The sequence below is a fragment of the Plectropomus leopardus genome, chromosome 8 (genome assembly GCF_026936395.1).
Source record: "Plectropomus leopardus strain MGB_pleo_1.0 chromosome 8, ASM2693639v1, whole genome shotgun sequence".
NCBI classification, from domain to species: Eukaryota; Metazoa; Chordata; class Actinopteri; order Perciformes; family Serranidae; genus Plectropomus; species Plectropomus leopardus.
Genome location: NC_142183.1, coordinates 6,302,196 through 6,796,111, shown reverse-complemented (window position 1 = coordinate 6,796,111; position 493,916 = coordinate 6,302,196). Strand labels below are relative to the sequence as shown.

Sequence of the window (493,916 nt, the reverse complement as noted above, 5' to 3'; positions counted from 1 at the left end):
CTAGCTGTTTCCCCTCCTCAAGTCTTTTAGTTTATTGTCTCCCACCTCAAAACACAGAGACAAAAGAGAGACCTGATAAACTCAGCAACCCAAAATATCAAAGGAATCATCTCAGAATACCTCTTTATCTAATGACTGAGCAGTACTGGCCTCTGTTGTAGTTTGAGGTTATTGGTAACATAACATGACGATATGCTAGAATGTCACTATGGTTTGAGAATATTCTCCTACTACTTAATAAAACATTAAAAACTCAGAGTTAGCTAAAACAAGGCTGTTTTTTTAGTTGAAGGAGCTGTATGTGAGATTCAGAGCATATTTATGTTTCAGTCTGAGCCGAGATTCACTGCATACAGCTCTCAACATGGAGGTGGCTGAGCCAGCGACAAGCAGGTAACTGTGCTAACAACGACAACAGTGCTAACAGGGTTAATGGTATGTACCTGGGAGGGAGCTGGAGGGGGGGCGCTGTACCTCTGTGATGACACTGGTATAAACACTGTGCAGAGCCTCGAAGATTAGCAAAGCAGTGGGACACACTCACAGGGACTCACATGCACTAACATGCACACACAGCTGGACCATCTACAACAACAAAAAACAGAGAAGCTCAGATTACAACACAGAGAGGAAACATGACTTTATTCTCTGTTCAGGACGCCATTACTCCAATGCTCTGAGTGTTCAATGAAAAGTCTGATACACGTGGTCATTACAAGACACCAACAATCATTTGTTAACATCAGATGATCAATCAGATGTAACAGTAATAGTACTGTGTTATTTAAATGTCAGCTGTGGTGGTTTTGTAACCATTGTTTCTGGAGGTGTATTTACCTGTCCGTAATTTTTTTTTCCATCAAGCGCCATGTTTACATATCTGTATATACTTTATCCTAATAATAAAAACAACATGGGGTAGCTCAGGCTAGCTGGTAATACTAGATAATACAACATTTTTTTTAAAACCCTTTGAAACTTGAGCGAAGAGGCTTAATTTCTTTCAACAGCATGGAAATAAGGCGACAAGCAACTTAACAAAAATGGCCCCAAAAATTAGCAAGAAATTAGTAAAAAGTTATAAGACAATTACCTGAAAATAAGTAAATAGATAAATAAAATATAATAATAATAATAATAATAAAAATAATAATAATAATAATAAAAATAATAATGATAATACATTATTTTTCTGTAATTTAACTTTAAGAATTATAAATTTAGTTTTCTGGATATTTTTATAGTAAGTTTTTTTCCACCCCAATATCTAATAATCCTCCCCAAATGACTGTCAGGTCATTTTAATTGTCACCTTTTTTATTTAAATTACATGATATTTCCTACCAAGTCACTTATTATGTTTTCCCCACATGCTGTCAAAAGAAATCAAACCAATTTTCTCTGGTTTTAGAGTATTAAATGCTTATGAAAGGTGTCTGAACACAACACAGAAAAACCAATGTCAACCCAGGTGTTAAAGGGTTAAACTACGATGTCTACTAATGGTATTCCATTTCTATTATGTCAAACTGTCTAAAATGTGGGATGTTATTTTAGACGCCCACCAACGATGAACACATATTGCCTATCAATTTCACATCTAACACGTGAGTGGTGGCGGTTTAGGTCTACTTTGCCTCTACTTTCAGGAAATCCAGTAGAAACTTCATCATGCTGTCACCTCTGCCACGGCCTGCACACCCAGATTTCGGGGGTATGGCTTTCATCCCACTTCTATTCAGAGAGCCATTTTCTTTGATCACATTAGCTTTATTGCTCCTCTCACGGTTGCCTCCGTCTTCTCACTGTTTCTCTATATCAGCCCAGGGCTATTGGTTTTCATTCTGTGGCTTCAATCTGGACCCGGACCAGGCTCAGCTCGACCGCCTTACACTGACGTTAATTCATATAAAAGCTATATGAACAGCCAAGTTCAACTGCTGCCTTCACAAGCTCACTCCATCAACGGGACATTACGTTTGACAGAGTGTATTAAAAGGTAAATGTACCGTAAAAAGTCATTTGTGGAAGAATTTAGTTTCTCTTAAATTACTCTAACCAACAAGGAACAAATTGATGTTCTTTAAGAATTACTGTGTATTTAGCTTTGTTTGACATAATATTTATTTTAATCAAATACTAAAACACATACAAAACATAATTGATTAACTCTTTAAAACCACAAAAATTTGGTTTGATTTCTGTCAAAAAATTAAAAAAAATAGGTAGAAGGCAATGAGCAACTGAACAATACATGGCCCAAAGATCAGCAATAAATTATTAAATTAGTAATAAAATTACATGAAATAAGAAAAAACAAAAGGGAAAAAAATGGCACTAATATATAACATAAAATAAAGCTATATGTATACATTTTTTTCTTAACATACTTTTAAAAATGTAAATTTAATCATTATAAATATAGTTTTCTGAACATTATTCCCTTTTTTTCCTTTAATTTTCCCCTCTATTTAAACTAATTGTCAGGTCATTTTGTTGTCACCTTTTACTAATTTCCTGCAATTATTGGGGCATTTCCTGCCATGTTTCTCATTTCCTTTTTTCCCCATGTTTTTGAAAGCGATAAAATCATATTGCTCAGGGTTCAAAGGGTTAAATAACCTGTGAAAGGCACCTGAGCGCAGAAAAAGAAAACTGGTGTCAATCCAGGTTTGAGAGGGGTAAAGGTGGTTGTTTTCATTCTTGCTGAGCAGTGTGGTTTTGGTAAAATTCACTAAATGAGCTGAAAATTACTAATTTTACAGAAAAGTATCTGGAAACCCGAGTCGATTCTGCACAGGTCATCATCTGCTCTCTTTGACAAGTTTTCCTTGAATCCACCAGGAAGGTTCAATTCATCCCCAGTCGGTGGAATCCCAGACCAGAGATTTGTCTGAGAAGCAATTTACTGTCATTTGCCGGAGAGTGCTGGCCTGATGCATAAACATCGTTCCTAATATGCCAATTCATCATCAGGCAGCCGGGGGATTCTGGGTGTGTTCTGATCAAATTTGCACCCGGCGATGATGAGGGGCATGTTGGTTTTGCTACAGAAAAGTGCAGATCCAGCTATTTGTCACGTCAAGCTTCAACAGGGGAGTCAGAGGAGGGGAGATACACGGCATAGAAACAGAACGGATAGAAGAGCAGTGTGTTAGTGGAAAACTAAGACGGCAGATTTTTAGCTCCGAGGACTGCAGTGTTGGTTAATCTGCGACTGTGATCCAGAGTGAAATATCTCAAATATCAGACGATTGCCACGAAATGTTACAGAAACATTCGTGGTTATGATGTTTGTGATCCACTGACTTTACTTCTAGTGTAAGCATGAGAAAGACGTGGTTTTAAGTGAGATTTCTCACCAACTATGGGCTGGATTGTCCAGAAATTTGGTGAAAACATTCATGTTATCACGCAAAATTAACCCTTTGAAACCTGGAGCGACATTTTTTCTTTCTCGTGCTACTTTCAGATGCCTTTGACAAATATTTAAACATTTGAACCCTGAGCAAATGTGATTTCTTTCGAAAACATGAGAAGAGGCAATGAGCAACATCATGAGAAATGCTTCACAGATTGCAAGAGATTAGTATATTGAGAAAATTACTTTCTAAAAGGGCTCTGGAAAAATGTTCAGAGGAAAAAGAAAAAAAGCAAGAGAAAACTGCAGCTTTAAGTATCATAATTATGGAACTACCATAATTGTCAAAGCACTTTTTCAAGTCTTGTTAGTCTTGTTTCTGTTTTTTTTTTTAAAGTTTCTTTTTCTTTATTGTTTTTCTTTAACTAAAAAAATGTCATTTTTGGGTCATTGCGTCTTTCACTGCTCATTACTTTTCCAAGACTTTTTCAGAACCCATACTAATTGTTTTCTTTCTTGTCCCATCTGCCAGGCCTTTTGAAAACATATTATTTATATATATTTATATCAAATTCAAACTCTACATTATTTCAGTAAGCTGGTATACAACAAAAAGCCATGATTTTTTTTTTTTTTAACTATTTTCCAGACTTTTCTAAACTTGGAAAATGCGATTGTGAAAGTCTTCAGGTCTTCCATGACCATGAGAACCCTGATCATCAGGTCCAATTCAAAATGAGTCCAAAACTTAGTTATGACCTACTATGTTTAAAACACTGTCACAAATGCTCCTGTAAAATTATGGTAAACTACTGGCAGCTGTGGTTGCCAGCATCCTACTGTTGTTTTACTGTGTCACTACTGTAAATTAATTCAACAGTATATTGCCTTTGGATTTATTTTCAGTTTATCTACAGCGTAATATTGGCTCAAAAAAAGCATCAAGATATTCTGTGTTTTTATGTAATTCGGAAAAACAGTACAGTACTGTTATAATGTGGCTGCATTTTTACACCAGCTTCACTGTAATAAATGTTGGTGTAAAATTAAGGTAAACTACTCACGACTAAAGTTGCCACTATTCTATCATTATTTTATAGTGTCAATACTGTAAATCGCCTCAATATTATACTACCGTTAAATGTATTACAGTATTCTACAGTACAATGTGACAGTCTATGGGTTTACAGTGTAATATTGGCTCCGAAAAGCATCAAGATTTACGGTGTTAAACTGTTCCGGTATTTTGGAAAATCTGTACATTATTGTGAGATTTTGGCCCCATTTTGACAGCAATTTAACTGTAACAACTTTTCCTCTAAAATGACGGTATTGTACGGTATAATATACGGTTTACAGCGCAACATTGGCTCCAAAAGCAGACAGATTTACAGTGTGTCACTGTATTTTTCATAAAAACTGCACATTACCGTTAGACTTTTTCCGCATCTTTACAGCAGCTGGTTACGGTGTTGAAATATTTCCATCATTATACATATTGTGTACAGCTGACTGCTAATAAGCTAATGTTATAATGCTAACATGCTAAACTAACAGTGGAAATGTTAAACATCACAGCTGCTAAGCGTTAACATGTTAGCATAGTATCATTCAGCTGGAGAAAACTGGTTCCTGCCACAGACTGCACATAAAAAAGGACGACGCACCCCCACTCACCCCCACTCACCCACTCACCCCCGCTCACCCCCGCTTTACATGAGTGAAGCTGAAATATCCGGGACACGGGCGCTGCCATCTTGCGCTCCTCAGAGCCGGAGTCTGCGCAGTACCGACATCCGCGGTGGGGGCGTTCCCGCAAAAACACCAATCGCGAGCACCCCAGTGAATGCGAGCGCACGGATTGGCTGATGCCGTGTTTATACCGGAAGCTCTGAAAAACTGAGCGTCGCGTTACTGGCGGGTAGGCCGCTTGTTTGTTTTTGGCTGCGGTTGTGCTTATGTCAGCGGGGGGAGGCAGCTAACAGCTAATGTGGTTAGCAGTGAAAAACAACAGAAAGCTGGATGTAAATACACAGGCTCCGTGAACAAAGACGCTAACACTCTTCATTATTTAACAGACTGTCACAGCACATTTCACACCCTCAGTTATTTACTTTCCACAATGAAACACCGACTTAAATTACTCAGAGCATTTTGCTGAGAAGCAACTCAACACAAGACGCAGGTGTATTTTCAGAGCGTACCATGTGACATAATGTCTTTCCCTGTAAATCTCCGAGCCCTTCAGGTCTTTTTTGTTCTGTCTCGTCAGTACTGATGCTGAGTGAAGCTCCGTGTGTCCACAGACAGCGACTTAGTTTATCTTTTTATTCTGGATCTCACTAACGTCAGGAGAATCTCAACTGACATGCTATCGCAACGCAGCTTCACACGAAATTCTCACTCAAGTTGAAAATTTTTTGCATCATGTCCAACACGTCCAGTGTCAACACAGCAGGACACAGCTGTCAATCATGGCGGGAAATTCCCCTTTTGTAGGACTGAATAACTCATTAAAAGCGAACTTATTATAAAAACAAACACTTAAACAAACATCAGGATGATGGGAACTACTTTCAGTGAGAGAAACCATCTTTGGAAAAAAATGTATTTGGGATTTACTTTGAGTTTTTAGTTTGGCCTATGTCCCATTCACTAACATGGAAGGGCGGGCTTTATGACCTGTACTGCAGTCAGCCAACAGGGGCGATCGAGATTGAAAAGCTACGTTTTGAGGTAGCTGTCTATCTGTTGTCTATCTTTTTTATTTAGTCTATGCTTCATCTGTAAAAACAGGTCACAAGTATGTACTTTCAATTTAAAAAAATGGCTTCCACTGGGAACTCAAACTGTAGTAAACGGTGCAATTGTTGGGGACTAATTTCAGCAGCAGATTTGGTTCATTAAAGAGTATTTAGGATGATATATCCACCAATAATTTTTTGACAATTTTTGGACAACAGTGGAGCTCTATGGCACAGAGGAATAAACTATAAGGGCTCTGGATACACAGGCAACACGGGGTCAATCATTGCCGGTTTTGGTCTTTGCATCGGATTTGTTGACACTAAGAAAAACATAGAATATCACAGACTTGTCATTGCTTCTTCATGTCCTCTAACAAACAACATATCGGTTCTCTAAGTTGTGTTCTGCAGACCACTAACACGTATCTTCTGACAGCATTATAAAACACTCTAAGACTCTTATTTTGTGTACCAGCCAATTCACCATCCACATTTATCGATTGCAGCTGGAATACCCAATCTATCTCGTGCAGCTCTGTGGTGCAGCATCATCCTTCAGAGCCCAGAGAGCGGCCTTCTGGGAACAGGAAGTGAATCAGAGGCTGCAGTGGACAGACTGACTCTGATGGCTCCCATCTGGCTGTTCTTTAAGGATTCCATCCAATCGAATTAGGTTTGATTGATCAACAGGCGCAGCCATTGGATGGTGGTCATGGCAACATAAATCACCCGCTGCCATCAATATGGATGGCTTTCCTGAGGAAGAGCAAAAGTGACAAAGTGTGCATGAAATTCAAGCAAGTTGACTTCATTGTGGACAATATACTGTTTACTAATTTGAATTTTTACCTCAGTGAAGAGAGAGATGATGATCGTAAGATCACTGCAAAGACGGATGAGGTTCACCTCAAACAGGAAATAAAGAGATTAAGATACACAGATTGAAAATCTGATATCTGCTCTAATAAAATTGTTTACATTTTTCTCATAAAATGTTTTACTGACACCAAAGTAAATAAGTTATTATTGATATTCTTAGCTGTTGTGAAGCACTTTGTAGCATTTGTAATTATGCTTTACTTCAAGCAAAGACTTCTGAGGCTGCAAGTGCCAAAAACTGCAGTTTCTCTAATGGCCACTTGAGGCTGACTCCAAAACTGAGTAAATCCTCGTAGACCCCCATGTTAAAATGCCCAACTTTACAGCAAAAATAAACATGTTTAAAGCCTGGTACAAAAAACAGTTTTGGTCTCTTTAGCTAATTTAAACAATAATCACAATTGAACGTAGAGTGAATTTTCTTTTATAACTCTAAGGACCAAAGTTATGCATATTTAAAGATGGTGTCACTTGAGTGACAGGCTTTTGTTTCAACATTGAAGGATACCAAATTGTTCCTCAAGTCGTCACATCTTGCCGCCTTGCAGTGGATTTCGGCATTTACGTATAACACTATACGTATACTTCTGTCTTTGCTGCTGACGTTCCCAGATGCCGCTACCCTGATGTCAACAAAAGCACATGGTGGGATTGAGCTGGTTGTGGTTATGTTTAGGCAACAAAAGCACCTGCTCGGACTGATGGTGAGGATTAGGCAAAAGGACACATAGTGAGATGTAGAAACAAACATCACACTCGGATGGAAAGCGAACACTCAGTTACTGCATGAAATTTTGGTATTTGTTGGATCCATCCACCACCCCTTCCTCCCTCCTTAGGAACCTTCATGGTCCTTATGTTACGTCGTTACCAGGAGCATTTTCAACCTGATGCTGTCCAGCAGCGTATCATACTGATACCGACCGTCTGCGCATCATGCTGCCACAGCAGGTGCCGTCCAGCCATCCAGTGGCATACAATAACACCACTAACAGTTCTTACCGGCCGTCTTTAAAGCTGATGATGTCCAGCGGCTGGATCCTGCGCTGAAAGCGCTGCAAAAGTGTCAATATATGATGACATCGTAATGAGAACGAACTGTGAGAAAACAAGAGGTTCAGGGGTAAGAAAACTTTGAGCATCAAACACTTAATTTCATGCATTCTGGTGTTTTGTTTTGCACCAATTTGTGCTTTTTGCATCAATTTATGGTGTAAACGATGATCCCAAACCCACTAATCACGATACACTTGGCAGGTGTCATATTGCGATACGGTTGGCACACCTTCTAATGTGGTTTGGCAGAAAGAAATAGTTCCTATATGAAACTGCTGAGGACAAGGTCTGTGGATGATCTCGAGTAACCGCATCATGATTTCTGGAAAGAGAAACTGTTGTTGAGTTTTTCAAATGTATTTTTTGTAGCGCTTTGAGGAATTATATATTGAAGTGAAGGCAAACATCTCTATGGCTGATATCTTCAACACTCTGCAACTCACACCAAAACAATCTGGACTGATAAATAACAATAAAGGTACAAGGAAATATATGTATTTTTCATTTTGGGGTGAACCGCCTCTTTAAAAAGATGTTTTATTACACCAACAGCACCCCAATCAGTATTGATTAATGACTGTGTTTTGAAACAATATTAGGCATCCTGTTGTGTGCATGTTATGAGTGTTGGAGGGGACTCTTTTGACTATATGGAAATAATAATAATTCATATGAGCTGATGGTTTACGCAGATGGAGGCTGGGGGGCAAAGCTCTAATGTACAACTGAGGCCACGTGTTCAGTCATAACACATCAAAAGAATATGAGATGAGAGGGAGGGGTGCACGAGGCGAGACAAATTAGCAGCTTTAGAAATTGATAGCAGGTGTTTACATGTGGTATCTTTTGCATATTATAATGTCGGAGCAGGGGGGGTGTAATAAACATTACAATGCGCTGTATAATAATCAATATAATTCACAATGACCTTGACGTTTTATGATGGATTGGGAGACGCGGCCTACTGTAATTGCTGCCCACTCCTCCCTCCTTCCTTCCTTCCTTTCACCCTGCGCTCCTACAGGCCTCCCTCTCTTCTCTCTCTGACATTAAAAACCGCTCCATCATTCTCGATGCGCCGCCTTGTCGCCTGCCGCTCAGATGACCATTAATCGCTTAATTCCAGTAAACCTACGTGCGCACAAAAGGCCGCTGTCTGCCGCTTAATGCATGTGTGATTAAGCTTTTAGGGCCGACCACACGGCATTATTAGCCAGCAGGTCCTTGTATAGAGGGCCAAATGCCTTCAGGGGGCCCGAGGGTGGTGTGGTGCAGAGGAGGGGTGGGGAGTTAATGACACTGACCCTCACTTCCCCAACAGCTATTCAATTCAACAATAATAACGGGTCACGCAGCTGATTTATGAGGCTGGGGCTAATAATTGTCAATTGCTAATGCGGGGGTGGGGCGATGCCAGTAGACTATGCTAAATAAAATATGCCTTGACCTCGCTGGGGGTGAAATGCACAAGCCCCCCCCCCTCCAAAAAAAGAGAGAGAAAAATGACAGATGATGTTTGAGATACCCAGTTTTACCCTGACACTGTAAAATCTGACAATTTGGAAAAAAGCAAACAAACAAGAAAACTGATTGCCTTGAAAAATGCGAGTAAATAATGTAAATGTCTCTGAATTTTATATCATAATATAAGCTGTCCCATTTTAGCATTGAAGTTGTCCCAATTTGCCTGCAGCACCTGTAAAAGGTTGTCTCAGGGAATATTAATTTAGAATCATTGATTAATTATTCTGAATTTTTTCTTTTGCATATTGTAGTAAGGGGGTTGATGTTTACATAATGGTATCATGTTTGGAGACATTTGAAAAGTGAAATGCAAATTTTCAAAAAGTGTCCCAATTTAACAATACTCTATTCATCTTAACTGATGTTTACCCTCTAAGTGTTGAGTTTGAAATAAGTTGCACTTACATAATATTGTAGAGTTATTGCAACTTAAGTTTGAGCAACTTCAGTAAACCACGCTTAGGGGAGACCAGGGACGGTTGTAACGCAGCTATTTTCACTAACAAAGGATGACCTATGAGTCATGCAATGCATCTGAAATTTCATAGTTGTTTGTATTTACAGCCAAAACACCAATTTTTAGCTGTGAAAGTATTTTTTTAAACCAAGTCTATATTTTAATTAGTCCTAACGCATTAAAAATAAAATTATGTAACTTGTATTAGATTAAAGAGTAGTCTCTTGGGTAAAATATGAGGCATTTCATTTTTAATGATTTCAAAGCATCATGCTACAGCTAGCTAAACACTGGCTGAAAAAGCACCGCAGCGGTCAAAAAGTCTTCAAGCAACAGACTTGACTGAGGCAACAGACTTGTATTTTGACTCACTCCATGTCAGGCAGCCTACGCGGCATCTTACAGGTGCAGGTTAGCGAGTAAGACCTTAGTAGGAATTGGTTATTGGTGTATGTAATTTTTTTATATTGTGTAATTTTTGAGATTTCACTCTTGTTGTTAAAACATATCCCAGGTAGTGGGGCAGGTAGAACTCCTCGCATTTGACTTTAAATAATGAATTATGTGTTATAGATGGTGAAGTTTTAAATATTGCTATTTGTAGTTGAGAAAGAAGGGTAATCTGGGCCAAAATTTGAGAGCTCTAACATAAAAATTCAGTAAGTTAGGCGCTGAGACAAAATGCTACAGTCATACTCAGTCTCCCCTAATCTGAATTCTGATGGCTGCAGATTAAATCAGACTAACTTGATTTATGAAGCTGCTAACACTTAAAAAGAACAAGGTCATTTCACTTTTCACTTTTAAGTTGCAACAACATCACAAAATCAAGTACATGTAGCTCAACTGAAAGCAAACTTAACACTTGGATATAAAGTAAAGATAAATTAAGATTCATAATTATATTTACTTTCCCTATTCAGGGCAATCAGTTTCCAAGATCATTTTAATAAGATCAACTTGTCAGATTTGACAGTGAAAGCGTGCTGCAGCTCTAAAAACACAGTTTTGGCGCGAATTGAAAACATTCAGAGAAGCATCATCCAGGCCAGACTCGAGCCCGCGCGCCCCATCCGTCCGCCTGCACGGGCTGCAATAAATTAATAACAACCAAACAATGTGTCGTGGAGAGGCGGATTCAATTACTAAGTTTATTTACAGGGAAAATCTCATGAAGGCCATTGACCAACGTTAAACAGCGCGGGATGAAACGATGACAAGAGCTCCGATAAGAATTTAATTCCATCTCATTTCAGACGATTTTATGAATCAAATTCTTGAACACTGGCAAGAGATTTAATGATCACATCTTTGCGAAATCTTATTTCAGAACCGGTCGATGGCATTTCTCTGCGTTAATGTCGACTTAGAGGTTGGAGTAATTTAGTAATTGATTCCTTGCCTGGCTCGCGCTCGTGCCAAGGCCGCGTTTGAGGGTAATATGTTTCCTAATCTTATCCCCCCGGAATAAGATTTTTATGTTAATCCACTGGCTGGTCTCTTGGTCACTTGGGGAAGCGCAGATAAAAGCTCAGAGGGGCCGGAGAGGCCAACAGAAACGAGGCGAGCTCTGCAGGAGCTGGCTGCAGCATCTGGAAAACAACGACATGAGTTAATGGGAGATAACAGGGAAATATTACACACAGAAGAACCTTCAGTACACGAGGATAAAAATATTTACCTTTTTCCTCGACGAGAATATGCAAATTAATCATTTTGTTTCCATGCAGGCTAAATAACAGGTTGATGAGGGTAATAAATCTGCTCTCCCTCCACATTTTCCATGTAATGCGTTGCTTGATTATCTATAATGAGCTATAAAGACGCAAAAACTCAATTTTCTACACAAAATTCAAAATATAATAAGATCACATAGGTTTGTCCTCCCTCTCACCCCCGCCAATCATCATCACCGAGGCGCACGAAGCCATCAGATTTGTGCCAAAAACTGAAAAAAGACGCATCAGGTGAAAAAAAACGTCAAAAACGTCCAATAACAATAACAAGAACAGAGCTACTCGCAGCAGACTGAGACACTGAAGTCTTTTGTGTTGCACGTTTTTTTTCTGCAGACACAGAGAGAAGACACTAGCCTTTAATTGAATTTTGCCTCTTCTCCAGATGTCACTTTCCATCTGCGCGCCTGGAAACGCGATGCGCTTTTTACGCACCGACCCGGAACACCTTTAACACAGCTCTCTTTTTTCCCTCCTTTTTTGTGTCAACATGTGCAGTTTCAGATCTCAAACTCAAGGCAGCTTAAGGAAATAACAAAATATAAAAACAGATTGTAAATTATTAAAGAATATTATAATTATTTTTGATAGTATTTTTTTAAGGTATAAGTGGATAGTTCCGATTTTTTTCCACGCATTTCGCAGGTGAAAGCTCGCCTTTATCCACCCTGTCAAATTGAGACATCAGACTAAATTGCCACGAGAGCATCCCCAAAATGAATTTTTTATCCGTTCTCGAGCCCCTCCCCTGCAACACGCGGCCTTATTAATAACCGTTTTGATAAGCGTAGGATTTCCTCGGGCAGAGGAGTGAGACATTAGAGGTGAAATGTGACAGCGGGACCCTCCCATCGTGCTTTCTCTCTCTCTTTATCCTCCTCTGTTTCTTTGCCTTTTCGGGGGAGTGGATCCATCCAATCCATCCAGAGACAATGGCATTTTGTTCCTCTTTTTGTCCCTCCTGTCGACCCGCATTCCTATATTGCTGAGCAACGATAGTGCGCACTAAATGGAGAGGAGTTGCTCCGCTATTGTTCGACACTTGCCGGGGGAACTTAGGGTCTTGCACACATCGCATTTTCCTGATTTATTTAAGTGAAGGCTTATGGTTGAAGCCCTTTATTTGGCACATAATTACGAATTAACTGCCGCTTTACTTGAATTAAAACATCATTATGTTACTGTAAATCACTGTTTGCGCGCATTGCGGCTGTTTGGAAACAACCTGCAGCCACCAGACCCATCTGCAAGATTCAAAGTGTGTGCATCGTGCAGAAAACTAAAAAAAAAAAAACAACTAAAAACAAACAATCCATTTCAGCTGCAGAGCCCCGCCTTTCGGATTTAATATTCTCACATCAAAATATCAAACTGCGGCTCACCCGAACCAGCTGAAAGAATTAAAAGATGTTGAAATTATAAAAGAGGAGGCGTTTCAATGGCTGGTGGACTATGGTGTAAGGACTATAGACCGCAAGAATAAAGAGCGACTTCAGTGAAAGAAACCGATGGCTAAAAGCTATAATTGTATTTGCCTCGGCGAAATATCAGAAAAGACTTCTCGTTTCTTTGAGCGTTATTAGATTAATTCCCAGAGATGGCTTCTTTTCTCGCTGCCAGACGCGTGGAGGGAGGACGGTGAACCATTTGGCTCTTTGGTTTCAATAATCAAATTAACCATTTGGTACAACTTTTGGGTCCCAGCTCGTGTGTAGAAAGGAGGGAAATAAAAAAAGAAAACATTTACATAATAGGCACCGGGTTGTGTCAAGAAAGAATTAACTTTTTTTGTGTGGCTCTCGTTGATCTCTGAGAAGACAATGTACACACGGAAGAAAGGGGAGAAACACACTGCAACACGTCAGCAATTGTGGAGAAAAAATAATTGATGGCAAATGTGAGCAGTTGTATTTTAACAGATAATAACTACAGCCTGGAAAAAAAGTTCAAGTTATAAAAGCCTTTGGTGCCCAATTCAGTCTAAAAATCTCCCTTTTTTAAAAAGATTTTAAAATCAAGAGTATATTTCATCAAATGCAGCTTTTTAATTATTATACATTTTGTGCCAATATCGACATTTTATAAGTATGACACGTATCTGAAAATGTGAAATTTCTAATGTGAAAAGGAGGTTAAAAGATTGTTTTTAAAAAAAAATCACCTTTAGATCAGGGACCTCAGACTGTGACCTGGTTGTGGTTTAGAAGGCCTCACATAAAAAAAAAATTCCCTTGTAGTCCAGATTTCAACAAACTGTTTATTTAATATCTTCCCATCTTTTTTTAAATTAAAATGGATAAAAAAGATCAATGTGGTGAGGGGGAATAATCAAATAAAAAAAATCAAAGGGAAGATCTATAATAATCCTATAATAAAATTGAGTAGGTTGTGAAACAAAGGGTTATAATATCCAGTGTCCAAAATGATGCTGCAGCCACATGTGATAGAAATACTGACCGTGGAGCAGTATCTGGATTATTACAGGAATATTATGGTGATTTTTCAGACCATCAGCGCGCAGATCAATCACTGAAACGCGACCACTGCTGAACAAACTCAACCATCAAACTCTCATCTGCTAAATTTAATTGTTGCTCCATAATTCCTGTTGCGCCTTTTTGTGTTTCCATAATTTTGACGAGAAAAAAAAGCTTCAAACGAGGACTTGAACTCGGCCCAGTGGATGAGAAAAAACCACAGACAGTCTCGTGTGTAAGCGCCATACAAAAACGGTTCACCTTATTACACAAACCGAATTAACCACTCAGCCAATATTGTGAGCCTAAGAGGTCCGATGACTGCCTCGCCAGTTCGTTACTTTCATTAGAAAGATGTTATTTGCCAAATAAACGGAATAATGAAAGTAATAAAGACAATTATAAACTCATTTGAATCATAAAAACACACCCGGAAGTTTAGCAGAGATTATACCGCAGCAGTGTGGAGGAAAGAATTAGAAAAACGTTGTATGATTTGGCAAAAAAAAAAAAAAAAAGCCGGCATTATTAAACCGACGCTGGTGAATTTCGTGTATTTCCACGCGTAAACTGTAATACGTTCAGACAGTTTCTAACACTGAGATCGATTTAAGAGGCAGAAATTGCTACGACTTTGTTTAAAAAGTCCAAATTAAAAACAATAAAAAATGTCAGAACTCGTGCAGTGAAATGTGAAATAAAGCAAAAGAAATAAAAACAAGAAAGGGTGAATTTTGGGTAGTCTAAAGCATTTTTTGGGCTGTGACTGGTGCGCAAACTGTGGGGGAAAACACCTGAACAAGCATTTTATATTCGCAATAAAAATCGAATTTTTCCCTCACAGAAAAGGGGAAAATCTGATTTGTTTCAGAGCACATTTCAGGAGATTTGTTGCAGAGCTATGCCCTGAAACAAAGCAGAATAATTTGGGTCATGCATGGTGGAGAAATATCATTAAAAAACACCTACGTGAAACAGGTGATTTCACCTCAATTGCAGATTTTTATTTGTCCCCAAAAAGATGATTTAAAACTTCAGAAGTCGTCAAATAAACGACAATATGGGCCGTTACACCTGTTTAAACGCACCTATTTTTTGCAGCTTCAGTGCAGAAAATGAGAGTCAGACACAGAGAGAGAAACGAGCCGGAGCAGACGGGCAGAAAGAAGAGGCAGAGGGGGAATACTATGTGAAATCCTGCCCAAGGTACACGGTCGCTTAAAAGGCTTAAAAGCTTGGAGAAAATTGGATCAGGGAGAATCGTCACCCAACTTTCATTATTTCCAAGTGGTGTGATTGAATTAAAGGGCAAGATGGTGGTTGGAGAGGAGAGGGGTGGATGGGTAGAGGGGTGGAGAGGGGGGCGGCGGCGGTGGAGGGGTGCGTAATGGCGTGGTATTAAATTCTAATTAGAGATGCAGGGGATCAATGATAGGGAGGTTGGACAGCCCGGGCCCCCAGTGCCAGCCCAATAGACTGATGAGTTATTGTCATGTAAAAAAGCGCTAGCAATAAGACCAAACGCTTTGCTATTGTCCAAGCGGAAAGAGCCAAGTTTATTATGAGGACTATATGCTCTAGAGACCTCGGGCTAGGCGGCTCTTAGGGGGCTTTTCATAAAACAGGGCTAGGTTCCTATAAAGGAGGCCAGTTTTGGAGCAGGCGCTGAGCAGTGAACATCTACCCACCGTCCAGCCTCCTTCCAACCAGTTCAAACCAAACAAGTCATCTTCCCCCCCCAACTCAGACCGCGCGTCCTCCTCATTTTTGTTTCTCTTTTTTTTTTTTTACTTTCTAACCCAATTTTTTGGGGGTACTTTTTATTTGACGTTTTTTTTCCCGGGAAGTGCAGCTTTCTAACTCCACCGAGCCTTCTCAAATGTATAAAATGGAGTATTCTTACCTAAATTCCTCTGCCTACGAGTCATGTATGGCCGGGATGGACACGACGAGCTTGGCATCGGCCTATGCGGACTTCAGCTCGTGCAGTCAAGCCAGTGGGTTTCAGTACAATCCCATCAGGACCACTTTCGGGGCCACCTCCGGCTGTCCGTCCCTCACGCCGGGGTCCTGCAGCCTGGGGACCCTGCGGGACCACCAGAGCAGCCCGTACGCCGCAGGTAAGCAGCGGCTCCGGAGCCTCAACCCTGCGTATTATAGGACGCCTTGATTGCATTTGAAAATGGAAATGTGTTTAGTATTTACCAAACGAAATTTGCTTACACAAATGAAAGAATTTATCACGTTAGAAGCGATTGCAGGCAAGCGGTAATTCGGTTACGGGGTTATACTATCCCAGTCACACCCAAAACCGCCAACAGAATTATCTTAAGCTGCCAAAATGATAGGCATAATTTATTTACTTTGCGATGAGACATAAAGCTTCGAAAATAATTAGATAACCAAAGACTAAAGCTCATTATTGACACCGAATTGGAGTTACAGTAGCAACAAGCGGAGCGGATGGGAACATTATGACAAGTTTTCAAACTTGAGCCTCGATCTGAGGAGCAACAATTAGTTTAACATCACAATTAACCGCATCACAGGTCAGCAGCGTTATCAATTCAGAACTAATTCACAGGTAATCAAAGGCGTAATACAATTGGAAGCTTTAGCGCAGCATCCATAACCGGATTTTATACAAAATATCGAATTTACTCCCATTTGACAACATCACAGGTGCACATGCACAGATAAGGCCACTAACTGACATTTTTATTTCGTTTTACAGTTCCCTACAAACTGTTCACGGATCACGGCGGACTGAACGAGAAGAGGAAGCAGAGGCGCATCCGGACCACGTTCACCAGCGCCCAGCTGAAGGAGCTCGAGCGGGTTTTTGCTGAAACGCACTACCCGGATATCTACACCCGAGAGGAGCTGGCACTCAAAATCGATCTGACTGAAGCCAGAGTGCAGGTACACAGACAGCGGCTCTCCAACAGACGCTAACCTGCGCCGATTACGCATGATTACGCACTGGTGGATTTATGATGCAAATAAGAAATATTTCGGCACATTGCATCTAACCAGTTAGTTTGGATAGGTTTTAGTGAAATAGAGGCTTTGACGTGATTGATTACTGGCTACCGACTACAGTCTAACACACTCTCGTGCATTAATGCGCAAAATACAGATGGTGTCTTTAAGGACACTTTAAGACATTTCTTGTCATACAAATTCTTATTCATTTAAACATTTTTTTACTTCATACAAAAATACGAATGATATAGATACAAGAGGATCCACAATAAAAAAATAAATAAAATAAAAAAGGAAAGAACAAAAGAACGAAACTAACAAACACTGAGCTTAAAAGTTAGAGAACCCACAACGGCATTCAAATTGTCCTTAGACATACAAACGCACACACAGTACAGTATACACAGATATCCATAAACACCTCGTCCCCTACCCTCCAGCTTCTCTAAGGTGTTGCTCCTCTAATGTGAGACAGAAAAATTGCCATATCTGGGGGCATTGATCACTATCTTACTTTTACAGGCAGCAGCTTTTAGTACATTTTACCTCCAGACACATTTATAAGCTCACAGATTTAGAGTCAATGTGCCTCTGCTGTGCCAAGGAGCCTTTTTTGTCAAGGAGAGTGAAAAATAACAACTAGTTTTCAATGAATACTGATTCACTTTTCTTTTCTTTTTTGGCACAAACCAATAATTTTGCACCCTTTCTCAATTTTCCAGGTGTGGTTCCAAAACCGGCGTGCCAAATTTCGCAAGCAGGAGCGCGCAGCTGCAGCGGCCGCAGCGGCTGCCAAGTCCAACTCTGGAAAGAAGTCCGACTCCAGAGACGAAGACAGCAAAGACACCAAATCTACCGACCCCGACAGCACGGGAGGACCGGGCCCGAACCCCGTGCCCACTTCCAACTGCGGCGGACCGAGCCCCACCGGCGGCCAGGTCAACACCACCGGGAGCGGACAGGTGGACCAGGTGAAGACCTCCGTGTCCACCGGCATGGGGGTGACAGCACCGAGCCAAGGCTGGGCCACCGCCCCGGGGACCATCACCTCTATCCCGGACTCATTGGGCGGGCCGTTCGCCAGCGTACTGTCGTCTTTGCAAAGACAGAACGGAGCCAAAGCTACGTTAGTAAAGACCAGCATGTTCTAATGAAGCTTCACAGCGGGGGGAGACAAACAGAGAGGGAGAGTTTCGTCCCCCGGAGACTGAAAAGCAATCGCTCGAGACAGACTAAAGGACAATAAAAAAGCAGTTAAAAAGAAGACGACAACTCTGTTCTTTTATTTTTATGCCTTGCGCCGTTTCTTGTGGTCACTTGCTGTAAAAATATCCATCTTGACAAGTCAAACTGTCTAAAAATAACGTTTTTCTTTTCTTAAAACGAGTGCAAGTCGGGTGAAATGTTTGTTTCCGGTCACGTCTACAGACTGAAATCCTGAAATAATTCCTGCGTAAATTCCGAAAAAGACAACGCCTCACCCCGAATCTAAACGCCCTTCTTATTGTAGGAAACAGACGACGCATTCAAGACTGAATTCTGGATGAAGTGGCTTGTTAAGGTGCACATTTTTGTGGCAAACAGACGTCTGCGCACTGGAGACGCGCAGTGCCATCAGTGCGCGAAGGAGCCTCGTTAAGTCACGTTACATGTCAGAGTTCAACAGCTGCTTTGTTTGGTAGAGAGACGTTTAATATCCATGACTGAGGATGCTCTCTCTCTGTCACAAATCCACAGTCTGACACAACAAATAATCCAACGAGACGCCGATGCATTTTGCTTTTCTGTCTCTATAAACACAACCTGCTGTTTGGGAAGTAGCCTCTTACAGCTGCGTGTTTTTCTTTTGTTTCCGGGGCTGCTGAGAGTTTAGTTTCTTTAAATTATCGATATAAACACAATTATTTCCTCGAGAAAAAAAGGCACAAACTACTGCAATGTTCACCTCTGACAGGAAATCTGTGTGTTTTGTGTGTCTTTCTACGGCAGTGTTTTTGTGGCTCAAACTGTATAGTGTTAATACGTATTATTGTCTCCTATAGTTGAACCATAGGCCATACTCCCTCGTAGATCGATCATACAAGTCTTTTTGATGTTTTACAAAATTCCCTCGGAAGAATTTATTTTGGGTAAAGAAAAAAAGAAGGGAATGGATGCAAACATTGTATTTATTTCTATATAATTTGCATGTTGTCTCTTTGTCTGATTTTACAATGATTTCTCTTCCATTTTGTGAGCATTATGTAACATGTTTTGTCCAGGATCTGAAAGTTATTTATATGTAGGTAATGAATGCTTATATTTAAGAAGGAAATATTTCTACATGTGCACATAGTTTTCCAGGTGTACCATTGAAATGGTTGTTGATGATAAAAAAATAATAGTCCAAGCTGCTTTTGTCATGTTTTCTTTGGACAAATAAGTAAAACTTTATTAATATAGCACCTTTCGAAACCGAGGTTACAAAGTGCTGTACAAAAAGAAACAGCAATACAACGAAACATTCAAATCGGAGAAAATAATGACACAAAGAAAAGCAATAACCAAATGGAATAAAAAGCAAAAATACGGAAACTGATCAAAGTTAATAGTTACTATGTTATTTTCATTATTAAATCCTAAAACAAGTTTCTTAATGACTGCTCAGTCAGAAATGCGAAGTGTTTTTCGGTCATGGTGGTTTTAAAGGCGGAGATTTCAGCACCACGGACAGCTCTGCACCCATTCATCAACTTATTCAGGATTTTTTCCCTAAAAAGGTGTAACTATTTGCCTTTAAATGGACAGAATTTCACTCAATTTCAATAAAATGAACAGAATAAAATGTAGGTCTTCTGAAATCCGAAATATTTAGAAAAAAATGGATAAAAACGAAAGGAATGAAATCACTATATACAGTGGCGTAGTGGAGAGTATATATGGACCCTCCTCTTTTTCTGGTCATTTACACCTATCAGCCAAAACACAAATAGCACCAAGAAGGATGGACTATTTATTTTACAGATGTAGATATATATATATCATTTTTAAGCTACAAAAAATTCAAAATTGAACTGATGTACTTTCTAGGGTGGAAATTTGGAAGAAGATCAACTAGGGGAAAAGGTTTAATAGTTGAGGTCAGCCAGACTTGCACTTAAACCGAATGCCATTAAAATTTGTGATATAGTTTGTTTCCCCGCAGTCAAGATTTCTAGATCTGGTGACTGTAATATAAAGCCTTAATGCCTCACTGGCAAACTTTAATATAAATTTAAACTAACACTTAAGCCTTAATAGCGCTTTTACATATCTATCTATAAAACAAAACAAACAGGACAACAACGTATCACAACAGCCACAATAGGTGTACAAATATAGTGCAGGTATGTCAAAATACAATCCATCATAGAGTGAATTAACAAGCAGCGATATTTAATTTGCTAAATGAAGCAGCCGCAGCTATCTGTGGCCGCTTCATTTTAAGCAACTTAAATGATTTTAAACTTGTTAAGTCTTCTTAAATGAAACTTAATACGTAAGAAATAAATGAATACATAAACAAATAAATAATTCTCCCAGTACTGGGTCAAACTAGCACCGACCCAGTGGTAAAGTTTACCCTGTGGGTATAAAACCACTGGGTCACCAATCATACCCAAAGTACTGAGTGATTTGGACCCAGTTTCAGTATAATTTGTATTATTTCCACTCTGTTATCCAGCCATACCAAGATGTGGTTATTTTGACCCAGTAACAATGACTTTTTATGTTGCTGCTGGGTCAAATATCAAACCAAAAGGAGTGGTTACTTTAACACAATGTAATGTAATGTTTGGAGCATTTATTCGGCACGTTTCTTACGTTGATTAAAATATATTTAGTTGTGCACCCAGTCTCAAAATAAATTTAAAAAAAAAAAACACAACCACTGTTTAATTTATAACATTTTATTTATAAACATACAGTATGCTATAAATGCCATTGCATTTAAACATCAAATTAATCTATATTTCGGATAGTGTTCAGGTGAATATTACAATAAATACAGAACAGACGTAAAGGTTTCATTCCCCAACTATCCTGGTAAGAAGACCGTCTGAATGTAGAGCTCCGTCTCAAAGATCCCGCTATAAGAGACTCAGCCGAGGTTTATTCTGGAACTAAATGAGGATTAAAAAAAAAAAAAAGAAAATACACAACCGGAACAGAAGCTTAAAAATACTGTAGATCAGAGAGATGAACCCGGAGGAGAAGCTTGGCTATAGGACGCTGTTGAGGAGGAGGCTGCTAGTTTGCTTTCATACAGCAAATCATTTGGTTTTAGGCTTAAACGTGCATTTTTTTTTAACATCCACAATACATAACCGAGCTCTTCTCTTACAAGTCCAAAAGAAAAAAGAAGCAAGTGACTTAAAATGTCCAGCTGGCGGCACAGATCTTTAGTTTTCATCCAAACAGATATTGCACAGGTGCAACTGCTGCTGCTGGTATGAGTGTTCATATCACCTCTGCGCTTTAACTAGATGTAACATGGTGATTTTTTTATTTTAGATTTTATAAATGAATCCTACCACTGAGCAATTATCAAAATTACCTCAATTAATAGCATACAGAAGTCTAAATCTCTCTAGAATAAAACAACATTCAAAATTAAATCAATGGTCTCCCCTGCAGTACATATTTTATCCTTTGCATTGTTTTATCACTGCAAATCACCGAGGAATAAAAGGGGGGGGGTGATATTATTAGCAGTACTTATCAACTGAAGTAAAGCATGATGTAAGGGAGGGCTGCAGCTTTTCTGTCTGCAGTTTAAAGGTTCAAATTTGGCCAAATCCCTCCCTACAATCATAAAAATGAAAAAAAGAGAAAAGAAATAAAACACCATACAGCTGGTGTTTTTCTTCCTGCATCACCTTGCTTTCCTAAGGCACATTAAAGTCCTGACTCTCCAAGCGGACAGGCTGACCGAGGAGCAACCTGCTGTGACCCCCAAAGCACAAAAACAGCTCACGAGTCGAGTTATTGCCCTAAAGATGAAACTACATCCATAATATGTGTTTATATTAGAAGCTAATTTTAATCAGGAGCGCAGAACGACAGACGTTAGTTCACTGTTGGGGCCGAAGGATCAAAAACGGTGACTAACTGTGTATGTTGAAACTGTGGATCTACATAGGGGTGTTTATAGTGACCTTTATTGCACTTTAAAAAAGAATTTTCTGTATATATTTGTGTTTTCATATCCTATTTAATTAAAGGGGCATCAAATTGTTAATATTTCTCAGATCCAGCCTGTTGAGAGAAATTTTAAAAAATCCAATCTGAGCTGCCTCGCCACATATTCGGTTTTCTGTCCTGTTTTATTTTATTTTTACCAAATTAAAAATTATTCTTAAATGCACTTTAAAAATAAACTAATTGTTTTAACTCAAAAAGGGCTGTGTCTGGACTGTCTTACAATTTTAAGTTGACTGAGATAATTCTGTAGTGATTCAACTTGTCTTCTCAAATTCAGTCAACTAAAAATTTAATGCAGCCCAGACACTAACTTTTTATGTTAAAACAAACATTGTCTTTTTACAGTGTGATAAAAACGATTCAATAACTACGTGATATACTGCATTTCCATCATATGGAATTAAATGGTTAATACTCACATTTTTTCCAACCAGGAAAATAAAATCTGATTAACGGAGACTTAAACACCGTGTTTTTTCTCTGTGTGTTCGCTCTGACAGCGCAGGCCGTCAGCGTCAGCCTACCTGCGCCTGAAGCATCTGTTAATGTTTTTCGTTTTCTTTCCAACATGGCCGCCACCCCAGAACAGTCTCTTTCTCTCTCGCTGCATGATGAAACAGAGTCTGCGGTGGTACGTGGACCAATCAAATCCTGATTTCACTCACATATCAGATGACATAAACACGAAGAAGAGATTTTTTTTTTTAACTGTCCCCAGATCCCCCGTTCAGCCCCTGTGATGAATCTTCGTTGGTTATTGAGCTGCAGAGGATGCAAAGATCCCGACACGCTGTGAAGGACATGATTTGCAGATAATCGGGTTAAAAACAGGGATGGGGTTTCTTCCATGAACCTTGTGCTTTTTTCTGGTGAGCGTCACAACGTGGTCGGCTGTCCGGCCGCTTGAAAGGAAAAGGAAAGAGAGGGGAAACCCACATTTTTTAAAAAATAAACCACAACGGTTCTGTTTGTGGATTTTAAGGTCAAGTGCATGCAGCACTAATGAAAGAAAACCTCTTGATTCGGGATAATGACGTTCGAGTATTTTGATTGAGGCTGTGATTTGATTCTGTGGTTCTCTGATCCCTGAATGGTAACAGCTGCTGAGAGGTTGTTTAAATGTGAGCTGCGTCTTTCAGAAAACCTGAACTCGTGCTCTTGTGCAGGAAAGGTGAAAGGGACGGAAAGTTACTGTCACCCTCTCCCAGCTGCTGCATCACCAGTTTCTCTCCGTCCTGATGCAGTTTCAGGTTCGTCCCTCAGTGCAACACAGCTTTACTGTGTCTGACACTTCTTTATTAAAGCCGCACCGGGTCAGACTCTTATATTAAAACACGGTCGTCTTTTCAGCCACACAGTGGGGCTGCAATAAAGAGTGAAACCTCCGAAATACACCTTAAATTTTTTATCATAGAAGTGTCAAGTTTCATTTGAAAACAATAAATCAAACAAATATTTGTCTGTTTATGAGACTGTATTTACTGCTGGTGCTACGACACCATCACCTTATTAAAAACTGCATTTATTCATCGGTGAAAATATGAAATATGGCCGACACTGCCAAACAATAACAAACACCTTCCCCTTTTTATAAAATGAGAAAATGATTAAACTCTCTCGTTATGAGCATTATGTAACAGGGAAGTTGTCTGTATTTTTTCTTGTGGCTGTGTTTTTGATGCTCATGATCCTGTTTGATTTGGAACCGGCTGACAGAAAGGGACACTCAGAATTCATTTATGTTTCGGATGAACGGAAAACATCGTTATAGAGACAACAGACAGACAGGAAGGAAGTGGAGGAACTTACAGCGGGAGCGGATGTAGCACTGGTGGCAGTTGAGGAGGCCGTTCCTGATCCGGACGTCCGTCCCCGTGGTCGTGTCGCCTAACTGTCCCTTACACACCCCACACTGAAGAGAGTGAGAGAGACAGAGGCATTTTAGGCAACACTGATCTTCCATTTATTCGGTGCTTTTACAGGTAAATCTTAAATGATTCAGTTATTTTAATTCTGTAATTTACTGGAAACAAACCCCTCGAAAACACCAGTACTTGTTGATAATAAAAATACATACAATTGCCAACTTTAGGATTTGTTTGTATTTACATCACTGTTAATTATTCATTATAAATATGAATGTTTAAGTGGAAAAAAAGTATTTAACTGCTGGAAGACAGTTTTCGCCATCTCTTCAGAAGAAAAATGCAAATATTTTTAAATTAGGTGTTAGAGAAAGCAGAGAAAAAGGACTATGGCATTTGCTTTTGCTCAAGAGGTAGAAAACCAAAAACTACCAGAATGCACTGCAACATGCTAGAGGGGATTCCCCACAAGAAACAAAATGGCAGCCAACGGGAAACAAACAACATAAAATTACAGTTAAACATTAGTTAAAATATGTTTCTGAGGTGAGAAATATGTGAATCAGCTAAAGAATCTTGGTTTATGGTTGATCAGCGCTGCATAATCTTACTGTTGTGCACTTTTCAGCCTCGGTTTTCATGATACAGGAAACAGTATGGCGCCCACTTCCTGTTTATAAATTCTCCTTTTACAGCAAAACAGTAAACTAAAATATGTTTTGGAAAACATTTTAGTTGACCAAAAGACAACAAGGCAACAAAAAGTTGATTTATATTTGATCAGTGCCCTTTTTAGTTTTCCCATTTGATCGGAGTTTGATAGACAGAGAGAGGGGCGGGTCTCCCTCGATCTGCTTCTATACGCTTTGTGTCCTAAAGAGGAAGTACTATCTGTAGTCGGAAGCAACAGCCCAAAAACCAGTTAAAATCCGCTGGATGATTTGATCTGAGAGATGAGCAGAGAGATCTGGGTGCTGATAAGATGGAGGGAAGTTTACAGATGTTACCCACACTGTTATGATACAAAGATGCCTCTTTATTAAACATAGAAAAAACAGACTTCTGACACCGACCTTAAAGCAGTGAATGTGGAAATAAAGACTGAGGGTCTCTATGATCATGGCCGCTCCCTTCCCCAACGGCTGCCCACAGCTGGAGCACAGCTTCTTTCCACTGACAGACCTACAGCAGAAAAAACACAGAGAAAACCTTTGATAGGGACTGAATGTGACGTGCAGATTACTTCACTGTTACACAGGCTCCTTTTTTAGTGAAGCTCAAACACAAACACAGAATAAATAAGCTGTTAGTCAGTCAGTGTATGGTTGTGTTGGAAATTTGAGGACAACAGGAAGAGAAATAAAGAAAAGCTGCTGAATCACAACCAAGATGACTCTTCAAAACCCAAAGTGGCAGCATCTCTCGTCACAGCACACAGAGGTCGTGAACTTAAGGTCAGAGAGCATCCTCTGCTTCACCACTGCCCTCGATATGGACTTAGTCACCAAAAAAAGATGTATTACATTTATTTCATAGAAAAAATGTCTCTCTTTCTCCTGCTCTCTACACTATATTTTCTGTTTAGTTTGTTGGTCTGTTTTTGCTGTTTCTATTTTTGTTTCTACTGACAGAAGTGTTCAGTAATGTTCATCAGGGTCTGTCTCATGTCTTCTCATGTCTTCTCGTGTCTTCTGCGTGTTATTTTCCAAACATATGAGATCATATTGCATTTTAATGACCTGGGTATGCAGATGAGAAATTGGATTTCTCGACATCTCTGGCACATTTCTAGTAAAATTTACATAAAATAAAGGATTACTCAAGTTTGCATGTCTTGTACCAAAATTCCCACTGCATTCAGGGTCCTTGCTGCAGTGTCTCGTGTCGTGATTCGGGTGAAGAAATGTAGGCAGCAAAGCAGAAAATGACAAAGCAGAAATGAAGAATGCACCCCTCCTCCTCTCCCTCCATGTGGGCTGTTTGAGATGCAGTACCTGTTGGGTGCTGGAGGCTGTGTGTCTGGAGGTGGTGGAGATGCGGCGGGGGGTTTTGATGAGCTGCGGCACATGTTATTATCAATGGGACCACTCCTGGAAATGGACAGCAACATGCAACATGATGATGACTTTCAGCTACGGCAACTCTATTGGCTGCGCATGTTGGACACGAACCAATCCGAAACAAAACAACAAAAATAAAACCAGTAATGTTGGACAAAACCCAGACTTATATTATCCTTTAAAATGCAGTGCATTTGTGATTCTTATGAATGTTTTAAACACTTTTCTTGTCACAGACTGACATTTATTTATGTGGAGGGAGACTATGAAGGAAAATGCAGATACATGATGCCACCTGCTGGTCAAACAGGAGAGCTGAAGGTGTCCCTGAAAGACTCACCAAAACCCTACTGCTGGTCACAAATATGTATTTTTGTCTATTTTAAAATAAGCTGTGTTATTGTACCTGAGGACAAGCCGGGACATGTAGAGGAATTTTATAAAATAAGACAAGGAACAGGAGGAAATAAAGCAATGTGAAAAACAAAATAAAAATAAAATAACGCAACCAATATCTCGCAGCTATGACATCTAGACTTAACTTTTTAAAAAAGGATTATACTGCATTTTGTTCTTGGTCACTAGAAGGTATTCTTCTTGTAATAACAGGTGCATTTTGGTGCTGTAGTCTGTGATTCGTAAGACACAAATAGATGTAAAATTGAAAGGAACTGAGCTCTAACAGACCATGAAATCCCAGTGTTGTAGCAGAACTCGGACTGAACACCTCTCACACACACTCACACACACTCACACACACTCACACACACACACTCACACACACTCACACACACTCACACACACTCACACACACTCACACACCTCCTGTCTCCTGCAGGCCGGCTGGGCTTGTTGCTGTCTGCTGAAGGCTCTTCCTGCTTCTTCACTGGAGTCGAGGTTTTGGTCGGCAGCTTTTGGCCGTTCTGCAGACTGTGACCGACTGTCTCTAACTGACTGCTGCTAATCGAGCTGAGGATCAAAAACAAAACATGTTGAGAATAATTCTGTTTTCTGTTTATGCTTTTTATTATTTATTAAATGAGATCTACATTTTTTATGACGGTAGCCCAGCAAGCAGAGCTGAGAGAAAAACTGCAGGTACACAACAAGCAAAACAATGACTTTCAAGGTATATAAGTAACACATGAAGCTCCAATTCTATTAAATAAATGTGAAAATGCAGCAAGTCACTGATTACATGTAGCACTTTATTATGAATCTGCAAGTGACTACTAAACTAAAACACGACAACAGTTTTTTTCTAAGTTGTTAGTACTGATCTAGTTTTTCTAATTCTTCTTTGTCAGTTTCAATTTTCTACGTGTTAAGCTGCTTCTCACATGACACTAAGGCCTCATTTTAAGCCTCAGGATGTCGGCTAAAATGTCTAAAATGTAACATTTAGTTCACTAACCTTCTGGCTGTTTTCATGCTGTCGTCTGCGGTGCTGATGTCACTGGTCCTGTCGTTTTCTCTCCGTTTCCATTCGACGTTCTCTGTGCTCCCCCTCTGAGCGTCCAATCACAAACAGGGAACAGTCATCTCAACAACCAATCAAAAAACCAACACTGTGCACACTCAAATCTTTTTAACCAATTGTCACCCTCCTGAATTCACACAAATTTAATGCATGCTTCTAACAAACTATATTCAATCAATCAGTCATTCACCGACTGCCTCTCCAGCAGTTCCTGCTTCCGTTCCCAGTCGGCCAGCGAGCGGACGATGGTGTCCTGGGGCTCCGAGGTGGAGGAGATCTCCCCTCGGCTGGGGGAGGGCAGGGCTGAGGAGCGGGGAGTCAGAGGCGCTACTGTTTCCTCCAGTATCCTACGCTCCTGTTGTGACGGGAGAACTGGGTGAGTTTTCAAGAACATGTTAAGTACCATAAAGGCCCACCAAATAAACTTTCACTTTTGGTTTAAAAATACACACATTTTAAAAACTGGTGCTTTTATCCAACCTAAAATTATCCTGGTTTCAGATACTCCAAGTGTGAGTTATGCTGAAAACGTGTGACCCCAACATTAACATGCACACACCTCCTCATGGTACTTCCTCTCCTCCTCCGCCACCTCCCTCTGTGCTTTCTCCCACTCCTCCTTCAGCTTCTCCTGCTCGCGCCGATACTTCTCCTGTTACCATGGCAACAGACACATGACATACAGCACAGAGCCTCAACGAAGACTAAACTGTCCGCAGGTGGATATTTTGGCAGGAAAATAGAGATGGTGCGCAGACATATGTGGGCTCTGAGAGGCTTTTCAGTCTCGAATCAGTCGCTGATAATATTCTCTTCAGTGCATCCTGCCTAATTTAAATCGAGACGGGACTGACACCTCAGTATGTACTTTACATATAAGCCTAGACATTCTTGCTACTCTTCTGCTCAGATCTGATATTTGCGTGTTAGGGATAAAAAGCAAACAAAAGAGACCAAAGCAGGCACTGCGGGCAGAAGAGCATGCAGAGGTTCCTTCACAATCTCCATTTTAAAAGCTGCCTTTCATTTTTCATTACTGAGTGTATTTATGTTCTGTGTATTTATGTGTGATACGATATGAGCAGCATGACTGTCACAGAAAAGACGACATCCCTTTGACATGTTTGGTTATTGTATACAAGCATAAACCACAAGACTTTTTCACTCTTTTCAGACTTGTGTAGGAACCCCCAAAAAGAAAGGCAGAATTTAAAGATTCGAGATTTAGAGAGAAAGCAACTTAAGCAAGACAGATGACAGACTGAGATCGAGGCAAAGAGACGACACAGAATCAACCAGGGAGAAAACAAGCACATCGATGCACCAGACATTCATCCATTTCAGCGCATCTCATCTCAAACAGTCAACTGGAAAGAACAAAAATCTGTACTCATCACCGTTGCCTTTTAGATTTATCTATCAAGATTTTACTGTAGATGAGCACGGTATTAAAGATACCAATAGATCCTTTAAAATTTTTAATTATGTGGACCTGAGATGCACCTCTGATTGGTTGAGGAGAGAGAGGGTGATTTGGGCAGCAGCAACAGCAGCAACCTTGGACAGAGCCCTTGTCTGTGTGTGTGCATGAGATGGAGACGGGGAGCAGATAAAAACCAAACTGGAGGTTCTTCCACTGCACAAAATCGCCCTCTGGTGGTCAGCGTGTGCACAGGAGTGGTTGGCTGGGGTGTGTCTTTGGGGGAGGATATATGCTCAATATAAAACAAACATGGAGGCAAGCTTTGCAAGTAGCAGTGAAATGTGGTTAATCCATCTGATTCTGAGCTCAGCGCGCGCCGTCACACAGCAGCTAACTGCGCCACTTTTAGGGTTTGGTACATTGTAAAGTATCCCAATTTGAAGTTAAAAATCGGTGTTAAAACTGGTCTTAAAGGGATAGTTTGGATTTTTCAAGTACGCAGTATTTATCCATTGTCAGAGTATAACATACAGTAGATGTCAGTGGGCACGCTCCCAGTTTGGGGAAGCAGGCTGGAGTACGACACAAAAGCGGTGCAATGTATTACTTTAGAGGGGTCGTCAACAAAAATAATAACATCAATATTAGTTTATATTCATGATATTTTCACTGCTTTACCTTGCTTTCAGGCAGTGATTTTTGACGGTTAACTAAAAACAATAGATCGGTCTCATCAAAACCAGACTCTGCTGAGAAAACAGTAGTTAACATCGGTGAACACAGGAGTTTCTGGTCTTGGTTAGTCACCAAAGTCACACAAAAACACAAACTCACTAATGGATTGAGGCAGAAATAGTCCAGCAGCTCTTGTGTTCAGTGAGCCAAAATTACTGTTTTTGTATCTGGAATTTGGGGAACTGAAGCCGTCACTCCAGCCTGATCTCCAAACTGGGACTGTGCCGACAGACATCTACGCATGTAATACACTGACTATCCCTTCAAGTTAAAGTCAAAGTTTTCAGACATTACGGTTACAAATAAGGTTTTCTTAGTTAAAATTAAGCATTTAATTGACTACGTGTCAAAATCTATTTGGGACCCAACGCTGTAATTCTGTTTAAATACAGTTTAAGTATTCCCTAGTTGTAAAAAAAACCTCTTGGGACAAGAAACTACACATCTTTTTATCGACAAATCACCTAATAAGTACTTATTGAGACTAAATCCCTAGTTTATGCATTAATTCAGGCAAATACAGCCTCTGCAATTTGATTCGGTCTAAAGCAGTGGTTCCCAAATGGTCCAAGAATGGGTCATGAGTCAATTCTGAACAGACATCAAGTGACACATGAACATGTCCAGTTTTTTAATTTTTTTTAAATTTTGTAAACACTTTTTTTTTTTAAGTATAGAGAGTTTCTGCCGCAGAGCTTTTATTTTTAAGTGACATTTCTATTTATTCTTGCAATGTGTTTATTTCTTTGCATGTTGAGCTGATGTGTTGTTTACATTTTGTGAAATAAAACTGAATATGTGGTAATTTATTTTATGTGTGGACCTTAAACTAATGACTAAGGAAAAATCTGGACCCATGGCTGGACCATTTGGGAACCGCTGGCTTTGACCTAAATTCAATCATGTGGGCTGTGTTAGTGGACTTGTTGTGCCCATTAAGATGGATCCTAAATTTGAGGCCAATTGAAACACTGAAGTTTTAATCATAGTCGATTACAGAAGCCACAGAGTATCTGTTCTACTATGTACTTTCCTTAACTATACGAGTACCCATCAGTGCACAAAACATAAACTTTGAAACGCAACCACTATGTTGTTATAGCCTCATGTGTAGCTGCTGAATGCTACACAGCAAATTATCATATTGTACCTACATTTAGGGCACAAATGCGATAATACAGCGAGCACATATAGATTGCAAAACTGTTTGAATAACAGACAACAGCAGTTTGTTGCAAGAGTGTGAGAAATCCTAATTACCTAACTTTGCATATTCATTTAAAATTATTTTGTTTTCCCTGTGGGCTGAGGTTATTTTCTTTCCCTAGGACTAATTTGTACAATAAGCTGCTAAAATGCAGTAGATAATCCTCACAGCGCTGGTGCTTTCTCGACCCACTAAGCTGCGATAAGGAACTGAACCTTGCAGACTCATGCGCCATGCTTTTATCCTTTGAGGTATACTATGTACCTGCAGCATGCGCTCCTGCTCTTGCTGCCACCTTTCCTGACGCTTTCGCTCCTCATCCGGGTCCCAAGACCAGCGGTCACCCCGCCTGGCCTGGGGCAACACCGGCACTGACACCTGATAGACCCCAACAAGCACACACACACACACACACACACACACACACACAGAAAAACACACACACGCATCAACATGCACAATCACACACAAATATCCATGCACACCATTCACACGCAAACACACGCGCTCTCACCCAACCACAACGCCAATGTGAGGGATCGATATGGCCCCAACACACACACACATACATACACACACACACACACACACACACACACACACACACACACACGCATATACACACACACAGATTAACACCAGTGTGCACACGCATCCACCACAGGAAAAGAAGAAGGGAAGGGAGGAGACAGAAATAGTTGGTCTACCACAACAGCACTACTCCAATGCTAGCCAAAGGATTCCTACTAAGGAGAGAGAAGACAGAGAAAGAGAGAGATGAGCTCAAATGAAAACGAAAGCAGTCTCGGCCGTTTTCTACAGCATCCTCATCTGGCATGCTACATCAACAGCTCTGTGTGTCCTGTAATACGTCGTAGAGTCTCGCAGAGTGGCACAGTGAGTTCACAAAACTGCGCTAAAAACTAACACCTGATGCCAGAAAATGATGGACGGATAGATACAGGCAGTCTTTTTCATATTTGTTTTGTTTTAGGTTGTTTCCATTCACATGAAAGACTTCTATAAGGTACCTGGGTGATTTTTCATTAATCTTACCTGCAGTTTTATAATGATTTAAATGCATTTGACTTCTGTTTTATCTCTGTGTGCATGCATATTGAACTAAACTACTTTAACCAGGAGATAAGCCAGATGAGAAGCAGTAAAAGGGTTTTTCAGTGTCTGACCACAAAATATTATGCAGTCAGATGATGCTTTTTACTCACGTTTCCACGGCGATCCTTCTCCGTCTCTTCTGTAGAGAAATCATGAGAGACAACAGTGGTTCAAATTTATTTTAGACACTTTGGATACAGGTCATCAAACTGAATGCCATTTCATAAGAAAAATATTTAGGAAAATGACAACATGAAGAGTGAATATGCCAACCACAGAAAGCCCGTCCACGAAGAGCAATGTACTCTGAAGTTACACAACAAGAATTTGTCAATTTAGACCCTTCAGCTTTTATTAGAGGCTCATTAACATTAAAGGGCTTAATGCTCGTGGATCTTTTCCCTGAAATGCCTCACATGCAAACAATAATGTCACAAAAAGAGGAACAAAAACGTCAATGACAAAACATGTCACATTTGTGAAACAGGCATTTCATAAACTGAAACTTTTCTACAGTCACTCTGGATAAGAGAGCCAGATGTTGACGGAGAACTAATGATGTAGCTTTTGGTGGAAAAGACGGTACTATAAAGCACACTGAGCCAAACATAAAACTGATCATTCATGAAGTTAAGCAGGTCAACCCATTAGAGGCTCATCGATGAAGATTTACAATAGTTAGATATTTTTATTGGATATTTTGAAAAGACCTATAATCAACATAATGATACTGACAGGACTCAAAATAATATAAGTTATTTAAAGCTACAGTTGGTAACATTTATTCAATTCAATGCAATTCATTTATGCATATTTATGAAAATATCTGTGTGATATTTGCTGAACATTGTTTCGAAAGAAGGACATGAGACAGATAAAAACCGTGTCCCTCCTCCTGAAAGTGCTTGACCCGGCTGCCACGTTGGAAATGGTCAATCAAAGCACCATGCACCATCCGCTGGCTGAAGCAAACCTCCTCATTTTACGTCTTAACAGGGCACTAAAATTTGTTTCTGTAAACATTTGAGAAGGAAGCCAAACCACTGTTTCCCTATGGTACAGCACCTCTGTCTGGCGCTCCTTTGTTGCTGCTACGCGATGCATTTTTAAAAATATTTTCAATTTTCCAGCTCAAGGCGCGGAGCCGCAGTGCTTGTTAACGTCACTTTGAGCCACACGCACGCAGCACAGCTCCACAAGCACTCCTAGCTGTTTTTCAAGATGTGCTCTGAAAGTGTTTTCGGAGCGGTGGTGCCTGGCGCGATGCGTCTCGGGGTGGTTCACCCCTTAGACAGTTTGACGGTAGTCCACGAGCACTCCTCGGCTCTGATTGGTTGTTTCTGTTCACATGCAGTAACGCCATTGAAATGCGACAAGGCAGTAGAATAGGCAGAGTTACATGATTTTTTTTCATGGATTATCTGTCTCATTTAGTGCTGTGTGAATATGGTGACAGTTTCAGCAAATTTGAAGGAAAAAGTTAGATTTGGTAAGTTACCAACTAGAGCTTTAATGACGACAACACACCAATGAGTTAAACAAATCTAAAACACAGAGGGAGCACAGCACTGATCATCCATGGCACTCTGGAAATTAGTACAAACAAGAGATGGGACTGAAGGGCGGTTGTCCAGCCCTTGAAGAAATGACGGGGAAACCCTGTTTGTTCAGCACCCGGGGACAGAAACATGAGCTCCACCGGTGAATGAAGGGGTTTACCTGGTGGGACGAAGAACTCCCAGCGTAACTTAGGGTTGCTGGTTGCCAGCGGAGACCTGACACTGTTTGCAAACTCTACAGCAAAATAAAAAAATGTGTGGGTGGAAGGAGAGGAGGGGACGAGGGAAGGAAAGGAGGGAGGGGAGTGATAAGGGACAGACAGATGTCAAAACCAGGAGTTGGTATGGACATCAGAGAACTGGAGGAAGGCTTTTATAGTCCTGCTCCTGTGATACTGAAAGCTAATTTGCTTGTGATGGGAAAAACAATATTTAGTCTTTAACCCTTTAAAACCTGTTTCAGTATCAGTTTTATTGTCCTGCATTCAGATGCCTTTCACAAGCGATTTCACCATTGGAGAATTTAGCAAATTGGTTTGAGATCTTTCAGAAACACGGGGGAAAAATGCAACTTAGCAAAATATTTTCCACAAACTGCAAGAAATTAGCCAAAGTCGACTAAGATAATGACCTGGAAATTAGTTAAAAAAAGGGGGTTAAAATTATGACAAAATCATCAAAAAAAATATGGAAAAACTGTATTTTCAATCATTACAATTTTTAAATTATGTAATAGAAATAAAATATACATATATTTTTACATTTATAAGTCTACACTTTTTTGGGTCATTTTCTTGCTGCTTTTTATTTCTAATTATCATTTTAACTTATTTTAATTTTTAATTTTAATATTTTTCTTGTAACTTTTTACAAATTTCTTGCTTTTTTTTTTTTTTTTTTTAAACGCCATGTATGTCTCAAACCAGTTTGCTCAGGTTTCAAAGGGTTTCAGAGTTTGTAAAAGGTCAAGTTTTCTAACCCAATAGAATTTCAAGTCTAAACTTGGGGGACAAAAAGTCAGAATAAAGACAGAGAAGAAACAACAATAAAGCAGTGCTTTTATTACATCTAAAAACCTAAAGGTTTATCTCTTTTCTACATGTTTCGTTGGATCTCAGGAGAAAAGTGAATAGTCTCAGTGCCAATTAGAGATTATTGTCAGTTGAGCAGATAAGAAAGGTTAAGCAGGAGTTTGTGCAGGGTGCCAAAATAATCACTGGAGGCCTCTTTAACTGTGATTCAAACATCTTGCAGTACAACCAAACAGAAAGAGTGTCAGGCTGAAAGGAAAAGGGGATAAAAAGCCAGCTAGGAGGATATGCTAATCAAACTCAGAAACCAAGGAGATGTATGAAAAAGAAGCTTTTGGCTGGGATTTGGATGTAAAAAGTTCACTAACCTGCTGTTGTTTCCCTTGGTGGGTGATATTCAAAAGATCCTGGTGCAGCTAAGCTCGGTACATTCTCCCTCCTCTGTGACGGCTCCTGGGAACTGAGAGCACTCGCCTGCAGGGAGATTCAAAGATTATCCTTTAGACTGCCGTGTGATTGTTTTTGTTTAAGTTTACATGGGTTTGATTGACAGCCTCACCTGTGAAATTATTGGCTGACTTTGCTGTGTGCTGATTCCAGTCTGGACAAGGCTTGGACCAGATGATTCAGTTTTTACTTGTTCTTTTTTGGCTTCTGAAAACACACAAATGACACAGTTTTATCCCTTCTGTTAAAATCATATGAAAAACTGAAAATAAAGACAATTTCTCTTTGTGTTTTCCATAAGTTCTGGGTCACATTACGATAGACCTTGACCTGTAATGACACAAGTCAATGAGAAACCACAAGGGGTCAGCATAGCAGCATGCTGTTCAGACCTGCAGGTGGTTTTTGTTGAGCTGCAGCATTTGATGTTTCCTCCTTTGGAGCAGCTGCTGACTGTTTTTCAGTTGTCCCAACGCTTTCTGCTGGTTTCTGCAGCTCCTGTAATAGTATAATATAAATAAAAAAAATAACTAAAACAAGCATGCGATCAAGAGGCCGATGTAGTGCATAAAGTATATGTACACATATTTGAATTCTAGTCTTTTTAAAGAGTCCAAAATTAAATAAGTTTGCCAAAATCCTTGAAAGATAAAATTTCCCCCTTAAGATAAAGAGCATATTACAGCACTGATACATGACGTACATTAACACATCACACAGTAATGACTGCAGTGTGACTGCTGACACGAGAGTATAATATATTAATTTGACTTTTTTTTCATTTTAACTAATCACCTGTTTGAAACTTTACTGACTCTATTTTCACATTTTATGATAATCAGCTATAGAAGATTTTAATCCTGACCGATGGGAGCGAGGTGGGCCGGCTGGGTGGTGTCGAATGCTCAGTGACTTTCTCTTCTTGGACGTCCTTCGAAGCCACTTCTGTGTCACTCTGTGTCTCACTGGCCTTTGATGACACGGGGCTTTCGGCTCTGGCATGTGTACTGCGCGTCGGTGAGGCTGCTGACGAGGGAGCGTCTACAGTGCTGTTGCTGGTTTTGGAGGGGGACGCCTGGAATTGAGGAGGAGACTCTCTTCCTTGACTTTCAGGTGTGGCGGGAGCGTCGTCACTTCCTAAATCGCCATTGACTCGGAACAAACCATCCGCCTAAATCAGAAGAGAACAGGTTTGATATTTAGCAATGTAGAGTTCACTGATGCTTGAAAGCATTAAAGATAATCTGTGAAATGTTGAGACAGTAATTTGCCCAGGAGCTACGTGATCCGCACAACAATGTATCTCATGATAAATTTAATATAGGCTTTATTTTGAATACACCAGCCCACCTCTGTTATGTTTGTCCTGATTAATTACAATATGACCAGTTGGAGATTTAAACTTTAGAGTTAGACTCCGCTTTTCAGGGACAGTTGATAAATAATGATAGTTCTTACACAAAACTGCTCACAACAAGGTCTGTGGATTATCCTGAGTAACCAGGTCATGTATCTGGAAAGAGGCGTTATTGTTGAGATTTTTATATTTTTTGGCACTTTTAACACCACAAGCCGAGTGACATCCAGTTCCATTATTTTGGAGAGAAGACAGACATCTCTATGACCAATCTCCAACATTCGGCAGCTTATAACAAAAAAATCGAAATTGGTAAATAGCACTAAAGCTAAGAGGGAAAAAAAATATTTATAGTATATATATTAATAGTGCACATTAGTAAGTTGGCATCTGTATGAGACATGTTATTACCATTTTGTATACTTCTTTATGTTTTTCTTTGTTTTACATGTTTGAAATATCTATTTATCTATCTATCTATCTATCTATCTATAATTTTTTAAATCAGCTATTTTGCAGTCTCAACTTGAAAAACATGACTCAGGTGGATGAAAAAACTTTTATACTGTAGGTAAGAAGCATCTAAGGGAAACATTGCCTGAAATTCTGCTACAATCAGGCTGTTTCAGCACAAAATATTGTCAGCAGTAAACAAAATTAATTGATGACAAACAAAGAAATTAGAATAACCCCATTCCTACAAACCCAGTGCCCTCATTTGTGGTCATTACCAGCCTCTCACCTCTGTTCGTTATTAACTATTCATCTGGCTCACAACACCGCGCTGGCCTCTGTGACAAAGAGGCACTAATGTATGTGTGAGGAGCTCCTAGTGAGCGGTAACTTAAGACACAGCGGTGGAGTTGGGTGAATGCAGGCTCTCAGTGCGCCCCCCCCTCCTCCTCCACCTTCTCATCCCTCTCCTAGCAGCCTGTGTGGGCCCTCTTTGTCCGCTGGGAGCCCACTTCACATTGAGAGGGCCCTACTTGTCAACTTCTTAAGTCAATAGGAAACAGAGGGCTCCATTCAGCGCCGGGCTCCGCTCAGACTCCTGACAAGACATTCCAGAAAAAGCGCTGTGCTCCATTTGGTCTGGTAATAATCTGCCCCTCCCTCCCCGCCACACCGAAACACAAGATCTCATTTTGAATAATTCCCATTTGGAAATTTTTTCCAGAAGAAAAGGAAATGGATCCTGTTGAGAGCACTTTGAGCTAAATTGAAACATTACATGCTTCTGCGGGGAGGGGAGGTCCTGTGTGTTCCTAGAAACCGGCCGGCTCATCACCATGGCGGTTCTGTGGCATTCTGATGTAACGGCCAAAAGAGCTGGAGGGGAGTTCACCCACCAGCCTGTGAGGAGGGCGGCCAACGCCACATGTGAAGTGGTCAAGACCTCGACCGTGCCCACTGCAGGACTGTTGTGGTTAACCGAAGTCTCAATCAGGTCATGTGTGTATGAAGAAAACTATCATCATTATGTCTGGTAGTTAAACAGAGTGCTGCTCGCTGTGGGGTGTAGTCTAATGGGGAGATTTTACTGTGGAAACCAAACACATGAAAAGGCAGAAACCCACATTGCTACTGGAGGATGCTGCAAGTATACAAGGTTCACACACACTTTACCAGTACATTCTCAGGCCTTTTGCACAACTTTGAGGTAAATTTTCAAGACCATACCTTCTCTAAATTGACCGCTGATAATCCTTACTGGTTCTTTTTCATTATTTTATAAAATATATATTTAAAAAATGTGCATAACAGGATTAGAATTTAATATTTAAATATAACTAAGGGACTGTTTGTCATTTATGAGAGAAGGTTGTGGTGTCAAACCAGAGAGGCATGTCAACTAATTTTTAAAGCACTGGAGAGGGAACTATATTTTTTTGTTTTGGCTTCAGGCAGGGGCAAACAACTTTAAATGGCTTTAAAAAAAAATGTTTTTTTAAAAAAACATTTTGGGAAATTTTTATTTAAAACATGCCTTCCAAACCTACATGTTATTTTTTATTCAAAAATCACCAAAATTACACTATTTATTACAGCTGGAAACATTAAAATCTGAATTTGTTGTTGGATTTTCACATTTTCGACAGTCCTTTAACGCGTGTAATGTCCATTACTTTTCTAATACTTTTAGGGTATATTTACTTTTCCTTGACTTTTCCAGGTTTGTCATGACAGTGCCACCCCTGAGTATATTTACAGCAGCAATAATACATTCAGTTTCCTGACGTGCGTCTGAGTCAGTCTCACCTTGCTGGGCCACGGTTCAGACGCTGTGGGTCGGGACTGGAAGTAAGGCTTGGGCGTCAACAAAGGCACCGGTTTGGGCGACAGGTTTCTGGTAGATGGCGGCTCAGACGAGCGAGAGCGGATCTGAGGCCGCTGGTGTGAGGAGTCTTTGGGAAACTCCTCGATTCGTGCCTCCAGTGTAGACGTGAACTTTGGAGCCGGGGCGGACTGCTGGCGCAGATACCTCAGGGGCCCGTTGGGGTCGATGTCGAAGGGGTCTGGGGTGGTCGGGGAGGCGGACAGGGAGAGGGAGAGGGGGAAGGATGATGAGGGAAAGGAGGGATCAGCTGATATGCTGCGGTCCAGGAGCTTTGGCAGGTGCAGGCGCTCCAGGACCGCTTCACTGATGGAGAAACGCTGGGCGTAACGCTGGAGGATGATGGCCGCCTCCTCGGGGGTTCTGGCTCTTCTGTACGTTTCCCGCAACTCATCCTCACGACGCTCCCTGTTGAAGAGGGAAGGGGGTACGGAGGGAACAAAAAACAAAACAGCTGTGTAAAATGTGAAGCAAATGATTCGATCTTGTAACCACTCGGCTGTCAGTCTGATGACAACGACCCTCAGAGGAAACGGCCAATATAACAATAATATGTTTTTACGGTCTGTTGCATCTTGTGCTTTACAGTTTGTTTTCGTTTTTCAGTCTTTTAAAATGTCTTTTCTTTTTTTAAAAACAATTTCATTCCTGTGGAGCACTGTGTTTAATGTAGCAGCTCTCACAGAGCATGGACACAAACTTAACTTACTTACACTACACACAAATCATATTAGAACTTGATTTGATCACAGATTAAATCAATAGTCTAGTTCTTCTTCTTCACTATGAACTCAGCAGCTCATCTTCTTTCATTTTTTCCTCTGAGGGAGACCTACATATTAAAGGACTCCTGGAGGAGTTTCTGTCTCCTTTGTGCCCACTAACAGGAACGATAATGAAAATTAAGACCTACTTTTCCATGGTACTAGTATTATTTTGTACATTCAGCAGAATATAAATTAAACATCCTGTTTGTGTGTTTTTAACCTACTTATCCTCCACTATCTCTCTGTAGGTCTTGATGCTTCTCCTCCTCTGGGAGGTGCAGGTGTCTCCCGACATCAACCGCTCCATCATCTTCCTCTCCTCCTCCTTCTTGATCAGGTCCTGGGAGATACTCCTCCTGCGATTTTTCCACCGGGCCAGGTCCTGACACACAAACAGATCGAAAGTGTTTCCAAGTGAAACAAGGCGAGAGGCTTTGGCTCTGCGGCGTTATGAGACCTGAAGCTCTGCTGTGGCCCCAGAAAACTGATTTAAGTTGTTTAACTGGGGCACAGAAAAGATTACTGGAGTCTGAGCTTCGGCCTGCAGGGACTGAAGTCACTGCAGATAAACTTCAGACAAAAAGGAGACAAGAAATACAAACTGTGCAGATGATGAAATCCTAATGGGAGTTAAAAAAGTAATAACAATACAGGAACAACAATGACAAAAACTAGAATTACTGCCTTGCGGTTATTTGACTCCAACAGTCAGGCTGCAGTTTACGTTAATGTCCTTTCAGACTCATAGTATATGCAGTGAGGAATTTATTGAAAAGATATTACGTGTATTCTTTTGGTTAAATGGAGGTTTTCACAATATTTAAAGGTAAGATTCAACAGATATTTTTAACTAAGGGACTTAGTCCAGGGTGTACCCCGCCTTCCGCCCAATGACAGCTGGGATTGGCTCCAGCTCCAGCCCCCCCCCCGCCCCCCGCGACCCTTACGTGGACAAGCGGTTACAGAAAATGACTGACTGACTGACTATGATATCACAGTGAGGTCGACCTTTGACCTTTTGGATATAAAATCTTATTATTTCGTTTTTTTATTCTGTGAGACCATTTGTGTGAAATTTTGTCATAATTAGGGGACGATTCCTTGACTTGCAGCTGAAAACATGTTTTGCGAGGTCACAGCGACCTTTCACTTTTGCACACCAAATTCTAATCAGATCATCCCTGAATCCAGGTAAACGTCTGTGACAAATTTAAAGAAACCCCCTAAAGGCCGTCTTCAGATATCCCGAAAAAAAAACCCCGAAAACGTAATGCCTCCGGCCATGGCTGCAGCTGCCTAAAAGGCATAAAATAATCATCTTAATCAAAAAAACACAAGAGAAATAAAAATAGTAACACGAAACCAGACAAATCTGAGACACTCACGTCCTGCCAGTGATCGTCCTCTTCCTTCATCCTGTTATACTGGTTGTGCATCAGTTCATGACGCACCTGACTGTGAGGCTGCAAGATGGCCTCCTCCTCACCACGCATGTCGATCATACTCACACTCCTGAGGAGAGGAGGGAGAGAGAGAGAGACAGACGGAGAATATGGATCATGAAAAAGACATTGTGACATGTCATTTTCAAAATAGGACATGATTCCATAAATGTCCCTCAGTGTGTTGTACTTAAGTGCTGTCTGTTTCTGTTTCATAAAGTAATATTGGACACGGTAAAAACATGAGTTTTAAACCCTTCCCAATAATCAAAAATGGCTAAAAGGTGATATCCCCCCCAAATCTATGTTTATACAGTAGTATCAGAGAAAACACATCATCCAGAAAAATGATTTCGTACCATCATCATCAGGAAAAGAGGATAACCTGTAACCAGTGGATCAGTGCATATACAGAAATGCGTCTTTTAAAGACCACATGAATAAAATCCGTCCATTTTTAAACAAATCATCTTGCTGACCCTATAGCTAAAATCTTAGTTATACAGTATTCACAATAAAGAAGCAGTAAGTAATTTCCTGTTATTTTTTTCATAGGATATCATCATGTTTCATGTCATATTCCAACATTTGTTTCAACAGGAAATACATTACATTAAAGATGCCATCTCATGAAACCTCTGAAAACATCAGCTGAGGTGAAAGTACTTGCACTTGTTCAGTTTTTTAGTGACATTTTGACGTGCACGTTTGAGATGCCACCACCAGTACGGTCGTCATACAGTCAAAGACTTTGTGCAGACACTTTACACTGGTCTTTATAATATTTAAGTCAGTAATGTTAAAGCATTCATTTTTAGATTACAGACATGACAGTAAAGTGCAGCCTTTGTGTTAAGAGCATGCGGCTCATCACAGAATTAAAATGAGTAACATCATGTTTTTGATTAAAAAAAACAGTCCTGTTCATGGAAGTCATCCGTCTAATAACCGCTTTGTTTTAACACTCATACAACAAGACTGAAGAAACTTGAAGCAGGAGAGTGTTTTCAACCAAAGTGATGACTGGTGTGCTTTTTATGTCAAAAGTTTGGGTCAGTGAGACAGGTAAAGGTTCAGGTGTGATCTGTGGATTGTGCCAAACAAACACGTGTGTGGTGTGAGTCATCTTGTGGTTATAAATCCTCTCTCCTGCTTCAGGAAAAGCTGCACTTTTTACATTAGCTGTTAGCAGCAGACGACAGTACAGTGATGATTTGAGTTGTAAAGGATGGGATGTTGTGAGGGTGGATGAAACTGTTGTATTACATGAAACATGAAACATGCAACTTGCAGCTAAGCACTAAAATGTCAGAGCAGCAGAGTTTATTAAGTCTCCACGGCCGCCGCTGCAGGCAAAAATCTGAGAAGGACTGATTTTTGCCAGTCGAAAAGTCAAAAAAACATTTCGACAACTAGATTTATGAAAAACAAGTTTTTGTGATATTTCAGATCAAGTGTAATGGCCAGGGAAGTAGTTTGACACTGTTAAACACACTGTCAAAAATATCCACCTGACAAGCCACTTCACTTATTAATTTTCCATTTTAATTTAAATTATACAAGTAGGAAGAATCTGCTTAATTGGGATAATCTTTGCTTTTTATGCAAAAAAAAAAACTTCTCATAGATGGTTGTTCAAAATCACACAATCTAGTAACAGATGCAGTGATACATCAGCCCTGACTGACTGCTCAGACTCCCATTTCCACATCCAGAAATCTGCATGAATGAGCTGATCTCAAACAACTCAAAATTCACCAGAAAATTCTTTGTGTGGGAGCTACAGAGATGACAGGCTGATCAAACATAGATTAATGAACAAATATTTGCTCATTCGACCTCCAATCAAAGAAAACACCACTACTAAGAAACTCTACCGTCAGAACTTAAAGCTGTTGTCGATAGCTTTAGCAAAATTCTTTAAATTACTTCAATTGTTGGCAGATTTTCCCACTTGCATAAAGAAAAATCCAATTTGAACACTCAGTGAATGATTGAATGAGTTATTGAGCGGGCTTTGTTTTGAAGTGCAGAGCAGCGCTGAGCCAGACAGCCGAGTCTGAGTGGTAAATGGACAACTTACTGTGGGTCATCTGACACACTATGTGTGCGGCTGAATCTGCAGAAGGCAGAGAGCATGGAGAGAGAGCACAATCACAGATGAATACACTCATTCATGGGAGCATCAAAACACTGATGGAAATATTTGATCGTTAGATAGTACAACTGACAATGAGTTAATTACCGTAAAACTTCAAATAAAAGTTTAGTCCCGATAAAACGTCTCTTTGACTAACCCACTGTGGCGACACATTTTTACAAATAAAGGCCTGTCTCAATTAGAGGCCCGGTCTGGTTACCATGCAGTTTGTTTTTATAGAAGTTCTTTGAAAGTATAAAACCTGGTTGTTCCTGCCTGCTGGAGTTAATGTTAGTTAGCTGCTTAGGTCACTCATACAAATATGCAAATATGTTTAAATTTTTGTCAATATGGACATGCTATTTACGATATTAGCTTGGTAAGATTCTCACAATTCAAGGTACAAGGCAGATTCATTAGCCATTTTTTTAGACATAGTTTAAAAATATCCAATTTTAATTTTTCAAAAACTGAAATAATTCAGTTAATTTTATTGAAACCGTGAGCACTAAAGAAGGCAGTATTACCAGCATAGTTAACAAGAGAGACGCAAAAAAAAAAAAAATCCAGGGAAAAATGTCCACTGAACTATATTTATAACCATCATAATCATATATTATTTTTTTAAAAAACATTATTATTATATATTTTTTTTTCATTTCTTCCTTTGTATTTTTTTTTACTTACTTTATATCTTTTTTTGTATTTTTTTTTCAAAGACAGGTAAGCCAAGTAATTCTCTAGTAATTTTCACATGAACTTCTGGGTCATCAAAAAGTTGATTTGCCAGAAATTGAAAGGTTTAAATAAACAATTTGTAGCAACAGTTTTATGTGAAAGGAATTAAAAACCTGTCCCATGTAGACGCCTACTCCAAATAAAAGCCTGTTAAGCTCAGTGATTGAAGCAAATAATAGCCCGGGCTGTTCATTGAAGTTTTACGGTATGACAGATTCAACACAGAATGGTTCATTAATAATAAACAAGTGTGCCAGCAGGTTTAGTATCTATAGCATGTATCAGTCTGCTCCTGGATTTACTGATGATCCTCAAACCAAACACAAGGGGGCAGTCTTATCCATAACACAGCCAGAGCAGAACACAACACAAGTTTACTGCATCGCTGCAAACCAAAACACTGCCTGCAGACAACAGATGCATATGGCAGTGATCTAAGAACGCAGCCGACGCTGAACTATTACACAAAAAGCACATGCATCTTTTATTAGACAGCACATGAGCAACATCAAGGATGTGGCTCCCTTCCTGTCTGCGACCACCACTTGTAGGTTTGGCCTCAACCACAAAGGTCTTCACACAGCCTGTTTTTTATGGAGCCGCGTCTGTGACGCTGGAGGGGCGTGAGAGAAAGCGTGGCCTGTGGTTTGTCGCCACAAGAGACCGAGGAGGCTAAATTAAGAGAGACCTCGTCCTCGCTAAATCAGGACCAGATAGTTTTCTAAGATGGCTATTTGCCATATGGTTTGTGTCAGTAAAATGTCTTATTTGTCATGTTTTTTTGTAGGAAGATATCAGGAAGGAAGATGTGATACACTGTGGCTTACATTAACCCTCTGAAACCTGGATTGACATCAGTTCTCTTGTGCTGTGTTCAGACGCCTTTCACAAGCTATTTGACCCTTTAAAGAGTAAGCAGATTGGTTTGATTTCTTTCGAAAAAATGGGGATAAAAGGCAGTGACCAACTTGGCAAGACATGTCCTACAGATTGTAAGAAATTAGTAAAAGGTGACAAGAAAATGACCTAAATTGAAAAGGAGGGGAGAGTTTTTATGTCCAGAAAACTACATTATAAGAATTTTGTATTTTAAAAATACAATAAATTTTACAACATAAAAATCCATATACATATTGTTATATTTTCTTTTTAAGGTCATTTTCTTTTTTCACATTTTTACTCTTTTTTTGGCTAATTTGGGCTAATTGCCTTCTCATGTTTTTGTTTTTTAAGAAATCAAACCAATTTGCTCAGGATTCAAAGGGTTTAAGCCAATAATTTATTGGCATTCTTGTAACTGTTGATGTTTGACTGATTGATGATGATTGGACCAATTTATGCATTCAAAGAAAAGCTGAATAGTTTTGGTTTAAACCGGATCAGATTCAGTGTCCATTGTTATTATCCTCTAAAGGTGAGATTAAAAGTTGCCAACTTTGGGGCCTGTGTCCACATGGTGTTTTTCTTCAGCAGAAAACTGTTGGCAGAGCGCTGGGGAGAAAAAAAAGAAGATCCCAGTGCTTTTTTAATGATGCACTGTGCATGGGTTTTGTTTCTATGACAACGATGTCTCAACATTAACATTAGCTAATAAGCTAACGTGAAGCTATGTTAAAACAGGGCTGACTAGATGGTTAACAACAAGCTTACAACAGTACGCAGATAAAAGCACAACACCGTGTCCGCTGGTTTTTGTGCGTCCACAGATGGGCTTTTCTGTCTGTGACAGCAGGCGAGGTAAAGGAGCAGCAGTGACGTCACCGGCCCTTTTCTAAAAAAGTCTGATTTTTTCAACTAGAATCGCAGAGAGCAGCTGCACAAAAACAGATGAAGGGCTCTAAAAAAAGCTGCCTGTCGCAGCGACAGCATATGACCGCTCCTCATATTGAACGATTGAGAAAAGATGCAGGTGCTGAGAAAAAAATGCTATGTGGACACAGGTCAAGGTCAAGATCAAGGTCATGCGTAGTTAATCAAAAATCACATTCTCAAAGTGTTTTATTCTCCAAATTTCTTAAAGGTATACTACGCAGGATTGCTGGTCATTGTGTGTAAACACACTCGCCAGGGAAATTACCACTAAAAGCCAAACCCAGATTCACTCCTTTGGTGTTTCCCCTCGTTATATTTGCACTTTTTGGCGCCGTATCTCTTAGATGCCTGCTACTTACAACCTGGCAATCTGGTCAGGGCTTCATAAAATAGACAATCTGGACCTTTTTTACGAAGCCCTGACCTCACCTGAACACTGTGGGGATACAGAAAATAAGAAAATACAGGCAGAGGAAAGTGTCTCTGCAGAAATATACACTTCCACAAACGTCTAATGGTTCATAAGGGATGTTTGAGAGGGATTACTTCTGTTTGAGTTTATACACTGTATTTTTAGAAAATCCTGCATAGTATATCTTTAGCAGAGGCAAGCAAGGAAATGAGAAAAATACATATTTTTCAAAGTTTCCATGCATTCTGTTTACAATAACAACTGCTTTTTGAAAACAATATCAATTTGCATTCATGTAAAAAAAAAAGATCATGCAATCTTTTAGCAGTTAAGTCATCAGGATAGGAGCACTGCAGTCTGAGGTCCAAGTCACATGCTGAGATCGAGTATTCAACAGGATCACTGGAATAGCAGATCCCTTGATTTTAAAGTATATAGTTCAACGTGGTGGAAATTTCTAAAATGTAGTGTAGTTGCTGGACGGTGGCTCACGTTGCTGGAGGATTGCTGTCCAACCAAGAGCTCCCTCCTTGTGGGTCGTCACTTTCGCTCAGCGCCCTTCCCTTTCGTCGGCCTGTATCGGTTGTTGCTGTTGTTGCCGTGGCAGCGGGCACAGGAAGGAAGCGCGGGGGACTCGGGGTGGTGACGTGTTTGGGAGAGGGTCTGCCAGGCGTTTGGCGAGCCTGCTCTGCCTCTGCCACTAACTGGACGCCAGCAGCTCCCTTCCTCTCAGCTTCCTCCTCCTGCTCCGACACAGGTGGATGTTTCCCAGATGGGTTGACGGGGCTTGTTGCGACCATGTGAGTTGCCGCAGCATTGGCTGCTAGAGTCGTCTGATGGTGGAAGAGTTCCTCTGAGCACGAGCGAGCTGGGGTACTGCAGAGAGCAAAGCAAACTAAAACGTACTGCTGCCTGGTTATCATCCTATCAGACAGCATTCTTCTGGAGGAGCCTAAATGAAGGTTTTTGAAGACATAAATCTGAGAAAATAGCATAGCATGGTCACAAATTCCTTCAGAGGAGACTGGATGTGAAAACAAATTGAGAGTCGCCGAGCCAAAGCAAAATTCGCTGAACGCTCTGCTTTCTGTCATCCTGTGATGAACAGCTACTTTCTGAGAGGCTTATTATTGGACTATAAATTTCCAGGATGCATAGCAGGAGGAGAAAGGCTGTGAAAAGGCCAGGCTTTAGTCCCAGCCTGCTCAGGGTCAGGGAAGGAAGAAAGCCTCATTTCCTTACATCCTGAGGGCGGGTCGCGTGTTCATGTTCCCTGCAAGTGTGTGGACACATACAGTACATTTTTGTGCGTACCTGCAGGTGGTATATATGAGCTTGTAGCTGAAACTGTGTCTTCAGAATTTTACAGGAAAGGTCAAGCGATATTGAAAAAGATGTGTCAACACAACATTGATAGATGACTACAAACAACAAAATGCTGATGTTATCCAACTTTTTTTTTTTGCACAAATTCCAGCCTCAGTCGTCTCCTGGAAAAACGCAAGCTGTTACCAACTAAAGAAGCTGATATCAAAGCCTTTTTAAAACATCCTAGAAATCCCCCTTTTTCCTTGGAATGCAGATATACACAGTCAGATATCCTCGGAGCACTCTTTTCACTCCCTTGAAACGCTGACAATCCAATCAATGCCTTAACATCTCTGCCAGAAAATGCTGGAAACTGGGGGTGTGACTCTAATAACTCTCCAACAGCACTGTGAATGAAACGTCTGCTGGACCAGGAAATAACACCGGATAGGGCTGGATTGTGAAATAACAACACAAACGTACAAGGACGTTTTTCAAAACAGAAACACTGTAATCACGCATCACAGTGCACAACAGCACTGTGTCTTGACAGCTCATAATCCTCACCTTGTTACCTCACACAGAGGGTAAAATTCATGACCCCTGGCTGGCCTGCTGGGTAAAGACTCTGTATGACATGTAACTTGGCTTCACTGAGCACTGAACCTCTTGCTGACTCACTGTTTTGTTGCTCTGGATTAGAAAATGATTGGAAACGATGCTCCGGTAATGCCAGTGCCAAAGATGAAAAGATTCTGGATGAAAACACCAGCTGTAAAAATAAACAAAGCTCCACTAAAGTAAACGGTTCACGGTGAAATATGTAGATTACACCAGTTAACTAGGACTAGGGTTCGCACAGACAGGGGAGAGTCAAATTCAAGGACTTTCAGGTACTTTTTCAAGCACTCATTTTTGTTTTTAAGGATGAAATTGGTTTTCTCCACAACCATATATTGCAAGAAAATTGTGCAGATATGTAAATGGAACAAATATGCTACCGGGGTCAAAAATCTATTTATTATTAATTAACTGCTGCTTATTTACTGCCGAATTACAGCTCAAAACTCGAGCTAATGGCTCATGCTGCTCTGGTGTGAGTGTTTTACAGGCTAGCGAAACATTCACTCGGGTTTTTGTTGATTGGCGCTATACAGAAACAACAAACAATTGCAACAACGGTGTTCTTTGCTTTCTAGTTTGAAACAATTATCTAAAACATTTAAAAAAATAAAGTATAATTCTGTTCTCCTCTTTATTAGATTCAAGTACTTTTCCAGGGGCCAAGTTAAAATATGTCTGATTTTCAAAGTATTCAAGGACTCAAATTTCTGTATGTCGAATTCAAGTACTTCAAGCACCTCAAATGAACCCTTTGGGCCATCACTTTTGGATTGGCGTGCTGCTGCTGAGACTTCCAAGTGTAATTTAAAGTTTCAAAAATAAAATTCTTCTCTGGTGGTGCAGGCAGGAGTCAAAGTGGGCAAATTTGAACATGAAGCTGAAGTGACATCACTCGAGTCGATCAGACTTCAAGCAGCTCTCCTCTGGAGCTTTATACAACTTTTCTCCACAAAGGACTCTACAAGTCCTCTAAACAGACTCTGATGTGTAAAATTGGTGGCGTTCCCCAATTATCGTTTAAAAAATATCAACAAATAATTTCAGTTTCAATAAGACAATCTATTATGTTTCAGATTTGGATGATTTGGTGAAAATATGAATCAGAATCATGTCAATATCAATGAGATTGGGCTGCTGATTTAAGGAATTGATAAAATCAAGGTAAAAACCTTTGCTCAGACGTGACCATCAGGTGAGTTACGGCCTCCGCGGGGGACTCTGCATGAGGCCGAAAGAGGCTACAGGACAGAGGCTCACTGCTCCTCCTCGTGCCCACCGCGTGGATCTCAGTGTAAGGTGCGGAGACAGTCTGCTCCCCCTCCTCCTCGTTCTTTTTAGCCTGGTACTCCTTCTGAATCTGTATCTGGGGTTTGAGGGGCGGGGTGGGGGACTCTCCAGGTGGGACGTCTAAGCTAGGGGCCTCATTTAGACTGTTACATCACCCATTCACACACGGGAAAGGATGACGAAATGACATTGAAGCAAAATAAGTAACGATGACACGAGGATGACCGTGACATGATGATTATAGGACACAGAAAACAGGAATGCGGACAAATTAAAGTTCACACACAAGATATCAAAGGAAAGCAAGTGGGAAAACACCATGACGGATGAAAAAGAAGGACATGGAGGGAAAAAAACAACAGCAATGCAAATCAATTAATACATGCGTTTTGATGTGACACGATGGATGACGTTAACGACGCGGGGAATGAAAGACATAACAGCACACACTGGGCGACACAGGAACAACACACTTGCAGCTGCACACATGCTCCCACTTGCAGCACTTTCTGTTAATTTAAACACACTCAAATATGACAAATTAGACTGCAGATATTTATAAGTCAGTATCTTCGATCGCTTGCTGCTGCTACAGCTAAATAATGCTACATCCAAACTCTCTGATAATACTCTCACACACACCCCTCACACTGCACTTACTGACACTAACACGGATCAAAGCACATTACGGAGTCCACTAAGCCAGCAGAAATGTGAAACTTCTCCAGTGTCAATGAAATGCTTAACAGAATAAAAATTTTGATCCCAGTGCTCTCAGCATGCCAAACCAATAAATGCCAATAAAATCATCAGGCTTAAATCTGCCTCCTCTATGAAGCATACTCCACACTTTAGTTTCGTCAGAGTCAGAGCCAATAAAAACGCACATCTGGCCTTCATCAGCCACTCCCATGAGTACAGTACATGACGAAGAACGATAATCAACAGCTGAAACGTTGACCTGCAATCTGACATGAGTGACACATTATCATACGAAATTATTTAACAACACAATTAACCAAACAAATATGGTGGAGGGTATAAGATAATGAATAACAAATGTGTTTTTTTTAACATTTCCAATTATTCTGTCAATCCGATCAGTTTTATCAGCTCTGCAAAACTGTCACAACTTTCACACATATTGATTTCCTTTGTAGGAAGATTTATTCACGCTGAACTAAACTCACAAAACATGCAAAAAGGAGATCATAAAGTATTGCCCTCCTTGCTTTTCAAACTACGAGCAGAAATGTGTTCTCTGCCAGAAAATTCATAACAGCCTTTTATCTGCAGCAAATCAATTTCAAGCTAAAACAAGGTAATGGTTGTACAACCTGCCCCCAAATGATTAGTTTATTATGCAGTTATACTCCTCCTAAAAACCATCACCAGATGCATCCAGGATGTCAAATGGCTCAGCAAATTATTGTTCCAAATGGCTCAGCAAATTATTGTTCCAGCCTATCTTCAAATTCATTATCTCATACAGAAACTCAGCTGCAACAATAAACATAATAATGTAAAATGTTTAAGCATGTGCTGTTTAATGGATTCATAGTTGCTCTGCACAACCAATTAGTGTGTAAATTATTCTCATCGAAGATTTTATCATGTAAGTGGTTAAATCTTTCATTGTCTAACCACAGACTTTCAATGTCACGAAATAGCAGTATTGAGTTCAGCAGCACAAAACATTTCATTGGGTTCCTGAAGCTTTTTAATAATAATACTTTACTAAAACACCTGTTTGATTTAATCCCCAATTCTCAGATTAAACCTCAGCTTGTTGTTAAAAAATACACTTGCATTTAAATATCTAAACAACCTAAAATCAATGACATGCTTGCATTTTCTCTGTGGTATTTGACAGTGTTTCCACCCCTTTAATCTCCACAATGCTCAGACTCACCTGAAGGGTCTGTCTCCCCCTACAGGAGAGGTGGCAGTGCTCCAGCTCTTGCGTGCTCCTTCCTCTTTATCGTTCTTCTTCTTGCGCAGTGGCGTGGGCACGTATCCGCTCTGGTTGCTCTTGTTGGGTAGATACTGGTTAAATGGCATGGCGGTTCTTGGCTCGCTGACAGACGTTCGCCGTGCCAACATGTCGTCCTTGCGGACGTCTGGCATCTTTCTGTGGGGGGGACCGTCAGACTCCGAGTCACTGCCGCGGCCTGTTGAGAGGAGGAGACGAGGAATGAAGGGAGTGTATTTATTGTGTCAGGATTAGCACAGTGAAGTAAAGTGAAGTGAAGTGAAGTGAAGGATAAGCTAATTCCAATTAAAAGGAGACTTAACTTCTGCATGCTTTGTTATGATTACTGGAAAATAACAGAAGTCAGATGTGTCTTTTTTGTTAAAAGTCATGTTCAAAATAATTATAAATTCACATTGTAACAAAACACAATTAATTAAGAAGCAAATAACTTTGCAGTTCTCTACTCGCATTATTTGTCACATTTAAATGTTGTTGACCTATAATGACATTACACAGTGATCTTGTAGTTTTGCTGCATTTCTGATGAAGCTTACATACAACAGTGTGAGTGTCTGATATGTTTATTCAATATCCTGAATTACATGTCAAAAAGAAGAGAAAAAGAGAGGGAGAATAACTCAAAAATTAATTTAGCTAAAAAACAGGTGATTAAGAAGTCTAATTGTGGATCCCTGAATGAAAATATCATTAAATTTCCCCTCGAGCTGTTACATCATATAGGCTTTGAAAACACAAAGTGCAGTTCCAGTGTTATTATATGCAGTGCATTCCAGTGACTGAACATAAATCAACCTCAAGCAGGTTGACGGCCTGTTTTTATGAAACAAAGCAAGTAACATAAATCATCAGTAAACTTGTATTGTGCAGCTCTTGACTAAATTTTAGCCTACAGTTGAGAAGAACCCTCTCTGAATGCCACTGTGTCTGTCTGTATTGTATCTGAAACACGCTGTTAGCTCTTTATTGTCAGTGGCAACACCTGGCTTTGCAGAAGTGCATCGCTCAAGGACTTTCCCTGCTTGACGTCTTAAATTCCTCCGCAAGATGTTCATGTGTGATCCTCAGAGGACATTCACACAAGATAAATGAGGACAAATCCCATTGATGTACCATCAGCATACCAGTCAATCCATCTTCATTAGGTGTGTTTTTGGTCTAACCCATATTCAACAGGTAATGGATACCTGCCGCTTTGCTTTGTCCAAGGTCTCCACAAAATTCTTCTCAAAGATGTTCAGCACATGTGCTACTGGATTTCCCCTCCCTTCGGATGCATGCATCCTCAATTCCATGACCTCTGAATTTATGACTCAATGTATATATTTTCCAACCCGCAATTTTAACCAGATCAAAACTGTAAAATCTTCCCGTAGTTCTGAACTGACACATGTGGACGCGGCCGCAGCTCTCACTGGAAACAAACGCCACATTTTGAACTTGTGAAATCCTCCCGTTCTATCAATAGACTCCTTCATTTTTATGTGGTCTAAAAGATTGACAGATCAAGGTCCAACAGAGGCCTTGAGGTATCTCCACTTCCAACAATGAGTGCTTCAATTATGACTCTTCGCCCATCAATTGGAAACATGAGTGACTCTACCATCCTTAAGGAACAACATATGTCTTTACGGGCGATCTGCTCTCCCTGCACATCTGGTAACACTGAAGCTCGAGGAACGTTTTTCATGGGTCAGTGCCATGCTGTACCAGAGCTTCACAGAGACTCATTTACATCAATAATCATCAGCATGCAGTTATACTAAAGGAAACGTAAAAGCCGCGGAGTCCAGATCAATGTGCGTTACAGTAACTACAAAAGTGAGGACAGATTACAAATGAAGAGCAGTAGTGATAACCTCAACATTTCTAATAGTATTAAAGTGAAATAGATGATGACACTTTGCGGACAGTGTAGATGCCTTTTCCAATGTTTCCATTATATGACACAGATCTTTGTGGGCAGAATAACATCAAAACATTTGGAAAGAGATTTAATACTGATTATAAGCACATGGGAAAGTGATAGTAGGGTTTGGTTCTGATAGCCGATTTTATTTAGGATCTGGTTCAATGAAACACAGATTTGTTAAGCTCCAATACAAACAATATCTTATCAAAAAGTTAATCTGTCCTCACTCTTATTAGAATTATTATTAACCCTTAGGGACTGTTTGGCATTTTTTAATAGCTCTTTATTCTTCATTTTTTTGAGAATTTTGGCTCTGTTCACGCATGTGGCGTACATTTTGGCAAGATTGTGTGTTTTTGTTCAATCTTGATTGGGACATGGGCCAAAATGAAAAAGTCAAAGTACACACCAAATACACTTTTCAGAAAGATGGTGTCTGTCAACAAGGTAGTTCTCATCACCCTGTTTGTTCAAGTGATCGTTTTTATATGTTTTATTGAGTTCAATTCTGCAAAAAGGGGAGTTTCCACCATGATTGACAGATGCGACAGCCAATCTGTGTGCTCCTGTTCGATTGGGCTGCTCACGACTGGTCAAATGGGTATCGTTACTACACTACATAAACTCCAGCTCCGAATGACGTCACCAGTGCAAGACATTAGCCACCGTATGCAGAATATTTTAGCTTCACTTAAGTATACAGGGGGTTAGTGGGAATGCTTTGTCCATCTTCAGATATGATGTGAGAGCAGCGTGAAAATATTTTACAGATTGACAACCTGATTTAAAAAAAAAAAACTGTATGCTAGAAATCATGACAATATCTTATAAAAAAGAAACCCCAAAACCCTAAAACCTATCTCAATGACAGCCTAGCACCATCAGTAGCACTGGGTGATATCTTGCAAAAAAGGAGCAGCTTTACTACAGGAGCACAGACAGTCTCATTTATCAACACTGTATCCATATACCAAACTTGGCCCAAACAAAAGAGCTTCTGCAATATTGCATCTCTTCCACAGACTGAATTAAACTTTGTCCCCTGAATTACAGTCAGGGTGAAGTCACTTCACAGAGCTGAATAGTGAAACGGTTTTGTCTTTAAGGTCAGGGCAGGAAAAACCTGGCTGAGTCAAGTGTGTGTGTGCGTGTTAATAAATGGATGCTCTTGTTCTGCGTGCACTCAAAGCTCCCTGTGATTGGGTGATAACTGCATTGTTATCCTGTTCTCACTTCTCCAGTTTTTGCCTCCTGGCTCTGATCTAAACACTGATAGTATGAAACCTTCAGTGCCAGCAGGAGCTTACATTACGTCGATCTCGGCCCTGACTTCCTAACCTTCAATCGCCCTTTTGCATGACTCAACCACAAAGTGCGTCTGACAGTTATAAATTAAAAACCCTAAAGGAAATTCCAACTTCAGATCATGTTGTGATATACTGTCAATCTGTGGTGTTAAAAGCATTCCAGGAGTCACTTTGTGAAAATGTCATTAAGTTTTTTTAGTAAGCCCACGTCTCCAGCATGCCTCCTCATTTCCTTTAATCAGTTAACATCATGTAATTTTTCCAAACTGACAGATTGTGTTACTTTGGATCAGAAGTGGGCGTACGTGAATACTAGCAGCTTGACAATGTGACTAATCAGCTGTGGGTTACTCGTGTTGGTGGATAGATCGATGGTTGTAGAGTAAAAACTAGATGTTTGTGACAGCTTTGGATTCTGGTCTATTGAAGAAGAAAAACACACCTCGTCTCCCACTGCTGTGATTGATTTGACTTTTAAATGGCCCTTGTTTCGGATTTTTCTAACATAAAAATGATAGGTTTGCCACATTTTTTCTGTCCTAAAATTATATTTTAATTGTTTTATTATTTAGTATGTAGTAAATATTTAGGGTGAGATTCTTTTCCTCTTACTTCTGACAAGCAAACATCAACATCCAGAGAGGTTTTTAGTTAGTTTGACTGCTTCTGACAGCAGCTCGGGCTTCAGTGACGGCAGTTTCCTTCACACTTCCCTCAAAACCAAAACACAGTCAGACAGGATGCGTGGTCTCACTCTGTGTTTTCCCACGTACATTTCAGAGATGAAAACGTACATTAAGCTTTGTGACGACTGTTGTAACATTTTATAGGCTGCCATTAAAATTTAAAAGGGTCACATTCAAATAAAGTGGAGCAGTGAACAGCTTTCAATGACAGCATACGGTCGGCTTGGCATTTTAAAGGACTTAAATGCAGCCAACTCTATTTTTGATTTCAGCACAAAGCACAAAACAAATTGACAGCTGTTTTCAGTTCTTGACTTTAAAAACTTTGCATCATGTAAAATTGTTGCTACTGTGTTGGGTGCATTAAATTACATATGCCAACATCTGTTTATTTAAACAAAAACGTACTACAGACCTATAAACACAGCAACATAAAAAGATTACATACATGCAGTCAGATCTTTTTTGTTGTTTTTAGCATCTGTAATTATTTACTGTACTTTGAGTGTGTTAACACCCAGAGAGTCTACTGACTGAATCCTAAAGGAGGCCCAAACACCTAAAAACACTAGGGTTGGGGTTGGGCACGAAACATGGTACTTTTAAGGGTATTGACCAAATTACATCGGTACTATGGAGTGCAGACTAACTTTAAGTCAATCTGTGCCAAATTTTGGTACCTGAAAGTGCAACTGAGTGAGAACATTGGGTTCAGAAGTCAATAAACTGCCCTAGCAACTTTGCAACCTGCTTCCCGAGACTATGGGACACTTTGTGGCGGACTCAATGGAGCTCTGCAGAGCTGCTGGGTTCAGAACGGAGACAAAGTGCCCCAAAGCAGGGAAAGCTGGCCACAGAGCCACGTCAGCTTCCCAGTGATAGCTGTGGTTTAACTGGTCTGTTTTCCTATTCATTTCATTTCAGAACTGGCTTAATATCACTGCTGTTTGTGATTGTGTTTTTTTATTTACCTACTTTTGTCAGTTGTGTCTAAAAAGAGAGCGAGAGAGACAAACACACATACACACGCTATACACACACAAGTGGACAGTGACAGAGATGCTCTGTGTGGTTAGAAAAGAGCAGAGGAGTAGAGTTGCTCGTTGACTGCAGTTTGTTCAGAAATTACATTTATGATATTCATTCAGGCAATGAACTACTTGTATTAGGGAAAACTACTTTTTTGTAGGATGTGCTCTCTTTTATTTATATAATTTATTTATTCTGCCTGCCTGTTTGCACTATTGTATCTTGTATATTGTACATTTGTGCATTGTTTTATGTGTTTGTATGTATTTTTGCTGTGTCTGAGTGAAGCCAACGACAACCTTTCACTGAGATGGACAATAAAGTATCTCTATATCTCTATCTCTATATTCACCTACAAAAAGTAGGAATAGAAGAATAGAAAAACAGTACTGTTGGCCATCGGTACCAAAGTCGAGGTACCTGCACAGGGAGCGGTATCGCTTAAAGATGTGAACGGCTCCCAGGCCTCAGAGAAGGTGTGGATAACTAAGAAATACCACTGTCTGTCAATGTGGGCGCATGAAATAGTGGGCAAAAATGGAGAGTAAAAATCAATCTTGATTCACTTTCTTGAATCTAAAAACAAGTTTTAAGGAAAGCGCTAAATTTCTGCACAGCTCCTACCTGCCAAGATATTTTTACTTATGCATTCAAGTTGTGTACACAGAGGAGTTTGTTTACAAGAACTAGTTACAAGTTGTCATTATTAAAGATGATAAAGTGTCCTCGTTTAAAATTGTGTCCTCTGAAGCTTGAAGTTTCGTCGACGCTGACATATCAGTCAAGTGTCAGATCAAAAACCACTGAGAGCCTTCATCCACACAAACACAGCTCTCTGTCTCACCATATCAGGAGGATTCATCTCTCTCTCTGATGTGGTCACTCATCTCATTCTACACATCATGAGTGTTATCAAACAACCGCAGAGCAGGACAACAGGCCCAAACACTCGGCACAGAGCCACTTTTGTGTGGACATCAATGGCAGAGCTTGAAATCTTCACTGAAAGGTGTCAGAAACACAGACTGTGAGGCTGGACACCCATTAATTTGCATACAAGCTGTGCATAAATACAGATCATAAGCAACAGGCTTTTTTTCAGGAGAAAGGATAAAAAGAGGATAGGATAGTTTGCTTTTTAAACTATTATTATGTTAGAAAAAAAAGAGATGGATTAAATATTTTTTATTACAAATATTGGCTTTTAAATGTGTTGGTGTTTTTTATTCAGTTGAATTGAAGAAAGCAAAAAGAAAGTGTGTTTGGCTGTTTGATTATCAATATATCTGAACACAACTATTACATTTAAATTTTCCACATTTATCTGATGCTCTTAATTAGAGCTCTGAGTCTCAGATTTTAGCCATTTTGAGGGACACAGATCTGATGTGTCAACAAACTACTACATTCAAGTGCTTTTTTTGTCAGATCAAATCAAACCTTTATACCTGTAGCCATCTTACCGCTTTTATTTTATCAACTATATCAGTATTTTTCAGTTTTTCCATGAGGGCAAATATATCAAATATCTTCCGTTTTACGTCACATCTGTCATTAGATGTTTTTGTTGGTGTGTTATCATTACATAACTAAAATGTGGGTGAAACAAAAACAGTCGTGAAGGCGTTTGTTATTGTAGCTCGGCTGGGCCATTTTTGTCTGACACTGCAGACTGACATCCGATACAGCTGATACAGACAAAGCCAGATGTACATAAGCAGGTGTCAGAGGGAAATGGAGAAATGTGGTGTGCATGTAGCCTTTTCCCGTAATTAATGACATGATAACAAATCAATTTAATTTTATTCATAAAGCCCATTATCACAAATCACAATTTGCCTCAGAGTATTTTATAGCATAAAACATCCCTCTGTCCTCGGACCCGCACAGCGATTAAGGAAAAGCTCCCCCAAAAGAACCCTTTAATGGGGGAAAAAATTGATGGTAGATCCCTCAGGAAGAGCGACTGGGGAGGGACCCCTCCTAACAGACTAGAGTTTTAATATTTTTTAGTTTTAAACAGAACTGCCGACAGCAAAGTTGTTTTTTAGGGGGTTTTCTTAAGAACAATAAGTGCAGAGCAGTTTTTACCACAGTGTCACCAGAAGCACACAATACCTCATTTAGTGTACACTGTGTCTATATGCTAAATTTAACTATAACAGAATCAGCAGCTCCTGCGCTAAATCTCTTCCATTTCACAAGACATATAGCTGTTACTAAAATGAAACAATGGCCACAGTCTGGCTTCAAAACCGGCAGTGCACTGAGATCATTCACTTTATTATTTCAAATAGCCTTTGACTAACACTGGGCGTTGTCCTGTGAACACACAGGGAGGAGAACAACAAACCTCACTACAGTAGCACTAGCAGGACAATGCACCTCATTTATCTATATACTGTATCTGAACGCAACAATTGACCCAAACAAAACAGCCGGTACTGAATTACTTCCCTTCCACAAGACATACGTGGTGGGGCTTAAATGACACAATGACTATTGAACAGATTTAACCTGCAACCTTTTTTTTTGAAGGGTGGTCACTCTTATCACGAGATCACACTTTGAAAATAAATTCAAACTGATATTCTACGTGAATATGAGGAGTGTAAGGTGCATAAAAAGTAGGCTATTTCCTACCATCGCTGCTGCCGCGGGCGACCAGGACGTCCGGCGACGGGGTCTGTCGTGAGCGTGAGCCGAAGGAGTCCAGACTGTCGAACGAGTCCTCGCGGCCGTGCCGTGGCGGGGAGAGAGAGTCGCTGCGCTCAGAGTCCCAGCAGTCGATGTAGCCACTGTCCCGGATGCTGCGTTTAGGGCTCTCTGCCTCCTCCGCCTCCTGAACCGTCAAATAAACACGTCAAAGTTGTATCAAACGCACAAATTAGTGTAAAAAAGGACAGAGACATAACATTTTTTGCAAAGTACTTTGAGTTAACTTGTGCTGCTTTAAGGGAATTTAATTTTCACCCAGTGAAACAATATCTGAGAAAATTAACATCTTGTCCCCTACAAACATCCAATTCTGAGTCCAAGGTCAAATTTCCCACCTTGCAAAAAATTCCTCTATAAAAAGATATAAACGATACTCAAATATAACCATAATAACTGCTTTTTTCCCACGTATTTCTGTTCATGTTTACTTGCTTCACTCAGTGACGTTGTCGCCTATCAGAGGACTCAGCTGAGTCTATAAACCAACACCCCTCCCATAAAGACCTGCACACACGCACATACATATATGAACACAGACAAACAAACAAACAAACAAACATGTATACATGCACTGTCATAAACACTGCGCACACACTTTTTCTGCTTTTAATGACTTTAAGTATTGTTATTGTTGTCTTCTATAAATAAATATGTTATTAGTTTACTATCACTTTTATATTGTTATATTATTTTCTATGCGTTACTTTTTAAAAAAAATTTTTTATATCAGATTGTGAAATTTTAACCATTTTTTAGGTGGCCTAGTAAGCGCACTAGGTTTTCAGCCTCTTTACACTGTATACAGTTTGTTATTTTTGTCATTTTTTGTATTTTCAATTGTGCAAAAATTAAAATATCAAACAGCAAACTTTGTCCAGCCCTCTTTCTTTCACCCCTTCGTAATCTGCATCTATTCCTCAGCTCAAATCCCTCTCTACAACTCTATTTTCGCACACATACAAATACACCACATGAACAGACACACAAACATGTGTACATCCATTTTCATGATCATTACTCACTTAATATTTTCTGCTTTTAATAACTTTTTAATTTTTGTTTTTGTTGTCATATATAAATAAATGCATCTCTCATTAGTTTACCATCACTTTTATATCATCATAGTACTTTCCATGTATTTATTTTTTTTATTTTTCCAAATTCAAATAATGACATTTTAACCTTTTTTTTCCAGGTGGATGCTTCAAATAAGCGCACTCGGTTCTCTGCCTCTCCCTGCACTGTATGCCATTTGTTATTTTTGTCATTTTGTATATTTTGAATTGTGCAGAAACTTTATCTAGCCCTCTTTATTTCACTCCTTAGTCATCCCTGCATCTTTTCTTCAGCTCGTATCCCTCTCTACAACTCTGTTTTCACCTCAGTGACCCCACCCTTTGTCTGTCTACACCTGAAACATGCCTAATGGAAGGTGGGGAAAGGCCTTTCCTGTCTACCAAAAGACTTCCTGTTCCTGACCCCTGGACCGCTCTGCAACTCCTAAACCTCTGATGAGCTCCACGTTATGTTTTCATGTAGCCTGTACGGCCACAGAATTCCTGTCTGACTGTATGTCTTTGTCTGACACACATCAAACTTTTTTGGTTTTGTTTGCTCAAATTACACAGAAATTTAAGAGAGGGATACTGCAAATCCTGAACAAATGACACCAAAGCTGTCAATGACAAGATATCACCTGAGGTAAAAGAGGTGGTATATTTTTGTTTACTAATTTGGGTGAGCTGAGAAACTTTGTTAACTGTGCTACTGACAATATCTGAGCAGAGAAAAGTGCATCTGGGTGAAAATTCCACGTGCTTCTTGCATTTTAATCACCATTTTTTAAGGTCCAACTTCCCTTTCATAAGCATTAAATGTAAACTGGGCAGCGCAAATTTAATCTTACATGTGTACCTGATGTGTTTTCCTTGATTTTCATTCCTCATTTTATTATTCAACTGTTTTTTTTTTTGTTTGGTTTCATAGTTACGTGGCTTTGTTTTGGTCAGCGGCAATGTGTGAACATCTGGGAAAGTTATTTTGCTGAGTTGGCGGTAATTTCTCACTTTTATGGAACAGCAGAGGGACGTCACATAGTGGAATAAATCGCATGGGGGTGACATCATGGTTATGAGTGGATGTCATAGAGTGCGCACGTGTGTGTCTGTGTGTGCGTCTTGAGGGCCTGCTTATGTTAACTTTTCTTTGTCCCTTTGGATCAGTAAAGGGGTGGGACCAGGTTAAGATGATTGACACAAGAGCCAAATTTAACAGAGGTCATCCATGGACTTCGGGTGGGGGGTTTAAATGTTGCCTGAGATGATTTCTGAGAAGTCTGTGCACATTTAAAAACACACACACAAAGGATGCCTCAAGAAATAAGTGCTCCAGTGTAGGACCGCCTCTCTACCCCTTACACCAGCTGTGGCTGCGAGGAAACATTTTAACACAACAGCAACTACTGACTAAACTCTCCCTGTACTTTAAGTTTTACATTTTCGTGATATTTTTAGGTCGAGACGTTCATTAAACATGACTGACCAACCTTTCGCATCTGTGACAGCAGGGCCTCAAACTCTTTCAGGTCCAGCGTGGGCCCGTTGTAGGAGGTACAGCCGTTGGCAGCGCGACCCAACCAGTAGATGGTTATTAAAACCTAAAAGAAATAAAAACAAAACCAAAAACAGTCACACATCATCATGAGATTAAATTTTGTTTGTAAATATAACAAAGTACAACAGTCCATGTAAGTGCCAAGTGAAATTAATGACACGCATGTGCAAAGTTTCATTGTTCAATTAGAGTCAGGCTCCATTTGGTCACTGGGGCTTTTATTGTTTAAGAATTGCGATATTAATACTGACCTGCATTAGCAGCATCTTTATAGTGATAATGAACAATTCAGTATTTCATTTTATTGTTACCTTTATTCAAGATCTAGACACAAAATGGATCAAATGCAGGTATTGTTAAAGAGGTTTCAATACTTTTTGGTTTTGGATTATTTCTGTTGATCCCTTAAATTTATCAAGTATTGATACCCAACTAGTAGGGGTGGGGTATTAAACATAATTGTAAAATCTAACATGCTATACTACATAACTCATTAACAAATTACAACTTCAGCTGTAATCTTATTCATGAAACACTAAAAGAAAGAGAGAAGCGTTTAGGGTTGTTTAAAACAAAGGCGACACAGGTCATCCAGTGACCATGACTGCAATCTTAAACTCAACTTCCTCCCTGCAGTCAGAGGTCTTCATAGTGACACCTTGGATCCAAACAGACTGTCCATTACACTGTCAAGAAAACACGTCATTGAACGCACAGTGAGACGATCTGTTTGAAGCCTGAGTTGGCTGTTCTAAACCAGTGACTGCCACATAATGAGTAAAACTGCATAACATTAGGTTATTGTTATTTAATGTTTTTCATAGGAACGTTTGTGCAATTTAATCAACCACAACAAGGCAAACATATGAAACCTTTCACTAGTTTTCCAAACAGGTAAAATGGTTACAAATAATGTTTTGCCAGCTCATGGTCTTATTGAAAGAAGGTAAAAGTGCATGAAGCTGTTCATGACTCTGGTTCTTTCACTTTTTTTTCCTAAACAGCAAAAAAAAATGTGTTTTTCTGCTCACTGCAATCCAGCCTCCTTCAAAGAAGTTACATGTTAGCTAATACTTCCTGCACAAACACGACAAGACTGAGCCTTTGTTCTGACCCTGAAACTGTTCGCAGGCACTTCTCCGGCTAAAATACAGCATCCCTCCAGGGGTCACGCTGATTCATATATGCATGTTAGCTAGCTCAGCCCTGAGTGCATAAATTATCAGGTCAATCAACAACACAGTAACCCTGTAGCATCAGTAGCTCAAGGAGACTGCACCTCTGACTCTTCCTTGTTTTCTAACGTCCTAAAGCAATGCTGAAAGTGACTGAGGAAGTGAGGCTCGCTGCATTTGTTGTGTCTCTGGTTGGTGTCAGCTAAATGCCTAAAATGCAGAATGTACAGATTGTCTGTAACCCGAGGGAGATCACACAGAGCTGCACCTTTAGCACTGTTGGCCAAGTGTTCCCTGCTATATTTACTGTGTCCATGTCAACCGGCACTCCACAGGGATTGCTTTGATAAGAGAGCTCAGCATGGCTTAATGTGTTTATTTCAGTCATACTGTCAGTGTAAACACTCTGCCGCCGCTCAAACACACTTTGAAGAAGAGTAAAAGAACTGGCCTGCTGTTCAAAAGAAGTCTTTTCTGTGTTATAATGTGCAGATTTCTCAAAAATTTTTATTTTGAAGCCCAAAAAAAGAGAAACAGCCTTATTAAGCTGTATCTCTTACAGCAGAAGGGAATGTAATGTTTTGCTAAAAGACATTTCAAAAGAGCAGACACCAGATCATTGAAGATCAAACCGCAGCGTTTCCCACACATTCATTTATTTGTGGCGGGCTGCAACAATTAAAACATCTGCTGCCACAAATAGATTTTCAAGCGCTTTTGAAATATATATATACTGTGTGGTTACTGATTGCACCACGCTCTCGGAGTGCAGAGCGTACTGTTGTCACCAGCGTGTTGTTATCACTGCAGAACACCAGGCGCAGTGAAACTTAACTGTTCATTGTGCCGGGTGTCTTAAGCCTTTGAAACCTGGACAGACATCAGTTATCTTATGCTGTGTTTAGACACCTTTTACAGGCATTTAAAACTCTGAAACCTGAGCAAATTGGTTGGGAAAAAGGTAATTAGCAACCTCTGCAAATCGTCTTGCAAACTGAAAAAACAAAACAAAAACAACAAAAAAACCCCAAAACAGTAAAAAGTGACAAAAAATGACCTGAAAATTAGCTTAAAAAAGAGAGGCAATCCATAGAGAATGATCAAATGACTAGGAAAAAATAAAAGGTATCTATATTTATATTTATTTATGTGTTTGAAATTAGGCTACCAAAAAGAAAATTAAAAAAAAAGTTCAGGTTATTTTCTTTTTTAATTTTTTCTTGTTAATTTTGGGGTCATTTCTTGTTAAGTTGCTCTTTGCTTTCTATCCATTTGTTTTTTTTCTTTTAAGAAATCAAGCCAAATTGCTTAGGTTTTAAATTTTTTCCAGGCAGATGAGATGAAGAACTTTTTTTTTGGTCATTTTGCGCAAACACACATTATAATGCAAAATATGACCTTTTTGTTGACGTTAGGGTGAGGAATTTGGTAAATATAAAATATACATAATATAAGGATTCGTGGGAACCCTGCACTCTGCCTCTCCTCTCATTCATCGATATGATCAGCTCTAACCGGATCAGCTGATCAATTATCTATGCAGCGACTCAAACTGCTGCTGAGGGTTAAAAATAACTCTGAGTTTCACCTGCGCTGCATTCATGGACTGTCTTAATTTAGGTAGGTGGCACAGAATGAGGAAAAAAAAGGGACACACGCACACAAAATAAAGAAAAAACAAAAGCGGATGTTAGCTGACACCATATCCCTATCACAGCTTTGACATTTTTCTTCATGCACACATGATAACTCATCTTACTACTTCACAGAATGCCACTGATCTACAAATAAAGCGCTAAACAACACTGCACCTGCTGTGGTTCTGCTTCATTATCTGTACACTTTAGCACACCCGAGCAGCAGGGATTATTGTTTCTGTGTCACCAGTATAATGATGATATCCGTGCCAGCTCCCATTGGAAGTGGGTCAGCACCAAATGTGTTTCAGTTGCTTACTAGTGTGCTTTAAACGGATCTATATTGATCACAACTGCACAAACTGAATGGGAAAACATGTTCCAACTGTACCCTGCATGATTCAGACGTGCAACGCTAAACCTGCAACAAACAACTGTACAAAAACCGAAACTTGGACACGAGCACCGGGCTACAGTAGTTGAAAGAAAACATGTCAGCTGAGTTTTGACTGACAGAAATATAAACAGCAGGCCTGACGGTGAAGTAATGCACAGGGTCACACTTGCTTTGCCTCTTCAGTTTCAGCAGCTGTCTGATCTGGCAGATGTGGAAAGACCTGTCAAAGAGGTTCCAGCAAAAAGCGACAATCGCCTCTTTGTTTCATGTGCACACACACGTAAGTGATGCAAACATGTTTGGCATGAACAACCCCACAAAATACCCCTACAGTGTAAACACACACACAAGCCCACACATGCACACGCTACAAGCCGCAGACCTGTAGTGGTACATATAGATCTGTATGCTAGTCATCACAGCTGCTAAACAATCATCTTGTGACTCCTGAAATCTTCCACCCGTCCATGCAACATCCTCTTTTTACGTCAACATCCAATCTGCCAAACAACACCTTCATCACCAATTCAGCAAATTCCTCACGGTACAGTTCCTTCACCTCTCAATATGTGATGTGCTGCAGAAACAGCTGCTGTGAGATCCTAGTCCTCAGTCTGAGCCTGCAGGGTCATGGATCCACAGTATAGCAGCATATAATGGTAGCAGGTCCTGGCTAAAGCCTTCAGCTGCTGGGAGTTTGCGGGTCGTTTGCTTTTGCTGCTGCAAATGTTGTCTTGTGTTGCTGAGAGAGTCCCTGTGTGTAGTCAGCTAAATGAGCTAGCAGGCCAGCTCTGCAGCTAGACACATTAACTTGTACGGTGCACAGCAGCATCACGGAGAGAGAGAGAGAGAGAGAGAGAGAGAGAGAGAGAGAGAGAGAGAGAGAGAGAGAGAGAGAGAGAGAGAGAGAGAGAGAGAGAGAGAGAGAGAGAGAGAGAGAGAGAGAGAGAGAGAGAGAGAGAGAGAGAGAGAGAGAGAGAGAGAGAGAGAGAAGCCCTGCTTTGACTGCAGAGTGGGCAGGGCCAGCAGTATGTGCTCTACTTCTTAAAGCAGCATTAATAGAAATAGAAGAAGAGATTTTTGATGTGCATTTGATCAATAATAGATAAGACTTGGGCTGTGAAACTGAATAAATAGAAGGGAGAACAGCAAATACACATAGAACTAAAATAAGCAGAAAATGAAAAATTCAGTGTTAGAATATGCAGAAAATATAGCCCTTTTCCACCCAAATAAACATGTGTAAGTCTTTTTAACATTGGAAAACCCCCTAAAATAGGCAATAAACTCCTTTCCCATTGTCAGTAGATTAGAGCTGTGTACACATCTCTGCAGCAGACAAGTACGCCTTTCTGTGTGTGTGGGGAGGGTTTTCTGCTGTGTCACATTTAACGTCTGGGACAGGCTAGAAACCATTATACTGGAAGTCGTTAAAATTGTCACAGTGGTTACTTCTGTTTGGTAATTATTGTTACCTTATATTTCTTATCTCCTTACTATTATTGCAAATCTATATTCTTTATTAACTTTTTTTATTTTATTGCTCTGTAAAACACTTTGAAATGCCCTGTTGTATGAAATGTGCTGTACAAATAAAGCTGTCTTGCCTTTAGATCTGTTACTTATTAAGTCCCTCTTTTGAACTCAGTGGAGACTAATTTTGAACAAGTACTGCTTGAATGGACATGGACGATATTTTGTGATGACATGCCACTGCATTTCATCTGTAAAAGGGCATAAAATTAGCACATCCACCTGAATGTTGTATTTGCATCACTGCAGATTGGAGTCAGAGCTGACTACTTTAGAGTCATTTGACCCTTGTGTGAATGCTGAGCGCAACCTTTCCAATTACCTCTCAACAACAGTTAGTATATTATTTGTGCACTGAGAAAGGAGCTAAAGGAGCGCTGATGTTCAAATACACTGAAATTAAACTCATAACATAGTAAGAAGAACAGCTAGATACAGAAGAAAGAGAAGATAAATAGAATAGGAAAATTAAGTTGTAAAATGTCAGACCACCGACAGAATACGCAGAGCTGAAAGATAGATGGCATGAAATTGACAGATTTGGTGGAGAAGACCACATGGGATAGATACAAGTGAAAAAGCTGAGTGTAGTGTGAACAGACCTGGTGGAGCTGGAAAAGACAGAAGAGCAGCTGAAGGAAACGAGTGTGACAACTGCAGCACAAACAGAAACACTTGACCATAATCACAGTATGCATCCAAACATGCCATTTAGCACACAAACAAATGTAATCCACAAGTAGCACTTACATTCTTGAGCTTTCGGCTGCAGTCACTTCCCCTGGGAGAGCGAGACAGAGAGGGAGAGAGAGTGAGACACTGACTTCTGGTGTTATTTAATGAAACATCTTACATAAATACAACAGCAGACAGCTTTTAAACCGAACAAACTCCCACAGATTCATGCAAAACAGCAGCAAAAACAAAACTTTTTAATATACAGTAGAGGGATCTGCAGTGAGTGAAGCCCACGCAGGAGAACTAACAGACTCAAAACTCGCATCTCTGGGCTCAGCGTGTTAGGTGATGTATTTATTTAATATTTCCAGCAGTTATGTTTACTAGCTGCAGTTTGTCTTCAGCTACCTGAAATATAAAGAGCAAGGGCACCTTTCTACATCTACCATTTTGCACCGGCACGCATCAGTTCGACGAGACAGATGTCTCAGTGGCGGTTTGACTGCCAAGTGGTCTCTGGGAGGTGCAGTGCAAAACACCACAGCAGAAGCCATTTAGCACCACAAATGTTGCCAAAATGAAAAGTTGTGGATCTTGTGGATCACCGCTTAAAGCTATAAATGGGAAGTGGAATGACGCAGTTGTAAAACTGACCCTGACACACACTTGTGTTGTGGAAACTTCTAGGCTGAGAGATGGAGATGCAGCAGCACCAGAGACAGACTAAAATACCGTCACTGAGACGTAAAACAACATTAAATCGAAAATGCTTGAAATAAAAAAAAATTTGAATTTGTGTCAAGTTTTAACATTCCCCTAATCATTTTAAAAGGGAAGAATGCCCGAAAAACCTTAAAACATTTAAGAAAGTACGAATGTTACGAATGATAAAAACACAAGCAATCATATCCTGAGGACAATATTTTCATTTTTAAAGACTCTGGGAACCCAAATCACTCAAAATGTTCTTAATATGTAATCAAGGGTCTTACATGCATAATAAATAGCATAACATTGATCAGACATTAGCCTCAATCCAAATTTTAAATGTTGTCATTTGAGTTTTTGTCACAGTTTCCTGAAGCTGGGTTGATTTGGGCGTGGTTATCCTGATTCATATCACATAATATGAATAAAGCCACAGGTGTATCTGAAGGAAAGATCATACAACAGCTTCACACTTTTCAAGATAAAAATGCTTATAATGTAGCAACATTCCCAAAAACACAAGTTTGAAGTCTTAAAAAGTGTCCTGAGTTTAAGACAAGAAGGATCAGATTTAAAGCACTCTTTTCGGTCGCCTGGTCATCCTCAGGCTTCAGCTTGGATTGTGACCAAAAAAAGCTCTACATCTGCGCTCAGGCTGATTGAGTTAAATGCTCTGCAATATAACCAAGTGCTAGCCCAACACCAGCCGTACAGGCGATCAATAAATGCTCAAAACTGATACGGGTTTGAAAAGGAGCCAATGGAGAGGAGCCAGGATGGGAGGGATGTGGTTTCTCTCTCTGATGCTGGTTTTAAGGTGGCTGGCGGCCACATTTTGAACGTTTGGTCAGCTGGAAAATATGATGGTTTGAACATGTTTCCCCCATTATCTAAAAAATCTTTTTATTTTTATGGCTATTTAATTCACTATACATGGATAGCAGATAGCCTTTTAAAGACAACCAATTATCTATAATACACACGTTGACATGTATGGGTTTGCTTTACATGGAATACAGGCTACAATATTTGGAAAATAAATAACCTTTAATTGGAAAATATGTTGACTTTTTATCCTTCTGATGCCCTGGTCTTACCATTTTTATTTTTAATGTTCATCTATCTCTTATGCATCTGTTTTTATCTTCTCATCTTTGTTTTATCCTCACTGATGTGATGCCGTCTTTTTTATCTTTTTTTATTGTCCTTTATTGCATTTATTATTCGAAGATTTTTTAAAACTTCATTTAGTGCCTTAACTAATTTTGAGATCTGCCTTTTTTATAACATTTTTGTTCCTTCTATCTGCTTTACTGTTTTTTTAAAGATTTTTTTGGACTGTTTATGCCTTTAATCGATAGGACAGAGAAAGCATGAAAGGGGCAGCAAGAAAGGGGGCGACACGCAAACTGAACCCGCGGCCTGCACAAGGGCGCTCGCTCCACCCACTGAGCCACCGGGCGCCCCAATCTGCCTTTATGTTAACCTTTTGCGTTTGCGTTTTGTTCTTGCCTTTTTATTTGACTTTTCTAGACCTTGTCTGTTTGGCACATTTGTTGATGTTTATTTTATTAAACAGAGTTTTGGCCTTTGCTTTATCTGTTCAAGCACTTTGTAAACATGTTTTTAAAAGTGCTATATAAAGAAAGTTATTATTGAAATTGTCATAATTATTATCACTATAACTTGAGTACATCTTACACTATATACTAAATACAGCTCCAACAAAGCTTAATCAACCAATGACCTTGACACGTTGTTGATCTGCGGGCAGCTGTTTCCTCTGTGACCTGTGGTTACCCACAACACCGTTATCTGAGGGTTTGGAGAAACATAATTCCAGCTTAACAGGTCCTCACTTTATAGCCTCTTGCACTGTGGCTTTATCTGCAGGGGATCCAAGTAAACATAAAAGCAGAAAATCTTATATGGATACAAAAATGCTTATAAGATTAAGTACTGCATGATCCTGTGTGGGAAATTTAATGCTTTATGGAAAATGGAACTAATTTTTAAGAAACTATGAGAGGTTTGGATTTGGTTACATTATAGCATAACTTTGTCAGAAAAAAACCACAACATCTGCTAAATATAAGAGTCACATTTATCAAACAGAGAAAACTAATGAGCATTTTATTTTAATTTTGAATAATGAATCCTGAGTTAAATTATGAAACTGTTTTTCACTATTTTCCAAGGCCTGAGGGTCACAAAGCCCAACTCACTCAACACGTAACAGACACCCAAATTGCAGTTGCGTGTGTTTTCCATGACAGCGGGGACCTGACAGAGAGAGAGGGGGAAAGAGGGGGAGAAGAGCAAGGTGAAAGTAGCTGGAGGGGATGATCTCTAAACCCTCCTCCTCATCATCATCACTTTCTGTCAAATGACAATATAAACACAGAGACAGGCTGCTCCTCTCTGATGAAAGCTTGTAAAAGCAAACCTGAAGGACAGATTCCACAAGGTATTAGATCGCATTTAGGGGCATGTTCTGCCATCTACTTCCTGTCTCACTTTTTTGTCTTTATCAGAGTCACCGTATGTGATTTTTTTCATACAGTATTAATGACAAACAGAAACATAAATGTCAAAGATGTACAATTTCAAAACAGTAGTGTTAAAACCATATTAATCTGGAGATATAAAACAGCTATGTTTTACTCTCACCCTCCTTTTATTTTCTCTTCTTCCAAGTTATAAATATATAATAGGAGGGAAAAATTAACTTCAGGCGGTCATGCTTGGAGCAGGGACTAATGCAACTGAACGAGGTTAAAAAAGACTTGTCAAAACTTGGGTGTCACTCTATTGTGACTGTTGAGTGAATGCAGGTGGGTGACAGCAGTGGATAACAGCAAGAGGCCTTGGTAACTAAACAGACATCAAAATTACATAAAAAATAAATCAATAAAAAGTAAATGACTTAGTAAAAATAAATGAATAAAAAGTAAATGAATTAATAAATAAAATTAAAATAAATTAAAAAATAAGTAAATTAAAGTAAAAATAATAATACTAGTAATGATAATAATAAAGGTATAAAATATAATACTGAGTCATCATACTGTCTAAGATCAACAGCATAACTTATACTAAGAGGAAAATTTGTAATTTTTCCAAGTTTACAATAAGTTTGTTCTTTGTTTGATAAAACTTTTATAGAATGAGAGGACAGATTTCATGAAGAATTAAATGACAAACTTTTGATTTATATTTTTCTTCCTTTAAAAATTAAAATTCTACCAACTATTACTGTTAATAAGTGTAAAAAAGCTAATGGCGAATGTACCAGCAAGCAAAGTTTTCATCTATAAAACAGTACAAAGCAAGACAGTCGAAATTATTTGCTTGTTATTACTTTAATCCAGCCTTTGTTATTCCTAAAATTAGGTTAAGTTGTTATTGTTGCTATTAATTGCTGTTAATATTATCACATATATATATATATTTAGATATATTTCCGGCTACTTGCAGACTGTAAAGAGTATGAGTAACTCAATAGTAAAATGAAAGAGGGGCTTGTGTTCTCTTGTTGCATTTCCATTATATTTTTTCCTCCACAGCTGAGGGAAACCTTTTTTTAATCTAGTTTACTTTTTGCAGCATCTCAAAACTTTGTGTAAAATTTGCTCGACAGCTGCATGGAAACACAGCGTCTGTCTGCTCTCCTCTCACTGACTCTGCCTGGCACACTGTCACTTATCTTGGAAATCGATCCGTTTCCATTAAGACACAGAGGAACAGGAGATATTTCAGGCCTGAGCTCATAGTGTATCAGAACCTGTCTGTCTTCACGCCTCCCTGTCTAAAGCTGTTTCCTAGACGAGTAAACACCTGTCCGGAGACTCTGAGGGGAGACGCATCGAAACTGCTTCCTGTCATGGGTACAAACTGCAAGAAAATCGCATCCTGTACGGCAGAAAGTTACATAACAAGTGGAAATAGCACAGGGCCTCTTAAACAATGACTCCAATGTTTCCTTTTCAGTTTAGTGTATATAGATTACTCACAGTGATATTTCTAGAGTGAGTGAGTATTTGCTCAGTATGAAAATCATCTTCCACAGAAAAATATGATTCATTACAGTTGAGATGACGCTTTGATTTGGTTCCTGTGCCTTTCTTATTGCAGTATCTGTTTGTAATGAACATTTTCACACACATTACGGTTGTGGATTTAGATTTGAAATTCAAACTACTGTTTCATGGGGAAAAAAAAACAAAAAAACAAACAGTATTTAACAATCTGTCATCTGCTCAAATTCATAGACAAGATTCGATAAGCACAACAGGCCTTGTGTCAAACTAAAGTAGGAGGTGTTCCTAAAATACACCGTCAGTCTAAACTAACTTTCCAAAAGGCAGCTGCTTTGTAACATCTGCTTGCCACTAAGGTGAGACAGCAGACACGTCCCAAATAAACAAAATATGGTTATAAAGGGCTTCATGTGGAAAAATGTACACATGCTAAAACAATATGCAGGTGAGACATGGAAAAAAATGCAACTGTGGGTTCGTTGTTATCTGTCTTAAAACGGCATTGTACAGGTCAATGTGAAAAGTGCTCAATAAATAAATGTAATAGTAGTAACTTAAATGTCAACTCCATGTTTTATTTAGGGTCTCCTATGTGTTACCAGTCAATGTTAAACACTATAACGCTATAAATGAAATGTATTATTATCATTACTATTATTAAAAACTGTAAAAAATAAATAAATAAATAAATACAAATAAATTTAAAAAAATCACATCATGACTGAATACATTTAAAAGAGGCACAAACAGGGGTGAGAAGAAAATGACTGAAAATGCATCTCTGTTAAAACTGGAGCTACATTCGTGCAACGGGGTGATGGTTGCACACATGCTCAGAAACAGAGGCACTTTAACAATAGTGTACACAAACACACGCACGCACACACACACACGCACGCACACCCCACAATGCTTTGAAAGAAATCCTTGTCCTGACAGAACCAGTCAAGCAGCTCCTCCTGAGACCAGCTAAGATTAGCTCTGCCCCCCCCCTCTCTCCCACCATCTCCAGCAGCACCTTTCTCGAACCTTCTGTGAATGAAACCCTGTCGAAGCACGAGGACAGCACATGCCACACACACGCTGACACACCCACACAAACAGTATATAAATATATACATATATGAAACAACTACATGCACTTGTCTTTGTTACCAAGCAACAAAGTAGGAGTCACGGTTCAGCGACTGAGTGTTGTCTTTGGACAGAGACCAGTTGTGTCAAACAGATATGGTATTGTTGCTTCACTGACACAGGCTCTACAAACTTCCATTGACTCTCAGTTAGTTATTTGTGTAAGCAGTGAACTGAGTGATTGTGTGATGCAGAGAATGAAAGACGGGGTGACTGATGGAGAGAAACATAACGAGTGACACAGACACGCCGTCTAAAAACACACAACTGAAGGGTTCATCCTCAACACAACACTTGGTCCATCCACTTATCCAAATACAGGCCGTAAAGTAGTATCAAAATGTCTAAAAAATACATAAACTCCAGAAACAGAGCTACTAAACAGACACTGGTGTGAAATCATTTTGACTGAACTTTGAACCCAACACTCAGGTCAACTGGAAGATAAGTCCTTAAAGCTCCTGCACAACTGTAAGTGGACGCTGGGATGAGATTTTTAAATCCAGCATCTGCATTCATAATTCAGTTTTTTTAATTGAACTGTATAGTTCACTTAGTAGAGTGCAGATCTTTGCCAGGTACGTCTGTGGGCAAGTAATGGAGGAACAGAGAGTGCAGGGAAGGCTGTGTGTTGAGCAACTAAGCATGATGATAGAGGGATAAAGGGGAGACAACATGAGGTTTACATTTTCGAGGCGTAACAGGAGTAGACAGGCTATATGGAGACAATCCTCGGAAACAATTTTCAATAAAACCCTTCTCTACCTCTCTCTTCACTCACAAGCAAATGTCACAATTGAGTCACACGATTGTCCCTCCCAGTTCCCCTTGCAGCTAAGATGGCGGGAAAAATTAACAGAACCAGGGATATCTTAATCTCATATCATGCCTAACGTAGGTGGATTATAACATATCAGGTATGCAATTAATCTGCAGATGCTCCAGTTAAAAATGACACAAAATTTTTCTATAGATGTCATTTTCAAGCAACAAGTTGCCTCCAACAAATTAGCTTGGCTTGTTTTTAGCCAAGCTGATTGCCAGAAATGCCTTTTTGCTGTGTTATTTTGTTGATCACTTGCAGCCCTTGCGTACAGGTTAGGAGGGGTGAGGAGTTTGCTTTCGAATAAAACATAGCAGTCACCAAAACAGGGTTATCAAAAACTTTAGATCACTGCAGCCATGAAAGGTCCTTTAGCAAATAGCTGTAAATGTGCAGACAAACTATTAGGCTGATTGGTCCAGTAGTCCAGCAGATGAACACATTGACCCCTTTCATAAGGAGCAATCATTTTCCCACAAGGAGTTAGAGCACATCTTTTTCAAATGGTGGATACAGTGAAACACGATGAAAAGAAACACCCGTTGGGCAGTAAGGTAACACTGAAGCTTTGAGACTTACTTGGCGGTGGGGCGTGTCGATGTGTCCTGCAGGTCTCCAGGGTCAAACAGCTGGGAGCCTTTTAGTCCCAACTCCTCACAGCCGCGCAGAAACACACTGAGGTTGTCCTGCACACAACACACACACAGAATTTCGTGAGGATAAATAAGCTGTTGGCAGCGACAGAAGGCAGCGCGAGGTCGGGTCCATTAACTGCACAAGGTCTTAACTCAAACACACCCATGACGCACACACTCTTTCCAATTCACTGAAAATCATACGGATAAAATATGAAATGCACTACTGACACCACACAGAGAAAATAAAGTCTGGCTCATTAGGCATTGTCAAAACATGTACACCCTTTATTGATAAGAAATTTTATACGTCCATTCTCGTTGACTCATTGACTTCCCAAATTTAAACCTTATTTTCAACAAACATATCTGATAGGACCGACAGAAATGGACCAGCATTTCTGGAAGTCAAAAAATGTCCTCACACACTCTCTCCAATTCACTTAAAATCATACGTCATAAGTCTGGCTCTTCAAACAGGTACACACGTTAATTTAATGGACACATACGTGAACACACTTTAATGATCATAAAGTCTGCCCATCAATTCTCACTGACTCAAAGACTTCCAAATTTCAACCCTATTTACATCTTAAACCAAACTCTAGCCATAAACTTTAGACCTAAGGCCGGCCTCACACACATTTTAGCTAATACATTTTCTAAACTTTTCCATAATATTTTACCTTATTACTCTGACTTTATTTAAGAATTTCAAAAGGGTTGGTATAAGAACACATTTTTCCTGGATATTTTTGAATGTGCAAACTGCTAGCACTTGCTATCTTCACTTACAAATTAGACCAACTGCCAACGAGTTTCATATGTAAAAAGATCAGACTGGAAAAAACAGGTACTCTGCAAAACATCAAATCCATGCACGTTTTGGAGGATAGATAACCAAAGATCCGATCAAGTGTCACACAGCGCAGCACTAGAATTTAAATGCAACATACTTTGTGCAATGGTAGACATGATTGGGGATTTTTCTGAATACATTTTAAACAATAGGCCTACCTAAAACAATGTATATTCAAAACTCCTCCAAAACTTTATGTTAATACCAAAACATTTCCAGGCCAGTTATTCTAATTTCACAGTTTTTGAAGGAATTTCATGAATGTGGGAACCGTGCTAAGGTCAAACATATCTGATAAAAAATGTCCTTATAAGGTGTCAAATTCAAATGGGTCCTCACAAAGATAGAACTACAAGAAAATTATTCACAGAAAATTACACGAGGTCAACGTCCTCTTTATTTACTGCAAATGAAGTCTCTGACTCTCTCTCTTTCTCACACTCACTCACTCACACACACACACACCCACACACACACACACACACACACACACACAAATGAACAACTCTTTCAAGGTCTCTGTCAGGGAAACACACAAACACACATGTTGGCCAGAGAAGAGAGATGACAAGACTCCTGTTTTACTAATTTGAAGAGGATGGATTCATCTCCTTTCCTTGCATACACACATGCAAACACACACACCATAAACACACAGACCAGCAACACACAACATGAAAATCAGGATACCTGCTCGACAGAAATGTGACACCTCCAGGTTTCGTGTTTGGCTTTCGTACGTCTTGCCTGTCAGATTACTCCAACTTTCACTCTTCACCTTTTGCTCCCTTTCAAAGGCTTCCTTCAATATCTTCCCTCCTTCACCTGCTTTTCCTCGATCAGTCCCTCTCTCTCTTCTTCTCTACCTTTCACTCTCTCCCCATCTTCTCAGTCGTCCTCCCTCTCTACCCTCTGCTCTCAGACAGACTCTTTGTTGGATGCAACCTGAGCTGAGCTCTCCTCTCCTGTTCCCAGGTTCTCTCTCTCTTTGTTTCTGTGCCTCTCTCTCCTTCAGAGGGCCACAGCCAAAGCCCTTCCCTCTCTCTCTCTCTGTCTCTCTCTATCTCTCTCCCTCCCTCTCTCTCTCTTTCTCTCTCTGGGTGTCACCGTTTCCTCTTCGCCCTGATTGTCCCAAGCACTCTCTCTCTCTCTATCCCTCTCACACCAAAACACAAATACAGTGTGCTGATATCCACAACATGCACACATTCAGACAATGTAAAGTTCTTAATATATATATGTATGCATCCTTTTAAATGCTCAGACTCACTACAGACTTATTCATATTAAACATGCATGACTACAAACAAATGAACACACACACACACACACACACACACACACACACACACACACACACACACACACACACACACACACACACACACACACACACACACACACACACACACACACACACACACGGAAACACTTGTTCTCACGATCCTCTCCCATTTGTAGCAAAACACCCCCTCTAAACCCACCCTGCAGCTTCCTGTGTTTTTGGGACAGTGCCATCTCTGCTCTCCTGGTGAGGCAACTCCACCCACCCATGTGCACACGCACGCACGCACGCACGCACGCACGCACGCACGCACGCACGCACGCACGCACGCACGCACGCACGCACGCACGCACGCACGCACGCACGCACGCACACACACACACACACACACACACACACACACACACACACACACACACACACACACACACACAGACACAGACACTCTCTAAGAAAGGACACAGCAATCTCCTCCTTTGACAGTTTTACTCTGGGGAGGACACACCTGCAGTGCTGATCAAGGTCACATTCGCATACAATTAATATCAGCGTAGCCATACTAAAGAATATTTTCCAGATATCAGAAATGAGTTATTGCTTGTGGAACAATAATATCCTCCCTCAGGGTGGGGACAGCCTGTAACAGGGACTCCCAAACATTTTGCGTCCAAGTAAACAGATCCAAATATGACCCAAATATCCCAACCGAATGGGATTCTGTAGTAAAGTTCAATAACTGGGAGGATTTTCTTTTGCTGCTCTGTGTCAAACTTCTTGGCAATTATGTAAACAGTGAGGTATTACTTACTCCCATTGCATATGATGTATTGACTTATTTCCAGATCAAACTTGTGCAAACACTTGGACACATGCTAGAAAAGCTGCTTCTTTGACTTTAAACTCAGTGTGTGTAAATGCTAAAAAGCTGGCAATGTATTTTGAAAGGGTCAAGTGGAAGACTGAACTTGCTCAACAGCTGTGTCCATGAGCAAGCTAACTTAATCAATTCTTGCTAAAATTGGAGTTGGTGGCGAACAGTAGACAGCAGATGTGTGGTGAGCTGTCTTGTTGTGTTCAGGTTTTAGTCTATGAATAGCAAAGAAATAATACGGCTAACTCAATAAGTAATGATCTTATTCAAAAATATCAAAGCCATTTCAAACAAGGGCTGCATTCAAAGCCAGACAGCAAAAGCTGAAACATAAATAGGATTTTTTTATGACAGACACTCTTCTAAAGGACAGAAGGTCTTTCCTTAACAATGCACATGTAATTACAGTCAGGGTAAAGAAAAATCAGTAATTTATTTCTAAACACATATAAATGTTAGAAAACTGTGTAGGACTGAATTGTGGCATTAGACCGTTAAACTGTTATTTACCATTTCTGTGTACAGGAGCTTTTGGATGGGCCCAAAAGCCTGTTTGACAGAGCCATCTTTAACATAATCTCTCCCGTTCTATATAAAAACAAAGAATGAGCCACTGTGAAGCAACAGACTCTTGTTAGCAGCTAACTCAGCGGCACAAAGAACGCGAATCTCCTGAGCCGAGCAGCGAGCCGCCACGCAACTACAGACTCTTGTCAACAGCTTCACCGGTAGCACAGTAACAAACACACCCTGAGCCAAATGAGAGTCGAAGGCTGAGAGAGCCTCTGGATCAGCAGCTAATAGCAGCTATCGTTAGCGTCAAAGCTGACACTCAAAACAGTGAACAGTAACTGCCAGCGTGCCGAGTAGCTGATTTGGGCTAAAACAACTTAAAGGCAGGTTTATAGCTGATATTCTGCTTGTGTTTAAATGATTGTGGCATTTAACAGACTTATTTATTCACAAATTTATCACAATGAAAGAGCTAAGAGGGCTTGTAAAACATAGCAAACTCACCCCTCACACACAGCGTGAACAGAACGACACATTAAACCATAAATACTGAGATCTAATGTCTAACCGTAGTTTAAACTCCTTCAGCAGACACACCCCCAGTCTCTCAGAGCAGAGAATACTGCTCGATTTTGAACCCTAATTTTACATACTTGGTGATTTTTTTTAATAATTCAAATTTAGTTTGGTGGCTACTAACATATTTTTCTTGGTAGAGTCTCATTAGAAATATATATTTTTTCTTTACCCAAAACTAGATAACTGTGTGGATAATATTTTGCAAAAAGGAAACAAAAAACTAAATATGTATGACCACATTTGCTATCATAATGCAGCTCTCAGCCCTTCCATACAACATGTTGTGCATTCTTCAACTATAGGCACTACAAAGAGAAACTTTTTCTCAGAGACGAGCCCGCAGGAGCTGTTTGATAAGAAACCACAGAGGACCATATATTTCTAAGAGTATTCATGAAAAAGTGAGCACTTGAGAAGTTGCAGCCAGAGGCTGGATGGGGATCTGGTGACGCTGACATCAAAAATCTCAGCAATCATGAAGCAACTTCAACTGTAACTCCAGCAGCTAAACAATTTTGTCCCACAGATTTTCCTCTGTTTCCCAGCTTGTGTTTCACACGGTCTGGATTTGAAATAACAAACACTGAAATAAAGCGACAGCCGATTAAAAAGGCTCATTTAGTACCGACTTGCGTAATGACACACTGGGTAATTTACTGGGTGCTTGGAGTGTGTGCATGCGAGTGTGTCTGAAGAAGTGAGCATAACTTTGTGGTGATTTGCAGGTCACTGCCACAGGAAACTGGGCGTTTACCACAAAGAAGTGACTGACAGCTGAATGTGTTTGTAGAAGGATTAGGAGGTAGGAGAGTGACTGTGACACAAAGCCCTTGTCCACTCTGTTCCCCTTAAAAAGAAGTCATAATAAATTTGGGCAAAAGTTAGATCCGGTATGGAAACACTAATATTGTGATAAAATTAACAACTGATAAAATTAAGTAAAAAATACAGCAGAAGGTGCACAAAAGATGACAATTAGCAGCAGAAAAAAGTTTATTTATATGAATTAGCCGAGGGTAAATCCCAACTGTCTGAAAAGCCACTTTTACACAGAAATGTTGCTATAGGGTCGCAACAAAATCTCCCCTCTATATTGCTCCTGCATTTTTACACAGAACCAAACATTAGCAGCATCATTCTGCTCCTGTATGTGATTATACACCGCATCGAGGCGTCCCGCCATCAAAGGTGTGACATATAAAACATGTGCCAGCTACACTTTCTAAACACTAACAAAGGCATCACCATCATTTACTGTCTCTGTTGTATGACAGCTGATCTCATCGTCTGCTCGGAAGGTAATAAGCTCCGTAATCTCATTGTTTTCCCAATTTGCAGACATTTACCGCCACTGCTCCTTGAATTAGCCGTAATGCTAAAAGCTGCTTGTAAAATCTGCCTGGATGGGATATAAACATGTTGTCAAAACGTCAAACCCATGCCGCCCATGGGTACATACACAGACCTTGTTTCCGCACTGTTACTAGTTCGGCTCAGAGGTGAGACCTCTGTCCCTACTTTCTGCGCTCAGACGTTATATACAGAACGACGAGGCGGTATAACAGTGTGATATTCCCACCTTGAACAGGCAGTGTAAATGCGGCTTAAGTCACACTCTCCAACCTTCCAGTGTTATTGGCTGTGCATATCATGCTGATAAGGACTGTGTGTGTGTGTGTGTGCGTATGTGTGCATTGTACCTACATTGGTACAAGTGTGCGTGAGAAAAAAAGAGCTTGGGTTCCTTTGAACACAACCCTCACTGTAATCGATATCTGACCACCAAGATTAGACCACCAAGGTTTCTCAGGGAAGAGGATCAGTGCTCACACCCTGTTTTGGGGCCTTGACTGAATCCAGAGGAAAGCTGACCAGGATGAGGAAACAAGCTAGTTGGGTGTCAAGAAGATATATTCTTTTTTTTCCTCCCTGCCAAGGACAACACCCAAAAATAAGACAAGAGTAAGGTGAAGGAGAGGGCCCCACCATGCTGCACTGTGCACTGAAATACACTTGGCAACCAAATCACGGCGCAGAGGGAAACGAGCATCCACTCACTGAAGAGAGGCTTATGTTTGTGACGGTGTGAGATGTTAACACTGATGGCGTCCTCTGAGGGTGAGCTGTAGTGTTAGCTAGCTCAGGTGAGTCAGCACAGGAATCTTTGTCCGTGAGTAGATGCACACGGTGATTCGGTTAGCAGAAGCTGCTTAAACTATGCTACACTGCCTCTACAATCTCCAGAGGTGGACCTTTGTTTTGTCCATATCACAAGCTCTTAGAAAACATGCACAAATATGAACAAAATTAATGAAAAGTACGAACAGAAGTCTCCGTCTGCCTCCATCTCCAGATACAATTTTCAGCATAATTGAGCCCTTCACTAGCTCCGAGAAGCTCAATGACGTAAATACACGCTTCCCTCTGTGCAGTGATACAGTTGGCAGGTGTAGTTTAATAGAGACACGAAACTGCTCACAACGAGGTCTGTTGATTATCTTGAGTAACCAGGTCTGATTTTTGAAAAGAGATGTTGCCGATGAGTTTTTCAAATGTAATCTTTGGGCACCTTGAACACCTTAAGTGCAATCTAGTTCCATTTTATTGGAGACATCTCTACAGCCAATAACACTCTGCAACACTGGACACTCTAGATTGATATATAGCACTACAAGTAGGAGGAAAAATATGTATTTTTGATTTTGGGGTGTACTGTCCCCTTCAGTGTACTTATGTGTTGAGAAGACATCTACAAATACATCCAGTACTGATATCACATAAATACATAGACATAATATTTGTGAAATATGCATTTCTATGCATTCTTACTAGAGTTCAACCAGTATATTGGCAAATGTTAGTCAGCTGCAGTTTTAGCATCACCTGTGTGTTGGTCAATAGGTAACAAGAAACTGCATTGAAGAAATTATTATTATTATTATTATTATTTTTATTATAATTATTTTAGAAACAGTGCTCCTCTTAACAGATGGGCTTGACATGTTAATTTTTCAACCGCAAAATGTCCTGCTCTGGACATGATATAGTCACTGTTCTTAAAAATAAATTATTAGAAGATCATTATCAATAACATTTGGTTACGTGATGTATTTATTTCAAAATGTGCGTTCAGCTGTTATGCTGTTCCACATATGAAACAAAGCAGTATTAAATAGGAGTGGTGAAAAAAATCAATACAGTACAGTATTGCAGACACCAATTCTTGATTTTTAAAAATAAATGTATTATATTGCAAATACAAATTTAAACTTTTATTAGCCTACTAGAATCAGAAATCACCTGCTTTTTCAGCCCACTGGATATATTTTACTGCTATAAGAATGACTGAAATGAGATAAACCATCTGAAAACTTTATATTACAAGATATAACATGTATTGACAAAGTTTTCCTTAGGGGACTTAATTTGCAGTTGAAAAAAAGGTAATACATTGCAATGTGTCTCAGTACTAGCAAATTACAAAACGTTTAATATTTTATCCTGACTAAAGTATCCAGATAATATTATGTGGTGGGGCCTCTGCAAAGGGCTTTAACACACACATGTGGTTTCATTTTTTTTTCCTTTTATCATGCTGTCAAGTAAAATCCCTTTTATATCTAAAATATAAGCAAAGAAAAAACATCTTTAGCATGACTGACGGGGCTTTGAAAAGCTCTCACTGCACCGTGTGAAGCTGAATTATCTTAAGATACTAATGACGCATACAATCCCTCAAATAAATATGAAAACTGAAAATCCCCAAAGCCAGAATTACAAGGGTTTACGTAACACTTCGAAGTGTTTGTGTTTTTTTTCTTTTACCATGTGCGTCACTGCTGCCCTAAACTTGACGTGTGGAAAACAACACATTTTAAACATGTGAATTACTACTATTCAACTTGCAGGGCGATCTCCGCTGCGTGTCTGTTTACACACTGTAAAACATGAGCATACCAGTCGACCCAGAGACGGCTGGGAACAGAGCACGCAACAACCAACCTGTTCAGACCAACAGCGAGTCGCACAGGCCAAACTGCCAAAGCACTGAGGTAGCTGCTCTAATTACAAAACAGCCGAACCTCCTCAGAGACTCATTTTCCCATTAGCCCCCAAACAGGAAGAGGAAGGGGGAGTAGCCTGTGTTTTATTACGATGGTCCTGATAACAGCAGACCCCTTGTTTATGTGTTTCTCACCTCTTTAATCACAGCCCAGAGGAGGAAAAAATCCCTCCAAAGCCTCAGAGAGACAGAATTATGAAACTTCCAAAGTACACAGACTCATATTGTTTAGACTGGAATAAAACCAGCAGGTGTGATTTTTCTCTTACTTTTTATATGTTGTTCTCAAACTAACACTGTAAACATGTTTTTCTTCAGTGGATGATATATCTGCCCCTTTGGGCTAATTAGTAATGGTCATGCAATGTTTTTCATCCTGGAACTACTCTGCCTCTCCTTGGGCTAAAAGAGGCAGCTGTTCTCATGGTACCATTAGTTATTGCACTTAAACAGGATTCCTGCAGGTTAAGGTAAAGTAGCTTTAAGACTTGTAAAGACTTTTTTAATGTTAATGAAAATTAAGACCAATTTCCTAATAACAAAAATTGAAGAAGGAGAATTTTATTTTGCCCAAATGTTTATTGCGACATAACCTTCAAAAATTTTATCCAGACAGTGTGAGCAGAGGAGCTCTTGGGTTTAAAGCTCTAACAGGATGATCAATTGTTATTCTAGCAGTGACTGTGTGGTGGAGAAAAAGGCTTGTAAAGAATGTGGCTGTGTAATTATCTGCCACTTGTGAAAAGCCAGAGAGGGCTCATTGGCAGCCATTAGCGACACCATGAGATAAGAAAGCCCATTTCAGCCAAACTCAGACTTCCTGGTCTGCTCTGTCATCCAAATAATACCCAGCTCCCCTTACACTTGCACACCATCGTCATGTTTTAAATCGTTTTGAGTGTGTTCCTACAGACTCCTGACACATTTTTTTTCTTTAATCACACTAATGTGGCCTGCAGTTGATGATAAATGATAATGCCAAATTTTCACCATGGGAGATGGCATGAACAACAAATATTTGTCTTTAAAAACAAGCTGAAAAGTGATCTTTTTTTTAAAAAAAAAAAAGAAATCTCAGTATGTGGCCAGGTAACCTTTAGGTCACCTTTGTGCTTTGGAAAGCTGCACAGGTACTAAAGCAATAAAAGTTACAAGGCTGCCATACACTACATCTCCTATGACACCCCTAAGCCATGTCATGCATAAAGCTTTTTGGACTTATTCAAGTATTCCGGCAAGTTTTTAAAATTAGACAGCACTGAGAAAGACCGTCTAAAACAGCCCTGGAGAGGCAAACAGATGCTGATAAAAAGTAAAAGGGGAGGAGGAGACGCAGACATAAAGCAATGTGACAAGCAAGGAAAAGCAAGAGATAGCATGGGGAAAAAACAATCCAAGAGGATTTAGAGACTGTCTTTAGTTTTGGTGGGGATGCTGTCAGGTTGAGTAAAGGTTAAGGACTTACCAGGCCAGCTATAGGTGTTGGAAGTCTGTTGATTTTCTTCACCAGACCGGGTTTAATGGAGCTCAGCAACCTAAGAAAAGACACACAGGGAGGAGTACATTACAAGCTGAATACGAATACAAAAAGCAGAGTCATACCTTTAAAAGTTATCTCAATGACAGGTTGAGATGAATATTTAAAATCTAAACCAAGCTGAGGCACAGTGAAATAACTGGAGGCAAAAGAGCTAAAGAGTGTGTCAATCTCAGTGTGTCTCTTCGGAGAAAAGAGGGGGAACAAAAAGGGAGTAAGAAACATTTTTGAGGGTCCCACAGTGGCGTCTGGAAGGTTTATTATTACACCGATCCTAAATCAGAGAGGTGAATCTGTGCTTCTCCTTCCACCCACTGAGAGCTGTTAAATAGTTTCAGTACACCTCATATCACTACACGTGTGGAGAGGTTTGTTCCTCTGCTGTCATCGCACACACACAAGAAGGAAAACATATTTTTCAGGGATGTATGCTTCTGGATTTTTTTTCTAATATCCGATATGCCGATATATAATAACTCATTTAGCTGATAACCGTTATCAATATATCCACTTTTCCCCACCTAATTTTTGTGATCAAGTCTCTTCTGCAATGGAATTAACATCATATTATGCAGACTCTTATCATGATGGGCCACCAGCAGATGGAGACATGAAATACAATGCTTTTCACTGAGGGCTGATACCAATTATTAGTAGATAATGAGACTGTGAACTGATATTTGGAAATTATATGCATTTACAATAAAAATGAAAATCTTTTTTGTTAATATTTGAAATATAATAAACTCCAACACGAAACTCTGTTTAAATGCCTTCAGCAAATGTTTAATCCAAACTCAGACTTTCAGCAGCATATACAGCAAGTTCCCTGCAACATTTTTGCATAAGGTCAAGTGAAAATTTAAAGAAAAATGAATAAATAAAAATAGCTCCCTGAGGTTTTACAAAGTAAAAGTTCCCCCCCGCTAACACTTTCTCTGCACTTTTTTAAATTAATTTTATCAGCAATCAGTAAAATAAAACGCCAATACAGATAACTGGCAAAATGCAAAATAATGACCCCAATAATCGGTGTATGTAATATTAATTCATTGTACCAAAAAAAATCCAAACAAACAAAACTTAAAACTTAGGGTTGATGTTTTGTTCATCTCCAATTTTTCAATCAAACAAAAGTTTGCATTGTTGTCAAAAATCAGCATGTTGGCCGATTCCAATATTTCATTTTAAAGCCAATATCTGCAAATACCGAAAACGTGTTGATATTATCGTGCATCCCTAATGTTTTATAGAAAATGACAGTAAATTCTTGCAACCGGCAAAGCTTGTCAGTCATGAACAACAGTTTCAGAGTTGCCCTCTCTCCCGCTCTTCCACTTTGTCTCCAGTTTCATCTTTTGTGTGTGTTTTCATCGGGGGAAGCGCTGTAATGACTGTTCCCTCTAAAAGACAAACCCACCCTTGGATACTCTTCCAGTGTCAGATATCAGCGGTCCTGTGATGTTGACGGCATTCCAGCAGGTATTTGGCGATGAACTGCTGTAATTTACCTTTCTGGTGAACTCCAGCTTTCCTCGGTCTGCCTCATCTACTTCAGCTTCAGTTAGAGACTTCCTGCTGTACTGTATGTTTCCCAGAATAACTTTCAATAACCTTAAGAGAGGAGTGTTCTCAGTGCTACATACAATATGTGTAGGTGGGGAGAGTGGGCAATGGAAACAGTGAAGACAATATTTCCACTCTTGAAAGACTGCCTGGGATGAGAATAATGTTGCAGTCTGCTTTTTAAAATTTATTTTTATTTTCCTCCACCAATTTTCTTCTTCAAAGATGGATTTCTCCCAGTGTGATTGTTATGCATCAGTACAGATGATTTTGTTTTCGAATGTTTGGGGGGAGGGGAGTACGAACAATCCCATTGCCTCTGTCATAAAAATAATTGATGAAATCAGATTTATTTGCAAGATTTCTGCAGGAATATGCGGCTCTTGTGTGTCCACCCACGACTATTGCAGGGTTCATGTAGGGTCGGGTCTGATTTTTGGGGTCTGATCAGAGCTCAAGAGTGAGAGTGCTTTCCTTCATTTTTAAAAAAGCAGACACAATCAAAACAAACACAGTAGAAGCAACATAAATACATCATCTAATGATTATGCACAGGGACAAACACACTTCCTGACGCCTTGTGCATCAGGAAAAAGAGGAAGAGGTTGGAGGGTGTTTCACTTGTGGAATTAGTGAGAGCCGTACACAGGAAGTCCAACATGCTCGCTCCTCTTCTGCTCTGATACCATTTAAGTGCATTAACTGAGGTCAATGAATGTTTTCCCTCAATATTTGGGAGACTGTTCAAATGACTGAGTAACTGCTGAAGTATGTCAATAAACACTTTAAGGGATCCAAGTGGAGTTTTCTCATGAACAAACAGAATTTCTGCTTGTATGGTAAAAAACAACACAAAGTTTAAAATAAGTCTGTTTAAAAAAAATAAAAATTAGGATTTGGTGGACAGTTTAGTTGTGAGCCACAGGAACAAGTGACTAAGTTATTTCTCAAAGAATTTCATCACAGTGCAAAATATACATTTCTGACTATTCTTGCTTTTTTTTCACAAACTGCTTTTAGCAGAGTTAAAGAAAGTCGTGCACATGTATCTCAGAAAGCTCTGATCAGAAAGCTTGTTTGGCAGTCTGGGGCGGCTTTTTGTGACTGTTTTCAATGACAGTGAAGAGTTTTGCTGGCTGCATTGGCATAACTGAGCGCCTCATGTTTTTTTTCTCTCTATGCGCCTTGTGTTTTTACAGAAGTGGTTAAAAAAACCAACTCAAAGTGGAAAAGTGTCAAACTTCATCAGCGTTTTTTCGTGTTGTCTAATCACATGGATTTCAAGTTGGTCATTTGGCAGTGACATTGACAACGGTAGCGTATATGGTTTGTTTAAAGCTAACGTTCGCTGACTTTAATTGTCGCCCTACTAGGCAAGCTGCAAGACATATTGGAACAAACTGTAGCCTTTAACTATGATTTACAGCAAAAATGTCAAACTGTCCCTGACTCATCCTAAAATAAGCCCTGACCCCCATCCCACCAAAGCTCCTGGACCAGCTGGTGGTATTCTCTGTGATTTCTCCTCTTTCTGAGGGTTTCATACATCCACACGGCTTTCTGTTTCTCTGTGCCTGTGCCCAGTCCAAAAGTGCAGTCCACCAATCCATTTTTTAATGCAGATTTTAAAGTACAGATCTGTAAGTTTAGTTCATCGCAAAATAGTGGTTAAGTTAAGATCAGGTGATTCGATTAAGGTCTGGCAACATTTAAAGGAAGGCAGTGGGGTGCTCATTGCATTTTGCACATTGCAAGGCGGTCTAATCGTGGCCTAATGGTCTAGCAAGCAGGTACGTTCATCTTGAGGCAGATCCAAATGCACAGAAAACAATTCTCAACATGTAATTTAAAAAAAAAAAAGTGAACAGAAGCATTATTAGCCTCTTAGTGGGTAATTACAGTTGGTCATAGGGCTACCACAAAACATGTTTTCATCAAATTTTTATGAATAATTAAAAAAAAGAAAAGACATTCTATAAAAATGTTGAGAATGGTTAAAAATATTCATAAAAACAGAGTCCTCGGTGATGCCTTCAAATGTCCTGCTAGTGTTGGTGATTATAGCAAAGATGGCCCTGACATAAACTTCAATGACTTTTTAAATTCTACTAATATTATTTCCTGATTCTGTCAATCATATATGTCAGACATATTTTGGCCTACTTTCTGCGGCATGAAATACTATCTTTAGATGTTCCATGATATTCCAGAAATTCCAAACCCAGTGGGGACACTGTTAAATTGGATGTGATGTCTGTATTCAAAATAAAGATGGTTCAAACATCGCGTTTGTGTAACCGAACTTGGCAGCAAAGAATGCAGAAGAAGTGTCCGTGTGTATTTTCAGCCTTTTAGCAGCTCGACTCATTATAGGTGGGCAGACAAGAGTTCACTGTGTTGCACTGGAGGACAATTTAACAGGACAGCGGTCTCTCTGATCGCTGGACCGCAGTGTTGTGACAAACTGGTGCACTTATGAAACAAAAAGATGATGTTCTTCCTAATGATTCTGAATTATGTGAAGTTATCCAGTCTAAGCTGACATGTTCTTTGTATTTTAACATCTTGTAAACTGTCGGGACATTTTAATTATAAAAGAAACAGATGCTGAGGAAGCTGAGCACAAAATTCTAGAAATTATAAAACTATAAATTTGAAAAAAGAACAATGCAATGCTATTTTTGAACATTTTGTTCGTGACCCTTGCACTCATACTCTCAGGACTGGAGCTTTTTTTAACTGTTGCACCCATTAGAAGTCACCATGGACACAATATCATCTCAATGCCTCAAGTAAAATAGAAATAAATAAATAGAACCCATATTTCACAGTCACTTAGACAACAGGAAGATAGCATCTTTTTTTAGGGAAAAAATGACAGCAACAAAGATAAAAGCCTAAAAGCCAAGCGTCATTTCGCAATCTAATTACCAAAGACAGTCAGATAAAAATGAAAATATAGTCAGAACTTACTCGCATAGCAGTATCCCGTTCTCCAAACCTCCTCTAAAGTCCTTGTCACCAAAGCATCTTCCTGTTACAGCCTACAGAGAGAACAAAGGGAGTGAGTTAGCAAAATACAAAAAGAACGGAGCTCAAGAACAAAAAAAACAGAACGTCAACAATCAACTCAGTCTCTGAATCTGAAGTCGAGTTACTTGGAAACAAAGGAACAAGCAGCACAACCTTTATCAGCACTCCTTTCACGTCTTCACGGTAAATCCTGCAAATGGTATGGAGAGGTGCACAAAGAGCTGCCGGCCGTATATCAAGTCACTCTCTAGTTAACAGCACCAAACACTAACAAGCTTGACATAAGCCGCAATCATCCCCACCAAACGGCTCTGGCAGGCTAATATGTTGTGACAGGGGATTTATTGGGTAATAGTTACTCCGACCCTCTGAGGAGGAGAAGCTGCCTGTTTGCATGGATTTGCATGACAACAGATCATCATCAGGCATGTGTGGGTGTTCCAGACAAATATTGCAACACATTTAAATGCTGGTTATTTGTTGCAAGACATTTAAGTGCACAAAACCCCCTGGCAGCAAACCTGTTCAAAATATGTGTACGGTACAGTTGCAGCAGAGTTTACGAAACAAACTGAACCCTGATTGCTATTTTCAACCAGCAGCTTTAGTTTTGACCTTTCACCTTTATTTAGATTGAACTAAATAAGTACACTGACTGACATGCATTTATATTTATTTATTTACCTGTTTTTAGTCACCATTGCCTCCTGTGTTTGCATCTGTTTTTACTATGTTTTAATCTATCACTGTTTTAATGTACTTATGTCATATGTTGCTGCTATGACAATACAATGTCCCTTCAGGGGCTAATAAAGTTTTCTTTATTTCCTTCTCTCCTTCAAGTAATAAAGTTTTCTTTCTTTCTTTCTTTCTTCATTTCTAGCAAGACAGTTTTCTTTCTTTCTTTCAAGTAATAGTTTTCGCTTTCTTTCTTTGTAGTAATATTTTTTTCTTTTGTCTCTAGTTTTCTTTTGTCTCTCTATAGTTTTCTGTCTTTCTAGTAGTTAAGTTTTCTCTTACTTTTTTCTAGTAATGAATTTGTCTCTTTTTTCTTTCTTTGGAGTAATAAAGTTTTCTTTTTTCATTCTGTCTTTCTTTCTTTCTGTATTCCCACCGATGCAAGTGAACAGGACATGCCATTAATGCATTTGAAGTCCTACACAAACACAAAAACATCTCAAGTGCAAATATAAACAGCAGCAGTGAAATTATTGTCTGATGCTACAGAATACTGGCTAATGTGGGACTTTTAGGATCATGCCTACTTAACATCCATTTATTGTCACAAACTCTGGAAAGGATTTGGCCATTAAAAAAAAGGGGGTGACCCCTCTGGACTGCTGGTTTGGAAGCCAAAACAATTACAAGATTAAATTTCCTGAGAGTTTCTTTTACATTTATTTGTACAGCTGTGGAAAAAAAAAGCGTGGAGATGTAGAGTGTCTGTGTCGCCTGTGTGTTTCGTTTTTGTCAGCTTCTTGGCTCGTCGGGGAGCCTGGACCTGCTACAAAAGAAGAGGACTGCTGTGTGTCAGTGAGTAGGCCGACAGTAGGCCTCATTTCTGCTGCTGGGGGGGCGAGGGGGTGGGGAGAACAGTGAGGCGCCGAGTTCGGTGCTCAGGACTTAGAAAGCGAGGCAGATAGAGATAGACAAACAGACAGAAGAAAGTGGCACAGATTTGCCTTGTATGCTGACATTTAGCTATTCACGGCCACTGCTCCCTACTGCGCCAGCACTTGTGTGAACGGTGCATTGTGTGCCTGCTGTTGACAGCACAAAGGTGGTGAGTGAGGCCGGAGCGTGAGGTCTAAAAGTCTCTCTCACAGTACACACACATGGTCCACAAAACCAATATTCTTTGAGTACAGTTCATGGAGCTGCTATGCAGGGAGACATCAAATTATTTGTTGGTTTAAACATCAACAGGGAGAACTAACTGAGTGGCAAACTTCAATAGCAAAGAGGAGACCGCTAAACGCAAAGCCAACCAGTACAGAATCTCGAGCATAGTTTATGCTCTGTGTTGGGTCTCTGGTTTGTGCACCAGAAAAGACGTAATCACCCTTTTGCATCTATTGCAAAGGCTCTGGAAGTTTTTGCTGTGCTTGGTCCTGCCCACAATGTAAATTTGTCCCTGTGATATTGAAAAACAGTATTGTATATTGATATTTTACACAGTATAGTATCAATGTAAGAAATCTTAATATCGTGACAACACTACTTTGACAAATGCAAGGTTTGGTGGTTCATCTGTGTTTAGTACTGCACTGTGCTGTTATTGATTGCACCATATTCTCAGAGTGCAGAGTGTAATGTTGTCACAGACGGAGCAGCAGAAAACCAGGCGCAGTGAGAGTGAATCCTAGCCATTTATTGTGCTGGGTCCAAGAGATTGTATTTACTCTCTCTGCGCTCTGCTTCTCCTCTCATCCATTGATCAGAACAGCTCTGACTGCATCAATTATCCATGCCATGACTAAAACTGCTGCTGAGGAAACAAAATAACTTGTTGAGTTTTGCCTGCACCACAATCATGGACCCAAAATGTTTGCAAACATCATCCACCATCCTGCATATGCAGCATCTACGGCCTGTGCCACGGTGTCTTGCGTGAGTGTAAGCAAAGCTAAAGCTCACCACTCAATGTTACATCTAGTTTGTTTAAACTGAAGAAAAAAAAGAATTTTTATGACAATTTGTGGTTTTACAGGGGGGCTGTTTCTACTGCATGTAATGTACACAATATTAATCATTCCCATCTAGCTTTAGGCAAATCGGTAGAAATTTTGTGTATATTCCAAATTTTCAAACCATTATGTGACACATCTACAGACTGGAAGAGTTGGTGTAACCTTAACAGACTAATGTTGCCAGACTGCATTTTCTCGGTTAACAGCTAGAGCAATAAGATGCTAATTATCCTCCTCCTCCTCCTCCTCTCTAACCTCTTACCATTTCCACTGGGCTTACTTGGCCAGAAAAAACTTCTTTGGCTCTGCCTGCTGAGATTTAACTTCATCAATGAGAATTCTTTCTCCAGATCTGCCACTGAGAAAAGTGATAACAGCAGATTGTAGATTCCAGTACTAGTTCATATTTCTGTCTTTTCTGTATTGAAATTGACATTTTAAGATTTTATGTCACACAGTAACATTCTGTGGTCTTTTTACTGCAAATAGATAGCAATGCAAGAGTTGTCACATTGCAGAATTAGCTTTTCCTGGTTTTGTTCATAGTCTGATCTCACTCAAGATTCTCTGGCCTAGATACTTTTATATCTGCTGCTTTAAAAAAATCTGCAGCTGAGTAGGTGACCTTGATTTAGGAGCTCCTCAATAAATGTGTCATAGGAATGTTAGTACTCCACTTACTTAAGATGGCTGAACTTTTAGCTGCTTTAACATGTCACGTCCACAGTCCTTTAGTAAATAAAGTCAGGGTTTGGTTTCTTGCTTAAACATGAAACTGGTTGCTGCAGGGATCGAACCTGTGTGCTTTGACTAACAGCTCTAATATCTAGGTCAGCTCTTCACTAACCTTGTCAATGAGTATGAGTGCATGGGGGAGATTACAGTGAGATTACAGTGTCACCACCTTTACAAAGATTCAACTACAGTTTGAGGAAAGAGTGCAGCCAACAGCAGTAAAAATGACACTAAACTATTAAGGAGAAAAACTTGTGGAAAATGTACTAATGCAGATAAATTAGGCTACAGGTGGTATCGTACAAGTTCCCAATTGGAAACACAGAAAGTGCTTACACTCATAATTTCATGATAGAAATAAAAGATGTGAAACATAAAAATCTGTGTATGTATTTGAACCTTTTTTTTACATATTCAATAAATCCTAAAAATAATTTAATTAGCCTCTGGTGGGCTCAAATCTCCTGGTGGAAACCAGCGTCTTAAAGGTCGGGTCAATTAATATTCCGTCCTTTGGGGTTCACGCACATTAACATAAATTACATATTACTCTTCTGAAAATGGCAGGGACTCCGTTTTTCTCATTATCTTGCAGCTCAGTTTGGCAGCGACCGCAGAGCTGCTAAGAACGTTGATTCATGTACATCTGTTGCTCCCATAAGTGTCATCCTGAGCCGACTGACCAGAGGGAACACTTAGTTTGAGGCAACACACACCAGAGCAACATATAATACAGACTCCACACGTTTTGGTATTAGCAAATGCAGTTTGAACAGGTAACACACAGGCCCTGGCAAAACTAGACTGTACTAAAATACATTTTCAGACCCTCCAACACTTACTGTTACCTTGTCACCGGGAGGCTGATTGACTCAAGGGCTTTACATCTCGGTAGAAACCATTACTTCCCTGATTATTAAAACACCTCCTGAGTTACAGCAGGAAGCTCCAGCTCCAGAAACACTGCTATTAAAGTTGAGGTGTTATATTCCTTTCAAAATGCAAAGAAATGTTGTTTATTCAAGGTTAAGGGCATAGTGTAAAGATTACACCACAAAATGAAGTGGCCATTTAACACTACATCAAAAAACCCATCGGCATCAAATTCAGAAAAGGAAGTAATAAAATACCTACAGAAGACCACCCAGAATAATGTAGAGCAATCATGTGATCACCAAAACCAAATCTTATTTGAACATGAGGATAAAACAGTCTAATACAAAAGTGATGCTGTTAGTTTATTTAAAGTCCGGCAGGCGGCCGGAGTGGTTTTACACCGTAGGGAAAAGAGACAAAGCAAACAAACTGTAGCCTACATATTATGGGCAGACAGTGTTTTTAGTAATACTGATGGACCACAGCAGGACTGAGGTTAGCAGTGCACTTTCCCCTGCTGAGGGTTTGTTTGGTGGCTCATACAACAAGTTAAGGTGAAGGACGACACATGTGTACAGATGTGTAAGTCACGTAAGAAGGAGACTTTAGCATGAAAGCTAATGTGGGTTGTTTTCCAAAGTCAGTGGCTCTTGTGTTGTGTAGCAGGCTGCTGTCTGGCTTAGCTTTGTCTGCTCAAGTTTGACTGCATTGCGATATACTGACATGCCACAGGAATTTAAAAATAAAGGTTTATCTTAAAGATGACAATATGTATTGTTTTCACTTTGCCTCGATGTTTCTGAATTGTTGATCATTGAGTCAATATATCGATCCGGATCATTGTGGTGTTATACCCCTACAGCTCTGCTGATTTTCTCTTTTTCTTTTAGGCTTTTTCTGATAGGCCTGCAGGTTCAGGGTGAAAGGGGAGAGAGAGGGGATGACATGCAGCAAAGGGCCACAGGTCGGAATCAAACCTGCAGCTGCTGCAACGAGAACATAGACTTTTTGTACAGCGGGCACCCGCACTACCAGATGAGCTACTGGGCGCTCAGCTTTACGCAAGACATGACTGGCAAATAAGGTCTCAATCACCTTGACTGATAGCTAACAATGTTCTGTTGAATTAAAGCAAAACTAGATGGACGCCGAGGAGTGTATATAAAGATAGACAACATGACTGCTCCCTAAAAGTGAAGCCAAAATTTCATGACTAGGGGACGACAGATGATATTTTTTCAGAGCCGATACAGATACAGATTATTAGTAATTAATGAGACGGATAGCTGATATTTGGAACTGATATACATTTACAATAAAATGAAAATCTTTCTGTCAATGTTTAGGATTCCAAAACAAAACTTTGTTTAAATGCCTTTACCAAATGTTTAATCAAAACAGAAACCTTCAACGTCATATACAGCAAGTTCCCTGCAATTCTTTTTATGAAGTCAAGTGAAAATCTAAATAAAAAAATAAATAATAATAATAATACTAATAATAATAACAACAATATATAATTAATAAATAACAGCTCCATGCAGTTTTAGAGAGTAGAAGTTTCTCCCATGCTGACATGTTTGTCATTTTTTAATTAATTAATTTTATCACCAATCATCAAAACAAAATACAGATAATCTGCAAAATGCCAAATATTGGTCCCGATAATCTGTGGACCCCTAATAATGACCACCCCCTGGTGGTTGGCTGCAGTATTGGTCATAAACCCTTCACCTGCATGTCAGCAGACAAAATAAAGAATCAAAGTACATGATAAATACATTTTTCTCAAAAATGTTTTTTTTCGATTTTTAAATGTTCAAGTGTGGTTTCACTACCCTGTCACTACTGCAGATTCTGTATTCAGAATATCTTGGCTTTATTTGTGGGAGGGAGTGGAGATGTGTTGTTCATTTGTATATCTAATCTGTGGGGGACACGATAATGAAACCTAAACATATTAAATATAAATTTGGTTTCCTATTTTTTTTTTCCCTAAAAGGAGAGCACAGGATGCGATTTACCAAGCAGATATGTACGCTGCAAAAGACACAAAAAAAATGCAATGCAATGTCAGTTGGACTCAAACAAACACTTCAATGAAAAGATGCATCCTAAAAATGCCGGAAAATTCTGAATCTGAACAGACCTTTCAAACCATTGCAGGGTCATATGAGGGGCCTCAATTAAAAAGAGGAATGTGTCGCCTCTGTTGTTTTCAGGGGAATGTCGCCTGCATTGTTTCACCAACAATCAAATGATCCTGGCTGGCTTTTTTTCTCCTTTTCACTTCCTTCCCTTTGGAAACGCTTCATGTCTAAACCAAAGTCATTCTCACGGATTCACATTCAGTGTGGTCATCACTGCTATCACCTTGGTATTCAAACTGACAGTGTGTCTAAGTTGCATGAATGAACTTTGCAGAAGCAAATTCTGCTTTTGCAAAAGCCTGTTTCCCTGAGGGTACAGTAGTGTGTGAATCTATTTTTTTGCTTTGATGAATTATGAAATAGAAAAACCCAATGAAATTTTAGCATGGAAACTCCCGGGAGACGTTGCTTTCATGTTCTGGGATAAAACATCAGTTTGATGAGAGGAGACTGCTCCATAGTCAAATCATGTCTGGCAGAGGACCGCGAATCCAACACAATTTACTGAAATGATCTTGCCAAAAAAAATAAAATTTTTAGGACAAGACACAGATGAGAAATTCATACTGCAGATTCAAGTCAACAAATCAGCCAAATCTAGTTTTCTGTCAAAAAGCAATCAGGTCAATGACTGTTTGTCAGAACTTTTACATCTCCCAGTCTGAACCAGCTTACTGCACTCCCTCCACTCTGGGGGCCACCCAATGAAAACAGACCTATTGCATTGGAGCAGTCATCTCAGAGGCCCCACATTGGACGGCTACCTGTCCCAAATTAACGACCAATAATTCAAGGTCTGAGGCAGGTTGGTTTCCGTGACTTGGGGAGGTAAAACACTACTTACTTCAAGGCCCTGAGGCAAAGCGTGATCAGCCTGTTAAAGTCTTGACAGCTGTTAGCTCAAGGGCTGCTGAACATAAACAGAGACATGTGCTCCCAACCCACACGCCTGCTTTACAGTCGCACGCCTGCTTTGTAGTCGAAAGCATTCTACTTTACAGGATGTAGTCTTGAGTGTGTTGCATAATCCTTACTGAATCCAACACTATGCATCCAAGTTCAAGAACACATGTAAACACGTCTTGTGGCCTCTGGCCAATAATCTCGTTAATTCAATTTGGCAAGAGAGTTTAATCTGTTAACGCTCCTGGTTCCGATTAGCGGTACAAAAACAACAGTGTGCAACATGGCCATTCAGTCGCACAAACGTGAGTGGGGGGAATAGAAACAGTACTAGTGATGCATGATTTGTGTAGTCTAATGTCTTCTTTAAGCAGGAAACTGAACAATAAACCTCTTAATTTGTTCAGTATTGCAGAACCTAAATCAACTGTTTCATGACAAGACAAAACACTATTTTGGAACAGAAATACTGAGACAATCGCCAGGTTTTTATCATCACAAAAAAGATTAAATCTTGCCTTTGGCTTCAGCAGAGACGGGATTTGATGTTAAAAAAAATGTCCAAAGACAAAGAACAGTATTGAAATTGGTAACATCTGACAGTTCATATGAGGGGGCCCCTCTGGCTGGGGGTCCATTGAACTCATGGAGCTTCGGCCACAGTTCAGCCAAAGGTCAGGAGTGTTATCTGCCTACGGTCAATCATCCGGACCTTTTTATAAGCTGCAACCACTGGCACCACCGCAGGGATCCTCTATTGTGACTCTGCTGTGTGCTCAGTGTGCTGGCATGTTGGTGAATGGACTGAGGGCCGCTGGGGAGTTTAAGGGAATGATGTGAGATTTTCATTAAACTAGTCTATTTCTTATGTTTTGTGATAGCACATAATTACAATAAAGGATGAATAGAATGAAAGTTTGTGCACAAGTTAAGTCAGTTTGATTTTTTTCTACATAAAATAGAAGATTTGGCAGAACAGGTCAGCACGAAGAGGAGGGACAGTTTGGACCTTTGAATCACGTCCAGCCACAAAAAATAGGAGCAGAATCATTTAGTAAGTTACTCAGTTAGGCTACATCCACACTGATATATCTTCGTTTGAAAAACATAACGACTGTTGTGTTTATGCCGAGCATCAACACTACCACAGCATCTTGGTAGCCCTAAAATGGAGGGCTTTGAAAACGCTGCTGAACCCGTTAAGAGTTTGGAAACTCACATTTTCCTCCTGATTGGGTCTTATTATTTTGGATAGATAGTTGAACCACTAGTTGCAGCCCTAGGTAAAGATATAATGTCCATCTTGCTAAAGTGGCCCTATACATAATAATCCAGAGGAGAGGTGTTTACATAAAATCAAGCACTATCTGGAAAAATAACAAGTAATGTCCCAAAGCATATTTCATTAAAGATGAGCTATAAAATATGACAGAAGACTGCATGTATCACCAAGTATATGCTATAATTTATGCCGTACAAAGTGAGATGCAGCATGCGGTTACATTTTCATGAGTATATATGGAGGTGCTTAAGGCATCTGGGGCCAATGTGGGCCTGGAAAACTCGATCGCTTGTGTATCTTTTTCCTTGTTGCCAAATTTAAGCATGCATCATGAGGTTTTCCCGAGTTGGCAGACGCTTTCGAAGATTTGGGCTAATATTGGATCATGCTTCTAAAGCCTGCATGGCAGATCACCACTAAATCACCGCAATTAGTTGCAGATCCAACCGTTCACCGTGTCTCACTGATCTGGAGACGATGACGCCAGAAGATACAGGCGAGTCTTTACTGTCGGAAGAGCCACAGCCAAATCTAAGTGAACTCTGACTAGTGATGTTTTATTAACCGACACAAACACAAAGATTCATGGTTCCTCATTGGGCCACACATAAAAGCATTCAGTGACTCACCCACGCACCTACAAAAACATCAGCGCAGACATTTGATGTCAGCATGTGTTTACAGGAGGCTGACTACAAACACCCCACTTTTTCTTTTTTTGGCGGGAGTTGAGACAGACTGCTCTGAGGAAGCCGCTGAAGTTTTAAATCAACTGAGTCGAGCTGGAGCCGCAGCGGAGTCCCTGCTCAGGCCAAGGACAATGAACAAGAGAGTATTACGAAACAGGGATCATCACAGGTAATGACAGTTAATAGAGTATAATTGGCTCTGTATTATACGGAGGAATCAGTACTGTACCGCAGCAGTCGAATTCCAGAGTCAGACCTCGGCTTCTGTAGGGAATATTTACAGACTGATTTGAAGACAGCAGATTATTTAAGCTCAGTCGGTTGTGATAGATGACCATGTTTCATAGACTAAAACTCGTAATTGTTAACATCTTGTGAGACCACCACGAAGAACAAAAATAATGACCTCTGGCAGAATAAAGGAACAAACATTAATACAAAAAGAATTCAGCTACAAAATATTACATTATTTTTTAACAGAGAAGACAACATGAGAAAAATTATGCGTGGGACAGAGCGTTATGTAAGACCTTTGTGCTGAATAACTGCAAGTTTACCATTCACATGTGCCAACCACACGCTGCAGGCTGCAGCAATGAATTATGTTGATTTGTAGTCGTGGAGCGCACAATAAAAGAGAAAGGAAGACATAAATAAGTGTGCTGTTGAAAAGTGGACAACAATCACACTGAGGCAGATCAGTTCAAGAAAAACTCACTGTAAAATCTGACATTGCATGTAGAAACAGCATTTTAAGCGAGCACTGCCAGATAACCAGACTGTTAATCAAGAGTTTACACTGTAAACAAGTTTCACAACAGTTTACAGAACACCGATATCTCTGTGTAGCACATTTTGAAGAATGTGAGGAGGGATACAACTCGACTTCCTATGAAACTGGCACGCACTACTTGTATTTGAAACACAAACAAACAAACTTTCTACTGTTGCTTTCTCTTTTGAGTCAGAAAAGCACAAATGTTCCCAGGCACATGGAGGATCCTGTGAGAGTCATCTGGCATGGGAAGGCTTACACAACCCCTGATTACTCATGTATGGCTCCTACTCAGCAAGATGCACTGCACGGTCTCATCTGAGCAGAGGCTGCATGTTATTTACATGTCAGACTGTCGATAACAGCTGAAACTCGTCTGAAATGGTCTATACCGTATTCAAATGTTATAAAGGCAGGTAGTTCACTTTTCGTGCTTAAGTTCACTTCTGTGTGACACCAAGTTGGTGATCAGATAGGTGGGGATTAAATCCATGACCCTCAGGTTACAGAACAGTTTCACTTACCACAAAACCATCCTGTAGGTTACTTAAGAGAAATCATCAGAGCCTAAACAGCCTCAAGTCTAAATGTCATAAGCATCCTTTGGCATAAGGCCAAGTTTATGCAAAAATTCATATTACCCATAATATTGCCTTTAGTTTTATATTTATTAAGAATACACAACAATATCGACACGTCATCAGTTTTGGCAGACATGCTGAAACATGCAGATTTCTGCCGATATTTCAAACTGTTTTCTTTTTTTATTGAAAAAGTAAACATGAACAAAAAATCAACCCCAAAGTGTTTTTCATATTTTGCTAAATGAATAAATATTACATACATTGTATTTCATGTCTTCATTTGCTGGTAGGCCGTAATGATAAGATAATATGATGTTAATTCTGCTACAGAACACCTATGCCTTCAAATTACCTCTTTTGGCCAACAAACAGGACAAAACCCGACGACTTTTAATTTACTTTCATGAATGACAAAAAGCAGCAGATGCTCACTTTTAAAAGGCTGAATCCAGCAAATGTTTGACAGTTTTTTCTTAAAAAATGACTAAACTGGGGGCGTCGGTGGCTGAGTGGATAAAGCAGGCGCCCCATGAATAAAGGCAGCGTCCTTGCCACAGCGGCCTCGGGTTTGACTCACGCTCAAGGCCCTTTGCTGCATGTCGTCCCCACTCTCTCTCCCCCTTTTCACGCTATTGATCTGTCTTATCTAATAAAGGCTAAAATACCAAAAAGTAATCTTTAAAAAAAAAAGACTAAACAGATTAGTCGATCATCAAAATAGCTGGCAATTAATTATCTTAAGATCAAGTAATTGATTTGTTGAATGACTGTTGCAGGTCTAAAGCTAACATGAAGGCTCTCCACTGTTTGGTTTAACCCGAGGACACTGAACTTGCTTTGCCATATGGGCCACTTTTGTAAAATGACAGGATGCCAGGAGCCAGTTCATGAACAAACATTAATAATTAAAATATAAATAATAGTTGGTCTGAAACCTCTGACAGGGGATCCTCCCCTGGTACTATATTTTGATGCTTTTTTTGCACTCTGGCACCTTATCAACAAAATACAAAGATTCCTATTGTGACTGAAATTATTGGTTGGCACGTAACTCGGAACCATATCTGACCCTCAGGCCGTTTCCTGATTCCCTGGTTTAACCCAAGCAACAATACAATTTACTACTGCAAAACAGACATGGTCCAAAATCAAATTTCAGTACAGTTTCAATCCACAAAGAACTCACTGAAACAACACAAACATTTAAAATAATTACAAATCATGGTTAGCTCCATGCTAATTAGAAACTGTGAAATAACACTAGCCCGGGGATTACTGATCTGTCAGCCGCAGCAGCCTGCAGGAACACATTTCCCACGAGCGGAGCTGTTTTCAATGTCACACCTTCGTCTCTAGAGACGGGCCCTCTGTCTGTCAACTGATGAGCTCTGAATGGATGTCCGTCTGCTGTTTGTGTTCACACTGTAAATCTGGAGACCACCTGGAAGTGTGGTCCATATGTGGCTGAAATATCTCACTTTAATACGTCATCATAGAGCTTATTTAATAGATGAAACACGTGTCACTATTTTAGGAAAGAGCGGTAATATAAGAATAAAAAGTTAATTTATGCTCAGACTAAAAATGAAACTATGGGCAGATTATAGACATAACTGACTGTAGACAGAACATTTTACATACAACAGGACAAACTTTGACGTGACACATTTCAGACACTAGTACTGTGTTGGGTTCTAGGTTACACGTTGGACAAGTTAGTACCTGATGTGTTGTTATGATGGACTTTTCCCTGTGGCACAATTAATTATTCTTCTGTAATATCCTCCAGCACACCTGTGTCTCAGCACAGATGATGTGGTCCCTTTGAGCTGCTCTGTCTGGTGTTGCTTTGAAAGCTACATATCAAAGTGCTGATTGTCAGGCCTCCTTTAAAGGCCACAAATGAAGCTTATTACGATGCAGCCCAATATGACGACGCCTTGTTTCACTGATCTATGACCTATATATAATTTGAGGATTTAGGGTGATACTATCATTACATAAATATCAGGGTTAAATCATGATTCCCTGGGATACGCACAGTGTTGCATAAAGGACTTTTTCAAACTCAATTCAGCCAACCTCTTTCCAATTTACAGCATATTTTGGCAGTAAAATGAATATTTTCTTTGCAGTAAAAACCTCTCAGTCAAAGGCAAAACACTACATGACCTGTGGCAGGCCTGGCAGCCTTAAAGATGAAAGCTGCCTGAATGCTGTATCCGTTTTTCCGACTATACTGTACATGAGAGCTGGCCTGTGTCTGTAGGGCAGTTAGTCTTCAGCGCTGACACAATCCACGTCCTGTTCTTGAGAAATTGATACTGATGCTGTCATAACACTGATCAAGATAACATTAAGTTTTTATATGCAGTTTAATACCAACCAATTCTTCTTATCAACCCCTGCAGACAAACTGAACTGGCAAGAAAAACAGTCCGTCACCTGCTCACAATTACAAGGAAATGTGCACACCATGCGCAAAGTTACACACACATGCATGCAGAAACCGTCATATTCAACTAAACCCTCCGTGACAGTAATTCCCAAAGACAAGTGAGGAACTTGGAGTGCGAGAAGGTTTTCCAGACTTGGCTCGGTTTTTGTGTCTCACTTCAACAGAGCAATGAACCAATCACTTCTCAGAGGAGCAGAGGAGCCATGTGACACATCAATATTAACAACGCTTCAACGAGACACAAGTTCAGAGGTCAGATTTCAACTCTGTGTCTTTTGATCCTTTGTCTGTTTTTGTGTCTCCAGTGAAGGAGTGTACCCTAACGAAACAAGCTACTGCTAATTTGCTGGTGACGCATGTCATCCAAGTATGTAGTGAATCACCTTTAAAGGGTCCTCAAAAAGTGCGTTCTTACTCTTTCCAGCATCAATCAAAACTTTCAATACAGAGTGTCAGTGGATGTCAAGGACAGTTAAACACTTGGTGTCAATTGGGAACTATGCAAGTAGCCAACTAAGATCTTAAATGGTAGTGAGTGGCATTTTAACAAATTACTAGCATCTTAAAAAAAAAACTGAGACTGCCAGCCTCTACAGGAATTCACAGCTCATTTGGGCGCAAGAGCTAAACCCACAAACTTCTGTTCCTCTAGTGCAAACGGAGTAAAAGCTTTGAGTGTCGACTGCCGCACATGTTATGATGGAGGGTGGGGTATTGTACCTATAAGCAATGGAGATTTGTTGATCAATAAAGATTTGCCTATAGTGTTTCTCCCATGGTAGCCATCCTGATATATCTATAATTGTGTAATGCTGTGTTTACACTACAAGCGATACAGCAACAGTGTGGCCTGCTACATTATCACAGAGTCTCTTTTTAAGTTTTGTAAAGCACTTGTTGACGTAGTTATGTCATAATGGGCTTGTGTGTGTCTGCTACTTGCTTCAGGGCACCACCACTCAACAATATCTAAAATTTGCATTTCATTTAAGATATATCTATATAGCTTTTCATGAATGTCTGAGTCCTTTTTTAAAATATCACTCAGGGTTTCCAATACATTCATTTGAAAAGAAAATACGTAGCCTCAGCAAAATGTTCATTTTAAGCATCACTGTTCCATTGGGACTTCAGCGAGGACAAAACATTTGTTCTTTGTTATGTTTCAGTTGGCTCTCAGTGGATTTCAGAACAGCCTCTGACCCTTGTTAGATTTCTAGGTTTGGCTTTTGTTCTCTGCTTCCTTTCACATGAAAGATGAAAGTTGAATGGCCCCGCGCCAATGTTCACATAAACTCATCCTCCAAGGAAGCTCGGAATTAAACAAGGAGGTCAACTTTCAGATGTCACAAGAATGAAGCATAGATGTTTCATATCAAGTTGTATATTTGTGTCTACACACTCTCCTGCACAGTATTCAACACTAGAGCAAGAGCTAGAAGTGAAAGGAGGACAGCATGACATCTCAGCAGGTGGAAAACTAATAGATGTATGGAAATACATTATGCAACGCTGAGGACAACAAGGAATCTTTTTTTTTTTTTTTTTACTTAAGTGAAAATGTACAGAATCAAGTACAGACTTCAGACTTTTTTTTTTACAAGAGCTTACATGCCAATGTTCATGGAGAAGACATCTGAGCTGAGAGGAGATTTCCAGCTCTAGCAGAGCATAGACTGATCCCTGTGTAGCTCTGAGACAACATAGACTGATCAATACATGGTGTTGTTAACTACACACAGAGCAGGTCTGTGTCTGCAGGACATTTAGAGATCAAATACACTTGAAAAAAGGGAAGTCTTGTACCCCTTTTCCACACTCATGGGCTGGTTTGGTTTGGCCCCTCAGTCCAACACAGCAGGGACCTGCTTTTTCATTAAAATGGGGCTAATTCATTGCATTGTTTAAAAAAAAAAAGACAGCCAATTTGCTCACAAGTCAGGTATATTCCCACACTTAATTAACTAGAATTTTTCTCAACCAGTGTTTTATATTTCAGCCGTTACATCCCGGAAACATCAATCTCTTCAAAGAAAAACACTGCCACCCTTCTGCTGTGATTAAAAGCTCTGACAAAGTTCATCCTCTGGCCCAGGCCCTGTGTTTACAGACAGGTTTCTTTTATTGCCAATAAGACCTTTACACTGCCGAAGCAGTTCTTGATGATGGGGTGTTGCAAAGCATGTTATTTCTTTTAAAGAAGAATACGAACATTACCAGAGGAATATAAACTAAAAGGGTTGAATTTCGTAAAATTATTCCAACAAATTCAAACTTAACCCACAGCATAATAAGATTTCTTTTCAACAGTGTCTTTCATATTGTGGCAGAGATTATTAGTCAATGAGGCTAAAAGAGCTTAGCAAGTGTGCCACACACTCCCACACTGCAGCCATTCACATGCCAGACAGCGCCATTTCTACTCAGGCTCGCCCGGGGCTTTTGTATATTCAGCTGTGAATGAGACCAGGTTGGGCTGCTGCAAGCGCCAAAGTAGAGCAGAAAATCTCTAAAAGTTCAAAATAAATTGTAGTTTCTCAATTTGCAAACAAACACCAGCTTTAGACTATAACCACGCAACATTCAGTGCTCTCTGCATTCAAACCATACATCTGGCATTCAGGCAGGAGACTGCTTGCTTCCAAACTTGTTTTCCTAAGAGCTTAAACAGTCTGAATTCCGACGCCCGGTTCCCTTCTTTCTGCCTCCCGTTCCCCTCGACTCTTGATAAGCCCTGCTGATTAAACAAGCCAAATTTCCTGCAACTAAAATGGCCTAGCCCAAAGCTAAATGTTAGTATTCCAGCCGGTCCGTCCCATTTCCACCCTGATTAGATGATGGAACAATGTTTGGGTTGTGGATTAACCCCACTCCTGGCCCCCATTGGCGCTACTCACATCCACCCCCATTCCCTCCCACGTTTTTCTCCCCTCATTCTCTTCCAGGCTTGGCGGGGCCTGGAGCCCACATGACGGGAAAGGAAGGAGTATTTGGCATGCGGATGGTTTGGCAGTTGGCAGGGGTGAAGGAGAGAGAAGGGGACCTGAGCAGAAAAGGACGAAGGAAACTCTGACGAGGGACACATGTGAAATAAGGTGCGGGGTGAGGGGCAGGTTGAAGTTGATTACTTTGTCCTGTTTTAGCCACAAGGTGATGCTGACAGTTGTGACTTGCCTGCCAAGTCATTTACCATCTCATAAATCTTCATGTGAGTGTGCTATGAATAGGAGTGGGACTGGAATAGTTGCAGTCACTAAATTTTATTCGTGAGTCAACCAAAAGCTTAATCCAAAAATTTGTGTGTATATACTGTAAGTATGATAATTTAAAATGTGCTGTTATTTTGTTATTTTTTTCATGTTTTAAAAGGCCTTTCAGTGTGATAGATAGGGTTGGGTATTGTTTTTTGATACTGATGCTAAAACAATACTTTTAAATGTTCCCGTTCCTAAAGGATCCCTGAACTAATACTAAAAAAAACAAAAAACAAGTTTTAAGTATAGAACAGTTTTAAGTATACTTAAATATACAATATAAATATGGTTAAGTACAAAGCATTATTAACAGATTCCACTTAGAAAATAACAACAAACCCAACTACAATAATTTAACACTCAGTAACAGTTAAAGGACCACCAACAGCAAAATAAATTTTGATTTGGGATCTGTAAATGATTCACTAACTTAGGAGAGACTCGGCAGACAGACATTTCTCTGTTACCTGTTAAAGAGTGGCTGAGGCTGTCACTACAATGAGAACAGCTGGTCCACCTTAACAGTCCACTTACAGCCTCCTGCAGACTGAAATTTTTGCAGTCTTTTAAGTTAATTGCAAGCTACACTCTGCAGCATGGATCTTAATAAACTTGGGTAAAACATCAAGTTTGATGTATGCAGACTGGGTGATGACATCACCTACTGAATCGCAGGCTATGACAAAGGTCCATCGACGTCAATACACAAGAGCTAAAAGTCCTCGGCCTCTGTCATCCATCTACACCGCTGTAGTGTCAAGAGCAAAATGTCAACACACAATTCAAGCCCTCGCTTCAGTGGCATTTATGTGTATCGGAAAAAGTCTGAAGAAGAGGAGGAGGAGGAGAATGCGGACACGGTTGTGGCTGGGCAAAAGAGGCCGACTTGGCATGCTAATTTCGCAACGAGAGCACAGAGTAATTATGAGCATTTACTAGCATTAAGCATGCACGAGCACGGTTGCGCTGAACAGTTCATCATTTTATGCTGCATGTATGTTGGTTGGTTAGTAGACCTAGGTTGTAACAGCAGACACACAGTGCGATGGTCATCCCAAATTTTGACAACAGCCATCTTTGAACCTCTGCGAGGGTAGGGTCACTGTTTAGAGCCACGTTTCTGTCACAATGGGTATCTCTTGTCTGGCACAGTCCAAAATCCAGGTGTGTCAGGCTTAAGAGGAGCCTGAGAGGCTAACTTAGCTTGCTAACTTTATTGCTAACCCCCTTCAAGTGAGACTCGGGAGCTTGGCAGCATCTTAAGAAGTTGTAGCATTTATTAACTGACCAACAGCCTCAACTGTTCACACATTGCAATGCCCCTCGACTTCATGCTCTCTGCTCTGCTCGCTGCAGCCTCACTGTCACCAGCACACACACACTCTGCTTGCTCGCTCGCGCTTTCCCTCTGTCTCGTTATTCACACAAAATAAGGCACCAAAATCTGCGTCATGATGCAGTAAGTACCGGTCATTCAGGAACCAATGCCATGTCAGCAAAGAGTTTCTGTACCCAAGCCTAGCGACAGATTCAGTTGCTGTGGCTATTCTGTATGCTGTACACCTGCATCATGGATTGGGCTTCTAAAGTTTTGATAACCCCCTGCTCTCTCTGCAGTGCAGATCTGCCACCAGGCACAAAGCTACTGACTCTGTGGTGGAAGACAGACTGCCCGATATTGGCAACACGGGGACCTGTTGGGGTGGACACAGACACATAGGGCTTTTAATTTGTGGCCCCACACTGGCTCAAAGAGATGTGTGTGAAGGGGAATGAACCTTCAAACTCCTTTTCTGAGTGCACACCTCCAGGGTCTACTGAACTTCCCTCGGTGGCACGAATGCCATCTCTTCAATTTAGCCATTAGCCTGGGTGTGCAGTTACAAATCCCCACTCTACTAACCCAGCTCATCTCAAACACAATGTCATCTTAGTGAAATTAGACAGGACAGGAAAGTGAGAATTAATACGCATAAAAGCAATGCATAACTTTAAAAAAAGGAAGAATACAGGGGATTTTTCTCCTCTATGAAATATAACGGGCTTATTAAAAACATTGGGGGAACAGGTAAAGATTCAGTTGATGAGTCACACAAGGACAAGTGGCTCATGATGGACAACTGTCATGAATGGATCATGTGACCTTAAGGTAACAGGATAGCCCGTCCAACAGTTAAGGCCCCTAGGTATGTCTACGTAGATCAAAAACTTCCAAACTGTGGTGGTTTCCTATTTTACACAATAACCAACCCAGCTCACAGAAATACCTGACAATACCGTATATCCCATACCTACCAGGGTTTTAGTGACAACCCCCCACAGCTCTGCAAGATCAGAAACAAAGAGCCCTCGTGTTGACACCAGCTCTCTGAGCTAAGCTTCCTAAGCAGCGGGGCTTTTCCAGGGGCCTCCACTAGTCTCCAATATCCTGCCTGCTACAGTTTCTATGAGGCCGAGGGCAACATTGAGCCAGCAGCCACACTGGGAGCCACAGTAAGACAGACAGGCAGACGCCCCGGCTGTGACCTGCTGGGATGGACATTTCGACGCCAACGTTGGATCAGCCAGGTTTCAGAAAGGGGTGTTTAGCAAAAGGGCTCATTTAGGGTTTACCTAATAAACATGTTTACAATATCAGAGTTAGTAACGCTCCATCCCAGGTGGAGTTTTTAATGCCACCTGAGATGAAAACTAAGACAATTTACAATAACCAAAACTAAAGAGAAAAGAACAATATAGGTTACTTAGAGTTTAAAATCTGCTGCAAAATCTTGGTAAAATCGCAAATTTTGGTTAAATCTGCATTTCCTCATGTCGTCCATGGTACAGTGACAGCTAGCTAATAGTAAGTGGACCAACTGCTCTGAATGGAAGCAAAAATAAGTGTTGTTAGTTACAGTATCCTGATTCGTGTGGGGTTAATGCAAGAGGAAATTTGGTAAATAATTTAAAGGGAAAAAAGGTGAACTGTTTTTCAAATAAATAAATGTGTGGGGAATCCTACAAGAGATATGAGGGTTCTTCATTTATCCAGCCTCAGGGTTGCAACAAATTCACATAGAAAAATGCCAAAATTATCAATGACAGGGTCAACACTGAATGATGACTAAGTTTCTCAAAAACAGAAGCAAACCTAGTAGCTGAACAAAAATGTACATAAAACCCTGATTCCTCTTTGGATCCCTGATTTATTATAGAGCATAGAAATCCTCCCAAGGTCAAAGCACAACTTTTGTAACTGGGAGTTTGATGGGACTGGTATCATCATGAGTATTATCACGAGACCTGTGTCTTCACCCAATTACTGCAGGTACCGGATTAGCATCTCTGACAATTGCTACAATTACTTTAAATCACTGGATGTCCCCAGCTAATAATAATCCCATGGAAACAAGGCTTTAGCTCCAAGCTCAATGAAATTAGTCAAGTGTAACCCAAGTGTTATTTTCTTGGCGACTGAGCAATGTAAGATTTGGCACAGTGTGCTTGTGAAGTGCACCATCCTCAGCACAGTATCCAGGCAACAGCCCTTGAATCTTAGTAAATACAAGAAGGATGATAAGAAGTAGATTCATCTACATGCTGTCATTTCAAAAGAGGGAGACCTGTATACCAGCCAAAAAAAACAAAACCCCTTTTAGACTTTCAACATGATAGGACTGTGTTCATTGTGTGCTCGTTCAGACATGCTCTCCTGTCTTCTCAATACAAAGTTCAGTCCTCAGAAAGACTGATCTCATCAGGAGCTTCACTGACATACTGTGTCAACACCGCAGCACATTGCGGGTTAATCAGCGTGTTTACAATGGCTTCTGCTCTCAAAAGTGTTGATCACACTTTGGCCAGTGGTGTATTCATGTTGAAACATTCACTTGAGAAGCAACTAAACACTGATTCCATTACATCTTGGTTTCCATTACACCTTCAGTAAAATCGTAGCCTACGGGCATTCCCAAAATACAGACATAGTGGGAAGTTATCTATGTTCAGAAATGTGTTAAGATAAATGCAAAATAAAACAAGAAACATTCTTGAAAATCCACAGACAAGTAGGCAGGGTTAGGTATTAAGGGATTACATATAGTCACGATTATGCAATCAGACTGCAAAAAGTGAGTAACGATAATCAGTCCTGATTACATTTATATGAAACGTGAAAATGTGAAATTAGACTATTGTTACATAGTCAAGGATTACATGATTGCTTATGTCTTTAAAATATGGAAGTTTTAAATTAATCAGACTTTTTTTTATGATGAATGCTCTATGCCAAATTCATTTTATCTGCATCAAAATTATTTTGAGATGTTCAAAAAGAAAAAAATTCAAAGGTAATTCCTCATATCTGTGAATAGGCTAGGTGCAGTTTTAAACATTTTAAACACCATAACATACAATACAAAATGTATTATTTGACTAAGAATCAAACTATATTGATTAAAAAAAATAGTTATAATTTTTTTTTATTATTAATAATTAGTTTAAGACACTTTAATTTCAAAAGCTTGACCAAACTAAATCCAGGTGTATAACCTTACATGCATGTACTGTATTTAAAATCCGGACCAGTTACCATAACGCATAAAGGTGAGCTGCCAAACCAAAGGTATATCATTGGAAGTGGATTCTCATGCAGTCAGTGGAGGACACTACAGGACAAGTGAGCTTGTCAGACAAAGCTTTAATAATTTAAAAGCTCAGAAATGCTTCTTCCATCCCATTTTAAGGACTCTAAATTCTTAAATATGTAAGTGGAAAGCAAAGAAATCCCTGTTCCTTGACAGTTTCCCATGGCTAAGCCCCTCTGTCACCCCTGGGAACATGGGCGTCTGTCAGTCCAAGTTAGCACTCAGCTCCCATTAGGAAAAGGAAGCATGGAGCCAGGCTTTCCTAACACCAAATGCACAGAAATCCTGCCATTGTGCCTCTCCCCAGGGGTTCAGGGATTTTAAGAAAGAATTCCAGGAATGATACAGTATCTTCAGAGGAGAACAAAATCATAGAGGTCCGTGTCTACATTCTCTAGAAATTTCAGAAGAATTGAGATAATGTAGATCACAATGTCACTGACATTTTCTCAATCTAAAAAAACAACAACATTAAAAGGTATGGACTGTTGCTACTGTCATATTAATAAACGTATGTAAAAATGGAGATAATTCATCTTTCAAAAATATTATTTAAACATTAAACTCATACTTTAACATACAATTATTTTCAAAATTCCATTGTTGAATAAATCTTCTAACTAATTTCTCAATTGGTCTATAAGATGTCTGAAAATAAGAAAAATGCCCCAAATAACTTCCCAGTGCTAAATTGACATCTAAATAGTGTCCAACAGACAAAAATGTCATTAATACAGTTTATATTTACTTAATAAGGAAACAAGCAAATATTCACATTTAGGGAGTTGTAACCAGTTGATTTTCACAATTTTTGCTTAAAAATGTGACTTTAATAATAACTCAATGATTTTTTTTTCCGCCAAGTTATCTTTCTGTCAATCAACAAATAATTAATTGACTGGTCGTTTCAGGTCTTTATTATACAACTATACAGTAAATGTACAGTTCTGATATTCACTTATTAGCATTTTAATAAAATTAAATTCTTGTGTGTCAAAATTGTTATATTTATAGTTTGGGACAATAACAACTTGGTACACATTAAATGTGCATCCTTATTCTGAGATGCTTGAGTTACCTATGTCTATATTTATATGTTGTTTATTAGGTGAATTTAACAGATCATTTATCAAAAATCACATTTTCAGACAGATAGAGACAGAGAGACAGTGTGAGCTACATAAAGACACACACAAGTGACTAACAGGTTGCTGATTAACTAAATTAATCTTTGGACCAGACAGAAATAATGAACACAGGATAGAAAAACTACTCTTTTCAGGTTGTTAGTATGCAGTTTAACAATGCACAATACACCACCATAAAGGCTGAATCAAGATTTAGTGAAAATGAAGAAGTAGCAAAAGTTTGAAACAGGAAAAAGCCAAACAGAACTCAGAGCCTACCTTTCAGACGGCAAAAATGCCAATGAAAAAAAAACAAAACAAATAACACTAATCATTGAGTTAGTCAGGAAACATGACAAGGACAAAACAATTGAGTTATGTTCTACATGCAACAAATGAAAAGCAGGACCAAAGACCAAAGAACATAACACTGTAGGACTGTGAGCTAAATCCTAAAATACTTCTTTAAGCAGATTTCAAGAGGAATTTAGTTATGAGATCAAGCTACGATTTCCGCTGTTGGATCATGTAAACCAATCGCCTACACTCTTACGCAGAAGCTTAGTCATATTACTCATAATGCACACATATACACGTTTGCAAATGATGTATAGCGATATGAAATGCACCGGTAACTGATCAGGTTGGGCCCTCAGGGTTAACATCAGTATGGGAATTAAGCTTTAAAAAGAGAAATTCTTTGAGATAGTTCACAAAGTCTGACTAGTTTCACAGCAGCCATTATGCCTAAAATGCAGGAAAGTCCATTGACTGAAGATTAGGCTTTGCTCACATTGCATAAATTGCTCAGTAGCTGTTTAAATAACTGATTATTTCACTGAGAAAATTTGAAGTCTATTGCTGAGTGAGTGCAGAATGTGAAAATGAACATTAATTATCTCTGAGTTAGTCATGATGATGATGATGATGATGATGATGATGATGGTGTCCACTTAAGACTTATTTTGTTAAACACTGACAAGGTGCATCTCCTTTTTGTTCAGGTTAAATGAGCTAGGTTATAGCATGTTCTGCAGACATGGGGTAAATGGTGAAAAAAGACATGTAGACAGATATGATCTTACTTGTCAATTTAAAACAAGACACTAACACAGTGGAGGTATTATCTTTAAGCCCCCTGTAAGTAAGTTAGATTAGATCACTCAGACAAACACAAAGCAAAGGTAAAATCTGGATTTAATCATTCTTTTCACTTTGATTACATTTAGCTGGTAATCTTAATCAAAGCCACATACAGTCTCCACAAGAGTTTTAGAGGAAAATCCCCTTTGATATTCTTAGTTATCAATCTGTGATGTCTGGTGCATTCTAGGTGTTGTTTTTGTGATCCCTCAACAACTTGTCTTGTTCACTTCAACTCAAGATTAGTGAGTTCCTAGAAAGCCTTTCAATAACCCCCCTAATAGAGGTCAGGAACTTCTTGCTTTAAGGTCAGGGCTACATGTGAAGATGGGAAAGTGATAGCTAATCCAGATTAAAAATAACAGGCAGGCATTTTACCGGAAAACTGAGGTGTGGCCCTTTGTCCAAACGGCAATGTTTTATGTATCAGAAATGAAAAAGTATAAAGGTTTCCATTCAGGTGCCAGTTGTGAGTAGCCTAAATTCTGGCTGCTTTGCCTGTGTTCTCACTTCATTTTTAATGCCCAAAGGAGGTTACCAACAGCCATAGACCAAATGTGAATGCCTCAGTCGCACTCCTCTTTAATGAACTAAGTTTATGACCACCATCATGTCCCAGGTGTAAGGGTGTGTGAGCCAAAATAGTGTCTTCTGTATTTTGCATTAGGTACAAAGACCCTACGAGCTGTCAGTCATCGTATCAAACACGCCCCACATAAGATTAACATTTCTGGTCCGCTTCATCTCTACTTGAACATGAGGGGGACGTGATTTAGAGCAAAATTCGTTTGCTTGCAAAATTGTCTGGTTCCTAGGCTAGTGTTTTGCCACTTGAGGACCAAAGATACGCAGGATAGGGCAGCCTGATCTGGCTTGATTACAAACATGACGCTGAACCCCAAGGGACTGTTTGGTTCATGCATATGGCATAAAATTTGCCTAGATTGTGTATTCCTGTTTAACCTCAGAATTTCCAGCTCAGCTCCCACAATAAGTCTATAATACACCGTGTGAAAAAATGCCAGATTAAAACCCATTTAAACTGCATTTTTTGATCCCACAGCCATCAAAGCATAAAAACATGCATTGTATTATTTCTGGGTGTCATTCTGGGCTTTTGCCATGCAATTTGTCATTTTTTTTAATTTTCTACATGATGATGTCATTTTACCATATTTGGCATATGGAGAAAATACATGCTTTTGCCACTCGGTATACCGTCACAATTTCTGTTGCTGCAAATCTTTGACATATCCCAGACTGTGACAATGCAAAGGCAAAATAATCCACTTAGCATGTAGTAGATTGAAAATAATTAAATTTGTGTGGTTTTCTTTCATCTAAAAACTTAGTGGCGTTATGACAAAAACATTTGAAGGGTTTAAATTCTGAAAATTAATGTATATTGTTTAATATTTTTTAACTCGGGCCACCCATGGGAGCTGTCATGCTCGCCCCAAAAAAGAAGGAGGTGCAACTGGCTAGATTAGTCAGGATTAGAGTTTATCTCTGCTACTAGCAAGCTGATGGGGATAACAGCACTCAAGAGCACAGTACTGTAAGCTAAGCCATTCCATTGTAGGTATTTAGTTGACACTCTTAACTAGGGAGACTTGCAGTAAGTGAACTGAAAGTGTTTTGATCAAGGACACTGCACCAGACATACTGCATAATAGCCACTGGATCAAAATAAGTGAATCTGTATGTTAAGCAGTATGCCTTTAGTGGCCTGTGCTGTATTCAATCTAACAACCCAAAATAGGACACAGCAACAAAAACAAAAGGGGCCCTTTCAGATGACATATAAGGAGTAAATTTGGCCAGTCTGCTCTTTATCAATGATCTAAAATGTGTTCTTGTAGAGTTTGTGTACATTGGGTTAGTACTTCAATGGGAATTGCTAAATGCCTTGTCACAATTAAACTGTTGCCAACATTTAACAAATAGCCATCCTGAATTGCAGGGCTGGCGGCGGTCCAGGCCTCATGGAGCCTGTAGGGACCTCTGCCTGCTGCTGTCGTTACGCAGACGCTGACCTGCAGCAGTCGGAGAGAACAGGACTCCTACTGTACAAGTTAAGCATCTGCCATTTAACGAACGCCTTTATCCCCTTCACTACAGGGAGTGCTTGTATTTTCAGCGCAGTTGGGCCCAGTGGAAATCTGAGCCCCGCACCCTGGCAGTGGCGGTGCCAGGCTGCAGCCGCTGAGCTAAAAAACAAAGTTAGTTTGAAACTGGTTGCCAGACGTGTTACCAGCCATCAGCTTTTGGTTGCCAAAGCTGACAGATGGGCTGCTAAATTTCACTCTTTGTTAGTGGTGCGACGATGGTCCTGTGTGACTACACTGATATTTTTATGGCAAACAGCAGTGCCAGAAAGAATTTGAATACATTTCCTTTTTGGTTCTCTCTCTCTCACAAACACATAAAGCTACACGTTTATTGGATTTTACTGAGTGGATTACCTTCACTAATGACTTGCAAAGCAACAAAAACATTAGCATACCAAATTCAGATTGCAAATTTGAAAGATTACGTATAAATTATCAAATTATATCAGATGAAGAAATTGCGCCGTTTTAAAACCTGACCATGTCTGCAGTCATAGAATTTAAGGTTTTATGGTTGAGTTTTCTTTGGTTCTCCTCTAACTTGTGGTTACAGACTTAGAGGTCATCGTAGTACTTCATAGTCACAGATGCCGAGTGGGAACAGTCTACACAAATCAAATGGTGAGTTTTGAATAATTTACTTAACAAAAGAAGAAAGGTGTCAACAGGGGGAGGTGGCTAAATAAAATGATTCCCTGAGCTAAACAGAGCTTATAAGCACAAAGAAATGAACAAAGTCACCAATTGGGTCAAACAAAGTAAGGCAAGCAGCAGTGAAGAAGTTTGACCATCACTACATGGTGTAATTTTTTTATTTTTTAAAACAAAATTCTGCAAGATCCTCTCTTGTTCTGACATCTTTAAATGGTCTTGATTTTTTTCTTTTTTTGTAGGCTGCTATCAAATGCAAAGAGATCTGTTTCAGCAGAGAGTGTTTGTAAATCAAACAGTACTACGAATGATGGTATCCATTTCCTCTGTTTTTCTGTCAATGAGGTTTGAGTTTGTGGACAGCAGGTGGAGCCATTTATGAAATCAGCGGACTTTATTTTTGTATTCAGTCATGGTGGTTTTACTGATTAACCAGCTCGTCTTCCTCTGTTCTACTTATTTGTTTTTTCTGCCTCTAGTATCAGAAAACAAAGCTTCTTCTGTGTTTTCACTTATCCTTTAAAAGACCAACCTCACTGAGTTTACAGCATAGCAGATGAAGCAGATGCTTTCATAATCTGGGTATAAACATGGGTAAACCATTTCTGATAATTAATGTTAACATCTTCTTGTGTTCATACAATCAGATTTTCATTCAGTGGTACTTAGAGCAGGTAAAGTAGTTGATATACTGTCAGGTTTATGAGCCATTTAATATTTCCACGCCCAAGAAAAGACACAGATTTTTATCTTAACTCTCCTCCATTTTACACGTTCATGCCGTCCGAATGATTCAACAGACAGGTTTACGACTGAACATCTGCTAAAACTGTATTTATGGGGACATGGGTCCAACCCTGTCAATTAAACTTAATGCTCAGTAGTGATGCCTTTGACAAGTGCAGATGGATGATGGGAAATCATGAAAACAATGTAACTAGTGAAAAGACCACCCGAAGTTTTACTCTAAGGACTCATTCTTAAAGAAAAAAAAACATCCAGTAAGACAGACCAAGTGGTGAGAATACCAGACAGTCCAGAAGTGTGATATATACAGTATAGAGTGTGAAATATTATTCTTATGTTGTCCAAAAGATGTAAAACTGTTGCCCTATGACCGTCAAATCGGACTAGCAAGCACAGAAAAACGTGAGAAAAAGTAGCGGAGCAGACGCTTATTCTCATGCAAATAACAGATAATGGTTTTAGCTGAATACTAAAACGAAAGAATGGCAGCACAGGGGGCAGGGACATGCACGTTATCAATCCTCAATTAGATTCTTAAATCCTCACACAGCTTTGATTCAATGCCTTTTTCAATAAACTCCTCAAATGATCGCATGCAAGACTAAAGTCACAGCTTTGGAAAAAAAACAAAAAAAAACAAAAATATGATTTTTACTTGCTGGCACTATCTGTTCTTCTGTCTACACATTACTCACGGCTGACCAAAGAGCCAAGTGGCATGTCATTCATATATAATCATCAGAATGTGCAGAGAAAAAGGAAAAACAATATCATCAATATCACCATTAGTGTGCTTCACATCCTCCTTCCACATTTCTATGACCACATCTTTTTAAAACGTCAAAATTTTTTCACCATGTTTGATTTCTTTGTCCGGTCCATTCCACTAAACCACACTGACAATAGATATACACATACTTTTAAGCTTAGTGCGAGCCCAACGTTTTTTACATTCTTTACATTACTTGCTAATTAAAGGCCTTCAGTGGAAAAGTAATAATGTTTCTGATGATGGATTTGTGGAAATGACTTGTGTGCAAAATTGTTTTTTTTTAAAAGAAATGTATGGTATTATGGAACTGAATCCTGTTGACTGTAGATACACAGAAATTCCTCCCTGATATGAGAGAAACACACTAGTGACAGCAATGCTGCGTCATGCAGCTCTGTCCAGACAAATGCCAGTCAGCTGAGGGACGATTGTGTCACTTTCCAGAGCGTGGTGACAGCATGCATTGTAGTTGGGGGGCGACCAGCTGGGGAGCTCCGTGAGAGTTAGAGTGTGTAAGAGTGTGTGTGTGTGTTTGTGTGTCTTTGTGTCTTTGTGTGTGTGTGTGTGTGTGTGTGTGTGTGTGTGAGTGTGTGTGTATTGGGTGGGGATTGAGGGGCTCAGGAATGTTGGGGTGAGTAGACATAGAATCATGTGTGTGAGAATGTGTGTGTGTGAGACAATGAAAGGCATCCCACTCAGTTCTAAAAGCCTCCATTCATGGTGGACCTGAGTCATCTGGTTCTCCGCAGTACAAAAAAAAAAACTAGACTTTTATCTCACATGAGGACTGACAATTTCACGGTTTGCTTGAAACAACAGAAAATGTCTTTGTATGAAACAAGACTGAGCTGAGGTCACCTTCCAGATTCAAGATAATGTCACTTTTCATCCTCGAAAATATGCTGAAACAATCTGAACCAGAGCTGAACGATCTCAATCTAAAGCCCAACTGAACGACACTGAGTGCATTTACATGGTCACGAATAACCCGTTTATGAGGCCTATCCCAGTTATAATCATATTCATAATATATTGTTTGCACGAGCACAGACAAATCAGATTATTCATATTCCTTGTATACATATAAATAGCCTTCTAAGCTGGTTTTTGATGACTGCATTTTATTTGTGTAGGCACTGTGATATTTACAAAACAAACCATCTGCACTGTTGCACTGTACATTTACTACCAACAACTGAACTGTTAATATCTCTGCTCTGACTGACGGCAGAGCTGACCACCGTCCCACACACACACATGTACACACGCACGCACACGCACACGCACACGCACACACACACGCACACACACACACACACACACACACACACACACACACACACACACACACACACACACACTGAGCTAACTGTCCTCCACAATGTGTGAGGGATGGCTTTGGTTAGCACACTGTTGCTATACGACTGTCACTCAGCCTGCAATCCAGCGCAGGTTGCACTTGCTCCCTCGACAGTCAGAAAGAGTCCAGCTCCCCAGTGCCCCAACTCAGAAAACTAGGAAACCAGCTCAGCCTGCATGACCCAATTAGAACCATCCCCTGGACATTGGAGAAACATCAGTCTCTGTCCCATCCATCAGACAACCCCAAATGCCAGCTAAGAGCAGCTCCTAATGCTGCAAGACACGGCATGAAGCGTGAGTAACACCTCATGCGATATGTTTTCGAGATTGCTCATGCTCTTTTTCAGCAGAATAAAGATTCACACCTACAGTAGACATTTACAACTGTTGGCAATAAATAAGCTACAGCAGATGTGGGATGATGACGGCATAATATTTACTGAAAGATATTTTCTGGAGGGACTGCAAAAGAGTCTGGCACGTTTGCAAAAGTTTCTTCAACTGCTCTAAGAACCTGAACCTCTAACCTTTCAGTCAAAAGACCACAAAACAATCCATAAAACTGATTTGAGTGGGAGGCTTGCAGAGTGACCCACATTGCCTGTAAATAAGGGCAATCAATAGAGTGGTGGCAGATTACATGACAGAGGTACGGCCTGTAATTATGGGCAAAGATTAGCGAACGAGCTTGTGACTGAACGTTTGAATGAGGGAGATGAGAATAGTCTGTCGAGGACTTACTGAGCGATGGTGATAGTGACTGTACAGAGTAGATTTCAGGTATGGCTGCCTTCTCCCACCAAAAACCCCAGCATTTATTTTAAATACACAAGATTAATCTAAAGAAGACATGGTGGCGAACACGTCTACTGAGTTTTGTGTGTCTCTTTCAAGGACATCTTTGGTTTGTGGCTGCTGCTTAATGAAAAGGAGTGCAGATCCTTCAAGTGAAATTTAAAACGCTTTCATTTTACGGTTAGTTCAAAGGAATATTATTAACTGAAAACAACTCCAGGGCTTTTTCGGACATGCTGTGGCTTTCATGATGAAGTAGCACAGCGAACTGCAAGAAAACTGCATAATAAATTCTGCTTCAAGGGTACCTTGGAGTGGCTTTGTTTTTCTTTTTAAAAATTATAAATGGCAATGTCTACATTGAAGCAGCTGCGGTTTCTGCAGACATTAACAGAAGGAAAGTTTCTCCGGCTCATTAGATTTAATTTTCCCCTTGAATGTCTCATCATTATTCTAAGACTAAATTTAAGTTTCTTAAATGCAGGGTGCAGAGAGCCTCAAACTCACTAACAACATTTACTGCTGAACGAGCCCATCACAGGCTGTATATAAAGATGGACAACATGACAGTTTCCCCAAATGTAGCTTTTCAATCTAGATCACCCCCTGGTGGCTGGCTGCAGTATAGACCATAAAGCCCGCCCCTTCATGTTAGTGTGTGGGACATTGGCCAAACTAAAAACTCAAAGCACACCCCAAATTATCGGCGTCACCAGTGTAAGACGACAGCAGCCCTATCCAGGATATTTTATCTTCACCTAAGCATAGCAAGGTCAGTGGAGGAAATTTATCAATTTTTATATTCAGTATATGGCACCCATAGTAAAACAATATGAGAAAAGCTAAGAAGCATTAAAGGCAGACATACAGTATACATTTAAGGCAAAGTTGAAAAAGCTGCTAAAATACATTCATATTGCAATTTAAAGCCCATTCTACTGTTATAATGTGAGTTGTTTTTGGATGAAGGCATTCTTTACATGCTTGAAATTAACTTTAAAATGGACTTCCCTGTCCTCCCAGTAAAATACTGTCAGCATCTGTCAGTTATGTTTCTCTTCAGAGTGAGCATTAGGTGCTCTGGCTACTGTGGCAAGTAACAACAATTGTTAACAGCTTCCCTGCAGAGAGTGGCTGGCACGCAGCCGGCTGTTCCTCCTTCACTCTGGTGCTTATTGTGTGTGTGTGTGTGTGTGTTTGTGTTTGTCTGCTTGTGTGTTTGTGTTTGGCTGCATGTGTGTGTGTGTGTGTGTGTGTGTGTGTGTGTGTGTGTGTGTGTGTGTGTGTCGCACTGCAGTTTACGCTCCAGGCTGACTTTCTCTCTCCTCCTTAAAGGCTCCTTTTCTCTTTCAGTACATGAACACACAGACCTGACAGTTCAACAAGATGAATATGTTCACCTTGTCACAGGCACACTTGCAACATCAGGCACTAGCAGACATGCACAGACACGAACACAAAGCCAGAAAGTCAAAGGGACATCCAGATCGAGCCGCTGAAATTCTCAGTGCTCTGTTCTTGGTGGCTGTTTATAATCACATCCTTCTGTTCCTCCAACAGTTTTTTTATATTGCCTGTCTCGGGAAACCACCTCCTATTCAGCCTTGAAAAAAACAAGCATTTCTGACAATGGAGGGGTACAGTGAGCAAGAATATGTGGGAACACGTTTGTTTGTGATAAGTTGTCATCAACCTAACTAGATAATGCTGCTTTAACCTTGCCCAGTGGCCAACAGTATTTGAATATATTTGGTTGTTAAATAAGTACCTGCAGAATCCCCTTGATAAGTTGAGCCATTAGGTTTTCTTTCCCTCCCTGCCACAGAGGAGCACATTTATTATGAGTGTTTACTTTGGCAGGTATAGCCTTCAAATATCCACTCTGCTGTTATTGGAAGTGAACTGCAGCCAACAAATCCACAGTTTTATTTAAAATCTCCTTGAGATGAAGGGCATTTCACAAGTTAGCTACAAGCAGGGCACACATGATCACCAGAGTGGCTGATGATCAGTGATGCTGCCCTCATGATCAGCTACAGAAAATGTGAAAACAAGGCAACAAGGTGGCCTTTTTGCCCGAGCTTCCCTGGATTTCCACAAAACCTGAAATAACCTTAAGTGGATTGATGTTGCCTTAGTGACTGCATGAACACAAATGTACAGACATGCACACATAATGGAAAAGGAGGGGGCTAATCTCCCATCCACTTCGGTAATCCACCACATGACCACCTCTCACCCCAAACATGCGTGTGTTCGTAAAGACCCATCTGGACTCAGACCGGCAGGCATTTGCTGACAACAGTCTTACTATGTGGGTTTTTAATGACATGACACAGTACTCTTTAAAAACTTTCCAAATCATACAAGAAAGTGTCTACGCATATCTAACACACCATGAGGCCTCCTGCAGCACGCAAAATTAGATAGGTAAAGCTAGACATATGAAAAAAATATTGTATTGCGTGGTTAAGGAAATAGATATAGGTGCAATGACAAGACCTGCTTCTCTGAAACATCTAATCCCTTGTTCTTTCACTAATGCCACTGTGTCAACACGCCAGCTCTTTTCCTGCTTCACCAGGAGAGGACAGACGGCTTCTGCTGAGATTAAGAAGATCATAACCACAGGATTAGTGATTAGCATCTTACTTTCAGGGATTTCTCATTCGAGTGAGTGACTGAAGCTGTATGCTGCTGATTTACTGGCAAATAAGGCTCTTCAATCAAATTTGTTAAAACGACGGCATCCAATTTTGCCTTGCACTTGTATCAGCTGCAGCTCGGCTGAGCAGAATGTGGGTGGTTATGTTGTGACTTGCTAAATCGATAGTGCTGTAATTTAGGCAACATAAATAGATGACATACTGCGATAACTGCGGCCAATAAAGCTTCTTTAACAAGGACTTGGAGACTAAACATAGTGTTTGAGTCTCTTTAAAATCATGATTAGCAGCATTTTGCGCTAATGAAAATGGCTAAATGGAAGTACCCACACTCTCCCCTGAGGGATCTAAAAAAGATAGTAACTTTGTGTAAACTAAATAAACTGTGAGTTTGAGTTCATATCTTAATTTTGCAACCCTTGTAAACCCATTTTTTTACTCTCCTTACTAAGTTAGCGTGAATCAGTCTTATTATCCATTTCGTTCAAATTGCTTAAATATGACATTACTTAACTACGCCCGTTACACAGACAGCTGATGTCATAAATTTAGCTCTGAATGCACACTTGGGCAGCTGAAATTAATCATGTCCATGTTTCAACTTAATTCTCATCCTGGAATAAGACACTTAACTGTGTCCTCTAAGCTCATCATTCAAGCTGCACAGTGAGAAGAGGGGGGTTGTGGTAGACTGTGGATTTCCAGTTCATCAGAGCATTAAGGTGAGTGATGAGGGGGACATCCTCAATCTAGCCTAAACCCTTCTCTGACAGCCACTTCCTTCTGAAATTACACTCCTCTGTGGCTCGTAGTCATAGCAGTGCTCATGTACTTTGATAATAACTGACAGGAAAGCTCAGCACTTAAAACATCAGTCCACTCTGTAGGAAACAATGACAATGCCCCCAAACTAGGAATGACATCATGGATGAATTCAGGGGCGTCTACCGATCTTTCTCAGCACATGGCACTGGCTTTCTAAAACAGCCCGGGGCCAAAAGCAGAGATGTGCTGCATTGCATTTCTCATGTTCTGTTGCCCTCATGACATCCAACAAGGAAAATAGTCCTTACTAGGGCAGATTCAAAACATTAAATTTTTATAGTGCTGGTAGGAAGCTAATCCTCTTATTCAGAGTGATAGTCAAGGACATTCTGACAGACAAATGGCTGTTGATGGATTTGCATTAGTTTCTGTAAGATCGACCTTGTGACGTTTGTCATCAGGATCCTGTTTTGCTGAACAAAAGGCTACTGTGACGCTCTTTAGAAATCAGATAGGAAACAATGAGCGTCAATAAACAGTGTCTGTACAGCAAAAACCAATATAACCAATATGTTGTTCCAAGAAGATGGCTGCTGCATGATCCAACAAGCAGTCTCAAGAGTATCAATAAGCCTTTGCCCAGACTGAAGGTGCTTTGATTACTAAAACACAAAAACAATTCATATGGCAATTAATTTCAATGAAAGAGATAAACAAAACAAATGCCAGTTGTTCCTTTCACTCTGAAAATGTAGTCTGCTAAGCAATATCGGCACTTTCTGACTTTTTTTCCCACACAGCGCTCAAACAGAATATAAATCAACGGAATTATAAAACCTTGATTTAGTGGTATATTGTTGACATGACTTGAAACTGTGACTCAAATAACCCCCTTTACAAAGAAACATTAACACATCTTACACCAAACTAGGCATACAAAAGTGTAGAAAGATGACTTAATGTTCATAGTTCTTACAATGCGTGGGGATCATAATAGTGGGTGTGAACACACTGAATAAAGCCAAGCAAATGTGGAAAAGATAGTTGTTAATAGTTGCTAAGAACCTTAATAGTTTTCCACACTGATTAAGTCGAGCTACAGTTAAAGCATGATTAGGCCATTTAATTGGACTACTGTCCTCATTCCAGTATATAAGCACCGAGGGAGAATCAGTTTATTGATGGAAGTATGTGCGACTCCACCACGGTGGGTGGTGATATCTCCCCTTTCAGCTAGTTGCTACTGGACCTTCTTCCAGGTTGACCTACTGCGTCACACACCAAACAAATTAGTGAGTGGGAAACGGGCTGCACGTCAAACTGTAGCAACAAGGCCAAATTTTTGGTGTGTATGTACTCTATGCTTTTATGCTATGCTTTTTACCTTCGGCTTGTTTTGTTTTCTTCCTTTCTTCTTCTTCAATTGCTTTTTTTTCCAGCTTTCTTCTATGAATTTATGCTGTTCAACTTCCTGGTCAATGCCTGGCGTGGGGACTATGGAGCATGCACGGAACGTCCAGGCCAGTTCAGGTCCAATTGAGTCGTATACATGAAAGAGTATATAGACCCCAAACCACATTATCTAGCCCTGCTTTAAGAAATTCGACTGAATATGATTTCAGTTGGACTAACGCGTTTACATGTATTTTAAGTTTTAGTTGGACGAACACAATAATTTTTTTTTCTAACATCATGTAAACATACTGATTGTTTCCTGGGATCCTGACTCAAATTTTCCATAACAAACATCAGGAGCTGTCATCATTGACCTCATATCCTGCATCTCATTTCAGTTAGATTTTGTTGGTCCCAATTGTCAATATTTTACTTTTTGTAAGATGATTGATTAAACCCTGTTTATTTAGCAGTGCCGTCGATTGTCAATTGGATGTCTTCCATTCCCCCTTTGCAAGGGACTTACTAAAAGAGTCATGCATTTGCAAAATATGTGTTAATTCAGTAACCACTTAAAAGAACAAACACAAAAACAAGGTTACGTAGCGGCTGCAGCTGTGTTTTGTAATTTGAGGTAGAATATTTTATGTGTTGACTTCTACATACACATTGCAACACTGCACACATACCAAAAACATTACATATTGTGTAACTGTGAAAAGGCTCAGTAATATCTAGGCTGAATAGAACATCTAATAACATGGATCAGTCTGGTGATTTGACTGTTGAGTAGGATGATATCACTGGAATGGTATCAGCCATTGACATGTATATGATATCACTTTGTCTATCAGACATGTCAGTCACAATGGAACTTTGGATTATTTACAGCCCCTTAAACATGCCATGGCTTGGATAGGAGGAGGTGAGGGTTCAAGGTTAGAAAAAAACCTCAGACAATACAGAACTAATAGAGAAGACAAGCTGAACGAGTTGAGACAAGCACTGGATAAAAGACATCTTGCCAAGAAGTTCTATACATTACAAATGTTTGACGCAACTATTTCAAGCTTTAGCAAGAGAGTGAGTGCCATCGTCAGGCAACATAACAACCATGCAAACTGAGATTCCAATAAAAAATAAGTTATAGGTACTGCGGAAAGTATGCAAAAAAACACAGATCATACAGATTTTTGTTGAGATAAAATTGTGACCTCTTTCTGCAGGGACCACCACAAAATACTTTTGTCTTGAGTTGCTCTTTCATGCATGTAGCACACAACAGGAGACTACTGTCCTTGTCAACATGTTCTCACCTACTAAAAAATAGTCTATTTGGTTTAGGCGAGGGGTGGCGCCCGAGTAAAAAGTGAAGGGGCAGGACATGACGCATATAATATGCTGTGGAAACAGTCGGTATGTAATTAGTTGTCATAAACAACTAAGTCTCCTGCCATTCCTTGAATTTGCCAAATAATTTGGGCGTCTGCCCCAACTGACAGAAATTACAGAATCTTGTTGTCTCTCTCCAGTTTGACGTGTTCTTTGGCATCTCTGTTTAAATGACCCTTTTTCTTCATCCAGTTTAACTGATTCTGACATTTGGGCTCTAACATACAGCTTCTTTTGGGTACTTCAGTGGGTTTAGAGTTGCAGTGCATGTGTGAAAAGGACTTAACACTTCACAAACCACCTTTTTGTAGAGAGAAAATCAAAGATGACCTCAATTTTTGAAATAATCAGTGCAAACTCAGCTGTCATGGCAAAGCCTCAATTTTAAACTGGTTTTATATCATATGTTCTAAGCAGTACAAGACAACCTCTCTGGCAATACGCCTTAACTGCTAGTTTATACAGGCTTAATTATTATACACATTTTTTTTTTACTGAATTTGATAGAGTCTCCAAGGAAAATCAGCAATCAATATGACCTACTGAAATTAGTTAATCCCTCACACTTGCCATTGATTGAAACTGACAAGTTATCTTACTACAGTCCTCATGCCAAACTGTAATTACATGCCTTTGAAAGTTTCTGGTTACATCATTTCAGCTTTTTCCATTCGATCAAATTCAAAATATCCATCTTCTCTTTAATCATAAGGCGAGTGATAAAATGACTCTCTCACAGTTATGCTTTGGTTTGCCAACAGCAAAATAGTCCTTAACTAACATTTAGAAGAAAGCCAATTTATCAAACCACAAAGATGTGTTCTGAGGAAAAGAACCAGTATGGAAATTTCACTGGGTTTCCGTTCATGCAAGCGCCCTGCGGCTATATGATACAAATCAATCAACCTCATCCAGGGGTCCAGTCATGCTCTTCTGAACTTCAGAGGAGCCTAAACGCCGTCATTAGCAGCAGTGTAACTGACGAGATGGTGAGAGGAAGCGGCAGGCAAGGAAGTAATGAATGCAGGTGTGAATGCTTCATCAAGGTGTTGGATTTTACAGACAGGGCCTTTGGTTGCAATTTGTCTGAGCTCAGCTCCCATGGTGACACATTTAGGAGGATTATTTTGTAATTCAGAGTGGATGTTAGTGCAAGTTACTTGCTTTGTAAGGGTAATATTGAGTTAGTATTCTCCCTTTTAGTGACTAATTGAGTCTGTCAAGTAATTTCAGTGCAATCCATCTTTTGAGTTAAAAAACATTCACATAATTTCTTTTGAAATATTCTCCAATTGAGCTGCCTGAAAAATGCATTTTGAGAACTAGCTAACAATGTCATTTACAATGCAAACCCTCCCATCATTTCTTATGTCACAACATGTGTAAGGAATTACTTCAGGTATGATAAATGTGCGGGATATGTGTTTTTACTGTTACGGAGGTGCTACGGCAACCTATAGGTTAAAATCCTACACCAAACTATAAATCACTTTTTACTCCAGATGCAACTATGGCGGGACCACCAGAACATGTTGACAGAGAAGCATAAATCTGGTTTTCAACAGGAGTCTAAAGGGTTTCTTTGTGGTAAGCTGGTGCACAGCATAGTTCAAAGTATTCTCACCTGCCAAAACAAACCAAAATTAAAGAGTAACTGCTCCAAGTTATTGGGAAAAAAACTTGTCTGGCTGTTTTACGCCCTAAAATAGCATGAGGAAGTGATCAAACATGCTTCTTCAAATCATGTTATCTGATTGTTTTCTTGTATATGAAACATGGACATCCATTGTTTGAAATGACACACCTTTGGAAGGTCACAAAACTGAGATGTATGATTTCTCAGTCAAGAATTTATTATTACCCACACGGGTCTTTGAAGGCAACAACTAAGAGCTCAAACCTAAAATGAAACAAATGTGACTGTAATCAGCCTAAGAAAATTTTGGCTGACTGAGATTCAATTAACCGATTACTTGATGGGAGAAAAAAAATCTTCACGTTATCCCTACAATAACAAAATCGTCACAGTGCACCGAGTACACTCTACGTGGAAGCGTTTCCACCTGAGCAGCTTGCATGAATCTGAACCTGCATTACAGGACTGATGAGAAAAATTTGAAATATTTGACACTAAAGGAGTTAACTCTTGGGTTCACAAGTGTATATACAACATCACAAGCATTAAATATCTCTTTTACCCTGACTGTGAAAGAGGGCCTTACTATTTTTAACCCACAAGAAAACCTTTGTCATCCTGCCACTCAACTAAGGGCTCAGGTGTGATTGTTTCCGACTCAGAAGCTTTGTAATCCAGCCTTGAACCGCAGCGTCTTTTTGGAGACTTAGCCAAATAAAACCACAGTGATAAAGGCTACACTGGATGTGATCATTTAAAAATGAAAGTTGAAAAATGTTTAACTTTTGGTAAATGCTGATCACTGTCACCAGCGGTCCAATCACAGTGGAGAAGTGGCAGGACAAATACCACAAAGACCAACCATCAAAGAGGAGAAACACAAGTGTTAACCAAAACGGCTGCCGTTTTCAGCTTTGAAAAGAAGCCATATGAAAGTAACATCTGTGATTGTCCATCTAATGAGAATATGGTCATACAAGAGCACATCCACCGACTGACCAGAAGCATACAGCCCTAAAAACAAACGAGAGGACAAAGGACAATGAAAGTTTCACTTACAACAAGGGATGCATGGCTGATGAAGTGAACAACACAAAGCCTACAAACCCGATGTGACGATGCTCTGCATGTTCTGCAACTGACAATAACTGACAAACAGAGGACCCGCTGTTGTAACCTCAAGCCCCAAGTCCTGACACCATATATGACCCAGCTGAATGTAAGCAGTCAAACACTGGCCGTTGAGATGCTGACTGAGTCTTTGTATGTCGCATTCATTCAGGATCCAGTGACCTGTCTCTGGTTCCCCGAGGTGACTGAGGTGCCGTCACCAGGTGTGTACAGGTAATGAAACCAGTCCCCATGGGGCAAGGGTGATAGAACAACACAGGAGTGGTATCAGTTCACTCCCGCCTTTTCGGGTCTCAGCTCTGACCTGCCTCACAGATTCTGGGTCAGGAGTGGCTTTTTAAAGACTTCATATGGGCCTCCAAGGAGTTTGGTGCGGCTAAATAGGTCTGAAATGGCGCCTGACAATCTTAAAGAGGATCTGTCATCTCCTCTACAACTTAGAGATGCAATTCACTTGGATTACTCTAAACAGAGTCATAATACTATACTATAGATAGTATTATAGTATGCGTTGACCACATATCAGGTAGTTAGTACAATATCCAGAGTTAAACCCCCCCCCCCCAAAAAAAACCTTGTATAACATTAGACAATATGTATACTCGAGAGTAAAAATATTGTCTTGTTGGTAATACAGAAGCACTGAGTCAAGCTGCAGCAATGAGAAATCCAACCGTTTGATAAACACAGCTTTACAAATGATAGGTGGAACAGTTCCACCGAAACAAATGTGTGATGATAATAAAGACTGAATAAATATGTAGGGATTAAACAATATGGCTTAATATTTTCTTGACTAATATTGACACTGGCATTATATAGTTTTAGTGCAGGTGCTTCATAGGCAAAGAACTTGTTTGACACACCTTGTTTAAGGTAGTTCAATTAATTATTGATTTAGATCTTAATTTGATATTTATATCAGGTTACACATGTGAGATCTATCAAACTGTCTACTAATGTCATCAATAAGAATAACACTGGATCAATACAATGTTGCTTTTTAACTGCTATCACATGTTGGTAAGCAATAATATTCAAATATGATTTTTTTTTCATTATGAATGAAACAACCTCCTTCAAGCAAAAAGTCTACACGCTGGGAATTTTACCTTCTTAATGCAAAGGCTCATCTCCAAACATGCTAATATTTCATTAAAATAAGTTCCCTTCCCACACTTTTTTGCAAGGGCACCATCACTACATTTGGGGCTTAGCGCCCCCAAAATTACTGTGATTGGTTTAGAACAATAACAAAAAATCCAGAGCCTTTTTCTCCTTACGTTATCAGCCACACTGTTCTCTAGCACTGAGACAGCCTGAGGTAGGCCTGGCTACACGAGCCAAGCAACTGTAGAGGCAGAGTGGAGGTTTCTGGCACAACTTCACCAACTGTTGTTCCTCAAGCTCAAAGTGTTGCTGGAGCTCTTTGACCTGTTTATGCGAGCCAAGCAACACATACTTATGTTCATTACAGAGTAGTTTGGTGATTATTTTCTTAATTAATCAGTAGGTCTATAAAACCAAATCAAAATGGGGAAACAGGGAAAAATGCCTATTACATTTTCCCAAGGCCCAACAGTTCAACGGTTTTAAGACATTAAGTTAAGTCACATTAAATATAGCCATTCCAACATGGATCTACTGGTTTTACCAGGACTTTTAAGAGTAGAGCGAGATAAAATAAAAAAATAAACAAACAAACAAAAAAACCCAACATGACAGGTGGGACATCATCAAGGTGAGAAATGAGATAAGAGCATGCTGCGGTCTCACTGCTGAGTGGCGTGAGTCAATAAAGAGTCAGAATTGTAAAAAAGGAAAAAAGCATCAGATTTCTCTTTCTCAGCCATTTCATTATAATTGATCAAAAACAAATACAAAAAAACTCAAACAACTTCTTGTTAAAATATAAGCAGTTCATTTTAATGTTTTAATTTCAAGGACTTTTTAAACACCTTGTTTGAAAAAAATGAGCTATTTTCAAGGTATTGCAGTAGTTGATATATGAGGGGGTAAATCAAGCACTTTGAGTGAATCCTGTTAATAGCTTTCGGTGTTATCTAACAAGACTAAATAAACAAGTGAAAACCAGTAAGTACCTTTACCACATTAAATCCATTGTTATTTAAAGACGGGATGACTGATAGACAGATGGTTATCAAAGCTTCTCATGGTTTTAAGAGTAAAACTCAATGTGTCAGTGGTTAGTCTCGTTAAATGTAAATGAGGGAGGAGTATTAGGGGCCCACAGCTCCCTTTTGTACAGCAGCCCCATAATCCTTATCAACGCCCCTGCTACACTGAATCACTTACTTCATGCCATGGTGGGCCTCAAATCAGATTTCTAAGCCGTTCTGTAAACCTGCAAAGCTGTGACTGCATTCCACCAACATGCAACAGATAATCAGCCAGTCATCAGTGTTTTGAAGGCTGACAAGAGGACAGCTCACTGCAGGATGACAGAGTCAAAAGCAATGGGGGCAGGCAAGTGTCGTGATTGAAATTCTCCCAGAACAAAACCTCGTTTGTGTGATTATTGTCCGCCCGGCTCGCAATGAGGCAAAAATCCATTCCACATGATGCATTCATTGTTTTCAGCCAAACACGCACCAGGCCTCACAGCAGCCACAGCTACTGTACAATGGCCTTCACCAAAAACAACTGACAGCCTGCTGCCACATGATGAGGGTCTACTACAACTCATGCAATATCATTTTCAGGATATTATGACATTATTGTAATTTGGTTATCATAAAAACAAGGAATGCAACTTCCTGTTTTGGGGGTGCTACAGCTATTATAACTCAGTACTGGGCTTGAGACACAAGACATTTTAAGAATTCAATATTGCTAGAGGATAAAATACCAATAAATTCAACATATTTGTAAAAAAAAAAAGCACACTAAAACCGCCACATGAGCTTCACACGAATATAGTTGAGAACATTTCGTCAGAATCTGAGTCAAAATATTACAGTTTGAGTCACCTTTCAACAGGTGACGAAGCAATAAAATCAAACTGCCGTTTAAAGGAGAAGGCGCTGCAGATAGAGGCTGCAAACCAGTAACTAAAGCAACACAATGACAACAAAACACCTGCGTGAAAGGGAAGCAAAGTGCCGCGGAGTTAAAACAGTATTTGGACTCTGTGTTAGTGCTCCATGACTCACCTCTATCCATTTCTGCGCCTCCTGAAACGCGGAGTCTGCGGCCGACTCAGTCACAGGGTGATGCTGATGAGACTGTCCTATGTCTGCAACCGGACTTGCCATTGGCGAAGAAGCTCTGCTCCCTAAGTATTAAAGCCTGTACAAATGGTGTGAAAGCAGCTCGGTGCCGCGTTATTCCTCCAAAATTAGTCGTGAACAGAGTCGGTCAGCCCGCTCTCCTCCGTTGGTTGTAGGTGTTGCAGCAGCAGCAGCAGCAGCAGCAGCAGCAGCACCGGCGAGGCGAACGAACCAGTTGCTGCTCTCCGGTATCGCTCCTGTTGGAGTCTGTGGGCAGAAAACCAGCGTCAAGTCACACAGAGTCACTCAAAGGGCTTCCGGTTTGACCGCACAAAATAAAAGCCTCAGTCCGTGAACGGATGGCATATCTGTGGATATTCAAATATAACACAAATAGCATTAACTCTCTGAAAACTGGGCAAATTGGCTTGATTTCGTTAAAAAAAAAGGGACAAAGCAATAAATAAATAAGAAATACTATAATAATATAGACAAGAACTAGACAAGAAATTCGTTGTTTTTTTTTTTAAATGTCCAAGATTGCTAAAAAAAACCCCTCAAAACAAAACAGAGAAATGCCATGGAAAATTACTTTTTGTTTTTAAAAAAAATTATTAAAAATAAAAACCCCTGTAATTCTGTATATATATATATATATATATATATATATATATATATATATATATATATATATATTCCTTAGGTTTTTAATATATATTTATTTTTTACATCAACAAATTTCTCACGATTAGTGGGGCTATTTATATTATATATTATTTCCTGTGTTTTTGAGAGAAATCAAACCAAAGGTTTAAATACTGAATGCAGCAAATCGCCTTCATTTCTTTCAAAAACATGGGAGAAAGGCAATAAACAAATAAAGAAGACATGACCCAGAGATTAACAAGAAATTAGTAAACAGTACAAGAAAATTACCTGAAAATGATAACAACATCAAAAAACCCAGGACAAAACAGGGAAATGCCATGGGGGGGGGGGGAAGAAAATTATATATATTTAAAAAAAAATTCTGTAAAATAATTTTAAATATACAATTATGCTAAACAAAAATACAGATGTCTGGATTTTTTGCCCCTAGCTTTTTTTTTTTTTTTTTTTAATATTTTAATCTACTAATTTCTTGCAATTAAGACATTTCTTGCCAAGTTGCCCATAGCCCTTTTTTAACGTGTTTTTGAAAGTAATCAATCGAATTTGCTCAGGGTTTAGCGGTTTAAATAGTTTTAAAAGGTCCCTGAACGAAACAAAGGAAAACTGATGTCGATTTCGAAGGGTTAATAATATTAACAACAAATAACATCCATTACATAAATGCGGTAGCAGCCACTCTTGCTTTAAATGCAAAGTAACTGGACCTCTGTAACTTCTCAGGTAAGCACTCAATAAACACTGACCGTTAGCGCTAGCTTAACCCCACCTTAGTTAATGCTACAACCTAGCTGTTAGCACAAGAACTCAAACAATGCGCCACTGAGACTAATTCAGCTGCCAATACACACTGAAAACCTAAAGAAGAGTAACGACTCACAAACAGGAGAGCGGCTGAAATTGGAAAAATCCGGTCGAGCTGACATAAAACAAGCTAACGTTAGCATGCTAATAGCATTAGCGTTAGCAAACATAACAATTTTCCTAGCTCCCCAACCTTCCCAGTACAAACGGTAACGGCCACACCGGTGCTGTTAATTACATGCCATTTTTTACATCTGGGGCTTTTACATTAGCTAATGACGTACGGTAATTAATGTTAAATTAAAGTTGCATAATACTACTGTTAGAGTGTGTTTCTCAGAGATAACATTAACCAGAGAAGTTAAACACTAACCTACCGCCGGTGTTGGAGACATTTCCAGTTTGCTCAGAGGCTCATTTCTCCAACTGAAAAGGAAAATATTCCAGAGGTTAAACAGATGAAAACGCATTTGAGCTGCAACTGTTTGTGAAACTACACACTAATGGCAACCGGAAATAAACAGGCGTCTTTTTTGGCGGTAGAAATCAACAGTCAGGTGACCGGAAATTACAAAAAAAAGTTTTAAAGAAATTAAAATAAATAACACATTTTATTTATAAAGCGCTTTAAAAGGAACTCGACGACACTATGCAAAAAGCAATATAAACATAGTAATATGACACAAATTCACAACAAACAAATCGACCACACACAGAAAAGCACACATAACAATCATACATTAAAAGCCTTTATGTAACGACGTATTTTTGTAAGTAAGTAAATAAGTATTCATATATTTATCAAACAATAAAAACTAATCAAGGAATAAAGGTACAAGGACAAATAATAAAATCTAGACACAATTGTGGAAATCATTTAGCAATAAGATAACTCAAGTTGGATGATATATATACATATAGTGAAAATGGGTATAGAAAATTGCATAGGCCTATTTATTTGCTCTTTTTTTTTTAGCAAAGCAGTTGCGAACTCATTATCCAATTACAAATAATACACATAAAAAATACAAGATTTATGATAATTGGATAGTACAACTCTCTAGTGCAAGAAGGTGATGGGCTACCATTTCTGGGTCATGAACAACACAGTGAACTTTTATACATATGTAAATAAAAAAACCCTTTGTTAATGTGCAGCCTAATTTTTCTTTGTTTAAAGAATGGAGGTCTACTTAAAATAACAAAGTGTCACTCAAAGGTGTCTTTAGGCATAGGAACTAATGTCATCATTTGTGAATTGTAAACCTGTTGGTTTTATCACTGGCCACCGGATTCGACTCCTCCAATCATATGTTTGGGCTCTTATTTTGGTTGCAGACTGGCTTTGCTTATGATAGTAATCTATCTGTTCCTGTCTAACTTGATGCAGCCAGACTGACAAGACCTGCACACCGCAGTATGATCCACTCCAGTGGCCAAAAATACACAGAGCAGTGTCACTCCACCACCAGCCAACGAGGGCAGCAACACACTGGGGATCTCACACCCACTTTCACTAAATGGGGCAACTGAGACAGCAGAGGGTTCACTGGTTTAGAGCAAAGATACCTAAAACAAAGGGCCAACTCTGACCTCCAGTCACTGATCACCCCAAACTAATTAATAATTAAGAAAATGAAATATATTTACTTTTGTTAATGACTCTGTTCTCATATCTCTTCATCAGTTTCTGGTACAAATGACCCTTTTTGTGATTTGTGTGGCTAAAAACATGATTAAACTCAAATAAAAGCATGAGGAAACTTGCACTTTGAACGTCAGTAAATACTGTTTTGTAATCCGTATGTTGCAATTTAAATTTGATAGGCTACCTCACCAGCTTCCCACCTGTAAACATGGTCACTCGAGTCACTTGTGGTCACTGAGTAACGAAAGAAAAAAATGACCCAAAAATGTGCCAAAAAATAGTAAAAAGGTACAAGAAAATTACCTAAAAATCTTTTTTTTTTAAAAAAAAGGAGATGAAAAAAGAAAAAAAGTAAAAAGCAATAGAAGATGACCTGAAAAAAGTGCTCAAAAAGTTCTAATCATTTTGTAACAGAATTTTATATACATAATTATGTGAATTACTAATATTGTTTTTCCCCTATTTTCTTTTTTCCCTTGAAATTTTCCTGAAATTAAAAAAATATATTTTTCTAAATGTACTAATTTTTTAAACATCTGTTATCAAGTCTCTCATTGCCTTTTCGCCATGTTTTTGGAAGAAATCAAACCAATTTGCTTTGGTTTCAAAGGTTTAAATACTTGTAAAAGGCATCTGAAAGCAGCACAAACAAAGTGACACTCCAGATTTAAAAGGCCTAAAAAACGCTATTAGTTTATCAAACTGTATCCTACATTACATGACACCAATCAAGACTCATCTAGATCCTACAAAACACTGAAGTTTGTCCACAGGCTCTGTGATATTCTTACATCTTTGCTGACCTCTTGTGGATTAACGCAGCAGCACTAAAAAGTGGGAGGAGGAGCTTCAGGAGGGCTCACCCTGTGTGCACATTTGTAATGAGGGATTACTCACTCGCCACTCCTCTCCTCTGTTCCTCAGGCTTCTATTTCCTGGATACCACAAACAGTTCACTGTGGGTTTTATTCATGTGATCTTTGTCCCATAATATCCCCCTGCTTTGTTTTTCAGGGGGCGGGCTGTTTCCACTCTGCTGCTCAGCTTCTTGACTTCCAGGAGTGTCAGTCCCATCTGGGTTTGACAGGACGGACTCTTAACCTGGACGGGCAACAGGCAAGTTTGGCAAGTATTACCACTCTACTGCTGATATGTTATTACTTATTTCTTAAGAAATCTGTTCAAATGCTTTTTTTTCTCATTTTAAATGTTTTAAGCTCACAGGATATCTAAAATCCACAATCTTTTAGTTTTAAACAAAAAACTATAAACTAAACGTGTACTGATGTAATATTGTTGGAATCATTTGTAAAGCTGCATGTTTAGTCATCTTTTATTTATTCCAAGATGTAGTAGCCTGTAAATTAAGGACAGTGTCTCCAATAAAGATGAATAAGACTGAATCCTTAAAGATTTTTGCAAAAAAACAACCAAAACTTGAAATTAATTACACGTAGCCATAGATCTCAGGAGAGAGGATCTATCTATCTTTCTGCTCTTTTGATTCATTTATCATCTTTGTCCCGTTTGGTGTTTCTCCAAAAGCAGTCTTATGGTTGTTTATTGGTTCAAATGCACATTCATGGAAACACAGTTTACATTCAGCCTGCAAACTAATGTTTTAAGTGTAAAGGGGAAGGGCAGACTCTGTCCATTCACTGATACACATGTGTCAGTATTATTCATTATAGGAGACCTATGGATCAGAAATCTAGGATGCAGTGCGGTTATTTTGAGAATTGCATGGTGACTGCAGTGTTGATCCACAATGATGTGGTGGTTAGACTCTCAAAGGATGGTTTAGCATCTTCAGATTTTTGTGTCAGCCTATGAGCAGATTTATTTGGTGAGAGAACATGCTGTGGTGTTTTACTGGAAGTAAAATATGCAGACACTCTGCCTTTTGTGACTTACAGTTTGACAAATATTTAGGTATTGAAACATTTTACAGGCTCTTGCCAGCAGAGGTACCATAATGCATCTGCAGGGGGTGCCAGAGGTCAGTGTTTTTCTAATATTTTTACTGATTATGTATTATATTGAGCAGATACTGCTTGATACACTCCAGAATACCATCTGTGAGGTTATTGGATTTCACAGAATGATACAACATTTGTAAATAAATACAAATACAATCAGTGTATATTGTGCCATCAGGGAACAAAGACATGTATGTTTAAATAAAAGCGGGTGATGCAGGCTGAACACCAATCTGCTTTCACTAAATATAAAAGTGAGTAATAAATGTTTTTTTCAAACTTCAGTAAAATCATGTGTGAAACCGTAAACATTCAAGTTTTGAATGCCAAAATACAGAATGTGCTTTAACTTATCTTGTAACTAAAATAGAATCAGAAAAACGCATAATTTATGACAGTTACCATAATAATAATAATAATAATAATAATAATAATAATAATAATAATAATAATAAGCCAGATGTTATAATTATGAGAAGAGATAAGCCAAAATCAGAAGTAGAGTAACTAAACTCTAAGTGCCACCAAATGTTTCACTTTTCTCAAATCTCATTGCTTACCCTCTATGTCAGCGTGTTGAGTTCCACAAACTCATTTCAGTCTCTTTTCCTTTCATCTGCAGGTTCTTACAGTCGCCTTGTGATGTGGCTCCTGGTCGTTTCCGTGCCGCTGCTTCCCACCATCGTCATGTTATCCAGACTTTATCGTGTCAAAGCTGCCGCGCTGTGCCATCGAGCCCTGGCGAGGGCGCTGAAGATGGTGCGAGCGAGTGTGTGCGTGAGAAGCACACACGCCTTTGTGTTCTCCAAATGCACCCACGGCAAAGCTGACAGCGTCCTGGAGACCTTTGACCTTTACGCTGACACACACCCCTCCCTCTGCATCAGCCCGCAGACTGGTTAGTATGCATGAGAATCACTTAAATGTCCAAGTGCATTAAGTTACAAGACACTGTTGTCTTGAAAACAAACACAGAGGATTTCTATAAAAATCTCACACAACATTACTTTGAACTTTTGAAAATGTCGTATTTCACTTTTTTTTTTTTTTTACTATTACAGAATTCTGTTTGATAAAATAATAATAATTAGCTTTAGAAACTAGTGTTCTCTGATTAAAAATTCATGTCCATAGTGTACTGTGCTCTGAGGTTAAAGGTCCGGTGTGCAAGATTCAGGATTGCAGATTGCAACCAGCTTAAACTTCTCCCAGTTACAATTCCTCCGGTGTTCATTGTTCAGGAGTTTTTTTTTACCGGGAGCCAAATTATCTACAGAGGTCTCTTCTGTACCAAAACAAACCAACCAGGTGAATAAACCTGGTAAAAACACTGAAGAAAGCAGCTTCACATTAAAAATCTCCCATGCTGTTTGGCATGTTCGAGATGGGCCGTTACCCCAGGACCTGCTCACCTTTTTTCTCACTAAACTTAAGATCCAGACGTTTGGGAGGTTTCTACCGAGAGTCATCAGCAGAGGTCTCTTCTCTACAAAAACTAATAGACAGGGGGTGCGTAGGGAAACTCTGACCCATGCGTACAAACATTTTGGAGACAGATGACGCAGATCATGAGGTGAGGAATTAAAGCCAGATCATAGAAATTAAATTCGAAAGGAGCCATTATATGTATAATGATGCCTCTCACACATGATCACACGTTACTTATACTAACTTACAGATCCCCTTCATTATAAACACTCAGTCCAACTAGTTTATTTGTGCTTGTGATTGTGAACCATAACTTTTCTATAAGCACCTTTCTGTTTTTTATAAGAAAAAAAAATAAGACAACTCAAATCTGGTCATTATTTCATCAGCACTGTCCCGATATTACACTCATGAGACCCCAAGTGTTTTCAAAAGGATTAACACACCGAATAAAGCAGTTTCATGTGAAAAAATCTGTGTTTTTCTGACACTGCTCGCCACGTAGGGGCTGCCAACTACAGTGGCTATCTAAAGCCAGTGTTTGTTTTGTCCGAAACATAGCAATCTCCATGAACGGGGGCCCGATCCCTACGTAGATATAAACTGCTCATTTTAAGGAAAGAAAACTCAACAATTCACAGATATACACAAAAGAAAACATACTAATTATATTAAATACTATCTCTGCCAGTTTACCCCCCCAAATCCTACACACTGGATCTTTAAATACTTACATAGATAAAAAAAATCTGCATTCAGGTCAGTACTGAGTCACAGACATAAAAAGGATATGTTAAGTCAACTCATCTGTTCTGTCATCTCTCCCAGCTGAAGCTCTGGATGAAGTGGTGAGGCGTGTCCGTCCCTCCCGCGTGTTGGAGCTGGGGACGCACTGTGGCTACAGTTCAGTCCGCCTGCTGCATCTGCTGCCCCCTGCTGGCAGACTGATCACAGTGGAGTTGGACCCAGTCACAGCAGAACTGGGGGAGGAAATCATACTGGTGGCTGGCTTCAAACACTCCCAGGTACACACATGAGCTTGTTACTTTCCTGCACTCGAATAAAAGACACAGTAGCAAAGAAACTAACTTCCTTTTCCTGTCCAGTTCCAGGTGCTGACATCGAGCTCAGCTGAGGCCATCCCGACTTTGCGTTCATCTCTGGAGCTTAATCAAGGGACCAGTGAGGGGCTCAGTCTGGTGCTGATGGACCATGACCCCCTGCAGTATCTTCCAGACCTGCTGGCTCTGGAGAGAGAGGAGCTGCTCTGCCCCTCTGGCTGCTCCGTCGTTCTGATCTCCAGGAACCAAAGAGCCGGAGATCTCAGAGAGATCCTGAGTCACATCAGAGCGAGGCCCGACTGCTACTGTGTTAGGTCACAGCTTCAGTTTATGACGGAGATCTTCTATCAAGAGAAAAGCACCAGGACAGAAACACAGTTATAGCAGTATCTGAAGATGTGGGTGTGCTGATTTCAGTTTGTGTGGACTTTATCAAACAACAGTGTTAAATACATCATCATCTCTAGTGTCACAAACAATTTGCAGAATAAAAGGCTAGTTAAGATGTTTCCTATAATTTGTCAAATTGTACATTTGTTTTCTTTTCAAGACTCTATTGAAACAGAATAATATTGTTGACATGTGTTATAATATGTTTATGTTAAGAAGCATTAATTCTAAAATAATTTAAAATATCTGATGGTATTGCTGGAAATTATTTACAGCAGAAAAGTATGATTTTACAAAACATTTCATTTGCTTTATCATATTTGGCCTCAAACAAAACAAACCAAACAACAAAAAACATTAGAACATAATGGTTACAATAACACACCAGGTTCCCAACCTGGGGGTCCAGACCCAACAAGAGGTCCCCAGAGCTTCAAGGGTGGTCACAATGTCTTCTTGGTTTTAAGGGGTGAATAATAATAATAAAAAAACAAAAATCAGTGGGTTGAGGGGTGGATCCAGAGAAATATTCATGGGGTGGCATGAGGGTGATATTAATGGTCAGCAGGAATATATGCAAATTTAAACACAAAATATCACATGCTTCAATATTTCCTTGGAAAAGCCCTAAATTAAGATATTAATTGAGCACTTGAAATGTTGAAGATGCGAATAGAACAATGGCCAAGAGTCAGGGAGAAGAAAACACTGAGGTTTTTTTAAAAAAATTAAACCTGTAAAAAATGCATGATTGTTAAAAAGAAACACAGACAATCATATATACGTTGTTAAAATATCAACAATACTCATCTCTGATGCAGTATTAACAGGAAATAAACTACAAAAAAATCATCTAAATTTCTCTATTTAAACAAACTTACTGCAGTTATTGGATTCACTATTTCGGTTAATTGTACAGTTTATCAGTTCTTTTGAACTATATTGTTATGCACTGAATAGAACATGAAATATCCATAAAATATGTCACTCTGTCACACGTCGTCAGTTTACTCAGTAATAGAAATGGGAACCCTAAAAGGTTGGGAACTACAGCAATATATATTTAAAAAAAACTACCCACTTTTGTCTGTGCTACTAACAAACACAAAGCTGCTGCTTATGCAATCACTTCTCACAACAAAAGGAACAAAGAAAACATGCTTAGATGCGGAGCACAGGGAAACCACTTGATGGCGCTCTCTGCTTTTTACAGAATAAGAACTCTGGCATTGAGGTTGTTTGACAAGGCAAGCATTTAAAGGGATATGCAACCCATTTTAAGAGCTCACGTTCTTCCTGCACTCCAGCACATGTCAATAAATACACGCTGTAAACAGGAAACCTTTGAATTTGTGGTGTAAATATGTGTCCCGATTAGATCACGATGAGGTGGAGGATCCACGGCAGACTTGTTTTGACGCACACTCCCTCTTATTCATGCTGTGATGTTTACTTTCAGACCCAAATGTCAATGTTTACAATTAAAATAAAGCATTATTGGGGAAATAGCTCCCAGCAGCTTTTCTCCTCTTTTTTACAAACATCAGAAAACCAGCACTTGTTGCCCTTAATGTCTGACATTCAGTGTTCGAACCTGTGCTGCATCTCAAATGAGGAGAATCACTGCTGTCTTGTGGTACAACTCAGACTGAGTTTTTCCGAATTTGCCTCGAATGGTCCTGCTGAGGATCTCAAAGCAGCTGGAAAGCCATTACATGGTTTAAAGACAATTTATGCAGCATTTAAATAAATAATATTGGTGCACAAACACGATTTAATTAAATGCAGTATTTCCAGGAGCCAAGGGGTGGGTCTAGACTTGAAGTCATTATTGTTACACAACAGTGCATGAATGTAAAATTATACAATCTTAGAGAGCTCGGTGCAGTTAAAGAGATGCAGGTAGGAAAAGAGAGTCAGGGGAAGTGGTGTAAATTGTCAGCTACTATAAATTAGACATGGAGGTTAGACACGGTCAGGGATGAGAGCTTTGTAAATCCTTCCAGTTAAACTGTTCACGGCGAACGTCTCCACAGAGCACGACGGGTAATGGAGCTGGAAAAATATGACGAGCTGCATGAATACTTCATAATCTCATACATGGATCATTATTTGCACAGCAGGGGAAGTGGCGATTGCATTTGCTGAACAGAAAATAACATGGGATAGTCAACTGCAGGCATATGGGATATTGTCGGCTCCCCAACGGGTAATTCTGTTATTGAGAGCCGCAGAAGCATAAACAACCAACTGATTAGTATACACAGTTAGTCCCATAATCAGTATCAAATATAACAACTTTAATTCCAAATTAAGATGTGTACCATCTTAAAAAAAGGTGACGCCCACTCTGAGGAAGTGATTGCTGGCATGAAAGTTAAACTACTGAATATTATTATCGCTAATTAGCAATCTGGAGCGTTTCATTTTGAAAACAGCAACATTCAGGGTGGGTGTAATCATCTGTGTTTTTTTAATCCACTCAAAGGAGTTTTTCCAATTTGTGTTTTGGAAATGAAAGAACTTAAGATTCATATCTTTGGATTCTGTTTTCTGTCGGAGTTTGTTGTCTTTGCAAATATTTACTGCAAGTGTCTGAATCAGCATATGTAAACCAGGTTTTGAATTTGTGTTTAGTAAAGAAAAACAATGTGGTATAACTGACACAGTAATTTGACTAAACTTTTCTTTATGAGATTAGATTTGCAGGAATGAAAAGAAAAATGGAAGTACTCTGCACTCCCCCAGATAACAGATCAATAGATTGGTTGTGTGCAAGCAGCTTTTTATGACCCATATTTGCATTTATTGTTAGGTGTCGACCTCTTGTGGTCACAGTGATTATAACAGCAGTAAAGGAGGAAGTTGGGTGATGTAGCATAAAGAGCAACAAAGTCTGCTTTTGGAGAAGGCCGGATGGCTCAAGCAAACACAGTACTTTAACCCAGGAGACCGCTGTTTGTGTCATTTCAACTTGCACAAGTAACCAGCCCGTTCTCACTCCAAACTCAACAAATACATCAGTGCTTTCGGCTGTTGGTTGCGCACATACATCGTGGATCAGTGAATAAACAGACAAGGACCTATATTGCAGATACAGCGCAAAAGAGGAATCCAGTTGAACTGATCCCCCCCTGCCGCCCAGAGAGATCTTAGTTAAGCAACATATCAAATGTATTTTAACCCAAACAACGATCTTTCTCTAATCCTAGCCACAAGTCTCACTTGAAAAGACACTGCAAGTATGAGTGGAAACTGCATGTTTCTTGTGACCACTTATGAGACTTAATATTTTAAAGACACTGTACGCATGTAATGAGCAGAAACTGACACTAAAATCCAAAACTTTGAATCATCAGGACACTGATCAAGCTGCCGTAAAAACAAGCTGATATTGTGTTGACATAAATGTAACATGCTTGTGTTAACCTGCGGATGTTGATTCTAAAACCTTACCACATGTTTAAAGCTGCAACTTTTTATTGTTTTGGGAGTCAACAGCAAAAAACCTACTCTGTTGTTTAGATTATGAGGACATGTTGAATATTTTTTGGTTGCAGGGTTTACACTCACCCCGAAATAACAGATTCTTTCCCAGCATGTACATATACAAACACCTACACATGTATTTATTTAAATCTGTCATGCTGTTTCTCATGATGATGTTTACATATTTGGCTGTATTTGCTTTCAACAGACTGTAATTAAGAGATAATGACTTTTTGATACTAGCAGGCATTTTACAGACCCTAGCAGAATAACAATAATCCTAGCTGTACGCAGCACGTCCCCAAATGGCCACTGTGTGTGTGTAATTACACAAAGTAGACCAACTATAATGGTTGCTCATTAGCTTCCACCACCATCTCAGCCCGGAGACTCTCCCAACTTCCCACAACACGAGTGCTGGAGCCAGGACGTGGTCAATTTCTCAGCTGTCAGAGGTGATTTAACATTTCCTTGCCCTCCTTTCAGAGTACCACCAGTGTACACAATGATGTACAATCAAATGTAAACACCGTGCTCTGCGACCACCCCGACCTTCGCCCCTTCCGCCAATTTCCCTAAAAATTCCTATTTTAATGGGTTCAATTTCTGAGTTCCTCCTTCATCAGGCTTTGAACTGCTCTCTGTGCTACCGAGGCTGGAGAGCTGATGTAAACACAGCTTTCAATTATAAATCAAACTCTAAAAGAGCCACGCACCGCTGCCCCCGGGCCCTCTGCACAAAGGCCCGGCCTTCATACCCAAACAGCCCTCGCGGCACTGCTGGGAACTTATGGCCGGCTATTCACCAGGAGTTCACGACTGAGACAGAGACCTCCTCAGTGGCTGTGAGCGTCAAAGTTATGCAGAGAATGTTTTGCTCATCTTTTGTGTTCGCTGTTCTGACTCTGAACTAAACTTAAAGCAGAGGTTTGACAGAAGGGGCAGTTTTTGCAGGATTTTTGTCACATTATTGTACTGACAAATAAATATCCTGTTACTGCAACTTCAACACCCTTCTGGCTTTATTACACAAGACACAAGTCCTCTAAGCTGAATTACATAACACATTGTTTGTCATTTTATTCCATAAACTGAATAAATGTTTCTGACGTTATGTCCCTGACCCCAGCATGAGAATGTTTTCCAAAATGTTGCATTTGGCCCTTAAGGATGTTTTTTCATGAATATTTTCTGATCTCTGATCTTTCACAATGGAAAATAATCACACAAATGACATAGTTTGGTAAGAAAATGAGATCAGTATTTAGAAAATGCTTCAGTTAAGTTGGGTCACGCCTCTCAATGACATATGAGCAAACTCCACAAAGACTCCTGATAAAGACAGTGAGGTGGAGTTGAAAGACTGAAAAAAATGTTAGTAAGTGGGCCTTTTGTTACGATGACTTTGTGAACCCGCCTCGTCAAACTTGTATTTGTTAATTGTTTGGCAATATGTGGGCAACAGAACAACGCGTGATCACAAATCCCACCTGACATAGTGCCAAAGTTTCGCTCAGATGGAAGAGTATTAGGCCACGTTTTGACAAGAACAGCTCTATGAAAATGCGCTGAAGTCTCTCCTTTGTGTTAAAAAAAATCTGTGTTCATATGATGAGATTGTGTGAATGAATCTCACGTACACGGATCCAAAAAAAAACATTCGAAAACTCTGTAGTATGCATGCGAGGCCAGTAGTTGGCGTTGTAAGCTTTTTACACAACAACAGAAGAGGTTGCGTTTTAAAAAGATTACACTCTGGTATCTGGGTTCAAACGTTTGCGTTTTCAGGCCCCTGAAACGCTGTTCTCGTGTGAATGAAGGGCCAAACCACAACACAAGTTTAACTTTTCATGCAAGAACCGTTTCCATGTAAACGGCCCCTTGGACTTCAGATCTGTGCTGAATTTTGGCAGCAGGTGGGCTGCATTTTAGTCGCAGTGTAACCAGTGAGGTACCAGTTCACCTCCTGGGCACTGCCGAGGTGCCCTTGAGCTAATTAGTGACCCCACTCGTTCAGTGACTACAGCTGCCGATGCTGTCCCGACGGTATTGCTGCTAAAACATGCTGGCTCTGTTTTCTTCAGGTATGCGGCTGATTGAGCGGCTTCATTTTGAGCTAAAAAACCCTTTAGCTTTGTTAACTATCAGCACAGTTTAGTTGAGTTACTGTTTTGGCTCGATTAGACCATTTAACTGGACTTCTGTCCTTATCCCAGTATTCAAACACCGGGGGAGAATCACTTCACTGACGCGAGTATGAACAACATTTAAAAGAAAAAAATAAAGAAATGCGTCAAACTTGAAAGTTTGATTTTGTGATCAGTGGAAACGAAGGCTATTTGCGAGGAGCTCCACTGTGTCACATGTTTTTAACTGAGGAGAATTTTCTCAGTCTACAATGTTTTAGTGTTTTAACAACTGAATCGGCCCAAACCTGCACCACAACAGTCTCCTGTCAGTTATGAATATGCGATGGCTGTTTAAACCATTTTCTTTCTGCACCAGTGTGTCTAATGGCGGCAGAAACAACGTGTTTACAGCAAAGTCCTCTTAAATTCACGCTGTGTTTCTTCTCAGGCAGTGAAGGAACAAAGCTTCTCCTCTGCATCTGGTTCATCAACTGGAGTGGGCAGAGTCAAAGGAGAAAGGAGACACTTGATGGCCTCTCCAGGGACCAGGGGACTGCTATATTTGGTGCACTGTGATAGCCTGTGATCCCCCCGCCCCTACACACACACCCACACACCCACACTCATAATGTTCACTTCAGGGTTGTGTAACTATGCTGTGTCCTCACCTTTAATTGCTGTCACTTGAAAATCTCTTTTCTTCAACATGTCATCTTTTCAGCAGTGAGGAACACAGCCTTATTTTTAGACTTTCTGCTGTGTATCTCTGAGATGTTACAGTTGTTTATAAAAGAGTTTAATAAGCTTTTAGCTGTGTCTATGTGCCTGCACTGTGCATCTACAGCATGTGACTGTTTCTGTTCCTCCATCTATGGCTGCAGAGGTGAGCATCCATGACATTTTAACCCTTTAACATCTAGACTGGCATCGGTTTTCTTGTGTTGCGTTCAGACGCCTTTTACAAGCCTTCAAATCTCTGAAATCTATGAAAATTGATTTGATTTCTTTTAAAAGCATAGGATAAAATGCTCAACATGGCAAGAAAAATTCCGGAAATTAAAAAACAAAAAAGTAAAAGGGGACAAGAAAATGGCCAAAAAATGAGCTCAGGATGGATTATTAGATATTATTAAAAACCTAAGAAAAATTGTCCAGAATAATATATTTCTATGTCTTATGATTAAATATTTAAAATTGTGTTACAGAAAAAAAATAAATCTTTTAATTGCTTTTTTTTTTGTTTTTTAAAGATCATTTTCTTGTTTGTTTTTGTTTTTTACTTTTCTTTTTGTTGCTTATTTTAATTTGTAATTTTCTTGCAACTTCTTACTCATTTCTTGGGAATTTTTTTGCCCATTTCTTTTTAAGTTGGTCACTGCCTTCTTCTCATACTTTTGAAAGAATTGAGGCCAATTCAGCCATATCACTGCACAGAAGGAAACATGAATACAACTAGCCCACCTAGCACCACTGAGCTTGGTTTGTTGTTGGCAGGTGAAGTTCGTCAGAAAGAAAATAGTTCCTACATGAAACTGTTCACAACAAGGTCTGTGGATTATCTTGAGTAAACAGATCATCGTCTTTGGAAAGAAACAATCTAGACTGATAAATAGCACTAGCAGAGGTAAGAGGAAAACTGTATTTCTGATATTTTGGGGTGAACTGTCTCTTTAAAATGATTGAATAAATAGATTAAAGTTGGTTTATGACATCCTGTCAGAGAATCTCTCCTTTTTTTTTTTATTAGTTATTCTTTGTTTTCGATGAAAAAATGCTCAATAAAGACATGATTGCATTCAGGAGGCCCGTTCCTTTACTTCCTGTTATTGTTTAGTGTGTCAGCTATTGAAAAATGAAAACGCTCAAGTTCTCTCTCTTAAACTGAGGAGGGATCTGACAATGTGAAGTGACTCTACCAGCAGCCTCTGACCCAGACTTCAACCTGCAACACACACACACACACACACACACACACACACACCCTCCCTCCCCATGGAGAGAGGGGAGATTGAGAGAAAATAGACCTCCCACCATGCGGTGTCTTAAGAGGGCTGAAGCCTCTCAGAATGTACTTTCTCTGCTCCAGGTTGAAGAGACCTCCTACGCTCAGGATTTTTATTTTGGGGGAGAAGCAAGACATGCTGTCCATGTCTCATACTTCAGACATTAAGAGCACTTATGTGTTGCTGAGGGAAAATTGGAAGAGTACAGCCTGTCTTTAGATATCTTCATCATGAAATGTGACAACATGGCTTCATTCGAACAAAAAATACATGTTGTGGCGTCTTTAAGAGCTCATTTAGATTGTTTTATCATTACAGTACGCACTCTGAAACTGTATAAATAACTGCTAATATATTTAGTTGTCGACATAGTTTAGTGATAACTTACATAATTATGTGCATATACTGCATGTACTGCAATATCCCTGGTTTGATAGCAGCTGGGGACCTTTGCATGTCATCCCTCCCTCTTTCTTTGCCACATTTCTTGTGTATTAATTGTCAGATAAAAGCAAACATGCCCACTGAGATTATCTTAGCATTTCTAATCACGATCGAAATACAGAGCAATTAACCCATCGGCAAAGTTAGCTGAGATAGCATGCTCTCGAAGACATCTTTTTTTTTTAAAGGAGAAAAAGTAGCATCCTGACTGTAAATATTACCGGCATGTTTGTGCACGGCCCAGGACAGGGAGGCAATGCAGCTGGTGATTAAAACCATCTACTGAGCATCTGTGGTGCTGGTGAGGTGAGGTGCCTGCGCAGAGCCCAGAGGATATTAAAACACAACCCGTCCCTGCAACAGCCTGTTCACTGCTGCCGTCTGGCAAGAGATACAAAGCATCCGCTGTCGTACAAACAGACGACAGAGCAGCATCTTTCCTCAGGCTGTAAAGCTTTTAACATAATAAGAATTTTGCTTTCTGCTCACCGTGATGCGGGATGCAGAGCACAGTGTGAATTTTGTGAACTACATGCTTACTCACAAACCTGGTAGCTCTATCTGCATTCATGTCGCCACGCATTACTTTTTCTGGAGAGATTTTGGTATGTTTTTAGTGTGTGAATTCAGTGATGAGGTTTTTCTTCAATCATTCCCTAATTAACCTGCTTACATGTGCCATTTTTAGCTACATCAAACTCAGCTGTTAGCTCATTGGTTACACTTTGAAATGTCCGCGGCAAACAAGGTCAAACTCGAAATAATCTTAACTTTGAGCGCAGAACTCTATGGCAATTTTGATTGATGTGCCTTGCAAAGGGTACGGCATAGTTGAGCGCCACTGCTCTCTCTACAGGACAACAAAGATACAGCCGGCGCTAAACAGTTTCACTGCTGATCATGTGAGCTCAGCTCAACTCATCCTCTGCACTTCAGCATAAAAAATGTTTTGTTTGTTTTTTTATTGTGTAGCATAAAAGGTCTACATCTTCCAATGAATTATGCAAGACAGTGTTACAGAATCATATTTAATAAACCTTAAAAATCACTAGCTTAGCACCAGCTGTAAGATAATGTTTCTCAAAAATATGTATGTTAGCTAAAAGTTAGTATTAGCTTGTTGCTAACTGAAGAAAGAATTGTATTTATTTACCCAGAGGGAAATAATAACAACAATAACAAACAACAACAACAACAACAACAACAACAACAACAATAATTATACTAATAATACTACTACTACTAATAATACTAATCATCATCATCATAATAATAATAATAATAACTAATAATAATAATAATATTAATACTATCTTAGATTTATATATATAGCGCCAAAAGCCAAATGCAAAAATTGGAGGAGTGCAGATTAAGCTTGCAATAAGGACTAACATAAAGTAGAGAAGCAATATATAGCAAATATATGCTAAAATACAATATATAACTAACTTAAACTAAATGTTGTAACATCCCACAGTGAGCAGGCAGTGAGACGTCTGTCAGTTTGGTTGTTGCCTCTTTATTTTGCCCTAAACACAGGTTACTGTAGGCCGTAACCAACGGCAACAAAAAACAGTAGCCTCCAGCTCCTAACTCTGCATCAGCCACTCGCTTAGCTTCCCCCATCCAAGACCAGCTGCACCATCTTCCTCCTAAGGATAACAACACATCCCTCCCTTAGCTGCCAGCCAATCACAGGTGTGCTTCCTCCCGCGGCTCACTGTCATTGGTAGGTGACATGACTTCACAGCGTCGAAGCTGACAACACATGCTTACTTCACTGACCTCTGGGAATCTCAGTGCTTCATCAACACTCGTCTTATCTGAACTACTGTCTCAATACACACAATAACAGATCTAACTGTAACAAAAGTAGCAACAGTAACAAAACGGTTTTAAAAACAGTCCGTTACGATATAAACTAGATAACAGTAAGGTGCAGATAAAAGAACTAGCTCACAACATGGTTCAAAATATAAAAACTAGATAGCAAAAATATAAGAAAAATAACAAACAGTAAGGTGCAAATAGGTGCAGCCAATGTATACACTGTATACAATATACTAGGGGTTGACTGGTATTAGTTTTTCAGGGCCGATACTGATTATTAGTATTTAATGAGACTGATAACTGGTATTTGGAACCGATATGCAATTACAATTGAAAATTAATTGTCAATATTTAAACTCTGAGACAAAAGATTGTTTAAATGCCTTTAGCAAATGTTTAATCAAAAACTTGGTCAAACCCATGTTGACACTTTCTTTGCACTTTTTAATTAATTAATTATATCAGCCATTATTAAAATAAAATACCAATACAGATAATCAGCAAAATGCCAATTATCAGTCCCGCCGATAATCTGTCGACCCGTACGATATACTTATACTTTCACTTCAGTAAGGGACATTTCTACTTTCGGTTTCATGATTGATGTCATGATGCCCAACAAAAAGTAATCAGTACTAAGTAATCCGTATTGTTTGAGTTTTCCTATTAGACCAGTTATTATAGTGTGTAATCGTGACAAAAGGCAAAAGGACTCTGCTGCTCTGAGCGCTCACACAGGAGAGAAAAAGACAGAGATCCAGGACAGATAGAGACGGTCGATGAGAGAGGTGGAGAGGGAATACTCGCGGTGAAGAGATGGAACAAGTGCAATTACTTCAATAAACGTACATCGACAGGACATCTTATCATCACTGACCTTTTATGTATTATTCAAGCATTTGCTCGGTCCAGGTTAAAAAAATAGATAGATTGTGTGGCTATACTCTGTGTCTGTGTGTGTGTGTATATGTGTGTGTGTGTGTGTGTGTGTGTGTGTGTGTGCGCCTGTGAATGCATGTAGCCGAATGTTCATTGTCTTGTTTGGTATGGATTGGACTGGACTGTTTTATTAATGGATCAATTGCGTTTCTGCATCATCAACCTTTCAAAGCCCACTAAGGGCGCTTCGATTTCAGCACAAAATACACACAAAAAGGTGGGTTGGAGAAATTAATGAATTCATTGATTGCTATATGTTGCCAGGGAAATAAGAAATGAATAGTCCATAAAAAGTTCTCACTGGTGAGCAGAGGAAAGATTATTTGATCAAAATGCACAGTGATATTCTCCACCACGTATTCTATATCCCTCACTTAAGTATACAAAGGAAAATATATTGATCCCAACAACTGAAGCTGGTACGCCAAGAAAAATAGGTAATCAGTGAAATCAAAGGTGATACATGGAACTTCATTATTTTAGATTCATTTTGAGGCTTTGGTGCAATTACTAGGATATAAGCAAACATTGGGTGAAAAGATTTGCAGCCTTTATTGGCCTCCAAATGATGCCACTGTTGTAAAAATCTACTGTTTTACACAGAACATTAAGAGGATTTTGTGACAGTAATCTGTTGCATTTGCGAAATAATGGGTTTGACAGTAAAACAGTATTTTTGATGTATACATTAAAGCCATGTTGTATGCTACTTAAATGTAATGTAAATGGCCTCAGTCTTGATTTAGAAGAACTCAGAGTTGCAGCAAACCTGCAGATTTCAGGCAGTTTGTTCGGGATGTGTGGTGCATAAAAATGAAATGCTGCAGTTTAGCCTGCTAGCATGCAAATGAAACACAAACTAAAGGCTGTTGGGAATGTCATTCATTTTTGTAATTTTTATTTTTAATTATTGTAATTTTTAAGCACCTTTTTAAGGTCAGTTTCTTTCTTTAAAAACCCCAACAACCTTTTTTGTAGATACATTTTTTTCCTTTTCTTTTTAAAAACAACTTCTTGTAAATTTTTTGCCCATTTGTTCTTTTGTTGCTCTTTGCCTTCGTCCCATGTTTGTGAACGAAATTAGACCAATTTGTTCAGGTTTCAAAGGGTTAATAGCAATCCCTCTGATAGTTGAGATATTTCAGTCTGGACCAAAACGGTGGATGGACAGACAGACATATGAGCCGCTAGTGTGGCTAAAAACCTGTGTGTGCTGGTGAAAATAGGCGTTTGTATGAAATGTCTCCTGTTAATCGTTTTCAATAATGTCAAAGTCCTCTCTGATTTTTAAAAGATGAACTGTGAGGTGGCTTCCAATTTAATGTATATTAATTCCTCTGAATGTTGCAAATTTCCCTCATAGGCGTTAACATAATATTTATGAAGACACACAATGGCGACACATGCTCCATCCCGTCAAAAACAGGCCGTAATGACCTTATTTCAAAATGGAGAGTAATTCCAACAAACTGCCATGGGTGGAGTAGAAATGGTTATGAAGCCACTGAGTTTATTTCCCATGAGCCTATAACCGCCAAAGTAGCCACAGATATATTAAGCCTCGAAGCAGAATAAGCATCATGTGATCCATGTATGTACTTTCTGATACTTAGCGGAGCCACATGTGAAATTCAAAGTGTATTGTTCTCTTTATTTCTGACCAGCACACTTAAATTGAGGCCATCTCTGAGAATCCCTAATGGCATAAATTCACTTCAAGAACCCTCACTGTTATTTTTTTTTTTACCTTTCGTCCTATTTGCTGCAGTATTTCGTGTGATTTCTGTTGAGATTCCCCCGCACGCCGCCGCTAATGGCTGCTGTGAACGTCTAATCTGATGCATCGCCGTGGTCTCTTTCATCTCATTTGAGAATGGAAGACAAGTGTTCCTCAATCCCCCCGTGTAGACCCTCGTTTTATAAGCCCTCATGAGAAGAGGAGGCAACACGGCTTGTCAACCAAATGGACTTTTCATTAGGACACAGAGTGAGTTTGGGTCACAGCAGCAGCACCGCTGATCAAATCTCAAACAATGGAGCAGCCCGCAGACCTGGAGCCAGGTCCATTTAGAGGCTGTTTTCTTTGTTACTGATGTGAATCCAGGTGTGTGTGTGTGTTTCTGTGTGTGAGTATGAGTCAGGGTGTGATCTGATGCCTTAACTATGTTATGGTGAAATTTGACCATCAGATTTCATTGCAAGCTTAAAAAAAAAAAACGTGTAACTTCTCGAGCTCATCAAATAAAAAATTCTGAATCACAAGAAAGCAATATCTGTTATCATATTAAGTTATCAACGCAAAGTTTAAACACGGTTTCCTTGTGATGACAAAATATCGTGATTGTACAACATATTGCCAAGTCAACATTTTATTAAAACACTCATGTGACCATAGAATAATTGTGTTGTGATTACAGAAAACCAGAAATTAATAGTTTGACCCACAGGATACAATGCACGTTTGCTTTACCAGTGCAGGGTGTTTTCATGCACTGTTCCTATATACCCTGTTACGAGTAATGCACCAGAATTCACATACAACCACGAAATCATGAGTCTGTAATTTGTAAATAACACACGTAATTGTGATAGCTGTGATCACGTGATAAATGCGCTGATGAGAGTAAAGAAGAAAAGAATGGAGGCAGGATGCTGTGGTAGATTGGTCAAACAAACACAGGACTCCCCCCAGGAGACTGCTGTTCTTGTTCCATGTAAAACAAAGTGAACTTTGTTATTTTAAGACATGTCCTCTAAAGGTTACACTAGGCAGCTATGAAACTTTATATCAAGTACATAATCTGACGATGCCCAAGCATTTTTCTTTTCCTAAACGGAACCTACGTAACTTTACTTTCCTAAACCAAACCTGTAAAACTTCACATGATGAGACCCAACGTCACTTCACTTCTGTTTTATTTCTCATAAAACTCTCAGCAAGAAAGCCAATAGGTTATTTCCAACAAATGTTGAAGCATTCCTGCAAGTGCACACAAAGTAAATATTTCATTGCAAAAACAATCTCACCAAAATATCAATTTAGTGTTTTTTTTGGAGCTTTCGATCATATCACACTTTTTTTTTTTTTACCAGCCCAGAACTGTAGATGTTCAAATTACCACTTTAAGTCCACAGTGGCTGAAAAGCTGAGGGTCAAAGTTCATTTCTGACCTTAAAAACAGCATTTGGGAAAACAATCTCACCACATGGTCCATTCAGTAGCTCTTTTACAGCTTTCAATTGCACCTGCTGGCCTTTCCTAAATTATCTGTCTCATTTGTAGTTGAAAATGTGTTTTCATGCAATGTTTTGTTCCATTTAGAGTTTATCGGAAAAAGGTTGTGTAAAGCATCGTCCTGCTAAATTGCCAGCTGTTGGATCATTTGGCTATTTTAGGCTTTTCTAGCACAAACAACTGCTGGTTACCAGACATCACAATCCAGGTGCATACACCATAACACCATAATATTGCGCAGTGGTTTTAGTGCAATAATATTAGATTTCTTTGTGCTATCTCTCTGCTCTGTCCCCCATTTCACGGCCATTATCCTCTGTAAGCGAGCTGAGAGCACAGCAGAAAAACCCTCCGATCCAAACTGTTCCCTTTTCTCTCCACGGATTTATCGTAGTTCTTTGATAGGAAAACAAATGAGTATATGATGTGGACGTGGCAGTGGGACATTAGGCGGTTAGAGGTTGTAAATCAGACGCTGATTAAATCTGTCTGGACCGGGGTTGTCCATTTGCCTTGAGTGCAAAAACTGACCTGATTTGGGTGATTTTCTTGACAGGTCTCTATATCACTGTGGCTATAACTGCGCTGTGGCACATTTTACGCCATCAAAAATATCCGTTAGTCTATTATACTTCAAAGGTACAGTACCCTCGATAGCACTTCTATGACTAAATTTTCAACTGTAAATTATTTGCATTTTTGTTGTTTGCGGTTGTCTGGATGAGGCGAACGTGGGAGTTGGTGACACTTTCGTTCTATTTGGTCCTTGCAAGAAAGAAAAAAAATGTCTTGCTGAGCTTTCTCTTTTTGTAAAACATGGATTTGAATAAAAGAAAGCGCTGCATGCTTCGTTCTTCTCTCTCTTGCAGCATTTCATCAGGCAAGTGCTTTTTCTTCCTTTTGAAAAGTCAGACCTGTCAAGGCCAGTTTAAAACAGAATACTTTTTCTCCCATTTTCTCTCTCCTGTGTGCTGCTGGGAGGTAGAAGGTCACCGTTCTGCAGTATCTCAGTCTCCCCTTTAATCAAGTAATGTGAAAATAATAATAAATGTTTGAATGAATCAGTGCAATTATATTCCAAAAACCATTTTGTGCTGTTATTAGCAGATGCCAAACGAGCAAATAAAACTAATCTATCGTGAAACTTTGCGTGTTGGCTGCATGTGAAGTACCAAATGTTTTTGTTGACCAAATAATAGTTTTAGTGCTGCATTTCTTATAATAACGAAGCATTGCAGACTTGAAATTTGGTATCAGAAGTTGAATTTATCGTGAATTAGACGTGGCTCCCAGAGTTATTCATTAGTGGATCTTTGTGTCTTTTTCACTGATGTTAATAATGTTCTGGTATAACACAAAAGCCACTAATTCAGCAGTAATAATATTACATTTATTCATGAAGCACTTTTGGGACATTGCATTCATGTGTGCACACTCAGTGTTTTAGAACAAAACACTGTTGAAGTCACTGACACGACATAATGACACTTTAAAAAGTGCATAACTAATATAAAAAACAATGGAAATCATTATGCCACGTTTCTGAAAGCAATTTGAAACAATGCAACAAAAGCTTTTTAAAAGTGAGTTTTATGACATTTAAAAGGAGGGCTCCTTTATTTTATTTATTTATTTTCACAATTGTTCCTGAAGTTATCTTGTCAGAAAATTCTAACTTTGGTCCAAAATGCTTTTTTCCCAAAAGCTTTTTTAAAAAAAAAATGTCTACATGACCTGACAAAGGTTGTCATTGCTACAAATACACCCATGTACTGTGGTGGACTTCACACTAGTTTGGCGTCTGGCTGCACTAAAAGACCCTCTAGTCTGTTGTTTGGTTTTTCTAGTTTGTACATTTTGTTTGAATGGTTTTAAGCCTGTTTTTTTGACTGTGAAAATTAGCATTAGCATTATTAAAGTTACCCAAAGACTTTATATGAACCATGCTAACCAAGCTAGCAGCTATAGCATTAGGGTTAGCTCTGTCCTCATGTCCAAATATGGTTACTTCTGTCTCCAAAAACCCATGACGGTGACGGCCAAAATGCCAAATGCACGGCTTTAAAACGGGAGTCAATAGACCAATGGGTCGTCTGGTGGCTCTATCCATTATTTTGATGCTTTATAGAGTGTCTCAGATGATTGTTTGCCATTTTGGGCTCACAACTTTTGGGTTTTTCGTTCACTTTCATTACTCTCTTACCACTATTTTTGGCCATAATCATAATTCAGCACTAAAGCTCTGATACATTTAGCTTTGGAAATTCCACCTGTCTTATTCGTGTTTTGCTCTAATATCAGGATTTGTCACCAGCAAACAGATAAAAAGGTGTAAATACAATTTAATTTGAGCAACTGCAGCTACTTCACTCAAAAGAAATGCAAAATGTCTCAGTTGCAGCTCATATTTGTCATTTAAGATGGAAAAAAACACTTGCATTTTTACACAAAACTATGGCTGAAGTGTGTTTCGATGTTGAACAGATTAGAGCTGTTTTGTCTCTGAGTTGCTGCCACGCGTTAAAACAGCCTTGATGTACAAACTGACCTTTTAACATAACAAGTTGTCGTTGGCGCTGCAATGTTTTCCTGCAACTGGCTTATAAGCTTTCAACTAACCCATATGCAAAAGTCCCTTTATAGCTCCTAAAAGTCAATTGTTAGAGTGTGTTAGAGAGCAGCTATATGAATACAATCAAACACTCGTTGTGTAGCAGCTCGTTTGGTATTCACAAAGCATTTGGAATCACGCCGCCTTTCGCCGTCACCAGCAGAATATGGAGCTCGACCTTGTTTTTCATATTACTCGCATTGCTACACATTATCATATGTTATGTAGCTATTCTTGTCAAGTGCAGACACCATGATAATCTGTGGACATTCAGGAAGACAGAAGCTGCTATAATTAGACCAATCTGCATGCATGCTGTGTGTTTTGCGCGGTTAGTTCTTGGATTCGAGATGCAAATTGGATCCCACAAAGCCTTAAGAGTCACCTAACGAACCTCTTAATGCAAGCTTTGATTGCGTTTCACTTGTCATAAAAAGTGATTTGAAAGCCCCTCTGTCTGCATTAAATCTCCATAATGAAGCAAGACAAAAATGCCATGGCCATTAGCACATGGATTACAATTTTTAATCTGCCCGAGCTCATTATGTGGAGGCTCGTGTGCAGGAGGGAGATTATTCAGAGGAGAAATTGCCATATTTCTTTTATTATTGGATGTAACATCTGTTGTTTACTACGATTAGATGGGATGTGGCTGTGTAGCATACAGTATCTGACACTGTGCTCACTGTTATGTACTTTATATATATAGTAGAAATTGTGCAATAATGTAGATGAGCAACATTACCTGCATATAACAATGATTTAGGGACTTTAATATTCTAATAAAAGCTCTGTGACAGATGTGCCCCACCTCTTGACCAATGCATGCTGGGAAAGGCTCCAGCCATAAACAGGGTCTGCTAATAAGATTTTTCACTTTATTTTTCTAAATTTGAACCACTTTGACTTTATAAAGAATTTGATGATCTATTATTTCAATAAAACAGACTTATTGATTGAATTTAAACAAATAAAAAGGGTTTTGTTTTCATCATTTAAATAAGTAACAAAGTGCAGATGTCTATAAAACCTAATTTTAATGGGATGTTACATTTAAAAATAAAAACGTTATGAGAGATAAACTTATTTGCTTTCTTGCCAAGAGTTAGAAAATGGATACAAGCCTGGAGCCTGGATTCTTGTTGTCACTGTGAGGTTACCAAAAATTGCAGGACGTTTTTGTACGGATTAATTTTAAACAATCAAGACATAATGTGTTAATTAGTGAGTTTCAGATGTGCTGATTTTGTTGGGGCTAGCTTTCCCCCCTTGCTCCCGCTCTTTATGCGAAACTAAGGTAAACATCTCCTGGTTCCAGCTTCATATTCAACAAACATACATGAGACTGAAGTTGATCTTCTCATCTGAAGCCCTTTTCCCACAGGACAGAAAACCCACAAACACCAACTGACGTATGGCTTTTGTCTTTATTGGGAAAGGTTACAGTCTGCGTTTCTTCATTTATTATTGAGCAGCACATCGCCACAGTTAACATGCCTGTTGTTAAGGCACCTGATTGAAGCGGCTTTCATATTCCAGCTGTTGCGGAGTGGGAAAGTTGACACATTAAAAATGAAATCTAATTATTCTCATTTTATGTTAATATATTTATCATCTAACACCCGTGAAATGACCTGTATGTTCTTTTATTAATCCAGAACTGAAACTGGATATAAAATACCACCCACAAATCACACGTGGGTCACATGCGATGCAGATTTTTGATACTGCTTCTTGACATGTTTCCCGTGCAATCCTAAATCGTGCATCACCTCCATGAGTAACTTCTGCAAATCATTTATTATCTCAGCCACAAGTTTTGGTAATTTTCGTCCAAGCAGTGTTCAAACATCATTCCAAATTAGTTGGCACCAAGTTTAATAGGAGACTGAGTAAGAGATATAAAAAAGAAGTTACAACTGTTGGCATTTTTACTGGCCTCCGTGCTGGTGTCTATTCTTTACCAACACTGCGTTTATAAGAAAGAAACATCCACTTTTATTGGGTTTCCTGCGTTTACAAAACCCACAAATACATGCTAGTTTTGGTGGGAAAAAGTCCCAGGAAGAAAGAAAACAAGTGCATTTATTAAAATGCCTAACTACTCTTTTGAGACATTCATTCATACTGGGAGGAGATTGGTTAATCTTGGATGATAAAAACATGCAAAATCTACTTTTGTCCACTTGTTTTTGAGATTTTGTTGTTTTCAAAGCCTTTGTTCTAACTTAAATTAGAAAAAGTAAACTTTTTCAACATGGATATTTTGAACAAAAGAAAACCAGCTGGTTGCTCCCTAAATTAAGAAGACTAACGAGCGAAGAAACTGGACCTCAGCTGTAGGCTCTGAAAGCTCCCCCACATTCTCCAATTCAACTTCAGAGTGAAGTTTTCTGTCCCTGTGCAGCAGCTGCAAATATCCTGCAGAAACAACAGCTGACCCTGTGGGTCTCGCCTCTTGACAGTGCTCTGTGTTTGTCTCTGTGTTATTCCATAAATACGAGATAAGGGCCATGGCAGATCCCGTGTGTAGCTGTGTGGTTAATTGAGACCTAGCATCAGTGACCCCGGTGTATGCTCAAGCCCTCCGCGCTGCCGCCTATCACTCAGGCTGGGTAATTGGTAGCACTGCAGCCACCGGGAGCGAACATCTGTAAAAACTGAGGAGCTGTGACTGACAGAGTTCTGCTGAAGAGCCTCTTTTGGACAAAGGATATGTTTGCTTTTAGACGAGGTTTCAATAAGACAAGCAGAAGGGGATGCAGGTGGAGGTTTTGTTAAAGAAGCTATTTGTTTTATCATTTTGTTACGTGCTGAAAGCTGCAGCAGGCAAGATCAAAATCAGAAAGTGCCAGTAAAAAGAGGATCCCACTTTCATTCATTAAGACAACACAAATCCTCTCTGTATACCAAAATGAAAGCGTGCCATCAGATACGACCTTTTTTTTTTTTACCGGAGGAAGTGATGAATCAAAATTGAAGAGTTAAACACAAACTCTGAGAGAAAGCTGCAATGACTTGTTCACTTATTCAACACTCCCTTTAACAGACACTGTCGTTTATGAGTAGAATATTTAAATGTTAGACACTTATGAATAATTAGCATTTTGGGTAATCACTGGCAGGTGTGGAGTTGAATAACTGTATTAATTGCATCTCTAAAACGAAAGGCGTGGCATTATAGGACTGTAGAATATAATGTACACGTTAGGGACATGGCTTTTTCTCATTTTTTTTATAAGCAGTATACAGTGCCAGACCTTGGACATTTGGTGCCCATTGGCAAGCTTCCCCTGGTGCCACCCGTGAAAAAAACATCTATTCATTGTATTTACACATGGGAGAAGTTTCAGTTGGTTACAGTCTGCAGTCGTCACTGCTACGGCACTAAATCCTACACACTGCTCCTTACAGATTTAGGAAGACAATTACATTTTCCAAGCATCTCAGTAGCCTAAACTAAACATCACATGGAGTGTAGATTGTAAAACAGTTAGAGCAAATGTTGCTAGTAAATGTATCGCATACTGAAACGACATGTCCTCCAAAATGTATTTAGCAAAGGAAAATATTATCATTTAAATGTATTTTATTGGACGCTGTGCTGGCCATCTGGAATGAAATCAATGTGAAGAACTGCCAAAAACGGATTTGAATGGAGTTTTTAAAATGGCACTGCATGATGACACAATAAGCAAATACTGTGTGTGTGTATTGTGTGTTATGTCTGTGCGTACACACCCATACAAAGAGTTATCAGGGCATTCAAACATTTGTGAATTAAATATGAAAAATTAAAAAACATGCCCCACCATAATCGAACCCCTCTGCGCTCCCTTGCATCCCATATTCATCAATCAATAGTTAATATCTTCCTTTAGATCTACTTCCTTTTGAGTTCACCCACTTTTTTTTTAACATTCAATTAGCATGACCCTGAAAAGAATATGCCCTCCGCTGTGCTGCGTTCACTTCCATCCTTTCTGAATGCCACTTCCACACATGGAGGAGGTGACACAATGAGCAGCCCCAGGTATTTTTTCACCCCTCCTGAACGGGGCGGAGGAGGAGGTGGAGGGTGTGAGTGTGTGTGTGAGGGGGGTGCAGTATTCCCCCGGGGGGAGGGCAGCACAAATCCAAGGGAACAAAAACGCATCCATATTTGGCAGGGCTTTTGTCTCCCCTGACAGCTGAGTGTACCGAGGGGGGCCACAATAATGAATTGGATTAAATGTGAAAGTAAGAAAGCATGGCTCCTCAAAGGCCGAGTGGGTCTGTGTGTGTGTGTGTGTGTGTGTGTGTGTGTGTGTGTGTGTGTGTGTGTGTGCAGGGGGTGGGGTGGGGGGTGGGTGGGAGGGATGCTAATGTGTGTACAGTTGCAACACTGAGGCGCATCAGAGACAAAAAAAGTTGAGATAGGCAATATAAGGAAATAATTCCTCTATTTCTATGCTTGTTAAAAAGAGCTTTCTGGAAAATGATTGCCTCCTAAATGCTGTCAGTGCTCCGCTTGTTGTCTCTTATATAGGGACATGCAAAAAGGCCCAAAGAAATCCCCTCGCTAATGAGAAAAGATGAACACGGCACTGCAGTAAATCACATATATACGAAGTGTGTAAATCACCAGTCACACACACGGCCTCTAAGCTGATTAAAACACCTGATACCAAATAGTATAGTGCATGCTACAGAGCTAATTTAATCAGCCATCTTCCTCATTCTATATTCCATTACTCGACACTCTTTCAACATGACCTTAAACCTCAGCGGATTCCTTTTATTGCTGCACTTTAATGTATAAATCTCCGAAAGAGAGAACAGCAGTGATTTTGATTTGCATTTTATTGAGCTTTAGATTTGTGCCGGGATAATGATGAGATGTGGGGGCAGCGTTAATGCTCTTAATGTTGACCACCACGGTTCGCCCTCTTTGTCTTCACCGCGGAGTCTCTACCAGATCTGCTGCTTGTAATTACTTTCAGATATCCATAGCTCGGTAAAGGACAAGGCAGGGTGACCTCGCCGAGCGCCGCCGACAAGGAAAGAACACAAGGATATGAATAAAAATGAATTTGTGTGTGCAGTCACACAAATATTTGCCTACACATTTGTGATTTATGATACTGGGGGGAAAAAGGAAATGTCTACACACATGTTACTAACGTGCAGAGCTGGACAGACACAGTTTGGATTTAAACCCAAATTTGGCCTCTGAGTTTAAGTTTAGAATTGTGCTAATGTCCCACCAAATCAACAGTTTAATTCCCAATTTTAGAGAAGTCATGATGCCTATAAACGGCCAGAATGATCAATGATCTCGCTGTTGGATGATTAAATAGCGTGTCTGAAGCTGTGGTCGGCTCTCTGGAGTTTGAACTGACCCTTGATCTGATTTCTCACATGACTGCTTTCAAGAGATCCATTACAAACCTAAGTGAGTTTGTTTAAATGTTACTGCAGAAAACTTTGGTCTTGATGAGAACTTCTCTGAAAAGAGAAAGCTCTTGTTGTTTGCATCTTTGGGTCAGTATTCTTGTTTTGTCATCCCACCATGTGTTGACATCATGGCGACGGCATCCCGGCACATGAACAGCTGATGCAGAAGGATACCTAATACGTCATGAGGAGACGCAGAAGGTCACTGACCGAGCTGCACCATGTGACGAGTTGGGATGAGAATGTGTTGTTTCAAAGCATCAAATCATTTACATGGATTGCCATAAGTTTTCAGTGACAAAATGAGCATCAAAACAATCCTCAAAAACTCAAAAACACATGCAGCACAGTCCACCTCTCTGCTCGCTGTTTTGTACGCTCGCTGTGTTTTAAACAGTCACTGTTGTGCATGTTAGTTTTGTGAGATTTACAAGGCCACAGCGTGATTCAGAGGGGTTATTTCCCGGAGCAAAATTACATTTCTTATTGAGCATGTGTCTCATGATTGACAGCAAATGAACAATAACTTAATGCAGCAGTCATATGAAAACACTCAACTCGGTCCTAATCAAATAACAATAAATCAGAAACTTTGACCAAACCAAATTATAGCTTCATGTTTCCTGTGATGAATCATCTCGCTGTGTGGAAGTTGTTTTTCTTATTGCACAAGAATGAATGGCAGCTAACAGCCTCCTCTGAAGGGAGGAAACAGCTCTGCAGAGTTACAACATAAATGATTGACACAAACCTACAAAAAGACGCCGGTATTTCTGCTCAGTGCTATCCATCACTTTGTCAGTCAAGTGTCGCAGTTTTAGATATGCGTAGAAATATTGAATTAGATGTTTCTCTCAGAGCGGAAAGCGAGCTCGACCTCCCAGCCTTGAGCACATCAACACTGTGCTGTACAAGAGAAATAACTAGAATAAAACACCACCCAACACTTACAATATTGATGTCTGAGCATCATTTAAAGCCTGCTCAGGATGGGTGGGAGTGGAGGTCGACGGGTCCAACAAACCTACCACACAAAATCACAACAGTTGTGCCGTTTATGCCACTCAAAGCTGAATGTTTTTTTTAAGTGACAAACCACTGCCTTTCTGACTGCATTTGTGCCTCTAACAGCCAAGTGTTTTCTAACGTTACACTGCTGCCTTTAAAGCATTGGTGCCGCTTAAAGCTGGGTGTTTTTTAGTGAAACAGTGCAGCCTTTAAAGCCATACTACCTTACTACTTACACACTGCCTTACTACCTCTAAAAGCCAGGTGTTTTTTTTTTTTTTTTACACTCTGCTGCCTCATCAACCGTTTGTGCCACTCATAGCTGGATGCTTCTAGGTGAAATCCGCAATCTTTCCCAGCCATAGCCAAGTAGTTGTTGCTGTAACCCAAGCACTGATCTCTTACCACTGATCCCTTTTGCACCAAAAGTAGGGCTGTCAAATGGTAACATTTTTAAAATCGTGATTAATCGCAGAATTTCTGCAGTAAATAGCGATTAATTATTTTTTAATCACGTTTTCAGTTCCATTATATTCCAGTTATGACGTCCATATTAACAGAGTAAAGCAATTCTTACCAGATCGTCTTGATTAAAAATCAAATGACTAGCAGAAAGTGAGCATGTCTGTAAGGTCAGAGGTCAAGGGACCCCTGTAAAATGGCCATGTCGTTTTTCCATCGCCAAAATTTAGCGGTAATCTGCCCCTTTACTGAGAAACTAGCATGAAGCCAGATTATCAGGGAATAGGCACAGCCATAGCTGTTGCTATTTAAGTATGTTTTCCGTTCATGAAAGTTGATTTCAACATTTTGGTCGCCTAAAAAAAACCTTCTTCAGCATTTGGTTGGACTAAAAGACCTTCTGAGAAGTAGGATGTTCAGTTTAAAAAGTCTTAAAAATGTGCTTCATCATCTCAGCTCCGTCAGACAACTCATGTTTGAAATACTTATTTCAGCAGACAGCAGAAAATAGAGTTCATAGAGCCATCTAGACTCAATCCTCAGCACTCACCGCAGATATGTTTACATGAGATATTGGGGAGTGATTAATTAATCACTGCGTTGTACTTTCTAAGAGGCCTTCATATTGATCTTTCATTGATTAGAATTTCTTTCTGGCATTAATGACGACTTGACAAGTTTTACTGTAAGTAAGTTTGTGAATCCAGTTTTCATACTGCACTAAAATCATTTTTTACAACACCTTTTGGTTTAAATTTATAGCTGATCTTTTCATATTCACTTTTGTTGTGTAATACTGTTTTTTTTTTGCAGTCTAACAATTGTTTCCAGTAAAAAAAATGAAGGCCAACTAAATCTTCAAACTTCAAACTGGCTGCAGAGCTGTGCACCTGCACACTGCAGTAAATCCTTTAAGCCAAACAATGGGTTTTAGGAATGCAATGTTTGACAATGCCAAAAATGACTCATGGACATTTTTTGTTCAGCCATTTCTATGGTTAAGATTCTGTTCTCACGTCCACACTAAGTTACTTGGCTAAGGTTAGGAAAACACCCTCATGGATCATGGGATATTTTGCCAATTTTCAGCCAGCTGTGTATCATCAAAAAGGACATCCTGTGGACGGCCATTTAAGGTCGTTGTTTGCATGATTCTGTTTAAATAGATCTAAAACGAGAACCATAATAGTGAAAACATCAACTGGCTTTGCGGCAGAAAGCTAAGGCTTTTGCCCTCCCCATCATGTCGTACAAACACGCTGTATCACCATTATTATGCAGGATTCCCCCATAATTGAGATTGCTGTTTGCAGAATTCTATATATAAGCATTCATTATTTCGCTGCAGAAAGTTATGACTTCTGTCTTCAATTTCATCACTTTGTACGCAGGTAATAAGGTCACTGCACTGCGTTACCTGCAGGGCAAAAACGTGCTGTGGCACGAAAAAAGGATGACTCCATTCAAACACCTTTGCACTCTGCTAATAAAAATGAGCAAATCTCAGTTTAGATAGTTTAAATAACCTGAGTGTTAATGCATTTTTACTAGTTTCTAAAATGTTTTGGATCAATCTGTTTTTTTACTTTGAAAAATCTGATGAAAAACGTCTGATTGTTGTATCATTATGGCACATTATTTCATTATTTATAACAATTATTGACTTACAAAACCTTTTAACTTAGGTTGAAGAGATTTTAGGGACATGACACATTTAAAGATACTTCAAGAAATGACATCACAATAAGAGAAAATACTGTAATGTAATGTAGGCACTAGTGGATCATTGTTTCTGTTAGCCAGAGTTCAGAGGGTTAAGGTAACCTAGGACCGCTGTTGTTAGGATATAAACTGCAGACACACCACAGTGACGTCCTCCCAAAGAGGTTTTGCAAAGGCACAACAATATTGCACTACATTTGCATGACTGCAAGAGGTCCCTTGTTAGGTGGATGTAAACACAGGTCATTTTAAGCATTTAAACAAACAACCAATGTCAAACAAGCGCGTGAGGACAGTCTCATTCTGCGCAGTAAGCCTGTACTTGGTAAACTTTGCATTAAGTGGCTGCAAATAGCACCAAGAAGCAATTTTATAGAATTTTCTTGACAACATAAACAATCTAAATGGGCCCTTTGTATTTTCTTGTGTTTTTCTTTTATTATTATTTATAATAATATTTTCTGTGTATTTTCTTTTTTTGTGCTTGTTAACCCTTTGAAAACTGGATCAACATCAGTTTTTCTTTCCTTCCTTCGTTCAGATGCCTTTCACAAGCATTTCTACTTTTGAATATGAGCACATTGGTTTGATTTCTGTCAAACATTCGAGAAAAAAGCTATCAGCAACTTGAATGAAAGCTCTGAAGAACTGCTAGAAATGATTGTGAAAGGTGACGAAAAAATGACTTAAAAGTTATCTTTAAAATAAAATATAGATATTTATCATTTATTGTGTATCACTTTTCCTGCCAATTTCTGGTAATGTTCTTGCAGATTTTAAAATTTTTTTTTGTTATTATTATTATTATTGATTATTTTCTTGTTATTAAATGTTTGTATTTTGGGTCATTTCCTGTTAAGTTACAATTTCTCTGTGAGAATTTAAGCCAATTTGCCCAGGTTTCAAAGGGTTAATGCAGTAAGTGACAGGAAATAAACAGGCGACAAAGCTTTTCCCGTGGCAACAGAGTATCAATAATAACATCTATAGAAGCACAGGATATAAACCACATTAAAATCACGCGACACAACACACTGCACACTCATGTTTACGAGCGCAGCCTCTCTGCGGCGCTCTGTTCTCCAGGCGACGGGTGATGTGACACTGATGGAAGTGCTTGTTTGCTGCCTCCTCTGGGCAAAGACTCGTCTGTACCAGAATTAGTCCACTGATAGATAACACACTGAAATCTCACCTGGTGCGGCTTTAGCTATTCTTATCATCCACACAACTACTGATGCTTGAAGAGTGCGGAGCAAAAAGAAAACCCGTTCAGTGTTTCTGTTTGTGACAGAAAACACCTCTTTGTTCAAGTTCAGACGGGGTAATACCAGAATCGTGCACTCAAGGCCTCCCATGACACGGTTAAACTACACTGGAATTGCATGATATTGCCCTCAGGCTGCAGCGCTCTTGAGAGCCTCGAGGGGAGCACCCCTCCTCTGTGAATTTTAAAGGTCACGGCAGTTTCGCCCCCCCCCTCTCTTTTTCGCCACTGAGAAAAGAACATGAGCTGATGGCCCATTGAGAATATTGTTTTCTATCTCTGGGCCCCTATAGCGCATTTCCAACGCTGCCCTTGGAAATGTGTTGAAAGGCAGCTCACAGCATGGCAAAACACACAACACGCTCTTGTTGATGCCCTTGGTGCCTCTCAATATGCAGACCATAGATAATGGCATTCACCGCACAGTTGGTACTGACTTCCTCGCCCATCTTTTGAACGGGTACACTGCCTCATACTGTGCTTTGTGTTTTGCTCTCTTGGTAAACAATGAGAGCTGCATTGATGGCGAGGGAGACATGGATAATATCTAGACACCAGCGACCCCGGGGGAGGATGAGCTCCGCGTCTTTCTTAAGCAATATCATCATGTATTTTTCAAGAGGCAGCGGTACGGGGACACACAGAGCACAGCTCCAATAGATTGAAGTTGTCCTGCCACTGATAACAAGCTGCTCTCACCCCGTGCTGGATTGCTGCGGAGGAAACAAGATATCTTCGGTTTGCTGACAGTCAGGTGAAGTGAGCGTTTACAGGGAGTTAGCCAAACAGATGGTGTCACATTTGGGGAATACTGTTGCACTATGGTGAAATCTGTTCCCCGCTTTTGTTTGTTTTCATTTTTCTGCATCAAATAGGCAGTAAGCAGAACAAGCGGGGAGTAAAAATGCGGGGACGGATGGCTGAGTCCTCTGGGATGTACTGTTGACGTAATCTGTGCTTCAGATTTGTGGTTTTAACTGGTTGGTTTCTACAGGCTGTAATTAGCTTCATCATGCCACTAAAGCTTTGTGGCTTTTTCTACTGTTGGGTTTAAATGAGCCTTTTAGACCCTGTCTTAATAATTCTGGGTATATTAGGTCATTGGATACTGAATATTGGATTTCACCATCATTCAACATGAATCAAATATCTGTATCACCATGTTTTTTTCCTCTTTAATTTTCTGACCATCCAAGAAGCATCATCCTAATGCACCACAGAACGGCGTCAGATCCAAACACTGGCGATAACGACACAATAAAGAGCGCAGGGGGTCGCTGTGGACTCCCGTTACCTTTTTTGGGAGCTGCACGTCAGGCCAAAATCTGGCCCTGGCATTGCAAACACTTTGCAACATCAGTCTCACGTGTTTTTTTTCTTTTTTGTCTTTCTGCTCCCCCTTTTAATTTTTAGCTACTTCATCCATCTAATTTGTATTTACATTCCAGTTACTCAGCTTTTTCTGTCTTGATTTTATTTATTTCCTGCTTGGCCTCTGACATTTCGTGATAGATCAAGCCACTACCAATGAGATAGGGGAGGTAACGACAGCTGGGACCACTAAGGCGCAAGCACCAAATGGCTGCATGAGCGCCCTCTGTCGCCCCGCCAGTAAAACTATATTAACCGATGATGTTAAATTAAAAGAAACAGGACCTACACCACATGTACAGTGTCAGATCAACAATTTGAATTTGGCACTCTACAAACCCACAAGCAAAATCTACGTTTCAGTGAATGCAGTCAAACGCAGTGCTTTTTTTTCAGGCGTATGATGTTCCTCTCAGTGCATCTTTCATATGTAAAAAGTTGATTTTTCTGCTATGTAAATCTTGCCAAGTGTAACTTTAAATAAACAACAGACTTACTTTCCCTCAAGTGCTATCAAAACGCTCAAGTAACCATGTGTATGCATGTGTGTGTTTATCCCTCGATCCCAGCGGAGCTATTCCTCCAGGCGGCGGCTGCTGCTGCGAATGAGGCTGCGCTTAGTCAACCTGCCTGCTTAAACAACAGAATGTAAAACGCTGCTTAAATCTTTTGTCTCGAATTCAACACACAGTGACAGAAATATCTGTGGTCTAATATAAGAGCCGTATCTAACGCTGCCTTTGGGTAACACTTTCTTTCACACTAACCCCCCCAATAAAAATATTCAAGCACTACATAAATACTTTGTAATGAACTGAAGGTAGTTGTAAACACATACAGGGTTGTGTTTTTAGTGTTTATTCATGCTTTTAGAAACCAACACTGCTGCTGAGGGAGAGCTATAACCGGCAGCTAAATTAACGGTTAATGAATGCCTAAAAACACAGTGCCACACTTTGTTTATTTTTAATACAATTAAACAGATTACATGTGCATAAACAGTCAATTAATTTATTATATCACACTAAATTTGTTGTAAGGTATTTTTGGAATAATTACTCATTGTGCACTAACTCTACATTTATTTTTTTCCCATCTCTTGCAAATTATTTTTCCACAGCGTGCTGTTGGACAATACATTTTAGACAACGTCAGCATTGATTACATTTATCATGCACACGTATAAATTATTCATACTCACACTGACAGTGAGTATTAAAATAAATTACAGCGCTCATTCCCCGATGGTCTTGCAAATGTTTCTTGAAAACTCATCTAAAGCACTTCTGTCCCTCAGTGAAAGAGTCCATGTGCTTCCACTCTCATAAAATTTTAGGTTAAATAGAAGCTTGACCTTAAAGCTGGTTTAAAAAAACATTTTTCTTTTCAAATATAACTGCTACTGTCAGGTTTGTTGCCGAGCAGACGTAACATGTTTTTTTAGAGGTCTTCATGCCACTGATATTCCACACTGAATATTTCATGTTCGCACCGTCAGTGTAGCCTATGCGTCCACTAAAAGTGGTTTTTGGCAGTGACGGGCTCAGATTGTTATTACAAGTGTCTGACAACATTATGGAAAAGATTAGGGGTCGACAGATTATCGGCCTGGCCAATTGTCGGGGCCGATATTTACTGATTTACTTTACTGATGACGTCATGGGATTTCCCTGCACTGAAGCGCCCCCCGCTGACATATGAAGCTGTATTACCTACAACAGTTTTATTGCAGAGCACAAATAACAACATAAATGAAAGTTTTCTGATCTGCACAGTGAACCATTATCACAGCAGTAAATCGGAAAAACAGGATTACACTGTAAACACAGAAACTGAATACACGGCGAGCACTAAAACTAATATTATAAACAAATATAACGTCGAGGCTGTGAAGCTGAATTTACAGCTGTGGGATTTCATAAAAAAGTGACTGCACATTTACTACAACATTCATGATGGGATAATCATCATGCAGAACTGTACTCATAACATGCTCTATGGCTGGAGATCTGTCTTGCTAAAGGGGCTCTTAACCCTTTGAAACCTGAGAAAAATGGCTAAATTTCTTTCAAAAACATGGGAGGAAGGCAATCGGCAATGACAGAAGAAATGACCCCCCAAAAACAGCAAGACATTTTTACAAGAAAATGACCTGAAAATTTGTTTTGAAAAAAAGCAAAAAAAAAAAAAAAAAGATAGAAAGTAAACAAGGAAATATCCTGTGAAAAAATGCTCAAAAATTCTAATAATTGTATAAAGTATTTTATATGTTATTGTGATAGTACTACTACTTCTAGCCTCCATAATTAGTGCGCACAATCAGATTTCTCAAAATCAAAGGCCACACACACAATATTTCAACATTTTCGAGCAAAATACAAAACAGAATTAACACTTTAAACCTGAACAAATTAGCTTGATTTCTTTCAAAAACATTGGAAGAGGTCAATGAGCAATGAAAGACAAAATGACTCGAAAAAAAAAGCCAAAAAATAGCGAAAAGGTACAACAAAATTACCTGTAAATTACTTTAAAAAAATAAGAGGAATAAAGAAAAATAAAGTAAAAAAAAACAACAACATAATAAGACAAAATGACCTGAAAAAGTGTTCAAAAAGGCATAATAATTTTGACACATAATTTTAAATATGTTACTATGTGGATTATTTATGTAATTTTTCACTTTATCTTTTTCCCTAGCTTTAAAAAAATATTTTTTAAATCTACTAATTTATTGCAATTACTGGAACATTTCTCACCAAGTTGCTCGTTTGCCTTTCCCCTCATATTTTTTAAAAGAAATTGGAGTAGTTTGTGTTCAAAGGTTTAAAGTCTGGTGAGAGGTGTCTGAAAGCAGCAAAGGAAAGTAATGTCACTCCAGGTTTCAAAGGGTTTAACACAGCATGTTGTTAAAAATAACCCAAATAGATAAAGATTAAATAAAGTGTAATAAAGTGCTGTTAGACTTTCACATAAAGCCACAATTGAATTACATTTTGCTATCCTGATTGTGTCGCAGTAGAATATGCTGATGAGAGTACATCTACACATTTATGAACGTAGCTCAGCCACAGGGTAAGCAGGTTCACTGTTAAAGATTCATAGTGACTGACACTAGCTAAATAGCTGCTGCCTAAATCTGGCTCTCCCAGGCTGATTGTTGACTGCAGTTTCATTTAAATATTTATCATATGCATATTGGACCCCTAAGGGCAGCATTTGAAATTACAACACTCACTCCGTTAATTGCCAAAAATGCCACACAAGCTTTGGGATCTAGATGTTCCATTTTATTATTAATGAGCCAGAGAGTGCAGTTTGACATTTATGTCGGGCCTGCAGATGCAAATGAGTCTCTGTATGAGAGTCCAAAAATGAAAGCGCATGCAGCAGTAATCTGATTTGTGCTAAAAGAGGACTGCTGGTTTATAGAAGCACAGACTCTTTGTTTGCTTAATGCTGCACAAGTGATTTAGAAATCTAATAATTCAGTGACGACGTTTCATTCAGTCTGAAGTGCGACAGAAGAACACAGTATCGATCTGACAAGTTGATTTATTTTCAGGAAAAGTCCTGAGAATGTGGAAGGGACTTTTTGGGTGAATTCAATTGATCTCTTCTATCTATTCCAAGCTACCAAATGCTCCTTCTGCAAAATGTAGTTTGCATGTAGACACACATGCTTACCAAATTTTTAGGATGATGCGCAGATGGCTGCCTTAGTGTGTGCCATATACATACAACAGTCTCTTTACCACTGCCTGTTCAAGGACGGAAAATCGCATTGTTGCGCTGCTGTTCTGTACAAAAGGTACGATCACGATGGGAGATATCGTTGTTTTGCCTTTAAGACGGCCAGAGAAGGTTACAGCGCAGAAATGGTGTCTGTATAAAAAGCACATGGCAGGACGTCACATTGGTTTATTATCTCTGTACATTACACACATTCCTGAAAACTTTATTGACCGAATCACTGCGATGTCACACTGACAACAGCAATCACTTCCTGGTAGACAACCAGCAATTCTAAATATGGAGATATGTGAAATATGTGTTTATTTCTGTTGTCATTTTCAGCTGTAAAGATGTATAAAACGCTGGTCTGACCTATCTGATGTTTCTGTGATGTTTAATTTATGTTCTGTGTTGTGTTGCTAGCTTCTTTGATATGTCAAATCTACCTAAACATATGGGTACAATAAAATTAGTAAAATAATGATAAAAAAGCTGCACCAATACATACAAATCAAATCTATATTCCAGTAAAGACATGCACCACAATCTACTATGAACTCCAGCCTTTACATTATTTTGTAATCTATATTTTTTGGTATTCTATGTGTAATTATTCACCTTTGCTCTACTTGTTTTTCTCACTATTTTTATTGCCATGCACCAAATATCGAGGCCAATTCTCTGTATGTGAACTTGACAGGAAACCTGATTCTGATTCTTCAACACAACCTCTGCCGCCTGGATCCTCACGAGTAATACTGACGACTTCAAAACACATCTCTGACACAAGTAATATCCCTGTTTGTTTGTCTTTTCCTTTTCAACTCGTCTGAGTTTTCCACAAATTCAGACATCAATAGGCATCCTAATCCTTTCAGACTCAACCTGAGTCCGAACGGATCGAGCCAGTGCGCAGGTAATGTCCAAAATGATGAAATATAGCACAGACACGGGGCTTAAAAGGTCGTTTCTAATGCAGTCTCTAATGGGCTTTCCATATGTTGTTAGCTCCTGCCACCTGAATTCCATCAGGCCGGCTGAGTGGGGGAAGCGGGCTGCTTCCATAAACATCTGCCATTAGAGTTCAGGCTGCAGAGGGCGGGATTAAAGTCTCCCCGGGTTCCTGACAAGATAACTTGTAAAAGCTTGGCTGAGGGTCAAAGGTAGCAGGTATCAGATGAGGTGTATTCCCTCAGTGAACTTTGCTGTTAAGATATATAAATCACCTGGACAGCTGCTGCCGCCTATTTGTACCCGTCCATCTCTCAGCCTTTACGAGTTTTTCTTTTTTATTCCTTGCCAGAGAGATCCACACAGATAATCCCTCCACTGTAACAGTGAACTTTGCAGCTTACTGAAGGGAGGAAATGAGGACATGGGAGCTGCTGCTGACATGCTGATGTTGATAAAGCACTCCACCAAGGCCTTGGACCACAACAATTTAGAAGAGATTGATTATCCAATTAACATCTGGCATGATAGGGAACTCCACATGTTGGAGCGGCACTAACAAGACGCAACAGTCCAGTCATGCTTTCTGCTCATTATGCAACTCCTGCTCGGCTGGAAAGACCGCGCACAAGAGAGAATCAAAACAGCATTTTCATAAAGTGCTGAGGACATTCAATATTTTTATAATTAGATTTTTATTCTCTGCCGATCTGCACTGACATTATGACCATTCACTGAAACGGATTCAGCTTTTGGCTTTGTGTGCACTTATTTTATGGATTTAAAAGTGAAGAGGTTTAGGGAGCAGCCAAGTCGTCACGAGAAAAGGTTTTTTTTTTTTGTTAAAACATCACATCATATTAACATTTCTAAGATGATGGAGTATGTGAGCTGACTTTGTTATCGGGGGTGTAGGGCAGGGATACTCAACTTGTTTTGTTTGGGGGCCACTTTAACAAAATGACAGGAGGCCAGGGGCCAGTCACAGCAGCTCCATACATGTCTCTAAGATCATAGGATGTTTCAAGGATTTTAGGATGTTTTAAGGATTTAGAGCATTTTTAGGATTTTAGGAAGTTTCTGGGATTTCAGGACATTTCTAGGATTTTAGGATGTTTCTAGGATCTTGTGATATTTGTGGGATATTAGAACATTTCCAGAATTTTAGGACATTAGGGGCTTAGCTAGGACCTCTGTTGGGGGATGTGGGGATCCTCTGCAAGCACTTTTTTGATAAACAAGCTCTATTTTGATGCTGTTTTATGCACTCTGGCACGTTATGTATACTTAAAGTACAAAAACAATCCCCAGTGTGAATCACTTTATTTTTCATTGTGAATTAGAAAATGTTTGATGGAGCCACCCAGCATCCTTTTGGGGGGCAGATTGTCAAGTTGAAGTTCAAATTAATTCTAATCTGAATATGCTCCCTTTCTGCAGTGTAGGCTTCACTCACTGTAAAAGATAATAACCTTTATCTTAATTAAAAACAATTAAAGCAGGCTGTAAAATGGTACGCAGTATCATCTTTTGTTCTGCTTGAAGGGCGATCATGCACTCTCTTAACACCAGATGCAACCTATTGGTGTCCTCGCTCGTGCCCGACTGAATGAGATTAAGACTACTCCTCGTCGGCAATATTCGTGGTCGTAATGTCACGTTACACAGGTCATTAAGCTAGCAGGATAACGAATGATTAGTTGAAGGACCATATTTGATCTCCCCTCTGCTCTATTGTTGAAGTAAATTTGTGTCAACACAATAGCAATAAGCCGCCCCATGTCAAGTCAGCCGTTCAAAAACAGGATTTGAAGTCTATTGTGTTTCAGCACGCTTGATGTATGTGAGGGAATTTGGTTCAGATGTTCCTAATGACTCCCTGTGGTGAGTGCATGTGTGCACTTATTGATTTTATGCCTGCCATTCTATGTATATCCACAAAGCTTTTAATGGTGGAGTCTTTTACCACTGCCGATGCTTTCACTGGAATATTGACTCGTTTTGAGTGTTCAATAACTACACAAAGAGTGGTTTCACTTTTATTAATTTCAAAACACAGAAGTGCTTTTTAAGCCCTGCTGTTAAATTGACATTCATTCACCAACAGAACCGTATATGTATACATTTCTGGCTAGTGGAAAATTGGGGCGAAGAAGACTTATTTAACGGTACTATAGTGGTTGCTATTGCCAGTTGTTTAATCTGGTTACAGATACAACGTACATTTATTCTTTCAATGGTGGATTTTAAAAACAGTATATTATGGCACATAAAACCTGTTTACACCTGCTATTTGGGGTAGGCGATATATCCAGTATACTTGATGTATAGTGGCTTGTTCCATGTGCTATGTATGTGCACTGTTCCATGCACTATGTATAAAATGTTATAAAATGCGCTATGTATAAAATGTTTTTATAAGCCACCAGTGTTTCGGCTCTCTGGCTCTCTTCTACAGCTCTCTGCCTCTCACAGACACACACACAAAAAGCAGGGCTTTTGCAGAGCTCCAGACTGTAACTATTTAGTCACATTTTGTGACCATGGAGCGCTACTGTGATTTGCAAATACTATCACTATATAAACTGGAGAGCTGTTGTTTCCAGCTTACAGTGAACTTTTTGAGTGGTAGTGGCAGTAGTTTGAGCAGGTCAGGTGTGTGTTTGTATTAAGAGAGCCTCAACCGTCGTTTAGTCAAATTTGCGACAGCAGAGCACCAGTGCAACTTGCAAATAGTTAACTTAACTTACTCTATGAACATAAATTAAGTTACCTTGTGTAGTAAGTTATGCACCAAACGCTTTTCATGTTGGGACTGTAACGCCAAAAACAGATACTTTAAGCCAAAACATGATCTTTTCCTAACAATAACCATGTAGTTTGCTACCTAAACCTAGCCATGTTAAGCACATGTTTAAAACTGCAACTGTTCCACAATGTGAGGACAAGTGTCTGTCACTAGTACTAGATCATATCCCTTTCTCAGTTTGTGGGTGGGTTTCCATTAACCCTTAAACTGTGCAAATTGAAACTGCAAATTTAAAATACCCTACTGGAAACACAAAACTTTTATAGGTCACATGGGCTATGGGTATGTACTTGATGCATGACATGATGCAGCAGGCGCTACAAGAGGTGCTATCTTTAAGTGGATCATCCAAAAGTTTTGAATCCACAACTCCTCTATGAAATCGTGGACTATCACCTCCCAGAAATCCCTCATATGTGGCCGCTTCCACGTATAAGAGGCTTACCTTTTCATTATCTCTTGCATAACATGCCTATGTCGCCTGCAACTGAGATAATGGCGGCTAGTGCGGTGGCTGCTATAGAAATATACCCACTAATGTTTTGAACATCTATCGCCATGCTTCTTGGAATGTTAGCGTGAGAGGAGAAGTCGCATATTTTCACTTATTGGAAATGCAGTTGAAATTTCAAAAACAGTTTTGCACAAATCTGTAATGTGTAATAAACCTGCCTATTGGCAAATGACCTATTCTGTGTTTTTGGTACGAAGATGTGATGGTAAAATAGAGCAAGATGATGAAAACAAACAAACTCAGTCATGTAATCAGACTTTTCTTCAAACTATTCTGCAGATCCCAAATGATTTGGACCTAAAACAACACATGGGACCGGACATGAAGATGAGAAGAAAGGATTTCTTACAGTCTCTAACAAATTACAGCTGCCAATATTTTGTATTCAGATTACTGTAATCCCCTCTACATAGAATCTGTTACTCCTTAACCATTCACCTCTTTCTCTGGGAGCAATTAAAACAAGCTCTTGAAGCTCGGGTCCAACAGGAAGCATTAGCAGACTTATGACTTCAAAGGCTGAGCTCAAATGTACCACAGTGAGATGTGTTTTCAGTCATGGCTCCTCCACTACAGACAGGCTTTCTTTTCTTTTCCGTAATGCACAGTATCAATTTGGTCTTTAGCGTTATCAAAGAACATCAGGGGAAAACACAAGGAAATCAACATTTCAATTCCAAAGAGAGCCAACAGCTGAGAGCTACAAATGCTGCAAAAAGGAGAAAAGGAGCTATTTGAAGTCAGTCATTGGATCCTGAGTGGTTTGATATGCATTTGATTTGCTCGCAGAACCTCTGGCAGTGTTTTCTCTTACATGTGGGTGATATGTAATTTGGTCTAGTGACGGGTGAGAGCCCAGCAAGTCATGGATTGTGAATTTAACAACCCTGTAGACATTTTTTTTTCCTCTCTAAAGTCTTCACATCAAGACTCCCACCCTCTTTTTTCTTTTCTTTAAAGCTCATAAATGGTAATTCTACAGCGCTGAGACATATTTTACATTAATAGCTCTGGTCTTTACATCCTGCGTGTAATTGTGTGGATATAAAATAAAATACCGCTGTAAAACTGTTCTTATGACTCTGCACAGACTGTCCACCAAATGTTTAAGATCTAGAAATGTGAGTGTTTACATTTCCTCCATAAAACTCCGATTAGAAATTCATTTTCATGAGACTTTTTGGGAGCATTTCCCATATTTCTGAACCCTCACACACAAACACGTGCACATACACGAACGTGCACGCACACACACTTCCAGGTGAGTGAAAGAAGGATGGGATATTACCATCAGTCTCATGCTGGTAAATTTGGCTGTGACTGGTAAAATGATCTGCTCTGCCAGTCGGTCTGGCAGGAGGCCAGCTCTCATCTGGAGTAGGGGAGAGCGGGGTCAGTTGTGACACGGGGACAGTGCTGTTTTAGCAGGTTGGAAAGCAACTGTGCTTATATTCTAAGTGCTATATCGTAGGAGACGCTTCTCTTCTCATCCAGGAGAAGACCCACCCATCTTAATCTAAATTATATATATATAATTTAAATTGAGATGCTGTCTCAATATATGTATACATATATTTAAATGCATTTTTTGCACATTTTACATAACATAAAAAAACTTGATAAATTGTTAGCAGACACTTTGTTAAATAACTGGTCTGTGAGTAACAGAAGGTTGTCTCATTTCAATACAAAAATGTCACAATGTCCCTGCTCTTCCCAATTTCTGTCCTTATATGATTCCCATGTATACTTAAGTGCAGAAAAAAAAGAGAACATTATTATTTTTTTTTTTAGGTCCTTGTAGTTTTGCTGCTCTAGACCAGGTCGCCTGACTGCATGCTGACACAACGCTCAAGACATGCTACCACTGATTAGACTAATTGCCTGCCCCTCCCCATCCCCAAAATTCAGCTGTGCCCGGATCCTCCATTTGTCTTCGTGTAAAAAAAATCCCAGGGGCTTCACAACCTGGAGCACCACATCACAGGAGCTATTGAATGCAGCGACACAAGTTACTGTTGCACTCTTATCACCGGCCCTGTTAATCCCAGACCTCTTCCACTCTGCAGCCCAGTCGCCACGAACGTAATAACCCTAAATCAATGAGACGAGCGGAGGGATTTAACTGTGAGGGGATGGGAAAGACACTGTAAACAAACTCAAGGAGGTGTTATTGTGTGGGCAAGCTACTGCAAATCAGTTGTGGGTGTTTCTCCTGCTTATCTTATCCGTAATTTGATTTGAGGAGGCACTTGCAAATGAATTGCAGAGGATGTTGTGGCCTCTACAAGCACAGTTCAACTTGACACTGATAACTAAAACTGTATGCACATGAGTCGCCATAATTAGAACATTTTTCACTTTTCATTCTTTTACTTTTACGAGATTTTTTTTGTACCTATACAGATGATATATTTTCAAGCAAACGACGTACATGTGTCTGTTATAACAAATCACTTAACGTTTTGAGGAAATAAAACTGAAAGAACGCACTGTCCAATGTCACAACTGAAGTGCGTGTGCGCCTTATTGTCACAGTGTGTGCTACGGTTGTAACACAGCCAAAAAATAACATTAAACAAATAGTTTCCACAGCAAATCAACAATATTTCAGCCAAACGACTGTTTTTATGTGGATTTTATACCGAGCTTGAGATCAGACAGTGTATAAAACATAATGATATTATTAAAACTTGCTAGATGCACAAGTTGTTGCATTGTCTCTTTACTTGTTGACAAGTAGCGACAGAGATTACAGCTACAAAGTTAGCAAATCTGATTGAAGGAAGTTGTAGAAATACTATACATCCCTTATTTGATTTTGAATATGAGTGACATCTGACTGAACAGATAGTGCACGCATTTTGGGAAGGCCCTTGTGTAATTGCACACTGACCCCAAGTCACAAGGCTTCACAGTCTCAGTTCATTTACATATGCAAGTTTAAAAGACAAAAAACAGACATGTTACATGAATAACATCTTAATTATAGACAAGTTAAGTAATCAAGCTGTGCTCACAAATCTAGTTACAAAAAGCCGCTGGTCGCACTTGTGCTTTGCTGCTTCTTACAAACCAGAATTACATGAGAAATTAGGCTAACTTAAGACAAAAAAAAAAACAGCCTACATACACACTTTATATTCAAAGACACCCACAGATCTTAATTTATCTCAGTTTGTGCAAAACTGCTTTTCCATCATCAGTTCCCTGCAGAGTGGATGAATCCTGTTGATTTTTCTCAGAGATGTTAACTTCTGCAGCGGCCACATGTCGACATGATAACATCATGATGACATTCACATGGCAAGATAAATCACGTGTGTTAAAACTGTAACAAATTACATTTAAGGTGACTTTCCCCTATGACATTCACTAATTTGTGCAGTTTGGCGGTTAATGAAAACCTGCCTAGTGTGTTTCCAAGCAGTCAGTTGCTGCAAAGGGAAATATTCCAACAAAGAGTACAGACACAGTTTCCACGAAAAATGTTAAAAAATGGTTTTAACGTCTTTAAAAAATGGAGACATGCACACTAGCCACAGTTTCTTTATAATTAATATTTCTTTTCAAAAAGTGATGAGAATTCAAACTTCAATTTGACTTTATATTTAATTTCCCCGGCACTGGATCTTGTTGAAAGTATCATTAAAGTCAGGACAGCCTGACCCTCCCCTCTTCATATTAATGATCCATACATGTCCTTGAGGAACAGTTAGCCTTTTCCCTCTATAAGTAATATCCCTGATTAGATGATAACAATGATAATTGTAATGGACTGTCTTCACTTCGCTAATTACTTTGTGCCATTAATATACAAAAGCGAGCTCATACAATCAGCAGAGAGAGCCAGGCAGAAACTGCTAATTGGATTTGTAAAATCCATCGCTGCTGTTTTTATTCTGCAGAAGCTCAAAGATTGGATTCACTTCACCAACTCAGACACATTACTCTCAACACAAACAAGATGATGTAATGCCGAGGATTAACATAGTTACACCGCGCAGTTTAATCCACACCAACAGAGCAGCAGGAAACAAATAGAAATGTGAGCGTGCAGTGGGAGTGGTAATGCAGTTTCTAGTTCACTGGGCTGGAGTGGCTTTCGGTGTTATATGAATGCGCACCATGAACCACCAACACAACCTCTGTTTGCTCCCAGGAGGAAGACCCCTCTCCTCAACACGAGTGTGCAAAACATGATGAATGGTACAGTAGTCTCTAAGTGGCATCATTTCACCACCTGCATAAGCAGAAAACAAGCTTAGCCCAGCACTTTGAAAATGAGCTTTATTATTAGGACCATGTGGGTCCAGCTTTTGGCATTTTATAATGTCATTAATTGATAATGTGCGTGTTTTCTCTCATGGCAGAAGAGGCATGAACGCTGCAGAATCAAGATGAATTCAGAGGGTGCCAGTGGTCAAGAGGTGTTTATTTCATGGGCCCCTGCCCCACTGACAGTCTTTTCATATCTGGACATGATATAGAGCCCTGACCTGGGGACATTATACTTCTGGGGTGCAGAGATAGCTCTTTCTTTTGAAATCTAGCAGACCAGCAAATGCAGGAGGCGTGAAGCGGCTAACCCCTCTGTCTTGTGTTTCAGTTCAGAGAGAAAGGGGGCTGTAGGTAAAGTGTCATCAAAAGCGGCACAAAAGAGTCCGAGATTACCGCGGTACAAATAGGTCAAGCTTGCCTGACAGAAGTGGGAGTGTTAGGAATCCATATCTCATCCTCAGCCTCCCGCAAACTAAGGTGATTTATTTGACATAACGTGGAGCTACAGTACAAGAAAGGAGTTCATTCAAGGGAAAAGGAATGCGTTGACCTCAAAAGTTCAAGGCTTTGATGCAGATACTGTAAGTTTTTAACTCCCACGGTTTAAGCCGGAGTGATCCACCACTTTGGTCCAAACTAAAATCTCTCCACAACGTTTGGATGGATTGCCATAAAATTTCATAAACTACTGCCCTGACTTTGTGTTTGGGACGATTGTCAGATTGTTATCACAGTAATGTTAGTATGCCATCATGCTAAACTAAGGTGTTGAACATGGTAAACATTAAACTTAAACATCAACATGTTACCATGAGCATTGAAATCAGTGCAGCTGTACTATGAGGCCATGTTTAAAATCATATTTGAACAGACTGTTCATACAAAGTATGACACAAAATTGAGTCTGTGGTGCGTTCTAACTGCATAGTCAGCACGCTCTTATTTCGAGCTTCTCAAATATTGTCGCTCTGTCAGTGCTTTTGGCATACGAGCTTGACGCCAAAAGCCACCCTGCACATCCAACTGGAATGCGGCTGGACCGCGTCAGATGAGAACGCACTTGGACAGAACCGATGGCGCTGTTATCATACAATGGCGGCCGGCCGGATGGCACTGGGTGGTGTCACTAGATAAGGCTGCTGCATGAAAGAAAAAAATAGGGCTGCATCATATGCAAAAGAAAAAAAGAAAGTAGGCATACTGCTGTTATTGTGACGGATATTAGGATTGTAATATGAGCGATTTTGGTGTGAATGGTGATTTTTGCACAATTTTCACTGTAAAAAACATACAAAAATGAAGATGATGTAATTTTTGCTGAGGGCTGTACCAAACAAGCATCTTCCCTTATGTCTGTAATAGGATTTGCAGGACAAGACATCTCTGCAGCACTACAATGCGTATTTACAATGGTATGTAATGATGCATTTTTAAATTCATCAAAAACCTGAAGCTCCTACGATGTTCGATCTGGTAATATTTCGATTAATTATGCAGCCCTAGAAAAAACTGACAGATACTCTAATAAAAATGTCCCTGGTATTAAAAACATCTAGTGTTAACTTATTATTATTACAGTTATGGTTTGCTTTCTTTATAAGCCTAATCACTAATCTATATGTGATCGTTCCCTGTGAATATTTCACAGTGAATCAGCAGCGGTGGGAGACAGTCCACGCTGCACTCCAGTGAAATGCAAAACCATGAAAACTTCTCCTTCTTTTTTTTTTTTTTACAACCTCTCCTCCCTGCACTCCCAGCACACTTGTAATCCAATATCCATTTCAGCATGGAAATGAGAAATAACAAGATTAGGAAACAATTTATATGAATCGCCTCATGTTCACTCACTGTTTACGCTTTCTCAGGAGGGAAAGGAGACTGTGGTCTCCATGGAAACTGTGACTGGCCAATGGCGGGTGTTTTCTGCCTGACCGTATGACGTGCTGCCTGTTGAGACGGGCACTGAAGTTGGCAGTCGGAGTGTCTACCCATAATTTTCATAGCAAAGAAAGTGGGAACCAGCAAAAAGTGCATTACTAGAGAGATTATTTTTGCTCGTCTTGCACAGGCCGAGGATGTTTGCTCTTTTGGTTTTTACTCTCGTCAGCTTTCAGTTATGAGTTTGTTTTGACATAAAATACACCCAGAGCTATATTTAAATATGTAGCTGCTGTCATAGTCATTAATAATAACAGTAACTTCCAGCTGAAATGTTTGGTTTTATGATTTTGAAAGTGCTGTGGCAGTGTTATGAAATTGGATCTGCATTATTTAAAAAAAAAAAGAAAAGCTCACACATCTAGTTTTAAACTAATATCTCCCTGCTGGCTTTATTGTCTGTAAAGCACTTTGTAACCGCGACTTGAAAACTGCTACACAAATAAAGTTTATTATATAATGTAACAGGCAGATACAGCTGAGCCCTCAGGAAAATGTGCTGCTCTCCGTTCTGGGCAATATGAGCAGCGGCCTTGAAACTACCTGTCGACATTGATCAGTCACGCGGCGGGCTTTCTCTGAGATGGGACTTGCAGTTATTAGAGCGAGAGGCTGTTAGATGGAGAAGCCTGTCGTCTGCTGCCTCTGACAGCTCAGGTAAGCCCTGAGGAAAACTGCCCCCCCGAGCACATCAGCCCTCGCCATCACTCGAATCTCAAGTCAGCAGGCTGGTGTGATGTATTGGCTCTCACCAGTGTGCTCTCCAGGAGAGACTGTATGGCTGCTGAGTGCCATAGCTGTGTAAGTTAGGACATCAAACCGTACTGTAGAAGCAGTTTTTTTAAAGGAGCTCTTCTGTACGCCCCACTCTGAGCATTAATATAGTAGAAAACAATGATTTGCAATGTAAAGATATAGTGGAGTAATGTGTCCTGAGTGGAGGATGAAGTCACGCTGCCTCTGTGTGTTTTGAAATCTGAGCTTCTCTGTTCTTTGTGTGGTAGCAGGTCCGCTCGCACCTATAAACCAAACCGAAGATTTGTGACCAGAAAAAAGATTTACAGAATGCTGCAGTGTTGTGAACTAGGACTAGGGATCAGTACTTGATACCTTTAAGGTATCCATCAGAACAACTCGGTAACAGGTGTTGCAATGTGTCGTGGCGGTCTGGCTGCTGCTGCTGGCTGTATGTGAGCATATCACAAACTACCAAAAAAAAAAAAAAAACACTGACTACATTTTTTCTTGTCCCTGAAGGCCCAGAAGTAAGAATGGAGGTACAGAGAGTTGCTGCTATAAAAGCGACCGTCTTGTTACATATTAGCAGTTGCAAGTTTCAGCTTATCTCGTAAATATTTGGTCTTAACCGCTTGCTCATCACGCCACGCTGCACTGCACTCATGCGATGATTGCTCTTGATAACCATGGGTCAAGACGAGAGCGTCGCAGAAGGATAACGTATTTCTGTAGTCGACGTTAGAAACGTTCACGCTGTTAGCATCGTTAGCTGCCAGCACTGTTAACTGGTAGCCGCCAGCTCAGAGACCTCCATGTTGAGAGCCGTGTGCAGACAAACTCTGACTCATAAGATATGCTCAAAATGTCTTATAGAGCTCCTTTAATGTGGCAATAAGTAAAGTTTTTACTGCTCCATGGCAAAAAAACAGGTTTGTGGGGTTCTTGGTCTATAAGTATGACTCAGCAGTTACTACTGTAGATTACATCCAGCTCTCAGAAAACAACCTGTTCTGCTTTTAAAAGCCTCCTGCTCACATTTTCAGATGCTCAAAGGAGTTTTGTTGTACGTTTGAGCCACAAAGCCCCATTCTCAAGCTAAAAACAAGTCAAATCTCACAGCGGCGTTATTATTACTCTATTTTTCATGGTGACATATTACCTTTTCACAAGACATTTATGCTGGATTTCAGCGCGTAATTAGCTTACCCCTCTCTGCTGTGAAAATATGACTTTATAATGTGCATCAATTACAGGCCACAATAGCTCAAGGGTATACAAGGAGTGTGGAGGCTGTTAAAGAGGCTTGTCTCGGACTGGAAATGTTCTGTCTGTGTTTGTTAAGATTTGACAGAAATTATAGATCACAAAATGCTCCTTGGGCATGCTGATTTTTTACAACCTGGTCAGACTTCACAGTTGAGTGAGAGATCCTGTTTTCACTGTTCAGTGTTACAGCCCTGTAGCTCAGGTTGGTTTAAGATGTAATTTTACAGTTTCATGCAGATTTAGATGTTAAAATTCTTTAAATTACATACAGATAACAGACAACATAGATCATCAACCCTTTCTTTCTGAAATTAAATTTATAGTGTCGTGTGAGAGGCACTGGCACGCAAACGCATGAGCCCCACCGCAGCTCACCCCGAGTGGAGCCCTTTCCTGCAGCACAGAGCAGATGAATTTCAATATTTTCCATAGTAAAGACACTTATCATTTCGGACGCAAAACAAAATTTACAGACTAATTTAAACACTGCACAAAGATTATTGTATTGCGTCACTGAGTTTTGTTTAACTTTACAAACTAGATCCATAAAGTGTCACAACCGCTGTCAAGCATTCAGAGTCACACCTGGCTCTCCGTCACTTAACGCTGAAGCTCCAGGGTACACACTGTTTTTCCCACTTTCGGAGAAAAAGTTGGGGGTTTAGGATCCCCGGCTCTCGCTCACCTGATGGTAAAGATTCGATTATTTGCTGTTGATCAGTGCCAAAGCTCCAGAGACAAGAAAATGGTATTCAGGGCATCTACAGCATCATAATTTGAGGTGTAAGGTCACTAATCAGGTGTCAGTAACTGCATGCTGGGAGTGAGAATGAGGTGGAACAGGACGCCAACATTTCATCACCACTGAAAATGTCAGTGAGCCACAGAACAGATTTAAACAGTCTTAATGACACTGTTTCACCAGTTTTAGAGCTTTCCTTTGGCCTTAAAGACTTCTAGTCCGTGGTTCCCGATCTTGTCTAATTTATGACACCTTGCAACAATTTGCATGTCTATTTCATTGTATTCAGAGCACCAAAGAGGTAAAAACCTTCAGTATTTCAAAAGAAAAAAACTGCAAAGATAACGGACAGAAAAACTAAACAAATATACTTTTTTCCAGCAGAAATGTTCTTTGGTTTTCTTTTCTATTCTGTCAGTTATCTGAAAAAAACTTGGATTTTTCTTTATACCCACAGGTAAGAGCCATTATTCTAACAGTATATATCTTTAGACTCAAATATTTCATATTTGCACTGACAATGAATTAGAGACCTGTTCTTTTTCAGTGTTTTCTTTGCTCATCTGTCGATACCAGTCAGGTTATTCAAAGGTATTCGAAATATTTCTTAATGACTCTGAAAAAAGGCGGCACCCAGCAGCAGTCGCTCCCTGCTCGTTCTTATGCTTTGTCAGTATTTCTCTAAACCTCTATTCATACTACCCATCCAGCCGCTGTCTTTAGAAATCCCCTCTGTCCTATAGACCCACACAGCAGGTAATATCTCTCTGGGGCTGCCAACACCGATGTCTTTCACACCGACAGCCCCATCACACCACATCAGAAAGCAGCCCAGGGTGTGTTCATCCATTTGCCAGGCCCCTCCACTGTGGTCCGGCTCCATCAGGAGGCCGCTACCCCCTAAGACTTGGGAACCTATTTAATCAATGGCAGAGATTACAGTAGTCACGACCAGCTGGCGCCTGCTCGACACCGACGTCTTTGGTGTCCATGCAGAGGCCTGTTAGTGCACTGCCCTCCCTGCAGCCCCCTCGCTATGAAGGGGCAAAGACCACCAGTGGACTGCAGTCAAACACAGTGCCTTATGACTGACAGCCTCACAAAGCTGTCTTACAGTGCATTGTAAAAGCAAAGTCGTGAACTTGTGTTTCCCTTCGCATGGTGATTTGTTTATGCTTCCTCGTGTTGTACTATTTGTGCTCAGTTTGTTTTTTGCCTCTCCTTACAGCGACACGATCAACAACACACGGTTTTGTACACATCGAATTTGTGATTAGATGCCGTCTGCACTTCTGTCGTTTTCTCTCGCTGGCACCCTGTTGACAGGCTTTCCATATTCCCCAGCATGCACAAAATAACATTCTGAAAGAGACATCTTTATGTCTCTGTGTTATTTTTCCAGGCAGCCTAGATTCTTAATATATTCACGGTCATATTGGGTAAACCTTTGGCTCCAAGGTTGCCAAGGAAGTGTTGATAGAATTTGTTTCCCGCTGCAGCTGCTCTCCTGAACTCGGAGCTCTACACTACATCTCTGCTGGGCACCGTCAGATGACTCACTGTTAGTTTGTGAGGGTTTTTTTCAAAGCTTGTTTGTGTTGGTTCAGGAAAATAATCAAAGTAATTCATTTTTAATGATATCCTGATGAGAGCCATTGATTTCATATGAGGCTGATTAGGGTTCTGTTGAAACTGCAGAAAAGTATTATGTACTAAGTTTATACTACTGCTGTTAGTATGCTGCCAGTTTGTTGTTCAAAGCTGGGGGAGGCTGCTTTATTCTGGCATAATTAGGAAAAAATCCCATAATAAACTTTGAACATATTGTAATTCAGGTTGACTGCGAGAAAACTTCAGCACCTTCTCTTGCCTCTGTTTTTAGACTTTAGAAAATCTAGCTGATAATAAGAGACTCTGGACAATCACAGGTCATTTCAGCGAGAGGGAGTTTCTATCGGCTGTTCTACAAATGCTGATGCACGTGCACATACCTTCAATGAAAGCCTGACGGCGAAGAATCCTGCAGAAAAAGTTGCTCTTCCAGAACTGGTGACAAATGCGTTCACTGCAAAAAAAGAAGGACGGAATCAGAGTCTAAAAGAGAACCTGACAATGAACAAAATGTAAAATACGTTTCATTCTGTTGTGAAATATTTGCAGGACCATGTTGTTGACAATACAGGAGCGTGCGCGACTTTATAAATAAGTGGAAGATGTACTTATAAATGCTGAAATATGGTACTCCTAGCAGCAGGCAGCTCTGCAGAAGCATCACAGCAACAACGCTGCCAGTGTGAACACCGTGAGTGTGAAACACACCTCAGTTCGGCGAGGTTGCCGTCATGCGCTGCTCATGCATGCAGTGTGTTCCAGGCGTAATGTGAAGGGTTCATTGTCCGCAACCGCTTGTCCTTGTAAGGGTCACGAGGGGGCTGGAGTCTATCCCAGCTGAGATGGCGGGGAACACCCTGGACAGGTCGCCAGACTATCGCAGGGCCGACACACTGAGACAGACAACCTTTCATGCTCACATTCACACCTACGGGCCATTAGAGTCACCAACTAACCTGCATGTCTTTGGACTGCCGGAGGAGAACCGGGAGAGAACCCACGCTGACACGGTGAGAACATGCAAATTCCACACATAAGGGCCCCCTGCCCAAGGTCCGATCCTCGCCCAAACCCAGGTTCAAACTGCGACGGTGCTAACCACTACACCACTGTGCTGCCTAATGTGAAAGGTGTCACTCGTTCTTATTATTACCTGATCCTGCACTTCTCAGATCTCCAAAACGCTTGACCATCTTATAATATATTTTGATGTTTTGGTTTTACAGCCTGCTGCTTTGCTGTTTTCGGTCACTCTCACCGTTGGCATCAAAATTGTGTTCAGCCACAGCAAGGAGCTGTTTTCAGCAAAAAACCTTGAAAAAACTCTACACTGCTTGCTCAGCACCACACAGGACACAAACAAATTAAGCAAGTAGCTGGTGACAATAGTGGAGCATTCAGCAGTTCCAAATATTTCTCTCAGCAGTTGGTGGAGCCCAAAACAAAGCTACAAGTAGAGCGAATATTGGACTTACATTCATCAGTGAGCCAGAAACATGTCTGTCAACAACCGTTCAGTGTTGTGAAATCACTACAGAGTAGCAGAAAATTCTAAGTCTGACTGAGTAACTTTTCACGGTCCTCCTAAAAATGACCTTGGACGACTCATCTAACGAACTCTCCAGAAGGAGTGTTCTGGTCCAGGAAACAAGCAGCGGGGTGAAAGAGTGCCTTGTCTGAGCAGTCAGGTATGAGCTGTTCAGTTTCATGAATGTACATGTTATATCCTCAGCCAGGTGAAGGTACAATCCATGGGCTGTTACCGGGGAGTTTTTTTTGGCTCGGAGGTTGCAGAAGAGCAACAGACTCAAAGGCATCATACAGATCTTGTTGGCTGCTACCACCTTTTCACCCCGCCGCCGCTTTGCCCCCCAAATGATGATAGAGAGCAGCTACTCCGCCAATACTTTGAATTTTTATGGGACGTTTATTTTCTTTGGCGAAGAAACAGAGAGCACAAGAGAGGGTTGTTTGGTTGGGATGGTTTGGTTTGCTCTGTGATTCCTGGCATGATGTTTGAAAATAGTGTCAGTCATTTTTTAATTTGAGTTATGCTGATTAGACTCTGATACCTTTGGTGTGTACTGTAGGTGACCTGTCATGGTACTATAGACGAAGATTGACAGCAACATGCAACTCATGACCTCTACAGAAAGCATAACTGACTGAACCACTGCCCACACTGACTTTTCCCAAACATATTGTATTTTTTTTTCTTGTCAACAATTAAAAAACCAGAAAACTTTGTTGGGATTTTCTGTGAGAAAGCCAAGGCCACATATCTGCACGGGAGCCAAAAATGAGCTGCTGGGACTGACGCTATGAAGGCTGAGACAAGACTAGAGCCTCTTTGATATTGTGCTGACATGGTGCACATTCCCTCCTAATTTTCCAGTTAAATTAGCACAAATCAGTTGATGCATAGCAAATAAAAAAAGATTTTTAAAGTGCCAACTGTTTTGTAATTGGCAGCCCATTCCAGTAAACAGTTTGCCAGCAGTATTTTATTACAGATCATATTGGTTTATCTGTGAAACAATAAAATATAATCTGCATAATTGCAAAATATTGTAAAAGTTAATAGAAAAGTTTAGATTTCTTTGTCTGTTTCAGCCTTAGTTTGTCAAAACTAAAACTAAAAGACTTCTTTGTCACTGAAAGAAGGAACTTTTAATTCTGAGTGAACCCTGATCCAAATCTTCACCCAGCTGTATGTTGTGTTCATTCCCTATTTCTTCTTAAACATGCAACATCATGACTTTTATTTTGAATATTTCCTGTAAAATGTTAAAATTTCACCATTATGAGGAATTTAGAATTTCATTTAATTTCAATTAGTTCAGTTTTTTACAACTCAGGCCTTATTTTTGTAGCTTCGACCATCGTTCTCAGTGGCACTAACAACATTGCAGGAGGAACGCGACACCTGCACACTTATTTCATCACACCAAAATTTTATGAAGAAGTTTTGATCCTGCTTGAATTTTGTCGAGTCACTAAAGTTCTTTTATTTTTTGGGCAATACTTCTTTTTTGGTTACAGATTCTGCATGGATTTGTTCTTTTCATCTATTTGTAGAGATCATGATCACGATTTAGACAATCTGGCAAAATTACACATCTGAACATCTGACTGTTGGCTTCAGCCAACTCTGGGACACAAGTGTCAATGTGTTTCTAGACTATAATCAATTAATCATGATCAATAGAAAACCATAAAAATATGACACAATAAGATAAAAATAAGACCTGGGTTTTAATGAACCAAAAGTAACCTTTAAGATAATTGATCTTTAATGACAAAAGTGCTTTTTTATGGTTGACATCTCTTCCAAATTGGTGGTAGTCCCAGTTCTGTATTAAACTCCTAAATTAATAGAATTATACATAAATTTAATCACTGAAGCGTCATACTGTGTGACTGATTCTGTCTTTGAGCCCTAAACGGTGAAACATAAAGCATAACTCCCACAGGAGCCGGACACTGCGGACCCCAGTGTACATGAACAAAGTAACCAAAGTTACTACCATAAATATTTCATCGAGAAAATTGCTTCAGTCATAAATACATCATGCAGACGGGGGTGACTGGAACTGAGCCAGACCTCCTGTTACAGAGCAACACGATATGCATCACCTCATAAAAGGCACCAATTAACCGGGCCCTCGTATATCAGTTCCTAGTCACTTACAAAGTCATTGCCTTCCTTCCTGCCCTCATTATCATCACATACAGTAGGCACCCACAAGAGTGCACTTCACAGTAGTCGAGGGGAAGGGGAGGTATTGTTTTTTATCGGTGAGGGGTTTCCTCCTGTGTTCTCCAGGGGCCTCAGGGGCGGAGAATGAGGCTGTAGCTTTCCACATGTCCCTGTGTGACATCTCCATTGTGCTGAGAGAAAACACTCATGCAGCGCGGCGCAGACAGCATTCTGAGGTGTATGAATTTTGACAGTGAGACATATATCAAAGCAGCTACTCTGCATATCACAACGTCCGACCCGCCGGGTTCACTGGGTAGAAACAATGAGACGGAGAGTAACAGGCTTCTCCGAGAGTGTTTGTGATTTCACTGACTTATGGGGTCAGGCAGTATTTGTGTCAAAGGTTGCAGAGGCCTTGTGCTCTGCTGAAGTTCAATGCCGCAGGGACTTTTTATTATTGCTTGGATGCTCATCAGTGCAGTGAAAAAATAAATAAATAAAATTATACAAAAAAAACATTTGAATACTGTACTCAGAAATATTCAGGATGCTAGATGAATGTCTCATTTAAAAGAAAATGCATTTGCTGAAAGGTGTGACTAATCTTACCTCTTATACTAATGCATCTCCTATTAATATCCTTTCTTAACTGCATGAATTGGCTATTGAAGAAAATAAACAATGATGAATACATGGACTTAATGGAGTTGCATGGCTAAATTATGCAACATCAAAAGATCTAGTGGGAAAATCATTTGTTCTTGCCATGTTGGCATGTGTGGCTGTAGATTGTCATCAAGGTCTGTTAGTCCAGAATTAAATAACTCAACAGCTATTTGATGAATTGCAATTAAGTTGTGTGCAAACATTCGTGGTTCTTGGAAGCTGAAACTTGGAACTTGGTGATTCTTTCAGCTGGGTATGCTAATGTGTCCTGGGCCACATTAAAGGACCACCTACTCAGCTGACGTCCATGCTCCAGTGTCACACAGAATAGGAAAACTTTACATTGCTGTAGTTACACAGCCTTTGCACACTGATGCCGAAACTTCTGTATGTCATTTAAGTTTTTGGAACATTTAAGTTTTCCATTTTTTCACATCTGTCAAAAGACATAAAACCGACATCAGAGAACTTGCAGTGACAAAAGCCCTCTGCTGCATCACCTCATCGCCGTGCCTCGGCCAAGACGTTTCACATGAACACACCGCAAAGATGACGGCCAACAGCCAACATCTACGTACGTACGTTCTGCACCTGCGTGAAAGGAAATACCCCTCCATACCAGCAGACTGCATGCTGATTAGCCAGTTAGCACATTAACAACACAATCCAAAGCATAATTACTGTGTGTCAGTGAACAACAACACAAACCACCAGGAAACGTTTCTGCTAAAGAGCGCAATACCTAAACAATAAACAACCTTACCTCTTCTAAGTTTCTTGTCAAACTTTGGATTCAGTTCTCCTGCACTGAGCTGAACGACCAACCAGAGTGATTTCATTAACTGACAGGCTCCATGATTGCAGACGCCGATTTCACATGCAGAACCTCTGTTGTCTGTCCTTTAGGATCACTGTACCTGAAAAAAATAAAAAATAAAAAATAATAATAATAATAATAACAAAATTAACTGGAATACGGTATATTAAACCTTTTTTTTTTTTTTTTAAAAAAAAAACCAATTACTGAATTATTGAAAATCTCACACCCCTGAAGCCCTATTGTTCAAACATTTAACAAGCTGAACATTGTACACGTTACACCTGCTAGACTGAAATATGTTCACTCTGCATACAGGGCAGCCTTAAAAACATTAAATCATACACACAGTCTTACAGAAGTCTCCTTTTCCTAATATGAAAATATTGGGCAAAAACATCTCTCACAAGTGTAACCGTTTTGCCAAAGAGCAAACAAAACATCTTGTTTAAACACATTGAAAATCTGGCTCACAGAGTGTGATTTTTGTGAAGCGGTGGTGTGGCGGCAAACAGGAAAGTGAAGCAGCTCAGATTGAGACAAACAGCGCTGCTGTGTTTTTATAGCCTATATCTCCACACAGCAAATGGTGCTTTGCGCCATATCTGCCCCCTACATTATTTACACCTCGTTTTTATTAGGGCAATCTTGACATGTGAGCCCGGTGATCGATGGGAGTGCTTTCTTTTTTTTATGCTAGCCCTGTAGGGTAGCCAAACTGGGCCATGGGCTTCTGCCTTTTAAAAAAATGACAAAAAAAGTAAATATAATCATGTGTTTTTACTGCCTTTGTTTGGATTTTTTTTTTTTGACAGGAAGGATTTAGGATGGAAAATGTGTCACAAACTGGAGATTTAAGCAGATTATTTTGAGCGAATGAGTGTGTTGCAACACCCAGAGGAGCTTCGAGTGTTTGATGTCACAGAGGCAAAGACCAAATGTAAATATACCTCTTATTATAGTAAATGGGTTGACCTGAGAGTCAACATGGATCCAATTATTTCTTAATTTTAATCACATACAAACTAAATCCCCAACCCGCTATTCATCCATGACCACAGTATCTAATTTGCAGCTGGGGGTAAAGGGTTATTGCAACAATTCTGAGCCCCTTTATTTGGCAAATACATTAAATTGCTGTCAGTGAAACGGGCAAAGAAAAACACTGACAAATGCATAATGAAACAAATGTGATTCAAGCACCACGCTGCTCAATTCAAGAGGAGATATATACGCCACTCATTATGCATTCACTGCCGGGTTTTTGTTACCATCATGATTGACACGTCCATACAGTAAAAAACAAGAGTGGAATTCTGAGAAGCTCACTTCAATAATACATATTTATATTAGTTGCTGTTGAAATGCTATCCAAATACATCTGACCTTGCCTCAGCTGGGGAACAAAAATGAATTATATATAACCTATACAGACTTCACTTGGCAAATAAGGGGGAATAATACACACTATGAAGCGCTGAAGATGCACTTTTCAAGCCGTTAAGCCAGGGGGACCTCCACATTGGTGAAATGTCAAAGCCTGAAATCCACAGGAGATACATTCCTGGATTTGTAAAGGGATTTTCTTTGAAGCAGATGCTGGTGAATATTAATGTCCGGAGGAACTGCGGTTGTCTGGCTTTGTGTGGCTCAAAATGGTCATGACAGCATGGAAGAGAGGCTGCACAGGTTGCATTATTGAAATTAATACCAGAAATAGCTTAAAAATTAATCTTAAAATGACTCCTTTGGCTCACCTGAGGTCAAATTCGCTTCACCGCATTGAATCAACTCAGAAAGTAACTAAAATCATCTTTTAAAGGCTAAGTAGAGGAAGTAGATGACAGAATACAGTATAGCCTGGTTTTACACAATAATGTGTTTCACATTTCACTCTTTTCACATTCTGTAGTCATTGTATCCATCGATAAAATATCAAAAAAACTTTGATTAAAAGCGATTTAAGGGTCAAAAACATCACTTATATACTGTCTGCTATAGATGAGACAACACTGCATTAATTTGACCAAACATTTCATCCATCTAATTTAAAAGTTAACACAAATTTCATTTACTGTTTCACTAAATTGCTGTGAAATGCAGTTTAACTATCCGTTGTGTCGACACAGCTTCTTCTCCGTCATGTACAGTATGAACGAGTAGACTCGCACCTCTATCATTTCAATCAGATGTATTATTATGTTCTGCCTCGGTCACTTTTAAAGGCAGTCACGAGGTCACGCTGCAGCAGGGATGAAGTCATGACTCCGTTTTATTTTCAATCTCATCTCCTTTGATTCAGTATTTTCCTCTGATGGTGATGGATCGGCTAAAGGGTTTCCAGATTAGAACACAGTCTCCTCAAAATGAGTTATTTACCATTTAAAAAAAACCCCAATAACCTTTTTACTTATTTAAAACTTAAAATATAACATAACTACATGTGCATGTAAAACTCTAGGAAGGGGGGCACGTAGAAATAAAATAGTCGTGGTTAGTCGTGGTCTTTTTTAAAGACTCCAATCCTCTTAGGATAATGTCTCCAGGCTAGCACTTAAAGACTCAAAACACAGATTATATCTGATGAGGTTTCCAGTGTCCAAAATGACAATACTTTTGACTGTTAATGATTGATAATGAAACTAATATGTTGAACTATTTAATGTAAGAAAGAATAATTTCATAGACTGACGAGAGTAAATCGTAAAAAGCACAACTAAACACGAGTGCAGCCTGTCAAAGACGTAGTTCTTCCCACTAACACTGTCTGCAGCCTTCCTGAATTGCCTGGCAGCATCAGTGAAATATCTTTGTTCTTGCAGCTCTGTGTGCTCTTTCTCCTGATTAACTCTGAACTGTTTGAACAAATTTGGGGTACTTCCACTGGAGCATATTAAAAAGCTGGACAAACAACCAAATTATGCTAGACTTTGAGGACTGTGGACTGGATGGCTAATGCGTTATCTGACAGTAGGAGGTGAGGTGCACTAATATTGTCTCAAGTAGTTAACAAAAGAATGATTTTTTATGTGCAAAACTCATTGTTTTGAAGTAGCTCTACTCTGCATATGAAAATACTCAAAAGTACTCAAAAAAAAAAGTTCAGGTTTTGCAGAAATAAAGCATTTTGTATTGATCTACCCATCGCTTACTGATGATAGGCCTTTGTGAGCAAAAATCCTTAGCTGTGCAGGAAGTGATGCATTAAAAAATAGAATAATATCGCTTTTTTAACACAGGTAAACTCACTAAAAATAGACTCTAGACTGCTTTACCATTGCCAGTGGAGCAGAGCTGTGTACACGGCTCTGCAGCAGAAGAGCATGCCTTTCAGAGTGTGTATGTGATGTTTTGGTGTGTCCGTTTGATGTAACATACAGGCCGGAGAAAAGATAAACAACAGAAAACAACATTGACAGAGGTTTATGAAAATTTTACAGTGTTTACTTCTCTTTATATATCTCTTGGTTATTCAGTCTTTCTTTCAAACTCAGTGAAAACTAATTCAGATTGACTTTTTAGCACTGCTTGGGTGGAAATGGACATTTAGGGATGGCGTGTATTTTTTTAGGTATTGTCAACAAAAGCACATGCTGGCATGGATGGTTACAATTAGGGCAAAATGTAAAGTGTAGAAAAAACATCACATTCAGATGAGAAGCAAACACCAGACTCCTGCATTAAAGTCCGGGGTTTTCTGGACCCATCCACTGCCCCTACTGCCCCCCTTTTAGGCTCCCTCACACTCCTTATATTACATTGTTAATGGCAGCATATTAAGCTGACGCCGTCCTGCTGCGTTTAAAACGGACACACGGGTTCCGTCTTCTGGCATATTAGAAAACCACAACTGATTCTGTCCAGCTACGTTCTCACCTGATGCCATCTAGCAGCGTTTCTTGCCTTTTGGTGCCGTGATCTTACACCAAAATCACCATCAAAGCAACACTTTTTTGCAGGTTCAGAATGAGAATGGGCTGTGTACACCGGCCATACTGTTTGAACCACTAGTAAAATCACTAAAAATCAAAGCAAGACACCAGAAATAAACACTCATAATGAATGTTGACAAAAACGAACATCTCAGGGTTCATCAGTTCAATTTAAGCTAATGAAAAATTAACAGATAACTCACTTAGGCCTGATACGAATGATAAACTTTTAAATGAGTGGGGCAAGATAATTAATTCGGCAGTAGACAAAGGTATATGAAAGTCAAAGCCTACCAGACATGCTTAACACCAAGGGCAATTCTTCGTCTTAAAATTTGAAAAAAGACTTTGAGAGCCTCTAATCAAGAGCTGGACAATGCTGCAGAGAAAGAAATAATGATTAAGACGAGTCTGGGCAGACATGAGGACGGTGCACTGCTGCGTGCCTGTGCTAATAGCAGGAGAATGGTCGGAGAAGAGAGACCGGGATAAGAATTTCAGTGATTTCTTTTGGACTGGGGGGAATTGCCGGAGAACACCATTTGATATAATTGCCTCCATATGTGAAGGGGCTCTTGAGATAGCTGCAGCACTGAGCTCTTCTCCCTCCATCAGATACCAGTGTCTAAAAAATCATTTCTGTTGAGCACAGAGACCCAGAGCCTCCTGCCTCTCCCGGCTCTGAGCATGTCATGCTGCCGTGGATAATAACGCTACCATGTGGACCTGGTTCAGGAAAAACACTTCCATATGTTGTGTATGCATGCTTTCCTTTCAAGATTTATGAATGAATAAGCTTCAATCGCTCCCGAGTTCATACAGCCGGTGACGGGCTCATGTTTGGAATTTTACAATGAAATCCATTCGCTCTTTTGCAGTGTGTTTGTTTGTGGTTTTGCCAAAAAAATGTCTGTAGCCGTGGATGTAGGAAAGCGTGTAACTTATGTTCTTCCTCTTTTACAATTACCCTGAATATGTGGTCGCGCTGTGACTTGCTTTTGATTGTTTACTGCAGTGAATGTAAAGACATGCACATGGAAACGCCTGAAGAAACTGTTACTTCAAACATGACCATTTAACAGGTTCCTCTTTCATTTCTGTATGTCTTTGTGTGTCTGCATGTGTGTAACTTTGTGCTTCTTTTCTGTTTTTTATTATTTATTAGGAATATTAAAAATTAATTAACCAGCTGATCATTAAGATTTTGATGTGGCAAATTTTACTCAATCCAATCACTAAAGAAAATGTTGGATTGTTTCTACAAACCACAGATATGTTACATTTGCATATCAATATGTAGTGGATACACTGTGGTTAACGTGTGGTTAGACTTAGGCACAAATACAACTTGGTTATAGTTATATAAAAAAGCAGCGAAGTCTTTGTCAAAAAAGACAGTTTTTCATTTCGCTATCCTGGTGTGAAAGACAGCGATGTCTCAGCAAAAGACAACCACTTTTTGTGGCACTATCGTGAAGTGAAAAGAAGACCATTCTTTGTACAAGTATCACAAAAGGAAACACCACAGTGTTTTGGCAGAAAACAGATGCCTTTTTTGGCCACTATACCAGCACAAAACGTGGCTGTTTCCCAAAAAAAACCCCTCCTGCCGGGATAGTGCCACAAACTGCTGTTGCCTAAAAAGCCCCTGGAAACACAGCAACAAGTTGCTACAAAACATCCACATTGGGTGCCTTAAATGCTGCTGGAAAAAGCACTGACTCTCTAAATCACGTTTTAGTTTTTTGTTGGTCTTGAAAGGAGGTCTGCAGTGTTCTGCAGATTGACAGGCGTCCCACATAGTTATAGTTGGGAAAAAAGATGACGTTTTGACTTAAATACCAAAGTTGGTGGGCTCAATACCAGCAGGAAAAGCAACGATGTCTCTGCAAAAACAGCTGCTTTTGTGTAACTGTCCCTGGCAAGAAACACAGTGAAAAGTTGCTGCAAAACACCCAAGTTTCGTGCCTTAAAAGACGCCGGAAAAATATCAGTGACTCATTAAATAACAACTAGTTTGTTGTTTGCTGGTCTCAAACGGTGGTCTGCAGTGGTCATCTCGCCTAGCTCTCACACCATCCACCATCCCCTCCAGCTCCAGATGACAAAGTCTTTTAATGTGACACATATGAAAGGTACAAATGTAACATATTTGTGTTTTGCAGAAATGTACAATCCCAACATTTTTTTCTGATGACTGGGCTGGTTTCTGTCCACAGTCCGTGCACAGGTTGCTGTAAAAACTTCTAAACTTAAGGCAGACAAACAAACTTCAAGCACAAACTGCAGTATGAACATCACAAATTAAACTATAAAATACCCTTATGGCCTTTCTAAATGTTGCATGAAAAGATTGTCTGATCTGGTGCTCCTATAGTTTAAAGGCTCAGTTTGATTTAAGCACGAAAACAGGCGCTGCTGACTGTTGGTAGGAAATGTGAAGCAAGCGGCAGCCTGTGTCTCTCAAGTCATACACCCACAGCACCAACCTAAAAAATATTGTAGCTGTATATCAAGTTAGTTCCCCCTTTGCTCTTGAAATAAATTCTCATAATTCACAGGTCTGCCAGAGGTCTTTGTCAGTTAAACATAAATAATACAGTGTGTCACTTATAGTAATTTATACAAACGACTGATGCCGTTGTTTTTCTCAGGAGGGCATTCTCAGCACGATATCACACGTATGAAAAACAGCCTCATAAAAAAAAGTGACATGAAGTCTCTGTGGCAAAGACAAACACCTTAAAATAAACATTATTATGATTTCAGCTGTCATCAACATTAACAAGCAGTGAAGGATTTTGCACTTTACACTCTGTAACTTCTTAAAGTCATATCCAATACAATCAAGTTAACTTTTAACTGTGTGTGCCGTGTGTTCCTGCCAATTACAAATACTAATCTCGAAATCTCGACACAACAGCGGAGTGAATTAGTTAGTGTGTAAGAAAACAGCGATGACAGAAGCTCCAGGAAAACGACCGTTATCTCTATCACAAGCAGCTCCCGGAAATAAGCGACGTTCTGCGGCAGAGAAAAGAAGCGATGGAAGAAGAAGCAAAACTAAAAATACTGGCGTGGCTTTTCAAAATTGAAGACAGCTCCTGGAGAGTAAAAAGATGCGTTTTTTTAAAATGATTTTTTGTTTCTTTTAGACTGGCAAGTAACTAATGACAACACAAACTGTAAGCTCACAGTCATTTAGAGGGTGAAATACTGCCCACTATTCCCTTGGACTGAGTGGCCAGAAATTACAAAATGCAGCTATTATGTCAACCAGTATCACGTACTGTATAACTGTAACTCCAAACTGACTTTAGTGAGCCGATAAATACTCATATCCTTTCAAACTAGTAAACCAAAAGTTATTTTTCTTTTATTCCACACCTTTGCGAACACTGAGGTTACACGTCTCTTTTTTGCCCCACTGTAGATCTCAGATATTAATCTATAACGGATTTTGACCCGTCAGTTCATGTACAGCACAGCTCACCCTAACAATTTGAACCAGATCTAATAAGATAGTCACAGTTCCTGCCTGACTTCAACCTCTGCTCCTGCGGCAGCTGGATGCCGCTCTGCAGAGTCGTGCTGAACCTCTTGAGGGCAGTGCAAACAGCGCGCTCTGCAGAGGCCTCAGCAGCCACGAGCAGGCTCGCCAGTTTTCTCCAATTGACATTTCCCATCATGCCCACACAGCCTGCATCAGTATTCACAACCTGAGTGGAGGAGGCCACTGGGGAGAGGAGGAAAGTGAGAGTGAGAAAGAAGACAACACAGTGCAGGAATACAGTGGGGCATGGAGCCTAGCTGGCTCATTTAACTCCCTATCTGCGCTTCCCTCATTCAGCGACTGCCGTTATCTTTTGGCTGAAGTTTCTGGTCTTTCCTCGAATACAAAACATGAAATGTAAAAGAGCGTCCATTGTATTAAAGATAGAAATGGGAGTGGAGGCTTGAGACAGAAGACACACAAAGACAAACACAGATTGAGATGGAGAGATGTGGTCTGAATGCTCGAGCATCATCTCGGCCCCACAGCCCAAGGTCTCAGGAAGTGATTAACCCTCCTCAGATACCACAGGATGATGTGTACACGCACGTGTGTTTGCGTGTGTGTGGGAGTCGAGTGTAGGCAGCCAATCTCTAAGCCCCTCTCCTGAGGCTCTCCCTAAAAGTGGGGTCATCACCCCTTGATCTTGAAATTGAATTCCGATGATTCTGGTTTCCCCCGCGTAAAGCCTCTTCCCTCAGGGCTCTTTCACCCACACACCGAGCAACAAGACCTCCACTGCAGCTTCTATCCTCCTCTCAGTTTCATTGAAAATTTGATTCCGGCTAAATTGGATACTTTTAAAAGCGACCGATATGTAGAAAGTTTTATAAATGGTTAATTTGATATCTACTGTACTGACCATCTGAGCAAGATCCAAATTCCTTGATTATTCCTTCATGTAAATCACTCACGGCCCTTAACCGCCACACACAAACCTCACCCAGCAGCCAATCAAAGCCGCAAGTCACTGTTTCTGGTAGAAACTGTTGTGCCCAATAGCTCAACAGCAATTTAATTCAAGCTCAAAGGCAATTTAATAATTTCCGAGATGAGACCAGCAGCTCCAGTTCCAGCTCCCAATTTAGATTCCGGTTTTGGATTTGAATCAGCGACAGTGAATCTTGAGGTGCTTTGCAGACAAAGCAGCACATTTGCTGGCTGTCGTTCGCTTTCGGGGGAGGGCGAGGCAGATGTTTGTTGGGTAAATCTGCCAGACGAGGGAACCCAGCCAGTGAAGCGAGCGAAGAAACGCGTACATCAGTTCGGTGTTCACCGCAGCCCCAAACACACCGGATGCCAAGCGTGAAGTACCACATGCCAGAATGAACACAACAAAGCAGATGCAGCAGAAGTGTTTGCTCCAAGCTGCAGCCGCGAGCCGAGTTTGACCTATACTGAAAAATCTTTAATAGACAGAGGAGGGGAGGCTGAATTAGACGGATTCATGCAGGTTTTCACAAATAAAGAAAGAGAAACTGACGTGTAACAACAACTACTCCTTTCTTCTAAAAGTCATGCTTAGACTGCCCAAAGTACAACTCATTTGCAATTGAAAATATGTTTTGTAGGTGTAATTCTCAAGTGTCATGATGCCTGGATTCATTAAAAAAAATAACTATAACAAGGACACCTTTATATTCAACGTGTCTGAAAACTTTTCACTGCTAACTTGAAAGGTCCATATTGAATATATCAAGAGCGCAGGTTTTTTGTGGTGTAAATGTCTTTAATTTTGTCAAAATAAAACTCTGCTACTTTCATATTTTTATTTGGGGGGACAAATGCACAGTTATAAATGTTGTAAATATTGGGAGGGACGTATCCCCTGTGTCCCCCCTGATGTCTATGCCTATGGATTATATGTAAAATGTGTTTGCTGTGAATATATTTCATTTGGTTTCTTGGCAATATTCACTAGTGACAACCACAGCATGACTCATGCTTCTTTTATGGTTTTGTTTAGGCAGTTGGGAAATTATGTGTCGGGCAGTTATTTATCTGCAGAGATTCTGCCCTCTGCCTGCATTTTCTTATTTTCTTCTTATTTTGCTGTCTGGATATTCCTGTGCTGCAACTTTTGGGCAGTGGTGTGCAGCAGCCCCCAGCCAATAAGAGCAAGAGGTTGAGTTTTTATTATAGGTATTGACGAGGTAACAAGTTCAGGCATCCAAGAAGACAAAATTTGTGGACAGAGCCTTGATAAATATGGTGAGGCCAAATACCAGGCAGACAAAGCTCACTTTTGGTTACAAAGGCACCATATCAAAAGCTCTTGATGGAAACGTAGCTAAATGTGTCCGTATGCTTCTGACAAAAAACCCAACTATGACTGTGTGACACTTTATCCCATCTTTTTGGGGGTTATTGTCAAGAACACAACTCTGCTTTGTGTAATCCCGTCTATTCTGTCGCTGCCTGAGAGCGCTTTCAACTTGAACTTTAAAGCTAAAGGGACTAGCTGTTTGTTTTTAAAAGAACTCAGCTCACCTCCTGATACTCAATATTCCCTCTTGGATTTACTCGAGTCGCGGCGGAGCACAAGCAGAAGCAGTCACGTTTGATGCAAGAGCTCACATCATTACACCACTGCGCTTAAAAAGGCGAGCCACAGGCTTAACAAGAGATTTTTACTTCACCTTTGACATTTAGCATGTCAATGAACCGCTCAGTAACTCTGCTCTCTCTGCAGCTCCTCTCCTCATTACCCTCTTTGGCAGGAGAGCACTCTTCGACTCTCTCTCTCTCTCTTTTTCTATCTTGTAATCTTTCTCCCTTTTCTCTCCTCCTCCTTCCACTCCCCCCTGCACATTCCCTCTCGCTCTTTCTCTCTCCAGCAACACAACCATTTCATTCTGCAAATGACTGCACCTGAAGTCAACTGGAAAGCAGAAGGTCTGCTCACGTAGTCGCACCACTAGAGCTCCGTCTGCAGAGTTAGCAGCACTTCGCTCTTCCCCCCACAGACTCGGTATCCTAGGGGCTATAAGGCTCAGCCCCATTCTTTTCCAACCTGGATAAAGTATGCTCACTGTCAGCACTTTCTCCAGCAGCCTGGCACTCTGTTTATTTTTGCAAGACACAGAGCTGAATAGACTTTAATAAATACCGTGGCCTGAGAGTCAGGGAGCCATCTGAGCTTGTCACAACTTGTAACTTAGCTGGTGCACCAGTTCAGACCCGCGATTGGGTGTTCACTTAACGGATGACTGAGTGCACAACTCTCTCACCAGGCCCTTTGGAAATTGCTCCGATGCAGGGGAATCACTGCTGCACACATTAACTGAGCTTCACATGTGCACAAACAGGCACATTTAAACCTCTGCAGAGTTCAGATGGAGAATCCTACATGGCTCAGTGCTGTCTGAAAGGATGCTGAACAGAAATCAATCAGCGATAGAGTTTAAACACCAGAGCTGTAATTTGTTGGAAGTCCTCTGTGCAATGCTGAAATCCTTTTGCTGGGGATGTTATGTTTCCAAATATAGCTAGGTCACATCCTGCTGTGGCTTGAATGTATTAAGATGCATGTAGAGGACAAAAGAGTGAAACACAAAACACTGTTGCACTTTGAAAAAGAAGAGTTGTTCCTGCAGAATTAGAGACACGATGCACAGCAGTGTTTTATTACCTGGTGATTTCATTTTGTTTGTTCATTTGAATCTTTTACAACAGCGAGCTGATGTGATCTGAATGCAAAACATCTATTTTGAGGTTTTAAAGGAGCTGTATGTGACATTCAGAGCACGTTTATGATTCAGGAGCTAGGCCGGGATTGTTTGCACACGGCTCTCAACATGGAGGCAGATGAGGTAGCAGCTAACTGTGAACAGTGCAGAGAGAACAGAAGTTCGGATAACGTCACGCACAGAGATGGCAGACTTCATTCTCTGCTCAGAACAGCATTACTACACTGTATCTTTACAAAGAAAAAGTGGTTTTCTGCTATATTAATGTTCTGCATGTATTCAGAGCCCTACAAAGTTCAATATTTGGGGATATACTCATTTACTCTCTTTAAGGTTCTGTATACGACGTTCAGAGTATTAATATTATAGCCAACTATACGGTTTCCTTTGTAAAGATATAGGGGCCGTTTAAACAGCAACAGTTTTTTGCATGAAATGTTAAGCTTTTGTGTACACGTGAATCGTTATCATGTAAGTGCAGATTTAAAAAAAACAAACAAACGAAAAAAACATTTTTAGTATGGCTTTTCTTTACTAAATGTGGCCATAGTGGCATGAATGGATTACTGAATAGACCTGAGGGGGGACAAAGTGTCAGGGCTCCCCCGAGCCCTCATCTGCAAAATGTCACTCAAGGAGACATGTAGCATCCGGGAGGAGACTCAAAAATGACCACAGTGACATAAAGACACCAAAAACGGCTACAAAGAGACAAAAAAAATACCATCAGATGTAAAACAGTTGCAAAGATACAGTAGTCGCATGACAACTACAAAAAGGGGCAAAACAACCACAAAGACACAAAATGACTACAAACAGACACAAAGCAACTACAAAGACATGCAAAACAACCGGCTGGGCTGGCTGCATGCGTGTCTCCCATTGGCTAACTCATAGCCAATGCTTTACATTGCACTCATACTGCGGTTACTGCTGATATTGGGACAGCGGCATCAAAGAAGCTTAGCCCCCGCACTCTGGTACCTCACTGGTTAACACAGTTAGCTCTGTCAGCACAGTCTCCGTTGTGAGTTTGCACCGTAAGCTGCTAGCTGCTGCCTTAGCTGCTTCCTTGTTGAGACAGCTAGCTTGGCTCTGTCAGTTATAAAGTCCACCTACATCTCAAGATCACATATTAACATGAAATATTTAATTTGTTTTATCTGTACAAAACCCTGTGCACAAATGACAAACTGCCACTATTTCCAGTATTTCTAAGGGCATAACCCCCCCAAATTGTTGATTTTACACTTTAATGTATACAAAACAGCTGATTGTGCTAAGATACATTAATATTTACAGTACAGACATGATCTAACTCTCAGTAAGGAAAAGGGACGATTTTGAACTATCACATTAAGTTTGTGAAATCTGTAAGTAGAATAAAACTGGCCTGTTACAGCCCATTATCTAATGTTTAAGTAACATGTCTTTAGATCTTGATGCTCACAGCTTGTTGGTTGTTTCATTAACAATATTAACCTTAATTTTCGTGTTACAAATTTGAGGTTTAGTCATTTCTGTTAAAGCAGCAGCAACTTTAGAGAAATTAAAATAGTTTTTTCAGTCATTTATTGCCATCTGAAAATCAATGTTGACTGGCTGCACCTCATTTTGTTCACTGGTCCTGCTTCTTTATTATTTATTGCAAACTATTGGATTGACAAGAGCAACATTAAAGTGATTTTTTTTGGTGACGACTGATGTTTTATAAAAGTACAAGACAAAAGCAAAGTAATACATAAAGGCTACAGTAGTTTATAAAAGTGAATAATGTTGGAGTGCTGATAATGAGGAAATATTTCAGGGGGTGCAGACATGACATGAATGAAAATGCTGAATAAAAGTGCAGCTAAATGTCTTTGAAACATGAAACAGCATTAAGCAAAGGGGATATGGCTGTTTGGTTTTGCACTGGTCGGACCCATCATTTCAAGTCTGGCTCCGTTGCTGCTATTGACTTCTCTTTTTCTTGTCGGTGGGTTTCAGGGTTTAACTCGGAGTTGCTGAAAATTCCACAGTGGTTTCATCCGGTGTTAATCTTTTGAGATTTGCATTAGTGTCCAGAGACACCTTTGATCTTTCTAAAGACTTTGATTGGATGTGTGAACGAGGGGGCCACTTTCCCATCATGCATCCACTGGATTAAAGGTGGGGAGGTAAAGGAGGAGGGGGTATTTATAATTTTGGAAGTTGTTTTCAGGTCAGTGCAGGCTTTCAGGAGCAATCAGACAAACACATTTCAGTGGCAGTGGCGCAGAGACAGAGGAAGGGGGCGGGCGCACGGGTACGATTTCAAACTCAGTGAACTTGTGACGACAACGCTCACTGTTTCAGTGGTTTGTCTTTGTAAACTGTGGTTGGATGAATGAAAGTCAGAGAGCGCAGGGATAAGACTGGCAGGGGTGGGGGGGGGGAACTTTGACATTATGAGGCATTTTAGACAGTTATGACCAAAAAAATGTATTTTTCAGCAAAGTCTAAAAGCATAAACTTGCACAGTCTAACTCTCTTTCACTCAAAAATATATAGCAGAATGTCATATTTTTAAAAAATCAGCCTCCGGGGATGATATTTTTGACTTTAGGCCACATGTTGCAACCATGGATTTCTCACCCTCCGCGGTGTGAAAACCATCCTTGAGAGCAATCATTAACGGCAGAGCCTCTTTGCTGACTCAAATCCATCGGGCTTCACCGACAGCTGGTCTCTGCCCCCCTCCCCTCCGTCCATGCTTCACCTTTCAGGAGAAATCAGAGCTCGTAAACATCGTCTCAGTGATGCCTGAAACAAGTTTCCATGCCACATTAATGTGTGCAGCAGCGAGAGCGAGTCTCTCGTCGAACAGCTGCCACCCCTGCCTGCCTGGCAGCAGCGCCGGGTTAGATTTGCCATTAATTTGTCGCACCTGACAGCCGACTCTGCTGGGTACCCTCCGTCTACACCACTTTGCTGCTCTGTGCCTGGGAGGGACATATCTTGCCCTTGTGAGAATAAGCCTGAAATATGGTTAGGGAAGAGAATGGTACAAAATAGGAGCCGCGGGCTGTTACATTTCATGTGTATCTAGGCCAGGCCACATGATTTGGTAGAAAGTTGGAACTGCAGGTTGAAGTCCACGGAGTAAAGCGGCTGTACCACCTGCTAACGGAACTGGGACTGCACACGGCACCACCTTTGCCAAGTCCAAGTCAATGCTAACACCTGACCCAGTTAAGTTTGAGTCCAAGTCCAAAGAGAATTGGAACCGAGTCAAGCAGAGACGAGTGAATAAACTCATTCTCAAGACTAAAAAAAACTATTAATCATTCACAGTATTTCAAATGCCTCAGACAAATGGGAGATATTCCAATCATATTATCAATGTTTATTGAATAGACTCTTGTGCATAATAATGCTATTTTAAAAGATAAATAAGTAAATGTTAGCCTACATTCATAATGGCAACACGTAAGAAAAGAAGAATTTTCTTCAGCTTACTGTGTCCTAACGAAATTAAACAAAATTAGTTTGATTTCATTGATTTCTATTAGAAATTCCTAACTGTCCTAACTGCTGTTTTGAGCTGAGTTTTTTGTTGGGTGCCCTGTTTGTAGTGATTCCTGTTGCTTGCTTTGAAAGCTCTGCAATGGATGGGGCTTTGCTGATTCATGGAGCTGCAGTGAAGCGTTATTTATACAGTACCTCCTCATTTTATGACATTGTTTACATGATGTAACAGAAGTGCATATTTACTGGAATCAGTACAGTCAGAACATTCGCTTGCTGTGAGGTTTAGACCAACACATCTATTATGACCAGAGACATTTAAATGTGTTGGATTTCAACACATCTTCACAGTCAAAAAAATGTAATTACTTGATGTTGGAAACCATGTTATAATAAATTGTGTTATATGTTTTACTGCCGCAGAGTGAAAGCGAGTAGGAAGCATATTTACAATAGAAACAGAGAAGGAACTGAATCATATATAGTTTTATGTTGACTGAATTTGAGAAAACAAGACGACTTTTGTAATGATTCCTCTTGTCTTTTCAAATTTGGTCAAATCTAAGGCAGCTCGGATACTAACTCTTTAAAGTTCAAAATAAAATGTCTTTTTACAGTGTAAAACGAGTTGCGGTGTTGTAGAAAATATAGCATATGCTAATAATACTAGCCATTTGTTTTGCTTTTAAACGGCCATCAAACTGCCAATACAAACTGATTTCATCTCGACACATTTGTGTTTGCTGGATCCATAGGATGCCTTTTACTGTATGTTTGCAGTGCCTCTATTTTGTACAAGCTGTCACTTCTTCTCCATAACATTATGTATCAGAAAATATCAAAACTACAACAAAAAACAAACATTCATTACACAACATCTTGTCTCATTAAACAGATACGGTGCAGCACTGTGATACTGGATGACTATCAGACGTCACCACACACTGCTTTACCTGTTTATTGTGTCATCTATCTTTATGTACACAGATGTCAGTAAGGTGGAGACGGTGTGCGTGTGATTTCTTGTATCGAAGAAATCACACTTCATGTTTTTGTAAAGTGCAATTAAACCAACTTCAGCCTAATCTGTCACCTTAACGCAGGCAATGATGGCATATATCATTAAATGACACAGATCATATTTCAAAGATCGCTGACATTAAGATCTGTCTCAGGTCACTGCGAGCAGGCGGAGACAAACACGAAGGCATGGAGGAAAAAGACAAAACTTGAGGACGTTATGAAGAAAAATCATCCAGCAGCCCATTTTCCTCATTAATGGATGTCTGTATTTCGTTATTGATGAGGTTGACATTCGCCTCGGTAATGGAGCCTGTGGTGAGTTTGCAAAAGTTGAAAGCGGAGCGTGAGCTTGCAGCTAAGAGTGTTGCACGCTTAAAATCAATGGCATGGTCCCATCAAGCAGAGCACTTACTGTAACCCCACCCTCTGATGTATGGTCATACTGTAACATTATCATTATGTCGACGAGCAAACATTACTGTGGCAAAAGCGAGAGCGCACTGTGCCCTCAGCGCCAAACGGACAATAACATTTGACAAAGAGCTGCAATAAATGAGCTGTGAAGGCCGGGCCCCTCACCTGTCAACATGTGACACTTAAAACAGTAATTTGTTCCCCTCGGGGGCTGTACTTTTGGAGGTATTGAATTTCCCTCAGGACCCGAAATTATTCAACTATCACCTCGACAGAGAGCAACACCGTTAAAAGACAGCTTAATGTCAAGCCAGAAACTGCACTTTTGGGCTTAAAAGCAAATAAAAAACTTTACAAGAAACACATTTCTGTGCACTTGTGCACCCTTATATGTCAGGATTTGTCAGAGTGTAATAAAGATCTAGCCGCAGATACCCAGTGAATAACATTTCATAGCTGTCATCGTCATATGGCTCATAATGCCTTAATCTTTTATGCATATTTCCCCTTAAAACAACATAACGTCCATGAACAGGCCCTCCTTTGTCGTCGCTGAATGTCAACATCCCTGTTATCCCATCAGCTCCCTCTGCCTGAAACCTTAAACCGCCAAACACCTGTTCTTTTGTGTGAGCTGGCATTTTACAGCAGGGTTTCTCAGACATGCAGGGGAGCCTCTCCCCTCGCTCGCTCTCGCTCAGCCCTCTCGTTCGCTCTCTCTCTTTCCTTTTACATGTCGTCACCCCGTCTCCCCCCTCTCTCTTATATGCTGCTCCCTTTCCTTTCACCCGCTATTGTCATCTCTCTCTTTCTCTCTCCTCTTCTGTCTCTGCAACTCCATTTACCAAATCTCCCCTCTTCCCTTCACATCTCTTCGTCTCTCTTCTCCTTTTCAGTGTTTTCCTCCCCTCCTTTCCTCATTTTTGCTAATGACTCTCAGGCTGATACTTGACTCATACTCCTCTTTCTTTCTCTCTTAAGCTTCCTCATCTTCCTCTCTCTGGTAATACCCTCTTCTCGCTTTTTACCTCTCTTCATCACTCACATCATCTCATTTAGCCCCCCGTCTTTGTTACTCCCTCTCTTCCTCTCCTACCTCCTATACTGGAAAACCATTTCTCTTTGGAAGCACTGAAAAAGGAAAGAGCACTCCCCAAACTTGGAAACACACTCTTGACCAAAACATCTTTATTCTTAAGATTTCCCTTAATTGGAACCAAGGTGCCCATCACAAATAATGAAAAACAGCCCCGGTTCAAAAGTACAGAAAAGTATGTGGACAAGAAAGAGCAGAGCTGTAAAACCAGAGTCCAGAGTTCACGTCCAGACTCCAATCTGTGGTTAGGTTTAGGCAACAAAAGCACTTTGGTTAAAGGAAGGAAAAAATTGTGGTCTGGACTGAATGTAAACAAACACATCATGTCTCAAGTCACTGTGGACCTTCTCTGTATTAAACCAGACCACAGTCTTTTACAAACATGCCTATACATAACCATAAAAGAGATAATAGCGCCTCTCTCAGCAGAGTGCAGATCTCTGCCAGGCGACCGCTGTAGATAATACACGCGATGGTCAAACAGTCCTTTCCGGTGCCCTTTAGGTCAAGATGGCAGCAGGAATTAACAAAACAAGGTTTTTTTTCATCTCATATGATGCCTATTTGTAACATATCGGTATTGAATTTAATCTGCACAGGATGAGGTTCAAAACAGGACCGCTTCCACTGCAGGAACAGGGATAGTTTTACAGGGTCTCGCCCGTTGGTGCGTGTCTCCATCACAGGAACCGCCCCTGTAGGACCATTTTTGAGAAGTTTTAAGGGGCGAAACAAATCCCTGCCTCAGGGTAGGTACTTCAGTGCGGCGCCCAAAAACTGCTGGGTGGGGCTTGGGGTTGACTTGGTGCTGATTTAAGACAGAAGAAGACGTCAAAAACACAAGTGCCACTTTTTAAGCTGTGTTGTTGTGTTGTTGTTGTGATGTTGAAATCATCGGAATGACGACTTTCCAACTGGGAAAATTCACATGAATATCGGAAAAACAACTTGGCAACTCTGAGATAATTTCATAACACAAGTGCCGATTGGCATCATAAATGCATAAACATGCTGGGCAAATCCCCCCCCCCCCGACTGACTTAGGCTGACTGGTCTATTGGTGTGGTCGATTAGATGCAGACAGACAGACAGACACACACACACACACAGACATCACACACGATACCCTCCAAGCTTATTGCTGAGATAATAATCCAGTCACTCCAAGGAGATATTGTACTGCATGATTGAATTTTGTTGTCAGAAAACTAATGAAATCTAGTCTGACATCACCAGATCAATTCGCAAATGCTAATTAGTCTGGAACCTCTCAGTTCATTTGTGATTTCAATGGGCGCTTTCAACAGGTTCTCAAAGTGACGTCGTGTAGATGGCCAATAACAGTACAGTAATACCAGCCGGTCACAACACATTAAGGCGGGACTTGGTGCAAAGCGGGGGGGGGGATAGTATGAGCAGTTCAAATGTAAACAGATTACAGCATGCAGAGATAACCTATTTTTTAGATCAAGTAATTTATGATTTGAAATGTTGCCAAATTGCCAAATCCCATCACAAACACGTCAAACACATGTTGTTTGTCAAGAAACACTTTGGGTGTTCTTGATCGTCTTTACTAAAACTATACTGTTTGTTAAAAACTGACATCATAGCAACCTCAAAAGACAAGGCGGGTTTCTAGAGATTCTCACAAAACTTAAGCGCTATTTTTGAAATGTCGATGACACACAATTGCGAGCTGACTGCTGTCCACTGAGTGATGTTTTGCGACTTCTCCTTTCATAAAAACATCCCAGTAACCATGGCGATGGAACATCAACAGGTTTATCTCATGGCACAAGCCGTCATTATTTCAAATCTAAGATGACGTTGGCGTGTTATGCGAGCAATAATGGCCTCTTATACATGGGAGCGGCCAAGTATGAGGGATTTCTGGGAGGTGATAGTCCACGATTTCACAGAGGAATTGTGGACTCAAAACTTCCGGATGATCCGCTCAGCTTTTAAAGACTGTGTGTCTGCCTTACTGATGCAAACCAAACATTTCTGATTGCCGTTTAAACAATTTTCCACTTGCGAAGCAGTGGGGGGCTTTCACATTGAAGCAGCTAGAGTGCAATGTGTTTATCACAGAGATGGCAAAGGTGCTGGCTGGATGAGCTGCAGAGATGCTCCACCGTATTTTCTGCAAACCAGCACACCTCCAACATGTCATCATGGTAAACAGCACCTTTAACCTTCCTGTGCTGCGCAGTGGAAAAACACTTGTGCCGTGCCGCCATGGCTCAAGTGGTCGTGGCTGCTCACAGCTCTGTGTGTCACAAATGTCCCTATCCATATTAAAAAAGACTAACGGAGCCCCTCTGTATCTCTTTAACCCTCCACCTTTCCCCTTCTTTCTTCTGATTCTAACATCACCTTTCTTCCCTTCCTTTCTTTCGCTTCCCAGCAATATGCTGACCGTCTCTCTCTCTTTGTGCCTCTCTCTGGCGCTACCCACTGCTCTGTCTTTCTGCTGCTCTCCAACATCTCTTCTATCCGCGGTTGTATGGAAGATGAGGTAAAAGAAAGAAAGAAAAAACCCTCTAACCCTTCCCTCATCTCCTTTCTTTTTTTGAAAGCTAGCCTTTGTGGAGCTGCCGGGAGCAGCTCCAGTGTCTCCAACCGCAGCCAGGGCTCTTTTCATCGGGAGAGGTTTGAAATCTAACTGACCCTATTCATGCACTGCCAGGCCTTCGCTTGTATGCTACATAATACGAGGCAATGCAGCGACTGGGGAATGTGAGTTATTCAGTGAAGGAGGAGACAACAGCAGAGGAGCACAGAGGGAGTTTGGATTAAATCAGGAAGCTCTGAAAATGACAAATTTTACAAGAGGGACTCCTAAAAGTGTACTTTTGCCTTTAGGAAGTGTCATAACCTGGAGGTCAGCATCAGTGGTTGACTGCAACTAAGTACATTTACTCAAGTACTGTGCTTAAGTACAAATTCCAGGTACTATTGATTTACATGTCTCTTTTCTTTTCTTCCCACTTTATACTTTTACTCCACTACATTTCAGCAGGAAATACTGTACTTTTTACTTCACTACATGTATCTGAACACTTTAGTTACTTGTTACTTTGCAAATAAAGATTTTTTCAATTAATTTTTTTAAAAAGATTGTATAAAATATGACATTTAGTTACATACTAAACTACCCAGTACGAGTACAGCTGAGATGATTTGTCAATTAATAAATTAACTGATTGACAAAAAATTAATTGTCAACAATTTTGACAACATTTTCTTGTTTTTTCTCTCATTTTTTTGAATAGTTTTGAATTCTTTTTTTTATTTATCTGAATTGGGTGCTTTGGTAACTATTTTAACAAACACTTCAGTCATTTTCTTTTTCCTTTTTTTTTTTTTTTTTTTTTAAATAATTCTGATTTGAGGGATTTTTATTATTATTATTTTTTAGATTTTTCTGTAAAGGGTACTTTTACTTTTCATACTTTAAGTGCATTTTTTACTTTAATTTACTTTTGCTTGAGTAGCATTTTTAATGCAGGACTTTCACAGTGTGGTATTCGTACTTTTACTTAAGTAAAGGAACCGAATACCTCCTCCACCACTGGTTAGCATGAAGTAACTGAACATACAGCAATCTGAAGTTTTTGACTTCACTTCCAATGTGAAGTTTCAAACTGGCACTCAGGACGGTTTATTTTCATGCTGGCTCCATTCTGCTCTGTAGTCGTGCTGTGGTTTTTCTTGCGCTGTGCTTCCCAGAGTTCCCCTGTCAGTCAAACAGCGTGTCCAACACTGGGATGTCTTTCTCTGCTTTTGAGAAAAGGAATTCTTTCTAGATGAAACTCTTCACTGTATTGTTGGGACATGACAGTGATCACTGCTCATGCCAGTCACTCTTCTGATTATCCTGCAATCCAAACTCATACTGGAATGTTTCTCCTGGAAATATTTATATATATGTTAAAAAAAGTGTCATGATTGCACTGCGAGGCATGTTTTTCAGCATTCAAAGTCTGTGATCTCAGTAAGAAAACCGTCCTTTCTGCACTCGCCCGCTTCATCTGTGGTCTCCAGTTTCATGGCAGTATGAGCTGATGTTATGCTGGCTGAAAGACCAGTGGCAGCGTGCAAAGCCGGCAGTAATGACAGTGAAAAGGCAGGGCTAGTCAAAAATAACAAGCTGCGTGGGCTGTCCCTCTTCCACCCATCACGGCTGCTAATATCATGAATCCCATCACACTTCCACACAACGTTATCTGCACAAATTTCAGTCGACCACTGAGATCCATCAGCCTCCAGACAAACACATGTGCCCACTGTTCTGTGTTAGTAACTAATTCCTATTCATTTGCATAAAAACAAACCCTAAATGTGAACTCAGTTATTTAAGGCAGCAGGAGATGTGTTATATTATTCAACAGGAGCGCATAAAAAAACAAAAGTACACACACACAGTTGGGAAATGCTATCAGCACTTACTGAAACACAGAAATGTTGATCTCTAGTTCACTTAGTTTATTGTTACAGGTAAAGTACGATATTTTTATAAAATCCCAGGATGATACAGTTTAATACTGTGAGTTTACTGTACTTGGAGTTTAGGTGTGTAATTTTTAACTTAATGACAATATTACTGATCTATAAGAGCTATGTATTAGTATTCTTAGGCCTTGACACATCAAACCATGACTGGCTGTCAAAAGGGAGTGAGGTCAAAAGAAACTTTGTATATAACTTGAGATTATTTTTCTTTTTCTTGGCTAAATAGCGTCAAAAATGGTGATTACAGACTACCGCCACCTGATGGTATGGAAAGTTATTCCCTTTGACACAGAGGCTGAACGTACATGCTGTTTGGCTCTGGTCTTTGCGGTGTGTTCACGTAAAACTTTTTTGCTGAGACACTGGCGACGTAAGGCGACGCATCAGTCGCCTTTGTTATTGCAAGTTCTTCGATGTCAGTTCGGTGTGTCTGGGCCATTAAAACGGGTTCTTGCACGTTAGACTTAAGACTTTTTAACACTTTTTTTAATCCCACTCTGAAAAAAAATTAGAAACGGTGACCAAAATTTAAAAAAAGAAGAAGAAAAAGAACTACAATTACTTGGGACAGACTTGCCCAAATGCTGATTGTAACATCAAACATGACTTTTTTGGAAAATACCTGCCAATGGTTTGCAAGTTTTCTGGGTAGTTTTGTGTTCTTCACTTTACGTGTGGGATTCTACTGCCTTGATTCCCGTCGTGCAAAGTTTGGAAAAACGTTTGCATGAAATACACAGAGCCTTATGCATTGCCTTATACTGTTTTTTGCTAAGCTGTAAAATCTTGGTTTGAGTTGGCACTTCACAATGTCGTCCAGAGCACAGTGACGTTAGCAGATGGCTGATCTGCTCTGCGCATCCCAGCCAGAAACAAAATAAGAGTGTTACTGTTTCAACTATCCTGATCTGTATTATGTTAATGTAAAAGGCATTTAGTAAATTATTGTTTTAAAAAAAATCACCCATTATTTGGAGATTTCACAATGCAACATCAGAAAAAAAAAATCCTTCTTCCGCTTTGCTAAGACTTGGAAAGTATTGGTCGAAATAATGGAGTACCAAGAAGTATCAAACAATACCTGCGTACAAGAGTTTTTGTACTCAAACAAAAATAGACTATGGTTTTGAGTGGAATAGTCACTGCACGTGTTCTTTGATTTAAGGCGGTTTGTGACTGGCCTACTAATACAGCAGCCACATCTCAGACAGTATGTGGTGTGGTGAAGAAGAGTGCGGTGTGCTTGATGAAGGTAATTTAACAGAATGCTTCTATTCACATCATCGGTATGAAATGAATTAGGAAAAAAAAAGGTATCAAATGAAGTACTATTTTAGAATCGGTATGACTTGATAGTTTTTCCAATGATCTTGTACTTAATGCTGCAGTACACATAATAGGTATTATCACACCAACATAATAGCATTTACTGCAGCATCATGATTAGTGCACAGGTTTTATTTTCCTAACAGGTGCTTTCGGCATCTTATAGCTCAGCGAGCAGATTTGGCCATTTTGTTTATACAGCGTGCAATCTCTGCAGACCTTAAATGATTCAGTGATCGTGAGCCTGAGTGCTCAGAACAGCATGTAAAAGGCCTTTGTGAGCTTGTTGTGGATTTAATTACTGTTGTGTCAGATCAATCAGTCATAGGGAGAAGAAAAACAAACATTTTACACGAAAATGGGTCAGATTATTACTCCGAATGTCAGAGCAATTTTTACACCTGAATAAAAACCAGGTCTGCTGATGGTGCGGCAATAAAAGCTACTTGAACTTGAACTCCTGATCGCAGCGGCACCGAAGAGCTTTACCAAAGAGATGAAAGTGATGTGTTAATGAACAATCATTCAAACTAAAAAATAAGCCCACAATAGAGAAAAAAACCTTTTCCTCTACTAAAACTGCGTTAAGATAATGCTGCCTTTAAAATGTCACTGAATGTATCATCTTCAATAGATTCAGAGAAAATCCTTTTCGTCTGCTTCCATCTGTTGTCCACTTTACCTCCACCTCGGTAAAAACATGTTAGGATTCCCATGACACTGAAACAACAGTACTTTCATTTATATTTGTTTAAGTTTAAGTCAATTTCAGTTGACTGAGCACACCACTCCTTTTCTGTAGCACTGCTAGCACTCCACACAGAACGAAGAGTGCATCTACTCATGGATGACAGGCTCGGGATTGTGATATCCTGAGAAGTAAACATTAACGGCATCCTCCTCAGCTGTGCTTTGACATTGGCTAACTGCAGGAGATGCATGCTTCCAGTTCCTTCATTAATCTGCTCACAACAATGTCTGTGGATTATCTCCAGTAACTGGCTCATGTTTTCTGAAAAGAGACATTGTTGCTGAGTTTTTTAAAAATGTAATATTTGGCGCTGTGTGCACAACAAGCCGAGTGTCATCTAGTTCTATTATACTGGAAAGAAGACAGACATTCACACCAAAATACTCAGCCAGTTCTCTTTCCAAAGTCTCCGATTATTGCAGCTTTGTCCTGGGATTTTGGCGTAAGATACAGACGCCAAAAGCCACGTTTCGCGGTGGTGTGACTCGCCACCAGGCCGTGTCAGTTTGTAATGCCCCAAGATGCAATTGTTTGCATTGTTATGATACTCTGCCAGTCAGCACCTGTCACGGCACAACAACACTTTGCTGATGGAACCTGTTGCGGCTGTATGATACGCCGCTGCGCGGCGTCAGGTTGAGATGCTGCAGGTACTGACGTTATATAAGGACCTCGAAGGTCCCTGTAGGGCTGGAGGGAGGTGTGGTGGATGGACTCATCTAACCACAGATATTCACCGTGTTTGCTACCTGAATGAAAGTAGAGCCAAACAATGTTTTTTCCTAAACCTAACCACTTGCTTTTGTTGACATCCCAGCAATGATTGAGGATACCTAGAGCATATGCAGATGTTCGAGTCCACTGACAAAGCGGCGATGTGTGATGACTTGGGATGAAAACGTGTTGAAATAATCTAATAATTGATAAACAGCACTACAGGCTAGAGGAAATAAATGTAATTTTGGCCCTTTAAAGCCTATAAAATTGACTTGAATCCAGCCTCTGCATGAAGTCCGAGGAACTGCAGTTAAAGTCACTTCTTCATTATTGAGCTTTGTTTGCTGTTTTTTGGTGTGATGACTTTCTTTAAGTGCTTTTACAGCTGAAGTGTTCAATCTCATGTGGGCAAATAAGAACTTCCGAAATTAACTTTCACATAAATCACTTAACTGTCCCTCATGTACCAGAGCTCGTCTGAGTCAACCCTGTTAGGAGTGATTTTTAAATAACATTTGTCATCTGCTCACTGGTCAAACTGTAATATGAGCTTGTCTTTTATTTACACTGAACAAAACATAATAACAAGATGGCAAGTGTGTGGAGTTTGGAGCAGGTTGAGAGCAAGTCAAAGGAAACCAGACTGAGTCTGACTAAAGCTCAGCATGCACTGTACAAATTTGCACTTTACGCTTGCAATGTAAAGCCAAAGCTCACGATTTATATGTTCACACTGTACAGGCTGATCATCAAACAACGAGCTGAGTGCTCTCACAGAACATGTAAAAAAGACAAAAAATGGCCCATCAACCCACGCAGATGTTCTGGCTACTGACACATTTGTATAAAGATTTACTTGAAAGTTTAGAGGAAGGAAGGCTGTTCGAAGTCTGTAATATAACATCAGTACAATTCACACTATCAGTTATTCGTGACGGGAAGAGATGGAAGCATCACATCAAAGGCATTAACGCTGTTGCCACAACCTGACCAACATTGCCTCCATATTTTCCGTTCGCCATGACACTTTGAGACACAATGTTTGCCACGTTGTACAGGCACAGTGAGAAAAAGAAGACACTGATCTTCGGGAATCGACTTGTGACTCAATCAGGAGCAGTTGATCAGGCCATGATCGATCCTCGCTCCCCCCTGTAAGGTAAACGGAGGTTTTCCACACATTCATTTATTTGTGGTCACCTCCACGTATCAACATCTGGCGACACAAACTGATATCATATATATCATTCTGTATTTCTTGCACCATACTCTCGCAGAGTGCATTAACTCAACACTGCAACTCAAACTCCACAGAGTGCTGCCGAGGAAAGAAAAAGTCACCAAGACTTCCAAAACTTCTGAATTTCAAGAGGAAAGACTGATACAAAGGGACAGACACACAAAAGAAGAGGTCTTCATAGCGTAAAAAAGTTAAAACATCCACACAAACTTCTCAAACTGCTCCTAATGATCTACGTTTCTGCTGTCCTTTAGAGCACCAATGATTAGTCAATACAGAAAACAGTTTGATAATCCATCCATCACCCTGTTTTTTTAAAATTCAAATTATATTTTTTCTTTGATTTCAGATTCTCAAATGTAGGGATATTGTAGAATTAGAAATGAAATATTTCCGGGCCTTAGACTATTAATGAAACATTACCTCTGAAGAAGCCTTATTCTCATGAAAACTGTGATGGGCATTTTTTTTCTTATTTTATGACATTTTATGGACTAAACAAATAAGCGCTTGGGAAAAATAATGAACTGATAATGAAAATTCACATTAATTGCTGCCCTTCAGTGTTTTAACATGCTAATTAATTTTTTTTAAACTGCTAATGTTTTGTCAAATATATTTTTTCTGTTACTCAAAAGATACATTTTTGGAGGAGTCATACCAATAGATTCTAGAGAAGAGATATCAATAGAGAAATCAAAAATGTGATGTTTCTGCCTGGTCTCTCTGCTCTGAGTAGATGTGCAAAATGTGCTTGTGTCAATACAGACGAGCCTAATGGTCTGTGTGTTTAGACCCTTCAATGGGACGACACTGGGGCTTTGACGGGTCATAATGGGAACACCAGTGTGTGAAATATGTTATGCAAAGGAAGCAGGCGAGTGATGTAGCAAAGGGCCACCGTTTGGCACTAAGTCGAGAGAGTCAGCAATAAAGAGAGGACTAAAGTAAACAAGCCGCTGACATTCAGCTCTGGCCGCCGCACCACAAGCAAGAGGCGCCTTCCAAAGTTGGCTGAGTGAGTGCTCAGACGCACCTCGGTCACCGAGCAGCTCATAATGCATTGTTTGGAGCTTCATTTGTCATCTGCAAATATAATAAATTATAGTTTGTGTTTTGTAATAAGCTGCAGTGCTGTAGGGAATTGTCCTCTGGCAAGATAAATTAGCCTTGAACACGCAAGGTTTATATTTTATCTTAAGAATAAAAATGAAGAATAAACTTGGATATCTAATGAATCTTTAAAAGTGCAATGTTTAGGACTTTGGTGTATTTATTGGCAGAAATTGAATGTGATTTTAAAAACAATGTTTTCATTCCTTTATTTGCTTTTCAGGGCCGATGCTGATACCGATTATTAGCAGTTAATGAGACTGATAACTGATATTTGTACATGATATGCATTTACAATAACAATCTTTCTGTCAATATTTAGCCGTTTGAATACAACACAAAAGTTTGTTTAGATGCCTTTAGCAAATGTTTAATCAAAACTAAAACCTTTAACATCATATACAGCGAGTTCCCTGCAACTTTTTTTATAGTCAAGTGAAAATTTAAATAAAAGATGAATAAATAAAAAGCACAGGTTTTACAAAGTAAAAGTTGTTCCCATGCTGACACTTTCTTTGCACTTTATGATGAATTAATTTAATCGCTGATCATTAAAATAAACAGATCATCAGTAAAATGCCACATATTTGCCCCAATAATCGGCCAGGCCGATAATCTGTTAACCCCTGCTACATATGTAGCGGGTGCTCTCCCACATCGTCTGTAATCGTTTCTACTGAAGCCCAGAGTGGACTAATCAAACTCTGTCTCTTAAAAGAGCCACTGCTGTCTTTGTGGTTTTGGGCATATCGGGGAAGTTTCCTTTCTGCAACCTCACTGTTAGATGCCACTCAATTCTTCACACTAGATATTTAAATAGAAGTGATAAGAAGTGTGACTGACTGTGTCAGTGACTGATTTAGAACGACATTTTTAGATATACTCACATATTAGACACATAGAATGTAAAAATAATCGATGTAGCTACCATGATGTTACCCTTTTGTTTTTGGACTTTGTTCTGAAGCCTTGAGTTCAGCATTTGGGTCATTGCAAACTTGGTTTCTTGGAGACAGTCTGTCACTAAAGCCTGGGGGGGCTTTTACATTTCAATAAGGCCAACAGAAACAAATATATATCTGCTGATAGCTCTGAGTCAGATCCACCTCTCAATTTCATCCTCAACCCAAGATGAACCCAAGATGTTGATAACTGTGAAGCCAAACTCCAGGCTTTAAAACAACAGTCTACAAACCAATGGGTGACGTCACAGTAGCTACGTCCATTAATAATACAGTCCATGATTTTTACATGGGAGTCGATGGGGACTGTCTGGCTTCTGGAGCCAAGTGGCCATTAGAGGAGCTGCAGTTTTTCTGTGTTGACTTCATTTTTCAGGCACGGAAGTTGATGCTTGATTAGAAACAGCTTAGCCTGCTATCACTTCCTCCAGGAGTAATATCGACCCCCTCTGTGTCTTTGTTTTAAGTGGAATATCATTTTTTAATCTATCTTTTTATCTTTAAAGAAAAAAAGTGAACTTTATTGTCTCTGTGTGTGAATTGAAAAAAGTCCCCAAATTATCTGAGATCATCAAAAAGACAAGTCTTTGCATGCTGATCATGACCACATAGTTAGATGTACAAATATGCACCATTTTGAACCACACGACCACAGAGGTGCCATAATCCTGGATTTTCTTTTCTTTTCGTGCATACGTTACTTTGCCTCTCATTTTCTTTATTTTATGTAGACAATAAGGCCTTGAAGGAACGAGTACACGCAGTAAGCGCCCTGTCCTTCTAACATCTGACCCTGATGAATGCAGCGTGTAATGAGTAACAGGCAGAAAGTGTGGGAATGTGTAAAATGAATACAGCAAGATTTTAAACTTGACATTCTGTGTATAGTTAAATGTATAAAGTTGGTCAGAAATGCATGAAATACTACAAAAACTCCTATTATTTCAACACTCCATGAGAAAACATAAACGGTGTCATGCTGAGTGGGAGTTCTGTGGTGGAGCTTTTATGTGAATTATTATTCTGAGCGCCCATTCATTTTCTTGGCCTTGGTTCCCTCCGTTCACACAGACAAATGTCAAAAGAAGTCATTGCTTCTGACAGCTGAAATATTAACAGCAAGTGGTGTGGAAGTCGCAAATGATGAATAAAACATAACATGTCGTGTTTGACAATTCCATCGCTGCTAATAAAACTGTGGGCATGCTGGGCTTTCGCCAGTCATCACACTGACAGCATTAATTGAAATGGCAACATAATTAAAAATCCAATTAATCATGCAGTCCTAATGGACAGAAAAAATGTAGAAACTGCGGTTTGACCTTCAAAATGGATTTGTTCATTGCTCATACATTAAAAAAAAATCCATATATATAAATATTTTTGGCCTTTCAAATTAATTGGAGAGGCACATTATTGGTGCCCCAAGACAAACAAGCAAACATTAATTTGGGGCTGAATGGTTTGTGACCGAACAGCCAATTAAATTCTAAATTATGAACACTCATTAAGGCCATTACTGGCAGATACTGAATGTGATTTGATGCAGGTGATTGCAAAAGATGTAAATGTGAGCAAATCCTAAAAAAACAAACAAAAAAACCCATGAAAAACAAACACAATTCAGCATCAATTGCTTTTTCAGATGAAAAGTAATATGTATTCACTGTAACATTTTTTACTGTAAAAGCAGCATTTTGTAAGTTAAATGAACAAAACCAACAACATAAAAAAATGGTTAACAAAGACAATATATCTAAATATATGCAAAACAGAGACAAAGAAAAAAAGTTGCCAGCATTCTACTGTTATTTTATGGTGTTACTTTAATTTACTTCAACAATATATATTAACACTTAATTTATTACAGTAGCTAATCTACAATAGAATGTGAGGTTTACGGTGTAATATTGTGGTTGTTGATGGTGGCTTTTGGCTCCAAAAAAACATCAAGATTTACGGTGTTTTATTGTAGTTTGGAAAAAAGGCACATTACTGTTAGAGCTTGGCTGTATTTTTACCGCTGTAACAAATTTTCCAGGACAATTACTGCAGACTATTTGCAGCTATGGTTGCCAGCATCCTATTTAGGCTTGGGTGGTATCACAGTATACCCAGGTATTTAGAAATCCTGTTAAAAAATACAGACCCTCATCTCTCTATTTACTATATACTGGAGAGGCTGTAATGAGGATGTTTGCATGCATTGCACAGCACGTGCCACTGGAGGTCAGTGTGGTGCAAAAGGCAGCTGAGCTGACTGCGAGCAGTAAAAACAGTGTTACAGGACTGTAAACAGGCGGTCATCATCGCCCGTGTCGTGCCCGCAACAGCAAAGGGAAAGTAGAGAGACTCATTCATCAGTCTTCTGTTAATGTTAAGGTTTTTTGGGGGGGGGGGCTTAAAAAAAGCATCAAGATTAACTTTTTTTTTAAATGTAAGTTAGAAAATGGTACATTAGCGTTAGAATTTGGCCGTATTTTTACAGCATTTTCACTGTCACAAGTTTTCCCATAAAATTACAGTAAATTATGAGCAACTGTGGTTGGCAGCATCCTTTTATGGTGTCACTGTTTACTTCAACAGTAGTTAAATTTAATGAAGTATTATACAATGGGATGTGATGTTAAGGCTAAGAGAAAAATCCATAAAATTTAAGGTGTTTTACTATAGTTTGGACCTGTAAATTGCAGTTTGAATTTCATATTTGTTTTTTTAAGGTCAAAACGCCACCTGTGTTCATAATAATGCTACACAATTTAACTTCATCATCAAAAACGGCACCTATCTCATGTTTGCCTTTCAAAAACAAATACAAGTTTAGCTTTTTATCCCCGCCAGCAGGAACACAGGTACCGTGTCGATCTGTTCGATCGATCATTAGACGTGTGGGAATAAGTCTAATCCCGTCCTTCCCCCTGACATCGACCTCTGGGCTCTGTCATGATCCTGTTTCCAGGATGAGCCACTGACACACAAACCATTTGAGCTCAGCACACATCCCAGGAAAAACTCATCCCGACACACTCAGCTACAATAGTGTCACGCTCGGATTGGCTCTGTGAGCACTGTCATGGCCTTTTGAGCACGAAGAGGGGTTTTGGGTGGCAAGGGCTGTGAAATAATGGGGGGGGTGAAAACACTGCGGTGTGTTGACTGTCTGTCGTGCACTCTAAGATGAACCGCAGGGCTGTATGCGATAAGCAGCGGTGATCAACAGTAACACTAATCAAAACTATAATAAAAAGGGACGATGTTTGTCAAACTTTGCAGATCTTGACACAGATTTGTGTGCCTCGTAGCTCTGTGATTGCTCCCACTGTGTAGTTCATTCTGCAGACAGCAGACGAAGACTATGGTCGAACCTGGAGGCTAAATCGCTGTGCACGTCTGCCGAACTCAAGGATCATCCCTTTTATGTCAAAAAAGCCAACCGCCCCCTTTTTCCAGCAGACACTTCAGAAAAGCAAACAATCGGGTCCAGGAATAGCAGCGGCATTGTTGCGTCCCCACGTTTCTCATAAGGGCCCTCCACTCCTCCTTCCCTCCTCCCAGAGTTTCAATCCAAACCTGAATGAGGCCCAAACAAAGAGGAGCTGTCAGTGGTCTGCTGGACGGGCTGGATTAAGCAGAGAAATGAAGACCTGTCGTAGACTTCAGCCAAATAGACTCCCTGTATCTAAGCGGCAGTGGCAAGGAGCCACATTTCTTTCACGACAGCCTTTTAATGAGCTCTAATTAAATATCCGTGGGCTCAGCAATTGTCCAGGGGTAAGTTTTGGATCGCTGGCCACCTAAGAACAGAATAAGAAAGAACGGGAGACATAAACTCTCAAGGGATAACCTGCTGTAGCTGCCCTGTCTTTCTAGAGTTTATAAACCACCGGTGTCCTGGTGAAAAGAAATTGTTTGTCCAAGTACTTCCATCCTAGGATTATGGATAAAAAAAAGAAAAGACAGAGTGTACAGCCACTATCTGTAAATAAAAGTATTGGGTAATGAAAATTTGACAAGCTGATCTTACTTAAAAAACTAGGAAACTGACTGCCTTGAAAAGGGAAATTAAACAGAATGATTACTCATAAATTATGTTTACTTCATGTATGTATGTTTATGTATGTTTACCATTATTTATTGTGTTGCACTTCATATCTGATGTATTCTTCTGTGGTCTGTTTCCTTGTTACTGTTCTGTTTTTTTTACTACCTCTGGTTCCACTACAACTATTATCATTATTAATATATTCACAATACTTTTGGTGTAAAAAGTGTGCATGATATCTCTTTTTCTATGTGGCTCTTTTTCTGACTTGTAATCATTGTTATTGAATGTATTGTCTAATACAGTTTCACAATTGCTTTCTATTCCTGTTTTCAGCTTTAATTGGAGGTTTATTTTAGCTCATTGTAGAGCTGTACATTCACACACACACACACACACACACACACACACACACACACACACACAAAATAAATTCATAACAAGTCAGTGTGATACAAAGTCTGCATTAATAATTAATAAGTACATTGTTAGTTACACTAAAAATTTAAACCGCAGTGGAAAACCACAGATTGAAGCTGGCGATGTGCTGTCAGTTCTCCTGTCCAATATGGTAAAGTAGTACCTGACTTAAGGTGTGAAACTGGAAACTAGTGTTATAGAAAGGTGTGTTGTTTCTCCTAAACTAATTTTTGCACATAGAGCCCTGCTGTGGATCAAGCTGTCCGTCATGTACTCGCAGAATAACAGGAAAAAACAAAACCCAGCTGTGATGTCTTTATCTGCTCATTCTCTTTAAAGCTGAAACTCCTCCTCCCACTGAATACTGTGGGAGGAAGACTATCTGCATTACAGTAAAAGTGAAGGCCATGAAAAAGCCCCGCTCTGCAGCTTCCGATTCATCATTTTGTGTCACATTCTTGTGCACAATCCGTGCGAACACCTTCCAGCAAGTGCGATTCCTTCCACCTGGCTGTGTTTTATTCATGGCTGCCTCTCTCTGCACCATTAAGCAGCCGAGGCACGTCCGCTCGGGGAGGATGCGTAGCGTGTGGTACACTTACAAAGGTGGTGATCAAGTGCTATTTGGGTTATTAAAACATATCGACTTCAAACGTCTGGAAGAGCAGAATCACATGAAGCCTCAGAAAAGTAAATAGTACAAGCATTTAGATATGTCATTCCCTAATAATATCTGACTGAACTGAGACTCACAGACAGACAGAGTTCTGATGGTAAAATCACAGATGCAAGACACAAATCGATATGATCATAAAGACAAAATAGCATTTAAATTTCTCTGTAGCCAGCAGATCTCAAACCTTTAACAGGCACCAGCCTTAAAGTGGACAGCCAGACTTGAATGGCAAGAACAGCACAGAAAATTAAAAAGTAGCTTTGGTCACTTGCTTTCAGTCAAACATGGCCCTGCAAGCTAATTTCCAAGCTTTATATTCGGGGTTTAAGAAAAAATTACAAACAAAGATCATGGCAGTGGTTCATTTTCTATTGTTTAAACACCAAGATAGAGGTGTTTTGATTTATCTTTCTAGGGAAACATCCCCCTGATATTTAATTACACTCGCTTTCTACCGAAAATATATTGACAAAAAATATATAAATATAAAAAAATGTGCTATGCTACGACAGGCAACCATCCACCGCTGTCTAAAATAACCATTAGCAAATGTAATCATAAATCATAATTAAACTTATCAAACTGACATTTAAATTGTTCGAGTATTAGGGTGAACTGCAGTTCTGCGTGGTTTGTCAGTACTGTCAATGTCAAGGACTGTACTGTGTCTCTATGTCAAATGCATTAAAAAGCAGAAAACTAGAACGTGATATGAGTGGGCAATATCACTGTCAACTGGGATAGTTCTTGTAAAATGTTAGTATGCCTTAAAATTTTGTAAAAAGTAATAAGATGTCATTAAATATATCATTATGTAATAAGTCATAAAAAAATCATAAAAATGTCCAAGAGAAGTCAGCGTGGACACCTCAATTATAGTCTGTGTATGTAAAACAGCACTTAGTCACAACTTTGACAACCTAGTTGTCAGATTGTTGTTTCAAAAGCTCTAAAATGGTCCATTTAGCTGCTGATGGTGGTGGGAAATCCCCCCAAAAGCTCCTGAGGGGTTGGGTTGCAGAAGATGTTGGTTGACAATAGTTAAGGCCCCCCACAGGGGACCATGGCCCCACTATCCTCAGTCATTCGACTCTTCCGCTCTAACATAACATACTGTGTGGACAAAAGTACTGGGCCACCTGCACATTACACCGACAGGAGCTTTTATGACATCCTGTTCTAAATCCGCAGGCATTAATATGGAGTTGGTCCCGCCTTTGCAGCTCTAACAGCTTCCACTCTTCTGGGAAGGCTTTCTACAAGATTTTGGAGTGTGTCTGTGGAAATTTACCCCATTCATCCAGATTTTATACACCTGTGGCAATGGGACTGAATAAGACACTGGAATTCAGTGATTCAGAGGTGTGGCCAAACACTTTTGTCCATATAGTGTATCTCTAGCTTAAACATAAAAGTTTTGCATCATCAAAAACTGCAGCTATTTTTTAAGTGCATATGGTTGGCAGAACCCACATTTGTGTAGTGTGTCATGCAGCGTGGGACTCACATTAGTCTGGTCTTGGTCTCAACCTCCTAAAAGTCTCGGTGTCGTCTCTGTCTCTATACGCTTTGATCGCTTTGATGGTTAAGGTGGTCTTGGGTATCTCAGCTTTGGTTTGAAGACATCAACTTAGATGAAAAGCCTGTTTTATAAATATGTGGCATGGAGTTTGACTTTTGTGAAGGCTGAACATCTGGATCAATATGCATTATGGCAAGTGGAAAATTCACTTATTAAGCCATAAAATTAAGGATATGTCAGTTTTAAGGTTGCAGCAATTTACCAGTTTTAAGTTATACTCACCTTTTTTAAAAAAAATGGTTTCAAGTCTTAATTATAGAGATAAAACATTTTTAAACAAATCTAATTCTTCTGTTTTCAGTCTTTTTAAGGGTAATTCTGGCTGAACCATAATAATTTCTGAGACTGTTATTGCACCATGAAAATATCCACTGCAACCCAAATCGGTCTCAACCAATTTTTTATAACCTTTTTAACATATTTTCAACTCCATTTTTTTCTTCTTAAAAACGCAGCTGTCAAAACTACCACTAAGTGGTAGCTAAAAAATATGCTCCATATAAAACTGTAACTGCAAGGCATTTTGTGTTATGTCATAATATGGCCTTCTCCTTCTATTACATCCTGTCTTTTCCACTGAGTTGCAATCCAAAACTCCCTATCCATACAAGAAGTTCTCTTGGTGCAGCCGCCGAAGTAAATCAGCCAATGAGCTTATTTCTGCTTGAACAGCTGAGAAATGTTCTAATTCTGAACTTCACCAAATAAGCATTTGGCTGACATAATGCGTCTACTAACTGCTGCCTTCTCCGATGAATCTCTCTTTAAGCTCTTACATAACTGGAGTTATATTTCTGTTAATGTTTTGTCATTTAAAGCGACTTGTTTATGGATTGTTTTGATTCTTTTAGTTGATATGTGGAGGAGGCAAAGACATAATGTCATGAGAGGAAAAGAGGATACAGCAGAGAGACAGAGAGACACACACAAAAGAAAAGGACGCCTGCACAACTTGTCTGAACTGAAGATCTGTCTCATGACTTAAACATTTCTGGGGGATAAAATATGCCCACACTGCAGGGATTCTTTTCCCAGAAAAACCTGCAGCTTCAGCAGTGCGAGAGGCATGCATCAATGGAGTATTGTATCAGTGTGTTGTGATCATATTGCGCTGCCTCATGGTCGGCACAAAGCTGCAGTGATCACACTGTGGAAATATGGAGAGAGTGGTAAAACAATACTTTTGCATCTCAGAAACAGCATAGTAATAGCATATAATGAACCGCTATAATGAAAAACCTCGGCACGTAACTTCTCTCATAGACAGAGACTTCAGCCTTTAGTCTCAGAAAGGCGTCTCCTCATATAAAACCTGTGACTTTTATACAGGTTAGGACCTTACTGCATACTATACTACCCTTGTTTCCAACTGCCTCTGCTTCCAGTAATCGCATCAAGTAAACTATTTCTTTAAACTTGCAAAAGTTACTGCTTAAAATTTTGAGTTAACTGACTTTGAAAAGAGAAGTTGAATAATCATAAAATGACTGAGGACAGCATTAATCGTGATGTGATTTAGGTCCGTAATTAACACATGCATGTATTTTTTTAAATTGCTGGCTGACATTCCTGTCTCTCAGAGTCTGTACTTGGCTGAGTTTTAAAGCTACAGTGGTGATACTGGTCTCATATAAAACTAGAAGACCTAAGGAATCCAGTGGATTAGGCTAAAGTTTGGCGATGGAAAAAAGCATGGCCGTTTCACAGGGGTCCCTTGACTTCTGATCTCAAGTAACTGAATGAAAATGGGTTCTGTGATAACCGATGAGTCTCCCCTTTAAAGATATCCCCACTTTATGCCAATCCCATGCAGTTTGTTTGCTGCCATTTGACTGTTAATCAAAACAATCTGGTAGTAATTGCTTTAGAAATTAGTTTGAAAACATGCGATTGACTACAGAAATTCTGTGATTAATCAAAATTTTAACTTATTTGACAGCTCTAAAAATGACCTCAACTCATCTTCTCAAATTCAGTCAACTTAAAATTTTAAGGCAGTGCAGACACTAACTTTTTTAAGTTAAAACAAATAGTTTCTTATTGTGTGTGCCCAATGAGTCCTGCACAAGTTGGGATTGTGCAACACCTCTCTACTGACAAACTTTGCACAGATACGAGTCGGTAAAGTTAAGGTCAGACATTTTCAGGAGACAAAGATTACTGTGCACTTCCATAAAAATTGAGATTATAAAATGCTATGGGCTAGATTAGGTAGCCAAGAAAGCCAATCGCTTTGTTATCAGGAAAGCTCAGATAAACAGGGAAACAGACTTCAACACACTGGCAAAGAAACTTTTAACCTCCAGCGCAGTGTGTTGTGAAAGCGTTGACAGCAAACATGGTAAAGAGTGACATTTTTGGATACAAATCAGAACCTGGGGATTCCTGCCACTATCGACCAAAAACCCAATCATAGCAGGTATTACTGTATTTATACAATTGTTAACACCAATGGCAGTTAGCCCACAAGAAAGCAAACAACAAACACCTACATCTACTTCAACTGCACCAAGTCTGCTTCTGACTGAGGCTAAAACATGAACACTGGATATCTTTACTGTCATCTCATGCTAAAGCAGTCATCCTGATGCACAGTGCTCTTTCACTGTTCAAAATGGCTCAAGCAAAGCTGAGAAACATAAAAAGTCAAAGTGAAACCTATCGCAGGCAGCGGTGATGGGCAAGGCAGAGGCCAGATCCAGAATTTCTCAATGTTGCCCCTTTTCCACCAATTTTGTTCTGGTCATTGCGAAAATAACAGCAGACGTAAACAGTAGCAGCAGGATGGTGAATCGCACTGACTACCTGCACACCTTTGTTCTGTTTTTATAGATATTTGTATTTATCACAAAACAAACATGGATCAAGTATTAATAAGACCGCCACATGCTCTTTTTTTGCTGATGATTTCTTACTTAATGTCTCAATTGTTGCCTTCGCCATGCTCTTTCCAATCCGTAGAATATGACAACCACGACATTGAAACAGTTCACACATGAATAAAAAAGGCTGGAAACCAACTTTTCAGGTTCTGAATCAAACTACTTTTTGGTCAAAATGCTCTAAATGGTTAAAAATTAAGTGCAGGAAGTGCAACAGTAATCATTCCATGCTGGTAGGAAATGCGTTTGAGGGAGAAAGAGTAAATCTGTGTCTGGCCACTTGACAGAGGTTTTTTTTATTATTATTGCGCTTAAACTGGATATTAGTAGCATATATAAGTACACATAGGCTACTGGGAGATGTTAAAATAAAAACATAAATATATAAAAAATAAAGCTCCATGTTAAATTCACATTCCCCTGCATTTAATAAGCAGAAATCAACCGTGTTTAATGAATTTTAGTGAGATGGAAAAACTGTATGCTAGAAATGCAATCAGCTGTTCACAGCTGTTGTTGTGAAAGAGCTGAGGAACCTGCAGTATTACAGCTGCCAGCGGCTGCCTGCCACACTTTACATTAAATATACACCAAACAGCAGGGAACAGCTACATGGCCAGCAACACTAAGAGACTCTATTTGTGCTTCTGGGCATTAAAAAGCACCATGGCTGAGTTAGTTTTTTAACTTGCAGCCATTTATCCAAGGGAGCAACTTCATCTCAATATTAAAATCAGCATTGCATGGCAACAGTAACACTGATGGACACAACAAACAACGGAGCCATGCCACGCAGATCATTATCAGCATCATTATGACTTCATGTTCAGCATGAATCAATCTCGGCCTTCTCCTTCATCGTGGGTATCAGAGGAAACCTGCAAACTGACAGCCTTGCCCTGATTGGCCGTGACTCGTCACATATACTCCTTTGTATATGAGTGAGGAAGGAGGCTGTACAGTATCTATAACAGAGACTGGGAAAATAAGTCAGAGGGTCCATTGCGGCCGTTGCTAACACTCGACAAAAACTGGAATGCAGTGAAGGTCAGATTCCATTAGAGAAGTGTTATACAACCCGGGGTGGGTGGGAGGCCACAGAGGAGGGCTTTCACTCGCTTGCCTTGCTGACTTCAGAAGCACCACAAATTCCTCAGGGGTATTTATCTGTAGCCAGGTGATTTCCAGGCCTGAACATACTCGGAGCGAGCCACGAGGGGAAAGGAAGGCGAGGTAGGAGAGGGAAGGACGAAAGCAGAAAGGGATGTGGGAAATGTACCCAGGTGATCATACATTTAAACAGCTACTTTAATGAAAGGTTAGTGTTGACTGTATCCAGGTGACTGACAGGCGCGAGCCAGCCTCAGAATGTGTCGACAGGAAAAAGGAAAGAAAAGGAAGAGTTTTATCTGCACTCAGGTGATCCTTAGTTTGAACGATGAGGAGATGGAAAGGAAATGAAATAGTTTATCTGTATCCAGGTGTTATGTAGGCGCGGCAACACAGTCAGGAGGAACTGAAGAAAGCAAAAGGAAAGGAAAGAAGTGAGATGGAGAGGAATTAAAGGAAAGAATTCGGAAAAGTTAATGTTTATCTGTATCCAGTTGATTTATAGGTGTTGCTGTTTTCACACATAATCCAGAAGGAATAGCAATTAAAATTTCCTTCCTCAGTTTTTCCAGCCTCAAGTTGAGCCATGAAGAGCAGGGGAGAGGAGAGGAGAGGAGAGGAGAGGAGAGGAGAGGAGAGGAGAGGAGAGGAGAGGAGAGGAGAGGTTAGCATTTATCTATGATTTACAGGTTTTGCTGTCTGCAGACTGAATCACGAAGGAAACGCATTAAAGTTTCCCTCCTCAGCTTGAACCATGAAGAAAAGGAGGAAAGATGTTAAGAAAGGGAAGGAAATCATAATAAAGTTAAGGAGAGAAGAAGGGAAAAATGGAGGATAAAAAAGGTTAGTGTGTATCTTTATCAAGGGGATTTGGGGGTTTAGCTGACTGACTGGAAGGATGGAGGAAGAGAGGGAAAGGAGGAGAAAGAAGATAAGAAAGGAATAATGTGAAAGGAAAAGGTAAGGAGGAATGTAGGTGAGGAAGAGAAATCTGCACCCAGGTGATCCTCGTTTTGTGCAATGAGGGAAAGGAAGGAAATGACAGAAAATTGTTAATCTATATCTAATTGATAGATATGATTGACCATTGTCAGCAGGAGGAGGCAGAAAAGGAAACAAGAGAGAAAGAGAGGAAGGAAAAAGGTATTTTAGTGTTTCAGTGGATAGCCAATTTCCCAGTGGACAAAAAGCTGGCTTACACCCACTAACATCTGGCCTCTGTCTTTAGTGGGAAAGGTTACAATCATCATTCATTTCTGAGACATGACCCTGCAGTAGTTACAGTCATCGTCTCCGACGGGCTTTAATGAAAATACGACACCCGGGGGACGCACTAATTTTTGCACCTTTTCCGGCCGAATGCAAAGACTCGCATCCACAAAATACCATCCAGCTACGTCCAAACAGCGTTGGACATTGTTCAAAATCAGATGTTCGCACCAAAAGACAATTTTTCAGTTCTATTCAATTCAAATGTTATTTTTAGAGCACATTTAAAACAACCGCAGTTGACCAAAGTGCTGAACAATATAATGAGAACATCACAGAGATCAGATCGCAGCACAAAAGAGCATGGAGTTTTTTAAGTTATCATGCTCAGATCAATCACATGCAAATGAGAAGAGGTGGATTTTCAACAGTTTCTATGCTCTGAACAGTTTTACGTGGCAGGTAAGCTGTTCCAGAGCTTTAAGGGTTACCAATATTTTTATGCTTACTTCTCTCTAGAGCTCTAAGTGAGGTATGAAGAGACAAAAGTTCTGAGAGACCTCACCATTTAAAACCTTAAAAACAAGCAATAAAAACTTAAAGGTGCATTTTGTAATTTTGCAACATCTTCACTGACCTCCGTGCTCCTTCCTACTGTTTTCCAATGCAGTTGTGACGTCAAACGTGACTCACTTGTAAAAAAAAAACCCCGAACAACAACAACAAAAAAAACCTCAGAAAGGCATACTCATCTGCTGCAGAGCTGTGTATAAAGCTCTGGCCTACTGGCAATGGGAAAGAAGTTTATCTAGTAAATTTGTAATAATAATAATAATAATAATAATAATAATACATTTAATGCATAGGTAGGTACTCTTTAGAGCACTCAAGGACACCTTACAAAGTTTACACAGTTTAAAAAAAAAGTAGCAAACCGTAAACAGTTATTTATATACAAATTAATACAATAACCTGCAAAATCATTGTCATAAAAACTTGCTATAAATTCATTATAGTAAAATCATCATCAGTGCAAATCAAGATGTGTGTGCCATTACAAAATCAGACTGAATATGCCAGCTTGAAGGTAAACAGGATGTTATGCCTCCCACGCATATATGAACTAATACTGCTGGACAAATGGTACACATACGTAAACAGGTGATTTACAGGTAAAAGCATCCTCAAATTAAGCCAGGAAGGAGGAGAAAAATGTGGGTAAGGAAAGTGTTTATCAGCACTAAGATTATCCGCAATTTGAAAAATGGGTAAAAGAAAGAAAAGAACATAAGGAGAAAGAAATAAAAGAAAAAAAGGCTGGTGTTTAGTGTATCTAACAGGGAATGTAAAGATGAGCCCGAGCTCTGACTGAGCCAGGAACCGGCTTTGTCATCCATAGATTGACCTAAGGAGGTAAGGAAAAGAAAAAAGGAGAGGAACATTTTAGTGCAATACAGTATACGCCCAATAAACCAGAATGCCTTTTAACTCAATCATGCCCCCTCCGCCCAACCCCCACCACACAAACACACTCTCTCTCTCTTTCTCTCGTACACACACATCCACACACACACTCTCACACTCTATATCACGCATTTCTGCTGTCCTTGTGACAGAGGATACAATGCTATCTCTGATGCCTAATCCACAGCAGCATGGGGATACTGGAAGGCTCATGACACAAATTGAACATTTCAACATGGTGTGCAGGAGTGCAAGGACCAGACTTACCCTATCAGAAATCTAAATGACGTGTCCTTTGTGCCAATTCCAGTGCACGTTCAGGAAATGGAACACGGGATTGTGGGAGACATCTATTTTATGTTCTAAACCCTTCAATAAAACTCTCACTTCTTTTTATCCCCGCCACCTCTGTGATAACAAAGGAGGGTCTCTGTTTGTGGAGCCGACTGTGCCTTCACTTTGATGCATTGAGACATTAGCATTTAGATAACCCCTCTGAATATGGGACGTGAGGGAATTGAAAACAGGAACTGAATAAATACTGTGAATTATCAGAAGTTACATTTGGAATTAACATAAGTTTGTCTTTAATGCTTAACCAAAAAAGCCGGCCACAACAACCGAATATATCAGTTTTGTTTTACTCACGTGGCGTTTTCCTTTCAAACGAAAGACACAAAATAAATAAAAGAGGATATTTTATTGGCTAAATTGACTAATGCAGTGATTTCATTGCCTTGTTAATCAAATCAATGATTATTTGCTGTCATGAGCCATTTTGCCTCCTTTTTCACAGCTGTAATGTCCAGTCAAAGGACTATCATGAAAATTAAATTAAGTAATTATTAAATGTATGAAACCTTTAATTCCAAAAAACATACTTGTTTCCCCAAATTATGTTCTTAAACAAGCAAGAAATTACATCCAGGCTTTGTTTTAAATCAACATAACCATAAAATCTTCACACTGAATGAATTTTGCAAACTGCCATTGTATTTAATTTCTTTTTACAATGAGCTTCCATTTTTCATTAATGGAAAAGAGCATATTCACTTACATGCAGAAAATGAGAAGAGAAGAATGATAACACTGTGATGTTTGTACAGTTCATATGAAGCTACCAGTTGGCCGAGCTTAGAGCAAAGGCAATAGCTAACCTGGCTCTGTCCAAATGTTTAAGAAAATGCACCAAGAATGCCTCTAATATTCACAGATTTATAGACCTGACTCAGAATTTGTCCAATCAGATTTATCTGTTCAATATAAATACTAAACTATTCAGGTTTTTTTTCCCCATATAAAGCTTTAAAGTTTGAATGAGGTCCAGCGTGTGACAGCAGCATTCACTTTATATAGTTAACAAACAAACTGCGCTAACAATGGGTCATAAGTACACAACAGAGTTTTTTTCCAACACGAGATATCAAACAAAAGTCAGAACATTTATTTTATTAAGTTGCTATGCGCGATAAAGTCACCATTTCTAAACAGAAGAGAGAAGATAATGTTTTCTCAGAGCTTTACAATAAAGAGTCTCTCTTCCTGTCACTGCATCACGTACGCTGCAGCTTGTATCAAAGAGTGTCATAAAGGTCAAGAGCACTCACTCGGCAGCAAAATCAAAGGACCAAAACTTCCCCAGAAGGACACCGACAAGAAAAAGAGTGCTTGACTTGTAGCTATCTCAGTCGACTTTCAACTTTTGATTCAAATCTTCAACTTTTAGGCAGCAGCCCTACAAATAAAATGTTGTTTCTCGTTTGTGTAACCCTTATAAACACTAGCTAAAACTTATCAGCTGCTGGCTTTTAAACAGACAGATATGAGAGTGATACGTTTATACAAAAGCTTCAAACTATCCCCGTAAGGTTAGGCAAAGACTTAGTATTGAGAAAAATCTGCATATTCTATCTCTTTGTCAGAATTTTTTTGCCATTGTATATTTTTGCAAACCATGTTTGTTTGGTGATATTAGTCCCAAAATGCTGCGTGTGATTAAGTATTGGCACAAAAACCACTTTGTTATGGTTTTGGAAAAGATTGGATTTTGTCTTAAAAATCCAGTTCTGGAGGTACAATAAAGACCGCAGAGGCCGTCACTGTCTCAGAAAAACACAACCATATTTTTGTGTCACTATCTCAACAGGAAACCCAGCAATATCTTGGTAGAAAATAACTGCTTTTCATGGCACTATCTTCAGTGGGGGATAGTGCCAACTAAAAAGTTTCTGAAAACACAGTGACAGAGAGCTAAAAAAAACACCCAATTGTTTTTGTTGTTTTTTTGGTCTGGAACAGTGGTTTGCAACTTAGAAGGGGATCCACGTAGATATCACGCCATCCATCCATCCTTTCCTACCGATGTCAGAGCCAGCTCTTACACCAAGCCACTTCAGAAACATTGATATAATAAGTATGAAATGTACAATGTAAATATATCAATATAAAATGTAAAATATCCATGGTTTACAGAGACGTATAATGCCAACATTTTCTTCTGACAACAGGTCTGCTTTGTCAACACAAAACCAACATTACAATTTTCTCCTCACCTTAATCAAGTATTTCTGTAGCCTAAACTTAACAACACGACAGACGCAGGACAAAAGCTCTGCTCTCTACCAAATCATCCACTTGCCCTCCTCTCAACGACTTCTGAGCAGTAGAAGAATGTCACATTAGCTACGCTGAAAATTGCCAGTGAGTGCAATCCCAACAGCAATTACCTTTCCTGCAAAACATTTCTGGCAAAGCAAATACTAGTAGGGTTATATTTGGCCGGTTACCGAGTTTGGATTAAAGAAATATTTTTGATAGAGTAGGAAAACAGGTGCAGGATTTCCATATCACACCCTTAACACTATTTTCCATCAGAAACTGAAAGTCAGATAATTTGTAAAATGGTAAAGTGATCAGCACAGGCTATAAAAATTAAACCAAATGACCCTAAGCTTGGGTTTCCATTTGAAAGCTCTTATTGTACCATGCAGTTTTTCCTCTCAGTATCAGTTCGCTCAGTCCAACTCAAATTGACCATTTAAGGTAATTGACTCTGAAAAAGGTGAGATAAAAAGGTCATCGTACCAGATGACAATTTTGTCCAGTAAAAACTGTCATTCAGAAGCACCAAAATGTCTCTACAACTGGTTAATATTCAAACCAATTGGCCCAGTGATCTCATGGGCCTCTGAGTTCTGCCCTGATTCATCACTCGAGATTCATCCCTTGTGCTCCGATATTATTTTCATATCCAGGCCATTTATTTGATTTGAGTCGTCAATCAGAGTGTGATGAAAAAGGCTGGAACCTCACTGAGATCGATCCGAGCTCTTTCTTCATGCTGAGAAAGACACGGCCAAAATATTCTCTTCACGGATGGCGGCTTTTAGGGTGTTATTGTGCAAAAGTAGACATCTTCCAACAAGTTTCCAAAGGTTTTAAGTTATTAAGTAATAAATAAATTCATTAAAACCAAACCAAATGTTGATGCCATTGTTTTCTTTTGATCTTATTGTGCATTTTCTTTTCTAAAACTAAATTTCATCTGAGCTGCGGAGAGAAAGCAAAGTGTTGGTGCGGCGAGGAGACCCCGAGCCAATCAGTATTCCAGTCACCTGCTGCACAACATAAAGAGCATGCTAGCACGCCGTGGACAAAGACACCCCAACACACAGCCCACCAATGCATATGGAGCCATACACGCACCTACACACACACACACAAATAAACACAATCAAGCGCACACATGCTTTCAAAAAAGCTTCATTGAAATAAATTGCAGCCTCTCCGGCAAGCTGCACCTACAGCAGTTTCTTGGCTTTGGCAGCCAGCGGGGGGGAGACGAGGGTGTGGGGGTGAGCAGAGAGCCAGTAACAGATGATTAAAGCCTGACAAAAGGTTAGGAGACGTAACAACATGGCTGCAAGTCAATCAGCAGGGCGCAATATGAGCACCTTCCCCAGATTCCAGGTAATGGAGCAGAGGAGGGGAGGAGGGGAGGAGGGGAGGGGGATGGGAGGGATAATGGAGTGATGTTGCAAAACACGATCAACTTTCTAGACCCCTTTGAAGTCCAGAGTCAGAATTTACTCCCCGGGAAGAAAGAAAACGAGGGCATTTTCGCTGGACAACATCTGTGATTAGATGGTATTAGAGGGTTTTCCCCCCTCGAGCGCTTGAATAACAACGGGTCAAATCAAGCATTTGCAACGAGTAAACCTGTCTGGGGTAAAAAAAACTCCAAAGGTTTGAAGGGCCTGTAGCGATGGCAGGTGGTAGTTAACATTTCAAAGTCTAAGCCCTCTGGATTCCTATGATAATTTTCTTTTTTTAAAAAAGGGGAACAGGAGGGGAAAATAAACAAAAAGGAGAGACAAAGACTTCACCTGAATGGAAGGTGGTGTTGTGGTGATGGAGACGAGGGAGGAGGGAGGCGGAAGAAGAATTTCTGAGCTGTCACATGCTACGTTAGGGTGCAAAAACAGCTCACTGTGTTATCACAAGGGCATTTTGTCATTGACGCATCCTCTTCTGCCAGATTTATAGTGGTTGAGTCGAGAGCGAGCTATTACCATTGATAATTGATGGCCTGTAGGTGTGTGTGTGTGGGTGAAAATGGTGAATATGTGCACTCATGTTCATGTATATTAAGTGTGTGTGTCAGTGCCTCCACCCCGCCAAACGCCCTCCCCTCAGTACCAATGCCCCGCTCCCCCTCCCCCCATCCCTGCCTGTCAGTGGTATGGGCCTCTGATTGGGGGCCCTGGGCTCAGTCACCACGGAAACTGCACCAAAGCAAACAAAGGGGTGGAACGGAGCCGAGGGAATACGGTGACACAAAGGGGCTACCTAGCACAGTGGAAGATTTCAGGAGAGACTCACACAAAGCCGAACTAAAGAGCAAAGCCGCAGGAGTGTACGTCGCTTGTTGTGCCTCTTATTAACAGCGGCGCATCTTCACGCTCGTGAGCTGAAAACTGCGTTTTGCTGCCATGCACGAGCCTCGACATTTCAAATTAATTCCCCCTCTTTCTCTCCCTCTTCCCTCCCGCTTTGGAATTGCTTTATTAACATATGCAAATGACGATGTTGGAGATGTGATTAGTCAAATTGCACAAATTTTCTGTGATTTTCCATGCAGTGCGTAAATGGAGGCGGCCAAAGTCATTTCAATTCCTCCTCTTATCGCTGTGCATTTTGTCAATCAAACTGCAGCGCCTGACTATAAACCGATAAAGCTTTGATACCGCTTTAATTCCCATTGAGGCTTCTGTAGCAGGCGGCATTAGAAGATGAATTCACACCAGCTGCAACAATAACAACAAAACAATAAGGTTATTAAGATTAGCAGTTGTCAGTAAACATCAAACCGATTATGACGAATTAAACTCCAGAATATTATAAAAACCATTAATAAGATGATGGTTTTAAATGTGTCATTCAAATCATGCAATATTTCTTCAAACAAAGGGCTGCAGAGACATAAAAGCAGACATGGGGACATGCAGGAAGTCATTGTGCTAAAGCAGGGGATTACATTTTCTTAGGGGCCTGTGGTTGGTCCAGTCCACTGAGACTCATTAAGAATGGCCTTGACATTAAGGGCCCTCTCTCTTTCAACCTGTTTGCGGCCACGATGCTGAGATCAAACGGAGTGCGATAGGTGAGGGCACTCTCAATGGCCTAAAGCTGGTCATTCATCCTTTTTAAAGACAGGAAATCAGGCTAAATGGAGGCCCCGGCTCCTCCTTCTCCCCCGCTAAAGAGGCCTCAGAAGCTGCAGAGTTTTTGCAGTAAAGAATTTCAAGTGGCCGTGGGCCTTTGAGGGGGAGTGCAGAACCAATAAAACCCAGGATTACTTGTGTCAAAGAAACACACCTGCATTTCATACATTGTCCGTGCCTTTTCCTCATCACTAACTCCGGGCGAGCTCAAATGAAATGCCTCTTTTCCAGGAGAAATTCAACCCCCAAACAATTTTGTTTCAGAATATTTGTTCACATGTTTTTTCTTGTCTAGTATGCATTTTCCAGTGTTTATGCCTGTGTGGTTGAAATACCACGGGGGGAAATAAAGGCCTTTTGTTTGACTGAGCTGACACGTCTTTTTGACTTTTCAGAAGTCAGTGTGCTGTGGTTTTCATCTTATGCTCCTACTCTTCTCTGCATGAGGGAACGTTGACAAACTTCTACAAACAACATGCCTACCAGTGTACTGCAGCTACAGCTCTTACTGAATGCATAGAAAACTGAGTCAGTTCATTTTGCAGCACAGTCACACAAATTAAATTAGTCTTTGTCCAATGCAAGTATCTGCAACTAGTGCAGATGCTTATAGACAACAGCCAGTCAGTTATAAATCTTTCACCCCTGTCAATCGATCTTAAAGGGACAGTTAAACCCATAATCAAAAATGCATGTTCTTCTTCTTACCTCCAGTGCAATTTATCAGTCTAGATTGTTTTGGTGTGAGTTGTTCAGTGTTGGAGATGTCTGCCGTACAGATGCTTTAATAGTGGCAGCATACCACAAATAAATGTGGGTGAACCAAGCTGGTAACAGTCTCTGTCATTTATCTGTCACGGCAGCACTGTCAACAACGCAGTCCTGCAAATGTTTCACAATAAAATGCCTTGTGTTATCAACTGATGGGATTCTGTCTACAGAGACATTGTCAGAGGACTTTTATTTTGAAACAGAAATATGAAAGTTTGAATAAAAAAAGATATATTTGTATTTCCTCATCTATGTGACAGAGAGGCACTGAAACTGAAGTAAAAGGTGGTAAAGAGTCAATTTACTGTACATTTTACTGCTCACGCGCTGCTTTCGTTTTTTTTTTTCAACCTGCTAGATGCTAAGACGCAAATTTCGCATTTTTGCTTCTATTGCATCACATCCAAGGCATCCATCGCTGGGCCCGGCATGTATTTGTGTCTATTTGTGTCTTTACATTGACTTGTTGTTAAAACTCAACATGCGAAACGCTCATATTGTGTTCAGTGTAAACACAACATAAGAAAATACTGACTGGAGATGCATATGTGATACTGTAAGACAGTGCTTATTATGACGCCCTAAAAAAGCTCAAAAAAATGGTAAACTGTGTGATAAAGTGTTAAAACAACCCATTAATATCCAGGATGATGATCACAGTTGTAAATATTCTGATTTGACGCTGAATTAATTCTAGTTAAGGTCAACCTGTGATCCAATCTACACTTATCAGTGCAAAATGACAGACCAGTATAACATTTTTAATAAAAAAGCGGGATTGGCGTCATCGTAAAAATAAAATTATGCCACAGGCATGCCTATTACTCTTACAATTGTGCAGGTACAGCCTCACACAGAACAGTATCAGTATCCAGTATCTGGCCTCAGGGCTCGACATGAAAAGGTGCTGCACAGACCTCATCGCTCAGTCACCCTCACTCTCTCTCTATCTCACGCCGCTCTCCCCTCTCCTTCTCTCCCTGTCTGAGACAGATGTGTGATTGATACCTGCGCTGCCGGGTGATATGGTGTTTCTAATTTTAGCCGCGCTCACTTGGGGACTCTCACAGCAACAGGTAAATTGGACGCCGGAGCCATAGTCCATCTGTACTGTAAATAGGCAAAGATAAATTATTTTCCATGACAGCCAGAGATATGAATGATGTAGCATGTGCTGCTCACAGAATGGCACACACAATCTATAAGAGCGCTGTATTTATGTACAGCTATGTTTTTTTTTGGGGGCACTGAGATATTTTTGTGTATGGGAGAGGAATCAGGTGAAAGTAGTATTTCTGGCAGCGATTAGCGGAGAATGGAATATGAGTCATGAAAATATTTCCTGGAAGCAGATTTTAGCCTAAATGGGGCTTGTAAGATTTTCCTGATGACCAAATAGCATTAGCCTGATGCTCAGTGCAATAAATGACAAGAAATATCATGAAGCCTGCAGCTCTTGCTATTAATATACACCTTGCTGACCTCTAAAATAAGATGTCATTCATCTATGGCAGCGGCTGATGTTTTTTAGTTGTGTCACGTGTTTTGTGCAGGTTAAAAAGCAGGGCTCGAGACGAACCAGTGTCTTGCTGTCGACAACAGAAAACATGTTTGGGACGAATAGAAATGTGTCATCAGGGGACACACCGTCTAATTTCCATGATAATTGGACATTGTGACAGCGAGTGGTTAATGTTAGCTGTTGATGATGGCTGGAGCTAAAAGCTAATGTTGGTTACACTGATTTATAATATGATGCGTTCAAGCTCTATCCAGTAAAAATGAGTATTGTGCAAAGGTAATTTATAACGTTCTCATGCTTTGTTCAATGTACTCTTGTAAAATGTATTTTTATGGTTAGAAATATATACAGTTGTTTAAGGGAGGAATGAATTGATAGTAGATATTAGAGAGGGAATTATGATTTATTATACATAGCCTGTGAAGCAGTTATTTTTTGTTTTAAAAGATGTTTTTCATGTGAAAGAAGGTTGTATTCAAAGTTCTTTCATTAATTTGTATGGTTGAATTTGTGCTCATTCAAAAGTTAAAGGGCTGAATGACATTAAAGTGTTTGTTTTTTTAAATATCAAAATTTCTTTGTTTTCATGGTACAAAAGGTGAAATAAATAACAACAAAAACAAATAAAAAACAACATCAATTATCAATGAGACAAAATCAATATCAGTATCGACTATTGGCCAAATTAATACTTTAAACATCAGTATCGACCCAGAATTTCACAATTGGTGCAATGTTACAATAAACTATAAAAATGATGGATGTAACTACAGTGACGTCACCAATTTTTTTGTGAACTTCCCTTGAAGAATCAAGTTTGGCATTTCTGGTGTCGCCATTTTATTTTTCAAAGCCAGAAGGCACTTTATTTAGGCAAGAGGCTGGCTGTGGAGGAGAGAGGGGAGGGATCTGACTGAAGAGCAGAGGACACTTTCGGCAGACAGACTATAACTAAAAGCAGATCACCCTTAATTATTCACATCTTTAATCCTTAATAAACATAACCATTATTCAAAAATTCATGCCCCCCTACCGCTGCCATGAAGGGGGAAAATACGCGGATGTGTTCATTTCTGCTGTGAAATGAACACGCCGGTCTGTGGGATCGACTCGCTTCTGGAGCCAGCCTCAAGTGGCCATTAGAGGAACTGCAGTTTTTGGCAGTTGATGTAATGCCTTCATTTTTTTCAGTTGCTGCTTGATTCTTACTTGTTCTTAATGAAAACATAACCACAGCATAGAGAAATATCGAGGTTACTTAGTATCAGTGATAATTACTTTTATTGAAAACAGCTCCACCTCTGCTTGCCCAATCACTGAAATTTTACTTCAAACACTGTTTAATTGGCTCCAACCTCATACATATAATTCAACTAGTGAGAGTATTATTACCTCCAAAAGTGCTCTAATATTGTACAAAGCAGCCCAAGCTTCAGTGAATGAAAAATCAGGTCATAGCATCACTCGATGACTTTGATTCAATAGTGAATTGCACTCGAACTAACACCTGCAGCGTGGTCAATGCAGCCTTTGAGCTTTCAGTTTTTGCGCTCAAGTATACAATCAATGACAAGGATTTATTTTTTTACATTTCATATTGACTGTAGCAAGGTTTTCAGTATGAATGAAGCATTTCTTTCTTGTAAAATATTCATGTGTGAAACATTCCCTGCAAAGAGAGACGACCTCAAAAATCACAGGGACACACAATGGTACCTTAGTCTTTTTTCATACTTCCCTATCTAAAAATGTAATTTGCTTTTTTTTTGAGAAGAGACTTTTTTTTGTTCACGTCACACAGCTGCAAGGAAACTGGGTCATTTTAATCATCTGAATCTCATAAAGTAACCAGGCCAACAATCTACCAGGTACATGTAGGTCAGAGTCCATTGTGGCTCCCGTGTGGTTTCTGACCGCAGCTTTCCCTCGACTGTCACTCGTGATTAATCTGCTAATGTCCGCATGCAAATTCTCCAAATAGGCCTCCTCGGTGTTGACTGTACGACTAATGGGTGTCAGCGGAGACTGTTTTGCCGTGTCATGCATATGTATGAGCTTGTATATTTAGCAGCCAAGTTGCTTTTGATCACCGTGTGGAGAACGAGTGGGCTGAGATGAATGGCGGTCCAAAGCTGGGGCAAATTAGCAGCTGACCACCTGCCTTTCATACCGAGCAGCAATAACAGATGGGCCAAACAGACTGCAACTCACCGTCACCACAATGCAAATAGTCAAATGCTTGATGAAATGAAAACACTGTATAGTATGGAATACACTTGGGTGGGAAAAGAGTCATATGTAATATCTCAGGGTTACAGCAGTTCAAATGCTTTGCTCCCTCTAGAGAGGATTTTTAAACTGTGTCCAAATTGCATGTAAACATGTGAAAGGAAATACAGTTAAAAATGCCTTGGTGCATGTATGATGTTGATAGGCACTATTGTAACGCTATGAGACTATTCTTCCAAGAAGAACGACACCCTTACTTGTAAAAATGTCTAAAAATGCCACGTTTGTGTTTACCTGACAAGGAGCTCCAGGAGCCGTGTGAGTTATGACTTCTGTCTTTCAGGGGTAAAGGTGGAAGTAGCATGTTATTGTTTTAGAGGCTAAAAGCCCACATACAGAGGAGAGCAGGGAGGATGGAGGAGTCTGCAAGAGCATTCGACTTTGACACAAAAGATTCCCTGAATGTTACTAACTACTGATTCTAACAATCTTTTCCTAACCTTAAACTGGTTGTTTTTGTGTGTAAACCAAATTAAACCAGAACTGTAGTGGTAGTGACTAAAAACACAAAGTAATCATTGTTTTAGTCATAACTGTTTTGGAAGGCACTGGCAACAACATGATCTTGCTCCAAGGGGGCACAAAATCCCCCCAAAAAACATTTCGTCAAGGTTGCCACAGTCATTAAAAACCTGAAAAAGTCATGGAATTTCACAAACACATTTAGGCCTAGAAAAGTTGTTGAATTAGTGAGTATCATTGAAAGTTTTGGGAAAGTCGGTTCAGGCTGTTATGTGTGTAATGACATTGTCATCTTTAATAGATAAACTTCCATGTAATAAGATAACGGCAAATTTTTTTTCGTTGGCTGTCGACACAACTTAGCTCCCTCTTCGCACATCTACACGTTACATTTTATTAACCATCACATAAGTTTCCTAACTGTTTTTTCTCCAGTGCTTCATCTTTCCTGTCATGCATACCAGTTAGCTGAAATTATGTTTGACAATAAAATAAAATCTACAACAAGGCAATTCAAAATGCTTCGCTTCAAGACATAAAAGTCTTTAAGGAAAGACAATAGAAAAAGTCAAATTTAAATAGCATTTAAAGGAGTGAAATAAAAGAAAAGATAAAAAATAAGCTAAGATATAATAAAATTGATAAAATATGAGAATAAAAATGACAATGAGGGGCAGTATTAATAAAAGGCAGTGGCAAACACAAGAGTCCGAAGCCTGATTTGACAGAACTGAGAGTTGGAGCAGAGCTGCAGATTTCTGGGAACTTGTCCAGATATGTGATGCAAAGCTTTGGTATATGTGGAAGCAGGATGCACTGTTGGCTTTATCAGTGCAGCATTCATTTTATTCAGAATCATCAAGCTGTACTTTTATTGCCAGAATGTATTTTGTACAAGGAGATGTCAGAGTTTTTTTGTTGTGATAGTAATTTAGCAGCAAAGGTGATCCAGCACAAGGGAACAGAATAATTTTCAACCTGAATGCATCTACACATTCATTAACCTAAAATTAAAATTCGCCACATATTCCCCGTGCCTCTTTGCAAGTCTCCAAACACAAATAAGCTCGAGTGTTTCTGGGGACGCCGGGACACATCTGGTGCTGCTGTGTGCCCGCTCTGGTATTTAGCAGATTGTACCAATGAAGAAATCTTTCGATTAGAACTAGGAAATTGCTTCTGTCAAGACCACTCAAGGTGGTGAGATAGCTCTTGCTTGAATTGGATCTCAATTTGGAAAAAAAAAAGGAGTAATCTAATGTGGCATCTTGATAACGTGTATCATGGAATAGAAAGGAAAGACATGTCCTTGTGCAAGAAGACTTTGTATTTCTTTGTGCCGAGGGCAGGCATGCTCTTAAGGTGTTAAAAGCTTTTGAAGAAACCTTTTGTAGTTGTGCTCTTCTGGATCACAAAGCAAGATCACTACTAGATAATTCTGATTCGCAAAAATAAAATCAAAGCTCTTTCAGCTGCACCATTTTGGAACAAGAAAAAAAAAAACCCTCATTATCACAGCACAGCGGATGTAGCCTGCACAAGCTCCAATTAGGCTCTCTAAATGTTTAATAAGCACAATCAATGTGCAGAATGAAATCTGCCACATGGGGCTTCAAACTGAGCTGAAGGAACTGTAACTCACTCTGTGGGCTACCTTTACCTTACAGACTGAGAGACAGAGAAAAAAACCTTTTGTAAAGGACTCAGGCATTCCTTTGGTAACCATTTTAATGGCCAGTGCCTTCTGGTCAAGAGGTGGTTGCTGAATGGACTAATTCTGCAGGATTAGTCCTCTGTGGTGGTGATCCAGCCAGCCAAACAAATGTGACCTTACGGTGGAGAATCTGTGCATGCACAACTATACATTGACTCCATAGGAGGGGGCAGCTCAGTCAAGGGATTAGCGGGAATCAACCATTCAGGCATAGCCCTCCGTTTTCAGATTCTTTTTCTCCACTTTGAAAGACTTGTTTGACAAAAATTACATCACAGAAGGGGGGAGCTGGTGGCAACACAAGCGAAATACCAGCTAAATGAGAAAAAGAGGAAATTCAAGGTAAGGTAAGCCTATAGACAGGAGAGCTAAGCAAACTCATAACATCCACAGTTTGTGCTCCGGGGATGTGCTTTCAGTCTCCAGGGGCCTGAAAAGAGAGTGCTAGGAGGATAAAAGCACACAGAGGTGGACATGCAAGAGCTGGAATACACAAAACACAGGCTTCACATGTGTCAGGTGACCTTTTGTTCCCAACGGGGCTCAGTTCTGCAGGGCTGCACAGCCAAATAAACAGTAAATGTTCCAGAGGATGGCCTGGCCTGCGGGCTTAAGTAGCATCTGACAGACGATACTCAGGAAAGATAATGTAGCCGCGTTGTTTGCTGCTCTGCATCACTGACAAACACAACGTGATTCATCCTAGTCCAGGTCATATAAGTCTTAAGATTGGTATATTTCCTTGGAAAAATCCTCCAGCGAACAGGAAGTGGTGATTTTTGTGAGGCCTTGTACATTTCTTGACAGTAACTAAAACGCTAGCACTTTTTTTAGGTGCTGGAGCGGAAAAGATGAGGGTAGGGGGTGAATGATTGGAAGGAATGAAACAACATTGATTTTGACATCTCGGCCTGGTACATGAGTGCACATTGTATTTCCCTTCTGCAGGGCTCTGTACAGCTGAACAGTGCACACTGCGATTTCCCCAAACAGCGTGCATGCAGCAAAAAAAGTGTTTAAACGTAAACAAACCAATCAACCAATCAATAAACACAGCAAGCCCAGAGGTGCTGCTGAGCGACTAATAAACAGAACAACAATGACGGAGAAGGCACGAAGAGAAAAGAGCACCTCTGTCAGAATCTCAAACGTTATTAACAGAAGAGCCACAGGAAGACGTCACAGAGCTGCTCCGACTGTTTGATGGAAGTGCAGAGCAGAAACACTACAGCAAGACTCCAAAGATACGACGATGTCAAGAATGATTGCTTCAGTGGAAATATGATTTCACATCAGTGCTTTCACCCCAAGATTTCTTTACTCATCTGCATTTCTGAACAACTTAATTATACAGCAAAGTGCTAAAGCACTCAGTGCGTAAAAGCACAGAGGCATGCAAGTCTTAACTATGTTATTTCAACATTTAAATGCATCAAATACTGATTCTTGGTTAGTGCCCCTAAGCTTTACAATTTGATGCTATAGGAATCTCCAGCATCAGTTTTGGACCCCTCAGTTTTAGCTCATTACTGTTTCTTTTCAAAAATAAACCGAGTGTCACAGGAAATTTTTCAATACCAAAACTACTTTAGATTTAGGCAATAAAACTATTTGATGAGGTTTAGTGTTAAAATGGTGTGGATGTTTGGTATCACCTGGGACCCGAACAGTGGTCTCCTGGAAAAAAGTCCTGTGTTTGTTTGATCCATCCATCCACCCTGACGTCCTCCGTATTTGGATTTTCTTGCTCTTTATCCTGTGTCAGACGCTCTGACTGGAACACACTGCATGTGTGAGCATCACATGACAGCCAAACTGCAGTGTCTTGCACGCTCACGGTGTTCATGCTGGCAGTATTATTGCACGGTCCTGCAAATGTTTTACAATAAAATGCCTTGTGTCAAAAACTGAAGGGATTACGTCGACAGAGATGTTGTCAGGGTACTTTCACTTTGAAACCCCACTACAGGTTTGAATCCACCTACCCTGATTTTAAACCGGGGACCCTCTTGCTGTGAGGCTATCGTGCTAACCACCTCATCACTGAAAATGTGTAAGCAGAAGTGTTTGTAGCCTTTACTGACAGATTTAACCTTGAACAAAAGAAAAAGCCACAAAAGAAACACTACAACAACACATCATGGTCAAAAAGTTATTACGCAAAAACATAAAGTGCAATGTGTCTGTCCCTCTGGATCTGCACTTCATACTGTGTTATCATCAAATCTCAACTAATCACGATTGTAATAATGGCGTTCTTTTTTAGGGTTTGTGAGATCCACAGTTTGTCTGCATCTACAGTTCCAAGTAAAGCAATTATTTAATAAATCCACGTTCTTCAGATATTTTTGTGTCCACTCTGTATTAATTATTATCTGACCACATGGATGCATTTGATTTAGCATCAGTAACTTCAGTCTTCCTGTCTGCTTAACCCTTCTTATCCGCCCAACTTCTCCTGAACCACAGGGGCCGCTGACATTATCGGCTTTCTGACACGACTGCTAAAGATCACTGGGTTTCCTCTGAACCCCCAATCCTTAGGTTTAAGTCCTCCGACCATATTCTAATGCTTTCTCTATTAAAAAGCATTTATGACTGCGATGGCTGAAATGAACTTAACAAGTCTGTCATCGCTGCAGCTTTGTTAGCATCGGTTGAGCCAATCGAATGTGAAATCGCTTGCTGGGTGACGAAACCCCCGACGGTGAACTTTGAGGCTGAGGGATTTGGTCCGGGTGGACAGGTGGTTCCACTGGAGAGGCAGGAGCTCGGTACAGAGCCTTTGAAATCTCCTCAACTGGAAAATGCGGTCGCTTTTGAGACGACAAGAGGTCTACACTATAAACCAAGTCATTTAATCCAATGCAGGGTCTTAAAACCATACTCTCAGGTGAGCTAATGAATTCAGAAAGTGAAAAAAGTTGCCCCTAAAGACTAAGTAAAAAAAAAAATAATCCAAAATAGAAAATATACAGTATCAAATTATTTCCACAATTCCAACAAATGCCATCAGTTAATCCTTTTCAACCTGGACTGACATCAGTTTGTGCTGTGTTTAAATGCATTTTACAAGCTGTTTTAAAGCAAATGTATCTGTTTCTTTCAAAAACAAGTGGAAAAAGGCAGTGAGCTACTTGGCAAAAAATATTGCAAGAAACCAGTGAGAGGTCACAGGAATAAGCCCTGAAAGTTAGTGTTATGTATTTTTTGTTAGTTTTTTTGGGGGGCAAATTAAAAATTAAAAAAAAGAAAAAATGCCCATAAAACTATATTCATAACTATTATAAATATTTATTTAAATTTAAAAACAAATTTTATCACTTTTTTGGGGTCATTTTGTGTGTTTATTTACTTTTTTCATCATCTGTTTGGCTTATTTTCAAGTAATTTTCTTGAAATATTTATATATATATATATATGTATATATATATATATATATATATATATATATATATATATTACAAATCTCTGGCTATGTTTTGGGCCATGTCTTTTTAAGTCGCTCATATCCTTCTCCGTTTGTTTTAGCAAGAAATCAAACCAATGTGCTCAAGGGTTAAGAAACAGCCGTAAGATAAAAGTGAGTGAGTGAGTAAGTATAAAACATTGTGCAACACAACGAAATCAATTCCCTTGTTTCTGAATAAATCAGACAGTTCGAGGATATTTTTTCAATTAAATTAATGTCTTTTTAAGACAATGTCACCTTGAAATGGATTAAAATTCACTGAGGCAAATTAAATTGTCATAGGCCTGATGACTGTTTTTGACTCGAATAATATAATGATGAAACTAGTTGCAAAGTTTTGCAATTAACTCACATTTCGCTCTCAATCACTTTGGCTCTGTTTGGCCCTGCCAGTCGACCTTTGGAGCCTGTTTGCACCTGCTATTAACACGCAACTAGCGTGATCCGATCACAAGAGAACAGCGCTAAATACAAGTGTGAGGACCATGAAGATTGTGATCTGATCACTCAGTCCGGATGCTGAAGTGGACTGGGATGCATTTCACCACGTATCTTTTTTAATGTAAATACGAATGCATCCTGATACGTCCCTTACTACATGATCAATGCAGAATTTGTTGGTTGTTTTGGAGAGAGCGTGTTTGTGCAAAGATAACTGGATACAGTGTTGGAGACGAGACCCAACATTATTGTGAGAAATGCGTGGCTCTTTGGACCAAATGAATCATATCCTGATAGTAAAATAAATCATTTCACAGTGTTTTTTTGACATTCAAAAAATGTCTCCATTGATTTACAGACCCCTCAAAAACAATGTAACTTTATACTTTTAACTTTTTGTTTATATTGGTTGTATTGATTCATTTAAGGACATTCTCATGCTGTCTTGTTTCTGTTATGATGTAGAGTATTTCTGGTTTAAGCAGGGACATAACACAATGAGGGAATTTTTAGATATACCAGAAATGATGTGCATACATTTTAAAAAATGAATATATAAGAGCCAATGGAATAAAGCCACAGTGTCTTAGAGTGAACATTTTTAATACTGAAAATAAGTAAGTGACATAATAGCTTACTTTGCTGTCTTTGCATGTTGAGAGTTGCAGACCAAACCCAAACAAAAAAATGTATATTTGGCAGTTTTCCAAAAATTACTTTCTACGCCAACTGTCAGCGTTTAAGTCTCTGTAATATCTGCACAAAGGATACAAGGGATACAAGATATATATGCACAATGCACAATATATATCAGTCTAATAAATTAAATAACAAGCACAGAATCTGCCCACTCCAATAAGTAGGTGGTATGCACCTTTTCTTCTTTTAGTTTGCAATCTGCCAATAAACATAGCGAGAGGATAACAGGTGCAGCACGCTGGCTAGAGTGTCAGTTTTTTTCACATTTTCGGATATGAATGTCAGAGGTGCTCCATCAGACCCACTCACCAACCCAACGTCTGCAGTCATACTACAGTGTTTCTCCTCGCCACCTCTTGTTTTGGCCTTTATGGATATAATTCCAATCAATTTGCACTGGCACGCCCTATTTGAAATATGGTAGAATTTTTGTTTGCAATTTTTATTTCAACTAAAACCACAGAAAACAAGCAGTTTGGGAGCAAACGTTATATTTTACAAGAAAAACTGACTAAAATATGGGTAAACAGACATGTTTTATTTAATTTTATCTTTAAATCTGACTTTAAACACGGGGTTGCACCTGTTTCCCTTCTCTATCAATACAATATGTGAAAAATATTGATTTGAGCTGCCTGTATAAACCTCCCTCTGGCTGCTCCTTTGAGTGAACCATCCAGTTATCTGACGTTCACTCCTTTATGACAGCTGACAGGTGAGTGCAGAATACGTGGGGGCGAGATATCTTCCTGAGGAAATGCCAGAGAAACTGACCTCTAAGTTTCACTTGGATCAGTGAACACGGATATTATCTCCCCCACATGCACACACACGGACTTACTCACCGACAGTTCAGTGTTCACAGGTCCACACGCAGCACACTCACACATACACAGATCAATCACCTGGCCGGTGAGCACACAAATGATACCGCTGATGCTAATGAGGAAGGGGACACGCTCGTGAAGGCAGCTAACGATGCCAATCATGGAAATATCACACTGATAGCTGCTGTAACAAGCCATCATGTTGGTGAAGGAGTTGCGGATTAACTTGGGTCTGATGTGTTTTTTACAGCGAGCCAATGACGAGATGCAGCACAATAAAAACAGGATGTGGAAAATGTTGAGGTTTCTAAGGTTTACACCCTAATGTTTGTGTTGAGTAGCACTGAGTAGTAGTGGAGATTTTCCCATCTATTTTGCACTATATTTCCAAATAACGTCTATCAATATATTTTACCCAATTTATGCTGTCAAGCAAACATTGTGGCTGCAGAGTCAAATTTCGATTTTCTGAGCCAGCCTGCTTTAGTTTTCTAGACACATATGGGTGCAAATCCTAAACTGAACCCTAAAGCATGAATATCAACTAAGAGTCATAAAGTTTTGAATCTCATGTTGTGTTTTGCATCAAAGGAAAGATACATCCTTATACAAGAATAGAGTTAGGGCTCATTGATATTTCCTTTATGTACTAGTATACATCAGTTTATTCCAAACAATGTTACTGTAATTGCCAGTGTACTTCTTTATGGTGACACAGGTACATCCACTAGATTTTTCATTTTCCTCATTAAACAGAGAAATACAACAGTACACCTTTTGAATTTAACTTTCTCTCTCTCATGACTGATGAGACATTAATTAATCATAAAACACACCTCATTCAAACTCAACAGAAACAAAATAAAATTCATCCAAAGCATTTGCTAGTAAACTAAATAGTAAGTCCACTGTTCCAATGATAACCAGCTCCAGTATGGTTGAAATAAATTCCTTAATTCACCAAGTTAGATGTACAAAACATGCTGTTCCTGGCTGCCAGCTGTTTACAGTCCTGTAACTTATTCAGCCACTACCACAAGATGTCGCAGTGTTTTTCAGCTCAGCTGCCTGATGCACAAGTAGAGACCGGAGAATGAGCTCTGGTGGTGTGTGCTGTGCACTACATACAACAAGTTTAATAGGAGGAGGAGCAGCTGTATTTATGAGTGTATTGAAAAATATGTCTTCAGGATTTCTAGATACCTTGGTATACCACAATACCGTGATACTGCCGTAGTCTAGTAGACACGTAACTTTTAACAGAGAGCAATAAATATATTGTAACATGTGGACAGAGAATTCCTTACAAAATGTTCCAGATTTGTTCTGTTATGCCATTTTTCAAGTGACTTTGTCATCTCATATGGTCATGTCTTGCTTGAGCCACACTGTCCTCACAGTTATTGGTAGTACTGCTCAGTTTCACCCGTATTTATAAGCTTTCAAGAAAACATACAAAAAATACTAAAGACATGACAGCAGAGTCCTAAAAAGTCTTCTGCTGTTTGGACATTTTAGTTTTACTATAACACCACCACCGGTATCAGTAGATGAAGGTAGAAAACAACAGCTGCATCAATAGGATGTTTGCGTCAAAGGCTAAAACCTTTCGAAAGGTTGAACATCCAATTTTCTCAATATCCTATAAAAAAATTCTAAACTTTTTAATTTTCAGCTGCCACAGTATAACAACCTCCACTCTTCTGGTTTCCAGCTTTCACAAAGGTTTGTAACTGGGCTGCAGGGATTTGTTCCCATTCAGCCACAAAAGCATTAGTGAGGTCCAACACTGATGCTGGATGATAAGGCCTGGCTCACAGCTGACGCTCAGAGGTGTTGGATGGGGTTGAGGTCAGTGCTCTGTGCAGTCAAGTCCTGCCACAAAGTTGGAAGCACACTTCTGTCTAAAATATCACTGTTTACTGTAGCATGGAGTTCCCGTTACTGGGACTAAGAGGCCCAAACCATGTTAAAAACCCCAGGCCAACAGTAAATAAAAGGGACAGGGATCAATAACTGAGGGGAAAAATGTCTGGAAAACTATATTTATGATTGTCTTAATTTACAAATTTTAAATTATATTACAGACTTTTATTTATTTTTTCACTTTCTTGAGGTCATTTTCTTGTTTTTGTTTCTTTTTCTTTCTTTTTTTTTTTACTTTTCTTTCTTTTTTCATTGCTTATTTTTGGGTAATTTTCTTGGAACTTTTTATCAAGTTCTTGGTAATTTTTTGTCCATCACTTATTTAGTTGATTGTCATCTTCTTCCCTTATTTTTGAAAGAAATCAAGCTGATTCGCTGAGGTTTCAAAGGGTTACATAAACAGCAATTTAAGTGTGTGCAGAGCCAGCATATTTTCAAATCTAAGGGTTTATTTCTGCCAAACCAGAGTTCATGATTATTGGAAAAATAGAAAGCCAAACCGAGGTGCTTTTTGTGGGGTTTTGATGTTTTGATGTGAGTTTGTGATGTTTTTTGTTAGTTTTATTTTGTTTTCGTTAAGTTTGAATGAAGGGTGCTTTACGAATATCAAACTGCTGCTCATTGAATGGCGTTTGGTGGCTTTGGTGATGGTGATTTCTTGGCTGTTTCTGATCAAACAAACTTACTCTTTTACAAAAAAGTAAACCTTGTGGGGATCCTTTCCATAATGTCAGAAACTTAAAATAACAATCTGAGCCAATCTGGCAAAAACAAGCACTTTCAGCGGACGTAAACTGATGGTGCACACATGCCCTGTATGGCTCCATTACAGCATGAAGTTGCCCTCTTGCTCAATCCAGGACTTACATTTTTTTTTTTTTAAATATTGTACTTATTAGTTGTTCCCAAACACAGACATGAGAAAATAGGGTGCAAGTTGAAAGCAATATAGAATTTACCCCTTAAATTGTACTCTATCACATTAAAAAGACATTCATTTTTGCAGATAAATGGTAAAAAGCCTAATTCATGATAACAGCGAGTGTTTTATTATAAGTAAAACGACAAAGAGGGAAAGAAAAATATGAAAAATATACATTTACATGCGAGAAGAAAGGAAGAAAAATGCAAATTGGAAAAGAGTCAAACTTATTTGCATTGCTGGCTCTGGTTTCCAGCTCACTGGCAGCCTTAGATATCATTTACCATCCTCCAGCTGATTGCAAAGCTGGGATCTGGTTTCCTTTCTATATCTAAATATTAATAGTCTCCATTACACGAAAATTACTTTCATCTCCGACTCACATGGAGGGATTAGATTTTAATCAACGCATTAAATATGGCTTTCTATTCCTGCAGATGGGAGAGGATGGCAGGCAGTCAATTAGTATCATGCTCTGTTTGCAGTCTCACAGTGAAGCCTGATAAAGTCTTTGTTATCACAGAGGCTCTAAGAGCATAAACAAAAAGACAGAGTGAAATGTGGGAATGAGGCAACATAATAATGAGCTTCTGTCAAGGATCAATGCATCAATATAACTTTGAAAACAGCTTTAGAAGAGAGATATTTTTTGAATTAATGGACTTAAATTCTCAACCAAAAACTGCATTTATGCAGTGTTTATGTTTACCAACTAAGGCTCCGAAAGATTTAAACTGGTAGTGTATCTGAAGCTTAATTTTCAAATCATAGCTACTCCAAAATATAAATGCCCTCAAAATGATACGAAATTGGAGTCAATGTGTTGTACTTTTGACTTCCATAAATATAATCAAAATGGTATTTTGGCAAGAAAAGTCCACTGACTTAAAGGTCTGGTGAGTAGGATTTAGGGGGATATATTGGCAGAAATGGAACATTATAGCTTAAGTATGTTTTCTTTAGTGTATAATCACCTGAAAATAAGAACTACAGTGGTTTTCTTTACACAGAATGAGGCTTTTTTTTTTACCACAAAGGGAGCCGCTCCTCATCCCCAGAATCTGCTATGTTGCACCAACATGTTGCTACAGTAGCCCAGAAGGGACAAACCAAACACTGTTGGCTCTAGATGGGGTCATTGTGTTTTCGTGTTGGCCATCGTAGTTAGCAGCCCTTTCACAATGAACAGCATCTGCAAAACACTGATTTTATGCAAAACTGCTTTATCTGGTGTTTGTACTGTTTTCAGTCACAGGGTCCATTTGCTTAGAAGAGGAAGAGACGGAGAAAACCTTCTGAGTGTCAGTTTTTAAGTTATTAGAGAAAAAAGTGAGCACAGACTAGCAGGTGCTCCAAGGAGCCTCACTGCCTCAAACAGCAAATCACTGACAGATCCCAGGCTGTGATAATAATATATTTATTTAAAAAATCAACTTTGCATGTAGTGTATGGAAAATAATTCATTTTTGTATGTTTTTTTTTTTAAATCTAAAAAACACACGGCATCCTGACAAAAACCTGGCATTTAAAGGCTTAAAACTCAGAAAATGACAATAATAATGAATATTTTATATATAATAAGGACTGATGTTGTTTAAAAAAGTAAAAAATAATATTAATTTATAATATATATTGATTTTGAAAAGCGTATTTTGTGCACAGAGCAATATGAGTGTGTTAAATATTAAAGCAAGTCCTAATGGTTAAAACAACAATAGAGGGCATGTGATACATAAATAAATAAATAAATGGGTGAAATATAAACAGGCAATTATGAACCAAAATACAGCACAGTAAAAAACAAATCAACAACAAAATCAAATTGTGAGTAAAAGCTCTGCAGATTGAAAAACATAAAAATGCCAGGCATTTTTTATTTTCTTTTATCTATTGCTTTTTTTTTCTCTTTAATTATAGTTTTGATTGTATTTTAACGCATCTGAATTTGCTCAGCAAGATGGCATTGTTTGCGCACTATCTTGACTTTTTTTTCCATTTAAAATCTTGTTACATCATTACAAGTTCAATCAGGAGACTAAATTATTCAACAGATCAAAGATCCAACTCCTGAAAAACATCATATGTTAAATTCACGGCTGAAAACATACAGCTTGGGAGCATTACTGAGAACATTTCATGGTCTCTCAGCATTGAGTATTTCAAAGCCAGTTTCAAGAATAGTCAATGAAGTAGCAGGCTATTAGTCAGCCAGCATGAGCTGCTCAGCTAATCTGACCCTGACAGAACGTGTTCATTCACTGAGTCACAGTAAATCTCAGGTGAGATCAATAAAGCCTGATTAGCTTGATGACTTGATGACAGCAGGTTTGCTCTCTCTGTTGGTGAGTCCGACGGAGGTATTTTTACCACATCAAATTGATGTTAAGTCTGTTTGGTGCTCTGTGGCTCAACATGTGTCGGTTTGGCATTTTTAATTTCATGCTCTTGACACTTGCTGTTTCAGCAAAACACTTTTTTAGGGAGAGGTCAAGCTGTTACAAGCCGGTGCCAAGGAAACCTGGTTTTGGGGTGAGGTGAGTTGACTCTTTGGTTTCTGTGTTTTCTCCTTTTTATTATCTTTATCCAGCTTTCGATGAGGTTTGTTGGGGTTTAGAGGAATTAAAATGTACCAAAAAGCATCCTTTGTGTCTGAAGACTTTTTAGATCGGATTTAATAATTTCTTATATGAGATTCTGATGAGGATAAATCTGACTCATATGCTGCTGTAAACAGATTTTTAAAAGGTATCTGAATGATACACAACCCTATTCTCTTAAGGGTGTTTTGTGCCCTTAACTTTGCTCCAGAGACTCTGCCCTGAAAAACTCTAATAATTATTTGAACTAATTATTTTTCTGTAACAGATGGCTCAGGTTAAATTTAGCTTTTTCAGTAAATAGAGAAATCAGTGTGCCTGAGAAACTCAACTTTGCACAACTGATAATAGTCAATAAGAGCTGAGTTTACAGTTCTTGGCTTCATTCAGTGTCCAGTCTCTGCAGTTTTATGAAATCTGTCTCACATCTGACTTGATTTTATTCCCCTCTTTCAGTAGTGAGCTGTGGATAAATTTTAGCATTGGTTGCAACGTGCATACTTGACCAAATTCCTCAGTCTCTCCAGATTTGTGATGAGGCTTGTCAAAGCACAGTTTGCATACCTGGCTGTGTTTTTCTCTGCCTCACCATAATAACCTTCCTGAGGTGTACGGTGTGTGTTTCAGAGACCGACGGGGAGGCTGTGAACTGTCTGCCCTTAAAAGCTCACTGCTTGTAAAATGACAATCTTCTGTCTGTCTTAGAACTGCAGCTCGTCCTCATGAACTTCTAAACCTCGCTGAGCTGCCAAAGTCTTGGGACTGGAGGAACGTCAACGGCATCAACTACGCCTCTACGACTCGTAACCAGCACATCCCTCAGTACTGCGGCTCCTGCTGGGCTCATGGCAGCACCAGTGCAATGGCAGGTTAGTTTTTTACCACCGTTAAAGTTTGTGTTTGAGCCAAATTGGAAACATTTTCTGGGTAACCCTAAAGTTGAAACCTTAATTTAAACTTTAGCTTTGTTAAACACGCATATGGACATGTAACTGACTAAAGCTACTTTGCTCTCCGCGAGCCTGGATCAGAGCTTTTTGTTTAGACTTAAACCCAATTTTTTATAGACTTGCTTTTAAGTTTTATCTTAATTTGTTAATTATAGCTTTCTTTTTTAATCTGTCTTGATCATTAATATTGTCATTAATGTTTATTGCCTTATTTTCTGAAATTTTTCTAACATGTTTCTAATTCTATTCTCCTGTTTAATTCTTGCTCTGGTCTTTGTTCGGCATTATTGAGTGACTAAAATAATTTTTATCAACTCTGGGGTTGACTGCCTTTGATATGTTCGTCAAAGCACTTTTGTAAACCGTTTTTTTAAAGTAATAATTATTATATTTTTGCATTCAGTGAACAGACTGCAACATCTCTCAGGTGCTGACTTGTAGTTTGAGTTGGAGCTTGCCCATTTGGACGAAGCATCAGAAGGGGAAATCTGACTTTTCACAAGAATAGTATGCGGATTAAATCTCGTGACAAAATAACAGATGGGATCTTCAGTGATATCAAATCAACTTGAGCTGAGTTTATCCAAAACAAATACTGCATGTGTGGGGAAATATTTTCTCTTCTCTGCTCATCTAGATCGCATCAACATCCGGAGGAAAGGAGTGTGGCCATCTGCTTATCTGTCCGTCCAACACGTGGTGGACTGCTCTGACTCGGGCACCTGTCACGGAGGCGACCACCGAGGAGTGTGGGAGTATGCCCACAAACATGGCATCCCTGATGAGACCTGCAACAACTACCAGGCAATTGACCAAAGTAAGAATTTAGAAGTGCGCTCAGTATTTTATTCAGTGTTAATGCACAGCCTTTTTTTTTTTTTTTTAAGATTTTCCTTTTTTCTCCCCTCAGAATGCAAACCATTCAATGCATGTGGGACTTGCATGACTTTCGGGCAGTGCTTCTCTGTGCAGAATTACACTCTATGGAAAGTAGGGGACTATGGAGCTATTAGTGGACGGGAAGACATGATGGCAGAAATCTACACTGGAGGACCAATCAGGTGGAAATTTGTTCTTTTAATAGTCTTTGCAGATTGTTGCATTAATGCTGCATTTTAAATGTTCTTAGCTTTCAAAATTTCCCTACAGTATTGAGTTTAAGGATGCTTAATATCTTTAAATTATCTACCTGTAAAAGCCATAAATGCCATAGTTTCTTCTCTCCTAAAATCATAAATTGAATCCCACTTCCCTCAGCTGTGGAATCATGGCCACAGAGAAACTCGACGCGTACACCGGGGGGCCGTACTGGGAGTACGTCGAGTCACCGTCCATCAACCACATTGTGACAGTAGCAGGCTGGGTGGTAGAAAACGGCACTGAATACTGGATAGTCCGCAACTCCTGGGGAGAACCATGGGTGAGTCATCATCGTAATAGCTTGAGATTTTGTGTGGTTCAGTAGCTTTTAACTTGGCATTTAAAAATTGGATGCTGGAATGAAACGCAGTGGCCGCACTTGCTTTAATATCAGTGACCTTGAGATTTTTCTCCCTGTAGGGTGAGAAAGGCTGGTTTAAGATTGTGACAAGTGCCTACAAAGGAGGAAGCGGGAGCAAGTACAATCTGGCTTTGGAGGAAGACTGCATGTATGGTGATGTGATTGTACCCTCAACCTACCTATAGAAATCAAGTACTGTGTGTAATTATATTTGACCCAATTTATAAATCGACCATAATTTAGATGCACAGTACACTGACTGTTTTACATAAGAGTTCACAACTAAGACGTCAGTGCTCACTCGGCTCAAAGACTTTGTCTGTTGGCCCAATTTGCACCCACTCAATTCAACTAGAATTGGTCAATTTTTCAAGCCAGTGAAATAAAATAACTGTAAACTCTTTAAAGTGACTTTGTGCTGTTTGACTCTGAAGGGGCAAGATCCATCGCTACAACGGCATGCTGCATATAATGCTCATACGGACACTATTGGGAGTTTTTCTTCATGACTTTGAGGGGTACTCAAGCAGTGAAGTATTGCACTTTTACAATTGAGGTACAAAAGAGTTAATTCAAAATCAAAAGCAGCTGAGACAACTCTAATATGAGTCAATATTCCATTATGCATCTTTCATTTTTCAACCACCACATTCAGTTAATGCTGGTTTTGGGGGTTCTTTGAGATGAGATGACCTTGGTGACATCATCACGGTTATTTCATTCAGCCTTGGTAAAACTTCCAAAACCATAACAATTCACAAGCTAACTACTGCTGCTCATGACGAAACTAAAATGCATGTGCAACATCAGAGCGGGGCTGGATATAAAATGAGTACTCGTATTGTTTTTCATTAGCCACATAAACAGTTTTCTTTATCAAAAGGACAGTGGGCAACAAATTGATCATTTACAAGAAATGAAAACATGGTTGCACCAGATTTAGCGAGACATCTAGGCTGACCCAATGCATGCAATCACCACACAAAAGCAGTTGCCCCACACAAAGGACAGTGGGCAGATACTGGACAGCATAAAATATGGTATACAGGTGAGCAATGCCGATTTCTTGCACGATAGGAAAAACTACAAACTGCACAATAAATCCACTATGAAATCCACTGGATTTAAAAGCTTGGGAGTATTCTTTTTTGTAATAAGGGCAAAAACTTTAATATTTTGTGTATGTAAATGATGACAACATGAGCATTCATATTCCACCATTATTCTGAATGACAATGTTATTTGATACAGGTTACGTAAACAGCATATTACATTTGGATTTTCCAAACTGGTACTTTATCCAACTGTAGCATTTTCCCAAGAAGTGTGGGATATGTTATTTGGGTTTTAGTAGCATTTTTATTCTTGTACACAAACCAGCTAGCCAACTAGCCATTACTGTAGGCTGATGTATAGATGCATACGCAAAAGAACGAAAGTCCACCTTTCCATATTCTTAGGTAATTAAAGACATGTTAAAGCACACTGATCAGCGTATGCACAGCAGCATGTAAATGGGAATATTAGTGGAATATTTTCATAAGCCATATAAACAGCTTCAGCTGTGTGTGTGTGTGTGGGGGTGGGGGATACAGTACTCGTACTGGTAAAATGATACCAATAACTATAGAGTACTTAATTTGATACCTTTTATTATACATTATTTGATGATCCACATGTTAAAAGAAGCATTTCGTAGCATAAAGTGCCACCACACACCAAAGACGTGCAGAATTAGAATTTGGAAAATAACAAACTCCAACAATAAACTAAATGCCTTTGGCAAATGTTTTTTCAAAACTGGAACTTTGAACATCATAAAGTTCCCAGCAACGTTTTCTTTTATAAAGTCAAGTGAAAATTTATAGAAAATAATGAATAAACAAAAGAGCTCTGATGCTTTACGAAGTAAAAGTTCTGTCCATGCTGACACTTTCTTTGCGCTTTTTAATTAATTTTAACGGTGGTCATTAAAATAAAATACCGATACAGATAATGTGCAAAATGCCAAATATTGGCCCCAATTAACGGCCGGGGTGATAATCTGTTGACCCCCAGTTATTTCAATAACTTAATTCAAGTGAAAAATAGGCAGAGTGCCCCCAAAAAGGCAGAACCAAGGGGGTTCATTTTGGAAGAAGACTGAAATGGAATTAAAGGAGGTCACTCACAATGTTTGTAGCAAATGGGATGTTCATTTGAAGTTCAGGTTGTGTGTGTGAGGCTCGTGACTGACTACATTTTGGGGTGAACTATTCCTTAGGGCTTGCTACACCTGAGACCACGTGTCCCACAAACCTGCATTTTGAAGCTGCTGCCCTATACTCAGTGAAAGGCACTCAGCTCCAAGTATTTGTTAAAAAGTTGTGAAATTAACTTCAGATCTCCCGGGGAAACTTGCACAAATCTGCTCCAGAGGTACTTCTGCATGCAGATTGATACAACAAGGTCAAGTTGTACTGGGTGTAAATACAAAATTGGCAAGGCTTTAGAGCTCCACAGTGACAGCCATTGTTTCCAGAGACTGTTTTGAATGACACACAACAGCTCTCCTGTCATTACCGTCAGACTTCAGGTCGCAGGACGACTAAACAGAGCCGGTCTCTTTCAAAAGCCGGATGACATTTGTTTGTTCTACATCTCTGAGCTTGATAAACAGAGCCAACCTCCCTTATTGACTGACATGCTTTATTAGTTTCAATTCTGTCATGCTTCTGGAGTAACATTCACTTTAATCAGCAGTTATCTACAGTGGCACACACAACGCCACAATGACATCCTCTGAGTTTATGTGCAATTACAAAGAGCCCATTTTCTTGCTGTTCAGCTGGGGAACAAAAGAAAACGCAGCACTTAGATATTTGGTTCAGGGGGACACAACAATAATAAAAATGCATAAACACAAGCTGCTGTGCTTCTCTGCTGATATGGAAATGCTTCCCATTAACTGCAGTTTCCATTCAGCATCTCTGGGGAGAACAAAGGATAATCAAACCGTATGCGGCGCTGTTAACTTGGAGCCTCCAAAACCAAGGCGAAACCTTAAGCCTATAAAGCTGTGGCGTGTCCAAGTAGAGGCCCACTGTGAAAACAAATATTGAACATAATTTGGTTGCTCGATATTACACGATGGAGCCCCCACCCTCAAGCAATCTTTCACGTGAAATCAAATTTGCGTTCTGATTAAATTTCCTGCATGTTTTCTCATTTGCATAATCACAAACAGAGCTTCTAATGGCTGTGAATGAAAACACATGGTAATCTTGGGGCTCGAAAAGAAAGAGCCGTCGTTCTGGTGCGACAAAAAAAAAAAAAATGTATATGAAAAATGCAGGTTGGAAATGCACATGAGCCATTTTCATACTGAGTGATTCAGCATTCATCTTCATTATGGCAATCAATATGGCAAAATGGATTTTTCAGCAAATTCCTGCAAACCCATTATGTATTGTTTCGTGATCAATATGTCGCTCTGTAAACACGGAGATGGAGGGGGTGGTTGTTGTATGAAAAGAGTATTACTGAGGCCTTTTGGTGCTGCTGAGGTTTGGATTATCAGCTTAAATGGAGTTGGAGGGAATATCCACTTCTAAAGTATCTTTGAGCAAGGCATTGTAATGATTTATCCCTGGCAGCTGCCTCTAGCAGCAGTGTAGGAATATGCAGAAAGCTTCCCTGTGTGTGCGCTTTGTGTAATCCCTCCCAATGCATTCGCTTCTCCAAGGCCGCTGCTGAAACCTGCCTCATGAAATAAGCAACAGAGAATGAAGGATAACCAGACAGCCACAGAAACACATTCTAGTATTTCACATAAAAATGTGTTTTCTGACTTAGCCTAAGAGGTTACAGACACCACATCTGCTGTTAATGATTCAAAACATGCCCAAATGATGCATTTAAATTATTAGCAGCAGAATAAGCAGATGCAATAAGTGTGAAAAAAAGGATCAGATTTTTTCATGCATGGCACATCAATCATTCATTTATCGTGTAAAATATGAATCGAGCCAAGTCTGCTCCCTGAATGCGACCCATCTCTGCCAAAAACACAAGGATCACAGCACAGAATGTGTTGATTGTAATCATAATGCATGAAGCAGATTAGCTCCACAGGATGGTATAAATCACACATTATCATACCCCTAACTTCAGCAAAAGGCACGTCTGAGCCGATTTGCATTGCATAATACATCTTGAGCACAAAAATTGTAAATGAAAGTCTCATACTGCTAATGAGCCCACGCAGGAAATATGATCTGGTCATTAAGAACAAAGTGTCTTCCTCAGCCAGCCACCACTTTTCCTGATGATCTGTGTTTTTCCCCCCGTCAAGCAAAAAAAACACTTACACAACAATCACTTAGTCAGTGTGATTCTTAAATCGATTTACAGGCCATAGCCGCCCTGCTGATGTTATGCATCATTCCACTGCTAATCTCACTTCCTTGTCCAATATACTCATGCAACCTCGAGGCGGCCGCAGAATTAGCTTTAGTTAATGGATGAGTATTAATCCCTCTTAGTCACAACAAAATTAAGAAATAATACGGACATGAATATTTCAGTTGCACTGCAGCAACACAGGAATCTGCTCACACAATCTGCCCCGGCTTGCAAAAAAAGAATTGGCGATTACATAAATTATTAATGCTTCATCATAAAATTCATATTTTGCAGCCAGGCTGAATGGGGCGCTCCGGAGTGAAAATCCAATGAGCGAGTCAATACTATTTCAAACTAACTTGCTGAACACACAGAACAGAGAGAAATGGCCTCTAAAAACATCGGAGCTCATTGAACCGTGCTTTTCTTCTGCTTTTATCACTCTTGTCTCCGAAGGTAGCGCATTCTTATTAGATCCCTTAAAAATAGATGTGAACCTTGCGAGTCAGTGAGTTCTTGCAAGCCTCCCCCTGGAAGTTTTAATTAGAACACCAGTCACTCGTGTTATCATTGTTTCAAGAGGGCCGCTTCCACATTCCTGAGCTGCCCACTTCATCACAGGATCAGAGGCCCGCAGTGAGCCCACTGTTTACGACGCCTGCCTCGTATTCCCTGCGGAGAATTAAAACCTGGATCACTTCCATCGCTGATGGAGAGCCAATGTGCTCCAATTTGATTGACAGGATTATTATAGACAGTATGGATTTATAGACTCCTAACAGGTTCTTCATAATGAAAACAAATGGTGCAAGAGCAGCAGATGAGCTTTCCATGTAGGGGCGTCGAAATTAATCATTTCTAGGATGCATCGCGATGCAGATTTGGATGATTCTGCATCGATGCAGTGATAGCACATAACGCATTATAGCCACGTAACAATAAAGCTCTACAGTTCAAAACAACCCTCTGGTAGCAACTACGGTTGGGTAATACAGGCTGAAATCTGTATTGCAATATTTTAGGATATATCTCCATACACGATATATACCTTGATATTTTTAAATCTCCTCAAAAGCACTTCATTAATGCTAAAATTGGGAGACAGAATCAAACAGTATTACATTTTATTAACCAAATTCCCTCTTTGATGTGACAATATTGTAGGAATGACTATTGGTACTGTGAGAAAAATATTAACACAATTCCATTTTTGATCAATAATCATCAGTAATGTAGATATAAGTGAGTAAAGGCAAGCATTAAAACAAGTAGAACTGGCTGATAAGCTGAGAAAAGTACATCGCTTTCCTGTAATGCAACTTTTAAAATAAGGAAAAAACACTGCTATTCCACACCACAATATAACTATAGCCAATATCTAAGACGATATATAGTCTTATATTTCCATACCCTCTAATATCTTTGTATTATAACAGCCCTAGAAGCAATCATTAATTTAATGTTAAAATATTTATGTTGACATTAAAATATTGTGTTTAGACTCAAGTCATGTTTGTGATATTTGCCACACTGAGGACATTCAACGATCTATCTTGGAGCAGAAGATTGTTGCTAGAGGCGGCAGCTAAACTGCAGAAGCGTTAGTTTTGTTTTTTGGAAATGGAACATCTCAATTTGACATGATAATAGTAGAATCTTATTTGAATTGTGAGACCAGTGAAGATGCTCAGGCCTCTCTAGGCACAGCCCTATATAACAAGGACAGAGAGAAGAGGAGCTCTGACAGCCTTTTGGGTGCTGAAAAATATCCGGTTCCAGCCATATCGGAGATCTATGGCACATAGAATAACCCTCACAGTCCTCCGTGATGCTGCTGGTGTTTCAGACTGATTTCATGCTTTAAACAACAACTCAGTGCCTCCAAGTAAAGCCACAGCTCAAGGCACCACGGTCCATTTTGTCAAAGTAACCTACAGCAGGATATCTCTTTACAGACTTGTAACCCAACAGATGTGTTCAGTTACAGTGAGAAAAGCTCTCTTAAGACGGGGCTCTCAAACAGGAAACATGATCACAGCCAGGATTTCATTAATCACATTTTTAGGGGAACAACCCAACTGCCAAATATGACTCAGTTTTCCAAAGATTCCTACCAAAAAAAGATCAAATAAAAGTTGAACTAAATAAGTGTGATTGAGACACAATTACAGGATAAGCAGCGCGAGTCCACAATGACACCTCCACACTATTGATTATGTTTTAGAACCGTTTTATCGGATGCTGTCACTTACATTAACACTTGATTGAATGAGTCATCGGATGTTTGGTTTGGTGTATGATCTTCCTTTATAATCTTGTTTACTTTTTGTCTGTTTAGTTTTTTGTCATATTTCGTATAATTTAATGATTCCCTTTCTTTTGTTTCTTAATGTTTTATCCAATTGTGTTTATACTGTGTTATATTCTTTGTGGAGCCCCTTGAAAATGAGATAGTACATCTCAAGGGATTATTCCTTTGAAAAAAATTCCAATCACCCCCTACTTGTTTTGGGATATATAACGTAAGTGTTTTAATTTATTATTTTGCTTTATCTTGTGTAATTGTAGCTGGCAGATTTAGATAGAATACATAAAAAATAAGCAAAATCTGGATTAAAGGTCCAGTGTTTAGGATTTATGAGAATAAATTGGCAGAAATGAAATATAATACAATAAGGAAGTTTTCTTTAGCAAATAATCACCTGAAAATAAGAATTGTACTTCGTCACCTTAGAATGAGACGTTTATATCTACACAGGGAATCGTTGAACTTTCATGTTTCTACAGTAGCCCAGAATGGACAAACTCATCATTGACCATTTAGTAAAACAACAACAACAACAAAAAAAAACAAAACAACAACTCTCCTGAACAATGAATACTGAAGGAGATCCGTCAGGATAAATTTCAGCTGACTGCAATCTGCAGTCTCACCACTAGATGGCATTTATATCTCCATAGAGATATGGAGATTATGTTCACTGCCATGTTTTTACAGTAGCCCAGAGTAGACAAACCAAACACTGGCTCCAGACAGGACTATTTATGTTTTCACATTGGCCACTGTCGTTAGAAACCCATTTGCAACAAACACCAGCAGAAAAAAACACTGATTTGTAACTGAAACTGCTTTATTTATTGTATTTACTGGTTTAAACCGCCTGGTCTGTTTGTTTTGGAGAGGAAGAGACCTCAATGGATAATTCAACCCTCAGCAAAAACTCCTGAGTGATAAACACTGAAGGAATTCACAAAATCTTACACACTGGATCTTTACATTTTCAATTATACAGTTTTTATAATGTGTTAAAAACATGTTCATGTTCACTATCCGTCAAACTAATTTAATTGCTATGGCACTGGTAAGGAGGTTTTTTTGGGTACTAAGGTTGCTTCATTATTTTCTATTCTTTTTTTGCATATATATTCAATGAAAATTTGTAATGTTTAGCACTTAAAACTTGATAAAACATGGGGGAAAATACATGCAAAAACAAACAATTACTCAGACTCACTTTAAAGGGTAAGTTCACCCAAATTACAAAGATTTTCAGTGTACTACGAAACTACCTCCTTCCAATGAAACAGTCTCTGATCCTGTGTCCTGCAGATTAACTAAATTAATGGGCCTGCAGCTGCATACATTTCACATTTCTGTTAGTCCCACAAATACAATTCTGGCTAGAAACCACTAGGGGTGAGTGAAGAGATGTGTTTTGTAATTTGCATGATCTACCCATTTAAACGCACTGAATGACCCTGCACATCTTCTGTTGTTTTGTTATGCAGCTTCACATTGTAGTTGTACAGATTCCCCATTAGACCTTCTCCCAGATGTACACTGTATATTATTCAGTTTAATTTCACTGATCTGTGGAGTTTGTGAGCTCCTCTTTCCAAATGACCATTGTTGCCATTGTGGAATCAGAATATACTAATGACATGTGGCTGCTGGGTGACTTTCATCTTCCAGCCAGTGGCCATCATTACTGTAGGTTTTGTTTGGCACTCTCATTCATTCAGGGGAGGAAAGAGGGGAGGGAGAGAGGGAGGGAGAGAGGGAGGGAGGGGTCTTTTTGGTCTACATGAACTGACCTGTAATTGCACTATGCTGCCCCCTGTTGAAAGACAGCCCTGCATGTTGTGTTTACATCCTGACCGAGTGGACTGATGTGGTGTTTTGTCTGGATTTTATGAGGTTTCAGTGCCAGGACTGACAGCATGCATCAATTAAACAGCACTGAGATGTCATAAAAGGTTGTTTACTTCAATTACGTTTACAATTCAGGAAATAAACACACCTAAAATACAATATCTGCAGATGTTATTTTGCTTAATTGTGGAAAAAAAACAAGAAAACCGCTTCAGCTTATGCTACTAATCATAATCTAAACTGGTGATTTGCATTACAAATCGCTCTGCAAAATAGTAATGGAGCCGTAAACCTCTTGAGTACGCAGAAACATGGAAACGAGAGGATTTTGGTTAATAGGTTTGCCTCATATTGCTTCACTTGTAACATAACAGGACGCATCAGCGCAGATGATTCCTGGACAGTGAGAGGATGGCTGCTGCATGGAACAAAGGGCCTCTGCTCCTGGCGCGCAAGGGGTTAAGGTGTGTGAACGCCCGAGTTGGCGTTGATGGTATTCACGTAACAATGATTAACGATATTGATTCACGAAACATGCGGAATTGTAATATTTTAGTACCAAGGGGGGGACAAAGAGCCGAGCAATCCTCCTCTAATTGATCGCGCTGAAATATTGTCATTAACTACAGTAAAGCGAAATTATTTCTCTGCGCAAATCATTAACTATTTAAACTTTTTTTGTCACGAAAACGCCCGAATCTCCAAGAATGGTGACTGATGCGGACAAAGCGGCAGCCTGCGAGAAAACAAATGTGTCCAAATGTGGCTCTGAAGAAAGGGAGCCTGCTTTCAACCTGATCACAAACTTGGTTTTGAAGGGAGAGCGCCCCGCCCTCCTGGTCCTTATAACCAGAAAGCCTGTTTGCAGGACGCTCAAACATTACAGGAACACTGGAGACCACACCGCTGTGCATGAACCATTCCTGGAGACTGGCTACAAAGACTTTACGGATTACTCTGCTCGCTTCACTTTATGACCGCGAGCAAACGACCAGAAGTGGCCATGGATTTTCTCAATCACAACTATTTGAACGCGCGCAGCCCATATGACTATACTTTTAATTTCTGGAACGACTATCTCGGGCTGACGACGTTGGTTACGAAGAATAATAAGCTCAGCATGCCCCAGAACCCCAACTCCATCACCGAGTCCCTGAAAGCGACCCTGGGCTTGGACGATTCCCCGGCGTGTCCGTGCGTAATCGCGGGCGGCGTTGGAGAGAGCGGGCACCTGGACTGCTGCTGCCCGTCCGGAAGCCCCCCGCCGGCCTCCATCCTGGACTTGAAGGAGCGTTTCTCGATACTGAGCCCCTTCCAGAACCAGCTCGGCGTCCAGCTGCCGGAGCGAGAGGTGGGCTTCGGTGGCAGCTTCGCCGGGTTCGATCTGTTCGGCATGGAGAGGAAGATGCGCAAACCCGCCTCCAGGAGCAAGCAGGAGCCCAAAATCTGCGTCTTCTGCCGAAATAACGGAGCGCCCGAGGAGGTGTACGGCTCCCACGTCCTGAAGACTCCGGACGGCAGGGTTGTGTGCCCGATTCTGAGGGCTTACACCTGCCCCCTCTGCAGTGCCAACGGGGACAATGCCCACACGATAAAATACTGTCCACTGTCAAAAGACCAGCCATCCCAGCGACCATTAAAGGGAGGGAGGGCAGTGGGTGGTAAGAGGATGAAAATATTCTAAACAGACGTGACTATAAAGTAAATTGAATTGCACTGAACAATTTTCCAGATGACTGTTTTGAGTTAGCCTTTATCCCAGTTTCATAAACATATTGATTTTATCTTTTTTTTCCTCTCTAAGATCTCTTATATTTTTATAGTTCCTTTATCCACATAGAATAATTTTATGCTTTATACATTGGATTTATTTTTCTTGCTAGTTTATAGTCATTTGAGCGTGTGCATATAAATACATGTAATCACAAAGTGTGAATAAGAAAAAAAGTATTTTGGTCATGTAGGGAAACACACTGACATTGGCAAAGGGGATGAATGTCATATTTCTACCAAGTATTTTTGTACGGTGAGCTAAGCTTGCTGCGATATTTTTTTCTTTCTCGTCTTAGAAAACCAAAGTTATGTTTGCCATTAAAGAAGCTCAAGAATGTGTCATTATTAATGTGTGTGTCTGACTGGAGGAGGAACCCTTTGATCCCATCTGCCTGCCTAAAAAACTCCACAACATATTTTCCAACTTGCTCTAAAAAGTTGACATTCAATCTGAGAGGCAGGAAGAAAAAAAAAGAAAAAAAAAAGAAAAGAAGAGACAATGTGGCCTCTGTTTAGGGCTCATGTTCTCTGGGGAACGTTATAATCAATTGTTGCCAAGCCAAACCTCCTTTCCAATCCCTATGTGATGATCTGACTCCCACAAGCAGTCAGAAAATGAGAGATTTCTTTATGTTTACATTCCCAAATAAGGGCGACACACTGGATTTCCTTTTCTCTGTCAGGTCTCTCTTTCTCTATGGTGTTTTTGTTGTTTTGGTTTGCCCTGACAATGTATCCACCAGAGAGTCTCACAGTCGGCTCTGTGAGTCCCTTTCACTCTGAGCACGGGGTGAAAAAGAGCAAATGAATGTTAGTACTCAACACGTCATCCCATCATTTCTTTTTCTGAAGAATCCAAAAAACAAAAAAAAAAGATGCAAAAATGTTGTGAATGTATGATTGAAAGTGTCACTTGCAGGACTGCACATTTCTGACAGTTTTGTTTACCAAAGGAAATACAATTGCATTGAAGAAAGAAGAGAGATTTGCTGTATTGTATATAAAGTGATGTTTATTCAGTATTTTAACATTACAAGTGACTTCAGAGGGCGCTACCTCAACAGGATTTTGTACTTACATGTAAAATGTCAACAGCAGTTTATTGATATAGTGCTGCCATTTATAATAAGGGGTTTTTGATAGTATTTTTGATCTTTGTATAACATAATTGTATTTTCATTTTTGTCGCATTTAACATGATGGAAGTGAATTTCCAAGAAGCTATAAGCGTTGCTCACCAAAAGGTGATTGTCTGTAAATAGTGATTATACCCATACTTTTTAAAGTTTAGTTGTTCAATGTTCTTGAGAGTGTGCAAGAGAATGGAAAAAGGCTGACAAAAATTTGCCACTTTTAACAGAGGTTTTTTTGATTAAATGAATAATAGAAAAAAAAGAAACACTGTTGAACTTTGTTATTTATATTTTACCACAATTTCCTGTATGCTGCTGTGCAGAATAACAACATATGAATCCACTAGAGAAATAAAAACCTATCAAATATTTGGAGCTATGTGGTGGTTTCTTCAACATCAGACTGTGTGCACTGTAAAATCTGACCTTACTTAGAATAATCTTGGGAAACATACTGCCTTGAAAAAGTAAACATAACTATTAATCTTAGTTTATGTTTGTTTTATATCTAATTGTTAACTTAGCTCAAAATGTAACTGTGTTTACTTAAGTTTGTGAAGTTTTTGAAACTTAAAATGACAAGAGAAGTTACCCTGTTCTTTTTAAGTTTTAGCAACTTCAGTTAACCAAGTTAGTCTGACTTAACCTGATCATGCCAATGATGAAACAAGCTCTGTTTTGTTAAAATGTTTAAGAAAGTACAAATTTGATAGTTTGCGATTAGCAGCTCACAAATTTATAGCACACAAACTTGGTGTACTGATGTTGCTAAAACTTAAAAAAACAAACAATTTAGTTAAACTCGTCATTTTTAAGTGCAACAATTTTATAAAATTAAGTAAATAAAACAGAACTATTAAGTAAACTTAACAATATGATATAAAGTAAACATAGATTTAAACTAATAGTTATATTTCTTCACATTTTTTCAAGGCAAAGGAAAATCAGGTCATGAGATTTTACAGTGTGGGAACAAAAACCTTTATTTTAGTTGTGTAATAGTCTAGAATAACTGGTTTACTGGCTCATTTAGTGATTTAAATTAAGCAGGAAAGTCGATTACCATCACATCGACAGGAATGGCTCTGCTTGCCCTAATTGGCCTGCAAACTGACAAACTTACAGACTGTATGTGGCCAAGTGTTGAGCCCTCATGCATGCAACAACAACAACAAACTCACCAGAGGAAAACTTCCCCTTAACCTTTGCTTTTGGACAAACTCAAACTGCTCTGCTGCTCTGGCATCTTAAAGATTGTCTCTGAAGGACAAACACAGTGCCACGGTTGTTCGCGGTTGTTTGGGGAGGTCTGCCCACACAAGAATGTCTTGGCTTCTGCCTCGCCATTCAAACGGATCATGTTTGCACTGAAGTAGATTGAATAGCTGGCCCTCCCAGGCCTTCTCCGCCTGCCATCTGTGGAATGGCTGCTGCAGACATATTAAGGGGCTCAAAAAAAACGGGCAGGAAGCTTTGCTGCTCCTTCTTGTTTTTTTGGAGCGAGCTGTCCACGGTCGTGCAGCTGCGGGTGCTCCATTTCTTGCAAACTGTCCCGTCAATGAGGGAACAATAAATAGAGTACGAAAAACCACGATGAGAGCATGAATGGTTTGACTGTCTGCGGCCCCGACTCACCAGCAAAACAACCTCAGACGTTCGTAATTGCTGCTGACGCTGAGCATGCAGTAGAAAAACACATCAAGAAGACTGTACATACATTAGCCCGAGGCATCCGGCTGGTGTCATCCACACCTTGGCTGTTCCTCCCTCCCTCCCTCCCTCCCTTTCTGTTACCCCCCTCCTCTGTCTTCATGCATCTCTCCAGCTGAGCCTGCGCCATTAAAAATGGATGACTACTAAGTGCAACAGGGATTTATCTCTGTGAGAACAGTGGTGAAAAAGCCTGGCAGGCTAGCATTTCAGGCAAACAGAGTCAGCTAACAGGTCTTATTCCCTCTACGCCGCGGCCTCCATTAGCTGCACTGCAGACAGGGCCCATATAATCTATTTAGTTGCACCATTTATGAGATATGTATCTTTCATGATCATATAATATGTCTTAGCCGTCTGGTTTTTATGCAATATGCAGTTTGTGAGCAAAACAACTCTTTCTGCAGAGCTTGAAGCACGAGGCAGGTTTGTTTCAAGACAAGATGTGAAGCAGCAAAGTTCTGCTACATGCTGGATCTTTTTATTATAAAAACAGCGAGGAAAAAAAAATTTAATTAAAGGGCAGCCTTATCGGTCAGGTGTTGCCTCGGAGTAGTTATCGCCAAGACTGAGGCAACAGGATCCCCTCTGGCAGGTGATTAAGATTTAGCTAATGCTCTGCAGCATTAGTTAGTCTTTGCTGTTAATGTGATTTAGAGGTTTCATTAATTCACGCAGCTCATCATTGCGGCGGCTTCAAAGACTGTTTCCTGTTTAAAGGGCTGTAGTTGAAGAACAGTAGATTAGTGGCTCCCCAACCTTTCTGTCCCAGTATAGCCCAGTCAGACGGGCTCAGGTGCTGCTCCATCGTACCCGTCTGATAGATGGGATTGCTTCATGGAAGAGCTTGATAATATTTCATGTACAGAGAAAACACAGTGGGTGCAGTTGATGATAAAGTTATCCTGAAATTGTCTGCTTGAATTTAGATTATTATTTGCTAATCATTATGGGTGGAAGAATTTGGATGTTTCAACCACTTTTTGATTACTTTGACCTTTTCTGGTTAACTTTTTGCTTTCATGCACAATCAAATGCAAAATCTGAATAGATTTTTGTGACACACTGTCAGTCAGCTATTTTAAATCCCATGCGTGTGATAAATATTTGTTTATGTAATATCGAATCATGATTATCAGTGTCTGCAAAAGTGAGTATATCTGTCTGTCTGCAGATAATCTCACAAACTACTGGACCTGTCAGCCTAATGTTTTGCATGCATGTTTATGACAGTATGCTCAAGGACCTCTCATGGTTAAGGTTATTTATAAGTGTTAAAAATTTGACTCCAAATTCAACAGAGAAGATTTAGATGGGAGGGATTGTGTCACTTCCCAGCAAGGGACAAATTTGCGTGCTACAATGCATGTGGGTTTTCTGCATCCAGATTTCAAACCAGACCAAAATGGCAGCTTGTTTGACAATTTTCTCTTATATAAGAAAAAGGCTCACCAATATGTGTTTCTTGAAACATTTAATGGAAAAACAAGTCATGCAGTTGCTGAATCTGTCTTCATTTAAGATTGATGACAGTTTGGTAAAAAGTTTTTCAAGAGTTTACAAAGGCAGTGAGGTGTGCTGGACGACCCTAACTGCATAAAGTAACCAACATTCAGCGTTATGCAAATGAGGAGTGGATGCCCAGTCGTGACACAATGAGGCGCTGCCTGAATGCACGACATGACTACTTACATGGGCAGTGATTGTGAAGCGTGCAAATCATGCATCCTGTGGACACGTATCTTTAGCCAGCCAGTAAGGGCTGCAAGTCCTCATCAAAATCATGCAGCAAAAGCAAAGTACAAAAGGCATTCCATGAAATTTTGAAAAAGTTTGTCCTCATTTTAAACCAAAACATCTGCAGATTAATTTCATACCAGATACATTATGAGCCACCAAAGTTATGACTCCCATCCCCAGTTATGACTAGCCATCCTAAAATGACTAAATTAAACAATGCGCCATTTCAAAAGCATATCTCTTTTATATCGACCCATATAATAATGTTGAAGGCAACGAGAGCTGGAAAATCCATCTACTCGTCCAATCAATTCCCAGAAAACACACTTCCTACAGGCTAATGATGTACAGCCCTCTTCATTGTTGCAGTAATCTCAGCCTCCCTGTATGCTGCCAGGTTGACAAGTTTTAAAATAGTTAGTCGCTTATGAAAAACACAGACTGAGAAAATGCATCAAAATACATTAGTTCACACACAAACTCCCTGAACCTCTGTATGTGGTCTAATAGAGCTGAAACATTCAAACCTAATCTGTCTGGTTCTCCAGGCGGGACAAAGCAAATACTGAAATGACTCCACTAAGTGACCTAATGGTCCATTTACATATTATCCTTCTCTTTCATTGACCCTCCTGACAACAGCGTGCAAGGCTCGTAATAAGTCACAGATCCGCTGAATTCATTTATGGGTCCCATCTTTTCCCAGAATACACTTGTAATGAGGATGCTCCTGTCGCCTAGCAACACCTGGAGATAAAATTGGACAGCAGCTGAGCATGAAAGTCATTCCTGAGAGCGAGTTAAAGAGGATACCATCTATAGCCTTCACATTAAATGCCCTATTGGTGAATTGGTGCTGGTTTGATTTTAAAATTGGAAGACATAAAAAAAAAAAAAAATGTTTTTTTTGGCACTGACGCATTTTCAACACATTAGCACCCCCTGTGGTGATAAAAGGAACTACAAAAACATTAATACCTGTTAAGTGACACTTCCTATATTCAGTGTTATTCGAAGCCACTGAGGTGGAAGGGATCATAATGACGAGTATGGTGTTATTGAACTCTCTGTCAGCATCATTGTGCTGACCGTTTGCGGCGCTCTGCGATAACAACTCTGTCTCTGTGAGGGCAGATTACAGCTTTGATGCCATAATTGAAATTTCACAAAGGATTTATCTGAAACCAAAAGCCGTTGCTGTTTAAGTGAGGCGGACAGGTTATTAAGTTTCTTTCACAGCATGATCAGCTTATTTCTCAGTGGCTGTTTCACTGGTGCAGATGTACTGTCAGTTGAAATAATCCTCCAAGTCACTGGTGCGTATCCATACAACCCCTGCAACATCAAGTCATCTTAACATTTATTCAGCGGGGGTTTCTTAGAGGGTGTTTTCTTAAGAAGTTGCTGCATTAGAAACAAACAAACGTTTGTCTGTCTGGCTTCAGTCACGCTCTGGCTCTGGGCCCTCTCAGCTTATCCACTATTACAGGCATATTCTTAGACAGTCAACAAAAATAAAACAAAGCAGCAGGAGACTTGTTTTCTGTTCTTATCTGTGCCTCTTGGTATTTATAAATAGTTTCTAGAATCAGGAATTCAATTTCCTCCAGACAATGTCTTCCAAACAACAATCTTATGTGGATCACAGCTTTCTGCAGACTGTGAAGATGAATCACGCAGAGAGATGAATTTGTTTAGTATTTTACTAATAGCATCCTTGCTTTAAAAGACGCTTGTGGTCACACTGCGACAGAATAGTGTTTCTGTGTGCAACTGTTGCCATTCAGCCGTGTTACGTATGGCTACATCACAATAAGCTCTCTATCAGCAGAGATAATCAAGGCTACTTTACACAGGAGATGCAACCCTGGTGAGAGCTGAACCTCCTCTGCAACCAAAATCACTACATTCCCAATACTGTTCGACACACATTTATGTGAATAAACAGTAGTATCTTTTTGATGCACTGAGCTGTGATTACCACATCACTTCCTGGGAGCCTCCTTACCAGTTTGAAAGCGGTAACCATGGTAAATCATTGCAAACTAACTGATTTACAGATTAAAAAAAATTTAAAAATATGCCTAGCAAAGTGAAATTGTTTACTTGCACTTAAATGGAAACATTATTGAGATTACAGAGCAGCCTTACACGGTGTCTGTTATTAACGTCGTCATCTGCAGCATTGACTGTGGGATATTTATGTTGGCGTAAAGCATACTATAATATTTTACTGGAAATTTTATGCAACACATCAGTTTCATACCAAGGTTTTGGACTAAAAAAATAGGACTGCGCAATATGGAGAAAATCAATATTTAAAAAAATATATATTGGCATATATATTGGAACAATATTTTAGGGTGACTTTTTTTTTCTTTAACTAAATATTTACAAAATATTAAATGACCGAGTGAGTAAAGGCAAATGATAGAATAGTCAAGTTAAGTTAAGTTGTGAAGTCCAGAAAATCACATCACTTTGCTGTAATGCAGCCTTTAAAACCAGCCAACACAACACTTATGATATTATAATATCTAAAATCAAAGACACTGCCTAGTCTCATATCATGATATTATTATGACACTAATATATTGCCCAGCCCGACTAAAAAAAATCTCACATACTCATTAATTAAACTCATTAATTATACTAAATAGTATGCATGGAGTTTAAATAAATATAATTTCCTGTTTTTGTCCTCTGCTGGGATTTATTTTTGTAAAGGAGAGAGAGGTTGAGGGACAGGATATAACTCTGCTGCTGTCTCATTCCTGCTCACCTGGTTTGCTGTCAATGGCTCACAGCTGGAAATAACGTCTAAACATTGTGTGTGATGCTGAAACAGCTCCAAAACACCACAAGAAATAGAGAATAAGTATCTTTGGAAAAATACTTTGCTTTTTTTAATCTGTGAAGTTTATGTCATGTAGTGTTTTTTTTCCGTCGCTGTGACTTATCTGGATCATATATCGTAGGAGTGCATTGCTTGACACTTCCAGCGGTGTAATAGTGTTTTATTTGCTCGCCACTGAAGCAGTCAGTGTAATATCATACAGACCTGCAGGTTTACGGGGAAGTTTGCAGTGGTGATTAGATATCTATATTACCAACATGTCATGGCCATTTGATGACACGTTTGCAGGTTCTCATACAATATATAATGTGAGCTGCAGCGCTGCAGAGCTCGGTGAGAAAAGACTGCCATTCATCACCCCTCCAGTGACTTTTACTTTTAATAAAAACTAGAGATTATTGTGAAAAAATGTTTTAATTAAAGGTCAGTGTTATCAGTCAGGTGTTGACTCTGAATAGTTATCACCGAGACTGAGGCATCAGGATCCCCTCTGGCATGTGATAAAGACTAAGCCAATATTCTGCAGCCGCAGCTTCTCGCTGATGTGACTTGGAGGATTCATTAATTCACGCAGCTCAACATCATGACTGCTACATGAAGTACACCTTGTTTTTTTCACTTTTGAACTTCCTGCACAGTAAAATAAGATGAACTTTAAGGTATTTAAATTTTAACATTAATGGTTTAAAGTCACCTTTTTCACACTATCAAAGCACTCCTTTGTTACCGGTTGCTGTCTCATGGTACACTACTGTATATTAGTACACTAAAAATGGTCCATTTTCACAGCACCCTGCTTTCTCATTGACCCATATAATAACAATGTTGAAAGCAGATAATAAGTTACAGATCTGGAGAATTCATTTATTGGTCCCATCATTTCCCAGAATACACTTGTGCAACGAGGATGTTCCTGTCGCCTAGCAACTCCCGGAGATAAAATTGGACAGCAGCCAACCATGAAAGTCATCCCGTAGAGGGAGGTAAAGAGGATACCATCTTTAGCCCTCACATTATGGCCCGGTGGTGATTTGGATCCGTTTATCTGCACAAAATTTAGAAAAAAGTTGATGTGCAGGTAAATATTTTGTACAGAGTGATAGTAAAGATATGGGTGAAGGACTGATGTGGGCATTTTGCTGCAGGGTTGAAAACTACGTCGAAGAGATGGATTACTTCTGTTATGTGAACTGACCAAACTGTGCACAAGGTGTGAGTTCAACACGAGTTTAATGCTTTAGCTCTGTCGTCCATTTTAGGAAAGGGCATGAAAATATTATTTCAGTGAGCGGAAACAGCCACATAAGCACCATCGATGTCCATATGTGAGAAATGTATGTAAACTTCTGCTTTTTAAAAGCTTGCTTTTTTGTTCTGATAGTGAGAGAGACAGGAGCGACAGGAGCGGCAGGGGCGGGGGAGGGGACGACAAAGACGGTGTGTGCTCTCCCGGGGGCGCCAAAACTTTCACTATTAAACTATGTGAAATATGTATCTAGAAGACTATAAACTATTTATAATCTATAAAGATAATCAATAAAAAAGTGAAATTTGAACATTAGATCATCCTTTTTAATCTTTTTTTAACCTCATAGATTTTGAGTATTTAGCGGATTCACCACACTGACAAGCATGTTACATATTCTTACTCTGTTGGTTAGTATACACATCAAATATGGTTGAGTTTTGGGTGTATTAAGATGTATATTGCCGAAAGATGAAAACATTTCAATATATTGTGGTATTTAGGAAAACAACTCATAATTCGTACACGCTTTGTATCATCTCCTGTTGGTAAAAACAAATCCAATCATATAAACTCATTATATGCCATCAAAACAAATAGAAACAAAAGCGTTTCAGCTACAAAGCCATCATCAGCATCACTAACCGTGTACCAGAGACATGTTCAAGATTTTAGAGTTGTGCCTCACCGGCTGACTGTAAAGGCCAGCTCCTTCTCACCGAAAAAATGCCATAGGTCAAGAGTACACGCAGCATATTATGACACATACTAACGTTTATTGTAAAGCTGCGCGCTCATGTGACTGTGGTAATAATAATGGGATCAAAGGAGGATGTAAGGTCAGCAGTAAAGTGCCACAGTCTGCATAATATTGTATGAAGATTAAAGAAGTCCCTGTATGCTGGGCACAGTGGGTGGAGGATGGATCAAGTAAGTGCAGGATTTTCACCCAGGAGGCCAGTATTTGTGCCCAGAAGTCCACGTTAACTTCCTTTAATAACAACACACGGTAGTATGATTATATGTGTAGAATATTACTCTGGTGACGTTTGTCATGTGACATGTGTGACATGACGTATATGATGCGATGTATGTGAAGTCTGTCAAGTGACATATTTCCCATTATGATAGTAACAAAAGCACTAACTAAAGCCAAACCATGACGGCTTTCTTCAGCCTAACCGACTAGTTTCATAGAGTAACTGTTTAACAACAGTTTAGACGCGTTTAAAACTGCAAACATGAGGACAGTCATTTTTTTGGGACAGTCATAGAAGTTGTTTTGACAGTCAGAAGAAATTGACCTATTCTGTCGTTCAGGTATTAGAGAGTCTCAGATGTGTCCCAGTTCCATATTACAAACTCATTTTTAAGCAGTTTATAAGTATGTCATTTATTCACACTGGAAAAATGTCAAAATTATGTCTAACTTAAATTCATCAGAGTGCAAATGAAGATATGCTGATGTTAACTATTGTCTGAAAAATGCTATTGTCTGCAAACGCACAAAGGAGATAGAGGAGCAACTGACAGCTGCAAACATTTACATAAAACTGAGAAAAACAGATAATTAAAAATGTATTTTTTTGCTCTTCTCAATATGGAAAGTTTGTTTGCCAGTGTGCATATTGGGACACTGCAACAGATCCTTATTTGAAAGCACACACACTGAATGTTTAAAAAACAAACAAACTGATTTTAGTATACCAACTGCGAAAATGTAGCCAACACTAACAATTAGTTCAGTGTTTATCAGATGAAAAAAGTACATTGAGTACATTACTAGTATGAAGTTGGGAGAAGACACACTTTTTTGATCCTTTTGAGCACATCGAGGTTTGTGACCTCCAAGAATTGTTTCTGCCCACACAACCTGAGCACCGTCTAATCAGCCAGAGTGACTGAAAACACCTGCGACAGCTCACCAGAGGACTGAAGTACTCAACACCACTATATTTGTTTTCAAGTACTTTCCATTTTATGCAGCTTAATTTGTTTCCATTCATATCTACTTAATTCTAGTAGACACGGTGTTCATTAACAATGGCCCTGGGTTGTTTTTATGTGATCATGTTTCTACATTGATCACCGTCCAAGTGTTAAATTGATCTGTTTTCTATCTTCTGTTATTTAATAATGCAGTGAATTAAAACTGCCAGAGGGTGGTCTTTTCTGCTCTCTTGAGATTGTTTCTGGGGGAGAGTGATGAAAATGTAACTATAGGTTTCATGGAAACGTACAAGATTTATTTCTCTGTAGGTGGGAGCGATCGATAGCAACTCGGCTCGTGGTTTCACTAAACTTTAAACTGAACTCATCCAGCTGTTTCATTTCTATGCAAATTGCGGCTCTAATGCTTGGAAGAAGAGCTGTGCAAGATGCCAGCGCTACTAAACTACGATGATACATGAGACCAAAGATGACACTGCTGTGGGTCACTGGCAAAGTTCTGTAACTTCCCAGGAATAAGAAAAACAGATGCCTTTTGCAATGCATGATGGGTGTGCGGTGCATTTTGGAACTTATTTTGGCCCAAATGCCGATGGTAAATTTTGGCAACTGATGTTCCTGCAAACCACAGATACTTCACATTCGTACGTTTCATACATATCATGCCAACATTTCTGAAGTGACGTAGTACATGAGCTGTCTTTGTCATCGGGAGGTGAAGAGGACACCTGCCAAGCTGCAGAAAACTGCAGACCACTGTTTGAGACCAACAAACAACAAAAAACTGTTGTTTTTAGCAGGTCACTGCTGTGTTTCCAGCCGCTTCTTAGCAAACAAACGTGCATTTCTTTTGGCAATCTTCCCTGTGTTTCCAGGTATAGGTATAGTGCCACAAGAAACTTTTGTTTATAACCCAGACATTGCTGTGTTTTCTGTCAGATAGTGCCATGAAAAGTGGTTGTTTTTCCACAGAGAAGCTGTTGTGCTTCTTGTCAGGATAGTGCCATAAAAGCTGTGTTTTTATCCAAGACTTAACTGCGTCCCCAGTCAGGATAATGCCGCAAAAAGTGGTTGTTTTTTTACCAAGACGTTGCTGCGCTTCCTACCGGGAAAAGTTTGTTTTTAACCAATAAACTGATACATTTCCACCAGGAATAGTTCCACAAAAATAGTTTCTTTCCTACCAAGACGTTGCTGTGCTTCCTGCTGAAATTATGGCATGAAAAGCAGATGTTTTTCACCGAGCCATTGCTGCATTTTTAGCAAAAAATATGATATGATCGTTTCAGTGTATGCAAGACACAATACCACACAAATGTATTGTATTAATGGTTTGGCCTGCAGAAATGTAAAATGGATTATTTGCATGCTTTAATAGTTTATGATATGCCAATTTCTCTGCAGCATTTTCTTAAAGGTTAAAACTAAAATTTAGAGACAGGATAAACAAGATGCAGCCCTTTCAAATCAGTGTTATCTGATCTTTATCTGCTGCTGTAGAGCTGAGACATGACAGACACATGACAAAAAAACACTATAATTTAAACACAACCAGTCTGGGACATATCTGGAAATAAAAAAATACTCAGTGGACGTTCAAATGTGATATAGGTAATAAAGTAGAGGAGCAGATCTGCACAGACACTGTGCTTCATTTGTTCCCATAAACACATGACAGGTGCTGCTAAGAAGAGGCTCATTCATAGAAAGGATCACAGCAACAGCTCGGCCAAATGATCCGCTCAGTTCTTAGCTCGGTACAGTTAATGTGTTTTTGTCAGTGGGAAAATTCCAGCGCTGCACCGGGTCCCATGTGGTTGTGGTTTGGGTGAGAGGCACAGTAATGCGTTTGTGACGCAAGAGGGAGGAAATTGCAGAAGCTTCCTGCACAACTGTGCTTTTGTACCACTTCCAGGTGGATGCCGGGCCAGTCTGCAGGCAAACAAGACCTCAGCGACTTGGACCAGAGTGAGGGAATATGGTGCAACAGCACAACCCAAAGGCAGGAAGAGGTACTTCATCTGGGAAAATTAAAACTCCGACAGCCTCCTGGAAACAGGGACTGAATGCAGCTGCAGCTTCAGGTGAATGTTTTAAGGTGAAAAACACACACAGACTATTGTGAAGCAGTTTAAGATCTGTATTCAGGGAGCTACTACGAGTAAAGTTGGTAAGGGGATCAAGGTCAAAGTCAAATCTGAAGGTATCTTTGAAGAACTGAGTGCTGCTGATACACAAGAGACGTAACAGAGGAACATAGCAAGATACTGAAGTTTCAGGGTGGGTCCTTCCTGTTCTTTTCCATGATTTAAAAAAACGTTTAAACACGGTTGTTTCAGATTTTTGAAGAGTCATTGTGTAAGGTACTTCTCTACAGTCAATGATTTATTTTCACCACTCTATCTTGCCATCAGACGGCACTTTCTGATGGGAAAACTGAAGCAGTTATATTCAAAACCACCAGACACCGGAAACATTCATTTCACCTGGCAGAGCAAGGAAGTTGCTGGTCAACCACTGCCTGATCGGTTAGTTTGTTTCAGTTACTGACTTTCGGATCAAAGAATCATTGAGAACACATAATTATCAAATAAAGCTTGGCTCAGTCACAAAGAGGCACTTTAGGTGGGCTAGTTTATTTAGGAAAACTGTTGAGTTTTGGAAAACTACATTTTTGCTGCAAAAACAGACATACTTTGACCAAAACTGAAAGGCTTGGATTTGAATACACAAAGAACATTACTGGAGAGCTACGAAATGATAAGTCAGAGAACCTATCTGCTATTGGGCTGACAACTATAAACCTCAATATTTCAGCTGATTCAGTGTAACAAGCAGACAGCTGAGAGTTTCTCTTCCATGCAAAAGTCATTTCAGCTGATCTCTTTTAACAGATAAAATGCAGATACATTTCTCAGAGAGCTAATATTAAACTAACTCTTCATCAGACAAAGCCGACCGGTTCTGAAATTGCACTTAACCAGTGCACCCGCTTTTGCACAACCGTTGTCCGATTCAATTCAGTTCACACAACTTTTTTTTATCCCAAAGGGCAGTTTGGTTTCAACAGTCTACAGACAACACAAACATTTACAAATAAACAGCAGACAGGAGTAAGCAGTATGTCAGAGACGATGAATACATAAATCAATATGTTGACTGGCACGCTGGTGTCCTCGTGTGAAAATACACGGGTGCTGAGCAAAGAGTACACAGTTCAAAGTTTAAAAAACTATTTTAAAAAAAGGAAATAAATAAGGTTACGAGGCAAATGATAGAAAAGCAGTAAATACGCGGATACTAAAATAAAATGCTCATTCCCAGAGACAACTGTCGAGGTCGAACAGCCTGAAAACAGACGCAATGAAGGACTCTGAATGATGTTTTTTTTTTTTATTTCCTGAGTGAGTACGGTGGACGCAGCTGTTTCAAATGTGATTGGTCAATCCTACTCGGACTACAAATGGACACCACAACACTGCTGATAACAAAATCTTGTCCCGAGAAGCAACATTACAGGGGTTACAGTATGATATCACAACCTAAATAATAATAATAATAATAATAATAATAATAATAATAATAATAATAATAGATCCGCCCTTCAAAAAGAGTCTTAAATCCTGACACTTTGAGTAAATCCCAGACAACTTTGTTCCCATCCTTCTTTGCTGATTTCAGCGAAGCCTTCAACACAATTCACAGGATCAAGAAACTTAACCAACTCAGCATCTTTCAACTCCTCATTCACTGATTTCTCAGTTCGCTCAGGTACAAACCAAAGGCAAAGAAACGCCCCTCAGATACTCTCGCTACTCTTTTCTAACAACAAAATGATACAATCACATAAAAATCCAACACACTGTGGCTTCAAGTGAAGTGCTGGATGCATTTTAATGGTATGTCTTTTCTATTGTGGATTTCTGCATATTTCCAAACAACTTTTAGTGAGGAAAACTGTTTGTGCATATAAGTAACTAAGTGAAATCTTTGCCAGATTCTGAGAGATTAGCTGTCAAAGCTCAGTTTCTGTAATGTAGATGAACATTGATGCTGAAATCAATCGGGGCGCAGGGAACATGCAGCTCAAAGACGGCTGAAGTCGAGCTTTCACATCAAAATTCTGCTCACATCCTGTGATATAGATCATTTTTCATCAGAGGAGGGAAGGTCACACACACATAACAGACATTTCACCCCAAAGGAGTGAACCAAAAACGTGATTTTAGACTTTTTCTGTAAACGCAACACTGACTGCGTGTGAAAGCTTTGAATGATTGAATCTGAATATGTGATTGTACTGCACAATATGGAGTTTGCTGTACCTGTCTCAACATATTCACTATGGACACTGTGTATAATTGGGATTTTAGCAGAATAGACATTTCTGAGAGTGCACAACAACAGCGGGTGACTCACTTAAGGTGAATATGTAAGAAAACCATGCAGGAATGACCGACTAGTGTGGGTTGCAAATCAAAAGCACTTTTCTCAAACAATTATTGGTAAATTTAACAATCGAATAATCATTTTTTGAAAATGAATAAATAAAAAAACATTCTTATCTTTCTTATTTCTAGGAATACCACAAGCAGTTTAAAATAATAAATAATAATAATAAATAAATAAACATAAAAATACATTAAAAAAATAAATAAAATGCTGTTTTTCCTCAATCAAAGCTCACAGCAACATATTTCATATACTTTGAAAGTATTGCATAACCTATCAATTAATCAATAAAATTTAACATGTTCAGTAGATTCTTAATGACGGATTAATCGATCATTGACTTATTGTTATCATCCCTACAAACTTGAACTCAATAAAGATCCAGGACTTATCCAACCACTGGCGCTGTGAGCGAAGTTTTTTACTGCAAAAAGCAAATCTGAAATTCTAGTTTGTGAGTTAAAGTTGTATGAGAGTGATGTTATGTGTGAAAAAAGAAAAATCATTTTGCATCTTAAAGTGTGATTTAAAAGTTACATAGTATCTACTCACAGGTATTCGACCACGCAGTATTGTTTCTCATATTTGGAGTAGTTACGCAGAGGAAAACAAACGTCCAGCTATGGCGCTGTGACCATCACGCATTCACCAACCAGCTACAACATCAAGAAAACAAAAAGCAAACTGCAGAAACATTTGGTTTTAATCACAGGGGAGCTTTGGTCAGGAATAATAGCCATTCACAATCTGCCATCTGCCCTAATATACTTTAGTCTAAATTCAGCTTTTTCTTCATAATTAACATGCAACATTTCCCATCTGGCACAATCACGACTAACATTTCCCATCTGCTACAGTGGATTTTCATTTTGCGTTCCTGACTTTCACTAATATCTTGCTCAAAAAACCAAAATGTCCCCTCTCTGCATGAAACAAGACCATTTCTATAAAAATATATCACATTAAAACTTATAATGTGACTGTATTAGATATTCTACTAGTTTATGATGAAGTGATGTTTTCTCAAATGTTTTTTATGAGCAGAACAGGTGTTACAGTAACTTTTAAGTAAAGATTAGAAACTGCAAGCAGAGAATCTAGACTGTGATTGACCTGCTGCAGGAGTACGTTTATATGCTGATACATCTGCTTTGATATATCGATTCAGTGATCAACGATAAAATATTATAAATGCAAAGTGAAAACATCAATGAATATCATAATATTTAAGATAAGCCTTTATTTTGAAATCCCTACAGCACACATGTGTCAAAGCTTGCGTTCAAGCACGCCACAGTGCTGGCTGCCAAAATATTTACTGATATTGTCTCATATCGATCACAGGAGTTCAACTGAGTCTAAATCACACTGTGGCAGACTTACTGATATCTGTAAATATCGCTTTGTTGTCCAAAGCAGCAAGATCCTAATATACTGCGATGAAACTCTTGATTTTTATTCCAACTTGTAACTCCGTAACCACGTGACCACAAGTTTTTACATCACTTAATAAAGACAATTTCAAAAGATTCATTTTCCTTAATTCTAAATATGTTTGGCATTAAAAAAACATTCAGCCAGCACAGTACTAAAGTTTGCAGTGGGTTAAAGATTGGAAAATAAAATGCCTGAAAGTACGACAGTTAACAGTCACAGCATAAAGTTCAGTTCATTGGAGGGTGATCCATAAAACCCGTTTTGTGTTCATACGTACTGTGTGCTGCTTTACGTGTTTGTGTACAACATATATATTTAACTCTTTAGCACCATCTGGTGTTTGATTGTTGGTACTAAAAATAAAGAGTGATACTTAAAAAACACGTTTACATATTTAAAACTATTTTGCAGTTGTTCAGTGGACAGTTTGAGTTCGACTTCAGTGCATTATCAACAAACCTAAATATTGGACTAAATGTGCAATTTCTTGCATTTTTATAGTAACTATTTTAGTCCTATCACTGGATTTGAATGACATTTTGCATTTCAGGTAGTCCAGTGTCTACAAATGCACTTTCCTTATCGGATGGGATCAGAAACATATTTCTTTTTGTCTAGTTTTGGTAGACTCAGTATGGTGGTGACAGTCTAGAAACGTTGCTGGTGTGAATTTTAAGACTAGCTGGAAAAATGTGACAGATAATAAGTAAAACTCGTTTAATACTCCAGATTATAAATATTAAAAAAGGAGTATGCTCTGTTGATCGGTAACTTTAGAAACATGTCTGAACTGACAGCTGTTTTATTTCAAACAACCACTGATGTGGGTTTTTAATAGCTGTTAATTAAAACCATCAGCGATTGCTTGAAATAAAACGGCTTGAAATAAAACAGCTCTCTGAAATACACACGAGGAAGGAAATCAGACTCTTTTGTTTCGCAGCCAAACTGACATCAGAAATAGCTTCACAGCATTCATGATGCTGTGTAACTGTACGTGTTCTGTACTTAAGTTAAAAAACACACAAATCAGAGTGAAACACACAAGATCACCATGATCCATAAAACACTGATGATATCATGTTACTCTTTACATCACGCTACTGACTGCACCTAATAAATATTCCTCAAAAAGGAACCTTTTGACTCGTCCATTGTGCTCAAAAACCTGGTAAATATTCTCCGATAGCAAAAGCTTCCAAACACCAAAAGAAGCAAAACAGATGCAACCATACCAGAGTTATGAATCAGGATCCTTCATCTGCGTCACGAACAACTCATCACCATCAGGCTTTCTACTAGAATTAAATCTGATGATACAAGCTATAAGAGGTTTGGAAAGAGTACTGGAAAAGACATACATAGCCAAAAAGTCCAGCTACTTTAAATCTGTTACTATAACACTATTTATAAATATTTTGGTAAAAATGTACATAGATCAAAGTGAGTTAAGTACGGGGAAAGAGTGGTACTTTATAAAAACTTGCATTCTGGAACAATTTACTCAATTGTCCCAGTGCCTGTCCCAATGTCCCAGATTACTGTCCCAATGTCCCAGATTACTGTCCCAATGCCTGAGCACTCAACTTATATTAATCTCCTGACTACAATACACAGAGGAAAACATTAGGAATAATCAAACACAGAACTGACACGCCATCTCAAACACAATATGTCCAAAAACCACTTTTTACAGGCACAACTGACAAAATGGGATACCCCAAATATTTTGAAAAAAAGATGTAGTGAGAAGAAGTAATTTCAACATCTGAACCAGAATTGGCCAATGCTGGTTTCTGCCAATATCACAAACAGATTTTTTTTTTTGACAAAATAAACGTGTACAAAACATCAACCCTAAAGTGAACTTTTTTTCTTATTTTGCACAATAACTTAGTTTTGCAAACATTGAAAAGCATTGTATTTTATGTCTCTATCTGCTGGCGAACCATTAAGATAAGAATATGCATAAGATAATGTTAATATCAATACTTGATGATCAAGTAGGTGGGGAAAACAGTGGATGTATCGGTATCAGTTATTGGCCAAATGAGTTGTTATGTATCAATATATTGGATATCAGCAACAAAAAAAAAAAGAAAAAAAAATCCACTATGGTGCATCCCTATTCTTCAAATAGACCAAATCATATAATAAACAACACAACTAAGACTCCTCACCTCCACAACGTATTTTCTATTTAACCTTCTTAAAAAAATCAACCAGGGCTCCCAAAACAATCTGATCAAAAATACCAAGCTCTGATAGATGAAAACCCAAGATATGAGACCAGTGAAACCAGTTAAGAGCCCAACTGGGACAATTCAACAGCAATGATACCAGCAATAAACAACACGTGGACACCGCGGCGGTGCAACAAGCATTATCACAAACAACAACAACAACAACAACAACAACAACAACACAATTCAGCTACAGCGCCGTTTCAACACAACTCTCACTCATAACCTAAAACTAACCATCAAAATCAGTTTGCACTCACCAGTCTGAAGATATTTGGGACGGTCTGCTCCTGCTCCAGGTCCAGCTCCTCCAAAGCTAACAGTCCAGTGGACCTCTGTGTCCCAGTATAACCAGTCCGCTCGGCCTCTCTGTTACAGGAATCCAGTCCAATGAGCCGCTTTTGTTACTGAGCTCCTCAAATGTTTCAAAAATGTTGAGCTCTTCGTTTAAAAACAGCAGGAAGTCCTCACACACGTCAAAGGTAAAAGTTCCTCACAGAAACGTCACCTGTAACATCCGCCACGAGCTTTCAGCAACCAGCCTCTTAGCCACACCCGCGCGCACCTGTTAATGACGCAACACCGCGGGTGTGTTTCATTTTTATCACTGAGCTGCTGGCCGGGCGGTGCACTGAAACACTGCTTTACCCACCTGAAAGGGTTAATTTGTCATTAAAGCAAAGGAGTGGTGAAGTAATGAGTCCTAAAACGCGGAAGTCCGTTGGCCTCTTAGCACGTCCGGATCTAAAAGTCTGTTTTTTTTAATGGGTTTTCGGTAAAATGCATTAATTAGGATCTGCGGTTAACAAAGGCAAAATATATTTAGAAGTTTTGTTCTGCAACATAAAATACGTCTGCTTTAACACGATTTTTGAACTTTTAAGGCTTTACTCGTCTTAAAAAATGCGATTGCTAACACGTGGCTAAATGGGACTACAGTGTTTGTCGGGGACGTTAGACGTCATCACAGCGACACAGAAACTCATTAAACCCGCTTGTCTGCCTTTACAGCTTTAAGGAGTCTCACTCAAACTTGTAAATGTATCTGTTTATAACATTTTTCGATTGTGTAACGTGCTTATATAGTGTTTGTAGCTGTGACGTTTAATACGTGCGACCGCAATGTAGTTCGTGTATAGCCTAACAATAGCTGTTTGCTTCTGGCGATTTTATTTACACTTCAAAATTTGTGTTTATCTCTGACGATTATCATGCTAAACAAAACGTGTAAGTCGCGTAAATGTGTGTTAACCAGAAAGCTTATTTGACGATAATCGCAAATCCCATTCAAAAATCCCATAAGGTTTTTGACGAGGAACCAGTGCGATGCTAACATCGGCCTACAAAATTACGTCATCCCTTCCCCTCTGTAATATAACGTGTTTGGTTTTAGATTTATAATACATTCATGGTTTGGTTGTGATGCGGATGCGATGGCACATGTTTAAGCATACAAAAGTAGTCAGAAACCATAAAAAAAAAAAATCAAATACATTATAGTTAATACAATATTAAGTAACATCAGGGGCATCTTTTCTTAAATTTGCCTTAATTTTCGAGTTACACCTCGAAAAAAGAAAGATGACCTACATAATAATTAATATTTTTTACATATATATATATATAACATTTAGGTTTTTTTCTTTTTTTTTTTAACTTTCTGAAATATTTTTCTTTCTTTCTTTGCAGAGAAAGAAATGCTCTTAATTTGGCACTTCTGACCCTAGTTTCACTGCCATGTACCATTATTATTTTGAAAGCTGATTACACATATTAAGTCCAGTAGAAGAAATTTCCTACTAAAAAAATACTTTAAAATATTTTCCAGAGATTTTCAATTTAAAAAAAAAAATGGTTCAAACTGACCTGCAACTTCACAGGAGGTTTAACTGAAATAACTGGACAAACTGTAATCTCACGGGCCGCCACACGGTGTCAGTCTTTTATAACCTAAAATACAGAAGCTTTCAGTAAAATCTGAGCTCATGATAAGACACTGGTGTTCAGGGGAAACGGCGGTAAGAAGAAAAGAGAAAATATCAATGCAACAAGTCTAGACGTGTTATTTATATTTCTGTCACAGTGAAACACATACATTCAGTTTTCAGCCTGGTTATCACCGTCACACAGGCTTTTAGCAGAAGTCGTCACCGTTTTTCAGGCCAAGGACCCTTTAACCCTGTTACACCTACGCTGACATCAGTTTTCTTGAGCTGTGTTCAGACACCTTTCTCAAGTATTTAAACCCTCAGAAAAATTTTGATGTCTTTCAAAAACTAAGGAAAAAATGCCAAATTCGCAAGAAATGACCCGCAAATTGCAAAAATAAAAATAAGTAAATGGTGATATGATATGAAAATTAGCTGGATGAGATTATTAGATATGATCAAAAACAAGATAAAAAATGTCCGGAAAATTATATTTAGAAATCTCATAATTATCTATTATTATATTTGTATTACAAAAACAAATTCTCTTTTTTTTCGTTTGTTTTTACTTTTTTGGTTATTTTCAGGTAATTTTCTTGAAACTGTTTACTAGTTTTTGCTATAATTAATTAGAATAATAATATTATAAACATTTTTTCCTGGATGATTATCATATTTTTCTTTATTTAATAGTACTTTTTTTTTTTTACTTTATCTCTCTTTCTCTCACTTTAAAAACTAATTTTCAGGTCATTTTCTCATCACCTTTCCCTAATTTCTTGCAATTTGTGCAACATCTCTTGCCAAGTTGCTCTTTGGCAATATATATGTACACACACACACATATATATATATATATATATATATATATATAGAGAGAGAGAGAGAGAGAGAGAGAGAGACATTTTCCCTAGCTTTAAAAAAATTAAATAATTTTTGAAATCTAGTTATTTATTGTTATTTCTTCCAATTTATTTTTCATTTCTTTGCTCATTCCCTTTTTTCCAATGTTTTTTTTAAAGAAACCAAAGCCATTTGGTCAGGGCTCAAAGTTGTAAACACTTGTTAAAGGTGTCTGAGAGCAGAAAAGTGATGTCAGTCTAGGTTTCAAAGGGTTAATGGAGTCTTGGAGTCTTGACTCCTGCAGTCTTGACCTTTATTTTATTTTTTTCTAGCTAGAAGAGAAAGTCCACTTTCATAAAAATACAATATTGCAAAAGGCAAAAATATATTGAATTTCTGTTAATGTGTATTTTCAGACATATTTAAATTTCTGAAAATAAAATTTAAAAAAAAAACAGTTGCAAAAAATGATTTGGTGGACCCCTGCAGTAACACTGAGGACCCTCTGGGGGTCCCAGGACCTGATGAAGACTCAGGGCATATTTGATATTGGGAAGTTCCTATAACTACCATCACACCGTCATACATTTTAACTTGGCTTTCTATTTATTCCCGTCTTTCTGTAAAAGAATCATCAAACTTTCTCTCCTTGATTGATTAAGAATATTTTAAAAGTGAGGGTTTACTTTTTTGAATCATTTCTCACTGGACTGATTTGAACACTTGAGTGTAAACAGTTAAGTTCTGACAAAAAGATGAGAGACTCCCGACAGACATCGGCCTGCTGTCAACAGTCCAGAGACAGAGACAAACAGCGTCCATATTTTTAGATGATGAAATCAGTCTCGAGTGAATTATTGTTGCTTTGTCAGCGAAAAACTGGAAATAATCAGAAACACAAGCCAGAAATTTACGCTCTGCAATTATTCCGGTGGCTAAAAGTAACTTTGTACAAGCAACAAGAAACCCATAAATTTCCTTAGTTAAAATGATCAGCGTCAAAGATTGGATTATTTTTTTTAGATTTCCAGATCTGATGTTTATGACTTTTCTCAAAAGTCTCATTCAGAAAATTAAAGGTTCATGGAAACATTATTAAATTTTACACTATGAATTATTTTAGCTCCAGGTTTGTTGTGATTATATATTTTAATCTATGTTTTTATTGCTGATGTATATTTGATGAATCTTGATTGTCTTGTCTTGTTTGTGTGGACCCCAGGAAGAATAGTTGTTGCTATGGTAACAACCTATGGGGATCCAATGTAAATAAATAAATAAATAAATAAATAAATAAAATGACATTGTGTTGATGTTGTGTTAAATGACACCAATTTTACATTTAACATTAATACATTTATTATTTGGGGTTTACACTCTTATACGGTTTATATAAAAATAAACCTAATATAACAAATAACATTTATAGTAATACATTTAAAAAAATCTAAATCCAAATTCCAAAATCCAAAAAGTTGTTCCTCCAGCTACATCTCATAAAGTTTTTTATTTCCTCTCAATATTTTCATGAAATATGATGTGTTTATATGATTGAATAAAGTTTACTCATTACACTTAGATAATCAGCATATTACATATTTATCTTATGTAAACCAGCTGAAGTGAACAAGGCAAATGTTTCATTTTTTTAGATCAAATTTCTACTTACACTTTCAATAAAAATAGAAAACAAAGATGTATCATGACTTTGTTGTAAATTTACAAAATCAGAATTCTTACAATAAGAAACTGTTTCTGTAACATATTTATTGCTTTTGGAAATCAAGTTTTTATCTCGTATCAAAGTTTCTTATTTTTTATTTGCATTCTGAAATTAAATGTGATTCTTTTTGGGAAACATATTAAGAGATTTCCTTTCCCTGCAGGCAAATGAAATCAAACCAAAGCAAAACATTGCACGGTGAAATTAACAGATGCAGTAAACTTTTTAAAAATATATTCATGTCATAGTCCACATTAGTGCCTGGATTATTGTTTCTAAAGCTGTAAACTTTTCTCTGACTTGTCGTATTAATAAAAAATAAAAAAATATGTGAAATCCTCACTGACTTGAGTCCAAACTGACTGTTCTCTCCTGTGTTTTGTTCCTCCTTTAACTCGCCAGATTTTACTCGCCACAGCAGGAGGATCCATAACATTTCCAAAGGAATTTAACCATTCACAGCCTCGAAAAACTCCTCCTACCTTTAAATAATAGCTCAGTTTTTTATAGCCCCTCTCACTCACACACACACACACACACACACACACACACCCTTCAATGAATGTTAATGCAATATGGCCGCAGCCTGGCCAGGGGTGGGGATTGACTTGTTTCCAAACACTTAATTCAATTTGTCATCGCCATTCAGGGAGGCTCAAGTGGTCTAATTTGTGTTAATGAGGGGTAATAAAGTCATAGCCCCCTATATTACTGCCAGGGGGGCGTCAGAGAGTGTGCGCTCAGAGTGTGTGTGTGTGTGTGTTGGGATGGGGGTTGTAGGTACGCTATTGACTTGCTTTGGTCTCAGGCGGCCTCCCTGGCTGTTCTCCGTCTTGCGTGCCGTCCATCAGGACACCGGCGCCCCTCCTTTCTCTCTATTGTGCCCCTAATTAGATAGCCTTTGTTGGGCTAATGCTGCCGCCATCTGGTCGGCCGTCCGGGGGCGTCGGCCGCAAGGTTGAGGTGGGGGACCCAGAAGGATGGGTCTCTGTGGTGGGGAGGCCCCTGTCCTCCCATCCTCCTTTCTGCACGTCCCCTCATTCAATACCTCTGGCCAGGACCATCTTCTCCCTTTGGCTGACACCACAAGGACCCTTTCACACTTGAAGGAATTAGTGAAAGATTGATGTGTCCCTCTCCCTCTGTCAGTGCGAGAGGGCGTAGCAACATAGCGGAGAGACTTTCTCCCAGCAGCCGTCGTATTGTGTTCCCCATCCAGACTGCAGGCTTTTCGCAGGCAGATAAAATATCAGTCTGGGAGGTTATGAGTTGTAGATTTGAGCCGTTTGGTAGTAAAATAGCCAACAGTGGAAGGTCGAGGTGGTCACAATGGGCATCTGCCAGGTGTGAGTGTTTAGCAGGTGGAGTCTAAAACACAAAGTGAATTTTCAGGTGGTCTGAAAGCATCAGACGGTCTCTGGCCTTTATCCATCACCTAACAGGAGAAACAGAGCAGGGCTTTTAGTTGATCGCTTCAGAAAACGATGGTTTTGGTTTCGGATCTCATCTGGTGTTCTCACACAAAGTTGACGACACGCACGAATACTTCAGTCGTTGAATTAGCTCTCACTCTGCCATCAGAAGTCTTTAACGGCTGGGATTGGACAAAAGCAGAAGATAAAGTTCCCCACCGTGATAAATAAAGTTTAACTTAACGTCAGCACATCTGTCCTGTCACACCTGTCACACACACGCCTGGAATTTACAAACACACACACACAGGTAAGAAACTGCACATCAGCGGCAGACATCAAAGAAAAATCATCAAGCAGAGTAACAGCTCTTTCTTTGGCTTCAGCAGAGCCTGTGACGGCACATGATCAAATGCAAATAAATGGTTTGTATGAAATCTAGCAAATTAGCAACCTATAAATAGTTTCACCATATTAGGAACTTAATGTTTCAGTTACGTCGTTAAAGTTACATCTGTTAGGTTGGGTGCCGTCACGTTAAAGTTTTATACGTACTCTAAAGTTATGTAGGTCAGGTTTAGGCAAGTAAGTTAGGCTAGTTTTCGGAAAAGAAACATGGTTGGGTGTCATCACGTTGCGTACTTAATGCTAAGTTATAGTATGTACTTAATGTAAAGGTAAGTAGGTCAGGTTTTACTTCTTGATCGCAGCTTTCCTGCTTATGTAGGTTACATAAAGACTCTGGTGCGTTACTTTTCCTGGTTATACGTATGAGAGTGCATGAGAACGGCCTGAGGAGATAAGCAGGCGTAGATAACAAACTGATGGATGAGTCTCAGAATGAGATAGTTGTTGTGCAATGCAGAGTGCAAAAGAGGTTGCTGAGTGGTGAAAATGTGATTAGTTGGCAAAAGTAGGAAAGAAAAAGCACTTCTGCAAAAAAACATTACGAATGTGTTTTTCTAAAACACAACTTGATACATGAACCAAACATCTCCCTTCTCCACAGGTGCTGATTATATTCTTCATGTATGCTTCGGTCATTTTTGCACTATGGGATAGAAGAATTCATACTTTTTGCACGTTTGACATGTAAACCGAGAGGATCGATGACACAGGATTACCCATAGTTTGACCGACAAGTGTTCTCTGTTACTGAACGGAAAAATATCACAGAGAACACTCAACGAGAACGTTTTCCCAGCGACACCCTACTTGTCAATCAGTGTGTTTGTTTTGTTAATAATGTTTGTGTTGGGGACCGTGTGTGTGTGTGTGTGTGTGTGTGTGTGTGTGTGTGTGTGTGTGTGTGTGTGTGTGTGATGGGGGTTGTTAAGATTCTGTTGTTGATGTCTTAAGTCGCCCTGCCTCTCTCTTTCAAGTGGAGAGCACAACCCTTCCATGACCCTGAGCAGTTGGCTGACTGTGCCTCCTTCACGCCTCCTTCATCCCACCCAGAACAACATCGTCCATCTGCCCCCCCCCCCAACAGGCTGGGACGCGGGCTGCCGTGAGCCTGCAGAGACACACACTCAAGTTTGTGGATACATGAGGAAATCGAGTGAGATCAAGAAGCAGAACAAGAGGCGGCGATTGTCAGCGTGGACGAACAGACAAAGAAAACGGAGCCACGCAGGGAAATTTAAACTACATTAACATAAAATCCAACCACGAAGACATCACAGTGATGCTTAAACTGGTTGACAAGTGAAAGGAAAAATGGAAAATTCCAAAGAAAAAGGTCATCAAAGCCTCACTTTTAAAGGGACAGTTCACCCCGAAATCAAAACCACATATTTTTCTCTTACCTATAATGCTGTTAATCAGTATTTTTTGGTGTGAGCTGCAGACTGTCGGAGATATCAGCAGTAGAGATGTTCACTTTTTCTCATATGTATATGGAACTAAATGGCACTAAGCTTGTGGTGCTGAAAGCACTAAATAAAAAAAACCACAAACATTTGAAACTCAACAGTTTTGCCTCTCTCCAGAGATTATGACCCGGTCACTTCAGATAATCCACAGACCCCATTGTGGGCAGTTTTATGTAGGAACTATTTTCTCTATACCAAACTACACCAGCCAGGCATATCACTGCGCAGATGGAAGTGTGCATACACTGCTAGCTCACCTGGCACCACTTACTGAGCTGTGGTCTAAATTATACTCACAGCTACATAATGAGACGGACATGGACGGAGTCTTCTGTCTCTGCTCTGCATTCATTCTGTGCATATTTGTGCACATTTTCGAAGAGCGGACAAAGGAGGAAAGTACCACTAGATATTGTGGAGGCAGTGGCGACCATAGGAGATAATGAAGACTTTTAAATAATATATTAATAATATTTATATATTACATAACATTTAATAATATACATTAATATATGGTGACATTAGTGAAAAGAATTCTCCATCCACATGTAAATAATGGCTGCACAGTCCTCTCTAGTCCACAACACGGGTACAATACGCTATAATAACTGTCTCCACTGTCTCTTCATTTGCTGTTGTGTTAAAGTTTTGAGTCCCACCTTTGGCTGTATTTATGGCAACATAACGGACGCATGGAAGTATGAGGACAGTGATGTCTATAATGTTTGAAACAGAAATATCTATTTTCTTGCGAAAAGGAGGATAAATGAGTCTTAAAGTTACAGCTCAGTTAAGGAGAATCCATCAAAATGTATATCTTGCACTGCTTTCTTCTGTGCATTGATATGGTTAGTGGGTGTAGTTCGGTAAAAAGAAAATAGATATAAATATACATGAAAGTGCTCACAACAAAGTTTGTGGATTATCTTGAGTGACTGGGTCATGGTTTCTGGAAGGAGACTTTGCTGTTGAACGCATTTTTTTGGTGCTTTGAGCATCACAAGCCGAGTGCCATGTAGTTCCGTTATATTGGTGAGAAGGCAGTCATCTCTGTGGCTGATATCTTCCAAACTCAAAATCTGACACCAAAACAATCTGGACCGATAAACAGCACTACAGGTAAGAGGAAAAATATGTTTTTTTGATTTAGGGGTGAACTGTCCCTTTAAGAAATGTTGAATTTAGCCAAACAACAAGATATCCCATGGCATTTATCCCATGTTTGTCATACATACATGCATGTCAGCTGCTTATCTCATATCTGTCAATACTATTTTTCATTAGTATTTTTTTAAATATCTAACAGAGGCCAGCTTTTGCTGTTTTCATTTGCAAAAGTCAGCTTCAACTTACTGTCAGCACATTTTTTCTAAGAAGATAAAGAAAAAAATCAACAAAATACTCAAAACATGTTAGGAAACATACAAGCTACCAGCTATTTTTCCATATTAATATATTTTCATACTTAAATACAGTCAGAATTACCAAAGACAACACATCTGTGTCCGTGTAGTCCCTCCTGGATCTACATATTATAAAACAACCTTCTGGCACAATATATGCACAGAAAGCAGCGCATACCAAACATGCTTTGCAGACTGAGCTTCATTCCAGCTATTTTCCTTTTTTTTTTTTTTTAATACGCTGTGTTGAAATTCACAAAACACAGCAGGCTGAAGCTCCAACAGCAAGCCTCTTTGAAAAGTATTATTTTAGCTGTGAAAGTTTTTCTTGGAATTATAAACTGTGCATAACTTCAGAGCGGCTCGGGCCTAAATTCTCTAATCCTGAAAGTCAAACTTCATTAAAGTATTCGATTTATCTTCCAAGTTCCTTTTCCTCAGCCACATGTCGAGCACACCCTTCGTGTAATGGTCTTATTAAGAGGGAGTTGGTTTCCAAGCAAACTGGCCCGTGTCTCCGATAGCAAAATTAGGCTTGAATGAAATCAGACACGATTAAGGAACTTATTAGTTCTTGTCATGTTCTTGTGGGTAATACAATAAACACGACCCTCAAATAATCACAACCATCAGGGCTGCAATCATACTAACAATTGAATTCCCCCTGAATAAGTATATCCACATTACAGTGTCTTGGCTCAGCTTGATGCAGTGTTATTATAGGTGTCGTTAAAGCCTACACCCTTTGTTACGGAGGTGTTAAGCAAGACATCAGCGCTGTGAAAACATTTTTATAGCCTCTGTACAAATGACATTTTTATATATAAACACCATGTCACTGCTGAGCAAAAAGCAAAGTAATAAATGTCAACGATGCTAAATGCACACAGGTAGTGTACAGTGAGAATATTTTTTTTTTTTATCAAGCTCTGGTAGTGCATATTTATATCGTATTGCATGCATGAGTGAAATAAGCACTCAAGTGTTTGACTATAGGCATCAATACTAAATCAATTCATCTGCCACTCTGTCAGTCTCCTACCCCCCACAGTGTCTATATGCATTACATTAACACTCATCTTTATGATCTAATATCTTTGCACATATTTTATTTGCTCTTCTGTGAACTTCTGCAAAACATGTGATTAATATTCTATTCTGCACATCTGCTACAGCTGTCTTTTTCTGAAACAACAGTATTGCACATATTTGTAATGTTACAGTATTTTTAAAAATCTAATTATTTTTATGTTCTTGAGTGTTGCAGTACTTTGCCTTATCTGTTTTCTCTTAACCCTTTGAAACTTGGATCAATGTCACTTTTTTTCTGCAGCTTTCAGACGCCTTTCACAAGAATTGAAGTATTTAAAATTTCGGAACCTGAGAAAATCGGGGCAATTTCTTTCAACAACATGGGGAAAACAGGCAACTTGCCAAGAAATGTTCCACAAATTGCAAGAAAATTGTAGATTTAGAAAATATATTTTTTAAAAAGCTAAGGAAAAACGTCTGAGGAAAAAAGCAAAGGAAAATCTATATTTATTATCATCATATTTACATAATTTAAATTATGTTACGAAATTATTTTTTAGCACTTTGTCTAGGTCATTTCCTTGTTTTTTTAAAACTTTCTTTGCTTTAAAACTAACATTTAGGCAGTTTTCTTGTACTTTATGCTAATTTCTTGTTCTTTTTTTTCTTTCTTTGCTCATTACCTTCCTCCCATGATTTTGAAAAAAATCAAGCCAGTTTGATCAGGTTTCAAAGGGTTAATAGGTTAATAAATGTTATTCTGATTGTGATGACAGAGTGTCTTTTGTAAAACAGCGGCACTAGGTGTCGCCAAAGTCAGAAATCCTCCATAGAGCGCCTTTAGGTATCAGGAGCAAAGGTGCTCAATATACAGATGTCCTTTTCAGATTTTTTTATTGTTATTTTCTTCTGTACAGAATGGTTTAAGATACCAATCACAGGTTAAAAAAATAAGATGGATTCTTTAAAACACTTATTTTTGCATGTCTGCTTGACTGTAAAGAATTTAAGGATTATCAGAGCTTTGGCCTAATTTCCGTTGATTAACCAACTGAGTGACTGACTGGTTGTTTCAGCACTTTAACACAATTTGGTACTTTAATCTTTTAAAATGTATTTCGCTTCATTAGTTGATGACGCATTTTGTATATAATCCTCATCTGCAAAGTAGTTTTCATGTCACTGTATTGAAGAAAAAAAGGTACATTACCCTCTAAAGATGTAGTGGTGAAGAAATATAAATTACTTACTTTTTGAGTAAAAGTACTTGTTATTTTCTACAAATGATGTTATTGTATATACTATATTATAGTTTAGTGGTTCCCCTTTTGCTCAAGGGATCTCTTTTGTATTATTGAGCAAGCTTACGACCCCTGACTGAGTGACATATTTTATGGATATTTTGTATTATATTCAATACAGTACAGAACAAGTGATTGTGTACAATTGACTCAAATAATGAATGCAAAAACTGCAGAAAGTTTGTGTGAATATTGCATAAAGGGATGAGATTTTATGATATTCTGAATAACTTTTTTATGACTCGGTTTGTCTGTTATGTTCTTTTAAACAGTTTGTACCCATTTTTTTTTTCTCGACAAATTCAGAATTTTCTTTAAATGCATTAAGAGGCTGTTTTGCACAGAGTGAAGACCCTGTGAATATAGCTTTTATTCAGGTCTTGTGCTCTTATCCTGTGAATTTTTCTAGTTTTTTTGCCTTAAATAACAAATGTAAAAGTAGCAATTGAATTTTAGTTTTTGAATTTAATGCAAAAAATGCCTTAAAACAAAAATAAAACAATCTTTTCTTACACCCCATGAAATCAAGGCCTCGTGACCCCCTGTGAAGCTTTGGAGACCCCTTGTGGAGGCCGGGACCCCCACACTGAGATTAAGTGCTGTAGTTTATGCTTTAAATTCTAAAAATTAAAAATTAAATTTCAAAACACAAAATAGGTTTTACAGCCTTTTTTTAAATTCTTAAAGGAAATATATCTATCAGCCCCTAACACACAAGTGTATTGAATTCAGTGCAGCAAAAAAATGTAAAAAATATTTAATCTACTAACTCTGACTTTAAAAGTACTGTGTTATATGTGGAATGATTACTGAGAACCACAACAAAAAACTTATGCCACCAATTACACCCCATGGTGGCGAGAACCACTACATCCTGAGATAAATGAGATAAACAAGGACCTCAGAAAGAGTCTTCACCCTTGAGCGCTCACACACACACACACACACACGCACAGACACGCACACACACACACGAACGCACGCACGCACACACACACACACACACACACACACACCTCCCCAAACAGACACTCTATCTCCAGGCCTTTACGCTCCTGCAATGCTCGCAGGGTTAAAATAAACGTTACTGCTGAACCATATTGTGCCCTCCCTCCTCTCTCCATATCCTTTATTCACAGGCGCGTAATTGGTAGTCAATTTGAGCTCCCCCTTTGCCTATTGTGGGCACATTTTGCTCTGACAGAGTGCGGAAGATTAATGGCTACGAGCAGCCAAGGGAGGCTCGCCTCAGCAAGCATGAGCGCCCTAAATTCATTACACCAATTTCCCCCTGTCCTGCGCTCCCCTACTCGCACCCACGAGAGAGGGGAAAAAAAGGAGGGGGAAAACAAGAATGAAAAGGGATAAAAGCAAAATAGTCAGATGGTGGTGGTGAGAGAAAGGCAGAAGAGGTGAAGAAACAGAGGATTAAAGAGATGGCGGAGCGTTAGTGGTGATTCTGGGGTCGCACACGCAGGCTGGAGATGAAAGAAAGAGCTGATGTTTTTTTGGAGCAGGATGTTGTCTGTTTAAATTTCAGTCTGTGCTGACCGCTGGAGTAGTTACAGGGACTGGCAATAAACCAGCTCACAGCGTCCCACACTGATACTGTACATATTCTCCAAAAAAACACATGCACGCACACAAATTGCAATCCCAAAGTGTGAATCCTACCTTTGCCAGAGCATCCCAGCAAGCTTTTAACATCCAGCGAGCTTTATTTTTCTTTAAAATTTGACAGCAGAGTAGGAATTTGTATTGAAATGAATTTTAAGTAGAATATTTAGACCCTAATTTCACTAAACGATGCTGGCAGCAGCTAAGAGCTGCCACCAATAGGCATCTCGAACTTCATATTGTTGCTACACTTCAACATTGCTTGGTCAAAATGCCTGCTGGGATGTGAGCAGCCAGCGCTCTGCCTGTGCCAAGCCTTTCACAAGCTTCCAGGGCACATTTATATCTCACTGGCCATGGGTCTGTTGGCAACGAGGCCTGGCTGGCTGGGATGAGCAGGAAACACCTTGAACTTGGGAATGATAAGGGTGACCTGTCCCCATTTACTTGGGCTGACCCATAATTGTGATGATTTATTTCTCCTGTCAAAGCCAAAGGGAATGCCCCGAGCCTCCCCTCTGCATGTAGTCTCCCTGTTTTTCCCCCTTTTTTTCTTCTCTGGCACACATTCTCGCTGTTTTCGCCTCTTGGATTTGGCCGTCGCTCTCTGTTCGCTTCACTCTGACAAACGTGGGAGTTTGCATGTGCGTTTTCATATGTGACGTGCATTTCTCTGTGTGTGCATGCTTGTAAATGCTCCAGTATGCATGTGTGCGGCTCCCTGGCCTCAACAACCTATCAACACGGCTGTGCGCTCAACTGTCAGATGTTCCGTGCCCGCGGCGATGGCACCACGCCCCCCAAAGGACTCGCACAGACCGCCTGAAGAAGATCAGTCTTGCACCAGGGCCGAGCCCATTGTCTCAAAGTGACAGGTCTCGTGGATGGTGCCTTGAGGGACGCCGCCAGGAGCCCGGCTAGGCCCGACTCCTGTAGCTCCACAATGAACCTGTCTGTCACACGTCACCTCCCTCCGGCTGTCCTGCCACGAACCACAGCCAAGAACAGCCCTCCCCCAAATGACACTTCCTGTCTGTTGCTGAGACCACTAATAGATGGCAGTGCTGCAGGAGCCTTTTAAGTGGGAAAAAATATACCCTCTAGTGACTGTGTTGGACATCCTTGCCCATATAGGCAGCATCAGCTGATAATAACTGATTGCATATCCACATTTATATCATTAACAGGTCGTGTGTCATTTTTTTCCTTAATATAAAGAACTAACTGCGTACTGGTCAAGCCCCCAGGAGCGGCGCCGGGCTCTGAAGCCTGTTTTACACAGAGGATAGAAGTGGAATTACAATGACCAGGTCTGTCACCTGATGCCATGGGGACCAAAAATACTTTTTCCCATAGACTAACATTGTAAAATCAGTCAATACATTTTTTTCAGCGTCACTGACAAAAATGTGAAATGAGAGTTAGTAGTTTCTCTATCAGGATTTGATCTATTTCGTCTCACAATATTTCGAAAGTCTAGAAGAGCTGCATGATTAAGTAATTTCATCCTTATTTGAGTTAGTGGAGCACTACATCAGAAATTAGCTGTTCGGCCGGCAGAACTTAGTCATTTAACTCCCTCCAAAACCACATCATAGTCATCTTTACATTCCTGTCTGTGCAGAAATTAAACTAATGTCACAATTATTAACCATCAGGTGGATGTCGGACAGAGCCAGGCTAACCATTTGCCTTCTTTTTATGCCAAAATAGGCTAATCCTGCTTAGAGCGCCATACATAAGGCACAAACATAAGCGTAGTATAGATCTTTGCAGACCTTATCATCTCAAGAAAACAGTAAGGTTTTTTCCCAAATTGTCTGATCATTTCTCTTAAGACTTTTTTTGAAATATTTTAGAATATCTTGTTATCCACAAATCTCATGAAAAGGCTACCAGAAAGGCCAAAATATCACTTATCCAGTTAACAAGTTATGTCTCTGTAGCCACAGTCTGATATAGCCTCCATGCCATAAAACTCTGTAAACATCCAAAAACGGATAAAACATGTATTTTTTCCCTGACAGCCAAAACCTGCAAGGCATTTTCAATACAATAAAAATGCTTTGTTTGCATGTTGCACGTGTTATCATGGCTGGTGAAGCAAAGGGAAGAGGACTCAAATCTCGATAATCAAGGCAGACGGGGCAGTTCAATGACCTGTTGACCAAGTAAAGATATGAACTTAAGTAAAGATATGAACTTACCGCCATGCGAAGCAGGCCCAGACAGAAGTGCCTGAGAGTCCACAGGTAACCAGAAAGGGGTGCAGGTGGCAGACAGGTGCAGGTACAGGTTTCAGGATACAGGTTTCATGTTGTAGGGTCTGGGTAAGGATTACAGGTTACAGGTCAAAAAGTACAGAGACAAAAAAAAAAACAAAGGCTTGAAGCTACATACCAACGTTGTAACTTTAACAATCCGGCAACACTGCAAGGTTGACGAGGTGAAAGTGGAAACAGGTTGGTGGGTAAAGTCAGGTAACTGGGACAGGAGAAAAAGTCAGTGGACATCTGGTAGACAGGTAGAGAATAGCAATAAATTGGTTCAATGGAAATGTGACAGTTGCATTATGAACATTTTTGTACCTATCCTGTTCCAAAAAGTCAAGAATGAACTGTTGTAAACAACACTGGACTCACAATACGCCTCTTTTATGTGTTTTAACTTTTGGATGACAGAGGACTACTACGGCACAGAGATTATTCAGCAGGATTAATTCTTTGGCAAACGAGGAGTGCAGCCTGCTGTTGGAGGAAAATGTCCTTATCAGACTTTTTATGTGTTGAATAAATCTGAATGGAAATCACTTTAATCGCAAGAAATCTGCCCATATATCTCTTTTCTTGTCCAGTTGTTACACAAGGTTGTAGATGGACATGTTACAAAGGTCTAATTCAACCAAGCATCTGATCCAAGATGCCCATTTGATAACTCCAGTGTCGTAGCTGCAGTCAGACAAAATGTGAGGTTTTTGGCACATGGTACTGTAACACCTTAACATTTACGAGTGAACAAAACAATGCCTTGTTTTCCATCACTCTTTTCTCATTATTTTACAAAATGAATACCAGAGATTTCAAAATCCCAGAGGCTATGAAACCCTAAATTACCATGTATGATTTCACCAGAAGCAAGAAAAGGGCCATTTCAGTCATGTGGTTTTGACTGAGGGGTTATTGCAGCCTCAATGCTGTTGTTTTATCTCAAACTTAGTCAAGTTTAATTTAATCTTTGTCAAGGAAATATCTTGGGACAGGCGTTTGTAATCGAGATATTTTACACAATGTTCAGCCTGACGCTTTTGTTTTCAACAGAGTGAAGATGGCTGAGTGTTTTTACAGGATATTTGTTAGGTTGCATGTACTGTAACAACATAACAGCTGTTGTATGATTTTAAAATACAGTGATAATATGCTGAGCATGCATCCATTTCCATAAAGAAAGCCACACTTTGAGTTTAGCCCACCACAGCCACTCCATTGCACTGTATTGCTAGAGAAATAGCATCTCTGTTATAGAAATTAGGTTTTTAGTGCCTTGCTCAAGAGCGACAGTAAGATTTATTTGAAAAATGATTCAAATATTGTGGTACTGGGTGGTTAGAGTTGCAGTGGTCTGCAATAGCTGGGATTGTGCCACCGAATGGGGGATTTTTTTTTAAGCAAGACATCCTTGCATTTCCAACTGTGATTGTGCCTCCAAACAAGGTTGTTTTTAGCAAGACATTGCTGTATTGGCTGAGGCAAATGTGCAACAAAATGCAGGTGTTCCATTACAAGACATCTCTGCATTTCCAGTAGGGATTGTGCTTCCAAATACTGTTGCTTTGAGTGAAACATTGCTGTATTTCCAGTGGGGATTGTGCCACAAAGTGTTTGTCGGTGAGCCATAGCCACATTTCCACTGGTGATCGTGGCACCAAACTGGATATTTTCAGCCACAACATCTTTCCTACGAATCACCAAATAGTTTTAGTGACTAAACATAACCACACATTAATCCGAGCATTGTTAAAAAATGCTCGGATTAATGTACTGGTAAATTTTCATTTGATCTGCAGTTTGTTTTGTATGTTCAACCTCCATCCATGGTGACATTTCAATATAAAATTGCTCCATTTTTATGATGTTAAAAACTAATATTTTATTCTGCAACGATGCAGCCAAAGGTCAATAGCAAGACTACACTTATGGTGAACATTATAGAGAGTCTTTGCAGCACAGTCAGTGACATCCTTTGATGGTGGCAGTTCAGTCCAGAGGAAGACTTTTTTTCTTCTTTTCGGGGTGAACTCACTTGTCCCGGCCTTCAAAGCTCTTGGCAGATTAACACAGCAACAGTGCTGTGTGATTTGGCCTGCCATGTAATTTATGTACCTTCTCCGGCTCACGGTTTCCACTCTGCACCTGTTCACAGCCGACAATAAGCACTGTTTCCATGCCAGGGCTGCTTTGCAGAAATGGTGACAGTGGAGGTGGCTGCACAGGTCAGAGATTTTTTTAAAAAACTGCACACCATTCTCTTATTTTATTCTCCTTTTGACTTGTACAAGAAAGGGAGAACTTTGGGGGGTTGGAGGCTTTGGGGGGCACTTCCAGGGCAACCAATAAATCAGCGTAGGCGAGATAGATTCATCGATAGGAGAGCAACATAAAAGGCCTCCATTGGAGTAATCTAGACAAGGTGTGCAGGTTCGTTCCTCTGCTGCTCGCAACTCCCTCAAGATGGATACCGAGCGAGCTTGCAAGGTTCCACTTAGCAGCACCTTCCGCAGAGACCTGGAATCGGAAGACACTCCAAATGTTTCGCATTAAGGTTTCACCATCGCTGGAGCTGTGGAGTTGGGAACCAGGGGTGAGTGGGAGACAGGCGGGGGGGTGTGGGTTTATTGCAAGAGATATGGTCAGAATGACGGTGGATGCTGCGATGGGTAAGTGTTCATAAAGATGTCACAAGAAAACTTCAGGAGACACAAAGTCTCAATTTCAGCCATGGTGCTGCCAGCCAGATGTGGAGGCACAACTGGATCATAACCTGCCTGTCCTTCATGCCAAATCTGAAGCTAATAGGCAGAACCTCGGCGTTCTTTTGATGTGGGTGCCAAAAGGTGTCCAGACCCTTAACAACCTACAATTTATTGCATCACCATCCAGCTAGGAGTGAGAGGTCGAAGTTTGTCCGGTGAAACGTCTCTTCATCCTCTCTTTTTTCTCACTGCCTCCCTTTGCTCACTTTTATTCCTCCCACTCTCTCTCCCCCCCCCAGCACCTGTTTAACACCTTGACTTCATTAATGACTTTTGTCAGTCTGCTGTTAAGTGTTTCATGTTACTGTTGCCTTCGTAGAGGTGCAGCGGACTAAGCAAACAAGGGCTGAGTGAGATCTCGGGTCCCACTGGACGTCTTTCTCTCTCCCAAAATACTTTTCTCCACATGAACAGTGTCAGAATCAGATATTCATAGAAAAGCAAGAGCCAGACTGATACCGAAAAGCAGGAATCAACAATATGATATGGTATTTAGCATGATACAGTGAGACTACAGCTGTGGCGGAGTGAGTTTTCAGTGGTGCAATAAATTGTGCATGAGGGAAAAATAATCCCAAGATCTGATGCTCGAGCACTGATGGGTGTGGGGGAGTGGAGTGTCACTGCAGAGCATTAGTGTAAAAGAGTAAAAGTAAATGAAAAGGCAAAAGTCATCCGGGGTTCAGTACAAAATAAAAAAAAGAAGCAAATTTGTACTTCCACCCTGTCAAATACCGCCGCTTTGTCAATGGACGTCTGCATTCAGACATTCTGAAGCCGTTAAAAACCTTGTTTTTGCAGTGGTTTCAACATAAAATCCAGATGCCAAAAGTCATCCCTCACACCTGTATGACACGCCACCCGAATGGAACCTGTCACGTCCACACAGTGAGCCGCTGGACGGCGTCAGGTTGAAACAATGCCAATAACAACATGATATAATTAGCATGAGCGTCCCTATAGGGAGGGCTAGAGGGGCGGTGGATAGATCAAACAAACCTGGACTTTCATGTGGGAGTCTGGTGTTCGCTTCCTGTCTGAATGTGCTGTTTTTTTTCCCTCAACCTTAATATGTACCTTTATTGCCTAAACCTAACTATCCAAACATTTTTTTGCCTGACATTCGTTGCCATGTGCTTTCGTCCACATCCACTACAAATTAGCAACATGTGACAGCTTGGAATAAAAAAGCTTGCCTAGCTTAAATGTGCTCAGTTCGGCCCTGAATGTTTGTGATTTTTTTCTAGTTCAGGGCATAATGAGATTTATGGAGCAGGAGAGAGGGTAAAGTAATTAGTGCTTTAATTTTAATAACAGGACTAAGAGCTGATATTTAACCTTTAAATGGCTAAAGAGTGTGAACACTTGTTAACATACATTATAACCGGGACATACATCATTTTATGGTAGACAAAAAGGGTATTTCTGTACCATTTAAAAGACTGAAGAGAAGGCTTATCCCAGTTGGAGATGTGAGAACATATGGGATTATTAGCTTACACAGATCTGTTATCACACCATTTTATATTTTGAAATGTTCCCTGCACTCCACGCCTCAAGTAGAAAAAAAAAAAAAATCCCTTTCTGTTGATGTAAAGTGAAAGTACTGTTTGACCTGGGAGTGACTCAGGCCAAGACCAGATGGCCTGGTAAATTAATAAAAAAAAGCAAAGCCATGTGAAACAAAGCATATGGACTGGAAACAGCAAATTCCAAGGGGATTCCCCCGCCTTTCACTGAGACAAGTGCGCTGCCACAACCTTTAACTGAAACAAAATGTGAGCAAATTTGTACCCGTAAACGTGAAATTACTTTCGCTCATTTGAATCCCCCTGTCTCTTCAACGCTGCCAAACAAGTCTTTGAGGCTTTGCACAGTCGTGTGCAAAAAAGAAACAGAGTTATGTATACGAAGAGGGAGGCGGAAGAGAGGAGGGAGGGGTGAAAAAAATCAAAGAAAATATCTGGCAAGAAGATTTACAACTCTGGCGAAACGTTTCAACTGCTGCTCGAGCAGAAGCAGCAGCAGTAAGTGTTTTAAACCAGAGGTCTGACAGCGCAGGAAAGGTGGCAGGGCGGTGAGGGGGAGGCAGAGGAGGGGGGGACGCCTCAAAATGGCTTTATGACTCTTGTTATCAGGTCTAAATAAATCAATAAAAATCCCACTTAAGGGAGGCTAACATATTTCATTCTTCAGCTGTTATTGATAACTCCAGGCCATTTGGGCCGCCTGGAGTTTTATATTTTAAAAGTCATGATGCTTCAATTTGTATAGATATGCAGCTTGATGTGCTGCAGGTGTGGGGGTTTGATGTTTGAGGAGCATAAAGCTGTGGGGTGAACCGCATGGAAAACTCCACAGCTCCCTGTGGTAACAGCAGATCATTTGTACTGTTATTCATCAGGCAGCACTATTTAATATGTTAACTGCATTAAGCAACAGTGTTAAATATGTTTTCGGTATATTGAGACATCATGCTGAAATAGAAAAGGCAGGAGCAGGAAAAAAAAGGCCATTCCAGGGGTGCTTTATTTTGCACAGCGATTCACCTGTTGTGTTCCAGACTGACTGCGCTCAACTCAACAAGCACTCCGCGAACACATTTTTGGCTTGACGATAAAACATTTTTGCTGTTGCTACACATGCGTTGAAAGGTATTCACAGCCTAAACAAACTGATCTGTCAGGTTTGTCCACTTGTACAGGCCTGATGATGTGTCAGTTTCTTTCTCATCTTTTTAATGAGCAGAAATGTTTTGTCAGGCTGAACTTTTTGGAACAGATGGAATGTTTTCACTGATTTAGCCGTCCAAAAAAAGAAAGTGTTTGTTGTGTCAAATGAACATCAAAATAAACTGAGACAGCAACATAATTGCATGGAAAAATGTTTGTATTTTTTTGTGGTGGATATACTGAAACACTTCATTTCAACAAAGCTGTGTGGCTAGATTTAGGCACAAAAAAAACACTCAAAAGATCATATTTTGGCTTATACACAGTTTTGGAGGCACAATCCCCACTGGAAATGCAGTGTTATCACATTAAAAAATGACTTCTTCTTAAGCCACTATCCCAGCTGGAAAAGCAATGTCTAAAAAGACTAAAAAGTCGCAGGAAACACAGCCATGACTCACTAAATCACAGCTAATTTAGTTGTTTGTTGGTCTCAAACAGTGGTCTGCAGCCTGGAAAATGTTTCTCCTTGGTGACGTCCACCATCCCTTCCACCTCCTGATGAATAAGTCCTCTCATACAGGTTATTTTACAAACACTGATATGCAACATGCAAATGTAATGTAGTCATGGTCTGCAGAAATGTGCAAAGTCAACATTCTTTTGGAGACAGACAAGGATACAGAACCAACTACATTTTTGTTTTTGCAGAGCCATATATGATAATGTGTACTTACGTGTGTGGTATTAAAACTGTGTGCACATAAATGTAGATGTATGCCATGTATATTTGTAACTTTGTATATGTTTATGTTTGTGCCGGTTATCCAAAATTACAAAATCCAATTACATTTTTGTCCAATTTTGATGTTTGTCTATTGTCTATTTACATTTGCTGAAAGTCACAGAGCAAGACACAAGCCTTCCTATTTTCTTTGTTAATCACTTGCAAAACTCAATCTTTGTGTTTGTTAAAATTACGCAAAGGTGTCAGAAATAAAAAAGTCAAAAATGCAATTACTTTGCTTTGAATATAGTTACAACATCAGTTTGAAATAAAGAGATTATATATACAGTCTTTACTGAGTAGGTTTAGCTTGTCTTACAATGTTATTTATGAAAACAAAAGTGTGATTGCACAATTTGATAATCAGGAACAAATGAGCAGCAGGATGTGTCTTTGATGTCTGCATGTGCACTTGAGCACTGAATATATGTCAAGTGAAGGGGAAGTCCCGTCTTACTATACTGTAAATTACAGCATGTAGTTGTGTTAGGACATACTGTGGAGATACTAGAAACAAGATGACTGGAATATGGGAGTTGGGGGAGGGCGCCATGCTTCCCGCTCATGCCTGGCACGGCGGGGGGCTCCTGGATGGCACTGTCGCCCATATGGCCAATCACTCAAGCAGGGCCGAGGTGCTTTCAAAGGGACCCCGCAGCAACTTGAAGCGGGACTGTCTCCACAGGGGTCAGCGGCCGTCTGGGCAGGAGAGGCCAATCTCCTGCTGGCCTCTTAGAGACAGACGTATCAACTCTTGAGTTGTAACCTCTACACCCCTGCTCCCACACACACACACACACACACACACACACACACACACACACACACACACACACACACACACACACACACACACACACACACACACACACAGCACCATCAAGTCTTTCCATGTATAGCACACAGGGCAGCAGTGGTCTGCTAATGGGCCAGAGACCATGACCTTGAGAGCTGGGCAAACAAACGAGGAGGGAGCTTGACATGAGATGAAGCTAACTAACCAGCCTCTTATTTACGACTTTGTTTTTACTTTTTGACTTTTTAAGACATTAAGCTGTAATCCCAGTAACTACTGCATCAAACTGTAGACCTAGCTACTGTGACTGTAAGAAGGAAGATATATAGTCCATATTAAAACATGTTTTGGATAGTAATTTCTTGACGTATGCTTACGTACAAATAGGTGGTAATTTACCTCATTTTTCTGCAAATATCAACCCATGGCTAGCAGGTGCAGCATACTAGCTAACAAGTTAACAAGTTAACAGTAAGGCTACTTAAAAATAAGTATATAGCTGACTTAAACAATAAAATATGGCTGCTGTTCTTTTTTGAGTTAGTAGTAAAACTTCATATATCTACATACACTATTCTACAATTTGTTTACAAGTTCACAATGCCGATGTATAGAACTGCATTATATCTGGGTGGTGTTAAAGGTCCAGTGTGTTGTTTTTAGCTCCATCTAGTGGTGAGGTTGCAGAATGCGACCAATTGAAACTTTTCCCGTGTGCCAAGCATGTTGCAGAACGACGGCAGCTGATGTGAAAACGCAGAACATGAGAATACGAATGCGATTATCTAGAGCCGGTTTTTGGCTGCTGTGGAACCAACATAATAGACTTCGTAGAAGAGGACCCACTTCGTATGTAGATACAAACTGCTCATTTTAAGGGCACAAAAATGCAACAATTCTTAGTTTCAGATGATTATACACTCATGTTAACATAGTTCTGAACATATTTTACAATTTCTAATGATATATTTCCCCTTAATCCCACACACTGGACCTTTAACAAACATTACAATTGCTTTCTAATTTTCTGAAGAAAAACCATTAAAAACGCCTCATAATCAACAGGAATCAGCAAAATCTTTGCCACAGTGTTATGAAGTTAGGATCCACTGCAGTGCTGTTGCTCTGAATTTCATCTCACTTCAAATACTTCTATTATGGTGCCTTAATTATTCAAAAAGCCAACATGTTTCGACCACAGTATTGTTGGTCTTGTATGATATGTCTTTTAAACAGGGCTTTTCAAATGTTTCCCTTGTCATTAATATTTTTCCATATATTTTTGAATAAGTGCCTTCTTGTCTATCACAATTTTTTTGCATTTTAAAGGAGCACTTGAGAAAGTTTTGATCTATAAAGGCCAACAAGTCTTTAACTCTAACTTTAAAAAGTTATTTCTTGTTCCTCTATGACAGCTATTTAACTCAATTCCTATGACAATGTCAAACTGTGTGTCAAATATAAAAATGATTACTAGAAACTAAAATAGATACATGGCTGCCTTTTCTTGGAGTGTTCAAGTACTAAACAATGCCAGGAAATGCTACAATAATGTTATTTAATGAGTAGTAAGAAAGTTAGAAATCACTCAAAAAGGACGTTACTAAATATTGTAACTTTCAACAGTATTGTTTTTTAAGGATTAATCAAGAGATTTTTCTTTTTTCATTAATTTCAACAAACAAAATGTATATTTTTAAATTAAATTTAAAAAAGTTCACATAAGCAATAAAAAATTAAGCCATTCAATCAAGTGAAAATAATTACTTAAAGTGCTGAAAATTAAAATAATCACTTAAAATGCTGAAAATTAAATTTCATTTACATTACGTAAATTATGATGTTTTGAGGAAGACATTATTACATCTTCAGCCCAGTCTGTATTGATATCTGAGGTATTTCTTTGAGTTGGGAGGGTCGAGGGATGAACCCCGTCGAGAATGCAAGGGAGTGACTTTAGATTCAATTTCTCAGTCTCAAGACAGCGTTTATGAGTCTGTGACATTATCCACAGCGACAAAGTCTCACATCTGCACAGATTTTCAGCTGTTAGAGTCATTCACAGACGCTGCAGACGGGAACGGGTGTCGGCCTTGAGTTATCAGTGAACTGCAGACACAGAACTGAAAGACAACACAACGCTAAAAAATATTTGATGCCCATTTCTGAAATTAAATACTTACTCTGATAGCTTTCTTGCTTTGAAAATGTGAGAAATTAAAGAAATGCTTTTGCAGTTAAAACGTCAGGAAAAATTAATGAGCAGCATTTGTAAATCTCAAGCTTTTCCTGCTCATGAGATTTGATGGATTGATGGATCGGGGCTTAGCAGGCTTTTCCTCCCTCCTTCAGAATTCGGTTCTTCTGACAGAAATCTAACAGTTTCCCAAGGCAAAAAGCATAAACCCAGGGTTTTACAAGGATAACACGGTTCATGGCAAATATGTCCTTTACTCAGATGTCTGGCTCTATACCACACATGGAATAAAAACCTGGTCCCATTTGACTGAATGCCAAGCCTGCCTGGACTTACTTTTTCTTCCCCCCACAGTGAACATTTTAAGCATTACAGAATCCTTTCCGACTGCACACTTTTGCTGCTCCACAATTTTTAGAATTTATCTAAAATTTCTAATTTCACTGAAGTTTCAATAAACTAAAACAAATTAAGAAAAAGGTGGAAAAAAAGGGTCTTCAGCATGACAAGCAAACAACAGAAAGCTTTTCAGCTATCTGAAAATTCAATAACAGTTCCCATGAGATTTTTAAAGTTAGAGTTCATGTTGCCTTTTCAGATTTACAGCCATTATTGCTGCTGGATGCACACATCAGGGCTGCAACATCAGAGAATTTTTTTTCCCTTAGTTTTGAAGCTGAAGTAATTTGTACTTGGCGACGCGTTTGCTATTTTCTTACATAAACCCAGTTTTGGCTCTGACTGCAGTTGTTGATTTGTATTTAATACAAAACCTCTGTGGCTAAACACAAGTACAAAACAGTGCAGATGGTTTGTTGTATCATAGTCTTCATGAATCTGGATCTGAATCACTGTGAGCTCCAGGGTGCTTCTCTGCACCGCCGCTGACCCCGAGCTCTGGCTTTTTCTCTGGAGAGCGTTCAGTGAAAAGAGGATTTTCCCCACCGGGATCAATAAAGTCTCTCATTATCGTTATGTACTCTGGAAGATCTAACAAACAGGAGCAGCACAGCTAGAAGACGCAGAGTGTCTCCACTGCTATACATGTCTGCAGACTGCTGTTGTCAGCATTCCCCCTCTGCTCTCCTCTTTCAGCTGCCCGGTCGCTCAGCGCGCCCTCCTTTCGGGGGTGATCATGAATCATGGAAATTGATTATGCTGTCACATCTCAAATCCCTCTGCCCAGGGCTTGACCGCAGAGTGTGTGACTGCAGGTCGGTCAAGCCTGCTTAAGGGATGCACTGCTGGATGCCCTGGAGAAGGGCCAGTCAGCTGAAGTGCCCCTGCAGGGTCACGCAGCTTCCCACCGTAGCGAATGGAAGAGGATCACTAACGTCGGCGGGAAGGAATGAAGATATCCTGCTTAAAATACCAGAGTCCAGCCATCGCTGCCCGTCCTGCTCCTGACTGCTTCCTACCCCTGCAGCTCCTCGTCACCACTCTCTTTGTGTCATCCGTCTTTATCAGAACGCTATGCTAATGACTTCATCTGTGACTACAGATCATTCCTCATCGACTCTATTGAAATTCTTGGAGAAGTCTTGAGTAACATCATGAGGTGATGGAGGACATCTTGGGGTTTTGAATATCTTTGCCTCATCACATATAAGAGACACACAAGAGTGATTCAGGGAAAGAAAATCAGGATGCTAATCCCCTCAAAATGATGCATACACTATAAATTGCTCTTCCCAGAACTCAAACTTGCAGAATCAGTGCTGCTTCAGAGTTAATTTAACACAGAGAATGATTTAAAGAAGTGTTTCACTGTTGGAAAGATGGCCTTTCATAAAACAAGGATGTCTGTGCAGTAAAAAGACAAAAATAATTAAAATTGGTGCTACATGACCAGAGAAAACAGAGAAAAAGGACGTTTTTGCTCCAGAGGCAGAAAATCTACCAGAATGCACTGCGCCCCACAAGACCAATAAACACTCCCCCTGGTGAGTGATGTCATGCAAACTCGTATATATTAAACAATAGTGGCAGGCTGGCTAGAAATGATCCCGTACTCCAGTTAATTGGTAAGCTAAAACATGTTTCTGAAAACATATAGATATAGAAAACGTAACAATCTTGATTTATATTTAACCGATGCAGTTTAGTTTAACCACATGATCTCAGTTTTTTCAGCCTCTACAGCCCTAAAATCTCTCACTAACATGTTCTCATCCCAAGTCATCACATATTGCCACTTTGTCAGTGGACCTCCGTGTCTACATATTACACTCTAGGTATCCTTTCACGTCTGCTTGATGTTCCAGGATGCTGCTACCGATGACAGGATGTCAACAAAAGCACATGGTGGAATTAGGCCATGATACCAAAGCATGTGGTCAATTTTAGGAAACAAAAGCACTTGGTAACCAACGCCACAACATCAACAGAAGCACATGCATAGGATAAGGCAACAAACACCAGAATCCTGCATGGAAGTCCAGGGTTTGTTGGACCCATCAACAGCCCCTCCCATTGCTATCCTTCGCTGAAAACACAGCAAAAGCGGCGATATTTGACAACTTCTGAATGAAAACGGGCTGGAGTTTGAGATTTGTTTCTTGAATTGATCTTCGTGTCATCAGTGGCGGGCAACATGAAAATGTGGAAGTACAGCCTGCAGTTTCAACAACAGCCCCAAGAGCCAGTGAAACTCTGCTGGAAGACGTATTTTGCATCAGTCTGCATCATCTGGCGAAGTCTTGCCAGGGGGAGGAGGGATATCAAGGCACTGGGTAGATGGACGGAAGTTTACTGCAGTTCATCTACACATACTATCCACACTGTTTTTATACAAAGCTGGCTGAAATTTCAAAAAATATCCCCATAAATTTGCAGAATCAAAACTGCCCCAAAATGAATTCACCACAGAAAAAGATACACATGAAAAATGAAAACTGTCCACACAGAGGCAAAATATGATGCAAAAAAAGAAAGAACGTAATTCATAAACACTGCTACAGTTTTTCACAATCAGAGGTTTACATCATTAACTTGGACCAAACTTTGTTTCCTCTTGGGCCTATTTTTCTCTGCAAAACTATGCAGGACATTCAGTCATTTACAGACAACAGTAAAAGTGCTTTTCAAGAGTTTTTTTTTTTTAACTTAACTTTCAAGCGTTTGTAGTTTATCATATCAACATTATTTTTCAGCTGCTCCCCGTGCACCTTTGCCTCTAACCCAGAGTTTCCAACAGACTCCCCTTAATGATTTCTGCAGATTGTTGTTCTTTTTTATTGTGAAGATAAATCTGCTGTAACAAGCTGAAAACACCCATAAATCTGGGCCCGGGCTCAGGTTGCAACTAGACTTTAAGGGTCAATGTTGCTATGACGACGCATCAATCCTTCAAGGGGCCGAGGCGAGCACTATAAAAGAGGTGAGTGTCTGTGACAGTGTTACTGTTGTTATTGTGGGCTCACCATTAAAGCCTGTTTAAACGACACAGACTGAAGGGCCACTTAACCGCCCTCAGGCATGTCTGCACTTCGGGCCCTTTTCGGGTTCTTGTTGAATCAGCGAATATTCAACTCTGCTTGTTACTGTACTGAACTTTTACCACATAGACATTTATTTCAGCGTTATTTATGCGGCAAAGAATTTGCAGAGGATGTACGTAGTTTTGAAGGAATGCCTTGCTTCACTTTCATACTTTAACCCCTCAGAGCTGCAGCGTTCTTCCCAACTCTTCCCACTTAACAGGTTTAACACTTTACTCAAGGTGTTAAAGTCTGAACAGAAGTTGACAAGGAAAGGAAAGGCGTTGTTTACTTACACCTGCCAAGATTGTCCCAGCTGGAATTTCCAACTTTCAACAAGCCTCTGTTCTTAACTTTCATGATGCTTTCCAACCATTATTTTGGCTGCAAACTGGCAGTTACAGGGTAAATATAGTCCTTTTTGTTTTTTACCTGGACTGAAATTTTCCTATGTATTTGTGTCTAAGTGCCTTCTGGGAACAACAATTTTTGAAATCAGTCCAGTACTGAGCAAAAGCACAGCAGTGAAACAGGCTGCCACTAAAAATGTTAGTTTTTGCCACTGACAGGCTCAGATTGCTATCACAAGTTTTCGACAACATTAAAGAAATGATCCCTGGAGAGATAGACATTTTTGTTAAAGAGAATCCTTTTTGCTTGACCAGAAGCAGCCCCAAAATTATGATCACCAAAGCCACCAAACTCTTATCAACTTTTATCAGCTAACTTTTAACTGTTTCAACAATCACCGACTTTGGTTTGGTTGAAATGAACCTTTAATTTACCCAGTTACAAAAAAATGCTGGCTCTATGACCCCTAAAATTATTCTTTATTTAAATGGAGTCTGGTGACTTTGGTGAAAGCGATTTCATGGATGTTTCTGGTTGAACAAAAAGGTCTTTCTTCGTTAGGATCCTTTCCATAATGTTGCCACTCATAATAATAATACTAATAATAATGATAATGATAATAATCTGAGCCTGTCTATGGCAAAACAAGCACTTTTAGTGGACGCACATTAATGGCATGAACATGCCCAGAGTGGTTATACTGCAGTCTGTTTTGAGGCTGCGAGCTGCACTCCTCAATACTTACTTACATTAGTCCCTTGGACACAAAAACATGGTGAAATAGTGTCCTGATTGAAAAATATCTAAGTTATCCTTTAAGTCAGAACCTGGGTCAGAACCATAAAAAGAAATAATGGTTATGAATTTGTCTGCAGACCAAGAAAGAGCACCTGAACAAGCTACTCTGTGATCAGATTCAATTAAACTTCATGGAGTCCAGTCTTTGTGCAGTAAATATACAATGCACAATGGCAAAATTTACATTATTCTTGGGTTGTTAACAAGAAAAAAAAAAACCTAACAGATTAAAGGGCAGAGATTTTGAATCTACAAGAATGATGAAAGAGGGGCACTTGTTTTTTCCTTGTTTGCAATCTGCAATATAGTGATTGTGTCTCATGCTCACATTGCTTTGTTCTTCATTGTCGTAGCATACTTTAAAATTGGCACTAACATTATTTTCTGGCAGTGGTGGCACAAAGCTGAACTTTGACGAGTAAAGCATTTTATTAATTTGAATAATAGTAAAAAGCTGTCTTGTCACTGAATGTAATCCAGCTTTTTATGTAATCACGGACATCTATGTTGTGTTTGTCCCGTGGTTTGAGTGATTTGCATTGGTTTTAAATTAAACTTAATTTGCCATTACAGACACATGACAGACCAAGCATGTATCAGCAGATCAAAGACGAACACTCTGTCATCATTTGGTCTGCTGCTCGTTGTTTTTTGGAGCCTCCAGCGGCAGCATCCATCCGATGGAGAGCACTCCCAACAAGGTGTCCCAGCAAAGAGCCAGACCTCGTGCTGAAAGACGCATCTCACGCTCAACCTTCACTTGGTCCCAACCAAAGCTCTCTCTTGTTCATTTATCTTTCCAGGGACAGTTCGTTCTCCTCCATATTAATGAATGCCAGTTGTTTCTGTGCTTCACAATCAGGAACTCCAGATTTGGCCTGAGATCAATCAGATCCAAAAGGCTTCGCAGGAGCCAGTTATGTTTGCTGGCTGATTGATCATTTTTCCCTCTCTTCCATATATTCTATAAAGTTATCCATTACACTGTTTTTACTTGATAAATGCATCCAGCAGGGTATAGCATTGGCTGTGTATAAAACCCTGAGAGTTGAAGTAAAACAAACAAAAAAAACAACCAATTTTGAAAATTTATAATAAGAATCCCTTTAAAGCATACTTCATGGGATATTCACCAATAATTGTACCTGAGATTTATTTTAGGCCACATACTTGCTGAAGCTACTGGACCAAAAGTTTCTCCAACACCCTGTTATCTAATTAATAATAAATAAAATAAAATAAAATAAAATAAAATAAAATAAAATAAAAAATAAAATAAAATAAAATAAAATAAAATAAAATAAAATAAAATAAAATAAAATAAAATAAAATAAGCCCATGTCAAAATCATTGTGTTGTAAATTTCTGTAAACCATGAACACGTTTTGTCAACAACCCTGTGATGGATAGACGGTTAGACTTTGGCACAAAAAACGCTTGGTTACTGTTATGAAAACATTATGTTTTGGCTTATAAAACCATATTTAATGGCACAAATGTTGCTGGAAAAGGTGGGAAACTCAAACTTACTGTAGGGACTGTGTATTTTCGGAAAAACAGAATTTCGGGGCAATTGCTGTTTGTTTTAAGGATAATGTGCTGTTGCAGAAATGGGCTTTTGGTCCAATGGGACATTTTTCTGACTAATGGGGCTTTCGAATTTTTGGCCATTGGTACAATGGCATGGCACCCAGTTTCTGCCCGTCCAGGTTTGGACACAACCACAGAGTTGTTTAAATTACACCAGGGTTAGTAGCGTATTCAGAGGTCTCCGTTTTAGGGGTTCCAAAATGCTGGAGTAGTATGGACGCCAGGCGTAAACATGGGAATATTTATGAATTTTAAAACAAAAATGTGTTTTTGTGGATGTAGACTTAGTCTCCTTCTTAGGGAAGATTAGGGTTTACATATCTAGTACACTGCTGTAGCTCTCTCCATAAACCCTGCAGAGGTACTTTACACTTTTTCTACTGTAGTTCAACTTTGCAATATAATCACAACAGTGGTACTTAAAGAGAAATCTGCTTTATCTACTTTGTAATTGACTTCCTCGTCTCATATTCAAAGCCGAGGTAACTCTTTTTCCATCTTTGCTTCCTCGCCATACTGCAGGTCTCATGTTCTTCTGCACTTTTTGATGCATTGCTCTCGCTGATTAGAGGCTATTGAGTTCAGGCTCAAGACGTTTTCTGTCCACTCCCTGCAAAAAGGTTCGATGAATTACACCACAACCAAAACCCTTCAATTTGGACGTCAACGTTTCAGATCCTAAGCAGCTGCCCACATCCAAATATGATTGCTTCTCAAATACTTTGACCCAATGAATGGGTTGCCAAGAAACAACAAATCGATGCCAGAGTTGCTGGAATCTGAGTAAACACATTGCTAAGATACGCTGCAAATCCCCCATCAACAGCTCCATGCTTGATGACAGCTAAGTGAAATGTGCATTTCCTTGCAGTAGGGGTAAAAGAGGAAAGAAATTCAAAATAGCTGTGGTTATGTGCTTTCTACAAGAGCATCTGTTCAGGATCTGTTTTCAGTTTTGCTCATTAGACCCTTCTTCACTCTTAAGATCAGGATAGTCTTCTCTTAGGAGCTCATCACTGCTGCATAATGCTGCAGGATGAGTCGACTCTTCAGACGGCCGCCATTGCCAAAGCTGGTTATCACTCCAATCAAGCTTTCATCAATTACTTAGCTCTTCCTTGCCATGCAGATCAAACAGTGCCGCAACTCTGTGGTCACTCCGGACCTTTCTGTTCGCAACAGCAATTGGAAACCAGTAAGGAAGAAAGAGAGATGTGGATATTGCAGATTAATAGAAACCATTCAAAAATGCAGTCATAAATTGTAATCATATGTGAAATGTCTTCGTAATCACGTGTCACTGAGAAGAAACATACATAGACTCGCTCACAGGAAGGCAAAATATGCACGGTACTGTTCAATTTATGCACATATGCTCCAGTATTCTTTGTGTGAATTATTCAAATTGCAAAACTCATTTTTAATATTACAAAACAGAGATATGGGGTCCATTTAAAAATAACAAAAGGATGGTTTTCATGACAGCACATGCTTGACTGAACTCAGTTCCTGAGAGTAGGCAGCTGACTTTGAATTTTTATCATTTTATGCATTTTGTAGACTACATTTTGCAGATTTTCCTGGAAATGTTTAAGATTGCAACATCCCAGTAGATCATATGCAAAACCACTGAAATGTTCAGTTTAAGTTACATCTGCCAACGCACGTCACACACCACACATCACACGCCACACATTGGATCTTTCAGGCAGAAAAGTGCAATAACGTCCTGTAATTTCTACAATCCACCTCTAATCTTAGATAATGAAATTGTCATCTGACACTGTGTTGTTTGAGCAGCGTGTGGGGAAGAGACAATCTGTAATCGCCTGCATAGGAATGGTTTCCCCAAGAGCCCTATCCATCACATAATCTTGTTATTGCCCGGAAGATAAGAAATGCATTTAGCTATCTTGTCATTTTCCCTCCAAAAAATGTCTCTGCAAGCATGCAAATGTCCCCTGTCAGCTGCAATTGAGGCGTTGTGCAGGAGGTAAATAAGCATAACACAGCACTGATTTGTTGTTTAATAAAAGAGGGATTAAAAACAAATTTGGATCAGATTCCCATGTGGGTGTCTGCATCGTTGATCTTATTACCAAGATTGTTCATGGACAAGTATTGAGGTACAATGGGTGTTGTACAAGTGTATGTGTCCCACACTGAACTTTTTTTTCCGCTGCGGCATCTTTGTTAATTATAAACAGAATCGTTTTCATTTTTTCTTTGTTTTGTTTGCATCTCTCCTTTCTTTCTGCCAATGTAGCCACCACTGCTCACTCTAGCAGCTACAAGTACAATTTATTTCAAACAAACTGTTGTTCATGCTGCCAATGACTCAAAGAAAGTGTTGCCCAAAGAAAATGTTGACACTGGATGTTTTTGCAAACCATAAATATGTATCACATCAATATTTCTAAGGTGACGTAGGAAATGGGCAGACTATGTCATTGGGAGGTTGAGGGGAAAGTGAAAGGCATGTCACTCAGGCAAAACAGGTGCCAAACTGCAGCTCATTGTCCGAGACTGAACAGCGAGTCAAAGCTGATTCCTGCATTTTTTTAGCCCTCAAACATGGATGTTTTTTAGCAACCCATCGCTTTTTTTTCCAGAGTATATAGTGCCAAAAAAAGCTTCTTTTTTTTATTTTAAACTGAGACATTGCTGGGTTTTTTTCTGCTTGAATAGTGGCAGAAAAAAATGTTTTTTTTACTGAGACCTGTGTTTCCTGCGTGGATAGTGCCATGAAAAGCAATGTTTTATAGAGATATTGCTGTATCTCCGGTGTGAATAGTGCCACTAGTTTTTTGGTTTTTCTTTTTTACAGAGACCTCGCTGTATTTCCAGCATGGATAGTGTCATGAAAAGCTGTTGTTTATTTACTCAGACAGTGCTGCATTTCCAGCATCGATAATGCCATGAAGTTCTTAATTTTTTTTTAATAAGGACATCACTATTTCCAGCGGGGATGATACCCCAACATCTAAGCTAAAATGTTCTCAAGTCCCAAACATAACTGTATTTTATGCCTAAATCTGACCACACATTAACCACAACATTATTGAAACACACAGCTTCTATGTATCCCCTACATAATAATGTGCAAATGTGGGTTTGTAAAAATGTACAATGCCAACATTTTTTCTTGGGTTACTGCCAATATGTATATTTGACTTTCTGCGCATGAGAGGATTTTTACTGGAAAAACTCAAGAAAACCTACAATGAACATGTAAAACAGTAAAAACCTTTCATGAACTGTTGATTAAATCACCACTGCATTAAATCAAATGATAATAAAAAAGTAATTTCCCTCTTTTAAACATTTCTGATTTTCACTTTTACTTTTTACTGTAACAAAAATCAGCCCTTGCCCTTCGAGCCATTAGCAAAGCTGGAAAACTACTCTTTATTAGTAAAGTATGTCCTCTCCCACTTCAGGCCCGTCCCGCTGTGGAAGCCCAGAATTTATGTTCCGCGGGGAGCACGCTGGTGAACAGACGACTCACATGTGTCTTTGCACTGCTTCCCTGCGGCCTCCTTTAAAGGCATTCTGAACTGATTTGGGGGGATATCGTAAAGCAAATGATAAATTTGTACCCCTGTCAAGCGCGGCTGTGCACTGACGATTTGCTCCAGGAATCATGTAGGAATGCCATATATCCCGACTGATTGCTACTCCCCGCTAGCTGATGGCAAAATACATTACATCATTAAAGGTATAGGAGGAAATAACTTAGGCTTTGTTCCTGCTATTGTTCTGACATCCAACAGCCCGTTTGATGTAATAAAGATCTATGCTGAGAGACAGACACTGAACATGTGTCTCCCTACTAAAAACAAATACATATTCATCCTCTCCCTGCTTCCCTCTGTTCTCCTCTAAAGCCTGCACATCTTGCAAATGGTTTCTGGCAAGTGCAGATACCATATCTGCCATTGTGCATCGGCCTGCATTCTACATTCTTCTCGTTTCATTTCCTCCTTTGCATGTCTTTGATTTTACTTCTGCTATACAGAGGACATTGCTTTACCACCAAAGTGATATCGTTCATTATCAGAAAATAACTATTTCTTTCGGCTTGAGAAGCAACACAAGTAACCAACCTTTGACACATATTATATAAGATTATAGGATAGAATAGGATTCAATTTCAGTCACCAAAGTGGTTTGCCACCATAGACAAAAAACAAAGACAACATACACAGCATGTAGACAGAGACATAGACACAATCTACACATTAGCTAACACCAGGGAGAGGCACTGAATAGAAGTATGCATAACTCCACTGCAACAACAATACAGGGGCCAGTAAAAACCAATGCAGACAATAACAACATAAGCAATTCTTGTATACACTGAATAAATAGATATGAGAAAATAGATGGTAAGAAAAGACAGTGTATCAACATTAATTAAAAAGCTGCATGAACAAATTAAAGAATCTTTCAGTGGAGCATTTCGGCAACAGGAGCCAGTTGCTTATACATCTGAAAGCACTGTGCAGAGGATCAGAGGATGGGTTTTCTGTGACAAAACAATCATAAGCCTCCATGGTTTTGTTTCAACATTTTAGGGGGGCACGTGTTGCAGGTCAAACACTTTCCTGCACATTTCCTGCATTCTGGTGAGTTTTGTGCATCAATTTGTGCCTTCTCTGCATTTATTTATGCTGGAAATGTCATGTTACTTTCATGCTACAATCCATGGATAGATAGAGAGAACCAGATACAGAACAGGAGGCCGTGGCCCCTTCATTCCCATGAAAGTTGTTTAGGGGCGCATGAAGCCCAAAAGTTGGAAATTTTGGAACTGCTTCCACACAGTTTGGTTTAGTCCTCTGCTAAGTTGAATAGGGAAAAATGATTCAATTGTGCAGCTCTTCTAAACGTTCAAAATGTTATGGGACTCTGGATCAAATCCCAAAAGTGAATCGAGTCATTCCGCAGGGATTGTGATACACACAAAAAATGTATCCATTGATTTTAAAGGTGTCTCTTTTGCTATGTAAGTCGACGGGAAAAAAAGAAAATTAATAAAACTAATATAATATATAATAGAATAGAATATATACACATATATATAAAATTTAATCTTATCAATCATTTTCTTGATATATTCCCCAAATTATTTGATATATCACTCAATTATAAAGATTTTCAGGTCATATTCTTGTCACCTTTTTTTTGTCAACAACATTTCTTGCCAAGTTGCAGATTGCTTTTTTCCCATGTTTTTAAGAGAATTCATTCTAAGGTTCTTAGAGTTCAAATGTTTTAAACACTTTCAAAAGGTTAAGAATATCTGGTGCACCTGGACTTTAAAGAAAATTAAGAAAATACATAAGAGAATATTTAAGAGAATGAGCCCCATTGTTATGTCTGCGAGTTGCATTTTAGCAGCTCGGCACATACATGTTTGTACTTTCAGTGTTTTTACTGCCACATGTTATAAATATTGAGGGGGACGTCTCCCCTGCAATCTATCTACGCCTTTTTTATAAATGGTATAGATAGTGAACAATTTTTCCAATTGTTACATATGTCATCGTCCTGGAGTAATTGGTGCACCACCCTGAATCCCTTTGTGTTTGGAAGACATTAGCAGGATTTGAGCCGTGCTCTCAGATTAGATGGCGTGAGAAATGTGGCTTGTGGGTTCAAGGGAGCGTAGGGCCCTCATGCCGCCGCCTCGGCTGCCCCATCCCTACCTCAGGGGCGACTGGTAATCCCCTCGGGCAGAGGCAATAAAACTCCAATTTCTACTGTACCTGCCAGCTGGGCGTCTTAGTCAGTTCGAAACACAGGGAGCATGAAATTCCCGAGGAGCCATATCAAAGCGCCAGCCCCCTTCATTATGACATCAGAACCTTCTGAAGTCAACAAGCATGAAGGCAGACTGGAGCGCTGCGTGGGTTCACAGCCTTGAAGGGGGATCTGTCGCTATTAAGGACTGTGCGGGGGGATAGCTAACAGAGGGCAAGAGGGGGAGAGAAGGATTACATCTATCATCATGTATATGTGCTTCCATCTAAAAGGCCTGCCTGCCATTCTCTGCCCCCAGCAAGTCCCCCAACTGTTGTGATAGCCGAGACCGTAATAAAGGCTTTGGCGGTATCATAAACACAGCGTGATGTTGGGTATCAAATGCTTAAGGGCCTGTGACGAAGATCTGAGGAGAAGCCCAGAATGCTGTATGTAAACACAGTAATGGTGATAATTACAGCTGGATGTGGCCGTGATCCATTTGTCATCTTAATAAACGCCTCTCAAAGCCATAAAGTAAAGCCGAAGTGCAAGGAAACCTATAAAGGCTTAACGACTGCATTTTAACACTTAAGTAATTGAGAGCATTAATATAAATGTAATGATCAGACGCAAAACTGAAAGAGGACACACAAGATTCAGCTAATGAATGTAAGATATCACAGTGATGAAACATTAATGATCCTCCTCAGGATTTCAGCAGATAATGGGCCAAACAAAAAAAGACAACCAAATGAAAAATGCATAAAAAAGAGAACATTTTGCATAATAACTGTGGTGTCTCTGAAGGCAAATAATGTGTCTGAAGGCATGAAAAGTGAGATTTACTTTAACCTTGAGCCTGCATAACCTGGGCTCTGACTCCAACTCATGTCACCACTGTAAAAGTTTTATTTTCAGCAAATTTTCCAACTAAACTATTAAAAAAATCTCTACCCATAACCTTATTGCCTAACCAGCATTTGCATAAAAGACATGTTTTCTCATAACAATTTCTTATAAAATATTATATATATTAAAATATTATTATATTAGAAATTATTATTTAAAAAATAAATAGATAAAAATTCATTATGCAAAGCTCGGCCAGCCACTGTCCACCCCATGGCATAGCAATGTAAAAAAAAGAATAAAAAAAAAGAATAAAATAAAATAAAAATGTAAAAACTGACAATTGTAAATAAGTAAAAGGGAATAAAAAAATCAGAGTTACATGGTTTAATTGAGAATCTGGAAGTTATCCTGTATCACGTTACAATGTGCACTGGAAAGCCAGAGGCCATATATGGCCACAAACAATAACAGCCTTGTAGTATAGAATAATAATCGCTGCCATTCTTGCCATAAAATCTATATGCGGTTGACATTAAATAAAAATAAAAAAAAAAAGTCCTGCCTCTCACATCTTATGTTCTAACAGAAATTTTATAATGGGATGTAGCTTGAGTGAGAGAAATAGAGAAATAGCATCTATTATTTGTGACTTTTTTAATAAATCATATAGGAACTGCTACTTTGTTTTATTAAACTGTGTTAAAAAACACTCATTATAACAGACAAAAACAATATAAACAACTGCGTATGTCTAAATGTGCATTTCATTTCTCTATATTGTCCACAAATAATGAAAGTCTGAAATATATTGCACTCGTTCTGATTATGCTGCTCAGTTTTTTCATTCAGAGTGTGTAGTTACTCGCAGATATCCTACATACTCACACTCACAGAGTTTTCTAGAAGGTGTTGACAGAGGCAGTCTCCATGCATGGCAACCATTACAGTCAAGCTCAATGAGATGGTCCATTGGAAATGAACAGATCTGTTTTTGCAAGTGATCATCAGTGAGTGCAATTAATCATTTGGGCAATTATTAATCCTGGGGGTTTCCTGGTAATGTTTCACAGAGAAGATAATCTCAGGCAGGGGACTCTGTTGGCTCCCTCACAGCGATGTGTGTATAGCACCACTGTGTAGTGTTAAAATTTGACTTGTGTGTACAGTTTCACAACTGTGCACTGACGGTTGTACATTCAACTGGGTCAGGGTGAAGGAAAAACAGCAGTGCATGAGCAACCCAGTTACAGGAAGAAAATGATGGCATTGTACATTTCCTAAAACCACAAACACGTTAAGTGCACTTTTATCATATCAGCGTTTCTAAAGCGGGGCATGGTTGATGTATTTTCTGCAGCTTTTCAGCATCAAACATGGGTGTTTTGTAGTGACCGGTCACTGTTTATCCAGTGTCCTTTAGGCACCAAATGGTGGTGTTTTGTACCAACCAGTTGTTTTCACAGCAGCTTTTAGGCACCAAGCATGGGTGTTTCTTTCCGACCTGTCACTATTTTTCCAGCAGCTTTCAGGCACCAAACATGGGTGTTTCTTCACGACCCATCACTGTTTTGCAAAGACCCGTCAGTGTTTTTCCAGTGGCTTTTCGGCTCCAAATGATGTATTATGACAACCATTCTGAGCTCTTCCTGTGGCTTTCAAGGCATCTAACATGGGTGTTTTGTTGTGACCCATCATTGTTTTTTAAGCAGCTTTTTGGCTCCAAATGTTGATGTACTGTGACGACCAGTTACTGTTTTTCCTGTGGCCTTTTAAGCAGTAAAAATTTGTGTTTTGTAGTGACCCAGTGGGAAAAGAGCTTGTTTTCTTTTGCAAGACAAAAATGCTTTTCAAGAATAGTGGCCCTAAAACAACCAAAACTTGATCTTTTCCTAACCATAACCATTTGTGTTTTGTGCCTGAACCTAACCACGTTACCACAGCATTGCTAGTGGTAACGTGGTTATCTGCTGCATAATAATGTGAAAATGTAACACATCTGTGGTTTGCAGAAAAGTACGATGCCACCATTCTTTCTTATTATTTGGTTGTGCATGATTGTATGAAGCTTTTAAAAATCTAAAACACTGAAAAGCCAAACTGAAATGAGCATAATATAGAATTCGGTTTGGTGTTTGTGTGAAGTCTGGACTTTAAAACTGAGTTTAACATGTGTTTTGTGTGGAAGTTTGAACTAAATAGGACAAAATGCTAGTTTTCAAAGGAATGTGTTCCTTGACAAATACGATAATTTATTAGAGCATTCATCAAAGCTGAACAATCCATTTCTTCTGTGAGCTGGCCTGAGTGGAGACACATGTTAATAATCCAAACTGTTTCCACAATTGTTTAAAAGGAAATATTGGAGACATTTAAAACCAGGATCTAGTCCGGAGTGGAATGTGCTTTAATTGCCGTCCTTGGCAACGGAAACAGACTTGAGTATTTGATCTTGCCCAGTGTTGGCACCGTTCTGAGGAACACGCCTCCATTTCAAACATGGCCAGTCACTCTCTTCCTGCCAAATCAATAAAAGACAATAATTGTTGATGATAACAATGACTGAGCACGCTCGGCCCACGGTCCAAGCTGGCCAAATTCTGATCATTTCTGCGGCTTCCAAAACAACACGTAGCCCACATTAAGGAGCAAAATGAAATTCCTCATGATGGATGACTTTAGGAGGCCTATGGACAGGGGATGGCCGTCCAATGCTGGGACGCGATCCCAAATCTCTGCATAATGGCTTCAGCTGCCTTGTCAGTCACCTGAGCCCCCTCCGCTTTTTAATCGAACCGCCAGTAATGAGTCGGTCAAACATGACCTGACAAATTGATTTGGATTCCCATCTGATGAGTCCGTCCATGAGACAGTCCCTCTCTACATCGGGCCAAATGTTGTCACGGAAAGAAATGAAATGAAGAAATGCAATAAGCAGAGATGCAATAAAGTTCCAGACAGGCCTTTGATCAATAGAAGACGGAGAGAAAAATGAACGTGAAGTGTCTGATTTGAGGGGACACATGATCCAATTTAGCCGGAGTGCTAAAATAAACTCTGTTGTTTTTGATTGAACTTTACACAAGCATTCAACACAAGCTCACTGCAGCCACTTAATAACCCCAAAATAATATTCACACGCATGCATCTGAATATTCACACACATGCACATGTAATTTGGGCCCTTCTGCATGTGCAAACAGCCATCAAGCACACGCTCTCTTACACACAACTTCAAATAATGATATTGCCTAACCCTTTAAAAACTGTGTAAATCGGCCTGATTCCTTTCAAGTCTATAAAAAGAAAGCAACAAGTAACCTTATGAGAGATGACCCAAAAATATTGGCAAGAAATTAGTAAAGGTTTCAAGAAAATAACCTGAAAATTGCAAAAACTGCAAAATATAGAAAATAAAAAAAACAAAAGCAACGGAAGAAAAGACCTAAAAAAAAACAGAGGTTTATATATACACACCCCACCTTAGTTTTTTGTGTTCATTTAATAATAATAATAATAATACTTTTTTTTCTCTCTCTCTCTCTTTATACAGGTCATTTTTTGTCACCTTTTGCTAATTTCATGCAGTTTGCTGGACATTTCTTGTCATGTTGTTCATTGATGTTTTTTCCATGTTTTCGAGGGGTTTACAGGCATCCGAATTCAACACAAGAAAACCAGGTTTCAGAAGGTTAATATGCATACATGGACAAGTCATATTTTCTTGTAAGGTTATGGTATATATTATTCTAAAGTTGCAGAGCTTGCCTGGGACCTTTAAATCTGCCACCTGGGCAGAGTTCAAGTTGAATGAAGACGAAAACGGAGTGTAACGAGTTGACGATTCTGTCTGATATTAGGCAAACACGGAGCAGAAATTCATAATAAATGCACATCACATTTTAAATGATCATAGACAAAGAGATTTGCTTAATTAAACCTCACTGCCCTCTAAGGTTTTTACATTTGCTCAAGAAAAATCTTCATTTCTCATTCTTGTTTTTTTTTTAGTTTTTGCTCTGTGACTATGTACAGCCAAGTCTTCCAGTGACAAAAAAATCCCAGGGAACATATCAGTCTCCCAAACTGTATTCCAGAGTTTGGGGAGCCAGCGAGCGCAGCACGGGGATTCACTTGGGAGGCATTTTGCTGTCACTTACACACAGACTCTTTATCAAATTGTGTCCGACAAACACATCTCACATTCTGCCTCTCCGTGCTCTCCAGACTCCCCGGAGGAAATGTCTTGATGTCCTATCTGCCTGCCTGAATGATGATATCTAAATCTCCGAGCAGCTGCTCTGCCAAAAACAATGAGCAGAGTCAAGGGGAAGGGGATCAGGAGCAGTCAGAGACATGTTGGGACACACCAGAGACTTTCACAGGGCCTGATCGGAGAAGGCGGGGGGACAGCGGGGAAAACTGGACCAAACTTTAAAAGCATAACGGAGTTCAGTTGGGTTATTGCGAAAATAAAACAGTTGGAATCTGGTTTGGCCTTGAATTTTTGGACGCCTTCCTCATGAAAACAATTGATCGCACAGCATTAAACCATTTATGTACTTCATGAGGCTTAAAATATAGCTTCAAAAACCATAACAAACAAAATAAAAATAGGTTTATATGTTTTATATTTTCTGCGACATTAAATGATTTTGTTTTAGCCCTGCAAGAAATGTTATATCGTGTAACATATAACTCAATTTCTTGCTTGTTACTCTGATAGAAAATGTGTGCGCTTGCAGACGCCACATATATATATATAAAATATTTATATATGCTTTATTGTGCAAGAGTTGGCACGAGACTGATCTGCAATAACTTTTCTGCTTCAGTCCTTCCTGTGAAGTTGAAAGACATTTCCCCTCCTCCTCCCCGCTGTGCGAGGTGAGGCGAAAACTTTCCAAGCACCATTGGGAAGCTAATTAACAAGGCGGGTGTGAAGAAACTCCCGCTCTCGGTTGTTTTTACCCCCTGACGGGAAACACCCACTCAATCGCTCTACCTCAGAGTGTGCCTTTTACTTACAGAGAGGAAGCTGGAGGTGTTTTCCTAAACTGCCCCCCTCTAACTCTCCTTCAGCTTGGTCTTGTCAGTATGTGCTCACGCATTGAGTAACACACACATGGTTAACAGAACACACATTTCCATATGCACACACAGAGTTTTTGATGCTTAGTCTCACACACACATACAAACGAAGGGATAGAGGTCCGCACACGTGTCTATCTTGACAAATAAAAAGAACAGAGAAAACAAAGAAGCTGCATATTGTTCATGCCTCATTAAAGGAGCTACTTAACACCAACTTAAACATCCGCGGTTAAACTTTTAACCCTACTGTAGTGACGTAGAACTGCACGCCGGTCTGCTCGCCAGAGGAAAATGAGTGCATTGTATGTTTCTGCAAATCACTGATACATTACAATCCTACATTTCATACGCATCAAAATCATGTTAACACAGTGAAAGTCCAGCAATGGTTGTAGCAAAAACAACCGGTTATTTTTTAAGGCAACATCAGCACATTTCCAGCGTTGGTTGTGCGACAACAATTGAGTATTTTTGAAGGAGATGTCAGCCCATTTTCAGCATTGTTTTTACTACAGCAACATCAAAACATTTCTACTGGTGTTTGTTGAAACAACAGCCGGGTATTTTTTTAAGGTTGCAGTCACTTTTCCAGCACTGGTTGTAGCAACAGCAATAGTGTATTTTTTAAGGCAGTCTCAGCACTCTGCCAGCGTTCGTTGTGGTGACAACAGCCAGGTATTTTTTAACACAACGTTGGCACACTTCCAACAATGGTTTGATGACAACCGGGAATTTTTTAGGCCACATCATCATAAATGCAGCATGGATTGTGTGACAGCAACCGTGTATTTTTTAACCAGACGCAGACTCATTTCCAGCATTGGTTATTTTTTAAGGCAATCTCTGCAAATTGCCAGCATTAGTTGTGGTGACAACAGTCAGGTATGTTTTAAGATAATGTTGACAAATTTGTAGCATTAACTGCGTATTTTGCCAAAACATGATCTTCTGCTGACCATAACCGGGTATTGTTTGTGCCTGACCACACATTAAACACAACATTGTCACAGCATAAAACTGAATACTGAAACTCAAAGAAAAGTAACTGTCCAACCTATTTACAGGTGCACCAGAACACAAGTCTGACTACACACTACAACTAACGGGCCACATCATAAACTCAGTGCAAGAGACAATGCAGGCTATAGTTTAACAACACTGCGTCCAACTTGTTCTAGCGGCGATGCTTCCCTTGAGCTGGATTCTGGGGCTGGACTCGGCTTTCACTGTGTGTCACACTCACTGCTCACAAAGACAAGAGAGACGCTTATCAGCCTCACTGTATGATTTAAATAACACAAATGTAAAGGACACCTGAATCTATCGATATTATGAGTAATATGTCCTGGAGCTGGACCTATGGACGACTTCAACGTCAGCTTCCAAGCTGTAACACTGAGGCATCATCTCATTGTTTTGCTTTCTCCTGAGTTAATCTGAATGTGTCCTCCTACGTCTCTGTCCCTCTCTCCCGTCCTTCTTGAGATACTTGTTCATGTGCTGTCCTCCTGTTTCTTTTGGCACCTTATTAGCACCACGGCTGTTCTTAAGGAGCACATCTGGACACAGATTCTACAGGCGATGGGCAAATGGCCACAACTTTTGCTAACTGCTCTATATATAATCCCGTATATTCAAGTCTATTAATAACACCCACTAGGTTTGATCTATGAATTGTCTTTAGTCACTGACTTGTTGTTATGCCTCTGAGTGAAGTAATTTATGACCTTGTACCTTTTTCCTGCCAGATGGATAAAGTAGGATATTGACTTCATTGCCTTATCTTAGAAATTTGGAATCCTCAATTGTTGCTATTGCTTGATTAATGTTAACATGGCTGAAAACTGTATCTACTGACAGACTTCGAGAGGCAGCAGGATGGCGCAGTGGGTCTGCAGACAGTTTCTCAAACAGACGGTTTGAGTTTAAGGCTTCATGACAGCAGGTGTCCTTGAGCAAGACAGTGGTTGTCCACCAGCGCTATTGACGTTGTCTGATCTTGACTTCTGATTGCACTCTAGAGGAGGGAAACACCCTTCTTTTAACAGCCCAGTTGCCAGAAGAAAATATTGGCATTAAACGCTTCTGCAAACCCCATCATAGGAATCATATCAACGATTTTTAACTGACATAATATAAAAGCAGATTTTTGTAATTGGGAAGTGATTTATATGTCTTGAGTTGCTTTTTACCCATGAAAAGTATTTGGTTTTTACAGACAAAATGCTGCTTTCCGTGCTGGATTGGGCACCCCAAACCTGATATTTGAAGTCAAAACATGATTTTTGCCTAACCCCTTACCAAATGTTTTTTTTTTGCGGGAATCAAACCATTCACTAAAGGATTACTTCATCCACAAAATGACCATTTGAATATCAATTAATGAGTTCCTTGTTTTTCAGGGAGGCATGCAAGACTAAAGATTTTTCCAAGTTTTTCCAATTAAAACCCAAACAGAACAAACACTGTTATGTTCCCATGTACCAGACCCTGTATGGGTACAGTGTGACACATAATGTACGAAATGGAAAAACCTAATCACCCCCCTCTCCCCCTTGCACACTCTTTCTGTTCATCTTTAATGGGAAATTTGAGATAGTACTGAGTACAGAGCTTAGTCTGTCACATCACATGACGCGCAGCAACTAATGCAGCCGACAAATGGGCATATCATGGATCCCAGTTTTGTGAACGATCCCTCTTCAGAAACAGGTGGCAGCCGCTGTAAGACCAGATGTCCCAGTGCAGCCGTGGTAAAACGAGGTCTGTCGCAATGCAGTGGTGAACAATGCGTGACGAAGACCGAAGGTGGTCCGGCTTGTGTTCAAACCCCAGGAGGGCCAACAATGGGGTGAAGTCTGGCAAGGGGGTGCGCAGACTCTCCCAGACTGCCCCAGTTGTGCCCGGTCCCCCCGGGGCAAATAAAGAACACGGGCGACCCCACCTTTGAAAACCATCCACTGCTCCGATGTGAGGAAGTGGGTGCTTTTCAGCAATGAGGAAGTCATCTCAGACATCCCTGAGATGCCTTTCCCCTCGACACATAACACTTCACATCCACCGGTTCCTTTGTTCAGACATCTCTGCTTGTTAATGCCACGCTACAAAACCTGCGACGGCCATTTGCTCGCACCGTATAAATAGACAGTAAGCATTACCGGTGTGATGGAAGTAAGGTTGTGGAAGTATGCCAGCCTCTGCTGAGAGCTGTCGCCAGATGGCATGGGATCAAACCATAACTGAGCCACGCTGTTACAAAATTAGATTTAACACTTTTGCCCCATATAACACTGCAAGCTTGAATGTTGTGTTTTGACATGTTATTGGTATTTTTTTTTTTTTTTTTACAAATGTGATGAAAAGATCTGTCCAGAGAAATCAGACACAGAAGCCACATGACTGAGACTCTGTAACAGGAATCAACAGGTGTTCTTGAAAGCTGAGACCACAGAGTCTAATAAAAAAATAGAATATTTAAAAGTCACAAGCCCTTACTGATGAAACTGACAGACACATTTCACCTTAAGGGATAATTTGCTGCTGCTGAACAATATCCCATCACACAACGGTGTGTGTGAAATCTTATGAATTAGCGGCCGATGAATTAGCAACCTCCCGCTTTGGTTTTAAGGTTTGGGAAAAGAATCACATTTGGGCATCGTCACATTCTGTCCGTTCTCATTCAGAAGTTGTCAAATACTGCTGCTTTGGCAGTGTTTTTGGTGCAAGATCCTGACATCAAAAGCCACCTTTTGCATCCATGTGCTACATCGCTGGAAGTCGTCAGCTGAGAGTGCGGCCAGACAAAACCATTTGCACGTTACATACTTAATGTAAAGAAGCATGATGTGTTTCTTTTTTTTCCCCACACCTTGTAGCTCCTTCTCCTAATCTGAACCATACAAGCATGTGTGTTTGTTGATGTCCCAGCGTTGGTTGCCATGTGCTTTTGTAGCCTAAATGTTACCATGTAGAGCGTAATCCCATCATGTGCATTTGTTGACATCACGGTAGCAGCATCCGAGAACGTAAAGAGCAGATGTAGAAGGATACCTAGAGCGTGATATGTCGACGCAGAGGTCCACTGCAAAGCAGCAACATGTGACGACCTGGGATGAGAACGTGTTAGAACAGTGCATGAAAACAGCGAGTGCTAACATAAGTTTAAATACAGGTTTTCAGATGACCAAGTAAAATAAATGAGCAGGTGACGATATGAAGCTAAAACAAGCTTCATAGCACCCTGAATTTGAAACACTACACAGTGTTTAACATGAAGCTATGTTGTAATGATGATATGAAAAATGACCAAATTCTTAAAGGTAACAAAATAGGACAGAGATATTCATGTCATCACTGTGTAATTGATTCCACCATGCAGTACAACATAGTGGTGGTAGATGCTGAAATGCGCCTGAGATTTCTGTTAAGCTCACTGTGTAGTTGTAGTCTACATGTTTGTAATTCATGTCATAGTTTCAGACAGATCAAAAAGACATGTATTTAATAGCGCATACGCTGGCGTGGCTTTAAAGGACAAATCATTCCTCGACCACTGCTCATGTCTATTTGGAAAGACAAGTGCGACATAGTTTCATTCTTTCAGGTGCACAGGTGCAAAACAGAAATATTATCCCCGCGCCGGAAACAAACTTCGATCTGAATCCGCCTCGTAAACAAACCCTTTTCACATACTCTTTGATTTAAGGTTAGCTTTAAGCACATTTATTTTTAGTATTTGAATGGTAGTTGCAGTGTTAAAGATGCTCCGTAAAGAACACTTTACAATGTCTGGACCTTATAGATGGACTCAGTGCTCATAATACTGGTAAAAGAAAGTATCAAGTAAGGCTCAGATCTGATTTTTCTCTCTATGAAACAATATTTGTTGGAATCGAAAATACAAGAAAAGGAGCGCTTCCTGGATTCAAAAGTCAGTCTTTGAGGTGCTCTTTGGGTGGGGATATATTAGAATTAAAAATCAAAAAGGAAACTGCCTTTATTTCTAAGGCATGGTCATGATGAACCGTAAAAACACTCTTACCTGACCATGCTTTAGAAATGAAGGCATTTTAATATTTCAGGGGAGTGTCTTGGAGTTTTCTTTTTGATTTTTAAACAATGTTTGGTGCAGAATCCACTGAATCCACTGAAGCCACCAACATGTGCAGCAGTAGACACATAGACCTGACTTAAAGCTGTTTATGCTGCTATATATACACACACACATACATATATTCACACACACACACACACACACACACACACACACACACACAAACACACACACAGACACATATATATATATATATATCTTTCTATCTCTCTATCTCTACCTATATTATGACAACTCATTTCCAATACTATGGTAAACAGTTACACTATCACTCGTCGGTGATGATCCTGTCTCAGCAAACCTGCCAGCTGTGTGGCATCCAGCATGGAGCTATCTTACTCCAGGTCCTATTATATTTTGATTCAAGATAAATGTATCAATGATGAATGTGAATTTTGATACTTTATTTAGATACTTAACTTAAGCCCTGTCACAGTGTGAATCTGGAAAACCTCTACTCCAAAAACTGGTCTATGAATCATAATTGAGGTGAATGTTAGTAGCCTGAGTTTTTCCAGTAGGATTAATGTTGGTGCACGCTGTGTTTGGCCGAGATGCAGCGCAAAAAGCCAAATGATATTTAACACTTGGCATGCACATCACACGGCAAATAGTCTGAGTGCGGCACGTAGAAGTGGAGTAAAAATGTGAGTCAGTCAGCTCACTATCAGTCTCATGTTTATCACATTATAACCACCTATTGTCATGATATGACTGTGGCACTGGACCATGTAGGGCAAGAAGGAGAAGTGATGCTCATGCTGCTGATTTCTTTTTTCATCTACTTTTCTCTCCATCATCCCTCTTTTCTCCTTTCTTCTGTCCCCTGTTTTATCTCCCCCTTGTTTGCTCCCCTCCTCTGTGTCTCTCTCCAGCAGGTGGCCGGTCAGTCAGACTGTTTGACACCATAGCAACAGGCTTTAAAAACAACACACATACAAATGCATGCTTGTACACAAAGCAATGCATTCACAAATGTGTACTCACACACAGGAAGGACTATGTGCACGTACATGAACATGAGCTTGCATGTGCACAAGGGGACAAACTTAGCCCACACACTTGCTCACAGTTGTGTTTTGGTTGCAACAGCTTCAGCAGAGTGGCTTTTTTTTTCTTTTTTTTTTTTTTTTTTAAATCTCTCACCTTGTGGAAACATTTTTTTAAAGCAATAACCAATTTAGCACTTCATGCCGGATCAAGCAAAGTGTATCTAACCGGCTGGAGTTCGACCAGACGCCAATGTTAAATACAACACCCCAGCAACAGGTCTTAAATACAAGCCTCATTTCTGTCAGCAGGGGTCAGACCTCAGCTTGGTGTCTGTCCAGGCTCAGCTGCCAGCTGGGGAAGCAGCGGCAGCAGAGGATGCATGGAGAGGAAAGCAGCAGCCAGAATTGGGGTCAAGACAAATGTACAGAGCAGGACTATGACATCTTGCCAAGTGGAGACAGCATAGTCTAACTTTTTTTTCAACATGTGTAAGCTTAACTATTGCTCAGAGTCTCGGCAGTCTGATGGACACTTTTATTCAAAATGCCTAAAGGATCACTGAGGGCATTCTGTACATTTTTAAAGTGAAGTAACAGCTGAAGCTGGCAGTGCCATGAGCTGCTCCTCGACATTTAGTTGGGAAATTTTTTCCACACTGCATGTAATGTTGTTACTCTTACACGCTGGCTTGTCTTTTTAGAATTATGCAGGGAATTTTCAAATATATAAATGTTGGTTTTCCTTCAATTATATATAAGGGTTGAGTGGGAAAAGTCAAAGGTGGCACCAAGTCACTGTTTTGCAAGTCATAAGTCTCATGTCTTTGCACTCGAGTCCCAAGTCCTAAATTATGAGGGCAAAATAAAGTCACAATGTGCAAATGTTCAAATGTAATGTCATTTTAACAGCAGAGTAATAATATATTAAATTTACAAAAATCATGAATGCTTTGAAAAATTGGTTTTTGTAAAAACAAGTAGTGCTGACATTATACATTCATAGCATGCAGAGTGCTACCATTAACCACACCAGAATAGATTTTGCATGTTTCTGTCCTTTCTTATAATATAATGTAAATGTCAGTCAGTCAGTCATTTTCTGTAACCGTCGCGGGGGGGCTGTAGGCGGGGTACACCCTGGACAGGTCGCCAGACTATCGCAGGGCCGACACATATAGACAGACAACATACACACTCACAAATGTAAATGTTGTAAATTAAATAATAAAGTACTTTTACTTAATTCATTCTGCCTTTTTGATCTTTGGGCTTGGGGAAAATCTGAGCAAAAGGAAAACAGTGAAAACGGGAGACATTTAGGTTAAATTCTACTGTAAATTAAATCTCAGGAAATAGTATTTTGTTGTGATGTCCTCAAGATCCGTTTTTGTTTTAACTTCCTGGCCTGACAGTCCCGAAATGAATTTGACGCAATGGAGTCGAGCAGCGGAGTTTCTTGAACGTGAGGATCTCCTGAGAAGCTTCAAGAAGTCGATCACTCAAAACCTCTTGGTGACAGGAAGCTAATCAATCAGAGGTGGCAATTTCCACACTCAGCTAGCACCAAGAGTAACGCACCCACTTACTCCCCGGGGCAAATAACACGGCGCCTGGATCCCAAAAAAAGAATCACCTCGTCAAGGCAGAGCAATGGGAGAGAGAGAATCCCAAACAAATGGCTGCTGTGAAAACATCCCATTATGGTTTTATGGGGAGGAGTGACGAGGACATTGACGACCTCATCGTGGTCACGTGATGAGGGATTTAGAAAATGAGGCTGCACGCAGAAAAACAAACATACAAGTTTGCATCACATTTGCTGTTGTTCTTTGCATCCTAAGCTCTTACAGGTGACACAAACATATTTACTCTAAATATTCTAAAATAATCTGATATAACAGTTTCACATGGTAAAAATGTTATAAAAAATAATGTTCTAATTGATCCAAAGTCGAAAGCAGTTTTCTTTGGTGTCTGTTTGTAGTTAGTGTTTGCAAAGATATACTACAGAAAATATGTTTGACATTAAACATTTACAACTGACATTTAAAATTCCTCTTAAATGCTATGAAAAAACTGTTGAAAAAAATTGTGGAATAACTTTATTTTCATGAGTAATTTACTTAAAACGTGTGTTCAGAAATATGGTAATTACTTTAGAATTTTTTTTAGTTAATGTGGAAAACTTAGTTACAACAAATGAACTTGTATGGGTTATCAACTTAAAAACTTGTGTTCATAATTATGGTAATTAAGTACTGAAACAACACAAAATTGTTGTTATAGTTACAAAATTGATTAAATCAACAAACTCTTTGTTTTGGTAAAGAAATCCTTAATCTGATATTATCTGCAATGGGAAATATTTTGGGAAAGTTTTTGAGTAGTCTGTTTTCATAGAGAGTATTTCAAAAAGGTTTGGGAGAGCTACAACAAATTTACAATGAACCTCGCCTTGACCTTCCCCTGACCCCACGTCCAACTCTAACCTCCAATAAAAAGTCCTATAATGTCAAGTTAAGTGTGATTAATGGCAGTGCACACACACACAGGTCTTTGCTGCTTATAATACCCAGAACTTCAGGACAGCTCACAGCATTTCAGCTGTAATCCAAAGAATTTGTAAAAATATTTGAGGAGGTCTTCTCCGAGACTCTCAGAGAAATTTGACAAGTTCTTCTGTCACTGTTTTTAAACTATAGCAGATCCAGGCTATAAAACTGTTAGTTTACCTTGTAGTCTTGAAAAAGTACCATCATTTGTTTTCATTTTGTGTTACTGATCATTGTGTGAGAGCAGCTGTCACTTCTCAGAGTGGTCGATGGCTCATTTCGGAGCAGAAACTCTTCACTCCTGTCCACCTTATAGGTTTATTGGCTAATGCGAGAGCTGGCTGTCGAAGTGACACCCATGGCAGCGGAGAGTTTATCATTCTGCTGACAGGCTAAATAACTTGTGCCGAGGCAACAGATAACAAATGGGCTCAAGTTGTGGGTTGAGTGTCTGAGTGTTAAAGACAAGAACAACTGGGCCGCAGCAGAAATAAATGGTTTCTACTTTTTGGCATTTGGCCATTATGTACACAGAAGTACACAGAGCCTGAAGTACACAGAAACAGGAAGATTAATATGTGCTTCACTGTGTGCCAACACATAGCTCGCATTTAGTATTACTGAAAAAAGAATACATGTTTATAATTTTTGTGTCTGAGATTGAGGCAAACTAAGAATAGCTTTTTAACTCGGGCTAACCTAAATGCTTGGAAGCTGTGTTTGTCACCACGGTAATCTACGTCAAAATGAGTATTCGAATGCTCCGTTTTATGATCACATCCGTCAAATATTGCAGTTTGGTTTGTGCAGTTCACGTCTACACATGACGTGCAATGTACCCACCTGCGTTTGCTACTGACATCCTAAATGAACGTGTCAGTTTATGCCTGTTATATGCACTGTGTCTTTTTAAAATACGCTTCAGTTTTTCAGGAAATGTACAGTTTCTGCTTGTTAGATGCATGCAGTCTTTTTCAAAATAAACTCACATCATAATTTATGTCCTTGTGCTACAGAAGCATGTGGTTAGGTTTAGGCAACAAAAGCAAGTGGTTAGATTTAGAAAAAAACATCATGTTTTGGCTCAATGCTCAAATGGGAAGCAAACAGTGGGCTCCTGGGGGAAAATCCAGGGTTTGTTGGACCCATCCACCTCCTCTCCCCACTGCCTTTTTTGGTTCTTTCCAGCTCCTTACATTTTGTTCCAGGTCAGGTTTGAGACTTTGGTTAAAGATTATTGACAATTCACTGCACAAAAATAAAAACTTCACCTTTTTCATGTTTTTTTTCTTGAATCTGGGCTGTTAGATTTGAAATCTGGAATCTACTCATCTGCCTTTCTAAAATCTGCACAATAAACTGTGCATATTAGCATGTCAAATTGCACCTATGTCCTTGTTATCTGTTCTGCATTCGTGCATTCCTTTTATTTTTTCTGAATGGACCGTATAATTTGCATTTTACAACACCACACTGATTTCATAAGGCAATGCTCAGCTGTACTGATTTATTTTGGCTGACGTTATTACTCATCCCTCATAATAAGCTTTTGGTATCTCGTGTCAAAACAGCAGGCTAATAAGCTAAGGCTGTTGATAGCGCCACACTTGCTGTTCACCTTTGGCTCGAAGGTGTCAAACTGTCAGTAAGAAACCCAGCAGGCTGCTGGAGTTTACTGCAACCACGGCACGACATAAACAAATCAATTTCCCTCTAAAGAAAAATGGTGGCACTTACAGAAGACGATGCACCGTCTTGTAGCCGTGATGTGTCAAAGTATAAACAAATGCCCTGTACCTCTCCCACTCGGGTCTCTATTTACAGCTGTTTCTGCCCTTACAGTAAGTGAGATATACCCTTGAGGCAACCGGGGTGCTGTCTTAAGCCCGTGAAAATGTGCTGCAAGAGATAAATTCCAAGATGTCAGAGGAGCTGTCAGTGTGAAAGAATACACTGGTCATTACCACCTTCAGATCTAGCTTGCATGCAAACTCCCCCTCCCGTCTGAGTCGGACTCCTGCTGAGGATGAGCCGGACTTTCCCACAGTGAAATACTGACTTGCATGCACTCGTTGGACCAAACTTTGATTACATTCAACATATGAGAATTATGTTTTATTCTGTAATGATATTTTTATCTGATTTTTTTACGTGTAAAAGTAGAATATGCCCTAAGCACCACTGTGTGGGAATTAGGGGGGTGTACTGGCAGAAATGGAATATAATATATTAAGTATGTTTTCTTTCGTGTATAATCACCTGAAAATAAGAATTGTTGTGTTCCTGTTACCTTTAAATAACATGTTTGTATCTACACGGGGAGCAGATCCTAGTTCACAGAGTCTGCCATGATGCACTGCCATGTTTCTACGGTAGCCCAGAATGGATAAACACAACACTGGCTCGAGACAGGGCCATTCATGTTTTTGCATTTTCGCACCAGTCATTAAACCACAGAGTGGTTTAAATTGTTTTAGAGAGGAAGAGACCTCTGTGAAAAATTCGGCTCCTGGTGAAAAACTCCTGAATGTCTAAGTTAGTTATCAAAAAAAGCACACACAAAGTTATGAAAGAAAAACAAAGCTTAGCAATGTTGTTGCTCAAAGCTCAACCCAATCAAACAAGAGATGCAACAAATGTTTCTGTGTTAAGACTCAAGATCTGGTGTGTCAGTGTGAGAATTTGCTATAATGTTGTGATGCGTTGTGTAATTGTGCTTTTACATGCTTATTATGACCTACGACTACAACTACAAAACCTATTCTGGCAAAAACACATCCGTGAATGGAAACATTTTCAATGATGCAATTTATGATGCCAAAGCAGCGGCTTCATTACTATGTTAAAACCTACATCGGTATGGTTCGAAAAGAACTCGCCTCAGCTGTCAGATGTCCTTATTAAGGCTGTCTAATAAGCCCAGGTTACAAGATGGTTCTGAGAAGTAAGTGATATCCGCTGAGCGGCTCACACATACAATAAGGCAGCGAGCCTTAGTGTGGATTTCATACTTAGGGCTGAGCATACTCTAAGCCTATTTTTGTTGTCCTGATCTCAGACAACCCTGGACGCCATCCAGAATGGTTAAAGTAATATCAAGCTGTAATACTGCCCGGTCCTGTCACCTCTACTGGGACTTGCGGGCTGAGGGGCTGGGGCTCAAGAGTGACGGGGCAATACCAGTTACGAATTCCCGGGAACCTTGTCCAAACTCAATTTCCATGAGATCTAAGTGTGAGGAGTAAGCATGACATTTTTGTGATGCCCTTCACTTGTCTTTGCAACCAGAGGAGGAATGCACTCTCCTTTTATAGATCCCTCCAACACAAGATACAAAATACTCCACGCTCCCAGAGTCCTCAGTTAAACTGGATACCCGATTAAGACTCGGAACTGCGTCAACTCCCGAGCGAGGCTGCGGGCACACAGTCGTTATAGGGCATTCCGTGCACCAACAAGGCCACGTTTTCTCGTTCTTACGCTGGTATCCTGTGAATTTATGGCCACAGAGGCCCTTATTTTCCCCCTCTCCCGTGGAGATAAGGGGTGTTTTTCTTCTGAAAATCTACAGGGGGGTTGGGTGTAGTTAAAGGACACACTCAGCTGCTAGATTAACTCATCAACGCCGCATTGCAGGGTGTCAACAGAAATGTTTCACACACAAGACCGACAAGGAATGAATACCATTTGGAGGTCACAAGTGGCAACCTCTCAGTCCTTCAGGCCTTTTAAATGTTAGTGTCTGCCTTTCAAGAGCAAGGATGTAACCTCTAAACCTTTGAGAGGTAAAAAGATACGTGTTGGACATCATTGACTTCATGTCAGCTTCCACTGTAGACTATGGCTTGGACAGATCAAGCTCATGAGATTTATACCAAATAAATCAACGGACATGAGTTATTTGTAGTCATTTGGGAGCTACAAAAGTTGTATATTTAAACCTGTGATGTCATTTGTATGTCTAAATATTCAATAATAAATCAATGAGACATTTTTAAAGACAGCCACTAGGCGCCGTTAAAGAACCCAGCTACAAATAAGCTGCCACTCTTAGATCTCCATCTGATTCAAATAAATTTTCCTTAAAACTAATTTATCTCAAGTGTATAAAATGTGTTCCCTTTATACCAAAAAGAGACGTGCCAAATCGGATCACACTTTTCCATGTCTCAAAATACACAACACTATGACAAGCTCAATAAACAATCCTGAGATACACCTGCAGTTTCTTGTTTCAGCACCAGAAACATGACTCAAATGTCTTTTAGTGGCTGCGCCCTCCTCCTTAGCTTCTTTGAAGAGCATATTTTCAGGGAACCAAAAAACAACTGACAACCGGAGACGTGGGATCATCTTCAAAAGGAAGACGTATGTCTGTGGCATGCTGTCTTGTAGCTGCTTGAGCAATGCCATTCCTTGTAGTTTGAGTCATCTAAAGTCCCTGCGTAATGGCTTCCAAATTTAGATTACGGTGCAAGTTTTAAATTTGTTGAGATGCTTTGCTCTGACCAGTTAAAGGTCTTGAAAAGGACAGAGGAAAGTTGCAGGATCTTAAAATGAGTCCCTCGGTTGTTGACTCAGACAGTGACTGGGAGCTGGCCAGGTTCCTCACCCTCTACGAGTGCAGCGGATTGCGAGGCCTTTGCACTTGGCGGGCAGCAAAGCTTTGATAGCTGCTCGGGGAAAGTCATTGTTTTCCCTCTAAAGCTGCAGTGCACCAGGGTGGCATGGCTGCCATGTTGTGCCTGTTTGCTTTAGATTTGAGGAAGATCAAGCCACATGGCCTCAGTTAAGCTGTGTCCCAGCGGGCGGCCGCTGCCCTCTGGAACTCGATGGACAATTCGAGTACCATTTAGCGGCCTTTCATATTGCCTCGTCATTGCTACACAGGTGTCCAAGCCATCCCAAGAAGCTAAAGTCAAAAATGATTAAAGTCCCATCAGAGTCATTAAAGCCAACATTAGTCTTTACTGTTGAGAAATGTTGATCACATTTGTTGAGTTGCACCTGTCCTGGTAGACTATGTTCTTGTTTTTTCTCAACCTGTGTGGTCAATGACATCTCAACCTGCTGCAGGAGTAAAATAGCTTTTTAATACACTGCTTCATCTGCCGGAGACCATCTGCAGTCGATCTAAAAGTGAAAAATTTGGTTTCTCTTGAATTCACCTCACTGCTAAAGCTCTGGCTGCCAATGTTTTGGCCAAATTTCACATCTCAAAAGTCTCATTAAGTAGGCTGTTTTCATTCAGTGTTTCTGCTTTCACCCACTTAAAGTAATATACTTTAATTCCTAACCCTTGTACCTCCCGCAGTTGTGAGACTGAGGCTGAACTGTCTCATATAACTGGAGCAAAGGAGGAAGTCAGGTGACATACAGTTGTATTAAAGGCCAGAAAGTCTGTTGGGGTTAAACAAACACAGGACTTTGACCCAGGAGTCACCTGTTTGTGTCCCATGTAAAAGCAAAAGTCAACATTGAGTTATTTAAAGTTAAGTACCAACCTAACTTACTTTGACACACTGAACATAACATTGTAATATAACGTCTTGTTCCATTTTGTCAAGTCTTGTTATGTCACAACAAAACGTACCGTAACGTAACCTGACAAAACCCAATAATACTAAATCTAATCTAACCAGTAGGTGTCCTAATTTGTTGGATGCTATTTTGTGAGATGTATGCACCCTTGTATGCACAATTTGGAAACTGAGCATATGTTACATTAAATTATTGATTTGGATTGATTAATATGCCATTAAAGTTGTTTCTTTGATGACAAACATTAGGGAAACTCAACTTGCTTTGCTTGGGGGCCACTTTTGCATAATGACAGCAGCCTAGGGGGCCAGCCGCAGCAGCCCCATACAGGTTTCTAGGATTTTAAGACATTTCTAGGATTTTAAGACATTTCTCAGATTTTAGGCACTTTTTTTTTTTATAAACAAGCTCTAGTTTGCTCACTGGCACCTTGTGTATATGAAAGTGCAAAAAAGATTCCCAGTATGAATCACTTTATTTTTACTGTGAATTAGAAAATGGTTGGGGGGCCAACCGTCACCCTAACGGGAGGCCAGATTTGGCTGCAGGCTGTTAGTTTAGCATGACTGTTAAACATGATTACATGAAAATGTATATTAATGATGTTATTACTGAATTTGATTTCTTCTTCAGATTTTTCTGTCTTGTGTTTTTTTTCTGTAACTTACTGTTTTTTTCTTGTTAACTTGGCCGGTTTCTTCACTTTCAACAGAAATATATTTGTGGCTGCTTAGTTCTGAATCCTCTAAAAACCAGCTTATCAATAAGTTTACTATTGCTACTGATCATGATACGCAAAAATAAGACTATTATGACAGTGTCATCACTTAAACATTTTGTAGAATTGAGGGAAAAAACAAAGGCAAATTGTGACTAAAAAATAACCTTTAAAAATGAAAATACGATTATGTTCCTGATTGGTGGATTGAAGTTAAATTCAACATCCATACAGGCAAAACATACTTGGACTCAAGTGTCACCCTCCACAGTAACTATTTCCACCATTAAAACATCAAATAATTCTGAAATCAATTTCAAAATCAACACAAAGCCAAGATATTCCTGTTTTTCCTCTCTGTAAATGGGGGACACCATGACAGCGTTTCAGCGTTGGCTCCCTGGTGCCGTAAGGCATCAGCAGGGCGTGGGAGGTTAAGGGGCAAATGGCAGCGTCGGTCCTGTCAGCCCCCCTAGCTCACCAGGTCCCAGGGGCTGGCGCCAAGCTAGCCCCGCTAGCAGCCGGGGCAAAAATAACCCCACTGCAGTTGTCGGGCAGGGGAGAGTGACGGGGAGAGCATGTCACACTGGGGGATCAGGTTTCAGCGGCTGTCATCAGAGAGTGGTCATTACTTCTGGGCTAATTATCTCAGGCCACTTGTAAACAAACAACCTGCCAGTGTGAAGACTACATTGTGTTCACAGCTTCAGGCTTTGTCCTCTTCACTCTTGGTGTTGGCTAAAGTGCTTGTGTCTCAAAAGCTGATACATGTGTGTTATTTTTCTTCTGCCTCTTTTTGAATTCAACATCTTTTTTAGAAAGAAAAATAAGAAAATGTCCTTAAAAATGCTGAAAATAAAAACTATGTATTTGTTTTATATATGTTATTACATTTTTTGTAACATAATTTGAAATATATAATAATAAGACTACTACAGAGTTTTCAGACCCGTGTGAATGCCAATTTTAACCTTTCGCATTACATACCAAAGCCAGATGTAAATAGGTTTTTAGTGGGTTTCTTGTGTTAAACCACTCAAAATTACCACAAACAGACACAAAACAACAAAAAGAACTACCCAAAATTTCCTCAAAGAGACAAAAACCAACAAAAAGATGCAGAACGACTAAAAAGATATGTATAATCACCATCAAAGTCTGTTCATCTTACTCCTATGTAAGAGAGATTGTTGGGGCTCTTTTCATATTTTTGCCCAGGGGCCTATTGTTTCATGATCCACCCATGGCTGAAACAGTTTTCTTTATAAACTTATTATATAATGGCATAATTTTGTACCGTTTAGCTAAAAGAGAGCATTTGACAGCTTATTTGTTTACATGCTTATAATTATATTTAACTATATTTTATATATATATTATATTATATTTTATTATATTTAATTTGGTAAATTTGTAATTTTCACTAAAGCCCACCTCAAAAATGCATCCAGTGTGGGTAATTTTTCAAAATATACAGTGTGTGACATGTAAAAGTACTCCAGCAAACAACTGCAAATCACATTCAGTGTTAGTCCTGTAGGTGAAACAGAATGACCTCTGAGATCAAGGGGATCTGACAAATAATCATTATATTTCAGCTGTGTTTAACTGCCATTCATCATGATTTTATTTCATCAACTGGACTCTGACAGTTTGCACTGAAAACTCTATCCAGCTCAGCCCAGCACCCGGTCTCACATTCCCCGGCCTTTATGGCACGTTTACGGTCCGGGCTCGTATTTCTATCACACGCTTGCCATACCATACCTGTGTACTGCGGCCACAGCCGGGGACCAGTTGCGCGCACCCCATGGTAAAGTTGTCTTCATCTCTTCAGGCTTGAGTTGTGCCTTAAACAGCAGTTGCAGTGATACATAATGATTTTAGTGGAGGCTGTTTATCAAACTGCAATGTTGTTTTTGCCCATAAGTCACATTAAGTAATAAATTAACAAATGAAACTGTTCACTGAGATACAGTTCTTCCACTGTAGAGCTTTGTTTTTCTGTTATTTCAAGAGGAAAGACCAGCTTTAGTGACCTCTACACTCCACTTATTTCCTCATGATTCAGTCAAATTGCATCCCCAAAGCAAATCTTTAGGGGAAAATCAAACCGTTTACTTGTCATGGGGCAGCAGGTTTCATTTTCAAAAATGAATTTTTGTGATTCTTCAGATGTCTACAGTCACCCTATAAGAATAAAATGTTTGCCAAGGTGAAAACCAACTTTTTAAACCCACTATTTCCAGAGCCACGTCTGAATTTGTCAATATCACTACAAACATGGCTTTGCTAATCTCTTTTTTACAGCACAAGTTGTCCTCTTTGTCCTCTGTGTATGGTACATGATCCTGAAAAACAGCTTTTTGAAACGCGGTCCTGCTGGATAACTGGTTACGTAAAAAAAAAAAAAAGAAGAAGAAAAATAAGGTTTTAAAAATACTGTTACAGCACTGTGATGAAAATAGCTCCATCCAAATGAAAATGCAAAAACACAAATGAAGTGCTGTCAAGAGCGTGCTAAAGCAAAAGGAAGCACTACAGCCTCAACCCTAGAAGATGGCAGCCAGAATCCTTATGAAAGCTATTATCATAGACTGCAAAAATACTGGACGTAGATACTGTGACGTCACCCACTGGTTTGTGCTCAGTTGTTTTGAAGCCTCGAGTTAGTGAACATATTTGGGTGAGACTGTGGAGCCGTGGAGGAGTAAGGGATGAATATCACTGAGAACCCAAAGTGATGCGTCACAGATGGCGTCGCCTTTTCTATGCGGAACTATAAGCCGTGATAAAATGTAAACCTGTGAGTTATAAAAAAATTTCAACACAGGGTCTTTTGAAACTCATATCTGGAGCCAGCCTCAAGTGGCCATTAGAGGAACTGCAGTTTTTGGGACTTTACATTGGCTCAATTTTTCAGCTCTGGAGGTTGCTGCTCTGCTAGGAGCAGCATATACATTCAGCTACCAGCTAATAAAAGATATTCACTCATTGGATCAAAGGTGTTTATGTTTATTCTTTTGTTTAAATTTTGTTTTTTACTCACTTGTTATAGGGTTTTTACTGTGATTTTTTTCTTTATTGCTGTAGGTCCAAGGACAGACGGATGTCATATGCTGTAAAAACCTCTGAGGCAAATTGTGATTTGTGATGTTATTGGTGTTTTTTTTAGATTGATTTAGATTTTTTAGATTCATTTAAATTATCATTGGCACAGCCCTTTGAGGCTTGATTTGTGATTGGGCTTTAGTGAACTCTAACTTGACCTGTGCCTCTGCATAAGAAATGTGCTACATAAACAAATTTGCCTTGCCTTTGCCTCTCCTTATTAAAGACGCTTTAATAAACTAATTAGCAGCACATTCAACCTCTGTAAAAACTCATGTCTAATAAAGCAGTGAGCGTGGCACACAATCCACGACTGATTTAGCTGAGCATACAGCTGATTGTCAGTGTTGCACGTCTTTGAGGTATTATTCAATAAAGCACGGCGTAATGGAGATGCAAAATGACATTAAGCCCCTGCTTGCATGCTGTCACTTCCACCCTTCTGGGGGTTGTCAGGTCTAACTGTACATTATTAATTGCCCTCTTGATCCCACCTTTGTTTGGAGGTGTTTTGAGTGACCAAGATTTTTCACTCTAATATTTATATATGCCTTCGTAACCAAATTACCCCATCCAACAGACATAGCTAAAGACCTCATTTGCATGCTCGGGCCTTTTTGAAGGGCGTGAGTCAACAGCAAACATTAGTGCACCACTCTGTCAAGCTTATGACTGACATTTCTAATGGAACATGAGCGCTTCGTTGAATATGGATTTAGCTGTGCCATTAGTTCAGGGTACTTTGATGACCACAAGAAATGTGAGAGGTAATTAATTTTTGGGAACAAGTTTGCTCATCCCCACCAATCCCTATTAAGGGGCTGCGTGATCCCCCATTTGCTAATTGAGTTAGCTGCATCAGTCTGGATTCGAACTTGAGAAGTGTCACAAATCAGACTCTGTTTATCTACCATTATGTCGACGTGAGAGGCTTAGTTTTAGGGTATAATTATACCTCACAAGACAGTGACCCTGGCCAACCTTATTTTGTAATGCAGAGCTCTTTGGCAAGGTCCTTGATGCACACTGGGCAGATCTCATCGAGCTTTGTCTGCTGTTTTTTTTCCCCTGCCTGTATCTGCCTCAGCCGCTGTCTAATTGGAGCATGAAATCCGTGCACAACAAGAATACTGAGATTAAAATTCCTTATTTCCTCCAGATGGCATTGTCAGTGTGAAGGCACTGAATATCCATGAGGATGTACTTTTACCCAACCTGTCTTTCTTCATCTTTCTTTCAATCTACGAAAAAGAAGCAGCTTGACAGCTGACGACAATGACCCAACAAGGAGTACAAAAGCAATAGGTCAAAAAACTTCTGAGTGGAAACGCAATCCATTTTGTTGTGGCCCTGAATGTGATTTGATCGACACTATCCACTTGCAGCGCGGGCCTCCCCGTGCCCTCGCCAAAGACATTCGCAAGTGGTGTCAAGGCCCTATAAATCATCCTGTATCAAAGCGGCCATGTAACGCTTTCTACATTTCAACATATGTGGAATCAGAACGCGTCTGTCATCGACGTGAGCCACTCTCGGAGAAAGAGGTTTTTTGGAGGCCGTTCCCACTCTAATGCGGACCATATGTGCTATTGATTTGGGAGGTTTTACCTGCCACAGTGGGATACTCCCGCAATGAGGTGAGGCAGACACTGTCATACCTCTTCAATAGTAAAGGATTAGGCCTGTAAACTAAAATCAACAAGGTGGATAACAACCAAGTGGTAGCAAAAGTGCACCATGAAGAAATTTTCCACTTTTTTAAATCCGCCTTTAAATAGCCTTTAAACACACAGTGATCTGGTTCATTTGCATCAAACGAGACAAACTCCCAACCACGGCGTCTGGTGCCAGGATGAGCCTATTCATCTTAATATTATAAATGGCTCTCACCGTCATCCAAGGTTTTAAGTTCCCAAAGCAACTGATCCTGGTCTTGTACTGGCCATATATCTCCCTTTGAAAGCCAACTCTTCCATCTCCTGCTGCTTTGTATTTAAGGTTGGCCCTCTATCTTGGGTTTAACCTGCTTTCTCAATGACCATCATAACTTAAGGAAAGCGAGGAGGTTCCCGCTTTCGTGAATAATTTAGGAATCTCTATTTGTGGTCTCGGAGTTTGGGGATAAATGAGACTGCAAATCAAATGATTAATGTTTAGAGATTTGGTCCTTCTGTTGTGACCAAGTGTGTTTCTAAATTAAGAGTTGCTTCCACAGAATTACATCCACACTGGGGCCAAAAAAACATTGAATAATGTCTACCATCAAGACTAACAATAAAGTTCCATTATTTGAACATATTATCGCTGTTGATTACTGTCAAACACTGATGGCCAAAGACAGCACAGGCAGTATAAAATCTTTGTCCCACATTATTGATTTTTAGGATAGGTTCTACAGTACTGGAAATAGGTTTTCTTGAAAGTTAGGAAATAAACCTGCAATGTAATTTTTGCTGCAGCATGCTGATATGACAACATGTTGGTAACAACAATCCTCAGTGCAGTTTTCTACATGAAAACGTCCAGTAAAACAATACTGTGAATTTCCAGTCAATGACGATGCATTTCACCCAGTTTGTTGCATGATGTGTGTGTATTTATGTTCCAGAGCTCCACTGTAAGCTTGGTTTTTGGATCGTCCCAGACACAAAATGATTTTATCAAGTCGAGCACAAAGGCTCAGAACTTTACTTCTGGATTTTAAGATTTAATGCCAACGCTAAAGGCCCTATTTCACAATTTTAAAAAAATGAAAAAATGCAAAAATGAAAAATAATTTGTGTATCCACCACATGATTTGGGTCTACTCTAAATTATAATGGGTTAGTCCTTAGCTGATGCTTCACCCTTCCACCAAGTTTCATTAAAATCTGGCCAGTATTTCTTTCGTAAAACTGCTGACAAACAAACTGTACAGAAAACAAAACCTCGTTGGCAAAGTAAGAATTATTATGACATCACATGTTCACAGAAAGATTTTTTTTGGTTTTCCTTATTATGAAGCTCACTCTGATAATACATGACTTCACCCTTATAAGTAAAGACAACACTCAGCCAAATGCCTGTGTTTAAACAACAACAGAAGATTTCTGATCCTAACAAGCGTCCATGTTTAACCTTGTTGTCGGTAACGGGAGGCGATACCTGCTGGGAGGGAGGGATCATCCTCGCCATTAGCAAATACTCAACACATTCTGCAGCCGGTGCATTGCAAAGCTCAACTATTCTGGGAAGCCCTAACCTCCCGACCACCCTCTTCCCTCCACAAACTGTCGCTGACTTAACATTCCCGGCTCAGTGTATTGTGTCACATAGAGGAACATGTAATCAGGTCGTAAAACAGTGAGCGTACTCTTGATACAGCAATTAACACTTCGGATTAAGTGTCAGGCACGTTTCAATGGCATTCTGACACAGGAACATCTATATCACAGTAAGAGCTCTACTCAGAATTAGTTTATAAAAATACATATGGATTTTTGGTGCTGGAATTTTCCATCACATGCTTCCGGGTTCGGCTTTGTAACTGCTACAGTGTGCCTGTCATAAAGTGATATGTGCCAGACGCTGAAGTCTAACTTGATGCAGTGACTCAAAGATAAATCCAACAAATGATTTTTGCTGCACTCAATATGGTAGTGATCAAACGAACCGAGCTCTGCAGGACAAGCCGCCGCTTCCTTTGGTTCCTGGTAAAGAAATCTCCGGCAGCCGCAGCAGTCCGATATCGAGAAGTGGAAAAAGAGGTATTTCGAAACGATCTATGTCATCCTTACAGCTGCCACGTTGTCTTGAATTACCTTGATGCAGCGTTTCCAAAGAACAGATTGGATTTCCTTCGCCGTAGTTTTCATCCAGATTTTTTCCACAAATGCAGGCAAAAGATTTATTTACAATTTGTCTTCCTGATAGCCCGCTTTCGTTCCCGACGAGCCTCGCAGAGTTCAGGAGGCGGATTAAGGTATGCGGGTGTAAGTGGTGGTAGTTAGAAGGGGTTAGTTTAGAAATAGGTATTAATTTCACATATGGGCATTGGTGCAGGGCCTGGCATGGTTTATGGACAAGTGTTGGACTTTTTCTTTCTGAAAGGATCACTTCAAAGGACTTGGCAAGAGACGAGGTTGAACTTTTAGCTGAAGGTGAGAGCTGCAGATCTTTACTGCTGAAGTCGTAATAAAACCCTTGACACTGAGAAGCTTTGTCATTTGAATCGAAGCTGGATAGCGTAAATCTCCGATTGGTGGTCCGAAAAAGGCATTCAGCTGGTTGATATCAGATTTAACGTGAAAATTTGGAACAAACTGAACTTGTCAATAAAGAAACATTTAATATTGGTATAGTAGTGCAAAAATTGTCTCTCTTCATCAGGAAAACCTCAACTCCATGTCTTATGAGGCTCAATATCTATAAAAATTAAATATTGCGGCTGACATTAAACATCTGCCTCGCCCCTGCCAGTCTTATTACATTATTATTTACAACCAAGTGCATGATATGGTTGTGTGGCTAAAACCAGTCAAGTATCATCATAGCTGTTACCCTATTTTGTGTCAGTTAAGTAAGTGGAGCCTGTGTCTTCATGGCATGGTGCAAATTCCTGAGATTAATGTAAATGATAAGGAATCTGCAACTCTCCGGATTCTGAGATCCTCGGGATTAAAGGTTCAAGTTCCAGTCGACGCTGGAAAAGGATGACTCACTGTCCGGCCCGGACAGCTATCGGGTGTCTCATCTCCACCCAGTTAAGAAATCGAGGAAGAGTACAAACTCTCACAGTGCGGGCTAAAGCTCAACGGGAAATGGCAGCTTTCCACTCGGGCTCAAGAGCTGTGACTGTGAAGATATACGCAGCAGAAAGAAAGAGAAAGAAAGGAAATATAAATGGGTTTTTGTATTGAAGCAGATGTGCTGATGCACTAGAGTGAAAATGGCTATAAAAAAGAAGACTGAAAGGTCATAAACATAAGCAGAAAATCTGAGTGTTTATGTACAAAACCACACAAAAAATAAAGATAAGACAGTAAGAAAGAAAACAGGAAATACAAAAAAAGAACGAAAAGAAAGTGGCAGGCTGGAGTCATTGGCACTGCTGCTGTGACGACCTACATCCCCTCCAAGGTTACTGTCCATTTCATTAAAAGACTCTTTCATTGATCCCTGTCCTTGGTCTGAGTCTCCCCTTCGGCCGTGTCTCCATTAACAAAGTTAACTCTCTTATACGGCGACCTCCTCCTGCTCCTCCTGACCCGGGCAGACAGCTGTGCTTACCTTAGCATAAAGTGCCACTACAGGTCATCATTATCAAATTAATCAAAGCTGTCACAACACAGCACAGTGCTGCGGTCAACTCTGTGCTGCGCCTCGAAAACCACTTAGATCATGTAACACTTGAACGTGCAGCAAAGCAGGCGTGCAGATGTACACTGTGCACGCACACACATATGCTCACGGACGCACACACACAGATGTGTTTAAGAACTGGAACAGAGTGTTGAGCACAGTGCTGTGATAGCAAACATTTAAGGGGTGTTAAGGAATTACATTTATGGAGCTCTTTGGAGAGTCACTTGAAACCTAATCGGATGAGTCATTTTAGAGGTCGGTCTATTCAAACAGCAGCTGGCTACACTGTAAGTAGTCGCAAAAACACATAATAAGAAGGAGATAATATCACTGTACTAAATACTGGAAAACAATCCTATTTATATAGCCTGTTTGTCTGTTGTCTTCCTGTTTTTAGGGCAATAAAAAATATTACACATTATTATGATTTTCTATTTTTTTAGTGGAAATAGCATGCGTTTTCTCCATATGCCAAATATGGTAAAAATTACTATCAGCTGGAAAACAGTAAAACTTACAAATTCCAAGGCAAAAGCCAAGAATGACGACCAGAAATAATACAATGTAATTTTAATGCTTTGATGGCTTTGGGATCAAAACTGCAGTGTGAATGGGTTTTAGTGGAGCATTTTTTTATTTTATTTTTTTGCATTTAACAGTATGAATGTAACAATTTCTTTACACAGTGTATTTTAGAGTTATTGTACTGGGTTGAGCTGGAAATTCCAAGAATAAACAAAAATACACAATCCTGCCAAAATGCATGCCATATGCATGAACACAGCCAAATTTATCAAAAAATGAAGAATGAAAGGTGTGTAAAATGCGCCAAACAGTCCCTGAGGGTTCATCAGCATCAGTGAATAATTAATTTCACAGATTTTTTTGTCAGAATACACAGTGTCTATAGCAGGATACTTGACTTCCTTTGGGCCACCTTTGCAAAATGATATCAAGTCATTTGAATCAAGTCATTTTTATTTTGAATTACAAAATGTTCAGTGGGCCACCCAGCAGCCGATCGGCCTGCAGGCCCTAAGTTAAGTATAACTGGTTAAAAGTATTTAATTCAATTTTAAATCTCACAATGATCCCAGGATCACATGCACGTGAAAGAGTTACTGTTTCACAACAGAATTATGACAAATATAAAATCTCAAAACCAATTTTATCATCAATTATTACTATTTTGTTTTTTATTAGTTTATTTGTAATTGCTGCTGTAGGAAACTGCTAAAACATTTTTCTTCACTAAACAATGTATTCTAATGATGAGCACTGCTCAAAAGCTCTACAGGTTATGGAAAATGATAAGAAAAATGTGGCAATATGTAAATTATCTGCAGATTATTCAAATTGCATCCTCTTAGTAAATCAAACCAAGAAGTAGTTTAACTAGAGGGATTTCACATAATATTTTTTTAAAAACCCAATTATCACAATCATTTCTGCTTTTTGACTTTTTAAAATCTTTTTTTTTAATTCTAATATTCTAAGTTAGATTTTTTTCTCCTTATTTGTTTAATCACATGTAGAATACTAAATTATGTGCCCTAGTTTTTATTTACAGAGGAAAAACTAGCTTTTGTTTGTATGAGGAATTACAGTGCAAATTATCATTTTTTCACACCCAAGCTGAGAGTCAGTTACCCCCAGTTACACTCACAGAAACCTGAATGGATGGACAATTAAGACTGCAACCCATCTGACCAATCATTCAGTCCCACTGTCAAACCCTTGATGTCTCTCTTTGTGTGCTGACGCGCAGACTTTTTTTTAAAGTAAATATCTGCAGATGCACCAGCCTGATCAGAGCACTATTACTTGCATCATTCGATGTTACTGTCAAACTACTTCCTGTTCCTCGTGTTAGTTCTTGCAGTGAGTGGAGACATATTTCTCTCACTTTCCATGCAGATGTTCATTGTGTTCAGTTCACTCATTTTGCGAGAAAAGGCTGAGATAACAAGAAGATAATTTCCACCTGCTGTTTAACAACTGAAGCTAGAACATTGCAATACAAACACACACACACCCCTCCCACCCGTCTATGTGTGTGTGTGTGTGTGTGTGTGTGTGTGTGTGTGTGTGTGTGTGTGTGTGGTGGGGTGGGGGGGCACAAGGGAGACGTGCAACACCAAATTGCCAGATTGATTAACTTGTCTGTCAGGCTCTTCACTGTGACAATAAACTCTGTACCTCAGGGAGCTTATTGAGAGATGACATCTCTGAGACCCCCAGGCGCGCGCGCGCGCGCGCACACACACACACACACACACACACACACACACACACACACACACACACACACACACACACACACACGCACACACACACACGCTGACACATACACCAGCTAACCCAATCCTTCCTCTCAGCCTCCTCCAGACTCTCCCATTATAAAACACCTTTCCCAGAGAGTCCCTGCCTGTCCTGCAGGCTGCAAACACCTCTCTCTCCTCCGTCTCTCTCTGTCTCTAACACACACACACACACACACACACTCTTCCCAGTAATCCCCGAGGGTCTTCTGGTCCCTGCTATCCACACCAGGCTCCATTTTTATAAACCGATTCACTTCATAATTGAAAAGGAAACTCTGGGGCGTGTTTGGCCAGTTAATCCATTTAAGATCATTATGTGCATTGTCAATCGGCTTGACCCAGCTGCGGAGAGGACGAGACAATGAGGGGCTCAATGTAACCCCCCCCCCGCCTCCCCTCTGCCGGGTCAGAGGGGTTAATGAATGATTATTTCTCACTTTGTAACACAACAGGATGCCTGTTTAAAGGGCAGCCCCAGCCCCCCCCATCCACCTTCCACTCTGAGCGTCCTCAGCGGTGCGGGCCGGTGTGAGAGGGTCAGACCCCAAATCAAACAGACATTGATGATGCTGTTGTATGAAGATTAATGAGCTTTAGCTTCCACATGGGATTATGAAGGGTTGTTCGTGGTAATGTCCTAATAGAATAAATAACAGAGTCTTTGTATTGCATAAAATGTGTTTGATCTAATTACTCTTTATTGCCATAGTTGCCATTAATATGAATAAATTAAGGTTTGTTTGAACAGAAAGAGATGAATAGACAAACCTGTCACCTAAAAATTACGTCTGCTTTCTTTACTGCATTATTGTGGCAATGTATTTGCTGTCTGGATCATGTTTAGAGACGTTTCTTTCATGTGTTTTGTGATCTTCGTAAGGAGAGAGGTTCAAATCCAGTCCTTTGTCTTGAGTTTAGCCAGAAAAAGCATTTTGTTTAAGTTTAGGGATTGATTGTGATTTCAGTTAAATGTTTACAAAAAAGGAAATAAAAAATTAGTGCTGTAGTCACAATGAGTGGATATATTTTGGCAGAAAACAAATTAAACATGTTGTCAGAGAACATTTAGTTGTTATGATCACGATCAACAATTTTGCAATATAATGGACATATTAATACGCAACATTTCCTCATTTCATTAAGAGAACAGGTAATTCACTCAGCAACGATTCCCTTGAAATGTGTTTGCTGTTTAAAATTAGCTGAATATAAACATTATTTATCAAAAACTGAGCTGGAATCGAAGAGTAATGCTTGTTTTTGTAAATAAAAACAATTTTAAAACATCAATTCACAACACAAACTGAGTTAAATATTAGCTACAATAATAACTGTTGGCTATAGTTGCATTATAAAAAGACACATATTAGAGGCAGGAATCAGGACGCGGTATTATCGCGATAACTAAGTCACAATACAATATTATTGCGACTAAACCTTTAACCGATTTAAACGTTTTGTAAAATGTTGAGTGTTGTGATAACATATATTGTAGTATATTGTGATATATTTTAACTCCAAAAGCAAACTTTCAGCATCTAATCAAATAAAGTTTTTAGTCTGTTCATGTCACTTCAGTCATTTTTATTACAGCAAAAATATTTCTAGTGGACCGACTACTAAGAGTTTAATTTGTATTTGCAATGTTAATAATTCAAATAATAATGTTAAAAAAATATACTTGCCATCCATATCGATACAACACTGCCAACCCAAAATATCGCAATATTTTGATTTTTCCCTCCACCCCCATCATGTGTAATGATGACACCTAAATAAAATCATCCTTGACATCGGGATCTATACATTTATTTTTCAGTATGTTTGCCAGTATCAGTAGTAGTAAGTATCATATTAATGTTAGTTATCAGTCTATTGCATCTCATGCTTTGTTTATTGTCTGTTCATGTTAAATTATGAGATATAAGTTATCTAAGTAATATCAGTAATGTACATTCCACTGCTGCCTTTATCTTTATGTCATTATTTTTGGAATTGTTGTAAAAAATATATACCTTTGAATTCGTCAGATATGTATATTCTTTGTACTGGTAAAAATCACATGAAAAATCAAAAATGCAATATTTCACTATTACATTTGTATAATTACTTTTCATTTCTGACCTGCTGAGTTATACAAATCTTTCTTCTTCCTTTCCTAAATGTTTAAACTGCAGCAGAAAACTGTACACTTATGGGAATACAGATAATATAACAAGAGCAGAAATCATATATATTGTCAGGTTTATGAAAATAACAAATCTGAACATGATTAGATAAACCTACCAGCACCATCTGATCCAGGCTCTCCCAACCTTTCTGATCCGTCTGATTTGATCTACATAATAAAGATATACAGTACAAAAAATGCTAAAAACAAAGGAAATCATTCATTTCATAAGTACGACGATAAACCATCACTCATCTGTGACCTGACAATAAACTACTGTCTGTTCCTAAACATTATTTATCCTTGGTGGGAAATCATTTCCTTTTACTATTCATGCAGTGTTATTTGCATTTTGAGATTATATAAAAATGTCAGAAGTCCTGAGACTCCACTTTTGATCCTGCACAATGAATCACAACCACTCATAATAGGCAATGACAGACACTACAGAGACAAAAAAAAACATCACTTATTCCAGTCCAACAGTGCCATTTGTGCCACTGAGCTCAGTGACAGAAAATAATGTGACAGGAGAGAAATCGACCTCGGGCTATTGTTTTTTTGGTGCACCCGTTTGAAGTTGGAGGGCACTTCCTGCCCAGAGTCCTGAATGAACCATTTGTTTATGTCCTGTAGGTCTGTAAATCACTTAGCGCATCAAAGAGCTCCTCGCTGCCCCTACATAACAATAGGGGGTCATGCCAGTGTGCAAACATGACAAGGATACGGAGCAAAAAAATGTTTTCGTTTTCTGGGGTGATGACAGTTGTGCCAAGATTTATGCAATGCTGACATTAGGAAGAGATAGTGTGGAAATCATAAAAAGCAACTTTCTGGGTGGAATATAAAGAGGACGAGAATCTTAACTTTCCTATCAGTAACAAGACATTTTCAACAGTTTTTTTCAACCAAAAACCCAAACAAAGTACAAATCAAGACTGTTGTCAGAGAGTCATCAGTCGCTGAATCCATGCACACCCTGCATGCTTCTTCTTTATTTGAGGTCTGTGCTATTGTTTAGATTTCATATCAGTAAATATGAAACCCATGAACGCTGCCATTTCTGGGCCAATAAAATACAAGTTATTCATTTTATGATTTCAGTCGCTGTTGCAGGGCGAAAAGTACTATTTATTTGGCCTTGTGGTGTTTAAGAAGGAAGCAAGTTACTCACTCTATAAACAGACGGCGCTGAGTCATACTGTCGGAAAAAGTAGCAAATTCATTTTCACCTATTCCTTAGCTCTCGCCGCGTCACGCAAAGTTAACATGTTGCTGACGTCAAGAAGGGATTTACTCGCCTCCCTTGAATATTCTTTCACAGCGGCCCGGTCCCTGGTGTCTTGTAGGTCTAAAAGCCATGCGAACAGGAAACCACAGAAGCAGGCTACCAACTGCCGCCCCTCCCGCTACTCCAAAAGCCCTGGAAGACTGTAGCGTGGTGAGACTCAAGGCCAACAATGTGCCCACGGCCCATGTTCACATCCTCTCTGGAAGCGCTGCCTTTCCCCGGTCCCCTGCAATATTTCGGGGGGCGGAAAAGGCCTCAGTTATACGAGGGCCGGCAGGCCATTGTGTGTGGCTGTGATTCATGCGAGGCTGTATGAACAGTTAAGTGGTTACGGCCGCAGTCAGAGCCAAGGTATTCCCCAAAGGTTCACTTGAATGAGCAGTAGTTGATATCTGGCTTCATTGTGGGATGAATACAAGTATGGACTTTCTTTTAAAAGTGGAAAAACAATCCAAATTTTAAGGGGAACTACGGCAATTTTCAAAATTCATATATGTTATTCCCATGGTCCGAGACAAAAACATCAGTGCACATGAACAACTCTCATGAATCCAAAAACTGAGTGCTTTAACTCAAATTTCCGATTGTATTGGGTAAAAAAGTCTAGAACTTCTCAATACAAGATTAATTTAAAAAGACGCTTTAAATGACAAGAGCACCCAGGGGAATTTTCTGAGTATATAAAGTATAGTTTTAGTTTTCAGCCAAATCACCAGAAAACATGTTAGTATTGTCTGTTTCTGCAAAACATTGATATATTACATTTATACGTTATTGTGGCACAGATACGCTGTACTTTATGTTTCAAAAGCACTGTGGTTAGGTTTAGGCACCTTGGTTATGGTTAGAAAAAGATCATGCTCTGGCTCTAAATACCCTGCTTTGACTCCTGCTTGAAAACGCAGTGATGTCTCTGTAAAAAACAACCACTTTTCATGACACTATCCTGACTAGAAACATAGTGATGTGTTGCTAAAAAAATGCTTATGTTGCACTATCCAAACACAAAATGCAGTAAGAAAAAACAACAACCACTTTTCATGCAACTTTCCTGGCAGAAAATGCAGCCATGTCTTGCTAAAAATCAACCGATTAGTGGCTCTATCCAAACACAAAAAGCAGCGATGGCTCAGTAAAAAACAACCAGTTTTAATGGCACTTTCTTGACAGGAAATGCAGTGATGCTTCAATTTAAAAAAAAGCTTTTTGTCACACTATCCCAACACAAAATGCAGTGACCTCTCAGTAAATAACGACTGCTCTTCGTGGCACTATGCCCACTGAAAAAGAGACAGGTCGCTCAAATACACCCACGTTTGGTGCCGAAAAAGCCACTTGTGACAAATTTACGATCTCTGGTATCTGGCTTTGAGAGAAGGTAGCTCAACACAAATACTGATTGTACTTTCCTTAGCCATGGAAATAACATCGCAATTACAAATTTATTTGTGTAATATTAAAGTAAATGTCAGAGGAAATTGTCAATGTTTTCACAACCAATTTAAAAAGAAAGGCTATCACAGCTTTAATATTACAAATACATCAATTAATTGTTGCTGTCGTTGAAAATATTAACTCGAGTAATTACATCCATGAACGCAAAAATATTGACAAGTACAAACTGTAGCAAATAATGCAAGGATGAAGCTCAATGAGTCTTAAAATGGTGCTATTGATTGATGATCTGCAATCAATGATAAGCTTCTGATTACCTTAAATAATCATTAGTTTGTATTTAAGATGTCAGTAAATGAGAGGCTGCATTTGTTTGTATGTTTATTGTATCTATTGGAAAGTTCTCTCATAGTTGGGCCACTAAATGTACTTTCATATTTTATGTCTTGAAAAGGAATGCAAGCACAATGGTATTTTTAAAACACACACAATTTTTTACCAAACAACAGCTACTTGGTGTCACAACTCAGACAATGTTGGACTGAACAACAGCACAAGTCCATAGTCAGGCCAAGAATTCCAGCATCGAAGACAATTTCATATCCAACCTTTGACAGTTTAATCACCCTTTTAGTTACAACCTCCTCGCTCATTTACATACATCATAAAATGCATGAGGGGATTAGATAATTCCTCGCAGAACCTCCTCCATATTAATATCAACATTCACAACGTTATGGCACTTGCATTAATTTGTGTGGGCAATGACATTAGCCTCGATTGCCTCGCATTTCAGCCCAATTCGCCGGGGCAGTCGACCGGATCGGCAACCCGCCCTCCTCCGCTCCCCCTCACTCCTCCCCTCGGCGACTAATGAAAAAGACATCAGCAGGCGTCGAGAAGGTCGCCTGTCCCGTTCGCCGTGACCTCGCCGTGTCTCTGTTCTCCCTCTGACAGGTTTTGATGCGTCAGGGGTGGCTGGTTTCCCGGCCAGGCGGTGGGGATGGGCAGGACGGACCTTTCTCACAGCATCACTTCACTCACAGCCTGAGGCGACAACCCTCCTTTCCTCCACCTCCCCAACTACCTGCACCTCACCCTCCCTTTTCATGCCCTGCACCCTTGCCACTCAATTACAATAACAGCAATTATAACCTTTATCAGTGCAGAATTTAAATATATATATGTAGGAGATACGATGAGATACAGAACAAAATGGGATAATGAGTCCAAAGATCAGGTAAAGAAGGACTAAAAATGACTATAACAGTTAAATAACTACAACAGCTGTCCAGACTGTAGCCCACCTCTCGCCCAAAACATTATGATACTAACCAGAATAAAACATGGGCATCTCCTGCACACATTGTTTAAGGTACACTGAGAGTTTTTGATGGAACTGGCTGGTCAATACCCACACGACGATTATCAAAAGGCCAAAAGAGCGCCGCAGAAATGATGTTTTTCTGTTGGCCAACACAGAAGAGAAAGCCTATGGGATTTTTCCATTGGATTTTGGCAGAAAATAAGCTCTTTATAATAATTACATGTTTTGTTCAGCAAGATAATCTTCACAAATTAACAACACTTTTATGATTTTTTCCTAAATGTAACTGCCAGAAGTAAAAAGCAAAAATTAGGCTATAAATTAACTACATTTTGGCCGTGTCGCCACCACTATGAGGCTGTAAAATCATGTTCAGCGCAGTTTGGCTTGACGATGTTCATAGTCTCATTTAGCCACTTGTTAGCAACCGTCCTTAAGACACATAAAAACTTGAAAGTTCACAAGTGGGGTATTTAATGACATATTTTATGTCATGGAGCAAATGACAGTCTTGTAGGCTTGTGTTAACCACAGACTTATTTCAGGACTGTGTCCCATTCAAAAATCCACTGACTCTGCAGGGGGCCGTAGGGGCCGCAAGTTTTGCAGAAATTGGCTAGCGTATATTTCACATAGTGACGACTCAATCTGCTCTGTCAAAAATACGTAAAGAGTATATTTATTAGCTTTCCTGACCCTTCTTAAAAGTGCTGCTCTGAATCCACAAGAATTGCAAGATAAATTGTCTGAAGTGGCTGCGACCAGCTCAGGAGGCTTCGTGAAGGTCTTCTTGCAAATTTATTGCTAAAGTTGAGAAATTATAAGTAGTGTGTAGAAGTGTTTTTAGCTTAGTTAGCAGCAAATTTACATCTGAGATTTACCTCATCTTCAGTCTGACTCGCCCTAACAGTTGTCTTTATCCTCAACCGCCGACAAACCAAGACACCCTTGCCTGAGGATCTCTACGGGTACAACCCAGCATGTAAAGCATCAAAAATTTTGAGACGTAGCTCGGAGCTCGACCGTCACTGTCACATCCAGTGTTGCTCTCCAAGCAAGGTGACGGTGGCTCCCCGGGTCCCCACCAGGTGTTCTTGTGTCCCCTTAATGAAACACAAAGGGCAGTCGGTTGAGACAGAAAGAGCCAAATTGAATCGGGGGCCTCTCCTTTTGTGTGCTGCATTAACAACTCAATGAAATGCCAGCAAGCATCTGCTGCTATGCCAGTCCGGCATGAACACCTTACTGAGTCTATCGTCTTATTTCAGACTAAGAGGGGGCGAGACACAATAACTGAGAGAGCGAGAGAAAATAGGAGGAAGAGGATAACGTGCAGGCACTCTAATCCTTCTCACTGAGATTCTTATTAATCCTGAAGGTGCGCCGTGCACAGCTAATGCAAAAATTCACAGATAGCAAGACAGAGATACATATATGTGCACAAATACACAAGAATATGAGAGAAAATACTACAGAATAACTTGAAAGTGTCGTTAGGTCCATTACTAAAGCACATTTGAATTTGACAAGAAGTTAGAAATGCATGTGGGAGAAAAACATGATGAAAAAAGTTATAGTTATAAAACTATGCTTTAAATGTTCAATTATTTACAACAGTGGTGGAACATCCTGTCGGTGACATAAGCTGCCACTTAGGGCGCCATCCAGACATCCGTCACCAAATAACACTCAAAAAAGATGAAACTTGCAGATTTATAGATTAATAAATTCAATAAATAAAAAAACAGCATCAGCAACAATAAGAATAATAATAAAAATAATCATTGTCATTGTTATGTTGTTGTTGATATTCATATCATAATTATTTATATTCTTATTTTTATTATTATTATTATTATTATTATTATTATAATTACTCAGGAAGCCCGCCTTTAGCACTAAATGTGCTTGTTTTGGCACTGATTTACAAAAATGTTCAAGCAGCTCTATAGCAAATATAATAACAATTTAACAATAACCTATTAAAGGCTTCCTTTAAAGCATCAGTCATATTTTGGGCAACTTATCACAGATTTAGCAGATCTAGCTTCTTCTAACAGCAAATATCCTGTAATCTGTTGTCAGGAACCATCTTTCACGTCCTCCTAAAGCAACATTAAAGCTCCGTGTGTAACATGGCTGGAGGTTGTGGTGAGACAGAGAGCGGCGAGCACGAGGGAGAGAAAGAGAGGAGAGAGTGGGAGGAAGGAGAGACTGCTCATCCCAGTCTGGGAGTTCATCCATCATTGGAATCAGTGTGTGCTGTAATTACTGTGTCAAATAGATGGGATGATGCCTGGGAGGAACGTGCGAGTGTGTGCGTGCATGCATGTGTGTTTGTATGTGCGTACAGAGGCCTGCATGCACTGAGGATGTCTGCATGTGTTTGAGAGGTGTCCCGTGGACACCTTGTCTTCATAATCACCCCCCCACATTCACACACACACACACACACACACACACCAAACCGCTCCCTCCACCACTGTCATCTGTCATCCATAGCCGGCGCTGTCAACTGGCGCTGTCATGCATTGCCAACATCGGACCGTCAGGAGAGGAAATCTTAACTCTTTCAGCTACGGAGCCCTTTGAGGATTCGGGAGGATGCAGCTATTTAAGGAATGCGCGCCATAAAGGATGGATGAAGCAACTGAAACATGGGAAGCGTGGATAATGTGGAGTATTGGCGGTGCTCACGGTTTTTCTACGGTTGTCTTTTGGTGGTGTTGATTTGCTCTACGGCAGACATTACGTCACAATGTGAGAATATTAGAGTTTGATCAATGTGGGTGTTTGAAAAGCTGATTAAAAAAAGCAGATTTTTTTACGCTGAAAGACTCTGCATATGCTAAATTTTTAAACGCTACACTAAAAACTAAACTAAAACCGTTTATTAACAGTTTTTTGAACATAGTGTAAGGTGTTTTTTCAGCCAGTATTCCACTACACGTATATCATTTATTCCCAACCAGGGACACTTGTACTCAGAGTACTTCGGCAGTTTCTTGGGGGTCTTAGAAAGACTGTAAAATAGCTAACCAAATTTGACAAACTAATATAATTTGAATAGGAAATCCAGTATTTTATCTATTTAACCTTAATTTAACCAGAAATAGTCCCACTGATTCAAAATCTCTGTTTCATGGAAGTCTTTGCCAAATTTCACATGAAAGAACAACATACTGAAAATACAACAGCGAAAAGTTAAAAACAAACAGCATGAACATTTTTACAGTGAGACTGTACATCCTCATTTTGAGTCAGCTGTAACACCCAGTATAGTATAGTATATCGTCAGGAGAGACTAAACAGGCAAATATTTGGGCCCCCAACAGCCACTGATAATGACAATTTTCACATCCACAACTTAAAACCACATTATACCTTCTAACAGGCATTTTAAAGTGCATCACTGCTGCCCCAAAATCCCCAGAGGGGCCTTTTCTAGCTACAGTATAGCCTGTTTTCCACTAAAAAACTGCCAATACCCGCTAACATGGGTTTATTTATGTAATAGGTAACGTTACAATCAGCAGTCACACACGGGTCAAATGACTGCAGTTTTCATGGGTATTTATCGGCTCTGATCGTCCAACAGTCTGCTGAACGTGCTTAGACTTAGCATGAATGACGCCCTTGAATTGGGCCAAATAAAAGGCCAGATTTTGGCTGCCAGAGCTGCCATCGCTGGGAGTGCATTTTTATGGAGGTGTGTGGGGGCCTCACGGGTGTTTCTGCCTGGGGCCCCCAGAGTCTAGGATCAATGGTAACACCTGAGCACCACGTGTTGAGAATGAGCATAAAGTAGTCATCAAATGAAGTTTAAACAGTTAACTAAAGTAGGCTAACTGATAAACGGCTGAAATAAATTATGGCGACGATGAAGGAGTATTTCAGTTATGGTGCATCTGATAAAAAATGTAGAAACTACTGTTCTTTTTTATTTTTAATCCTCGTAAATTACCATAAGTTTGTTGTTTTTTTAAAAACCTCGTACCATGTTTTTCACTTTAATTGTTTTCCGGTCTCTCGAGATTATTTTGAAAAACGCTGCATTAAAAGTTTTCAACTGTCTAATTAGAAGCTGCATCAGTTTTACTTTCAAACTCAATTTCACTTTAAAATATCACCCCAAAAGAACCATGACCAGCTAATAACGACTGCTGCTCTGCACACACCGTGCACAGTGGGGGGGGGGTTGTTGGATGGGAGGGGTGTTGGATGGGGGTGTACATCTTTCTTGTGCTTATGTCCTGTCCTCTCGCTTGAGAAGTTATCTGAAAAATGGGGAGCGTGTCCATAAGCCATATGGCTCGGCGAGAGCGGCGACGAGGAGAGCAGCGGAGCACGTAAAGAGGTGGAAATGGTGTTAGCCGCTTGGCTGCTCAATGTTGGCAATCAAAGTCCTGGTGAACCGGTGAAAGATGTAAGCGGCGGAGAGGATCATGAGTCTGGTCACTCTATTTGGCGGCGTGACAGGTCCGTCCTGATAGCGGAACCGTTTGATCTGTTAAGCGTGGGGACGTTCCAGCTGATTTCAGATGAGGGGACTCAGTTGACCAGGCGAGAAATGTCCATCTTAACAAGTAATTTGCAACGTCTTTTTTTGTCGAAACAAATTTAAACATTAGTCCATAATTCTATTGTGCTTGTTGAAGGTTAATTCTGAAAAAAGTAAAGCACCCAGGATCCAAAAATGCCATTTAAATGGGCAAAGACTTAAGCTGAAACATGTAGATTTGTATCTTGAATGAAGGAAAATTAACTAAACAAATACATAAAATAGGGGGAAAAAATTGGTACTTGAACGTGGCTGATTACGTTTCTCACCCTAAATATAAAATATAAATGCCCGTGTTCAATCAGTGATGGATATTTCTATAGGAAGTCAACTTGCTGATTTTATTTTTAAAAAAATGAGTGTATGGGAAGAGCATTAGAGTACGTCCGTTCATCCGAGTGCAGTACAAAAACAAGAAGACAAAATTTGGTGATATGCACATAACATATTATGATTTGTGAGCTAGCTTGTTTATCTGTGTCGATTTCATATTTGCTCTTGTTCCTTTTAGTAATAAATACAATAACAGCTCTCATTTCCCAACTCGTCAAATACTGCTGCTTTGTCAGTTATTTGAGATCAGACATATCAAGGCACCTTTTGCGTCAGTTTAAGATGCCGCCAGGCGGCATCAGATGGCATCAGTTTGAAACCCCACCAGTAACAACGCAATATAAGGAGCAGTTAAGTCCCCATGGGTGAGTGGGTCGATTAAAACCCTGACGTCCACCCAGAAGCCCGCTGTTCACTTCCCATATGAATGTTGAGCCAAACCATGATGTTTTGTTGTTTTTTTTAACCTAACCACCTGCTGCTGTTTCAAAAGAAAATAAATGCAAATATGATACGTTTTACATTACATTCACATTAAGTTTATTTTTTTTAAAAAACTGTAAGCATCTATTGAGCAAAAACTGTTTTTTTCCTGTGAAAATGTAAGTTTATTTTCAAAATACACAATGCATTTCACAGGTGTAAATCGATACAGCATCTGGGTATGGCGACAACAGATAGGAGGATACCCAGGGAGCGTATGTAGACTTGATAAAAAAAAGAAGTAATAATAATAATAATAACAATGGAAGCTTTTCCAGGGCGCTAAATGTTGTCGGTCGGGCACTGTGTTCAATGAAATTATAAAACTTAAACTTCATTCTAAATATATAATGAAGGAACCTAAACAGCAGGTCATTACACCTCATCAGCACACAAAGAAACCTTATGACAGCTACATGTAAACAAGCATACTTTAGGTAAGCCACCAGCAGATGCCGCACACTGCTGCCATGTCCTTGAGCAAGGCAGTGCTCAAGTACACTGAGGCAGACTCTTGTGCTGCCAGTGAAAAAGATTATAATTAATTATATGTGTACAGTGTGACTTTAGTTCCTCGCTTGTCTCTAATTTGTGAAAGCTGCTCAGCTCGAGGCGCTGCAGAACCCCATGAACTCATAACGCTGGCAGAGTGAATTGACAGCTCTCAGCTCGACTGTTGAGCCCTTGAAATTGCCGGCGTCTCAACGCAGCCTTTCCTTCTCCTTTTAATGGCAGCGCCGCTGCTCTCAGGGGCTATTAGGGAAATGTAACATTTGGCGCCATATGCTTGCAGGTTGTTTGGGAATAGTGATGTGGCCATATCATGACATGCTGTAGCTTACATTTTGCCAGTTAATTACCATCATGACATCAAAACTGGAAACAAACTGCAGATGCCGCTTTGGTAAAAAGCTCTCAGGGAGAGAGGGAGGGAGGGAGGGGTGGCTTCAGGGGGGGATCATTAAAAGATAGCGTGCACATAATCAAAGGTGAGGTGACTCACTATTATTCTATCGTTTCATTCAATTTAGCGTTTATGTTTTGGACATGTTCACTTTGTCAATTTTTGCAACATAGGCAGAAATCAGCATGGTGGCCATCGTGTATCCCTTGTGGAAAGCTAAATATTTTTTTACTGGGAGACAAAACACTATACAGTATATATATGAAATATTCCTTCCTATCTAATCTGGCACCCACTGAAAAGAGTTTGTTTGGACACCCCTGGCTAACATATATCACAAATGATTAGTGCAATGCCTATGTGCTCAAAATGTCACTAATATCAAAGAAAGCTATATGAAACTCATCATGCAGGCGTTTTGCAAATCCATATACAAACAATGCAGCAAACACATAGATCTCCATAGTCAGAATTCTGCACAGCAGAGTGATTAAAGCAATATTTTAAAATAATATCTTTTCAGCTCTTCAAATTAAAATAATACCAGAAATCTCTGGTGCAACTGTGCATCAAACACACGTAACTAATGAACAGCAACTTAAGGACAAAGGAGCAAATAAGGCTTACCTGTCAGGTGTGTGGGCGGCGTTTTGGAGGCCAAACTTAACATCCGACTCTTTCCATTGATGAAAACCTGCTCAGCTGATTTCTCGTCGGCGCCAAGTTTGTTTGAAATACTCTTCAGTCCTCAAAAGCGTCTTTGGCAAACGCTGACTTTCTCTCGCTTTCCCTCCAAAAGTTTAGGCTACAACCGAAGCGTAATGTAACGTCCTTGCGCTAAATAAACGAGTCAAGGCCTTTTCAGACGCTTTCCGGTTGTTAAAATCCGACTATAACGACACAGAAAACTTTCATAATAATAACGGAAAACTTTCAGTCAGTAAAGTCAAAGTTTGCTCCCCATTCACGCGACTTATTGCGGTTTCTTTGTTTTGTTTTGTTTTTAACGAAGACAATCAGACTTGGTGTTAGTCGGTCATGCTCTCATTGGCTCGTGAGGGCTGGGGGCGGGACGTGAGGAAGGGACGCAGCCGCAGGTGCAGCGTGATTGACACCTGTCTCAACGATTCACTGCTTACAAGCCGGGCATGCTGGGAGCCTGCAGTTACTGCTAGTGGTTACTGCCTTCCTCATAATACGTCTATGGTTATTACGCAATATCACCAAAATAGATCCATGGATATCACTCATGAATAGTTGATGCACATTTCGCCGCTCCTTTTTTATAAAAAAAAATATTAACCCTTTTAAACCAGCGCGAATTGGTATGACTTCCTACAGAAAGGTACTTAAAAAGCAACTTAACATGACATGACCCAAAATTACCAGAAAATAAGATTTAAAAAAAAAAAAAAAAAAACTAACCTGAAAATAAGCAAACAAAGGGAAAGTTAAAAAAAACAAAAAACAAACAAACAAGAAAAACCCAGCAACAATCTGTAAAAATTTTGGAAAAATTTTTTTATATGTTTTTTTCTGTGACATACTTTTAAAATGTAGTTATAATAATCATACATATAGTTTTCTGGACATTTTCCCTATATGTATTTTTTTTTTTTAATTTTCCTCTTTCTTTAAAAAGAAAGTATTTAGATGTCATTTTCTTGTGGCCTTTGCTTTTATTTATGGGACATTTCTTGTCAAGTTGATGATTGCCTTTTTACTTATGTTTTCAAAAAAAATCAAAATAATTTGCTTGGCTTTAAGAGTTAAACAGCTTGTGAAAGACATGCCAGCACAGCACAGCCATATGCTTATGTTGCATAAACACAAACCTGTGCAGCGTAATCCCACCACGTGCTTGCGATAACATCGAGGTATCCCTGACCGTCAACAGCAGACGCAGAGGGATACCTAAAGCATAATATGAGGACATAGAAGTCCGCAAAGAGACAACATGTGACGACTTGGAATGAGAATGTGTTAAGTATCCCCTTCGCCACCCCCAAAATCTACACTTATGGCTTTCTACTCAACATATTTCAGTAATAGTCTGCTTTATCACACGTAACTATTGAAATGCAGCAATGTTGATCAAATCTGCAGGTTTAGTGAAACTGAAAATGTGTATTACACGTAACTCAAAAATAGAGCACAGAGTTGTGGTTGTTATATGTGGAGCTCAGGGACTTGTGTGTGCACCAGTGTGTGTGTATGTGCATTTAATATCCCCTGCAATGAAGAAAGCCAACCATGGTCCAGAAAGCCCAGGGGCTATTTATAGAGGGCAGCAGGCTGAGTGGCAGACTTCTCTTAATCAGCATGCTAGTACGAGAGGTAATTTAAAGACGCCTCGCCGCTGACAAGAATTAAATTGTGTTTTGATTTTCTCATTAGCCTAATCTCAAGTGGGCCTCGTTATTGTGTAATTTTCCTGCCTTGACACGACATCTTGTTTTGGGCGATGACAGCCGTATGCCGCCGTTTTGGGGACAGGGGCAAGGGTGGCAGCAGCGCAGAGGAGAGGAGGAGGGAGGGGTTGTTCCATGGTGACAGCTCGGAGTTATTTGGTTGGCTGTTTCTTCTGGTACACCTCCCATCCTCTACCCCACATACACATACAGATACTCACAAACACACAACCATGACTGACGGGAGGCCAGTTGACATTCAATGGCTGCAGGGGGTGTTGAGGAGGTCCAGACGTGTGTGTATTCAGTTGGCAAACGGCGTGCAAATGAATCTTTCAATGTCACTTTGTGGCTGAAGGTTCGTCATCTTAGCAGCCAAGATTATTCACTTGCCAATGTCTGTGTGTGTGTGTGTGTGTGTGTGTGTGTGTGTCTGAAGCTTGCTCGTTTGTTGATGTGAGAGGGAAGACCTGCAGTTTGCATCAATCTGCAATCTGTATGATCTGATTTATCAGTGCTGATCATTATCAGTAATGGTTAATAAAGCCAATGTCTTCCCTGTCACCTCTGCTCTTTATTATTTATTTATTTTATTTTACTCTTTTTTTGTTTCGGTTAACTGCAATATTGTATTTTCAAGGGCTTTTATTTACAATGATTCCTTTAACTCCCTTTTCAGCATAAATCAATCAGATTAATTATTGCATCAGTTAAATGTGATGTGAAACTGAGGAACTTCAACCCAAGAAAGCATCTATTTTGGATACAAATGAGTTTATATGTCAAAGATTTGCACTCTTACTGAATTACCGGCTCTTGCCCATATTTTACTCATTTAAAAACATTTTTCTTGAATTTATGAATAGTAGAAACATTGCAACACTGTGAAAGTTTGGCAAGATTTGCATGTGATTTTTATGCCTCCTTTTTCCTGTAAAATCTGTCATGGAACAGCACAGTAGCTATATTAGGAAAATGGCAGAGGTTGATATTTATGTTCCTTTGTTGGCATTTCTGTACTTCTGTGTAATAAAGTATGAAAAAGCACATTACAGCATGACACTGTGGACACACTGGGATTAAAATATTGACAACAGACCCTGTTTTCTAACCCTCCTGGCCGTTTTTCATACAGTCTTGGCAGAATTCTGGCAGAGGTCGTAAATCACATCCTTTAGTATCCTGGATTCTTTTCTTGCCGCAGGTTTCTTGTCGCCAGTCTTTAGCAAGCCAAATGTGAAAGCTGTGACCTCGCCGTTGCCCTCTACACCTGTTGTGGTGAATCTCGCTCCTAGACGAGGTATTAGGCAAAGACAGGAGAGAAAGACGACTGAGGGAAAGATGATAAGTTCACTCTGCTTTGGAAACTGCAGCAGTGATGCTTTTTTTCTAAAAGAATTAAACTCGTTTTTTTGTCTCTGAAGTTATAGTTCAATCACGTGCTAAACCAAAATAAAAAGAATAATCAACCATGGAATTATTTAAAGGGAGACTTTGGTATTTTTTTAACCAAGAATCCATTTTCCAGTGTATTTGTTTTAAGTGACTAATGGGAACAACAATTTTTTAAATTGGTTGTTTTGAGTGAAAGCATTGTAGCCAGTAGCTGCAAAACAGGCTGCAATGTAACCACTCAGGGCAATATGCATCCTCAAAGTATGTCCACTAAAGGTTTTAGCCACTGACAGGATCAGAATATTAATATAAATGTCTGACAACATCATTAAAGGCATCCCCAGAGATATAAACCTTTTGTTACAGAGTGAGATCCTTTATGTTTAACCAAAAACAGCCCAAAATCACTTTTGCCAAAGCAACCAGACTTCACATCTAATTGGTTGAATTAAAGGTTTATTACAACCAAACCTGAGGCGGTGATTGTTGGAGCAGTGGAAAGATGAACCAAGACGTTTTTTGTGAGGTTTTTTTTTTTGACCAAAGTGTGTTTTACATTGTGTAAAATCATTGTGTATTTAAATGAAGTCTGGTGAAATTGTGTTGTAATTTTGGGGCTGTTTCTGCAGCACATTCTCATTGCTATCTCTTCAAGTACTGCCATTTGGTTAGTGATTCTGGCGTCAGACACCCAGGTGAAAAGAAACATTTTGCAGCAGTATGACACGCCACAAGATGACATCAGTTTGAAACTCCACCGGCAACACGATAATATAAGGAGCTGTAAAGTTCCTGTAGTGTGAGGAAGGCAGGTGGTCCAACAAACCCTGGACTTTCACCCGGGGAACCCACAGTTCATGTCCTGTATGAATATTGGGCAAACCAAGATGTTGTTTTTTAAAACCTAACCACATACTTTTTGTGCACAAGATAATTAATGTAAAAGTAAGGGTGTTTTACAGACCATGTAAATTTATTTTGAAAAAGACAGCATCTAATGAGCAGAAAGTGTACATTTTCTGTGAAAACAGAAGTGCATTTTGAAAAGACACAATGAATGGAATTGGTGGAAATTGACAGACCAGCCTGTAATGACAACAACAAACGCAGGAGGATACCTCACATGTAATATATAGATGTGAAAGTCCACTGATGAACCTGCTATATTTGATAAAGATTCCTCTCCAATGCTTTCAGACACTTAGAACAACAATCCTGTCAGTACAAGTACTTTAAGTGGACATAAATTGATGGTGCATATGCCCCAAATGGTTACAACGCGGCCTGTTTCGGCGCTGCCAGCTGCAGCAGTCTCGTTGTTGTTCCCATTAATCACCTGGACACAAAACATTAGAAAATGTCCAAGTTTAAAAACACTGTAGTTAACATGTAAGTTTATGTTCATTTTTTGGCTACTGTTCTGAATGATGCCATACTCTACACTGCAGTCCAAGGCACATAGAGCATATTGTGGCTAAATGTGTTCTTTGTTCTCATTGTTGCTTCAATATGGAATAAAATATAGATCAAGTCTATGAAAAACATAATGCCAACAAGGGCTGAACTAAAGAATGATCTATTGACATCATTTTCATCCCTTCACTGGATGTATTTTTCAAGACTTTTCAGTCTCTGGGGATTTAAATTCAGTTTTCAGCATCTGACGAGGAAAGTGTCAAAAATAACACAGTGAAACACTCCCCTTCTGTTATTCACACTTTCATACATCAAAGTCAACGACGGAAACCTCGTCCAGAGAGGTCACAACCATCGAAACGATTTATCAAAGTGAACAATGGTGTGACTTCATCGAACCAACTGATGCCACATTCGCTGTCATCACCGCAGCCTTGGTTCCCACACGTCCACCAGGAGGAAGAAAAGAAAAATGAGGCCTTTGACACTTTTTACAGAAAAAGCGGGCCAGGTTTACAGAAGTCCTCATTCTTCTTTAAGCGTATCCTGTTTGGGTGGGGGGGGGGTCACGCACACTTTGACCTTCATGAGCTGTCAGGGTTCCTGTCAAAGCTTCTGTTAGGAACTGAATGACAACAGTGGACGCTCCTGTCTTGTGCCTCATTTTAAATTGATCCCAGCCTTGTATTACAGCATCACTTGTCTTATTTTTAGGTTATATGACAATGGAAGCCTCTGAAGTGTTTCAGTTAGTCCACACAGTGAGGACACTGAATTGTTACTCGAATTATCACCAAAACATTTATCCTCTAATTATCAGCACTAGTTTACCAAACCTCAAATTACATGCATTAAATTTTCAAAACATGCAAACGTGAGAAAAGATTCAATTATATTCTAAATTACCTGAAAAACTTCCATGTGCAGCATTTTGTCCATTTCACAGTTTCCAAGTATCCCTCTCTCGGTCTAACAGCTTCAATTTACATAAAAATGAGGCTGCCTCGTGTGAGAGTGATGCAACATCTGTGCTGATCAGAATTAATTGAAATCTGTAATGTTGTGCAGCAGCGCTAATTCGCCGTGTTACGAGCAGCATATAAAGAAGCATTATGCTATTTAGGGACGTCTATTCACTACCCCTGATTGAGACTCGAGCTAAACACTTAACTGCACTGCAGCAGTGAAGGCTGTTTCCTTTGTGGGATTTGTATTAACCGTTACTGCATATAAACACGGGTAAATACTCAGACTCTAATGTAGTGAGATTACTTTTGGTCATCTAACTATTAACCTTGGAAAAATGTTGAAAATATTTATTTTGAAAAATGTAAACATCCGACGTGGCTCACTGGCAATCATTTAGCTATTTTAGCTATTGCAAAAATAAAAATAAAAAAAAATAAATGGCAGAAATTTCAACATATTTTCATCCAAAACTCAAAACTCATCTCAGCTCATAGGTGTATTTCACAGACAATGCAGGAGACACACACCCCTAAATATTTAGAGAGTGTGCATTTTGAGCAAATTAAATACATGTACACTATAAACTGATACAGAAAGTCACAAACATATTCATAAAAATTAACAAAAATACAGGAAGTTGACTATTTGATGCTAAAAAGTTTCTAGCAGAGGACCCCCAAACCAGCAGTTTCATACATGTCCACCCCAATGCTGAAACAAAGCCTACACCCGTGATAAAGCTAAAGCAAAAACAACAAAAAACGAAAGAAAGCTGTAGCCTTAGAGCAAGCTGCCACCTTCTTTTTCCTCCAAACACCACTGAAAGGCATTTTTATGCTCTCAGCCTCACCTAAGGGGAACATACCACCTGCCCAGGTAAGTTTGGGGTGAGCTTAAACAGAGCAAACATCAAAATCGAAGAAAATAACTGACAAAACATTAATATAAGATTTCCAAATTACTGCTGAAACCATGAATTGCCTATGTGAACCCACGCACACCAGTGAAAATGCACCAAATGAATAAAAACGTAACTTAGTGCAGAACTATCTTACCAGTCGTTCTCCATCTTAACAAGGCTTAGCCCCTCCCTGCTGAGAGGACATAATGAGGCAAACCTGTTTGCACTTTATCTGATTGAGCAGCTGATTAACGTCGCAGGCAGTATAACAAAAAAACATCACACACACAGACACACAGGGTGAGCCCCTATCAACAGATTATAATCCTACTGAACAATTTAACATTTAACAAAGCTTTTTTCATTCATTTAACCTGATCGCTAATTTATTAAATACACCGAAACATTGAACCGAAATTAAAAAATAAGCAGACACAAAACGCACAGTGACACCTTTCCATTTGACTCATGATAAATGAGATCCAGCTACAATCACATACATATATAGAATAAGCATGTTACCTGATACTGCCTACTGTGGGTCTTTGTCAACGGATTAACGTTGTCAACACTGGTGTTAATAATAGTTTACTTGCACAAGACAGCAGGGTACTCATGCATCATGAATCCTTTCTCCCTGGATTGTGTGTGTGTGTGTGTGTGTGTGTGTGTGTGTGTGTGTGTGCTGCCTGCACAGGTTCAGTGTTATTACATTAGCCTGTTCTCTCTGAGTGTCCAAAACGTCACAGCATCCTGCTCTTTCTGGCTCCATTCATACAGATTGGTGATGTGAATCCATGTCAAATGGTGGTGCCTTGTTATTTTCGTTTGAAAAAAATGAAAAAATGACTGGTTTATCGTCTTTTTTACTTGGTATTTTATTTTAAACTAAAAGCGGCTTCTTTTTTTCATTTCATTTTTGGATTTTGAAATGAAAATCAAATAATTATTTGTTTTTTTTTTCATTTCTGTGTCTGAAAGGAAAATACAAAGACCAAAAAGTACACTGACCCAGAACCAATCTCTTTGTTTTAAAGATTTTTCCGACACCGTCAAAAATAGAAATTTTTTTGTAAATGTTGCACCTTTTTGACACAAAACAATGAAATGTGACTGCTTTGATTAAATTTATATCAGCAGCCATCAGTAATCGCATCAAACATTGTATTCATGAAGACATGCCAAACACGTCAGCAGCAGTCGTACCTGTGACTCCGTCACACCGAGGGGTCAACGGGACAATTGCACCCATTTATTCCAGTTTAATCGGGAAAAGAGGATGTGAGAGATGATGGGACGGGGGAGTCGAGGAAGATTGTGAGAGGGGGGGCCGCTACAACTAATGGGATTTGACTCTTAACCCACGTGTGCATTAGGTGGGCGATGATCTGTAAAGCTGCGCTCCGCTGGGGTACGCTAGCGAGTCTCTTTTACGCCGTGATCTATTGCCCCGCTTTACCTCCGATGATCTATCACACGGAACTGGCAGTAACGGATGAGAATGATCTGCTGGAAAAACTCTCTCATTTGTCTCTGTCGCAGCCAGTGAACTAGAGGAGACGCTAATACAGGGAGACGGCCCGGGGAGGGGATATAATTATGTCTCGGGACTCTTCTGCTCGCTGGCTGAGTATGGAAGGCATATTAGGATATAATAAAGCCAGGCCTCGCTTCCCTCTTTTCTGCTTTTTCAACCTCCTTGATTTCTTTTTTCCCCCAATATTTTCTCTTTCACTCGCTATCTCTCATCCTCTGTCTATTCATGTGTCTCTTGTCATCCTCCTCTTACTGTGACTGTTTCTATAATCTCTCTCTCAGCCGCTTCCACCACCATAAATGGCTTGCCACTAGAAAATCCTAAAGTCTACCTACAGGTAATATATATATATATAAATAAAGCTACACAGATTCAGATTGTGATATTTGGCCTTGGCTCTTCTTTTTCTGATGATGTAACCAAATAAAAAGCAGAGCAAGACAAGTTTACAATAACATGGTTGTGCATAAGCGTACAGTTGTCTTTTTATTCTGTGAGAGGTTACGTTTTCACACGTACACACACACACTTTTTACATCATCCAGCTTGTTGCCAGGCACTGACATCACGATACAAACAATCTAGCCTGTTCTCAATCTGAAGTCGACATATGCCGCTGTTTTGACAGTAATTTTGATGCAGATGCCAAAAGCCAACTACCGGCCAAAAGCCAACCCGAAAGTGTGATACACCACCGTAATGCATCTGGATGCAACTGTCTGCGGTGTTTGGAAACGCGTAGAGCAGCAGTATGATATGCTGCTGAACGACATCAAGTTGCCAGTAACAGCATGATAAAAAGGAGCGCAATGGTGCCTTTAGGACGGGCGGGAGGGAGCAGTGGATGGGTCCAACAAACCCTGGAATTTTACCCGGTAGGTCGCTGTTTGCTTCCTGCTTGAATGTAAAGCCAAACCATGATGTATTTTCCCAAACTTAACCACTTAACCACCTTTAATATTAAACTGGAGTTTTGATTAATTCTAACTAAAACACAGCAGCCCCGTCTCCAAGAAATTACGTCTATATGCAACAAAACTGAAACAGCAAATACATTTTGAGGGAAATGTAATGCAAAGCAAAAATTGATTGAAAATTGATTTTCTGTTAACATAAATTTTGCTAATTATTGTGTCTGGCAAGTCACAAAACTGTTGATATTGAATGTATTAGCAAAGTTTTCACTCTCAACGCATTTCAGGTGTTTTTCACTAAAACAGGCAATCTTGCAGTATACACTTACATACACGTATACACGTATGTACTACATCATTATTTTTTTTAGCCAAAATCATGATTATTTCCAATCTTAACCAAAGTGCTTAGATTGCCTAAACTGAAGACAGGAGTCTGGATGCGAACCAGAAGTTCTTTTGTCAAGGTCCTACACTTGCCATCCACCTGAACCACCTTGTTTTGAAGCTACATGAATGTAGTGTTTCATTACTTTAAAGAAACATAGTCTCTAAACATAATCCAGAGCATTATAGCATATAGCATTTGAGCATGTACGCTCAATTTCCTCCATTCTGACGACTTTTTAGGCACCCATTTGTACATTTTCTTAATTTAAGGTGTAAACATCTTTGAGTGCTACTTAAAGTTTTTATTGGGGTGGACAAATACACATGTTCAAGACACTGACGGGGACATGCCCCCAGCGTTCCCCCTGAAATCTACGCCTATGCATTTTTCTGTACAAGAAGACTGAAGAGGAAGAGGAAAAAGAAATGAAATTGTAAAAAAAAAAAGAAATCTACAGCAGATATTCTGAGCTCTCTTCTGTTATCACTTAAACACAGGATGTAATTTACAGTGGAATTTTTACTTTACAAATTCCAGACATGACAGATTCACACATGAAAGTAATGGATGACAGTCATAAACATTTATTTGCAAATCGCTGAACGTCTCCAGGTGATCCTGCTGCAGTATGAATGAGGTCTGAGTCAACAGGCTTTTTTTTTGGAGAGGGGAACAAATACACGGGACTTGCAGCCAGCCCTCCTCTGTGTCTGGCCAGCCGGCCTGAATTGCATTTCTCTCTGGGTTCCAGTTTGGATTTGGTGATAAGTGCTGAGGCCAGGCAGCACTTGGACTCTGACTGCAGGCCGTCGGCTGAGCCAGAGCTGTTGCCTCCCATCTGGGTCTTGGTAGACAAGGCTACAGGCATCGCCTCAAACACAGAGACCAGGCTGACTTATGGCAACTGCAAGCCAAAACTGAGGTGTGTTTTATATATTAAAATAACCTGTAAAATATTTTCAAACAAATAAATATTTCTTTACACTTTTTCATGGTAACAACTTGTCATCATGGTTTTAACATTTGATGTTGTAGACACATTTTGTCGAGCAGTTGTTCCTCTGGCACAAAGGAGGTGATTCATTTCAATGAAGAACGAGGTGGTTAGCTAAAAGTGCCCCTGCGTCTGAGCAGGAAAATACCTAAAAACAGAAAATAAAATGACAGTGCTGTTCATACCAATAGATTACCAGGTGAGCAATTAAATTAAATTAAAGTGCAAAAAGCAAATACCATCTGATATACCATCACATTTTGCAGCTCCTGGTGAAACAACACAATAATTTTCTTGGACTTTTTTGCAATAATATAATGCAGTTTTTGCTCCTCTATTTGCTGTTGCCATATACTGAACTCTGAATTATTTTGCATAGTTGGGGAAAAGTTCCCAAACATTTAAATCACAGAGCTGCAGTTTAATCTACTTTCATAATGAAATGTGGTTTACATGGATACATAATATACTCCACATGTGGACATTAAAAGGACTTATCTGACTGATTTTATTTCTCACCCTCATACAAAAGCTAAAGTAAACACAGTGAGATCTGCCTTTTAACCTTCAAACAGACTAAGTGCCTATTGTAAGTGTCATGTTTGAGGGAAGACATCCGCAGCCTGCCTGGTGAGTCAGCTGCCCCGCTGCCTATTAAAGCTCCTGTAGGCAGGAAACAACCACTGTGTTACGGGTATAGTTCCTTCCTAGAGCATGGCACAGAGGCACACAGGAGATCTGCAGGATGTGTGTGTGTGTGTGTGCGTTTCTTCAGATTTGAAGTCACACACACTTATGTGTAAATTATTGTTTTGGGCTTCAGTGTGTGCTTGTTTATATTAACTGAATTTGTCTTTGTTCAGGTGTTTCTGGGTAATATTATTTTGAAAACTATGTTCACATGCACGGTTTGTACACAGTAGTTTACTTCCATGCTTTTTTTCCTGCAAAATATTCGCTGTTGATGTTTCTTAAAGGGAAAGTGCTTCAATATTAACCACACTTAGAAACTCAGCTTTAGTAAATGCATCATGAGATCTGGTAAAAAATCGGGGTGGGGGGCTCGCTCTGTTCTTTACAAAGATGGGATGACATGATCCCAAAGGAAGACACTGTTTTAACAATTCAGGCTGCTCTCACAAACTGTTTGGTTGTGTTTTTATACATATTCCACATATTTTGAAAGGATGCGATCACGTGACCAGTGTGTTAATGGGAGTAAACAAGGAAGCAGTCCTTAGCAGTAAGAGGGCAGATTTGGTTGGTTGATGGGTCATGAAAAAACAGACTTTCCCCCTGGATATTCCCCTAAAGACTTTTGAGTGAACTCTGAGTCATTTTAAGTTTGTCCTCACCATGTTTCTTCTCCCACAGTGACTCTCCTTGCCTAAACCTAACCTCCATAACTGTACATTAATGACATGACTGTAACGTCATTCAGGGCGTGCTAATTCATATAATACCATAGAAACTGTTGTGCGTGCTTTTTTGTAGGATATCATGTGACCTGTTCTTTGAGAAAACGTTGTTTTTCACTGGCTAGTGCCATTGGAAACACAAGGAAGGTTTGATACAAATGAAAATAATTACTCTTTGGAGAACATGGTCACGTTATTCTTAACAACAGACATGAGATGACATGAATCCCAGTGAAGATATTGTATCAACACTTACCAATATCATTTACATAGAAGTAACACAATTTACCTCCTCGTTGCTAGAGTATCTTAATATTTTTGGCCAGTTTTTCCAACAAATTGTTAATGCTAATGAAAAATTATTGCACAAGTGTTTGTGAGACTTTGTCAAAGAGTGTGTGTATAACTCATGTTATGGGGATAATGTGTAAATCTGTTTATTCAGTCACATTGTTGGGACTCGCCTTCGTTTTGGCGTAAAAAGTCTTCATTACGTAAATCATGAAATTTTAGGGTAAAGATTTGGCTAGTGTTAGGGATAGGCAAGTAGTGGTTAGGGTTAGGCTAACTCTCCAGTGAATCAATGTAAGTTTATGTAATGCCCTCTGAAGTGATGGAAACACAACTGTGTGTGTGTGTGTGTGTGTGTGAGAGACGGGATGGAGGATTTCCTGTGAATCAAAGAAAATGACGTCACCTAACCTCATCTGTCATTTCAGTAACGAGGACTGATGTAATCCCCTGCACTGTTTGTTTAAATGGCAAATGTCGCTATCAAACTTTTGTAAAATGCACACGCTGTACTGTACCTATTCCCACATTTATGTGTGTTTGTGTGTTTGCAAGAGAGAGAAAGACAGAGAGATTGTAGGCTGGTATGTGTGAAAATGGGCAAGAAATCACACAATATTGAGGGAAGCATCAACAAAAAGAGAAGAAAATGCATTATAGGTGTAGTGCTAAAATTTGTTTCCTCCCAAAGTTATGTTTCCCTCAGTGTGTCTTCACTTCAGTTCCACGCCAGAGAAGAAAATAACTAAATTATCTCAATTTTTGTGGATTTCTGCTCCCTGTTGCTGCATTTCCACACACTTCACAGGAATACAGAGAATGAAAGGAGACTCCTGAAAGTAACCGCACAGCTGCCCTATAAAAATCTGAGCCGCTGCTTGTTGGTGATCTTATTATTTTAAACCACAAGCAGCGACTGATTCTGCAACTTATCTTGGTATTGTCACTTATTAAGCTTATACCCTGCGTTATAATTTTTCATGTACAGTGGTTAAATAATAACAAAGAACAGGTCCAGGAGACATGATTTGGAACAACGAAATCATTATTTGTGGCTGCATGAAAGAGTACGAAAGTGTCAGAAGGAGAAAGGAGTTAAGCGCAAGTGAAAAAAAAAGATATTTGAGAAAGAAAAATGAAAATGATGCATTTATGGAGATTGGAAAAAGAGAGAAGAAATAAGAAACAGTTTGACAAAGCACCAAAGAGTAGATACAATGAAGGATTGTGAATCAGATGATAGAAATTAGTTTGAGACATGTTTAGGGAGAAGAGGATCTACAAAAAGAGGGGGAAAGTGTGTGTGTGTGTGTTCAACCCGTTAAACAGCCTTTTTATGTGACCGGCAACGCTGCGTGACAGTTTGTTTGTGGAGTTGTAAACACGCTGTGGTGGTGGTGGTGATGACGGCAGAGGCAGGCTGGTGGTTTGGAGGGGACGCTAGACCGCCAAGTGACCGCCTGCCTGGAGGCACGTTACCTCGAACGCCCTCCGCTGGATTACTGACTTATTGTTGTGTGTCATGTTCCATCATTCATCTGCATGTCTCATTCCTCTCCGAGCTGTTTTTCTTCCTTCACCCATAAACACCCTCCACATCCCCGTTTCCTCAGCTTGCTGGCTGACAGACCTGGTTGGTTCACTGGAAAGGTTTCCTATGAGTCAGTTTTTGGGACATTGTTAAAGTTCTTTATGATGTTTTTGACGTTTATGCAGTTTTGTTCAACGTGTTTTTCAATTTCGAATGAGTATTAAGAAGATGAAAAAGTCCTTCTTTGCTGTAGGGAAGGTTAAAGATCAAGAGCTTTCAAGGTAATATTTGCATGTTTTTTTTTATAACAGAGCAAGTCATTTCTTAACGTGACAAATAGAACACCGTCTTTCCCAAACATGTTAAGACCCTTTTACAGGATCTTCAATTTTTAGCTGGTATGATTAAAATATAGATTTAATTAATCTTTAAGCCATACTTGGAGCTAATTTCATAACCAGCTCATGGCAGCTTTTAACACACGTTCTCATCATATATCGATGCTTTGTCACACCCCTAAGCCTCCGAAAGCAATGCACAGGGCACATTTAAACGCAGCTGTGTGATGCACAGTTTAAACACATTGTAAAATGTGGTTAATGTTGTGAAACTGTCAGAGTTAGGTCACAAAATTGTTTGTTATATGACATAATGTGAATGAACATGTAAACACGAACATGTAAATTATAATGTAACACTAAAACATAAGTGACTTTTGGTTTTTATAAGGGACAAGACCTATAGTCTTCTGAGTGAAAGTCATGAAAGTGTGGTTTTGTTGAACACATCTGCCCCTCCTGCCTTCCACCCTATGTGGAATACTTTTTTTTTTTACATTATTTTTACACTCAGCAGTTGCTCTCAGCATGAAGTTTTGCCACAGATGGGTTAATATTGGAGTCATCTGAAAGCCAGGTGTGTCTCATAAAGACACTAAACGCTGCCTTTGGCGTCGATATAAAAAAAGCATCAGTATTTTATGATCTGGTAATGGGAACGGGATAAAATCTGAAAGCAACAGGTGTCCTTTCAGCTGGCAAAATCGACGGTCGCTGGCTAAATACAAGAAGCTGCTTTTGTCTACTTCTGTTTAAAATGAAGAACCTATCATCCCAGAAATGTCTGAGAATTTTGAGTGATCTGCCGTTGTATTTTATTATCATGGCAAACACTCAGTGGTAGTACAGAGACTAAGGGAAATGAGATTTAGTAAACAGTCAGGTCAGGATGGAAATGACCTGACGATGTTATTGTGATAAAAAATGTTAAAAATTAGTCGATTGTGGTACATTTCCATTTACGGAATATTCATGAATTTCGTGTGCAGCAGCAACCAAAGAGCTGCTGAGAAACCAACAGTTAAAGAGCCTCTGCAAAAACAAATCAGGCTGTATATACACCAACCTTAAAAAAAGGCAAAAGATCTCATTTGAAAAATGGTATATTTATATCAAAAGACATGATACCATTTCAAAAGGTTAAAAAGCCTGGCTTCTTACGGTCATCTGTCAGTCAAATGGATTTTCAAGTTGTGTCCAATGATGCAATAAACATGCATGTTTAACAAAATGTAAAGTGATTCCAGTATGTTTTAGTGTCATTTCAAGAGGTTTAAGCATATTTTTATAATTATTGGGACAATATTGTGAATTCTTTTGGCAAGGAGGATCATGACTGGAAATTTCCATATCGTCCCAGGCCTGGTCAAATCAAATGTGATGAGCTGTGCGATGCTGATTTCAGAAACAGAGTGTGACTTTGTGATTAATCTTTCTTAAAAAGAAAAAAAAAATTATATATATATATATATATATATATAATTTGTAAATTGGGGTGTCATTTATATGGTTCTAAACTTTCTGTGTGTTTTTGTGGAAATGAAAGTCAAAAAAACACAAAAACTTGATAGTATTTTACATGAAACATTTAAAAAATATATGAAAATGAAAACACAGCCAAAAAAATGATCCATTTATGAAGAAAATCTGATGACAATACCACTTACCTCTATGCCACTTGCCTAATAAATATTGTACCAATGAAAGGATTTTAAAAATTAAAAACCGGACGCTGCACAAAATACGATTTCACATTTAACACTACGAACAATATGAAATTAGTTGCAATTTAAGCTTGAATAATGTCTGCATTAATGTTATTCTGTGAGCCAAAGAACAGCTTTCACTTTCAGGATGGCTGCAGGTTACAGGGGAATTTTTCATTTAAGGAGATCCATTTTTTTTCTGCAGGCCTACGTTTCCTCTCCAGTTTTAGTCACAGAGAGAGGCAACAGCTCTCAGGTAACACTGATCCTGGAGCTCCATCTCCACGCCTCTGCACTTGACCTGAATATGTCCTCGGAGATCAACAGTCAATTAAGTGCCCCTTCATTTTTTTGTGTGTTGTTTTATCCTGAGAGTAGAGAGGAGCTCAGTTTAGCCCTCTGCACCGTTACTCCGCTAATTGGAACCAGGATCTGTAAAAATGGGAACTTAAGTAAAACATGCCATAAAATTCTGAAGGCTAACCATAAACTAACCAATTTCTTTCATTCTTTTAAAGGGAACTCTAACTGAAACCTCCACGTAAACTTTTACGAGGATCCCTGGGGTCACCCGTAAACCCGTTAATAGAGATGAGATATGAGCGGGGCGCTTGGGCCTCCCATTTCGTTTGCATTTCTCTCTCTCTTTTTTTTTCTTCCTCCCGTTCCATTGCATTCTTGGAAGAGGTCAAATGCTGTTCGGAGGCAAACGCTGCCAAGACTCGGCTGTCGTTTTTATCAAAGAGCAAAATGAAAACTCGATCCACGTGGACAGATTTGAGCGGATAAGTGTCGACACGTTCGAGCTGTCGTCTTGCTCTGCTCGCGCTCTTTGCGCACCGTTCACTTTGACGGGGCGACTTTGGTGCGGAGGTGTGAAAAGGTGAAGCTCACACTGTTTTAGTGGCCGTCGTGCAGCGAGGTTTTACTTTCATGTTCAGCTTGAGACAATTCATTAGCTCCACTTACCGTTTGATTGACGAACTAACAGTTTTACTGACTCAGATATGCTTTTTTTTTGTTTTTTGGGGATTATATATAAAACATGCTAATTCTGAACAGAACTGAAACAGAAACTAAAACAGAAACTAAAACAGAACTGAAATACAGATTAACAGCACATAACATGCTAAAGTATCGCACTGTGGCTCAAAATGGTGGTTTGAATCTTAACCGGCACTAAAATAAAGTCAACCACATCCAGCAAAATGATAAGTATCTTGACAGTGTTAGTGGGCTTAAAAGCTCTCTAGACAATAACACAAAAATAAAAAGAAACAAAAATCTGTTTGAGTGTGTCCTGGCAGGCCTGTAATCCCGCTAAAAATACTCCTAGGAGAGCTAATCAGTCTATGTGGTAGCTTTTGTTGAGTAAAGTCCATTCAAATGTGCTTTGTGGTTTGCAGTATTATTATCAAACACTGCAACTGTAATTACCTTGACATTTTATTTCCTGATTAGTGCTTTAGTAAAGATAATAAACTCATTAACTTGTGGTCTTGTGGACTGAATCTTTTTCCAAATAAAACATATAAGAGAGAAAAAAAAGAAGGAAACTAAAACGAGTGCTGTGAGTGTAGTGTTGGGAATCATTATCTACTTAAATGCTCCAGCCTTGGTCTCTTTGTTGCTTTATTCAAAGCACGAGCTGTGTTTCATATCCCGTTGAGACTAATGAGAACAGTCTTGGGACCCGTTGCGGTTTTTTTGACAAATTGAGCCTGTAGTTGTTTTTCCTTTTACTCCCCCATATATTGCAATCTAAATCTTACTGTAACAGAGACGATGTGGATCTTTAGTTGTGTGCTTTCCGGGGCCGAATTATAATACTGAGCGTTGTAACCGCATATCCTGGGAGTGAAGTAAGTGGCCACTGACTCATAGCAGATCTATTAGCACAGGAATGATGGCGGTGCTGAAAAATCTGACAAAACAATTGGTTAATTTTACAAATGATAATGATTTTTTTAAAAGTCAGACGTCCCCTCCGGGCAACCAAAATACAGGCCTCGGCAAAAACGTCATGTCACGAGAGTTCACGAGTCTCTGATGTCTTTGGTCGACAAGACAGCCGGCCACATTTTTTAGTGCGACGAGAACGTCTCAAGTTACGCTGTAGCCCGAGCCAAGCAACGGCCCTGAGACCACCCTTCAATTAATCTTCCCCTTGTAGCGGCTTATAATTTGCCATTACAAAAGCCATTAAACCTGGGGGCCTGATTCAGAGCTCCTGGGACTGCTTTGGGAGGAGGGGACGGGGATCGGACAGGCCTCCAGTTGGCCCCTTGGACCCCGGACGAGCCCCCTTCCACAAAACAGACAGGTACTTAAAAACAGGGTGAAAAGATCACCTTAAAGAAAACAAGGATGATTAATGGGGAAAAATGAGGGCCCTATAGGTCGCTTTCATCTGGGTCTGATTCAGGTCTTCAGTGAGCCATTAACCTAAAGGACAACTGTCCGCCGCCAATGTGAGAAATGAAGTCCCCATGTGCCGGTTAAGACAAATGTTTGAGCTGCTGCAGAAAATTTGGAGTGGGTGGGACGCGGGGAGTAAATGTGGATACTATGTTTGGTCCAAAATCCACTGATCTCACAAGTGATTTACAAAACAGATGCAAACAGTATTTACACAGTATGAGTAAATATCTTGCTTTTATCAACTACAAGACGGTCTCAGAAATTTCATATACAGTAAATCCTTAATTTTCATGACATCATAGCAGAAGTCAATGTCAAACACTTAAAATACTGGAGCAGAAAAACAGGTCACATGGGGTACAATAGGTCAAATTTAGTCAGAGTCAAGGCCAAGTCCAAAAAGGAGTACACGGAGTGTGCGGCTTCTTCAAACGGTGCACATGTCTCTGCCTCATCCAGTTTTTACACACTGCCAGGTAAGAAAAATAAGCTACAACAGGGAGCCAAGCACCAAGAAACAGGAACTGAGTGGTGGAGTGGTTATGCATCTTTTTGGTTTTGTGTACCACTTCATGTGAAAGTAAAAATTTTTTTGTGTTTTTGGTTTTTTTTTCTTTTTTAAAACTGACACGTTTCTTTTAGGCGTATTTTATATTCGCAATTTCAATTTGCGCAATATGAGGGTTATTGGAAACCTGCCTTGTGTCTCTTTGTGCCCCTTTGCATCTGGTGGTCTTTGTGTGTCTCTTCCTGGTCCGTATGTGTTACTTTGAGTGACATGTTGCAGATGAAGGTCGAGGTGTGAATAATCACACACTGTACCTGACACAATGTGAAACACAGAGGCACAATAAATCTCATCCATATTGCCAGATATTTCTTACACGTTTCTCAAAAATATGAAACTTTGTTAATGACAAAACTACAACACAAACACATAAATAAAAAAATTTAAAGTGATTTTGAGTTTATGATTTTAAAGGATCATTTTTTTAAGAGTACAACAAGCCTTTCAGAGTAAGCAAAGACAGAAGGCATTTTCAAGCAGGAGATGAGTTGTGTCACTACATTTCAGCACTAACAGCAGGACTCTTTGCCTTCTTCAAAGCTGCTTGCTCTCAGTTTTGGCAGTTTTTATTCTTCATACGAGAACTAAGACCTGCATAAAACCCTTTAGGATTTGACCTGGCAGCAGAGTATCATCCTGTCAGACCTACAAAACATCAGGTTACTACTTCCAAGCATGGTCATGTGTCCTGACATCACTGTGAAGTTTGGTAAGCATGTGGCTCTCGTGTTCTCAAGTGCTACGAATCTGCCAAAACAGCTGGACAAAATTATTAACGCAGATTTCAAACTGTGTGAATGTAGAAAAAGGATTTAGCAAATGTGGTTTGCACTTACAAGTGTGTGACTGCATTGTCTCCAGGCTTTACTCGACAATACTTGTGTTAACTCATTAATTTTGTGATCAATAAACTTCCATGCATGGCCTCTGGTTTGTATCGTCTGCAACATTATTACAGTGCCTGTAAAAACCGTGATATTTTTGCCAGTCCAGCATCAGGATTTGCAGAAAGTGGTGTGATGGACATCTCTTCCTATGCACTTCTGATTTAGGCGTTAGCAATTACGTTGTCACGCAGCCTCCAAAGGTGGGTATAAATAATACGGCGCTGGATGGGAAGGCCGGAGCACCGGTACGGTTCGTGGCAAGTACAAAGCCCACACCTGGCCCCGGAGTGAAATCAAATCTATCCTGAACTCTGTCTCTCCTCTCACTTTGTTTCGGCAGTTTTCCGTGAGCGCGGTTCTGGGTCAGGAGTCAGGAGGAGTGATTTGAGTTCAGGTCACACACACAGACAGTTTCACACAATAATGTGTTTCAAAGCTGTTGCATCACTGGTAAAAGGAAACCACACTGAAATGGCTTTTTTTAAACTCAGCTTTAGATCCATGTTTTTAGCTTGCTAAGCCACCATTTTTCATTCAGTGCATCTTGTGAATCATTTACAGTTACAAAGGCTGGACATTAGCTGATAATGCGCAGTAATCACTGGCCATTAAACCACTTTATATGGATTAACACCCACTGAATCCTCTGCAAGTCATTGTGTTTTTTTAAGGGGATCAATAAACCAATTCCTCTTGGTTATGTTTTCCTTGTCTACAGCAATCAGTTCAGTGCTGATTAAATCACAGCAAATTATCTCCCTGGGATTTATCTTGCCTAAATTGAGTTTCTTTCACCCTCCTGGCCACGGGAGAGTGGGCAAGGCCTGCTGGGAGAGAGAAATAATCATTCATTAACCTCTGACCTGGAGGGAGTGTCAATTGAGTCACCCGACTGTGTTTTTTTCCCCTCTGCACCCCCCTGAGCCCCGAGCCAAGGCAAACTGACAATTTACACGCCACAGCCCAAACTTTATTAACCTGCATGCAGTCACTTGATCAGATGGGAAAGTGAGTCGCAAAGATCATCTCAGATCTGAATTACATGTGTTCAAGTGGGAAATTGTTTGTACCGTCTTTGACTGTTAGGGGGAACTCAATTTTAAGGACAAATTTCAGCAGTGTATATTAGTGCCTTTTCATATGCAGTAAAATTTATGTTGTGACAGCGCTGCGGTTAATGATTGGTTAGGTTTCGACACAAACACCATTTAGTTAGGGTTAGGAAAACATCATGCTATGGCTTTACATGCCTGGTTTGCTGCCACAAACAGATGGAAATGTCCTGAAGTGTTGTCAAAAAATACTGGTTTTGTCATTACAGACGTGGTTGTATATGTCTGGATGCATCATTAAAAAATATAGTTTTCTCAGCACAAACGTGGCTGTAAATGTCCCAATGTGACGTTAACGGATACATGTGTTTTTGTATCAAACATTGCTGCAAATGTCCCATCATGTCATTTAAAAAAAACAAAAACAAAAAAAACCCACAAACATGGCTGTAAATGTCATGACATCTTGTGAAAAATACATGCTTTTGTCATCACAAACATGGCTTTAAATGTCCCAACATGTTGTTAAAAAATACTGGTTTTGTTGCCACAAACATACATAGAAATGTCCAGATGTCTCGTTACTAATACAAGGTTTTGTCACCGCCAAGATGGCTGGAAATTTCCCGACATCACATTAAAAATACATGCTTTTGTCGCCACAAACCTGGCTGAAAATGTCCCAACGTGTCGTTAAATATCACCCAGTTTTGCGCACCACAAACACGGCTGGAAATGTCCAGACGTCTCGTTAAAAAAATACTTGTTTTTTGTCACCACTAATACAGTTGGAAATGTCCAAATATGTTGTTAAAAAAAAACCTGGTTTTGTAGCTACAAACAAGACTGTAAATGTCCTGACGCATTGTTAAACATAGCCTACCACTTTTGTTTTTCGTTGGTGTTAAATAGTGGCCTGCTGCTTTGCCCGCGTCTCACCTGGGTGTCATCCACCATCCCTTCTTCCACCTCCTGATGAGAATTTCAGCTGACATGTAATCTAGATTTCACTTTAGAAATGTTGATATGATGTGTATGAAGTACACAAATGTAACATACCTATGGTTTGCAAAAATATAAAATGTCAATATTTTATCCTGGGCAACTGCGGTGAAGTGAAAACAGACCAAAGGCAAACCGCGGGTGAGTGGACGGATTGCGTGTGAAAACACAACAAGCTTAATTTATGGAGTGTGACGAGCTCAAAGGGACAGACATGTACATCATCCCATCTGTCATTATGGTTCTCGGCTATCTGTCTTTCTTTCTTTTTGAACATCACATAGCTGCTGACCCACTGTGGAGCGTACAGCCTTAGTAGGGTTTGATGTCTTCATATGGTCACAGTAAGTGTGATAAATTACAGAAGACCTTTGTTTTCTGTTCACCACATGGATGTCGTCATGTAGGCATGCATCATTTTTTTAAACGTGTTTCCTGCTGCAAAACACAAATCACTCCCAGTCAATTTTATCACAGTAACATGAAATGATTAGCTAATGTTGTGCAGCATCAAATAGCTTAACACACTGAAACTCAGCACCTTCTGTTTTTACTCTATAGAAAACAAAGAAAAGCAGACCACCAAAAAACTGCAGAAATACAGACATTCAATAAAACTGCCAGCATTAATGCCAGTTTATATGCACTAAACTACGTAGAACACTACATATTTCAGTGTAAGTGCTCCAATCATCATGTATGAAAGAGAAAAACAGAAAAGCAGAATGGAGTTCGGTCAGACTTTGAAAGCGCTGCCTTATGTATCGATTCTGTTGTCGATGGAAGTCTTGTGATATGAGTCATAATGCTATTTCTGTCCCTGCACGGTAGCAATAAACACAACCAAGCTGCCCTGAGATCTTTCCCTCTGACATTATTAGGAGCTACAACTGTGTGAGACTCAACATGGTGTAAAAACAAACCAAATGTCAGCGCCATTGCCCAAGCGCCTCTGCTATAGCCAACAGCAAATGTAATGAAAGCTTGGAAGGGTCTGTTAGTACGCTGCTGACCTTTTATACATTTATTGTTCTCCTGACATTTCTCCAAGATGGAGGAGGTGAAAAACAGAATGAGGTGCTAAAGCAGAAATCAGGATTTTCAACTTCCACCCCCTCCTCCCCGTTAGAGAATGACTTTCATCGATCCAAACTCTTGGACTTTACTGAGGGTCGATGCTCTGTGATTGCCAACACTAACTAACTTGCTGCTGCTCTCTCTGTAGACATGACACAGTTTTTATTAGCTTTTGTGTCAGTGGAAAGTGAGAGGGCATGCATTTTCAAAGCTTCTGTTCACTGGCCTGTTTTTCTTTTCTTTTGAAACAAAAAAAGTGAGCATTAAATTGGCCGGTGTTTTTCTAGGTCTTTCACTGTCTGACTGTGGCAACACTGTTGTGAAAGTTCAGCAGAAAAACATGCTAAAAAAACATTATTCAAACCAAGTGAAGGACTAGAGTGAGACTTCCTACTGGCAGCAACTTCCAAGTTAAAAATCAGTGAGTAAAACCAAAGGACCAAGCTGTGAAAACCCGAGACAAAGACGGAAGAGAGTAGAGTAGCACCAGTTCCTACAAAAAGTTAAGCACTTTAATTTGCATTTAACCCACGTAATTGTGAGCCAGGACGCAGTGATAAGGCAAGTGAAGGAGGAAGTCAGGTCACGTAGTTTAAAGAGCCAAAAGATCACGTAGAGTGGCGGTCGGGTCAAACCAACACAGGACTATTACCCACAAGTCTGGGGTTTAAGTCTTGTGTGAGTCATCCGTGAGTTTTTTAACTTAGGTAATGTCACTTTGTCACATCATCATGTTATTTGAAACCATATTTATTTTCCCCTGAATATTACCTAAACTAACTGGTAGGGGCTGTGATTCGATCATACAAAACATGTGCATAACTTTTTGTAGGATGTTATACAAACTGCTGTATGAGGATATAGCACACCTGCACTCCTGCTAGTTTGTTAATCCAGCTGACCGAATTAAAAATCAGCTTTACATTTTTAACATCAGTGGTGTTCTGTTTTCCGTTTATAGTGCGAGGAGTGGAAAGCAATCAGATTTGAACGGCAGGTTAACAGTCCATATTAAAAGGCAGAATTTATTTGCCGACTTGACTTGAACAGTATTGAGTTTTGTTGAAAAGTAAAGTGATATGCCCTTAAGTGTTGTTTGCTTTTGTTTTTAAAAAATATAAATGCAAAAAAGAAATATGTACATAATTATGTCCTCTCAGAGATTACTCAAAATGTACTCTTAGACGTAGAGTATCACAGTGTGCTGTCACTCATTTTATACCATGTAGACGGTCCTGTTCAGTAGGTCTTTATGTATTGGAAGGTTTAAATTCACTGTGTTGTTGTTTAAACATTTATGGTTGAGGTTTATGTCAGAAAACATTTCATGCCTGTCTACCGTCGCTGGGCAGTCGGCCTCTGAGAGGAAGTGATCCAGTGAGAGCGGGGAAACAGCTGCTTAATAATTCAGGACGTTGAGATTAAAAAGTGAATTTGCCGGGCGCGTTATTAAAAGCTGGTGTAATTACTTCAGAACTCCATGTCACTGCTTCAATAAGAGGCGCCTAATTTGGTTACTGCCACCTCACGTGTAATTGGTGAAGATGAACAATGCCACGCACAAAAAAAGAGGTCCGACTGCACAAAGTCCCCACACTTCACACCAGATTCAATGAGGGGAAAGCTTGGGAAATGATAACTGGGATCTAGCATGTTATTTGACACAGTGTTAGAGACAATGGTCTGTCTGTGGGTGTATATAGACATTGCAGTGTGTTTGTGTGTGTGTTCATTTATCTTGATATGCCTCATGTTGACATCTTTCTTAAGGAATTCTGGTGATCTCATTCAGTTGAAGTCTTTTATTTTCATTACAACTAAGCTTTAATTAATAATCGCAAAACAATATATCTTATGTTTGAGAAATTATGGAGAAAATGCACTCTGGAAAAATCACAAAATAAACAAAATGTGGTTGTTAAAGGAATCTAATATGGAGCAGCTTTGATTTGGAGGATACTGAAGGTTAACTTATTTCTTAAAGTCATGGTTAAGGTAATTTTGATAAAGTAATTAACTATGGAAATTGTTTTTGTATTTCGGTATATATAAAGTGCCAGAGTGCATAAAACAGCATCAGAATAGAACTTCTTGATCAAAAAAGTGCCAGTGGAGGCATCTCCCGTTAGAGCTCTTAACCAAGCTCTAAGCATCTTAGAAATGTGCTAAAACCTTAGAAATGTCCTAAAATCCTAGAAACATGCTGAATGAAACATGCTAGAAATGTCTGTTAACCTTAAAAACACCCTAAAATCCCAGAAATGTCCAAAAATCCTGGTATTGTCCTAAATCCCAAAAAACATCCCAGACTCCAAGAAATATCTTAAAATCCGAGAATATCCTCAAAACATCCTATATCCCTACAAAATGTCCTAAAATCCGGGACATATCCAAAAACTCTAAACTCTGAAATCCTAGAATCATCCTTAAATCCTAGAAACATCCTAAAATCCGAGAAACGTCCTACAATCCTAGAGTCATGACTGGGGCTGCTGCGACTGGCCCCTGGCCTCCTGTCATTTTTCAAAACTGGCCCCCAGCAACGCACATTGAGAATTCCTGTTATATAGTATTTGGAAATGAGTTCATTGGAACTGCATCGCTCAGGCCGGCTGTTTTCCTGTAGCTTGACCGCATCAAATCAACAGTGTACGTGCATGCATGCATCCATACTGGGACTGGACTCCTTCCCTCCACAGGCACTCCATCACAAAACAGAGGGAGTTGCTACCAGATGGTTAAACAAACACATCGCCCAACTGCCCATAACTCAAATCCACTTAGCACCCTCTTGTCAACATGTCTCTCACTCGTTCACTACCTCTCCCGTCCTTTGGTGTGCGTGGAGGAGAGGCGAGAGGAAGGAAGGGAGAAAAAAAATAATGCAGGAATAATGAGAATCAGCAAGAAATTCCTGGGGGGTGTGTTTAATTTTAATCACCAAGACTATCCATCCTCGGTAGCTCTCATCTCTCCCTCCCCTCCGTCCCTCCCCCAGGTGTACTGAAATGAAGGGGAATAGCGAGCACCTGGAGTGACAGCGCGTGTAAAAGGTCACAGAGACAAAGTCCAAATGTGATGTTTGACTCAGGGCTTTTTGAGAGCTCTCGGGGAGGCGCCCAGGACGTAGGCCAGGGGTTAAGAGTTTGTAGGTCGCCGGGTCACACAATTTTCCCTTTTCCCTTGGCCTCATCCCTGTGCTTAAAACCTCAGCGGTGTACTTGAGAGGGTAATTTATTATCTTGCGTGCTGTCCAGCTTGGACAAGAAGTTGGGTGCAGAGAATTAAGCTTCCCACTTTTGAGGACATAATGTCTTTTCTCTCTCTTTTTTTCTGCTGGATGTTAGATGTAAGAACATAACAGTTTTTTTAGGAGCCCAGATTTCTCTGCAGCATGACTTACAGTTGTTTTCCTTTATCAAACATGAGATTGTAACTTCATGTTATTATTAAAGTTTATCTTGCAAAACTTTATCTTTTCTTGATTATTTTTCTTTGGACAATTCGTTGTTGTTTTGTGTAACTTTTTTGAGGCTGTCTGCCAAAATGCACAGCTTTTCCTTTAACTCTTTGGAACCTGGACAACATCACATCTTGTGCTGCAGTCGGATGTCTTTCACTAGCAAACTGGTGCGGTTTCTTGACAACCTGACAAGAAATGGCCTGCAAATTTCAAGAAATAAGTACATTTACAAATATATTTCGTTTTAGAGCTAAAATGAAACTATGTATCATAATTATATATAATAATGTGTCTATCTATCTATATATATCTTAATTATTTATAAATTATGGAGTTAATTCACTGTTTTGTTTTTTTTCAGCCATTTCCTTAATTTGGTTTTGTTTGTTTGTTTCCCTCTCTCTTTTTTTGTGCTAATTTCTTGCTAATTTATGAGTCTTGTTAAGTTGCTGTCATTGCTCTCTATATTTTAGTTTTTAAGCATTTTTTCTTGCTTTTCTTTTTACTAATTTTTTGCAAATTTCTATCTAAGTATTTTCTTGTGAAGCGCTTATTGCTTTCCTCCCATGTTTTTGAAAGAAATCAAGTGCATTTGCCCAAGTTTTAAAGGGTAATAGTGTATTGTCAGAACATCCTTAGGGATAAACTAATTTTGTATTCACTTCTGTTTGTTTCCAAGCCCATCTTGGTTGTAAGACAAAGCCTCACAGTTTGTTTTTCTTCGGGATTTATCTCATAAATGCCGTTCCAACAAGTGGTGCGACTAAGTGTGAGATTAAGACATCCTGTTTGGTGTCTTCTTCCCCATGCTGATAGCGCAGACTTGCAGCGTCTCACCGCAGGTGAAAAGGTGAAAAGATAAGCATTATCTTGGACACATAATTGTCAAAGGCATGGATAATTGACATGCATGCCACCGATGTCCAAAAGTAGGCCCCGCCGATGACAGCCAAACTGCATTTGGCCCCTGGAATGTGCAGAGGCCGTTTCTCAGACATCTGAACATCAAACGGCGCTCAACTCTGTCAATCTAATAGCTCTGGATATGGGATTTATTGGCTCTCACAGGCCAAAAGAGAGACGAGGGGCGAAAGCAAAACCAGATTTTCTCTCCCATATCAGTTTCTCCTCTGTCAGTCATGCTCTTATAAGAGAGCTCTGGAGAAGAGGTGTTTTATATTGTGACTTTAGATTAACTAGATTAAAAAGAGTTCATTTACATGTTCCTGTACTCCTCAACAGAGAGTCCAAAGGGAGTGCAAAATATAATAATATACAAAACATAAAACACAACAATGCACACAACATATAACCTGGTGCACCATAGCCCATGCAATTGTTTTTATCAAATAATTCGGGTCGAAAGGTTGATGCTAAACAACAACCCGCTTCACAATTCTGCACATTTCAGCCTGTACTGCAACTGTAGTAAGTCTTCACTGGCAACCAAGCAGCTGATAAGCTAATAATACTGTTGGCTGTTTTTCCTGTTACATTAACATATTCCAACTTCTCCTCATACAACTGTTTGTTTGCTATCCTGTGAATTAGCCCCCTACAAATGACATTACAATGTTATGATTCATAATTAATAGGCAAGTTAACTAATTGTGGTTAGGTTGGGGGGGTTGGGTTAGGTTCTACAGGGTAAAGTTGGAAGTATTTAGTGTGACCTTTTTTTCCATTTAGCATGTCTTGAACTCTCTTAGGCAGACAATATGAGAATTGTAATACTAATATTCTGGTGTATTTACACCAGGTTGCATTCAAGACATGTCCAAAGCCCAATTTTGACTGTTTGAACTACCTTTTGTCAAGGTAGCACGATTCGAGCAATTCTTTTTTGGCGTTTTAATGCATTGTACATGCTTTCTGTATTCTTTCTTAATTAAAAGAAATATCCTCATTATAACTGTACAAAAACCAGACTTTGCACGGTACTATTCCTTAATATGTAAATGTTCACACAGTTTCAAACACCCGTCTCCTGGGGTAAGTCCCGGTCTGTTGTTATATGACCCTTTCACCATCCCAACCTTTCTCTGGACTGGATGGCTCTAAAATGCTTCCTTCATTACTCCTGGTTCAGGTTCAGGTTCAGGTTCCTTTATTTGTACCGGCAGGTAAATTTGGTTTGCATTATAGGGTGAAAGGCATCCATCTGACACCGTCTTTAGACACCACAGACAACATACAAGATAAAACGAAAAAAGATAAAACAATTAAAGTGCCCCAGGGCTAAATCAAAATGTTAAATATGTCATAAATACCAATAAAAACACTATAAAACGATACTATAAAAACCAAACCATCAAATGGTAACCCATTGGCCACGTGATCGCAGCTTCACAAAACAGCGAACAGTAGGCTAACGGGTAAAAGTCCCTTCGACCTGCCCTATAGAGACAAGCTCCTTCTATTACATCGTTAGTGGCAGCGTATATAACCGTTGCAGTCCGGCGGTGCATCCAGGTGCCATCCAGCCGTGTTATAAACTGACGGCGCCCAGCAGCGTGTTATACCTCTGTGAAAGGTGCCTTTGTGCATCAGTGTCAGACACCGAAATCCCTTACCAAGTGGTGGTATTTGACAAATGTGGGCTGGTTGTGCACGGATTGATGGCTCATGATCAGCCTGCTGTGATACAAAATGGCAAATGTTTAAACATTTCTCCACAATGCTGCAAAGTGAGGTGTAATTTCAAAATTTCAAAATCAAATTTGTCCCTTTGACTTTCAAAAACATGTTTTTTTTTTTTTTTTTTTTGCAACGCTGAATATGCCACTGTTTGGCCATACATCAGAGTTTGGCGGAGAATGTGAATATGGCTACTAATAGATTTAACATATTTATTCATTCTATTCTGGGAGAATTTAGCTTGATAGCAAACTTAATCATTTTCCTGACTTTGTGTTGGTTACAGTGTTTCAAAATGTATGTGGAAATGCAGGAAATGGGGTTCAAATTGCTAAATGAATAAATAAATTAAATAAATTCTGTTGGAGGCGCCCCAGACCTCCCGTTTTATTGTGCACCCCCCCTGCAAATACTGCACTTGCTATTTTTACTCCTCCTCAATAAATCAAAACGCTCCTAACTTAACTGTAATGTTAAGCATTAGATGAGAAGTGTGTGTTGACGATGGGTAACATTTGCAAACTATTTCGAGGAGGGATTTATTGATCATCTTGGTGGGTCTTCCAGGATCATGTTGCACACAGCCTGAATCAGCTGCACTCTCGCGTCATTAAACTTTATTCAGACTCGTGACACAAACACGAGCTGTGGGGCAAGCGGGACGGCGAGGTTTACTGCTGATGAAAACGAATGACAGGCGGCCAAATATGGGGAAGAAAAGTGGAGAGCGGGGCCAAAAGCTGAGGACACAAGTTGGTCTCTTCGTCCTCAAGCCTTGATAAAGACAAAGTTCTCACGGAGGAAGATGGAACCAAGAAAAGTTCTATTTATCTCTGTTAACCCTCCGAAAAACTCCTGTCCCTGCTTAGATAGCCCTGCCAATGTGCCATGATGTCATCCCCCTGGCGTGCAGTGATTGATGCATCCTGGCTGCCAGCTCTGCACTAGCGAGAGGCGGGGGAGCGGGGATAGGAGGTCGAGGTGGGGAAGGGGTAAATTTTCCACAGATAGAGACATCCAAATGTGAACGGAGCCCAGCGTGGGGTCAGTTCAGAGCTCCAGCCAAGCATACCTGCACTGTGAATGTTCTGTTTTCAATGCCTGGGACTCATACGGTCGGTCAGTTTTGATGTTTCAAAGGCGTTCACGAGCAGTGGATAGCGGTGATGGTCTTGCTGGCGGTAGTTTGATGGAGACACAATGGGGGGAAAAGGCCCGGCTCTGATTACGTCCACTCCACTCCATCTTCCCTCCGAGTTCTGTTACATATCAAGTCCGAGGGAAGGAGGGGGGGAGCCGAGAGATGGAAGGGGTTATTGTGAGTGGAAGAGTAAGTGTTTCGCAGATAGTCACGGAGACGTGCTGAGATGAACTCAACGGGGAGCAGCCGTCTTCTTGTCAGCAAGCCAAGTTAGTTCTGGTGCTTTAACGGCTCTATCATATGCTGTTTCGTGACGTTTCATGTCCAAGGGGAGATACAGTAGAGATACAGCGTTTTCCAAGCTTGAAATTGTTAGCTTCCATGTGTGTGCAGTTATTTTGAGAGATTGAGACATAACATTTCTCAATTCTTTTATGTTTTATTCATGCATGTAAATGTGGACGAAAAGGTTGCAGGAATTGCAGCACATAAACATAAATCATTGTGTGAACTAATATGAAAAAAAAGCCTCATTTGTGGAGCTGCAGACATCCAGTTTGTCTGACTCAGGGCATGCATGGGAAAAATGTTTCCCAAAAGCAAAATACATTGTACTTTTCTTCCTTATGCAGTTAAACGCTGTCGTATTTTCCTAAAACATTCAAGGAAAGCAGCTCAACTCCTCGCCAATGTGACTTTTTAACACCGTGTTTCCCAGAGGTGGTCATTATTACCTTGGGATCAATATTGGAAAATAAACATCCACGTTGACAAAAAAGTCAATGATCCTTCACTGAATGTGTAAATGAGTAAACGAAACCTCACGCTTTTCAACTCAGTATTGACAGATTCACAATTAATTGGAGCCTGTTTTGTGTTCTCTTCATAAAAGGATTAATGTGGCGCTTATTCAAAGCTTAAAGGTGCTTCTGACTGTGTTGTTCTTGAGAACGGTTGGCAGTGTGAGCGGGAGGGATGGACCAGCATGCAGGTGCTGATTTTTCAGGTAAAAAAAAAATAAATAAAAATCACAGATGGTCAATGTTTCGTTATGTTTAGGCACAAAAACCACATGTTTTTTTGTCAGGAAAAGATCATGTTTTGGTTTAAAATACTGAGTTTGCGGCACAAAAGCCACTTAATTTTTTTTTTTTTTTAAAGTCATTATGCTCCAAGTTTGCTGTCTTTCAAACCCTTTCATACCCTGTCACCTGCCGCCTGCAGCCAATCAGGGAGGATCTCTGGAATCAGCACCAGTTTCACCCAGGCGTCATCAATCTGCCCTCCTTTGGAGCTAAACTGCACTCAGTTGTTCCTCGACAAAACTATGAATCAAACGTACCCCCTCAAGAGGCATAAGCAAAACAAACATATTGTTTGTGAAGTTCATAACATTCCCGTCTTTGGTACTAACATTACAGCAGAAAAATCTACCAAAAAGACTTTTTAAAGGAAAAGTGCACGCTCTCTTTTTAAGTTGTAGACAGAAAAAACATTTTTCAAACATCACGAGTTCATGGCTCATTGAAATGTTGATCAAGCCATTAAAGTTTTGGCCTAAACCCAAAATTTTGTTCTATTGCCTCTTTAATTTTATCAAACTTTTCTTTTTGATATTTTGTGCTATTTTTAAAAGAGTGATTTTAGCAGACTGTCAATTTTTAGATAGAGTCCCAAAATTCATCCTTAAAATCATGCACTTGTACTGAAAACAAAAGTTCTCATTTATTCAGTGACCTACATTTTTATAATCTAAATTTTGCACCTTGAAGCATAATATTTGCATTTCATTGAGTATTTTGCTTTTTTAGATTTACACTGTTTCAGTGATGGTGTTTAGATACAGATAGTTTGTGTCTGTGTGCCTCTGCAGGTATTTAATATCTTTTAAGTGTGTGTTTGTGTGTGTATGTCTTGAATTAGCCATGTACATGTTTGTGTGCTTATCCGTTTGTTGTCATGCAGAGCGCTGCGCACGGCGTGTCAGAGGGAAGGTGTCTGCTGCTACGCAATCAGTACCGGCCCCCTGCTCCTTTTCACTGTGGTCCGGCAAGTGAGACTGAACATGAGGCGCAGGGAATTGAGGTGCATTGATCTGTCCTCTGCAGCGTCTCCCTGGACTAGTGAAATCATTAACCTTGCTGGCACAGACACAGGAAGCAACAACAGAGTATCTTTGGGAGGTTAATTAAAAATAAAAGCACAAGGGGGAAGGGCAGGGGGTGTATTCACCAGGGAAAAGTGCACTGACTTCCAAATGAGCTCACTCCAATAGCTTACTGGATATGTTTGTGGTCAGCGCATGATGAAATATAAGGAGAAGCTGTTTTCTTTATGAAGCCAACCAACCAACCGAGCTGCTAAACATTAACTTTTGTTTCAAGTAACATACAATAGATGGAAATGATACAAAAAGGCATAAAACAAGCATGTTTAAAAGCTTAAACAGTTTAGGAATTGATTGTAACTGTGCCAGTGTGGTAAGCTTTCCAATGGAAGCCCAGTGTTCATGTTAAGTAATGTTTTGACCTATCACATAAATATACTGGGTCCCATGACACACAGCAATGTTCTCGATACCTTTAAGCTGCTTTTAACTCTTACTCTCACCCAAGCAAAGAGCATACGCTCTACAGCTTGACCTGGACTTGTATCCACTTTGTATCTGTTTAGGCTCATCTGCCACGGCTGGCCCCAATGACAGGCAGTATTTTCATAACGCCTTGACCTGCAGTGGTCCAGCCATCATCCCTACTTATCCAGGGAACACTTATCCTTTTGGGTTTGTGTGAACACTCAGCCCATTCTCACTCCAAACTTGTCAAATAGCTCTGCTCTGTCAGTGCTTTTGGCATCCAAGTATGATGCCAAAAGCCAACTTCTGCGTCCAACCGGGACGTGGCTGGATGGCATCAGATGACAATGTGCTCGGACAGAACCGGTGGCTGGCTGGACCGCACCAGGTGTACCCACATGCAACATGCACGGGCAGCATCACTTGAGAACATGGCCAGACGGAACCGGTCGTGTGCGCATGAAACACTAAAGGACAGAGTAACATAAGAGCGTTGCCGGTAACCATGTAATATAAGAAGTATGAGTGCGCTTATAGGGCGGGAGGGGAGATGGATGGGTCCCACAAACAACTGACTTTTGTGTGGGAGTTCAGAATTTGCTCCCCGTGTGGATATGTGTTTGTTTTACCATGTGCCTCTTTTGCCTAAACCTAACCGTCTGTGACTGTTGCCTAATCCTAACCATCATGATGGTGCACTGTTGTGTAAACATAAGGACTGTGCTGCTCATCCCACCGCATGTGCATTTATTGATATGACTGTAATGGCATCCCAGAGTGTAAACAGCTGACCCAGAAATATACCTAAAATGTCAAAAGTAGACCCAGATGGTCACTGATAGAGCGGCACCATGAAGGTAAATTGGAACGCCACAGCTCGCTCAGTTGGCCCGATCTAAGCAACAGCCAAATAATCACCCTCAGCTTTTTCGTCACGATAGCTTAACTAGCATGCAAGATAATGAGTAGAGTAGATAGACAGAAAAAATGTTAAATTACAGGAGCATGGACTGTGCAAAGTTATATTACTGTGTAGGCTTTTGTGTTACTTAAAAAAAATGCCCTATTTATTGCCAAAATGTATAGTATTTACTACAGTAATTGTGGTGCTCCATTTATAAACTCCAGTGTTCTCCACATTAGATGAAAACGATATCATTGTAATATCTACACTTACAATAACTTCAAAATACAAGTATAAACATGACCAGAAGTCATCCAATGAAATGCCATTCAGCTGAGAGACCTTCAGCATCTGTCAGTTTCCAGCAGGTGTGACAGCCTCAAGACGAACGGCGGCTGATGTTTAAATGTCAATAAAATGTCAGATCAACCCGTATGATGAGGTTTGTGAGTCGTCATCGATAAGGCCGGTGTCGAGAAATTTTGGACGATTTCAGCTTCTTGGGACAGTGACGCAAAGTGAAGCGAACATTTTGGCAGACCTTGTCGACAGCGACGGCTCGAGTTCTGCCTGAATTCATACATTCTTTATGAATTTGTTATTGAAAAGTCTCATTATGTTCATCAAACACATATTGGGACCAACGACTCTGTGCCCAATATCGTGTACAGTACAAGAGACATTATTTAAGAAGGCACTTCATTGGATTACACCCACACACAGCAATGAGTTGTTTTATTAGCTTGCTGCTGTTGTTTACAGCATAAATAGGTTAGGTGTTTGCAGTTGTGTGAAAATGTGATGTGGATCAACTTGATAGGCCGGTTGCGCGGTGTTATTGCAGTCTGTGGTCCCTGGGAGCACTCAGGAAATGATGCTCCCCCTGTCAGCGCTGCAAAGCCCCTCTGCCTCAAGATCTATGGGTAATTACTGAGACTCTGCTGACTCAGGACACACACAAACCCATATGAACACTACAAAGCCCCTACACACATGCAAACAGCTCAATATGAATTCAGACACATGGACAAGCCTGTGGCAAATGTGTTCATTCATGATCATGATATGCATGATCCTGGAAGGTCAACGAGTCGGCTAATTAGTCAAGCTACAGAACAATGTGCAGGTAGGCTGCAGGGGACTGATCACCTCTTTTTGGGTGTCACCCTGTTTAAGCCCATATTTATAAACACCCAATGCACTCTGAGTCAAAATCACACCCATTCCTCGAGCCAATACTTAGTCCAATGGAACAGAACAAAATTACACTGAGGAAGCTCTTAGAGCAGTCATGTTCAAAAATGGATCACCAGAAGGTTTGCGTATTGCATAGATCCTGATCCTGAATCTTTCTTATGATAGGTGTTTAACATAAATATCCACAAATCTGAGGAAAAGTCACAACAGAAAAGGTGATTTTTTTCTTTACTGTCAAACTAAATCCAGTTGACTGTTTTCTGAATTCCAACAGGAACTGCTGCTGGCCAATGCTGCAGATTCATCTAAATGCAAACAAATTTGAGCTGAAAATTTGAGCTCAGGTGTGGCTATCTCACCATGCACCAGTTTAAGTCAAATATCAAAATATTTTTTTGACAAAACTAAAGCTCGGGATATCAGATCAACATGATTCTTAAAACTCTGGAAGTCATCTATTTAATCGTATACAGGTATATCCAAAACCTTTGGATATACAAGGTACAAAACTGTTCACGATTTCAAAATGTGTGAAATGCTTTTCTCATACTGTGTCTGAGAACAGATCTAATACACCTCATATGACAAATGATGGCACTTAAAAACAGCCCAGTGAAAAGAACCAACTACAGTATAACATACAAAGCACGTAACTGCCAAAGTCCTGCAAACAAAGAGTGAATTCCAAGCAAAATTAGCCATTGGGGACATTTATGCATCATTTTAGCCATAAAGCAACAGCCCATGTCCCCAGTTTGCACTTGATAGATTATTAAAGGTGTACACAAGTCATAACATGGGTTTCCATAAACCCACAAATTTTACAAATTGAAATTGCAAATATAAAATATAGCTACTGGAAACATTAATTTTGAAACATCTCCCATTTATTGCAAAAACTTTTTTTTGTTTTTTATGGTTCACATGATGCACAAAACAGACAAACGCTACAAGAGGTATTTTTTCATAATTCTTCAAAAGTTGAACAAACCATCCAATTCCTCTGTAAAATTATAGACTTTCACCTCCCAGAAATCTCTCATACATGGCTGCTCCCTCGTATAAGGAGCTTGCCTTTCTGTTATTGCTCGTATAACGATGACTAGTGCGGTGGCTGCAATAGTAATAAATCTGCTAATGTTTTGAACATCCATCGCCATGCCTCTTGGCATGTTATCGCAAGAGGAGAAGTCGCATAACATCACTCAATGAAAAAACAGTCATCTCCCAATTGTGTTTTATCTACATTAAAAAAATATCACTTAAGTTTTGCACAAATCCATACTAGTTTGACTATACAGCTTAGAAACTTAATAAATGGCTTCATAATTTCTTAATGCATTTTGCTTTGATATATAAACCCTCTTACCATTACCTAAACCCATTAAAATGACCTAGCTCTGTCTGTGAGAAATATTTGTAGAAAAATTCTACATTTCTCTGGTGATAATCTTTTGGTTTTCAAATAACAGGCACAACAACTTCCATGGCAACCACCCACAGGACCTCATGATGTTTCAGTGAGAGAAAGCCCATCCCTTTTCTGAGATGAAATAATTCCCAGGTTTATTAGCCTCTGGAAATTGGCTTCAGTGGGAGGCGGAAAAACAAATCATTTGAATACATACCCGGGTGTCCTAATGTTCATTTCAATGCTGTCACTTAGAAGGGGGGAGGGAGGAGGGACAGATAGAGCGCATTGTGCCGCTGACAGGATTGGCTTTGTGTGTGATGAATGGGGCTGTCACAGACGGTGACAGGTTTGTGTTCAATACATGTGGATGTACAATACGCTCTGCATCCCGTGACAAGCTGGGAGGCTTTTTGTCCCGATAATCTCCATATCGTTTAATCTCCGGCTGCTTATGGCGGATGTGGTCACTGAGGGGTGTGCCATGGCCGCTGCACACAGACTGTCGATCCTCAAGAAGCAAAAATGGGACACAAAGTTGACTGATGCGTTTAAGTTTTTTTTCCTTATTGTTCTCAAAGTCACTGAGAGTTTGTGGAAAATACAGATTGGAGTTTCTGCCTCTACAAACATTTCTTAGGCCCTGTTCATTCTGTATCTAAGGTGATCTATTATATTTTAACTGGCCCTGAATATCGCCCCTGAAAATCGCCCAAAATACATAGAGGATGCAGGATCCAAACACTAAATAAGCCACCATTAGAGAAACATGTACAAATGTATAAACATATATATTGTAACTTTTTTAAGTATTAAGGACCCAAAAAAAAAAAAAAAATCTGATCAGAATGTTTTTATGGGAATATCTTGATTTTCAGCATTAAACAAAAACAAGGAGGCCAAATCCTGTCATAAGTTTTAACTTGAATTATAGCTCAATATCCACATCTGGACACAACCTGCACAGAGGCACAAAAAAGTTAATAATATGTGTTTTTTTAAAGCACTGAAATGGCTAAGTGGCAGATATGCTCTGCAGAGTGGGAACCTGGATAAATTAGGTAAAATGCTAGAGGCAATAAATAAATGAATCATTATTATTGTAAAATTTAATTCATGTGTGATGTTAGTAGTTGAGCTGTCTGTCTAACGAACACATCCATAGCACCTGTAGGCAACTGAGGCTAGTTTGAACATGAAAGATGAGCTCAGTCAACGATCCGTGTTTCCACTTTTAAACAAGAGCATCAGGACTCATAACATCACCGTTGTTTCCTGCTCTCTCTTCTACTTGGATTCGCTCTAATATAAAGGGTGAAGTTTTTTGGCTGATTTATGATTCACCCAACCAATAAGACTTTTTCTACTTCTACAGAGGCTCCTCCTACAGAAAGATTTACAGGTTTACCGAAACAGAAAGAAAGAAAGAAAGAAAGAAAGACACTGCCGTGTCTGTTTTGTTCATGTGTTTACAACTTCACATCCAAAATGATTACTATCATTGACAGGGAAATTTGCTCAGCTATGGTTTAGCTCTACAACTATGCAACATGGAAGTATTGACTGAAACAGTTGTGTTTCAATTACCTCAGAGGACTCACCCTCACCTTAACCTAAACTTAAACTTTAACCAAAGTCTTCATCCTAACATCATTTACATTACTGCCACCTCCCTTACCCCCCCACCATAAACTTTAACCCAAGTCTTCAGCCTAAAATTTCATGATTTACACTATGGGGACTTGTCCCCAAATGGAAGGCAAGTCCCCACATTATCACTGTGTAAACATATGTCCCCAAAACATGAGTAATACATGCGTATACACACACATTGTAGCATTATTTTTACCCCAGATTAAATGACATTAATTTAAATTGATAAGGGTTTAGGGTTGAATTTCAACCCTAAACCCTAAGAATTTGATTATTTATGTCATGGGGACTTGTGTTTTGTCCCAAAAAAGAAGCTGAGTCCTGACAATGTGACTTTGTAAACAGATTTATGTCCCCACAACATCAGTAATACTTACCCACACCCACCCACACACACACACCCACACACACACACACACACACACACACATGAATTTCAGTGGTAATTAAAACTACGGTGATCCACAATCTCTTCTTTGACTGAGTTTGATCAAAATGAACCAGCTCAAAGCCAAATGAATTAAATAAACAAAAACAAAACCAGCAATTCCACAACAGGGCTGAACATATCTGAGTGATGATAACAGCAACATGGAAAATATGGTAAGAATATAATAGCATACATGAAGTGAAATGAAGGAAATGGAGAAATTTATTAAAACGGCTCTGCTGCAGGAAATAAAATCATAGAGGAAGTGACTGAGTCTGAGTGGGAGGGTGAATGCATGCATGTCTGTCTCTCTAAGATTTGTATTTATGCAGGCAGACAGTGTTAAATGGAACAGGGAGGAGAATGAACTTTTGAGAGTTACTATGGAAAATAAACCCTCACTTTATCATACAGCCAGAAAATCTTTTTTTTTTTAAAATCTATGCATTTTTTTTAAAATTGGCAGCCAAAGAAATTCAGGTATTGAATAATGATTACTGTCAATGTTTTGCATGAGCTAAGCAGTAGAGTATTAACACTGTGATTTTTTTTCTTAGGTCCTAGAAAACAAAATAAACCAGTTTGGCTGTTTGTTTTAAACTCTGTCTTGATGCTGATTTGGAAAATAAATATAAAACAGAGACACAAAAGCTTTTGAGTTTCTCTCCATGGATTCATTGCTCATAGTTGCGATGGAGAGTGAGCCTATTCTTAATATTTATGAACAACTGCAGCCGTGTAAGTTATGGACACAGAGCAGGCCAAGACCTTGGTTAGTATTTTCACTCCCTTAATATTTATGCTCCCCCGACATTTTTTTCCTTTTGCTATTTTTCCTGTTTTCCTGTCCATTAAAATATCTCAACTTGAGAAATGAGGGAAGCCAAAAGTAAGTATAAGAACGTTCTCCTATTGTAGAAGAATTTTGCCAGACAAAAAAAGGTCGATGAGAGGTTAATAAATCCCTAAATATCATTGAGGTTTTTTCCAGGGGAAAGTGCCCGACTAATGTGGTCTGTCATATCCTTTCTTTTAAAAAGTCTTTTTTTTTTTTAAAACAATGCAATTGAAAGAATGGAGTTTTGGTGAGTCTTTTTAAAGCGTCACTATTATGTGTTTTGCTGTAACTCTTTGTCTGTTTCACAAGGAATTTGTATCATTACAGGAACTCCAGCGTCTGGAGGGTTTCCCCTCGAAACTTCAGACGTCAGCATGACTCAAAGAAAAGACTGGCTTTAATTGTCTGGCTAATGGTATTACTTTGATCTCCTGAAGCATTATCGCTATTTAAATATTTCAGAAAGAGTCTCTTCCCAGAGGAACAACTTCAATCTGAATTATCTGTGGAAAATAGAAGGAAATAATAATGATTTAACTGCTGGCGAAAAGCATCCAAACATGTTCCAGTAAGTACTGTGCTGCACCTCAGCTGTAATACACTTAGTTTAATAGCTTATATTTCACCCATGTGGACACATTCATTATTCTGTGAAGCCTATGGTAATTGGGCCAAATAGCAGTGTGTTTGCCAATAATTCTCTGTGTTTGTTTTATCCTGCTGAGGCGAGAGGTGGTTTCTGCATCATGACAATCCATATTTTACATTGGGCCTTAATCACAGAGAGGTATATTGCATTTACTTTCATAATGATTAAAAACTCTGGCAGTCGTGTTGTCCTGTGTGAGTATCTCCATGTGGTCGTCCAAGTAGGCAAAACAAACACCGGGAGTTACAACTAATCATTTTTACACCTGTTGCTCTCTGCTGGATGGCTAATCAGAGGTGAACAAATCTTCAGTCTGGAACAAATAATTATGTTCACTAAGACATCTTACCATTCAATTGAAAATAATAATAATAATAGTAATAATAATAGTAACAACAACAACAACAACAACAATAATAATAATATAATACAGCTACTAAATATCAAGTGTTTATTTCATAATATACATTAATGCAGTACTTATTGTTTTAATTTTAATTTAATTTAATCTAATTTAATTCTGTGCTTGACCACTGATCAAACTTCATTCATGGACTAAGTTTTCGTTATAATGTGTTATAAATCATTCAGAGGTTGTCACAATTAATAAATTACAAAAACTTTAGCAATATCCTTACATTTGCTTTTTGGGGGCTGGGGAGATGGTGGTGGGGTTGGAATATCAACCGCTTTGCTGGATTGGTTAGCATTGTACATTTTTGCATACCATGAATATGTTATATTTGTATGATTCATGTGCTGCATTATTTTTACATTTATTGGGCATGTTGAAACCCTACGTTTAAATTTTATGTTGTGAAAATGCTGTGTTTTATGTGTTGTTAGGTTTAGGCACAAAAATCAATTGGTTATGGTTAGTTTAAAAAAAGTACAAATGTAAAATATGCACAGTTTGCAGAAATCAACAATGCCAACAATTTGTTTTAGACATTGGGCTGAAAATACATTATTTAAAATAATGGCAGATAAATGTCTGTGGAAAAGGCAGGCAGATCATCAAACAGAGTGAGCAGGAATTATTGGCCTCATTGGTAAATAGCATTGAATTCATAAAAATGGGAAGCGTGACGGTAAGATTAATGCACCGTCAAAGGCCAATCATAGGCTGCCAAAACCTCAAAGTGGGTAAAACTACAATAACTGTGTTAGACTTAGAAATAAGTACAATTTCTAGATGATTTCCTCTCATTAATCTCTTGATAGTGAGCTGCATGTTATTCCCCGACATTCCAACGTTTTTGTTAAATATGCCTTTTTTAAAAAAGGGTTACATTTCCACAAGCATACGAGGATGACCACTTATCATGAAATGTTTTCATTCTGGAAGTTTCCCACCACAGCCCTGTCTGCCGAATATTGACAGGTAAAGTATACACTGTGCTTTCACCTTTAACCTCAACTTTAAATAGAAGATAACACAAACTCAATCACCAGCATCCCCATGGGGATCATTCAGTAATAATCAAGGACAAACGGATGATGCAATGACCACATTCACATTTATAATTTACTGTGGAAATTACCTCATACCCTGATTAAGATAATATGTATCATACATTTTTCTGAATGCTTGAAAAGCTATAATCTGCTTACAGGTCCACCACAGACTTATGATAACCAGCAGTAAATGCTGTACAATAGAGTTCTGGAGGTGAGTATCACTGGTATTTTTGTTTTAAAGCTGTTTATAGCCAGTGTTATGTGCCTTTATTTAATACATTTAAAAATAAAGGCGAATACTTTTGGCAGAGTAGCAAATCTATTGATACAGCACCTCGACAATTGTCCACCTAAATCCAGATTTATCAAATGTATAGAGTTTGTCAAAACTATCTGCAAGAGCTTCTTAAAGTGAAGGACGAATTGATCTAAAAAATATTTTTGAATGTTAGACCTCAATTAAATAGATGCTACCAGTGGTTATCAGCCTCACAGGTTAGAAGAGCCTTCTACAGTTATAGGTTCAGAAGGCCGTCAGCCAACATTGTGAAGTCACAGTTTCGTTAGGATAGTGTTTTTTTCTTTTGCACAACTTAAACTTAATAAAAAATGAGTTGCTTGAGAGAATATGCTAAGTAAAAAGGGTTTGTATATTAAGCTTAAGCTTCAGTGTAGCTGCAATAATTAGCAGTTACAGTTTTAATTTCATGATTAATATTGGAGTTGAATTAAATCATGCTTTGTGTGTCTTTTGTTAATTAACATTGATATAGTTTGAGATGAATTATTTTTGTTCCATACTATTTGTTCTCCTTTTAATTTAATAGCTTGATGTTATTTATTCTATATTAAGTGCACTTCTCTTCGAAAATTGTTAACAAGGACCGAAATAAATTACCACAAATACAAAAAATTTCGCATCAAAACTGTGTGATTAGGTTTACAAAAGATCGTGGTTTAGATTATATTTGTAACGTAACGTAACGTAACGTAACGTAACGTAACGTAACGTAACGTAACGTAACGTAACGTAACGTAACGTAATGTAACGTAACGTAAGCTGGCTGAGTTACTTACGGACATCAGTTTAAATAAGTCAACACTGACTTTTGGATTCACATGGGTGAAAGTCCTGTGTTTGTCTCACACATCCACCACCCTGACCATCTCTGTCTGCAGACTTTGTTGCTCTTCATGCTCCGTCACCTGATTTCTTTTTTTGCTCCTGTCATAATTATTAAGGAGATCAGAGTCCGCTGCGTTACCTTAAAAGGCCACATTATTACAAATCTAAGCTCGCATTGCCAACTCATAACAGCTGATAATCACTGATATCACCTATTCAATCAAGTGATAACATTTTGAAGCAGGTGAATAAAAAGAAAAGGAATATCTAGTATAAAAATCTATATATTTCCATTTTGGGCAGAATTTCTGCAGCTGTGTGGAGGGAGAGACCTCTGTCATCTTAAAAGTACATGAAAACAAATACCTAATATTTAATAATGGCAGTGAACAAACACCGTAAGATATGGGTATGAATCAAATAGGCCTAATCTTACTTTTTGCAAGCATATTCAAGTTTTTACTTACGCACTTTGTTGTGGTTGAAATATATGAAAACAGAACCTCTGCTCCGAATGACATCAGTATATTAATGTGGATTTAAGTGAAAGCACTCCTTGTGTTCCAATTAAGCATCATAAGTCTTACTGTGTGTGCATTTTTTACTTTTATAGAATTGCCTAACTTCCCAAAACATGATGTACACTAGGTACGACTTAGCAGCTCTGAAAGGTTCTGCCTCTCAGAACTGGATGTGTACTTATCCTAAATATTGTTTGACCTTCCCAGTGCCGGGCTATTACTCTCCTGTGAGTCCCCATCACCTCTCCCAACTCCCTTCACTTTTTTTTTCCACGGATGGATTTTTTTGTTGCATTAATCCTACAGATCAGGTGGGTTTTGTCAACGTGTTAAACTTTAATACTTTGGGTCATTTATCTTTACGGACAAACCCGAGGTCTGTCAGCGACCAGACAAGCTATTTCCTCATTTGGTTTGGGAGCAAAGTGGCGCAGAAGAGAGCAAAGGGGGAGGAGGGGGGTGGTGGTGATGGTGGTGATGGAGTGGAGTGGATTGGGTTGGGGGGGGGGGTTTCTCTGCTCACCAGTTAATGAAATCCTGATGTGAGGAGGGAGAGGAGGACTGGGTAGAGGGGTAGAAGGGTGATCTTGGAGGTCGAGGCGCCACACCATCTAAAGAAAACGACGCCCCTCCAGAGAGGTGGCTTCACTTATTCATTTATGTTTTTCTTGTTTGGAGGAGCTCGTAAAGAGAACTTCGACGATCGGCCCCTCATTACGTACGCTCGGACGCTGCATCAGGGACCCGTCGGGCGCCCAAGTGGACAAGGATAGAATTGCAAGTGATTAATTTGTTGAAAGCTCCCCTGGAACGCGGTGTGCTCTCACAAGCATTTGTCTTCATTTGCCAAGATATGTACAGTGACATGAGAAGATGGGACTTCGGAGCCCTGAGTGGAGTTTTTTTTCCTTCTCATTTTAGAAACCAACAGTTCAGGCTGTAGTCAAACATCTTGTACATGCTGGTTGTTGCTCATACATTGTGTTACTCTTTACAAACTGCTGAAAAACATTTTCTCGGTTCATTTAATAGCTAAAATCGTGGAACTAACGGACAAATAATGAGTGTCATAATGAGAGTACATTTAGTTATGTGCCTGCACAGAAGCAAATGAAATGTCAGTGCTGTACTTCACTGGTATAATTGCAACATATAAATACATATAAATACAAGTCTGTCGGTATTCAGAAAGATTGCAATATGTGTGTTAACATGAATTAAATTTGTTGGACCTGGAACAGGAAGACACCAAAGAGTCTTTTCTACTGTGTTTCAGTGATGGCTGTTAGAATATAGAGCTACTTAACTTGTGTTTTTACCAGATGAATAAATAAATAAATACAATAACTTAGAGCACCTGAAATAGTTTGCAGAGACTGTTTTTGCACTGTTATCCTGTATTTTTATTTGTGCTTAAACCTACCTCAAACCAAAAAGAGGTTGTAAAAGGAAATGACATTTGTCTGTTATCACTGCTAAGTAGAAATTTAACTAAAATTGACTCCTGGTTGTTTAATTTTGATGTAAAAGGTTTTTAGAATAAATGTTAAAAATGTAACTTTGTGTGTATCTTAAAAGAACTTCAGCCAACTAAATTTTTATTTTAACTTTGAGTAAAGTAACTCAATTATCTATAACACAGTTGAATGCCAATACTTTTTTTGAAACTCCAAAAATGTATTGTATTTGTACAAAATATAATTTTCTAGTTGTGTAAAACTTTGGCTCAAGTGAGGCTAAAAATATAAATTGATGCAAAGTGGAAAGATTGTTGCAAGTAGAAATCATGATTTAATTATTTGTGGAGAATGTGGATTGGTTTAATTAAGATTTTTTTCATGTAACCATAGTTGACATATTTAGTTTGCTCAAACTGTTTTGTTTTCCATTTGGGAAAAACTAGAAAATTAGATGTAACAAGTTAAGGTAATTTTTTAAACGTTAACCTAAAGTCTCCTTTATTTCCCAGTGTACATTTTCTACATTATTAGCCTATTTGGGGGATTTTATTTGCCGATCTCGGAGCCACATAAATGTGACTTTGCCCAAAACAACAGCAGCAATATTTTTCGAGCCATTTTGACAACTCTTTATTTTTACTCTGCACTTTGGCCTGTTGAACATTTACGTTGTGGTTGTTCCTGATCACAGAGCAACTCAGCAACAGAGACCCATGATCATTTATAAATAGATCTGGCCACCTGCACTCTGTATCTGTGTGTGTATGTGTGTGTGTATCTTGTAAAGCAAAGACCATATACTGAATTTAAGGGCTACTCAGCGACATTTATCTCACAAAAGACAGCCTTCCCAGTTAAGCCTTTTTTTTGAAAGCCAGTATATATATTTTTAATTACTGTCTTGATGCTGACTTTTAGTTCCTATAAAATTCAAATTGTCAGTGCAATTTTTATGTTAGCAAATAGCAAAACAAGATACTTCCAATGCACCCACAATATGATCAGAGTGTGCTGAGTGTGCATTTCTTCAACTCGCTCAAGCCCTCAGAAAGCATGTCGACACACCCTGATTGGCACCAGGCTGTTTTCAGTTCTTAATTAGGAGTCAGTCCACACCCACACCTGCACAACAGGTGATCTGAATAACCCTCCAATCAATTCAATTTCAGCTAAAATGAACTGAAAAAAGGGATATGAGCAAGCTTTCAAAAACAAGTTACATTTAGACACAAATCCATGTACAATGGCGGACTAAACCATTTTGCGCCTTTAAGGAGTGAGAGGAAGCTTGGAAAGCTCCTACTACTTTTTTTTAACACACAAACTTCAGTTGTTTTGTGGCACAAATTACTTACTACTACTATTAATTCAGGGCTTTTTAAAGGCCCCCTCCACTGGGTAATCAGTCGTCTACCCCCCCCCCACCCCCCACCCCCAAAATTACAACGCCCCTGATTATGATCACTTGAGAGGACACAAAATGCTAGTTGTACAGTTATAACTTAACCCCTTCAGTTTTGTAAACCTTAAATGTATACAGTCATTATTAACTAATAAAGAATAAAGGAGACTTCATCACTTTGTCCCACAAGGTAAATGCAACCAACAACCCAAAGCAAGGAAAATTATTATTTTTAATTAGAACAATATTAGTGTTGGATCATTTTAGTTGCTCTTGTTGGACAAGGCGCCTCTGGGCAACAAACTGTACACACACACACACACACACACACACACACACACACACACACACACCACCAATATAAATCTAATGTCTGGTATCAGATTCCTCGCTGTACCTCCAGTCAGTGAGCTAATTACACAGTAATGAAGCTAATCAAGAGTCAAACAAGAGAAACATTGAGCCTTAATGCTGCTGTAATCCTGCTTAAAGCCTCCACATATCCTTCTTTATGATCTTAAAAGGGCCCCGGTGGGCCATTACAGAGCAACAAGGACGACCACGGTCCTCTCCCAGAGGACGGGGGGTGGTGGTGAGTGGACTGTGTGTGTGTGTGTGCACGCTCAGACCAACACAATGAAGCTGCAGAGGTCTACTGTAGCTTTGTGCTCAGAGGTGCAAAGGCTTGGAAGCGGTTTGGTTTTGTTTATTTGGGGATCACTGCAGCCTTACTGGGAATCCAAATGGTTCAGTGTGTCAGGGGAGGTGAGCGGGTGGTGACAGAAAAACACAATAAAACACAGTATGTGGACTACAGAACTGCAGTTTATCTATTTGTGTATGTCAGAGGCAGGTGTGTGATTTTTTTTGGGCTCTGATCCCATAGAAAAAATAAACTATTTATTTTAACTTTAAAAAGTTAGTGTGCAGGCTGCCTTAAAAATTGCTGTAATTTTGTAATTATTCAACTTTTCTCTCCAAATTTAGTCTACCTAAAAATCTGAGGCGGCCTGGACACTAAATTCTTTTCACAATGAGCCATCGTTATAACATCACCTGGTTCACGATGCACTATAAAAAGCTTAACTAAAAATGTTACTGTCTAGGCTACCTTTAAGTTTTACATTGACTGAATTTACTAATTTACAAGTAATTCGCAATGATTCAAAACAAACTTTTATAGTTAAATGACCCGGAAAGGATTTATGCATAACTGACACAGTTAATTAATGTTTATTTGACTACAAAACGTCAATTTGTTTTGAATCACTGCAAAATTACCTCAACTAGTCTTCCTGAGTTCAGTTAACTCAAAATTTTAAGGCAGCTGGGACAATAATTTTCTTTAAAAAAAAGAAACATTTTTTTTTTAACAGTGTGGCCCAACAATGCAAATATACACTGTTGTTGGCAGCTGTGATGCGGGATTTAGAGTGGTATATGTAGTATGATGTAGTGAGAGAAAATTATGCAAGTTGTGCTGACAGATGTCAAGCTGGCTATCAATTTCAAAGTCAAGGGCTTGTTACTTTATTTTCTCTCATTCTGAGATTTTACCTGAACTGCTGTACCACTTGAAAATTCTTATGATCTGTTATTTAAAAAAAAAAAAAAAAGCACTCTTATTTTTAATGTGAATTGCATTGTGGGACAGCAGTATCCACCAACACCACAATTATAATAAATGTGATTATAGCAAGCAGAGATTTTCAAGTGCTATATTTGACTGAGATATATTTAAAAGACAGTCCGGTCAATTAATCAATAACCAACCCAGCATTTTTCAAGCAAAAATGCCCCTAAAAATTACTGGTTCAGGCTTCTCAAATGCTGTTTTTTTTGTCATATGTGATAGTAAACTGAGCATATTTGGGTTTTGGACTGTTGGTCTGACCAAGCAAATGATTTTAATATAGTGCTTTCACTACATTTTATAGACAAAATTTGATCTGTCAAGAAAATAATTGATAATGTAATAATACATTGATAATACAATAATGAAAATGAATAGTTGCAGCTTTGATACCATTTGGCTAGGGCAATATACCAAAGTTTCTGAGTCCAAACTGAGAATCTGATATTTTAACAAAAAATAAGTATGAAAAGACAAATAAAAATGTTTCTATAATGTATGTCAGCAGCACCTGCACCAGCATTCTCAGCTGTTTGATTCTGATCAAACAATAAAATCCTATCAATCATTAACGCTCCACACTCTCTCTCCTCAGAAATATATTTAACACCAGTTTCGGAGGTTTGAAGACTACAGTGTGACATCTACTCAAACAAAGAATACTGAGGATAATAAATGATGTACTGGATTGCACTTGATAGAGAGTAATGGCCAATGAGAACAGGCCACGTCACCATCGTCTCCTCCAAACAGCGTGAGGCTGCTGTGGAGGTGAACACCTGTGCGTCTCGACGTCTCGACCGACGTCAGACTGCAACGGTGCGCTCGAGTACAGCTTTGGAGGAACATTTTCCAGGAGTGACACCAACACTGACTGACGCGCTTGTAATTTGATATTTGGCTTCAAAACACACACAAACACACACACACACACACACACACACACACACACAAGAGCAGGTGTGATCAGAGGGCTCTGTGAAGGATGCCGTGGCCTCACCATTAAAAAAAAGAAATCAGCAAATCCGTATATCGTTTTTTTTGTCTCTATATGAATAAAATATATGTCTCTTAAGTGAGCCTTATAATTATTATATTTATTTTTTATTGTAATATTGTTTTAATTATAAGACATCCAAACTATTTACTCCAATATTACAAATAAAATTGTTCATGTCAACAAATAAAAATAAAAATAAAATAAAATAATTAACAGAAGTGTCGTGAAGTCTCATCAACACACACACACACACACACACCTTGATGAGGCCCTTCAGTGAGCCGCACAGTTAGTGTTTTACAGTGGAAACAGTCCGGTTAATAATGGAAACAAACACACCCACAGCGCCCTGGGCAGCCTTCTCCTGTATCATGTTATACTGAGAGGCGTTTACAGCTGTTTTGTTTCATAATACAGGGCGACACGCTGCGCTGTGAGAGCTGCCTCTTTACAACAGCAGTGGAGACAAAAAAAACCTCTGCATGCGGCCTTTACACACGAACAAGACAATAATTAACCCCAAAATAAATAACTCACTTTTAGGGACAATTTCCTGCAATTTTCCCCAAAATAACCATTTGAAACTGGGGACTGAAAGGATTTACGGTATGAATGCTGATGATCTTATGTTATTATAGCCTCCAATTAAACTTGTTGTGTTTATAGTATTGCTATGGAGATTTATTATTATGCATTTTGTCTCCTTTATAATTTGCTTTAATATATCTCTTATTAATATTCCCTTAATTGAAAGATTTTTTATAACGTGATTATCTTTTGAAGGTTTTTTAAAATTGTATTTATTAATTATCCACGAAAGACACATTTTGCGTTTTAAATAAAATAATTGCGCTTATCTTCTGAAGATTTTGTTTGTATTTATTTTTGTGTTTTAGCCTTGTACTAAACGGTGCTTAACTAATCGAAAACGAGGGAAAAGCATTCAAATTCATCTTTGCACCAAAAGCTTCGCAGATTGCTGCATGGAGAGCAGAGACTAGCGGTAACGCGCTGCAGCACTGTAACAAATTACATTTTCAGGATTATTATTGCAGTTGTTGCATTTGTCATCGCCTTCTTCGAGTCTCCGCGATGGAAGTGGATTCTTTCCCCTCATTTTCGCTCTGGATCGCTCCGAATTAATGTGGTGATTAATGACAGAAAGTGTGACCTTTACAGGGTGGGAGTTTTCCCACTGCTTTGATTTTTATCGAGCCAAAGGATGACACGAGCACCGCACATTTGCCCCTCCTGATTATTAACAGGACGAGTGATTTTTAAATGTTAAAAAAAGACCGAAATTATGTGCTGTTTGATAAATTGCTCCACAGAAAGTGAAAAATCTAATAATATTCCCTTGAAATGTAACGCACTACTTTTTTGGGCGTAAGGAGCCCGGCACTGATAGGACGCAAAAGCGAAGCGAATCATCCAATTAAATCCCTCAAGAGCTGGTGATTGATGATGTCAGCTGCTCTGCTTCTAATTAACGTTTAAATTAAGGCAAAGGAAGAAGAAAAAAAAGAAGTTTCTGACCATCGCTGCTTCACTTCAGACCTTAAAGCCTATTGGGCCGCGGTTTGGGGAGGTTTTAGGGCTATTCACGCTCAAACTAAATTTGAGGTTAATAATCTACAGCAGTGTGGATCCAGATGGTCTGCAGCGCCCGGTGCACTTTCTGTGGAAATGTGAAACATTAAGAGTCAAATAAAAATCAGCAGGTTTTCATAATCAGACACGACCCCAGTGTGGATGAAAGAGGCCTGCAGAAATAATGTGAAATTATCCAAATCTAGTCGAAAAAATAGATCAGACATGTAGATTGTCAAAGTATTTTTTCTGTTAATTAATTTCTAATACTTCTGTAAAATAAAATTATTCTAGCTCTTTTTTTTAATGGTGTCATATATGCCACCCCCCAAAAAACTACAACAAAATAACAACTGGTATGTCCTTTATAGTTTGCGATTTACTGCCCTTTATTTTCCAAACTAATTTTAAATTCACGTGTCAAGACAAATCACAATCACCGTGATATTAACATCCACTCAGACCAGCCGAGGTTGCTCAGCAGCTTCCTGCAACTTTACTCAAAACGATGCATGTCTCCATCCAAATCCCCAAATTTAATTTGCCCCTCACAAACTCCTGCTCGTTATGGAGAAATATATATTCAAAGCAGCCACAAAGGCTGGACCTCCAAGGTAGCTAATAGAATTTCCTGCTGTTTTATAACTCTGTCCCTAAACCAATGTCACCATATGCTCGTGTTGGCACAAGACTCTCCGCAGTGGCTTCCTGGGCGGCTGGCTTCATCCAAATGGGTCAGAATCATCTAATTGTATTAAGAAAAAATTAATAATTCACTAGCATTTGCTTTATTCAGCTTTCGCTTGTGTCAGAATGTGGCACACAAATTCAGCTTGTATAAAACTGGCTTCATTTATATTTTATTCTACTGTCAGGATAAATTTTGATTCTTTTGCATTTTTCTCATAACTGCAAATGCATATTTCGTTCTGCCTATATGCGATATCCAATCTTAAAATGCATTAAAACGAATAAAGTGGCGATAATAGCTATATGTGTTAAATTTGACGAGCCTTAAATTAAACAAGGTGTGTTTCCTCCGAGCAGACGTACCTGCTGCTCTCCTCGGCGTCCACCTCGTCTCCGTTTTGACTCTAATCCGTTTTTTCTCTTTACATCATAAACCCCATCAGTAAAATTCACATTTTCGCGTCCAGAGACTCTGAGTAACAGCATGGCGTCACCTTTATTATCCGCTTCTCTCACGCTACTCTGGATTTTGTCCGCGAGGTCATGCTGACACACGGGTGATGTACCAAGAAAAAAAAAAGAACATAAATAAACAGCAAGAATAAAAATAGATAAACAAATTAACTCGGACAATTTGTTATTTTCTTTCTTATATTTCTTTTTTGTGTGTTTTTAAAATCTGAAGAATGTGTAGCTCCAGTCTCAGAGATGAAACATTTTAAATATCTCAATTTTTATATAGAAAATATATATGAATCTGGCTCCCATAATGTAAAAAATATGTTTTTAGTTGCATATTAGAAGCAAATTACATATCTGCAGTTATAAAAGAAAAAAAAATCCATCACCTGTCATGTTGAACAAAGGGTTAACCTGAACAGCTTCTGTTTACTTGTAGGCAAATCTTTTTAATAGACTTCCTAATCAGCTCCGTGGATGTGTTCATCATGGCTATTTTAAGCCAAATTCCCGTGCAACACATCGCCGAATGCGCACATTACGCATAACGCTCTGTGCGTAATTACGCACGAAAAATGCCTAAATGAATATCACGGCTGGAGACCATTGTTGGCTCGGTTTCCTCCAAACTTTTCCATAATGCAAAGATGCTGGTGGCAGTATTTTAATGGCCATCGACTCTCCCTTTCTAGCAGAACACACCAGCAGAGGGAAACAGATGCATAAACATTCAGGGCATCTTTCTCCTCGGCAGCAACAGACTCCTCCTCTCCCCCACGTCCAATTAGTTATTATGGTCCGGCCCTTTAAGACGCAGCAGCGGGTCAGCAAGTAGTGTAGTGTTTCTCTAATTGAACTTCGCCCAATCAACAATAACTCGTTAGCAGTCGCTTTCTTTTTCTTGCTGCTTGAGACAGCTTTTTTCCCCTTGCAGGGATTCACCCCCCTCCAGTCTGTTACTTCCTAAAGATCTACATGGAGCTTGGCAGAGGAACTACGACTCTCTGAGGGGAATACGGGTCCGGCTGCCTTTACAACTACGCCCGAAGCATGGTTATTTTGGAGGAAAGCTCTCAGGCGAGCTAAGTTTCGGCTTTGAGTGTCAAAATATAGAGGGAGAACGCCGAGCAACAGAAGAAACACTCGTGGACGCTTAAAAACTGCCATTTGAATGAAATAACCAACTTTGGTGGAAGCGGCGATTCTTCGGGACTGCGATGACCTCCAGTAAAGACATGAAGGCAGGTTCAGTGTTGCAGTCCAGCGGCGAGGAGAGGAGACGCGCTCCCTTGGACCAGCTGCCGCCACCGGCCAACTCCAACAAGCCTTTAACGCCGTTCAGCATTGAGGATATCCTGAACAAACCGTCAGTAAAGAAGTCGGTGGCCAGTATCTGTCCGCCGAGAGTGCTGGAGAAAGTGACGGGCTCTAACTCGGCGAGGAACGGGATCACCACTCCCTCGTCGCCGCTGTGCGCGCTGGAGGAGCTCGCAAGCAAAACGTTTAAGGGTCTGGAAGTCAGCGTTATCCAGGCGGCAGAAGGTAAAAAGATTCTCTCTCTCTCTCTCTCTCTCTCTCTCTCTCTACATATATATATATATATATTATATTAAAAATAAAACATACATTTTCAAATAGATTGATCAACTTTAAAACTGTTTTTTAAGGGGAAGCAAGCGCCATGATCACAGCTGACTCACAGCTGACATTAGAGCTGGGCTTGCTTCGACATTAAATGCGCAAATGTCAGCAGCAAAAAATGCGTAAAAATATAACATGTAAGAAATGTAGCCACATTTACGCATGTAGAGACGCATGCATAGGATCCCTTAAATTGTTATAATTGGCTAATATACTGTCTAAACGTGCTGTCAAAAAGTCAATCAGCCATTATGGCCTACATGCAGCGATATGTTGGGTGAAAATTGACAGACTGACATAAAAGAAAATGACACGCTCATTATGATTCATTGTTTTTGCATTATAGGCCTAACAGACATTACAAATTTGTTGAAATTCTTGTCTGGCTGAAGATATGGTGATAAATTCAACATATGGAACAATTATTTCACTTATTTTTAGTGCTAACTTGTTTTTTTGTGTGATATTTTTGACAGCTAGTTAAAATGATGAGCTCATGCTCATATACTGAGCAAAGCTCTTAAAATCTGTCTCTACTGAAATCAAGTAAAAAGAAATATTTTGCATTAAAGAAAAGGACAAAAACAAGCCTGTGTTCTGCACACAGGCCTGTAAATCAGTGCCTTCTGTTGCTGATGTCATTTTTTGGGAAAGTGAACCTTGCGGTTGTTTTACTCTCCTGCATGTTTTCGTTTTCTACCCCCTCCAAGGTCGTGAGCATGTCAACGCTTTCGGACAGCGGCAGACGTCGAAAAAGAGGAGAAAGTCGCGGACGGCCTTCACGAACCACCAGATCTACGAGCTGGAGAAGAGGTTTTTGTACCAGAAATACCTCTCTCCGGCTGATCGAGACCAGATCGCGCAGCAGCTGGGGCTCTCTAACGCGCAGGTCATCACCTGGTTCCAGAACCGCAGGGCCAAACTCAAGCGGGACCTGGAGGAAATGAAAGCGGACGTGGAGTCGCTAAAGAAAATCAACCCGCAGACCCTGCAGAAGCTCGTCAGCATGGACAGCATTGAGGAGCCCCACGGTGGGGGCCCCGAGGCCAGATCGCCCAGTATCTCCCCGACCTCCCAAGGACACCGCGCCTTCCCACAGTCCCCCTCCTCATCCAGAGACCAAACTACGGATGAATTCTCGGAGGACGACGAGGAAATCGAGGTGGACGATTAACAGTCAGATGGCCTGTGGTTTTCATAAAAAAGAATATCAAAAAAGGGGGCATTTTTCTTCCCAAACTTTTGCACGGATATTAACAAAAAAGGAGAATATATACATAAAAACATTTCAGGATTTTTTTTCTCCTCCTCTTTTTTTCTCCATTTTAATTTATTAATCGGACTTGTAAAGCCTTCCAAGTCTGTCGTTTAAGTTTTACCATTTGAGGAATATTTCGTTTCCTTTCAGACACCTAACTGTTATGGTACAGGGAGACTGAAAATTGTGTAAACATTTTAATTTTTCCACAGAGGGGGATGAAAAGTTGTGCAATTATTATTATTTTTTCATTTTTTCGGATCTGCCAAATATTTAAATCCCCCTTTGAGTTTTTTTTACATGCACATTGCAGCCCGGTGTCGATGTGTCTGTCACTCCATCCCTCTCTAATTAAGTGTATTTTTTTTTTCTTCTGAGCGAAATCTGCAAGCATGCAGGCCTGTTCGCAGCGCAAAGGACGCATCACTATTTAGTATCGACTGCAAACTTTTACACGCTCTGAGTTCTGTATATAGATCGAACATCCTATGCGATAATTTTATTGTAACATTCTATTTAATCAGCATCTATGTAAATAAAGGTTATATGATATTTCAAGAAGCCCCCGGCGCGATTGCATGTGTCATTGTGAAAATAAATAAATAAAATTAAATATATAGGAAAAGAAAAATGTGAGGGATTACAAATTAAAAGGAATAAAAAGTGATTTTAAATGGCATTTAGAAGGTCACAAAACATTAAGGAGAAGGTCATGTGCTGCTAAATCCCTTAAGAAATATTATAAGGACACTATAGGTGTAAAGGTGACCTGTAAATTCAAAAGTGAGCGCGACAGGCTCTGACCTCTATAGGAATTCTTTTTGAGATAAAGGCACTAATTCTTGCTTTCATAAGAATATAACAACATAGGATTTGTCCTGACAGATTAAGCAAATACACAAAACATTCCTCCTGCTTGGTAAAAATCGCCCCTTTTGAATAACTGACCCTCTGCTTTCAGCCCCCAAGTGCCATGACTTCAATTAGCCGCCGTCCACTGCCTTTCTTCCCATTCTCTCTGCGGGCTTTGAATACATCTTGTCACAAGAAGGTCCCGGTCTGGCTGCGGTGTTAAGAAAAGCTCGCACCCGCCCCTGCGCCATATGTTTTCCTCCTACCTTCTATGAATCGTCTTTAACACAACCTAGTAGACATGATTGATTAGGTTAACCCGCCTTCGCCTGACAGAAAAACAGCTTCCAGCGAGCCGTGCGCAATAATGGCACGCATCTGCCACTCTTGACTCGCGGGTTTGTTTGGAAAAGAGAAAAAAAGTCTCCCCATGAATAGCAAATGGGTTAGTGTGAGGAGACTAATGAATAAAGCTCAATGGGAGGCGGTGGAAATGCGGCGTGCTGCTGCTGCTGTTGTTGGTCGACCATTTGCAACAGTTTTAAAGATGGAGTTTGGGGTGCGCAAGTGTGTGTGTGTGAGGGAAGGGAGAGGTGGTGTGGTGATTTGGCGATAAAATGCTATTTATGCTAAAAAAAAAAAAAAGGTACGATTATTTTAGTGTTTGCAGAATACAGATTTTTAAATCGGTGGCATGTTACCTTCTCAATCCATTAACACGTGTGTCCAAATGAATATTCATTTGACGCAGAAACAATTATTTGGGAATTATACTCACTAAAGATGCTTAATGTTTGAGGGAAAAAACACATTTCCGGATTCTAGAAGTTGAAAATATTTTTCTAATTTTTTTATGTAAAGTGTGTGATCAACCCGTACTTACAACATTTTTCCAGATATAATATTGTTATAGATTATTCTCAAAACGCAATGGTAACACGTTTAACCAGGGCCTCTCACTGCTACTTATGCTTTTAAGAAAAAAAAGGAAGACTTTGAAACCAAATGGAAACTGGAGGGCTTGTTAGGACAGTTTTTTTTCTTTTTTGGGTGGGCACAGAAACAGAGCAGGCTGGCGCGCACAATAGAAGTAATCGGCTGGAATCGTGGAGGTTGAAAAGTCAAGTAGGCCTTTTATTATGGAGCCACTCTGCACTGGCAGGAGGAACAACACAGAGGATGGAGCTTTAAATAAAAGTCAGTGGACAAACGGGTGAAGGCCTGAACCAATATCCAAAATAAAGATATACATGGAAAGAATATAATTTGGGAACCACTGACTTCATGAGTTATTGCAAATTGTTCCGAGCTCAGTAATGAACCTTTTGTTTATTTATCTCTGTAGAATTCCTGTCTTTTTTCCCTACAGTTTTTATTTTCTGACGTTATTATGAAATTTAAAACTGATATAGTACACTTTAATATAATTTGTTTTAACTTAAAAAAAGTTAGTGTCCAGGCTGCCTTTACATTTGAAGTTGAACAAAATTTTAAAAGAGAAGTTGAGGTAAATTTGTAACGATTTAAGTTGCCTTCTCAAATTCAGTTAACTTAAAAATTTAAAGCAGCCATGACACTAACTTTTTAAAGTTAAAATAAATAGTTTATCCAATTAACCATTGTACTATAGGATTGGGTTGACTTTACAATCTATATAGAATATTTCACAATTTCCGCATTAAATAACTGTAACAATAACATACTATTGCACTTTAAGACCTATTGTCTTGTTTTGGATCTTTTGTTTCCCTTAAAATCAATTTCCCTTAAATCTCTGGTGAATTATACACAGAAGCAGTCAGTGACTCTCTAAAATCATTTTTCCAGTGTATTATGATCAAACAAATGAATGCCCAGAGGTGCCAAAAGACGAGCTACAATCTAGCCAGTTGGTCAAACAGGAACCTAAAATTCTTCATTTTGGCCTAAAGGTCACAGCTTTAGGTGATTATTGCTTTTTTTGTTTGTTTTTAAGCATAAAGTGCCCTGAAGGCTTTATGACGGTGGCTGGAGCATCGTGTGCGTGCCTGTGTTATGCATGATGCAGGTTTACAGGGAGTTCATTTTGTTCTTCATCTAAAAACATAGCCAAAGGGGCCTCAGAAAAGCCAAAGGTTCAAATTAACTCTGGGATGTTATAAAGGTTATTGGAAAAATAAAAGAATATATTATCTCCAAAGTGCTTTTGGAAAATAAGACTTAAAACGCTGCTTCTGACCTCTGCAGTAAACTGGCATACAGCTCTGCCCTTGATAAACACGTGGTCATCTTTTACATGAAATCAAAACTCCATTTCTCGCCTTTGACCTTTATGACACATAAACACCAAACCCTGATATTTGTCTTTGTACAGTGGAACAGAAATACACGCCGTTATCTCGAATGTTTACAATTCATTAAGCACATCCACTGTGTTATTTCTGGTTGTTTTGTACTTAAGAGCAATGTCTTCAAAGGATATTCAAGATGCCACTGGTGCAACTTAGTAAAGTGTTGCTGAGATGTTCTGGCTGCTGCAGCGCAGGCTACTTAGAGAGAGTACAGACAGAATAAGATACAAGACTTGTATATATTATCAGCCCGTGTCAGGTTATCAGAGTCTTTCCTTTCACTCTGGACAAGATCACACACATCAAAGCTTCAGCTCCTGCAGGGTGTCTGGAGAGCAGCAAGTGTGCCACCTAGTGCTCAAGCTGGGAGGAGTGCGTCTGTGTCTGTGCGTCTGTGTCTGTGCAATCAGTGCAAAACAGTGACAAAGAGAGACGGTGGTCAGCGATATTGTACAATCATAAAGAGGCTGTGGGTCGGGGTGGACTCGAGTTTTTGTTTTAAAGACATCTTAAACAATAGGGTCAAAAATAGCAATCCTCTGTCAAGCCTTTACGGTGCAGACTGCAGTAATCCACCAAAAATGTTCTCTGAAAGCTTCCAGAATGTGTAATAAAATATCACCACAGTTAGTGTGTCACATAAACGTTCAAAAGACGAGGTGGAATGCCAGTTGGCTTAGCCGCTTTTATATTTTCAAGCTGCTAAAAGGGCTCTCACGCCGCTGATTTTACACACAAAGCTGAGTCTACTTATAGGGGAGAACGGGGCTGATCGGCACACTTTCTTCTAACTATAATATGAACCCCTAAAAAACTGTATACTTAATGGATTCCCTTTCAATGTGTAGGAATGGAGAGACCTTACTATTTTTAAGCTTATTTGGTTCAAAAGTATGGACTGCCAAATACATTGTGTAGCCGGGTAAGACCATCCTGAAGACGTGTGAATCAGTCTGAACTCGCTGCTGCTCCACCTCATATCCAAGAATTAAAATCCCTTTGGGGCCAATCTGGGATCCGCACTGGAGTTAACAACGTAAACAGTCAATGAGGGTCTGCATTGTGGTTGATGAGGTAAAAAAACGCAGGCCACTGCTTGTTTCTGCAGTAACGTCACTCATTGCTGTGTTTGCACAGAGTCAATGACAACAATAAACAACAAGAGTGAGCACTTGCAGAGTTCCTTGGAGGAAGATGTGTTTCTCAGATTTTGCACAAAATTCATTTATCAACAGGCTCTATTGCTGATGACGATGCTCCCTGGTACAAATCCAGTGCTCGTTGTTTTGTTATGTTTATTGGCTGAAAGAGTGTCTGAAAGTGTCTGTTAAGGCAAGAACTCACAGCCACTAACAGAGTTTGGAGTGGCATCGAGTCCTGACTGAGTCCAGAGTCCAGAGCTCACATCATCAGGATGGTTTAAGCGGGCTAAACCTTTTCTTCACTTGTAACTAACGTCCCCATTGTGGGGTTGGTTGTCCTCATTTTATTTATATGGAAAAAGATTTTAAAAATGAAGCAATCTTAAAATGAATTTAAAAAGTAACATTTCATTGAAACTATTTTAACGGAAATGCAACAACCTAACCAGCTCATGCACCGAGAGAACATAAGAAGGTAAAAGCATTTTCTATTTTTATATAACAAATCAAAGAACATGTAACTATAAATCCCAAAGAGAATGTGCGAGATGTAACTACATCTGTCTTTATACTTTTAATGATAATTATTTTATCATAAGCCTATTTTGTAGAAGCCTAGAACAAAAACAAATCTACATATTTAGATTTGACAAGAAAAATACACAAAGTCTTCTACCTCTGTACGTTTACCTGATGATAGAAAAAGTCAAATTATTGTTAATTCAACTAAAACTGGACTTTTAAAATACGTGTAAACATGTTAGTCCAACTGAAATTGGATTTTCTGTTGGATTTTAACTGGACTAGGTTTTTCTGCACATGTTCCTCGTCGCTGCGCCGGCGTCCCTCGATGGTTAGGGATAGGGACTGTTCATTATTAATGAGGGGGAAAGGGGTGCTGCAAAATGGGTCGGACATTAAGAAAATGTAAGCACTGAGGAGGGCCCTCCTCTGATAAATAAAATACAGTCCCACAACACCGGCACAAAGCTAAACGAGGTACTGCTGTGGATGGGGCCGCAGCAAAAAACATTCTTTAGCCACCAAAAAAAAAAAAAAATCTGTCCTAACTCTGCTGTTCAGTGGAGAAAAAGGACTTTTTCTCAGTGGAGTTTTTGATACGACGGATTCAAATCCTCATCAGTAAGGGCTGTCTTAGGGTAAGGTAAAGCAGTGAAAATATTCTAACTGTAACATGCTACACTTAAACTGATGTTGCATTTTTAGGTGGCTTAAAACGAATCAGTAAAAGCAGAGTTTGCTCAACGCGTGTGATTGTATGTACGTACCCTGGCTGTTGTTGTAAATTAACAGTTGTGATTGTAATGCGGTTTATATCATAGACTGTAAATAATAACGGTTTATTGCAACTAACTGAAAGAGAGCATAGCTCCACCTGCCATGGAGGAGTCGGCCATACTTCCATCATAAATCGATTTTCCCGCGGTGCTTGTATACTGAGACAAGGACAGAAGAGTCCAATTAAATGACCTAATCGAGCTATGAATGTAGCCGGACTAAATGTAAAAATCTTACTCCTGAAATGCCCCTGTTGGTGACCTCTGACCCCACTCCTAAAAATTATAGTATGAACATTTTTTTGTGGTCCTCTAGGAAGAGAGATGTGATGAATGTGACAATCAACCCTGTTCTCCCCTACTACAGCGCCAGTGATAACTGCTGTTAAATGTCTTCTGTGGCTGGTGGGAGCTGTGGAGTTTGAAAGGTGGAAATTGATCGAACATTTGGGGTCTGATGCTATTGCGTTCCATTATTGGAAATGTAGGTTTTAATTTTTTTGAAGCTTGGCCCTTACTCTGGACGCAAAGTCCAGCGATTTCTGCCATTCCTTTTCTTAATATGTCTTTCACAGGTCCCTAAATTTAAAGGTAAAATCTGACAAGCTGGTCTTATTTTTAAAAATCTAGGAAACCAATTGCCTTGAAATGTAAGTAAACATAACTATATAAACACAACTGAAGACTAATAGCTATGTGCACTTATAAAGTAAACAACTTAAGGCAGAGTTATGTTTACTTACCTTTTTAAAGGCAAACAATTTCGTAGATTTTTATTTTAGAAAGATCAACTTGTCAGATTTCAGTGTTTTTGGAAATGACAAATTGCTTTAGTTCCCCTAATGCCAAAAAATTAAAGAAAAACCATAACGTGATCATAAATCTAATAAAAAGCTATAAGTTGACCTTCCATGTAATTTTGATAAGTTTTGGAAAGATACGATTTCACAGAATTTCTTTAAAAGGGTCCTTTTTGTTCCAAGAAGGAAAAAAAAGATTTAAATATGTAAAAATATAAAACAAATGATTGCGTAAGTATTTTCCCACTTTGCTTTGACATATATCTAAATATTCAGTTGTACAGTTTGTACAATAAGTCGGATCAAGATCACCTGTGTGTAAGTAATCTTAAATGCACCTGCATCTAATCAGCAGTACAATCAAATCTGGGACACATTTTCTGAAAACTACAGTGCAGGGAGGAGATACAAGACAATTTCCAAGGCACTGAATATCAGTGGGATTACACTGAGATCAACGGTACTGTAAATATGGAGAGAACATGGCACAGCTGTAAATCTGCCTCAAGCAGGCTGAGAGTGTGTGAGAGAGGAGCTCTGGTGGTGAGGGAGGCCACCGAGAGATCTGGACACCGACGGAGCTATGCGTTACACGGATAAGAGACACATAAAACTACTGCTGAGAAGATTCACCAGTTGCACTTTATGGCTGAGAGCCATGACAGTGTTTGCCAGAAGGCAGGCAGGAGACTGAAACACCGCAGAAGAAGATTCTAAAATCTGAGGCAAAGTGACCTTTTTGGCTACCATATTAAACAATACGTTTGGTGTGGTCAAAACGCCGCACCATCACCACAAACTACTTCATAGCAAAATGTCTTGTGGTGGTACTTCTCTGCATCCGGGCCCAGAAGGCCTGGGAATGTACAAAACAAAATCAGTGCAGAAAAACAAAATTCCTACAGGAAAACCCGCTGCACTCTTCTAAAGAACTGCAACATTGGAGATTTATTTTTCCGTACGACAATCACCTCAAACATAAAGCCAAACTTAGACAGGAATGGCTTCAAAATAACAATGACTGGCCAAGTCAGAGTCCAAAATTTGTGGCAGGACTTTAAAATTACTGTTCGCTCACAGTCCCGGTGAAACCTGACTGAGCTTGAGCAGATTTGTAAAGAAGAATGAGGGAAAATGCAGTGTACTGTCCAGACCCGAAAAGACCTCTCCAAACAAAGTCAGGATTTTAACTGCTGCCAGAAGGGCTGCTGCAGATTGACAAGATTATTTTCACTTTCTTTCACAATCGCTGATGAAAACTAAGATCATATCAGCTGAAATCCAAAGTTAAAACACAACAAACTTGAGGTCAACAAAAAAGCAACCGATGTAACAGCACAAACAAATATCTTGCTTGAGATCAGTAATCTAGTTGCTTGAATTTTTACATTTGCAAAAGTGCATGCAAGATCATGATATCATGTTGGAGCATAACTTGTATGCTTCTTATAATATATATATAAAAACTGCGGGATGAAGATAATTTACAATTTTCCTTAGTCCAAGTTATATACTTTTTTTCAAACAATATTACCAATACAATCATCTCTATTTGATTCCAACGTGCTGGTTTGCCCTAAAAACACAACACACAATTATATGTGTAAAATTAGATTAGCAACATCTGTCCCCAAAACTCGGCTGGAGGTTCGCTTTGCAAAGAAAGCTGTTGAATTATTAATCCCAATTTGTGACAGAATGATATAGCAAAAAAGTTATTACCAAACCAATAACTTATAATTTTTATGCATGTAAAATATCCTTAGTATCAGAAACATTCGAGGTATCAAAATTCAAAAGTAAGTATAAAGATATTTCAATTTTGTTAATCTGTTCAAAGGGAAGCAAACGGCAAACTCCAAAAATATACTGTAGTGCAGGCAAGTAATGCAAACTATTATTTTTCCCATTTAAAATTTATTTTTCAAAAATACAAAACAAGGAAAATAAGTATATGTACACAAACACTATTAAAATAGAATATGTATGGTACAAAATATGTACAGCTGTCCTCAGAGTGAAAGCATGTCCTATCTGGTCCTTTTGTCCTTGATGGTGTAGTGAAGAACTAACGGTTGGGCCTAGGGGAGAATAAATATTAAGTATTTCATGCCAAATTGAAATTATTTAAAGTGACATGCACATAACTATTATCATTTTCTAAATACATAAAGTAATTATTTTTTACAATGTGTCAGATCCAAAATTTTATAACATGCAGTGCACTGGATGCTAAATGTTTAATGTAGTTTGCAATGATGTCAAATTATATATTACAGTGGAATACAATGATTTATTAGTTTTTTAAAGGTATTATTAAAGATTTCTATTCACTACTGCACATCCTCAGTGGACTAAAGCACTAAGAAGATGAGTCCATGCATGAAGGAATGTATTTTTGGCACTAGTTAACAGTAGCTGTACCGTACCTTGCCAAACCAGTGTGAGAGCCATAACCGTTTCATGGTCATGTGATCGGGCAGAGACTCGTTATTGAACAACATCTGGACCTATAGGGAGACCACACAAACAGATGTGAAGGATCCGAAAGGAACATCTGCGACGCTTTTATACGAGGAAACTCTTTGCTGCCGGTAAAACATGCCACGAGGAAGCAGAAATAATTTAAAAACAAACAAACACAACAAAAAAACACACTTTGAGTTCATGACGGCAACATCAGAAATGTCATCAAGACAAAATATATTCGTGGCAAATCGCAGTCATGAAAAACAGTGTTTTTGGATGGAGCACCCACACTGACAGCAAGTCAAAGGAAATGTGGAAATGGACAGACTTTAAGAGCCATGTTTCTGCACTTCTTTATTGTGGTGATTTTGTAAACTGCACCACATTTTTAAGACAAGCCAGTTCTAAGAAATATTTCACAACAATATTGACTCGGCGTATGTTCCGCAGCCAAGTTACAACAGTATGATTATCACAGCACGATAACCTTCTCAGATAAAAAGTCGTTCGCAGTTATTATTAATATCAGTTACAACGACCTTTACAGGAATAAAAACAAAGGGTTTTTTGATGAACAGATGTATTTTGATGGAACTTGAAAACATTTTTTTAAATGCAATTATATGAAAATAGTATGACAGACAGCTGAGAAGGAAAGAAGATGTGTGCGAGACAAAGACGCTATTACTAAAGAACAAAGCAAATAAAAAACGCAGTCATCACCCTAATCACTTCTTTACGGTCTTTTTGTTTTGCTGTGTTTTTTTTGTGGCATCTGTTTGAGGCATGTTGATGGTTTGTGATGTGTTGGTATAATAATGAATCTTGTGTGTATTGTTTTAATGTCATGAATATAATTTACAAAAAAGGTGCTAACAGGAAAATAAAAAAAAAAAAAGGATGACGCAAGTGAAATTCTACATACGCTTGCATTCTTTTTCAATACTGTACCAATTACCAAAAGGTAGGCTGCACTCAAAATTGTCACATTTTTAAGAGTTTGTGTTGTCAGTTTCATTTATGGTCCGTTAAATTTCAACAGTAAATCAGTTGGTTATGTAGCAACGAGGATAAGTTATGTTGCTATAGCTACCTGCAGGTTAAAAGCATTTCTTCTGAAAAATTTGCTCTGATATATCTATATCTTTTCTTATATCTTTTTTTGAATACCTGCACATCCCTTTTGGAACATTCAGTGTATTTACATTTGCAGAAATTGATGTTTGACAAATAAAATCCTTTGTTCCAACTGATTTCATACCCGCAGGTCATGGCTAGGTTGTTACTAAAATAGGAGAACGTCTTATTGTTCGATTTCTGCTTTAGTTGGGATACAGTGAAGAAGGTTAGGTAGCTTATATGCACGACCAACGTTATATATGTTGGTGATGAAAGAGGGCTAGCTACAACACCTAGCGATAAAACCGAATTTGAGGTTTCTGGTATTGTGCAGCTAACGTTAGTCACTCAGACACCCTCTTTTAAGATATAGTTTTGTTATGTGGAGACATGGACACTAACGGATGAACTTGAAACACAGAAATGGAGCGCAGCAAAAGCGATAATTCGCACTGGACTCAGTGTGCAATGTTGTCATGCAGAAAATTGGCAAACTGATTTTCTGACACTGCTGAAAACTGGGTACTATTAGTACAGTGCCATTAGTTATTAAGATACAAGTGAAATGATTACCAAACATTTGCTAACCAACCAAGAGGGGACAAAGAAACTTTGAATGTCACAAGCCCATTCTTAGCTGGAAATTTTCAGCAACAATGCGCTGTTCCCAGCATTCAAATGATTTAGCCACAGTTTATAAGTAATAGTATGTTTACCTGTATACTAGCAAAATATTATTTATTGGAAATTTGATTTTTGAATTCCATAAAATTAGTCGATGTTTATCTTTTAAAGAGAGCAGATAATGCGGCTCAATAGCTACTTTACACATTGGTCCTCCTCATCATCAGCCAAATAGATATTGACTAATCTTTTAAGTAATGCCATGTGTACCAAAATGTGTTCTTCTATTATATTAGTGAAGATTATATTGACTGACCTGATGTTTTTCCACGTTTAGTCGATGACACAGCACTTTCCGTAGGTGTCTCACCTCCGCTCGGACAGAACAGCGAACAAACTTCTGCTGCGGAGACAAGGTCAAACAGACACATTGTAAAGCTTCTCATGAGCAATATGATAAGTCAGTGACAGGCTGAAATCAAGAGGGTTAATCCAAAAAATGAGCAGCAGTACATTTGTGTTTATGACTCCAACTCGTGACCAACACAGAGCAGTTTGGGAGATTTTAGTGTTCGTAAAGCAAGTTAAGACTCTTGATTTACTTCAGTATTTAAAATGTAACAAATCACTCATTGTACATGTTTGCAGTTCATGTTCGCGGTACCACCTGTTGCAGAAGTAACTTCTTGCCAGAAAGTAGACCGACTTTTTTTTTTTTTTGCCCTTCGGGTACTTAAAAAGCTTGTCAGTTATAAATGTCTCTTTAGTTTTGCTTGTTCAGACTGCTGACTCTGGACTGCTGTTTTTAATTTTAGCATCTTTATGTCTATTCAAAGTTTCAAACTGTAACACACAGTGCTGTGACAAACAAACATTTCCAGCACACAAGAAACATAATCTCTTAACAAGGTGACAGCATATAAATAGGGTGTAGCATACTCCTGTTACAATTAGATTTACAGTGAAGACAAAACCAGCTTACCGCTGGACGTTTTCTGATCCCAACTGACTTGTTACACACCCTTAACCCTTCGAGCTTAACTTCCTTTTTTCACCTGAATGCAATGCGAGACAGCATTTCTTTAAAAGCAGAGGCAGAAATGATTTATTTGACTGAATGTCCACCTCAGTAAAAAAAAAAAGGATCGTGATTGGACGTGCAGGCGAGAGAGAAAAGCACGTAACAAAGGTTAAGAGTCAAATTCAGTTCAGGTGTTGCCAGCTAACGTGGTTTTATAAGTTCACAGAGAGGATAGAGTGAAACACAAGCGCATATATCAAGAGCCAGGAATGGAACCAATGAATGCATGATCCCATTCCATCAGGTAACACTAGACACAACAATTAACATCATTTTCATTTCACACAGTGGTCAAAGAGGACACGGGTGGATGATGACGCTGATGACGCTTGCAGCAGTCACCAAATCGCTTCACTAAGACCCTGTCAACATGTACACAGATATTTAAACAAAAAGATATTTCCCTCTCTCTGTCCACGTGACCTTTGTTATACAATAGATCTCTGCCCGCACTAGAATGCAAAAACGACTCCAAACGCTTGCCGGCATTAGACGTACAGCCTAACTCTTTCAAAGCAAAAGAGATCTCCTCATTACAGTTTCCCCTTTAATATAGGAATGAACAAGCTTACTCAAACATGAGTGATGCTCTGGACATGCAGAGGTTTTACTTCCACTTCACACTGACAACATCCCACTCGTGAAATTGTCCAACCATCTTCTGGTTCAACTGAAAAATCCCAAACTGCCGTTTCCAGTGGACTTAAAGCAGCAGATGTGGAGGTGGACCAGATATCACTGTGTGCAACAGACGCCTGTTTGCCCATGAAGTGGTGCAGCAAAACTAAGGTTAAGTGTAAAATAGTCATGAGTCCAAGGCAGCACAGCGAAAACAGCAAAACCTGAACAGACTGGTAAGTTACTCCAACACTGTCCATAAAATTTTTGCTGTATGCTCATTACACAAAGCAACAGGGCATTAGCAATATACCAGTTTCAAGGTGTACCATGAAAATTGATTATTATCATACCATGTGCATTTCTCTACGGTATCAGAAAAAAGTTGCATCCAAGCTTTATTTTAGTGGTTTTAAACTGGGAGGTTTTCACACACACTTTGATATATAGGCTATAAATAAATGAATAAACTATAAAAAAAATGTATTAAGTTAAATTTGTAATCATCGTTAAAAATGCCTGTTTGTCTAATAAAGGTCCTTCTGTTTCCCTTACTTTTAGGGTCATTTGAATATATAGTGATAATAATTTCGTAATACAGTGATACCGTGACACAGCAATATTTTCTGAGATGATTATAATACAGTTGCATTCTTAAACTGTTACAATCTTACAGGGCACAGCAAATCGAGGATGTCATTGTTACCAAAATGCTCAGTTTTAAATTTCAACATGAATTTCAACAAAATCTGCACCTAGAAGATGTAAAAAAATGTTTTAAGTGACCTCAAACTCTGTTTGCATGTGTACAAAAGGCCAAAACATTGAGAAATATAATCTGTTTATAAAAATATCTACATAGGTGTATACATCTAAAACTAGACATCTAAAAGATGTCTCCTAAAGAAACATAGACTGATGCTCTACCCTGTCGAGAGGCTTTAGTGAAAACACATTTAATCAAATAAAATCTGAAATCCTGATTTAAGCCAATGACTGAATAAGAGATTCAAGGGACCACAGGGGCATGAGTTAAACAAGTGCGCCCTCTGCTGGCTGATTGAGCTTTTGCAGCGTGTGTGACGATCTCGGCAGTGTGGATAATAAGCACCGTGCAATTCTTTGTGTTTAAGTTAAAAAGCTCCCCCAGTTATCTTTATTTAAGTTTTGAATCAGTCCAATCTGGGCATTATATAATCCCACTTCTCTTACACGCACGCACGCACGCGCACGCACACGCACACACACACACACACACACACACACACACACACACTTGTCACTCGACAAATGGGCCTGTCAAGAGGATCCAGCCACAGAGGGAAAAGCCCAGTAACAACTGACAAGGTAGGCACTTTTTTCAGTTAAGTGGGTTTGAAATTGCTTAACAAGCTGTGTTTCAAACAACCACATTTAAATTGCCATGATGTGGATTTGTATGAATAGGCACAAGGAAACACTGTAGGACTGAACACTCGCGCAGCCATAAAATACTCTGTGAAAATGTCCTTCGCTGATTAAACTGTCGGGATCACTTTCATAATTAGCTCTTTCTTTATGTTCAAATTTAATTTATACAACATTTTTATATCCGCTTTTATTGTTCTTTAATGCCCCATTTGGTGACTTTGCCACAAAAGTAAAAAAAACAAAACATTTGTTTAGACACCTCCATAAATTTCATTTGTTTGGTGTCTTATGAGCATTTAAAACAAAGACTATAAGGCATTTCTTAGAGATAAATACACTGTTGTTTGGATTAATAACATTTTTAAAACCTGCCATCAAAGTCTTACAAGTCAGCACTAATCACCACAAACACTGAGTCAACATCTTGGCCTTCTAGCCTCAAGTTACTGGTCCAAAAAACCCGCCAAAACACTTTCTCAAACAATTATAAAATCCTCAATTACCGAGAAATTAGCGGTTTGGTTGGGAAATTAAGACTGATTATATGCCTCGCTGGTGTATACTTGTCCCACTTATCCCCGTCTCTGTGAGCGTTTGAGGCAGCCAGAGTAACCAGCTCTGAGTGCTGAATTCTGCTGTTGCTGCAGATGTCATTGTGCCATGTATTTGCTTAGCAGTTAAGGGTAGAAAATTACTTGTTCAGGCTTCAAAAATGTGCCCCTGGAGACATGTTTTGCACGGTTGTGCAAACCTGTGAGCCGAGTCGCTTTCAAAGCATCCATAACCAGCTCGACAATTTCACTAAGTACACAGACTGTACTGAAATATAAAAAAATGACAATACATTGGCGTACATGGCTTACCTGGAGTGTAAGTTTCGTTTTATCTTTTCCTGCAAGCGATGAACTGTAAAGACAAAAACAGAACCCACAACTTGGACTTGAAAGTTTAACACACTTAGATTTTTTAAAAAATTTAAAGTCAGTCATATTTCACAGGGATTATATGACATGAAAAATACATAATAAACACTTTTAGACGCATCCACCAGAGGCACAAGACTTACCTTAACCTTTCTAAACACAGCGAAACCTGCTCATCATATCTGTAGAAGTGGGCTTTTGAATGGTCGAAGCTTGTGTACGGTAAACCTGTAGCGTCGGGAACGGCATCTATTGAGAAGAAGAAAACGGTTTTAAAAGGACAAATTGAAGTACACATTTATCACCACTTGTTCAGTGGTGATAAATGTGGTGGTCACAAGTGGTAACGATGTGGTCCATGTAACGAAACACAAACTAGCTGAAAACCAGGCCAGATGCAGATGCAGTTCGGGGCCACACGCCTGAACAACACGTTTTCATGTAAAGTTTCAAAATCTGCACGTTTTAGCACCATTTCAGAAATAATCTATGTCCATTCTAACAAAACGCACATCACATGACCATCTACTCTATTCAAACATAATTTCAGCTAACTGGCGTTCATGGAGATTAAGAGGAACACAAGGGGAAAAAAATGGAGAAACGTATGTGATGGTAAACAAACGTTACACGTCGTCACAGAGCTATGTTACGTCAACAGCTACAGGAAATAAATTTGCCATTATGTGGAAGGTTATCCACGAAAGATTGCTGTAACAATTTTAATTACAAACAGCAAACACAAATTACATACTTTTTAAAAAAAACTTTCAATGATTTTTCCAGGCCTAGAAAACTTAACTGTGAATTTCCATGACTTTTCCAGGTTTTTTCATACATCAGCAATAACATACCGAAGACAAAGACCTGTTTCATATGCCTGTCCCATGCCACACATTCTGACGTGTTGTAATGGGAAAAGCAAGTGTGTAACTAATAATGTTAACAGTGGATCTGTTTTACTCAAATGCTCCAGTGAGAGACTGTGAGCAAGCATACCGGATACAAGGATCCTACAACCAAAGCAACTAAATGGAATACAGCCATTAATTAATTTCATTATTTACACCTGTGTTGGACAAACTGTGACATGGCAAAAAAGTCTTCTATGAAAAAGGTCACTTGACAAATGCAAACAGCAGTGTTATACTTTCTCGCCAACTGACCAAACCAAACAGTGATTTCATCTACAGCTGCTTCATGACAGCTTTTACGTATCCGTGGTGTGTTTTGTTGCCTCTGTATTGTACATGCCGTGTTTAACTGCATGTGTTGCACGACATTAACACAACATATTGTCATAGAGATGCTCTTCATATTTTCTAAATGTGTTGATAAATGGTCATTTTGAGCTTATAAAAAAACTTAAAGAAAGTTGAAGCTGAATGATGTCACAGTGCTGCCACTTTGGCTCACGGTCATGTGACCCCTGAGAATTGTGGTACAGAAACACCACAGCACCAAACATCATTAATCCCAGACCGAGACGTGACTACATTGAAGACTTACCGTCTCCAGCTGGTTGGATGACTCTCTCTAACCCCCGTGACTGATAAAATTCCTTTATTCTTTTGTCTTCACCTGTTCAAACATGAATGTGGATATTAGACAATTTTATACTGCCAATAAAGCAACATTTAATTACAGTATGTATTATTATTATTATTAGGATTACTACAAATATTATTTTAGATTTCACAGGTGCAAAACTCTAAATATTGACCCTCATATGAACCTATACTTCAGGTCACACTATTCGTAACACCGATACACACAGCACTGTTTCTTTACGTACTTTCTTGTAGTCCAGGCACCAGTTTGTAGACAATGTCCTGCATCACTCGGTCCAGTTTGAGGTTGAGTAAAGGCTGCGTTTCATGGATTTTGATGTTGCACATGGGACAGTACTTGCTCGTTTGCAGGTATTTCACAATACAACTTTTACAGACTGTAAAGCAGAGAGAAAGAGAAAGAAAATACAGGTAATTTTCATTCAAATGACTTTATCCAGTTTAACGTCTATATTTTGCGAAATAGCAGAAAGAGTTAAAAAGTTCATAAAATGTAAACAGACTGATGTTTGTTCATCTCTGTGTCAACTCACATGTGTGCAAACACTCTGTAATAGTTGTGGCATCGATGAAGTAACCTGCACAAAGGTAGCAGACGATGTGTTCGTTCAGGTCCTTGATCTTCAACTTCACCTCCTCCTGTCAAGACATAAACAGGTCTTACGCATATTTTTAAAGTTTAAAAGTTTGGTTTAAAGGTCTAGTTTGTAGGATTTAGTGGGATCTAGTGGGGAGGTTGCAGAACAGAAACTTCTTTCACGTGGCAAGCATGTAGAACTTCTGAGGCTGATGCAAAAGTGCAAATGGCCTTATCTAGAGCCAGTGTTTGGTTTGTAGTTTGCAAAAAACACTTTATTTCGAAGTACAGTGAATTTACATCAGTTTTTTTTAAGTGCAGTTTTTGTTTATTCCTGCAATATGTTTTATTTCTTTGTGTTTTGAGCCAATGCGTTGTTCACATTTTGTGAATAAAATTGACCATGTGGTTATTTGTGTTAAGTTAAACCTTGAGCTAATGACTAAGGAGAAATCTGTACCCTAGTTCAGTTCAGTTCAAAACTTTTATTTTCCCTCAAGGGAAAATTTGATCTGCCGTTGGCAGTACAAAACAATTAAATAACACAATAAACAGGAACATAGGACATCAGAGCAGCACACAACCAAATTTGATTAAAAGCAATCCCAATCAACAGTAAAAGTAAAATTATCAATGAAGGTAATCTAAAGGTGTCAATAAGGGGAATGATCACAGTCATTTTGTGCAAGTTAATTACGATGGTTGCACATGAAACAAAATTATATATTTACCTATATGTTCTTGCTTTAGGGAGCCTATATTTATTCCCCATGACTGGACCAGTTCAGAACCACTGCTCTAGTGCAACATTTAATTCCCAAAATGCACATCATTACTGATGTCAATAAGAGTCCGCTTTTGAGGTTGCAATGTTAGTCATGTATCTGCCAAATTTTAACCCTGGACAAGGCAACTGACCCTGACCTTTGACCTCTGTGCGTAACGAAGAGAATAAACGTTGAATTATGAGACATTTTTGGATTAGATAGCCAGTAAATTAACGTTATCATGTCAAACCAAAGCTACATGTGAACGGACCGGAGAGGAACGTGTGACAGAAAAGTGGTTTAAAACGTGATGTTTGGACTCTTTGGACTAACGCAACACACCAACAGCAGATACAACGACACTAAATAAACCGTTTCCACTGTGATAAAAACGTTGTGTCCCCGTGAAACACAAACAAACAGCCGTTACTTCACCGTTCACTCGGCGGAGAGAGGAGACCCCGCGGAGCGCAGCGGCCGTTACCGTCCCGCTTCGCTCGCGCACCGCCTGAACTACAAGTAAACTTCAAGTCAAACTGATGAAAACAGCTGAATTTTCGTCCTAAAATGAGCGAAATAACAGTAACTTGGTGATATTTCGGCACGTTGCTCCGCTGTTGAGGCAGAACAACACGGGTGGACTCCCACCGTCCACGCATGCTCACACACGCCTTCCTTCGCAGCGCCTCGGCTCCGCTCTCCTCTCTCCATCACGCCGCGGAGACGACAACGATCTCCCGCTAATGTGCGCCTTTAACTCGGCTCCGCTGCAGTTTGACTCCCCGTGCGTTTGTACCCAAGCGCGGCCGAGCTCGAGCAACATGCCCACTCACCTCGTTCCTCAGCGGGTCCAGTTTGTAGACGGACTGTAGCTGATTTCGTAGCCGCATCGCTATGGCCATCGGACCTTGCTCCGCCATCTTTGGGAATTATGCTTTCTTCCGGGTAAACCGGAAGTGGCTTATTGTGCAAGCTGGAGGAGGCGGGTAAAATATAAATAAGAAAAAAAAAGAAAAATAAATAAATAATATAAATATAAAGACGAGTAAAAAGCCGTCGTATAAAGCAAAAAAGTTAAAATAATAAATCAAAAAATGTTCACACTCAATGATTTAATTCAAGATTAAAAAAAACTTTATTTCCTTTTCAGAAAATTGCCTTTTCAAACAACTCAAACAGTGAAAATCATTCACACCCATGATACTCACCCAAAATCAAAATAAAAACGCACAACAGTTCCACAGATCAATAAAAACACGTGTGCAAAGCTACATTACAAAAAAAGAGTATGTTGTCTTGTTTAAAAAGTGGGAATAAAAGAGTTCTTATAAGTTTTCCTTTTGGCCAGGGGTATGCAGAAATATATTTGAACAAGACTTGATTTTCTCAAAAACAGAAAGAAAAAAAGAGGCACTTTTTTTTATTTAAGAGAGAAATTTTAACTACTTAATTCCTATCATAAAATGACTTTCATTTTGATGAAACCGAAATAACAGATTACAATATATAAATTGAATATCTTCTCTATCAAAGGGCTTAAAAGATTACTGTTCCGCCCTTTCAAGTTTCACCTTAATTAAAATTACTTACTATGAAAAAGAGATGATTTTTTTTTAGAAAAGTACTACAACTACATTTTGTTGTACAACCATGTGTTGTAGAATGACAATAAAATGTACCTTGTAAAACCCTTTAAAAGATACAAAATCAGATAACTACACCTAAATCTGTACCTTAAAGAACCTGACTTTTTCCATTAGGATGCAAACTTGAGGTTAATTGATTAATGAATTAATGTATTTAAGAGGGTTTTAATTGTTTATCTCCTCAGATTAATCTTTTTTTCAATCCCTCAAAGACTTAAGGTCCTTCTATGTTGTCTTTTGACTGATCTTATTCTTACACTCTCTTAAAAGGGTTTATTGTTTTAACAATATGTTGTTTTTTTTTCTCAAGGGAAGCAGTCCCATAAAATGTACCAAACAGTATTAAAGCCACCTCACAACTTCCATTTTTAATAGGTAAAAAAATAAAAGTTAAACATAGTTTCATTCATCAGGGCACGTATATGTCTTTATTTGGTCCAATCCTACACAACTATTCCTCTTCTTTTTTTCCAGAGAGAAGCAGAGCAGCTTTCAGTCTGTGTTCACCCAGTTGTTAGTCTCTTATTTTGGCAATAGAGGGCACTGCAGGCACACACTTCAGTTAAGAATCAGCTGCCTTTGACATCTGCTGAAATTTATGTAGCATGAAGTAAAGCAATGTCGTTTAATGTTGTGGTTGAAAAGAAGATGCCATTCAAACTCCTGAATTCAGGATACCAACCTCTTGCTCAGTGGGCCAGGCCTTTGAGTCGTCTTTACACAGAATGAGCACACAAATCCTAAAAGCCTAAATGTAAACTGCATTAAATTCTGATCAAATTCATTTTCATTCATGCAAATCCACCAATGATGGGACGATATAGGCTGTGCAGGTGAATACAGAACTTTATGAGTATGTTGGAAACCTGCAGATAAAATGCACACATGTATCTGGCACTGGTCCAGCGTAAAATTATGCTGGCAATGATGTTGCACTGCTGCTGGTATTCAAACCACATAACATGAGGAAAAGAGTGCACCATCCTGAAGGTGTTCCAGGATAAAAGGTGAAGTGTAGGAAAAAAACACTTTTCAACCACAATCCTCAACAACACACACAACATGGTGGGTCCTGTAACCTGAATCCTCTGACATCCTGAGACCTACAGTACTCAGGCATCATGGAGGGTGGGCTGCTCTCACCGCTGCACGCAAGCCCATTAGGTCTAGTAAGTTATGTCAGACACCTTGACGCGGATGCAGTATGAAAAGATAAATCAAAAGGGGCTGAAACACAAATCTACATTAAACAGAACACCACCTAAATTCACAATTGTGTTATTTTTATGGCCTAGGACAGTTCAGTCAGTATTAATGAACATGAGCTACTCTTAAGTTTCAGACCGAATATTTTTCCCCAATTCATTGTCTGTGAGGCAGCTTCAGACTGCATATCCTATGAAGTCAAAAATTCGAGTTTTAGAAGTCGTTTATGGACAATAGAAAATAATATGTTTCTTTTAATCTGTATTATTTTTATCTTATTTATTTATTTTCTGTAAGTATCTTATTTATTTATGTATTTATTTTCCGTGAAGTATCTTATTTATTTATGTATTTATTTTCCGTGAAGTATCTTATTTATTTATTTTGGTGAAGTGTCTTATTTATTTATTTTCAGTGAAGTATCTTATTTATCTATTTATTTAAGCTTACAAATCCATTTTTTATTTCTTTTCCCACTGGGATTAATGCCCATATACTTTGTTATTGTGGTTGACCTGCCTTGTTGTTGTAAATGTGATTTTTTTTTCTTTCAGTAAAGTGGATTTGCAAGAGAATTGCTCATTCCTACTTATATTTTTTGATTGTCTTCAACTATAGGAATAAAGTGTATGACTTTTGAAAATGGGTGACGTTCCCCTTTAAGGTCTTGCAAAACAACCACAAATCCACAAAACAAGCCACAGCAAATTTTAAGAACATGCCAAAAATGAAGTTGCAAACATGTATTTGAGGTTCTCTTAAAAGTTGCAACCCACAGTCTTATTTCATGCCATGCACATGAAGGATTTATTTCAGATAAATTAGACTAAAATTACATTTGTTTCATAGCATAAAACAACAAACTAAACTGAGTTTAATTGGCTTTATGTTTCTAATCTTTGCAGCGGTAATCCTTTCACTGTGACTGAAGTGTTTGAGCCCCCCCACACTGTTTGGAGGTTGAATGAGTACTTCTCTCCCCTCCCTGAACAACAAACATCAAGGAGCTCTTGAGAGAAGAAGTGAACCATTGGCTCGGTGGCCAGCAGCAGAGGCTTGTGGTCGTCCTGGGCAGCTCCCAAACCTACGTTTAAATATGTGTGAATATGAAGTGATGAAATGAAAGAGTGTGTGGGCTCCGCAAACATTTCCCCAGATAATCACGTGGCTTAGTATTTGGGGCAATATTATTTAAATCAACAGTTTGTATTGTCTTGTGCTGTATTTTTGGTATTTATTCGGGTTTTCACAGTGGTGACTTGTCTCATGCTTTTATGCATGTAATACATCTGAGGTTTTTTACTCAGACGTGGGCCACAACCAGTTTATTTTTCCCCCAGATAACTCACAATTATTTAATCATGGAGAAAAATGAAAAGTATAGCTTTGTGGAAAAATTAATTTTCAAAGAAAATGTATTCTCGGTTGTGGCTGAGTTGCATCTGAATTAGCGTCTACTACCCTGTTTCAACAGGTCGCCGTATTGGTATTATTACATGTGGAGGTCTCCTTTATCCCTCCCAGAGGGCTTCCAACCTGTGGACCACCCAAAAGCTGCCGTCCTAGACAAAGACTCGCCCTTCATTCATTCTTTTGTAATTTCCCAGTGTAACGGAATGACTGGCAAGTTTGTCTTATTCCAACCACCTCAGTGAGTCCGTAGCAGCCGAATTGGCTATGTGCAAGCCATTTATTGAGACTGTTAAATCTGGCATGACTGCTTTGTTTATGGGTGTCTATCAGTGATAATTAAGACTCATAATTGATGCAGTTTTCTTTGACATTTCTGTGAAACATTACTTAAAAATGACAACTTCAGCCATTTGTTTACAAGTGTATGTACAATCCAAAACATCAATTCTTGTTCCCTTTTTCATTCATCCTTTTGTGATAGAAAACTTGTAACACCTTGCACACTGTTTTTCTTCAAGATGAAAGACTTGCCAATGAGGTCCAAATCAGATTTAGTCAATCTAAATTGAAAAAAAAAGAGAAAAGCAATATATTTTCATTCTTGGCAGCCTTTTTTTTTTTTTTTAGTTTGAAGAGCCGTTGTGATCAGTCTCGCTTCACCGAGCCTTCATAGTCAGGCCTTGTGTCCCCTGCTGTCTGCCATTTCCTCTTGCCATGTAACGTCTTATCTGCTGGGCCTGCGAGGTCACTGCTTATCTGATTGACAGGGCTTTGACTCCACGCAATATCCAAATAACCTGAGGGCCTGGAGGCGCAGGAGGATCACAGCATGGCAAAATCCAGCGGACGGGGAGAGCGGGAGGGAGGGAGTGAAAAGGCAAAAGAGCCGACGAGAAGGGCGAGGATCAAGACGAATCCAAACCTTTCATTTGTTGTCATTACTTCACGTCAAAATCATGGACAACAGAGCCCCTTTTTTTCTCCTGAAGTGTCTGCAAATCTGCCAGTTATTTCTCCCGTCCTTCACTTTTATTGGAAATGATTAGCTTATCTGATGGATCAAACACCTGCCAGGACTACAAAGAAGGTGCTATTATGAAGAATTTTGAGGATTATTTTTCATTGAGGAAAAATGACAGAAATAAAAAAGTGAGAACGAATAACAAACTTCATCTCTGTGTCTGCCCTAAGGTTGGATGTTAACTATTACTCCGCATAATGAAATCATGCATGAGGAAACTCCTTTATACCACGAGGGTCTGAATCAACTGAACACTCACTGAGCTGATAGAGACCCCATTTACCTCCGTCCTGGACATTCTGTGCCAAAACAACCACACAACCACCCTGCTACTAGAATCTATAGTCTGCCATGCCAAAAAGGAGGCCCCCATTCCTCCTCTATCTCTGTCTCTCTCTCTCTCTCTCAGAGCAATCAGAGCATGCAGGGGTGGACTGCAGCTTTTGTCTCTTTTGCTCCAGCAATTGGCCGCCAAGTGGCAAGCTAATGACGAGAGCCCTCTTGGAATGACTCCAGAGCAGTACAGCTTGCGCTGCTTGATGGGCGAGGGCATAATGAATGATGTAGGGCAAGCCCTTAGGCCTCCCCCTGGCACAAAAGCCAAACTCCCAATATCACAATCCGAATCACTCCAAATGCCAGTTAAAATACATGCACAGGAATTTGCTCAGTGAGAAAATGATGTCAATGTTTGCTGACAGAGTCACAGAATTGCATAGCATGCACTTGCAGACACAGAACAATGAGTGTATGAGTCAAATACAGTGCGAGAGAACAAAATGCACAAGTGACCCAGGCGTAAGTGAGGGGAAGCAGGAGACACATCACATGCACTTTTTCAAAAGACAGCATTTGACTCTTCCACTTTTTAGGCACAGTCTGAAAACCAAAGTTATAATACAAAAAAAGGTATACAAATAAAAATGTTTTTGTATCTTGCTTGTAGGAATTGCACCGGTTAGGTGAGGGGCATATATTTGTGCAAAGCTGAAGTAAATCCAAGCAGTAGGATTCTGCACCTTGGGGAGAGTCAATATATTCATTGATCATTCATTTTACCGTATTAAATGTTTTTATTACAACCATTAATTCCATGAACGGGACATATCAAAATGATGGAAAACATGGTTGTTTCATGGGTACAGGTATCTGGAAAATTAAATCCCTTTGGAGGATTTTTGCCTGAATTAATTGTGTCCTGCCCCCACTTTGGAAATCAAAATTATGTCCCCGTAAGAGACAGTTGTTTATACATATCAATGTGCACATAAATTCAATACACACTGCTGTGCAATGGTGTGTGTCTGTGCTGTGAGGTTTTGAATGTGTCTGTGCAGGAAGTTTATGAATGTGGTTGTCAAACTGGATCAGTTTTATTCATTTTGTTTCATTTTATTTGACAGAGACAATTCCAATGGATCAACATGAGACATCAAACACTCACTGAAGTCCATTGAATTTAGTTGTTTTTTTAAATAATAATATCAGTATGAAGAGGGCTTTTTTGGTTTGTTCGTTGGTGTGTGTAACTGTCCTTCTTCTGAGAATCTGTGAAACTTTAGAGATACATTTGATCATTATCATGCTTTTGACGTAGCAGTTGCTGCATGCCTCCTTTGCACCAGAGTAAACATGCAAATAATGAAAGCAGCTCATGCACATAGAGGTCTGGCACTTGCTTTGACAATCACTCTCTCTTTGTTGTTGGAATAAAACCTCCAGCAAACAAAACACATTTCATTTTACTCTTAAAATGGAAGTACAACTTTCACATTTCCCTCTCTGTGGGAGTCAGGATGTCTTGAAACTCCAGTCCTCAGTTTAGATAAGCTAGAGGCCAAATAATGAATGACACGATTGGAAGATGCTGAGATAAGACGAGTTTGCCAGCAAGAACAAGTTGGCCTGCCAGTGTCAGAGAGAAAGAAAGCTCCGTATTAAATCTTATTAATGTGGCACAATAGAGCTTTGTCTGTCATCTACTGAATTTTCATTAATCACGTGCGTGTGCGTGTGTGCAGCTTTGTGGAGAGTGTATCTGTGTGCTCAGGCCTGGGTGTGTGTCAAGTGCACACAAATGCGCACACAAGATGCAGTGATCCGTGATAACTTTCAAGCGTCTCGGTTATGTCAGGATTATCTGAGGACTTGGACTTTTCACCACAAGGGGCATGAAACGTGAACCTTTTAATTTTAAATTAATAGAAAAAAAATTCATGATGATGGTCTGTGGATTTATTAAGTAAATTCAGAGACCAAACTTTCAGTGGTAGAAATGAAAGAGTAACTCTCTCCCCCTGCTTAAGAGCTACACTCTTAGAAATGAAGGTGCTAAGAGGAACTACTGAGGGTTCTTTGGCTTCCCCCTTTTTGGTTCCTGGCAGAAGTGTTACCTTATTTACAGAAATTCTTTTACTTTTTAAGGGTCAGTTTTACGCAGACACAATGTTTGCTTGTTTATTGTTGGTTTATGAAGACACAGTTTTGTCTGCATAGTTCCTACTTTATACATGTTTACAAAGTGAATAGTAGTCCTCCCACTGTGAGGTGAAGGAGAAAAAATTAAAGTTATCTTATTTGATACATATATAACCAATAATGTGTGGTGGGCCACAAATTTATTTTGAAAGTCAAGCCGAGGACTGTTTAATTGGACCCCAGGCCAGAGTTTGGACATGCCTGCCCCATTTCTAAGGGTGTATCACAGTATGTGGGCTCTTATGTTCCCTTGAGAAAAACACAATGCTTCAGTACTAAAGTCCTGAAATAAGTATTTCACTCAACCCCCCTAAAATATGATGGTAGCAGACTCTCTCTCTCTCTCTCTCTCTCTCTCACACACACACACACACACACACACACACAGAGTCATACAAAGATAAGGTGATTTGTTGCATGTGCTCATAATCCACCCACTCATAACAAGTAGCAAATCATGTTATTTATGGATTCCCATATGTTGCATAACAGTGGCTTAAATGACAAAAAAGTCTGATTCTGATTTTCACGACTGCTCATCTCTCAGGTGATGTGACCAAAATGTTGCAGGGCTTTCCGAGTCCATTCATGCGAGATTCCCAGCTCACCCTGCCCACACAGATCTGTCTTTGAAATTTAAGACCCAGAGAGAGTAGAGGCACACTTGCCATCCGTTGTATCTGCTCTGTGCAGGGAGGTGCACGCTCGCTTATCACACAGCCATCTTATCTTCATGGCCATTTAAGAGAATAAGGGTAAAGGGATAACAAACTCAGCAGAGAGGAAGCGTCGACTAAATCTCAGCAAAAGATGCAGGCTAGGCGAGTGCCGCTGTTATTGGATGTCTAGGCTGGGATTATATTATTTTAGTTTTTGTCAGTATTGGACTAATTATACTAATAAAGTATGATCAGTATTCTCTCTTGACAACAAGACAAACTAGTCTCAATTATTTAGTCTTATTTTAATTTTCTTTTTTTTATTGACTGGTTCAAAAAATGTTTTTTACACAAATTAATTTAGAGGTCAAAACTTACAGTATGCCAAAGTTTCGATCACTTAAAGGTGACCTATTGTGTTTTCGTCCTGCAGAAGTGCAATGGAGCAATGTTTTGTCATGCTGTACTCACACATGTATAAATCCATGTTTCAGAATATTAAAAAAAACATCCCATTTACAAATGCTGCACGATAAAGATGTTTGTGAAAGTAAACCCCACAGGGTAGCTTCAGTTCAGGTGAGATGGGTCATGCATATTTGTTAACTCAAAACCACTAAAAAATCCAGCATGTTGTGTTCTAGCGGAGAGATTAAATGTCCAAAAATGGTCTAAATTTCCAGAAATGTTTACTTTGTGGGAAGAATAACGTTCTAGGGAAATACATTGAATATTTTGCTGTCAATATTTAATGTGAGGACTCAATTACTGAAATCACTCAAAAAGGCGAAGCCTAGTCCCCAGATGGACTCGAACAAAATATCGGTATCAGACTTCTTCAACCAACTGTAACTCAGTTGACTGCTTAAAACACGGTAGCCCTACAACAGCAGTTTGCAACATCCAGATAAATGAACATCAAAGCATTACAGTGATCCAAGATGCCTCTGAGAATGCCTTCAGCTTATGTGTGTGTGTGTGTGTATTTGTGTTAGATAATGGCAATCCTTTGATGCCCGAGAGTGATTTGGTTCAAGCTTTCTGGCGCATTATTTCTCTTTTGGCCTCCTGTAAAGAACTTTGATGAGGACACAGAAGAGAAGGCCCTTATTGCCTGCACTTACTGTGTCAATAATGGAATTGTTTTGGAGACATCATCCCCGTCTCATCTTCTTCTCTTCCAGCCTCACATGCAGGCAGTCTTTCATCTATCTTTTCTATCTTCTTTGGTAGCATGCAACTGCTGAGATCGCCAGCCCGTGCCGCCACCTCTTAGAGGAAGCGGAGCTATCTGCACGAGTCGTCTTGATGACGCTCAGCACTCACTGTCACTGACACACACGGGATGATGAGTGTTGTGCTTATACAAGTTCGTAACACACATGTGATTCATAGGTACTTATGAATGAATAGACAGCAGTTGTTTAGATATTTAGATGACATGGACATCTTAAATTTACAGCCATTATGTCTTAAATTTTAGATCCAATTATATTTAAATTTATTCTAATTGCACAAAGTACAGCTACTGAGACAATGAAATGCAGTTTAGCATCTAACCAGAAGCGCGAAAAGCAATAAAGTGCTGAGTAATGCACTCATGGAAAAAAATTAAATTAAATAATAATGAATAGTAAGGGCTTTGGATACACGTCATGCTAGCAAGCCAGGTCATTGCCGAGGTTTTCAGATGTAAACATCAAGGAAAAGATGGAAAAGCCAACGCGTTCTCATCCCAAGTCATTACATATTGGTGCTTCGCAGGGGACTTCAGCATCTACATATCACTCTCTAGGTATCCTTCTGTGTCTGCTGTTGATGTTTCAGCTACTGCTACTGTGACATGAACAAATGCACGTTTGGACGACACTGCACGTGGTTATGTTTAAGCAACATCAGCACATGGCAACCAATGCCAGGATGTCAAATCCACATTAAGTTCCAGGGTTTGTTGGATCCATCCACCACCTGCACTATAGGCACAGTCATGCTCCTTATATTATGTTAGTACCAGAAGTGTTTCACCCTGATGCCGTCCAGCAGCACATCAAGCAGACATCGTGGTATCTGACAACTTCAGAATGAGAACGGGCTGTTTCGGGACATCACAGATAACATCTGTAAATTCATAGAGTTTAATTTGTTTATATTAATGAAAAATTGAATTGGTAATCCATCATATAATTGGTAAGATTTCAATCTGACTAAGGTGATGAATTGAATGACCAACTGATTGAGAGACTGCCATCTCTTGAGTCGAGCTGCTAGCATGGCTTAAATTCATGATGGTTAGATATGTTTCTAAAAAGTGGACAAAGTGGAGACACACGATTTTCATTCAATAACCAGCTGTTTTCCCACAGCCCGCAATAAATACAAAATTGAAGACATGCAATGTTTTCAATAATTGCATGAGTTTAAATGTTCATTTTAAACTGGAAAAGAAACCAAAATGGACCATTTTCTTTTACTTTAGTTCTTGCACAAACCAGAGCCCGGTGAGTAATTCCTCCTAAAATTAAGAAATTGTTAAAGGCCATACATCATTTTCTAGGCTCTGCCTAAGAAAGCGGCTGCTTCGAGTAATTACAGGGAATCAAAGAGTAAGTGGTGTAAGATCAAAGGAAGGCATTCTTCTGTAATCCTGGGGTGTCGCAAATCTTTTGTAATCTGGTCGCTGCGTTCCACCACTGTTTGACATCTATTTACTGTATAAAAAGGAACGGTGCCATCAATTATGGGCCTGCTAGTGCTGTTGTTTACTTTTGCCAAGCCCTGAGTGCCGGGCCCGCTTTGTGAAATATAGATCTCCCCTCTCCCCTGTTTGCTCTCCGCAGTCGAAGGTGTGCTCTCTTGCTTGCCCTTGGCTTTGGGTTGGGGGTTGTCTGACTGCTTCCTGGTCTGGGATGTAGGCTGAGAGATTAAGGGGGATAGAGTTTTGGCGGCTCTCAGGTTTTGCATGTTTGTTCAGTGTTGACATGTTCCTGTCTATCAGCTGGCCGCAGTGGCTGCACGACTGGCTGTACAATTTTCATTGGTGCATTATACATTAAAAAGGAGCAGTCAATGTTTGGGACGTTGGCATTAAATTGTTTGTCCTTTATAGTTTGGGATGCACCGAATAGCAGAATTTAAGACTGTCTTCCAGAGAGAAGCAAAGGCATCAGTTGTTTTGGAAAATGCTCATTAACCATATATGTTTCAGATGGGAAGCTACGGTCCTTTCAGAAAAGTCACAATCACAATCTTACCTTTGTGTCTTGTTGAACTGTCTTTAAGCCCCGGGGTATTTGGATCTTTTTGACATGCCATTCCCATCTTTCATCTGTCTCTACAAAAAGAAAGTCCATAAAAATGATCTTTAAAAGAACACCTTGGCATAAATGCAACCATGTAATCACAACATCCTGCGTTCAGATCTGGCCTCTGATCATTGTTGCATGTCATCTGTGTCTCTTTAAATGATCAAATAAACTTGTTCCTTTGTTTGATATAAAACTGTGTTTGTCACAGAGAGATAGAGAGATCAAAAGATGCCAGATATGAACCAAGCCTCTGACCTGGAGTCAGACTGAGTGTACCCATTGTCTTGTCGCGTTCCTCCGCCGTAAGGCTTGGCCACAGCTGGTAATGGTGGAGGTTTGGCGAGGACAACCAGTCCAGTGCACACATTTCCCAGCTAATGGAGTATTTGCGAGTGAGAGCCTTTAATTTTCTGATAGGTGGGTGGATCAAAGATATGATTTGATTAAAGGAGAATTAAACACACTGTTTAGTGTGAAATAAGTGGACAAGGGAATCTTTCAGAAGCTCCATTACTTTTGTGTTGTTGTATGTTCTCACCCTCTTTGAGAACTGGGTCATACTGAAACTGGTTATTTTACAATGAAATATGTTTTTTCTGAATTAATTTAATGATTCATTGGAATTTATTCCTTTTATCTTAATATGAACTCAACTGTATTTCTAAAACAAGCTCTTTGAGTCTTGACAACTAGTTTGGTGTATTAAGATCATAAGCCATAACTAATGTCACATAAAAAAGCTATCAGAAATAAGTTGGTCAGTTTTTATGCCAGTGGTTCCCAATGTTGTGTCACCAAAAATGAAGCAATGCTTATTTGGGACAATCTCAGGTAATGATCATTGTTGGTGAGCAGTTTAACTGAAAGTTTTTTTCTTTTTAGATTGTGTCACTTGAGTTATTTTCAGGATTACTAGCTGCATAAGATGTTACAAGTAAGGTCAGAGTGGATCAACAGCCCAACACGTTTGTGTTGTTGCATTAATGCATTTCAGAAGCTACTGCATGGTTAAAGCAATGACTTTAATTGAATCTCCCACCACAACAATTTTAGCAGATGACCTGGCAATTGGCCCAAAATATTACTATTTCATATTCTGACACACAAACACATGGAAAAGGTAAATTCGGTAATCCTTCACAACCAGTCAAACACCACTAAACTGCCAGCCACGGGATGAAAAAAAATGCAGAAATTGGCATAGCAGGATGATGACCTACTGTTTTAAAAAGATTTGCCCCCTCGCCATCTTCAGTTACTTCATCCTGACGCTGGGACCTTTTTGATCGTATTCCAAATCACTGGTCTTTACAAGAATGCTACATTAACTCATCCTTTATCAATTAAACCTAAATCATGTTACATTCCTGTTAAATAAGACCCCTAATCAGCACTCCTGCTGCGAAAGCTTTGATAACACAGAGGAGCCGGTCCACCGAGAAACGAGTAAATCTCCTCGACTGGGCGCTGAATCATCTGTAGGTGGTCTAATCATCTCAGCTCCTCACCCAGACTCATCCTCACTGGCATTTTTTCCCCCCTGGTGACTTCACTTCAGTCTGTCACACACACACACACGCACCCTACATATGTGGTGGTGCTGACCCAAGAAGACAAATCAGAAAAGCCTTGGGGCTCGGCCTGCCCGACCAAAGAGATGAGGTCATCCGACAGAACCTAATTTTCCCTCAAATTGCACCTCTGATCAGCGCGGTGTTTCCTGCAACAATTACACTGACCCCAAGTCCTCATTAGCAAATAGTGTGGAGAAGAAAAAAAAGAAAAGCAGGACAAAGACCACTTGGTTTGTGAAGAGCAGGATGTTTAGTTCAGCGAGTGTTTTTCTATCCGTCGTCTTTATCTCGCGTCATGTCTTGAGGCTTCTTCTTAACATCGCCGGCTGATTAGTGAGTCTTGGGTTCTGCATCATGTGCTGGAAGTCAAGAGCACTTACAGTAAAGTGGGGGTCGTGGTGCCACGTCCCTCACAAGAAGCCAGTTTGAGCTTTTGACAAATGAATGGACTGATTACAAAAAAAAGGCCACTTAGACAAACACCCACCATTAGGCATCTATTTTCAGACATGAAAGTAAAGCTTTTTTAAGCAGTGCATTTAGGTTGTTAGCTATTTTTGGGGTCTTTACTTCAAAAAGTCAAATCAGCATATTTTTTTCACTTTCGTAGTTTCTTTCCTTCAATGTCAGGGCACTTGTTGAAACGTTAAGTCATATTGCAATGAATCTACATCTCTGAAAACATGCTACAAAAGCAATTAGGTGGCTCATATTTCTCCTTAACATGGTGCACATACACTCACACACAAACACAGGCAGACTTTTAGAAGACACTATGCACCTGGCATATTAGAGGTCAGACTCCGGACAACTACAGTATCATGTGTTTAATATCTTTTAGCTACACTGGCAGCATGGCTTTATGAAGGACAGAGTAACACTTTGACCAGACTGAAATATCTACTGAAATAACAACTGTTGGATTGATTGCCTTTATATTTTGTACAGACATTTGTGGTGCCAAGAAGAAACCTAATGACTTTGGAGATCGCTTTATTTGAGTTTTAGTGCCAGCAGCAGGTCATAGTTTTCACTTAGTCTTAGTCCAATACGTTCTAAAGACTTTGGTGATCCCCCTCTATGACATTGTGGTTCTGAGTTGCATAGCTTGACAGCTACTGGACATATTGCCATGAAATTTGGTGAAAACCTTCATGTAACAAAAAAAATATCATGAGATTTGAAGCAGGTGGATCCAAATGGTGGATACAGCATACAACTGGAACTCAAACAGATATTCCAAGAAAGACGGAAGTGAAAAGAGGATTTAAATACAAACTAGACTGACAAGGGGATGAAGAGCAGCTGGAGGAAAAAGGGCAGAGAAGCTCAGGTGAGGGGAATAAGATGATGAGGTGGAAGAACAGGCAGAGAGCTGATTGGCTGGGAGAAAGTGAGGAGCAGGAAGGACTAATGAGGCTGATGCACGGCAGGTGCGTAGATGGTAAATAAAGGAGACGAAGCATAGGAGCAATGGAGAGAAAGAACACAGTAAACTGAAATCCCAAAAACCAAGAAAACACAATGAGCACATTCTGAGTCACATACTAATTCCTTTTACTTTCAGTAGGTGCTACAGCGCCCCTGACACAGTATATACTGTCGCATGCAGTATGCACACAAACAGGGCTTCTTCATAATGCTGCCCCCTACCTTCGACCCTCTTACTCACATATTCATTTATGAATATTTAAAGCCATTTGCAAAACTCGCCAGAGACGGAGATTAACCCCGTGAGCCCTGCTGTTGTTACTTTGCAATGTTTAACTTTTAAGTTATGACTGAATACAAATTCTAACATTTTATATTCATAAAATTTTGCCTACATATGTATTTCTCTGTCATTGTTTTAGTTGTTGTAATCCATGTTTTTTTTGTTCACTTAAACAGCTAATTAATTTATTTCATACCTATTATTACCTTTCGACTTGACATCGGTAACTTGTCATCTGTCATTGCAGCTTCTGTCAGCTGTCAATCAGCTGTCAAGATGTGATGTATCTGCTGCTGCACAGAGGATTGTGGGTAAGAATAGCCTGAAAAGTATGCTGGCTTGCATACTGCAAAAACTGACTGGAATTCTTTTAGTGGGAGAAATAATTTTGACCACACAGAATATTCTTTAGTAATGTCATTTTAAAATAATGGTGATCTCTTTTTTTTCTGTGCTCATGCAGAATTAATGAGCAAGACTCACAGCACCCAAGTCTTGTTTGCAGAAATATATGATTTTAAAGCTGACTGCAAGGTGATTTGTTAAGATGGACAGTTTGGCGATGTATGAGCTTGATTCATCCCCAAAACGCGGGGGCCCTCCAAGCTAGAGCTGGAAACTGTTATAATTCATCCGTACTGCTACAGGCCAAACAGCTCCCACTTGAGTCAGTATGATCTACGAGTGTCCATGAGCCCCAGACACATGTAAATGTACACCAAACTAATTGGTGCCGCAACAGTCAGGGGTTTTAAATCAGACGTTATATCACCTGTTGTTTCAAACGGGAGGAGGGAGAGAAGAGAAACACCTTCTGAGATTATTTTATGATTTGTTTCAATTTCTCAGTTTTATATCTCTTTGACTGAGCGCCTGGGTTTGATCTTTGATCTGTGTTTTTCCAGGTAATTCTAGTGTTACTACATTTGGAGATTTAAGTCTATATCCTCTTGAAATATGAGGTTTTAAAAAGATTTTGGTAGAGTAGATGGAGGGATAATGATATACTGATGACTTGAACTTGCCCACAACAGAAACACAGGTTTAGAGGTTAGGGTTAGGGTTAGGGTTAGCTTACACTGTACACCCATAACATCATAGCTAACATAATACTCCCATATCAAAGTCCTTTGTCTGTGGGACCCCTCACACCTGCCCTATAGGCTCCCTCGCGTTTTGCTGCATTTCATGTGCACACAACAGGTTCCATCCGGCCTTGTTCTCACCTAACGCCGCCTGTGCACATACCAGGCGGACCCGCCAGATGCCATCTGGCCCTTCGGCCCTCTGCGGCTATCTAAAAACACTGTGACTTTTTGTCCTGCCACGTTCTCAGCTGATGTCATCCAGCTCCATGTGCATGTCAAAGATGCCTTTTAGCAATGCACACTTATGCCAAAAGCACAAACAGAGCGGCGCTATTTTACAAGTTTGGAATAGGAACAGGCTGCGCTGACAGGCCAAGTCAAACCGAGCCAAGCCAAACCAGCACGTGTATGGAAAAGGCCTACAGGGCTGCAAGGCAATTTTCGCCTAGTGGCCAAAGAATGAAATTATACTATTTCCTAAATATCTTTAAGGAAATTATGCCTTTTCAAAGACAGACAATAGCAAGAAAAGAGGGTAGAGAAGGATGAGGAACAACATGCAATGGTCCCTTGCAGGAATAGAATCAGGGTCATTGTGATTCATGGTTGGTGCCCAAATCCTGGGTCACCAAGATGTGTAGAAGGAATGCTCTATTACCACAAAAATGTTGTTATGGGCAACTTTTACTGGCCTGAATAAGGTGCTATATTTGAAAATATCTTCTCTTGATACAATCATGGTTCCAATGAACCCATTTTAAGTGTTTTCAGTCGGGAAGCAGGTGAGGGATCACCACCCTGTCTCTAGAGTAGTGAGTCAGACTACAACATCTCATCAAGAGGGGAAACGTCTCAACCTGATAACTATCCACCTCCTGTTCTCCTTCTCATTCCTCTAGTCTTCTTCTTTTTGGCCGTCTTCAGCTGGTTCCTTTTCTTCTTCACCACAACACCTTTACTTCATCTCTAACTCAATTTCTAAATCATTCATTGCAGCAAGCCACCATCAAGCACTGATAAAACAGTTTTGACATTCAAAATATTTTGTCCTTCTCATTACTGCCTCATTGTTCGTCTTTTACGGCATCATTGTATCAAGATTGTCCTCTGACAGAATTTGACCCAGAGATGTGAAAGCCTGTCAAACATAGTATGCTTTCATTTATCTTTACTATGTAAACCTGACACCATACCTCAACTGTCATATCAAAAATGGGTGGGGATAGATTAAATATTTGACCTTTGCTAAAGAAAATATTAACATATTTCTGTAGTGATCTTGCGCTGGCTGCCACGCTCATCAGAGAGAAAGAGAAACTCTCCGTGTTAGTTTGGATGACGTTGAATCTAATGCGCTCGCGGTGCTCTTTGATGTGCAAAGTTTGTGTTAGCGTGTAGAGACAGCTAATGCAGCCCATACCTGAACTGTACCTGAATGACAAAACATGTAGGAGAAGCTGTCTGCACAGAAAGGATCAATAGAGCATTATAAAAGGCAGACACAGATTTTGACGCCCCCTCGGTCAGTTGAGCTGTTACATCAAGGGATTGTAGACTGCATGAGTACTGGGCAGCTGTTTAACTCAGCGGCTCAGCTAACTGATAAGCACAGTCATCGCTCAATTTTACTTTCATTCTCCAAGTTGCAGATTAAGAAGAGTCCTCTCAGTGAATTATAATGCCAACACACTGACCAGAATAAAAGTTGGCATTGTACTTTTCTGCAAACCATGGAAATATAACATTTGTCCATTATTATGTCGCTGATATGTTGAGACTTTATGTTTCTTTATACTTATTAATGTGTGATTATGTTTAGACACAAAATCACTTCGTTATTGTTGGGAAAAAAAATAGTGTTTTGGTTTAGGATGAGGGATTTTGGTGGCACAATCAGCTCTGGAAATGACATCAGTGTCTCACTTAACAACACCTGGTTTTTGAGGCATAATAAAGGCTCATAGTGCACTGATCTCACTTAAAAACACCTGCTATTGGTGTCACAATCACAGCTAGAAATGCTGCCAGTGTCTTGCTAAAGAAAAAAAACACTTTTGGAAGCACAATAAGAGTTAAATGTCATAGATGACTTGATAAAAATTGTGGTTTTGGTGGCACAATCATTCCTGGAAATGCTACCATACCAATGTCTCCTTAAGAAACATTGAGTTTTGGTGCCACAATTGCCACTGGAAGGGCTGCCAATGTCTCAAAAAAGAACAAAAGCACCACTTGGCAGTCATCTCGCCCAACTGTCATGCCATCCACAATCTCCTCCACCTCCCAATGACAAAATCAGGGCATAAATGTAATCTGAACTACATCACTGTGAAATTATGTATAAACATACAAATTTAATGTATCTGTGGTTTGCAAAAATGTACAATGCCAACATTTTCCTTAGCCAACTGGACTGGTTTTGCAGTCTCAAACTGGCATGCATGTGAAATTTACATCTTTCTTTCTTATCTTTCTTACAAATCTTAAATTTAAGATTTGTAGCATGTTTTAAAAACTGTGCAAAAGCAAGAGCAACTGCATCTTTTACACAAAAGCCATATGCAGATAAAATTGACAATTTCTGAGCAATTCATTTCTCCCCTTCACATAAAACCTAAACTCTATTACTGCATTAGGATATTGCTCACTAGTAGTAACAATATGGGTCAGATATGACACATCATTGTAAAGGCTAAAACATACATCTTGATGCCCAGCATGAGAACATTGCCCCGCTCTTCTTTGTCCTCCATTTTGTCTGTGATTAAGGTCATGGAAAAGGTGAAAGAGTCTCTTTGGCTTATGTCTGCAGTTTTTGCCCAGCCTCAAAAAGACCTTTCAAACCAAGTCTCTCCAAAAGTCACACCCCAATGTGCAGCCAGGATTTCATGCAGAAACACAACTGCGAATGAGAATTATGATCTCACAGATATTTCATGGCACTTAGAATGGATTAAAAGATAGACAAAGTATTTATAGTTTATTATGTCTGAGGCCCTGAACTCTTCTGTTTCTCACTGTGTTATTGTAAGCACTTCTCACTGGTGAAACATACCTGGCTGCTACCAAACATATTCTGGCAAATGTTTGACAACTCTCAGCAAGTTCTCTGTTCCTGCATTGCTTTTTGACAGTACAAATGGTCTCTAAGACGAACAATACAAATGTCCAAATGACTTGTCATAGTCAAATGCATATGCCATGTTTCAGTCAGTCATCTTGTCCAACGTGTAACCTTATTCCTACGTGGCAAGCTGACACCACTTTTGTGTTCTTTCAAATTGTTTTTATCCGTTTCTGTACAACTGACACATCACTTGACTGGTACGCTGATCAGGTGCCTTTGCACATGCTCGTGCTTGCTCCCTGACACGCGTTGAAGCCGACTTGCCAGCGAAAGATGGTGGTGCTGTCACTGCAGACACCTGATTAAAAAAATGTTGCAAATAGTTTGCAAGCAGATATGTGCTGGCTCGTTGGCCGAGACTTTCGTGGTTCAACAAGAGGCAACTGAGTGCAGTAAGTGTGTGGAGACGGAGGGAGAGTGAAAGTCTTCCATGCAAAAGTGGAGAGAGAAATGCATGCACAAATGAATATGTGCACTAATGCATGTTTGTGTCTGACACAGCTCAAGGATTTGTAACAGAGGAGATTGTGAGAAAATAATTTTTTTAATTTATTTTTTATTTATAAATTATTTATTTATTTATTTTAATTTAATTAATTTTAGGAATAAGACTCCTACATGTCCCTGTCTTCCTTTGACAAAAAAATCAAATTTTCAGTACATTGCATGCAAGAGAAAAATGTATTACTTGTTGACAGAGGTGAGCAAAAAATATATGTAACAGCCAGAACATTATATACATTCATAATTTATTGTTACAAATGGGTTAGATGCATCCTCTTTGATGTGTACAGCTATAAAATGTATTCTCAGTCCAGAGGTGGGAGTAAGTCACACTTGTGCAAGCAAGTCTAAAGTCTTAACTAAGTTACAGTGGTGAGATTCAAGCACGTCAACTCGAGTCCCTGCTAGAAATAAAGCAAGTGAAGTCTAATGAAATTCTGATGATCTACCGCATTTTCTCATTTAATTTAGAAACACAGACAGTGGTCATTTAAAGCTGAGTATTGTGCAGTTTTTTTTAAATGTGGGACAAACTTGTTGAAAGTAGGCAATTTAAGTTCTTTGTCATTGTTAGTAGACCAGAGCTGTGTTCACGGCTCTGCAGCAGACAAATATGCCTTGCAAGTTTTTTTTTTGTTTTTTAGTTAGTAGAAAGCAGGACGGAGCCCAGTGAAAATGTCCCAGTGAAGCGTTTACTCTTTCTAAAAAAATATTTCTTACTTATACACTCAGTCTCTCTTTTAAACTTGGTGCAGACGGATGATATTTTCCCGCAACCCATTATTTCATTACACAGGCAAAGGGGTTAAAATTAACATGTCAGTCATCGACAACATAAACTGGTCCTTAAGTCTAAATGTTATTTTTTGGACAAGCCCCTTTCCATGCTAGCTGCCATATGCATGCAAATCCTGTATCAGAAACAAAAAGTAACTCCTCTGTCATAACATAACATTCTCACTTTGCACTCGACAAATAGTGTCTCTCTGTCAGGACTTTTGGTGTACGAGCCTGATGCCAAAAACCAACACATGGACAGAACTCGTGCCGTTATCATACACTGGTGGGAAGCCAAACAGTACCACGCCCCGCCTCATGCAATGTGCACAGGCGGCACCACTTGAGAACAGGACTGGTCACTTGCGCATGAAATGCTGAAGGACAGTGTCAGGTTATAATGCTGCTGGTAACAACATATTATAAGGATCTCAAGTGCACAAGCAGGGAGAGGTAAAAAGGGGTCCAATAAACAAGTGGATTTTGTATGGGAGTGCAGAATTTGTTTCCCGTGTGGATGTGTGTGTTTTTTTGCTTCACCTTACCATGTTCCTCTTTTGCCTGAATCAAGCAATCTGTGACTTTTTTGCCTAATCCAAACCATCATGACAGGCCACACTCAGGTGTAAACATAAGGACCATGCTGCTTCATCCCACCATGTGCATTTGTTGATGTCACGGGAATGGCATCCCGGAGCATAAACAGCCGACGATGAACGGTACCTAAAACGTCATAAGTAGACGCAGAAGGTCACTGACAACGTGGCACCGTGTGACAAGTTGGGATGACAATGTGTTGGAAAATAAAGTTAAGTCCCTTTGAGTCATCCATCTCAAGTCCAAGTCCAGTCTCAAGCCATAAATATAAAATCAAAACTGAGTCTTTTATCAGTGTTATTCCAGTAACTCTCAAGTCGTCAAATTTGTGACTCGCCTGACTCAAGTCAAGCCACGAGTCCCCCCACCTCTGACTCAGTCCTTTCATTTAAAATAAATGACACCTGTGGATATTGGGCACTTGACTTGTTTGATTGATTGAGATTTTGAGTGAAATATTTCATTAATTAATTTGGTTTTGACTATTGTATTTGTTCTTTGAGGTTTTCAGCTTTGCTTGTTCTACAAATTAAACAACTGCCCCATCAATATCATTCTAAGTTCTGTCTTGTAACTTAACACTAAAAGACAATGAAGAATTGTTTCCCAGCTCTGTTGTGACTACGGCTGCCCTGTTGTTCTCCACTCAGATTGGAAAAAAATTGGTTGTCTGTTTTGGGGGAATCACACTCCTGCAACCTGGCAAAGCCAAATGAAGGGTGACGGTCTAATGTCTCCACCGACGTTTGAGAGAGCAAACATTCCCAGGACGCTTGGGAAGATGATATCCAATGCCACCCAGGGACTGCAACAAATGACTCAATATTTCTGAGCATCAAAGCTGCAGTGTGCAATGTGGCGTCTGACCTGCGAGGTCGCTGGACTCCATGACATCAGACCCAGTATCACGTCATGGTCAACCTCAGCCCCTGAGTGCTAATTAACACCAGACAGAGGGATCATGGACAAAGCTCAGGGCATTACCATTCATCACTGAGAAGCTTAGTTTGTTTATTTGCAGATGTAGAAGAGAGAATAATAACAGACTGTGCAAATTAGAGGAAAGAAAACCCAAGGGAGATATAAATTAACAAATAAAAAGGTGGGTAAACTTAGTGCAGGAGGTTTCACCGTCTGCTACATCCCAGTATCCCTGCCACAGTCTCCTCAGCTGATTACACTATAGCACCAATCTCTGGGCTCCTCTCTCATGTGACCCAGCGGTCCGTGAAGTGTCATCAACCTTTATGAGACGGACGGGCCCAGAACAGCGGCCTAAAAGCTTGTACATGAAAGAGAGTGTGTTTGCTTTGCTGCCTTTAAATGGACTCAGCACGGAGCAATGCGGAGGAGAAGAAACGAAGGAAGAGAAATGGAGAAAATCAGATGCATGGAAGATCTTTCTCTAAACAGTGAGCAACAAGTCCTCCCTGTGCTTTTAAACATGAATTAATGTAGATTCCAGGCGTATTTTAAGTCTGTCTGTGACGCCTCGACTCACCGGCGTGGTGGAATTTCGTAGGGGTGCTAGAATCTCGCTGTAATGGGCATTCCAGCGCCGCAACATTACCACTATTTCCCAACAATCAATCATGGTCAGTGTGCTTCAGGGAGGAGAAAGAGTAAAAAGAGGCTGCAAGAGTCTGTCTGTTTTGTGTGTGAGTGTGTAACTGCAGGTGGTGGTTAAAAAGAAAAACAGTTTATCTAATGTGAAGTAAGTTGTCAGTCATATCAGTCTTTATAGATCTTTAAATATGCACCGTGTATCGCTCACCAGGGCAGGCCTGAGAGGTGTAGCCATGAAGGATGAATGCATATTTTTACACCAGATAACCAGTCTAATACATACAGTAGGCCCTTATATGCTAAGAAGTTATCTTAAGCTGCACGTCACATATGTATAAATCAATAAGAGGGAGCGCCAAGGTGAAGTTTAACTCCTTCTGAGGCCACCCTGATTAAAAATATGTATGCAACCATGATGTGTTCTTAATTAAAGCATCCACCAAACTTAAATTAGTGCATCACTGTGTTTTTTGGGGACAGTATGTACATTATTGCGCTGTATACATCAAGCAGGGGCGGATTATCAGACAATGGGCCCCTGGGCACACATACATAAAAAGGCTCCTCACCTCTGCAAGACACACACTTAATAGTTGTTTAGCTTCTTTTGTTGTCACTGTAATGCATCTTTTTGTGGTTTGTGCCTCTTAATAGTCATTTTGTGTCTCTTTTGGGTAACTTTGTGTCTTTTTTGGCAAGTTTGCGTCTCTTTGTCATCATTTTGTGTTTCTCATGGTCTGTGGCTGACCATGAGACCCTTATTTTTCTTTGGCTTTCTCACAGCACAGGTGAACAGGGACCTCGGTTGGAAAAGTAGAGAAATGCAGGGTTTCAGTGTACCATTGCTGCACATATAAATATGCATTTTAGCCTAATGTGTTCCTTCAGCATTGTCCAAGACACATTAACATACACACTGCTGAAGTCTGTGGCCAAAGGCAGCCCAGATCACCTCTGACTGTGGTCTGAGGAATCAGATCTCAAGATGCATTGATGATCCACTGGATGAATTCACAGCTGTACTTCGATTTGTTCACTTGTGATCCAATCACCCGAGACGCCATTAATAACAGGTGTAAACAGGGCCATAGCAGCTGAATTATTCCAGCATTTTGTGTTGTAACGCATGACTTTTCTGTTTTCAGTGGCTCATTTTCTGTCAAGCAAAGATGGCTTTACTGTTTATGTCATGCAGAAACCATGTTAAGCTGCCAGACCTATTGTTACAGTTTCCACTGGATACTGATGAAGGACAATAAAAGGCATTACTTTCACTTCATGCATAACTTACTTTGTTCCCTTTTGATGGCCACCGCCCATGTGATTAAACAGTCACTATGCACACACCCTCCAGTTGTATATCAGAAAATTGCTATAACACTATGAATTTTCCCCATTCTTAGGTAACAATGTAGCAATGCACTGTTTATATTATATCTCCTGCTCATCATCATAACTGCTTTAGCCAGGAAAGAAGCCCAGCAACTAATAATGCATAATTTCATGTCTTGGGCTGTAAATTACTTGCACATTGCAGACACAATGTGCTCTAAAGTGTGTATTCAAAATCTGTATACCAGCCATATGCACATCCTCCAACTGTTTATATAGCCAGATTTTGTTTTTCCTTCCAGCTTAGTTTATTAATACACATAATTTTATCTGCTTCATCAAAACCATGCTTTATTTATTCATGCACTTTAAATATTCTTCCTTCACAACTTTGCTGAAAGCAGAACCTACTGTGATAAGCAAAAGACATATCATGCTTCCAGCAAAGCAAGTACACTTAGTTTGAGAGGACAGTGGCTGCTCAGATATTAAGGTGTGACCTATATAGTTTTCTCCAGGCGGTTTCAGTCAGCCAGAACATTATATCACTCCTAAAAAGACTAACTCTCTGGCAGACTCCTTCTGTTGAAACAGATTATTAAGTGACAAACTTCCATGGACCCTTTTTCTGTTTGAAAAAGACGTGCTCGTCTGTTAAGTGTGTGCTTGAGGGCGGCTGCAGAGCTGATGCATTGAGGTGCTGGGCAGCTCCTGACTATTTGACAGTGACACTGCACATACGCACATTTTGACAACGCTGACGGCCGGCACATGTGCTCCACTTGCCGTCGGATCACGTTTGACCCAAACTGAGGAGGGAGGTGGACAATGTTGTAGAGCGAAAACAAAAGGGCGTTCACCGCCGTGTTCCACACATTCTCCGCTAATCAGTCACTGCTCTGCTTGGAGACACAATGTCCACTGAAAAACAGCATGCAGTGATAAGGTCACCAAATTAACTAAAGCTGGAATCAAGAATCTGAAGCCTTTTCTAATCCGTGACCAACGTGATTAGAGGGCTTCCACTCAGCATACAGTGTGGAGGAATCACTCAGGGACCTGAGCTGCACTGGACACAGAGAGGAGCCCGATTTTTTTTAAAGATTTGCTCCAAAATGAAACATCCATCCCAAAAAGAAATATACTGGTGACCCACTCAAGTACAGTTGTTCACGCATTAATCGTTGGGTTTGTGGTTTCACTCTTCATTAACAACATAAGGTCTATTTGTGCCAGACACTCTGAGGAGCATCCCTGCCATGCAGGATTCTGACCTGACTGTGTGTGACAGACACACACACACACACACACACACACACACACACACTTACACTAGGTGACGATGAGGCTTTGCACTGATATTAATATGTAAATGCAATTAAGGCATTTTAAAAGCACCTGCTACACAAAGCCTTTCAACAATTTAAAGAGGAACTATTAATACTCATTTTCAGGTTCACACTTGTTCTAGTAGATACCTGAAATGCATGTTTAAATACTTTAATGTAAAAAAGAAAACACTTAATCTTCTTTATACTGTCTGTCTCATCCCAACTTGTCACATGTGGACTTCTGCATCTACACATTACATTTTAGTTATTGTTCGGTAATTTGCTGTTTACGTTCCGGGATTCCGCTATCGTGATGAAATGGACATGGTGGGATGACGCAGCATGTGGTTATGTTTAGACACAACAAGCACATGACAACCAACACCAGGACGTTAACAAACGCACATGCTGGCACGGATGGTTAGAATTAAAGGAAGGAAGCACATGGTAAGGTGTAGAAAAACAACATCGCATTCAGACAGGATGTTTGCTGAACTCATCAACTGTCCCTCCCATCCATCCATGTGATAAAAGGAGCCCTCATGCTATTTATATCACATCGATACTGGCAGCGTTTCAGCCTGACGTCGTCACAATGTTCCAGCAGGAATCTGATGCAAAATCAGGTAGAAAATAAACAACATCTGCAACCAAGATTACATGTTTCCCTGAAGTTAGCATGTAGCTACATGTAGCAGTGTAGGCTATGTAACGTAAACACTTGCAGTATCGTGCCTGTAACAGATATGACCATATAAAGAAATCCATCACAAGCTGTCATCAGCTTGCAGCTAAACTTGAAGAAACCCTTGGAAACAGTGTTTATGGTTAAATAACCAAAGAAAAAGCACAACAGGTCTTTGTTTGGTCTTTTCAAAGTAAAACACCGTCATGCTCAATTTGAGTTTAAACCATAAAAGTGAAGACAACAGTTTTTATTGAAATCTTCTCAAAATCGGAGACATTCTATATTTCTCGTACAGCAAAAAGTTCAGAGACAGTGAGAAGACTTTGCGTCTGGTAATCGCTGTGCAATATGCAAAACAAGTCTGTGTCTTTTCCCAAAGTGAAGGCAGCCTCGTCTCTGAAAAGGTTCCATACATGAGGTAGCGAGGAGAATGCCACGCAGGCTAAAAAGACGAACTGGGGAGAGGAGAGAATACACTTTCTCCCTCCCTCTCCTTGCTCAGTGATCCAGCACAGTGAACACAAAAGCCACTGTTTGCCAGTGTGCCGAGGAATCCAACCAGTTACCTCAATGACAGAAAAGACTGAAAAGTGCTTCCCATAGAAAACACGGGACTGTAAACAAGGTGAAGGATGAGGATGTGCCTCAGTGGAAAGTGAGATATCTGATTTAACAGAAAAGAATTTTGAAAATCAGGGTCCACTTACAACTTTGGATCTGACTAGATGCTGTATGATTCAGCAAAATATAAAAACATTTTCAATTATATGACAATTAAACGTAAGGTTAAATCATGATCTTACCCTACCACTTCGCCCTCATCTCTGTTTTGCACATTCATGTTTAGGGGTAGGGTGTCCCGAAACTTATTGGGATGGAGGAGTAGGGTGAAATGTAAGGGCTATATGGCCCTCCAAACGGAGGTTTTTCAAAGGCACACTCCAAAGTGAATGTTATGAGAAATCACTGTTAAAGATTTAAGATTTAAAAATTATGATAAACAACTTATTGTCTCACTTTAATGTTATTTTATAATATTATGATCCTTTTCTTTATAACAAGCATAATAAAAATATCATTATAGTCTAGTATGCAGATGTCTCTGTGGCTTACTTCTCAGCTAGTTACAGTTACGTCGTTATTGTGCAAGACAGCCACACATTTTGACATATTTTCATATGCCCCTTTGATGGCATATAAGGCAGGGAAGGGAAGTTGCTGAGTTGTTTTAGTCGCATAAACAAAACATAATCATAGAGGGGGCGACCCAGTCGCCAAAAGAAAATGTTTGCAAAACAAAGAATGTTAAATTTGTTTGTTATATATGTATCATATCAATATTTCTAAATTGATTGAAAAATATGAGCTGACTTTTTCAACGGAAGGTGAAGAGGACAGTGGACGGCCTGACACCTAACAAACAAAATCTGCCAAATAATACTGTACAAATGGAATGTCTCCATAGTTTACAGAAATGTACAATGACAACATTTATTCTGGCGATTGCAGCAGGCAGTTTAGAAAATGAATATATGAATCATATTTACAAACAAAGCTGTCCTGCTGATATCGGGCATCAGCATAGAAAATGCTCAAATTAGCTGTTTTTTTGTATCTCAAGAGGATTACAAGAGGATTTCTTGGTAATTACAGAAGTTGTGTGAGGATAAACAGTGAAATATTTTATATTTCCCTCTGAAATGAAGTATTGTCAGTTTTTATTTTTATTTGGATGCAGAAGACAGAAAGGAAAGTAGTAGAGAAAAAGGAGAAAACATCATAACAGGACGCCTGGGAAATGTATTTCGCCACTTGAAGTGTTTCACTCCCATTGTAATCATTTTCTGCTTTTAACCAAAAACGTGTGGACTACAAGATATTATGCCTTACATCTCTTTTCGAAAGAAGTCAGCATCATAATCTCACTCACTGAGAGTCTGAAAAGTCTATAAATTCTCCCATCCAAACAGTATTTCATTGGATGAGCAATTGTAGTCCATCCAGCCCAGATTTCTTCCCCCAGTTTCTCCATGTCTGTTGAAAACCACCCGCAATCCATGATAAATCCTCCATGCTTTATGTTGCTTTTAGAGGAGCATAATTCTTGCAGACTGCGTCTTTTTTTATCACCCAGTGTTTATTCCAGGAACACATCTCTGCTCGACAAATTTCGCATAGGAATAGGGGATGACATTTATCTTCATCTGAGGGAGATCTCTGCAGCCTTGTGCCTTTTAACAGATCATTCCACTGAAACTGAGCATCTCAGTCTGAGGAAAAAAAAAGAAGAAGCGCTCATAAATGAGAATCAAATTATCAGCCAGATAAGACCTGATGATGTGGTTTACAAGTACCACCGCATTCATGAAGTTCTTTTCTATCAACACAGCTTCGTGTTGCAGCGTAGACCATGTCAAGGTTTGATGGGGGAGATTAGTTTAAGACTTGGCTTGCTATGTTACAATGCATGTATTTCAACAAGGAAAAAATGAAGGCATGATGTTGTTAGGCCCCGATTCTCAACGCCATAGAGAAACTGATATCAATGAGGTATTCTATAGAGCAGGATACTCAACTTGGGGCCACTTTTGCAAAATGACAGGAGGCCAAGGGCCAGTTGCATCAGCCCCAAACATGTTTCTAGGATTTTATGACAATTCAAGGATTTTATGACATTTCTAGGGTTTTAGGATGTTTCTAGTATTTAGGATATTTCTTGGATTGTAGTTTTTTTTCAGGATTTTAGGACACTTACAGCATTTTAGGACTACTCTCAGATTTTAGGCTGTTTCTAGGATTTTAGGACATTTCTCGGATTTTAGGACCATTCCAGGATTTTAGGATGTATCTAGGATTCTGGGACATGTCTAGGATTTTAGGATATATCTAGAATTTTATGAGGTTTCTAGGATATTAGGACATCAGGGGCTTAGCCTGAGCTGTGGGGGCTCTTCCACTGACTGTTTATTCATAAACAAGCTCTATTTTGATGTTTTTTACTCTGGCACCTTCTGTATACTAAAAGTACAAAAACTATTCCCAGTATGAACTGATTTTCTTCTACTGTGAATTTAATTACTGTTGGGGGAGCCATCCAGCACCCTACTTGGGGCCAGATTTGGCCTGTGGGCCGTATGTTGAGTATCACTGATTTAAAGTATTATATATGATGTACCATCTACTGTAATAGCTGACTTTAGGACTTTATTTACACAACAACTTATCCTAGATTGGATCGTACATATTTTAGAGACTATGAATGATAAAATTCAGGTAATGAGTTTTTACGTTCCTCTACAAAAATAGATATATGGCATTTAAGCAATGCCCCTCTGTTTATTTTATTTTTCACCTGTAGCAACTGTCTCTCCTGTGTTTTATTTAGATGTGCATTCCAACTGGCCCACATTTAGAAAAAGGTTTATCATACCTGCCATACTTTCAGAGCTATTTCCCTCCCTTATGAAGCCTAATATGCTCAGTCACATTCTCAGGATGAGACCACACAGCTTCTTATACAACACATAGTTGCAGCCAAGCCACCTGATTGGTCACTGATGCGTTCCAGCAGTGCTGGTAATCCCACAATGCACCGGCAAGATGTTATGAAAAATGGAAATGGTTTCGCTACTAACTCATGGTAACGAGGGAGCGTGAAGACAATCTGTCTTGTTTCTCCACTGTGTGGGTCTCATATTTGTAATTTATTCACACAGACTGTTTTAAAGTAATCGTACAAAGTCACGTCATCGTTGTACACAAAAACATGTTAAAGAATCCTCTCTTGGATTTTATGACGATAATAAAGAATGCGTGTTCAAACTGGGAGTGGGACTGCCTGCAGATTTCAACACTCAGCCCAAATATGCTTTTTCCACTGGACTATTTTGTTATCCTGTACATATGTTGTCACTACACAGTGTTTTTCCATGTTTGTTTCAGTTTGTTCATTGTGAAATTGTTCTTTTTTGAGTTATTATCTACAGCAGTCAAATGTTGTTATTAACTCCTTAGGGAGGAGGCCAAAGCCCCTTTAAAACTCTCACTGCACCTGAAATTATCTAGACTGATTTGTATATAAGAACACCACTGTCCAGTGTCTGAATTAGTTGAACTGCCATTAAACTGACTTTATCCCGCCGGGCGTGTTATATGAGCGATAATGGAAAGGCAAGCCCCTTATACACAGGAACAGCAACAGAATTAAGGGATTTCTGGGAGGTGATAGTCCACAAATTCACAGAGGAACTGTTGATACAAAACTTCTGGATGATCCACTCAACTTTTAAAGAGTTATGCGATTCAAAAACACCTCTTGTAGCTCCTGCTGCATCATGAGGGAGCCAGTTCCTGCCGACAAGCGTATGTTCATGGCATCATGTGACATATAAAGGTGAGAAAAAGTGTTTCCATTGCAGTTTTGCGAAACATGGCTTTTTTGAAACAGCTGATATACTACCTCGTAAGAGCGCAAAAACTTTTTTGCGATAAATTGGAGCTTTTTTCCCCGAAATTGAGTACACTTAAATCCATTAAGTGTATTTATATTTGCAATTTCAATATGCATAATTTGAGGGTTAATGGAAAACTGCCTATAGTTCCATTATATTGGAGAGAAGGCAGACATCTCTATGGCTGATATCTCAAACACTCGGCAACTCACACCAAAATATTCTAGATTAAAAAAATAGCACTAAAAAGAGGAAAAATACATATTTTTGATTTGGGGTTGAACTGCATTTTGGAGGACTCATTGTTTAAGATTAAACCAACTTTGTGCACCAGGTTAGAGCCCTGCTTTTGCTGTTGCTTAAAAAATTGCACCACAAAACCAAACCAGAGCCATTCTGTGTCAAACCATTCAGACTCAGCACAGGGGCAGCTGGGAAACTTATCATGCATCATTAATGGCACTTTTATAGTTTTGACACCATCAACATAAAGTCAGATTTCTAGATATCAGTTATATAGAAAGTGGTATTTGAAGTAATGTCACTCAGATGGGCCCGAATCTCACAGCACAGAGATAAATCGCGCCTCTTTCACAAACCAGTCCAGCAACAGAAAGCTGAAGACCAGTTCAACAATATGCCATTAACTTTGGATCACAGCATCCTGCTTATCAAAATATTTTTGCTCCGCCTTTCACCAAAATACTTTAGTAACCTTGGAATCTGTCAAAACATTTCGGGTGCACTGAGTTTACCTGATGGTGTCTGCTTCCATCAGAACAGATAAAATATTCAGACGTCACAGATTAGTGGGTGTTTTGTTGAACTAAAGGCGGGTTTGATTCTGAGCAGAGCTCGGCACTCCACCTCTGAGGCATTATATAAAGGCGTGAGCCACGACTTGGCACCGTCTGCCCGTAGCTACGCTCCATGAGAACATGACTGAGCAATGCTAAACCCATGACCCCACTCACACTTGTACCCCACATCATCCTGCCACCCCCCTCTGTGCCTCATTCTCTCCATGTCATTATTTCTCCTCCCTCCTCTCCTCTTTTTCCCCTTAAACATCTCATCTTGTGCTCAGTTCTTTTTGAATATAACACTGTTTCGTCATTATTTTGGAGGAATGTTCTTTATTAATGTTCAGCAGCGGTGGGAGATGTACTTGGATCTTTGACTTACTTACCACTTTTAAACTGTATCTGATGTTTATCTTTTTTATGTATAAATGATTAATGTCATCATGCACATTGTCCCTTGATAAATAAATAAAATGAAAAATCATACATTTCGTGAGTAAAATATATACATTTTAAGAGTATAAAGTCATCACATATTGCTGCTTTGCAGTGGACTTCCACGTCTACAGGTACATATGAAGCTACAGATATCCTTCTGTCCTTCCTGCTGTTGACGTTCCTGATGCCGCTGTGATGTCAACACATGCACATGCTGGGGTTACGCTGCACATGGTTATTTTTGGGCAATGCAAGCACATGGCAACCAACACCGGGACATCACTAAAAGCACATGCTGGCAGGGAGGGTTAGGTTTAGGCAAAAGAGGCACATGGTAAGTGGCAGTGAACACTGGACTCCTGCCATTTGCATGTTTCATATGTATATTATCAACATTTTGAAAGTGACATAATATATCAGGATGAGTGTGGGGGGGTGGGGGTGGGGTGTCACCAAGGCAAGACGCCTGTCAAACTGTAGACCACTGCTTTGGTGACCCGTCACATCATTCCCATTGGTGTTTGGGACACTTCCTGTTGTTTCTGAGTCTGGCTTCTTCTTAACTCCTGCATGCTATTAGACTTGCATTAGGCTGGTTCAGGCAGTACGCTTTGTACAATGACAGAATCACTGATACTGTATCGTCAGATCTCTCTCATCCTATTTATTTTGTGTCTGATACTCCCTCTAACATCCTCTCTCATCTCTTGTGACTCTTATTTAATCACACATCAAAAGGCTGCTCTGCTTGATCACAGCCAATCAAATCATATCAAAATATCATCGCTGTCACCGGCTCTGTTGTTTTTAAGAGTGATGACGCTCTTGTTCACAGTCTTTGCATATTTTTGGTGGAGCGGAGCCAAGTTAAGTAGCTATGGTGATATCATTTAATATTGCTCTCAGTCACCCATACACTTGTAACTGCCACTCAGAACATGTGAAATATTGGGCACAGCACAGAAATGCAATGTTGGAGACTGACACAAGGGGGACAGAAAGGACAGAAAATCACTCACACACACACACACACACACACATACACACAGACAGGGTTAGACAGTAATTACCAGCCTGTATCTGGACGGTATGATGTGCCGCTGGGCAGCATCGCCTTGTAACACGGCTGGAGTGAACCTTTCACAGTATTTTGAGATGCCACCAGTCAGCCTGTGGAATCTTTTTTTTTTTTTAAAGATAATTTTTTTTGGCTTTTAGCCTTAACTGTTTGACGTTCAACTTGATTGAGCTATCTCTATTATTCAGTTTTTTAAAATCCACTAGATGCTGCTGTGTCTTTAAAAAGTCTGCCTTTTCAGTTCACCTTCTGCAGTAAGTTAATAACAAGAAATTATATTACTATGAGTTTTTAAAAAAATATTTCTTATGTTTTCAAAGCACTGTAATGGTAAATATCAATGGAAATAATACTGCCACTGATAATATCATATCATGATAATAGCTCTTGTTTTGCTGTCATCATGAATGGCCATTGCAACCATTTAGTAGAGGTCTATGATTAAGAAATTATTGGGTATGTTTAAAAAAAACATTGTTTTTTTTTTTTTTATTATAGCCCTACGGACATAAAAAATGCAAAGAAAAAAATCCCTAGCTTTTTTCTTCAATGAGAACTTTTTAATTCGATAGGACAGCTACAGTATGAAAAGGGGATAGAGAGGGGATGACTGGATGGAATTGAACCCACAGAAAGTGCAGGAAGGAAGCAACCTTTGAGCATGGGACACCTGCTCTACCAGGTGAGCTAACAGCTAACAGGCACCCTCAGCCTGTGAAATCTACTTCAATCACACGTGCACTTGTTATGGTCACCTACAGTCATTCTGTGAAAGTTTACCCACACACTGTGCAGTCCTCACAGAAAGTGTTTTTGGCGTCCATCAATCCACACAGACTGTTATTTCTGTTTTTTTTTCTCTGGCGCGCTCAGCAGAAAACACAAATCGTACAAATCTCCCGCTGTTTATACGTTATGAACTCAGGAAGGTATCTGCAATGATTGATCAAGACTGCCAGTTTGGCTACAAACATTCTGGCTTCACTATAGGATTTACTAAAGTTGAGTACCCGTAATGCTATTTTGCAGACAAGTTTATGTCCCCACAATGTGATTGATACCAGCACACATGCACACACTCAGGACAACACCAGCTCCTTGTGAGGTGTCCTTGACTAAAGCCCTCCGTACTGCAGCTCCTGTGGAGCTTATCTGCGGCCAAAAGTGTAAAATGTGATTTATGCCTTTCTGTTGAGATGTTCTGGTGGTCCAGTTGTAACTCCACAGCTCAGGCATTAATCGTTGATTCTGAAAGCACCACCACAACACTACGTGGATGTGTCATTTATTTTTAACCTCGGACGATTGTTGTGTTTGGGTTGTCTTGTTCATTATGTGACAATCACCGTAAGGAGAGGGTAAAATTGACATTTACATGCACACTAATATTCCACTATTATTCTGAATATGACAATACTGCATGCTTTTATAGCAGTTGCTTGTCTTCTCTAGCTCTATCAGCTCTGTGTGTTGTCATGGATACATTCTCCAAAAAAAGGGCAAACCAACAGCCGGCAAAGCTGGGGTGAGAGATGCATCCCTAAAAGAAAACCCCACTTTTCTGGCCAGAAGGAGAAGCACACTTACTTTTAAATATCATTAAAGAGTGAGATATCTGTGGGTTTTGGATAAGTAAATATCGTAACGCTGACCTTTTTCAAGAAGGGGGTTGAAGGAATGAAAGAGGGAGGCTGTGTTTGCACGGTCAAACAAGTCCACAACCGGTGGAAAACTTTGAAAAAATGTTGCTGCTGCTGTTGACATTCTGGTATGCTGCCACCCTGAAGCCAGCACAAGCACATAGTGGGATGATGCTGCACGTGGTTATGTTTAGGCAACAAAAGCACATGCTGCCATGGATGGTTATGTTAAAGGTGAAAGAGGCACATGGTTCTGTGCAGTAAAAAACATCTCATTCACATGGGAAGTGAACAATACACTCCTGCATAAAGGCTTTGGCATCAGGATCCTACGCAGAGAGCACTACAAAAGTGGCAGTATTTGAAGATTTTGGAATGAGAACAAGCTTCTTAACCCGATAAAACCTGAGCAACGTGGCTTAAATTCTTTAAAAAACATTGGTGAGGTAAAAAGTAAGTTGAGAAGAAATGACCTAATTATTAGAAAGAAATTAGTACAAAGTTACAAGAAAATTAAAAGGAAAGAAAAGAAAAAGGACAGTTACAAAAAACAAACAAGGAAATGAATTGAAAAAAATGGAGCCTAAAGTCGTAATTTTGTTACAATTTTCAATAATAGTAAGAATTAGAAATAATTAATTTAAAAATAATTAAAAAATATAATTTACCTACGTAATTTTTACACCTTTAAAAATCTCTATTTTTTTTACAATTTGCAGGACATTTCTTGCCAAGTTGCTCATTGCCCTGTTCCCACGTTTGAGAAAAAAAAAACCCAAACAAACCCATTTTCCCAGTTTAAATGTTTTAATACTTTTGAGAAGCATCTGAGCACAGCAAAAGAAAAGTGATGTCGACCCACTGTATATATACTGTAATGGACACATCCCCTTAATAATATCCAGATACGCTCAAAATTCAGTCTGTGGTAACTTGGACTCCGTCCAGCAGATATTGTCCCCTCAGTGTTGACTCCATAGCTATGGCCTTGTCCAAAGCAATCATGTCTCTTTCATTCACTCCCCGCCAAAAAGATGAACGATTGCAACTTCACACTGACGGCATCACTAGATCACAAAACTGTCTGATGTTACTAAGAATAAAAGGGAGTGTTTTCCGCTGTATTGTGTCCTTTTATCCTCATAAGTTGTAGGTGTATGTGAAAACTGTCTCCAGGTGAAGTAGTTTTTATGTGTATTATATTATTGTCAATTCAGTCTAATCACTGTAGACCAGATTTGGTTAAGTGGCCAACATTAGCCCCATCATCAGTGACTGAAGATCCATACCAGCTAAAATCAGGCCCTGAGCTGGGCAGACTGCCCCGCCTATAACGTCCCGCTCGGTGACAGACCGATCATTGTCTCTCCACCGCTGCAGCAGCCTGGGATTCTTTGGGGATTGAATAAACGCAGGTGAGTTACTGCTTTGACAGGGAAGTGAAATATTCCTATATTGTATAAACATTACATCATCCTCCCCATAAGCTGAACTGGCAATTGTCCACAAGTTATAATGTGGAGGAATCTGATGGCTTTGTCTCTGGGGTCTCAGTGTTCCCATCTGTGGGACTTTTTCAAGTGATGGACAAACTCCAAACAAAACTTATTTCTTTGACTATGACAATGTGAAATGACTACCGTAACTTTTTTTTTGTTATTTCTCCCTGAATTGACTCAATACTTTAACATTAGTGGAACAAATTCCGTACACCAAATTGTTACTTTTATGTGAACTTTTTTCCCTTTAAAACCTGGAGCAACATCGCTTTTCTTCAGACGTCTTTCACAAGTGTTTAAACTTGAGCAAATTGGTGGAAAACGTGGAAAAATAGGCCATGAGTAACTTGTTGAAATGTGTGTAGATTCAGAAAATTATTTTTAAAAAGGTAGTGAAAAAGATATTTAAAATTATATTACAGATTTTTAAAATACTCCAAGTCATTTACTCATTTGCTTTTTTTACCTTTCATTTTCTCTGGGTTTTTTGTGGTTTGTTTTTCCCCCTTTTTTTCACCCTGAGCGATACACAACCTGTTGGGGTAAATGCTGGCTTCTTTAGTTCACCTCACTGTACTTACAATTAAGTTTGTTTCTGGAGATTAATTTTCACTTTCACTGAAATTTAACCATCTTAACTTCCCTGTCACCTCTGAACCGGCCCCCTCCTCCTGCCGTCAGTAAACTGAATCAAGCATCGCTGCCAATAGACTCTCAGCACCACATCTCTAGTGAGGCTGCTGACAGACAAACATTATTATCATCCACAGGATAAGCTCTGTTTAAGACCAAGACATTTTCTTTTATTACCTCTTGGCACTTTTAAAACATTCCACTTATTTTGTCCCCCCTCCTCTCATCCATAAAAATCTGATAAAATAACCAGACACTTTGGAAGCAACGGAATATCTTTCTTTTTTTGGTACAGGTCACACAGTATATACCCCCCTCTTACTTGTGTGGTGCGCTCTTCAATGTAAACCAGACGTTTATTAGTTTAAGCAGATCTGTGGGGGATAAAAGAGGACCACATTCAAAACAAAGAGTCACAAATCTGTGGAGGCATTTATATAATATTTTCCCTCCCGGGACAGAAGGAGTTGACACAGGCTCACATCTGCATTGCTTTTCTGACACTGTCAAGTGATACTTTTAATGCACTGTTATGGTTATGCTTATATTTATGCTTAAGAATCTGTGAGAAAGTATTTCAACATGCGTTCTCAAGATAGGAGGATTATACATGAAGTTGCTATGAATTTTTTTTTTTTTTTTTTTTAATATTGGTGAGATGGAGAACAATGTATGGTGACTACAACACCAGCATTTTGTCTGGTGACAAACAGTAAATTTGACACTGAGATAAACAAATACACTGCATACATTTTCACACAAACTATCAGATTTTTCTAATAACAACAATGTCATAAAAATAGTTTCAGTGATTCTCTAACCCTATAAAATTGTTAACATTGTGCCTTTAATAAAACGGCAAAATTAAATCTGGATATACTAATGAACTGAGGCAAGTTAATTTTAAAAATAAGGATCCTATTCAGTACTATTTTTTTCCTCCGTAGTCATTAATTTTCCTTGCAGCTTGGACAGATCATCCTGGACTGGGGCAGTCTGGTCTGCCATCTATAACAGCTGACGGGTCAGCAGGAGCTGCTGTAATCTGATCAGAGATAATCTGTGGGATCATACATCACAGCTCTATGAAAACTCCTCCAACTTCTTGTAGGACTCCATGCAAACAAAACCCTATGACGGGCAATCCGTCACTTTCTGTGCAACCTATACATGACAAAGCAACAAATTGCCTTTGAATTGCTTGATGCGGGTGAAATCCCAGCTTCAGGGGAGAGTTTTTCTCCTCCTTTCGCAAAGCAATGAATCATAAAAATGTGACAAATATGGTTTGACATTGCTTTTTGGGCCTGATTAATGAGTGTAGCTATAGTCACGGTGGAAAGTCCCACACAGACAGGTTTGAAGATTTCTGTTTAGCACTGGAGCAGTAAAGAAAAGCCTCTCCATGTGTGTCCTGGCATTGAATACAGGTTGGCTGGGTGACGTGCAATCAGGTTGTTCCCCTTATGTGAACCTTAAAATTCACTTTAAAGCTTGCTGTTTTTTTCCAAATGTACTAACAACAACAAAATGCTCATTTAAGTCATCTGCATGTTGGCACTTCGAGTAATTAAAGAAATGATAGTAGTAAAATAGGCAGTAACATTTTTTTAACAGCAATTGGACTGATAATGCAGCACTGATAAAAGTTAGTTTAGAAGCTTTCAGTCCATAATACAACATTTTTTTCTGGTACCGGTGCACTCATATGGTGCACACTGGTAAACTGCCATCACACACTGGGACATTTTACTACATGAGTAGAACTTATTACCTGCGCTACATTAAAAGAAGGCAGGTTAAATGGAGCAAAGGTGAGTAGAATCAGGTTGCAGGTGAGTAGGGACAGTTATCAGTTCAGGGGCAGAGCAGAGTTTGCAGAGAGACTGGGGTGAACTCACGTTAACAGGTGATAGTTCAGAGTTTAAGTGGGGAGATTGTGGACATGGAGCGGACTGGCAGGTGAATGTATCAGTTAAGTTGCAGAAACACTTACAGCAGTGAGCTTGTGGAAAAAGCAGGGACTCCAGAGAGGGGCGGGCAGGGCTCATGGTCAAGGAGGAAGCAGAGTTGGCATCAGGCAGGCAGGAAGCAGAGCAGACGAATACAGAAGGAGCAGGCAGCGGGATCAAGGACAGGCGGGGAATCCATTTACTATCAGGACAATAAACACAAGCAGCACTCACATGGAGATGTTTCACTCAGTGGGAGGCTCTGAAGACGGCCGGAAAAACGGCGATCTCTCTTGATGGACCTGAAGCACTAGAACACTGTACAGCCACAGGCCGACGAGAACCAGGAAGCACACAGGCAAAACTCCTGGTTGGAGACAGAAGGCTGTTAGGTTTACCGGGATAGAAAAGAGGAGAGGTGGTCAGAGGCGAGCTGAGTCGAAGCCAGGAAAACGGTCCGAGATTGAGGCTGCTTAAGTACTGGCTTGATTGGAGATGAAGAGCAGTTGGGAGCAACAGGTGGAGGTGATGAGGTTGATGAGAAAAGTGACCAGTGGGAGAGAGAGGTGGGAGTGGAGTAAGTGGAAAAAGTCCCACAGCAGCAGGAGAGAGGCAGAGCAGACTGTGACAGATTCTTATTTTCAGGTGATTATTAACGAAAGAAAACATTATATTATATTCAATTTCTGCCAAAATATCCTCCTAAATCCTATACACTGGGCCTTCACGTAAAAAAACTCAGTACTTCAGGTTGTAAAAGCAATATTTCAATGGTAGGAATCGTAACCGTTGAAATTATTATAGCAAGAGCAGCAGGTGGTGGTAGCTACAGAAATAATAGTTGTAGCATATGCAGGAGTCGATTACAATAGTAGGAACAATGGTAGTAATTATAGATATAGCACTAGCAGCAGCAGTAGTATGTACAGTGATGTATTAACAGTACTGTATTTGGTTTCTGGAAGTTATAGTGATGGAGCTTTCTGAGAAACTTCAGGTTCCTGCATCGTTTCAGCACTTCACCACACAGAGAGGACCCGTTTTAGTGCTCACTGGACATTTCACCGTTGAAGAGTTACAACAGTCATATATGAAATCATCATCTTAGGCTATAAAAAGTGGCTGGTATTTGTGGTGTCTGCGTCTGTGATAGTAACCATGACTTCTCACAGAGCTGTTTGGAAACAACCTCTTCATATTGGCTAAACTCTCACTGGTTTATTTTATTTGTCACCTGTGGCAACATGTTCGTCTGTGTTTTATTTAGACGTGCATTCCAACTGGACTACATTTAGAGAAAGGTTTATCATACCCGTCATACTTTCAGAGCCATTTTCCTCCCTTATGAAGCCTAATATGCTCAGTCAGACCACACAGACCACTCAGATCATTATGCAACATGCAACAGAGGTGATTGGCCGTGCCGGTGATTCTCACAGTGCACTGAATAGTCAAACTTTATCAAAAAATGTAACCAGCTGCTGTGGAAACTAAGAGCAACGGGGTGAAAAGTTAGAAGAAAACACACAATTTACTCCCATGGCTGCATCACTGGTGCACCCATTGTTATAGTTAACACTTTCTTAGGGATTAAAAGAATGTGTTTTGTCATGTACAGTTACGTCTACTCCTGTAAAAGCCAGGAAAATTGCAGCCATGATTACCATTCAGCTTAAGAGTTACAATGATGGACGTAGCTACCGAGACATGGACGGCTGTTTTGAAGCCTTGAGTTCGGCATTTTAGCCGTTGCCATCTTGGATTATTGTAGTGACCTTATTTGAGCAAGAGGGTAGAGCTGTAGAGTCTGACTCATATAGACTGTGGTGACATCTTGCAGATAGCCTGTCACTGAAGCGGCCGCGCCCTTAAATCTGCATAACTTTAGGCCTTAATAACATTTAATTTTATAAAGACTCATCAGATGCAGTTGTCATAAAAGTTGAAATTAGCTTTAAAGACCATTTTTTTCTTGTAGTAGGCTCTAAAGATATTTATCTCTGCTGTAAAGTTAGGCATTTTAACTTAAAGATCTAGTGGGTATTGACTTGTTTTATATATATATATATATATATATATATATGTGTGTGTGTGTGTGTGTGTGTGTGTCTGTAAAGTTATTGTTCAGTATAAACACTGGAGCATGAACACCATATCCCTCAATACATTGCCATGCAATGAAAATAGCTCATTAATATTTAGAACATGTGCATTTGTCTAAAAACATAAAATTAGCAGGGACCTTTTTTTCATTTTTTTTTTTTTTTTACAAAATTAAAGACATTTTCAACATAAATTTATTCAGAAAAGCAATAACTTGTGCATACCAGAATGCAGGAATTAAGAGTTTAATGCTCAAAAATGTGTTGCACAGGACACCCAACCCACATTTCATGTTTCCTCATGAATGTTGAAACGAAGCCCACATCCCTGAGTGAACATACTCGGGTCTCTGTTTGACACACATACAGTATATATTACTTTAAAGACTGGATAGATAGATTGGGAGATTGGGAGATTTGCAATGAGTGATGAACTAAACCAAATATAATATTTTAGAAAAAGAGAAATGTTAAATGGCAAAATCCATCATATCAGTAATTTTAAGTGATAGCCCTACAATACCCAGCACCAAACAACAGCTGTATAAAAGCAACTGCAAGATACTCACTGTCAAAGTTTTTCAGATTTGTTTCGTCTTCTTCTTTAAAAAAAACAAAACTTTTTTTATCAAACAAAGGAAATGTGGTGATCTGTTGCAGCTTTGATGAGCAGCCTCAGGCCGGTGCCGTGTGCACATGTGCTCACTAACGAGGACACAGGTGACTGACATTAATCTTGTTAAACTTCCTCTGGTGCTCCAAAGTTAAAACATCACAAATCTACATTAAAGACATAAATAAGATTTGTTATTTAACTGCTTTAGTTTTAAGTTAATGGCTCACTGGGGCACTTGAACAGAGTGAAGCCTGCTATTACATTAAAGTAATTAGTAAAAATGTGTTTTTCTGACAATGACAAAACATAAGAAAAAGGCACGTTCATACCCTTTTCAGACTGTTTGGTGCAGGAATGTTGTAATGTTTCTAGCATGCCTCTGGTGAACAAAGAATCCAAAAAGTATTGTATTATAATTTTACTATGCCAAACATTTATTTAAAAGTATTTTGATCTTTAAAATGACATCACCTGCAGGATACAACCATAGGAAAAAAAACAAAAAACTTTCAGAGATTGACATAAATAAGATAAATTATCTACAACAAGAGCAGGAGTGCAGCAACCTGGATGACGTGGTGGATGATGGCATCTTTGATTTCAAGTGATTCAAAAAAAAATAAATGACTGCAATTTTTATTTTCTCATTTTTATGAGTGGAAATTCTTGAAAAGTCTATTATGTACCAAGGGAATTTTGTAAAAACCTGTTAAAACGCTGCTCCGTTTATTTCAAAAACTCCCGCTTGTCAATAAGAAAACAAACATTCTTTCCATTCTTTTCTTTGCGGCTTTCATCCCACAGCTGCAAAATAGCCGTAATAACTCTTGTCCCATTACAACAGACTGTGTGATTTCAGCATTGTTTGGGAATTTCCCCAAAGAATCTTGCAGAATATTATTAAGCCGCAAGACTTTGTGAAGACTCTGGCTCTGGAAAAGGTAGAGACAATTTTTCAGATGATTCAGCTGCTACAATAATAAACATTGACATTCCTTTCTTTATCTTGCTATCTAGAGTTTCACGTTCACTGCCAAAATGAGCAAGGTGTTTTTTCTTACTATGTGTGATATGATTATACACAAGGCTATTTGTTACATATCTTGCCATTGACCTTTGCTCTGCCCATTAGCAGTTACATGTAAACTTGTGCTAATGAAGCGCTGAAGAATGCTGCGGTTCTGCTCATGTGGTCATGCATGTTTGCACGCACTTCTGCAACCTTATCAGCAAACAAAATGTTCGAAATGCTCATATTGAAGTTATCTGCAAATCATTTAGTGATTTTTTTTCCATGGCACAGTGAAGGTATGCTCAAGGTAGAAAAAAAACTATTTGGTTAACCGAGTCTATCTAATTAGAGGATTTCAGTGATCCGTTTCAGCTTTGATGAGCAGCCTCGAGCTGCGCTGTGAGCAAATACTCTCACTAACGAGGGCTCACGCAGGTGATTGAAATGAATCTCGTTAAATGCAGAAGAGGGTTCCATGGTGAAGACATCACTGATCCAACTTTAAAATGGGTCTCAAGAAGGATTTGTACATAAAAGCACTCACTTAAAAGTATCTTTTCCGGTAAGCTGACTCAACTGTTAAGTAGGCCACAAGTTCTTGGCCTTTTTCACTGAAGGTGTTTTTGACATGGAGAAGTACACAGATACACAGAGTACATTCTAATTATTAGTAACACCTGCTCTTTATGTATACTGAATATATATATTCTTTGTAAACTGTGCTGCTTTTTTTGGAGGAAAAAAGGTCTGATTTTCAAATACAACACATAAAATAAAAATTAATGTTGTGCTCAACTGCAATAAAGTAAAAGGCAGAAGGGCGACAAGTCTTAGAAAAAATGGAAAAAAATAAGACCCTAAATGGCAGGACAGCAAAATATAACATGCATAATGATACGTTGCTATGGTTCTTTGTCAAAAACTGGAATAAAAGTATCAAATTATTTTATGACTGTTATTTTATGTGATTATTGTAGCGATGAAATTAAGATTTCTCTTCATATTCTAGTGAAAAACACTTACTTTTTGGGGGACATTATCCCTGATAACAACGCCATGAAAGGTTGCTAAAAAACACCCACTTTGGTGGCTAAAAGGCTTATGGAAATGCAGCCACAACTCGCTAAAAAAACCCAACTGGTTTTGTTGTTTGTCTTGAACAGTGGTCTGCAGTTTGGTAGGCGGCCTTGCCTAGCTTAAAAAAGCAATTACTTCATTTTTACATTGACATGATATGTATGACACATACAAATATCTAACGTATCTGTGATTTGCAGAAACGTTCAAAGTAAAATTTTCTCTTGGCAATTGGTCTAAAATAAAATCCCTTGTATCAGAGTGAAGCCTCATCCACCAAATTACAGTGGCAATTGTGCGTGACGTATTTCTAGCTGGCATTGATACTCAATGCAGATATTTAGACACAGCATAAAACATTTTTTTAATTCTCAAACACCTTTTCACTCAGGAGCGATCACTGTAAATGAAAACCTCTCAGTCGTGATGAAGTGCTATTGGCAGTCTGTGTTGCTGTGATTGCCGGTGTTGATACGTTTCAGTAAGAGGTAACTCTAGCTGCTCATATCTGTGCTTTTATCCTCACAAAGTCTCCTGGGAGCGTGCTGGAAAACAAAGGCTGCAGGGTCCTTTGTGGGGTACACTCAGGACTGGTTCAGTTTACTGTAAACACGCTGGCAGGGGCACGGCAGAGGTCACACATGAGTGTTTGTGTGTGGGTGTGGAGGCTTTTGTCACGGTGCTCTCATAAGACTTAAGCTGCAGTTGGTAAGGGAGGATGAAAAGATGGGAAAATAAGACTTCTCCTTGGAAAACTGCAGAGAAGGAAGATAATTTAGATTCTGCAGAATTTTTATGATGTCGTGAGTTTGACTAGTGTGGGTTTTCTATATTTATAAATGTCTTCTAGCACAAAAAGCAACAGGAAAAATTTTGTCATGAGCTCCAGGAGTGACCTATCAGAGGAGGCAGGTTAATTGTTGGCTGACTAGTTAGCGGTTGATCACCCAAAAGAAGATTTATTTGGTGTTTGCCGTTTGTCACCTTGACCCTCAGCCGTTCTACAAACACTATGAGGTACAGACTGATGAGGCTGTGTATGTTAGTGTGTGTGTGTGTGTGTGTGTGTGTGTGTGTGTGTTTACGCTCGTACCTTTTTCCGCCACAGAGGTCAACCAGTCAACTAGGTGCTGAGGGAACAATTTTTCACAGGCTTTGATTTGCCTGTGAGTAAGTTGGCAAGTATGCTTTCAAAGTCCAGTAGTCTGCGGTCCCAGCAGACCACCACAAAGGAGCTAATCCCCTCTATCACAGCCAGCGCAAACACATTAGCCACACAACATCAACACTGCACTCAAGAGCCCCATTGACAAATCCTCCCCGCTTCCTCAATGAAATTCAGGCGAGGAGCCACGATGTTCCTTTCCCAGCAAATCAAGGAGCTCAAATGTTGAAATTCAAGACGCTGTGAGGAATAGTTTAAGCAGCAGCTTGCTAAATTTTCATCTTACTAAATAACGGGCTCATATATCATCAATCAGTGTGTGTTTTCAAAGCATTAGCTCCTTGCATGATTGAGCTTACTTTTTTGCTGATATAAGGGCAAGACATGAGAGCAAAACCCAAAAGTACAGTGAACTTCCAGTAGATTTGTTTGTTTGTTCTATTTTTTTTTATGTTTGCAGTTTGTCTGCTGCCTCTGCTGTAGTTGCAGGTTCCCTCAGCATAAGACTACATGTTTAAAAGCAGGCAGGTCAACAAGATGACTCATAAGTGCATGAACTTGACTGAGGCAGAGTTAAAGAACTTCCTGCTTTTAAGGCAAAACTATTAAAAGAAAGCTGGGAGAATGTGTCAAATCGTATCATATTACTGAGATACAAAACATAAGCAGTACAATCTGGTTTGCAGTTGCCGAAAGGCTGAATATCACCTACATATTATGCTCAAGGTATCCTTCTGTGTCTGCTGTTGACATTCCAGGATGCCGCTACTGTGATATTAACACAAGCACATGGTGGGATCATGCAGCACGTGGTTATGTTGGACAACAACAGCACATGGCAACCAATGTTGGGACATCAAGAAACACGAATGCTGCTATGATGGCTACACGTGATGGTTCAGATTAGGCAGAAGGGCACATGGTAAGGTTTAGAAAAAAAACCATCAGATTCAGATGGGCAGTGAACACTGGACATTCAGATTAAAGTCCAGGGCTTGCTGGACCCGTACACCACCACTCCCGTCTGCGCTATAGACACCATTGTGCTCCTTGTATTATATCGTTACATTGTTTCAGTGTGACGCCATCCAGTGGCGTATCATGTGGACGCAACTTAAAGTGACGCTGCCTGTCTGCGCACCATGCTAAAAGGGCGGGTGCTGTTTGGAAATCTGCCAGCGTTTAAAAACATTGAAACTGATTCTTTCTAGCTGCATTGTCAGCTGTACCTTTCAGCAGTGTATCATCAAGTTGCGAAAGGTGCAATTACACCAAAAGCGCTGCAACTTCAGAATGAGTTCACGAATGAGAATGAGCTCAGAACACGCTGGCCGTACCCCATAGTTCCCTTGGGGTCAAAGATCGTACTCCAGTCTTCATTTAATAGCTTTGAGGTCAGCTGTAATTGTGCTGCTTTCAATCTGCGGTTGAAACAATGTCAAACATAGCCATGGATAGCTTGAGATTTTGGAACACTTTGGAATTATTTAGCATTTTTGGAGCAAGTTTGTACTTCCATATCTGCCCGTGTGGTGGCAGAGGAGGAACCTGTCAGAAATTGGTCCCTCTTACCTCACCCAGCGGAAATCCATCCTATTATCGCAGTTGGCGCCACAGCTCATGCTCACTGCATTCATCCTTCTCCCTGTCTGACAGTAAACGTTTGGTCGACATTCCCCTGTAGCAGCCAATCACATACCAGTCCTGCATGACGTTCCCGCCTCTCTCTGTGACTCTGTTGGCACCACACCTTGCAATCAGGCCACTGCAAAGTGTCTGAAAAGAATTAGTGTCGAGCTCCTGAGAGGACGTCATCAGAGGCACAATGGGGAGCAGGCAGCGAGCCCTTGGGCCCCCGTGGGGGTTGCCGGCTCCCGAGTGAGAGCCCTGTGGACTCCCAGCTGTTCTATGCAACATGCTGAACAGTAGGGGGTCGCCCTGTGTTTGTTTAAAACTAACAGGAGTCCCATTAAAGCCCTGACTCCCCTCATTTAGGACTGCCATGGGGACACAAAGGACAGCCCTGGGAAGCGGCACGTTGCAAGGGACACCAATTATTGAGGCGAGGACACAGGCCAGCTTGTTCGTGCTCAGGGACATGTCAACTCGTTGGACGACCCCCTCCGTCAAACCCATTGACCAGAGCGCACAGAGAGGCATCTTAATTGGTGTTGGGCAAACAGATTTTGTCACAAAGTTGCAAAGGAAGCTAAGTAGCTGAATGTTCACATTGTCCAACCCCTGACCTGAGCTTCAGGGGCCGTTCCGAGACATCATTATGCTCCATTACTTTGAGTAATCGTCTCAGACTCGTCCTATACCGCAGCAGGGAATCCAGGACAGCAATTAAAAGCAATATTCTGGCAATAACAACGGCGTAAATAAAAAGTGAGCCCTTTTCTCTTTGTACAATGATATGATAGTGGCGAGGGGTAAGATTTGGCACAGGAAGTAGCTGGTAGGGTCTTTGAGCGGCACCATTTTGAGTGTTTTTGAACACGCAGGGGTTCGTCTCTGTCCTCTTCTTTGCTCCAACCTGTCCCCCCCTCCCTCCACTCCAACTCCATCCCCTCGCTGGACCCCCAGAGCCCCCGCACGTCCCTCCCTCTCTGCCTCTTTCATTCTGTTTTAAAAGGGATTCTGTGAGAGGGAATCACTTGACATCATTAGTTTTGGAGAGCGGCCACCATGGCAGGGTTGCTTGTCTTGGCTCATGAAAACATATGTCAGATTAGCGGCAGAGGACCTGTGTTTCGACCTCAGGTGAAAGGTCTGCATGAGTGCTTTTTTTTTTTTTGCTTCCTACTGTTCCTCCTCCTCTCTCCTAACAGCAGACCCAATATTCCCAAATAATGTGTTGCATTAGTTTTAACCACAGTGGAGAACGAAATGTTTTGACTTTTGCCTGCAAGATAACCCTCGTCTTTGCCATCTCGCTGTAGGCAGGCCGTACAGTGTGTGCTCTTTTCTACTGTTTGGACTTTTGTAGAGACTCAGGGCAAAATCAAATCTAGATCCCTGCTAAATTCTCCACTGTGCATCCTGTCTTATCTGTGCACCCACTGAGAACATTATGCAGCTTATCAAATACTTTAATGTTAAAATGACACCAGTAAAAAATAGGCACACCTTTTCTGTCACTTTTCATTGTACTGTAATGGGGGATTTGTTTTAATATGTGGTGACAGGGACAAAAAAGTAAGACAGAAGGAAGTCTGGGGTTATTTCTGGGTGGTAACCCCAGTTTTGTGAAAAATTCTGATTCCATTGCTTTCTGTGCCTAAACCTAATCAATCTTTTCCCACAGCATTCTGTCACCATAAAACTGAATGTTTTTTGAAGAATATTTTGAATTAGGGTTACCATCCAGCCATGACCTGGTGTGATCATCAGTATAGCGAGCCTGATCTCTTGAAATGTTAGAAAATGAGCACACTATTTTAAAATGCAAATGCAAATTCCATGACCAGAAAGAGAAAGAGAGAAAAAAAATGCCACTGCAGTAAGATTATCAATGCTGCATTTCCACTGCGTGGTACAGCATGGCTCTACCCAACTCAGATTACCTTTTCTTTGGTTTTCCTTTCAAAAGTAGTGGATAGTACTCACTACTTGTTTAGTACCACCTCGGTTGAGGTTCCTACCGAGCTGAGTCGATTATAGCAGGTGGAGTTAAAACACTGCAGACCACTGATTGGACAGAGAGACTCGTTACTAAAGCGACATGTGACATCCTGCACAAACATGCCAGAGAAGCTTCCGTCGATGGCAAACACAATTTATTTATTTATTTTTTCTAAATTTGACCCAGATTTTGAATAAAACGGCAGGCTGTAAAAGTACGCAGTATACTACTACGTACAAGTGTCTCTGTTGGTTGCAGAAGAAAAGATTTTGTCAGTGTTGCGCTGCAGGTGATGTCACACCAGTTTCACACAAAGCTTGTATTTTGCACGGGTCAGTCATTAGTATTTTTTTAACATCGAGCAACTTGTGTTCTCAATAAAAATTTGTGATGAATTTGAAGTTTATTGTTTTTCTTGCATGCCTCCGCAGTGAACGGACAATCTGAAAAAGGTGAACATTTTTCATGAATTGAAGTAAAGGGGGGCCACATTTAACAATGACGAAACTCTTTCAAAACATTCTTTTTACAAACTCTCACACAACCCCTGCTGTATGATCCAACTTCTATAACAAATGCATTTTTCTCTAAAACATTACGATTTATAACACATCAGTGTACAAACAGTCTCACGCACGGCCGAGTATCATGCCTGGACTCGTATGTGCGTCATCAAAGCGCACTACTCAGAGGCGGAAGTGTTTCGTAACATTTAATGTAAATGCATGTGTGTATCGGATGTTGTAAATATAATTCATGTATGAAGGATTACAGTTACATTGATTCATCGTTACCAGACAGCTCACTGATCATGATTTACAGGTCTGTAGTGTGAAATGCTTTATCGCATACAGCATCCAGATGATACGTCTACCTAACAGCTACATTTGACTTTCCTCTTTCTCCTTCTGGTCTTTTGTTGGTCAAATCTGCTGCATGTTGCTTGCTCTTTCCTAAAATGTGTCCTTAATTTTAATCTTTTTTGTATCCTGTCTTTTTTAAAAATAATTATTATATATATATATATATATATATATTTTAAATTTGAACAGTTTTATGTCTTTTAATTTTTTCATCATTTGACCCAGTTGGTAAAATCAAAAGTCAAATCAAGTGATTGACTGAGTGACTTAACAACTCTTTCAATTACACACACACACACACACACACACACACACACACACACACACACACACACGCACACATTCACACCTCTATGTTATCACTGTTCATCTGTTTGGGTCTATTTTGCAAACAAAACTATTAAAACTTCTGTTTTGAAAGAGTCATAATCGCCCTGCGGTTCTGATAATAACCCAGCAAAGATCACAGATTTACGAAAATAAACAAACTGGTGATTAAAGAGGGTGATACAGAGCAGGAGATGAAGGGGAAGATAATGAAAAAGCAGAGAGCATAAAACTTTTTATCAACTTATACAAACAGAATCAAAGCTAAAAGCTGAATTGTACCTTCAGTTTGATGTTGGGCAGAAATCTTAAATATATCAGCGATAATCTACCCTAAACAGCATTTTAAAAATGCTGGTTAGCATTTTTTAAGAAATGTGGAGCTCCAGACGGCTGGAGCTTATTACGTCAGGTGCTCAGATCACATGATAGGTTAAGGTGTAGCTTGCTAAATTAATGTGATTTTCAAAAAGTCTCCAGTGAAAGTCCAAATCTGCCTTGTTTTATGTAAAAAGAAAAAACTAAATCTGGCACTTAAGCATATTTAAACAAGCAATAAAAAGTACTTCAAATAATATCTAACTTTACCTAATGTTGTAATACAACCATTAATGTGTCATCTTACAGATGTAGCATCTATTCCAAAACAAAAATGTTGTTGTGTCCTAATATTTCCATTACCGGAAAAAGGCATCACAACTTAAAAATTTGGCCTTGATAGAATCAAGCGGCTCCTGCCCATTGGTGGGAAAGTGCTGATTAATTGTGTCGTAGCCCTGTGAGAAAGTACGCCCAGCGCAAAGCACTAATTATGGGCCCTGCCTGGCCGAGAGAAAAGGGGGCAAAACTCTCAACAAAGGCCCATCTCATATCTCAAGACAATGAGGAGCCAAAAGAATAGGAGAAAGGAGAAGTTAATGAGCTGTGTCACCTGGCATCTGTTGATGCTGGGACGAGGCCTGACTGGTGTGTCTGTGTGTTTGTGTACATGAGAGACAGAGAGACGAAGTTTTTATGTATATTTACATCACGTCATCACTGGACAGCCCAGTCGCCAGAAGAAAATGTTGGTGTTGTATTTTTCTAAAAACCACGCTACATCTGTAAGTTTTATATGAATAATGTCAACGATTTCTAAAGTGACATAGTTTCAATTACACGTGGGCTGACTTTTCATCGCGAGGTGGAGGGGGTGGTGGTGGTGGCGTGAAGCCCGGGGCGAGACGGCTGCAGAGCTGCAGACCACAGTTTGAGACCAACAAACAAACAAAAATGATTGTTTTTCACAAGAAACTGCGGCATTTCTCGTGGCCACCGAAACTTGGTATTCGGTGAAACATCCCGTCATTTCCTGCTGCACCTGTGGCACCAATACTGGGTGTTTTTTAACGACATTGTGGCATGTCCAATGGTAACTGTGTCACTAAAAACTGGGTATTCTTCCTTGAGACATCCAGAGAAACACTGCGACCTTTCATTTTGCCACCAAAACTGCATATTTTCTGTGAAACATCACAGCATTTCGAGTGTCACCTGTGCCACCAAAAGCAAGTTTTTTTTTTTTATTGAGACATTGTGGTATTTCCAGCTGCACTGAGGACACTAAAACAGTTTTTTTTTTCTATTTTCCATTACAGCATTTCCAGCTGCACTTGTGCCCCCAAAATTGGATGTTTTTTGCAAGACATAAAAAACATTTTACTGGGGTAATTGTGCCATAAAAATCGGGTGGGGTGGGGGTGGGGGGGGGGTTGGGCACACTGCAGCATTTTCAGCGACACTTTGTGCTGCTGGTGTTTTTGTTGTGTAAGATATCATCGTTCTTTTTAAAAATCTTTTATCTCCATTTTTTGTGCCACATAATCATTCACTCGATATTTCTGCTAAGCACCAAGAGGAACTGAGCGTTCTCACTGTTTCTGCTTGTTTTCTCTGTCTGTTGAGCCACAGTGGCTGAGACTGCCCTCTCTAAACAACTGTCAATGCTATTTGATATTTACACAGGAACATTTCCTGTGCAACTGAACTGCAACAAATACTGAGGTATGAATGTTAAGTCTTTGTGTCAGAGGTTTTTCTCTGTCACAGAACATACATTTTTCTTTCTCTCTGCATGTCATTTCTTAGTTGTAAAAGGTTTTGTCACTTTAGCTGTTTGCAGCTGTCAGCTGTCATCAGCTGTGGCGGATTTGTGTAATTAAGATGGGCGGTGTTGGATTTGAGGCTGGTCAGGAGTATGAGTGTGAGGGATGGGCCAGTATCAAGTAAAAAACTAATAATAATTCAGACTGGCCGCAGAAAAGAAAAGGTTCTCTTAGGTTCTTCTGCAGACAATTAGTGTGAAAAAAAGCCTCACAGAACACAAACACTGGCCTCCTTATATTCAAGTGCAAACAGATCAACCAGTTTGCTGTCTTCCAAGACTTTTTATACCCTGTCACCTGCTGTCTGCAGCCAATCAGGGAGGATCTCTGGAATTAGCTCCACTTTGACGCAGGTGGCACCAATCTGCCCTCATTTGGAGCTGAACTGCACTCAGAGTCATGCATACTGTTAGTGAAGTTGATAAACAAGACTTAAAAAAAAAAAAAAAAAAAAAAATTTAAATGTATAAAAATATAAAATACAATAAATAATTAAAGTGTATAAAATAACGTGATAATATGTACAGTTAAGTATAAAATATCCACAAAGAAAGGGGATGTGCAGTCTTTCTTCTAGGTTCAGGCCGGTCAGAAAACCTGTGTGTGCAAAAAATAAATAAATAAAATAAACACAAGTGAATATGCATTTTTCATTTGAGGTTTTAATGATTGGGTCCAAATTTGACTTTAAAATATTCATATTTGACACTGAGTTTGACTAAGATGGAATAAGGCTGACACACTAGACCTACTGACCTTTATTCTGACCCTTATTCATAACACGCCGGCCACATGTTGTCATGAGGCGAACACAGAAGAGGTCTGGCTTTCCAGAAACTGTATGTACAGTAAGTACATTTGTAATCCTGTAAAAACACAACTCAGCCATGTGTTCAAAAATACTTTTTGAGATCCACAGGGGGAAAAACACTGTGATTCTCAGTCATAAAAGGCGACCCAGTCGACTGTGGTTTCGCAGGAGTTAGAGGGGCGGCAGCAGCAGTCCTGTTTTGACAGTAAATGACATGACGTGAAACTACATTTAATGACACGAGCTACATTACAGCGTGAACTCTGTTTTCTGTTTTGTTTGGCGTTGGGGAGTTTTGTTTTTCACTGACCTTGAGGGACAATTTCAGTCATATTCAGAGACAAAACTTGTTTTATGTCTCAAACAGAACAAATTTCTGTTGACAGGGCTAATTGCTAAGTGTGTGGTTGCTGATCTCGAGGCCAAAGAACCACTTTTGGTCGTTCCACTGAAATTTGTATAACTTACGCGGGACCACAAAGCTTTTTTCTCTGCGTTGACACCGCTCCCTGGTCATACTGTATCCATTGTGCACAGTCTCAGTTGCTGAGATTTTCTAATAATAGAATATAAACTACTTGGCAGGCAGGACTGCATTTAAAGATTCCACCTCCTTTGAGAAAAAAAGGGGCTGGGCTTTGCAAAAGGGAATTCTATGTTTCATTTTGAAGTTATTGGTCCAGTTCCAAGACCATCTAGCCTCCAATGATCAAAGGTTGAGTCAGAGAAAGGCCTAGCGGGAGGCTTATGCAAAATGTCGTCCCCTTATTGCGAATCGGCCGACACGTTGGAAACCATCGTTTAAATGTCAATATGCCCAGATGCAGTTTGGCTGTGCTTGGTCAAGTTTGAAGTATGTGGATGGAAGAAAAAAAAAAAGAAAAGCTCGCATAAATAGATTTCGGAGGGTTTTGAAAGTTGCATTGATTAAATTCCTCAGCCAAGGCTGATTTTAACTCCCAGTGCTGAAGAACAGTGGTGTGATGCGCAGGATAAAACTTATATATAAATATTTTTTTGGTTTGTCTTTTTGCAAAATCACATGCTGTTTGTTGCAGGAAATCTTTTCTCTCAAACATGTCCTCAGAGCAGATAATAAGCAGTTGAAAGCGATGATGACAAGACGAAGGGACATAAAACATCCCTTGAAATCCTGCAGCAGTCATCTCCACGCTCCCCCCTCCCCAGACAAGCAGGATCTTCAGCAATGATCCATTATGTTAATGGCGAATCACTGGGTCACACATCAAGCACTATGTTTCCACCTTTAAAAGCAGGCGAGACGTCCAAAATCCCATGACTGAACAGGGGGGAGGGGACTTCTGGGTCTGTTGGAGGTAACTACCGGAGTGGAGGGGGCTGATAGCATCGCAAGGAATTTAAACAAAAGTATTTTTTTCTCCCTCAAAGCCGCCATCTTTCAGTCTGACGGTTACTGTAAACATCATTCCAGCACAGAGCATTATAAGACATGCTACTCCACATTCCTTCGGCACTTTTAAAAGACAGAAAAATGGCTAAAATATTGTATGTTTACTGGGCTGCAGAACGGAGCATTTACATCAAAGTGAGTCGCGGTTTAAGTGCTCCAAAGGTTAGCAGAGGCTGATCATCTTCACCGGACAAATGCTGAATTTATTTTTTGGGGTTGGGACTTCTGTGCCACTCACCACAGCTGTGACGGGGTATTTAACCCCATTTTAATAATTCATGTGTATCTTGACACTGAAACAAGAACGCATACAAAAATAAAATGTAAAATGAAATATAAATACTTTTTAACCCTTTAACTCCTGGATTGACATCAGTTTCTCTGCGCTGTGTTCACACGCTTTTCATGAGCATCTAAACCTTTGAAACTTGAGAAAATTAGTTTGTTCAAAAACATGGGGAAAAAAATTATGAACAACTTGGCAAGAAATGTCCTGTCAATTGAAAACAAAAAAAAAAGTTAAAAAGGTGACAAAGCAGTAACTTAAAAATTAGTTTGGGTGGGGGTGGGGGTGGGTGGGTATTATCAGATAATATTAAAAGAAATACAATTATGTATTTAAAATTATGTTACTGAAAAAAATAAATATGTAAACTAAATACAAACATAAATATCTATATATTTTTTTTATTTCAAATAAATATTAAAAAAAAAAAACTTTTAGCATTGCTTTTACTTCTTTTGTGCTTATTTTCAGGGTGTTTTCTTGTTATTTTTTTATTAAATTGTTTCTATTTTTGGACTATTTTTGTTAAGTCACCTTACCCTTTTTTTTCAAAGAAATCAAACCAATTTGCTCAGGTGTTAAAGGGTTAGTTATGTAATGTTGTTGATGTTTAAAAGGTAACCCAACTGTGAAACCTCACAGCCCTTTACAG

General features: G+C 39.6%; 7 protein-coding genes and 2 long non-coding RNA genes across 27 annotated transcripts; 5 read left to right on the top strand and 4 right to left on the bottom strand.

The window, feature by feature from the left end:
• Positions 1-15,661: 15,661 nt before the first annotated feature.
• On the top strand, positions 15,662-21,396 carry phox2bb (paired like homeobox 2Bb). The gene is made up of 3 exons (XM_042492759.2): positions 15,662-16,357; positions 16,972-17,159; positions 17,945-21,396. Exons 1-3 carry the CDS (start codon positions 16,117-16,119, stop codon positions 18,371-18,373), a joined length of 858 nt encoding a protein of 285 aa, XP_042348693.1. The 5' UTR covers positions 15,662-16,116; the 3' UTR covers positions 18,374-21,396.
• LOC121948553 (LIM and calponin homology domains-containing protein 1-like) lies at positions 21,136-135,014 on the bottom strand. Of its 13 annotated transcripts, XM_088080789.1 has the most exons (31): positions 134,880-135,014; positions 132,712-132,760; positions 130,805-131,128; positions 88,855-88,925; positions 84,244-84,313; positions 74,553-74,659; positions 67,341-67,371; positions 61,781-61,891; positions 59,161-59,359; positions 51,503-51,761; positions 49,473-49,733; positions 46,864-47,247; positions 43,353-43,388; positions 41,213-41,339; positions 40,052-40,209; positions 38,985-39,468; positions 36,234-36,539; positions 35,761-35,866; positions 35,481-35,575; positions 35,290-35,395; positions 34,051-34,125; positions 32,442-32,470; positions 31,480-31,593; positions 28,410-28,502; positions 28,041-28,205; positions 27,785-27,879; positions 27,193-27,339; positions 26,305-26,400; positions 25,384-25,492; positions 24,255-24,357; positions 21,136-23,347 (listed from the first exon to the last, which is right to left on the bottom strand). In XM_088080789.1, exons 3-31 carry the CDS (start codon positions 130,904-130,906, stop codon positions 23,322-23,324), a joined length of 4,065 nt encoding a protein of 1,354 aa, XP_087936915.1. In that variant the 5' UTR covers positions 130,907-131,128; positions 132,712-132,760; positions 134,880-135,014; the 3' UTR covers positions 21,136-23,321. The 13 variants fall into 13 exon arrangements, with proteins under 13 accessions (XP_087936915.1, XP_042349906.2, XP_087936917.1 ...); XM_042493972.2 differs by lacking the exon at positions 134,880-135,014 and having other exon boundaries at positions 132,712-132,822; XM_088080791.1 differs by lacking the exons at positions 26,305-26,400; positions 134,880-135,014 and having other exon boundaries at positions 132,712-132,825.
• LOC121948321 (catechol O-methyltransferase-like) lies at positions 134,953-140,293 on the top strand. Of its 3 annotated transcripts, none has more exons than XM_042493693.2 (4): positions 134,953-135,098; positions 136,584-136,859; positions 138,218-138,414; positions 138,496-140,293. In XM_042493693.2, exons 2-4 carry the CDS (start codon positions 136,604-136,606, stop codon positions 138,832-138,834), a joined length of 792 nt encoding a protein of 263 aa, XP_042349627.2. In that variant the 5' UTR covers positions 134,953-135,098; positions 136,584-136,603; the 3' UTR covers positions 138,835-140,293. The 3 variants fall into 3 exon arrangements, with proteins under 3 accessions (XP_042349627.2, XP_042349626.2, XP_042349628.2); XM_042493692.2 differs by having other exon boundaries at positions 134,959-135,107; XM_042493694.2 differs by lacking the exon at positions 134,953-135,098 and adding an exon at positions 135,192-135,981.
• Positions 138,655-287,309, bottom strand: LOC148188838 (uncharacterized). Its single transcript, XR_015777181.1, has 4 exons — positions 286,922-287,309; positions 190,507-190,660; positions 185,755-185,828; positions 138,655-138,794 (listed from the first exon to the last, which is right to left on the bottom strand). It is a non-coding gene; the product is annotated as an uncharacterized LOC148188838 (long non-coding RNA).
• Positions 254,864-257,991, top strand: LOC121948083 (cathepsin Z-like). Its single transcript, XM_042493347.2, has 6 exons — positions 254,864-255,070; positions 255,839-256,002; positions 256,721-256,900; positions 256,994-257,144; positions 257,341-257,503; positions 257,644-257,991. Exons 1-6 carry the CDS (start codon positions 254,916-254,918, stop codon positions 257,767-257,769), a joined length of 939 nt encoding a protein of 312 aa, XP_042349281.1. The 5' UTR covers positions 254,864-254,915; the 3' UTR covers positions 257,770-257,991.
• On the top strand, positions 266,201-269,395 carry nanos1 (nanos homolog 1). The gene has a single exon (XM_042493312.2). It carries the CDS (start codon positions 267,094-267,096, stop codon positions 267,802-267,804), a length of 711 nt encoding a protein of 236 aa, XP_042349246.1. The 5' UTR covers positions 266,201-267,093; the 3' UTR covers positions 267,805-269,395.
• A 3,495-nt stretch (positions 287,310-290,804) lies between the features above and the next one.
• On the bottom strand, positions 290,805-368,347 carry LOC121948544 (uncharacterized). Its single transcript, XR_015777118.1, has 4 exons — positions 367,973-368,347; positions 302,195-302,278; positions 302,002-302,120; positions 290,805-292,590 (listed from the first exon to the last, which is right to left on the bottom strand). It is a non-coding gene; the product is annotated as an uncharacterized LOC121948544 (long non-coding RNA).
• Positions 368,348-378,349: 10,002 nt separating this feature from the next.
• pcgf1 (polycomb group ring finger 1) lies at positions 378,350-440,257 on the bottom strand. Of its 5 annotated transcripts, none has more exons than XM_042493390.2 (9): positions 440,118-440,257; positions 438,474-438,579; positions 438,165-438,317; positions 437,879-437,950; positions 436,513-436,618; positions 436,310-436,352; positions 432,654-432,740; positions 430,555-430,635; positions 430,023-430,206 (listed from the first exon to the last, which is right to left on the bottom strand). In XM_042493390.2, exons 1-9 carry the CDS (start codon positions 440,202-440,204, stop codon positions 430,156-430,158), a joined length of 786 nt encoding a protein of 261 aa, XP_042349324.1. In that variant the 5' UTR covers positions 440,205-440,257; the 3' UTR covers positions 430,023-430,155. The 5 variants fall into 5 exon arrangements, with proteins under 5 accessions (XP_087936913.1, XP_087936914.1, XP_042349324.1 ...); XM_042493392.2 differs by having other exon boundaries at positions 432,654-432,737; XM_042493391.2 differs by having other exon boundaries at positions 438,474-438,576; positions 440,118-440,255.
• lbx2 (ladybird homeobox 2) lies at positions 419,389-422,264 on the top strand. Its single transcript, XM_042493772.2, has 2 exons — positions 419,389-420,346; positions 421,156-422,264. The coding sequence occupies exons 1-2, from the start codon at positions 420,022-420,024 to the stop codon at positions 421,617-421,619; spliced, it is 789 nt and encodes a 262-aa protein (XP_042349706.1). The 5' UTR covers positions 419,389-420,021; the 3' UTR covers positions 421,620-422,264.
• Positions 440,258-493,916: the final 53,659 nt, after the last annotated feature.

What these genes read in the sequence shown, in the direction of transcription:
- phox2bb (XM_042492759.2), top strand. Translation starts at nt 16,117, where the DNA reads ATGTATAAAATGGAGTATTCTTACCTAAATTCCTCTGCCTACGAGTCA. An exon ending in GAGCAGCCCGTACGCCGCAG is followed by an intron (nt 16,358 to 16,971) that starts GTAAGCAGCGGC and finishes TTCGTTTTACAG; the next exon opens with TTCCCTACAAACTGTTCACG. An exon ending in TGACTGAAGCCAGAGTGCAG is followed by an intron (nt 17,160 to 17,944) that starts GTACACAGACAG and finishes TCAATTTTCCAG; the next exon opens with GTGTGGTTCCAAAACCGGCG.
- LOC121948553 (XM_088080789.1), bottom strand. Translation starts at nt 130,906, where the DNA reads ATGGCAAGTCCGGTTGCAGACATAGGACAGTCTCATCAGCATCACCCT. An exon ending in AACGGGATACTGCTATGCGA is followed by an intron (nt 84,314 to 88,854) that starts GTAAGTTCTGAC and finishes GTCTTTTCTTAG; the next exon opens with GTTGCTGAGCTCCATTAAAC. An exon ending in GTCAGCCAATAATTTCACAG is followed by an intron (nt 35,396 to 35,480) that starts GTGAGGCTGTCA and finishes ATCTCCCTGCAG; the next exon opens with GCGAGTGCTCTCAGTTCCCA.
- LOC121948321 (XM_042493693.2), top strand. Translation starts at nt 136,604, where the DNA reads ATGTGGCTCCTGGTCGTTTCCGTGCCGCTGCTTCCCACCATCGTCATG. An exon ending in CTGCATCAGCCCGCAGACTG is followed by an intron (nt 136,860 to 138,217) that starts GTTAGTATGCAT and finishes CATCTCTCCCAG; the next exon opens with CTGAAGCTCTGGATGAAGTG. An exon ending in CTGGCTTCAAACACTCCCAG is followed by an intron (nt 138,415 to 138,495) that starts GTACACACATGA and finishes TTTCCTGTCCAG; the next exon opens with TTCCAGGTGCTGACATCGAG.
- LOC121948083 (XM_042493347.2), top strand. Translation starts at nt 254,916, where the DNA reads ATGTTAAGTCTGTTTGGTGCTCTGTGGCTCAACATGTGTCGGTTTGGC. An exon ending in AAACCTGGTTTTGGGGTGAG is followed by an intron (nt 255,071 to 255,838) that starts GTGAGTTGACTC and finishes TGTCTGTCTTAG; the next exon opens with AACTGCAGCTCGTCCTCATG. An exon ending in TACACTGGAGGACCAATCAG is followed by an intron (nt 257,145 to 257,340) that starts GTGGAAATTTGT and finishes CACTTCCCTCAG; the next exon opens with CTGTGGAATCATGGCCACAG.
- nanos1 (XM_042493312.2), top strand. Translation starts at nt 267,094, where the DNA reads ATGACCGCGAGCAAACGACCAGAAGTGGCCATGGATTTTCTCAATCAC.
- lbx2 (XM_042493772.2), top strand. Translation starts at nt 420,022, where the DNA reads ATGACCTCCAGTAAAGACATGAAGGCAGGTTCAGTGTTGCAGTCCAGC. An exon ending in CGTTATCCAGGCGGCAGAAG is followed by an intron (nt 420,347 to 421,155) that starts GTAAAAAGATTC and finishes ACCCCCTCCAAG; the next exon opens with GTCGTGAGCATGTCAACGCT.
- pcgf1 (XM_042493390.2), bottom strand. Translation starts at nt 440,204, where the DNA reads ATGGCGGAGCAAGGTCCGATGGCCATAGCGATGCGGCTACGAAATCAG. An exon ending in TGGACCCGCTGAGGAACGAG is followed by an intron (nt 438,580 to 440,117) that starts GTGAGTGGGCAT and finishes ATGTCTTGACAG; the next exon opens with GAGGAGGTGAAGTTGAAGAT. An exon ending in TAAACGTGGAAAAACATCAG is followed by an intron (nt 430,636 to 432,653) that starts GTCAGTCAATAT and finishes GTCTCCCTATAG; the next exon opens with GTCCAGATGTTGTTCAATAA.